This window comes from Ranitomeya imitator, chromosome 2, assembly GCF_032444005.1.
Source record: "Ranitomeya imitator isolate aRanImi1 chromosome 2, aRanImi1.pri, whole genome shotgun sequence".
NCBI classification, from domain to species: Eukaryota; Metazoa; Chordata; class Amphibia; order Anura; family Dendrobatidae; genus Ranitomeya; species Ranitomeya imitator.
Window position 1 is genome coordinate 68,022,739 of NC_091283.1, and position 576,716 is coordinate 68,599,454.

At 43.7% G+C, this 576,716-nt stretch overlaps 6 protein-coding genes, 1 long non-coding RNA gene and 1 pseudogene across 10 annotated transcripts; 4 read left to right on the forward strand and 4 right to left on the reverse strand.

The window, feature by feature from the left end:
* Nucleotides 1-12,855: 12,855 nt before the first annotated feature.
* AGTR2 (angiotensin II receptor type 2) lies at nt 12,856-16,745 on the forward strand. The gene is given in 3 exon segments (XM_069746916.1): nt 12,856-12,933; nt 15,475-16,485; nt 16,487-16,745. Coding segments are annotated over 2 exon segments (1,092 nt in total). The 5' UTR covers nt 12,856-12,933; nt 15,475-15,517; the 3' UTR covers nt 16,611-16,745.
* A 1,852-nt stretch (nt 16,746-18,597) lies between these two features.
* Nucleotides 18,598-65,650, reverse strand: LOC138661921 (sodium- and chloride-dependent neutral and basic amino acid transporter B(0+)-like). The gene is made up of 14 exons (XM_069746915.1): nt 65,540-65,650; nt 65,181-65,319; nt 63,505-63,636; nt 54,632-54,793; nt 53,096-53,216; nt 50,999-51,131; nt 50,209-50,349; nt 46,918-47,146; nt 45,785-45,910; nt 38,123-38,241; nt 23,345-23,444; nt 22,683-22,792; nt 21,960-22,127; nt 18,598-18,881 (listed from the first exon to the last, which is right to left on the reverse strand). Exons 1-14 carry the CDS (start codon nt 65,600-65,602, stop codon nt 18,636-18,638), a joined length of 1,989 nt encoding a protein of 662 aa, XP_069603016.1. The 5' UTR covers nt 65,603-65,650; the 3' UTR covers nt 18,598-18,635.
* A 20,629-nt stretch (nt 65,651-86,279) lies between these two features.
* On the reverse strand, nt 86,280-153,544 carry LOC138666260 (sodium- and chloride-dependent neutral and basic amino acid transporter B(0+)-like; annotated as a pseudogene).
* A 1,755-nt stretch (nt 153,545-155,299) lies between these two features.
* LOC138661924 (sodium- and chloride-dependent neutral and basic amino acid transporter B(0+)-like) lies at nt 155,300-214,651 on the reverse strand. 2 transcript variants are annotated; one of them, XM_069746918.1, is made up of 15 exons: nt 214,521-214,651; nt 211,849-212,129; nt 202,416-202,560; nt 192,530-192,661; nt 188,919-189,080; nt 186,379-186,514; nt 183,962-184,094; nt 183,635-183,775; nt 178,991-179,219; nt 174,299-174,424; nt 172,210-172,328; nt 169,976-170,075; nt 163,174-163,283; nt 159,148-159,315; nt 155,300-156,981 (listed from the first exon to the last, which is right to left on the reverse strand). In XM_069746918.1, exons 2-15 carry the CDS (start codon nt 211,903-211,905, stop codon nt 156,850-156,852), a joined length of 1,890 nt encoding a protein of 629 aa, XP_069603019.1. In that variant the 5' UTR covers nt 211,906-212,129; nt 214,521-214,651; the 3' UTR covers nt 155,300-156,849. The 2 variants fall into 2 exon arrangements, with proteins under 2 accessions (XP_069603019.1, XP_069603020.1); XM_069746919.1 differs by lacking the exon at nt 214,521-214,651 and adding an exon at nt 212,357-212,543.
* Nucleotides 212,710-289,447, forward strand: LOC138661925 (uncharacterized). Of its 3 annotated transcripts, none has more exons than XM_069746920.1 (2): nt 212,710-213,220; nt 287,892-289,447. In XM_069746920.1, exons 1-2 carry the CDS (start codon nt 213,170-213,172, stop codon nt 289,248-289,250), a joined length of 1,410 nt encoding a protein of 469 aa, XP_069603021.1. In that variant the 5' UTR covers nt 212,710-213,169; the 3' UTR covers nt 289,251-289,447. The 3 variants fall into 3 exon arrangements, with proteins under 3 accessions (XP_069603021.1, XP_069603024.1, XP_069603023.1); XM_069746923.1 differs by lacking the exon at nt 212,710-213,220 and adding an exon at nt 247,246-247,376; XM_069746922.1 differs by lacking the exon at nt 212,710-213,220 and adding an exon at nt 264,280-264,658.
* Nucleotides 247,367-296,386, reverse strand: LOC138661923 (sodium- and chloride-dependent neutral and basic amino acid transporter B(0+)-like). Its single transcript, XM_069746917.1, has 14 exons — nt 296,162-296,386; nt 291,735-291,879; nt 287,036-287,167; nt 285,499-285,660; nt 272,747-272,882; nt 270,247-270,379; nt 261,855-261,995; nt 259,621-259,849; nt 257,481-257,606; nt 255,169-255,287; nt 251,885-251,984; nt 251,416-251,525; nt 250,041-250,208; nt 247,367-248,494 (listed from the first exon to the last, which is right to left on the reverse strand). The coding sequence occupies exons 1-14, from the start codon at nt 296,219-296,221 to the stop codon at nt 248,324-248,326; spliced, it is 1,932 nt and encodes a 643-aa protein (XP_069603018.1). The 5' UTR covers nt 296,222-296,386; the 3' UTR covers nt 247,367-248,323.
* A 111,811-nt stretch (nt 296,387-408,197) lies between these two features.
* Nucleotides 408,198-425,184, forward strand: LOC138661927 (uncharacterized). Its single transcript, XR_011317983.1, has 4 exons — nt 408,198-408,450; nt 408,620-408,709; nt 422,423-422,473; nt 424,665-425,184. It is a non-coding gene; the product is annotated as an uncharacterized lncRNA (long non-coding RNA).
* Nucleotides 425,185-505,641: 80,457 nt separating this feature from the next.
* LOC138661926 (protein FAM162B-like) lies at nt 505,642-519,852 on the forward strand. Its single transcript, XM_069746924.1, has 4 exons — nt 505,642-505,903; nt 516,202-516,307; nt 517,302-517,410; nt 519,616-519,852. The coding sequence occupies exons 1-4, from the start codon at nt 505,750-505,752 to the stop codon at nt 519,718-519,720; spliced, it is 474 nt and encodes a 157-aa protein (XP_069603025.1). The 5' UTR covers nt 505,642-505,749; the 3' UTR covers nt 519,721-519,852.
* Nucleotides 519,853-576,716: the final 56,864 nt, after the last annotated feature.

A 576,716-nucleotide genomic window follows, 5' to 3' on the forward strand; every position in this document is an offset into this window, starting at 1 on the left:
CTCTAGCAGCATCATTTACGGTAATTGGTTTAATCCCATGAGGGGATGTAAGGCCCCCATCACATCTTGCAATGCAAATACAGGGGGCCAATGAGTTACTAAGGTAGGTGGGGACCTACTGAAGGTTGCCATGATCTTAATATTTCTACGAGGATGAACCTGAGGAGATTGTCAATTTCACTGCAAACTACAAAACTAAAGTATTGAAGTAAATTGAGTAACTGATCAAAGTTCGGGTCCCTTAGGGGAACTAAAAAAAAAATGTAAAAAGTTGAAAACATTTTTCAAAAATATGAAAAAAATTAAAAATTCCAAGCAAACACCTTTCATAAATCTGAAAGTGAAGTAAATGCACATTTGGTATAACCGCTAGGGATGGATGTTTGGGTTCGTAGGGTTCAAGCGAACTTCAGTTTGTTTCAGTGAACACAACTCTACCTGAACTTGAACCCAGACCCCATAGACGTGAATTGGGACCCGAACTTTGGTGCTGTAAATTGGTCAAAGTAAGGGTCAGAGGGCTGCAAAAGTCTCTCTCTCCTTTTAATAATTTTAATCATCTCTGTCCGTCAAAAAATAGAATAAAAAGTGATCAAAAAGTTGCGTGTACCACAAAATACCACCAAAAACTACAGCATTCATCGGAATTGGTTGGCTGTGTAAATTTAGAAACTAATCTGCAGCATTGTACGCTTGGCGGTTCCAAGCGCTGTGGATTAGACTGGGGTGGAAAGAGATGATTTGCATAGCTCCGCCTACTGCAAAGGATTCTGGGTAAACCTGCTATTCTTTGTATTATGCTGCTTGCAAGTACTTTCCGTTTCAGGAAAGCATCCACTATGTATTTCCTTTAAGTAGAGGGCTTTTCGGTCTCTTTCGTCCCGCTACATTTAGCCCAACTTGGGTCTCTCCCTAAGGTGGCTAGCATATATGTATAGCTTCATCGATAGAAATTTACAAAAACTATGAGGCTTAGAAAACAGCGACACAAACCCAGTTCTCTTTTTTATAAAGCTGTACATTTTTTTTTAACTATAATAAAACCTACACAAATGTTGCATCACCTTGATTGTACTGGCCTGAAGAATACTCAGGTAATTTTTTTCCACACAATGAATACGGGAAAATCAAACCCCCAAAACTATGCTAGAATTGTGGTTTTTTTTTCATCACCATTTCATCCCATTTGGATTTTTTCTCCCCAAAGCCGTCATATGGCTGTGTTGTAGAGTTGGTGCAAATTGATTTGCAGAACTTGTTCCAGTGACCACGGTAATCTGTGACTAACAAACCAAAGTCCAGTGAAATGCCTCTTACCTTCCAAGATCTGCAGCTCTTCTTAGGTCATAAGCGCATCACGTGGCAACATTGATGTCACACTAAGGCGGCTAATCAAAAGAGGAGCCGCAGACGCTTGCAGGTAGAGTTTCGCTGAGCTCCCGTCTGGAAGCCACAGATTAATGACTTAGCTGCCGTACAAAAAAGTAAAAATGTTATGGCTTTTTGAAGAAAGGGAAGAAAAATCACATGCGCGAAAACAAAACTCGCCCCTTTGGGAAAGGAAAAAAGAAAGGAGGAAAGTTCAGGGTATTTGTTCTGTAGATCCGGTCCATATTGTGGTTGGGTTTGATGGACTGGTGGTTCATGGCCAACTGGGATCACGGATTAAAAAAAGACAACAATTTTCCACTGAAAAGCCTGATTATCATCCTTTCTTTTCTTGTGCTTGTTCTTCCCTACAAAACTATTGTCTGTGCCAATTTCAATTGTAAAAAACAAGACTGGCCCAATGTTTTTTTTCATTATTGCTTTCCCTACCAGTTCTCACCAATTTTTAGATAAAACACTGTAATCTGATCTTTGCACCAGGCTCAGTAGGAACACATGGACAGCTTGCGCCATGAAGTACAGTATATTTAAGTCTTGAAAAACTGGCTGCAACTATGTCACCCTGTTTGCTTCCACTGAAAATCCTGTCTAGATCTGACAACACCTAAGAACTTGTATGTTGACTTTTATAATGAGAATTACAACACTGCCCTAACCGTCACATGTTATAATGTGAAATCTTCCATCCCTTTAAGTTTCATTATATTCATGTGAAAAACTGTACGGCTGCGTAATGTACATTTTGTACAAATCCAAAGACAGCAAATCTGTCCTGCATGCACATCTTGTCATGGACTTGAAAATGGTTTTAATTAAATGTTATTTTTCAGTCTTTCTAATTTTAGCTTGTGCTCGTTCCCATGTAAAAAAAGGAAAGTATTGGAGCCTTAACTAGATTATATCTGTACTTATATAAAATACATAGTAACATAGTAACATAGTTAGTAAGGCCGAAAAAAGACATTTGTCCATCCAGTTCAGCCTATATTCCATCATAATAAATCCCCAGATCTACGTCCTTCTACAGAACCTAATAATTGTATGATACAATATTGTTCTGCTCCAGGAAGACATCCAGGCCTCTCTTGAACCCCTCGACTGAGTTCGCCATCACCACCTCCTCAGGCAAGCAATTCCAGATTCTCACTGCCCTAACAGTAAAGAATCCTCTTCTATGTTGGTGGAAAAACCTTCTCTCCTCCAGACGCAAAGAATGCCCCCTTGTGCCCGTCACCTTCCTTGGTATAAACAGATCCTCAGCGAGATATTTGTATTGTCCCCTTATATACTTATACATGGTTATTAGATCGCCCCTCAGTCGTCTTTTTTCTAGACTAAATAATCCTAATTTCGCTAATCTATCTGGGTATTGTAGTTCTCCCATCCCCTTTATTAATTTTGTTGCCCTCCTTTGTACTCTCTCTAGTTCCATTATATCCTTCCTGAGCACCGGTGCCCAAAACTGGACACAGTACTCCATGTGCGGTCTAACTAGGGATTTGTACAGAGGCAGTATAATGCTCTCATCATGTGTATCCAGACCTCTTTTAATGCACCCCATGATCCTGTTTGCCTTGGCAGCTGCTGCCTGGCACTGGCTGCTCCAGGTAAGTTTATCATTAACTAGGATCCCCAAGTCCTTCTCCCTGTCAGATTTACCCAGTGGTTTCCCGTTCAGTGTGTAATGGTGATATTGATTCCCTCTTCCCATGTGTATAACCTTACATTTATCATTGTTAAACCTCATCTGCCACCTTTCAGCCCAAGTTTCCAACTTATCCAGATCCATCTGTAGCAGAATACTATCTTCTCTTGTATTAACTGCTTTACATAGTTTTGTATCATCTGCAAATATCGATATTTTACTGTGTAAACCTTCTACCAGATCATTAATGAATATGTTGAAGAGAACAGGTCCCAATACTGACCCCTGCGGTACCCCACTGGTCACAGCGACCCAGTTAGAGACTATACCATTTATAACCACCCTCTGCTTTCTATCACTAAGCCAGTTACTAACCCATTTACACACATTTTCCCCCAGACCAAGCATTCTCATTTTGTGTACCAACCTCTTGTGCGGCACGGTATCAAACGCTTTGGAAGAATCGAGATATACCACGTCCAATGACTCACCGTGGTCCAGTCTACAGCTTACCTCTTCATAAAAACTGATTAGATTGGTTTGACAGGAGCGATTTCTCATAAACCCATGCTGATATGGAGTTAAACAGTTATTCTCATTGAGATAATCCAGAATAACATCCCTCAGAAACCCTTCAAATATTTTACCAACAATAGAGGTTAGACTTACTGGCCTATAATTTCCAGGTTCACTTTTAGAGCCCTTTTTGAATATTGGCACCACATTTGCTATGCGCCAATCCTGCGGAACAGACCCTGTCGCTATAGAGTCACTAAAAATAAGAAATAATGGTTTATCTATTACATTACTTAGTTCTCTTAGTACTCGTGGGTGTATGCCATCCGGACCCGGAGATTTATCTATTTTAATCTTATTTAGCCGGTTTCGCACCTCTTCTTGGGTTAGATTGGTGACTCTTAATATAGGGTTTTCATTGTTTCTTGGGATTTCACCTAGCATTTCATTTTCCACCGTGAATACCGTGGAGAAGAAGGTGTTTAATATGTTAGCTTTTTCCTCGTCATCTACAACCATTCTTTCCTCACTATTTTTTAAGGGGCCTACATTTTCAGTTTTTATTCTTTTACTATTGATATAGTTGAAGAACAGTTTGGGATTAGTTTTACTCTCCTTAGCAATGTGCTTCTCTGTTTCCTTTTTGGCAGCTTTAATTAGTTTTTTAGATAAAGTATTTTTCTCCCTAGAATGAATCTTAAAAGGAAACCAGTCCCTGGTTTTAGAACGAAAACTCAAAGTGGTTGTCCGGGATATGTGAAAACTTGTTGATCGGTGGAGGTCCGACTGAAGGAACCTGCAAAACAAAGTAAAAAGGGGAACTAGCCCTAGAAAGATCCGTCTGCCTAGACCTGCACTTGTTTTTTTTCTAGCTGCCCCTAGAGAATTACCGTAATGGAGCTGTGATCAGGTGTTCAACCTTCCATCCCATTTTGTAATGGGGATGAAAGTTCCCCGATTTGTCGTTCATTGGTGGTCCCACCAGTCGGACATCCATGGGTCAGCATGTAATAGGTGATAACTTGTTTTCAACAAACAAACTTTTATATTTCCTGGGCACTGAAACTAAATTTGTTCGCCATTATAATGCACTAATATTTTTTTCCTCTTATGTGTTAGATGGTCACTTAGGACTTTTTAGGCACCAGGGCGCAGGTACAACTGCAATCTGAACAGCACCTATAGCTACATCACCATATCTCACAATACAGTCTAATTAATTGTAGCAAATAGTAATACTTATCAATTACCACATGGTGTAATTTAAGAGGTTAGTTGTAACTTCTTTTTTTTTTTAAATCAGGCACAATGTCATCTAAACAAAAAATAGAAACAAGATGAAACTGGACAACTTCTTTAGGTTCATCAATCAAAATTGTAATCTGGTAAATTCTGGCAGAGCCAAGATTGCACTATTAATGAAACCATCATTTGAACATAAAAAATCCAGGTACTGAAAAATATTGGGGGCATCATCAGTGAACCTCAAGTAAATGTGGTGATTATGCTGACAAGAGAAAGATGCAATGCTTGTGTCAGTTGCCAGTAATGCTGATCACATGTGTTAGGAGTCAAGTTTCCTCTGCTGCACAGGGGGAATCTCGATCCGTGTCTGCTGCGGTCTCCCATTCTGCTTCGGCCGCAGTGGGCTCTGCTCAGCGGAGACGTCGCTCCCAGCGTCTTGCTGGGACTGATTCTGTGCAAAGGGTTACTGCTGCCTTTTCTGGCTCTCCTGTTGTACCCTGCACTGATCTGCGGCGAGCGGGCTTCTCTGGGACTAAGTCCTTATTTGCACACACTGAGCATGCCCAGGGCAAGGTCTCCCGTTGGAGATCGAGGGTCACATGCTCAGGTACTGCAGCACATCCCATTGGTCCTTTTGGCAGGTCCTGAAAGGGCAAAACTTCTGTAGCTGTTTCCTGTGCTGCAGCTATATAAACTGCACATGACCGCACGGCCATGCGCTAGTATTGTCTTGATATTATGTGTGTGTGTAGATGGATGTATGTCGATGGATGAAAGCTCCTAAGTATCCCTCCCTAGAGTTGTTGACTACTCGCGGATGATGGTAGCTATCTAGCGCCCGACTAGCCATCTGCATGTAACACACATCACAGCGTCCTGTTGCTGTGCCCGCCAGTACGGCGCCGTGCGCTTCCTCTGCGCTTTCCTTACCCAAGCCTGGGTGGTTAGTGGTGTCCGTCAGTGCGGCACCGCACGCACTCTCGTGCCTATAGATTCTATTTTATAAGTTTCCTTACACACCCAGTTGCGGTGTTGTGCCAGCAAGTGTCTAATCGGACTTCAATCCTGTGTAGGAGTTGAGTTCGCTGACTTCTTGCTCGCGCTCTATGTGCGGTACTGCGGTCCTGTGACGCAACAAGATCGCTTCCTTCACGCAGGGTGAAATTAACCCATGTGTGTATACTTAGTACCGCCATATGGTCCGTCTTACTAGCAGCAGGGTCTTTTACCTGCACGGTGGACCTCGGACTGCGAACGCACCTAGTTTCATATTATCTATACTTGGTGCGTTCCGCCGGTCCTTAACAACATGTATGATTTTTTTCTCAGACCGTGTGGTCCACTGACAGTATCAGAGACATGTCCAATTTTGATCTGACAGTCTGATTAGAATCGGCAATGCAAGTCTATAGGTGCGTGAAAAAATTGGACCTCTCAGAGTGTGGTCTTATCTTCAATGACTGTGAGAAAGGAGAAGGTGGAAAAGCTTTTTTTGTCTCCACATATGATAAAAACAAATGACACACGGTCCACACTCTACTCAAAGTCTGATCAGAATAGTAGGTCTGTTTTTCTCATTCATGTAAAATATAGAGATGAGCGAACATTTCAAGGTTCGGCTCAAATTCACTGAACAGACCGATGTTCATCAGACAGTTTGCAGAACAGTTCCTTGAACGCATCCAAACATCATTGAATTCAATGTGAGGCAAAATCAAACACAAAGATTGGGGGGGGGGGGGGAGTCGGGGCAAAAAGCTGGCCAAAAGCTCAAATTAGGGCCAGGCAACATGAAATGTGGCATCAATTCACCTACAGTAGAAATTTTATAATGGTGCAGCAGTCAGGCATGGGCCATGCATGATACAGGGTCTGAGCAAGCATTTAAAGCTTGGAATTGAAGTTTCAATGCGGACCTGGTGGTTAAGGTAGCGGTGTAAGCCTTCTTAGCTTGGAGACCTGATACCTCATGCTACACCTCCAATTTTTTATTTTTATTCCAGCCACACTCAGATTGCACAAATGTAAGTTTCATACATTACTATTGGTAGAAAAATGTAAGGAAACTAACACCTTCTGTCCACTGCTTGTTGTTAAGTGCAAATCATCTCTAGTAGCAGAGAAGCCGAGAAAGATTATAAGAAGTGGGGAGAGGCTTAAGGTACCTTCACACATAACGATATTGTTAACGATATCGTTGCTATTTGTGACGTAGCAACGATATCGTTAATGAAATCGTTATGTGTGACAGCGACCAACGATCAGGCCCCTGCTGGGAGATCGTTGGTCGCTGAATAAAGTCCAGAACTTTATTTCGTCGCTGGACTCCTGCTGACATCGCTGGATCGGCATGTGTGACACCGATCCAGCGATGTCTTCACTGGTAACCAGGGTAAACATCGGGTAACTAAGCGCAGGGCCGCGCTTAGTAACCCGATGTTTACCCTGGTTACCATGCTAAAAGTAAAAAAAAAACAAACACTAGATACTTACCTACAGCCGTCTGTCCTCCAGCGCTGTGCTCTGCACTCCTCCTGTACTGGCTGTGAGCGTCGGTCAGCCGGAAAGCAGAGCGGTGACGTCACCGCTCTGCTTTCCGGCTCACAGCCAGTACAGGAGGAGTGCAGAGAAGCAGAGCGCAGAGCTGGAGGACAGACGGCTGTAGGTAAGTATCTAGTGTTTGTTTTTTTTTACTTATAGCATGGTAACCAGGGTAAACATCGGGTTACTAAGCGCGGCCCTGCGCTTAGTTACCCGATGTTTACCCTGGTTACCGGCATCGTTGGTCGCTGGAGAGCGGTCTGTGTGACAGCTCTCCAGCGACCAAACAGCGACGCTGCAGCGATCCGGATCGTTGTCGGTATCGCTGCAGCGTCGCTTAATGTGAAGGGGCCTATAGTCTCTCCGCTCCTGATCTCCTGTCTGTCATTGTGAATACAGACACAATAGAGAGTTTGACCGTCACAGAGATACCACTACCAAGAAGGGATTGAAGATCGCCGTGTCTGGTTTCATGAACTCCTGCACTGGTTAGAAGTACTTGACCATCTTATTAAACAGTACTGGCTGTTTACTTGCTGGCAGTGCAGGAGTTAATTTGTTTAGTTGAAGCTCCTGGTTCTTTCCTACGTGGATTGTCTCCAGTGTTCAGTGTTGGCCACTCCACTTTGCTATATATGCTCACCTCTGGTACTTAGGAATTGCCAGTGTTAGTTCTTAATGCCTGGTTTGGAGCTGGAGGTGTGGTTCGTGGTTGGATTAGGCATTTGGAGATTTATTCAGGAGATTGTTGCTTTGAGTTTTGCTTGTGTGCATATCCTCATCTTCTTCTATTTGGTTTGTCCTTCCTTTTATTCCCGTGTTCCACTCTGTTAGGTGAGTGTATTTTGTATGATATTGTCATTTATCCATGCCAGTCTTCCCTTGTTTGTCTAGTTAGCGTTATCCTATACACTTCATCTTCCTCCCTCCCTGGGTGGGGGAGGAGACTGCTTAGGGTTGATATAGGAGTAAAGGAAGGCACATAAACCCAGCATCTCCACCTTCAGGAGTAATCTGGGGGACATGGATAGAAAGGGAGCCCCTAGTTTCAGGCACCTAGTTAGCGTCCACAGTCTCAAGGCATTGCGTGATACAGACTTTCAGTTCAGCGCAGGCAAGCCATTGGGTAATGGTTGGAGCAATGCATGCTGGGGATTGGAGAAAGGAAAGTTCTAGCAGCTGAAATACTAGCAGAATGTTGATGAAGAGGAATTACACACTCACAAAAAAATTATGTAAATTTAACAATCATGAGAATTGGGATCGTTTTTGGACCTATTCCACTGATATGTGCAACAAATGTAGCTTTATTTGTGGAGATGAGGGCAACAAAAGGTTTACATATTTTTTTTGTGTGTGAAAGAACAGATATGCTTTAATTTTGTGCATGGATAATTAATTTCCTGCATACCGGTCTTGGTTTAGGTGCAGGTACTGTGCTATACAGCAGTTATGCTTACCCCTTTTGTGTCACAGTTTGTTGTTCCAATAAGTCAACGCGCCAGAGCAGTAAAGTGAAGGGAAAACAAAGAGCCCTGAGCACTGTTGGAAAACAATCAACGCTCAAAAGTAGAAGCATGATTACTTTATTCAAGCTATGAATTTTAGCAAAGAACTAATGCCTTCATTTGGACTGATGAAGGCATCTTTTCCAGCAGCACACAGTGATTCTTTGCTTTTTCCCTTTACTCTACTGTCATGATTGTGGTTGCTATTGTTCATAATCAGCACAAGGAGTAGTAGTAACTTCAATACTTTGGGGCGCCACTTTTTAGTTTTTTTTTCGCTTGAGTAAAATGTGTTTTGAGACTGTCATGCGTCTTGGTTTGAATCCTTGAGTCTGTGTTTTGTGGTTGGCTTCTCCAGGTGGCCTTTTCTCCAGGTGTTTATTGTCTTTTATCCTGGTTTTAGTCTTTTTAGAGTAACAGGTGTTTTCATTTATTCATTTGTCTGCCAAATCACCTTTCTGGTACAGCTATATACACTTTTTCCTTGATGGCATTTCCTGCCAGAGAGACCCTCATTTGGTTGTCCAGCCATAATGCCATTGTTTGTCAGTCAGTAAAAGACCAGTTAGGGCTTATCTCTCTCCTGATTATGCATTTCGCCCTGCACCTATCTCCCGTTTCTTGTTTAGGAAGTAGACGGCATACTCTCTAGCATTACGTACCTTATCTTTTCATTTCATGGTTTATTTTAACTCACTCTGGGATCTTTCTATTTCAGCACTTCTTCCCTTGCTATCTGCTCTTCCCTCCAGTTCCTTAGGAGCAACATGAAACATTTGAGGGCCTTTCAAGCAGTATAGGTTCGAGCCGTCATTGTTTAGTCTATTGTTAGGGCTCTTCCAGCCCATATAGGTTCCACTAGGGACTGCGGGGTCAGAATCTCTAGTCTGTACAGGAAGCGGGTGGATGAGTTGCAGTTTTTTAGTGTTTAACCTATTTTCCCGTGTGAGTTGTTACACAATCATAACAGGCTGATTATCTTGGTGATATTATATAACGTAGCCTCATCCGTGATGCTTTCCATATAAAGACTGTTTATATATCATTGTGTTATTCTTATCACAGCTCAGTCCAGCTTTTTTTCAAAGAAGGGATCAAGTGTTTAACTTAAAACAGCGAAAAATGACAATAAACAATGATGGTATGCTGGTTATAATAATTCCTCTGTTTCCAAAATATCTCAGCTTCTTCCTCCTCAGGAAGAACCTTTAGAAGGCAAACCTTTACAATTATTTATGGATCTTGTAACTTCTATTAAAACTTGAACTTACTACTTATTTAAAAGAGCACTAAAAACAAATCTCTGATCACCTACTACGAGTAAAACATACAAAGCAATGGAACTTCCAGAGGATAGTTTGAACCATTTCATAACGAATAATGCAAAACTTGAACTGGAATTTTTGTATTACATAATGTAGACCTAAAAGAAGTATGTTAAATACATGACGAGTAATGAGCGCAAATAAAATAGCACATTATTATGCATCATTATAGACCAATATAAGAACATAAAACAAAAGAACCGACTGATCTTTGCACTAGATAACGGCCTAAATACAGGTGCTGAACAAGACACACGGTCTGAATCTTGTAGCATACAATTCTGAAATTCTGTAATAATAACTAATACACCACAAGACCCTATGCCAGTTGTTGTATAGTATTGATATTTTTGCTAACATTTTGCTCTTGATCGAGTTTTTAGGCAAAATCAAGTTTCCAATTACTCATAGGATAGGTGATGATAACCTGTTGATCGGTGGGCTACCGATCACTTAGACCTACACTGATTGGCAGAATGGGATACTATTATCCCTGGTACTATGGAGCTGCAGTGCTCAAGATCAATACATTTATTCCCCATAGGTAGCTGACTGCTGCATTTTTCCACCAGCCCCGTAGCGAATAATTGGAATGGTGGTTGGCTCCATTTTGTAACATGGATTTAAAGTTCTCCACTGGGGATAAAAACTGCTCATTCTGCTAATTGGGTCCCAGTGGTCAGACCCCAACTGATCAGTAAGTAATGCACGACCATTGTAAAAGTCATGTTCCCATGTTTCTTTATGTCACTGGTGAATGTCCGTAAGTATTTTGTAATTTCTTACAAGAGCATGCATGTATTTTTAGTCTTCCGCTCTCTTATCCCAAGTTTGGCATCCTGACTATTGAGTAACCACATGACGAGGCTGAGGACAGATTGTTGTATACAAGAGAGACAAATTCTCTCTCCTAATAAAATGTTCCCTCATGCTGTTGGCAGTAAGAGTTATACAAATAATTGGAATATTATATTAACCTCTCATGGGATAAGTGGACATTATAAGTGTATTTTGCTGGGATTTCTGTAGTCATAAATGTCAAACCTATGTTTAGCATATTTGCTCATGGATATGGTATAAGAACAGGACATTGTGTCCATAATGCAGGAGAAACCTGGGAGACCCAGCGGGGCATCAAGTGATCAATAAACCTAGTTTACAGATCACATGGTGATGTCTGAGAACTTGTAAAATCATGAGATTTGTTCTACCTCATTGACCAATTGGCAACTCTCACTAACATAAAATTGCCCCCTGTGGACATTTGTGCTCCATAACCGTGATCATACCATCCAACAACAACCAGACTAGCCAAAAATCAGTCTAATTCACCCACAATCTATACTATTTCCCAAGCACTCACCAGTTCAGAGCTATATGCAAGAGCACAGGTGAAAATCAAAGGTCTTAGACCTCAAAGCAAAATTTGTCCTTGGCTTCCAATTGCTATTTACAACACTAGTTAAGTTTAAGGGGGTCATTGGGCCCCTGCAGCTCATTGGTGTGACTGTTAAAAAGGTTGTCCAGTACAAAATTTTTAGGTCCATAGTTAACAAAAAAACAAAAACAGGCTGGTAATTATTAACAGAGGCAATTAACTGCCTGTTGTAGCTGGCGCCACCTTAGAGTCGTCACTTACTGCTCCTGCCAGCGATTCAGCTGCTCCATGTCAACAGAGCAGCTCCTCTTTTTCCAGGCTGCCCTGTCATCAGGGCATGACTTCCAACGTCATGCTGAATGACAGCTTGCTGCCCGCAGTTAGGTATCGGAGAGTTGGCTGTCCAGCAGAATGACCTCGGCAGTCACGCACTGTCAACAGAGCAGAAGAGAAGCCATTGCTCTGTAGATGTGACCGCTCGGCCCCGAGCACAACAGGTAGGTAAGTATCAACTACCTGTCACTCAGTTCTCAGGCACATTGTTAAAAAAAAATTAACATAGTCTGTGATAACCCCTTTAATGCTGCACTGCTACATCTATGAAAAAAAGGCTTAGTACCAGACGGTAGCTAACGGAGCAGAAGAGGCAGCACTTACACTTTGGCCCGGGTGACTAAGTGGAAGCATAGGTCCTTTTGCTAGATAAAATACCAGATAATTCTTTAATTTCCTGCCAATATTTTTCTGAAACATCTCCAGCTTCAAAAATGATGCGGATACACTGGTGTCTAAAAGACCTCATATGCATATACCCAGATAAGACAGTCATAGATAGAACACTCTGGTTAAGAATTCCCTCTACGAGACCGAAAACAAAATCGCTTTGTAGGACCATCAATGCATTATATGGTTGTCCATTTTCCTAATTCAGTGGAAGGGGAGATTAAATGGTTGCAACACTGGATTGTTATGAAGAGACAAAAACATTTAGGACATGTTATAATAATTCAAGTTTTGAGGGACTTACGAGAAAATTCCTGTTACCGTATTGAACAGCTTAGCTTTGAGTAACTCTTATGAAATGTAGACATATTTGTAGGGAAATGTGCATCAAGACCTGGAGGAATCTCTAGCGTGAATTTCTCTCCGCTCTCCGATGATTTCTTATGAGTTATATATACAATGTGAAGCGACGGGAGAACATGAGCTAAAGTTGCCAAAAACATTTGTGCCAAGATTTTCCATTCCGATCTCACAGTGTTGTAGACTAACATGTCCCAGAGGGATAAACAGAGGATATAAGAAAGAAAGCAGAGTTTTCGGGCAATTACTCCAGGACAAGCACAGAGCAGAGGACATCTGCTCCTAGCAGAGGCTTATACCACGGTAAGTTACAAATCTGAGTAATAAGTCTCCTTGGGACACCAATTATTTCTTACCATGTGTCTATTGAATTAATACTGCAGTTCATTAGAGCTTAAAGTGCTACAAACATATTCATAATAATAATATTGGGAATGGTTCAAGACCACAATTAGTATCAAAACATCACACACCGGCACTCAGGTTATCCTACCAGTGTGCATAATATAATCATTATTTATTATATGAAAATGTATTGAATAAACATAAACATATATAAAATGTATATAAAATAAAAAAATAATAAAACCTTTATAAACACATGGACCTATGATGCCAGTGATTGTGAATTGGCACAGTGAGGCAACGAGAATGCCCCATGTGTCCCCTGTAATATCTCCTGGTGGATTTCGATTTGTTTTTGAAATTGTAGCATATCCATTGTAATATAGTGCTGTACAATTACATGCATTTGTTTTGCTTTATATAAGTTTTATATGTTAGTTTTTATTCAATACTTTTGTATCTAATAAGTAATTATTAATTTATACAATTGAGTAGAGATACTTGAGAGTCGGCAGATGATGTTTTTACGAAACGTACATGTTACTGATGCACCAGAGATGAATTTTTCATTTAAAGGGGAACCTGTCAGCAGGATTTCACCTTCAAACTATGTATATATGCATGTAGCTTTTTCAAAGACGAGTCCAGCAACACCTTTACATGACCAGTCCGTTCCACTGTTACTGAGAAATCAGCGTTTACATCGATATGCAAATGAGCTATGGTAGATCTGAAGCCTCTGCCGCCACTCCACCTCCATTCCCTGCCTTGAGCCACCTACTCCTGCTGACAGTTCCTTTGCCTGAAGTCAAACAGCATATATACTATCAGTCAAGCTGAAGGAGGCGGTGCTGAGAGAAAAGTAGAGCTGGAGTGACAGAGGCTTCAGATCTACTATAGTTCTTCAGCCTTATTTGCATATCCATTCAAGCGCTGATTTCTCAGTAATGGAAGAATGGACTGCCTATGTAAAGCTATTGTTGGACATCTCTTTGAAAGATCTACATGTGCATATAAATAATTTTGGGAGTGAAATTATGTTGACATTCTCTTTAAATGGAGTCATTGGAGGCTTTTGGAGGGGATAATATATTTGGTTCGGTATACTAGCAGTCCTATGTAAATCTACAATATATCACAGTTGTAGAAAAATAACTTATCTGTTTCATCTCTCAAATGCAGCACCGCTTCTTATATGTGTGCATGCACTTTTATTATATTTATCCAATTAATACATTTCATAAATCACTGAAAGTGCAGCTCTAAAAAGGGAGTTCATGGAAATCATTGAATGCTTGGCTTTCACATTAGCTGCTTTGTGGATGTATGGAATTATATAATCTACCAATTGCACAGAGCATATATTTGTTAATATTTTAGGTGCCAAAAGCAGAAATATTTCTCAGGACAAGAAACCTTAGAATTAAGTAAAATATAAAATTTCCTTAATTTTGTATTTTTCGATATCTGCTTTTCGCAGATAAAACACATCTCCATTGTAGTCTATGGCGCTGTTCAAATTCCCCAGTTGCTCTTGTGGATCATGTGTGAGTCGCGAATCCAGTTCACCCATTCAAATTCATGGGCTCGAGAGAAAAAAAGGAATAATTCTCAGATGCCACATGAGCGGTGTCCATTTTTGACTTTTAGGCCTCGTACTCACTTGCGTGAAATAGGGCCGAGTCTCGCATGGTAACACCCGGCTCTGCCGCCGGCACTTGTGAGCGGAGCGTGCAGCTCCATGTATTGTTGTGCGGCCGCACACTCCGCTCTGGACTGCCGGCGGCAGAGCCGGGTTTAAACATGCGAGGCTCGGCCGTATTTCACGCAAGTGAATATAAGCCCTTAATGTGTAGGAAAATTTGGGATTTTTTTTTACATATAAGGAAAATGAATTCCATACTGATGGTAAAAATGGACACAAAAATGAAAAAAAAAAAAAGGATGTAAATTTAATCCAGCACAATGATAAAAAAACAAGTTGTTCTTTTCTGATATGCAAAAAAAAAATCAACTACAAAAACAAACATCTGAATGAAGCCCTTATTGTTTTTTTTTTTTGTTTCTCCTTTACATAATATTTTCCAATATTTTTTTAATTTGCCTTAATGCTTTCAAATGAGCTCCAGAAGATTCATTTTTTTTAAAAATCTATTCATATATGCAACATATTAATCCACTAATTAATAGTTATACAGATGTAGCAGAACAGGATTTGTCATTTGGTGCAGCTCATTATATTTCAATGCTTTGTATGTGGCTTTATTATAGAACATAAAGGTCATCTAAAGAATGCTGCCCCAAAAATCAAATTGCCGCTGCTATTTATGTACATTTAATAATAAATTCAAACAACCAAATCATCCATTCCACAAAAGAAATTAAAATGTGTGTGCTACTTGTCTCTCCTTCTACGACTTATTGAAATTATTATTGGCTAAGTATCCCTTAGGAACAGCCAAATGATATATGTTTGTATAATATAATTATATTTCTCAGGTTGTTGCATGGTGCCAAAGGTGAAACATTAGACGCCTCCTCCATGATGATCGAAGAACTGCAGGAAACGACTAGAAATGTAACCAGTAACCAATCTCTGCCGTCTTCCTGTCCTAATAACACTATTCCGGATTATCAGCTTAATCTGCTCCCGGCATTCTACTCCTTCGTTTTTATCTTCGGCTTCATTGGGAACAGTTTGGTCATCTCGGTCCTTTGTCTAGAAGGAGACTTAAAAACCGTGGCAAGCATTTACATCTTAAACCTGGCTATAGCCGACCTGCTATTCCTGGTGACGCTACCTTTTTGGGCGACATATTATGCCTGTGGTTTAAACTGGATGTTTGGGGCGGTAATGTGTAAAATATCAAGCTCTCTTTTAACCCTAAATATTTTTGCCAGTATCTTTTTCATTAGTTGCATGAGTGTTGACCGGTATATGGCCATCGTTTATCCGCTCCGGTCACAAAGGCGGACACTAAATCAAGCCATTCTTGTGGCTTTTATCATTTGGGCTTTAGCCATCATGTCAACACTTCCTACGTTCTACTTCCGGAATACTTACTACATTAAGAGCCTTGGTGTCCATGCCTGCATAATGGACTTTCCCACAGAAGAGTATTCGAGCTGGTGTGTTGCCATGGCCTTATTGAAGATCATTCTTGGTTTCTGCTTTCCAATAACCATTATTCTGACCTGTTACTTCATGATTGGATTACATCTGAAAAAGACGAATGGATCCATACTAAACAAGAAGACTAGAGATCGTGTGCTGAAGATTGTCACCGCCATTGTTGTATGCTTTCTAATTTGTTGGATGCCGTTCCATGTACTGACTTTTTTGGATGTCCTAACAAGAATGGAAATTATTAATGACTGCAGAATTAAGACCTTTGTCGAGGCTGCTATGCCTTTGAGCATTTGCCTGGGATTTTCTAATAGTTGCATTAACCCTTTATTGTATTGCTTTGTCGGAAATCAGTTCAGAGAGAATTTCAGGAATGTGTTTATGGTTAGAGAGCATGAACAGCCATCAGAACGCCACCAGAGGGGGGAATGATTCTAAAGAGCCAGAGCTTTGTAACATTAGGAGACATATGTTGGGTGGCCATTTTGATATTTTTCTGGTTAAATGATATTTGAAATCAACATGAGTCCAAGTTGTAAAAAATAATTGATTACATCTATGGTCTGTATCTATTATGATCATATGGCGTCACGTATGTGGCCCAGGACTTTTGTTGTTTCTTTCAGCCAGGAAATGATCATGAGTGGGTGCATGTTTGTGAAATAAAACGCGCACAGTGTTATCTATTGCACCTGCCATGTTAATTTGCATACAGCTCCGAAGGTATCTTGACAGTTACTGTTAGCAAAGGGTGCAAACAATCTACATAAAAAGCTGGGAAGAACAATACCAAGCTGGGAGGCTGCATACTAACAGTGATAGAATATGACAGTTAGAACTGCACTCCAGACTTAGGGTATGTTTCCACATTCAGGAAACGCTGCGTTTTTGACGCTGCGTTGAGCCGCAGCGTCAAAAATGCAGCGTCCAGATGTTACAGCATAGTGGAGGGGATTTCATGAAATCCCGTCTCCACTATGCATTGAAAGACGTATGCGGCAGACCTGCGGAAACGGACATGCGGTGCGTCTTTTAAGAACGCAGCATGTCCTTACATTGCAGAAACAACGCAAGGACAACGCAGGTGACCTGCCAGTGACCTCAGGTGCAGATTTGGTGAGGATTTTACCTGCATAAAATCCTGACCAAATCCTTATGCAATCCTGAACATGGACACATACCCTTAGGAAGCCTCATACCAAAAGTAATCTAGGGTGTACACAGCTACAGCTAGGACTATTAGGTGCAACAGAACAATTACATTTTAGTAAATAGATCTAAGAATAATAACAATTTTCGCAAGTGGATGTGTTAAAAAATTGTTCCTGTACAGATAATCTTCTAAAGTATGAAGCCATACGCAAGTGTTAACTTAGCCTTAATTAATCGTGCCCTAACTCTTTATTTTTGTTCTTTTCCATCTCTTTCTTAAATTTGATGGACATTTGTCTTTTTTTATCTGTATTATTTATGTAACTATGTAACATGTAGCACAAGTTAAAGTGCACCAAGACCAAAACAAACAGAAGCACAATTATAATTTTTATAGTTTTTATTTAATTTGGCTAATCTTGCAATTATTTGAATTATTTTAATGTTTTATTTCCCCCCACAGTCTCAATTTCTGACTGTTAATGACTTTTAAAATAATTGTTATTTAGGACATTCCGAAATATGTCACTAGATTTCATAATATATACTTGATACCTTATCAAATAGGTTGTAGACCATATGTGGATGGTGTAATTACCATGAAAATACATAAATGAATGGCTTTATTAAAGTTCTCCTGCAAAATATTAAAAGAAAAACTATTTATGAACTCAGCTTTAGCTGGACTCTGGCGATGACACTGACTCTTGCAAATCATGTTATCATGGGTGATAACATACAGAGAGGGATGAGTAATTTTGGACACAAATGTACCATTGACTAATCAAAGGTCTAATTTGCATATGAAAAACTGAGTCTGTAAAGACCTTTTTTAAACATGTTTAGGTGTCAAACACAATAAAACGCTGGTTAGACAGGGAATTTAGCAAGAAATATATGAATGCTGGTGGGTTGTTGGGCATGGAGGACCTGTCAGGTTCCCATTACCCTTTTTTAGCAGTATTTCCATGCACCTCTGGTTTCCACTTCCCTGGTGAATAAGGCCCATCAATATTTAGCTCCCCCAAAAAAACCTTTATATTTTATTACCAATTGTCTCAATTTGTCCTAATGTTCATCAACATTTTTAAGAAAACTTATACATCCATTGAGAACAAGGGCATTACTGGCAGAGTGTCAGGTATTAATGTTGCTTTTGGGCCCAGAAGCCAAAGGGGACAACTTTACTCCCATATGGCCATAGGCAGACCAATTGTAGCCTCTAAAATCAGTAGGAAAATTCTGTGAAAAAAAGAGTGAAAACCCCACAGAAGCCGTGATTAAGGGTGGTCAGGGCAGAATGGGTTCGCCTGGCTTCTTGTTAGAAATAATGGCGATTCTAATTATTTAAAAACCATTTATTACAGATACAAAGATTAAGTCAGTCACTCTGATATGATGGGTTATCAAATGCTGTAATGTCTGGAATCTCAACTCCTTTGTCTTCTGGCTCAACAGGTTCATCCGTTCTTGGTGTGTATCTCTCAGTCACTTGTATATGTGAAATTTCCATCTCCTTGTCTTCATTCTTCACCCTTTCATCCTTCATATGCTGGTACCTCTCATTACGATTTTTAGGTAATGCAGGACCCCAGGTTGCTGTTGGTCTACAGCAACTTGCAATTCGCTGTAAGAAAGAGACAATAAACGTGTTTGGTTATTATCTAGATCTCGTCTAAAACATCTTCTCATTACACTTCTTAGGCTATGTCCACATGAGCTTTTTTTCAGGTGGCCACCAAGATTTAAGCAAAGTTGTTTCAAGTTTTGCCAGTGGCCAGGGGCGGAAAAACCACATTGGTACAATGTGTGCTGTCACACAGGGGCCCAAGAGGTAAGGGGGCCCATTTTGACCTCCAAAACATATAGAATTGTGCACTACGTTGAATAATTGGACTACAAAGGGCCCATATACTTTTTTTTGTATAGGGTCCCTCTTCTGTCTATGTCCACCAGTGCCTGAGGTCTTGTAGGTTTTTACGGCAGATCAGCTGCCGGCATCTTTTCTCGGTACTTTCAAATATATAGAGCAAGCAGCTTCTAAATAAACCTGCCTGAAAAATGAACTTGTTACTCCAGAATCCACCTGGAAAAGATCTTGAGTGCACGGACCCTAAGTAAGTGTGCGCACAAAATCTTCCTCAAAAATAGCTTCAAAACCAATTGAAACAATTTTTTTCATTTTTATGGAAAATCCATTTTGCTGTTCAAATTGGAAGTTTTTTTTTAGATTTTTGTTTTTCCTATAGAGGTTTTGAAAAATATCTGATGGAAAATAAGATGCACAAAAAGTAACCCTTCAGGGCAAACCTCTTCCAAAACATCTCAAAGCCGATTCAATACAACTTCAGGAAATGCAACAGGAAGCGGGAAAACTGGTCCAAAAACTTCCCAGAGAAGGAGCGTTTTCTGAAATGGTCTACGTGAATTTTACAAAAGTCTTTATGGTCTTAGAATTTTACTTTCTTCTTGTATTTCACTCAAAGTGAATTCAGCAAAATAGCGATAGCAAAAAAAAAATTACCTCACCGCTCGCTTCTCTGGTCATGTCTGCTGCTCGCTCTCCCACATATGGTCCTCAGCGCCTCTTAATGTGCACTGCATCTTCACGCTAAGCTTGGACTTTCGGTTACGACTAGGTCCAGAAGCCCCTGCTTAAGAGTGTGCAACTAGCTTTCATTTCGACACAGGCACCAAGATCCGTAAGGGGAAGAGTGACCAGCCCATATCTCTGGATCAGTATAGTAGGTTTTAAAAAAAAAAATAATACTCAGGGGAGCAGTGGGAATAAAATATGAGCAGAAGCTGAGCTCTTTTGGCCTGGGGACAGCTCCTTTTTAAAGGGAACCTGTCAGGTCCCCCATGCCCTCAAACCCAACAGCTTTTGCATATGTATCACTAAATTCCCTGCCTAACCAGCCCTTAATAATGTTAGTCATTTAAATCCATGTTTAAAATGTATTTATAGGCTCCACTTTTCCTATGCTAATTAGTACTTTGACTAGTCAATGGGGCATTTGATAACCCTTTGGGTGTGATAACAGAAGTCGGCATCATCGCCAGCTCCCTGCAAATCTTGCATGTGCACATGGCTCTATTTAGCAGGGTCAACAGCTTCAACGGTGTACTGCACATGACCATAAGTTCAGGAGACGGCTCACATACATCTTCTGCACTTTCGGTCATGCGCAGTGCGACTCTGAAGTCGGAAATCGTACACCCAGCTACATAGATGCTCTATGACAAATAGAGCCATGCGCATGCGGGAGATTTGCAAGGAGCTGGCGATGCCGCCAATGCTCTTGTAAATCATGTTATCACACCCACAGGGGCATGATAACATGCAAAGAGGAACGACTAGTCTGGGGAAACAAATGCCCCATGGACTAGTTAAAGATCTAGATAGCTTAAGAAAAATGGAGCTTATAAACACTTTTCTTATAAACATGGATTTAAGTGACTAACATTAAAAAGGGTTGGTTAGGCAGGGAATTTAGTAATACATATGCGAATGCTGTTGGGCTGGAGGGCATGGAGGACCTGTCCGGTTCTTTTTAAGAGCTAAATTGCTTCAATAATAAATAAATTGTTGAGGAAATTTGGAATGGAGATGGTTAAGATTGGGGATACTAACTAGGAACACATCAAGTCAGGGAAAAAAGCAGAGGTGTTGCCTTCAGGTTAAGATTCTTGAATAATTTGATGCTATGAACTAAAAATAATTAAAAAAAAAACACCAGAACAGCTGATACATAACAAAAATAAAAATTACTATCTGCAATGCAAATGACTGTTTAGTACCTATACGGTGTCAACTAATTTGCACATTTGTATACATTTTCTGCTGACCATCACCCACAGCTAAAACTCACAAGGTGGGCATTTAGTATTTTTCATACTAAAAAGTCATTTGCATAGCAAATAGTGCTACGGACCATTAAGGTACCGTCACACTTAGCGACGCTGCAGTGATATCGACAACGATCCGGATCGCTGCAGCGTCGCTGTTTGGTCGCTGGAGAGCTGTCACACAGACAGCTCTCCAGCGACCAACGATCCCGAGGTCCCCGGTAACCAGGGTAAACATCGGGTAACTAAGCGCAGGGCCGCGCTTAGTAACCCGATGTTTACCCTGGTTACCAGCGTAAAAAAACAAACAGTACATACTTACATTCAGCTGTCTGTCCCTTGCCGTCTGGTTCCTGCACTGACTGCTGGCCGTAAAGTGAAAGTGAAAGCACAGCACAGCAGTGAGTCACACAGCGGTGACTCACCGCTGCGGCTGTGCTCTGCTTTACCCTGGTTACTAGTGAAGACATCACTGAATCGGTGTCACACACGCCGATTCAGCGATGTCTGCGGGGAGTCCAGCGACCAAATAAAGTTCTGGACTTTCTTCCCCGACCAGCGACAGCACAGCAGGGGCCTGATCGTTGCTGCCTGTCACACTGGACGATATCGCTAGCGAGGACGCTGCAACGTCACGGATCGCTAGCGATATCATCTAGTGTGACGGTACCTTAAGTTATATCTTCTTCCTCCTTGTTTTTTGTTTGGGTTCATCACACAGAACCCAAGGTTTGTCTGCAGTTTATTGCTTTCCTAATCCTCTTTCCTACCTTCCATAGTGAAGGCACTTGTGTTTTTCTTATTGTTTTCTGTAAGAATCACCATCGGCATAAAAACACCTCTACGATATACTAACCTGGAAAAGATTTCCTTCAGCTTGGATGATCTTGACACACGCTACGATTGGAATCCATATAAGGCAGAAAACCACCATGAGGAATCCCAGGATTACTCCCCACTTAGGATAAGCAACACCATTATATTCAGGGTTCTGGAATGTTACCAATGACCAAATCAAAATTGCCTTGAAAAGGAGGAAGATATGTCATAAAAGATTCAATTAACGACAAATGAGCAAATTCTTGTTGATGGATAAGATCGTGGAGTCTTCACAATAGACAATAATTGGGAATCTTAGCTCGAACCTTGCTCTTTATACGTTAATCTTCCTTTGTGAATGACCACAAGAAGCTCTTTTAGATGTCAGTTTTTCACATATGAGTTCTGTCTGTATTTTTCATGGATAGAATTCACACCTTTTATAATTTATGGGACTGTTCATATTCCCTTGTATTTGTACAGTCCGCACAAAATCACCGAGACTTGTTCGATATTGATCATGAACCAAACTCATCAGTACAAGTCTATGAATCTGTGAAAAAGTTGGACAGCGCTAGGATACCTTTTTTTCATGGACTGATTGATAGAAGAAGCTTAAGAAACCTCCATTTTTTAAGACAAGAAAAACTGATGAAAGTCTTACGGTAACAACTGAAAAACTGATCAAAAACACTGATAAAACGGGCCATTTTTGGGTAAGAGAAAAACCACTGACATCTGAATAAGACCTAACACTTACTGCTAAGAGCACAGGTGACACAAAATACCAGCAGATCCTCCACCATAGCCAGAAGATCCAATGCTTCTTTCCAAGCATCATCTCTGTATCCAAAATAATTGTATTGCCACCTGTTGAGTTGAAACATGAATTAGACTTCATCATGCAAATTGCAGAGAAGGTAAGTAAGATGATGATCATTATACAACAGAGCAATTAAAGATCAGCCAATGTATTTTGAAAACATTAAAGGGGTTATTCTGGACAATCCTTTTTTTAAACTATGGGCCTAAGAACTAACAGACAGATTCCGCTGATCTCTGCCAGCATCGAGTGGTCACAGAAATCTCCAACTAGGGATTCAGAGATATCCGCTGAAGTCACGTTGACAGAGCAGCAGCTTCTATTCTGCATTGCTTTATTGACATGTCAATCAGCATGATGTCATTAGTCACACCCCATGACAGAGCAGCCAGGAAGAGGAAGAGCTGCTCTGTTCACATTGAGCAGCTGAGTCGTCGGCCGGAGCAGTTGATCATTCTGAGCAAATGCCAGGTGTAGAACAGGCAGATAGTTAGCAATTGTCTCTAGTTATGTTGCACTCACTCTAGTTGTGCTATAGGGATTGTCCATTTCCCCTAATGGTCAAGACATTAATAATCGCTATGCTATTTTGTACTTACCATAAATCCATATTAGAGCCACCAATTCAAATACTGCAACAAATAAAATGGCCCATCCTCCACAAAAGGAATCCGTTAGAATAACCCAGAAAATTCCAGCCTGAATGTAGAAGAGAAACAATAACTCAAATAAAAACTACCCAATCTGGACAAATCTGCAATAATGAAGACGTGTACAGTATGTGCAATACAAATGCAACTTTTTAGCAACAGATAACATCTTAAAAACAGGGAACCCAGAAATGCCCACTATCTTGAAAACGGGCCCTCAACTCCTTTTGTCAGGAATGTGAAATTTATCTACTTTAATTTGTCCAGAAGTTCTAATTGTTTAGAAAATTTTGGGATTTCTCATACAAGTAAATGGAGTGATGCACAACGATTAGACTTTTATGGCACATGCACATTGTAATAGCTAACTTATTCTCCCATAGGAAAAAAAATGAGAGCCAGAAGATGATTGTAATTACCTGTTAATCTACTCTGACCATTTTACAACAAATACATTTAATACAAGGGTCGGAACAAATTCGGCAATACAAGTCAATGGGTCCTTGAAAAAAGTGAACAAAGAAATCAATTTTCACAGACTGTGAGAAGGCAACATGTGAAGAAACTTGTGTTTATATTTCTCCAGGTATGAATGACAATCAGACCACACTCTGATCTATCAGAGTTTTATCAAAATCAGTCCATTTTTGGACTCCGACACCTACACAGGACTGAGGCATTTCCTTTTTATTGATTTTCAGTTCGTTTTTAAAGGTAGCCCACATTTGTGCATTTTTATAAACTAAAATCATGTATTTGGGGCTAAAAATAATTTTTTATAATTGGTTTTAATTAAAAAGTTTGCACCGTTTGCCTTTTGCAGACCCTTAGTTTCCCAATGCATTCAACTTTGATGTGGCCTGTGGTTATACAGTGGGTACGGAAAGTATTCAGACCCCTTTACATTTTTCACGCTTTGTTTCATTGCAGCCATTTGGAAAAATGCAAACAAGTTTATTTTTTTTCTCATTAATGTACACTCTGCACCCCATCTTGACTGGAAAAAAAACAAATGTAGAAATTTTTGCAAATGTATTAAAAAAGAAAAACTGAAATATCGCATGGTCATAAGTATTCAGACCCTTTGCTCAGACACTCATATTTAAGTCACATGCTGTCCATTTCCTTGTGATCCTCCTTGAGATGGTTCTAGTCCTTCATTGGAGTCCAGCTGTGTTTAATTAAACTCATAGGACTTGATTTGGAAAGACACACACCTGTCTAAATAAGACCTCACAGTGCATGTCAGACCAAATGAGAATCATGAGGTCAAAGGAACTCGCAGATCTGGCCAAGGTTACAACAGAATTTCTGCAGTACTCAAGGTTCTTTAGAGCACAGTGGCCTCCATAATCCTTAAATAAAAGAAGTTTGGGACCACCAGAAGTCTTCCTAGACCTGGCCGTCCAGCCAAACTGAGCAATCGTGGGAGAAGAGTCTTGGCGAGAGAGGTAAAGAAGAACCCCAAGATCACTGTGGCTGAGCTCTTTTGTGAATTCTGTGGCTGAATTCACTCCTGTGGTCACAAGTGGTACTGCAGCTTCTGAGCTTCCTCCCTCAGGTGTTCTGGTGAGCTCGTTAACTGCTTCATTACTTAACTCCGCCTGATGCTGCTATCCTTGCTCCTTGTCAATGTTTCAGTGTTGGATCTGAGCTTCTCTTGATTGTTCCTGTGACCTGCTGCTCTGTATAGCTAAGTGCTTTTTGCTTTTTTGTTGCTTTTTTTCTGTCCAGCTTGTCTTTTGTTTTGCTGGAAGCTCTGAGACGCAAAGGGTGTACCGCCGTGCCGTTAGTTCGGCACGGTGGGTTTTTTTTGCCCCCTTTGCGTGGTTTTGCTTTAGGGTTTTTTGTAGACTGCAAAGTTCGCTTTACTGTCCTCGCTCTGTCCTAGAATATCGGGCCCCACTTTGCTGAATCTATTTCATCCCTACGTTTTGTCTTTTCATCTTACTCACAGTCATTATATGTGGGGGGCTGCCTTTTCCTTTGGGGAATTTCTCTGGGGCAAGTCAGGCCTATTTTTCTATCTTCAGGCTAGCTAGTTTCTTAGGCTGTGCCGAGTTGCCTAGGTAGTTGTTAGGCGCAATCCACAGCCGCTTTTAGTTGTGTTTAGGATAGGATCAGGTGTGCAGTCTACAGAGTTTCCACGTCTCAGAGCTCGTTCTTGTATTTTTGGGTATTTGTCAGATCACTGTGTGCGCTCTGATCGCTAAGCACACTGTGTTTCTGGATTGCCTTCATAACACCTGTCATTAGCAAACATAACAGTACAAGGAGCCAACTAATGATTCTCAATAGAGGGAAAGAAAAAGTTCTGACATCATTTTTTTTTTTTTTCTGCTCTGTGTTCACTTTTTTTTTTTCCCCTAGACATTTGGGTGATTCTGGACACAGGTGTGGACATGGATATTCAGGGTCTGTGCTCTTCAATGGATAATCTCGTTATAAATGTACAAAAAATTCAAGATACTATTGATCAGAAATCTATGTTAGAACCAAGAATTCCAATTCCTGATTTGTTTTTTGGAGATAGAACTAAGTTTCTAAGTTTCAAAAATAATTGTAAGCTATTTCTGGCCTTGAAACCTCATTTTTCTGGTAATCCTATTCAACAGGTTTTGATTATTATTTCTTTTTTGCGCGGCGACCCTCAAGACTGGGCATTTTCTCTTGCGCCAGGAGACCCTGCATTGAGTAGTGTCGATGCGTTTTTCCTGGCGCTCGGATTGCTGTACGATGAGCCTAATTCAGTGGATCAGGCTGAGAAAAATTTGCTGGCTTTGTGCCAGGGTCAGGATGATATAGAAGTATATTGTCAGAAATTTAGGAAATGGTCAGCACTCACTCAGTGGAATGAATCTGCGCTGGCAGCTTTGTTCAGAAAGGGTCTCTCTGAGGCTCTTAAGGATGTCATGGTGGGATTTCCTATGCCTGCTGGTTTGAATGAGTCTTTGTCTTTGGCCATTCAGATCGGTCGACGCTTGCGCGAGCGTAAATCTGTGCACCATTTGACGGTACTGCCTGAGGTTAAACCTGAGCCTATGCAGTGCGATAGGACTATGACTAGAGTTGAACGGCAGGAATACAGACGTCTGAATGGTCTGTGTTTCTACTGTGGTGATTCCACTCATGCTATTTCTGATTGTCCTAAGCGCACTAAGCGGTTCGCTAGGTCTGCCGTCATTGGTACTGTACAGTCCAAATTCCTTCTGTCCATTACCTTGATATGCTCTTTGTCGTCGTTTTCTGTCATGGCGTTTGTGGATTCGGGCGCTGCCCTGAATCTGATGGATTTGGATTATGCTAAACGTTGTGGGTTTTTCTTGGAGCCTTTGCGGTGTCCTATTCCATTGAGAGGAATTGATGCTACACCTTTGGCCAAGAATAAACCTCAATACTGGGCCCAGCTGACCATGTGCATGGCTCCTGCACATCAGGAAGTTATTCGCTTTCTGGTGTTGCATAATCTGCATGATGTGGTCGTGTTGGGGTTGCCATGGCTACAAACCCATAATCCAGTATTGGATTGGAATTCCATGTCGGTATCCAGCTGGGGTTGTCAGGGGGTACATGGTGATGTTCCATTTTTGTCGATTTCGTCATCCACCCCTTCTGAGGTCCCAGAGTTCTTGTCTGATTATCAGGATGTATTTGAAGAGCCCAAGTCCGATGCCCTACCTCCGCATAGGGATTGTGATTGTGCTATCAATTTGATTCCTGGTAGTAAATTCCCTAAAGGTCGATTATTTAATTTATCCGTGCCCGAACACGCCGCTATGCGCAGTTATGTGAAGGAATCCCTGGAGAAGGGACATATTCGCCCATCGTCATCACCACTGGGAGCAGGGTTCTTCTTTGTAGCCAAGAAGGATGGTTCGCTGAGACCGTGTATTGATTACCGCCTTCTTAATAAGATCACTGTTAAATTTCAGTATCCCTTGCCATTGTTATCTAACATAGTAACATAGTAACATAGTAACATAGTTAGTAAGGCCGAAAAAAGACATTTGTCCATCCAGTTCAGCCTATATTCCATCATAATAAATACCCAGATCTACGTCCTTCTACAGAACCTAATAATTGTATGATACAATATTGTTCTGCTCCAGGAAGACATCCAGGCCTCTCTTGAACCCCTCGACTGAGTTCGCCATCACCACCTCCTCAGGCAAGCAATTCCAGATTCTCACTGCCCTAACAGTAAAGAATCCTCTTCTATGTTGGTGGAAAAACCTTCTCTCCTCCAGACGCAAAGAATGCCCCCTTGTGCCCGTCACCTTCCTTGGTATAAACAGATCCTCAGCGAGATATTTGTATCGTCCCCTTATATACTTATACATGGTTATTAGATCGCCCCTCAGTCGTCTTTTTTCTAGACTAAATAATCCTAATTTCGCTAATCTATCTGGGTATTGTAGTTCTCCCATCCCCTTTATTAATTTTGTTGCCCTCCTTTGTACTCTCTCTAGTTCCATTATATCCTTCCTGAGCACCGGTGCCCAAAACTGGACACAGTACTCCATGTGCGGTCTAACTAGGGATTTGTACAGAGGCAGTATAATGCTCTCATCATGTGTATCCAGACCTCTTTTAATGCACCCCATGATCCTGTTTGCCTTGGCAGCTGCTGCCTGGCACTGGCTGCTCCAGGTAAGTTTATCATTAACTAGGATCCCCAAGTCCTTCTCCCTGTCAGATTTACCCAGTGGTTTCCCGTTCAGTGTGTAATGGTGATATTGATTCCCTCTTCCCATGTGTATAACCTTACATTTATCATTGTTAAACCTCATCTGCCACCTTTCAGCCCAAGTTTCCAACTTATCCAGATCCATCTGTAGCAGAATACTATCTTCTCTTGTATTAACTGCTTTACATAGTTTTGTATCTGACTTGTTTGCTCGGATTAAGGGGGCTAGTTGGTTCACTAAGATAGATCTTCGTGGTGCGTATAATCTGGTGAGAATCAGGCAAGGAGATGAATGGAAAACTGCATTCAATACGCCCGAGGGTCATTTTGAGTATCTAGTGATGCCGTTCGGACTTGCCAATGCTCCATCTGTGTTTCAGTCTTTTATGCATGACATCTTCCGTGAGTATCTGGATAAATTCCTGATTGTTTACTTGGATGACATTTTGATCTTCTCAGATGATTGGGAGTCTCATGTGAAGCAGGTCAGAATGGTTTTTCAGGTCCTGCGTGCTAACTCTTTGTTTGTGAAGGGATCAAAGTGTCTCTTCGGTGTGCAGAAAGTTTCATTTTTGGGGTTCATCTTTACCCCTTCTACTATCGAGATGGATCCAGTTAAGGTCCAAGCCATCCAGGATTGGATTCAGCCGACATCTCTGAAAAGTCTGCAAAAGTTCCTGGGCTTTGCTAATTTTTATCGTCGCTTCATCTGTAATTTTTCTAGCATTGCCAAACCATTGACCGATTTGACCAAGAAGGGTGCTGATTTGGTTAATTGGTCTTCTGCTGCTGTGGAAGCTTTTCAGGAGTTGAAGCGTCGTTTTTGTTCTGCCCCTGTGTTGTGTCAGCCAGATGTTTCTCTTCCGTTCCAGGTCGAGGTTGATGCTTCTGAGATTGGAGCAGGGGCGGTTTTGTCACAGAGAGGTTCTGATTGCTCAGTGATGAAACCATGTGCTTTCTTTTCCAGGAAGTTTTCGCCCGCTGAGCGTAATTATGATGTGGGCAATCGAGAGTTGCTGGCCATGAAGTGGGCATTCGAGGAGTGGCGTCATTGGCTTGAAGGAGCTAAGCATCGCGTGGTGGTATTGACTGATCATAAGAACTTGACTTATCTCGAGTCTGCCAAGAGCTTGAATCCTAGACAGGCCCGTTGGTCGTTATTTTTTGCCCGCTTCGACTTTGTGATTTCGTACCTTCCGGGCTCTAAAAATGTGAAGGCGGATGCTCTGTCTAGGAGTTTTGTGCCCGACTCTCCGGGTTTATCTGAGCCAGCGGGTATCCTCAAGGAAGGAGTCATTGTGTCTGCCATCTCCCCTGATTTGCGGCGGGTGCTGCAAAAATTTCAGGCGAATAAACCTGATCGTTGTCCAGCAGAGAAACTGTTCGTCCCTGATAGGTGGACTAATAAACTTATCTCTGAACTTCATTGTTCGGTGTTGGCTGGTCATCCTGGAATCTTTGGTACCAGAGAGTTAGTGGCTAGATCCTTCTGGTGGCCATCTCTGTCACGGGATGTACGTACTTTTGTGCAGTCCTGTGGGATTTGTGCTAGGGCTAAGCCCTGCTGTTCTCGTGCCAGTGGGTTGCTTTTGCCCTTGCCGGTCCCAAAGAGGCCTTGGACACATATTTCGATGGATTTCATTTCTGACCTTCCCGTTTCTCAAAAGATGTCAGTCATTTGGGTGGTCTGTGATCGCTTTTCTAAAATGGTCCATCTGGTGCCCTTGGCTAAATTGCCTTCCTCCTCTGATTTGGTACCTTTGTTCTTTCAGCATGTGGTTCGGTTGCATGGCATTCCTGAGAATATTGTTTCTGACAGAGGTTCCCAGTTTGTTTCAAGGTTTTGGCGAGCCTTTTGTGGTAGGATGGGCATTGACCTATCCTTTTCCTCGGCTTTCCATCCTCAGACTAATGGCCAGACCGAACGAACCAATCAGACCTTGGAAACATATCTGAGATGTTTTGTTTCTGCAGACCAGGATGATTGGGTGTCCTTTTTGCCGTTGGCTGAGTTCGCCCTTAATAATCGGGCCAGCTTGGCTACCTTGGTTTCTCCATTTTTTTGCAATTCTGGGTTCCATCCTCGTTTCTCTTCAGGACAGGTTGAGTCTTCGGACTGTCCTGGTGTGGATTCTGTGGTGGATAGGTTGCAGCAGATCTGGACTCAGGTAGTGGACAATTTGATCTTGTCCCAGGAGAAAGCTCAACTTTTCGCTAATCGCAGACGCCGTGTGGGTCCCCGACTTCGTGTTGGGGATCTGGTTTGGTTATCTTCTCGTCATATTCCTATGAAGGTTTCCTCTCCTAAATTTAAACCTCGTTTTATTGGTCCGTATAGGATTTCTGAGGTTCTCAATCCTGTGTCTTTTCGTTTGACCCTCCCAGACTCCTTTTCCATACATAAAGTATTCCATAGGTCGTTGTTGCGGAGATACGTGGCACCTATGGTTCCATCTGTTGAGCCTCCTGCCCCGGTTTTGGTGGAGGGGGAATTGGAGTATATTGTGGAGAAGATTTTGGATTCTCGTGTTTCTAGACGGAAACTCCAGTATCTGGTTAAATGGAAGGGTTATGCTCAGGAAGATAATTCCTGGGTTTTTGCCTCTGATGTTCATGCTTCCGATCTTGTTCGTGCCTTTCATGTGGCTCATCCTGGTCGGCCTGGGGGCTCTGGTGAGGGTTCGGTGACCCCTCCTCAAGGGGGGGGTACTGTTGTGAATTCTGTGGCTGAATTCACTCCTGTGGTCACAAGTGGTACTGCAGCTTCTGAGCTTCCTCCCTCAGGTGTTCTGGTGAGCTCGTTAACTGCTTCATTACTTAACTCCGCCTGATGCTGCTATCCTTGCTCCTTGTCAATGTTTCAGTGTTGGATCTGAGCTTCTCCTGATTGTTCCTGTGACCTGCTGCGCTGTATAGCTAAGTGCTTTTTTGTTGCTTTTTTTCTGTCCAGCTTGTCTTTTGTTTTGCTGGAAGCTCTGAGACGCAAAGGGTGTACCGCCGTGCCGTTAGTTCGGCACGGTGGTTTTTTTTTGCCCCCTTTGCGTGGTTTTGCTTTAGGGTTTTTTGTAGACTGCAAAGTTCGCTTTACTGTCCTCGCTCTGTCCTAGAATATCGGGCCCCACTTTGCTGAATCTATTTCATCCCTACGTTTTGTCTTTTCATCTTACTCACAGTCATTATATGTGGGGGGCTGCCTTTTCCTTTGGGGAATTTCTCTGGGGCAAGTCAGGCCTATTTTTCTATCTTCAGGCTAGCTAGTTTCTTAGGCTGTGCCGAGTTGCCTAGGTAGTTGTTAGGCGCAATCCACAGCCGCTTTTAGTTGTGTTTAGGATAGGATCAGGTGTGCAGTCTACAGAGTTTCCACGTCTCAGAGCTCGTTCTTGTATTTTTGGGTATTTGTCAGATCACTGTGTGCGCTCTGATCGCTAAGCACACTGTGTTTCTGGATTGCCTTCATAACACCTGTCATTAGCAAACATAACAGAGCTCCAGAGATGCAGTAGGGAGATGGGAGAAAGTTCCACAAAGTCAACTATCACTGCAGCCCTCCACCAGTCGGGCCTTTATGCCAGAGTAGCCTGACGGAAGCCTCTCCTCAGTGCAAGACATATGAAAGCCCACATAGAGTTTGCTAAAAAACACATGAAGGACTCCCAGACTATGAGAAATAACATTCTCTGGTCTGTTGAGATGAAGATAGACCTTTTTGGTGATAATTCTAAGCGGTATGTGTGGAGAAAACCAGGCACTGCTAATCACCTGCCCAATACAGTCCCAACAGTGAAACATGGTGGTGGCAGCATCATGCTATGGGGGTGTTTTTCAGCTGCAGGGACAGGACGACTGGTTGTCATTGAGGGAAACATGAATGCGGCCAAGTACAGAGATATCCTCGATGAAAACCTCTTCCAGAGTGCTCTGGACCTCAGACTTGGCCAAAGGTTCACCTTCCAACAAGACAATGACCCTAAGCACACAGCTAAAATAACAAAGGAGTGGTTTCATAACGACCCTGTGATCATTTTTGACTGGCCCAGCCAGAGCCCTGACCTAAACCCAATTGAGCATCTCTGGAGAGACCTGAAAATGGCTGTCCACCAACATTCAATATCCAACCTGACAGAACAGGAGAGGATCTGCAAAGAAGACGGCAGTAGATCCCCAAATCCAGGTGTGAAAAACTTGTTGCATCATTCCCAAGAAGACTCATGGCTGTACTAGCTCAAAAGGTGCTTCTACTCAATACTGAGCAAAGGGTCTGAATACTTATGACCATGTGATATTTTAGTTTTTCTTTTTTAATAAATTTGCAAAATTACTACATTTCTGTTTTTTTCAGTCAAGATGGGGTGCAGAGTGTACATTAGTGAGAAAAAAAATTAATTTGTTTGAATTTACCCAATGGCTGCAATGAACCAGAGTGAAAAATCGAATACTTTCTGTACCCACTGTAAATCAGCTGAGAGTAGACTAGCTGAGCAGATTCTCAGTTAAAACAGCAAGCAATTGGCAGTGCAAAAAAAAAGACTATAGAAAAGCAAATGGTTCAAAATTTTTACCCCTTCATGACCTTGCAATTTTCCATTTTTGCGCTTTAGTTTTTTCCTCCCCTTCCTCCAAAAGCGATAACTTGTTCATTTTTTGTCAATATAGCCTCAATTTCATTCTCCAGGTCAGTACGAGTACGCAGATATCAATCATGCACAGGTTTTTTATTTTATTTAAGTGGTGAAAATGGTGAAAAAAAAATCTGAAATTTGTCAGAAAATTTGCGTCAACAGATCCCACTGATTCTAAAACTGCTTGTTTGTGACATTTTGCACTTCAGTGGTAATATTTCTTTGATATGACTTGTGTATATTTGTGGAAAAAATTTAAATTTGTTAAAAATTAGCAATTAAATTTTTTTTAATTTTTATACCCTAAAATAATTAACATTTCCCACATGTATGCTTTGCATCAGTACAATTTTTGAAATATAATTTTTTTGTTAGAAAGTTAAAAGTTGACAAGCGATTTCTCATTTTTTCAACAACATTTACAAAATCATTTTTTTAGGGACCACATTACATTTGAAGAGACTTTGGGGGGTTGATATAACAGAAAACACCCAAAAGTGATACTATTGTAAAAATTGCACCCCTCAAGGTGGTCAAAACCACATTTCATAAGATTATTAAGCCTTTAGGTGCTTCATAGCAATTTTTAAAATGTGGAAGGAAAAGATAAACATTTAACCTTTTTTCACAAAGTTTTTATTTTAGACCCATTTTTTTTATTTTCACAAGGGTAACAGGAAAAAATGGACACCAAAATTTTCTGTGTGATTTCTCATGATCATGCTGTTACCCATATGTGTGGGGGAAAACTACTGTTTGGGTGCATGGCAGGGCTCAGAAGGGAAAGAGTGACATTTGACTTTTTGAATACAAAGTTTGCTCGAATAAATAACAGATGCTATATTGTGTTTCTGATGTGCCTTAACAGTGGAACCCCCCCACAAGTGACCCAATTATGAAAACTATACCCCTCCAGGAACTTATCTAGATGTGTGGTAATCACCTTGAAACCCCAAGTGCTTCACAGACGTTTATAACATTGAGCAGTGAAAATAATTAAAAAAAAATTTCCCACAAAAATGTTTTTTTTTTGCCTCAAATTTTGCATTTTCAAAAGGGTCTACTGTTTGGGCACATGGCAGGGCTCATAAAGGATAGAGCAAAGTTTTGGAATGCAGATTCAATTACCGCATATACTCGAGTATAAGCCGAGATTTTCAGCCCAAAATTTTGGGCTGAAAGTGCCCCTCTCAGCTTATACTCAAGTCACGGTAGCGGTGGGGTCGGCGGTTGAGGGCGCTGAGGCATACTCAGCTAGTCCTGGCGGTCCTGGCGCTCCCCCTGCCGTCCCACAGTCTTCGGTGCTGCAGCTCTTCCCCTGTTCAGCGGTCACGTGGGACCGCTCATTAGAGAAATGAATGCATGGCTCCACCTCCCATAGGGGTGGAGCCACATATTCATTTCTCTAATCAGCGGTGCCGGTGACCGCTGATAGAGGAAGAGGCTGCGGCACCAAAGACCGTGTGACAGGCAGAGGGAGCCGGACGCCGGGACCAGGTAAGAATTTTATATTCAGCTGTCCCCGTTCCAGCCGCCGGGCGCCGCTCCATCTTCCCGGCGCCGCTCCATCTTCTCGGCGTCGCTCCGCTCTGACTGTTCAGGTCAGAGGGCGCGATGACGCATATAGTGTGCGCGGCACCCTCTGCCTGATCAGTCAGTGCGGAGAGACGCCGGGACCGGACGCTGGGAGCTGCAAGCAAGAGAGGTGAGTATGGCATTTTTTTTTATTGCAGCAGCAGCAGCAATGGCACAGCTTTCTCTGGCACAGCTATGGGGCAATACTGAACGGCGCAGAGCACTATATGGCAGCTATGGGGCAATACTGAACGGTGCAGAGCACTATATGGCAGCTATGGGGCAATACTGAACGGCACAGAGCACTATATGGCAGCTAAGGGGCAATACTGAATGGTGCAGAGCACTATATGGCACAGCTATGGGGCAATACTGAATGGTGCAGAGTACTATATGGCATAGCTATGGGGCAATACTGAATGGTGCAGAGCACTATATGGCACAGCTATGGGGCAATAATGAACGGTGCAGAGCACTATATGGCATAGCTATGGGGCAATACTGAACGGCGCAGAGCACTATATGGCACAGCTATGGGGAAATAATGAACGGCGCAGAGCACTATATGGCACATCTATGGGGCAATAATGAACTGTGCAGAGCACTATATGTCACAGCTATGGGGCAGTAATGAACGGTGTAGAGCACTATATGGCACATCTATGGGGCAATAATGAATGGTGCAGAGCACTATATGGCACAGCTTTATATGGCACATCTATGGGGCAATGATGAACGGTGCAGAGCACTATATGGCACATCTATGGGGCAATAATGAACGGTGCAGAGCACTATATGGCAGGGCTTTCTATGGCACATCTATGGGGCAATAATGAACGGTGCAGAGCACTATATGGCAGAGCTTTCTACGGCACATCTATGGGGCAATAATGAACAGTATGGAGCATTATATATGGCACAGCTTTATATGGAGCATCTTATGGGGCAATAATGAACGGTATGGAGCATCTATTTTTATTTTTGAAATTCACCGGTAGCTGCTGCATTTCCTACCCTAGGCTTATACTCGAGTCAATAAGTTTTCCCAGTTTTTTGTGGCAAAATTAGGGGGGTCGGCTTATACTCGGGTCGGCTTATACTCAAGTATATACGGTATGTCTTTTTTTTCCAGAAGTACACTGTGGCGGACCTCTTTTTTATACATGGCTAAAAAGATGTACACTGCTGGATCATAGACCAGACGACATCCACAGTGCATCCATCTGCCTCATTAATATGAATATAGTGCCTGGGGTTCCATCTGAATCACGTATTTCAGAGATTTACATGGAAACCCCAGTAAAAGTGCTGTGAAGAACGCAAGATAAATTTGAGCCGAGCCTTACTGCAATCTTTGAGAGGCAGAATGAACAAATCAACATCCAATGCAGTATTTATTTATTTACTACGCCATTCCTCATGAGGTACAAGTCAATAGACAACTTTATTCTTTGGATCTGTGCGATTACAGTGATACCAGATTTGTATCGGGGTTTTGTGTTTGAAAGCTGTCACACACTAAAAAAAGCTTTTCAATGGAAAAACTGCATCGCAATATTTTGATAGCTATAATTTTTCCAAATTTTGGCTGACAGTCATGAAATCGCTTGTTTTTGCGGGTAGAGTTGAAGTTTATATTGGTACCATTTTTGACACATGACATTTCTTGATCGCTTTCTATTCTGATTTTTGGTAAACAGAATGAACAAAATCCAGCAATTCAGGAATTTTTTTTGCTTTATTTGTGACGTTCTGTGTGTGGAAAAATTGATAAGGCAGCTTTATTCTTTGGGTCAGTATGATTACAACGATACCACATTAATTTTGTTTTATTATGTTTTGCCACAGAATGAAAACTATTTTGTAGGGGGCATGGTTTGCTTAAGGAAGGGAGCAGCAGCACTTTTACTGAGCACCATACTTAATTATTCCTTTTCCAAATGTCCCATATTACCTTGTGGCAGTTCAACTTACTCAGCGGTATACTGAAGATCCTCTCTCCAGCCCTACTGAACCAAGACTGTCTCTAGAGTCCAGCTATTTAATCCCCAGACCACTCCCTGGGGTGGAGATACGGTGAACAACCTTCTACCCACTCTATGGTCGTCCACCCAGCCCTTTAATTAAATTTGCTGTTAACTCCTTGCAACACTTGGAGTGCTGAGGGAAAGAATTCTGGGATTTTAGATCACTGAAGCCATTAAGCGCAGTGAAACATATCTCTCCTCCAGCACTTTACCAGTGACTTTGCCACACCCTATTAAAGTATATCTTCCTTTCCCCCTATTTACCCTTAACCTGTTCCCACCCTTCTTTTATCTTTATATTTTATCCTTTTAAACATTGTTATTTGTTATGTTATTAAAAATTCCATAAAACTCTTTGGTAAAAAAAACACAAAAATATTTTATAGGAAAAATAATTATTTTTACATGGCTTATTCTGCGAGCTATAACTTATTTTTTTCACTGAAGGAGCTGTATGGCAGCTTGTTTTTTTGAGGGACAAGATGACGTTTTCAAGATGACTATTTTTATTTACATTCATCTTTTTGATCTCCTTTTATTCCACTTTTTGTTCGATGGTATAAATGTTAAAGCATAGTTTTTTGCCTCGCTTTTATTTTATTTTTTTTAGGCTTTCACTAAAGGGATTAACTACTGGGACAGTTTTATAGGTTGGGTTGTTCTGGAAGCGGCGATACCAAATATGTGCACTTTTTTTGTTTTTTTTTCATTAAAATATTTGTGTAATATATATATTATATACACATACACTTTCACTTTTTTTGCAGGCTGATCACTCCTAAGGCATAAGAATGCAGGAGCCTTCCTATGTTTTACAAACTGCAGCACTGTGCTTACAAACGTGCTTCAGCATGCTCTGATCATGTTGCAGCAAGTTTACTAGCTCTGGTGACCCGGATCTCGTCATCATCACAACATCGGGTCACCATGGTAACAATCGGCCCCTCGTGATGATGTCTCGGGGGTGCTGATCGGAGCCTAGAGGGGGCTCCCTCCCTCTACTTGGCTGTTAAATACTGCAATCGATTTTGATTGCAGTATTTAATGGGTTAAATGGCGGCGAACAGTGTGGGCACCACTTCTACACTGAGTGCTGGGTGCCAGCTTTCAGAATCAGCTGACATCCTGCAGCAATCGCACGCACGCAGCCCCTGTGTGCGAGAGATCGCCATGGTCAGTAAGCACCAGCCAACCATGACCTATAGATACATCCAATTTCAGGAAGGGGTTAAAAGCACATGATGGCTGAATAAATCAGTTGTCATATGCTGGGAAAAATGTGGGGAAATATACGTCAAGGATTGCGAAGAGGTAAATAAAGCCCGAACGCAAAAATGATTTTCAGCTAAAGCTAAGGGCCCTTTAGCAGAAAACAAATATTATCACATCTACTACATATTGGGGTAAAAAACAAAAGGTATGAACTGGGATATAAACTGGTGTGCATGCAGCATGTAAGTGCACTTTACACTAGCTACTAAACAGAAAAAAACAAAGAAAGAAACATAATGATTAAGTAACCTGCAGTAAATAAATAAATAACACAGTGCATGAAAATAATATACGGTATTTAGTTAACATGTTTTTGATATTAAAAAAAAAGCGAAAGCCATCCCGCCTCATCATGGTGACCGCAATTGGAACAGTCCTAACTCTAATATTAAAAACCTTACCGTTTGTCAGGTCTAACTGCCATTGCAAGCGACTGTGTGACAACAAGAAAGGATCTGACCCATGCCCGACATACTGGAGGGTCATCCTCCATTCCAGGTGTAACAACGATAACAGATAAATTTAAAGTGATAATCGGTAAATGTACCTGAGTGACGCATGGGATGCCAAGGAGAAAAAGAAACGCAGAGAGCGCTGCCGTGAGGGGAATCCGCATTTTCTTCATCGCTCTGGGGAATGCATCCTGTATGGCTGTAGTAATAGTTTCTTGGAAAAGAGAAAACACAATTAAACTGCTGCTTATTATATAAAGTTTCCATCCCCAAGAGGCTTTACAAACATTTATTCTTCTGATGTCTGTGATGTATGCAGCATGGTACGCAAAGCCCTTTATGGGCAGGTTCAGACAAGCAAATCTTTGGTCTAAGTACAAACTGACAAAACATCGGCTCGCAATCGGACTAATGTTAATCTATGGCTCCCAAGTTTGATCCGATAGTCGCAAATCAATGAGTGCGTGGAAAACATCTTGGATGACATCTTAGTGCTGTCCAATTTCTTCACACTGACAGAATGGAGAAAATGGAGAAATTTTTTCATACGTCTCTTCCTCATCTGTGAGAATTGGATCACGCCACAGTTAGGTCCATATATATTTGGACAGAGACAAGATTTTTCTAATTTTGGTTATAGACATTACCACAATGAATTTTAAAGGGACACTGTCACCTGAATTTGGAGGGAACAATCTTCAGCCATGGAGGCGGGGTTTTTGGGTGTTTGATTCACCCTTTCCTTACCCGCTGGCTGCATGCTGGCTGCAATATTGGATTGAAGTTCATTCTCTGTCCTCCATAGTACACGCATGCGCAAGGCAAGATTGCCTTCTGCAGGCGTGTACTACGAAGGACAGAGAATGAACTTCAATCCAATATTGCAGCCAGCGGGTAAGGAAAGGGTGAATCAAACACCCAAAAACCCCGCCTCCATGGCTGAAGATTGTTCCCTCCAAATTCAGGTGACAGTGTCCCTTTAAACAAAACAATTCAGATGCAGTTGAAGTTCCGACTTTCAGCTTTCATTTCAGGGTATCCACATTAAAATTGGATGAAGGGTTTAGGAGTTTCAGCTCCTTATCATGTGCCACCCTGCTTTTAAAGGGACCAAAAGTAATTGGACAAGTGGCTCCAAGGCTATTTCATGGACAGGTGTGGGCAATCCCTTCGTTATGTCATTCTCAATTAAGCAGATAAAAAGCCTGGAGTTGATTTGAGGTGTGGCGCTTCCATTTGGAAGGTTTTGCCGTGAAGTAAACATGTGGTCAAAGGAGCTATCCATGCAGGTGAAACTAGCCATCCTTAACTCCTTAAGCTCCGAGGGTGGTTTGCACGTTAATGACTGGGCCAATTTTTACAATTCTGACCACTGTCCCTTTATGAGGTTATAACTCTTGAATGCTTCAATGGATCCCGGTGATTCTGACATTGTTTTTTTTGAGACATATTGTACTTCATGATAGTGATAACATTTCTTTGATATTACCTGCAATTATTTGTGAAAATAATGAAAATTTGGCAAAAATTATGAAAATTTCGCAATTTTCCAACTTTGAATTTTTATGCCCTTAAATCACAGAGATATGTCACACAAAATACTTAATAAGTAACATTTCCCACATGTTTACTTTACATCAGCACAATTTTGGAAACAAAATTTTTTTTTGTTAGGGAGTTATAAGGGTTAAAAGTTGACCAGCAATTTCTCATTTTTACAACACCACTTTTTTTAGGGACCACATCTCATTTGAATTCATTTTGAGGGGTCTATGATAGAAAATAACCAAGTGTGACACCATTCTAAAAACTGCACCCTTCAAGGTGCTCAAAACCACATTCAATAACTTTATCAACCCTTCAGGTGTTTCACAGGAATTTTTGGAATGTTTAAAAAAAAATGAACATTTAATTTTTTTTCACAAAAAATTTACTTCAGCTCCAAATTGTTTTATTTTACCAAGGGTAACAGGAGAAAATGGAAAAGTTGTTGTACAATTTGTCCTGAGTACCCCGAAACCCCATATGTGGGGGTAAACCACTGTTTGGGCGCATGGGAGTGCTTGGAAGGAAAGGAGAGCCATTTGACTTTTCAATGCAAAATTGGCTGGAATTGAGATGGCACACCATGTTGCGTTTAGAGAGCCACTAATGTGCGAAAAACATTGACCCCCCCACAAGTGAGACCATTTTGGAAAGTAGACCCCCTAAGGAACTTATCTAGATGTGTGGTGAGCACTTTGACCCACTAAGTGCTTCAAAGAAATTTATAATGTAGAGCTGTAAAAATAAAAAATAATATTTTTTCACAAAAATGAAATTTTTGCCCCCAATTTTTTATTTTCCCAAGGTTACCATAAGAAATTGTACCCCAAACGTTGTTGTACAATTTGTTCTGAGTACACTGATACCCCATATGTGGGGGTAAACCACTGTTTGGGTGCATGGCAGAGCTCGGAAGGGAAGGAGTGCCTTTTGACTTTTCAATGCAAAATTGGCTGGAATTGAGATGGGACGCCATGTTGCGTTGGGGAGCCTCTGATGTGCCTAAACATTGAAACCCCCCACAAGTGACACCATTTTGGAAAGTAGACCCCTAAGGAACTTATCTAGATGTGTGGTGAGCACTTTGACCCACTAAGTGCTTCACAGAAGTTTATAATGTAGAGCCGTAAAAATAAAAAATGTTTTTTCACAAAAATGAACTTTTCGCCCTCAATTTTTTATTTTCCCAAGGGTACCAGACGAAATTGTACCCCAAACATTGTTGTGCAATTTGTCCTGAGTACGCTGATACCCCACATGTGGGGCAAACCACTGTTTGGGTGCATGGCAGAATTCGGAAGGGAAGGAGCGCCGTTTGACTTTTCAATGCAAAATTGGCTGGAGCCTGGAATTGAAATGGGATGCCATGTTGTGTTTGGAGAGCTCCTGATGTGCCTAAACATTGAAACACCCACAAGTGACACCATTCTGGAAAGTAGACCACCTAAGAATATTATCTAGATGTGTTGTGAGAGCTTTAAACCCCCAAGTGTTTCACTACAGTTTATAGTGCAGAGCCGTGAAAATAAAAATTCTTTTTTTTCCCACAAAAATAATTTTTAGCCCCCAGTTTTGTATTTTCCCAAGGGTAACAGGAGAAATTGGATCCAAAACATTGTTGTCCAATTTGTTCTGAGTACGCTGATACCTTATATGTGGGGGGGGAACCACCATTTGGGTGCATGGGAGAGCTCGGAAGGGAAGGAGCGCCATTTGGAATGCAGACTTAGATGGATTGGTCTGCAAGCGTCACTTTGCATTTTCAGAGCCCCTGATGTACCTTAACAGTAGAACCCCCCAAGTGACCCCATATTGGAAACTAGACTCCATAAGGAACTTATCTAGATGTGTTGTGAGAACTTTGAACCCCCAAGTATTTCACTACAATTTATAATGCAGAGCCGTGAAAATAAAAAATATATTTTTTTCCCCACAAAAATGTTTTTTTAGCCCCCCGAATTTTTATTTTCCCAAGGGTAACAAGAGAAATTGGACCCCAGAAGTTGTTTTCCAATTTGTCCTGAGTATGCTGATACCCCATATGTTGGGGTAAACCCCTGTTTGGGTGCACGGGAGAGCTCAGAAGGGAAGGAGCACTGTTTTACTTTCTCAACGCAGAATTGGCTGGAATTGAGATCGGACGCCATGCCGCGTTTGGAGGACCCTGATGTGCCTAAACCCCCAATTCTAACTGAAACCCTAACCCAAACTCATCCCTAATCCCAACCACACCCCTAACCCCAACCCTAACCACACCCCTAACTCCAATACACTCCTAACCGTAATCCCAACCATAACCTAACCACACCCCTAACCCTGACACAACCCTAACCCTTATCCCAACCGTAAATGTTATCCAAACCCTAACCCTAACCCTAGCCCCAACCCTAACCCTAGCCCCAACCCTAACCCTAGCCCTAACTCTAATGCTAGCCCCAACCCTAGCCCCAACCCTAACCCTAACCCTAGCCCTAACCCTAGCCCTAACCCTAATGGGAAAATGGAAATAAATAAATTTTTTATCTTTTTTTATTTTTTCCTAACTAAGGGGGTGATGAGGGGGGTTTGCTTTACTTTTATAGCGTGTTTTTTTAGCGGATTTTTATGATTGGCGGCTGTCACACACTAAAAGACACTTTTTATTGCAAAAAATATTTTTTTGCATAACCACATTTTGAGAGCTATAATTTTTCCATATTTTGGTCCACAGAGTCATGTGAGGTCTTGTTTTTTGCGGGACGAGTTGATGTTTTTATTGGTAACATTTTCGGGCAAGTGACATTTTTTCATCGCTTTTTATTCCGATTTTTTTGAGGCAGTATGACCAAAAACCAGCTATTCATGAATTTTTTTTTTTTTGGGGGGGCCTTTATACCGTTCTGCATTTGGTAAAATGGATAAAGCAGTTTTATTCTTTGGGTCACAGGTAGCAGACCCGTTGAAGCGCAAGGACCGTCGTCTCCCCTGCTCGCACGAGCTCCTTTTCTTCTCCCCCGGCCATGAAGTTTTAATTGTGAAGACTCAATAAAATTTGCTACTTTGAAGATTGGTGAGTGCATCCTGCTTTTTTCTTTTGCTACCTGGGACAGATTTGTTATTTCATGGTTTTGCACCCGATATCTTTTTTTGCCATGGCTGTTGCTGACACGATATAGCTTTTTAGTACCGGCTTTCCTGAAGATTATAGATTTAGTTGGGGTAGTGCCGTCCATATGCTATTTTTTCTCTTTCATTCGTTATTCTTCGGGTCAGTACGATTACAGCGATACATCATTTATATCATTTTTTTATGTTTTGGCGCCTTTATACGATAAAAACTATTTTATAGAAAAAAGAATTATTTTTGCATCGCTTTATTCTGATGACTAGAACTTTTTTATTTTTTCGCTGATAATGCTGTATGGCAGCTAGTTTTTGCGGGACAAGATGAAGTTTTCAGCAGTACCATGGTTATTTATATCTGTGTTTCTGATCGCGTGCTATTCCACTTTTTGTTCGGCGGTATGATAATAAAGTGTTTTTTTGCCTCGTTTTTTTTTAACGGTGTTCACTGAAGGGGTTAACTAGTGGGACATTTTTATAGGTGGGGTTGTTACGGACGCGGCAATACTAAATATGTGTACTTTTATTGTTTGTTTTTATTTAGATAAAGGAATGTATTTATAGGAACAATATTTTTTTTCCTTTATTTAGGAATTTTTTTTTTTTTTACATTTCTAAATATTTTTTTTACTTCATGACATTGCCCCAGGGTAGGGGCATCATGTTATAAGGTCAGATCACGGATCTGACACTTTGCAATGCACTATGTCAGATCAGCGATCTGACGTGCAGTGCTCCTGGCTTACCAGCTTCTGCTCTGAGCAGGCGCTTGTAAGCCACCTCCCTGCAGGACCCGGATGCAGCCCCGTGGCCATTATGGGTCCGGGGTCTGCAGGGAGGAGACGCTCGGTACAAGGTGAGCACATCGCCTTGTACCGAGGGTCTCAGAGAAGCCCTCAGGGAGCCCCCTCCCTGCGCGATGCCTCCCTATGCCCCCGGAACGCTGCAATCATGTTTGAATGCAGTGTGCCAGGGGTTAATGTGCCAGGGGTGGTCCATGACCACTCCTGGCACATAGTGCCGGATGTTAGCTGCGATAGTCAGATGACACCCGGCCGCAATTGGCCGCACTCCCCTGTGAGCGCGGCCGACCGCTATGATGTACTATCCCGTCCCTGGGAAATAAGTCCCAGGTCACCTTGACTTGATAGTACGTCATATGGGATTAAGGGGTTAAGCTGCAAAAACAGAAAAAACCCATCCAAGAAATTGCTACAATATTAGGAGTGGCAAAATCTACAGTTTGGTACACCCTGAGAAAGAAAGCACTGGTGAACTCATCAATACAAAAAGACCTGGGCGCCCACGGAAGACTACAGTGGATGATCGAAGAATAATCTCCATGGTGAAGAGAAACCCCTTCACAACAGCCAACCAAGTGACCAACACTCTCCAGGAGGTCGGCGTATTAATATCCAAATCTACCATAAAGAGAAGACTGCATGACAGTAAATACAGGGGGTTCACTGCACGGTGCAAGCCACTCATAAGCATCAAGAATAAAAAGGTTAGACTGGATTTTGCTACATCTAAACATCTAAAAAGCCAGCACAGTTCTGGAAGAACATTCTTTGGACAGATGAAACCAAGATCAACCTCTACCAGAATGATGGAAAGAGAAAAGTATGGTGAAGGCGTGGTACAGCTCATGATCCAAAGCATACCACATCATCTGTAAAACATGGCGGAATCAGTGTGATGGCTTGGGCATGCATAGCTGCCAGTGGCACTGGGTCACTAGTGTTTATTGATGATGTGACACAGGACAGAAGCAGCCGAATGAATTCTGAGGTATTCAGAGCCATACTGTGCTGAGATCCAGCCAAATGCAGCCAAACTGATTGATCGTCGTTTCATACTACAGATGGACAATGACCCAAAACATAAAGCCAAAGCAACCCAGGAATTTATTAAAGCAAAGAAATTGAATATTCTTGAATGGCCAAGTCAGTCACCTGATCACAACCCAATTGAGCAGCATTTCACTTGTTAAAGACTAAATCAGACAGAAAGGCCCACAAACAAATAGCAACTGAAAACCACTGCAGTGAAGGCCTGGCAGAGCATCAAAAAGGAGGAAACACTGCGTCTGGTGATATCCATGAGTTCAAGACTTCAGGCAGTCATTGCTAACAAAGGGTTGTCAACCAAGTACTAGAAATGAACATTTTATTTAAAATTATTTAATCTGTCCAATTACTTTTGGTCCCTTTAAAAACAGGGTGGCACATGTTAAGGAGCTGAAACTCCTAAACCCTTCATCCAATTTTAATGTGGATACCCTCAAATGAAAGCTGAAAGTCGGAACTTCAACTGCATCTGAATTGTTTTGTTTAAAATTCATTGTGGTAATGTCTATAACCAAAATTAGTAAAATGTTGCCTCTGTCCAAATATATATGGACCTAACTGTATTATCACACTCTATGATCACAGACTCTGATCAGAGTGTGATTTGCATAGTGATCCCGATTCTCTTGGATGAGAGAATCTACAGCCGTCTTCTCCTGCCCAATCACTTTGGGATTCTTAGTTACACGCTTACTTAGTTTTAGCTGTTAGGTACCAGTGACCTGGACTCTGGTCCAGAATCCCGAGAATCAATCCGCTTATCTCTAATCTTGATTAATTTGAATGACAAGTAATGATTATTTATTTCATTTTTTAATGATCCATACCCAAACGTTGTAAAGTGGGTTTCAGCTTTGATCAAAGTCCAATATGGACCGAAACATTGGCAATTCTGCTTTTTTTAAAGCACCATATGACAATAACTCCATAAAACTATCAATCCTTAATTTTACCTGCAGCTCTGGATTGTCATGGTTTTTCTTTGAACCGTGCAACTTTTTTGGCATGGTAATACAATTCCTAATGTAAGATAAGAGCCTGAGACCAATGTGCCAAATCGCTGGTGCCAAAATCTCCGACCAACTACAGTTGGCGAAGAACATTGCCATTGATGATACCATGAAGCCTGACTGTAGCCATTGACTGTCCCATTGTTACAAATTGCCAAGCACAGAGTCAGTCATCAATGAAATAACCAAACTTTGTGGCCAAGCCATCTACACCCTGAGTACCAAAAGTTAGTTTTCCAATTCAGCTTACCTATCGTAGCAAACTGTGAATCAAGTCCTAATGTGAAGAGCATACAGAAGAACAAAATAGACCATAGCGGAGATATTGGTAACTTTGTCAGTGCATCTGGATAGGCAATAAATGCCAAGCCGAATCCTACAAAGAAAGTTTTCCTGGTTAGTTGGATTAAAATTACATTGATTATCAATATACACTATTTACACAGGTAGAAAAATTGGAGAAATACTTTGCATTGGCACCCAATGATTTATACTGGTGCTTCCTGTTATAGAAACTGGCTGTTATAGAGTTGTCCGGTGCTATGGGTGGTTTACCGTTGCATTGGTTTGGACCAATATTAAACTGGTAAGTCCATTTATTACTCATGATAGAATGAATACAGATCTTACTAAGTTTTTGTGGATCGTGAAACCTAGGAAGTTTTTTTCTAGGGGTAAGGAAAGAGCTTTAGAGTTTGTCTAAACTTTGTCAACCCAAAGACAAATTTTTCGACATTCCAACTTGAACCTTGTCCATCCCATCATCTTATCACATATGCATGGTTTAACATAAGAAAGCAAGAATTTCTCTAATTTTGTATGTCACTTGATGGGTTACTCCAACATGTTACGCCAAGCTGTTTGGAACCGTAATACGAGCCTATAGATGTGTGCTCTATTGGGAGAGGGTTATAAGTAGTGATGAGCGAACATACTCGTTACTCGAGATTTCTCGAGCATGTACAGGGGTCCTCCGAGTATTTTTTAGTGTTCTGAGATTTAGTTTTTCTTGCCACAGCTGAATGATTTACATCTGTTAGTCAGCATAAGTATATGTGGGGGTTGCCTGGTTGCTAGGGAATCCCCATATCTACTTATGCTGGCTAACAGATGTAAATCATTCAGCTACGGCATGAAAAACTAAATCTCCGAGCACTAAAAAATACTCGGAGGACTCCCGAACATGCTCAAGAAATCTCGAATAACGAGTATATTCTCTCATCACTAGTAATAAGCTATTACAAGATACGGTAACTCTAATCCATCATGAGACCCCAATACACATCCAATGGGTTCATCTGACGTTAATCTATGTGTGTGGCCAGATGAAGACATCTAGTGCTCGAAGTTTGGTGCTCATTTCAATCCCTAAACATCTGTTACCTTCAGCAACTACTTCTGAGACTTTTTTCCCAGACTTAAAAGCCATGTGTCCTAAGATGGAGAAGATAGAGAACCCCGCGAGAATGCTGGTCAGACAATTCACTACGCAGACAAATATGGAATCCCAGTAGCTGTTATTGCGGAACTTATTGTAGGAAGAAAGAGCGATCAGTCCTCCCCAGGCCGTTGAAAGGGAATAAAATATTTGAGTAGCGGCATCACTCCAGACCTGGAAAAGTAAAGTACAAAAAGTAGTAAAATTTGACATGGATGCATTGCTAACATCAGTACAGTGCAATCATGCAGCAGTACATTAAAATATTTTGTGATGGCTCTCCAATTGCCTACAGGTAAAACAATATTTTTGCTTTCACAATCGCACATCCATAGCCATATAGTTTTTTTTTAATTTTTACATAAACTTTGCATTATGACTTGAGGTGTTGTTTTCTGTGAGCTGTGTGGTCTTTTTTACATGAGCTTTTTGTCATACATAAATGTCAGCGTTGCATTAATGTTACAAGTTATCATGAGTTAAAATAAAAAAAAAACATGTTTCTTCCTGGTTTGTGATGTTTATTTAAGAAAAGTGGATGACAAAAATATAACTTATAATTGTTTCTGTGTTTGTTGATATACAGGTGCCTCTCACAAAATTAGAATATCATCTAAAAGTTAATTTATTTCAGTTCTTCAAAACAAAAAGTGAAAATCATATTATATATAGTAGATTACAAACAGAGTGATCTCTTCCAAGTGTTTATTTCTGTTAATGTAGATGATTATGGCTTACAGCCAATGAAAACCCAAAAGTCATTATCTCAGTAAATTAGAATAATTAACAAAGAACATCTGCAAAGGCTTCATAAGCATTTTAAAAAGGTACCTTAGTCTGTTTCAGTAGCTCCACAATCATGGGGAAGACTGCTGAGTTGACGGATGTCCAGAAGGCAGTCATTGACACAATCCACAAGGAGGGTAAGCCACAAAAGGTAATTGCTAAAGAAACTGGCTGTTCACAGAGTGCTGTATCCAAGCATGTTAATAGAATGTTGAGTGGAAGGAAAAGGCGTGGTAGAAAAAGATGCACAGGCAACCGGGACAACAGCAGCCTTGTAAAGATTGGCCTTTTCTTAACATTCAAAAATTTGGGGGAGATTCACAAGGAGTGGACTGCTGCTGGAGTCATTGCTTCAAGAACCACCACACACAGACGTATGCAGGACATGGGCTACAAGTTTCGCATTCCTTGTGTCAAGCCTCTCATGACCACTAGACAATGCCAGAAGCGTCTTACCTGAGCCAAGGAGAAAAAGAACTGGACTGTTGCTCAGTGGTCCAAGGTGGTGTTTTCAGATGATAGTAAATTTTGCATTTGATTTGGAAATCATGGTCTCAGAGTCTGGAGGAAGAGTGGAGAGGCCACAATCCAAGCTGCTTGAGGTCTAATGTGAAGTTTCCACAATCAGTGATGGTTTGGGGAGCCATGTCATCTGCTGGTTTAGGTACACTGTGTTCTATCAAGAGCAAAGTCAGCGCGACCATCTACCAGGAAATTTTAGAGCACTTCATACTTCCCTCTGATGACAAGCTTTTTGGAGATGTAAATGTAATTCTCCAGCAGGACATGGCACTGTCCACACTGCCAAAAGTAACAATACGTGGTTTAAAAACAACAGTATCACTGTGCTTGATTGGCAGCAAACTCGCCTGACCTTAACCACATAGATGCTATGGGATATTGTCAAGAGGAAGATGAGAGACACCAGACTCAACAATGCAGACGAGCTGAAGGCTGCTATCAAAGCAACCTGGGCTTCCATAACACCTCAGCAGTGTGCCACAGGCTGATCGCGTCCATGCATTTACTGAACATACATTTCAGTAGGACAATGTTTCGGATTTTAAAATCATTTTTCAAGCTGGTGTTATAAAGTATTCTAATTTACTAAGAAAATGACTTTTGGGTTTCATTGTTTTTAAGCCATAAACATCAATAATCACAGAAATGAACACTTGAAATAGATCACTCTGTTTGTAATGAGTCTATATAATATAGGAATTTCACTTTTTGCATTGAATAACTAAAATCAATTAACGTTTTGATGATATTCTAATTTTGTGAGAAGCACCTGTATTTTACTAACTTTAAGAAGAAGAAAAAATATCTCACTCTTACTTTTCAGCTTTCTCAGCTTTTTTATACCCATAATTTACAGGCATATAGAGATGTCATTTTATATTTTATAGAGATTTATCTCTATGTATCAGTTCATTATTCCTAAAAAGAAGATGAAAACTATTTAGATCTTTAGACAGAGAATCGTCTCCTACACATAAAACTATAGCCTGTTGCTCACTTCTAAAGTTTTAACCTTCCAATTTACAGTAATGAGTCTGAATCCCTGCTGACAACAGATACAAGAATATTAATTCTTTAAGAGCAGTTTAGCAAATTCAGATACAATGATGAATTCAGATCCTCGGAGTCTGCAAAGAAAAATGTTGAATACAGGATGGGTAGTCTGATTGATATGAGTCTGGCGTTGGCTCATGTCAGCACTGATAGGCCACCGACCGTTGCAGATGATCCAGCTGCTCCCCACATCCCATACGCTATCCAGAGCAGAGTTCTCTACAGTGATCACTTGTCTTAATCTCATGGCTCCTTCATCTAGTGGATCTAGCTATGGCATTCTCTTGCTTCAGGGTCTGTAGGTGTCAATTATTTGAGCCTTTTACAGTATGCGATTTAACTCCTTCATGGAAAATGGACTTGCAGTGAGTGACAGCGAATGTTTAGGCCTTTTCAAGAAGCATGCCAGTGGGTTAAGTCAGTGGATTGACAATGGAGTCCAAGCTACTACGTCTGTATGGAATAGTGATAAATAGTGAGATGGGTCATGAAATCTGGATGCCCTCTGAAGGGCCACTTGTGAGAGAGAAAACTCAGAAACTGATGAGAACCCAGAGGTTTGTTAGCCCTGAACAAGCACTGTATCAAACCTAAATAAGTTTGGCATTGTACAAAGGACTGGTTGTCCCTTCAGCCTTGGCAATGGCCAAAGCAAGACTCTAAAACTGACCAGAGTTTGTAGTAAGTGAATAAAGTATCGGGCTGATTTGTGTCACTATGAGGAAAAGCCACTGCAATCCACACATTGACCACTGGTGTTCAGCTGATTCAATAGTGGCTTCCTTTAAAATACATTTTGCCCAGCCTAATATTAGCCAAAAATAAATTTGAAAAAAAAAATTAACAAAGTGTGAGGTTTAATGGAAAATACTTACTTCACCACTACTAAGCTTGCTGATGTCTGACTTTTGCCCAATATAATATTCAATTCCATCCTTTGCCCCTTCCAGTGTAACCCCTCTGATAAGGAGGATAATTAGGACGACATAGGGAAACAGGGCTGTGAAGTACACCACCTAATTTTAGGAGTGAAGAATTAAATCATAATTGGACTTTCAGAAAACGTTTGACAGGTTTTCAAAGCTATGGGTCAAGACTGACGGCTGCGGGTCAAGGATAAGCGTTAAGACCTCCGCCCATTTACAGTCCAAGAAGAGAGAAGTGCGTGACTGAACACTATTACTCTGTCATTTTAGTAAATGGTGGAGGTCCCAGCAACAGGGTTGCCATCCATCATAAAATTCCAAGACAGTCTGAAAAATAAATCACTTTTTTGCCCTATTTGTAGAAAGAAAAAAAAAAGCTGTCCGTGATTTTTTTGAAGCTGAAGAAAATTATAAAGATTTTTGTAACTGTGATTATCATCATTTTTCAGTTTACAGTGAATGCAGCTGATGTCTCATATCATAATTTTGGGCTGTAGACATGGATCACTTATAAACATAATGATTTATTATGGTTTTCCAATGTGTCTGTCAAAAAAAAAGGTCTGTTCGTGATTTGGTAAACTGTCCAGAAAAAAAAAAATTAAAAAGTTAAGTTGGCAACCCTGCCCAGCAGTTGGATGCCAAGTGCGAACCAATCAAAAATTCTGAGATGTCACTAAGTCATGTCCAAAGTTTTTCATAGTTATACAATGATGAAGAATTAGTAAGATTATTGCACCTTTCCAGAAGACTGTATGCCTTTAGATAACGAAGCAACTGTTATAATCCATGCCAACAGTAGACAAAGAGCTAGATACCAAACCACATGCCCTGTCTCGTCAAGGCTACTAGACTGTTGCAGAGCCACTTTTCTGAAAATAAAACAAAGCTCAGATTAGCAATTTATTAAAGATTTGGCTAAATACTCAAAGATTTGAGTTTATGCAGTGTCTTCCTGACCAATGGCATAACTAGAGTCCGATGGGACCTGGTGCAAAATTTGGATGTGAACGCCCACCTGCATATTGGCTCCTGTACTGGTCCAAATCCTATGAAGACATACATGTTTGTCTTCTCATGTAGCAATGTCCCCCTTTATGTAATAATATCCCCCATCATGGCCCCTTCTTGTAATAAGGTTCCCCATCCTATGCCCCTTTTTGCAATAATAGCCCCCATCATGGCCCCTTACTGTAATAATGTCCACCATCTTGGGCCCCTTCAAGGAATAATGTCCTATATCATGGGCCCCTTCCTAGTATAATGTCCCCTTATCAGTAATATTTTTTTCCCATCCTGGTATAATTTTTCTCATCATGAACCCCTACTAGCAATATATTATCAGGAACACCACACTGCACTTGCTCACTGAGCCAGTGCACGTGTCCTGAGTAAGACAGACTGTACTCAGAGATACCTGTGGAGTGGGGCAAAGGAAGGAAGCAGGAGCAGAGGGAGATTGCTTCAGGTCACATAGGACCTGAAGCACCTGACTGCTGGGGGCATGGACTAAGCTCCGAGAGCCAGGAGCAGAAGGAAAACTCCAAGAAGGGTAACTACAGGACAAAGTTACCAAGGGATTAGACAGAATGGATAGTCAGGATGTAGCCAAGGGGACATACACAGAGAGGGCAGTGCAGTACAAGAGAAGCAGGCAGAGGGTAGTCAGGACGTAGCCAAGGGGTCAGAAAACCAGAACGGGCAAATACACAGTACCAAGACAGTAGACAAACTCACAACAAAGAGACGGACCGGGTCAAAACCACACAAGCAACAGGATATCAGGCACAAGGCACAGGCATGCAAGAGGTCAACCAACTCAGCCGAGGGCAGGAGTATAACTGACAGCAGACCTAGATCAATTGACAACTAAATAGCCGCCCTCTGCCAGAGAGAGGCTGAAACAATTAACCCCTGTCTAACCAGGACGGGACAAAGACAAAACCCCGTCCTGGATCATGACATATATATTCCCCATCCTGGTAAAATATCCTCCATTCTGGGCCCTTTCCAGTAATAATGTCCCTGTTCTGTGGATCTTCTCCAACAAATCTAAAAACAAAAATTCTCCTCACTTTCCCCACTCCCACAAAGTGCAATGCCCTCTTCTATAGTCTGTGCAGAAGCTGGTAGCTGACTTCAGCGTGCAAGCGACGGGCAGCACACGATGCCCCTACCATGCCTTGCCAGTGACTTGGACGCCGTCAGCTTCCTGACTCTGCCTGGCAGCGTTTATTGCAGTGAAGTGCAAGGAGCCAGTGGATCTCTGTGCCGCGATACATTTCAGCTGAATCTGGATCCTCGGATGCACATTCAGCTGAAATAGCCACTGGCGTCGGCGGGCCCACTTCGCGCACGTTCCCGATTGACGTCAAACTCTCTGTGTCCGCGATCATAACGCCTCTGGTTCTACCTCTTAAATGGATCTTTAGCTAAGAGCATTGCGGAAGGTTATGACTTTTAGGTGTATTTACACTGACCAGTAATGGTGCAATGGAGAGCGAAGAGAAAAAAACCTTAGTATGTTTTTGCTGGTTTTAATGCAATTGATTTGACTTCAAAATCATTGGTGCTTATGTGCACGGCAGACAAATAAGCCCTTGCCGATTTATGTAAATCTGTAGAGTGTCATACAATTACACTGTGACAAAACCACGTACGAGTACTTTTGGATGGAGCTTTTCTGCAGCATATAAATATACAGTATATGCATCATTATTGCAGTTGTAAAACTTTTGGAGTTTTGGCATGGTGTGGTACCCTGATGGCTCGCTGATGCCCCATTACCACCCTGTGTGAATGCATCCTCCTAATACATTTGTACTTCCATACTTACTCCCAGTATTGTTTGCTTGGAAGTTCAGTATCGTTGTCAGCATTGCAGGTGAGGTTATTGGCCTTCGCCCACGTCTCATTCATTGTGACTGTAGCATTGTCCAATGTCACATTGCATAAACCTAGAACAAAAATGAAAATTAGGGAAGGATCCATGGGGAGCGGATTATCTGGGAATTCAGATGTATCACAGTAGAAGCCTTATGGATGAGATATCACGAATTGCAATGCATTGTAAATTGGGAAACGCCTGACAAATCTGCTGTATTTCCTCAACAAAATTCGCAATAAAATATGCACAATTTGTTGCAGACTTTGCCGCTTTGGATTGAGAGCAGATTTTTTTTTGCAGATATTTCCCGCTGGATTCGTCCTGTCTGGATGTATTAATGTATAATATAATTCCTGGTCATTTTCTGTTAGTATAATGCATCTGTTCATCTCAAAAGACTCTCCGAAAAAATGCCTCCATGTCGCGACTCCCCACAACAAACAAAGTTGCACTTTTTATTGCTATAGCATGTACATATGAAATATAAAAAAATCTGAATAGAATTATTGCTCTAGATAATAAGAAAAAATGGAGAAACTTAACATTTGCCCAATTCATACAAACCCAGCAGCCAATGACAAGGTGATCTCCAGTTTGCTGAGAACCTATCTAATGTGATTCCTCTCATGCATTTATTGGTAGTTAGTTACCTCCCTGCTGCAATTAAAACCGCCACAGGCTGGAGTGCAGAGTGCTCGGTCAGAAAAATAATAGATCAATAACAAAAAATGGACTGTCACTTACAAACATAAAAACTGGTGTGTACTGGTTCAAACTAAGAGTAACCTTAGTTTGCACCTGTACACACCAGTTTTTATGTTTGGAAGTGACAGTCCGTTTTTTTGTTATTTACATACCAACTCCCCACAACATCACCCTCCAATGCCATAACAAGCCCACAGAAAATATGCCCAAAGAGAAACTAAACTTTATTTTTTTTTTTTATTATTTTGTCTATTAAGTTACAAAACTTTGCAAGTCACTTTATTGGTGAATTTGTTTTTATTTTCTGGACAAAAAATATTTTATGTCAGTGACTTCCAACCCCTTGCTTTTTTCTAGTCTATTTTCCTGTCTCCAGCTGCATTTATATCAGATCGTGCTCCATTGGAGTCCAGATGCTGGCAGTGATTGGTCAGCAGCACCTATCTCCTCCTCTGCGTGTTGTGCCCTTTAGAACAATCTCCTGCGGAAACTTATCCACAGGGTTAGTGGGACTGGTGCAGAGCTGACCTTTTCACTGCCATCATCGCACTCCAAAATGAGTGCAGTATATTCTGATATCACTGAAACTAACGGCAGGAATATAGACTGGGGAAAAGCCGGGTTTTGGAAGCCACGTACATACATTTTTATAGCAACGAAGACAAATCCCCTAATATTGCAAAATGTCATAACTTTCCATGTTGGATAAAATTATTAAACAAAGAAATAAAAGTCTCGTCAAATTTTTTCTATAAAAGTATAAAATGAAAATATACTGACCTGATATACCATCACGACATTTACTGTCTGCCCAGTGGAAACACTGCGACCATGGCAAGTAACTATTGAATGAGGCAAATAAATAATATAGACTGTAGGCAACAATAACATTGTAGTATATAGTTACCAGCCCTGATATGAGAACCATTGTTACGCCAATACCTGCAATGGACAAAAAATGGTGGTTCTGTTATGTATTATGAACTACAATACAGCTAGAGACCTGTATGCAATACTTGGAAAAATAAGTAGAAAAGTACATTTAAAAGTTTCTGAAGGAATCGGTTGGAGAACCAACTTTTACAGTGCAAATTTCTACCTTCAAAACAGTTAGGCAAGGTTCAGATGGCTGTATTTCACTGTCCACAATATACTTACCGATCGTGGATCTTCTAACCCGAAATTCTAGCCTCATATGTGCCTATGAGGCTGTACGTTTCGATCTGGAGAACTGCTTCGGGTCTACATAAGCACCATGTAATATAGCCATCTGAACCTGTGTTATCTGTCTTCAGTTTTATAGTGAGGGCGTTACATTTAATATTAATCCTGTTTGTGATGGTAACACTTAACTATATCTTTATAGAACGGGAAGGCAGGGTTAGTCTATTCTTAGGTATAGTGGCCAAAGTGAAAACTTTAAGACATCAAATTTTAAGATCTATTCTAATATTATTATTTATTATTATAGCGCCATTTATTCCATGGCACTTTACATGTGAGGAGGGGTACACGTAATAAAAAACAGGCACAATAATCTTAAACAATACAAGTCACGACTGGTACAGGAGGAGAAAGGACCCTGCCCACGAGGGCTCACAATCTACAAAGGATGGATGAGGATACAGTAGGTGAATATAGAATATTATAAAGAAATCTCCTCCCAAAATACATAAAAAATTAATTGAAAAAAAGATTCATTTTCTGACAATATGTTCCTTTTAAGGGAACCTGTTACCACCAGAAATGTTATATACCTGCAGATATGGTGGCAATCTAAAGGGAAATAGTGTTTAAATCTTGCCTGGCTGGCTTCCTGGAAGTGTGGCTAAAGGGAGAAAATGAAGTTAAATTCTACCTGCAGCCTCCCGCTTCCGGCCTGTGGAACATGTTCCTCCACAAAGGAATATGGTGAAGATGCACCATTGGGGATCATGGATACAAATCTTTATAACATGAAGTTAAAGCAAAAACATTTTTTTCTTTAATTTTCCTATAGTGGTATCACTAATGCACTTACCAGGCGCCATCTTCTTTTGTTCTCGGCGCCGCTTTGGTTATCTTGTGCTAGTTGTGACTTGCTGGACTGCTCCAGTTTGGCTGGAAGAGCCGGAGGTCACTTGTTAATGTAAGGGCAGAGTCAGATGAGCGTATTTTCTCTCATCTGAGAGAATTGAGCATATTATGCATATAACACGGTGATGAAACTCTGATCAATGTTTGATGAGAGTGTCAGGATAGTGTGAACTCATTCTTTTGGCTGAGGAGACGATGGAAGGAAAAATGTCTCCAGCTTCTCTGTTCTGTCAGTTCATGGAAATCAGACTGCAATCAGATGTTATCCGAATGCAGTCCAATGGGTTCCACAGACTCTTTGACTTGCATGGCGAATCTAAACATTGTAAATTTGGGCTTGCAGTGATTGTTTCCTCAGAGTGGCTTGGTTTGAGGAAAAAAAATCAGTGATGCTGAGGCCGAGTCACTTTTCAAGGACAATCCTTGAGTCAGGGAAGTCAAGGAGTCTGAGGTCAAGAGCCAGATGAGTACATCATAAACAGAGGTGAGAAACAAAGGTATAGTCAGGTCACAGTCCTGGGTCAGAATTCAAAGGTCAGAGTGCATAAAGTTAAATGGGGTAAAACAAATAGGTAATCAAAAGGCAAATCCTACGGCCGGCAACAAAGATCAGAATATCAGAGTATAGAGCACAGATAAAACACACCACTGAGCTGAAAGCTATGACTGACAATAGTCCCTGGATAGCCAGCCAGCTAAATGGCCAAGTAATTGCACTGAAAAGGCGATACATGGAGGATTTCCAGCAGGTCCGGCCTAATAGGGCTGCAAGGAAATTTGATCCACAAAACCTAAAGTCCAGCATGCCTCTGCATACTATAGAACAGCCGAGCTGTCACTCACAATGCTGACAGTCCTGCATGCCCATGCAATCCATAGGACGGCAGAGCTGTTGTCAAAATTCCACCACTCATGGTGTCTTATGGGCACTATGAATGACCGCTCTGCCACACTATGCGATTGAGGGCTTGCTGAGCTGTCAGGATTGTGAGTGACAGCTCTACCACCCAATCTGATGCAGAGATATGAGTAGAGTTAATGACAGCTCAATCATTCTATTGGGCTGGGTCTGTGGGAGTGCTCAAGGTTTCATCTCTTCTGGATGATAACGTGGCTATATAGCACTCTCACAATTGTCTCAAATACTATTTTTTCCAGGTGTATGGAGCCACGCCATTGGTTGCTTGTTAATTAATGGGTTTGGCCTAAGGGTATATAATGGTGGTTGTATTGTCTTTTCACTATGCTTGAAAAAGGTCCACGGACCGAAACGTTGCAGATGGCAGAATAAATACGGGAGCTGTTTTTTTCACAATTGCTGTGGTGCTGTCCTTCTCTTCATGCGCTTCTGGATTGACCTACTGGGATGGATCCCCTGGTGAGGACGTGCACTCTGCTGTCCATAGAGACATTGCCATTATAGGGTGCGGCTTTACAATTAATATTTGATAGTTACATTGAGAACATGTGACCGTTACCTTTGACTTCCAGTCAATCAGGAAATGCAGTCACAAGAAGGTGGAGCGGGACTGGAGCGGAACCCGTGGCTGGTAAGTATATTAGTAGGAGCAGGGAACAAACACTAGGGGCACCACTCCAGCGCTGAAGTAAAAAAAAACCTGGAGTGGTGATTTAAAGTAAGTAAAGTAACAGGTCTTACATTCAGTAGTAATAGAATTTACCACAGTCTAGTGCTTTATTTCTATTATTTTTTTCAGAATATCTGGAGTTTTCCTACAGTAAAATATGAGCTTAAAAAGCTTTGTGTAAAAATAATAAATAAAAAAAAATTATGTATTTTATATACACACACATGCCCCCATTGGAGGAAGCCTGCTTTGGAGAAACAGCACTGTCGGGGTGGTAGCTGCCGTGAATCAAGCCGGGTACACAATGATTGCCTTGCCGTGCCCTGTTGGTCTGTAGGCACTTGCCCTTAGAATTTTGCTAACAGCACAGCACGTTGCACTTTATCTTCAGCTTATATTGACCAAACACTGAGACTGCTCAGACACACCTGTCACTTTGACGATATTCAAGATAGGTTCTTTCAATGCTGCTAAGTCCCCGGTTTTTCTGCTAATTTGTACCTTGCTACCTCATTCTAATCCTTGTTTTTAAATTTTTCAATGTAAATCTTTTAAAATAATTACAATAAAACAATAAAATATTTTATTTTATGAATATTCATGTCTATACCCCACTATCCCTCTAAAACTGTTGTTTGGGATTTTTGTTTGAGCGCATATACTGTGTATATATATATATATATATATATATATATACCAGATGGTGGCCCGATTCTAACGCATCGGGTATTCTAGAATATGCATGTCCACATAGTGTATTGCCCAGCCACATAGTATATTGCTCAGCCACGTAGTATATTGCCCAGTCATGTAGTATATTGCCCAGCCACGTGGTATATTCCCCAGTCACGTAGTATATTGCCCAGTCACGTAGTATATTGCCCAGTCATGTAGTATATTGCCCAGCCACGTAGTATACATAACAGAGCCACGTGGTATATTCCCCAGTCACGTAGTATATTGCCCAGTGACGTAGTATATTGCCCAGTCAGGTAGTATATTGCCCAGTCACGTAGTATACATAACAGAGCCACATAGTATATTGCCCAGCCACGTAGTATATTGCCCAGCCACGTAGTATATTGCCCAGTCACATAGTATATTGCCCAGCCACGTAGTATATTGCCCAGCCATGTAATATATTGCCCAGCCACGTATTATATTGCCCAGCCACATAGCATATTATCCAGTCATGTATTATATTGCCCAGTCACGTAGTATATTGCCCAGTCACGTAGTATATTGCCCAGTGACGTAGCATATTGGCCAGCCATGTAGTATATTGCCCAGCCATGTAGCATATTGCCCAGTCACGTAGTATATTGCCCAGCCAGGTAGTATATTGCCCAGTCACGTAGTATATTGCCCAGTGACATAGTATATTGCCCAGCCATGTAGTATATTGCCCAGCCACGTATGTAACAGGTTTTAAAAGACTTAAAATAAAAAATAAACATATACTCACCTTCCGAGGGGCCCTTGAAGTCCTGGCACCTGTGTGCAGTGCAAGCGGCAGCTTCCGGTCCCAGGGTTGGTATGAGCGCAGGACCTGTGATAACGTCGCAGTCACATGACCGTGACATCATAGAAGGTCCTTTTTGCATAGCATCCTTCGCACCGGAGCCTGCCGCTTGCACTGCCGAGGACACCGCGCACGTCGGAAGGTGAGAATAACGATTTTTTTTATTATTATGATTTGTAACATTAGATCTTTTTACTATTAATGCTGCATACGCATCATCAATAGTAAAAACTTGGTCACACAGGGTTAACAGCTGCGTTAATGGAGTGCGTTACACCGCGGCATAACGCTGTCCGTTACCGCTGGCATTAACACTGTGTGAGCGGTGACTGGAGGGGAGTATGGAGCGGGCACTGACTGCGGGGACTATGGAGCGGGCGCCGGGCACTGACTGCAGGGGAGTAGGGAGGGACTAATCGGACTGTGGCCATCGCTGATTGTTCGCGGCAGCCATGACAGGCAGCTGGCGAGACCAATAAGCGACTTGGAGTTCCATGACAGACAGAGGCCGCGACCAATGAATATCCATGACAGACAGAAAGAAAGACAGACAGACAGATGGAAGTGACCCTTAGACAATTATATAGTAGATATTATCAGAATATGATCTTTATGTGAAAAATGTCTCCAACCATAGGGCAAAAAATGTCTTAATTAATTTGTCATTTATTTCTGTTAGTTGGTAAAATACTTCCATGTCAACTGGAACGTCAATTCAATGTCACTGTATTTCAGAGAATGTGGGCAAAAATGACATAAAATACTTGCCTCTGGGTTCACTTTCGTTTGTTAGGTCTGTCCCTGCACATACTGTACATTACGACAATAATATTTCAAAATTTGTGCTTCAAAACAGTGTACAGTATGTCATGTTAAATACATTTGCGTCAAAAGTATTCTAGGAACAACCCCTTTATTGGCTAACAAGAAAAATTGTATTTGTCAGATTTTAGAGCACAGAGACCCTTCATCAGTAAAGTTATAAATGGTCCTAAGAGATGAACAAAACATTTAGGGTATGTGCACACGTCAGGATTTTTTCCTGACAAAATCCTGAGAATTCTGCCAGAAATCCACGTGCTATTTTCGCGCGGATTTCTCGCGGAATTTGCGCGTTTTTTGCACTTTTTTTGCGCATTTTTTGCGCTGATTTTTTGCGGATTTTTTGCAGATTTTTTTTTTTTTCCGGAATGACCTTTTTGATAGGAAATCCGCAAAAAATCCAGAAAAAGATAGAGCATGTCCGGATTTTTTGCGGGATGCGTTTTTTTTGCGGAAAAAAACGCTAACATCTGCACAAAAAATGCAGAATGCATTCTAAAAGATAGGATGCATAATGTTAGCGTTTTTTTTACCGGATTTATAGCGTTTTTATGGCGAAATTCCGCAAAAAAAACGCTAAAAATCCTGACGTGTGCACATACCCTTAAAGAGAATGTATCATCAGCAAATAACAAAGTGTTTATGGAACCCGTCATATGATTTATGCGATCCAAACCACAACCGGCACGAATCAGACACTGGCTGTGCGATTGAAAGGTGTCTGTTTTTTTAGAGAAAATATACTTTAAAAAGCCAGCTGGAGACTATGGCCCCGACTCAGCAAAGCAACTAGGCCTGAATTCTGTCAGAAATTGCTTAAAAAAGACGCAAAATTTTTGTGCACTGAAGAGTTACGCAAAAATGTAGCAACTTTTGGCATTTTTGGGACAGTTTCTCACAACTTTCATGACAAGCTGTGATGTTCGTTATGCCAAAAATCTTACTCCAATCCTTGACTGGAGCAACATTTGTGGCAAGGCGCATGGAGGTTCACAGCAATTGACAAATGTTCCGATTTCATTAAGAGGCATGCGTCTCGTAATGAATCAGGTATGTCTGACTTCTTCAAGCCCAATCGCCAAGACTTATTGTACGTCAACATCGCCAGTCTTGATGAATTGGAGCCTATGTGTATCAGATAACTAGTCTGACACAGATCCCAAATGGCTTAGCCCAACCTCACACGTCTTAAGGTACCGTCACATTAAGCGATGCTGCAGCGATATAGACAACGATGCCGATCGCTGCAGCGTCGCTGTGTGGTCGCTGGAGAGCTGTCACACAGACAGCTCTCCAGCGACCAACGATGCCGAAGTCCCCGGGTAACCAGGGTAAACATCGGGTTACTAAGCGCAGGGCCGCGCTTAGTAACCCGATATTTACCCTGGTTACCTAAAAAAACCAAACACTACATACTTACATTCTGGTGTCTGTCGCGTCCCTCGCAGTCAGCTTCCCGCACTGACTGTGAGCTCTGGCTGGCTGTAAAGCAGAGCACAGCGGTGATGTCACCGCTGTGCTTTACGGCCGGCGCTCACAGTCAGTGCGGGAAGCTGACTGCGAGGGACATGACAGACACCGGAATGTAAGTATGTAGCGTTTGCTTTTTTTTAGGTAACCAGGGTAAATATCGGGTTACTAAGCGCGGCCCTGCGCTTAGTAACCCGATGTTTACCCTGGTTACAAGTGAAGACATCGCTGAATCGGCGTCACACACGCCGATTCAGCGATGTCTGAGGGAGATCCGGCGATGAAATAAAGTTCTGGACTTCTAGCTCCGACCAGCGATGTCACAGCAGGATCCTGATCACTGCTGCGTGTTAAACACAACGATATCGCTATCCAGGACGCTGCAACGTCACGGATCGCTATCGTTATCGTTCTAAAGTCGCTCAGTGTGACGGTACCCTTACTCTACACACACACAAGGAGAGGCCTGTCCAGAGGAACAGAAGAGGAAGAAGTCGACCTTGGATTTAGTCCCCAGTCGGATTTTCAAAGGATATGTTCTCTGAAACGCTGTTGTATTACTAGAAAAGAGGCCGACAATGTTTCAGGAGGCATGAATGTACCATCAGGCTTCCTTTAACTAATGTTTTTCTGTTCAAAATATTTATAAATACTTTTTGGTGATTTTACTGTATATTACAAAAAATCCTGAAATCTTGCAGTTTTCACTCTGAGCATCATACCAGACTGACACTTCCCATTCTGTGCAGATCACTTTTCAATAGTCTTATTATCATCACATACAGGATTACAATTAAAGGTATGAGTTTAGATGACAAAATTTTAACCCACATGGCAAGTACCTACTATCAATTAGAAACACTATTATTGAGAAAAAAGGCATTTAAAATATACAAATCTGAGCGGTCATCTGTAGACTTTAAATGCTACAAAATCTACAAAGAGCTAAATAGATTGTAAAAAAAAAAGGAATCGAATCAGCTAAAGTACAAAATAAATGGCAGGTAGCAAAGGAAAGCAAGACAAATGACCCAAAATCTAAAGGTATTGTATAAATATCAAAAATATCTCAAGAATCCGTCATTTCCTCAACCGTCAATCCACTAAAATGCTTGTGCGTGCCCTAATCATCTCCCGCCTCGACTACTGCAACATCCTTTTCTGTGGCCTCCCTCCAAACACCCTTGCACCTCTCCAGTCCATCCTTAACTCTGCTGCCCGACTAATTCATCTCTCTCCTCTCTACTCCTCCGCTTCCCCCTCTGCAAATCTCTTCACTGGCTCCCATTCCCTCAGCATATCCGGTTCAAATTACTAATACTGACCTACAAGCCATCCACAACCTGTCTCCTCCATATATCTCTGAACTAATCTCCCGATATCTTCCCTCACGTAATCTTCGGTCCTCCCAAGACCTCCTTCTCTCCTCCACACTTATTTGCTCCTCACCCAACCACCTCCAAGACTTCTCCCGAATATCCCCCATCCTCTGGGATTCTTTGCCCCAACACGCCCGACTATCAACCACATTCAGATCCTTCAGACGGAACCTGAAAACCCACCTTTCAGGAAAGCCTACCACCTGCACTGACCCCCCTGCCTCCGAGTCCTCACCACTAATGGAGCTACCGCCTCACCAACACCGGAACTCCTGCAACCCTCAACCTACTGTCTCCTTCCCCACCATCCTGTACAATGTAAGCCCGCAAGCGCAGGGTCCTCTCTCTTCTGTATCAGTCTGTAATTGTTAGTTTGCTTACTGTAAGTGATATCTGTAATTTGTATGTAACCCCTTCTCATGTACAGCACCATGGAATCAATAGTGCTATATAAATAAATAATAATAAATAGAGGAAAAAAAACAAGCTCCGCACAGGTGGGTCCCCTCAATAATGGTAAAATAGAAGTGGACTATGCTTTCACATATAGTGGACATATATATGTGGACATAAATTTGCCCAGCATAATGAGACATCCAATAATATTTTCAACATTTTTTAAGTATTTAAAATTAAATTGATTTAATGCCTAATCCTTCACCACACCAATTTTTGCTATACATTGTTCCAAGGGAGCAGATCCATTTTGTATTTCTGTCGCCTTCATCATAATTTGCAGTAAGCTACCAAACTTTTTCCATAACCATCAACAAGAATATACTCTGATCTTCGTACCTTGAAATAGTGGCACCATCCTCCATATTGCAATAGGACCCAGACTGCCAAACTGTCCAATTGAACATTCCAAAAAGAACAGGGGTAACCCTGCGAGTGCCAGCATAATTACATATGGGATTAGGAAGGCGCCTGAAATAGAGAAGACATGGTTACTTGTCGCATGACAAGTATATGAGTACTGCTCATGTAAGAAGGTGGTGGCCACTCCTGCACAGCGGCCCACCAGAGGATTCTCCCAGTCTCTAGTTGGCCAGTCCAAGCCTGCATGATTTTTTTTATATAGGCACAAATTGTACAGAATTTCTGATGGAGGAGAGATTCTGGGGGGATGAATATCTTCAATATATGTTGGCATTATATGGAGTGCCTAGTGCTCTTCAGCACATCTAAACATAGGCTAGGCTTGCGAGGCACTTCTTACCATTTTGCTGGTAATACAGGTAAATCATAAATTTTTGGGATGTGATTTGCATGAATAGACTAAATAAAGAAATAGTTTACTAATGGTTTTGGACCATAAAAACCATAAAACTATATTTATATATATTTCTTTATTTAACTAGGTTCAGTTATTTTGACATTAACAAGAGTCCTGGCAGGGTTGCCCATTTGCGTTTTTATTTTTTTCTGGACAGCTTATCAAAAAATCACAGACAGACAATATTGTTAACTGACACATTGGAAAACCATATTAGATCATTATGATTGTAAGTGACACATGTCTACAGCCCGTAATTCTGATATGAAGACATTAGTTATATTCACTGAAAACTGTAAAATGGTGATAATTACGGTCACAATAATCGTAATAAATTGCTTCAAATCAAAAAGATCACAGATGCCTTACAGTTTTTGATGGTGATCTACTTTTACGGACTGTCCCGGATTTTCTGGACGGTTGTCAACTCTGTCAAAATGCCTGTGCATATCTCCATACGGTTCACAAAATTATCACTCTATTCACACCTCTCTATATTACCTTCAAAGACAGTATACATATATACAGAGGCTGATCCTCCTATATAGTGCAGTGTACAGGAACAATGTTCAGTTCTCCCCTGGTATTTATGGTGATGCCCTATGGCTGTGGGGACGCCGAAATTGCTGAAGGTCATGGACCCTGGTACATGTAATTAATGGCCCTATATAATGTACACAATATACTTTATACTGTATACCGTGCATGTACATGTTACTGAAATGTAGCACAAAGAATAGTTCCACGTACTGTGCACATAATGTTACCATACAGTGCACACACAATGTCCCTATATCATCTCTATTTAATGAATTCTGCCGTATTACGCACATTCACATCATTTTACACTTAGTCATGCGCCCAACTATTAATATAAGCTTACAACCGAGGTCACATATATTATGCTACAGAACCAGCCTACAGATCTAAACTAACGTGTTATGTGTGCAAATTTTCAATTTCAGTCAATACCATGGGTAAAATCAGTGGTAAATATCAAGGACATGCCATCAACAGATTGGGCCGTTTTTGAAAAATTGCTTGAAACTGTGCGACCACTGCGAAAGAAATTTTTCAGTTTTGTTTTTGTGATTTTTTTTTTCAGAAATGTTTGTAAAATTGCATTTTCACAGTCTAGACACATTTTTTATATGCTTTGTAAGGCATAATATACATATTTTAGATGTTAATTTACCTCCTCCATGTTTAAAACAAAGATATGGAAATCTCCAGACGTTGCCAAGTCCCACTCCATATCCCACCATAGACAGCAGATAGTCGGCTTTGTTGGCCCACAATTCCCGTTCTGGTTCTCCATTATTGGCAGTTTCGGTCTTCATCGAATGTGGAAATTATATAGATTTGGGGTTAATTAACGTAAATGAATATAGTCGACGATGATCAAAAAATATTATGGAAAATTAAGGGAAAATACAGTGGAACGCAATTCACACAACGATCATCGATGTTTACGCATTTTAACTTTTTTTTGCTATTTTAAATTAAGGAAAGAAATTAAAAAAAGAGAAAACGAATAGAAAAAGAATTACTTACAGTTATATCTACAGATTTTTTCTTGGAACATCTCAGAAATCTCGGTAAAGGTAAAATTCCCATGATGTTATTCCAATGTAATTCTTTACGTTGTGACTTGGCTGCACCTTGTAACTTTTGTCATTGAGAGAAGGGAGGTGTTAGCGGCCGCACATTGTAATTAACAAGGTGAGTCATTTTCTCACCATGATTTCTCAATAGCTTTTTATGTGTAACCCTTCCACAATCTGTATCATCTATATCATCATTATGCAAAACTGAAGTGATGCCCATAATGGCCAATTAAACACACATAATTAGAGAGATCCTTATATAATAAAGGAGTCTGTGTGTTATTAGGTGTAAGGCCGGGGTCACACTCAAGGCACTCAGGACCGAAGTACATGAACCGCACACCCCGGTCTCGAGTCCGGCGGCAGTATTGATGCGAGAGACTAGCGCCACACTCACAAGTGTCACCCCGGCCTAAGGGTGCATGTGTTATTTTGGGTACCGTATTTAAGGTCACTGTAATTCTGTACTAAGTCACATGAGAGAAAGACCATGAAGGATATGTTCCATCAGGATAGCCCCTATAGAGTGACGATCCATGGGGTCTGAGCAATTGTTCAGAAGCTGTAATCTACAGGGGAGTCTGACAGTAAGCATATAATCCCCATACAGCGCCACCACAGGCAAAATGAAGCATTACGCTGTGTCCAAATAAATCAGTAGGCCTTACAGGAGTTATTACACCCCCCAATACATCACATTGTTTAAAGAGATATTATTCCAAAATGTTCCACTTTCCAAGTTATCTCAATAGGAGCTGAGCTGCATCTGATGAACCCTTCCAGCCAGTGCAATACTTGGTAAGGCTCTGTTCACATACCTTGCATGCAGACATTTTTCTTAACAAACCGAAACCAGACAGTCACCAAATAAATGAATGTGACCCCTCTGATTCCATTTGAGGCTGATTCCATTTATCTGTTCCATTTATCTGCTCTAAATTGAATGGACAAATGGAAACTATGAACGGACGTGTGAACAGAGCCTTACAGGTCACCAGTAGAGGTGATGGACATTGCACCCTTATGGATCTTATGTTCATGACTTATCCTAATTCCAGGACAACCCCTTTAACCCTGCTGTTCTGTTGGTCAAAAATGACCGACTTTGAACTTCAATATTCTTTAAAATATTCAAGATGCGGCTCTGAAACCCGTGGCCGACCGACCCATCCTCATTTAAGTCAATCAACCACAAGTTTCAGAACCGCATCTTGAACACCCCAAAAAATACCAAAGTTCAAAATAGGTCTCCCCAGACCGAACAGAACAGCAGGGTTAAAGAATAAATGGTTTTGTAACTTGATAATTTTATCTTGGACATTATCTTCTATATTTACAGCTAGATTCGCATTAGGTTATGTTCACATTGCATCTTTTTACAGCAGTTAAAAACGTCCATTTTTCAAGTTTTCCCGCCTGTGTTTTTTCCTGGCATTTTCCAGGTATTTTTTGATGTTCATGAAGAAACTTTTGTCATTTTATTTTGCAGCTGATATACAACAAAAAATGCAAAAAAAATGCGCTGGAATTTTGCGTTTATCTTTTTCTTCTCGTTGACTTATATTGTAAAGTATTGAGCGTCTTAGAGGAAAATGCATGAAAAATGCACGTTATTGCTTTAAACTCTTGGTATCTTTTGAAAGCCTGAACTGAACTAGTGAACAATTTCTCAAAAGTTTGAACATATGAACATCAAGTTGTTTATGCACCTGAAAAAGTAGAAAAAAATGATTACATGTTTGTACAGGAGTTTCCTCAGTATCATATAAACATGAAAATTATTATTTAATTTTTCAGACAAGAAATTGAATTTCTGGAGGTTTTGGCAGTGACAGATCACAAACGCCACTAATTCTGTAATTGACTGAGATAAGAACGTTATCACCCTGAGCGGAATTAACCCTGCTGTTCTGTTGGTCAAAAATGACCGACTTTGAACTTCAATATTCTTTAAAATATTCAAGATGCGGCTCTGAAACCCGTGGCCGACCGACCCATCCTCATTTAAGTCAATCAACCACAAGTTTCAGAACCGCATCTTGAACACCCCAAAAAATACCAAAGTTCAAAATAGGTCTCCCCAGACCGAACAGAACAGCAGGGTTAACAGTGATGACAATATCTTTTATTAACAAGCAAGAGGAATTATGTATCCATTAGCATAGTAGGGGGTGATATTATTTGGGGATCTGACTAATCATATAAAAATGGCAGAAAACTTTTTAAATGTCATGTAACATCATAACTTCAAGACAACTAAGATAACAAGGTGCACTGACTTATAATTTACTTTTATAGTTGCCTCCCAGAGCAAACTTTTATGGTGTTTGTCTCAGGATTAATTCTTAAAGAATCACTTCTCCTCCTATCAAAGTTTTTATCCTCTTAATTTATTGCAATCATCATATTATACAGCACTGTGAACTTACAATTGCTCATTTTGCCTTTCTACCCAATTCATTCTTCTCTTTTCCATTAGGTCTATGACAACACATAATTAATAACTGACTAGCTGAATCCTTCTGAGTTCTATGTAGAAACAGGAGGTCAATTTTCCCTGTATGAGTTGAAGAGGGGAATGATTCATGCAGGGACAAGATACTTCTTGTTTCTACATAGAACAGAAAAAAGAAGAAATAGCTGGGTAGAAAGGGAAAATGAGCAATTGTACAGTAATTACACAGTGCTGTATAATATGATGGCTGCAATATATTTAGAGGATAATAACTTTGATGGGAGGAGGAGGGCTTCTTTAATATTCTGTGCTAGATCACTGGAAAAATTGGATTTATTAAAACAATGCTCCTATGTCTAGATATTTATTTAGCATTATATCTTATTTTTCATTCCTCAGGTCGTTCATCATGGCCTCCATAGTCTAAAGTTAGTCCAACTCTTTGATATTGGCAGTACTGACTGACAGTCTTATGTGTATGGGGGTTTCCTAACAGATGATGTCGGGGAGAGAAGGATCCGGGACATTGGATTTTTAATGGCTAATCTTTTTGTTTTCCCTAAAGATAAGACTCTTTCATAGAGAACATTGGAGTGTTCAGAGGAGACTGGAGAGATATACGCTGGCCGAAAAATCCCTCAGACAACGGGTACCTAATGTGTATGGAAGCCTTAATTTTCACAGTGGATATGCTAAAAAGTGACTTCTAGAAATCTGGTCTATTATTTGGTCTACATAATAGATAAAAAGTCACTTCTAGTGATCTGGTTTATTGGGTGGTCTACATAATGAAAGGAATTACTGTGTTGCCTGTGTAAAAAAGCCAATCTAGGCAATGGGATGAGTATCTGTGACCACCATCATTGGACACATTAGGTGGACATTCTGAGAAGGCATCAAAAGAAAACCAGGGAACTTCATACCAAATATGTACTGTAATGAATCTCACTGCATGTGACTTGGATGCAACTGTAAAGGGGTACTCAGCCTCGTACCTCAAAACCAGTACACAAATCATCACCTAACTTCTTTCTACCAATAATGGTTTTGTTAGGCCAATGAGACACACCAGCACACAAGCGCACCCAGCTCCAAGCATTAAACATGTTAACTTCTAGCAGTCGGGTGATCCCAGAATAACACATCCAGGCTATGCTTTCCTCCTCAAAATTTTGGGAGGTTTTAGCGCTGCCGGGAACAAATAAATACATTGTAACATTGAAGATACACAAGTATAATGCTTAGACGATTACAAAAAGGACATAATAAAAAGAAGAACACAGAAAAGGTGAAACACAAACAAAAATAAGAGATAAAATAGAGACCTCTTACTAATTAGATTGTCAAGAAATCCACTGACATTCAGACGATGTTGGTTGCATCTCCTGGGTCTGACACTTTGTCCTTCTAGAGATTTTAAAGACTCACAGCCAGACCTCCTCAACCTTCCTCCTGGTCAGGTGAGAGGAGGACGGCTAATCATATGCAAGGACAGAAGATTGCAAGATGTAGCCCTAATTTATAACACATTTCTCACAGGAGACTTTTTAGTGGAATTGTATGACAGCCAAGTTTCCAAGCAAATGTAAACCTTCTTAGACACACCAAACATGACTATGACAAATCCATAGTTTGGGTTGATATTACATTCTTGGCGTTTCCAAAGAACTGGTGTTTGCAATTCAAGAAATGATTAAAGGGAACCTGTCATTAGATTCATGCCACCTGAACTATGAGCAGCAATGAGCCAAAGCTTGGCTGCACGACTGGTACAGTGTACTCTGAAACGCAGGTGCACACCTAAGGAGGTACCTGTCAATCAACTGAACCGCTTCAGGGATGAATTGGCCGAGGACTGCAATGGACTAATCTGGTGAGTCCCTATGGTCCCTGACTGGCTTTTCAAAGTACGTTTACTCTAAAACACAGGAATGTTTCAGAATAAATCAAAATTGTTCAACATATTGGTTCTATGGATAGCACTGGGCTCGTGGGTTTAAATCCCACAAAGGACAACATCTGCAAGGAGTTTGTATGTTTGCGTGGGTTTCCACCAGTACTCCAAAGACATACCGATAGTGAATTTAGATTGAGCTTCAAAGGGGATAGTGATGATGTCTATAAAGCGTTGTGATTGTGAATCATGATGGTGCTTTATAAGTAAAATAAATAAATACTTTTCAGCAATCGGGCAGCCAGGCTCTCGTTCATGCTTCCTGTGAATTGGACACCATGAATGTAACGACAGGTTCCCTGATCACAAATACAGTATTTGCTTTGAACATTAACTATTACAGTCATGACATGAATGAAATATTACACTTCCATTGTGTTAGCTCACAAATCATGTTGTGAGCCAGAGACGACGGTCTACATTGGGGAATTGACTTTCTCGTTAGCACCTCTTTGTTCACTAGGAAGCACACACAAAGCACAATTGGTCTTTCTTTAGACTGTAGTCTCCAGACAAATGTAGTTATCTCCATTCTGACGCTTACAATCACAATAGTTCAGTGATATCTAATTTGGATTTTTATTCACATGACCCATAACATGTCCCAGCAATATCTAGACAAAGCTTTATTTATTAAATACAACTACTCCAGTGGAAAGATTGCTCCTTTTTTTATCTAATAGAGTAATATTCATAGGACAACCTATTTGAGGAGGTTCTTTGGAAACTGAGAAAAATAAGCAAAATAGCAAGTAGCATTATAATTCAATTGTTACATTCCTTTACTTCGTAAATCCCACCAGTTTTATCTACAGATATAATAACTGTAGTACTTTAAGGCCATGTTTCCATATTAGTGCTGCTTTTTTTCCCACTATGTTTTTCTTGTATGCAGAAAATGTGCTCTGTTTTCCATTCCAAACGAAGTTGATGTAATTTAATGAAAACCCATGTGTTTAAAGATGCTGATGAAGTGTATGTATGTTGGTGTTTTTTTTTAAAGGTTATACTAAAGGTACCTTCACACTCAGCAACTTTGCAAAGAGAACGACAACGATCCGTGACGTTGCAGCGTCCTGGATAGCGATCTCGTTGTGTTTGACACGCAGCATCGATCTGGATCCCGCTGTGCCATCGCTGGTTGGAGCTAGAAGGCCAGAACTTTATTTGGTCGTCAGGTCGGTGTGTATCGTCGTGTTTGACAGCAAAAGCAACGATGCCAGCAATGTTTTACATGGAGCTAACAACCAGCTACAACGATAAGTGAGTCGCCGTTACATCACTGGATCGCTCCTGCATCGTTCTGGTGTTGCTGTGTTTGACGTCTCTACAACGACCTAAACAGCGACGCTCCAGCGATCGGCTCGTTGTCTATATCGCTGCAGCGTCGCTGAGTGTGACGGTACCTTAAGCCTGAAAAAATATTGTAAAAAAAGAAATTGCGTTTTTTTAAGCACCTAATCCCATAGTTTCTGCATGAGAAAACACATTAACCCCTTGACACTCCAAAATGTACCATTACATCATTGAGGATGTAAGGGCGTATGGAGAGGGCTCAGGAGCTGAGCCCGCGCCACACAAGGCAGGTGCTGGCTGCGTTATGAAGCCGACTTTGGTTTGTAACAGCTGCAATTGGAGCTAAGCTCGGATCACTGCTGTTAACTTTTTTTAAAGCTGCTGTCAATCAATGACACTGGCATTTTGGCATTTAAGCTCTGTGATCCTGCTTGTGTGGGTGCCAGGTGTCCATTGCCACCATCCCTTCATTGTGAAGTGCCTATAGGTAGAGGACCTGCAGAAGGTCCCTGTCACTGCCATGTTGGTGCTTCTATGGCTGGGCTTCATAGGAAATCGTTATTAGGACTATGCACCGCAATATTGATCAAGGGATTAGACAACTGCGGGTTCCAGTTGCCATGAAAAAAAGTGAACAGTAAAAAAGAAAAGTTTTTAGGAAATAAAAAAAAACTAGAATCACTCATGTGAAATATAAAATTATACACATTTGGTATCTCCACATCTGTAAAAGTTTGATCGAGCTATAAAAATCTATATAAACTGTAGATTAGTTTGGAATCGCCATCATTGTACTGACCTGGAAAATCATGCAGCCAAGTCATTTTTACAGCACAATTAATATCATAATTTTTTTCATCATTTCTTTTTATTTGGAATTTTTTTTCTCCTATTTATCAGAACGTTATATGGTAAAGCGCAACATTTTTGCATGAGCAAGCATGGCCTAAAGGGTCATTGAACCACCCATTAAAATGGCCGCCACCTTGTTACAATAACAGAAATCTGTCCTACAATATTAAAAGGACTGGTGCCCATGAACATGTACAGAAGGAAACTCTGCTACGCTGACGTGGAGATTGCTTGACGTAGTATAGTTTTAGCTTGTAGGTCACAGCTGCTGCTCAGCTTTCTGAAAGACTGGACAGCAGAAAGAGAAGGCTTTACTAGTTCAGACTTCTCCCTATTGTTGGAAACATCTATCAAAATAGTTCATTCCATTTTTCATACATCCCTATTCTTCAGTTTGGTCTGTTACAGTGGTGCTGCAATAAGAGGGGGATGCGGAGGCCAAGTGTCTATTCTAAGGGGGTACAACTAGACCACTTTGCCTTGCCTTGGTTGGGGAATTACACTGAGCCTCAGAGGAAAGTCTAGCTTTGCCTTTGCCCTACTACTTGTCCCACTGTGATAACTATGATACAAAAGTGACCATTACTCATCTTCCTAGCCAGATCTATAATGGGTGCACGAGTTGAAGTTGCATCTGAGCCTTGCAGCCTATGGGGATCCAAAAGATCCTTTTGGCCTATAGGACCAATATGAAGAGTGATAATTGGGATCTTTTTTCTAGATTTTGGAGACCTACAAGTTACTCCAAAGTTCCAGTCACTATATATCTATAAAGTGACCGAGAGAGGTAACCGTAGACGAGTAACTGCTCCATAACGCTCTGGCACTTTACAGGAAAATTGTGTTGTGGTCCCCGTGTGCAGATGTGATTGGGATGTGTTACCCTCACTCAGGGCCGCCATCAGGGCATGACGGCCGTGACTGGCGTATGGGGCCCGGTGAGCAGAGGGGGCCCGCATCGGCTCACCGGGCCCCTACCGGCAGCCGCAGGCTAACCGGGCCCTTAGCGCCGACGCTGCAGCTGTTTAAAGCTATTGACGTGCGGGCGCGGGCCCGCACGTCAATAGTTAACAGCCGCGGCGCCGCCAGCCAATCTGAGGCTGGCAGGCGCTGACGTCAGCCGCAGCGTGCGTGCATGTCGCCGGCGTCTGACATCATTGTCAGTCGCCAGCGAGTGCATGCACGCTGCAGCTGCGTGGAGACTTCGCCCGCCGCAGGAGCGCGGCAGGTAAGAAGAACTTCTTTTTTTTTTTTTTAGAGCGGCGATCTGGGGGCCCAAGGAAGAACGCTGGACAGAGATGGGGCAGAGTGCTGGGAAGAGATGGGGCAGAGTGCTGGGAAGAGATGGGGCAGAGTGCTGGGCAGAGTGCTGGACAGAGATGGGGCAGAGTGCTAGACAGAGATGGGGCAGAGTGCAGGGAAGAGATGGGGCAGAGTGCTGGGAAGAAATGGGGCAAAGTGCTGGGAAGAGATGGGGCAGAGTGCTGGGCAGAGTGCTGGACAGAGATGGGGCAGAGTGCTGGACAGAGATGGGGCAGAGTGCTGGACAGAGATGGGGCAGAGTGCTGGACAGAGATGGGGCAGAGTGCTGGACAGAGATGGGGCAGAGTGCTGGACAGAGATGGGGCAGAGTGCTGGACAGAGTGCTGGGAAGAGATGGGGCAGAGTGCTGGGCAGAGTGCTGGACAGAGATGGGGCAGAGTGCTGGACAGAGATGGGGCAGAGTGCTGGACAGAGATGGGGCAGAGTGCTAGACAGAGATGGGGCAGAGTGCTGGGAAGAGATGGGGCAGAGTGCTGGGAAGAGATGGGGCAGAGTGCTGGGAAGAGATGGGGCAGAGTGCTGGACAGAGATGGGGCAGAGTGCTGGACAGAGATGGGGCAGAGTGCTGGACAGAGATGGGGCAGAGTGCTGGACAGAGATGGGGCAGAGTGCTGGACAGAGATGGGGCAGTGCTGGACAGAGATGGGGCAGAGTGCTGGACAGAGATGGGGCAGAGTGCTGGACAGAGATGGGGCAGAGTGCTGCGCAGAGATGGGGCAGAGTGCTGGGCAGAGATGGGGCAGAGTGCTGGGCAGAGATGGGGCAGAGTGCTGGGCAGAGTGCTGGGAAGAGATGGGGCAGAGTGCTGGACAGAGATGGGGCAGAGTGCTGGACAGAGATGGGGCAGAGTGCTGGACAGAGATGGGGCAGAGTGCTGGACAGAGATGGGGCAGAGTGCTGGACAGAGATGGGGCAGAGTGCTGGACAGAGATGGGGCAGAGTGCTGGACAGAGATGGGGCAGAGTGCTGGACAGAGATGGGGCAGAGTGCTGGACAGAGTGCTGGGAAGAGATGGGGCAGAGTGCTGGGCAGAGTGCTGGACAGAGATGGGGCAGAGTGCTGGACAGAGATGGGGCAGAGTGCTGGACAGAGATGGGGCAGAGTGCTAGACAGAGATGGGGCAGAGTGCTGGGAAGAGATGGGGCAGAGTGCTGGGAAGAGATGGGGCAGAGTGCTGGGAAGAGATGGGGCAGAGTGCTGGACAGAGATGGGGCAGAGTGCTGGACAGAGATGGGGCAGAGTGCTGGACAGAGATGGGGCAGAGTGCTGGACAGAGATGGGGCAGAGTGCTGGACAGAGATGGGGCAGAGTGCTGGACAGAGATGGGGCAGAGTGCTGGACAGAGATGGGGCAGAGTGCTGGACAGAGATGGGGCAGTGCTGGACAGAGATGGGGCAGAGTGCTGGACAGAGATGGGGCAGAGTGCTGGACAGAGATGGGGCAGAGTGCTGCGCAGAGATGGGGCAGAGTGCTGGGCAGAGATGGGGCAGAGTGCTGGGCAGAGATGGGGCAGAGTGCTGGGCAGAGTGCTGGGAAGAGATGGGGCAGAGTGCTGGACAGAGATGGGGCAGAGTGCTGGACAGAGATGGGGCAGAGTGCTGGACAGAGATGGGGCAGAGTGCTGGACAGAGATGGGGCAGAGTGCTGGACAGAGATGGGGCAGAGTGCTGGACAGAGATGGGGCAGAGTGCTGGACAGAGATGGGGCAGAGTGCTGGACAGAGATGGGGCAGAGTGCTGCGCAGAGATGGGGCAGAGTGCTGGGCAGAGATGGGGCAGAGTGCTGGGAAGAGATGGGGCAGAGTGCTGGGCAGAGATGGGGCAGAGTGCTGGGAAGAGATGGGGCAGAGCGCTGGGAAGAGATGGGGCAGAGCGCTGGGAAGAGATGGGGCAGAGCGCTGGGAAGAGATGGGGCAGAGCGCTGGGAAGAGATGGGGCAGAGCGCTGGACAGAGATGGGGCAGAGCGCTGGACAGAGATGGGGCAGAGCGCTGGACAGAGATGGGGCAGAGCGCTGGACAGAGATGGGGCAGAGCGCTGGACAGAGATGGGGCAGAGCGCTGGACAGAGATGGGGCAGAGCGCTGGACACAGATGGGGCAGGATTGGACACAGATGGGGCAGAGTGCTGAACACAGATGGGGCAGAGTGCTGGACACAGATGGGGCAGGATTGGAAACAGATGGGGCAGAGTGCTGGACACAGATGGGGCAGAGTGCTGGACACAGATGGGGCAGGATTGGAAACAGATGGGGCAGAATGGAGACAGATGGGGCAGGATTGGAGACAGATGGGGCAGGATGGATACGATGGAGACAGATGGGGCAGGATGGGGAGATCATATGGGGCAGAATGGATACTCATGAGGGCAGGATGGGAGAACATATGGCTGGAGCCTGCAATGAGACACACGGGGGCTAGGATGGCGAATATTATCATAGGGGCTAATTAAGGGATATTATTATTGCAGTGATGTATTTATTTTATTTTTTGAGTATACTGTTTTAAATGGGGGGAGGTCCTGTTACTGTGCAGAGTGATACTATGTCACCTTCTTTATGTGGTGTAATGTAGAGGCTGTGAAAATTAAGTAATGTATTCTGCAAGTGGAACTCGAGATAACTGTGTTATTTCCTGCAGAGACGAGTCCTGGCTGGAAGAAATGATGGCGGTCTGTGCTGGATGAAAGATGAAGGACTTCACCTAGAGACGTCACTGGTGAGTCAGTGTTAACTATACACTGACACTATACACTGTATACTATATACAGAGCTCCTGTGTATAATGTCACCGGTGATCACTGTATTACCTGTACACAGACACTGCTTACTAATTACAGATCTCCTGTGTATAATGGCACTGATGGTGATAGTATTGTGGTTGTTTTTTTTTTATTACTGATCAGTATTGTAGTATTCAGTCACTGTGGTGGTAATATGCGGTCTGGTCATGGTGTTGTGGTATTTGTTCCTTGTATTTTATATTATTCGATCACTGTGGTGGTAATATGTCATCTGGTCATAGTGTTGTGGTATTTGTTCCTTGTATGTAGTATTATAGGTCATTTTAAAAATTGAAAAATAAATAACAATATACCTAAATTGTATTGCATATTTTAACAAATATTTAGTAGGTTACAGTACAGTAGGGCCCGGCCAAAAGTGTCTACCGTGTTCTGGTGGCGGTTTAAAAAATCTTTTGGCCAAAACAAAAGCTGCCGGCTATATGTGTGATCTGGTGATGGGAACTGTTAATGTGTGATAGGTGAGAAGTGGAGATTTTCCAAGAGAGAGCGGTGGGACTGTGGACAGTTCGAGGGGTGGAGCCTGGAGGCGGGGCTGGGGTGGAGCCTGGGCGGAGTCTCAAGGGGGCCCCGAAAATTTTGCCAGTATGGGGCCCCAAAATTTCTAGTGGCAGCCCTGCCCTCACTTGTAGACACTCACTTGTAGGAGCCGCCGCACTCAGGGAACACACAGTTCATTTCAACACACAACAGTCTACTGGACAGTTTGAGTTCATCAGATGATAACAAGCAATAGTGGGCACAATATTTCTTATTCCTTGTTTCTTCAACATGACACATTTGCAGCATTGCTATCCATTCCTCCTGGACTTCCCCTACATTTACTGGCTCTGCTAGCCGCAGGAATGTCCTATCCAGTTCCCCAGTACACCCGAGAATACGTTACCTTCCCTTTTCATGGTTCTGCTTTCATCTTCCCCTGTATGCCAGAGGACATGATGCTCTTCCTAGCCTCTATGTCAGCCTTCAGCTTAGGATGCTTCAGGACTATCCGCAAGGTATTCCAGTAAGGCCTCCCACTGCCCAGAACAATAGCTTCTGGCTGTCTCCTACAGCACTGAACTTGACCTTGGTTCACACACTTCCCTATCTGACTATAACCAGGAAGTAAGTCCCTTTTCTAACCTTACTAGCTTTCTCCCACTATGGGCTAGTCCCTAAACATTAACTGTAGCTTATCTTAACTTATATCTTATCCTAGGCTTGTCCCGCATTGCAAATTAAGTATTACCACACAGTACTTATACATTATATCCTATGACACTATGCACTGAGTATATTACACTTATATTGTACCCATTGCCCGACAGTAACACATGTCACACTCTGTACATCCCACATTGCTATATCAATATATATAAATATATTATAAATATGTATATACACTACCATTCAAAAGTTTCTGGTCACCCAGACAATTTTGTGTTTTCCATGAAAACACATACTTTTATTAATCAAATGAGTTGCCAAATGAATTTAAAATCTAGTCTAGTCCAGACATTGATAAGGTTCGAAAAAAAGATTTTTATTTGAAATAATAATTTTCTCCTTCAAACTTTTCTTTAATCAAAGAATGCTCCCTTTGCAGCAATTATAGCATTGCGGACCTTTGGCATTCTAGCAGTTAATTTGCTGAGGTAATCTGGAGAAATTTCACCCCATGCTTCCAGAAGCCCCTCCAACAAGTTGCTTTGGATTGATGGGCACTTTTTGCGCACCATACGGTCAAGCTGCTCCCACAACAGCTCAATGGGGTTGAGATCTGGTGACTGCGCTGGCCACTCCATTACAGATAGAATACCAGCTGCCTGCTTCTCCCCTAAATAGTTCTTGCATAATTTGGAGGTGTGCTTTGGGTCATTGTCCTGTTGTAGGATGAAATTGGCTCCAATCAAGCGCTGTCCACAGGCTATGGCATTGGGTTGCAAAATGGAGTGATAGCCTTCTTTATTCAAAACCCCTTTTACCTTGTACAAATCTCCCACTTTACCAGCACCAAAGCAACCCCAGACCATCACATTACCTCCACCATGCTTGACAGATGGCGTCAGGCACTCTTCCAGCATCTTTTCAGTTGTTCTGCGTCTCACACATGTTCTTCTGTGTGATCCAAACACCTCAAACTTGGATTCATCTATCCATAACACTTTTTTCCAATTTTCCTCTGTCCAATATCTGTGTTCTTTTGCCCATATTAATCTTTTCCTTTTATTAGCCAGTCTCAGATATGGCTTTTTCTTTGCCACTCTGCCCTGAAGGCCACACTAGCGTTTTGCGTGTACTATTTAATGAAGCTGCCATTTGAGGACCTGTGAGGTGTCGATTTCTCAAACTACAGACTGTTAAGGTACCTTCACACATAACGATATCGTTAACGATATCGTTGCTTTTTGTGACGTAGCAACGATATCGTTAAGGAAATCGTTCTGTGTGACAGCGACCAACGATCAGGCCCCTGCTGGGAGATCGTTGGTCGCTGAACAAAGTCCAGGACTTTATTTCGTCGCTGGATCTCCCGTGGACATCGCTGGATCGGCGTGTGTGACACCGATCCAGCGATGTCTTCACTGGTAACCAGGGTAAACATTGGGTAACTAAGCGCAGGGCCGCGCTTAGTTACCCGATGTTTACCCTGGTTACCAGCGTAAAAGTAAAAAAAAACAAACAGTACATACTTACCTACTGCTGTCTGTCCCCGGCGCTGTGCTCTGCACTCCTCCTGTACTGGCTGTGAGCGTCGGTCAGCCGGAAAGCAGAGCGGTGACGTCACCGCTCTGCTTTCCGGCCGCTGTGCTCACAGCCAGTACAGGTGGAGTGCAGAGCACAGCGCCGGGGACAGACAGCGGTAGGTAAGTATGTGCTGTTTTTTTTTTTTTACTTTTACGCTGGTAACCAGGGTAAACATCGGGTAACTAAGCGCGGCCCTGCGCTTAGTTACCCGATGTTTAACCTGGTTACCCGGGGACTTCGGGATCGTTGGTCGCTGGAGAGCTGTCTGTGTGACAGCTCTCCAGTGACCAAACAGCGATGCTGCAGCGATCCGGATCGTTGTCGGTATCGCTGCAGCGTCGCTTAATGTGAAGGGGCCTTTAGGGCTAGTGGAATGCACCGAGTAATAGGTAAGTAGCTACAAGGTGTGTTTGCAGCCCGGGGTCCACCGTACAGAGATATCTGCTGCTAAGTAATGGCGGATGGACTCTGATCTCACACGTGGGTTAAGCTTCACCCTGTGTGAACTGTTAGCGAACTCTGTTGCCTCACAGAGTCACGCTGTACACAAAACTAATACCCTAACTAGGGTTGTGCTTACTCTGGAACTCTTCTGTGCTAACCGCACACATGAATGAACCAGATGCTAAGCCAAGGCTAATTGCCCCCAATGACGCTAGCTGCCTGCCTGAGTGTACAGTCCCAATGCTAACAGCTTCAGACCACATAAGAACAGAGTGGTATCGTATCCACTGGCATAAGCCAGAACACATTTGATACTAGCGCATTGCCGTGCAGCCATTCGAGTCTTATATAGCTGCAGCAAGTAAAAGACCTTCCTAGAAGGACCAATGAGAGACTGCCATACCTGAGCATGTGACCCTAAATCTCCACTGAGAGATCTTGCCCTGGGCATGCTCAGTGTGTGCAAAGCGGGACATAGTCCTAGCACCTACAGGACCTTCCTGAAAGGACCAATGGACTTAGGTGCCGTATCTGACCATGTGACCCTCGATCTCCACTGAGAGATCTTACTCAGGGCGTGCTCAGAACGAGAAAAGCAGGACTTAGTCCCAGAAGCGTCTGCTCGCCGCTGCCCAGCACTGACTTCAATGGCAGAAGCAGGAAAAGCAGCAGTAACTCTTTGTACAGAGTGGGACTGAGCAAGACGCTGGGACCGACGTCTCCGCTGAGCAGGCTCCACTGCAGCAGGAGAAGAATGGGAGACCACAGCGGAGATGGCTCGAGATACCCCCTGTGCAGAGGCGGGAACTCGACCCCTAACACAGATTCTAGTGTACTTGTCTTGTTGCTCAGTTGTGCAGCGGGGCCTCCCACTTCTCTTTCTACTCTGGCTAGAGCCTGTTTGTGCTCTCCTCTGAAGAGAGTAGTACACACCATTGTCGGAAATCTTCAGTTTCTTGGCAATTTCTCGCATGGAATAGCCTTCATTTCTAAAAACAAGAATAGACTGTCGAGTTTCACATGAAAGTTCTTTTTTCTGGCCATTTTGAGAGTTTAATGGAACCAACAAATGTAATGCTCCAGATTCTCAGCTAGCTCAAAGGAAGATCAGGTTTATAGGTTCTCTAATCAGTCAAACTGTTTTCAGCTGTGCTTGCACAAGGGTTTTCAAGGGTATTCTAACCACTAGGGTTGAGCGACCTTTACTTTTATAGGATCGGGTCGGGTTTCACGAAACCCGACTTTTGAAAAAGTCGGGTCGAGTGAAATCGGCCGATCCTATAAAAAAGTCGGGGTCGGGGTCGGACGAAACCCGAAACCCAATGCAGTGCATTGGGTTTCCATGGTTCCCAGGGTCTGAAGGAGCGGAAACTCTCCTTCAGGCCCTGCGATCCATATTTTAGTGTAAAATAAAGAATTAAAATAAAAATATCGCAATACTTACCCTCTGACGCGCCCTGGTACTAACCGGGAACCTTCCTTCAGCCTTCCAGGACCTTGCGGTGACGTCGCGGTGACGTCGCGGCTTGTGATTGGCCGCGCGGCCGCCCATGTGACCGCTCACGCGGCCAATCACAAGCCGCGACGTCACCCGCGACGTCACCGAAGGTCCTGGAAGAGCTGATTGTTAGGAAGGAAGGCTGCCGGAAAGAAGCAGGGCGCGTCCGAGGGTGAGTATATACCTAATAGGAATATACTCACCCTCGGACACGCCCTGCTTCTTTCCGGCAGCCTTCCTTCCTAAGAATCAGCCCTTCCAGGACCTTCGGTGACGTCGCGGGTGACGTCGCGGCTTGTGATTGGCCGCGCGAGCGGTCACATGGGCGGCCGCGCGGCCAATCACAAGCCGCGACGTCACCGCGACTTCACCGCAGGGTCCTGGAAGGCTGATTCTAAGGAAGGAAGGTTCCCGGTTAGTACCAGGGCGCGTCAGAGGGTAAGTATTGCGATATTTTTTATTTTAATTCTTTATTTTACACTTAAATCTGAATTCCGATACCAGTTCCCGATATCTTAAACATATCGGGAATCGGTATCGGAATTCCGATTCTAGATTCAAAAGATCGCCGACTTCATGGCCGACCCCACACTGGGGTTGGGTCGGGTTTCATGAAACCCGACCTTGCCAAAAGTCGGCGACTTTTGAAAAATTTCGACCCGTTTCGCTCAACCCTACTAACCACCCATTAGCCTTCTTACACAATTAGCAAATACAAAGTACCATAAGAACACTGGAGTCATGGTTGTTGGAAATGGGCCTCTATACACCTATGAAGATATTGCATTACAAACCAGACGTTTGCAGCTAGAATAGTCATTTACCACATTAACAATGTATAAAGTGTATGAGCAGCACATCCAAGCTGAACTTTTCTCCCACCTCTCATCCAACTTGCTCTTTGACAATCTACAATCTGGTTTCAGCCCCATCACTCAACTGAGACTGCCCTGATCAAAATTACCAATGACCTACTTACAGCCAAAGCTTAAGGACAATGCTCTATATTCCTACTCCTAGACCTGTCCTCTGCCTCCTACAGATCCTCTCCTCCTTTGGCATCAAAGACCTCGCCCTATCCTGGATCTCCTCATACCTTTCCAACTGCACATTCAGCTTCTCCCACACTACCTCCTCATCCCACACTCTCTCTGTTGGAGTCACCCAAGGCTCTGTTCTAGAACCCTTACTCTTCTCAATCTATACACTTGGCCAGGGACAACTCATAAAGTTCTATGGCTTCCAATACCATCTATATGCTGATGACACTCAGATCTACCTTTGTGGCCCAGAAGTCACCTCTCTGCTGTCCAGAATCCTGGAGTGTCTATCAGCCATATCCTCCTTCTTCTCCCCTCGCTTCCTCAAACTCAGTGTGGACAAATCTGAACTCATCATCTTTCCTCCATCTCACAGGTCTTCCTTACCTGACCTATCTATCGAAATTAACGGCATCACGCTTTCCCTCATACCAGAAGTCCGCTGCCTCGGAGTAACCCTTGACTCTGCCCTTTTCTTCAAACCATACATCCAAGCTCTTTCCACCTCCTGTCGCCTTCAGCTCAAAAATATCTCCAGAATCCATCCTTTCCTCAACCGTCAATCTACTAAAATGCTTGTGCATGCCCTCATCATCTCCCGCCTCAACTACTGTGGCCTCCCTGCTAACTCCCTTACACCTCTCCAGTCCATCCTTAACTCTGCTGCCCGACTAATTAATCTCTCTTCTCGTTACTCCTCCGCTTCCCCCCTCTGCAAATCTCTTCACTGGCTCCCATTCCCTCAGCTTATCCAGTTCAAATTACTAATACTGACCTACAAAGCCATCCATAACCTGTGCCAGTGCATATCCATTGCCAGTGCCATCCATAACCTGTGACTGTGCCAGTCATTACACTGGCTACCCATCCACTCCAGAATCCAGTACAAAACTACTACCCTCATCCACAAAGCACTCCATGGCTCAGCACCACCCTACATCTCCTCCCTGGTATCAGTCTACCACCCTACCCGTGCCCTCCGCTCCGCTAATGACCTCAGGTTAGCATCCTCAATAATCAGAACCTCCCACTCCCGTCTCCAAGACTTTACACGTGCTGCGCCGATTCTTTGGAATGCACTACCTAGGTTAATACGATTAATCCCCAATCCCCACAGTTTTAAGCGTGCCCTAAAAACTCATTTGTTCAGACTGGCCTACCGCCTCAATGCATTAACCTAACGATCCCTGTGTGGCCTATTTATAATAAAAAAAAAAAAAAAAGGTTCCTCGCATCATGTTCTCATACACTTTATGCAGTATTAGCCCTCTGTGTCTGTACTGCTACATACTTAGGCAGGTAACTGGTTCATGCAGCTTTACATGAACACCTGAGCCTTACACTATAGCTGGTCCGAATAACTAAAGCAATTGTTACCATCCACCTCTCGTGTCTCCCCTTTTCCCCATAGTTTGTAAGCTTGCGAGCAGGGCCCTCACTCCTCCTGGTATCTGTTTTGAACTGTATTTCTGTTATGCTGTAATGTCTATTGTCTGTACAAGTCCCCTCTATAATTTGTAAAGCGCTGCGGAATATGTTGGCGCTATATAAATAAAATTATTATTATTATTATTATTATAACCTGTCTCCTCCATATATCTCTGAACTAGTCTCCCGATATCTTCCCTCACGTAATCTCTGGTCCTCCCAAGACCTCCTTCTCTCCCCCATACTTATTTGCTCCTCACCCAACCCCCTCCAAGACTTCTACCGGGAATATCCCCCGTCCTCTGGAATTCTTTGCCCCAACACATCCGACTATCAACCACAGACGGAACCTGAAAACCCACCTCTTCAGGAAAGCCTACAGCCTGCACTGACCCCGCTGCCTCCTCATCACTATCAAAGCTACTGCCTCACCAACACCGGAGCTCCTGCAACCCTCAACCTACTGTCTCCTTTCCCACCTTCATGTAGAATGTAAGCCTGGAAGGGCAGGGTCCTCTCCCCTCTGTATCAGTCTGTAATTGTTTATCGTAAGTGATATCTGTAATTTGTATGTAACCCCTTCTCATGTACAGCACCATGGAATCAATGGTGCTATATTAATAAATAATAATAATAAATAATCATTTACGAATTATTTAATGTTAGCTTCATTGGAAAAAACTGTCCTTTTCTTTGAAGGAAATTTCTAAGTGACCCCAAACTTTTGAACAGTATATATATATATATATATATATATATGCATATATATATATATATATATATATATATATATATATATATATATATATATATATATATATATATATATATACAGTTAGGGCCAGAAATATTTGGACAGTGACACAATTTTCGCGAGTTGGCCTCTGCATGCCACCACATTGGATTTGAAATGAAACCTCTACAACAGAATTCAAGTGCAGATTGTAACGTTTAATTTGAAGGGTTGAACAAAAATATCTGATAGAAAATGTAGGAATTGTACACATTTCTTTACAAACACTCCACATTTTAGGAGGTCAAAAGTAATTGGACAAATAAACATAACCCAAACAAAATATTTTTATTTTCAATATTTTGTTGCAAATCCTTTGGAGGCAATCACTGCCTTAAGTCTGGAACCCATGGACATCACCAAACGCTGGGTTTCCTCCTTCTTAATGCTTTGCCAGGCCTTTACAGCCGCAGCCTTCAGGTCTTGCTTGTTTGTGGGTCTTTCCGTCTTAAGTCTGGATTTGAGCAAGTGAAATGCATGCTCAATTGGGTTTAGATCTGGAGATTGACTTGGCCATTGCAGAATGTTCCACTTTTTGGCACTCATGAACTCCTGGGTAGCTTTGGCTGTATGCTTGGGGTCATTGTCCATCTGTACTATGAAGCGCCGTCCAATCAACTTTGCAGCATTTGGCTGAATCTGGGCTGAAAGTATATCCCGGTACACTTCAGAATTCATCCGGCTACTCTTGTCTGCTCTTATGTCATCAATAAACACAAGTGACCCAGTGCCATTGAAAGCCATGCATGCCCATGCCATCACGTTGCCTCCACCATGTTTTACAGAGGATGTGGTGTGCCTTGGATCATGTGCCGTTCCCTTTCTTCTCCAAACTTTTTTCTTCCCATCATTCTGGTACAGGTTGATCTTTGTCTCATCTGTCCATAGAATACTTTTCCAGAACTGAGCTGGCTTCTTGAGGTGTTTTTCTGCAAATTTAACTCTGGCCTGTCTATTTTTGGTATTGATGAATGGTTTGCATCTAGATGTGAACCCTTTGTATTTACTGTCATGGAGTCTTCTCTTTACTGTTGACTTAGAGACAGATACACCTACTTCACTGAGAGTGTTCTGGACTTCAGTTGATGTTGTGAACGGGTTCTTCTTCACCAAATTAAGTATGCGGCAATCATCCACCACTGTTGTCATCCGTGGACGCCCAGGCCTTTTTGAGTTCCCAAGCTCACCAGTCAATTCCTTTTTTCTCAGAATGTACCCAACTGTTGATTTTGCTACTCCAAGCATGTCTGCTATCTCTCTGATGGATTTTTTCTTTTTTTTCAGCCTCAGGATGTTCTGCTTCACCTCAATTGAGAGTTCCTTTGACCGCATGTTGTCTGCTCACAGCAACAGCTTCCAAATGCAAAACCACACACCTGGAATCCACCCCTGACCTTTTAACTACTTCATTGATTACAGGTTAACGAGGGAGACGCCTTCAGAGTTAATTGCAGCCCTTAGAGTCCATTGTCCAATTACTTTTGGTCCCTTGAAAAAGAGGACGCTATGATTACAGAGCTATGATTCCTAAACCCTTTCTCCGATTTGGATGTGGAAACTATCATATTGCAGCTGGGAGTGTGCACTTTCAGCCCATATTATATATATAATTGTATTTCTGAACATGTTTTTGTAAACAGCTAAAATAACAAAACTTGTGTCACTGTCCAAATATTTCTGGCCCTAACTGTATATACACACATGAAAGATGCATAACATTGTTCCCATTATAATGCATAATACAATGCGATCGGTGACTTCAGGGGTAGGAACGCGACCGTACAGTCCACCATTCTTACATATCCATCTTTCCACTGGTAGCTTACGTCTTAAACATCCCGAGGCAGAAGATGTTTTTCCCTAACTTGATATTTACAACGTTTAATCTTGCAGTTATTACTATATTCTGTACAGAAGGTCTTGGGCCTAGTTTTCCAAGATTAAGTGACTTATGCACGAATACACAGTTCTAACATCAAGGTGCAAATTCTTTATAATTGACCTGAGCAATAAAAAGTGTCTTCTGTAGAGAGTCCAAAAAAATAGCTGAGAGGACTAAGATGAAATATATCTTTCAGTCTTTCTGAAATGAGGAGTTATCCAAACATTTAAGATCTGGTATCTCAACTTCATTATTGTCTTCCTTATCAGTGTCGTCCTTCATATTCTGGTACCTCTCACCGCGGTTACTTGGCAGGCGGGGGTCCCAGTTCTCAGTTGGTCTACAACACTTCACAATGCGCTGTGAAGGAAAAATATGCATGAGATAAATAAGCCGATGTTTAAATTTGCAGTAGAAATGAGTGAATCATTTCAGGTGAATTCTTTCAAAATAGTGGTTGGCAGGAGGGGGATAAAAATATCAAAATGCTCACCTGGTCCTGATCTGGTCAAATAATCCTGATCAGCCTCCAGTGACTTCTTGTCATGTGGCCTTCTATTTAATAAGTGCCGGGGGTGCTAAAGATGCCATTGAAGACAGGACCAACGTATCTGACCAGAATTGAGCTGGATTTCGTGGCTGGACATGTGAGGGCCAGGTGACTATTTTTTTTACCTATGTTTATTATGTTCTGGGGTCTGGAAAGATCTCTTAATATAAGAATGCACATTCAATTCACATTGGATTCAGATTCACGTTTTGGCAGATTCTCTCATCTATGATTGGCAACTTTCTACGGCGTGTGGAGCCATGACGTGAACAGGGCGTATAAGCATAAAAAAATATATATACAGTTAGGTCCATATATATTTGGACAGAGACAACATTTTTCTAATTTTGGTTATAGACATTGCCACAATGAATTTTAAACAAAACAATTCAGATGCAGTTGAAGTTCAGACTTTCAGCTTTCATTTGAGGGTATCCACATTAAAATTGGATGAAGGGTTTAGGAGTTTCAGATCCTTAACATGTGCCACCCTGTTTTTAAAAGGACCAAAAGTAATTGGACAGATTCAATAATTTTAAATAAAATGTTCATTTTTAGCACTTGGTTAAAAACCCTTTGTTGGCAATGACTGCCTGAAGTCTTGAGCTCATGGACATCACCAGACGCTGTGTTTCCTCCTTTTTGATGCTCTGCCAGGCCTTCACTGCGGTGGTTTTCAGTTGCTGTTTGTTTGAGGGCCTTTCTATCTGAAGTTTAGTCTTTAACAAGTGAAATGCTGCTCAATTGGGTTGAGATCAGGTTACTGACTTGGCCATTCAAGAATATTCCACTTCTTTGCTTTAATAAACTCCTGGGTTGCTTTGGCTTTGTTTTGGGTCATTGTCCATCTGTAGTATGAAACGACGACCAATCAGTTTGGCTGCATTTGGCTGGATCTGAGCACACAGTATGTCTCTGAATACCTCAGAATTCATTCAGCTGCTTCTGTCCTGTGTCACATCATCAATAAACACTAGTGACCCAGTGCAACTGGCAGCCATGCATGCCCAAGCCATCACACTGCCTCCGCCGTGTTTTACAGATGATGTGGTATGCTTTGGATCATGAGCTGTACCACGCCTTCGCCACACTTTTCTCTTTCCATCATTCTGGTAGAGGTTGATCTTGGTTTCATCTGTCCAAAGAATGTTCTTCCAGAACTGTGCTGGATTTTTTAGATGTTTTTTAGCAAAGTCATAGTAACATAGTAACATAGTTAGTAAGGCCGAAAAAAGACATTTGTCCATCCAGTTCAGCCTATATTCCATCATAATAAATACCCAGATCTACGTCCTTCTACAGAACCTAATAATTGTATGATACAATATTGTTCTGCTCCAGGAAGACATCCAGGCCTCTCTTGAACCCCTCGACTGAGTTCGCCATCACCACCTCCTCAGGCAAGCAATTCCAGATTCTCACTGCCCTAACAGTAAAGAATCCTCTTCTATGTTGGTGGAAAAACCTTCTCTCCTCCAGACGCAAAGAATGCCCCCTTGTGCCCGTCACCTTCCTTGGTATAAACAGATCCTCAGCGAGATATTTGTATTGTCCCCTTATATACTTATACATGGTTATTAGATCGCCCCTCAGTCGTCTTTTTTCTAGACTAAATAATCCTAATTTCGCTAATCTATCTGGGTATTGTAGTTCTCCCATCCCCTTTATTAATTTTGTTGCCCTCCTTTGTACTCTCTCTAGTTCCATTATATCCTTCCTGAGCACCGGTGCCCAAAACTGGACACAGTACTCCATGTGCGGTCTAACTAGGGATTTGTACAGAGGCAGTATAATGCTCTCATCATGTGTATCCAGACCTCTTTTAATGCACCCCATGATCCTGTTTGCCTTGGCAGCTGCTGCCTGGCACTGGCTGCTCCAGGTAAGTTTATCATTAACTAGGATCCCCAAGTCCTTCTCCCTGTCAGATTTACCCAGTGGTTTCCCGTTCAGTGTGTAATGGTGATATTGATTCCCTCTTCCCATGTGTATAACCTTACATTTATCATTGTTAAACCTCATCTGCCACCTTTCAGCCCAAGTTTCCAACTTATCCAGATCCATCTGTAGCAGAATACTATCTTCTCTTGTATTAACTGCTTTACATAGTTTTGTATCATCTGCAAATATCGATATTTTACTGTGTAAACCTTCTACCAGATCATTAATGAATATGTTGAAGAGAACAGGTCCCAATACTGACCCCTGCGGTACCCCACTGGTCACAGCGACCCAGTTAGAGACTATACCATTTATAACCACCCTCTGCTTTCTATCACTAAGCCAGTTACTAACCCATTTACACACATTTTCCCCCAGACCAAGCATTCTCATTTTGTGTACCAACCTCTTGTGCGGCACGGTATCAAACGCTTTGGAAAAATCGGGATATACCACGTCCAATGACTCACCGTGGTCCAGTCTATAGCTTACCTCTTCATAAAAACTGATTAGATTGGTTTGACAGGAGCGATTTCTCATAAACCCATGCTGATATGGAGTTAAACAGTTATTCTCATTGAGATAATCCAGAATAACATCCCTCAGAAACCCTTCAAATATTTTACCAACAATAGAGGTTAGACTTACTGGCCTATAATTTCCAGGTTCACTTTTAGAGCCCTTTTTGAATATTGGCACCACATTTGCTATGCGCCAGTCCTGCGGAACAGACCCTGTCGCTATAGAGTCCCTAAAAATAAGAAATAATGGTTTATCTATTACATTACTTAGTTCTCTTAGTACTCGTGGGTGTATGCCATCCGGACCCGGAGATTTATCTATTTTAATCTTATTTAGCCGGTTTCGCACCTCTTCTTGGGTTAGATTGGTGACCCTTAATATAGGGTTTTCATTGTTTCTTGGGATTTCACCTAGCATTTCATTTTCCACTGTGAATACCGTGGAGAAGAAGGTGTTTAATATATTAGCTTTTTCCTCGTCATCTACAACCATTCTTTCCTCACTATTTTTTAAGGGGCCGACATTTTCAGTTTTTATTCTTTTACTATTGATATAGTTGAAGAACAGTTTGGGATTAGTTTTACTCTCCTTAGCAATGTACTTCTCTGTTTCCTTTTTGGCAGCTTTAATTAGTTTTTTAGATAAAGTATTTTTCTCCCTATAGTTTTTTAGAGCTTCAATGGTGCCATCCTGCTTTAGTAGTGCAAATGCTTTCTTTTTACTGTTAATTGCCTGTCTTACTTCTTTGTTTAGCCACATTGGGTTTTTCCTATTTCTAGTCCTTTTATTCCCACAAGGTATAAACCGCTTACACTGCCTATTTAGGATGTTCTTAAACATTTCCCATTTATTATCTGTATTCTCATTTCTGAGGATATTGTCCCAGTCTACCAGATTAAGGGCATCTCTAAGCTGTTCAAACTTTGCCTTCCTAAAGTTCAATGTTTTTGTGACTCCCTGACAAGTCCCCCTAGTGAAAGACAGGTGAAACTGCACAATATTGTGGTCGCTATTTCCTAAATGCCCAACCACCTGCAGATTTGTTATTCTGTCAGGTCTATTAGATAGTATTAGGTCTAAAAGTGCTGCTCCTCTGGTTGGATTCTGCACCAATTGTGAAAGATAATTTTTCTTGGTTATTAGCAGAAACCTGTTGCCTTTATGGGTTTCACAGGTTTCTGTTTCCCAGTTAATATCCGGGTAGTTAAAGTCCCCCATAACCAGGACCTAGGACCATAACCAGGACCTAGTCCAGTCTAGCCTTTTTATTCTTGATGCTTATGAGTGGCTTGCACCGTGCAGTGAACCCTCTGTATTTACTTTCATACAGTCTTCTCTTTATGGTAGATTTGGATATTGATACGCCGACCTCCTGGAGAGTGTTGTTCACTTGGTTGGCTGTTGAGAAGTGGTTTCTCTTCACCATGGAGATTATTCTGCGATCATCCACCACTGTTGTCTTCCGTGGCGCCCAGGTCTTTTTGCATTGATGAGTTCACCAGTGCTTTCTTTCTTTCTCAGGATGTACCAAACTGTAGATTTTGCCACTCCTAATATTGTAGCAATTTCTCGGATGGTTTTTTTCTGTTTTCGCAGCTTAAGGATGGCTTGTTTCACCTGCATGGAGAGCTCCTTTGACCGCATGTTTACTTCACAACAAAACCTTCCAAATGCAAGCACCGCACCTCAAATCAACTCCAGGCCTTTTATCTGCTTAATTGAGAATTACATAATGAAGGGATTGCCCACACCTGTCCATAAAATAGCCTTGGAGTCAATTGTCCAATTACTTTTGGTCCCTTTAAAAACAGGGTGGCACATGTTAAGGAGCTGAAACTCCTAAACCCTTCATCCAATTTTAATGTGGATACCCTCAAATGAAAGCTGAAAGTCTGAACTTCAACTGCATCTGAATTGTTTTGCTTAAAACTCATTGTGGTAATGTCTATAACCAAAATTAGAAAAATGTTGTCGCTGTCCAAATATATATGGACCTAACTGTATATATATATATATATATATATATATATAACAGTATTAACACAGTATAATAATAGTCAGTCTGCTGTCATAAAATCTGTCAAATTAGGGATACTGACCTGAAAAATGTTACCGGGGGCTTGTATGACTTAATGGGAATCCATATCAGGCAAAAAACACCCATAAGGAAGCCGAGGATAATCGCCCATTTGGGATATTTTACACCGCCATATGGTGCAGCCTCATAGGTGACCAACGACCAAACCAAAAGTACCTGCAAAATGTGAGCAAAAATAAAATAATTGCAATGTATTTTCTGTGATTTCAAACATTTAAATGGCACCTGCCATCATGGACATTTATGAAAAATCCACCAACATGGAAAACAGCTATATTTTTTTAAAAGTGATGCAATGTCAGGGTAAGTTCACATTAGCGTTCGAGTCTGCAGCGTCGTGCTGCAGACTTCTTTCCTTAAGCTCCGACTACTTCCGCATGCGTCCTGCGTACCTATCTTTAACATTGGGTACGCAGGGACTTGTGTTGTATGCGTGCGTCTTTTTGACGTGCCTACCGAACGCAATATGTTGCATTTTATTGAATTCGGCGGGCACATCAAAATGACGCATCCGCATACAGCGCATGTCCCTGCGTACCCAATGTTAAAGATAGGTACGCAGGACACATGTAGAAGTAGGCGGAGCTTAAGGAAAGAAGTCTGCAGCACCACGCTGCGGACTCAAACGCTAATGTGAACCCAGCCTTAGTTAGATAGGTAATAATAATAATAATCTTTATTTTTAAATAGCACTAACATATTCCGCAGCGCTTTACATTTTGCACACATTATCATCGCTGTCCCTGATGGGGCTCACAATCTAAATTCCCTATCGGTATGTCTTTGGAATGTGGGAGGAAACCGGAGTGCCCGGAGGAAACCCACGCAAACATGAGGAGAACATACAGACTCCTTGCAGATGTTGTCCTTGGTGGGATTTGAACCCAGGACCCCAGCGCTACAGTGCTAACCACTGCACCACTGTGCTGCCCATAGATAGATAGATAATAAAGAGAAGAAAAAGAGAAGCAGCACAGGCAGATAGCATTCCTGGGTGCCGGGCCTCCAAGGCAAAGACCAAACCTCCATATACAGACAAAAAACAAAGGCAGCACACTAGTTCAGGATGAAAACATGTGGCTATTTACTTTCCCAAAATGCTTGAGAAAGGCTCACAATTCTGAGCTGAAACGTCACTATTTTGGGCAATTAAATAGCCACATTTTTTCATCCTGAACTGGTGTGCTGCCTTAGTTTTTTATTTGTAAATAGATAATAAATAGATAGATAGATAGATAGATAATAGATAGATAATAGATAGATAATAGATAGATAGTTACTGTAGATAGATGATATTTGAGTGAGTTTTCTTGTCTATTTAGAAATGAGTGAATCTTACAGCTACAGTACAGGTGACACAAAATACCAGCAGATCCTCCACCACAGCCAGAAGATCCAGTGCTTCTTTCCAATCATCATCTCTATATCCAGGATTACTCTATTGCCACCTGTTGGAGTTAAACAGCAATTACACAAGGCTACATTTTCAGGCACGCAGTGTGCAAAACCTGTGCTGTTACCGTGATTTTTACACTTACATATATATGGTTCTGCGGCAAAACTACATGTCAGTGCAGTGCAGTTTTCGAATGCAGTTTGGCCACATTGTGAACTCTAATTTACTCAACGAGCTAATTCAGACATCCGTGCAAATTGGTTCAATCTCCAACCACCATGCCGTACTGGCCGCGGCTCTCCTGACTTCAGTGTGCCAGCTTCATGTATTTCTATGCGGCTGTCTCAGGTCCGGAGAGCCGCGGCCAGTCCGTGTATTGCAGTCGGAGATCGGACGTCTGAATGAGCCCTTAGGTGTAACTGATATCTACAAAATATCACTGACTTGTGGTCCCAGATCTCAGGATTTCTCTATACAATGAAAACTCTAAATCAGAGAAATGTTATAATTAATCCTAGATAATGCATTGGAATTCTGTTCTGGAGGGAGTTTCAGGCAGCGAGACCCCATTGTTGGGCACCAGATAAGTGAGTGGTCAATTTTGTTGTAGTTTGTGGTCATAAATGAGCTGAGAAGATCTAAAAAAAAGACAGATAATAAAGATACAAACTCCCGACTAATGGATTCTCACATAACTCATTCATACATAGAGGCTACAGAAAGGCAAAGAGTGCAGACTTTTTCAGTACACCAATGCAAGCATTTAAAAGGAATCAGTCACTAGACTCAACTCACCTAATCCATTTAAATGGGCACTCCGGGCATAGAATGCTACATAAAATTATACTTTGATATCTATGATCTTACTGCAGAGAAGTCTACTTTTTCTAATATGTAAATGAGCTGTTAAGATATATGGGCCGGACATAGATCTGCCTCCAGAGCTTACTTTAAATATAACAAGGTGTTGCCAGTGTGATGTGTAATGGCTGCTCCACGCTCTCCTGTTCTCACTGCAGAGCTGTGTGTGATTATACCTGACACATCTGCAGGTTTCTCTCAGCTTCAGCTTCCATCTCACAGGCAGACAGGGTGGCAATACAGCAGAGCTGTGAGAGCTGCAGCTACTAACATGTTTGTTATGAGACAAAGTTCAGTTTTGCTGTTCTGTGTTAATAACATGTCTCACACTGATAACGCCCGCTTTTATTAAAAATAAGCTCTGGGGGAGATTCTCATGCAGATCAGTGTCCCGCCCATAGATTTTAGCAGCTCATTTACATATAAGAAAAATATAGATTTCTCTGGAATAAGGGTATGTGCACACGTACGGATTTTTTCCTGACAAAATCCTGAGAATTCTGCCAGAAATCCGCGTCCTTTTAAAGCGCAGATTTCTCGCGGAATTTGCGCGTTTTTTGCGCGGATTTTTTGCGGTTTTTTTTTTCCGGAATGTCCTTTTTGATAGGAAATCCGCAAAAAATCCACAAAAAGAATGAGCATGTCCATTTATTTTGCGGAATGCGTTTTTTTTGCGGAAAAAAACGCTAACATATGCACAAAAAATGCGGAATGCATTCTAAAAGATAGGGTGCATAATGTTAGCGTTTTTTTACCGGATTTATAGCGTTTTTATAGTGAAATTCCGCAAAAAAACGCTAAAAATCCGGACGTGTGCACATACCCTAAGACATCGGATCACAGATATCAAGGTATCATTTTATTCAGCTTCCTATGACCTACATGTCCTTATAGACAGCTTAGAAGTGTTGATCCTACTAACAGATCCTCCTTAAGTAAAAAAAAAAAAACACTGAAGATGTCCACATTTTTAAAAAGGAACCTCCCACATTGAATAACATTATTTACCTACAGATCTACGGGTAGGGCTCACTCAGATGTCCGCGCAAATCTGTCCGATATAGGACAGTAATGCACAGACTGGCCAAAGCTCTCCCGGCCCGAGAATGACAGCCTTATAGAAATATATGAAGCTGTCATGCTCGGAATTGGGAAAACCACTGCCAGTCCATTGATTAGCGGTTCGTGCTTGGACCAATTGACACATATGTCTAAACTAGATTGTGGCCCGATTCTAACGCATCGGGTATTCTAGAATATGCATGTCCCCGTAGTATATGGACAATGATGATTCCAGAATTCGCGGCAGACTGTGCCCGTCGCTGATTGGTCGAGGCAACCATTATGACATCATCGTCGCCATGGCAACCATTATGACATCTACGTCGATACTGTGCCCGTCACTGAATCAGAAACGTGGGATTTCTACGTCCTTTATTACATCATCGTCGCTGTGCCCGTCGCTGATTGGTCGAGGCCTGGCGGCCTCGACCAATCAGAGACGCGGGATGTCTACGTCCTTTATGACATCATCGTCGCTGTGCCTGTCGCTGATTGGTTGAGGCCTGGCGGCCTGGACCAATCAGAGAAGCGGGATTTCTACGTCGATACTGTGCCCGTCGCTGATTGGTCGAGGCTTGGCGGCCTCCACCAATCAGAGACGCGGGATTTCCTGGACAGACAGACAGACAGAAAGACAGACAGACAGACAGACGGAAAAACCCTTAGACAATTATATATATAGATGAGCCTTAAATCTGCAAGTTAATAGGAAAGTGCCCGGCCACCATACTGAAAGTACGGCAACCATGAAAAATGACCTTTATCCCTTCTGGTAGTATATCACTACAATGTCGGCTGTCAATCAGATTGCTGGGACGTTCTTACAGCCACCGCTCACTTTGCTGCGTGCTGTGACTGTATCCGCGACGGCATGCCTTTACGACTGAAAGCCGGCGACTCCCGGGAGGGATATAGTTCCTTTTCTCCCGGATGCTGCGTTTTCAGCACCTCCTGGACACCTTCACAATGCTACTAACCAGTAGATGAACCCCATATTTGCCGGTTATCATCGTTATTCAATGTGACAGGTTCCTTTTTAATCAGTGTAGGTCTGAATGTCAGAGATGATGCGCTCTTTTATTTTTTATTCGTTTTTAACTTTTCTTATTTTAAAAATGTAGCATCTTTCAGAGTGATCTTATTCTGGAACGTACTGGATGTCATTAATTACCTCTCTATTTGCACCCTAGGGCCCTAAGCTTTAGTTACCCTCTATATACAGGACATACATTTATATATCAAAACATCATTAGAGATGTACCATATATCCAGATGACTGCCACTAATTCCAGGACTGCAGCAAACAGCAAAGCCCATCCTCCACAGAAAAAGTCAATGAGGTTCACCCAGTAGATGCCTGACTAGAGAACGACAAGAGCATTATATGGCAGCTGCTATACAGTGTAAGTGCATCATTAGGCTGGTCTATTAAAGCAGACCTGTCACTTTCCAGAAAGATGGAATTTTTTCACCTGGCGTAATTGTCACTGTTCTCCTAAATCCGGTGTTTTTCCTTTGCTGCTGAGATATGGCCTCTTCATCTGTTTATATAAGTGTGATCTTATAGCCAACTGGGAGTGGTACTCGACAAGACTCCCATAAATGTTAAAGATCACGCCCCTTTGGCTAAAAGACTATATATATATATATATATATATATATATATATATATACAGTGGGGCAAAAAAGTATTTAGTCAGTCAGCAATAGTGCAAGTTCCACCACTTAAAAAGATGAGAGGCGTCTGTAATTTACATCATAGGTAGACCTCAACTATGGGAGACAAACTGAGAAAAAAAAATCCAGAAAATCACATTGTCTGTTTTTTTAACATTTTATTTGCATATTATGGTGGAAAATAAGTATTTGGTCAGAAACAAACAATCAAGATTTCTGGCTCTCACAGACCTGTAACTTCTTCTTTAAGATTCTCCTCTTTCCTCAACTCATTACCTGTAGTAATGGCACCTGTTTAAACTTGTTATCAGTATAAAAAGACACCTGTGCACACCCTCAAACAGTCTGACTCCAAACTCCACTATGGTGAAGACCAAAGAGCTGTCAAAGGACACCAGAAACAAAATTGTAGCCCTGCACCAGGCTGGGAAGACTGAATCTGCAATAGCCAACCAGCTTGGAGTGAAGAAATCAACAGTGGGAGCAATAATTAGAAAATGGAAGACATACAAGACCACTGATAATCTCCCTCGATCTGGGGCTCCACGCAAAATCCCACCCCGTGGGGTCAGAATGATCACAAGAACGGTGAGCAAAAATCCCAGAACCACGCGGGGGGACCTAGTGAATGAACTGCAGAGAGCTGGGACCAATGTAACAAGGCCTACCATAAGTAACACACTATGCCACCATGGACTCAGATCCTGCAGTGCCAGACGTGTCCCACTGCTTAAGCCAGTACATGTCCGGGCCCGTCTGAAGTTTGCTAGAGAGCATTTGGATGATCCAGAGGAGTTTTGGGAGAATGTCCTATGGTCTGATGAAACCAAACTGGAACTGTTTGGCAGAAACACAACTTGTCGTGTTTGGAGGAAAAAGAATACTGAGTTGCATCCATCAAACACCATACCTACTGTAAAGCATGGTGGTGGAAACATCATGCTTTGGGGCTGTTTCTCTGCAAAGGGGCCAGGACGACTGATCCGGGTACATGAAAGAATGAATGGGGCCATGTATCGTGAGATTTTGAGTGCAAACCTCCTTCCATCAGCAAGGGCATTGAAGATTAAATGTGGCTGGGTCTTTCAACATGACAATGATCCAAAGCACACCGCCAGGGCAACGAAGGAGTGGCTTCGTAAGAAGCATTTCAAGGTCCTGGAGATCTCCAGATCTCAACCCTATAGAAAACCTTTGGAGGGAGTTGAAAGTCCGTGTTGCCAAGCGAAAAGCCAAAAACATCACTGCTCTAGAGGAGATCTGCATGGAGGAATGGGCCAACATACCAACAACAGTGTGTGGCAACCTTGTGAAGACTTACAGAAAACGTTTGACCACTGTCATTGCCAACAAAGGATATATTACAAAGTACTGAGATGAAATTTTGTTTCTGACCAAATACTTATTTTCCACCATAATACGCAAATAAAATGTTAAAAAAACAGACAATGTGATTTTCTGGATTTTTTTTTCTCAGTTTGTCTCCCATAGTTGAGGTCTACCTATGATGTAAATTACAGACGCCTCTCATCTTTTTGAGTGGTGGAACTTGCACTATTGCTGACTGACTAAATACTTTTTTGCCCCACTGTATATATATATAAAGTTAGGGCCAGAAATATTTGGACAGTGACACAAGTTTTGTTATTTTAGCTGTTTACAAAAACATGTTCAGAAATACAATTATATATATAATATGGGCTGAAAGTGCACACTCCCAGCTGCAATATGATAGTTTCCACATCCAAATCGGAGAAAGGGTTTAGGAATCATAGCTCTGTAATCATAGCGTCCTCTTTTTCAAGGGACCAAAAGTAATTGGACAATGGACTCTAAGGGCTGCAATTAACTCTGAAGGCGTCTCCCTCGTTAACCTGTAATCAATGAAGTAGTTAAAAGGTCAGGGGTGGATTCCAGGTGTGTGGTTTTGCATTTGGAAGCTGTTGCTGTGAGCAGACAACATGCGGTCAAAGGAACTCTCAATTGAGGTGAAGCAGAACATCCTGAGGCTGAAAAAAAAGAAAAAATCCATCAGAGAGATAGCAGACATGCTTGGAGTAGCAAAATCAACAGTTGGGTACATTCTGAGAAAAAAGGAATTGACTGGTGAGCTTGGGAACTCAAAAAGGCCTGGGCGTCCACGGATGACAACAGTGGTGGATGATCGCCGCATACTTAATTTGGTGAAGAAGAACCCGTTCACAACATCAACTGAAGTCCAGAACACTCTCAGTGAAGTAGGTGTATCTGTCTCTAAGCCAACAGTAAAGAGAAGACTCCACGACAGTAAATACAAAGGGTTCACATCTAGATGCAAACCATTCATCAATACCAAAAATAGACAGGCCAGAGTTAAATTTGCAGAAAAACACCTCAAGAAGCCAGCTCAGTTCTGGAAAAGTATTCTATGGACAGATGAGACAAAGATCAACCTGTACCAGAATGATGGGAAGAAAAAAGTTTGGAGAAGAAAGGGAACGGCACATGATCCAAGGCACACCACATCCTCTGTAAAACATGGTGGAGGCAACGTGATGGCATGGGCATGCATGGCTTTCAATGGCACTGGGTCACTTGTGTTTATTGATGACATAAGAGCAGACAAGAGTAGCCGGATGAATTCTGAAGTGTACCGGGATATACTTTCAGCCCAGATTCAGCCAAATGCTGCAAAGTTGATTGGACGGCGCTTCATAGTACAGATGGACAATGACCCCAAGCATACAGCCAAAGCTACCCAGGAGTTCATGAGTGCAAAAAAGTGGAACATTCTGCAATGGCCAAGTCAATCTCCAGATCTAAACCCAATTGAGCATGCATTTCACTTGCTCAAATCCAGACTTAAGATGGAAAGACCCACAAACAAGCAAGACCTGAAGGCTGCGGCTGTAAAGGCCTGGCAAAGCATTAAGAAGGAGGAAACCCAGCGTTTGGTGATGTCCATGGGTTCCAGACTTAAGGCAGTGATTGCCTCCAAAGTATTTGCAACAAAATATTGAAAATAAAAATATTTTGTTTGGGTTATGTTTATTTGTCCAATTACTTTTGACCTCCTAAAATGTGGAGTGTTTGTAAAGAAATGTGTACAATTCCTACATTTTCTATCAGATATTTTTGTTCAACCCTTCAAATTAAACGTTACAATCTGCACTTGAATTCTGTTGTAGAGGTTTCATTTCAAATCCAATGTGGTGGCATGCAGAGGCCAACTCGCGAAAATTGTGTCACTGTCCAAATATTTCTGGCCCTAACTGTATATATATATATATATATATATATATGTATATATATATAAATAAATATACAGAGCACAGGAGGCTATATCTCAGGAAAGGAGATGGGCAGAAACAAAAATAAAACAGCGCCGGATTCAAAAGAACAGCAGTATTTAGAGAAAATATAATTATAATTTATAATAAACTAGCCAGAATATAAACATGGAAAATAAACAGGAAATGACAATTGTCCAAAAAAAAAATAGTGCAGAACTTGGTTCTTTATTAAATCACAACACATACAGTTAGGGCCAGAAATATTTGGACAGTGACACAATTTTCGCGAGTTGGCCTCTGCATGCCACCACATTGGATTTGAAATGAAACCTCTACAACAGAATTCAAGTGCAGATTGTAACGTTTAATTTGAAGGGTTGAACAAAAATATCTGATAGAAAATGTAGGAATTGTACACATTTCTTTACAAACACTCCACATTTTAGGAGGTCAAAAGTAATTGGACAAATAAACATAACCCAAACAAAATATTTTTATTTTCAATATTTTGTTGCAAATCCTTTGGAGGCAATCACTGCCTTAAGTCTGGAACCCATGGACATCACCAAACGCTGGGTTTCCTCCTTCTTAATGCTTTGCCAGGCCTTTACAGCCGCAGCCTTCAGGTCTTGCTTGTTTGTGGGTCTTTCCGTCTTAAGTCTGGATTTGAGCAAGTGAAATGCATGCTCAATTGGGTTTAGATCTGGAGATTGACTTGGCCATTGCAGAATGTTCCACTTTTTTGCACTCATGAACTCCTGGGTAGCTTTGGCTGTATGCTTGGGGTCATTGTCCATCTGTACTATGAAGCGCCGTCCAATCAACTTTGCAGCATTTGGCTGAATCTGGGCTGAAAGTATATCCCGGTACACTTCAGAATTCATCCGGCTACTCTTGTCTGCTCTTATGTCATCAATAAACACAAGTGACCCAGTGCCATTGAAAGCCATGCATGCCCATGCCATCACGTTGCCTCCACCATGTTTTACAGAGGATGTGGTGTGCCTTGGATCATGTGCCGTTCCCTTTCTTCTCCAAACTTTTTTCTTCCCATCATTCTGGTACAGGTTGATCTTTGTCTCATCTGTCCATAGAATACTTTTCCAGAACTGAGCTGGCTTCTTGAGGTGTTTTTCTGCAAATTTAACTCTGGCCTGTCTATTTTTGGTATTGATGAATGGTTTGCATCTAGATGTGAACCCTTTGTATTTACTGTCATGGAGTCTTCTCTTTACTGTTGACTTAGAAACAGATACACCTACTTCACTGAGAGTGTTCTGGACTTCAGTTGATGTTGTGAACGGGTTCTTCTTCACCAAATTAAGTATGCGGCGATCATCCACCACTGTTGTCATCCGTGGACGCCCAGGCCTTTTTGAGTTCCCAAGCTCACCAGTCAATTCCTTTTTACTCAGAATGTACCCAACTGTTGATTTTGCTACTCCAAGCATGTCTGCTATCTCTCTGATGGATTTTTTCTTTTTTTTCAGCCTCAGGATGTTCTGCTTCACCTCAATTGAGAGTTCCTTTGACCGCATGTTGTCTGCTCACAGCAACAGCTTCCAAATGCAAAACCACACACCTGGAATCCACCCCTGACCTTTTAACTACTTCATTGATTACAGGTTAAAGAGGGAGACGCCTTCAGAGTTGATTGCAGCCCTTAGAGTCCATTGTCCAATTACTTTTGGTCCCTTGAAAAAGAGGACGCTATGCATTACAGAGCTATGATTCCTAAACCCTTTCTCCGATTTGGATGTGGAAACTATCATATTGCAGCTGGGAGTGTGCACTTTCAGCCCATATTATATATATAATTGTATTTCTGAACATGGTTTTGTAAACAGCTAAAATAACAAAACTTGTGTCACTGTCCAAATATTTCTGGCCCTAACTGTATATACCCAAGGACGTGAACTCCGAACATGCAATTCAATAAAAATGATAAATACCGATTTCTGTGGACTTGTCACAGGTGTGTCAGTGGCTGCAGACAGTCGCACTGCATCTGGCTGCAGAAGGTCTCTGCGGTTGGTTTTGCAGATGCCTTCCTAGTCCTTCTGACTCTTTGACCCAGTGGCAACCTCCTCCTGGCTCTAATTAACACACATGGACTGGGTGTTTATAGACTTCCTATCTGCTTCTGGGAATCGCTGGTGATATTTCCATTTTCCCCTGTTAACATAGTAACATAGTAACATAGTTAGTAAGGCCGAAAAAAGACATTTGTCCATCCAGTTCAGCCTATATTCCATCATAATAAATCCCCAGATCTACGTCCTTCTACAGAACCTAATAATTGTATGATACAATATTGTTCTGCTCCAGGAAGACATCCAGGCCTCTCTTGAACCCCTCGACTGAGTTCGCCATCACCACCTCCTCAGGCAAGCAATTCCAGATTCTCACTGCCCTAACAGTAAAGAATCCTCTTCTATGTTGGTGGAAAAACCTTCTCTCCTCCAGACGCAAAGAATGCCCCCTTGTGCCCGTCACCTTCCTTGGTATAAACAGATCCTCAGCGAGATATTTGTATTGTCCCCTTATATACTTATACATGGTTATTAGATCGCCCCTCAGTTGTCTTTTTTCTAGACTAAATAATCCTAATTTCGCTAATCTATCTGGGTATCTGTTGAGGCTTGGAGCTATAGCAGTCGGCTATCTTCCTCTTTGGTGCTGTTGAAGGATGTCTGTGTTATCTCTCTGAGTCTACTCAAGATAAGAGTTCCCCTCATTTCTTTATCCCATTTGTCTTTAGTTGTAGTGGGTATTGACTAGAGGCACTCCGTCCTTCCCTAAGCAGGGCTTATTGCCAGGGTCAGGCAGGGATTAGGTTCCTGCTCGGTGATTGGTGCAAAACCTATATAGTGACGTATAGGGCTGACAGGGTGACTTTAGATTTGCCTAGGGGTCCCCACTCTCTTCTTCCTTAGTGTTGAGCCACATTCCCCTCATCCCTTCGTGTTGCACTTAATCTTCCCACATTCTGTGTGACAGGACTATTTCCCAAGCTTAGATGTATGGTATTGGCATTGGTATATGGTCCATATCGTATTAAATACATGAAAAGAGAAAATGAAAGCTCAATGTCTGGACAATCTATAAAGTGCACAAAGTCTGTATAACCTAGAAATAGTAAATGTAGAAGATCAATGATAACTTTGTCTGGAACAGCGCTGAAACACTCATTGGGGTTTGGATATTCTTTATTACTGTGTCTCTATATGTTATTGAGACATGTATTTAAGCTGTCCGGTTCTATGTGTGCACCATTTTCTTGTAGGGTAATATGTATGGGATGTGACAGGCCATTTTTAAGATGGATTAAATCTGACTCTATCAATAATTAAATATCATGACCAATATGATTCTTTATTTTTATTTTCACAGTCATATGTTTATGTGTCCATTTGGCACCTCTAATTCCTGGTTTTACTTGAGAATCCTAGGATAGAATTATAGAATCATAGAATATTAGAGTTGGAAGGGACTTTCAGGGCCACCGTGTCCAACCCCCTGCTCAAAGCAGGATTCACTAAACCTTCTCAGACAGATGTCTGTCCAGCCTCTGTTTGAAGACTTCCATTGAAGGAGAACTCACCACCTCTCTTGGCAGCCTATTCCACTCATTGACCACCCTCACTGTGGTTTTCGGCAACAAAATTCCACCTTGTAAAGATGGCCAATAAGGTTTTCTTAAAGGGAGACTGCCCAATCCCAGCCAGGTATGCTGCAACATTTAATGGAAAACATAATTTGAAAAGCTGCCCATTAACCATAGGGAGGGATGAGGTACGTGTAAAATAGCCCTTGGCCGGCTCCTCACTGAACCGCTGTTGGCGAGAGAGATCTTCCAATCAGTGATGTGAGGACAAGTCAGACAGGGACTGCATCAGACTAGTTAGGTCTCTCCCTAAAGTCCCACACGACCTATCAAGCAATCGTGCATTTGGCTTTGCTTCATGCTGTCCGTGGTTTGGGCAGCATGAATCTAGTGACAGGTTCTCTTTAACCCTTTCACTTCAACGGGCAAACCATTTAATGTGTGTGCATGTGTACTTCACAACTTTTTATTGATGGTAGATTTTAGGGAAGAAAAATATAAAAGTTGGATTAAAAGATGCCCAATGTTTGTGTTCTCGCAAGAGATAAGCCACTCTTCCAATAGAGAACACACGCTCATTTGGCCAAGACAAGCATACAGTATAAGAGGTCAAGAGGAATAGCTGTCACCAGAATGATCGATCAATCAATAGCTTTCAAAGGCGTCCACAGACAAAGAAGTACCATAAACTGCAGGCAAATTACGCACCACTTCTTCCCAACCATCATTGTATGCAAGACCTCATATTGTGTAGTATCTATGGATGTGCTAAATGGCCACCTGGAGTCATAGAGCAATGCGCACTCCTGATGAATATAACCCACTTGGTCATCTGAGCCACTGCTCCACTTTGGGATTATTAGAACTAAATGTTTCTGTGGCCATAGAATCGAATCTGAAGGCACTTTAATTACTTACCTGAGTAACACAAGGAAGCCCAAGGAGAAATAACACAGCACATATTGCTGCAGTAAGGGGGATCCTCATTTTCTTCATTAATTTTGGAAACACATCTTGTACTGTAGTAGTTAGTGTTTCTACAGTGACATAAAAGAAAATTGAAATCTTGAAAAATGTCGAAAGAGCTTTATCACCCCTTTATACCTCCATATAACCTACCACAGTAGGTATGTCCTCGGTCATGGGCAACACATTTCTTGGCAGAAACCGTCCTCTTTCTGGCACCTAAAACTATTGGTCAGTTCATTGCTTTCCCACCTGTGAATACTGGAGCATGCAAGATTAGCATCTTTCCTTTGACGCTGGGTCCATCAACTATGAGTTGGTGCCACACTGGGGTCTCGAAAATAATTTTTAGGACCACAGTGAATCGATAAAAGTAGGCAACTCTCTGGACAGCATCTCCCTATCTTACCTTCCCTCATTACTTCCTCCATTCCCTCTTAGAAAGCTCCCATCACCCTTCTTCATACACTCTCATGATCATTCCCAAAATGCGTGCTACATTAACAATATAAATTATGTGCAACTTACCTATTAGTGCAAACTGTGAGTCTAGTCCCAGAGCCAGCAACATGCAAAGAAATAGAATAGACCAGAGAGGAGAAACTGGTAATTTCGCCAATGCATCAGGGTAAGCAATGAATGCCAACCCAAATCCTACAAGAAACATCATTCATTATAATATTACTGTCATAAAAGTAGCAAACATTACTAATATTCTGCCTTTTACTTTACAATCGGTATCTACAGGACAACTGTGATACCAGCCATGAACATTGAGTAATTAACGGGAAATATCTGCTAATGTCTTCCCTTCTCCCCACATACGGCATGTTTGTTTCGACAGGGCAATTATGTGTTCTTCAAGGACAGGGGGAAGAGAAATCTACCAAATCAAAGGACCAGCAGGTTGAAATCCAATTGTCTGATCGTCCATTTCCCAACATCAGATGTCACGTGTCTGCAGATGCCAAATTGCATGACTTTGGCCAATGTTCATGTAATGTGTATGGGCAACCTAAGTCATAATTGTTTGTAATGGTCATAGACATCCTCGACAGTAACTGCCCCATGCAAAATGATCAATGACTGGCAGAGGAAGCATTACATCATTAGGAAAGTTTTACCTTCATCTACCACATCAGAAACCTTTTTTCCTGATACCAAAGCCATGTGTCCAAGGATGGAGAAGATGGAGAATCCAGCAAGGATACTAGTCAATCAGTTTATTATGGAAACCACAATGGAATCCCAGTAACAATTGTTCTAAAATTTATTATAAGATGAAAGAGTGATCAGTCCTCCCCAGGCGGCGTTCAGAGAATAAAATATTTGGGTAGCAGCATCTCTCCAGACCTAAAATGAGAGGCAAACCTTGGATTTATTGACCGGTCTTCTAATGCAAATTAACATGTTCTATGCAAAGCAAATTGTGTCAAATACATTGAAGGATGTATACAGATACACATGCGGTACAACTGCACATGCCGTACACATGATGTATACGTACACATGCCATACACATACAAATGCCGTACACATAGACATTTCGCACACAAACACATACACATGCTATACACGGTGAACACGTGTATATGTTGACATGTACAGTATATGCTGAACATATACATATGCCATACAAATGCACATGCCACACACAAACACATGCTGTACACATACATATGCCATACACATACACATGCCGTACTTATGCACATGCCAGACACAAATGTCATACATATGCCGTACTTATGCACATGCCACACATACGTCATACACATGCCGTACATATGCAAATGCCACACACATGTCATACACATGCCGTACTTGATGATCAAGGATGTGACCGATAGGATACCAAAGCTCTTCAACTCCAAGGACGTCCACCCATTTCTTCTGATACATGTTGGCACCAATGACACGGCAAGGAAGGACCTACCGACAATCTGCAAGGACTTTGAAGAGTTGGGGAAGAAAGTAAAGGAACTGGATGCACAGGTAGTTTTTTCTTCTATCCTTCCAGTAGACGGGCATGGCACCAGGAGATGGAGCAGGATCCTTGATGCAAACAACTGGCTAAGACGATGGTGCAGACAACAAGGATTTGGATTCCTGGACCACGGTGTGAATTACTGGTATGATGGACTCCTCGCCAGAGACGGACTACACCTCAACAAACCTGGGAAACACACATTCGCCAGAAGACTCGCTACACTCATCAGGAGGGCGTTAAACTAGAAGAAGAGGGGACGGGAAGAAAAACATTAGACTCGAACAAAGACGACCCAGGAAAACATACTCAGAAGGGAGGTAAGAACATTTCTAAAACAATCCACAGTGAGGAGATTGGAACAAAACAAAATCCTCTAAACTGCATGCTCGCAAACGCCAGAAGCCTGACAAACAAGATGGAAGAACTAGAAGCAGAAATATCTACAGGTAACTTTGACATAGTGGGAATAACCGAGACATGGTTAGATGAAAGCTATGACTGGGCAGTTAACTTACAGGGTTACAGTCTGTTTAGAAAGGATCGTAAAAATCGGAGAGGAGGAGGGGTTTGTCTCTATGTAAAGTCTTGTCTAAAGTCCACTTTAAGGGAGGATATTAGCGAAGGGAATGAGGATGTCGAGTCCATATGGGTTGAAATTCATGGAGGGAAAAATGGTAACAAAATTCTCATTGGGGTCTGTTACAAACCCCCAAATATAACAGAAAGCATGGAAAGTCTACTTCTAAAGCAGATAGATGAAGCTGCAACCCATAATGAGGTCCTGGTTATGGGGGACTTTAACTACCCGGATATTAACTGGGAAACAGAAACCTGTGAAACCCATAAAGGCAACAGGTTTCTGCTAATAACCAAGAAAAATTATCTTTCACAATTGGTGCAGAATCCAACCAGAGGAGCAGCACTTTTAGACCTAATACTATCTAATAGACCTGACAGAATAACAAATCTGCAGGTGGTCGGGCATCTAGGAAATAGCGACCACAATATTGTGCAGTTTCACCTGTCTTTCACTAGGGGGACTTGTCAGGGAGTCACAAAAACATTGAACTTTAGGAAGGCAAAGTTTGACCAGCTTAGAGATGCCCTTAATCTGGTAGACTGGGACAATATCCTCAGAAATGAGAATACAGATAATAAATGGGAAATGTTTAAGAACATCCTAAATAGGCAGTGTAAGCGGTTTATACCTTGTGGGAATAAAAGGACTAGAAATAGGAAAAACCCAATGTGGCTAAACAAAGAAGTAAGACAGGCAATTAACAGTAAAAAGAAAGCATTTGCACTACTAAAGCAGGATGGCACCATTGAAGCTCTAAAAAACTATAGGGAGAAAAATACTTTATCTAAAAAACTAATTAAAGCTGCCAAAAAGGAAACAGAGAAGCACATTGCTAAGGAGAGTAAAACTAATCCCAAACTGTTCTTCAACTATATCAATAGTAAAAGAATAAAAACTGAAAATGTAGGCCCCTTAAAAAATAGTGAGGAAAGAATGGTTGTAGATGACGAGGAAAAAGCTAACATATTAAACACCTTCTTCTCCACGGTATTCACGGTGGAAAATGAAATGCTAGGTGAAATCCCAAGAAACAATGAAAACCCTATATTAAGGGTCACCAATCTAACCCAAGAAGAGGTGCGAAACCGTTTAAATAAGATTAAAATAGATAAATCTCCGGGTCCGGATGGCATACACCCACGAGTACTAAGAGAACTAAGTAATGTAATAGATAAACCATTATTTCTTATTTTTAGTGACTCTATAGCGACAGGGTCTGTTCCGCAGGACTGGCGCATAGCAAATGTGGTGCCAATATTCAAAAAGGGCTCTAAAAGTGAACCTGGAAATTATAGGCCAGTAAGTCTAACCTCTATTGTTGGTAAAATATTTGAAGGGTTTCTGAGGGATGTTATTCTGGATTATCTCAATGAGAATAACTGTTTAACTCCATATCAGCATGGGTTTATGAGAAATCGCTCCTGTCAAACCAATCTAATCAGTTTTTATGAAGAGGTAAGCTATAGACTGGACCACGGTGAGTCATTGGACGTGGTATATCTCGATTTTTCCAAAGCGTTTGATACCGTGCCGCACAAGAGGTTGGTACACAAAATGAGAATGCTTGGTCTGGGGGAAAATGTGTGTAAATGGGTTAGTAACTGGCTTAGTGATAGAAAGCAGAGGGTGGTTATAAATGGTATAGTCTCTAACTGGGTCGCTGTGACCAGTGGGGTACCGCAGGGGTCAGTATTGGGACCTGTTCTCTTCAACATATTCATTAATGATCTGGTAGAAGGTTTACACAGTAAAATATCGATATTTGCAGATGATACAAAACTATGTAAAGCAGTTAATACAAGAGAAGATAGTATTCTGCTACAGATGGATCTGGATAAGTTGGAAACTTGGGCTGAAAGGTGGCAGATGAGGTTTAACAATGATAAATGTAAGGTTATACACATGGGAAGAGGGAATCAATATCACCATTACACACTGAACGGGAAACCACTGGGTAAATCTGACAGGGAGAAGGACTTGGGGATCCTAGTTAATGATAAACTTACCTGGAGCAGCCAGTGCCAGGCAGCAGCTGCCAAGGCAAACAGGATCATGGGGTGCATTAAAAGAGGTCTGGATACACATGATGAGAGCATTATACTGCCTCTGTACAAATCCCTAGTTAGACCGCACATGGAGTACTGTGTCCAGTTTTGGGCACCGGTGCTCAGGAAGGATATAATGGAACTAGAGAGAGTACAAAGGAGGGCAACAAAATTAATAAAGGGGATGGGAGAACTACAATACCCAGATAGATTAGCGAAATTAGGATTATTTAGTCTAGAAAAAAGACGACTGAGGGGCGATCTAATAACCATGTATAAGTATATAAGGGGACAATACAAATATCTCGCTGAGGATCTGTTTATACCAAGGAAGGTGACGGGCACAAGGGGGCATTCTTTGCGTCTGGAGGAGAGAAGGTTTTTCCACCAACATAGAAGAGGATTCTTTACTGTTAGGGCAGTGAGAATCTGGAATTGCTTGCCTGAGGAGGTGGTGATGGCGAACTCAGTCGAGGGGTTCAAGAGAGGCCTGGATGTCTTCCTGGAGCAGAACAATATTGTATCATACAATTATTAGGTTCTGTAGAAGGACGTAGATCTGGGTATTTATTATGATGGAATATAGGCTGAACTGGATGGACAAATGTCTTTTTTCGGCCTTACTAACTATGTTACTATGTTACTTATGCACATGCCACCACACACATGTCATACACATGCCGTACTTATGCACATGCCACACATACGTCATACACATGCCGTACATATGCAAATGCCACACACATGTCATACACATGCCGTACTTATGCACATGCCACCACACACATGTCATACACATACACATACCGTACATGTGCAAATGCCACACACACGTCATACACATACACATGCCATACATATGCAAATGCCACACATACAATAAACATTACAAATACTCTACACATATACATGCCAAACATATACACATGCCACAAGCATACAATATGACTGCTGTACATATACTCATGCAACCATCAGACAACAAGGACTGTATCAGTGACATTGACATGGCAATACTCACTTCACCATTACTAAGCTTTGTAATGTTGGACTGCTGCCCAATATAATATTCAATGCCATCTTTAGCTTCCTCCAAAGTTGCCCCTCGGACAAGAAGGATAATGAGGACAATGTATGGGAATACTGCAGTGATATACACCACCTAGATGAGAAAAAGACTTCAATTGAGCTTCAAGTGGATCAAAATGTCCCTGGTTTACCTGATATACATATATAACATGTAAATTGCGTCTGTTGATACACCTTACAATTTGTTGAGTTGCTTATGGATTTGCTGGGTAACGGTGCTCCCAACAGGTGAGGGGCCCCAGAGGTGTGTGTGATCCTCTGCTGGCCAATCATATATATAATACCCCTCACTGATGCTTAGTGGTCCAGGACACTTTCATTTCAGTGAGTGTTAACTTAGATATTTAGATGAGAATTACACAACCAATTTCTATATTTATTTATATTACTCGCTCATAGAGCGCCATTAATTTGTAAAGCACTTTGCAGACATTATCATACAAGTTTCTGTTCCATTTCCGTAGGACAAATTAACCCACTGATCTTCATCACTATAAGCCATGGCTGCACTTGGCCAGATCATGGTTTAAAAATCGCTACAAGCCATGGCAGCACTTGGCCAGATCCCTTTTTGATGATCGCTACAAGCCATGGTTGCACATGGCCAGACCATGGTTTGATGATCAGTTCAAGCCATGGCTGCACTTGGTTAGTCCATGGTTTCATGATCGCTGAAAGCCATGGCTTGCACTTGGCCAGACCACAGCTTGATGATCACTTCAAGCCAGGGCAGCACTTGGCCAGACCACGGTTTGATGATCGCTACAAGCCGTAGCTGCACTTGGCCAGACCATGGTTTGATGATTGCTGAAAGCCATGGCTTGCACTTGGCCAGACCACAGCTTGATGATCACTTCAAGCCAGGGCAGCACTTGGCCAGACCACGGTTTGATGATCGCTACAAGCCATGGCTGCATTTGGCCAGATCACTATTTGATGATCGCTGAAAGTCATGGCTGCACTTGGCCAGATCACTATTTGATGATCGCTGAAAGTCATGGCTGCACTTGGCCAGATCACGGTTTAAAAATCGCTACAAGCCATGGCAGCACTAGGCCATATCCCTTTTTTCATGATCGCTACAAGCCATGGTTGCACTTGGCCAGACCATGGTTTGATGATCAGTTCAAGCCATGGCTGCACTTGGCCAGACCACGGTTTGATGATCGCTACAAGCAATGGTTGCACTTGACCAGACCATGGTTTGATGATAGCTGAAATCCATGGCATTAACTTGGCCAGACCACGGCTTAATGATCACTTCAAGCCATGGCTGCACTTGGCCAGATCACTATTTTATGATCTCTGCAAGCCATGGCTGCACTTGGCCAGATCACTATTTGATGATGGCTGAAAGTCATGGCTGCACTTGGCCAGCTCACGGTTTAAAAATCGCTACAAGCCATGGCAGCACTTGGCCAGATCCCTTTTGATGATCACTACAAGCCATGGTTGCACTTGGCCAGACCATGGTTTGATGATAGCTGAAAGCCATGGCATGCACTTGGCCAGACCATGGCTTGATGATCGCTACAAGCCATAGCTGCACTTGGCCAGATCACTATTTGATGATCGCTGCAAGCCATGGCTGCACTTGGCCAGATCACTATTTGATGATCGCTGAAAGTCATGGCTGCACTTGGCCAGCTCACGGTTTAAAAATCGCTACAAGCCATGGCAGCACTTGGCCAGATCCCTTTTGATGATCACTACAAGCCATGGTTGCACTTGGCCAGACCATGGTTTGATGATCACTTCAAGCCATGCCGGTACTTGGCCACACCGTGGTTTGATGATCGCTACAAGTCATGCCGGCACTTGGCCACACCACAGTTTGATAATCACTACAAGCCATAGCTGCACTTGGCTAGATCACTATTTGATGATCGCTGCAAGCCCTGGTGGCACTTGGCCAGATCACAGTTTGATGACCATACGCTCAAGTGCAGGAGTTGAATGGGCGAAAAAGAAAACAGACAGCACACAGATTACATCCAAGAGCTTTCTGTTTTTGACTGATTGGTTGTTACCTGATTTTTTTCAATTTGAGAAAAAAACAGAAAACACACAGATAGTAAAGATGGAAACACCAAACACAAAAAAGATAGAAAACAAATCATCATGCAGATTAAAAATTGATAATTTTTCTGTATTTGCAGAACGCCTTATATAACCATTTTCATGTTGGATGGCAGTTTACATCACATAGTAGCTGCATGACTTATTGGTGCATATTTACCTTTCCAGAAGACTTGATTCCTTTCACCAAAGCAGCAGCCGTTATAATCCATGCCAAAGAAGGCAGAGGGCTAGGTTCCAAACCACTCGCCCTGTCTCATCCATGCCACTTGATCTCTTAAGATCTACTTTGCTGTAATAATGAAAATATTATTATAAGTAGAGATGAACGAATTGCCAGGACAGTGGTCCAATAGCCGTATCATGGTCTCCTGTCGAGAACACTGAGAGCGTCCTCCTGCCTGCTGGAATATCTGGGGCCTCATCTAATTACTAGGTTCAGTGCAAAATCATGAGCGTGTTGTGCTGCAATGATGATGACATGCAAGGCCTATAAGTCAGAAGAGGCTCTGGAGAGTCCGACAGATAGGAGGCAAATTCCAGGCTCCTATCTGGCTGCCACAGACCAATGATGTGACCAACAGGGCACTTTCTTCTGAATCTGTTCACTTAACTCTACTTTTATCAGAACTTCTGACAAATGCCATATACTTACTATATAAATGCAATAGCTAGAAACTCTCACCACCACTCATATTGGGCACGTTCACTAATGCACATATGCACTTTATTGGTCATAGTTATGGTCAGTCTACACTTTAAAGGCACTGTCCAGGAGAGCACTATCAGATCATGTGTAGGACTACACCCGGTAATGCCACCGATCAGCTAGTACTTAATGTTGAATGAAGCCAGTACAGCAAAGCTCTGTTTGCTGCACAGAGGCCATTTTCGAATACTACAGCTCAGATGCTATTATTTTGTAAGGAGCTGAGCAGCAGTTCACAGTGAATTGAGTTATGGTGTTTCACTTCGAACACTGTAAACGATGTCGATCGCTGCAGCGTTGCTGTTTGGTCGCTGGAGAGCTGTCACACAGACAGTTCTCCAGCGACCAACGATGCCGGTAACCAGGGTAAAAAAAACAAACACTACATACTTACCTTCTGCTGTCTGTCCCCGGCGCTGTGCTTTCCTGCACTGACTATGAGCACAGCGGCCAGAAAGCAGAGCGGTGACATCACCGCTGTGCTTTCCGGCTGGCCGGCGCTCACAGCCAGAGCAGAGAAGCACAGCGCCGGGGACAGACAGCGGAAGGTAAGTATGTAGTGTTTGTTTTTTTTACTTTTACGATGGTAACCAGGGTAAACATCGGGTTACTAAGCGCGGCCCTGCGCTTAGTAACCCGCTGTATACCCTGGTTACCAGTGAATACATCGCTGAATCGGCATCACACACGCTGATTCAGCGATGTTTGCAGGGAGTCCAGCGACCAATTAAAGTGCTGGACTTTCTGCAGCGACCAACAGCACAGCAGGGGCCTGATCGCTGCTGCGTGTCAAACTGAACGATATCGCTAGCCAGGACGCTGCAACGTCACGGATCGCTAGCGATATCGTTCAGTGTGATGGTACCTTTACATCAACCCAATGTTGAAAACAGCTGATAGGATGGTTTTGCCAGGTTTTTACCCCAACAAACCAAAATTGATAACTTATCTTAAGGATGGGGTGTTGGGTTGGACCCCAACAAACCAACATTGATGACCAATCTTAAGGATGGGGTGCCTGGTTTGGACCCCAATGATCCAATATTGATGACCTATCTTAAGAATGGGGTGTCAGGTTTGTGCCCTAATGAACCAATATTAATGACCTACACACATGGTCAAAATTGTTGGAACTCCTCATTTAATGACAGAAAAACCCACAATGGTCACAGAAAAAATTCTGTGGAAGCATGGTTGAAAAGCAATGTCTGACTTTCATTTTTTCATTTTCATAGATCTTTTATTTATTATTACTTTTGTCAGATTCAAGTTATATCTGTGACCATTGTGGGTTTTTCTGTCATTAAACAAAGGGTACCAACAATTTTGACCACGTGGGTATCTTAAGGATGGGGAGTAGGATTTGGACCCTAAAGATCCAATTTTGATGACCTATCTTAAGGATGCGGTACCATGTTTGGATCCCAACAATCTAATATTGATGACCTTTCATAAGGTTAACAATCAACACTAAACAGGTAATCCAGCTTCATTCACTTCTGCGTCAGGAGCTGATTGCGACCGGTTACGTAACATCTATATATCATCGCCTGAAATATGACGTTCCCAGCCCCGCTCACTTCCCTATGAGGAGGCGTGAGAAGCTGGATTACCGTTCACATTGGGTGTATCCAAGGAGGATTTCTGCATTGTAAAACCCGTAGCAGAGTTTGCAGTGGTAAAAACGATATCAAATGCAGATTTCACTGTGGATTTCGCACTGCAATGGGTAAAATTTGTGCTAAACATCTCGAAAAGAAATTGACCAGCTGCAGATTTTACTTTTATAGTACCAGTCAATTTATGCTGCAGATTTTCTTTGCACTCAGCTGAACTGTCCTACACTGAGGATTTCCCACTCAGTAAATTGATGGAAATCAGCCCTGTTGGACAGAGTATCGTAATATTAACTATTAAAATGCAGGATGAAAATGCAATACAGTACTTACTCCCAGTACTGTTTGCTGGGTAATTCCGTTCTGTTCTCATTAACACAGGTAAGGTTGTTTCCGTTAACCCATGAAATATTCATTGTTACTGTAGCATTCTCTAAAGTTACATTACAGATTCCTAAAAAAAAAGAGGTCACATTTGCTTTAGCATATTCATACAAAGTGGCATAAACCGCACAGTTTGCTTTTTTATGACTTAACTAATATTTTCTGCATGATGCAGTATTTATTATTATTATTATTATTTATTGTTATAGCGCCATTTATTCCATGGCGCTTTACATGTGAGGAGGGGTATACATAATAAAAACAAGTACAATAATTTTAAACAAAATAATTAATCTAATTAAATAATCTTAAACAATACAAGTCATCATAACTGGTACAGGAGGAGAGAGGACCCTGCCCGCGAAGGCTCACAATCTACAAGGGATGGGTGAGGATACAGTAGGTGAGGATAGAGCTGGTCATGCAGCGGTTTGGTCGATCGGTGGTTACTGCAGGTTGTAGGCTTGTCGGAAGAGGTGGGTCTTCAGGTTCTTTTTGAAGGTTTTGATGGTAGGTGAGAGTCTGATGTGTTGTGGTAGAGGGTTCCAGAGTAGGGGTGATACGCGAGAGAAATCTTGTATACGATTGTGGGAAGAGGATTTGAATAAGGATGTATTATGGATCCATTAAAATTAGTTATCTTACTCACCATTATTTTTATTAGCACTACAGACATCATCATCACTGCCCCCATCGGGGCTCACAATCTAAAATCCCTATCAGTGTGTCTTTGGAGCAGTGTTCCCCAAGTCCGGTCCTCAAGAGCCACCAACAGGTCATGATTTCAGGATTTCCTTAGTATTGCTCAGGTGATAATTGCATCACCTTCACAGGCAATAATTCCATCACCTGTGCCATACTAAGGAAATCCTGAAAACATGACCTGTTGGTGGCTCTTGAGGACCGAACTTGGGGAACACTGCTTTGGAGTCTGGGAGAAAACTGGAGCGAACTCACAAGAACATACAAATTCCTTGCAGATGTTGCCCTTTGTAGAATTTAAACCCAAGACCCCAGCGCTGCAAAGCAATAGTTCTGACCACTGAGCCACCATATTGTCTGTGAGCATAAAGGAATCATATGATATACAGAAGTTTATTGTAGACCTGAATTACAGTCCGCATGGAACAATGTACCTCTACATCTTGTATTCTTTCATGAGATATTACACATGGAGGATATTACTGTGTTCACATGTTAGATAAAACTATTGGTAGGTCACACAATTATTTATGCACACAATAATGCCGATGGCGGCAGGCCAGACGACTGCTATGAGGCCCATGAGCTTGCGCTGTCTCCTGACGGATATCTGACCACTTCTCGTAATATCTGCATATAAGAACTTCAGAAGTCAGCAGGAATTTGGATAGAGTGGTGCCCTCTTACACATAGAGTGGTGCCCTCTACATTAGTCTAATGTTGGTCAATTCCGTGGAAATCAACAGTCTAATGTTGGTGGCGGCCCTTGACTTTTCCCCAAAAGATCATATTGGGGGAAGTGAACATTTGGCATGTCCAATTTTTGGACTGTCGATCCTTTTATTTTTTAAGAGATAAGCCACCACCAAAAATGTCTGTCAGTGACTCTCTTACAGAGAACACGAGAACACTTGGCAGTGCGAGCGCTCCTGTGTATGGGAGAATTGGGTGACATAGCTGGCAGCCGAAACAGTGTCCAAAACATTGTTCAGCCGAGAGCTATCTAAAGAGATTGGGCAGCTTAACCAGCTGGTGCCGTCTTTTCTACATAGAAGTTAGATGACACTGAGATTGGAGCTAACTATGGTCGCAGAAGGATATATCCTTATATGCCGTGGTAAACATCTAAACAGCTTCAAAGAAAACCTCAAGAACTTGTTTTAGCTACAATGTAAACGTATGAGATCCACTACCATCTCCAAAAGATCTGCTTTCTCCCATTACCAATGCCCTCCAACATTTAAGTGCCCCCTTAAGCGATTGTTTGGCTGACAGCTATCTATCCTGACTTCCCAGTAAACAGAAATATTCGGCTTGGTCAAGCAATGCTGTTCTCTATCAGATGGTCACTGCCAGACTCATCTGGAAATGATTTATCTTGGGGGAGAACCAAGGGACTGACTGATGGAAATCCTACAGGCTGGATCTTTCCTACAGCTGATGTTGGGTGGAAGCCTCAATAGACATTAGACTGTTGGCTGATCCCACCAATATAAGTGAGTTTGGACAATTTTAATCTAATATGTATTGGGCCTTAATTGAGAATCATAATGATCATTGTTATCAAGGTGTGGGGTATAAAGCTAACCGAACACATTAGACTTATGTTGGCGGAACCTGTCAATATCGACTGTCTAATGTGTATGGGAACACCAGCCAATTGATGATCGGGAGTGATATCAATCAGGCGTTCTCGATTTCGTACTGCTGAACTCCTTGTTCTCTCTCACTGACGCGTACTCCAGAAGCTTTCATAGAGAACACAGGAGCACTCGGCCGAAAGGATTACATGCATTTTTACTGCTTTTTCATAGCAGACACATGCTAAAAACACACATGCGTTTCGTTCCGGCAGATTTTCCGCATCTAATGCACATCAATGGGGAAAATCTGCATATAAAACTGAACTTACCTGCACGAGACAATGACCCTTTTAACAGCATAAAAATAAAGCGCAGTAGACATGAGATGTTTATAAATTCCACCTGAAACTGTAGCATTCTGCGTTTTTTTGGGCAACAAAAATATGTAGAGTCCAAAACCGACCAAAAACCCATTGCGAGATCTTAAACTAAGAGTAAAAAGTTTTTCTTACCACTTAAACTTTGACAATTACTGTCGGTCCACTCAAAACAGTCAGACCAAGGAAGATAACTTCGGAATGAGGAAAATAAATAAAAGAGACTGCAGGCAATAATTACATTGTAGTATATAGATACTAATGTAGATATCAGCACCATCGTAAAGCCAACACCTAGAAGCGAGAAAAAAAAGAACTTATTATTTTCTGTCCAATATCAAGGAAATTATAAACAGAAAAATAAAATGAAATATTTGAATTTTTTTTTGGGGGGTAGGGATTTCTATGGGAAGGGAAGGACTTAGGTTAAAAAATATTTTTTTATTATACATTAATTAAGAATCTTGTAGTGAAAAGGAGTTCATCCTTACCTTGGAAGAGTGCCACAATTCTCCATATTTCAATGGGGCCCAAACTGGCAAACTGTCCAAGAGAGCACTCAAGAAATAGTAAAGGTAAACCAGCCAGCGCCAACATAATAACATAAGGGATAAGAAATGCTCCTAAAAATTAAAATTGTATAGAAATTATTTTAAAGTAAATTAAAGTCTGCCTGGTTTCTTTATGAACTGGCTAATGGATTTTGATTAAAACATTTGAGCTACCGAACAATGTGAGCTTTAATAATGACTAGAACTGTCGTTAAACTTGGATAATGAACTACAAACTGATTAATCATAATAATGAAATGATAATATTGTGACGATCATCCCAGCCAAAAAGGATCATCCCAGCCAAAAATGGTTATTCCCAGCCACACAAATTGTATGGTTGGAGAGTGCAAATACACGCAATTTATCGGCTATTAAACTTTTCAGCCGTTCTTGAAATATTAACACTTTTTTGTTTTGTTTACAGATCTTTGCTTTGGAGACCGACACTGCTATTAGTAGTGATGACAGAAAAACAACTGGCACATCCAAACTAGTGTGAATAGGTGTATACCTGGAGCAGCTACCTCCATATACAATATACAAAGAAAGGTTGCACTCTATCGTGTCAAAGCATGTCGAATAAGAAATACATGAAATATGAATAGCAAAATGGCTTTTTGCAAATTAAGAAAAATATTTAGGAAACGCTTTGCACAGAATTTGGCCAAATAGTGTGAGCCCATCAACCATCGTCAAGGTGGTCTCATTAATCTGATGGGTCCCTGACCTCCCTGTCCAAATGTGAACACTTACCGAAGGCTAAAGTCTGTATGCATGGGTGAATTAATGAGACCACCTTGACGATGGTTGATGGGCTCAAAAAGCCATTTTGCTATTCATATTTCATGTATTTCATATTCGACATGCTTTGACACGATAGAGTGCAACCTTTCTTTGTATACTGCTATTAGTAGAACATGGCCAAGTGCTTAGAAACTGTTCTCTATTGAGCTTGTAAGTGCTGTTCTGAAGCTGGCAAAGATCACTGGAGAGCACTGTAACCTTCTAATACCAGGCAGCTTCAGGGCAGTCCTTACATCTAGACCAGTGGCGGACATATAACCAGTGAAACCTGTGCAGCTAAACAAGGGCCTAAGAGGTAGGGGAGCCAATTTCTACCTCCAAACAAGGTGAAATTTTGCATTTAGGAGCTCTTGAGTTGCAAAGGGCCCAAATATTGCTCTTGCACAGGGACCTTGTTCTGTCTGTGTCCACCACTGAGATAGACAACAGTGGTCGGTCTTCTAAGCAAAAAGCTGTTAACAAAAGAAAAGTGTCAATATCTTAGGAGCAGATGAAAATTTTAATAAACAGTAAATTAAAAAAGTGTTTGATTTTTTTAAGTATCATCCAACAATAGTCATTTATGAAATTGTGAGGTTAGACCTCCATAGATCAGACTTGGTTCTTCCAGTGCAAGCCATGGATGATTACTAGGATTGAGATCTGCAAAATTTATGCTCCTCAAACCATTCTTGAACATTTTTTGTAGTGGTACAGGGCATATTATTCTCCTGAAAGAGGCCACTGCCATTATGGAAGGGGAATACTTCATTTGCACAATGTTTAGGTAGGAGGAACATATCAATAATATCCACATAAATGCCAAGACTCAAGCTTTCTCCGCAGAACATTGCCCCATTCTCAATGCTCTTGCCTGCCTGTTTTCTTACCATGGTGTATCCTTGAGCCATCCCTACCCGAGCTGTGTGGTGCTCACCAACCTCGGACCATTTGGCAGAGATAATGTGGGTGAGTAGAGTGTTTACAGCCACCAGAGCTTGGTGACATCACACTTTCTCTTTGGAATGGCTGGGTGAGTATAGTTCAGCAATAAGTTCAGTCAATTCAACAATCGATGTGTTTCGAAAACACCGGTTTTCTTCCTGAGGAAGAGAAAGTGTGACGTCACCACGCTCCGGCAGCTGTATACGCTGTACACGCCCACCTTATCTCTGTCAGACGGCTCTCTTCACACATGTGCCACCAGCTGGGGCACTTCTGCTGCATGAAATGTCGAACGTAATGCCTTAAAGAAAACCACAAGTCTCCGTGAGGTAAAACTTGCAGAATTTGTCTACCATCCTCCCACTACAAGCCTCCACAAGGTAAAATTGTTGGATCAGGACACTGTTCTTCCACCGCACACCCATGGTCGGGATTTAAACTCCCTTGCTTTCAATGAATCACTATCACCTGCAGTGTGGCCAATTGGAATAGACAAGAGCAATATAATGGACATATACAGCATTCCACATGTAGAGTGTCGATGAACTATTGCACTGTGACTCTCCTTAGATATCCTGCTAGTTACACCTGTTCATTACAGGAAAAAGTGGGTGTTGATTCCATGCACACAGCACGTTAAAGAGACACTGCCGAGCAAATATACCCCTGAGGTCACTTCACTGTCCAACAGGAAATAGTGGCCTCGCACGTGTTGATTTAATGCATGCAGTATTCCATAGAGGTATTGTGAGCAAATACAGTGTACCCCGGCTGGCTGTATATCACCAGATACTAATTGTTATTAGTGAGGAATACTACTAAACCGCAACCCTGATTTTGAGGCCGTGTCATACGCAAATGACCACCACTAGAATTTACATGTAGGAAAATATATCCACCTGCATCGCAACTCTAGTTTTATGTGTGCGCTCTAAAGTCCGACATTTTCGGTAAATATACATGCCTAATTTTATTCTTGCATGAAGGCACTATAAGGCTACTAACCTCTTCTGTGCCCACTATCACCATAAGTTGAGTGGTGTCTATACATAGAGGGAGCACTTAGATAATCCCAATAGCTCCTCCTAAGTGCAGGTTCACAATTTCAGCGTCAAGTGGATTGGTTGGATTGGTTGGATTACCTGCAAGAGGCTCGTCAGGAGCACCAATGCAGTCATTCATATTCAATAACTAATATTATTATTATATAATCTTATATGGATTCACTTTGAGGTTCAGATTTTTTGAAACTCCTCTTTTCTATCTTCTCTTATATCATTAAATGGATATTCCCCAAAAATAAACAAGTTATGACTTATCCGTGGCATAGAGGATAACCTGCTGATCATGGTGAGTCTATCCCCCAGCGTTCCCAGATTGGGGCTGTTAATGGGATTTTGTAGCTCTTTCCTGAATGACGTATGGGGGGAGCATGCACAGCTTTTTTATTTCCACCTTGATGCAGCTGCATTTTTTACCCCATGGCCATCAGTAGTTAATAGTGCCAACTTTTTGCGCTACAAAAGGGGTTTACTTTCTTTTTATTGCATTTCTAGGGGTGAGGTGTAGTAACCAAAAATGGCCATTTCGGAAGTTCAATTTTTATTTCTTTACGGCATTTAATTAAATAATTTGATAGATTGGACTTGTAAGGATGCAGGAATATCAAATATGCTTATTTATTTTTAGATTAGAAAAGGTAGAAATTAGTTAATACTAATCTCCTATGAAGACCAGCCTGTGGCTAGATTTTATAGGTCTACCGAGATGGTGGTGATAAAGACCTTCAGTAGGATCTCTTCTGCTATTGCAACTTTATGGCATTGAAGGTGTACGGTCACCTGAAGCTATTCCTGTCCACATTCTCTCAAAACACTTTAACAAAATGAACCAAACTGAGACTAGTATCAGTAAACTAACTTTTACATGTCATTCCACGTTACCTCCTCCATGCTTAAAAGCAAGGTATGGAAATCTCCAGACGTTTCCAAGGCCCACTGCATATCCCACCAAAGAGAGCAGATAGTCTGTTTTACTGGACCAGAACTCACGTTCTACGTTTTCTTCAGTGTTTGTCACACTGACAGCATCATTCTGCAAATACAATGCTACTAAAATACTAAAACACAGAGAACACACTGAAAGGTCAAGTTCACACTTGGTGGTAGTGATGGGGCATGTAGACAGTGATGAGGCATGAAGACACAATGATCATAGTCTTTATGTGTTACACACCCTTCTAGGTCAAGGCTCTGCTCGCTCTCCCTGGTTGGCTCAACTCTGTTGTGCTCAACGTCAGGCTTTGCAAGTGGCCAGGCATGCTCTCATGTGATCATCTACCTAGGTCTATATAAGGCTGAAACACACACCAGTACTGATAGCGTGCAGTCACAAGACCTCTCTATCCGCTCAGGACTCCTATCATCTGAACTTTTCTGGGAGTATCCCTTCAGGCATGTGCCACCGGCCGCGGCACCGCCGTGGCATACTCACCAAACTAACACTCTTTTCTTTGAACTGCCGGAATGGAACTCAAAATACAAGATATTCCACCGACCACATTATAATAGACTTGTTGCTGCTCTTGGACTTATATATGGTCAATTTTAAATTATCAAGCATGACCTGCATGGCATGAATGTATTAATGTGTTAATATATTGGAAACTACAGGTCAATCAACCAGGAGATTATTAAAAATATATATGGCTTTAGTGAAGCGCAAATTGATAATAACTTTTATGCACTTTACAAGACAAATAGTGTTTTTTTTGCCTTTATTTGCTGTTAATTAGAACCAATTGGTACTAGCGCCGCTATCCTTTTTCTGTTGACTATAATCACAAAATAACCTTTTGCTTAAGTCAAATTTTTGTTTGTTAGATGTATTTTTTATTTTTGTCAATGTTTTTTTTAAATAATTTTTCTATTGTAATCTTTACTAAAAAATACTATTAATAATCCTGCAATTTTCACTCTGACCACTATGGATTTTTTAGACTCATACTTCCTTACTTTTAGGAAGAGTTTTCAGCAGGCTCCTTATCATCAGAGGCAAGATTCCAATGACCTGTAAAACCTCTATAAACAGCTGATAACACAGGATCCACCAATCACAGCAAGTGATGTCACAGCTGACCCTTCTCCTCTTCCCTTCACAATGATCTTTGTATGCGCTCATTAAATACTTCAATACAAAAGATAAGGTCTGGGACTGTACATTAATGTTAATGAACATGTATTGTTTATTGAAACAACAGGACATTAGACTGTACATTACTGTTAATGTACATGTGTTGTTTCCTGAAACAACAGGAAGTTAGAGTTTAAAAAAGCCCCAGTGATTTGATATCTTTAATAAAGATTGTGATAAAAAATAAACAAATCATCATCAAATATAAAATAAAAAATCTTAACACAAAAACCTGATTTAAACAATAGGTCATTTTCTGATGATATTTTCCCTTTACCTCCTATAGACAGCAGGCTGCCACTTTCATTAACAAATGGAAGTCGAGAGAACCTCATTCTCTAATAAAATATGGTATCATATGTTCTATATCTGGTGGAGGCTTTTATACGAACAGATGACAACTCATTATAGTGACACGTACATGTGAACATGATTAAAGAAATTTCTGAAATTGTTTTTGATTTTATATGTAGAAAGGCATAACGTCAATGATTTATTAACTGCCTGCAGAATATAGAGAAACCTACTCAACGTTCTACATTTTAAAACTTTTTATAACTTTTTATAACTTATAAATACAGGTCCTTCTCAAAAAATTAGCATATAGTGTTAAATTTCATTATTTACCATAATGTAATGATTACAATTAAACTTTCATATATTATAGATTCATTATCCACCAACTGAAATTTGTCAGGTCTTTTATTGTTTTAATACTGATGATTTTGGCATACAACTCCTGATAACCCAAAAAACCTGTCTCAATAAATTAGCATATCAAGAAAAGGTTCTCTAAACGACCTATTACCCTAATCTTCTGAATCAACTAATTAACTCTAAACACATGCAAAAGATACCTGAGGCTTTTATAAACTCCCTGCCTGGTTCATTACTCAAAACCCCCATCATGGGTAAGACTAGCGACCTGACAGATGTCAAGAAGGCCATCATTGACACCCTCAAGCAAGAGGGTAAGACCCAGAAAGAAATTTCTCAACAAATAGGCCGTTCCCAGAGTGCTGTATCAAGGCACCTCAATGGTAAGTCTGTTGGAAGGAAACAATGTGGCAGAAAACGCTGTACAACGAGAAGAGGAGACCGGACCCTGAGGAAGATTGTGGAGATGGACCGATTCCAGACCTTGGGGAACCTGAGGAAGCAGTGGACTGAGTCTGGTGTGGAAACATCCAGAGCCACCGTGCACAGGCGTGTGCAGGAAATGGGCTACAGGTGCCGCATTCCCCAGGTAAAGCCACTTTTGAGCTACAGAGAAGCAGCACTGGACTGTTGCTAAGTGGTCCCAAGTACTTTTTTCTGATGAAAGCAAATTTTGCATGTCATTCGGAAATCAAGGTGCCAGAGTCTGGAGGAAGACTGAGGAGAAGGAAATGCCAAAATGCCTGAAGTCCAGTGTCAAGTACCCACAGTCAGTGATGGTGTGGGGTGCCATGTCAGCTGCTGGTGTTGGTCCACTGTGTTTCATCAAGGGCAGGGTCAATGCAGCTAGCTATCAGGAGATTTTGGAGCACTTCATGCTTCCATCGGCTGAAATGCTTTATGGAGATGAAGATTTCATTTTTCAGCACGACCTGGCACCTGCTCACAGTGCCAAAACAACTGGTAAATGGTTTACTGACCATGGTATTACTGTGCTCAATTGGCCTGCCAACTCTCCTGACCTGAACCCCATAGAGAATCTGTGGGATATTGTGAAGAGAAAGTTGAGAGACGCAAGACCCAACACTCTGGATGAGCTTAAGGCCGCTATTGAAGCATCCTGGGCCTCCATAACATCTCAGCAGTGTCACAGGCTGATTGCCTCCATGCCACGCCGCATTGAAGCAGTCATTTCTTCAAAGGATTCCCAACCAAGTATTGAGTGCATAACTGAACATTATTATTTGATGGTTTTTTTGTTTGTTATTAAAAAACACTTTTATTTGATTGGATGGGTGAAATATGCTAATTTATTGAGACAGGTTTTTTTGGTTATCAGGAGTTGTATGCCAAAATCATCAGTATTAAAACAATAAAAGACCTGACAAATTTCAGTTGGTGGATAATGAATCTATAATATATGAAAGTTTAATTGTAATCATTACATTATGGTAAATAATGAAATTTAACACTATATGCTAATTTTTTGAGAAGGACCTGTATATCTAATATATAAAGCTGAATGTGTGTGTGTGTGTGTGTGTGTGTATGTCCGGGATTGGCTTCTGAACCGTAGCATCTACAGCCACAAAATTTTGCACAGTCACACGTCTGGACCCCGAGAGCGGCATAGGCTATGTTGTGAGGTGAAATTTTAACCCCGCGCTTTCCAATTCACCAAACAATTTTGCCCCTATCTACATAATGGGGAAAAAGTGAAAGGAAAAGTATTGGAGGCATCGCAGCTACAGCCACAAAATTTTGCACAGTCACACGTCTGGACCCCGAGAGCGGCATAGGCTATGTTGTGAGGTGAAATTTTAACCCCGCGCTTTCCAATTCACCAAACAATTTTGCCCCTACCTACATAATGGGGAAAAAGTGAAAGGAAAAGTGTTGGAGGCGAATTGACAGCTGCCAGATGTGAACAAGGCGGACTTAAAGAGTGAGAGCGATGGCGCCAAAGAGTATATACCGTACAGTTGCTAAGGTGGGGCCCCGACATGGGATACTCACCACACACGGGGATATGAACACGCACACAAAATGTGCCACACACTACCACGTGCTTGAACACATATTACCCTCAGCACACATTTCACCACACATACACCAACCTCGCCACATAAAAGTCGAAACACAAAAGTCGCCGCTCAAAACTCGCCACATGCAAAACTAGGCTCACGCAAAACTCGCCACATGTGCAAAACTCACCTCATGGGAAAACTCGCCACATGCAATACTTGCACCCGCGGAAAAATTGCCACATGCACAAAAGTTGCAACACATGCAAAAGTTGCCTCACACAAAACTTGCACATACTCAAAAGGCACCACACATAAAACTCGCCACGCGCAAAACTTGCCATGCGCAAAACTTGCTGCACACAACTTACTGCACTAACCTGTCACATGCAACTTGACACACAAAAAGTTGCTACACGCATGTCGCCACACAAAACTCATCTCATAAAAGTCGCAACATGCATGTCGCCACACGCAACTCAACACACACAACTTGACACACGAAACTCGCCCTAGAGCACACACAAGTCTGGTATTATCCTTCAAAAATAAAAATCTGATTAATAAGCAGACAAACTACAAGAGCAACAAATATACCATATAGGAAATACGCCAGCTGTCAGTCACATGACCTGTCTATTATGTGTATGTGTGAGCTAATATATACTGCCTAGGGGAGGGCTTCCTGTTGGCTGGGGATTTATCAGGCTGCCAACTTAGCTTACAAATACTGAGGTAAAAATACTGACCAAATAACGTGTGAGCGAGGTCTAATACAGGAGGAGATGACATACAGATATATACTATGTACAGGGGAGATAACACACAGGTATATACTATAAACAGGAGAGATGACACAGGTATATACTATATAGAGGAGGAGATGACATACAGGTACATACTATATACAGGAGGAGATGACATACAAGTATATACTATATACAGGAGGAGATGATACACAGGTATATACTATATACAGGAGCAGATGACCTACAGGTATATACTATATACAGGAGGAGATGACTTACAGGTATATATTATATACAGGGGAGATGACACACAGGTATATACTATATACAGGAGGAGATGACATACAGGTATATACTATATAGGAGGAGATGACATACAGGTATATACTATATACAGGGGAGATGACATACAGGTATATACTATATACAGGAGATGACATACAGGTGTATACTATATATAAGGGAGATGACAAACATGTATATACTGAAGTGAAAATGAGAGGTGTGAGGTGAAAATGTAAAGGTGTGAGTGCAAAATGAGAGGAGTGAGGGAAAATAGTGGAGTGATCGGAAAATGACAGATGTGAGGTCGAAATGACAAGTGTTAGGGGGGAATGAGAGGAGTGAGGGGGAAAATAAGAGGAGTGAGGGGGAAAATGAGAGGTGTGAGGGAGAAAATGAGAGATGTGAGAGGGAAAATGAAAGATGTGATGGGGAAAATGAGAGGCGTGATGGGAAAATAAGAGAAGTGAGGTGCTATAACTACCGACAGATATTTACTATGCCCAGGCAGCGCCGGGCTCTTCAGCTAGTTATTATATAAATTATATATTTATAACTTTTATATATCTTTTCTGCTGTAATCTAAATCATCTCTCAATAGAATAAAGATTGTGAATTACACAACATATCAGAAATTTAGAAAAAATATGACAAATATGCAAAGAAAGGTAAAGGAAGCACATATTTATCTATATATAAGAGGCATTGTGATTGCTCACTAATCCTGCCCCCTTCCCAGAAGCTCCACCTCCCACCACATCACCACACACAATCCCGCCCCCCACCACATCACCACACACAATCCCGTCCCCCACCCCATCACCACACACAATCCCGCCCCCACCCCATCACCACACACAATCCCACCCCCCACCCCATTACCACACACAATCCCGCCCCCATCCCATTACCACACATAATCCTGCCCCCCACCACATCACCACACATAATCCCACCCCCTCACCACATCACCACACATAATCCTGCCCCCCACCACATCACCACACATAATCCCGCCCCCCACCACATCACCACACATAATCCCACCCCCCACCATATCACCACACATAATCCCACCCCCACCACATCACCACACACAATCCCACCTCCCACCCCATTACCACACACAATCTCACCCCCACCCCATCACCACACACAATCCCGCCCCCGCCATATCACCACAAATAATCCCACCCCCAACACATCAACACACATAATATCACCACCCACCACATCACCACACACAATCCCACCCCCCACCCCATTACCACACACTTTCCCGCCCCATCCCATTACCACACAAAATCCTGCCCCCCACCACATCACCACACATAATATCACCCCCCCACCACATCACCACACATAATCCCACCCCCCACCCTATCACCACCCATAATTCTGCCCCCCCATAACCACCCATAATCCCGCCCCCTGTTGTGAGTTCCGTTCTGGAGCTCCCTCCTGTGGTTGCTAATGGTATTTTTGTGGGTTCTGCCCTTGGGCTCCCTCTGGTGGTTTCGAGTGGAACTGCTGCTCTGTTAGGTGGCTGTAGCAGCTGCCTTCACTAATCGCCTAGCCTGGGTTTGCTATTTAAACCTGCTCTGGGCTTTAGTTCATGCCTGCTGTCAATGTTCTTGGTTGGACATGATTCTTTCCTTGGATTTCTTATATGGCCAGTCCTTGCCTGCAAAAGATACGTTTTTGATAGTTTTTGTTTGTCCATTTGTTTGGACTCTATTGCTTTGCATTTTGTCTCTTTTGTCCAGCTTGTCACTATGTCTTATTCAGGCTAGCTGGAAGCTCTGGGAAAGCAGATTTGCCCCTCCACACCGTGAGTCGGTGTGGAGTTCATTTTTGTAAACTCTGCGTGGATTTTGTAGTTTTTAATACTGACCGCACAGTATCCTTTGCTTTCTGTCTATCTAGTTTAGTATTGGCCTCCCCTTTGCTGAGTTCTGATTTCATTTCTATGTATGTCATTTCCCTCTCCTTTCACAGTCAATATTTGTGGGGGGCTGTCTTTCCTTTTGGGGGTTTCTCTGAGGCAAGATAGCTTTCTGCTTACTTCTTTAGGGGTAGTTATATCTGAGGCTGTGACGAGGTGTCTAGGGAGTGTCAGGAACATCCCATGGCTATTTCTAGTTGTGTTGTTAGGATTAGGGACTGCGGTCAGTAGAGATACCACCTTCTCAGAGCTCGTTCCATGTTGCGTTTTAGCCACCAGGTCATATCAGTGTGGCCTCTTAACCACCAGGTCATAACAGTACAGCAGGCCAAAAATGAATTGAATGCATCTCAAAAGAAGGAAGAAAAAATAGTTCTGAACCATTTTTTTTTCTGTGCTCTGTTCTGTCTTTTTTTTCCTCTTGATATTTTATTTATTATTATACATTTTTATAGCGCCATTTATTCCATGGCGCTTTACATGTGAATACGGGGCAAATATAGACAAATACATTAAACATGAGCAGATAACAAGGCACACGAGTACATAAGGAGGGAGGACCCTGCCCGCGAGGGCTCACAGTCTGCAGGGGGTGGGTGAGGATACACTAGGAGAGGGAAGAGCTGGCTGTGCGGCTGTTCAGTAGGTTGAGGATCACTGCAGGCTGTAGGCTTGTCGGAAGAGATGAGTCTTCAGGTTCTTTTTGAAGGTTTCTATGGTAGGCGCAAGTCTGATGTGTTGGGGTAGAGAGTTCCAGAGTATGGGGGAAGCACGGGAGAAGTCTTGGATGCGGTTATGGGAAGAAGAGATGAGAGGGGAGTCGAGAAGGAGGTCTTGGGAGGATCGGAGGTCGCGTGTAGGTAGGTACCGGGAGACCATGTCACAGATGTATGGAGGAGACAGGTTGTGGATGGCTTTGTATGTCAGTGTGAGGGTTTTGAACTGGAGTCTCTGGGCGATAGGAAGCCAGTGAAGGGCTTGACACAGGGGAGAGGCTGGGGAATAGCGGGGGGACAGGTGGATTAGTCGGGCAGCAGAGTGTAGGATGGATTGGAGTGGTGCCAGAGTGCTAGAGGGGAGTCCAGAGAGTAGGAGGTTGCAGTAGTCGAGGCGGGAGATGATAAGGGCATGCACTAGCGTTTTTGCAGTGTTGCGGTCAAGGAAAGCACGGATCCGGGAAATATTTTTGAGTTTGAGACGACAGGAGGAGGCAAGGGCTTGGATATGTGGCTTGAAAGAGAGGGCAGAGTCGAGGATCACCCCGAGGCACCGGGCGTGTGGGACTGGGGATAGTGAGCAGCCATTGACATTGATGGATAGGTCTGGTGGAGGGGTAGAGTGAGATGGGGGAAAGATGATGAATTCTGTTTTGTCCATGTTCAGTTGTAGAAAGCGAGCAGAAAAGAAGGCTGAAATGGCAGACAGACAGTGCGGGATTTTGGTAAGCAGGGAGGAGAGGTCAGGTCCGGAGAAGTAGATCTGCGTGTCGTCAGCGTAGAGATGGTACTGCATACCGTGGGATTCTATGAGCTGTCCCAGGCCGAAAGTGTAGATGGAGAAGAGTAGGGGTCCTAGAACAGAGCCTTGAGGAACACCGACTGACAAGGGGCGAAGTGAGGAGGTGGTGTGGGGGAGGGAGACACTGAATGTTCGGTCTGTCAGATATGACGAGATCCAGGAAAGGGCCAAGTCTGTGATGCCAAGGGATGAGAGGATTTGTAGCAAAAGGGAGTGGTCAACAGTGTCAAAGGCAGAGGACAAGTCCAGGAGAAGGAGGACAGAGTAGTGTCGCTTGCTCCTGGCAGTTAGTAGGTCATTGGTGACTTTAGTTAGGGCAGTTTCAGTTGAGTGATGGGAACGGAAGCCTGATTGTAACCGATCAAAGAGGGAGCAGGAGGAGAAGTGGGAGGACAGTTCAAGATGGACGTGTTGCTCCAGCAATTTGGAGGCATAAGGGAGAAGAGATATCGGGCGATAGCTAGACACAGAGGATGGGTCGAGGGAGGGCTTTTTGAGGATGGGTGTGATCTTGGCATGCTTGAAGGATGAGGGAAAGACACCTGTTGTGAGTGAGAGGTTGAAGAGGTGCGTTAGGGTTGGGATGAAGACCGTGGAAAGGTTAGGGATGAGGTGGGATGGGAGCGGGTCAAGCGTGCAGGTGGTGAGGTGTGATCTTGACAGGAGGGTGGAGAGCTGATCTTCTGTCATGGTGGAGAAGCTGTTTTTTGAGGAGCGGGGTTGAGGAGCTAGGAGGGGTAGTGGGTGCTGTGGGCCAAAGCTTTCTCTGATCGTATCGATCTTCTGTTTAAAGAAAGAGGCGAAGTCATCAGCAGAAATGAGGGGGGAGGGAGGAGGTGCGGGGGGACGGAGTAGAGAATTGAAAGTGTTGAAAAGCTGTTTAGGGTTGTGAGACAGGGAGGATATGAGGGATGAGAAGTAAGTTTGTTTTGCGGCAGTGAGCGCAGACTTGAAGCTGGCGAGGGACTGCTTGTATGCAGTGAAGTGGTCGGCAGAGTGGGATCGCTTCCATCTCCGCTCAGCAATCCTGGAAGCCCGTCTCAATTCTTTGGTCAGGCTGGTCAGCCAGGGCTGCCTGTTAATTGTACGAGTTTTACTATGCATGAGTGGGGTGGCCGAATCGAGTGTTGTTGTTATTGTGGTGTTATAAAAAGTGGCAGCAGCATCTGTGTCATGAAGGGAGGCTATGTCTGTGAGAGGGAGAAGGGACTCAGAGAGTGATTGTAAGTTGAGATGTTTGAGATTTCTGCGAGGGTGAGTGAGTTTGTGGAGTGGGGGTTGCACACTAGGAGAGGAGCAGGACGAGAATGTCAGTAGGTTGTGGTCAGACAGGGGGAGGGGTGTGTTAGTAAGATTAGTAAGGGAGCAGAGGCGGGTGAAGATGAGGTCCAGCGTGTGGCCATCTTTGTGAGTGGCCTCAGAGGACCATTGAGTGAGGCCAAAGGAGGCAGTCAGTGATAAAAGTTTAGAGGTAGCTGAGGTGAAAGTGTCAATGGGGACATTGAAATCACCCATGATGATAGTGGGGATGTCAACAGAGAGGAAATGAAGTAGCCAGGTGGTGAAGTGGTCGAGAAAGGTGGAGATGGCTAGTTCTGGGGGGCGGTAGATGACAGCCAGCTGGAGGTTGGAGGGGGAATAGATGCGGACAGAGTGCACCTCAAACGAGGGAAGAGTAGCGGAGGGTGGTAGCGGGATTGGAGTAAAGGAGCAGGTGTCGGACAGGAGCAAGCCAACTCCTCCACCGCGTTTGTTGCTGGGGCGAGGGGTGTGAGAGAGGTGGAATCCGCCATAGGAGAGCGCAGCTGGAGAGGCTGAGTCAGAGGGGGTGAGCCAGGTTTCAGTGAGGCCGAGGAAGGAGAGTTTGTTGGTGATGAAGAGGTCATGGATAAATGGCAGTTTGTTGCAGATGGAGCGTGCGTTCCATAGTGCTCCAAGTAGGGGGAGCGGGGGAGTGGGGGCTGGATGAATGGGTATGAGGTTGTCGTGGTTGGGAAAACGTGCGGAGGATCGTGGCAGGGGGTTAGAAACGAGTGTGGGGATGAGTTGGGGAGGGCCGGGATTTGGGGATATGTCACCAGCATCTGGGTGGTGCTAGATATATGCTCTGGTATGGAGGTTCAGAGTTTGTTTTCTCGTGTGGATCAACTTGCTGCAAGAGTCCAGAGTATCCAAGATAATGTTGTCCAGACTCCGGCTCTAGAGCCTAGAATTCCTACTCCTGATTTGTTTTTTGGGGACAGGTCCAAGTTTTTGAACTTTAAAAATAGCTGCAAATTGTTTTTTGCTTTGAAACCCCGTTCTTCTGGTGATCCCATTCAGCAAGTGAGAATCATCATATCCTTGCTGCGTGGTGATCCTCAAGACTGGGCATTTGCTCTTGAAACTGGGGATCCGGCATTGTTGAATGTAGATGCATTTTTTCAGGCGCTCGGATTGTTGTATGACGAACCTAACTCTGTAGAGCATGCTGAGAAAACACTGTTGGCCCTGTGTCAGGGTCAGGAAGCGGCAGAGTTATACTGCCAGAAATTTAGAAAATGGTCTGTGCTCACTAAATGGAATGAAGAGGCTCTGGCTGCTATTTTCAGAAAAGGTCTTTCTGAAACCCTTAAAGATGTTATGGTGGGCTTTCCTACGCCTACCGGTTTGAGCGAATCTATGTCTCTGGCCATTCAGATTGATCGGCGTTTGCGTGAGCGCAAGGCGGTGCACCATATGGCAGTGTCCTCTGAGCAAAGTCCTGAATCTATGCAATGTGATAGGATTTTGACTAGAGCAGAAAGGCAGAAATTCAGACGTCAGAATGGCCTGTGTTTTTACTGTGGTGATTCAGTTCATGCTATTTCTGATTGCCCTAAGCATACTAGGAGGGTTCCTGGGTCTGTTACCATTAGTACTGTACAGCCTAAATTTCTCTTGTCTGTTACCCTGATTTGCTCATTGTCGTCCTTTTCTGTTATGGCATTTGTGGATTCTGGCGCTGCCCTGAACTTAATGGACTTAGAGTTTGCCAGGCGCAGTGGTTTTTACTTGGAACCTTTGCAGAGTCCTATTCCCTTAAGGGGGATTGATGCTACGCCATTGGCCAAGAATAAACCTCAGTATTGGACACAGTTAACCATGTGCATGGCTCCAGCACATCAGGAAAATATTCGTTTTTTGGTGTTGCATAATTTGCATGATGTTGTTGTGCTGGGTTTTCCATGGTTACAGGTACATAACCCAGTGCTGGATTGGAGATCCATGTCTGTGACTGGTTGGGGTTGTCAGGGGATACATAGTGATATTCCTTTGATGTCCATTTCCTCGTCCCCTTCTTCTAAAGTCCCTGAGTTTTTGTCGGATTTCCAGGATGTGTTTGATGAGCCCAAGTCCAGTTCCCTGCCTCCTCATAGGGACTGTGATTGTGCCATTAATTTGATTCCTGGCTGTAAGTTTCCTAAGGGCCGACTTTTCAATCTGTCTGTGCCAGAGCATGCCGCTATGCGGAGTTATGTAAAGGAGTCCTTGGAGAAGGGGCGTATTCGCCCGTCTTCGTCTCCATTGGGAGCGGGAATTTTCTTTGTTGCCAAGAAGGATGGCTCCTTGAGACCCTGTATAGATTATCGCCAACTCAATAAGATCACTGTCAAATTCCAGTATCCTTTACCTTTACTTTCTGATTTGTTTGCACGGATTAAGGGTGCCAGTTGGTTTACTAAAATCGACCTTCGAGGGGCGTATAATCTTGTGCGTATTAAAAAAGGTGATGAATGGAAAACAGCATTTAATATGCCTGAAGGCCATTTTGAATATCTTGTGATGCCATTCGGGCTCTCTAATGCTCCATCGGTATTTCAGTCCTTTATGCATAATATCTTCCGGAATTATCTGGATAAATTCATGATTGTGTATTTGGATGATATTTTGGTTTTCTCCAATGATTGGGAGTCTCATGTGAAGCAGGTTAGGATGGTATTTCAGGTCCTTCGTGCTAATGCGTTGTTTGTGAAGGGGTCTAAGTGCCTCTTTGGAGTTCAGAAGGTTTCTTTTTTGGGTTTCATTTTTTCTCCCTTGGCTATTGAAATGGACCCTGTTAAAGTTCAGGCCATTCATGATTGGACTCAACCTACATCGGTAAAGAGCCTTCAGAAATTTTTGGGCTTTGCCAATTTTAATCGCCGCTTTATTGCTAATTTTTCTAGTGTGGTGAAGCCTCTGACCGCTGATGTGGTGAATTGGTCCTCTGCGGCTGTTGAGGCCTTTCAGGAGCTTAAACGTCGTTTTACTTCTGCCCCTGTGTTGCGTCAGCCAGATGTTTCTCTCCCTTTTCAGGTTGAGGTGGATGCTTCTGAGATTGGGGCAGGGGCCGTTTTGTCTCAGAGAAATTCTGATGGCTCTTTGATGAAACCATGTGCTTTCTTCTCCAGAAAGTTTTCGCCTTCTGAGCGTAATTATGATGTCGGCAATCGGGAGTTGTTGGCGATGAAGTGGGCATTTGAGGAGTGGCGACATTGGCTTGAGGGAGCCAAGCATCGCGTGGTGGTCTTGACTGATCACAAGAATCTGATTTACCTCGAGTCTGCTAAGCGGTTGAATCCTAGACAGGCTCGGTGGTCTCTGTTTTTCTCACATTTTGATTTTGTGGTCTCGTATATTCGGGGATCTAAGAATGTGAAGGCTGATGCCCTTTCTAGGAGTTTTTTGCCTGATTCTCCGGGAGTTCTTGAGCCGGCTGGGATCCTCAAAGAGGGGGTGATTCTTTCTGCCATCTCCCCTGATTTGCGGCTGGTAATTCAGGAGTTTCAGGCTATTAAACCTGACCGCTGTCTTGTGGGGAAATTGTTTGTTCCTGATAGATGGACTAGTAGGGTAATTTCTGAGGTTCATTGTTCGGTGTTGGCTGGTCACCCTGGGATTTTCGGTACCAGAGATTTGGTGGCTAGGTGCTTTTGGTGGCCTTCTTTGTCGCGGGATGTGCGTTCGTTTGTGCAGTCCTGTGGGACCTGTGCTCGGGCTAAGCCTTGCTGCTCCCGTGCCAGCGGGTTGCTTTTGCCTTTGCCTATTCCTGAGAGGCCCTGGACGCATATTTCCATGGATTTTATTTCTGATCTTCCTGTTTCTCAGAAGATGTCTGTCATCTGGGTGGTTTGTGACCGGTTTTCTAAGATGGTCCATTTGGTGCCGTTGCCTAAGTTGCCTTCATCTTCTGATTTGGTTCCATTATTTTTTCAGCATGTGGTTCGTTTGCATGGTATTCCGGAGAATATTGTGTCTGACAGAGGTTCCCAGTTCGTTTCTAGGTTTTGGCAAACCTTTTGTGCTACAATGGGCATTGATTTGTCTTTTTCTTCTGCATTCCATCCTCAGACAAATGGCCAAACTGAGCGAACCAATCAGACCTTGGAAAACTATTTGAGATGCTTCGTGTCTGCTGATCAGGATGATTGGGTGACCTTTTTGCCGTTGGCCGAGTTTGCCCTTAATAATCGGGCTAGTTCTGCTACCTTGGTTTCGCCTTTTTTTTGTAACTTTGGTTTTCATCCTCGTTTTTCTTCAGGGCAGCTTGAGCCTTCTGACTGTCCTGGTGTGGATTCCGTGGTGGACAGGTTGCAGCAAATTTGGACTCATGTGGTGGACAATGTGACGTTGTCTCAGGAGAAAGCTCAGCGTTTTGCTAACCGTCGTCGGTGTGTTGGTCCCCGGCTTCGTGTTGGGGATTTGGTCTGGTTGTCTTCTCGTCATGTTCCTATGAAGGTTTCTTCCCCTAAGTTCAAGCCGCGCTTTATTGGGCCTTATAAGATTTCTGAAATTATCAATCCAGTGTCTTTTCGTTTGGCCCTTCCAGCTTCCTTTTCCATTCATAATGTGTTCCATAGATCCTTGTTGCGGAGATATGTGGTACCTATGGTTCCCTCCGTTGATCCTCCTGCTCCGGTGTTGGTTGAGGGGGAATTGGAATATGTGGTAGAGAAGATTTTGGATTCTCGTTTTTCAAGGCGGAAGCTTCAGTATCTGGTCAAGTGGAAGGGTTATGGCCAGGAGGATATTTCTTGGGTTGTTGCCTCCGATGTTCATGCTCCCGATTTGGTTTGTGCTTTCCATTTGGCTCGTCCTGATCGGCCTGGGAGCTCTGGTGAGGGTTTGGTGACCCCTCCTCAAGGGGGGGGGGTACTGTTGTGAGTTCCGTTCTGGAGCTCCCTCCTGTGGTTGCTAATGGTATTTTTGTGGGTTCTGCCCTTGGGCTCCCTCTGGTGGTTTCGAGTGGAACTGCTGCTCTGTTAGGTGGCTGTAGCAGCTGCCTTCACTAATCGCCTAGCCTGGGTTTGCTATTTAAACCTGCTCTGGGCTTTAGTTCATGCCTGCTGTCAATGTTCTTGGTTGGACTTGATTCTTTCCTTGGATTTCTCATATGGCCAGTCCTTGTCTGCAAAAGATAAGTTTTTGATAGTTTTTGTTTGTTCATTTGTTTGGACTCTATTGCTTTGCATTTTGTCTCTTTTGTCCAGCTTGTCACTATGTCTTATTCAGGCTAGCTGGAAGCTCTGGGAAAGCAGATTTGCCCCTCCACACCGTGAGTCGGTGTGGAGTTCATTTTTGTAAACTCTGCGTGGATTTTGTAGTTTTTAATACTGACCGCACAGTATCCTTTGCTTTCTGTCTATCTAGTTTAGTTTTGGCCTCCCTTTGCTGAATTCTGATTTGATTTCTATGTACGTCATTTCCCTCTCCTTTCACAGTCAATATTTGTGGGGGGCTGTCTTTCCTTTTGGGGGTTTCTCTGAGGCAAGATAGCTTTCTGTTTCCTTCTTTAGGGGTAGTTATATCTGAGGCTGTGACGAGATGTCTAGGGAGTGTCAGGAACATCCCATGGCTATTTCTAGTTGTGTTGTTAGGATTAGGGACTGCGGTCAGTAGAGATACCACCTTCTCAGAGCTTGTTCCATGTTGCGTTTTAGCCACCAGGTCATATCAGTGTGGCCTCTTAACCACCAGGTCATAACAGCCCCCCTACCCCATTACCACCCATAATCCCACCCCTCAACCCATCACCACCCATAATCCCACCCCCTCACCCCATCACCACCCATAATCCAACCCCCCTCCCCATCACCACCCATAATTCCGCCCCCCACCCCATCACTACTCATAGTCCCACCCCCTTACCCCATCACCACTCATAATCCTGCCCCCACCCCATCACCACTCATAATTCCGCCCCCCACCCCATCTCCACTCATAATCCCGCCCCTCACCCCATCACCACTCCTAATCCCCCCCACCCCATCACCACTCTTTATCCCGCCCCCAACCCCATCACCACTTATAATCCTGCCCCCCACCCCATTACCACCCATAATCCCGCCCCCCCACCCCATCACCACCCATAATCCCGCCCCCCCACCCCATCACCACCCATAATCCCGCCCCCTCTCCCCATCACCACCCATAATCCCCCTCCCCATCACCACCCATAATCCTGCCCCCCACCCCATCATCACCCATAATAAATCACCACACATAATCCCACCCCCCCACCCCATCACCACAGATAATCCCACTCCCCCACCCCATCACCACTCTTTATCACGCCCCCCAACCCCATCACCACTCATAATCCCACGCCCACCCCATCACCACCCATAATCCCACCCCCACCCCATCATCACCCATAATCCCACCCCATCACCACCCAGAATCCTGCCCCCTACCCCATCACCACCCATAATAAATCACTACACATAATAACCTCCCTCCTACCCCATCACTACAGATAGTCCCACTCCCCCACACCATCACCACACATAATCCCTTCAGGCATGTGCCACCGGCCGGGGCACCGCCGTAGCATACTCACCAAACTAACACTCTTTTCTTTGAACTGCCGGAATGGAACTCAAAATAGAAGATATTCCACCGACCACATTATAATAGACTTGTTGCTGCTCTTGGACTTATATATGGTCAATTTTAAATTATTAAGCATGACCTACATGGCATGAATGAATTAATGTGTTAATATATTGGAAACTACAGGTCAATCAACCAGGAGATTATTAAAAATATATATGGCTTTAGTGAAGCGCAAATTGATAATAACTTTTATGCACTTTACAAGACAAATAGTGTTTTTTTTGCCTTTATTTGCTTTTAATTAGAACCAATTGGTACTAGCGCCGCTATCCTTTTTCTGTTGACTATAATCACAAAATAACCTTTTGCTTAAGTCAAATTTTTGTTTGTTAAATGTATTTTTTATTTTTGTCAATGTTTTTTTTAAATAATTTTTATATTGTAATCTTTACTAAAAAATACTATTAATAATCCTGCAATTTTCACTCTGACCACTATGGATTTTTTAGACTCATACTTCCTTACTTTTAGGAAGAGTTTTCAGCAGGCTCCTTATCATCAGAGGCAAGATTCCAATGACCTGTAAAACCTCTATAAACAGCTGATAACACAGGATCCACCAATCACAGCAAGTGATGTCACAGCTGACCCTTCTCCTCTTCCCTTCACAATGATCTTTGTATGCGCTCATTAAATACTTCAATACAAAAGATAAGGTCTGGGACTGTACATTAATGTTAATGAACATGTATTGTTTATTGAAACAACAGGACATTAGACTGTACATTACTGTTAATGTACATGTGTTGTTTCCTGAAACAACAGGAAGTTAGAGTCTAAAAAAGCCCCAGTGGCCAGTATGGAAACTGCAAGATTCCAATTTGATATCTTTAATAAAGATTGTGCTAAAAAATATACAAAACATCATCAAATATAAAATAAAAAATCTTTTAACACAAAAACCTGATTTAAACAATAGGTCATTTTCTGATGATATTTTCCCTTTACCTCCTATAGACAGCAGGCTGCCACTTTCATTAACAAATGGAAGTCGAGAGAACCTCGTTCCCCAGATAGATGTGGTCTAGAATATGGGATATACTGTACATGGGAAAACATCTCTAATAAAATATGGTATCATATGTTCTATATCTGGTGGAGGCTTTTATACGAACAGATGACAACTCATTATAGTGACACGTACATGTGAACATGATTAAGAAAAATTCTGAAATTGTTTTTGATTTTATATGTAGAAAAGTCATAACGTCAATAATTTATTAACTGCCTGCAGAATATAGGGAATCCTACTCAACGTTCTACATTATAACTTTTTAGAACTTTTTATAACTTATAAATATATTATTATATAAATTATATATTTATAAATTTTATATATCTTTTCTGCTGTAATCTAAATCATCTCTCAATAGAATAAAGATTGTGAATTACACATATCAGAAATTTAGAAAAAATGTAACAAATATGCAAAAAAAAGGTAAAGGAAGCACATATTTATCTATATATATAAGAGGCATTGTGATTACTCGCTAATCCCGCCCCCTGCACAGAAGCTCCACCACCCACCACATCAACACACAATCCCGCCCCCACCACATCACCACACACAATCCCGCCCCCACCACATCACCACATACAGTCCCACCCCCCACCCCATTACCACACAGAATCCCACCCCCCACCCCATTAGCACACATAATCCTGCCCCCACCACATCACCACACATAATCCCGCCCCCTCACCACATCACCACACATAATTCTGCCCCCCACCACATCACCACACATAATCTCACCCCCCCACCACATCACCACACATAATCCCGCCCCCACCACATCACCACACATAATCCCGCCCCCACCACATCACCACACACAATCCCGCCCCCCACCCCATTACCACACACAATCTCGCCCCCCACCCCATCACCACACACAATCCCGCCCCCCGCCACATCACCACACATAATCCCGCCCCCCACCACATCACCACACACAATCCCGCCCCCACCCCATCACCACACACAATCTCGCCCCCCACCCCATTACCACACACAATCTCGCCCCCCACCCCATCACCACACACAATCCCGCCCCTCGCCACATCACCACACATAATCCCGCCCCCCACCACATCACCACACACAATCCCGCCCTCCACCCCATTACCACACACAATCTCGCCCCCCACCCCATCACCACACACAATCCCGCCCCCCGCCACATCACCACACATAATCCCGCCCCCCACCACATCACCACACACAATCCCGCCCCCACCCCATCACCACACACAATCCCACCCCCACCACATCACCACACACAATTCTGCCACCCACCCCATTACCACACACAATCCTGCCCCCCACCCCATTACCACACACAATCCCGCCCCCACCACATCACCACACACAATCCCGCCCCCCACCACATCACCACACACAATCCCGCCCCCACCACATCACCACACACAATAACGCCCCCCACCACATCACCACACACAATCCTGCCCCCACCACATCACCACACACAATCCCACCCCCCACTCCATTACCACACACAATCCCGCCCCCCACCCCATTACCACACATAATCCTGCCCCCCACCACATCACCACACATAATCCCGCCCCCCACCACATCACCACACACAATCCCACCCCCACCCCATCACCACACACAATCCCACCCCCACCACATCACCACACACAATTCTGCCCCCCACCCCATTACCACACACAATCCTGCCCCCCACCACATCACCACACATAATCCCGTCCCCCACCCCATCACCACTCATAATCCCACCCCTACCCCATCACCGCTCATAATAAATACCCCCCCACCCCATCACTGCTCATAATAACACCCCCCCACCCCATCACCGCTCATAAAACCCACCCTGCCACCACATCACCGCTCATAATCCTGCCCCCCCTCCCCATCACCACTCATAATCCCGCCCCCCCACCCCATCACCACTCATAATCCCGCCCCCCCACCCCATAACCACTCATAATAACGCCCCCCCACCCCATCACCACTTATAATCCCGCCCCCCACCCCATCACCACTCATAATCCCGCCCCCCTACCCCATCACAACCCATAATCCCACCCCTCACCCCATCACCACCCACAATCCCGCCCCCCAACCCTATCGCCACCCATAATTCCGCCCCCCCACCCCATCACCACTCATAATACCACCCCCCCACCCTATCACCACTCATAATTCCACCCCCATCCTATCACCACTCATTATCCTGCCCCCCCACCCCATCACCACTCATAATCCCGCCCCCACCCCATCACCACCCATAATCCCGCCCCCCCACCCCATCACCACTCATAATCCCACCCTCCTACCCCATCACCACCCTTAATCCTCCTCACCCCATCACCACCCACAATCCCACCCCCCAACCCTATCACCACCCATAATTCCGCCCCCCACCCCATCACCACTCATAATTCCACCCCCCATCCTATCACCACTCATTATCCTGCCCCCCCACACCATCACTCATAATCCCGCCCCCACCCCATCACCACCCATAATCCCGCCCCCCCACCCCATCACCACCCATAATAAATCACCACACATAACCCTGCCCCCCACCCCATCACCACACATAATCCCACTCCCCCACCCCATCACCACACATAATCCCACCCCCACCACATCATCACACCTAATCCCACCCCCCACCACATCATCACACATAATGCCGCCCCCCCACCACATCACCGCACACAATCCTGCCCCCCACCCCATTACCCCACACAATCCTGCCCCCCCACCCCATCACCACACACAATCCCGCCCCCCACCCCATCACCACACACAATCCCACCCCCCACCCTATCACCATACACAATCCCGCCTCCACCACATCACCACACACAATCCCGCCCCCCACCACATCACCACACATAATTCCGCCCCCCAACACATCACCACACATAATCCCACCCCCAACACATCACCCCACATAATCCCGCCCCCCACCCCATCACCACCCATAATCCCGTCCCCCACCCCATCACCACCCATAATACCGCCTCCCACCCCATCACCACCCATAATCCCGCCCCCCCTATCACCACCCATAATCCCACCCCCCACCCTATCACCACCCATAATCCCACTCCCCCACCCCATCACCACCCATAATTCTGCCCCCCCACCCCATCACCACCCATAATCCCGCCCCCTACCGCATCACCACCCATAATCTCACCCCTCACCCCATCACCACCCATAATCCCACCCCCTCACCCCATCACCACCCATAATCCCACCCCCTCACCCCATCACCACCCATAATCCCACCCCCTCACCCCATCACCACCCATAATCCCACCCCCTCACCCCATCACCACCCATAATCCCACCCCCTCACCCCATCACCACCCATAAAAAAGACCACCCCCCATCACATCACCACACATAATTCCGCCCCCCAGCACATTACCACACACAATCCCGTCCCCACACGTAAAATTGTACCTGGTAGAAGTCAAGGAAAGATCTTTGAAAACGATGAAAATGACTATACATTTAATTGTGTTTACAGAGAAATTTTAACTTAATTTATGTTTTGTCATGAAATTTGTTTAGACGCTGAAATGAATAAAAAACGCGCATATTACTGAATCCAGTTTGTTTTTTATTTTACACTGTGAATAAAATGTACTATTAGTATTATTCAGATTTTTAATGATTATTATTGTTATTAACTTCATTTTAAGTTAATTTACCACCTGCGTAAGCGCTATTGAATGTTGTCATTATTTACTTTAGTTTAATCACCAGCAGCGTTAATTAGATAGCAATGAGCGTGCCGAGCGTTAGCTGGCTGGAAACAGCTAGTTTAATAATAAACTACCTAGAAAAACACTGATCATTGTCCAGAAACCATAAGGGACCCCTCCTAAAGTATCACAGTCACATGTGAAGGATATATAAAGTACGATTGCCTCTATTATATAAACATAACTTACATTTGTTTGTGTGGATTGTTTCCCACGACATTTGATATATTTCCCATGTCCTCTCTATCAGGACCTATCTGTAACTTCTGCCCGGGATTGTCATTGAATGGAGGGGATGTCGAATGTCATGGTACTTTTTAATTAAAAAGGACGATGACTGACTCCCTGTGATTGCCTAATAAAAGCTGCAATAAAACGCCTAGCCCACAATCATCTGTAATTCACTATGCAAATTCTTGCTAACCCTATATAGACCAGGAACAATACAGTGATAACTACTTCAGCAAAGGCAAAAAAGAGACCTAGATTCTGCTGCAAATGTCCGTAAATTCCCTCGTGCTTCATGAAATACTTTTTAGCCTGACCACCATGCAAGCAAAGCCAGTGTCATAATTCTTATTCTTTGTGATAGCCACTCAAAAACATTGACTTTGTTATCCTTAAGCCATTTTGTTATCATTTTGGCAGTCTGCTTCGGTCATTGTCCATTTGGAAGACCCATTTCCAACCAAGCTTTAACTTCCTGGCTGATGTGTTGAGATGTTGCTTCAGTATTGCCACATAATCTTCTTTTCTCATGATGCCATCTATTTTGTGAAGTGCACCAGTCACTCCTGTGGCAAAACAACCCCACAACATGATGCAGCCACCCCCGTGTTTCACAGTTGGGATGGTGTTCTTAGGCTTCCAAGCTTTTCCCTTTTTCCTCCAAACGTAATGATGGTCATTAAGCCCCAAAAGTTCAATTTTAGTTTCAGACCAGGGCCACCATAAGGGCATTACTGTGCTGACTGGCGTATGGGGCCCAAGTGAACAGAGGGGGCGCGCTGGGGCCCCTTCTCTTTCGCTCATCGGGCCCCAGCAGTAGGCTTCTGCTGGAGCAGTAACTGAACCGTCATCCAAGACGCAGGTTTGGTTAAACTCTATTGCCGTGCGTGTTAAAAGCTGCCAGCCAATCGGAGTTTGGTAGCTGAATCAAGCACACATCACCGGCGTATGACATCATTGTACGCGCTTGAAATGTCTGGGGTGGACGTCAGTGCTGGAGCACGGCCAGGTAAGGAGAAAGTTGTTTTATTTTTATTGAAAGCGGCCTGGGGCAGAATGAAGACAAGGGGCAGGATGGGAGACATAGGGTTGGATGGGAGACATGGGGGCAGGAGAGAGACATGGGGGCAGCATGGAGAAACAGGGGGCAGAATGGAGACACAGGGGGCAGGATGGAGACACACGGGGCAGGATGGAGACACAGGGGCAGTATGGAGACACAGGGGCAGGATGGAGACACGGGGGCAGGATGGAGACAGATGGGGCAGGAATATGGGGCAGAATGGAGACAGGTGGGATAGGATGTAGACAGATAGGGCAGGATGGAGATACATGTTGCAGGATCATGGGGCAGGATGAGACATGGGGCAGGATGGAGACACAGTGCAGGATCATGGGGCAGGATGAATATGATGGAGACAGATGGGGCAGAATCATGGGGCAGATGGTGCAAGATCATGGGACAGATGGTGCAGGATCATGGGACAGATGGGGCAGAATGGGACATTACATGGGGCAGAATGGATACTCATGTATACTATATACAAAGCTTCTGTGTACAATGTCACTGGTGATCACTATTACCTTTACACTGACACTATATACAGCGCTCCTGTGTATAATGTCATTGATCACTGTATAACCTGTACACTGATACTGTATACAGAGCTCCTGTGTATAATGTCACAGGCAATCACTGTAGTACCTGTACCAAGACACTGCATACTAAATACAGATGTCCTATGTATAATGGCACTTATGGTGACATTAGTATTGTGATTTTTTATTAATGATCAGTATTGTAGTATTCAGTCACTTTGTGGTGGTAATATGTGGTCTGGTCATGGTGTGGTGGTATTTATCCCTTGTATGTACTATCATTTGGTCACTATGTGGTGGTAATATGTGGTCTGGTCATGGTGTGGTGGTATTTGTTCCTTGTATGTGGCATTATTGGTCACCATGTGGTGGTAATATGTGGTCTGGACATGGTGTGGTGGTATTTGTCCCTTGTATGTGATATTATTCGGTCACTGTGGTGGTAATATGTGATCTGGTCATGGTGCGATGGTATTTGTCCCTTGTACTGGTCATTTAAAAAATGTAAAAATAAATAAAAATATACCTATATTGTATTGCATATTTTAACAAATGCAAGCGCAGATGAGCGTTCATAGGTGTGTTGGAAATCACCCAACGAATGAGCAAAATGCTGCTCAATTATCAGGTGAATGGATTTTTTAAGCTGGAACAAAAATTATTTTTCTCGGCAGCACATCCCCCGGTGTAAGCTCCAGATGTGCTGCTGATAACAGGACATGGGGAAAGACTGATCTTGTAGTGATTGTTCTGTGCTCATCATTCTTCGTTAGTCTGTGTAACAAGGCCGGTAAACTAGCCCCGGATGACTTCAATATTGTAGTTTGCGGCCTGAACTCAGCGCTTGTAAATACAGCCCAAATGTTTGTGCTTGATGGTGCAATATATTAGCATTTAGGACCCCTACTTTAAAATTTTACCTAGGACCTCACCTTGTCTAAAACTGTCCCTGCACATACGCTTGCATGAAAACTAACTTTTATACACATATATAACATTCTGACCTTATGTAATAACGTCATTGTTTATATTACTGTGGCGATCTCGATAACCATTGTGAGTGACACACTTCTGAATTGGTAAGCAGTGAAGCAGTGAATGTGATGCTTTATATGGATGGCACACCGCCCTGTGTCAGCAATAGATCACAGTTATTATATTTACACACGTACCGGAATGGTGACTACCTGAGATTGCGACTCACTATTGTGCAACGTCTAGTTAACATTAATGGATTAGACAACACTTTTAAAGCAACCACAACCTTGAGGTCATAATTAAAGGGGTGATAGGGGACTTTTTTTTTCTTTTGGGGCTAAGAACTTACCGACAGGTAATTGTTAACTACCCACCCGTTCTCCTCTGCAACAATCTCTCTCAACTCAGTTGTGATTCTCCTGCTTCCTATGACCTCACATTGACAAACCAGCTCTTTCTCTTCTGCTCTGCTCTAATTGATGGGGCGCCATTGCCGACATCATGCTGATTATCAGACACCTCCCTGCAGTTTGGCATCAGGGAGCCAGCTCTGAGTTAGCTTGACATTGGCAGTGATGCTCAGTGGACAGAGCATAACAGAAGGAACTGCTCTGTCGACGTGATGTCACAGGAAGCAGAAGAATCGCTGGCAGGAGTGACCCCTTCTTAGCCTCATAGCAGAAAAAAACAAAAGTTCCAGGTAACCTATCTAAAGAAGTATTCCCATTGTATAATGTGATAGCAGATGTCTAGGATATGCAATGATTTTATGAATGGTGAGGTTTGACCTATGTGACCTCCAACAATCTTGAGAATGAAAGGCTCAACACAGTTTTGTGTGCACTGTTGCACTCTGAGCCATCTGTCTGAACAGTAAGCTGTAAGTGGCCTTTTGCTTGCATTGCTCACTGCTGCTGTATTTTGTCCTCCATGTTGTTGCTGCTTTTAGAATGTATACTGTGAAATCACCCCAGTGCAGGATTCACATCTACACTGCTCATTTCTGCTGCATGATATTTTCCATGCTGCTGCTGCCTCTAAGTGTGTAGAGTTAGGGGAGCAGGATCTCCTCTTCTCCATGTGCTATGTTTGGGAGACTTCATAGAGGTTGGTCTTTCCCTCTCTCCATTAGATAAAAACTGACAGTTCTGGAGCCTGAAAGGGAATAAGGTTGATAAATTGCAGATACAAGTCATATGACACTCATAAATATTGTTACTCATCATGCACAATCTGAGAAGATAGTCACTCTTCTAAACACAGGTGTCTGTTGGGATTTAGGTAAATGAATGGATTGAGTTTATATATGACAGGTGACAGTCAATGAAAGCATGTAACAGTGACCTTGGGGATCAGGAGCAATCACGCTGCTTATTCTTTGTAGGGTTTTCAAGGATTTAGGAATTAATGGTGAGGAACTAGAGCTTAGTGTTAATAGTCTGTTATTAAAATCTCATTGTGCACAAAGCTGCAATGATCCAACATGGTAGAACACAGTGTAACTTTAAGTCCATGTGTTGTATGCAACGTGAGGCAGTGTATCATTTTAATAGAATTTTCTATTGTAATTAATCATTAATGAACTCTCCGAATTCACCAATCAGTAATGTTTTTCAGGATCCAGCGCAGGTAGTAAGTGGCATGGGATCTCCTTACTTGATACCATATGGTGAACTTTCAGGTTCCAGCACATTAAGAGTTACTCCCTTTGGCCGAAGGAACAATTAATGCATGTATTTAATACATAGAGCCTCCTTGAATCCTAAATTTCTTAAAGTCGTCTTACAAGTTCTTCAACTTTGTCAGTCGACATTTAAATTGTAACTAACTAGACATTGAGGTAACTTTTCAGAATACGCTGTCCTGTGTGTACATGAGGAATAGCACTATTTCTGGCCATTGTGTGACTTGTATCCTTCATTTTCACCAGCTTTTCCCTCTGTAGGACCTAACTCTAACCTGCAGTTTACTGTGAGCTGGTGGGAGAAGAGTAGATACAATGATGTCTACTATACACTGTCCAGCACTTTATTCCTTAGTTAGCATGTGGACAGAATCAAGTAAGGCATAGAAGATATTGTACAGCAATTCTGAGCAGTGTAGATGTGAATCTTGCTCTTCGGTGAGCAGTGTAGATGTGAATCTATCTTTTGGGTGAGTTCAAAGATTTGTATGAAAGCTTAGCACAATCTTCCTTTGTTAATCTCTGCTTTTTCTCCCCGTCTGGTCCTCACATTTCTTCTTCCCTATTCCATATATTATTATGGTGCTTTAACCTTCTAGGTTCAAGCAACATATTGTAATCCGATTTCTTATATTTTATTATTATTCTACTTCTTCTTCTCCGCGTTTTCCGCAATTAATGTGGCCCGAAACGCTCAGCGCAGAGTCCCCGTGCTTGAACAGCGCTGCCAGCTTTACTGCAGTGTATCAGGTGTCGACTGTAGAAAGTAAAGTTAGAATATGAATGTTGTGTATAGCGATGGCACAACCTGGGGTGGGTTGTATGTGCAGCCAATGGGAGTGATGTAGTGATGCCACCATCATATAATATTGGGTGCAGGCTAAAGGACCTGTGTGATGTCACCACCATTTGCTTCAAGGGGACGCTGGGACCCACAATGATGAAATGAACGGGGTCCGGACACTTGTGAAGAACAGGCAGACTGTCCTAGGCAGAGTCTGTATGTAAGAAATTGTAGTCTATGTGTCCAGTGTGTCACTGATTTTTGCAGTCATGCAGAGACCCCGTTCACACGGCGTTTCAAAGCCCTCGGTGGGGACAGGTGTGCTATGTATTTTTGGAGTCCATCCGATTTGTAGTTTTTTAAAAAATTGCATTTTAAGCAAAAATTTTCCAATAGGAATTAATGGCGACCTTTCCATTCCCCAACTGACATGGATTGAAGCCTCAGCGCAGGTGCACTGACCTTACAAAGATGGCAGCTATGCAAATGTACGGTGTCTATTTTAGGACATGATCATTTATCAAAGTCAAACATCAGAATAATGTGACTCTGACTCGTGACTCTGACTCATGACTACCAAGGGGCTGAATGTGCCAAAGTGGCTACCAAGTGGCCAATGTGGCTACCAAGTGGCAAAAGTGGCTACAGAGGTGCCGAATGTGCCAAAGTGGCTACCAAGTGGCCAAAGTGGCTACAGAGGTGCCGAATGTGCCAAAGTGGCTACCAAGTGGCCAAAGTGGCTACCGAGGTGCCGAATGTGCCAAAGTGGCTACCAAGTGGCCAAAGTGGCTACCAAGGTGCTGAATATGCCAATGTGGCTACCAAGTGGCCAAAGTGGCTACCGATGTACCGAATGTGGCAAAGTGGCTACCATATGGCCAAAGTGGCTACTGAGGTGCCGAATGTGCCAAAGTGGCTACCAAGTGGCCAAAGTGGCTACCAAGGTGCTGAATATCCCAATGAGGCTACCAAGTGGTCAAACTGGCTACCGAGGTGCCGAATGTGCCAAAGTGGCTACCCAGTGGCCAAAGTGGCTACCAAGTGGCCAAAGTGGCTACCGAGGTGCCGAATGTGCCAAAGTGGCTACCAAGTGGCAAAAGTGGCTACTGAGGTGCCGAATGTGCTAAAGTGGCTACCAAGTGGCCAAAGTGACTACCGAGTTGCGAATGTGCTAAAGTGGCTACCAAGTGGCCAAAGTGGCTACTGAGGTGCCGAATCTGCCAAAGTGGCTACCAAGTGGCTGAAGTGCAACCGAGGTGCCGAATGTGCTAAAGAGGCTTCCAAGTGACCAAAATGGCTACCAAGTGGCCAAAGTGGCTACCGAGGTGCCAAATGTTCCAAAGTAGCTACCAAGAAGCACCTGCGCTGTGGCTTCAATCCATGTCAGTTGGGGGTCATGGAAAGGTCGCCATTAATTCCTATTGGAAAATTTTTGCTTAAAATGTGATTTTTTTTAAAAAACTACAAATCGGATCGACTCCAAAAATACATAGCACACCTGTCCCCACCGAGGGCTTCGAAACACCACCTGAACGGGGTCTCTGCATGACTGCAAAAATCAGTGACACAGTGGACACATAGACTACAATGTCTTACATACAGACTCATATCAAAAAGATCAATCCGAGGACATCAGAAAAAGTCAATTATTCTGAACAGGTTATGAGTTTATTTATAGAAGACCAGACATACAGTCAAAAAAAAAAAAAGCCAACGTTTCGGCCACAATTGGCCTTTATCAAGGCATAGATCTATAAGGTATAATAACAGAGAATTAATATACATAACATAAACATAAATCTGAAAATAGATACACAACATATCATATAAATGTACTGGTCTAAGACAATCTTACAGCAGACAGTCCGTGTGTATATAAACAGAAGGTCCAAACTATGTACCATTACATCATATACCCAACTCAAAATAGATGGTGACCTCACTTGCAGAATAGCCCAGAAAAATAGATCAATCTATACAGCAGATCCTGACCATAGTCAGCATGACACATCCGAGTGGAATCCTATAAAGTAAGAGGGTACACCTATTTACCTGTATGGTGGTGTAAGAAGGAAAACTGAAAGAAAACAAAAGATATAGAAAAGTAAGACCTTAGTGAAGGAGCAACAAACGCTAACAAAGGGTCGCCCTGTGGTGTGCAGGAAATGTTACCTCATAAATATGGAGCGCGGGGTCCAGGATACAGCCGCCGTGTGGAAGGTGTGCGTCCCTATTGAAGACCGACGTCTATATATGACGAAAAAGTCGCGCGCAACCGGAAAGGGAGAAACCCGGAAGAAGGGAAGAAAAAACCAATCGGGCTACTGCCGAGTCGGCGCGTGCGCAGTAGCCCGATTGGTTTTTTCTTCCCTTCTTCCGGGTTTCTCCCTTTCCGGTTGCGCGCGACTTTTTCGTCATATATAGACGTCGGTCTTCAATAGGGACGCACACCTTCCACACGGCGGCTGTATCCTGGACCCCGCGCTCCATATTTATGAGGTAACATTTCCTGCACACCACAGGGCGACCCTTTGTTAGCGTTTGTTGCTCCTTCACTAAGGGTACCGTCACACTATAACATTTCGATCGCTACGACGGTACGATTCGTGACGTTCCAGCGATATCGTTACGATATCGCTGTGTCTGACACGCAGCAGCGATCAGGGATCCTGCTGAGAATCGTACGTCGTAGCAGATCGTTTAGAACTTTCTTTCATCGCTGGATCTCCCGCTGTCATCGCTAGATCGGTGTGTGTGACACCGATCTAGCGATCTAGCGATGCGATCCAGCGATGCGTTCGCTTGTAACCAGGGTAAACATCGGGTAACTAAGCGCAGGACCGCGCTTAGTCACCCGATGTTTACCCTGGTTACAAGCGTTAAACTAAAAAAAAACAAACAGCACATACTTACATTCTGGTGTCCGTCAGGTCCCTTGCCGTCTGCTTCCCGCACTGTGACTGCCGGCCGTAAAGTGAAAGCAGAGCACAGCGGCTGTGCTTTCACTTTCACTTTACGGCCGGCAGTCACAGTGCGGGAAGCAGAGACGGCAAGGGACCTGACGGACACCAGAATGTAAGTATGTGCTGTTTGTTTTTTTTTAGTTTAACGCTTGTAACCAGGGTAAACATCGGGTAACTAAGCGCGGTCCTGCGCTTAGTTACCCGATGTTTACCCTGGTTACCCAGGGACCTCGGCATCGTTGGTCACTGGAGAGCTGTCTGTGTGACAGCTCCCCAGCGACCACACTACGATTTACCTACGATCACGGCCAGGTCATATCGCTGGTCGTGATCGTAGGTAAATCGTATAGTGTGACGGTACCCTAAGGTCTTACTTTTCTATATCTTTTGTTTTCTTTCAGTTTTCCTTCTTACACCACCATACAGGTAAATAGGTGTACCCTCTTACTTTATAGGATTCCACTCGAATGTGTCATGCTGACTATGGTCAGGATCTGCTGTATAGATTGATCTATTTTTCTGGGCTATTCTGCAAGTGAGGTCACCATCTATTTTGAGTTGGGTATATGATGTAATGGTACATAGTTTGGACCTTCTGTTTATATACACACGGACTGTCTGCTGTAAGATTGTCTTAGACCAGTACATTTATATGATATGTTGTGTATCTATTTTCAGATTTATGTTTATGTTATGTATATTAATTCTCTGTTATTATACCTTATAGATCTATGCCTTGATAAAGGCCAATTGTGGCCGAAACGTTGGCTTTTTTTTTTTTTGACTGTATGTCTGGTCTTCTATAAATAAACTCATAACCTGTTCAGAATAATTGACTTTTTCTGATGTCCTCGGATTGATCTTTTTGATATAAATATACTGTTTTCCTGAGGACAATTAGTTCATTGATCTACTTAATTTTGATCCCCTTGATCTTTTTTCTTACATACAGACTCTGCCTAGGGCAGTCTGCCTGTTCTTCACAAGTGTCCGGACCCCGTTCATTTCATCATTGTGGGTCCCAGTGTCCCCTTGAAGCAAATGGTGGTGACATCACACAGGTCCTTTAGCCTGCACCCAATATTATATGATGGTGGCATCACTACATCACTCCCATTGGCTGCACATACAACCCACCCCAGGTTGTGCCATCGCTATACACAACATTCATATTCTAACTTTACTTTCTACAGTCGACACCTGATACACTGCTGTAAAGCTGGCTGCACTGTTCAAGCACCATGTATTTCCTTCAGGAAATGCCCATCTAGTTATTATTATTATAGCGCCATTTAATCCATGGTGCCTTACATGTGAAAACGGGTGTACATAATAAAAAACAAGTACGATAATGTTAAGCAATACAGGTCACTGACTGATACAGGAGAAAAGAGAACCCTGCCCGTGAGGGTTCACCGTCTAAAATATATATAGTATAATATGAGGTGTAACCTGACACCTCACTGAGATGGCAGTCCTTCTTGGTTTGAGAAAGATAGAGTTGAGCTCTTTTTAAAGCGCAAAAACTCAAAAGGCAGAAAGAAGGTAAAAAAGTGGCTCATGAAGGAGAAGAAGCAAAATTCTCTCTCTCTATATATAGTATGATATGAGGTGTAACCTGACACCTCACTGAGCTGGCAGTCTGTCTTGGCTGGAGAAGGATACAGTTCTGCTCAGAAGGCAGAATGAAGGTAAAGAAGTGTCTCATAAAGGGGAAAGAAGCTAAATTCTCCAATAAGATTAACAGTTTACATCCTATTGATTTATTGATTTACGCGAAGCTTGTTAACAGGACAGTTCTCATTTAAAGAAATGTAACTGATGCGATACAGCAACTCACAGGCAGAGATGATTGTTGATTCTGTTATAAACAGAAGTAATTTCGCGATTACTGGTGATAGATTTACTCTGGTACCGAATGCCTAAAATGGGTCTCATTCAGCATTAGAATAGTGTTCCTTGGTCCCTACAGAGATAACGCTCCTGCTCCCCACCTTTCATCTATATAAAACATTCTTAAAGGGGATCTGTCACCTCATCTCAAAGCAGCATGATGTAGAGGCAGAGACCCTGATTCCAGCAATGTATGCCTTACTGGTCTAATTGCTGCAGTTGTGATAAAATCACAGTTTTTTTCAACTGCAGATGTACCAGTCCTCCAAATGCTGAGCTCTCTATAACCCCGCCCACACCACTGATTGGCAGCTTTCTGTGCACACTCTGCATAGGCAGAAAGCTGCCAATCATAAATGGGAATGAGGTTCTACAAAGCTCAGAAATATGGAGGACTACAAGGCAGCAGGCTTACTAGTCCTCTTGTGATAGTATCAGCAGGGGATTATCAAAACTACAGCGAGCAGCCTAGTAAGTGACACATCATTGGAATCAGGGTCTCTTGTCTCTACATTATTCTCCTCTCAGATTTGGTGGCAAAATCCTGGTGACAGATTGTTTTTGATAACATCTGAAAGGTCTAATAATTTATTTGTGAATTAACTCATGAAAAACAGCCCATAACGGCAAGTGATTTACTCCAAAGTCAGATTCACGGGCTTGTCTTTTGCTGGACAGGGCTTCAGGGCTTTGGATCACCAGAAGATGGACAGATGCTCCACTGGTCACTTATGCCACTGATATAAAAAGGTGGAAAGCTGTCTTCCTGCCAAATGTCAGTGTGATGGTTGGCTTCAGGTGGGTGATTATCACCATGGATGGGGGGACAAGATTCTCTATAAACATAAATGCCGCCATAGTCTGGAGTCCACAGAGACCGGAGAACTCGGAGCTTGCTCATTCATGCCACCATTTTTCTCACTACCATCTCTTGGCTCCTATCGGTAGGAGTCTTTACCACCTTTTTGCGCACAAGGTGCAGCTTTTGACTGCATGAGTAAAGCCCTATGTCTTCAGCTGCTATACAGACCTCAGGCTTCATATGTCTTCACTTATAATCCCTGTTAATATCTTTGATGGCTTCAACATTTGAGTTGGAATCCAAGAATTGAAGATGAATTGCCCAATTTCCATAGAATCCGGCCCCATGGGGTCATTGTGTGTGACTCAGGACTTGTTTAGTTATCTGCTGTGCCCCTGTTTGTGTTTCTGGTTACTTTGTGCTCCCTGTTTGTTTCCTCTTTTGTATTGTGTTTATGATGTGGCAGGAATTGGTTTTATCTTCAGTTCTTCTGCATCTCCTGAGGCTCCTGGAGCCTGGACAATAAGTTTCACACCTTGTATCTTTGCCTCATCCAATACTTGATGGGATTGCCGTGCTCTAACTACTAGAAATGCCTTTAATACTTAAAGGGAACCTGATAGCAGATTTTCCCAGTAGAAAGTAATGCCACCACCTGTTGGCCCTCTGTTACATGCTGTATACATGTCCCCAATCCCCCTATCCAAGGCACAAATAAGCTTTTATTATACTCTCAGATGGCGCGGTCCAGTCCGATGGGGATTTCTGGTCTCGATCTGGTCTCGATCTGGCGTCTCTGGTCTCGATCTGGTCTCGATCTGGCGTCTCTGGTCTCGATCTGGCGTCTCTGGTCTCGATCTGGCGTCTCTGGTCTCGATCTGGCGTCTCTGGTCTCGATCTGGCATCTCTGGTCTCGATCTGGCGTCTCTGGTCTCGATCTGGCGTCTCTGGTCTCGATCTGGCGTCTCTGGTCTCGATCTGGCGTCTCTGGTCTCGATCTGGCGTCTCTGGTCTCGATCTGGCGTCTCTGGTCTTGATCTGGCGTCTCTGGTCTCGATATGGCACCTCCTCTCTTCCTTACTCCATGAGGATAACGCATCCTATATCATCCAGACAGTGTCCCCCATTCGCGCTCCTTCCCAGGTGTACTGTAATACTGTACTGCGCATACATCGGCAAAGGCCAAAGTGCCACCAGGTAAAGCCGGAACATGCGCACTGCTGCTGCGGAGATCTCACGCCGCTCAGTACAAGCTGCAGTTGTTAGTCGTGCAAGGTAGGAGTAGAGGAGACCGAATATACTTGGACTCAGGATTTATTTCACTTTTAAACCGGACTGACAAAATATTAATTTTAATGTTAGGATTTTTTCATAGTAAGTACACCGGCCACATTCTGTCAATAAGATCAATTTAATAATGTAGGCAGTTTGTATTGTGGGATCTAATGGAGGGATCCACTTTATCTGTGTATCCCTCCATTGTGAACTGTGTCTGAGACCTTTATAACCATCAGGACACAGAGGAACATGTCTGTGTCCTGAAACTTTGGGGGTGTACAGACCGGTATTAAGCGCTGCATTGGGTTAGGCACCACGGATTTAGAAAAATGTGACATCTGTCCTGGTAATACAACTTCAATTTTGTCAATATATATCCCAATAATGAATAATATAATTTCATGTGATAACTTCTATGAAGCAGGAAACATACGGTCCTCCTTCTACCCGGCACATTGCTCCCTCTGGTGGTGAAAATTGTTTATTGCAAATTTTAAGTGCAATTCTCTCTTCTACCTTTGAAGAGTATATGACATGTATAGACGTTTAATACGATAAAACTCAGTAATCATAATATTCTATATAGTAATTTATTTATTAGTTATGTCTGTACAGTACAATTACAGGTGTTTACCAGTACTTATTTTTTTTTATTATTAAAAACCGCCTGAGCATGGCTCAAAAATAAATAACAAGTATTCCGAGTCTCCAGAACCTCTCTTCTGGTGGGGACATCATGCGACCGCTACAGCCTATCAGTGCCCACAGCGATGAACAATGTTTTACCACTGTGGCTAGTGATTGACTGCAGTGGTCGCAAGTCCATAGAAAATTTTATCAGATAAAATTAAAAACTTTTTTATACAGCGGTGTAGTTTGGGATTTGCAGGTGAGCACATATATTTTTTTCTTTTTTTTTTTTTTTTTTACCCACACTGAGAGGTTTCCATAGAAAAAAAGTACTAGGGGTGGTTTGGTAATTAAAAACAAAATTTGGATAAAATAAAATGTGAAAAAATTTCATTTTATTTAGGTTAGCTGCCCACGATGAGCTTTTGGTGCGTTTTCCACCTATTTTCACTGTGTCAAAAATGCAACGTCTTACAGTTTTGGCAAAGTGGATAAGATTTCTAGAAATCTCCTGCCCACAGTGATTTTTTTTGCTTCTTTTAATGTTGACTAAAACTGATCCGCGGTGCGTGTTTGGAGTTTGCAATATGTCAATCTTGCGGGAACGCTGAGTTTGGTGCACTGATTTTCTCTGGTGACCAGAAAAATGCCCACAGGAAAAATGCCCACAGGAAAAATGCCCACTGGAAAATTGACCACAGGAAAAATGCCCACAGGCATTAGGTGCATTAGGTGAGGAAAATGTACAGGTAAAAAGCGCACATGCATTTTTAGTGTTTCGGCTATGGAAAAGCATAAAAAAAGCATGTAACCCGCACATCAATGTATCAGTAAAGTTTTGTCAAATGTTTGATTTGCTAAATAAAGCAGATTTTGTGCAAAACCAACCGCCATGGAGAAAAAAACAACAACAGTTGTTACACTATGCGGGAACATGGCCTTAGGCTAATTTTTTTTTTAAATTTCTGAAACTCCCTTTAAATTCATGACCTGGAAATTTTAGGGGTGTGTTTATACATGTGCTGTATTAATGGAGGGGATTAAAAAAAAATGTGAAAACATTAACACTGGCTTCAAAAACTACGTAAATAAAAAAAAAACTCCATTAAAACTATTGCATTAAAAATTGCACATATTAATAATAGATGACAGTAGAGGAAATGTATATCTGTCTGGTGCCGACCGCTGGTTATCTGGTGTTTCCGGGTCTGGATCCAGCTGATCATCAGGTTAATGACAGTCACTACAGAATACATTCCATTTGCGTCACTTCTTGGATGGAATCCCGTTTCTTGTCCTTTCGAGATCTTTCGAATAAGCGGAATTTTCAATTTTTTTCTTTGCTGTTGCCAAATAAATGTCCGTTCACCAAATCTTTAGGCTTTTTCTTACGTCTTAGGTTTTCTTTTTCTTCATACATATAGGCGTCCAATATAGACACAATGCTGTATATAAATAAGAGTTTACGTGTCCTCCGAGACTCAGTATCTGTGATGTCAGAAAGCCGTAGCGTTCTCGAATACTATGCTGGAGGCCACTGTAGGAATTTCTGTCCCAGCTATATGGCTGTAACGTTCTCCTCGATACTTGGCCAGTGCAGGACCCCAGTTGTCAGCCGCCCTGCAAGTCTATAAAGAGATGATATTCTGCATTAATATATGACAGTTGTCTACACGGTATAATAGAATATAAAAATGGACCCCCGTTATGGTGCTGAGTTTTCCCACCCAGTGCAGTAAAGTCTGACTGACTTGGATCAAAAAAAGAACATTGCTTTTAGCGCCAGGTTCATTATTGCGTTTGTACTTTTTTTGGCTAGTTTGCGCGGGGGGACCCAGGTCCACATTTTTGACTGGGTCTCATCGGAGTCTAGTTACATCACTGCTCACAGTCACATTTGATGTTGATACAGATCATTAGCGTGTATGATATACGTCATTCACCCCAAACAACAACATGAGGCCAGTCACAGGCATTACTGCGGAAAGGGATCCCTGGAAGATCCAAAGACTAGAGCGGAAGACCGGAGAGCTGCGGCGGCATAATGACAGGTGACGGCCTGGTACAGAGACCTCCGAGCATAAAACTCCTGAAGCTTTTTTCGGTTTAGCGTTTTTGTTTTTCGCTCCCAGAGCCATAACTTTGTTATTTTTCCATCAATATGGCCATGTGAGGGCTTATTTTTTGCGGTACGAGTTGTACTTTTGAACGACACCATTGGTTTTACCATGCCTCGTACTAGAAAACAGGAAAAGAATTCCAAAGGGCGGTGAAATTGCAAAAAAAGTGCAATCCCACGCTAGTTTTTTGCTTTGTTTTTTTTTGCTAGGTTCCCTAATTGCTAAAACTGACCAGCAATTATGATTCTCCAGGTCATTACGAGTTCATAGACACCAAACATGTCTAGGTTCTCTTTTATCTAAGTGGTGAAAAAAAATTCCAAACTTTGCTAAAAAAAAAAATATTGCGCAATTTTCCAAAACCCGTAGCGTCTCCATTTTTCGTGATCTGGGGTTGGGTGAGGGCTTATATTTTGCGTGCCGGGCTGACGTTTTTAATGATACGATTTTGGTGCAGATACAATCTTTTGATCGACTGTTATTGCATTTGAATGCAATGTTGCGGTGACAAAAAAAAACTTAATTCTGGCGTTTTGAATATTTTTCTCGCTACGCCATTTAGTGATCAGGTTAATCCTTTTACTGATAGATCGGGCGATTCTGAACGCGGCGATACCAAATATGTGTAGGGGTGATTTGAACTTTTATATTTTTTTTTTTATTTTTTTCATATTTTCAAAAACAATTTTTTTTTTTACTTTTGCCATGCTTCAATAATCTCCATGGGAGGCTAGAAGCTGGCATAGCCTGATCGGCTCCGCTACATAGGAGCGATGCTCAGATCGCCCCTATGTAGCTGAATTACGGGCTTGCTATGAGCGCCGACCACAGGGTGGCGCTCACAGCAATCCAGCATTAACAATCATAGAGGTCTCACGGAGACCTCTGGTTGTCATGCCGACGCGCTGATGACCGACAATCAGGTACGGACTGGGGCTGAAATTCAGTCCTGGCATTTGAAATCAACAGGCTCATGTTGTCTCCGTCCCCATGAAGCAAACGGGATATATTACTAATATTACCCTTAATGGAAGAAAGGAAGATTCACTACAAGACCAATATGTCTAATGATACCCATGGCTGCTGGGGTAAGCGACGGAGTTAGCAACTGTATGCTCCATCACAACTCTTAACAGTATGGGTATTTTGAGAACACCGATTTTGTTAACAACGTAGCAGACAAGGCGGCCCATGACCAGACAGGCCCTTCTGGCATTTGCCAGAATTGCCAGATGGCCAGTCCGGCCCTGCCCCCAATCACGTGACAGGGGTTACCGGTGCGTGAATTTCTGTGGCCCAATGGCCGGAAGTGCTTGTTAAATGCCACTGTCAGAGTTTGACAGCGGCATTTAAGTAGTTAATAGGCGTGAGCAGATCACGATTCCACCCGCACCTATTGCGGGCACATGTCAGCTGTTCAAAACAGCTGACATGTCCTGGCTTTGATGCGGGCTCACCGCCAGATCCCACATCAAAGCAGGGGATCTGTCATCGGATGTACTATTCCGTCCGATGACAGAAAGGGGTTAATATCTTATTTTATTATTTTTGCCGTGTCATAGAGTGAGGTCTGTCATATGAAGGACGCCACTGGAGGCCGATGGACCCCATGGATCCCTTGCTTTACCAGATAAAAATTCTAACACACATGATTAATTCCCATGATTTACTTACCGCAAAAAAGTTTCCTCTGGCACGGTAAATCTTTATAATGGCTAGAATTGGAATCCACATCATGCACAACACGATCATACACCAGCCCACGGCTGTCCCCCACGTGGGATACTCGATGTTACCATATGATGGAGCTTTAAAGGTAATCAATGACCATAGGAGGATAGCCTGCAAATATAGAACATAGATATGTAAATAACAATAATTACTGTGTATATTATGTATGACACCGTAATTAAATATTTTTGTAATCTTGATGTACATCTTGTTAATTTATTCCAGTGTGCTAAGTCTCAAGGTCAACGAGGTCTGTATACATCATAAATAAATGATGGAAGAGGTCAATGCTTTCTTTGCTGGTGATATAGGGTTCTAAAATATCCTTTTTAGTAAATTGGCTAAATTTGACTTTTGCATTTATTTGCTGTGCCGTCCTTCGCTGCTGATCCAAAATGAAATGGTGGTGATAGCTGTTGGCAATATGGCAGTTGAGGCATCAACCATAAGTATAACTTAGAAAGGTTGCTGTGTGGAAAAGGTGCATGACCTGGTAATCATGTGAGTCGCCCGCCAGGACCGTGGGGTACTCGGTATCGGGTCCGGTACTTAAGGGGATGTGTCACGGTGGTTGCGACCGGGTCCGTGACCCTGGGTGCCCATGTAAAAGGGAAAGTCTTTAAAGGAGTTATGAATAAAGTTTGTGTTCATGACGCCACCTGTGGTATTCGGTCAGAGGGGACCGACGCTGCTTAAAGGGTTGCGCTGGGGTGATGTTATGGCAGCTAGATGGTATAACTTCCCACAGGTGAAGTACATCCCCAGGGCACCCCGTGTATGGATGAGGATGGTGAGTGGTAGAGTAAAGAACGGAGGACACAGGTTTGCAGTCTCTTTACCTGGTTTACTGAAGGCTTCAGACAGCCACAGTCCAGGACATCAGATCACAGGTAGAGGCAGGGTCCGGCCGGCTTGGAAGCGAGTTCAGAGTCCCCTTTACCAGGTGGAGTTAGAAACCTTCCTCTAGCGGTGGTGTTGTAGTCCCTTATTGCCTATGGCTTCTGGCAAGGTCCTCACAGTCCTCTCTGTCTTCCATAAAGGTGGGACACAAACCCGTATGACAGGTAGCTCGAGCTCTATGCACCACTGTGTCTTCTGGGTATTAGGGCAGACAGGTTACGTGTAATTCAGCTGTCCTGCTGGTTTCTGCTGTAAGTCTTGGAGTCCCTTGTAACCTCGGTCTTCCGGCTATCGGTATCTGCTCTTTTCAGGGAGGTAGCCCAATCGCTGCTGTCCTCCCCAGTTGTCACTCGCCTGTGCTTCTCTCTCCTGCACCCTCACTACAAATCTGTTCTTCTTTCTGTGTTATCTCTGTCCAGGAGCTGCAGCTCTTCCTCGTGGCGGCACGGCCCATCAGTCCTTTATCTCTTTTTCTGCCAGGAGCTGCAAACTCCCACGTCTGCTCAGCTATACTCCCTTTTAACCAGCTCCACCTAGCTGATGTTCCTCGACAAACTCCCTTCTGGCAATCTCTCTCTAGCCCCCTCTGACAGGGAGCTCCAACTTAGCACATCTTCCTGCTTCACTCTCCTCTCACCAATTCACTTTCCCTCCCGACCAGAATGTATCAATAGGGAAGTTCCCCCTAAACCAGGTTTAGAGCTCCCCCTTTTGGTCTGTAGTGTGAACATGTTGTGTGCTTTGTGCTTACCTGGTGAAAGAGATCTTCCTTCGCTTCCAAGCGTGACATCACTCTCCCCGTGAGGAAAGCAATGCGTCTGTGACAACCAGGACCCTGGGGTGTCACACATGCATGTATCTAGGCAGTTATTTGCCGATGTTATCTGCATCACGCACTTTCTATTTGCATTGGAAATAGTTAATTTGTTAGATTTATGGTTCTGATTAGGGGTGAGCGAGCACTGTTGTGAATTCTGTTGTCAAGCTCCCTCCTGTGGTCATGAATGGTACTTCGGCTGGTTCTGTCCATGGATTTCCTCTGGTGGCTGTGACTGGAGCTGCTGCTTCTGAGTTTCCTTCCACAGGTGACGAGGTTAATTCGTTAGCGGGCTGCTCTATTTAACTCCACTTAGATCATTGCTCCATGCCAGCTGTCAATGTTCTAGTATTGGTCTAGTTCGCTCCTGGATCGTTCTGGTGACCTGTCTTCTCCAGCAGAAGCTAAGTTCCTGTTAATTTTTCTCTTGTTTGCTATTTTTTCTGTCCAGCTTGCTTTTTTGTTTTTTTGTCTTGCTAGCTGGAAGCTCTGGGATGCAGAGTGGCGCCTCCGCACCGTGAGTTGGTGCGGAGTTTCTGTTTGCGCACTCTGCGTGGTTTTTTGTAGTTTTTGTGCTGACCGCAAAGTTACCTTTCCTATCCTCTGTCTGTTCAGTAAGTCGGGCCTCTCTTTGCTAAAATCTATTTCATCTCTGTGTTTGTGATTTCCATCTTTACTCACAGTCATTATATGTGGGGGGCTGCATTTTCCTTTGGGGAATTTCTCTGAGGCAAGGTAGGCTTTATTTTTCTATCTTTAGGGCTAGCTAGTTCTGAGGCTGTGACGAGTTGCATAGGGAGCGTTAGGAGCAATCCACGGCTATTTCTAGTGTGTGTGATAGGATTAGGGATTGCGGTCAGGAGAGTTCCCACTTCCCAGAGCTTGTCCTGTATCATTGTTACTATCAGGTCTTTCCGTGTGCTCTTAACCACCAGGTCCATTATTGTCCTAACCACCAGGTCATAACAGAGCACCAAAATACTCAGATGCTCGTAACTCGAACTGAGCAATTCCTAATACTTGGATTCTCGTTTCGAGTAACGATTATAATGGAGTCAATGGGAAAACCAGATCATTTTTCCGGCAGACCCTACAAAGGATAACTGCTCTCACCCTCCAATCACAACTGTCACTGAGACGTGCAATGGCATCAGCGAGCCGAGTGTGGCAGCGCCAATCCTTTATAACTTCAGATGAGGTCATGCGTCCAGTCAATCACAGTAATTCCACTACCAAGATTGCTACGGCATTAGAGTGACTCACTGGCAATCCCCGCATGCATATGGGGTGTGTAACAGGCGCCAAACATGCGGGGCGGGGATTCGAGCTTCAAATCCAGGAACCAGCCAATGCACACTAAATGCCGCACAGCCACATACTTGAGTGATATCCGAGTATCAGCAAGCTCGTTCGCTCATCCCTAGTTCTGATTATTAAATTCTGACTTAGTTTTTGGAGTTACACAGAAGAACCTGCACAGATGGACACGGAACCAAATTCCTAAATAACTACTTTAAGACACTCTTTATTATTTTAGCAAGGTCTATGCCTATCTTAATTTTCTGCCTAGAAAAATCAGCAGGGCTAGGGGTGAGAAATAAAAATTAGGAATAGTCAAAGAACAGTTGAGTCCATATGACCGTGCATGATGCAGAAGGAAGACTACACTTATAGCATCAATCATGACCATAGCAGAAGTCTCCTCCAGATATGGAGGTTGAGAATAACACACATTTAGGTTTATTGTATTATATAAAGATGTTAATGATATCTTTTGTCATATTGTACATCTTCTTATGTTTGTATGAATTTGTTTTATATTTTCTTTCATTTTTTTTTTATCATTTCAGTAAGTTGTATTATTTCATTTAGCCATTGTGTGCAAATCCATTTAGTCTTGTATCTTCAAATCCGCTATAAAACACTCTTTAATCATGAGATCTGAGCAGCAGCAGGGAGGAGGGTCACTGAGGAAATGGAAATCGGGCTAGGTGGGTAAAGGTTGAGTTTAAACTTTCAAATTTGATTATAAAACTACTTTGTCACAGATGGACCTAACATATATCTCATGTATCTTAACCCTGGTAAAGAGCAACTTTGGAAGAAGATGGGAAAGATTCCTTTTTTTATTACTGTGCCATTACTGCTATGATACTAAACTGTACAGAATATTGAAACCTATTTTCATAGAGTTCTATAACAGTCCAAAAAGCACTAAATATAATAATCATTGCAGAAGGAATAATACTTACCAGTAATAAAGCTGGGGAAATAAACATCCAACAAGCTCTCCACCACAACCAGAAGCTCCAGTGCTTTTTTCCGATCATCATTTCAATGTCCTTAATGAACCTATTACCTCCTATAAAATGAGATCATGTCACATAAACTGTATACAGGTACATACAGTGGGGCAAAAAAGTATTTAGTCAGTCAGCAATAGTGCAAGTTCCACCACTTAAAAAGATGAGAGGCATCTGTAATTTACATCATAGGTAGACCTCAACTATGGGAGACAAACTGAGAAAAAAAAATCCAGAAAATCACATTGTCTGTTTTTTTAACATTTTATTTACATATTATGGTGGAAAATAAGTATTTGGTCAGAAACAAAATTTAATCTCAATACTTTGTAATATATCCTTTGTTGGCAATGACAGAGGTCAAACGTTTTCTGTAAGTCTTCACAAGGTTGCCACACACTGTTGTTGGTATGTTGGCCCATTCCTCCATGCAGATCTCCTCTAGAGCAGTGATGTTTTTGGCTTTTCGCTTGGCAACACGGACTTTCAACTCCCTCCAAGGGTTTTCTATAGGGTTGAGATCTGGAGACTGGCTAGGCCACTCCAGGACCTTGAAATGCTTCTTACGAAGCCACTCCTTCGTTGCCCTGGCGGTGTGCTTTGGATCATTGTCATGTTGAAAGACCCAGCCACGTTTGATCTTCAATGCCATTGCTGATGGAAGGAGGTTTGCACTCAAAATCTCACGATACATGGCCCCATTCATTCTTTCATGTACCCGGATCAGTCGTCCTGGCCCCTTTGCAGAGAAACAGCCCCAAAGCATGATGTTTCCACCACCATGCTTTACAGTAGGTATGGTGTTTGATGGATGCAACTCAGTATTCTTTTTCCTCCAAACACGACAAGTTGTGTTTCTACCAAACAGTTCCAGTTTGGTTTCATCGGACCATAGGACATTCTCCCAGAACTCCTCTGGATCATCCAAATGCTCTCTAACAAACTTCAGACAGGCCCGGACATGTACTGGCTTAAGCAGTGGGACACGTCTGGCACTGCAGGATCTGAGTCCATGGTGGCGTAGTGTGTTACTTATGGTAGGCCTTGTTACATTGGTCCCAGCTCTCTGCAGTTCATTCACTAGGTCCCCCCACGTGGTTCTGGGATTTTTGCTCACCGTTCTTGTGATCATTCTGACCCCACGGGGTGGGATTTTGCATGGAGCCCCAGATCGAGGGAGATTATCAGTGGTCTTGTATGTCTTCCATTTTCTAATTATTGCTCCCACTGTTGATTTCTTCACTCCAAGCTGGTTGGCTATTGCAGATTCAGTCTTCCCAGCCTGGTGCAGGGCTACAATTTTGTTTCTGGTGTCCTTTGACAGCTCTTTGGTCTTCACCATAGTGGAGTTTGGAGTCAGACTGTTTGAGGGTGTGCACAGGTGTCTTTTTATACTGATAACAAGTTTAAACAGGTGCCATTACTACAGGTAATGAGTGGAGGAAAGAGGAGACTCTTAAAGAAGAAGTTACAGGTCTGTGAGAGCCAGAAATCTTGATTGTTTGTTTCTGACCAAATACTTATTTTCCACCATAATATGCAAAAAAAATGATAAAAAAAACAGACAATGTGATTTTCTGGATTTTTTTTCTCAGTTTGTCTCCCATAGTTGAGGTCTACCTATGATGTAAATTACAGACGCCTCTCATCTTTTTAAGTGGTGGAACTTGCACTATTGCTGACTGACTAAATACTTTTTTGCCCCACTGTATATGAAGATAGATGGATGGATTGATAGATAAAAAGATAGATGATAGATAGATCTCTAGATAGATGCGTACAATAAATGCCAGCCTCCAGGACACAATCCAATGGAAATAAAGGAATTGGAGGCAGCATTAAAAATAAGTTCTTCCTTTTTCAGTACTGTTTCAGCAGGATAAGCCTTTTTCTTTCATAGTCATCTGTGCATTCACGTTGCATATATAGAGTGAAAACATGTTCAAAATACCAATCTCATTAATCGATTACAATGCAATCGTGTGGTCTGGGTGGGCACTATCAAACCACAATCTGTTGGTTTTCTACAATTGTTGATAATTACTTCATCACCATCCTTACATACGTAGGTGTATAAAAATTTTAACATTTCTTCAAAGTAACTATTGTAAATGTAATGTCATCATCAACCTGATAAAGAAAAATGAAAACGTCATCCAATTGTGTCTGTGTACCTGGCCAAATAGCCAGAATAATGTCTGTACTTGCTACGTGCTGGAAGTGGTGTGACACACAGACGCCATGTTCCCCAAAGGCCTCTATAACGAGGTTTGAATATGTAGGGGCCATGTTGGTCCGTCTTGTTTGAACAAAAAAAAAAGAAAATATTTTTTGGCCAAAAAAATTTCCAACACGCTCATGTGGAAAGAATTGCATTCAATAAACGTTTGCCCTCCGTTAGTGCCCACCCTCGACATATGGTTGAATCACGACCATGTAGCCGGTTGCTCAGGGTGGAACGTATCGTTCAGGACCCTAAGATTTTCATGACTAGGATGGATGACATTGGTAAAAAGTTCAGTGAGAAGGAATTTGCATAAGCCCTTTTGAAAAAAAACATTGAACGCCGGTAGATAAAACGCTGAAAAATATTTATTTTTTTTAATAAAAACTGGCTGTTCTTTCTACATGTTTCCAAGGCAGCTGAAAAATTGGGGAGATTATTTGGAAGAATTAGCAGTTCTATGGATACTAAGTTCTGCATAACTCCGCTGACACAACTGATTGGCAGCTTTCTGGCTATACACAGTATACATAGAGAGCAGCCAATCAGTGATGGGGGTGGAGTTATACAGAGCCTATGAATTTAGAGGACTACCTGGCAGCAGGATGACTAGTCCTCTAGTGATAATCTCCTGTTGATAAAACAGTGATTTTATCAAAACTACAGCAAGCAGACTAACAAGTGACACATCGCTGGAATCAGAGTCTCTGTCTCTACATGATGCTGCTCTCAGATTACGTGGAAAAAACCTGATAAGATATTCCCTTTAAGACAGTCTTAATAAGGTGCATGCAAAGTAAGATGCCCAAAATTCATTAGGAGGTGCAAGCCTCTTAATAAATTCAGTGCATATTATCTGTGGCGAGAGCTGGGGTAACACTTCTGGCATAAGAAACACCTCTGTTTCCATTAATTTGATGGGCAGGCGTTCCCACAGCCGTCCTGCCCAGATCCATTTATTTTGGTGGAGCTTCTTGAAACTGATGTGAGAACATCAAAAGTCACAAGCTTTTTGGTGCAAAATGATGGTTCTATTCAAAGTGTATTACGTCAGATTGTATGATGCATCGGTCCTTTAGTATAGTGATCACGAGTCATATATTGTGTTTATATACAGAGGTTTTGCAATTTTTTGTACTGTAATTGATTATTGAAGCTATTGATTGTGAACATATTCTCACTGTATAAATGCACTGTTGACTATGCTAGGAATAGGCTACACAGGTGAAACATTGCATCGGTAAATGAAGAAGGATTTCACTTTGAATGTTGCCTCCAATTGCTTAGATGGAGAGATATGGACAGAAATATTAGTAGATAAATAGATATATAGATTAGATAAATGTCTTTGTTCAGCAAATTGTACATATTAATAAAAGTCAAACTCTACGGTGTAAGCAGCTCCACCAGCAGGTGGCGATGTAAAGCCAACACTCCTTTATACCACGTACTAATTTGTGAAAGTATCACTCTGGGATTTTTTTTTTATTATTTCATCACCTGATAGGTATCAGTAACGTGTAATCCCTGTGTGTAGTAAAATGGTTGCCAATCCTGATGTTCCCAGCGCCACTCCAGTTCTCTTCCGCACCACTTGACCTGAGTTGTGACCTTCCGGATCACCCCAATGTTTGCTGAGCGGACCGGAAGTCACTTCTCAATGAAAGTCTAAGAGACTCAGTATAAGGCTGCCATCACACGTTCAGTATGGTATTTGGTCAGTATTTTACCTCAGTATTTGTAAGGCTACTTTCACACTAGCGTCGGAATCTCCCCGTCGCAATGCGTCGGGCAGAGATTCCGACGCTAGCGTTTAATGCACTGCACAACGGAGGCAGCGGATGCATTTCTCCGGCGCATCCGCTGCCCCATTGTGAGGTGCAGGGAGGTGGGGGCGGAGTTCCGGCCGCGCATGCGCGGTCGGAAAAAGCGGTCCGTCAGGAGCAAAAAACGTTACATGTAGCGTTTTTTGCTCCCGACGGTCCTCCAAAGCACGACGCATCAGTCGCACGACGGATGCGACGTGTGGCAATCCGTCGCAATGCGTCGTCAATACAAGTCTATGGGGAAAAACGCATCCTGCAAGCACTTTTGCAGGATGCGTTTTTTCTGCAAAACGATGCATTGTGACGGATTGCAGATAACGCTAGTGTGAAAGTAGCCTAAGCCAAACCAGTAGTGGGTGATAAATGCAGAAGTGGTGCATATGTTTCTATTATACTTTTCCTCTGATTGTTCCACTCCTGGTTTTGGCTTACAAATACTGATGTAAAATACTGACCAAATCCTGCTAGTGTGACGGCAGCCTTAGGCTCTCCTAGACTTAAGACCTAAGGGTACCGTCACACAGTGGCACTTTGATTGCTAGGACGGCACGATCCATGACGTTCCAGCTATATCATTACGATCTCGCTGTGTCTGACACACTACTGCGATCAGGGACCCCGCTGAGAATCGTACGTCGTAGCAGATTGTTTGAAACTTTCTTTCGTCGCTGGATCTCCCACTGACATCGCTGAATTGGCGTGTGTGACGCCGATTCAGCGATGTCTTCACTGGTAACCAGGGTAAATATCGGGTTACTAAGCGCAGGGCCGCGCTTAGTAACCCGATGTTTACCCTGGTTACCAGCGTAAACGTAAAAAAAACAAAGACTACATACTTACCTACCGCTGTCTGTCCTCCGGCGCTCTGCTTCTCTGCACTGGCTGTGAGCGCCGGCCAGCCGGAAAGCACAACGGTGACGTCACCACTCTGCTTTACGGCTGACCGGCACTGACAGTGCAGAGGAAAGCACAGCGCCGGAGGACAGACAGCTGAAGGTAAGTATGTAGTGTTTGTTTTTTTTACGTTTACGCTGGTAACCAGGGTAAACATCGGGTTACTAAGCGCGGCCCTGCGCTTAGTAACCCGATGTTTACCCTGGTTACCAGGGGACCGGGATTGTTGGTCGCTGGAGAGCTGTCTGTGTGACAGCTCTTCAGCGACCAAACAGCGACGCTGCAGCGATCGACATCGTTGTCGTATCGCTGCAGCGTCGTTTTAGTGTGACGGTACCCTAACATAAAGAGAGTAACTGTTAGCAGTGACTTCTGTCCTGTCAGAACTGCGGTCACAAAATGTCAGAGAGGGACTGGAGCAGCGCTGGAAACAGAAGAAGACGGCTACCATTAAGCATTTTACTACATATATTCATATTCGGTAGTGCTAAAAAAACATCGACAGGTACTTTTAGCTTGTACTTGTACTTTTTTTTTTTACTTTTCTTTACCTTTCCATTATTTTACATATTATTTTGTATACCAGGGGTGTCAAACTGCATTCCTCGAGGGCCGCAAACCATGCGTGTTTTCAAGATTTTCTTAGCATTGCACAAGGTGCTGCAATCATTATGTGTGTAGGTGATTAAATTATCACCTGTGCAGTACAAGGAAATCCTGAAAACATGACCTGTTTGCAGCCCTCGAGGAATGCAGTTTGACACCCCTGTTGTATACCTAGCTTTTCATTAATATTTTGAATTTATTTAAATTATTTTAAAACATTTGAAAAAATGCATCAGACTTCTTTCCATTTTTTTAATTAAATTAAAGTCCATGATGTCAACTAATGTCAAAGATTAAAGTAAAAAAATATATATACTTTCTACGAGAATGGGAAAAACAAAGTGCTGTTTATTTGGGCATCCAAAATCATACAGTAGATTCAGATAGAACAAATTGTTTGAATGACAAAATCGTAATTCTGAGTTGCACTCATACCAATCACTGTCGACAGACACAATTGTTTTTTTCGTTTAAATAATAAAAAAATCTGGAAACGCATGGGAATGATTCATTAAAAGGGTTGTCCACTACTAGGACGACCCCTTCTTAATCTAAATGTTCGGCCCCGATAAAATAATAAATTCTATACTCCCCTCCCGTGTCGGCTCCGTTCCAGTGGTGTCGGCACTCGCGGTCCCGTTGCTGTGATGCGGTGGAATGACACATGATGCCTGGCGCCCAATGGTGTCACTGTCTCCGCCTTCTGACAAACTGAACATGAAGAGGAAGTCCAGGCTGCAGATGGTCCCTGGCTTCCTCTTCTTGTTCAGTTTGTCTGAAGGCGGAGAAAGGGACGCCAGCGCTGATTGGATGCTGGCGTCACATGTCACACCTCATTACGGCTCTGGGTAGAGGGAGTGCCAACACTGCAGGAACAGCGCCTTCACGGGAGGGGAGTATTATTTTATCAGGGTCGAATATTCAGTTTAGTAGTGGACAGCCCCTTTAAAGCTGATGCAAACTGAAGCTCACAGCAATGACAACATTACTGCTCTGATTTTCCAAAAGAAAGATAGAATCTAACTGATTGCAATGAGGTCTTCTTCAAAGGTGGACCTTCAAGCTTGTGGACCACAATGTGCAATCTGTAACATGCCTTCCCACCTACCATGTGCCAATGGTATTTCTAGCGTCTGCCTATGTGCTATAAGGGACTTATTCTGGTACATCATATCGCACATTGCCAAATTCAAACCCTTACCATAAACCCAGCATACGGCAATTAACTCGAGTACCGCAGCGCACAGGATGGCCCACCCACCGCAGAAATAATCGATCAGGTTTACCCAATAAATTCCAGCCTATAGGAAACAACAAAATATATATTGCATTCAGTACAAGACCTTTGAATACACCTTTTATTAATTATGTAATTTACAGGACAAAGTCTACTCGTTTTTACGGGCAATGGTGAAGGACCTCCATGGTCAATGGTGTGCCACATACTAGAGGTCCAATGTAAGTTCTAATGCTTGTCACCTAAGGGTATGCTATGTAGAGTAGAGAAGATATTCATCCATGAGGGGCAAAATGCTAAATGTTCCCAATAGCCATCATTTATCATCTAGTCAAGGGTCTGTATTAGTTTAGGAGTCTGATCCTCAGGGCATATTATTTTAGAGAGTCTAGTCTGACGACTGTATTTATGTAGGGGTTCTGGTATGGGTTCTACATCAGTTCATGGGGTTTGGTATTGATTCTCTATTAGTTTAGTGAATCTGGGGTCTGTATTTAGAGGGTCTGGTCTCAGGTCTTTATTAATTTATGATGTCTGGTCTCAAGTTTTGTATTAGCTTGATGGACCTAGGGTCTGTATTTTGTAATGGAGTCTGGTCTGAGATCTGTGTTTATTTAGGTGATCGGGTCTGGGTCTGTTAAGGGGTCTCTTTTTGTTAAGGGAGTATTTGCACTGTAATAGTTAAGGTGTCAGGAGTTTCTAGGGTCTAGTTTGGGTTCTGTATGGGAGACAGTCAGGGTCTGTATATGTTTATGAGGATCTGATCTGTGGATTGTGTTAGTTTAGGAGATCTAGGCTTTGTATCTGTTCAGCAGGTTTAGTCTGGGGTATTTATTCATGGGTCTTTATTTAGTTTGTGGATTGGTCTGAGGTCTGACTTATTGTAGGGATGGCTACAGAAGTGAGATGTCAAAGCTGTGTCAGCAGCAAACTGATCCTGGAGAAGTTGTCATGATGGTATGGCCTGGATAGAGAAGAAAAAACAAGAAAACTTCTACAATCAGTGAATATGTCACCTGTACGCTACTTGCTTTATAGAGGAATAATCCACTTTCCTGACATACCATGTTATTAAATATTCTAACAATACGTATGCAAAAAGCCTCAGTGTACGTCAGGACTAAGTGAAGACTGGGAGACCCTACACCATCTAATATTGACAGCAATGAACGGACAATGTCATTGTGCAGGACACAGTCCTTTGACAAGTAGAATAGTATCAGGTAATCATAAATGCTGGCACAGAAAAGTGATACTGACTGTGGACTGGATGTGGCAGGGCAACAGTAGGGATGGGAATGGCTTAATTTGGGGGAGGGGCAATTTAGGGATTATCTGCTACTGTCATTTAAGAAAGCAGCTGATGTTGCCGTCTCCCAACCTGGTATATGTACAGGAGAATTGCCATTTAGCATTCCTTTAATGAGGCATTTTACTCAGCCCTGGTGTATATAGCATAGTTTAGGTCCACATGTAAAAATAAAGTTGTATTACATTAACTGGTGGCGGGGATAGCACGTTTTAGATGGGGGAACGTCAGACTGAATGTGGCCCTTGAGGATGAAAAGCCTAGCTGTGACTCTGCCGGTATGTAATATGCTACAGTACAGGTTTGTGTATAGAATGTAGAGACAGAGGCAGACCACAAATCCAACAAAATCACTGTTTTAGAAGCAGGAGAATATGACTAAAGGACTAGTAAACCTGCTGCCATGTCATCATCCTCATTCATCAGCTCTGTATAACCCCGCCCCCACCACTGATTGGTAGCTTTCTGCATATGCACAGTGTACACAGAAAGCTACCAATCAGTGGTGTGGGCGGGGTTATACAGAGCTCAGCATTCAGAAAACTGGTTAATCTGCAGGAGAGAAAACAGGGATTTTATCAAAACTACAGCAAACAGCCCAGCAAGTGAAACATTACTGGAATCAGGGTCTCTGCCAATAAGTTATGCTGTTCCCAGATGTGGTTAAAAAAACTAGTGACAGATTCCCTTTAAGTGGTGTTAAAGACACCTGTAGGAAATTTCCTACTTACAAATGTCCCAATCTCTCATCCAAACAAGGTTCGTTCTGACCCAATTGTCAGACTAGTCAGAGAGTGGATCTGTTCAATCAGCATTTAAGGCACCTGATATACATGTACAGTACATTCAATGTATATATACAATCTAAAGGAGATTAACGAAACAATACCTGTGTAACACAGACCAGTCCTATAAGAAACAGAACACAGCAACACCCAATAGTCACAGGGATCCGATGTTTCCTCATGAGGTCGGGAAATGCATCGTGTATGGACGTTGTGATAGTTTCTACAGGAGAAGGTAATAATGATACCGGGCACAGTAGTATAAATTTTAAATTATTAGAAGAAAAAGCAAAATAAATAGAAAAAAAACGTGGACACAAATAAGAAGATCACATGTACAGGTAGGACACACATCCATGGTATTCAATGGTAGTGCGTACATGTCAGGTCTTTCACACCGACCATATACCTGTGTGAAAAACCTACAGACATATAAAATGTGTGCTGCACACGTGAAACACAGATGATACATGGATAACATCCCAGACTCCCCACCAGTCACTGCCAGCTGTTCCCATGCTCAGTTCATTGTGAATGGCTCAATGAACTGCGGTAACCTCAATAAGATCACCGCTAGCACCGTGAGAAAATTCTCACGGTTCTAGTGGTGACATCATGATGGTTGCCCCAGTTCATTGGCCGGCTCACAGTGACTGGCCATGGGAACAGCTAGCAGTGGCCGGCGGTAACCTCTATGATGTTACCGCTTGTCACTGAAGTTGCGCTCCAAGCTCAGCTCAGTATCTCTTGAATGTTAGGGTGAATGGTTGCATCATGCCACATTTCATCAAGATGTAGAGAGAGTTGGATTACGGCGTAGGATAAATGGATTATCTTCTCATTGGACAGGTGAGGAATATGGTTTTTTATCATTTAAATTTTTAAAATAATAAATGGGAAAAAGAGGGCAGGGAGTATTTGTTTCAAATAAAGGATTTTATTTTTGCTGTGTGTTTATTTCAAAACTTACTATGGGGTTAGTAATGATGGGATCTTATAGACGCCTCTCCATTACCAATCCCTGGAGTTGATGTCAGCTGACAATACAAAGATACAATCAACCCCAGCCCTATTACCCCACTTGCCACAGCACCAGGGCAAATGGGAAGAGCGAAGCTTATGGCGAGGACATTACTGGGGCAGCTGAGGGCTAATGCTGGTAGCCTGGGAAGGGGAAAATATCCCTGGCTCCTTCCCAGGCTATTAATATCAACCCACATCTGTCTGTTTAGCCTTTGCTGGTTTGAATTTATAGGAGTACTCTATGTCATTTTTTTCTGAGGTACCCCGTAAACAAACTAACCAGCAAAAGCTAAGCAAACAGCAGTGAATTGTTATTAATTGCCTAGTAACCTTTTGGGATATTGCCCACTTTTCCAGATTATTAGCATCAGCTCCCAGCTGTGGGCTTTCTCTCAGCTGGTTATGAAAATTGCACAGGAGCCCATGCCATTTTTTTCCTTTAATTCTTAATTTTACACACGATGTACAGAGTGTGTGCTGAATATAACTCCCATCATTATTGCCTGGTCACGCTAATAACAGGGAGACCAGGAGATAATGATTATGGCTGCCTTCAGCATCCAGTGCCTGGGAACAGCTAACTGTACTGCTTCTCCCAGGCGCCAGGACATGTCACATGGCATATGCATGGCACACAGATGCCACATGGATGTGACACAGAGCCACTGACCCACAGAGAGAAAACAGATTCTACAGGGATGTCCCATACATACATACAAATAGCAGAAGGACATGGGCCACTGATCTCACTAGTACTGGATTTTCCAGTGCAGGAATCACCAGGACATGTGAAGGAGGCCTTATACAGTGAATGCAATGGTCTCCAAGCTTTTCACTACTGTTCCAATCACATGATGGACACAGCTCTGGTTATAGTGATCAGTGCTCTCATTGGCTCGACCTTCATTCATCACCTACCCAGTAAATAGATAATAAATGTTCTTCGTGTGATACCTCCCTTTAAATAAAGCAGAATTTAAGGCCAAAAACAGAATAATACACATTACATTTTGTAAAGATATAGTACATTTTTAGTAGCTCCCCAAAGTCTTGATGCACTAATCTGATGTTACAACTAATACAGAAACACCACCTGGCTGTTAATCCTAATTCAGGAGTATTTGACAAATTAATTGGCGCCGACCATGTAAAAATGCTTAGTGTTCTCACCTATCATTGCAAATTGAGAGTCCAGACCCAAAGTAAGAAGCATGACGAAGAATAGGAATGACCAAAGTGGTGAAATTGGAAGTTGACTTAAAGCTTCTGGATATGCAATAAATGCCAAACCAAAGCCTAAATCACAATAGAAAGAAATGTATAAAGTGAATGCATATAAGTAAAGAACCACACACTTCATTAAAATTAGTACTGATAAATTTGCATGGAATTTGGAATTGGTGTACCCGGAATTAGAATAAAATACAAAATGGATCTTTAGGATGGTATCAATGTTGTCTTTTCCTTTGAGTGGAATGATTTTGTGCACCACCGCACTAGACTTTTTTGATCCCTGACAATGCATTGATTAAGAACCTGCCGCTTCGATCTTAAACATTTGTGAAAACTTACTAATAGTTTTCTACATTAATAAGTTTTATAGGAATGGTAGGATAAGGGCAAAGCTTGGACATGCTAGGTCCACCAGAACATCATCTGTCTTGTAGATCCCAACTAACGCAACATGCTACCGTAGGACATGTAGAAAGGGGTTGCCACTACTGGAAATCCCCTACTTTAAATTAAAGCAATGTATGTTCGCCTTCCAAAGTGGTGCCGTCTCAGCGAGGTCAGTGCTGCGGTTCTCGGTGGGTGATATGACATTGGCTGATCGACTGCTGCTCATCGATATTCTGTCACAGCGGTCAGCATCTGCCAATAGGCTGCAGCAGACATAAGACAGTGGAATTGGTGGTCCAAATGGTCAGACCTAAAAGATCCTACAATTACGAAGTTGTACACGTCTAGTCGACAGGTGACCGCATGTAATACAAAATCTTTTGGACAGAACAAATCATATATCAAGTGGTCTTAGGCCTATGTAACCGAACCACCAAAAGCAATAGCCATGCCAGTGACCACATGTATGCCAATCACATACTTGCGGTCACGCACCACCTGCTCCCAGCGCTGGTAATGGAACATCCTGACAGCGCTCAGTACCCTAAATGGCATAACTATTAATATCCTGCATTGTAGGCTCTGGGAACACTCGATGACTTTCTCTGTGGGATCTGTAATTATTGTGTTACATGTAGCACAACAAACAGAAAGTGTTTATGTCCTAAACATTTTTTTTTGTAAATTAAAAAATACAATGCTTGATTGAGAGAGCTGTGGTCACGCTTGTGATCAGTAAACAGCAGCAGGATTGGAGCCGGTCACATTACAGTGACAGAATGTTCTGGAAGCCTTTCCTACACTCACATTTTGACTTTCCCTTACACTCAGGACAATGACATTAATGCATTGGAATTCTCGGCACATCTCATATCTGATCTGTTCACTGATTTGTTAAACTTTATCTTGTATAATTTACAAAAGTTCAAGGATGTTTCAATCGGGGGGAAATTCTCTTACAAAAATGCAGGAAATAAAGTCTATTTTTCAGGAATTGGTTTTCCTTCTACACTAGAAATTCATTTCTTTGTAACTCTTGTTCGTTTTATGAAAAGGCAAAAGGCTCATTCAGTCTGCAGAAAATAGTCTAAATTGGCCAATTCTGGACATTTGAAATCTTAAATGGTATGGACACCTTCAGGGGCAATGTTTTTTTTTTACTTAAGTGCATGGATTTTGATGTAAAATATATATTTATTTGCAAGTTTGCTTTGTTAAAAATTTTGCACCATTGGCTTTGTTTCTTTGCACATTGCTGTCTTCACAAAAAGTTAAAGCACCACTCCGGTGATTATTTTACCGCTAGAGTGGTGCTACTAATCTAAGTTCCTGCACCTAGTATCATGCGTCCCAACCACCATCTTCTTCTGACCTCGACGCTTCTCTAGTCCGTCTCCAGCAGTTTGTGACCTCTGGGTTCGCTCCAGTATTTGCTGGGAGAGCCGGAAGTCACTACTCAATGAACGAGACCATCATAGTCTTACACTGAGAGCTTGTGACCGTTATCTCTAACTTCCGGTCAGTCAGAAGTGGTGGTCACAAGATGGTCGCTTGGGACCGGAGCGGTGCTTGGAAAAACTGGAGATGGTGGCTGGTAAGTATAAGACTAAGGTACGAAACTTACATTAGTTTCACCACTTCACTGCTGAAATTAAAATAATTGTTGGAGTGATGCTTTAACTAAGAATCAGCAATTCAGTTTGTAACTTATTTTATCCGTCTTTTGCTGAACTTTTCTTTGTTGACTAATGACCATATGAATGTTCAGCTCATCATTGATGTGGTCTGTATTCATAAATCCGCCAAAAGGAGCTTAGAAAAAGGCAGACAAAAAAGTCACAAATTCCCAGCCAGGAAGAGCTCTCTTACCGCTACCTGATTAATCTCATTCTGCAGACAAAAATGTGCAGGAAAACAATCAGACATAAAATTCAAATGTTGCAAACTTTTTCATGAAACCTGATTACAAATATTATTTTTAGCCTCAAGTGTATGCAATTAGGTAAAAAAAAAGCTCCAAAGGTGCCCATATCCTGCATGTATATATACAGCTTTTATCACCACAGAACAGGTTCTGTTATTGTTGTCATGATATAGACCAAAATTACAAGCATGTAAAACCAACTACTGAATTGTAATCAATAGATCATAAAAGCTGCCAGCGTACATTAAAGGGTATTCCCATCTCCGTGATCCTATCATAATATGTAGTAGATGTAATAATACAGCAATAATATTAGCAAATGCTACCAATTAGAAATGTAATATAGTTTTTCTGATTTGCTGTTTTTTTCCCTCATGTTCAGGCATTGCAGGACCTTAGGTATCCACAATTACGACCATTAGCAACTAGCTAACTGTCACTATATCAGTGGTCGTAACCATGGATACCTAAGGTCCTGCAATGCCTGCACATGAGAGGAATAAGACATAGGAAATCAGAAAAACTATCCTACATATCTAATTGGAGGTATTTGCTAATATTACACCTACTACATATTGGGATGGGATCTTGGAGATGGGAATACCCTTTTAAATTAATCTGAAAGCTAAAATGTATCTTATTAGCCAAACCCTGTTGTGAATATTTCTTAGTCAATACCAAAGTAATAACTGGTCTAAAAATAACAGACGGTGACCTTTGGATGGAGCTTTAAGATTTGTAGAATATAAACCCAACCTCATGACAAATAGAAATAATTTTATAATGTAATACCAAAGTAAAAAAACAATTATTTCAGCATGAGGTCTCATTCAGAAGTCCAGTTTTTGCGTATGAGTGTGAGCCGTGATTTTCATGGATAGCACTTGTGCCTGTGGTAGTCCACTTTTTCCTTCAGACTGCAAAAAATATTGCAAACATGTCTAACTTTGATCCGAGGGTCAGATCAGAATCAGCAATGCAAGTCAATGAGTTTGTGGAAAAATCAGACAGCTTTCAGATGACATCCGAGTGTAGACTGTCAGAAAGGAGAAGGTGAAGAAATAAAAAAAATAAAAAAAATCGAATGACACTTGCACCAAACTCTGATTAAAGTCTTTCTCATATGTGAAAAAAAAATTGGACATCTGAATGAGGCCTTACGGCTAGAGAGTGATATAATTGGGGTCATAGTCTTCTACAGTGAGGATCTAAAAGATTGCAATATTTGAGTGAACTAAAATTATTTTCAGTTTCCATTTACATGGAGTTTAATAGGTAAAGTTTCTCCCTGTGCTCAGCGCCAAGTTGATATAGGATGATGTACTGGGTTAACTTTGCACTGATGAGGGGCAAAAACCTCGAAACACGTGTCTGCAAATGGAGGTTCTGTTTCACTGTATATCCTGGGTCATGAAGTAAAAAGGTCAATTTTGACTTTTAGGATTGCTACTTACAATACTTGACAATAGAGACTTTGTTTTATTCCTCGGTAAAGAGGCTATTTGCACATTTATATGGATTACTTGATTTTTAGAATATTACATTAAAGTATTTGAGTGCTCTATCATGCTACCATGCAGCTTTGCCTGTGTAGCATGAAAGAAACACAAGAGCACTGAATCCCAGATGCAGTAATCTAGCTCGCTTCAAAAAGGTGTGACCTGGCTCAAAAATTAAGAGTCTTCAAGTGGTGAAGGCTCCTTGTCTAGGTAACTGGCCGCTCTGAGGCCACTAGGAGTCTGGTAACCCATGTAATAAGGTGCACACTATAGAATAAAAAAAATCTTCTGTTCTTGAGAACAAATGTGATTTTTAATAAAATATAAATTGCACAGATTCTTGTTTTTGAAAAATAAGAGTCAACCCAATCAATATTGAGTCTTTGCATAAACTTGATGCAATTTTCAATAAAAGCTTACACAATTATGAAATGCTTGTAATTATACTTCAGTGACCCTAGAACTGTCTGACTAAAAGATCTAAAAAGTCTGAAAAAGCAACCTTTGTGAAAACCAAAATATGTGTCACTCTTAAAACTTTTGGTCCCATCGGTACACAAAACAGTAAAATTATAAAGTGAAAATTACAGCAATTACTGCAATTACCTAAAGGTTACTGAGCCTAAAAGTTGGATGGAAGATGGATTGGAAGATGTTATAACAGAAAAACATTTTCAACACATTTTTTGACATTTTATGGTTTGAGAAGAGATGAGTCACCAACAATAGGATCTACAGAATGATACCGTAGATGAGCTTAGCACGTAATGTGTATAATTATAATATTACGGAAACGTATTTGTCCCAAATGTCACGTACCTGAATCTACTACTTCCGAGACAGATTTCTCAGACACATGTGCCATGTGACCCAAAATGGAAAATATGGCAAAACCGGCAAACACACTGGTGGCACAGTTGGTCACACAAACTATGATTGCATCTGAGTAACAATTATTATTAAATTTGTTGTAGGAGGATAGAGCAATAAGTCCACCCCAGGCTGTGGAAAGGGAAAAAAATATCTGGGTAGCAGCGTCTTTCCAAACCTAAAATCGATAAAGTATTCATCCATTAGAAACACCAATGATAAGACAAAGTTTCATAGTTTTAAGGATGAAAGAGGACAAAGGCCCTTTAAATTCAACCTACAGCCTAGCATATGGATCTAGAAATAAATTACTTATAACAGAGCACAATATCTTGGTTTAAAAGCTGTTAATTAACACCTATGAATCATCCTAAGAGCAGCTACAAAGGAATTTAAAGGGATTGCCCCATACATAATATTTAACACCTATCCACAAGCTAGTAGGCCCAAAGTCCGCAGTATAATTGGAGCAGTAGTGAGCATGTACGACCATCACTCCATTACAACGTGTTAGTGCGACCTCATCTGAACTTCAGTTCTGGGCATCAACTACAGCTAGAAAAGGTACACATAAACCACAAAACTGATAAGTGCCATGGAAGATCTTGGTCATCAGGAATAATTAAAATAATTTACGGTATTTTTTAGTCTTGAGATGAGACGTCTGAGAGGTCACATGATTTAGTGGAACAACTACATAAAAAGCCCATACAAAAAGTATGATCAAAAGCTGTTTTATGCAAAACCCTCTCAAAAGGCACAAGAAGGTCTGGTGAAAGATAGGTTAAATCTCCAGAGGAGACAAGAGTTCTTTATCATTCAATCTATTAATCTGTGGAATAGTCAACCTCATAAGCTGATCACAAGAAAAACTGTCGATGGTTTCAAAAAGTACTCGGATAGTTTCATAGAAGAAAATTACAAATATTTATGTACATAGGTAAAGTTCTTTTCTGAATGCCTCTCCCATGGGGTCAACAATTGGGATCAGGTGGGAATGATTAGCTGTTTTGGGGCAGACCGGATCATGCATTGTGTTTGTGCATGTGCCTCTTCCCTTTGACCTTTCCCATCCCTCGGTTGAACTTGATAGACATTTGTCTTTTGTCAACCGTATTAATTATGTAATTATGTAATATTACAAAACCATTGCTGCTTTTTTCAGTAACATAAACTACTCTCTCTTAAAATAGAGCCGGGGTTTAAGATGTTGGATGTACGGACATTACGGCATTCATTGTGCAACACAGTCCATTCACGGGTGTGGTTTTGCATAACAGGATATGCCAGATCTTAGCATAATTTTGACGTAAAGTAGACCTCAATAGTATACAAAGACTTATTGGATTAGTTTCTCATTCTGTAATTTTTAATGCTTGCAATTATTTTGTATTATTATTCAAGAGAAAAGAATTTGGAGTCATACAAGAGTGAATTTTTATCACGCCTAGGCTATGTTCTATATTACATGGATAGCTGCCAAATTAATAATTGGTGCAATCTACATACTATGAGACAAAAGCATGTGTCAGGTCTTAGTATGACCTCAATATTCAGGGGTGCTGATTAAATAAATGTGACTGGCATAGGTACGTGTCGCAGGTCTGTACAAGTTTTCTTCAGCCAATTTGTTTTTCTAGTAGGGGTGACATATCTGTTTAATCTTTCATGAAAATTACTTCGTCGGTTTAAAAAACTGTCAGGAAAGTTTTCTTTGTAATACTGGGAAAGTTGAGGATCATAAAATGCGAACAAATGAGGATCATACAATAGTATGCACTTTTAATTGTTGATAAATGGAAAGATGGATCTGAAATCGCTCTGCCAGTCGCCCACCAGATGATGAGTCGGAGATTGGTGGGAGATTGGCAGATAATGGTTTGTCCTGATGATGAAGTGTTCGAAACGCGTTGGAAATTAAAAACCACTAACCCTTCACTGTCCTTTCATTGTCTGGTGGGAGACTGGCAGTGCAATTTCAGATCCATCTTTCAATTGGATGTAGATTTGATGAGACCAAAAATGTACCGGATTTATTACTACATGCAGCATGTGCCAATTTACAATGTATAATTAGTCAATTAAGAGTAAGGGCTCATTCAGACATTCAAATTTTCTGCACACGAGAAAATCCTAAATGATTATTCTGATCACACATTAATCAGAGTTTGACTAGAAATGCCGTGAGTTTTATCCGATTTTCTCGTACATGGAGAAATTTAACCCCTTAACTCCAGAGGTATTTTGGCTTTTGCGTTTTCGTTTTTTTTCTCCTCCCCTTCTTCCCAGAGCCATGACTTTTAAAATTTTTGGTCAGTATGGCCATTTGAGGGCTTGTTATTTGCAGGATGAGTTGTACTTTTGAACGACACCATTGATTTTAAAATATCATGTACTGGAAAACAGAAAAAAAATTCCAAGTGCGGTGAAATTGCAAAAAAAGTGCAATCCCACAGTTGTTTTTTTTTTTTTTTACCATGTTCACTAAATGCTAAAACTGACCTGCCATGATGATTCTCCAGGTCATTACAAGTTCATAGACACCAAACATGTATAGGTTCTTTTTTATTTAAGTGGTTAAAAAAAAATCCAAAATTTGTTTAAAAAAAATTTGCGCCACATTCTAACACCCATAGCGTCTCCATTTTTCATCACCTTGGGTTGGTTGAGGGCTTATTTTTTGTGCGCCAAGCTGACATTTTTATTGATACAATTTTGGTGTAGACAAGATCTTTGGATATATTTGATTTTTTTCATTGTTTTATTTTGAATCGGGCGAAGGGGGGTGATTTGAACTTTTACGTTTTTTTACTTTTTTTAATATTTGTAAAAACATTTTTTTTAATTTTGGCATGCTTCAATAGTCTCCTTGGGAGACTAGAAGCTGCCATAATACAATTGGCTCTGCTACTTACAGGCGATGATCAGATTGCCTGTATGTAGCAGAATTTCTCACTTGCTATGAGCGCCGACAACCGGGTGGCACTCATAGCAATCTGGCTATGACAACCATAGAGGTCTGCTGCCGACCTCTGATTGTCATGTTGACCCATCGGTGACCCGCGGTCACTTGATGGGGTCACTGATGAGCGGGATTTCTGCCGTGCTTGCCAGAAAGAGATTGACAGCGGTATTTAACTAGTTAACAACCACGGTGGATCTTGATTCCACCCATGACTGTTAGAGGCACAAGTCAGCTGTTCAAAACAGATGACATGTGCTGAAAAAGATGTCGGTTCAGCAATGGAGCCCACCTCAAAGGGAGGGAGTCCAACATCAGTGTACTATTACGCCCGATGTCAGAAAGAGGTTAAAAAAACAATTTATCGACCTTCTCCATTCTGACAGTTTATAAATCGGACTGCACTTGAATGTTATCCCACTGACCTGCATTTCTGATTTTGATCCGACCCTTGGATCAAAATTGGACATGTCTTTGATATTTTCTGCCGTCCACTTGGTCAAACGAAAAAATTTGAACATGAATTGCTCCATAGACTAACATAGGTACAAGCACTATCTGTGAAAAACATGAATAACACTCGCATGCAAAAATCGGACTTCTGAATGAGCTCTAAGTAAGAGAAAGTGTTTTAACTTCTAGTAACCTGTGCTAAATGCATTACACTGCCTTCTCCGTTGACTCTCCCATACGCAGGAGTGCTCATTTGGCCAAGCGCTCATATGTTCTCTCTGAGAATGTCACCGATTGACATGTCTCTGGTAGAACAATGAGCTTGGCTGTTCAAAATCGGACATGTGCGGTTGACGTCTCCCTTGGCTCTCAGTCATTTGGCACCCCGGTACACATTAGACGTTGGCCGAACCTGTCTATATTGGCAGGTTTGGCTGACGTTAGTCAAATGTATATGGAGTCTTAAATTTGGCCAGACTAACTGTTAGATGGGAGTAGTAAATATTATTACTTTACACTTCAAGCACAAAATGCCACGATACGTATACAGTCTCAGTTACAAAACATTTCTGTATGAAGCAATATGTACAGCCATTAGGGTAGAACATGGCACTCAAGAAAGAAGGTTTTGGTGCTTGAGTAGGGTCCAAATCTCTTATAATTTAACACAAAGAACTTGGCACTCAGTTACCACTTTTGAATAAGAAAATGTTATTGTTACACAATCTGAGGATCTAACGTGTGACATTTCTGACATCCCATGTAACCTTCATGAAATATTGGATGGACTGGTGGTATGTTGATTTTAGCATATATAGGATGGCAGGTATACAGCGCCATTACTCCTGAGGGGTACACCTAAAATCCCACGTGCGTTATGACCAATAAACTACCAATTCATCTGCAATCTGTTGTTTGATGAAGGTCATGTGAGATGACCACAACGTCACGTGTTATATTCTTGGATTTTGTAACAATAACCTCATCTAATTTGCAAATGATAATTGAGTGGTAATTATTTTTTTCTTTTAATCTGAGATGTTCAATACTAGGATATGGCATACATAGAAGTCTATGACTAGCTGCGGCACAGTAACACAAAATTGTAGGCATCCTAAAATGAGTAAATCTTAGCTTGTTGGTATTGAAGAAATCAAACAATTAAGTTTTACACTTGCCTCCGCATCCATTAACTTTGTAATATTTGACTCTGTTCCAATGTAATAATTAATTCCATTATATGCTCCTTCTAGAGTCGCTCCTCGAACTAACAAGATGATTAGGACTACATAAGGGAAAGTCGCCGTAAAGTACACCACCTGGAATTATATACATTAAGATCCAATCAGAGATGACGGAAACACAAACCTACTATTTATACCAAAAACAATATGGATCAAATGGATTCTAAGACAATCAAGTGGATTTATCCTGAAGAAGAACATCAACATTTGGTATGAAATGTATAAACCAAAAAAGGGGCACGGCATCATTTCTGTTGTTACCTTCCCAGATGACTTGATTCCTTTAAATAAAGATGCTCCAACAATTATCCAAGCTAAAAGCAGACACAAAGCCAAGTACCAAACCACTTCCCCGGTCTCATCCATGGAACTGGACTGACGGAGGGTTACTTTCCTACAAAGAAAAAAAGTGTAACAGAAAATAGGGTTTGAACATATGCACCAGTCCATAGCCTTCCCTAGTACATTAATTACTTGTGACACTGGAGGCGTGCAGTGGATTTGCATTTTTTATATTTTATTTATTATTTTACATATTTTTTATGCAGAAACTGAACAAGTAGGACATAAGGTACTAACAGCCCGTATGTTTTTGTTCTAAAAAGAAAAGAATCTCTTTCAGTGGATTTAAAATATATATCTGTCATTCTCTTTAACCCCTTCATGACCTTGGGATTTTTCGTTTTTCGGTGTTCATTTTTCACTCCCCTCCTTCCCAGAGCCATAACTTTTTTATTTTTCCGTTAATTTGGCCATGTGAGGGCTTATTTTTTGCGCGATGAGTTGTACTTTTGAACAACATCATTGGTTTTAGCATGTCTTGTACTAGAAAACGGGAAAAAATGTCCAAGTGCGGTGAAATTGCAAAAAAAGTGCAATCCCACACTTGTTTTTTGTTTGGCTTTTTTGCTAGGTTCACTAAATGCTAAAAATGACCTGCCATTATGATTCTCCAGGTCAGTAGGAGTTCATAGACACCTAACATGACTAGGTTATTTTTTACCTAAGTAGGGGAAAAAAATTCCAAACTTTGCTAAAAAAACTCGTAGCGTCTCCATTTTTCGTGATCTGGGGTCGTTTGAGGGCTTATTTTTTGCGTGCTGAGATGATGTTTTTAATGATAGCATTTTGGTGCAGATGCATTCTTTTGATCGCCCGTTATTGCATTTTAATGCAATGTCGCGGCGACCAAAAAAACGTAATTCTGGCGTTTTGAATTTTTTTCTCGCTACGCTGTTTAGCGATCAGGTTAATGCTTTTTCTTTATTTGATAGATCGGTCGATTATGAGCGCGGCGATACCAAATATGCGTAGATTTGATATTTTTTTAATTGATTTATTTTGATTGGGGCGAAAGGGGGGTGATTTAAACTTTTATATTTTTTTTATTTTTTTCACATTTTTTTTACTTTTTTTTTTTTTACTTTTGCCATGCTTCAATAACCTCCATGGGAGGCTAGAAGCAGGCACAACGCGATCGCCTCTGCTACATAGCAGTGATCTGCTGATCGCTGCTATGTAGCAGAAATGCAGGTGTGCTGTGAGCGCCGACCACAGGGTGGCGCTCACAGCTACCGGCGATCAGTAACCATAGAGGTCTCAAGGACCTCTATGGTTACAATGGAGAAGCATCGCCGACCTCCGATCATGTGACGGGGTCGGCGATGACGTCATTTCCGGCCGCCCGGCTGGATGCGGTAGTTAAATGCTGCTGTCTGCGTTTGACAGCGGCATTTAACTAGTTAATAGGCGCGGGCAGATCGCGATTCTGCTCGCGCCTATTACGGGCACATGTCAGCTGTTCAAAACAGCTGATATGTCCCGGCTTTGATGCGGGCTCACCGCGGAGCCCTGCATCAAAGCAGGGGATCTGACCTCGGACGTACTATCCCGTCCGAGGTCAGAAAGGGGTTAAACCTGGGGATCTTGTACAGGTTATTATAATTCTACAGTTCACAGTGATTGCTACTAATGTGTTCATTTTACTCTTTCTATCTATATCGCAAGTTGATTATTATTACCATACTTGATTCCCTGTTAAGGAATACAGGTGCATTGGTATCTGGTGAGATGACTCTCCCTCTTCATCTCCCAGGGGGGAAGGTATGTGGGGTGAACTTGTTATAGGAAGACTCAAGGCAAGCCGGTAGCCTCTTGCTCAGAAATTCAGGCCTGACCACTACGAGAGGTGGGTCATTTGTATAATTTCCTAGCCCAGGTAAAAGGGTCTTTAAACAAGTGCTATTTAGCTAGTTCTATAATAATCAATAAGACCCAAGAATGTTTTGTTTGCTTGGATTTGTCTATGACCATGGTTAGATATAATGTAGTAAAGGAGGAATACGGTGGTTCAGAATCTGCGCTGCCTGAGATACAATCACACGCAAAGGTGAAGCATTAATGCAGTTTATTATGTCAACGCGTTTCAAGGTTTTCAAACCTCTTCATCAGGACCAAACCACAATGATCTATAATCAGATGTAAACTTTGGTGCTATTAAATCAAAGCATTTCATGGGCCTATAATTCTCTGCATTTTAGCTCCACTGACAACCTGGATTGGCCAAATTTCAGATAAAGAGCTATGACTATGGGGCATACAACAAAAGACAAACGAGTGTAACATAGTAAGATGATCATGATGGAACATAAGCAAACATAAAATAAAGTTTCACTTACTCCCAGTACTGTTTGCTTGGCAGGTCCACGTCATCCAGCATAGTGGTGTTTGCATCACAAGTGTGATTATTGTCTTTCACCCAAGTCAGGTTTCCTGTCACTGTCTGATTATTAGGTAAGGTCACATTGCAGATGCCTAAAGTGAGACAAACACTTTATTCATTTTGGATGGTGATAATTTGTAGATATGCATGTTAGTCAGATGTGCAGGACCGTAGGGTCATCCTACAGGGGTATGTCTCTACCAGCTTGGCGCATCCAGAGGCTGAAACTTTTCACCATTTTTCTTTGCAAAAATAACTTTAGCTCAGTGAAATTGGATGGAGGCGCTTGTGAACAGAAATATTCAAGTCTTGACTCATATTTTCCATGATATTTAGGTCTGGACTCTGACTGAGCCGTTAGCACACTTTAATCTGTTTTGATCTAAACCCTCCATTGTAGCTCTGTCAGTATGTTTAGGATTGTTGTCTTGCTGGAAGGTGAATCTACACCCCAGTCTCGTGTCTTTTGCAGCCTCTAGCAGGTTTGCCCTGTATTTAGCGCAATCCTTCTTCCCATCAACTCTGACAAGCTTCCCTGTCCCCGCTGATGTAAAGTCTCCCCACAGCATGATGCTGCCACCACCATGTTTATGGTGGGGATGGTGTTTTCAGGGTGATGTGCAGTGTTAGTTTTCCGCCACACACAGCATTTTTCATTTAGCACAAAAAGTTCTATTTTGGTTTAATTTGACCACAGAACCTTCTTCCACATCATCGATGTGTCGTGTGTTAGGGACCAGTACTGTAGGTTCTGGAGTGGGATTGTCTTTATCTTTGTGTCTGGATTTAAACGGCATATCATGGGGACATTTGAAGATAATTCTGTATCCATTTTTGTGGTGCTCTGTATTTTCTCTACCCATTTTATATATTTTAAATATTTTATTGATAATCCATTATATCACTTTTCTGCTGGACCTCTAAGACCAATTATTGTGTCAGAGTCTGCACCTAGTTGAGGATCCTATGGTACTTGTACACGGATGGTTCACTTTTAGACTTAAAGGGGTTGTCCATCCACTACTACGACAACCCCTTCTTGATCAAAATGTTTGGCCCCCTATAAAATAATAAATCTTCTACTCACCTCTCGCGCTGGCACCGTTCCTGCGGTGTTAGCACTCGCTTTCCCGGGGCTCTCGTGCGGTGTTGCAGCTGATCCCTGGCTTCCTCTTTATGTTCAATTTGCCTGAAGTTGGGAACAGTGACACCAGCGCTGATTGGGTGCCAATGTCACGTGTCAGAACACCGCATGAGAGACCCAGGGAGAGCGAGTGCCGACACTGCTGGAACGGTGCCGGCACTGCTGGAACGGTGGCAGCACAGGAGGTGAGTATAAGGTTTTGCTTTATGGGGGCTAAGTGAAGGGTATGAGAAGAAGTTGTCCAAGTAGAGGACAACTTCTTTAACTTGTAAATTAAAAAAGCTATATTTTATTGTTAAAGGGTTATTCCCATCTTCATATTAATATTATTTGTTAATATAGCGCCATGGCGCTTTAGATGTGAGGAATACATGGGTAGAATATGTGGCTATACATAATAAATAACAAGTACAGTGACCTTAAACAATTCAAGTGACCGACTGGTACAGGAGGAGAGAGGACCCTACCCGTGAGGGCTCACTATGTGGATATTGTCAGAAAGTACAAACACTTTTGCAATTTACAGCTTATTACAATTTGCAGCTGTCCTTGAGATATTAACACTTTACTTTTGTTTACAGCTTGTTGTTTAGGAGACCGACCACCGCTGCTTTCTAGCTTGTAAGCATGCCGCTGAAGCTGCCCAGGATTAGGAGGTAACAATTAGCTCCAGGGATCCTGTCCAGCTTCAAAACTGTGGTTAAAATCTTAAAGGGGTGGATTGCTTTCATATAATGTTTGGCACCGCTGTTAAGGACATTGGCTGTGGTGCTGATGATTTGTCCACAATGTCGCAGTCAATCAGTGAGCTCAGCGCCTCTGCCAGTGTAAACCTATTAATTGGCCAAGTTTTCGATGTAATGTCAGCACTGCATCCAATGTCAGACACCGGGAGCAGTGACAAAGACTCACCAGTGGAGCTGGGAAATGGGAGTATAGCTCGGTTTGTTACTTTTCAATAAACTGCAGTTTGGGCTGAAATTTTTCCCAAAAAGGAACAACCTTTTTGTAATGGAAAAGAGCGTGTAAGCGCTGCACATGTTCTGCTGTTTAGCAGCATTGGCCGGTCTACAAGGCAACAAGCTGAAAAGAAAAACATGTTAATAACTAAAAAACCGGCAGAAAATTTTAGTAAGCAGTAAATTGAAAACTTGCTTGTATCTAAAAACACTACCCAACATTTATGGAGGTGGGAAAAGTATCGCTTGCTATCATATTACAAAAAAGGAAAGATTGGCGAATATGTGCCTTTCAAGTTCATCAATAATTAGTTTGAAAAATGTTATCATGCAACAATGTATTATACATAATATCGTTAAAAACAAAACGGTATTAGCAGTTTAGCCACTTACCGCGTATCGTCTTACTGCACTTGTCGTCAGACCAGCTGAAGCAATCTGACCAGGGCAGAACGCTTTGAAAGGAAGCAAACATGTAATACAAAGAGTATGCAATGATCACATTGTAGTATATCGATACCAATGTTGTAATGCACACCATCATAATGCCGACACCTGGAAAAAAAAAATAAAATTATTAAATTGTCCTAATCTAATCTAATGCACACAAGCAAATTATATTGCTGTCATTTTTTGGTGCTAGTACAAGATTCACTTTTTGCCAAACTTTGTTATATTTACATTTTTGACTGCTAAAGAACTCTGATATAATTAAATAATTTGCAAAAATTAATATGTAACACTTATTCAAAGAATAGTGGATATCCTGCAGATCGGTGGGGTCTGGCCATCGGGACCACCACTGATCAAGAGAACAAGGTTCATGAATGCTCCATTGGAATAGAGCGGTAGCTGTGCATGGGCAACTATTTTCCTGCAGTCCCATAGAGTAAGAATGTAGCTGTTTAGAAAGCTTGAGAGCCTTTTCTCGGGTTCGGCTGAAGTCCATGTGGACAGACCCCTAATAATTCTAGAAACAGGGCTCCGAAATGCCCATTTAGAATGGAGCAGTGACTCTACATGGCCACCTCTTTTCCAAAAGTCCCATAGAGAATGAGTGTAGCTGTTTAGAGAACTTAAGTGCTTTGCTCTTAAGACCTGTTGGGGCTACAAGTGAACAGACTCCCAATGACCCCAGGAACCGAGCTCTGAAATGTCCCTTTAGAATGGAGCAATGGTAACGTATGGCCACCTCGTTTCCAAAAGTCCCATAGAGAATGATTGCAGCTGTTTAAAGAACGTAAGTGCCTTTCTCTTGAGACCTGTTGGTGGTACCAGTAGACAGAGCCCCAATGACCATGGGAATGGGGTTCTAAAATGCCTCTCTGCAATGGCGCTGTGGATGTGATGTTTGTCTCTATTCATCTATGGGGTAGCTAGAAATCGCCAGCTTTATTCCGACATGATCATTTCAGAGCCTGATTCTTATTATCGGTGTGCATTCGAGCAGTGAAACCCCTAAACAATCGGCAATTACTGCAAATTGTCAACATTAAAGAAGTTGTCCACTACTTTTTCATTTATGACCTATCCTTAGGAAAGGTCATAAATTTCTGATCGGTTAGGGTACAAGACCCGGCACCCCCACGATCAACCGTTATTGGTGTCTATGGCAGCGGGCGCCTGCCAGAAGTACTCAGTGGCTCAGCTGGCCGTTTTCTGGTAGTGACCTTGGCAGGGTACTACACACCTGCTTCTTATTGATTTGAATAGGAGGTGGATGTGTAGTACCAAGCCTCGGCCACTGACAGAAGACGACCAGCTCCGCAAGTGAATACTTCCACCAACACCGATAACAGTTGATTGGTGGGGGTGCCGGATGTCGGACCCCAACCGTTCAGACATTGATGACCTTAGGATAGGTCATCAATGAAAAAGTAGTGGACAACCTTTTTAAGTAAGGTACAACTTTTAAATAGGTGATACCTTTTAATGTTACAAATAACACTTAACTTTTTTATTGTCCAAATAATTATGCCTCATTACAAAAAAAGCTATTTCAACCCAACATTGTATAAGTAGCAATTGCAATGATCTCTACAAGGTGGAGCCTCACTTGAAGTTCTGTTTTTTTTGGTGCTTCCCTCAGCCTGATCTTGGAGTAGATCGTGGAGCCCAATGATTGAACGAAATCTTTCCTTATTATTCATCATAATGCTAAACCTCAAGGTTAATCCGTAGACTATTTCCCAAGTTGTGAAACGGCTTTGTGCACTCAGTGGATTATTGTGACTATAGAAATTAAGCCCATGGGCAGTGCCACCATGTTTGTGCCAACTTCCTCATGCTTCTATTCAAAATAAAAACCAAGGAAGCGAGAAATAACTCACACAGCAAATAAATAAAGGGAAATGTCAATATCCTCCATTGTTCTCATCAAGACACCGATACGACAATTTTCATAAAAAATTCCATTGATGTAATATCAAGGACGGAAGTTGTTGTGTGCAGAGAATATTAGGTGAGGAGTAAAGAGAAGATCTTTTATACATAATGCAATGATCAATGTGATACAACTATATAATGCGTGGCCGCAGAGGGTACCCCAAAAGTGGAATCCGATCTTTCTAACTATAATATTTTAAGCCCAGTTTTTTTTAATTTCCCATTCATCAACTATTTATTTTTTATTTTCATTTTTTATTCAGCAGCTATAATTTTTCTAATATTTTACTTTCAGCAAAGTTGTATGATGGCATGCTTTTTTCTGGGCAAGTTTAGTCTTCATTAGCATCTTTTCATTTTTTTTTTGGGGGGGGGGATATTTGAAAAAAATAAAAACTGTAATTCCACCTATATAAACAATATGCTAAAGGGGTTTCCCAAATTCAGGAGTAAATCCCTAAATCCAGCGCTAGCTCCGGACCTGCTGAGCTCAGTGATTGGCTGCAGCAGTGATGCACGCTGTTGACGTGGCGTTACCACTGCAGCAAAAACTCTAAGCAGAGACAGATGCCAGTGCTGGTCCTGGGCAGGGTAAGTACCCACTCTGCTTTTTATTTTAGGGTCCAATTTTCTCAAACAATTTTCAAATGTGATTGGGGGTCCCCACCTACCAGGTGGGTCACCTCACTTTTTATACTATTGGACTCAGCATTATGTCATGTCCTGTTGTCAGATGTATATATGTATTATCATGTGGATGTGCCTACAAACTTATTTAATAACGGCATATACATCATGACGGTCATATAATTATGAGGGACGTTTGAAAAATACCCCTCTGGGCCCAATTTGGTTTTGCTGTTGTTTAACCCTGCTGTTGTCTTCGGTCTGGGGAGACAGATTTTGAACTTTGGTATTTTTTGGGGTGTTCAAGATGTGGTTCTGAAACTTGTGGTTGATTGACTTAAATGAGGATGGGTCGGTCGGCCACGGGTTTCAGAGCCGCATCTTGAATATTTTAAAGAATATTGAAGTTCAAGGTCGGTCGTTTTTGACCGGAGACAACAGTAGGGTTTTAATAGTTCGCAAGATTAAGATAAAACAAGAGATTTAACTATTGGAGTGAGTGCCAATCAGCATCTGCATATAATAGGCACCTCCACATGATAAGACATATATATATATATATATATACATCTAACAACAGGACATGACATAATGCTATGAGTCCAATAGTATAAAAAGTGAGATGACCCACCTGGCAGATGGGGACCACCAATCATATTTGAAAATTGTTTGAGAATATTGAAGTATAAAGGCAAAATAACCACAAATAAGAACACGTACTGTGGTAATGCTTATACTTTAATGGTATTGTGGCGGTACTGAATAATTTGATTTGCACTTTTTTTCGCCCTAGCACTTTTCTGCACAGTTTTTGCACTTTAGAAATAAATTTTATAGGAGAAATAAAGATTAAGTTTTATAATATACCCCAACCTGCTGTTACAATAGGAATTTGGTTTTGGTTTACATACAGCCCCCGCTGATATACATGTTCTACCTCCAAAAAGAGAGCGAGGTACAATTGTTCTGTAATTCTCCAAATATTTACATACCTTGGAAGATTGGTACAATCCGCCAAACTGAGACAGGACCCAAGCTGGAAAACTGTCCCAAGGAGCATTCCAAGAAGAAGAGCGGGAGGCCAGTGAAGGCCAACATGATTGTGTAGGGTATGAGAAAAGCCCCTGCAGAATATAATATATTGTAAGACTAATGTATGACAATAAAAACAATAAACACACATATTGGCGTATTGTATTGCTAAGGTTTCTATATGGTTGGCTGATAAAAAGGACCATAAATCATATTTTCAACCTACTCCCAATGAAGCTGACTAATGTTTCTAATGTTTTTGTTCTATGATATTACCTATAGAAATGTGAAAATATTTTAAATTTTACCTAATAAAAACAATAATTTTAACCTTATGCCTCATCCACCAATCCAAAGCCTATCCCATGAACGAGGAGAGAGGAGCGAGAAAGATTGGAAAAAAAGGAATTATCAAACTTTTATTATGTTTACATCATGTTAAACTAATTAAAAGGATTTTTAAATGATGACCTGTATGGCCTACATGTTATTCAAAAAAGATTACCGCACACTCAAGACTGGTAAGATGCAAAAGGTGTATGCCAATTTTATTAAAGAAAACAAAACAAAAAAGAAGTGGTTGCCACATTCATATTCATTTGAAATAGACAAAACCCGACGTTTCGACCCTCCCGGGTCTTACTCATGGGGTTACTCAAGTCCTTTGACATAGATGCATAATAGTGGCAGTGGTAGGGGGTGTACGACCGATCCCTTGTTAAGGCACAACCTTATAGTAAAGCCAGTCCGGGCAGAAGTGTCCCGGGAGCACAGAATCTGGGTGGTGAGGGCCGTTAGACACCTAGTGGGTCTGAAAAGGGTCCCTGGGAGGACTTTCCGGGTCTCCCCCCAGGACATCGCAGCAAGGCGTGGGATGCGCCGCTAATCCTCCCTATCAAAAATAAATTATCTATGAATAAATGTTTGGTATCTTTGTGTCCAAAAACCTCAAATTTATCAAAGTGTAAATTTATCTAAGCTGTAAGTTAAATGGCAAAATAAGATATCAAAATGCCCAAATTTCCTCCGCCCAAAAATCATTATATGATCCTCAAAATGGTCTCACTAAAATATCACTTCGATGCACAAAAAAGAAGCCCTCACCCTGCTCCATGAATGGAAAAGAAAATTAGAGGTCTCTGAAAAAATGATGGCACCTGGCTCTGCGGGGATCCAAGTGGTTGGTAAGTAAATATAATACAGAAGCCAATAATGTTATCCCAATGCACACAATGTGAGCTTGGTATAAATTTTCCTAAATGGCAACCATTGTAACTATTGGTGAAATCTTTTGTCCGCCATAAGAATGCATGGTATAACTCTGTAAGTCTGTTGCCGGCTTTGAGGTATGAGCAGGATATTAAAAGTGGATTAATGGCCGTATTGAATATTTACGGACTGTTGCGCTAATTATTCGCAGACTAATAAATCTACACTACCTGTCCCGTAGCTATTATCAGTGTATTGCAGTATATCTAATGTCCGATGCTTATTGTGAAAGTTTAAAGTAAACATGTAAAGAACGTCATTTATTAACTGGGCAGTGAACAAACAAGAGAAGACATCACTTATCGACCAGTGCTTCAGGACATCTGTCAGGGTTAAATACATCAAGCAGTACATGACACATACTCCACATACTACCTCTTTCAATATTGATCATTCTGTACATAGTCTAGTGTACATACCAAGAGTGGACATTATCAAGACCACCGACATGATCTTCAACATTTATCCCATACTATCTGTTATGAGCTGGTGATTTAGAACCACAATGGACCTGGTGGTTAAGAGCACAGAAAATGACCTGATAGTTACTAATAACATAGGACGAGCTCTGAGACATGGGAACTCTGCTGACCGCAATCCCTAATCTTATCACACCACACTAGAGGTAGCCGTGGAGCGCTCCTGACCAGACCTAGGTGCCTCGGCACAGCCTAAGAAACTAGCTAGCCCTGAAGATAGAAAAATAAGCCTACCTTGCCTCAGAGAAATTCCCCAAAGGAAAAGGCAGCCCCCCACATATAATGACTGTGAGTAAAGATGAAAATACAAACACAGAGATGAAATAGATTTTAGCAAAGTGAGGCCCGACTTACTGAATAGACCGAGGGTAGGAAAGATAGCTTTGCGGTCAACACAAAAACCTACAAACAACCACGCAGAGAGCGCAAAAAGACCCTCCGCACCGACTAACGGTACGGAGGTGCTTCCTCTGCGTCCCAGAGCTTCCAGCAAGCAAGACAAACCAAAAATAGCAAGCTGGACAGAAAAAATAGCAAACAAAGAAACACAAGCAGAACTTAGCTTATGCAGGGAAGACAGGCCACAAGAACGATCCAGGAGAGAGCAAGACCAATACTGGAACATTGACTGGAGGCAATGAGCAAAGAACTAGGTGGAGTTAAATAGAGCAGCACCTAACGACTTAACCTCGTCACCTGAGGAAGGAAACTCAGAAGCCGCAGCCCCACTCACATCCACCAGAGGAAGCCCATGGACAGAACCAGCCGAAGTACCACTCATGACCACAGGAGGGAGCTTGACCACAGAATTCACAACAACTATCCTTACCAAAGGTCCACATGGTCCTTGTGAAGCCAATGCAGTTTTCATTCATTTACAATTGAGGATGTGATTATGACCCTATAGGTGTTCTGGTAGTCTACATTGAGTACATCAGCCTAGGACCCCTATACACTATCCATAGATGTTGTCTCCTGGCTCCTCCATATTCAGGAGTGATCGCTCTACCGAGAGCCTCTGTGCTCTCTATGAGATAGCCACTGCCAGCGGTTTATCTCACTGCAAACAAAAGGACTGGTTGCCTGAAATTGACCATGCTTCATGCTTATCTTCCCTGACATCCACTATCGGGGATGTGTCAGGTTTGTATGGAAGCTTTTAAGGGTTTAGCCACTACTTGAAAAACCCCTTCTGAATACCTATACTCACCAACAATGCCAGAGCCAGTCCAGTGTTGTCAATGGCTCTCCTAGTGATCACATGACATTGTTATGTCATGCTATCCCTGGGAGAGCCAATGCCAACAATGTAACACGATCCCCGGTAGAGCCAATGCCGACAATGAGGTGAATATAAGTATTATTATCTCACAAGGGAAAACATGGTTTAAGAAGGGGTTGTCTGAGCAGTTAAGATAGATGTCATGTTTACATTAGATCAGCTCCCTAAATGGTTCCTCAAGCAACAATGAAATAATTCACTTACATATTCAGAACATATTGAAAAATCAACATAAAGTGAGATGTTAATGGTTCAGCTAATTTTGGCTCTATCATTGTAGGTTCTGGTTAGGTGTGTTTTTCTTAGCAAATTGCACTTTAACAATTTCATTTCTTTTGTGCTCAAAATGGTGGGAAAATTTTAAATGACGCATAAGACTGATTCTGTGCTGTATTTCTGATTTGTGTAAGAAAAAAGTAAGAAAAAAATTGGATTGATTTATCCAGAACGTATCTGGGATTAAGTGATCTAGGACTAATCTGGGATTTGCTGATCTAGGACATATCTCTGGGTCTGACTTATTTAGGACATATCTGGGATTGACTTGAGGACATTTGGGATTGACATATTAAAACATATCTGTAATTGAATTATCTTTGACATATCTGGGATTGATTTGTCTAGGTTGTGGACACCCTTAGTACAAACATTTGGTCCTTTTGTTAATGATAAATAATTAAGGACTTAAGGCCCCTCGTGAACATTATTAATAATAATAATAATAATAATCTTTATTTATATAGCGCCAACATATTCCGCAGCACTTTACAGTTTAACAGTTTCAAACACAAAAGTCATAAGTAACAACGTTAACAATACAATAATTAAAGCAAAATAAGACGACCCTGCTCGTGAGAGCTTACAATCTACAATGAGGTGGGGGAGATGCAAAGTACAGGTGTGTATTTACAATGATGTATTTACAATCATGGTCCAGCCATCTTCAGGGGGTGGGGGATAGATGGAGATAGTGAATGGGCTACACACACACAAACATAACATAACTTTGATTAGTGAACGTGATAGGCCGCTCTGAACAAATATGTTTTGAGCGAGCGCCTAAAACTATGCAAATTATGGATGATCCTAATATCTTGGGGTAGAGCATTCCAGAGGATTGGCGCAGCACGGGAGAAGTCTTGGAGTCGGGAGTGGGAGGTACGGATTAGTGCAGAGGTTAATCGAAAGTCATTTGCAGAGCGCAGTGGTCTGTTAGGCTGATAGACAGAAATGAGGGAGGAGATGTAAGGGGGTGCCGCACTGTGGAGAGCTTTGTGGGTGAGAACAAGTACTTTGAATTGTATACTATAATGAATGGGCAGCCAGTGTAACGACTGGCGAAGAGCGGACGCGTCCGAGTAATGATTAGCCAGATGGACGACCCTGGCTGCTGCATTAAGGATGGACTGGAGAGGGGAAAGTCGAGTGAGGGGGAGGCCAATTAATAGAGCGTTACAGTAATCCAGGCGGGAGTGGATCAGGGCGACAGTGAGGGTTTTAGCTGTCTCCATGGTGAGAAAAGGGCGGATTCTAGAGATGCTCTTTAGGTGTAAGCGGCACGAGCGGGCAAGAGATTGTATATGGGATGTGAAGGAGAGATCGGAGTCAAACATAACACCCAGATAGCGCGCCTGCTGCCGGGGTGTTATTATGGTGCCACCCACGGAGAGGGAAATGTCAGATTTAGGGAGGTTAGTAGATGGTGGGAGCAGAAGAAGTTCAGTTTTGGAGAGGTTGAGTTTCAGATAGAGAGCGGACATGATGTTGGAGACTGCGGACAGACAGTCAGTGGCGTTCTGTAGTACAGCGGGGGTAAGGTCAGGGGATGACGTATATAGTTGTGTGTCGTCGGCATAAAGATGGTACTGAAAGCCAAATCTGCTGATGGTCTGTCCAATTGGGGCCGTGTAGAGAGAGAACAGAAGGGGGCCAAGGACTGAGCCCTGAGGTACCCCAACAGTGAGAGGAAGAGGAGATGAAGTGGAGCCAGAGAACAGAACACTGAAGGAGCGGTCAGAAAGGTAGGAGGAGAACCAGGAGAGAGCTGTGTCCTTAATGCCTAGTGACTGGAGCCTAGAGAGAAGGAGAGGGTGGTCAACAGTGTCAAAAGCTGCAGAAAGGTCGAGAAGAATGAGCAGAGAGTGGTCACCATTACGTTTTGCTGTCAGAAGGTCATTGGTCACTTTGATGAGTGCAGTTTCTGTCGAATGTAGGGGGCGGAAACCGGACTGTGAAGGGTCTAGGAGGGAGTGAGTGGAGAGGTAACGGGTAAGGCGGGAGTATATCAGGTGCTCCAAGAGTTTAGAGATGAAGGGGAGATTGGAGACCGGTCTGTAGTTGTTTGTGCAGGATGGGTCGAGGGTGGGTTTCTTTAGTAATGGAGTAATGATAGAGTGTTTGAAGGAGGAGGGGAAAATGCCAGAGGAGAGGGAGAGATTAAAGATTGTAGTTAGGTGACTTGTGACAACTGGAGATAGAGACTGGAGGAGATGTGAGGGAATGGGGTCGGTAGTGCATGTAGTCGGACGAGAAGAGGAGAGGAGTTTGGAGACTTCTTCTTCTGTGATGGGATCGAATGTGGAGAGTGAGCCAGGGGCAATGAGGGGAGGGATGGGAGTCACTGAACTTAGTTGTTGGGAGCGGATTTCCTGACGGATATTGTCTATTTTCTCTATAAAGTGGGAGGCCAGGTCACCAGCACAAATGTCTGTGATAGGGGCTTGTGCTTTTGGCCTGAGGAGGGAGTGAAAGGTGTCAAAAAGTTTCTTGGGGTTGTTGGATAGTGAGGAGATCAGGGTGGTAAAGTAGGTCTGTTTAGCGAAGTGAAGGGCAAAGTTATAGGTCCTTAACATAAATTTGAAGTGTATGAAGTCTTCTGGTGTGCGTGTTTTCCTCCATAAGCGTTCATCACACCTAGAGCATCGCTGGAGAAATCGGGTTTGCTATGTGAGCCAGGGCTGTTTTATTCTGTGTTTGGAGGTTCTGAGGGTGAGGGGAGCTACTTGGTCAAGGGTGCTTCTAAGAGTGTCATTGAAGTGATGTACAGCCAGGTCAGGACAGGAAAAGGAAGAGATTGGGGACAATGATGAGCGTAGGGAGTCTGAAAGTGTAAGAGGGTTAATGGCTTGTAGATTTCTGACTAAATGGTGCGTAGGAGGGTGCTGGGGTGAGCGAGGATATGTGAGTGTGAAGGAGAGAATGTTGTGGTCAGAGAGGGGAAGCGGTGAGTTATCTAGGTAGGAGATTGAGTAGAGCCGGGCAAAAACCAGGTCCAGGGTGTTACCGTCTTTGTGTGTTTCAGAGGTTGAGAGCTGTGAGAGGCCGAGAGAAGTGGTTAGTGACAGAAGCTGGGATGCAGATGTGGAAGTGGGGCTGTTAATGGGGATGTTGAAGTCTCCCAGGATAAGGGTTGGTAGTTCTGAGGACATGAAGTGCGGCAGCCAGGCAGAGAAATGGTCCAGGAAGCGGGTGGGTGAGCCTGGGGGCCAGTATATGACCGCTACTCTGAGGGAGAGGGGACGAAAGAGCCTGATTGTGTGGACCTCAAAAGAAGGGAATGAGAGTGATGGATCTGAGGGGATGACCTGGAAAGTGCATTATGGGGACAGGAGTATGCCAACTCCACCACCAGGTCTGTTTGTTGGTCTCGGGGAATGGGAGAATTGTAAGCCACCATGGGTAATGGCAGCAGGAGAGACAGTGTCAGAATCCTGAATCCAGGTTTCTGTGAGGGCCAGCAGATTCAGAGAGTTTTTCAGAAAGTAATTGTGAAGGAAAGGAAGCTTGTTACATACAGACCGTGGATCCCAAAGGGCACAATTAAAAGAAGGAGATGAAGGAGTGCAATTAATATTAGTAAGATTATTAAGGTTTCGATGTGAGGTAGGGTAGGGGTTGAGGTTGGTGGATGGTGGACCGGGGTTTGGGGAGATGTCTCCTGATATTAGCAGGAGTAGGAAGATAAAAAGCAAGTAGCTTTTGGGATTGTATGAAGTTTTTTTATGCAGTCTGTTTGGGTAAGATGGACTGAGGTTTTTCAGGAAGGTGAGAAGTGCATGGGAGCTGTACATGGAAGAGGGAAGGAGAGAGGAGCTGATGTAAAGGAGTCGTGATTGAGGGGGTATTGGGTGGTGAATGTGGACTGCAAGGGATCATAGGAGGATAGGAATAATGCACATGGATAGACGGGAGAGCAGAGTGTGGGTTACCTGACTCCTGCCCTGACTAACTGCCATGGAATAACTGCGGTATCACGACGCTTATCTTCTGTGACGCTTTGCTTATGGGACGCTAGCATGCACCCCCACTTGCGTGCACCCCTAAGGAAGTTTCTAAATTTATAGCCCAGAAGAGATGGATTGTGGGAACTGGTTGAGGATAATTTGGCAGCTGGCTTGCACACCAGGGGCTTTTTTTTTTTTTTTAAAGATGATCAAAGACACTCAGCCTGGTAAAATCTACTTTCACACCTTCCACCAGATAAGATCTACACTGATCCCGGTCATGGATAGTAAGTGGACAGTAAGTTTTAAGTGCAATGCAACAAATGAATTATACAAATGAATTAGCAAACACATTAAATTATGTTTCTAGATGGTAAAGCAGCAGATGACAGACAGCAAGCAGAGGAGGGAGTTAATACAGTTAGGTTCATATATATTTGGACAGAGACAACATTTTTCTAATTTTGGTTATAGACATTACCACAATGAATTTTAAACAAAACAATTCAGATGCAGTTGAAGTTCCGACTTTCAGCTTTCATTTGAGGGCATCCACATTAAAATTGGATGAAGGGTTTAGGAGTTTCAGCTCCTTAACATGTGCCACCCTGTTTTTAAAGGGACCAAAAGTAATTGGACAATTGACTCCAAGGCTATTTCATGGACAGGTGTGGGCAATCCCTTCGTTATGTCATTCTAAATTAAGCAAATAAAAGGCCTGGAGTTGATTTGAGGTGTGGTGCTTGCATTTGGAAGGTTTTGCTGTGAAATAAACATGCGGTCAAAGGAGCTCTCCATGCAGGTGAAACAAGCCATTCTTAAGCTGCGAAAAACTGAAAAAACCCATCCAAGAAATTGCTACAATATTAGGAGTGGCAAAATCTAAATTTTTGTACATCCTGAGAAAGAAAGAAAGCACTGGTGAACTTATCGATGCAAAAAGACCTGGGCGCCCACGGAAGACAACAGTGGTGGATGATCGCAGAATAAACTCCATGGTGAAGAGAAATCCCTTCACAACAGCCAACCAAGTGACCAACACTCTCCAGGAGGTCGGCGTATCAATATCCAAATCTACCATAAAGAGCAGACTGCATGAAAGTAAATACAGTTCAGTGCACGGTGCAAGCCACTCATAAGCATCAAGAGTAAAAACGCTAGACTGGACTTTGCTAAAAAACATCTAAAAAAGCCAGCACAGTTCTGGAAGAACATTCTTTGGACAGATGAAACCAAGATCAACCTCTACCAGAATGATGGAAAGGAAAAAGTATGGCGAAGACATGGTACAGCTCATGATCCAAAGCATACCACATCATCTGTAAAACATGGTGGAGGCAGTGTGATGGCTTGGGCATGCATGGCTGCCAGTGGCACTGGGTCACTAGTGTTTATTGATGATATGACACAGGACAGAAGCAGCCGAATGAATTCTGAGGTATTCAGAGACATACTGTGTGCTCAGATCCAGCCAAATGCAGCCAAACTGATTGGTCATCGTTTCATACTACAGATGACAATGACCCAAAACATAAAGCCAAAGCAACCCAGGGGTTTATTAAAGCAAAGAAGTGGAATATTCTTGAATGGCCAAGTCAGTCACCTGATCTCAACCCAATTGAGCATGTATTTCACTTGTTAAAGACTAACCTTCAGACAGAAAGGCCCGCAAACAAACAGCAACTGAAAACCACCGCAGTGTAGGCCTGGCAGAGCATCAAAAAGGAGGAAACACAGCGTTTGGTGATGTCCATGAGTTCAAGACTTCAGGCAGTCATTGCCAACAAAGGGTTTTCAACCAAGTACCAAAAATTAACATTTTATTTAAAATTACTAAATCTGTCCAATTACTTTTGGTCCCTTTAAAAACAGGGTTGCTCATGTTAAGGAGCTGAAACTCCTAAACCCTTCATCCAATTTAAATGTGGATACCCTCAAATGAAAGCTGAAAGTCTGAACTTCAACTGCATCTGAATAGTTTTCTTTAAAATTCATTGTGGTAATGTCTATCACCAAAATTAGAATAATATTGCCTCTGTCCAAATATATATGGACCTAACTGTACCATTAGAGTCTATTGCAGCAGATGGGACAGCTATCAGAGGTAGGAAGTTGCACCATTTGATTGCAAAGCAGGAGACAGCAAGCAGAGGGAGTTAATACCTGTGTGAAGAGAGAAGAGAGAAGATGGATGTTAGTTCTGTGCCATGGAATAACTGCGGTATCACGACGCTTATCTTCTGTGACGCTTTGCTTATGGGACGCTAGCGTACATTAGAGCAATGTTAGCTGAATCCAACTATATCATTGGGTTCAGCTGATGGACTATTGTGTATGGTAGCGCCGGCCGACTGATGGCTAGGAGAGATGTCAATCGTGCATTTCCGATTTCAGACAACTGATCACATTTCTCTCCAGGAGAAAGGTGCCAGCCGACATGGGAGAGTTGGCTATGATGGCTGTAGGCCACCGATCAGCCAAAGCTTCATTTGGCCGACAGCCATCTAACATGTATGGCCAATTTCACCTTAGCCTTAATTAAATATATTGTTTCAGTTTTTCCTATGACAACTGTTTGGTTCATTGTCTTTACCTCCTCCATTCTTGTATGCAAGATAGGGAAATCTCCAGACATTTCCCAAACCTACAGCATAGCCAATCATAGACAGCAAGTAGTCTGATTTCCGGGTCCAATTTCCACGCTCTGGGTTTTCATCGTTTGAGTTCGCATGAGAGTCCTGAGCAAGTAATATCAAAATTAAACACATAATAGAGAGTATCATGAACACAACTTTTCTTTCATAACTTGTAGATGAGAAATGTAGATATTGATATCAGTCTATGCATAATTGACATTGCCAAAAAGGGCAAAAATGTTTACCAAAATTGTCAACACAATTGTCCACACACAACGTCCAATATCATTAACCAAAAGTCATAAAAATCAGTCATGGTATGCAGTAAGTGTGTTTCCAAGGGTCACTGGAAGCAGATGCTCTAAATCAGGGTAGACAAGCTCTATGCAATAGATATTTACTGTAGTAATAGAGAAGTTACTATAGATCTATCATCACAAAAATAAATGAAGCAACTCTCTGGCCATATGTGCCCAAGAAAATCTGTTCAGATCAGATCTGCACTCTCTTTCCCTAAATATGTATTTTAGCCTGACCCCTCCCTATCTATTTTTGTACAACTAATTATAGTATGGTAATTTATTGTTAATAAACTTTATATCATTAATTTATTTTATCAGGGCCCCTTTGTCATTTTTCTTTATTCCTATGTGGTGTATCATTTACAGTGATGCCACATGTTCTTTAGGAAAATGTAATCTTTGGCCTTGCCTATTGGTTCTCAAGATTTTTTTTTCTATATGTTGGTGCAGATATTTAATAGGTTGACAGATATGCACTATAATTTATGCCAATTTCTGAAATAAATTATAGTAAATTTGCCAGGCCCTCTCACTAATTTGTACTAGGTAAATCACAGATGCTGATTATGTTGATGGCAATATGTCATCACGTCTACCGATTGTCATTCAATCCTGAGGCCTAATAATAGAGACAAGGGCCTCGAAGTCTTTGCCCGATTGTCCTCCTGCACAGCTCAATTTCTGTTCCAGTTCGATCTGGTCCTGTTCCTGGTTATTTGTTTTTTTTGTATATATTCTGCTCATGTCTCGCTCTTTAGATTCTCTGGTTCCTTATTGACCGGCCTGTTGATAAGGACACCATTTGACTATGCTCAGATCTGACCTCCTTATACTGATCTAGGTCATTCTGGTCCTGACCTTCTGGTTCTGATTCAGCTTTGTATGAACATCACATTTCTATCTGGTCATGTGGCCATATTCCTGTACTGTCTTCACCTTTATGTTCATCTTACTACTAGTGCCCATTCTGAAAACTGTGACCTTGTAGTAATGAGTCTTCTCCTCTTTATTGGCTTAGCGGTGAAAAGTGTGAAATCCCTTACATACTGCACAACAGTCTAGTCAATACAAAACTGATTGAGCCACAAGAAGTAACACTTTTCTAGACACAAAAATGTTTTGTGAAAATCTAATCTGACATGTTTGATGTTGTTGGTAATATTTCTAAAGTTGTTGGTGCCAAATAACAGGTTTTCATCCTATCAATAGAAGTCCTCTCTCAGTACAGCACCCATTGACCTAGGAAGTTCAGTGTCTTCATGGCTCCCTACCTTACTACTGTGCAATGTTCATTACAATCATAAATTGCACTGTGGCCATGTCACACACTGTCAGCATATTACATGGCCACAGCAGAGACAATGTACACGTGGGAAAGCCAAGCACAGACTTGAGCATAGCTCTGTCATTTCAGAGAAAATAAAGTTAGAAGATCTTGCCTAGAACCATAGGCAGAGACAAGAATAGTCCGACTTCACCCCGGCCACCTACAACCTGATCTGAACCACGTGATTGACAGATCTCTCCAATAGCGAGATGAGGATATGAAACGTGGGACTCAAATATGATGAATTTTTTATTTTTTTTATTTCATTTCACAGATTGCCCAGAAGAAACTGCTTAACCTAAAGTTAGTAGTGCTGTGGGATATCTGTGGGGCCCACAGCGCTACTAACTTTAAGTTAAAAAAATTCCTTTTTTTCATTGTATTTGAGTGCCAAGTTTCATATCCACCACACTTCCGTACAAGGTCCTACTTGTGAACCTCAAGTGCTGTGCTTTTATTGATATCTGATCTATCAAAGTAAGAGACCTGTCAAGCATCTAGAGCGGATCTCAGACAAATCTCCCAGTCATATTTTCTCTGAAATTTCGTAGCGTTTCGGGGATAATTATACCTGGCTACAATTATGGAACTAAGCTTTGATTCATGCTGCCCATGGTTTGGACAATATGGCAAGTTCTTTTTCATGGGGAACATATGTTAAAACAAGTAATTAAAATGCCATCATTATCTTCTTAAATAACAATAAAAAAGTCTGGAGATTCCCTTTGCCAACTAAGACATAAGTCCAAGGGTTGTGTTCCATTTGCCACATTCATTATGTTATCTAAGGAGAAAGGAAATATGATAAATACTAGTGATGAACGAGTATACTCGTTGCTCAGGTTTTCCCGAGCACGATCGGGTGGTCTCCGAGTATTTGTGACTGCTCGGAGATTTAGTTGTTGTTGACACAGCTGCATGATTTACAGCTGCTAGCCAGCCTTAATAAATGTGGGTGTTGCCTGGTTGCTAGGGAATCCCCACATGTATTCAAGCTGTCTAACAGCTTTAAATTATGCAGCTGCAGTGAAAAAAAACTAAATCTCCGAGCAGTCACAAATACTCGGAGACCACCCGAGCAACGAGTATACGTGCTCATCACTAATCAATACCAAAACAGTAACTGAGGAAAAGCCTAATACAAAGGCATGAGTAGAGATGCTTAAAAGTTGTTATTTCATGGGAAATGCAAGTATTCCAGGTCCTTTTTTATGGAAGCATTTAATATACGAGAAGTTAACTATTAACATACATCTTACACACAGAACAGAAAGCAAAAATTCCTTGTAAATGGACCATGGAATTTGAAAGGCATTAAGGTCATTTGAATTGTTAGTAGATAATATACCTACATTATATATGCCCTATCTGGAGAAAAGTATTGGGGTAAAACTCAACTTATCATTGAATTTCATGGCCCCCAATGCATAAAATACAGCCCTGCGCCCTGCAGTCTGACTTTGATAATATTTGTGAAATAAAGATTGTTCTAACTAGTTCACTGATACCAGTGTGCTTCCACAATGGGACGTCATCGGTCTCCTAAATGTTCCCCCATCACCTGTGAGTGATATTACTGAGAAGTGGATGGAACCGCAACAACTCAGCCATGAAGTGGAGACCACGTAAAGCTACAAAGGAGGTTACCGAGTGCTGAGGAGCAGAGGGCAAAAAAGTCACCAACGATCTGAACCCATAAATACATAACTTATTATCCTATGGCATTAACATCAGCACAAAAACTGTGCACTGGGAGCTTCATGCTGCATAACTATGCCCATTTCACAAAGCAAGGTCCATCAAGACATTGTTGGGGGAGTTTGGTGTGGAACATTACCGCCGCACAGAGCCCTGACTTCAACCTCATCCAACACCCTTGAGATAAACTGGAAGGGAAATTGTGATTCCAGTCTCTTCTCCAACATCAGTGTCTCGCCTCAGAAATGCTCTTCTGGATGAATGGGCAAGCATTTCCAGACTCTCTCCAAAGACTGCAGAAAGCCTTCCCGGAAGAGTGGAAGTTGTGTTAGTTAAAAGGGGGAACTCCATATTAATATTAAAGGAAACCTGTCACTAAGGCTACGTTCACACTAGCGTTGCGCCGCCCTGCGTCGGCGACGCAACGCGCGACGCATGGAAAAACGCGCGCGTTTTGCGACGCGTCATTTTTGACGAAAATCGGACGCACAGAAAATGCAACTTGTTGCTTTTTCTTGCGTCCGACGCTAGCGTCGGAAACGACGCACGTGGCGAAAAACGCCACCCAAAAAACGCACGCGTCCCCTATGTTAAACATAGGGGCGCGTCGCCGCTGCGTCGCCGACGCAACAACGGCGCAACGCTAATGTGAACGTAGCCGATGTGGATGAGTCAACCTACATCATCCACTCAGCGCCCCCAATCTTGCTTCTGCGCAGGCATACTTCTCTGTCATGACTGTAATGTGCATACACTTGCTTTACCTATGGGTCATTGGTGCTTTTTGTTCTCTCCCGGTGTATGCCCATTACTAGTGATGAGGGAATATACTCGTTGCTCGGGTTTTCCCGAGCACGCTCTGGTGATCACCGAGTATTTGTTAGTGTTCGTAGAATTAGTTTTCATCGCCGCAGCTGAATGATTTACAGCTACTAGCCAGCCTAAGTACATGTGGGGGTTGCCTGGTTGCTAGGGAATCCCCACATGCATTCAAGCTGGCTAGTAGCTGTAAATCATTCAGCTGCGGCGATGAAAACTAAATCTCCGAACACTAACAAATACTCGGAGACGACACGAGCGTGTTCGGGAAAACCCGAGCAACGAGTACACTCGCTCATCACTACCCATTATAGGACTTTGCTCTGCATTCAGCAGCGCAGAGAGAAGTACGCTTGGATGTGCAAATGGGGGTGGGGACACACACACACATATATATATATATATATGTGTATATATATATATATATATATATATATATATATACAGTGGGGCAAAAAAGTATTTAGTCAGTCAGCAATAGTGCAAGTTCCACCACTTAAAAAGATGAGAGGCGTCTGTAATTTACATCATAGGTAGACCTCAACTATGGGAGACAAACTGAGAAAAAAAAATCCAGAAAATCACATTGTCTGTTTTTTTAACATTTTATTTGCATATTATGGTAGTAAATAAGTATTTGGTCAGAAACAAAATTTCATCTCAATACTTTGTAATATATCCTTTGTTGGCAATGACAGAGGTCAAACGTTTTCTGTAAGTCTTCACAAGGTTGCCACACACTGTTGTTGGTATGTTGGCCCATTCCTCCATGCAGATCTCCTCTAGAGCAGTGATGTTTTTGGCTTTTCGCTTGGCAACACGGACTTTCAACTCCCTCCAAAGGTTTTCTATAGGGTTGAGATCTGGAGACTGGCTAGGCCACTCCAGGACCTTGAAATGCTTCTTACGAAGCCACTCCTTCGTTGCCCTGGCGGTGTGCTTTGGATCATTGTCATGTTGAAAGACCCAGCCACGTCTCATCTTCAATGCCCTTGCTGATGGAAGGAGGTTTGCACTCAAAATCTCACGATACATGGCCCCATTCATTCTTTCATGTACCCGGAACAGTCGTCCTGGCCCCTTTGCAGAGAAACAGCCCCAAAGCATGATGTTTCCACCACCATGCTTTACAGTAGGTATGGTGTTTGATGGATGCAACTCAGTATTCTTTTTCCTCCAAACACGACAAGTTGTGTTTCTACCAAACAGTTCCAGTTTGGTTTCATCAGACCATAGGACATTCTCCCAAAACTCCTCTGGATCATCCAAATGCTCTCTAGCAAACTTCAGACGGGCCCGGACATGTACTGGCTTAAGCAGTGGGACACGTCTGGCACTGCAGGATCTGAGTCCATGGTGGCGTAGTGTGTTACTTATGGTAGGCCTTGTTACATTGGTCCCAGCTCTCTGCAGTTCATTCACTAGGTCCCCCCGCGTGGTTCTGGGATTTTTGCTCACTGTTCTTGTGATCATTCTGACCCCACGGGGTGGGATTTTGCGTGGAGCCCCAGATCGAGGGAGATTATCAGTGGTCTTGTATGTCTTCCATTTTCTAATTATTGCTCCCACTGTTGATTTCTTCACTCCAAGCTGGTTGGCTATTGCAGATTCAGTCTTCCCAGCCTGGTGCAGGGCTACAATTTTGTTTCTGGTGTCCTTTGCCAGCTCTTTGGTCTTCACCATAGTGGAGTTTGGAGTCAGACTGTTTGAGGGTGTGCACAGGTGTCTTTTTATACTGATAACAAGTTTAAACAGGTGCCATTACTACAGGTAATGAGTGGAGGAAAGAGGAGACTCTTAAAGAAGAAGTTACAGGTCTGTGAGAGCCAGAAATCTTGATTGTTTGTTTCTGACCAAATACTTATTTTCCACCATAATATGCAAATAAAATGTTAAAAAAACAGACAATGTGATTTTCTGGATTTTTTTTTCTCAGTTTGTCTCCCATAGTTGAGGTCTACCTATGATGTAAATTACAGACGCCTCTCATCTTTATAAGTGGTGGAACTTGCACTATTGCTGACTGACTAAATACTTTTTTGCCCCACTGTATGTTGTTATTTATATTGAGAAAACCTTGTGACAGGTTTGCTTTAATGTCTTTGTAGAATGGGATTTCATAAAATCACCCGTGGAGGTGTCCCAATACTATTGAGATAATCTGCAGATAAATAGCGTTTTTCATCTTGCTTGCCTTCTTTACAGAGCTGAGGCTACAGGTAAAGAATGAAGTTACATTCCCTATGCAGTCACCACTCATTAACCACTATAATCACGCCCCAGCACGTTGACTGACAGTTGCCCTCCACACAAACGCTGCACACACTGCAGAGCAGGCTGTCATGCAATGTACCAGGGAATGATTTCAGTAATTAACGAGCGGTGACTAACCGCTTCCTGCACTGCCCCACTGACTGGAAGAAACTGGCTGCAGGAAGAAAATAACTTCATATTCTCCCTGCGGTTGTTTCTCCAGTAAGCCTGGCAGACTGGATTTAAACACTATATATCTGCAGATTACTACTATATCTGTGAAGTGAGTTGCCATACCTCACAACTGCCTTGAATCGGGCAGGAAAGTCCTAGTTTGATAGCTGTTCTGCTATCCTAGGAGGTCAGGTGTGTGTCCAGATTTCAACTGCATCTGTGTCCTCAGAACACAGATACAGGTGAATATAATGGTGGAGCAAGGAGTCTTCATTCACCAATCTATCCAGGTAGAGTATGATGGTCCTGCTAAGACCATCCGATCACATGAGATGAGAATGACACATAACTGGGAGGTCTCGGTGGGTTTTCAGACACTTCCTAGACTAGCAGCAGAGATTAGATTAGTAACGCACGAGCAGGAATGTGACAGGCAAGTTTGATGCTTGCGTGATGTTATCACACTGCGTGAGAGGGACTGTAGGGGCCATCGTATAGTGTGGTGGAACTGCAGGAGGTATCATACTGTCGGTGGGGGAATGTACTGTGAGGACGCCATGCTGTATGTGGAAGAATGTACTATGGGGCATCATAATTTGTGTGCAAACTGTGTGGGACATTGAATTGTGTGTGAGGGGGGCTTTAGGGGTATTATGCAATTAGCGTTCGCACTGTGGTATATATCATACAATGTGGGGGAACTATGGGGCATCATTCCATGTGAGGGGAGCTGTGAGTCATCATACTGTGTGTCAGAAAGATTTGGGCACAACATGCTTTGTATGGATGGCCTTGGGAACAGCATACTGTGTGCGAGACTGTGGGGTTATAATATCAAGTAAGGAAATGTACTGATGGGGCATCATACTGGGTGAGGAGGGACTCTGGGGGTATAATACTGTGTGGGCAACCTGTGAGCAACATCATACTGTTTGTGTGAGGGAGAACTGTGAGAGCATCATACTGTGTGTAGGGAATGTGGGGGCATAATATTGTGCAAGAGAAGATACTGAGGGGACATAATACTGTTTGTGGAGGGACTCTGGGGGTATCATACAGTGTGGTGCAACTGTGAGGGACATCATACTCTGTGTAAGAGTGACTGTGGGGGCATCATACTATGTGTGGAGAGACTCTGGGGTATCACAGTGTATAGGGGAACTGTGAGAGACATCATACTGTGTGTAAGGGGGACTGTAGGGGCATTATACTGGGTGTGGAGGGATTCTGGGGGTATAATACTGTGTGGGAAACCTGTGAGCGACATCATACTGTTTGTGTGAGGGAGAACTGTGGGAGCATCATACTGTGTGTAGGGAATGTGGGGGCATAATATTGTGCAAGAGAAGATACTGAGGGGACATCATACTATTTGTGGAGGGACTCTGGGGGTATCATACAGTGTGGTGCAACTGTGAGGGACATCATACTGTGTGTAAGAGTGACTGTGGTGGCATCATACTATGTGTGGAGAGACTCTGGAGTATCACAGTGTGTAGGTGAACTGTGTGGGACATCATACTGTGTGTAAGGGGACTGTAGGGGCATTATACTGGGTGTGGAGGGATTCTGGGGGTATCATACTGTGTAGAAAAGCTGTGAGAGACATCATACTGTATGTGTGGGGGACTGTGAGGGCAACATACAATGTGTGGAGGAACTCTGGGGTATCACAGTGTAGGGGAACTTGTGAGGGACATCATACTGTGTGTAAGGTGGACTGTAGGGGCATTATACTGGGTGTGGAGGGATTCTGGGGGTATCATACTGTGTAGAAAAGCTGCGAGAGACATCATACTGTAAGTGTGGGGGACTGTGAGGGCAACATACAATGTGTGGAGGAACTCTGGGGTATCACAGTGTAGGGGAACTTGTGAGGGACATCATACTGTGTGTAAGGTGGACTGTCGGGACAACATACTGTGTGCTGGGTATACTGTGTTGTGAAGGAGGTCATGAAAGTGGTTCTGTACAGTGGGGAAACACTAGTGGGATTTAATAGGAGAAATAATTCTATGTGGGTGCATATAATGGACTGGCCAAGGTAAGGGAAGTAGCTTAGTATAAATTAGAAATTGCCATTGAGCACTAAGTAGTATGTGTCCCTCTTTCCTGTCTTTTAAAGTTGGGAGCTATGGTTATGATGGTGTAATTTTAGTTGAACATTAAGAATTTCTTAGTACAGATCTATAATCTAAAGATGCTCTTCTGGAACTATGCAAATGCCAAATACCCAGCACGCTCACCAGAGTCACTAATAGTATATGTATAATTCTACCTTTTAGAGGTTTTGCCTAAAAAATAACAGATTGATTGTATATGCAATAATCAAAAAGATTTTTTTTTTATCAAGGATCGTCAGTTTATCCTGTTAGTACATACATCTCTACATCAATCCAAGACCATATCAATAAAAGCTATTGAGCAATCTTATGTTTGTGTTCACATTCATGTTGCAATCTGGATCACAGTGATCCTACTTCTAAAACTATATTTGAGTGCAAGAACCAATTTGATAATTTAATGTGTAATATGTATTGTAAAAAGTAAGAATGTGTTCTTACGGAGATAAACTTTTTAAAGATATTGAATATTTTTAAAAAAGACTTTCTCTATGATTAACAATCCAAAAAGGCAAATCTCACAACCTCAGCCATAAATTGTAAATGCAATTTAATCCTAATAACGACATTATATAGGCGGTAGATGTTTCCATTATTTACCCAGTGTAGACTTCCCCATCGTGAGTTATTCATTTACCGATTTCATCCAATTTGCAAACACTTTAGGAACTTAAGTAGTTTTGTGAGCACTCACCTCATTTTCACTGCAGCATTTTGCTTTCACTTGTTTTAGAACTTTTTTCATACCCATGATGATCCGAATTCAAGGCTTCCTTGTCTGGCACCGAGGAGTCGTGGTGAGGACACCTGTGGAAGTTTGGGATGCTTCTTTTGTTTCCTCTGCTGTACCTGTGCAAAGTGTAGCTATGCGAAGCTTTCACGTCTTAAATAGCCGCCAGTGTTTTTTTTTTTCTTCTCTAAGGTGTGTAACTGGTAACCGGCACCTCCCCTGGTTATCACTTATTACAGCAAGTGCTAAACGGATGCAAGAAGGTAAAAACCGAGAATGAATCCATAGATAAAACAAAAGAGATACAATATCTTTCACTTGTTTATAAAGAAGACTTTGCACAATCTCGAACGATAAAACTTACCCATTGATAGGGTAACAAAGAGTAAAGAGTCTGAGCTTTTTTTTCATTATTTCTATTCATTTAGTTATCTATATATTTTAAAGAACAGATGTGAGTTTAAATACCGACCTCCCAAAACAACACACCACGTTCTATCCACTTAGATAATTGATGTTGTTGATCGTTTATTTCTTTTTTCAGGAGAACCCAACGATGACCGTATGTATAATGTAGGTGGGGGTGAGACTTTTTTAAACTTCTACTTTTAAGTGAAAATTAGGTTTTTGTTGTACTTGTACACGGGCGCCTCATTGATGCTTTGGACAATTTCTGAAGAAGATAATGAGAACAAAAACTTTTTGAGATTGGAATGAATGGTAATGTGAAATATTAAGGACCTGCAATTCGCATACATCAATTTCTGAAAAACAAAAACAAAAAAACAACTACGAACGTATCCAATATGACCAGTTTAACGGGGAATTTGATGTGGTTTTGCAATTCTTACTGACTTTAAAGCCACGTTCACACTTTTAGTATTTGGTCAGTATTTTCCATTAGTATTTGTAAGCCAAAATCAGGAGTGGGTGAAAAATTCGGAAGTGATTTTTTTTTATACTTTTCCTCTGATTGTTCCACTCCTGGTTTTGGCTTATAAATACTGATGGAAAATACTGACCAAATACTGACCGAGTGAATGTGACTTAATGGAACGGAATTGCAGTACCTGTCAGTACCGTGAACAGGTATAACACTGGAAGATCGCAGTCATGCTTTCATTGGGAGAAGGAAAGCAAAGTCGTTAGGACCTGTCGAATTTAGTAGGACGGTCTGACTTATGTGTGTGATCTGCCCTAAGGGGCAGTACTGGAAAGATACAAATTTCCAAGAAAAGATTTTTACAGAGAGAAGGAACTGTGTGGTGCTCAAGGAGAACACAACATGAAAGTGTGTCAGAGGACGCCAATGAGACGGAGAAAGAGCAGAAAAGCGGTAAGAGGCAGTAATGGCGTCGAGGCTGAGTATTGGTTATTGATCCTCTATGGCGTCGAGGCTGAGTATTGGTTATTGATCCTCTATGGCGTCGAGGCTGAGTATTGGTTATTGATCCTCTAAATAGGGCAATTCCAGATTGGTGGTCTTAGGACCTGTGCAAATGTGTCACGTTTTTGTCGCAGTTTTTTCCGCACAGATTTGCAACAAAATCTGAAGGGTTTCTTGATGCCAGCAAAGTGCATGATATTCCTCAAGTCTCGTGCACACGTTGCTTATTTTTGACTTACAGATTTGGTGCAGATATAAATCTGCAGTATGTTAATGTATTCAGTATTTTTGCTGCAGATATCACTAATGCTAATGAGTGGGGAAAAATCCGCCCCAAAAACGCATGTAAAAAAAACACACAAAAAAATGCGCCTATTTCAGGCTATGTGCACACGTCAGGATTTTATGCAGAAATTTCCTGAATAAAACCGGAGGAACAGGAAATCTGCATGCGTTTTTCTCGCGGTTTTTGGGTGTTTTTGTGCCGATTTTTTGCGTTTTTTTTCCCAGAGCTTCAAAATGCAATAAATAGCGAGAAATCCGCAAAATTAATGAACTTGCTGCGTATTTTTCCGCGATGCGTTTTTATCGCGGAAAAAAGCGCAACATGTGCAGAAAAATTGCGGAATGCATTAAAAATAATGGGATGCTTAATGTATGCATTTACGCTCAAAAAAGCACGAAAAACTCGGAACGTGTTCACATAGCCTAATAACACTGTGTTTTTCTAGCCAAGAGATGCAGAAATTTCTGCACCAAATACCAAACCTCAAAAATGTGTGCACAGACCCAGAGCTGGAAAATGTGGAGTAAAGAGAGGGTGAGCTTTTTTTTGATTATTTTTATTTATTTATTTATTTTAATTAAGACCCTGAAATGCCCCATAATGTTTTATCCATTTACAGACTGCTGCAGCTTTTAGCCACTAAAAATTGCATTATATCTCATGTACTCGACACACAAGACAGCTTATCAGAAAAGTTACCTGAAAGTGCAGATGTATTCCAAATGGAAAGAGGAGAACATTCGATCAGCAGTCTCTACATTTGGTGGTCATCTCCCAATACACATGTGTATGGGGGTCTCCGGACGTGACCAATCCTTTGCTCTCACATGAAATAAGCTTCCCCCAGAGGTGTCTGGCAGCGGTTTACTCCCCTCTCCCCATTGAGAACACGTATGTGTGCAGAGGTTGAGTCACAGCTGAGTGTTCATTCAACCAACAGGTGTGTGGCACATTAAAGATTACCTGGTCAAAAGGGTCCACTTTTTCCTCTTTTCTTATTCTAGCTGCTCCACTGAATATTCTGTTTTTTTAAATCCACCGTAGGGTTCCAGAAATATGAGTCTTTTTATTTAGTGCTATTTATTATGGTCCTTATGAAAGGGGCATGTCTCATGGGATGATAATGCAGAGCAGCCTAAAGACCCGCCCCAGAGAATCCTGTAAGCCACGCCCTTTTGGTAAAGACCATAAAAATAACCACTAAATAAAAAGGTTCATATCTCTGGAACCGTGTAGTGGATATAAAAGAAATAAAATGGGAGCAGTAGCAATACAATGAAAAAAGAATTGCTATTTTGACCTGGCATTAGGTCCTGGTCTGAGTAGATAAACATCTCCTTATCTGAGCTATTGAACTACACTTAGGTACATAAAAGGAGAATAATTTATGGAATTAATGCTGTCCTATTTGTTTCAGTTAGCCCATTGTTTATGCCATATTTCTATTTGGTGGGTAACTTTAAGAGACTGAATTAAAGAGGTTTTATAGAAAGGTTCTAAATAAAAATATAGCTAACGTGATGTCAGTTTCGGGGTCAGGGCGGGTCTCTGCTTCTCCTGCTTCCTGGATTACAGCCTTACAATCCACATGACAGTGCGCTCACTTCACAGTTCATCGCTGCTCAATGAGAGCTGGCAAGGGAGCGCACTGTCACTGTGCATTAAAAAGAATACCGCACAGTGACAAGACCCTATTGAGCAAATGTCGGAATTGACAACTAATGCATGCTTAGTACAGCAGCGACCAGCTCAGCCCATTCTGACGCTTAATTTCTACTGACGCTTTGCTTCAGGGTGTGGACAAAAGCTGCGACCACAGTGATCGCAGCTCCTGGCCCCCTGATGATTTTATTTTTAAATAAAGCACTTAGATAGAATAGTGAGTGAACTGTAGGGGATTTTTAATTAAGGTACATTACTAGAAAAGCAATTGGATTATTACTTTAAATAGAAAGACATTTAGTGTTAGTTTTGGCCCACCCCTTTAAGCTTAGTTTTTGAAATAGTCAATCAGCAAGCTCCCTTCACTGACTGACAGTCATGTGTCGAACCAGGATGATAGAAAATACTTTTAATTAAAGATAAAATACTTCGCCTACTATATGTATAAAGGTTGGAGGATGACACTCTATGGTTTTCGAGTGCGAAAAAATGGGTATTCCTACTGATTTTACAGGCAATGTTCCCTTCACTGTGAAGGAAACTACAACCAACACAACCCCATTTATTTGAATATAACATGTCATTTTTAGGTAGAAACTCCCCTTTAAGATAAAAATAATATTCCCATAAAACATAAAAAATCCGCATCATTTACTTGACTATCTGATGCAATCTGACCCACGCTCATTTTTGTGCCTCGTTTTCTACATGGCAACTTGCAGATATCAAGAGAGACAAATAATGATATTTGTGGATGTAAAAATAAAAATATAAAATGCCAAAGGTGATTCCCAGTCTGGCTCTGTATTAACTAATCATGTAAACTCGGCGAGAAAATATTGACAAATGTTGCTACAAAACAATTAGAAAATTATTATTATTATTATTATTATTATTATTATTATTATGCTTATATAGTACCATCATATTAAGTGTATATAAAAAATTGTGGAATCTGGAACTGTTTCATCTATACCAATGTGTTGTATAATCATCCTTTTTTTTTAAATAATAAATTAACTTTTATTGGCAATAAAAATACTGGACTGATAGCCAAGAATATGACATGAGAAATGATGTAGTTTAATAAATTACCTAACAATTTCTTATCTCTGTTGTATATTGTCTCTTAAAAAAAACCCCGAAGAAATAAGTTTTCCATAACTTTACCGGGTCTAAGTCAAAAGGCACAAGATAAAGAAATACTCGGGAAACATATGGGGAGACAGAGGAGGCGATTATAGATAAGCATTTTTGCATACATTATTTTATAAACTTGGAGCACAGATAAGTAAGTCATAAAACACGAGTGGGAAGATAAAGTTGTCTTAGCCTTCTTTATGTCTTACCCTTCTCATGGAGTTCAGTTCTGCTGACCACTGAGCTCTAAATGGGAAAGTTCCAATTTATATGCTCTGGAAAAAATTATTAGGGTGGCAAAAAGGAAATAACGTAAAAATTGAATGTTTCGCCACTTGCAAGGGGTTAGGTATGATTGATAGTAAGGGCAGTAAAGACTTTACAACATTTTACCAAAGGGTTTTGATCATAAACGCCATTGGATCATTGACCTTCCAACATCAATTTGCCCGGTTTGGGAAATAAGAATGCAACCAAACTGGGGTCTTGTGTCATCTGGTGAGAATTTGAAAGATTTTTGACGGTATTGTAGTTTTGGCGTTAGTTAAAAGACCTTCCCCAGTCTGTGGTCTGGTATCACCTCTCTGGTTCTCATTGTCATGCAGATGTATAAGAAGGTAGAGAGCTTATCTGGCCAAAGATTACGAAGACAGAATGGCTGGAGAAACACTCTGAGAATTTTTTTTTTTAACCAAAAAACTTTAGTAAATTTTGAATTCTCGTTAGCCTTTGAAGACATCCTAGAATTCGTAGCTGTATTTCCTTGCAGCGCTTCAGAGAATTCTGCTCAGGATTGAGCAAAACAACCTCCTAGGTATGCGACTTTTTATGAAAACACAACTGTCTTGAACAGAAGGTCTTGGTTAACCTTTGTCCCCTATATTATATAGTTCTTGCAAACTGATATAGTGATAGGTCACTTGCATGTGCCGAATGTATTAAAGATGCATGCTCCTGTCTCTGAGATGCTGACTGCAGTGAATAAATGGTTAAACAGAGGGAGAGAGCTCCCTCTGTCACCACATCAGTGTGAAAAGTTTTCTAGGTGCCATTGAGTGTTCTTGGCATCCAGGACCTTAATAAAGGCAGAGGCAGACATCCCATTGGTTCAACCTGGCTCAGTGATTAGCACTACAGCCTTGCAGCACTGGGGTCCTGGGTAGAGATGAGCGAATTTGATTGGGTCAGGGCTTATTTGGCGAGCGCTACAGCTGCAGAGGGAATCCGGCTTCCTGGATGCTCCGGCTGATTAGCGGCGCAGCTGCATGTGTCGCGGCTGTATTACAGTCACGACACTTGCATGGAGACCTCAACACACAGGCTGTCCATGCATGTGTCATGCCTGTCACCCAGTGATGACACATGCAGCTGCAGAGCCGAACAGCTAATTATCGGGAGCATTCCAGGAAGCCGGGTTTCCGCTGAAGTTTTTTTGGTAAGCGCTATAGCTTGCTGAATAAGCCCTGACCGGATCAAATTCACTCAACTCTAGTCCTGGGTTCAAATCCCACCAAGGACAACATCTAATGAACTGTAAGGGGCCCATATACTTTTCTTGCTCAGGTGCCCTTTTTAGTCTTTGTCCTCCTCTGAAAATAGGTATTGCTGCAATTAGGATATTACAGTATAGTTAAGTGCCAGGTTGTGTCATTGTGGGTTAGAAGTGGTTCTCCATTTTTAGTAACAAATATCAAGTGTTTTCTTTTTATGAAGCAGCATTACTATTCTGTATAGTCCGTGTATGGTATTGTAAACAGATCAGAAAATCTTTTAAAAATTAAAGTTTATCCAAAATGTTCGATCTCCAGCAAATCGCAGTTTCTCCCAATGCTGTGAAAGACGTGTGGAATACCCTACTGTATCCAACCCCTTTCAAGCTCTTTAATGCTAACACAGCTTTTGTAATCTCAAGGTGACCTCAACATGTTTGACTATGAACAGACGGAATGTTTTTTTACTGCTGTGATGTCACACACACGGTCTGAAGAATTTGTTCATGTATTTCTCCCTATCTCTGTGGCTAAGTTGTGGACTTTGATGTCCTCTGCGCTATACATTAGCCTTTCTGAAAAGGGCTGCTTCAGTCCCTGCTTCTGCTTTTCTTTAGGCTATGATAGTCCTTCCCGATTGGCTGTGCTATATCATGTGATGTAATAGCTGCAGGGCCCATCCTGGTATTCCCAAGGCCATATAAGCCTTTTTTCTGGCTGATTCAATGACTTGTAAAGTGTCAAATGGCTGTGGCCATATTTGCAGATTTGTGCAAAGCAAAGTGCAAATTGTTCAAATTCCCACAGACGCCTGAATGTACCCAGCTGACTCTATTTCCTTTGCAACTACCCTAGGGAGGTCTTCCATTTTGTTGAACGCCAGTCCTAAAAAATGCCCTCATAAAGGTTCATTGAAGTAATGCTACATTCTAAACATTCTTTACCCCTTTAATGACTCAGAAACTTTTCACATTTGTTCCAAGAGACATTTTTTTTTAATTTTCCCATCAACATAGCCATAGGAGAGCTTGCTTTTTGGGGGAAGGAAATTGTAGTCTTGAATAACATTATTCATTTTACCATATATTGTACTAAAAATGTTGACAAAAATCCAAGTGCAGCAAAACTGTAAAAAAACCCTCAAGTCTGACATAGTTTTTTGGGTTTTGTCATTACGGCATTATTGATGGGCGAGCGCCGAGCACTAAAATGCTTGGGTACTCGTTGCTCGAGTCGAGCAGATTGGAATACTTGGGTACTCGATCCGAGCAACGAGTCCAATGTAAGTCTATGGGAGACCCGAGTATTTTTACCGCGATCCCCCCCGAAGGTCCTTTTAAGGTCTAAAAACATGTGAAAATGATGGAAACACTGCTCAAATGACACAGGGACATCATGGGGATCGCCCCTGGAAGCATTCCTGACTCCTACGTTACAGCTGTAAGCAATGTTGTCAGAGTTTCACGCCAGTTTTATAGGTGCACCAAAAAACATACAAAAACTAAACCAAAATGGATTTTGCTGGGAAACAAGTTAAGGTACATCCTTTCCAGGGTAGTGACTTATATATAAGGCAAAATAATTAACCCCAGACCAAAATGTTCCTCCACCACTTGGGCTATATTCACACGCAGCGTTTTTGATGCGTTTCTCAACTTTAACATTGCTTTCAACCAATACAAATGCATTTACTGGTAAATGTCATTGTAACATTTAACAAAACAAGCTGGCCATGTGGTGTGTGACACATAAGGAGACACATCTTGTTTCATTCATGAAAGAGGGACTCTTAAAGTCACAAATCCTATTTTTTAGAGAGGCATCAGGCAGCATTAATATTCTTAAAGGGCCATTATTAAACAGTGGGTCTCCTATGCTGTTATTGCCTATGCAGTGAGTGGCTGGGCTGCCAAGAATTATGACTCACCCCAATACACCTTTCACGAGAGGTACAGGAGGGCTTCCTTAAAAAAATGTTTCATTGAATGCAAGGCCTGCCCTGCTACCAAGTCATATGTACTCCAATAGGCTTTTGAACCCAGGTACTGGATGGCCACAGGAAAACCCACTTCACATTCTTCAGTTGGTCCAGCCATACTGTTTCCTTATGCATTGAATGCAAGGGCCACCTTGACCCAAATTTGCACGTAACACAATCCCCCTTGGAAGAAACATGGAGGAGGGCCTCATAAAAAAAACTGTCCCATTACAAAGGAGCGGGTGTCCTAGACTCGTAATGCCCATACACTAAGTGTTTGGGCTGACAAACATTTCCCCCTGGGGGAGTAAACATTTTTTTGGTTTAAAATTATTAACAGGCATCCTAAAAATATCCATGCACAAAAAATGAGTGACTTTTGCATCACAGAATACGTTCCCCCTGGTGTTTTAGTGGTTGTGGATGATAATAATAATAATAATAATTTTTATTTATATAGCGCCAACATATTCCGCAGCGCTTTACAAATTATAGAGGGGACTTGTACAGACAATAGACATTACAGCATAACAGAAATACAGTTCAAAACAGATATCAGGAGGAGTGAGGGCCCTGCTCGCAAGCTTACAAACTATGGGGAAAAGGGGAGACACGAGAGGTGGATGGTAACAATTGCTTTAGTTGGATGATGAGGATGATGAGGATAAGGAGGAGGATATCACCAAACAGACCAAATCAGGAAGCATATACCCATGTGTGGTTGTGAAGAGGTGCATGAGAATACACCTCCACAAAAAAAGACAATGTATTTGAGGTTATGTTTCGCTGTTTTCTTTCAGTGGTGTACAGAAGTCTTGTCCAATCCAGCCCTTGTTCATTTTTAAAAGAGTCAGCCTGTCAGCATTTTCAGTTAACAGGCGGATGCGCTTATCTGTTATAATTCCACCAGCGGCACTAAAAACCCGCTCTGACAGAACGCTAGCAGCAGGGCAGGCCAGGACCTCCAAGGCATAGAGCCAGTTCATGCCATGTGTCCAGGTTGAATACCCAATAATTAAAAGGCACAGAGGAATCACGGAGGACATTGGTACAATCTGCAAGGTACTCCCTCAGCATCTTCCCAAACATTGCACTTCTTGTGACAGCACCCCTTGCCTCTGTGGCGGCACAGAAAACTGTCCCAGAACTTTGCTATTGTTCCCCTGCCTGAGCTGAATTGTACTTCTATCTCTCTCGCTTGGACTCCTTGGTTGTCAGCAAACTCTGACGTCTGCTGCCAGCATTCTCAGATGGGAATTTTTTTTAGTAATTCCGCTACAAGGGCCCTCTGGTACTGCAACACTTTAGTACACCCCTTGTAGCGTGGGTCTAGAAGTGTCACCAACCAGTATTGTCACCAAAATTTTTTATAATGCGAGGGTCACGTGAAACGCAGGTCAACATAAAGTCAGCCATGCGTGCCAGATTGCTAGCAGGCAAGACTTCAGTGTCCTCAACAACAGGACTACTGACCATGCTATCCTCCTCCTCCTCATCCTCCTCCTGTCCTCAGGCCATCCACTCTGAACAGACGGTATGACAGCTGTACTTGTAGTACCATCTATAGTACATGAAAGTAGCTCCTGTTCTTCCTCCTTCTCCTCTTCCTCATTGTCTACCATTCCATGTTTGGATGACATGAGGCTGGGCTGAGTGTAATCACACTGTATGATTCCTTGCTCCATGTCCTCGTGCTCCGCCTGCAATGCATCCTCTTTAATTGTGAGCAGAGAGGTTTTGAGAATGCAGTGAGGCGGGATGGTGACACTAATTATGGCGTCATCACTACTCACCATCTTGGTGCAGTCCTCAAAGTTTTGGAGGATGTTACATATGTCTGACATCCATGTCCACTCCTGAAGTCTTACGTGTTCAGTCTGAACTGAATAACGACGGCCTTGTTGATGCTGGTAGTCAACAACTGCCCTCTTCTGCTCAGAAATCCTTTCCAACATATGCAGTGTAGAGTTACAACACGTGGGGACATCACACACCAGTCAGTGAGCCAAAAGCTGCAAATGCTGCTGAAGCACGGCAAGGGACGCTGAAGCTGTAGCTGATTTTCTAAAATGGGCAGACAGGTGGCGTACTTTCACTAGCAGATCCGGCAGCTCTGGGTAGCTTTTGAGAAAACGTTGAACCATGAGGTTAAGCACATGGGCCAAGCAAGGTACGTGTGTAAGCTCACCTTGCCTCAGAGTCACCACTAGGTTCCGGCCATTGTCACACATGACCATGCCTGGCTGTAGGTTCAGCAGTGTCATCCAAATATCTGACTACTCTTTCAGTGCTGTCTACAACTCTTCAGCATTGTGCAGTTTGTCACCTAAGCAGATTAGCTTCAGCACAGCCTGTTGCCGCTTGGCTGAGGCAGTGCTGCAGTGCTACCAGCTTCTGACTGATGTGCTCATTTCAGAGATGGAGGCTGAAGAGGAGGAGGAGGTGCAGAATATGTAGACTGTGGGGGCAACCCTGATTGACGTAGGGCCCGCAATCCTCGGTGTGGGGAGGATGTGTTCCATCCCAACAACTGACTGGGTCCCGGCTTCCACTATGTTAACCCAGTGTGCCGTCAGTGAGATGTACCATCCCTGCCCACAAGCAATTGTCCATGTGTCCATGGTTAGGTGGACATTCCCAGTAACAACATTGTTGAGTGCACGGGTAATGTTGTGGGACACGTGCTGGTTTAATGCCGTTATGGCACACCGGGAGAAATAGTGTTGAATGGTGACCCTTGGGACGGCCGCCGCCATCAGGTTGCGGAAAGCTTCCATCTTAACGAGCCTAAAAGGCAACATTTTGAGCGAAAGCAGATGAGAAATGTTAGAATTTAGTACTGTGGCCTGTGGGGCATTGGCTGGGTATTTCCGCTTGTGTTCCAATGACTGGGGCATAGACAACTGAAGGATGCGCTGCGCTGTGGACAGGCTTGATGATGGTGCTGGTTGACTGTGAGCAACAACAGGTGCAGGGCAAGAGGCATCTTCACATGCCCCGTGGACTGGGGATTGGCTTCTATGCAAAGCAGTGGAAGAAGCAGTTAAGTGAGCTGCAGACAGTGTTCCTGGAGCCTGGGGTTCAGCCCACAAAGTTTCGTGCTTTGCTGCCATGTGCCTGATCATGCTAGTGGTGGTCAGGCTGGTAGTTTTGCTACCCTTGCTGATGTGGGCATGGCAGGTGCTGCAAATGGCCTGTTTGAAGTTATTGTCAGAGTCCTTTAAAAATAACCAGACTCGTGAAGATCTAAGAGTTGGAATGGCACCTTCCATCATGTTGGAGTTATGAGGAACGGATGCACGCCTTCTGTATGTGACCACCACACTGCTTCTTACTGCCTGTTGGGGTGCTATGCCTCCTTCCCCATGTGTGCCGCTGTCCTTGCTCTGCATGTCCTCCTGCCAGGTTGGGTCAGTTAATATGTCATCCACCACCTCGTCTTCCACATCCACACCCTGCTCCTCCTCCTGACTTTCTGGCAATTGTGTCTCATCATCATCCACCTCTTGTGACACATTCCCACCATCGCCTTTGTGTGACCGTGGCTGTTCAAATCTTTGGGCATCACTACATGTGATCTCATCTGGCTGAACTTCAAGTTGACCGGCCAAGAGTCCAGAATCTTTAAAGGGAAAACTGAACAGCTCTTCGGAGTGTCCAGGTGTGGGATCAGTTGTCTCAGGGCCCTCGGCATGGTAGGAGGAAGGAGGATCAGGGTGAGTAATATGCGGTACAAATTTACAGCTACTCAGTCTTGACCATGTGGAAAATGTGGTGGTGGTGATGGCTAAGTGACTGGAAGCATTATCTGCTATCCAAGCAACAACCGTTTCACACTGATCTGGCTTCAATAGTGGTGTGATGCGGTCCCCTAAAAACAGGGACAGGAAGGTTGAGCAGGAAGATATGGGCCTTTGTTGTGGCACACTTTCAGCTTGGCCACGTCCTCGTCCTCTGCATGCACCATCAGCATAATGTCCACTTCCCCATCCCTTGCCCATGCCCGCACGTCAATAGTTAACAGCCGCCAGCCAATCAGAGGTTATAAACATAAGGATGAATGACCTCGGGGAGATCAAAACCAGAGATGCTGGACACAGATGGGGCAGAGATGCTGGACACACTTAGGGCAGAATGCTAGACACACTGGGGGCAGAATGCTGGATACACTAAGGGCAGAATGCTGGACACACTGGGGGCTGAATGCTTCACACACTGGGGACTGAATGCTGGACACACTGAGGGCTGAATGCTACACACTGGGGGCTGAATGCTGGACACACAGGGGGCAGAATGCTGGACACACTGGGGGCAGAATGCTAGATACACTGGGGGCCGAATGCTGAACACACTGGGGGCTGAATGCTGGACACACTGGGGACTGAATGCTGGACACACTGGGGGCTGAATGCTGAACACACTGGGGGCTGAATGCTGGAGACACTGGGGGCAGAATGCTGGACACACTGGGGGCAGAATGCTGAACACACTGTGGGCTGAATGCTGGACCAACTAGGGGCAGAAATGCTGGAGACACTGGGGGCAGAAATGCTGGAGACACTGGGGGCAGACATGCTGGAGACACTGGGGGCAGACATGCTGGAGACACTGGGGGCAGAAATGCTGGAGACACTGGGGCAGAAATGCTGGAGACATAGGGGGAAGAATGGAGATACGGGGCCGGATTGGAGACACTGGGGGCAGGATTGGAGACAGACTGTGCAGGATCATGGGGCAGGATGGATACGATGGAGACAGATGGGGCAGGATGGGGAGATCATATGGGGCAGAATGGATACTCATGAGGGCAGGATGGGAGAACATATGGCTTAAGCCAGGAATAAGACACACAGGGGCCAGGATGGGGAATATTATTACCATAGGGACTAATTTAGGGATATTATTGCTGCAGTGATGTATTTATTTTATTTTTTGAGTATACTATTTTAAATGAGGGGGCAGGCCTGTTACTGTGTAGAGTGACACTATGTCGCCACTTTTTCTTCATGTGGTGTAATGTAGAAGTTGGGAAAAATTAAGTGATATGTTCTGCAAGCGGAGCTCGAGATAACTGTGTTATTTCCTGCACAGATGAGCCCTGGCTGGAAGAAGTGATGGCGGTCTGCGCTGGATGAAAGATGAAGGACTTCACCTAGAGACGTCACTGGTGAGTCAGTGTGTTACCTATACACTGACACTATTCACTGTATACTATATACAGAGCGCCTGTGTATAATGTCACCAGTGATCACTGTATAACCTCAACACAGATACTGCATACTAAGTACAGATCTCCTGTGTATAATGGCACTTATGGTGATAGTATTGTTTTTTTTTATTACTGATTAGTATTGCAGTATTAGGTCATTATGTGGTGGTAATATGTGGTCTGGACATGGTGTTGTGGTATTTGTTCCTTGTCAGGCCGGATTTAGGGGGGGGCCCAAGGGGCCCGGGCCCTGGGCCACCCACCAAGCGGGGGCCTCCCACCAATATAGGGATAAATATTAGTGATGAGCAAATATACTCGTTAGTCGAGATTTCCCGAGCACGCTATGGGTGTCCTCCGAGTATTTTTTAGTGCTCGGAGTTTTAGTTTTTAGTGCCACAGCTGAATGATTTACATCTGTTAGCCAGCATAAGTACATGTGAGGATTCCCTAGCAACCAGGCAACCCCCACATGTACTTATGCTGGCTAACAGATGTAAATCATTCAGCTGAGGCGCTAAAAACTAAAACTTCGAGCACTAAAAAATACTCGAAGGACCCCCGAACGTGCTCGGGAAATCTCAAGTAATGAGTATATTTGCTCATCACTAATAAATATCTCAAAACATGTCAAATACACGTCTCTTTGCTGTGAACCATTTCTAATGATAAGGAACATTTAACAAAAGAGAAACTATTGAAAGTGTAGGGACCTGGCTACGGTCCTACATCTCAGTGGCTGCCGCAGAGTGGCAGAGTCATGACACCTGATCTGCTTCAGCATCCACTGACCTGGCTAGCCTAGCCAGACTTCCTTAGTACCCTCCCTGTACCTAATGCTTGACTTATGGCATGCCGCAGCCTTCTCTGATCCCAACAGAAGCTTCTAGCTGCTACCTATTCAGCTATATGATCGCTCCCTCAGATTAGATCAGATGAGAGTTTGTTCAGCTACCTTCGAGGAAGGAGGCGGAGCCACGATGTCGGAGTGAGAAGAGGATTCTCCACCGTGGAATGCGGCAGGACATCACTCTGGATCTTCAGCCACTGAAGATCCAGAGGTGAAGTGGTTCAGTCTTCACAGTGTCGCGGTGGGTGAGTATGATCTCTGTGTGTCTGTGTGTGTGTGTGTCTGTCTGTGTTGAGACTACTGAGATAGCTCTAAGTATACATCTACTGTAATTTTGATGGATTGTAACAAACTGCAGTGGTGAGTAGGGTTGAGCGAAACGGGTCGAACATTTTCAAAAGTCGCCGACTTTTGGCTAAGTCGGGGTTTCATGAAACCCGATCCGACCCCTGTGCGGGGTCGGCCATGCGGTACGCGACTTTCGCGCCAAAGTCGCGTTTCAATGACGCGAAAAGCGCCATTTCTCAGCCAATGAAGGTAAACGCAGAGTGTGGGCAGCGTGATGACATAGGTCCTGGTCCCCACCATCTTAGAGAAGGGCATTGCAGTGATTGGCTTGCTGTCTGCGACGTCACAGGGGCTATAAAGAGGCGTTCCCGCCGACCGCCATGTTACTGCTGCTGATCTGAGCTTAGGGAGAGGTTGCTGCCGCTTTGTCAGAAGCAGGGATAGCGTTAGGCAGGGTCCATTAACCACAAAACCGCTTGTGCTGCAGCGATTTGCACTGTCCAACACCACCCTCGGTGTGCAGGGACAGTGGAAGTTTTTTTTTTTTTTTTTTTCCCCTCAGCGCTGTAGCTCATTGGGCTGCCCTAGAAGGCTCCCTGATAGCTGCATTGCTGTGTGTACGCCGCTGTGCAAACCAACTGCTTTTTTCAAAGCACAAATCCTCTTGTTCCTTCCTTTCTGCACAGCTATCTTTTTTGTTTGTCCACACTTTTTATTTCATTTGTGCATCAGTCCACTCCTTATTGCTGCCTGCCATACCTGGCTGAGATTACTGCAGGCAGGGAGATAGTAGCTGCCTGCCATACCTGGCTGAGATTACTGCAGGCAGGGAGATAGTAATTGTAGGACATTCCCTGTTTTTTTTTTTTTTTGGTGGGAGATTAAGATTGGCAATTTGGCATTTCTGCTAGAGTGCCATCCCTGTGTGTGCCATCTCTCTCACATAGTGGGCCATAGAAAGCCTTTTCATTTTTCTGTATTTTTTTTTGTGGGGTGTATAAATTCTCCCTGATAAAAATACAGTGGGAGATTAATATTGGCCTTTGGGCTTGTGTGCCAGTCCTGAGTGTGCCATCTCTCTCACAAATAGTGGGCCATAGAAAGCCTATTTTATTTTTTTGGGGGTTTTATAAATTCTCCCTGAAAAAAAGGGAGATTAATATTGGCCTCTGGGCTTGTGTGCCAGTCCTGAGCGTGCCATCTGTGCCAGCCCTGAGCGTGCCATCTCTCTCACAAATAGTGGGCCATAGAAAGCCTATTTATTTTTTTTTTTGGTTTTATAAATTCTCCCTGAAAAAAAGGGAGATTAATATTGGCCTCTGGGCTTGTGTGCCAGTCCTGAGCGTGCCATCTGTGCCAGCCCTGAGCGTGCCATCTCTCTCACAAATAGTGGGCCATAGAAAGCCTATTTAATTTTTTTTTTTGTTTTATAAATTTTCCCTGAAAAAAGGGAGATTAATATTGGCCTCTGGGCTTGTGTGCCAGTTGTGAGCGTGCCATCTGTGCCAGTCCTGAGCGTGCCATCTCTCTCACAAATAGTGGGCCATAGAAAGCCTATTTAAATTTTTTTTTGGTTTTATAAATTCTCCCAGAAAAAAAGGGAGATTAATATTGGCCTCTGGGCTTCTGTGCCAGTCCTGAGCGTGCCATCTGTGCCAGTCCTGAGCGTCCCATCTCTCTCACAAATAGTGGGCCATAGAAAGCCTATTTTATTTTTTTTGGGGGTTTTATAAATTCTCCCTGAAAAAAAGGGAGATTAATATTGGCCTCTGGGCTTGTGTGCCAGTCCTGAGCGTGCCATCTGTGCCAGCCCTGAGCGTGCCATCTCTCTCACAAATAGTGGGCCATAGAAAGCCTATTTATTTTTTTTTTTTGTTTTATAAATTTTCCCTGAAAAAAGGGAGATTAATATTGGCCTCTGGGCTTGTGTGCCAGTTGTGAGCGTGCCATCTGTGCCAGTCCTGAGCGTGCCATCTCTCTCACAAATAGTGGGCCATAGAAAGCCTATTTAAATATTTTTTTGGTTTTATAAATTCTCCCAGAAAAAAAGGGAGATTAATATTGGCCTCTGGGCTTCTGTGCCAGTCCTGAGCGTGCCATCTGTGCCAGTCCTGAGCGTCCCATCTCTCTCACAAATAGTGGGCCATAGAAAGCCTATTTTATTTTTTTTTTGGGTTTTAGAAATTCTCCCTGGAAAAAAAAAGGGAGATTAATATTGCCCTTTGGGCTTGTGTGCCAGTACTAAGCGTTCCATCTCTCTCTCTCTCTCAGTCAGTGGGCCATAGAACGCCTATTTTTGGTTTTATTTGTTTTATAAATTCTCCCTGAAAAAATCATTTTATTTTATTTGGTTTCTAAATTCTTCCTGATAAAATCTTTTTTTTTTTATTATTTTTTTTTCTAAAGTCTCCCTGAAAAAAAAAAAAAAAAACAGTGGGAGATTAATATTGGCCTTTCTGCTTGTGTGCCAGTCTTGACTCCTGGGTGCGTCATCTCTCAGTCAGTGGGCCATAGAACGCCTATTTTTGGTTTTATTTGTTTTCTAAATTCTCCCTGAAAAAATCATTTTATTTTATTTGGTTTCTAAATTCTTCCTGATAAAATCACATTTTTTTTATTATTTTTTTTTCTAAAGTCTCCCTGAAAAAAAAAAAAAAAAACAGTGGGAGATTAATATTGGCCTTTCTGCTTGTGTGCCAGTCTTGACTCCTGGGTGCGTCATCTCTCAGTCAGTGGGCCATAGAACGCCTATTTTTGGTTTTATTTGTTTTCTAAATTCTCCCTGAAAAAATCATTTTATTTTATTTGGTTTCTAAATTCTTCCTGATAAAATCACATTTTTTTTATTATTTTTTTTTCTAAAGTCTCCCTGAAAAAAAAAAAAAAAAACAGTGGGAGATTAATATTGGCCTTTCTGCTTGTGTGCCAGTCTTGACTCCTGGGTGCGTCATCTCTCAGTCAGTGGGCCATAGAACGCCTATTTTTGGTTTTATTTGTTTTCTAAATTCTCCCTGAAAAAATCATTTTATTTTATTTGGTTTCTAAATTCTTCCTGATAAAATCACATTTTTTTTATTATTTTTTTTTCTAAAGTCTCCCTGAAAAAAAAAAAAAAAAACAGTGGGAGATTAATATTGGCCTTTCTGCTTGTGTGCCAGTCTTGACTCCTGGGTGCGTCATCTCTCAGTCAGTGGGCCATAGAACGCCTATTTTTGGTTTTATTTGTTTTCTAAATTCTCCCTGAAAAAATCATTTTATTTTATTTGGTTTCTAAATTCTTCCTGATAAAATCACATTTTTTTTATTATTTTTTTTTCTAAAGTCTCCCTGAAAAAAAAAAAAAAAAACAGTGGGAGATTAATATTGGCCTTTCTGCTTGTGTGCCAGTCTTGACTCCTGGGTGCGTCATCTCTCAGTCAGTGGGCCATAGAACGCCTATTTTTGGTTTTATTTGTTTTATAAATTCTCCCTGAAAAAATCATTTTATTTTATTTGGTTTCTAAATTCTTCCTGATAAAATCATATTTTTTTTATTATTTTTTTTTCTAAAGTCTCCCTGAAAAAAAAAAAAAAAAACAACCAAAAAAAACAGTGGGAGATTAATATTGGCCTTTCTGCTTGTGTGCCAGTCTTGACTCCTGGGTGTGCCATCTCTCTCTCTCTCTCTCTCTCTCTCTCTCCAATTGTGGTCCATAGAAAGCCTATATTTTTTTTCCTTGATTTGGGTTCTAAAATCTACCAGAGAAAATAACTACATCAATCATTGGTAGAAAAATATTGGCCTCTGGGTTTGTATGCCACTCCTGACTCCTGTGTGCGTCATCTCTCAGTCAGTGGGCCATAGAACGCCTATTTTTGTTTTTATTTGTTTTATAAATTCTCCCTGAAAAAATCATTTTATTTTATTTGGTTTCTAAATTCTTCCTGATAAAATCATATTTTTTTTATTATTTTTTTTTCTAAAGTCTCCCTGAAAAAAAAAAAAAAAAACAACCAAAAAAAACAGTGGGAGATTAATATTGGCCTTTCTGCTTGTGTGCCAGTCTTGACTCCTGGGTGTGCCATCTCTCTCTCTCTCTCTCTCTCTCTCTCTCCAATTGTGGTCCATAGAAAGCCTACATTTTTTTTCCTTGATTTGGGTTCCAAAATCTACCAGAGAAAATAACTCCATCAATCATTGGTAGAAAAATATTGGCCTCTGGGCTTGTGTGCCACTCCTGATTCCTGTGTGCGTCATCTCTCACTCAGTGGCCCATAGAAAGCATATAGTTTGTTACATTTGTTTTCTAAATTCTCCCTGCAAAAATCTTTTTTTTTTTTTTTGGGGGGTTTCTAAAGTGTTCCTGAAAAAAATAAAAATAAAAAAAAAAATAATAGTGTGACATTAATATTAACATTTGTGCTTCAGTGACAGTCCTGCGTGTGGGGCATCTCTCTAATTTGCAGCCACCAAAAAAAGAGTGTGTAACATTGGGCCTGATTTTCGCTGTGGTCTCACCAACCTGTAAAGGGGTAGCTAAATCATACTGAAGTTATAGCTCACCGTGTAAGTTGTGTGACTGCAACAAATAACGTTAGTTTGGTTACGTTTTTAAAACAATGAGGAAGTCTAGTGGAAGAGGTCGTGGCCGGGGGCGTTCATTGTCAGCTGGTAATGAGGGTAGTGGTAGTGGTGGAGCATCAGGTGGTCGTGGGGGAAAAAATATTGCACCTAAGTCTGGAGCTGTGGAGCCAGGTTCGTCGTCTGGCTACACAAGGCCTCGAACGCTCCCTTTTCTGGGATTAGGAAAACCGCTTTTAAAGCCGGAGCAGCAAGAGCAAGTTTTGGCTTATCTTGCTGACTCAGCCTCTAGCTCTTTTGCCTCATCTCGTGAAACTGGTAAAAGTAAAAGCAGCGCGTCGTTAGTGGATGTTCACGGTCAGGGACAAGTCACTTCCTTGTCCTCTTCAGCAAAAACAACAACAGAGAAGAATGCAGCAGGCGACACAACGGGTTACTCCATGGAGCTCTTTACACATACCGTCCCTGGCTTAGAAAGTGAAGCAGTTAACAGTCCATGCCCATTACAAATTGAATCTGACATGGAGTGCACTGACGCACAGCCACAGCCAGACTACTATGCTGGTCCTTTGACTCAGACCACAACATTGCCCTCGCAGGGTGCTGATCAAGAATCAGACCCTGATGAGACTATGTTGCCCCATCACGAACGCTATACCACCGAACGACACGGTGACACAGACGAAGTTGCGCAGGAGGTACAAGAAGAGTTATTAGATGACCCAGTTCTTGACCCCGATTGGCAGCCATTGGGGGAACAGGGTGCAGGCGGCAGCAGTTCTGAAGCAGAGGAGGAGGAGGGGCCGCAGCAGGCATCAACATCGCCACAGGTTCCATCTGCCGGGCCCGTATCTTGCCCAAAACGCGTGGCAAAGCCAAAACCTGGTGGAGGACAGCGTGGCCATCCGGTTAAAGCTCAGTCTGCAATGCCTGAAAAGGTATCCGATGCTAGAAAGAGTGCAGTCTGGCATTTTTTTAAACAACATCCAATTGATCAGCGCAAAGTCATCTGTCAAAAATGTTCTACTTCCTTAAGCAGAGGTCAGAATCTGAAAAGTCTCAATACTAGTTGCATGCATAGACATTTAACCACCATGCATTTGAAAGCTTGGACTAACTACCAAACGTCCCTTAAGGTTGTTGCACCCTCGGCCAATGAAGCTAGTCATCAACGCAACATCCCTTCCGGCAGTGTAGGACCACCATTTAGCGCACCACCTGCTGTATCTGTGCAGGTATCTTTGCCAGGCCAAAGCAGTCAGGGTCAGGGAATCACCAGTTTCGTAGTAGGAAACACTGCATCTAGGGCACCGGCGGCAACAATACCATCTCCCACCGTCTCTCAGTCTGCCATGTCCACCGGCACCCCCGCTAGTTCCACGATCTCCAGCTCTCCAGTCCAGCTCACCCTACATGAGACTATGGTTAGAAAAAGGAAATACTTAGCCTCGCATCCGCGTACACAGGGTTTGAACGCCCACATAGCTAGACTAATCTCGTTAGAGATGATGCCCTACCGGTTAGTTGAAAGCGAAGCTTTCAAAGACCTGATGGACTACGCTGTACCACGCTACGAGCTACCCAGTCGACACTTTTTTTCCAGAAAAGCCATCCCAGCCCTCCACCAGCATGTTAAAGAGCGCATCGTCCATGCACTCAGGCAATCTGTGAGCACAAAGGTGCACCTGACAACAGATGCATGGACCAGTAGGCATGGCCAGGGACGTTACGTGTCCATCACGGCACACTGGGTAAATGTGGTGGATTCAGGGTCCACAGGGGACAGCAAGTTTGGGACAGTTCTGCCTAGCCCACGGTCTAGTAAACAGTTGTCTGTAGCCGTTCGCACCCCCTCCTCCTCCTCCTCCTCCTCCTCGTCCTCCTGCAGAAGCAAGAGCTCGTCCACAGACCGCAGTCGCACAAACACTCCATCCGCACCTGCCACTGTTGCACACCAGGTCTCCCATTATGGGGCAGCTACTGGCATACGTCAGCAGGCTGTATTGGCTATGAAGTGTTTGGGCGACAATAGACACACCGCGGAAGTTCTGTCCGAGTTCTTGCAGCAAGAAACGCAGTCGTGGCTGGGCACTGTAGATCTTGAGGCAGGCAAGGTAGTGAGTGATAACGGAAGGAATTTCATGGCTGCCATCTCCCTTTCCCAACTGAAACACATTCCTTGCCTGGCTCACACCTTAAACCTGGTGGTGCAGTGCTTCCTGAAAAGTTATCCGGGGTTATCCGACCTGCTCCTCAAAGTGCGTGGACTTTGCGCACATATCCGCCGTTCGCCTGTACACTCCAGCCGTATGCAGACCTATCAGCGTTCTTTGAACCTTCCCCAGCATCGCCTAATCATAGACGTTGCAACAAGGTGGAACTCAACACTGCACATGCTTCAGAGACTGTGTGAACAGAGGCGGGCTGTTATGTTTTTGTGGGAGGATACACATACACGGGCAGGCAGTAGGATGGCAGACATGGAGTTGTCAGGTGTGCAGTGGTCGAAGATTCAAGACATGTGTCAAGTCCTTCAGTGTTTTGAGGAATGCACACGGCTGGTTAGTGCAGACAACGCCATAATAAGCATGAGCATCCCCCTAATGCGTCTGCTGATGCAAAGTTTGACGCACATAAAGGATCAGGCGTCTGCACCAGAGGAAGAGGAAAGCCTTGATGACAGTCAGCGATTGTCTGGTCAGGGCAGTGTACATGACGAGGTACCGGGCGAAGAGGAGGTGGAGGATGAGGAGGATGATGGGGATGAGTATATTTTTAATGAGGAAGCTTTCCCGGGGGCACGGGAAATTGGTGGCGTGGCAAGGCCGGGTTCTGGTTTTTTGAGGGACACAAGTGACGTAGATTTGCCTGCAACTGCCCCTCAACCAAGCACAACCGCAGATTTGACAACGGGAACTTTGGCCCACATGGCGGATTATGCCTTGCGTATCCTCAAAAGGGACACACGCATTACAAAAATGATGAACGATGACGATTACTGGTTGGCCTGCCTCCTTGATCCTCGCTATAAAGGCAAATTGCAAAATATTATGCCACATGAGAACTTGGAACTAATATTAGCAACAAAACAATCAACTCTTGTTGACCGTTTGCTTCTGGCATTCCCTGCACACAGCGCCCGTGATCGTTCTCACACGAGCTCCAGGGGCCAGCAGACCAGAGGTGTTAGAGGGGCAGAAATCAGAAGTGGCGTTGGCCAGAGGGGTTTTCTGACCAGGTTGTGGAGTGATTTTTCTATGACCGCAGACAGGACAGGTACTGCAGCATCAATTCAAAGTGACAGGAGACAACATTTGTCCAGTATGGTTACAAACTATTTTTCATCCCTTATCGACGTTCTCCCTCAACCGTCATTCCCATTTGATTACTGGGCATCCAAATTAGACACCTGGCCAGAATTGGCAGAATATGCATTGCAGGAGCTTGCTTGCCCGGCAGCTAGTGTCCTATCAGAAAGAGTATTCAGTGCTGCAGGTTCAATACTAACAGAAAAAAGGACTCGTCTGGCTACCCAAAATGTAGATGATCTAACCTTCATTAAAATGAACCACAACTGGATTTCAAAATCTTTTGCCCCACCCTGCCCGGCTGACACCTAGCTTTCCTATGAAAAGGTCTTGCCTGTGGACTATTCTGAATGACTTTTCCAATCTCGTAATTTTCTTCACCTGATTGTCCAGCATACGACATGTTTCCACCTCACGAAATGGCCAAACTCCCCACACGGGGCCGTGCTATCGCCACTTTGCGCTTGGACCCTTGAGAGTGCTGTTTGTCTGAAGAGGTGGGTGTGGCCGCTTTTGGTCGACGGCACTGCCACTGGGTCCCTCATAGTACAATAAAGTGTCTCTGGCGGTGGTGGTGCGCACCCAACGTCAGACACACCGTTGTAATATGAGGGGCCCTGTGCCTGTAACGCCGGCCACAAGACAGTTCCCCCCCCCAGCTCAAACAGTGCTCTACCACTAGCAAAATTATCTCTCACAGCTTCACCAATGTGTAGTCTAGGCGCTGACATCCTTCAATGCCTGGCACTGACAATACCATTGTTTTGACATTTTTGTTATGTTAGGCCTTCGAAGCCTGTCTGCGGTCCCTTCTTTCTACAACTACTACACTGACCAGGCCACTGCTGGCCGTGTTACCCTGGAACCAATTTAAAAGTGCCTACAGTCAGCCCAATTTTGTTATGTTAGGCCTTCGAAGACTGTCTGCCGTCACTCCTTCCACTAGACTTCCACTGACCATACACTGCTGCCCATGTACCCCTGGAACCAATTTAAAGTGCCTACAGCCAGCCCAATTTTGTTATGTTAGGCCTTCGAAGCCTGTCTGCGGTCACTCCTTCCACTAGACTTCCACTGACCAGACCACTGCTGCCCGTGTACCCCTGGAACCAATTTAAAAGTGCCTACAGCCAGCCCAAGTTTGTTATGTTAGGCCTTGGAAGCCTGTCTGCGGTCACTCCTTCCACTAGACTTCCACTGACCAGACCACTGCTGCCCGTGTACCCCTGGAACCAATTTAAAAGTGCCTACAGCCAGCCCAAGTTTGTTATGTTAGGCCTTGGAAGCCTGTCTGCGGTCACTCCTTCCACTAGACTTCCACTGACCAGACCACTGCTGCCCGTGTACCCCTGGAACCAATTTAAAAGTGCCTACAGCCAGCCCAAGTTTGTTATGTTAGGCCTTCGAAGCCTGTCTGCGGTCCATTCTTTCAACTACTACTACACTGACCAGGTCACTGCTGCCCGTGTACCCCTGGAACCAATTTAAAATTGCCTACAGCCATGTGTTATTATTTTAGGCCTTCGATGCCTGTCTGCGGTCACTCCTTCCACTAGGCCTCCACTGACCACACCACTGCTGCCCGTGTACCCCTGGAACCAATTTAAAATTGCCTACAGCCAGCCCAATTTTTTTATTTTAGGCCTTCGATGCCTGTCTGCGGTCCATTCTTTCAACTACTACTACACTGACCAGGTCACTGCTGCCCGTGTACCCCTGGAACCAATTTAAAATTGCCTACAGCCAGCCCAATTTTTTTATTTTAGGCCTTCGATGCCTGTCTGCGGTCCATTCTTTCAACTACTACTACACTGACCAGGTCACTGCTGCCCGTGTACCCCTGGAACCAATTTAAAATTGCCTACAGCCAGCCCAATTTTTTTATTTTAGGCCTTCGATGCCTGTCTGCGGTCCATTCTTTCAACTACTACTACACTGACCAGGTCACTGCTGCCCGTGTACCCCTGGAACCAATTTAAAATTGCCTACAGCCATGTGTTATTATTTTAGGCCTTCGATGCCTGTCTGCGGTCACTCCTTCCACTAGGCCTCCACTGACCACACCACTGCTGCCCGTGTACCCCTGGAACCAATTTAAAATTGCCTACAGCCAGCCCAATTTTTTTATTTTAGGCCTTCGATGCCTGTCTGCGGTCCATTCTTTCAACTACTACTACACTGACCAGGTCACTGCTGCCCGTGTACCCCTGGAACCAATTTAAAATTGCCTACAGCCATGTGTTATTATTTTAGGCCTTCGATGCCTGTCTGCGGTCACTCCTTCCACTAGGCCTCCACTGACCACACCACTGCTGTCCGTGTACCCCTGGAACCAATTTAAAATTGCCTACAGCCATGTGTTATTATTTTAGGCCTTCGATGCCTGTCTGCGGTCCATTCTTTCAACTACTACTACACTGACCAGGGCACTGCTGGCCGTGTACCCCTGGAACCAACATCAGAAAATATAAAAATAAGTATTTTGCTTATAAAAAAGAAAATACTGGTGAGATATCAAATGCAGACATTTTAACATTAAAAACAAACACACAACTAAAATCTGGTACAGTACTAAAAATGGCCACCAGCTACAATTACTTTCTCCTGCAAGTAGTTAACTGAAAGTTTTTTTAAATTGAAAACACACATATGGCATCCACCGAGTGTTGTCCTGTCGCGTCTTCTTTATATTATTGCCGAGAAGATGCAAAATAATGAAAATAATAAAATCATTAATTACCAAAATAATAGAGAAAGTCAACACCACATTGCAAATAAACATTCATTCCAAATAAAGAAGCAGGGCGCGTCCGAGGGTGAGTATATACCTAATAAGAATCTAATCACCCTCGGACGCGCAATGCTTATTTCCAACAGCCTTCCTTCCTAAGAATCAGCCCTTCCGTCGTGTAGAGAGACGTTGTGTTACACTCCAAGGTGTTCCCCAGGTTGCCTTTCCTGAGCTTCGATCTTCCGGCTCTCGTTTAGTAGTTCTTGGAAACTACTCTGCATTAGGCCTTCAAATTGGGTATGGGGTGTAGAGAGATGGTGTGTTCCACTCCAAGGTGTTCCCCAGGTTGCCTTTCCTGAGCTTCGATCTTCCGGCTCTCGTTTAGTAGTTCTTGGAAACTACACTGCATTAGGCCTTCAAATTGGGTATGGGGTGTAGAGAGAGGGTGTGTTACACTCCAAGGTGTTCCCCAGGTTGCCTTTCCTGAGCTTCGATATTCCGGCTCTCGTTTAGTAGTTGTTGGAAACTACACTGCATTAGGCCTTCAAATTGGGTATGGGGTGTAGAGAGAGGGTGTGTTACACTCCAAGGTGTTCCCCAGGTTGCCTTTCCTGAGCTTCGAAATTCCGGCTCTCGTTTAGTAGTTGTTGGAAACTACACTGCATTAGGCCTACAAATTTGGTATGGGGGAAACATTGGCGCATCTGCGGTCCCTCCTTCCTCTAGGCCTCCACTGACCTGTCTACTGCTGCCCGTGTTCCCCTGGAACCAATTTTAAATTGCCTACAGGCAGCCCAATTTATTATGTTAGGGCTTCGAAGCCTGTCTGCGGTCCCTCCTTCCACTAGGCCTCCACTGACCTGTCTACTGCTGCCCGTGTACCCCTTGAACCAACATCATAAAATAAAAAAAAAAGGATTTTGCTTATAAAAAAGAAAATACTGGTGAGATATCAAATGCAGACATTTTGACATTAAAAACAAACAAACAGCTAAAATCTGGTACAGTACTAAAAATGGCCACCAGCTACAATTACTTTCTCCTGCAAGTAGTTAACTGAAAGGTTTTTTAAATTGAAAACACACATATGGCATCCACCGAGTGTTGTCCTGTCGCGTCTTCTTTATATTATTGCCGAGAAGATGCAAAATAATGAAAATAATAAAATCATTAATTACCAAAATAATAGAGAAAGTCAACACCACATTGCAAATAAACATTCATTCCAAATAAAGAAGCAGGGCGCGTCCGAGGGTGAGTATATACCTAATAAGAATCTAATCACCCTCGGACGCGCAATGCTTATTTCCAACAGCCTTCCTTCCTAAGAATCATCCCTTCCGTGGTGTAGAGAGACGTTGTGTTACACTCCAAGGTGTTCCCCAGGTTGCCTTTCCTGAGCTTCGATCTACCGGCTCTCGTTTAGTAGTTGTTGGAAACTACGCTGCATTAGGCCTTCAAATTGGGTATGGGGTGTAGAGAGATGGTGTGTTCCACTCCAAGGTGTTCCCCAGGTTGCCTTTCCTGAGCTTCGATCTTCCGGCTCTCGTTTAGTAGTTCTTGGAAACTACACTGCATTAGGCCTTCAAATTGGGTATGGGGTGTAGAGAGAGGGTGTGTTACACTCCAAGGTGTTCCCCAGGTTGCCTTTCCTGAGCTTCGATATTCCGGCTCTCGTTTAGTAGTTGTCGGAAACTACGCTGCATTAGGCCTACAAATTGGGTATGGGGTGTAGAGAGAGGGTGTGTTACACTCCAAGGTGTTCCCCAGGTTGCCTTTCCTGAGCTTCGATCTTCATGCTCTCGTTTAGTAGTTGTCGGAAACTACGCTGCATTAGGCCTACAAATTGGGTATGGGGTGTAGAGAGAGGGTTTGTTACACTCCAAGGTGTTCCCCAGGTTGCCTTTCCTGAGCTTCGATCTTCCGGCTCTCGTTTAGTAGTTGTTGGAAACTACGCTGCATTAGGCCTTCAAATTGGGTATGGGGTGTAGCGAGAGGGTGTGTTACACTCCAAGGTGTTCCCCAGGTTGCCTTTCCTGAGCTTCGATCTTCCGGCTCTCGTTTAGTAGTTCTTGGAAACTACACTGCATTAGACCTTCAAATTGGGTATGGGGTGTAGAGAGAGGGTGTGTTACACTCTAAGGTGTTCCCCAGGTTTCCTTGCCATTGCTTCGGTCTTCCGACTCTCGTTTAGTAGTTGTAGAAAAGTACACTGCATTAGGCCATACAAAATGGGTATGGGGTGGAGAGAGATGGTGTGTTACACTCCAAGGTGTTCCCCAGGTTGCCTTTCCTGAGCTTCTATCTTCAGGCTCTCATTAAATTGTGGTTAAATGGAACAACTGCATTTGGCGTACTAGTTGGTTTGGGGCCTACTATCGGTGTCTGCCACTCCTTGCTGTTCTCCTCCACTGAACAAAGCTGTGCCGCCTGTTTACTACGGTTGCCAATTTTGAACTGCATTTCGACTACTTACTGATTTGGCCCTACTCTCTGTGTCAGCCTCTCATTCCAGTTGTCCTCCACTGCAATGCCCCCTGGTTATTCCTGTGTTACCAATTTTGAACTGCATTTAGCCCACTTTCTTCTTTGGGCCTATATCTGTGTTTCCACTTCATCGTGCCCATTGCCCAGCCAGTGATAGATGAGTCTGCTGGTACATTGACCCATAACGCAACATTCCCCGTGCACGCTACACAACAACATTGTGACCCTGCTGAAAGTCAGGTTGCTCTTCCCGCATACCATACCACCTTACACGGGGACAAAGAGGAAGGTGCAGATGAAAGTGCAGGTTCCTTCATCAGGTGGGGGGAGGAATACTAGTTGGCGACGTCACTGGCACAGGGCCTCTCATAGTACGCAAAAGTGTTGCTGCCGGTGGGAGGCGCCCCCGCCGTGCAAACACACCGCTGTACTTTGAGGGGCCCTGTGCCAGTGCCAATGCCAACGAGTGGGCCCCCCCTGCTTGCTCAGGTTCACAGCACTTGCAAAGTTGAAATACTTACCTCTCCCTGCTCCACTGCCGTGACGTGGTCCAGATTTCCTGGGCCCACTAATTACTTGAACCAGCCCTACCCCCCACAACTTTAGCCAAATGACCCCCAATTTCAAATGCCTTCCAATTATTATAAGGTAAATTACGCTTGACAAGCTTCATTAAGAAGAATGGATGGTTTTGACATTAAAATGGGCACTCTAGGTGTTTTCCTGGCCCCCACTCACTGCCGACTATGCTGCCCCATTGACTTGCATTGGGTTTCGTGTTTCGGTCGATCCCGACTTTACGTCATAATCGGCCGATTTCACTCGACCCGACTTTGGACATAGTCGGGTTTCGCAAAACCCGGCTCGACTCTAAAAAGGTCAAGGTCGCTCAACTCTAGTGGTGAGCGTTTCTTCTCAAAACTCAAATTAGTTGAAAACCAATTAAGGACATCCATGAAGCAGGAATGACTTGTAAATTTAGCTATCATAAGCATCGAGTCATTGGACTTTAGTAACATCATTAGTGATTTTGCAGCACGAAAATCAAGGAAAGTGCCTGGATTGTAAAAAAATATATGAATTTACCTGAATTACTCTGCGTAACTGATTTTTGTAAATAAACTTGGGTTAGTTTTCACTTTGTGTTTTTGCATTACATATTGCAACACCTAGAAAAATGGGCCTCCCTCCAAAATGGGCCCCGGGCAACCCAGCTCTTAAATCCGGCCCTGTTCCTTGTATGTGCTATTTGGTCACTTTGTGGTGGTAATATGTAGTCTGGTCATGGTGCGGTGGTATTTGTTCTTTGTATGTGATATTATTCGGTGACTGGTGGTAATATGTGGTCTGGTCATGGTGTTGTATTTGTTCCTTGTATGTGATATTATTGGTCATTTTAAAAATTGAAAAATAAATAAAAATATACCTAAATTGTATTGCATATTTTAATAAATATTTAATAGGTTACAATAGAGTAGGTGTTAGGTCTTGAGTTCCCGCCTCTGCACAGTGGGAATCTCGAGCCATCTCTGCTGCGGTCTCCCATTCTTCTCCAGCTGCAGTGGAGCCTGCTTAGCGGAGACATCGATCCCAGTGTCTAGCTCAGGCAGATACTCTGCGTCTGGCTACTGCTGTTCTTCCAGGCTCTGCCATTATAGCTAGTACTGGTCAGCAGCGAGGACTCACTTCTGGGACTAAGTCCTGCTTTCTCCCTTCTGTGCATGCCCAAAGGAAGACCTCTCATTGGAGGTCAGGGGTCACAAGATCAGGTCCTGAAGCAACTCCCATTGGTCCTCTTGGAAGGTCCTGAAGTTGCTGCAACTATAAAAGGTTTGCATGGCCGCACGGCCATGCGCTAATATCAGTCTTTGTTATGAGCTTTGCGCCAGTGTGGTCATGCACGCTTGTGGTCAGGGCTCGGCTGAAAGAAGCCACTAGAATACCGACACCTCCGGTGAGGAGTTTGTCTGCTTGTATTCAGGGCCCAGCTGAAATAAGCCACTAGAATACCGACACCTCTGGTGAGGAATTGTTTGTGTGCTTCTCTGACTGCATGATCACTGACTGCTATCAGCTCAGCAGTTAGCTGTGTACTCCTGTGAGCTTAACAGGACACAGTGCTTTTCTATCACGGTGACTCTGTAAAGTAACAGAGCTCGCTTATACCGCCATATAGTGCCATTTGCTAGCAGCAGGTCCTCCTCCTGCACGGTGGACCCCGTGCTGCGAACGCACCAATAATAACATCTATATTTACTTGGTGCATTCTGGTGCCAGGGTCTGGCTAGTAAATAGCGGATCAACAGCGATCTTTGCGGTATATCCAGCAGCTGGAGGATAGATTGACGGCTCTCGAGCGCTCAATCTCAGCAGTGAATGTTACCGCAGTTGCTGTTCAGGCTGCTAGCTTGGCTGCAGCAACATTGTCCACTGCCACCCCTGTTCCGACTCTTTCTCACCTCCCACTGACAGAAATTTTCTGGCGATAGTAAATCTTGTAGGGGTTTTGTGAGCCAGTGCTCTATATATCTCGAGCTTCTGGCCGCACATTTCCCCACAGAGAGGGAAAAGGTGGGATTTATAGGTTCTCTCCTGTTGGACAGGGTGTTGGAGTGGGCTACGCCACTGTGGGAGCGTGGCGATCATGTGGTGCAGAGTGCTCCGCTGTTCCTGAGCACGCTGAAACAGGTATTTTTAGGACCTCGAGTCACCCATGATACGGTGCTCCAACTGTTGGCATTGACTTAGGGCTTGTCCTTGGTCAGCCATTTGCCGTCCACTTCCGCACCCTAGCATCTGAGCTGGAGTGGTCAGATAAAGCCCTTATCCCTATATTTTGGAGGGGGCTGGCTGACCATGTGAATGATGCTCTGTCCACTAGGGAGATTCCCACCACACTGGAGGAGTTAACAACTGTGTCCACTCGTATTGACCTCCGTTTTCACAAGCGGAGGTTAGAGCGAGCCCAGTGTAGGCAGAGGTTTTGGCTGGCTCCCACCTTTGCCAAACCTTTGGAATCTCGGGTCCTGGTCCCTGAGTCACATGAGGCCATGGAAGCATTACAAGCGGGATCAAAGTCCCGGACCGCTCGTGCACTCACGGTCTGTCATGTTTGCCAGCAGTCAGGACATCTTGCAACCAGATGTTCCCAGCGGTCAAGGAAATGTCAGCATCTATTGGTAGTAGGTGGAGGTACACTAGACATGGCGACGTTTGCCTCCAAATTGTCTTTTAAGGGGACAATTACTATAGGCTCATTCTCCCACTCGGTAGAGCTCTGCATGGATTCTGGGGCGGAGGGCAATTTTATGTCTTCTGACTTCACCCAATGTCATGTAATTCCCCTGGTAATGCTAGCTCAGCCAGTTACCGTACGAGTGGTGAATGGGTCGACACTGCCCTCACAGATTACACACCAGACCATCCCTTTCTCTCTGTCCATGTCGCCATCTCATCAGGAGATAATATCTCTGCTCATCATTCCTGAGGGAATTGATGAGGTCCTGTTAGGGATACCTTGGCTACGGTACCACTCTCCTCATATCGAGTGGTCCACAGGCAGAATTTTGGAATGGGGTGAATCTTGTGGGGTTAGATGTCAGAGGAAAAGCGTTCAGGTTGCTACTACTGAGGTACCTGCAGATCTCTCCTCTCTCCCCAAGCAATATTGGCCCTATGTGGACATGTTCTCCAAAAGGGCTGTGGAGACCCGTCCGCCTCACCGTCCCTATGACTGTCCTATTGACCTCTTGCCTGATGCTGAGCCTCCCCGGGGTCGAGTCTATCCATTATCTCTCCCGGAGACGGAGGCAATGTCTCAGTACATCCAGGAAAATCTGGCAAGAGGATTCATTAGGAAGTCAGTGTCACCTGCAGGGGCTGGGTTCTTCTTCGTGCAGAAGAAGAATGGGGAACTACGTCCATACATAGACTACAGGGGTCTTAACACCATCATCATTAAGAATAAGTATCCCCTGCACCTGATATCTGAGCTTTTTGATAGGCTTCGGGGAGCAAGGGTATTTACTAAGCTAGATCTGCAGAGTGCTTACATTCGCATCCCTGAGGGGGACGAATGTAAGACGGCTTTTAACACCAGGGATGGCCACTATGAATATCTATGAATTGTTTGTGTGCTTCTCTGACTGCATGACCACTGACTGCTATCAGCTCAGCAGTTACCTGGTTACTCCTGTGAGCTTAACAGGACACAGTGCTTTTCTATCATGGCGACTCTGTGAGGTAACAGAGCTCGCTTATACCGCCATATAGTGCCATTTGCTAGCAGCAGGTTCTCCTCCTGCACGGTGGACCCCGGGCTGTGAACGCACCAATAATAACATCTATATGTACTCGGTGCATTCCGCCTGCCCTAACAGTAGGGCCTGGCCAAAAGTGTCCACCGTGTTATGGTGGCAGCTTGAAAAATCTTTTGGCCAAAACAAAAGCTGCCGGTTATATGTGTGATCTGGTGATGGGAACTGTTAATGTGTGATAGGTGAGAAGTGGAGTTTCACTCAGCAGCTATTTTTCTGGAATAATCTGGTTCAGGTGTATGATGACCGCGTATCATTACCCCGTCACATGACCGGGGGACCCACAGAATCTGAACAGCCCGGGGCCCTGGCTATCCTTAATCCACCCCTAAATCTATGTACCCTCGAATTAGCCCTAAAAAGGACTTTTGGTTTATTAGGATTTGTGGATTGAACACTAGTAGACCAACACTAACTAATAAAAGTAAGAATCTGGCCCTATCTCAGCAGCAGCTCTCCCTACACTAGCTGAGTCCGGAGCAGAATGCACTGAGCAGGGCGGCGCCAGGTCTCTTATAGACATGATGATGCTGTGCAGCTAGCCAATCACTGTAATAGCACAACAAAGATGGCTGCTGTATTACAGTGCATGGCAGACAATCCCTGCATGCTGATTGGCGCTCTAAAAACTTCCAAAATTAAAAGGAGACCCGAGCTCCCGCCTAATAATCCCGGAAATACTCGGTGCTCGCCGTGTATTGATACTCGGACAAGTACCGAGTAGTGGCGAGCATGTTCGCTCATCACTATACGGGATTCATTCTGCAGTAAAAATTACTTGGGAACATGATTCTCCAGGTCAGCATCATTACGGTGATACCAAAGCTGTCCAGATTTTAAAAAAATGTTTGCACACCGAGCAGATGTTTTTATTTTGATTGCTTTTTATTGTATTTATTTGTGTGGCAACCAAACAGCAGCAATATAATTTTTTTCTCTTTCAGCATATAACATATGGTTTAAAAAATATAATATTTTGAAAGGCTGAACTTTTTTGACCATGGCTGTACCAAATATATTTATTTTATTCTTTTTTTAATTTCCTCATTTTTAATAGGGGAAAAGATGAATGATTCAAATTTTTATATATTTTTTTATTTTTACTTTGTTTATTTTTAGCCTCAAACTAAAGATTGAAATTGAGTTTGAGTTTGAGTTTGAAACAAACAGGTAAAAACATGCCTTCCATCTGCCATGTGAGTTTCCTTATCTGCACCATTACCTTCCACGCTTTATGAATTGGCGCTTCTTCTTTTTTCCTGCTTATTTCAGTGATCATAGTCCAAAAGCACATGCTAGACATTAACAACCATAGTTCTTAATCTACACTGGAATTCTGCTGAGGGTTGACTTATTTAAATAACCCCATTAGAATTGCCATATTATAACGTTTTGAAGAAATTTAAATTACAAGTGGCATATCTGTGAGGAAAGGGTAAAAAGTCTGGATGCAAATTGTTCATGTTATTAACAGAACGATGAATGTCTCGGGGAGTGTGGTTTCCATCATTTCCACCAGCTCCTACTCTACAAAAAAGAATAACAAAGTTCCAATTAGTTTGTTCAGCTGTGGTTTAAGTTTGTACCCAACCTGTCCAGTTGGTTTCAAGGCACACAGGTAAAGCCCCCCCCCCCCAAAACACATTGGACACACTGGATGATATCAACAGGTTTGGCCGACGGTCTAAGGTGTATCTCTCCCCTGGCAGGATCCGGCATTCCGAATTTTGTACAGCTTATCACTTTTTTCACCAAGAGATAAACAACCAAAGAAGTCTAGCTGTGGCTCTCTAATAGAGAACATAGGAGCACTCGGCAGAGTGAGCACTTCTTTGTATGGGAAAGTTGGGAGAGATAGCTGCTGGAAAATATATATATACTAAGTGATTTCAGACAGCAGAATGGAAGATCCCTCCAGGTTGACTCTATAAATTAGGCCTAGACACAAAGAAAGATGTTCACATGCGGGGGCAGCCTAGAAAGCTGAAGTGGGCCATTCCATATTTCTCCTTCCCTCAGGGGCAGAGTACCAGACCGCAAAGACCAATATTTCTGCAAGTTTTCTCCATTTTATAACTGTTTTTGCATATTTTGTATGTCACTTTTTATTCCCATATTGGTATACCCTTTTTATTGTAAGCACTGTACCTTTTATATTAAAGCTTAAAACTTTAATAAGTCTGAACCTTGTATGCTCTAAAGAATCCATAGCCTTAAAGTGTGTGATCCTTATGATTGGCAGAGAGTAGTAGTAATATTTCCGGGACTCATCGCCCGTTTGTTCGGTGTGTGGTGGCAGCGTGTATGAGCGGGGTGTGTGGCCTGGGGTTGGCGTGTGATTTATGCTCCCATTACAGCGTAGGACAGAGGTTGAATGCTGGACTGAGTGAGAGGAGATAGATTAACCCTTGCAGGCGCAACCCCAAGTCACATGCTGAGAAGCGGGTACGTGACAATCAGGTTTTAATAAAATGTTACTATTGATAATTAAAATAATTTCAACTGTATTGACCACATTGCAAAATCCATGCAGCAGGAGGCAAATATTACACAACTTATAAGATTGAGGTATTCTCTTCATAAAGGCACTTATATAAAATACAGAAATGTAAACATATCATACATACTTTGTGACCACGCTAAATACAAAATATTATCATACAGTACAATATTCTTTGAACACTGCTTCTCCAGTGTCCCCGAGACTGCAAGTGCCAAAAGCCCCAACAGCCATCAGTCAGCTGAGACTGATGAACCCTGTAGTTCGGGCAGGAATAGCTTCATGTGTGAGCTAACTGGAAATAAAACACTTACACTTTACAGTTTGCTGCAGAAACATATTCGATTCTTTAGATTATGGATACACATCAAGAATTTTGCAGTAATTTGTAGAACTTGGTAGCTTAAAGACGTAACATGACTTATGGTCAGTCAAATTTATTTACTATGGAATTATACTGTGCTAAGGTATTGTTGTCTGATTCAGGGATATGCTTTAACTAACCATTAAAGCTGATGAATGAGGAATTCTGGGTAATGATTTATCAAATCGGCATTTCCTAAGACTACAATGGAGCTCTAGCTGCCAACTGAAAGGGTGATATAGATCTACACAGAGGTTATCCATTAGATTTATTTCAGGTGTAACAATGTACATTGAAGTTTAAAGAAAACCTGGAGTTAAACAGTGGTGTGATATAACTGCACAGTGATCCATAGATTTACATGAACACTCCTATTGGTTTACTAGGGTTACAGGGTTTACTTCGTAACACCAAAGTGATTATAAAACGCATATAAGGAAAATCCAATTCTCTTCTCCAGATAGGGGAACGGTCCAATTTTTCTAAAATGCAGAAGACGTTGTACTTTATGGATAACCAGGAGCCTCGCTCTGATTATACATGGATGCCAGGAGCCTTGCTGTGACCACATATGGATGCCAGTACCCTCTCTATGCCTACAAATATGTGCCAGGAGACTCGCAATGACTACACATGAATGCTAGGAACCCAGCTCTGACTACACATGAGTACCAAGACCCACTCTATGACCACAAATGACTACCAAGATGCCAAAAACCTCTCTATGAGTGCCCGAGTGCCAGGAACCTCTCTCTGACTATGCTCAAGTGCCCAGAATCACCCTATGACTATGAAAAAAAATGCCAGAAACCTTTTTTTTACTACATCTGAATGACAGGATGCCAGAAACCACTTTTTGACTACACGAGGGCCAAGATCATAGAACAAAAGGACCAAGAAAGAAAAGCGGCAGCACTCACCAATCTTCAGTGCAGGTATTTCTTTATTACATAAATCTTCACGGAACGGGGGTGTATGTACAGAGGAATATGATTGCTTGAACGACGGCCGTTTCGCACCGGTCTGGTGCTTCAACGGGTTTAGTGGGTGAGCGGACGTGATCATAGAACAGTCTCGCTATCTACACACTAGTGCCATGAACCTCTCTCTGAATGCCAGGAACTCCACTACGACTAGAAATAAATGCCAGAAACCTCTCTCTGACTAAACATGAGGGGCAAGAAACTCTTTGACTACACTTGAGTGCCAGGAACCCCCATATAGCTACAAATGAATGCCAGGAACCTCTCTCCGAGTATTCTTGAGTGCCAGGAATACCTCTATGACTACAAATGAATATCAAAAACCCATCTGTAAAAGTGTGACATGAACTTCTCTAAAATAGTGTGCAAATTATCTCTCTTCCACAAAGAAGAAGTCTAGCTTATGTTGCACATAAATGCAAAAACTTTACAGCCTCATAAATATTGGTGAGAAGTTGGGGGGTTAAATGTCATCTTTGTCCTTTGGTCTTGATCTTTATCAGTAATAACTTAATTTGTTATAATTAATCTGCTGTTTCCTAACAAGTTGTCATAGACTGAAATGCACCACTGCCTCCTCGTTCGCCGAAGATGCGTTGTCTGAGATACTTCTCCTTGTGGACGGCACTCTGGAAATTACATCATTTTGAGAGTGTTGGGAATGTTAGGTGGCAGCAGAAAAAGTTTATGAATTGCTGTTGTTGGAAAACTTTACATAGTGATAATACCAAAGTATAATCTTAGTAGGGTAGTGTATTGTAGAAAATGTCATTGGAAATGTGTTGCATATTTCTGTCTATAAATGATTACAGTCATAATTTATGTATATAAAACTCTAGTAGTCCATTAGTCCATTGTGCACTTAATACTTTGGCTTTGGAATGTTCCTTTTTTTTTTTCTAAGAAAATGCTTTGTTGTCATAGCCTCCCAAGCTGCCTTCAATTGTGGGAATCTCTAGACCGTTGGAAACTTTTGTTGGGACATCACCAGTATTTTTGTATTTTCCAAAGCGATGCTTTTCCAAAGCGGGACCCCAGTCTGGAGTTGGGGAGCAAATTCTTCGAAAACGCTGTTGAGAAAATGAGACAATACTTGATGATGCAGCACATGACTAACACATACCTCAACACTAAGTAGATGCAAGGCTGATAGCTCTATTCAGATACTAGAACACTCCTAAAAAGAGTATCACTGAAATCTTTATGGAGTAAAAGGAAATCAAAATATGAAAGATTTCTCAAATATATATATAATTTGCAAATCTCGAAAACAAATCTTAATTTAGTGAGTATAGGACAACATGAATCAGAGCCTGGCTACACGATTGAATCCAGTAGAACACAATGTAAACAACAACCGCCAATCCAAAATAAAGGGTCCAGTTTTGAGAAGAGATCCATGTTAAAATTCCATTTTATTGACACAAAATTTTAAAACCATAATTATGAGCAGAATTTGTCATGTAGGGGATGCTGTTTGGGTTACAAATATGAAAAGGGAAGGCGAGAAATCAATAAATCTTTTTGAGCAATATCATGATACTATTATTAATCTCCATTCCCTGATAAAATTATAATTACAAAGTACGGTAAGTGGAAACAAACCATGGAATATACACTGTACAGTATGATGGTCAGAGTAATGGAGCAGATAGGTTACTATGGATCCCCAATGTGTAGATGCAGTAGGTCAGGGAAGAAAAAGATAATGAAAAAGTCACCACAGTGTCCCCTCACCCCGATGCGCGTTTCGCCGCCAGCTTCTTCCGGGGCCGCCCCCGGAAGAAGCTGATAGCGAAACGTGCGTCGGGTGAGGGGACACTGGGTGTCCGGTTCCAAAATAATGCACAACAGAACACACATTGACTCCGCTTGCACCATTATACTCAATGGTCCCGTCCCTCGGCGCATGCACCCGAATCCCATTTTGAGGTGTGTTCGGATATAAGCCTCGATGTGACCAATGAACATGGTGAAAAATGCAGAGTGAAAGTGGCCTAAAGGGGCTTGCTGTGTACACAAGTTGTTACAAGGAGTTGCCCACACCAGAATTTTTCTTTATGTGTCCAGGATTAGAAATGATCAAATTGATCTGATGCAAAATGACTTTTTATTGAAAATCACAAGTTGTGGAGAAGTTTTGGAGAATTTGAACAATTTTCAATATAATTTGAATTAATTGTGAAAATCGCCCATGGCTATTTTACACAACGCAGAAGAATGTATCAGCCAGAGAAGGCACACATGACCCTGGATGCAACTGGGCTTCCCAATTACATAGCACAGCCTATCATAGCCTGCATAAAAGCCAAGACAGGGAATGAAGCGCTGCAACCATTTTGGGAAGAATCAGCTTAGATAAGATGTCATTGATCACAGATTAGACATAGAAAAAAGGAGAAAAGGAAGAAATAACTCTAAAGAAACTGAGCATAGAAGAGAAGCTTTTCAAACTATGTCTTCACTGAAATGCCAGAACATGTCAGAGAAAAACGTACTTGGTTGTAAGCGTGCCGCCAGGCTTTGTTTGATTCATGCTGTTCAGATTGGCTTTCTCGTTTATTATACTTTTAAATATACACTTAATTAAAAAGAACGGTTTATGTAAGAACTTACCTGCCATAGTGTTCCTTCACCTTTGCATAATTTTATTACGGCCAATATGGGTATCCAAATAATGCAAAAAATGATCATACACCACCCCAGGGCAACTCCCCAGGTTGGGTATTCAACGTCACCATGCTTTGGAGAAGTGAATGTGACCAAGGACCAAATCAGAATGGCCTGTAAATAGGATAGAAAGAAGCTAAAAGAACAGATATAAATGTCTTTCTAATCTATTATCTATCTATCTATCTATCTATCTATTATAGTGCAGGAAGGGGGCCACCACTTCAGCCTACTGTGAAAGCAGCAAGCTCTCCCGCTCTGCAGTGCGCTCGAACACTGGGAGGAAAGCCTCCATGTTGCCCTCAGGACTCATCTTCCTCAATGCTGACCAGACCTTGCACGAGGCCTCAGAACAGATCATGGTCATGGGTGAGGGCACCACTCGCAGTGCCGTAATCTGTTGCAGGATCAAATTGTTGGTCTGCTCCTGCTAGTACAACTCCTGCTGCTGACGCTCACTAAAGACCAATTGCTTCAACAGCGCCTCCATTTTGTTGGCCAGCTTGGGCTGCAGTGTTGCAAGCCTAATAACCGACATGCAGCAGGCTTTAGTTATGCCTCAGTTCACACTGCCCATTCTTCACCATATGTGGTGCACTGCAACAGATAGGCAGGGGACACAGAAATGTCCAACATAAACAATGTCTTTATTGGTAGACTCACATATAGGAGTGATATCCTCCGGATCACAGCTGGGTTTCCTTATATATAGTCGGTGTTCTGAATCTGTTGGCGTGGATAGTAACACTGTTGTGTATCTTGGGTGCGACAGCCACCTGGAAGTCCCTGGCTCTGTGATAGCTTCACACAGACCTGGGTTGCACAGAGCCACCTGCTCTGCAGCTTGCAAACTCCAAACTGACACACCCAAGGCAAAACTGACAGATTTAAACGGAATCGTGGCCATAGAGCCACTTCCTAAACCCAGAGTGGAGAGAGGTATTCGCCCCACTACCAAACCTGCAAATCCCTCTAAAAATAAAAGCCCTTAATGGGTTTTGCTAAAAAAATCTGACTGAGTCACTATTTGGGCCCAATCCACTCTTTATTTTATTTTGCCTTGTGACTCACAGGCATCCTACTGTGAACACAGGGCACTCCAGCGGGTTTAAAAGGACTCTGTTTGCATACTGGGGGACACACATCAACCCTCGCATATGATCCCTCTCACTACCTCACACTATCTATTATCTATCTATCTATCTATCTATCTATCTATCTATCTATCTATCTATCTATCTATCTATCTACAGTATCTATCTATCTTACTATATGAGCATCATTACGTCTGTATATGTGTTTCTGTAATATTTGGGCTTACAGTTAACAGAAGAGGAGTGACAAAAAACCAGCATATTCTCCACCAGAGCCAGAAGGGCCAGCTTTTCTTTCCAATCATCATTTCAATATCTTCAATAAAACGATTACCACCTATAAATAGGAAGAAAGACAGAAAAAGCTCCCATCATTATGTATCCTATTCTCCTCATAACAGACTACATCAATCATAACAAGTGTATTATCTGAACAGAAATGGTCATCTCTGGTTGCTCCCTAATAGACTATAAACACATTACACAGAGTCCAAATACTCCTGAAATACTCTGTGCTGACCTGATTGTCAATAGGCTGCTCTATGTCTGATATTCACTGACTAGATAAAAGCAGTTCTTCATGTAATGAAGTGTCCAAGTCAATATTTCATTCTTCACATGTAACATAGCATCCCATTTTGTCATTTCAAATTTACAGAATGTATAATCGTTTCTGTATTTTTTTTTTCTCTTTACCATAAATCCAGCAGATCCCGACCAGTTCTAGAATGGCAGCAATAAGTATTCCCCAGCCAGCACAGAAATAATCGATCAGATCCACCCAATAGATCCCTGCCTGCAAAAAAGAAAAAAGTGCGATAAGGAGTCTGAAAATAATGGAACATCTATCAATTATCTATCTTCTATCTATCTATTACCTATCTTCTAACATCTATCTATCTATCTATCTATCTATCTATCTATCTATCTATCATCTATCTATCTATCTATCTATCTATCTATCTATCTATCTATCTATCATCTATTTATCTATCTATCTATCATCTATTTATCTATCTATCTATCTATCTATCTATCTATCTATCTATCTATCTATCATCTATTTATCTATCTATCTATCATCTATCTATCTATCTATCTATCTATCTATCTATCTATCTATCTATCTATCTGTCTATCTATCGTAATGAAGCATTCTTACTTTGTAGCATTTGTTGCACATCTACCTAAAATATCTGATGGTGGCTCGAGTCCTTGGAGCTGAAACATGTAATGACTTACACTGATTAAATAGTTTTGATACATTTTTAACTTGCTAATCATTAATTCTTGTGAATTAGAGGATGACATTTGTTTTTTGCTACTTTTCACACGTTGATGAGTGTAATTTCATGAAGATATACTTATTATTTATTGCTATGATCCTACACATAAGATCCTACACATAAAAGCAGTCATTTGTACTTTTTTTTTAAAATAAATTCTGACATCTGATAATTTATTTTACTGATGCTGATACAAGAAATCACCACCAGGTGGCGATCTACAATATGTTTTGTTGCAAAAACAAGCCCTTTAAAAAAGATTTCACTTGGGACAGTCAACTCCAATCTGTAATGGAGAACATACAGTGACTTGCAGACGTATTCACCCGTTGGTTTTTTACCTATTTTGTTACATTTTCAACCTGTTTTTAAATATTTTTGTAATCCGATTTGTGTGTGATGCTTCAGCACTTAATGATCTAAGTTGGTGAAGTGAGAAAAATATGGGCATAAGTTCTATTTATGGGAGCAAATAACTAAAAATTAGCATGTGCATATGTATGTTCACCCTTTGTGAGATGAATACACTAAACCTTTGTGGTGCAAGCAATTACCTTCATAAGTCACATACTTAGTGACAGGACGTCCCTCTGTGTGCAATCTAAGTGTCACATGTCGGTCAGTATATGCACTTTACCTTTTTCTGAAAGGCCACAAAGGCCGTAACACCATTAACAAGAGGGAGAACTAACCAAACACCACAAAGACCAAGGAGATCTCCAAACAAGTCAGGGACAAAGATGTTGAGAAAACTCCAGGAGCACCATCAAATCTATCATCATCAAGCGGAAATGACATGATACCACAACAAATATGCCAAGAGAGGGCCGCCCATAAAAGCTCTCAGCCCGGGCAAGGAGGGCATTAATCAGAGAGGCAGCGCAGAGACCAAAGCTAACCCTGAAGGAGCTGCAGAATTTCTAAGCCGAGACTGGAGTATCTGTCTTTACAGCTACGATAAGCCAAATACTCCATAGATGTGGCCTTTATGGAAGAGTGGACATAAAAAAGCCTTTACTTACACAGAAAAACTGTAAGGCTCGTTTTGAGTTTGCTAAAATACATGTGGAGACTCCTCAAATGTATGGAGGAAGGTGCTGTGGTCAGTTGAGACCAAAATGTAACTTTTTGTTCACCAAGGTAAACGCTATGTCTGGGGCCAAACCAACACAGCTCATCACCAAAAGAACACCATCCCTACAGTGAAACATGGTGGCTTTTGGCAGTAGGAACAAGGAAAATGGGCCAAGTCAAAAGGAAGATGGATGGTGCGAAATACAGGGATGTTCTTGAGCAAAACCTATTTCAGTCTGTCAGTGATTTGAGACTGGGATGGAAGTTCACCTTCCAACAAGATTATGACCAAAGCAGACTGTTAAATCAACACTCGACTGGTTGGTTAAGGGGAATCGTGTAAATGTTTTGGCGTGGCCTAGTAAAGCCCAGACTTTAATACAGCTGAGGTGGTCAGACTTAATAATTGCTGTTCACCAGAGGGAACGACCTAACTTGTAGGATTTGGAGCAGTTTTGCCTTGAGGAATGAGCAGGCATCTCAGTGACAAGATGTGGAAAGCTCATAGAGACTTATCTAAAGCAACTTGCAGCTGCAATTGCCACAACAGGAGGCTCTAGAAAGTACTGACTTTAGGACCTGTGAATAGTTATGCACACTGAAATTTTCAGTTATTTTGTCCTTTTTGTTGTTTGCTTCACAAACAGAAAACCGAATGTTCACAGTTGGTGTAGGCAAGTTCTTTACATGAACTGATGTAAACCCTCAAAAAAAACAGCTAAATTCCAGGATGTGAGGTAACAAACACGAAAAACGCCACAGGGGTAAATAAGGCTTTATTGAAATGAGTGTGTTTTCCCTGCAATGCAGAAACATGCGGGGTAGAGATGCTCTGGCTGGTGTGGAGAGCGATCGCATCACTGATGTGACTGTTCTCCAAACCATCTGGACTGCCGTGGGGCAGATATGGATTATCTTCTCGTCGGACAGGTGAGGAATATGGTGTTTTTTATATTTTATTTCACAGTAATAAATGGGTAAAAGAGGGTGAGGATTTTTATTTCAAATAAAGGACTTAATTCTTGCTGTATCTTACTATGGGGTTATTAATGGGGGCATTTCACAGACGTAGCCATGTTCTTTACATGAACTGATGCAAACCCTCAAAAAAAAAAACAGCGAAATTCCAGAATATGAGGTAACAAGCACGAAAAATGCAAAGGGGGGTAAATAAGGATTTAACACAATGTCCATTGAAATTAGTGTGTTCTCGCTGCGATGCACAGACATGCTGCGTGGAGATGGGTGAACCTGTGGATGTTCACGTCTGGTGGATTCAGCTGAACATTTTAAAAATTTTTGATCCGGTACCAGAACAGTACCTTGCCTCGAACTCAAACCCAGACCCCATTCAAATAAATGGGGGGCTTGAACATCAGTTGTTTCCCACTCTGTCATCTGTGTGACATCGCGAAAACACCGGCTTTGATCGGCAGTAAGTTCTTTACCGCTGCGGTTCCCACACCGTCATAGAGACGACAGGGATGAGGAGTCCATCAGGAACGGAGAGGAGCGGGAAGAAGAAAAAATGAACAGATTCAGGAGAACAGCATCATTTACACCAGGGAAAAAATTATATGCAAGTGACAATATTCCTTTAAGTAGGAAAAACCACCTTACCTCAGTGACACACACAATTCCAAGCAGGAAAAACATAATACAGGCTCCAATGGTGATTACACCCCTCATTTTCTTCATCACTTTGGGGTACGCATCATGGATGGTGGTGGTTATTGTTTCTGTCAATGGAAATGCATCATAATTGAATCAACCTTCATTTCTGATTATTTATTTTTAAACCTACATTTATATTCCTACATTCAGCTCAGCTCATGAGTCAACAGCTGAATTTTTTTTAGCACTGCTTCTTTTTGTCATTTTCTAATTTCCATACTGTCTTCCCCCAAAAAATTGCCGCCTGAGACAATTGTCCCAGTTTTTCTCATCGTTGCCGCACCCGTTCACACGCTACATTGGCACAGATTACTTGAGGCAGCGTGGCTGAACCTGTTAAAGGCAATAATTCATAAGAGATAACAGAAAATACATGTTGTGCCATGTCCTTAATTATCCTCCCTGTACTATTTCTCATATATTACATACGTAAGCTTTGAGTCACAAAGGAGGGACATAAAATACATCTCAGCATTCTTCTATAACTCTTACAGTAGATCTGTCACCAGATTTCACACAAAAAAAATATGCATAGACCCAGGGAGGCTGGTGTACTTGCTTTGAAAATGCATGTAAGAATGGCCCTGTGATCCTTTTACTAAAATGAGCATTTAATAAATCCATCTAAGACTAGGATCAAACTGTTGTTTTTCTCTTATGCTAGAAAATCAGTCCAATTATGCTAATCCCAGTCCGATCGCAGTGTGATAAGAGTGTGATCCCATTTTCTCGGAGGTGGAGAATAAAAAGTTTCTCCATGATCTACATGTGAAAATCGGACCGCACTCGGAGGGTGATCTGGAGGTTTCCATTGACTCATAGAGATGAATGGCTGAGTGCCTTCAGATTACGAATGCTGCAATTCTTTCCTCGGCCAAGGAAAAAGAAAATCGGACATTTGCACGGCCTCATTAAATAACATGGGGACGAATGCTTTCAGTCAAAACAAAGTATAGCATTTATCCAATTATGACAGTCGTGTGCAAGAGCCCTGAGAGAGAGCTCGCAAGTCAGTGTGTATTCAGTTTCCATCCACCCAGCCTGACAGACGTCTGCAGGTTGTACTGAGCAGTGTGAGATCTTGGGTGCAGCAGGGAGGAGGAACACTGAGGAGCTGTCAATCAGATGGAGATTAAATTTACCTTTCTAAACGGATTAAACTGCCATTCTGATAGGAATTTTCAAAGTAAGTTCACCCTCCTTTGGCTTGTGAAATCTGGTGACAGATCCGCGTGAAGACCAGAGGGTTCATTTTGACTTCAAAATATGCCAGCAAGCAATTATATGCAAAATTATTTCAGACCTTTCACGTTTATGAAAATGTGTATAACATATGACCCAAAGGTGCTGCAAGTGTCAATGTGAACAACCTTGTAATATGGCACCCCCAAAAAATCTATGGATGCACATAGGGGCATAGCTATCGGGGATGCAGTGGAAGCAGTCCAACCCAGACACTACCCTACCACGTAAAATGTCACCCACCGAAATCTATGGATGCACATAGGAGCATAGCTATCGGGGATGCAGTGGAAGCAGGCCAACTCAGACACTACTCTACCACGTAAAACGATATTAAGATTATAAATGGCACTCGCTAGGCCAGGGGGGGTGAAGTACAGTTTCAGATTTTGCATTTGGGCCCTGATGGTTTAGCTTCACCTTTAGATTTATGCTATATCTTTACATCGTAATTTTTAGAGCCATTTTTTCTGTTCAGTTGGATGTCGTATTATATACTTTTTCTCCACTAAACCTCAAGAGAAAACCTCTGAATTACGATGCTTTAAAAAAGTACAATATGGGGACACATAGTGCAACTACAGCTCCATAAATAACCCATAGGTGTGCATTAATTATAAGTTTCCAGTATTAATGGCTTATTCCCAAAAACAAAAGTTACCAGCTAAATGATTACTTGCAGATCGGTAGGAGCCCAATTAATGGGAAACGAGAATGCGCCCGATTAGTGGGAAACGAGAATGCACCATCGGTGGCCACTCATTCATTCTCTATGGGTCTAGATCCGAACACCTCACAGTTCTGCAGAATTGGAGAATTGCGAATCTCCGAACTAAAGAGCCACAAGATAACTCTTATGTTGTGAATAGGTGATAAGTTTTAGTGTTGGGAATAAGCCTTTATTACATCTACTTTGACCCAGTATTAGTATAAAATGTATATATTGTATTGTATGAATATAGTGTTGGCAATAAAATGTCATCATTAGTAAAAAACACAATTACAACTGTCCTCACCTACGGAGGCAAACTGCGAATCGAGCCCGAGCGTTAACAGCATGAAGAAGAACAGAATGGACCAGAGCGGAGCAACGGGCAACTGAGACAAAGCTTCCGGATAGGCAATAAACGCAAGTGCAAAGCCTAGGAAAAGGGAAATATACGCAGGTTATTATTTTAGTTACAATAATGTCATAATTCACAATTCAATGTCAGAAAGTCTAAACACAAAATATCAGCAGGCGACAGGCTGTCATAAAACGCCTTCTCAGATAACTCGTCATGTACTCCTGGATATTAATTGGAATATTAGGGAAGTGCAGAACTTATTTTTGTGATGATAATGTATAATATGATTCTTAGTTGTCCCTGTTAGCACACCATTGTGGGCTCTGACCCCCCCCCCCTTCTCTCTGTGTTTCTGCTGGCAGAGATATGTGTATGTGGATCCCAAATCCCTCATGCCCCCCACAAGAATTTTTATTGCGCTTGTAGCTGCACAAATATCCTTCCAGCTGAAACTGGTCTGATATCCCTCTCAAGGTTCTTTGTTCTATTATAGTAAGATATTGGGCCACCGATTTGGGCTAGAAAAATAATAAGTACATATTGCTAACTTCCATAGGTAGATCTGTCAACCACTGTAACCACTAGCAGCTAAACACAATGAGTAAAAAGTATGGATTTCTCCAAAACCGTGTGGAACAACTAGGACGAATTTGGTACCAATAGAAAGCTAATTTTAATACACGATGGATGAGGTGTGTGTTATGACTCTGCCGGATTCTTGAGCGAAGATATGAGAATGATAAGAATTACTGTTGAAATCTGTATGTCTGAGGAGAGGGGAGGGTCCAGGGAATCCAGCCTCTTTAGTGATGTCACAAGGCTGCAGTTATAAGTTTCTGCACTTCACCCAGCATTCAGGCATGCCTGAGGAGCTGTTGCTGCCAGACCTTCTCATGAATTGGGATATTTGGCTCCTCCTACCAGCATGGTTTTGCCTGCAATGATCTGAGCACATGTGAGTTTTATCTTTCTTCTTTAATCCATGTTATTTTATAATTGATTTGTACATACATACTTTGTCTCATATTGTAACATCTTTGTATACCTTTTTATAAACACTGCCTGATCTTTATGGCGTAAAATATTTAAAATACTAGCTTTGTTCTCCTGCTCTAAAATGTACCCTAAGTCTTCTGAAGGGAAATACGCTACTGTTTTGGGTTAGCTTCGGACCCATTAATCGAAGCTGGTGGCGGCATACCTTGTCCTGCGCTTTTGGGAGTCATTGTAGCAACGGCGGTGTTGATAATTATTGTTCCTGCCTGAGAGGGAGTAGTTATATCGCCCTCACTGCAGTGTGCCCAATAGCCAGTACATAGCAGGCAGCCTTTCTGGTGACTAATTACCCTAGGTGCAGTACCTAATCTGATCAGAGGGTAAGGGGGCGCCAGAGAGCTGCAAGTTTTCAAGCGGAACTGTAAAGCGGGATATACATAAATCCCTGCAGTTAGTGTTAGATTGCAGAGCAGTGGGATAACTAAAATAAGCCCCTGCGGTAAATTGAGAGGTCAATAGCCTTGATTGTGTTTTCATCACATTGGAGCAGTGGAGGGATAACTAAGATAAGCCCCCTGCACATGTGATAGCCGCGGGCTGGCCAAAGGTCACCCCGATCGTGACGTACTGTTGACAGTCACGGTGTGAATCGTGACAATTTTAGATAGAAAAGAAGAATTCAATTTTTACGTTTAAGGTTTTGCCTCATTACAGACAACTTCTGTTAGATGAGGCTTTCACATATTTGGGATGGAAACTTGTAATTCTAGGCTTGACCTGAAGTGGCCGCTGCAGAGCTAATATAATAAGCAAATGGATCTGCAAGATCGGGGGGGGGGGAGATCTTGCAGATGTGCTTGCTTATTAAATTTGCTCTGCAGCGGCCACTACTGGTCATGCTTAGTATTACATGTTTCCATTCCAGTTACCAGCTATCTGTACACATTTGTGGACACAAGTAGTATCACCCGTGAGAGGCTCATGACAGTCGCTATATTCAGTTCTAAGGGATATAAGGAAAAGAGTGGTCACAACTCCTTTAATACATGAAATATATGGGTTAATTTGTCATTACGACTCCTTTTCAGCTCACCTGAGTCTACTACATCCTTTACTTCCTTCTGAGCTTTGTAGGCCATGTGCCCCAATATAGAGAAGATGGCAAAGCCGGCAAACACACTGGTGAGGCAGTTGGTAATGCACACCATGACGGCATCGGCAAAGCAATTATTATGGAACTTGTTGTACGATGACAAAGCTACTAGCCCGCCCCATGCTGTGGACAGAGAGAAGAAAATCTGCGTGGCGGCATCTTTCCAAACCTAGAATGAAAGAAATAAAATGAGAAACAGAAGACAAACATTCTCACCAATGGTCTGTACTATGTTGTAGCAAAAAGACGCCGCTCTACACTGTAAAGAATGGTATAACATAAAAAGGAAGTCTACTGTCTGATACATTTCTATCACTCTGAATGGTGCTGTTAAAGAAGTTTACACTTTTGACAATTTTGCTTTGCTAGACGCATCCCTAGAAAATCGTAAATCCCAGTGATCAGTTGGAATCCAGAAGGAAATGGCAGCAGGTGCTCAATCCCCTGCAGCGCCTCCGCAGGAGAAGTGAGGCATTACAAACTGTCTATTGAAATCTCAAGAACAACAAGATCATTACTCTCTGAATTAGCACGTAACGAAAAAGATTCCAGGAAATTCTACTTAAATAAGTCATAGTAAATTAATATGATTTTATCTAAATTGGGTTTATGAGACCTGATAGCTTCTTTTCTATTCAGATACCAAAGGTAATCTGCATTAAACCTTGAGTTTATGGTATAATTTGCATATACGTCAATTCCCTATAATACATTTACTTTACATTGACCAAATTAGTTACATTGAAATTTTCATTGGCATCAATGGTTTTGTTCGGTTACAGAAACCCATTTTCATATACCCTATTAGTGAATTGTGTGTTAAAGCGACCCTCCACACCGGGACTGAAAAGTGACTACACATTATTCATGCATGATCATCCTGGCTGGTGTCCTCAGTTTGCTTCCAGCTGCCTTCTTTGCTCAGATCAGCGTTATTTTCCTTAGTGGTATCCATATCACACCTTTTTCGCCTTTTCTGTGTTGTGGGATATGAAAAGCAGGGAAGAGGAAGTCAGTCTGAGCAGAGGATGTCAGTCTGAGCAGAGGAGTAGGTGGGGAGCCAACCAAGCACACCGGGCAGGGTGATTACACATGAGAAAAATATTGTGACTTTTCAGTCCCAGTGCGAAGGGTCACTTTCATACTGGAGGGTCTTTCATTTATTATCCAAATCTCTTGGACAGAGTGGAGAATGGTGGAAATGAAGGTCTCTTGAGGACCTGCCCTATCCTACATTACACAGACAATGCATTAATTTGAAGAGGCTTTGTGCTTTCTTTCTCCCGTGGTGAAGCTGCTGGGAGTAAACACTTATTGCATGGTTTCTCCATAGGTGGCAACTGGTTAGAGATTGTCCAAAGGGGAGAACAACTTTAAAGGGACTTTGTAATCAAATTTTTGCTAATCCACCTGAGAGCAGCATGATGTTGGGGCAGAGACCCTGATTCCAGCATTGTGTCTCTTGTTGGGCTGCTTATTATATTTTGGATAAACTTTATCAGCTGCAGATCTAGCGGTCCTCTGAATGCTGACATTTGTATAACCCCGCCCACACCTCTGATTAGCAAATTTCTGTGTACAATGCGCATAGGCAGAAAGCCGCCAATCAGTGGTGGGGCTGGGATTACAAAGAGTTTGTGAATATGAATGAATAGTAATAATCTACTGATGATAAAACATTCATTTTATCAAAACTATAGCTAGCATCCCAGTTAGTGACACATCAAAGGAATCAAGGTTTATGCCCCTATATTATGCTGCTCGCACATTAGGTGGCAAAAAACCTGGTGACAGATTCCCTTTAACCCCCTGTTTGTTGCAGGCTCCAGCGATGAGCCTGCAACTTTTCCAGCACATGTCAGCTGACATGTGCCACTAATAACCGCAGGTGGAATCATGATCCACCCATGGCTGTTAATCTCTGACAGTGGCATTTAACATGCATGCGCCAGAAGTGCAGCAGTAATCCCGTCCATAGGCGCCTGTGTCACATGACCGCGAGTTGCCGATGGGTTGACATGACACCCCAGGGTCTGGTTGTCAATGCTGGATCGCAATGAATGCCGCCCAGCAATCGGTGCTCATAGCAAATGATCATTCTAGCTACATAGAGCATTACTCCTGAATTGTTAGTGTACTTCTTAAAAAGAACTAAGAACTATAAAAAAACTCACTTCTGCATTTGTAAGTTTGGATATGTCTGACTGTGCTCCAATATAATAACTGATCCCCTCATAGGCCCCCTCCAGCGTAGCCCCTCTTATCAAGAGAATCAGCAGGACCACGTATGGAAATATAGCAGTGAAGTACACCACCTGTGAAAGGAAGCAAAAACATGGTAAGACACAATGGAAAAGAAAACTCAACTTATCCTACATTCACACCTAAAGGAAAAAATAAAACCTCTGCTAGAAATCTGTAGGAGGTTTACCAGGAAGTCATGTGACTTAGTAGAGTTCTACTTGTGGAAATGGAGAACAAATCTTATTATTAAGCATCAGAACAAAATCTGTAAAGGAAAGTATTTGGAAAAAATGTTTCATCTATTAAGGAGATTTCAACTATAAAATATTCTAAATCTATTGCAGTATACCTTTAAGAATGTTAACACTATCTTGTATATAGAATTGTCTTACAATGATGTTGTAGTACTATAAAAAAAAAATCATCTCACTTTATGAAGAATACACTAAATAATACAGAGAAATTCACAGCTATAGTAAAAAGATTTATTTACTGCTACTTTTATATTATTTGTATAATATTTTATATTATTTGTATATTATTTTATGGTAATTTTATATTATTTTATATTATTTGTATATTTTTTTTTTATAAACATAGAAAATTGGAACAGCACTTTACCAACAGGTGTGTGCACGCCTCCCAGACAAAACATCCAAGACTTGCCTCAAATCAGACATAGGAAAAAATGCAGGCGGCACTCCATAGCTTAAAGGTGAAAAAATGTGGTTTTATTTCAAACCCACAGGCTGTGGCAACGTTTCGGCTGAAATGAGCCTTTTTCAAGCTCATTTCAGCCGAAATGTTGCCACAGCAAGTGAGTTTGAATAAAATCACATTTATTCACCTTTAACCCCTTACCGGCATCGGACGTACTATACCGTCCGATGCCGGCTCCCCTGCTTTGATGCAGGGCTCCGCGGTGAGCCCGCACCAAAGCCGGGACATGTCAGCTGTTTTGAACAGCTGACATGTGCCCGTAATAGGCGCGGGCAGAATCGCGATCTGCCCGCACCTATTAACTAGTTAAATGCCGCTGTCAAACGCAGACAGCGGCATTTAACTACCGCTTCCGGCCGGGCGGCCGGAAATGACGTTATCGCCGACCCCCGTCACATGTCCGGGGGTCGGCGATGCGTCTCCATTGTAGCCATAGAGGTCCTTGAGACCTCTATGGTTACTGATTGCCCGTCGCTGTGAGCGCCACCCTGTGGTCGGCGCTCACAGCACACGTGCAATTCTGCTACATAGCAGCGATCAGCAGATCGCTGCTATGTAGCAGAGCCGATCGGCTTGTGCCTGCTTCTAGCCTCTCATGGAGGCTATTGAAGCATGGCAAAAGTAAAAAAAAAAAGTTTAAAAAAATGTGAAAAAAATAAAAAAAACATAAAAGTTTAAATCACCCCCCTTTCGCCCCAATCAAAATAAATCAATAAAAAAAATATCAAATCTACGCATATTTGGTATCGCCGCGCTCAGAATTGCCCGATCTATCAAATAAAAAAAAGTATTAACCTGATCGCTAAACAGCGTAGCGGGAAAAAAACTCGAAACGCCAGAATTACGTTTTTTTGGTCGCCGCGACATTGCATTAAAATGCAATAACGGGCGATCAAAAGAACGTATCTGCACCGAAATGCTATCATTAAAAACGTCATCTCGGCACGCAAAAAATAAGCCCTCAACCGACCCCAGATCACGAAAAATGGAGACGCTACGAGTATCGGAAAATGGCGCAATTTTTTTTTTTTTTTTTTTAGCAAAGTTTGGAATTTTTTTTCACCACTTAGATAAAAAATAACCTAGTCATGTTTGGTGTTTATGAACTCGTAATGACCTGGAGAATCATAATGGCAGGTCATTTTTAGCATTTAGTGAACCTAGCAAAAAAGCCAAACAAAAAACCAATGTGGGATTGCACTTTTTTTGCAATTTCACCGCACTTGGAATTTTTTTCCCGTTTTCTAGTACACGACATGCTAAAACCAATGATGTCGTTCAAAAGTACAACTCGTCCCGCAAAAAATAAGCCCTCACATGGCCAAATTGACGGAAAAATAAAAAAGTTATGGCTCTGGGAAGGAGGGGAGCGAAAAACGAACACGGAAAAACGAAAAATCCCCTGGTCATGAAGGGGTTAAACTATGGAGTGCTGCCTGCATTTTTTCCTAGATATTATTTTATATTAATTTTATATTATTTTTATATTATTTTATATTATTTTTATATTTTATATTATTTTTTTCGCAACCTATTATTTTCCGTATTACAATTACGCAGAATTTAATGATATTCTCCTATAAAAATGACATTAAAAAAAGCAATAAACAGCTGCACTGTCTGAAAACGCAACCAAAACCTGAAGCAATCGCTGTGACTTTGTAGAGCAAAGTATTGACCTCATAACTGCGACTTGTTAATATTTAGTAGAAATTGCTTCTTTATGAGGTCATATAATTGTGTGCTCTAGACGACCCGGTGCTTTATGACGCCATTTATTTTAATGGTTTACCATGAGATGCATTTGTGGCCGCCTGTATCATTAACAGGCCGATGGCTTTATTGGTTTACGGTGGGTTGTGCGTTGCAGACGGGGCATGCGGCGGATCCTGTAACTTTTGGTAGGAGATAGACTTTATGCCACAATGGCCTTAATGCGCTGTATACATCTAATGACTTGTAGCTTCATCTTGGATTCGTCCTAGAGATCTGCTTGTTGTGGATTCCACATCTGGTATGTTAATGGTATACAATATAATATAATGGGGCATAATATAGTTTTATCTTACGTGTAATTGACTATGTGCCGGAGTCAATTGACGTTCAAAATGACTTTCAATAGTCCAAAAAGATAATAATAATAAAAGTTTACTTCCTTGAAAGCTCTCATGTATGTGATACATACCTGGAAATATTGTAATATACTGCTAAGCTGTGTTATTTAAGAGTTTATGGAGAACGGTGGCTCAGTGGTTAGCACGGCAGCCTTGCAGCGCTGGGGTCCTGGGTTTGAAGCCCAACCTGACCAACATCTACAAGCATGTTCTCCCCATGGGATTCCTTCCACATGCCAAGGACATCCTGATAGGGAATCTAGATGGTGAGCCCCAATGGGGATAGTGATGATAATGTCTGTAGCGTTACATATATATACTATCGCTAAAGTGGAATGGTGTGCACCTACAGGTGTTTTCCAATCTTTGTCTGTGATGTTAGATGGTTACAATACGCCGTTACTTCCTCAACTCATTGGGAAAAGGAAGACGCCACGTAGCAGACCGATTGAATATAGTGTACAGATTCTTGTTGAGAAGCAGTTAAAAGCAGCTTCTAAAGGAGCATAAATTTATGGCTCAGAGACGTGGCTAATTCAGTTTCACAGATACTCCCATCTACAGTCCCAGCTACTATGACAATAAGGACTATCAACAATGAAACACCCATAAATTCCTGGTAGAATGACCCAAACTGAAAAAATACTGTTATTTCTTAAAGAGTAACTAAATTGTTTTATTTCATTATCCTCTAGTTATTGTAAAGTTATGAATTCTTGTAAAATACTTCATTACCTTATTTTGCTTCTATCTATCCAAAAGACTATGCAGAAGCTTGTTTCCATGCTGCAGGTCATTCACCTTTAGAATCTCCTTTCAACTGCTTCTCAGCAAAATCTGTACGATGTATTCAATTAATCTGCGTACCTGATTTTCCCTGTCTGAGGGTATGTGCACACATCAGGATTTCTTGCAGAAATTTTCCTGACAAAAACCGGACATTTCTGCCAGAAATCCGCATACATTTTTACCGCGATTTTACCGCGATTTTGATGTGTTTTTGACGCGTTTGTTTGTGCGTTTTTCCCAAATGCATAGAATTGCGGAAAAAACGCAGAAAATCCGCAAAAATAATGAACATGCTCATTTTTTTACCGCGATGCGTTTTTTTTCGCGGAAAAAAACGCATCCATGTGCACAAAACATGCAGAATGCATAAATGATAGAATGCATAATGTATGCGTTTTTAATGAGTTTTTATAGCGTTTTTAGCACGAAATAACGCAAAAAAAATGCGAAAAACCTGTACGTGTGCACATCTCTCAGCTTCCCACCCCTGTACGCTGGGGAATTCCTGTACACAGACTGTTTAAATACAGTGTACAGATTCTTGTTGAGCGGCAGTTAAAAGAAGCTTCTAAAGGAGCATAAACTGGGAATAATAATAATATTAATAACAATAATCATCATCATCATCATCTATACTACTATATATTCAATGAGAACATTTTTGCAAATTATCTCTCCGTCTTACCCAGCTATAAACATTATCAGAGATTGATTCTTGGACATTTGCTCTGCTGTATATTTTTTTTCATTAACCTGTGACTGACATGTCCTCATAAACATCGGGCTATCTGCAGGGAGGTCTCCTGTATGACATTTCCCTCTTTATAATCAGCGTTGACTATCCATGATTATAAGAGAGAGCCGTCAGAGGAGGCCTCACTGAGCTTCTGAGAAATATTCATGGACGCCCTCCTGCACAAATATTACAGGTCATTGTCTATGGATACATGGATGCCTCATACTGAAGGTGCTGCCTACTAAAGTAGACAATTGAAATAATGTCTACAGCATTTATACTATGACACATTCAGGGCGAGGCACCATTTTACAATCGAGGTAATGCTGCATGTGCATTGTGTTACTAAGTATCCTTGGGGGCCATGTCATACAGTTTATCCACCCAGTATAAGAAGTTGGTATAGTTTCTGTTCCTTGACATGGCAGGTAGGCTAAGCATGGAAAGAACTTCTCTTTTACCACAAGGACGCATTGCTGTATCAGATCAGCACTGTGTTACCCCACACACAGCATTAAACATGAAAGGAAAATCCAGTATTATTTATAAAATTTGATTATAATTGGTTAGGTCTACTTGTTCATATTTAACTTGGTTCAGGTACTTTGTAGATTTTTTTTTTTTGGGGGGGCACTATTTAACTATTTCCAGTGCCTGTATTACATTGGAGTATACAACAGCTGCAGGCTTATGTTGGACGGACAGCATTGAGCAGGGGGAGTTTGTTAAAGCTGTGCTGCATGATTGGTTTGGTTTGTTCAGTTTAGTTCTACCCTGTAATCCCGTGATAATAAATCTAACGGTTGCTGCATGTACCCAGGAAAACCGTTCATTCACCCACAATGTTATCTGCTGAAAGCTGAAATCTGCAACAGGTTATTGGCCCAGATACAACTCAGAAAGGTGAAAGCTTACATATGCAACATGTGACTCCTATCTGCAGACTGGCATGCTCTAGGACAGTGTTCCCCACTCCAGTCCTCCAGAGCCACTAACAGATCATGTTTTCTGGATTTCCTAAGTATTTCCAAGGTAATTCCATCACCTGGGCAATACTAAGGAAATCCTGAAAACATGATCTGTTGGTGACTGTTGAGGACTGGAGTTGGGAAACACTGCTCTAGGAAATAAACATGTGCCTTTCGTATAGTAAATGTGCCATTTTTTGGACAATTCCGCATATGTGGCTACCGAATGGACTACATAAAACTATGACTTTCCCTCACAAGTAAAGTATAACTTTTGCTCTACATATCACAGCTTGGTAAGACAGGTCACACGAGATTGTGCAGTTATCACATATGTCTCATACATTAGTGTAGGCCAAAAAATCAAGGCACCAAAATATTGATATAGAACGAAGGTCTTGTTGCGATAAGCAAATATTATACTTTGATCCGGCAAGAAAAGGTCCAACGTATCGACCATTAAAAGTCTTTATCAAGGACATAATTGGCAGAAATTAGATTAGAGCAAACACGATACCGGATTTATCCAAGGATATCATATAGACCATTGCATGGAGGTATAGGGAGCGGAGGCTTGTATTGTGGAGGAGCCGGGTATCGGGTAGATATGGCTGTGTGCAGGCCGTAGTCAATCACCAATCTCACAATTCCACACAAAGCCAAAATACAATGAGATTAGAGATGGACCTGAGCAACAGCACCAGATGAGAGATGGTGTATTACTTTAAACTATAAAAAGAAATGGTCAACCACTTGAAGCTAGACATACACAAAAGACTATAGGCTGATTCATTAGGACTGGTGTTTTTTGCTAGTCTTAAGGTACCTTCACACATAACGATATCGTTAACGATATCGTTGCTTTTTGTGACGTAGCAACGATATCGTTAAGGAAATCGTTATGTGTGACAGCGACCAACGATCAGGCCCCTGCTGTGCCATCGTTGGTCGCTGAACAAAGTCCAGAACTTTATTTCATCGCTGGACTCCCTGGAGACATCGCTGGATCGGCGTGTGTGACACCGATCCAGCGATGTCTTCACTGGTAACCAGGGTAAACATCGGGTAACTAAGCGCAGGGCCGCGCTTAGTAACCCGATGTTTACTCTGGTTACCAGCGTGAAAGTAAAAAAAACAAACACTACATACTTACCTACCGCTGTCTGTCCCCGGCGCTCAGCTGCTCTGCACTCCTCCTGCACTGGCTGTGAGCGTCGGTCAGCTGGAAAGCAGAGCGGTGACGTCACCGCTCTGCTTTCCGGCCGCTGTGCTCACAGCCAGTACAGGAGGAGTGCAGAGCAGCTGAGCGCCGGGGATAGACAGCGGTAGGTAAGTATGTAGTGTTTGTTTTTTTTACTTTCATGCTGGTAACCAGGGTAAACATCGGGTTACTAAGCGCGGCCCTGCGCTTAGTAACCCAATGTTTACCCTGGTTACCCGGGGACTTCGGGATCGTTGGTCGCTGGAGAGCTGTCTGTGTGACAGCTCTCCAGCGACCAAACAGCGACGCTGCAGCAATCCGGATCGTTGTCGGTATCGCTGCAGTGTCACTTAATGTGAAGGGGCCTTTAGAAAAGAGAGCAATAAGAAGTGTCATATTCATATAAAGGCAAGTTGCTCGTCATGAATTTGGTGCATCTTTCAACTACTGTGCACCACCTTCCAAAAATGTACTCCAATCAGGTCCAGGTGTTGAAAAAGTTGTCAGAAGAGGCCGAAACTTGCGTAGAAATGGCAAAAGTCTCTTTTTGGTCAACTTTGAATTCTGCAAAAATGTTGTGACATTTCAAGCAAATTTATGCCAGAATTGTAGCAAAAACTGCTTGAAAAATCAAGGTTTATGGTCGACCAGAATATGGCTGAGTGATCGGTCATCTGTCTGATCATTCGTGCGATGAGCCTTTGTATACGCGGGGCGCAACGTTTAACACTAATCTGGCAGTTATGGGAGACAGTTTAAGAAAACAAAAAACCCAGTGGAGCGAAGAGGCAAATGATTGACCAAATTCATCTCATCAGGCCATACACTTGTATTTCCTGACAAGGCTGAAAAACTCCAACCAGACAGAGGGCATTTTTGATAGCTATCTCCACCAAATTTTATTTTACGCACATGGGCAGTTTTAAGAGATTTTATTTATCTACCGGTAATTAACAAAGCCTTTGCTAAGAAAAGTTGATTCCCAACAATACTCATCACAATCCATTTTCATGGTTGGGCAAGTATGATTCATGAGGCTACATTCACACATTCAGTATTTGGTCAGTTTTTTACATCAGTATTTGCATTTCAGGAGTGGGTGATAAATACAGAAGTGGTGCATATGTTTCTATTATACTTTCCCTCTGATTGTTCCACTCCTGGCTTTGGCTACAAATACTGATGTAAAATACTGACCAAATACTGAACGTGTCAATGTGGACTAAGAAATAAACTAGAATTCCCCTTAAGGCTTCTTTCACACTTCTGTCGGTACGGGGCAGTCACGAAGCGTCGGAGCGACGTACCGACGGAAGTGTTTGCTTTCACATTTCCGTCTACGTTGCCGAGCAGGAAAGATCGTGAGAGCGATATTTCCTGCTGGGCATGCGCAGTGTGAAACACTGGATGCGATATACGGAAAAACGTTTTTCCGAGACGACGATCCGCCAAAACCCGACGCATCCAGTGGACGACGCATGCAATGTATGACCATCCTGTGGGCAACTTTGCAAGATGCGGTTTTTTCTCCAAAACGACGCATTGCGATGTTGGCCAAACGACGGAAGTGTGAAAGAAGCCTAAAATAGCATGTAGATACAATTTAAGCCTCCATTAATGAATGACCAATTGAATGATATTAATAGAATGCACATAATCAGATGTTTACTTATCCTTTCTTTTCCAGTATGAGCAAAGAATACTATCGTGACAAGGTGTGGCCATATTAATATTAGTAGAGGGTAAACAACTCTTACACACAGTGTCATTTTTTCACAATGTATGGATAATTACCTTCCCGGACGACTTTATGCCTTTAAACAAAGCTGCGCCAATTATTATCCAAGATAAGAGGAGGCAGAGAGCCAAGTACCAAACAACGTTCCCTGTTTCGTCGAGCCCAGTCGATTGACGCAGCGCCACTTTTCTGTAAAGGTTAGATGACATAATATCAGCCAAACACAGCAAATCTTTGATTAGCACAATGATATAAGTCAGTCACTTCACGGGATATAGGAAATTGGTTGTGAGGAACCAGACCAGAGCCTGCGTGATATTGATGTGTAGTAATTAGTCAATAAGAGACGATAACCCCATTGCTAGGTGAGCCTGATTTTCAGCAGGGACACCATTGAACTTAACATTATTCTACTTTATATTACCTTAAAGGATTTGTCTAATACTGGAATTAGATGCTTTTGAGAGGACGTTTCGCATATTTTGACTTTGTAATTTGTAAACTGTATATTTCTGTATATAGTAGTAGGAATGTTGATAAAAGTGTCTTTATTATTTTTTTGTCTCCTCTCCATCGTGGAGATACAGGGCACCCAATATGTTAATTTCCGTATCATTCAACAGGGCATTCCATTTCGTTCAGTTCTGTGGAGGTGTACCTTCAACCCATTATGAAACTGCCCAGTCATAAAATGGCAGTGACATAGGGACGAAAAAGCAGACACCCACAGTTCTGACTGAAATTAAAAGCTCGTAGAGGAGGTCAGAACTGTGCCAGCATGATACTTACCTGTCCTAAGACCTCAGCTGCTCCCCTCTCTTCCAGCTGCTTCGACACGTTGATGCTACTCCCCGCACTTCCAGAACTGTGCCAGCGCGATACTTACCTGTCCTAAGACCTCAGCTGCTCCCCTAATGCTCCTCACTCTTCCAGCTGCTTCGACACGTTGATGCTATTCCCCGCACTTCTAGAACTGTGCCAACATGATCGAGCAAGACTTTCTGTCGAACATGACCACACTGACAACTAGTGATGAGCGAGTATCTCGGTACTCGAGATTTCCGAGTATGCTCGCGTGATCTCTTAGTATTTTGGGCACGCTCAGAGATTTAATTTGTGTCGCCGCAGCTGCATGATTTGCGGCTGCTAGACATCCTGAATACATGTGAGGATTCCCTAACAAACAGGCAATCTCTGCATGTGTTCAGGTTGTCTAACAGCCGCAAATCATGCAGCTGCGGGGACTCAAACATAATCTATGAGCACGCCTAAGATACTCGGAGAACAGCCGAGCATACTTGGAAATCTGGAGTAACGAGCACACTCGCTCATCACTACTGACAACGCCTCCTTCCTTGCACTTCCTGTAAGGAAAACCCCTGAGAGAGGAAGCAGACAGTGATACCAGTGTGTCAGAGCAGCAGGAAGAGTGAGGAGCATTGCAGGAGCAACTGAGGATCGATGATGGTTAAGCATCACACTGGCACAGTTCTGACCTTTCCTATGGGCATTATATTTTTGTCGGCACTGTGGGCGTCTACTTTTTCCTCTCTATGTCGCTGCTTTTTTATGATTTGACAGTGTCATAGCCAGATGAAAATATATCCCCAGAAAGCTGAACATAATGAAACGACCAGTTGTATCATAAGAAAATTAACAAATTGGATGTCTGTAATTTTGGTGCTCTGTATCTCCACAATGGAGTGAAGAAAAAAAATAGAAAAAACATTTTTGCTACTATATGCAGGAATGTACAGTTTTACAAAGTCAAAATTTGTGAAAGGTCATCAGGTATAGTTCTTATTTCTAAAAAAAATCCCTTTCTTCTAATCTTATCTAAACCCTTCAAGTGGTTGGCCACTTCTGGGCAATGAGAACAATGCAGAGGCGCCATTCCAGCAATGTTGGTGCCGCTACTCCCATCGGGAATTGTCGTAGTGCCTGCTGCAGTTGCTGTTTGGCTGCAACCTTTACTATTTCCTCAGAGTGGACAACCATCCTGAAGGAATGTTGATGAGCTGCAGCCAAACAGCGGCCACTAATTGGCTGCAACTTGGACATAAGACAACAATAAACTGGTCACCTGCTCAGAATAGCGGTTCCAAAATTGCTGGAATGGCGCAGCTGAGCGAGATTACTATCCATTGTTTCTATGTTAATTGAGGTCCTGAATCGATTAAGCAGGAGTTATTCAACAGTGGACGTTGCCGTTAAGCCAACATATAATATTAATAGAACCAAACAAAAAAAAGCATATGGAACATGACGGAATAATCAAAAGAAACGCGAGGGATACCAACAGGTAAGAGGCAGTTCACAGGGCTCTGGTCAACTGGCCATAGATTCCCAGCATGGCTGCTGAACCAGAGTCCTTTGAATCTTTTTTTCTCAGCTGTAATATGCACTTTTCTAAATTCATAATATATTATGTAATAAATTGAGGCCTCCACAGTTATGTTGTGGAAGATCTGATCAATCCATCCATTACTTTACTTTGGTTTTTGGAAACTTGTATGTGTGAACGGAAATGAGTAAGAAGTATAACTTCATACTTACTCCCAATACTGTTTGCTGGGAAGTTCGGTGTCCATATATATAGTGGAGTTTTCCACACATGTGTAATTATTATCCTTCACCCACGTAAGGTTCATGATTTCGAAGATATTTGACTGTAGAGTTACGTTACAAAACCCTATGCACAGAAAACATGTTATTAGTATTATTAGTAGGTTTGATTAGTCAATTAAAGGGATTACAAATACGCAGTTGCATTCTTCTAAAAACACTGCCACAATTGTCTGCAGGTTGTGTTTGGTATTGCACCTCAGGCCCTTTACGTCAATATAATTGAGCTGTAATGTCAGACACAACCCATAGTCAGATGTGGCACTGTTTTGACTATTTGTGAAAAGGCTATTGAGATATATTGGAAGATAGCTTCAGTAGAGGTCAATGAGTTAGGACTCCAAAGTATCCCTACAGCAGAAACCCCAGTGCAAAGCCCCATTGGCTTTTATCTTGGACGTTTCCACATCTCAAAGTTAAGTTAATGGCATCATACATAGTACCGTTGCATTGATTTTACCAGATCTGGAATAAACCCAAATGAAAAATGAAATATGGTATTTGGCGGTCGAGGTAAACTTTTAAAAATTAGAAAAGGGCTTGTCCCATAAACAACATAAAGGATAGACTCTAAATGTATGATTGTTGAGGATCCAGCTGCTGAGACCCCACTGATCCAGAGAAGAGGGGAATGTAATCGCTTGAATGAATGGCATAGTAGTGAGCACATGCTTCACATACTGTCAATAAGAGTGGTGAAGGAAGAAAGGAAGGAAGAAAAGAAGGAAGGAAGGCAGAAAGAAAGGAATAAAGGAAGGAAGGAAGAAAGGAAGGAAGAAAAGAAAGAAAAAAGAAAGAAAGGAAGGATGAAAGGAAGGAAGAAAGGAAGGAAGAAAAGAAGGAATAAAGAAAGAAAGAAAGGAAGGAAGAAAGGAAGGAAGGAAGAAAGGAAGGAAGGAAGAAAGGAAGAAAGAAAGGAAGGAAGAAAGAAGGAAGGAAGGAAGGAAGGAAGGAAGGGAGGGAGGGAGGAAGGAAGGAAGGAAGGAAGGAAGGAAGAAAGAAAGGAAGAAAGGAAGAAAGGAAGAAAGGAAGGAAGAAAAGAAGGAAGAAAGGAAGGAAGGAAGGAAGGGAGGGAGGAAGGAAGGAAGGAAGGAAGGAAGAAAGGAAGAAAGAAAGGAAGAAAGAAAGGAAGAAAGAAAGGAAGGAAGGAAGGAAGGGAGGAAGGAAGGAAGGAAGAAAGAAAGAAAGAAAGAAAGAAAGAAAGAAAGAAAGAAAGAAAGAAAGAAAGGAAGGAAGGAAGGAAGGAAGGAAGGAAGGAAAAAAGGAAGGAAGGAAGGAAGGAAAACACTACTGTATTTTGAATCTTATATAACTCTTTAGGTGATGACGTAACTTGAAGCCTGTGGACCGCAATGCAAAATATTCAACAGGACTTCCACTATTGGTCTTCTCATATGGTCCAAAGGGACTTTTTGCCCCTCTAGGTTCCACACTTTGGGTATAACTCCCCAGACTTATGTCCCAGTCTTTAGGACTTTTTCTGACTTGTATTTTGGAATAACATATCAGTAATCAGTACCTTTCACTATTCTGCAATGTTATTCCTGCTTATAAATGACTTTATAAGTAATGTATTGCAATTTAGGCTCATTAGAGTTTTAGGACAATAATTACCAAACTCATTCTAGGTTCTTTCTGTTTTTTTCCTAATTACGATTTGCCTCTGTAAGGCCAGGTTCACATTACGATGTGGCAGATGGACTGCGTTACACCACGGCATAACGTGGTGTAACGTAGTCCATTAATGCTGCCATTATCCCCTATTTCGGGCGCATTGCTAGCGCACGCCCATAATGGCGGTGCGCTAGCGATGTGCCGTCATTGAGTTACGGACCCTGGGATGCGTGCTGCAGCATTTCTGGGTCTGTCACTGCTAGCGCAGATAGAGCATCTGCTAGCTCTCTCTGCGCTAGCGATATGACATATCGGCACTTGCGTTAACAGCAGCCCGTTAACGCATGTGTTGAACGGGCTGCTGTTAACGCAATGTGAACCTAGCCTAAAGGTGCTGCGTTGACTCATTCAGATTAAAAACACAAGTAATTGGAAAGCACAAAGTAAAAAAACAGAAATACGGGCATAAGTATAATGATTTGGGATTGTGGCAGGAGCATACATCGTAATACGTCTCCATACTGAAAGGTGGTGTGAAGTGACAAACCCATGTGTATGATGCCATAAAAGAATCCTGTCACCTAATAAAATGCTATTTACTGGCAAATATAGTGGTAATCTGGAGGTAAATAGTGTTTAAATCATGATTGGCAGGTTTACTGGAAGAGTGGCTGCAGGGAGAAAATGAAAATATAATTTACCTGCAGCTGCTTGTTTCCAGTCACTTTGCTGTAACAGCCATTGCTCATTCACCATGATCGAGCCAACAATTACTGCCTGGCACTTTGTTTGACAGCTTGCATTGCAGCATTTGTTAATCAATTTGTGACTTACAGCCCAAAGACTGGAAACAAGTGGCTGCAGGGCGAATATAACTTAGTTTTCTGCCTATAAATGCGTTTCTAGTAAATCTGCCAGACTTGATTTAAATATTATTTATAGTGATGAGCGAACATACTCGTTACTCAAGATTTCTCGAGCACGCTCGGGAGTCCTCTGAGTATTTTTTTTGTGCCTGGAGTTTTAGTTTTTACATCTGGTAGCCAGCATAAGTACATGTGGGGATTCCCTAGCAACCAGGCAACCCCCACAAGTACTTATGCTGGATATCAGATGTAAATCATTCAGCTGCAGCAAGAAAAACTAAAACTACGAGCACTAAAAAAATACTCGGAGGACTCCCCAGCGTGCTCAGGAAATCTCGAATAACGAGTATATTCGCTCATCACTAGTTATTTACCTACTGATTATGAATATATCTTAGGTAAATACCATCTTTGTAGGTGACAGGTTCCCATTAACTAAAGTATGGATTAGTATAATTGCATTCTAAAATTTATAGTTGCTTCGTACCAATTAGAGTTGAGCTGCTCTTTTGATTTTGCCGACTTTAGCAAACTTTGCACCAAAATTCAATTTGCAGCAAATAAATATGCGCAAATATCACTGAAAAGTTTTTAATTGCTCAGAAAATACATGTGGATGGGAGGAGAGAGAGAGAGGACCTCGCTGACCATAAGACCTTACACTCTACAGGAGAGAGGATCCCACTGACCATAAGAGCTTACACTCTACAGGAGAGAGAGGACCCTACTGACCATAAGAGCTTACACTCTACAGGAGAGAGAGAGGACCCTGCTGACCATAAGAGCTTACACTCTACAGGAGAGAGAGGATCCCACTGGCCATAATAGCTTACACTCTACAGGAGAGAGAGAGGACCCCACTGAACATAAGAGCTTACACTCTACAGGAGAGAGAGGACCCCACTGACCATAAGAGCTTACACTCTACAGGAGAGAGAGGACCCCACTGACCATAAGAGCTTACACTCTACAGGAGAGAGAGGACCCCACTGACCATAAGAGCTTACACTCTACAGGAGAGAGAGGACCCCACTGACCATAAGAGCTTACACTCTACAGGAGAGAGAGGACCCCACTGACCATAAGAGCTTACACTCTACAGGAGAGAGAGGATCCCACTGGCCATAATAGCTTACACTCTACAGGAGAGAGGACCCAACTGATCATAAGAGCTTACACTCTACAGGAGAGAGAGGACCCCACTGACCATAAGAGCTTACACTCTACAGGAGAGAGAGGACCCCACTGACCATAAGAGCTTAGACTCTACAGGAGAGAGGGGACCCCACTGACCGTAAGAGCTTACACTCTACAGGAGAGAGAGGACCCCACTGACCATAAGAGCTTACACTCTACAGGAGAGAGAGGATCCCACTGGCCATAATAGCTTACACTCTACAGGAGAGAGGACCCAACTGATCATAAGAGCTTACACTCTACAGGAGAGAGAGGACCCCACTGACCATAAGAGCTTACACTTTACAGGAGAGAGAGGATCCCACTGGCCATAATAGCTTACACTCTACAGGAGAGAGGACCCCAATGACCATAAGAGCTTACACTCTACAGCAGAGAGAGGACCCTGCTGATCATAAGAGCTTACACTCTACAGGAGAGAGAGGACCCTACTGACTATAAGAGCTTACACTCTACAGGAGAGAGAGGAGCACACTGACCATAAGAGCTTACACTCTACAGGAGAAAGAGGATCCCACTGGCCATAAGAGCTTACACTCTACAGGAGAGAGAGGACCCCGCTGACCATAAGAGCTTACACTCTACAGGAGAGAAAGGATCCCACTGGCCATAATAGATTACACTCTACAGAAGACAGAGGACCCTACTGACCATAAGAGCTTACACTCTACAGGAGAGAGAGGACCCTACTGACCATAAGAGCTTACACACTACAGGAGAGAGAGGATCCCACTGACCATAAGAGCTTACACTCTACAGGAGAGAGAGGACCCCGCTGACCATAAGAGCTTACACTCTACAGGAGAGAGAGGACCCCACTGACCATAAGAGCTTACACTCTACAGGAGAGAGAGGATCCCACTGGCCATAATAGCTTACACTCTACAGGAGAGAGAGGACCCCACTGACCATAAGAGCTTACACTCTACAGGAGAGAGAGGACCCCACTGACCATAAGAGCTTACACTCTACAGGAGAGAGAGGATCCCACTGGCCATAATAGCTTACACTCTACAGGAGAGAGAGGACCCTACTGACCATAAGAGCTTACACTCTACAGGAGAGAGAGAGGACCCCGCTGACCATAATAGCTTACACTCTACAGGAGAGAGAGGACCCCACTGACCATAAGAGCTTACACTCTACAGGAGAGAGAGGATCCCACTGGCCATAATAGCTTACACTCTACAGGAGAGAGAGGACCCTACTGACCATAAGAGCTTACACTCTACAGGAGAGAGAGGACCCCACTGACCATAAGATCTTACACTCTACAGGAGAGAGAGGACCCCACTGACTATAAGAGCTTACACTCTACAGGAGAGAGAGGATCCCACTGGCCAAAATAGCTTACACTCTACAAGAGAGAGAGGACCCCACTGGCCATAATAGCTTACACTCTACAGGAGAGAGAGGACCCTACTGACCATAAGAGCTTACACTCTACAAGAGAGAGAGGACCCCACTGGCCATAATAGCTTACACTCTACAGGAGAGAGAGGATCCCACTGGCCATAATAGCTTACACTCTACAAGAGAGAGAGGACCCCACTGGCCATAATAGCTTACACTCTACAGGAGAGAGAGGACCCCACTGACAATAAGAGCTTACACTCTACAGGAGAGAGAGGACCCCACTGACCATAAGAGCTTACACTCTACAGGAGAGAGAGGACCCTGCTGACCATAAGAGCTTACACTCTACAGGAGAGAGAGGACCCTACTGACCATAAGAGCCTACACTCTACAGGAGAGAGGATTCTGCTCACCATAAGAGCTTACACTCTACAGGAGAGAGAGGACCCCACTGACCATAAGAGCTTACACTCTACAGGAGAGAGAGGACCCCACTGACCATAAGAGCTTACACTCTACAGGAGAGAGAGGACCCTGCTGACCATAAGAGCTTACACTCTACAGGAGAGAGAGGACCCTACTGACCATAAGAGCCTACACTCTACAGGAGAGAGGATTCTGCTCACCATAAGAGCTTACACTCTACAGGAGAGAGAGGACCCCACTGACCATAAGAGCTCACACTCTACAGGAGCGAGAGGACCCCGCTGACCATAATTGCTTACACTCTACAGGAGAGAGGACCCCGCTGACCATAAGAGCTTACACTCTACAGGAGAGAGAGGACCCTACTGACCATAAGAGCTTACACTCTACAGGAGAGAGAGGACCCCGCTGACCATAAGAGCTTACACTCTACAGGAGAGAGAGGATCCCACTGGCCATAATAGCTTACACTCTATAGAAGAGAGAGGACCCTACTGACCATAAGAGCTTACACTCTACAGGAGAGAGAGGATCCCACTGGCCATAATAGCTTACACTCTATAGAAGAGAGAGGACCCTACTGACCATAAGAGCTTACACTCTACAGGAGAGAGAGGATCCCACTGGCCATAATAGCTTACACTCTCCAGGAGAGAGAGGACCCTACTGACCATAAGAGCTTACACTCTACAGGAGAGAGAGGACCCTACTGACCATAAGAGCTTACACTCTACAGGAGAGAGAGGACCCCACTGACCATAAGAGCTTAAACTCTACAGGAGAGAGACGACCCCAGTGACCATAAGAGCTTACACTCTACAGGAGAGAGAGGATCCCACTGGTCATAAGAGCTTACACTCTACAGGAGAGAGAGGACCCCGCTGACCATAAGAGCCTACACTCTACAGGAGAGAGGATTCTGCTCACCATAAGAGCTTACACTCTACAGGAGAGAGAGGACCCCACTGACCATAAGAGCTCACACTCTACAGGAGCGAGAGGACCCCGCTGACCATAATTGCTTACACTCTACAGGAGAGAGGACCCCGCTGACCATAAGAGCTTACACTCTACAGGAGAGAGACGACCCCAGTGACCATAAGAGCTTACACTCTACAGGAGAGAGAGAACCCCACTGACCATAAGAGCTTACACTCTACAGGAGAGAGAGGACCCTACTGACCATAAGAGCTTACACTCTACAGGAGAGAGAGGACCCCGCTGACCATAAGAGCTTACACTCTACAGGAGAGAGAGGATCCCACTGGCCATAATAGCTTACACTCTATAGAAGAGAGAGGACCCTACTGACCATAAGAGCTTACACTCTACAGGAGAGAGAGGATCCCACTGGCCATAATAGCTTACACTCTACAGGAGAGAGAGGACCCTACTGACCATAAGAGCTTACACTCTACAGGAGAGAGAGGACCCTACTGACCATAAGAGCTTACACTCTACAGGAGAGAGAGGACCCCACTGACCATAAGAGCTTAAACTCTACAGGAGAGAGACGACCCCAGTGACCATAAGAGCTTACACTCTACAGGAGAGAGAGGATCCCACTGGTCATAAGAGCTTACACTCTACAGGAGAGAGAGGACCCCGCTGACCATAAGAGCTTACACTCTACAGGAGAGAGAGGACCCCACTGACCATAAGAGCTTACACTCTACAGGAGAGAGAGGATCCCACTGGCCATAATAGCTTACACTCTACAGGAGAGAGAGGACCCCACTGACCATAAGAGCTTACACTCTACAGGAGAGAGAGGACCCTACTGACCATAAGAGCTTACACTCTACAGGAGAGAGAGGATCCCACTGGCCATAATAGCTTACACTCTACAGGAGAGAGAGGATCCCACTGGCCATAGTAGCTTACACTCTACAGGAGAGAGAGGACCGTACTGACCATAAGAGCTTACACTCTACAGGAGAGAGAGAGGACCCCACTGACCATAAGAGCTTATACTCTACAGGAGAGAGATGACCCCAGTGACCATAAGAGCTTACACTCTACAGGAGAGAGAGGATCCCACTGGCCATAATAGCTTACACTCTACAGGAGAGAGGACCCTACTGATCATAAGAGCTTACACTCTACAGGAGAGAGAGGACCCCACTGACCATAGGAGCTTACACTCTACAGGAGAGAGAGAGGACCCCACTGACCATAAGAGCTTACACTCTACAGGAGAGAGAAGATCCCACTGGCCATAATAGCTTACACTCTACAGGAGAGAGGACCCCAATGACCATAAGAGCTTACACTCTACAGCAGAGAGAGGACCCTGCTGATCATAAGAGCTTACACTCTACAGGAGAGAGAGGACCCTACTGACTATAAGAGCTTACACTCTACAGGAGAGAGAGGAGCACACTGACCATAAGAGCTTACACTCTACAGGAGAAAGAGGATCCCACTGGCGATAAGAGCTTACACTCTACAGGAGAGAGAGGACCCCGCTGACCATAAGAGCTTACACTCTACAGGAGAGAGAGGATCCCACTGGCCATAATAGATTACACTCTACAGAAGACAGAGGACCCTACTGACCATAAGAGCTTACACTCTACAGGAGAGAGAGGACCCTACTGACCATAAGAGCTTACACTCTACAGGAGAGAGAGGACCCCACTGACCATAAGAGCTTACACACTACAGGAGAGAGAGGATCCCACTGACCATAAGAGCTTACACTCTACAGGAGAGAGAGGACCCCGCTGACCATAAGAGCTTACACTCTACAGGAGAAAGAGGACCCCACTGACCATAAGAGCCTACACTCTACAGGAGAGAGAGGATCCCACTGGCCATAAGAGCTTACACTCTACAGGAGAGAGAGGACCCCACTGACCATAAGAGCTTACACTCTACAGGAGAGAGAGGATCCCACTGGCCATAATAGCTTACACTCTACAGGAGAGAGAGGACCCCACTGACCATAAGAGCTTACACTCTACAGGAGAGAGAGGACCCCACTGACCATAAGAGCTTACACTCTACAGGAGAGAGAGGATCCCACTGGCCATAATAGCTTACACTCTACAGGAGAGAGAGGACCCTACTGACCATAAGAGCTTACACTCTACAGGAGAGAGAGGACCCCACTGACCATAAGATCTTACACTCTACAGGAGAGAGAGGACCCCACTGACTATAAGAGCTTACACTCTACAGGAGAGAGAGGATCCCACTGGCCATAATAGCTTACACTCTACAGGAGAGAGAGGACCCCACTGGCCATAATAGCTTACACTCTACAGGAGAGAGAGGACCCCACTGACCATAAGAGCTTACACTCTACAGGAGAGAGAGGACCCCACTTACCATAAGAGCTTACACTCTACAGGAGAGAGAGGACCCTGCTGACCATAAGAGCTTACACTCTACAGGAGAGAGAGGACCCTACTGACCATAAGAGCCTACACTCTACAGGAGAGAGGATTCTGCTCACCATAAGAGCTTACACTCTACAGGAGAGAGAGGACCCCACTGACCATAAGAGCTCACACTCTACAGGAGCGAGAGGACCCCGCTGACCATAAGAGCTTACACTCTACAGGAGAGAGGACCCCGCTGACCATAAGAGCTTACACTCTACAGGAGAGAGACGACCCCAGTGACCATAAGAGCTTACACTCTACAGGAGAGAGAGGACCCCACTGACCATAAGAGCTTACACTCTACAGGAGAGAGGGGACCCCACTGACCATAAGAGCTTACACTCTACAGGAGAGAGAGGACCCCACTGACCATAAGAGCTTACACTCTACAGGAGAGAGGGGACCCCACTGACCATAAGAGCTTACACTCTACAGGAGAGAGAGGATCCCACTGGCCATAGTAGCTTACACTCTACAGGAGAGAGAGGACCCTACTGACCATAAGAGCTTACACTCTACAGGAGAGAGAGGACGCCGCTGACCATAAGAGCTTACACTCTACAGGAGAGAGAGGATCCCACTGGCCATAATAGCTTACACTCTATAGAAGAGAGAGGACCCTACTGACCATAAGAGCTTACACTCTACAGGAGAGAGAGGACCCTACTGACCATAAGAGCTTACACTCTACAGGAGAGAGATGACCCCAGTGACCATAAGAGCTTACACTCTACAGGAGAGAGAGGATCCCACTGGCCATAAAAGCTTACACTCTACAGGAGAGAGAGGACCCCACTGACTATAAGAGCTTACACTCTACAGGAGAGAGAGGATCCCACTGGCCATAATAGCTTACACTCTACAGGAGAGAGAGGACCCCACTGGCCATAATAGCTTACACTCTACAGGAGAGAGAGGACCCCACTGACCATAAGAGCTTACACTCTACAGGAGAGAGAGGACCCCACTGACCATAAGAGCTTACACTCTACAGGAGAGAGAGGACCCCAGTGACCATAAGAGCTTACACTCTACAGGAGAGAGAGGATCCCACTGGCCATAAAAGCTTACACTCTACAGGAGAGAGAGGACCCCACTGACCATAAGAGCTTACATTCTACAGGAGAGAGAGGACCCTGCTGACCATAAGAGCTTAGACTCTACAGGAGAGAGAGGACCCTACTGACCATAAGAGCCTACACTCTACAGGAGAGAGGATTCTGCTCACCATAAGAGCTTACACTCTACAGGAGAGAGAGGACCCCACTGACCATAAGAGCTCACACTCTACAGGAGCGAGAGGACCCCGCTGACCATAAGTGCTTACACTCTACATGAGAGAGGACCCCGCTGACCATAAGAGCTTACACTCTACAGGAGAGAGGACCCCGCTGACCATAAGAGCTTACACTCTACAGGAGAGAGACGACCCCAGTGACCATAAGAGCTTACACTCTACAGGAGAGAGAGAACCCCACTGACCATAAGAGCTTACACTCTACAGGAGAGAGGGGACCCCACTGACCATAAGAGCTTACATTCTACAGGAGAGAGAGGATCCCACTGGCCATAGTAGCTTACACTCTACAGGAGAGAGAGGACCCTACTGACCATAAGAGCTTACACTCTACAGGAGAGAGAGGACCCCGCTGACCATAAGAGCTTACACTCTACAGGAGAGAGAGGATCCCACTGGCCATAATAGCTTACACTCTATAGAAGAGAGAGGACCCTACTGACCATAAGAGCTTACACTCTACAGGAGAGAGAGGATCCCACTGGCCATAATAGCTTACACTCTACAGGAGAGAGAGGACCCTACTGACCATAAGAGCTTACACTCTACAGGAGAGAGAGGACCCTACTGACCATAAGAGCTTACACTCTACAGGAGAGAGAGGATCCCACTGGTCATAAGAGCTTACACTCTACAGGAGAGAGAGGACCCCGCTGACCATAAGAGCTTACACTCTACAGGAGAGAGAGGACCCCACTGACCATAAGAGCTTACACTCTACAGGAGAGAGAGGATCCCACTGGACATAATAGCTTACACTCTACAGGAGAGAGAGGACCCCACTGACCATAAGAGCTTACACTCTACAGGAGAGAGAGGACCCCACTGACCATAAGAGCTTACACTCTACAGGAGAGAGAGGATCCCACTGGCCATAATAGCTTACACTCTACAGGAGAGAGAGGATCCCACTGGCCATAGTAGCTTACACTCTACAGGAGAGAGAGGACCCTACTGACCATAAGAGCTTACACTCTACAGGAGAGAGAGAGGACCCCACTGACCATAAGAGCTTACACTCTACAGGAGAGAGAGGATCCCACTGGCCATAGTAGCTTACACTCTACAGGAGAGAGAGGACCCCACTGACCATAAGAGCTCACACTCTACAGGAGAGAGAGGACCCCGCTGACCATAAGAGCTTACACTCTACAGGGGAGAGGACCCCACTGACCATAAGAGCTTACACTCTACAGGAGAGAGAGGATCCCACTGACCATAAGAGCTTACACTCTACAGGGGAGAGGACCCTGCTGACCATAAGAGCTTACACTCTTCAGGAGAGAGGACCCCACTGACCATAAGAGCTTACACTCTACAGGAGAGGCTGGACCCCGCTGACCATAAGAGCTTACACTCTACTGGAGAGAGGACCCTACTGACCATAAGAGCTTACACTCTACAGGAGAGAGAGGACCCTGCTGACCATAAGAGCTTACACTCTACAGGAGAGAGAGGACCCTACTGACCATAAGAGCCTACACTCTACAGGAGAGAGAGGACCCTACTGACCATAAGAGCTTACACTCTACAGGGGAGAGGACCCTGCTGACCATAAGAGCTTACACTCTTCAGGAGAGAGGACCCCACTGACCATAAGAGCTTACACTCTACAGGAGAGGCTGGACCCCGCTGACCATAAGAGCTTACACTCTACTGGAGAGAGGACCCTACTGACCATAAGAGCTTACACTCTACAGGAGAGAGAGGACCCTGCTGACCATAAGAGCTTACACTCTACAGGAGAGAGAGGACCCCGCTGACCATAAGAGCTTACACTCTACAGGGGAGAGGACCCCACTGACCATAAGAGCTTACACTCTACAGGAGAGAGAGGATCCCACTGACCATAAGAGCTTACACTCTACAGGGGAGAGGACCCTGCTGACCATAAGAGCTTACACTCTTCAGGAGAGAGGACCCCACTGACCATAAGAGCTTACACTCTACAGGAGAGGCTGGACCCCGCTGACCATAAGAGCTTACACTCTACTGGAGAGAGGACCCTACTGACCATAAGAGCTTACACTCTACAGGAGAGAGAGGACCCTGCTGACCATAAGAGCTTACACTCTACAGGAGAGAGAGGACCCTACTGACCATAAGAGCCTACACTCTACAGGAGAGAGAGGACCCTACTGACCATAAGAGCTTACACTCTACAGGGGAGAGGACCCTGCTGACCATAAGAGCTTACACTCTTCAGGAGAGAGGACCCCACTGACCATAAGAGCTTACACTCTACAGGAGAGGCTGGACCCCGCTGACCATAAGAGCTTACACTCTACAGGAGAGAGAGGACCCCACTGACCATAAGAGCTTACACTCTACAGGAGAGAGAGGACCGCGCTGACCATAAGAGCTTACACTCTACAGGAGAGAGAGACTTATCATATTACTCCACTGGGAATCTCTGATCTGCGATGGCCTAGGTACTGACCACCATTGTACAAGGCATGATAATCCTCTAGATGTCGTAGCTGCAGGGAATTATGAGGAGACCAGCGCGGTCACACAAATTATAAAGATAATTTTTACCTTTGGGTATTTTGCTGCATTTGCTGTCCGACCATTCAAAGCATTCAGACCACGGTAACACACTTGTAAATGAAGCGAATAAATAATATAAACTGTATGCGATGATAACATTATAGTATATAGTGACCAATGTTGAAATTAGGACCATGGTAATTCCCACTCCTATGGAATAGAAAAAAAACATAAAATATGTATAAAGCCATGAAACAATGATTTTAATGAATTATTGAGACCTTATACTAAAGTAATAGATAAGAATAAATAAACTACAATATCGGAAATGTTGATTGATGATGTTCTGGGTGTTGAGACCCCTACCGATAGCCACATTACAACCCTACAGTCTGTCCTCTTCTGTTCTCTTTAGCCCTTCTTGAGTCTCCTCTGAAAGTAGAGCAGGCACTGAATGTATCCATAGATCAGGAACCTTTTAAAGGGGCTTTCCATTTAAACAAAACTTGGTCCCAGACTCTTCTATACATATAAGGTAACAAACTGAGCAGGTACTCACAGTCTTTGGGACCAGCACCAGCCCTCCACTGCGTCGGTCACTATGTACTGTCTGCAGCGGTGATGATGACACGACTACATCGCATACAACTGCTGCAGCCAATCACTGAGCTCAGGAGCTCTGCTGATGCAGATGGCACAAGCTGTGGAGCTCAGTGATTGGCTGCAGAGGTGATGTCACCACCGTATCCAGCACACAGTGTCCGCAGCAGTGGCGGAGACCCAGCACTAAACCTGGGGAGGGCGAGTACCTGCTGCATTTCTTGTTTTATATGTATAAAGACTTTGCAGGCCATAATTTTGTTAAAGTGAAAAATAAAACATTAAATCTTAAGTATTAAACAATAATTCTCATAGCCAGCAGGTCGGGGTTTCAGGAACCATTTACCCACAGCAAGTAAAGAGGACAATTAGTCTGACTGCCATCAAAGAAGTGAAACCTTTCAAAAAGACCACCTCATTGAGAAGACCACCCCCTTATCCAGATGAAATTTCAGGGATCCCTATTTATTATATACTAGATTGTGTCCCGATTCTAACGCATCGGGTATTCTAGAATATGCATGTCCCCGTAGTATATGGACAATGATGATTCCTGAATTCGCGGCAGACTGTGCCCGTCGCTGATTGGTCGAGGCAACCTTTATGACATCATCGTCGCTATGGCAACCATTATGACATCTACGTCGATACTGTGCCCGTCGCTGAATCAGAAACGTGGGATGTCTACGTCCTTTATGACATCATCGCCGCTGTGCCCGTTGCTGATTGGTCGAGGCCTGGCGGCCTCGACCAATCAGAGGTGCGGGATTTCCAGGACAGACAGACAGACAGACGGAAAAACCCTTAGACAATTATATATATAGAAGGTGACTATCTTTTTTGAGTTAAACATCCCCCTAGGAACCTACTTAAATAACATTCATTTTTAGATGGACGATTTTGGGGTGTACAGATTTCACCCCACAACAGAACATTAGAGACTGGTGAATCACAGGGACATTTAGAGTAATGACGATCTACTAACCTTCAAATATGGGGAGCACCTTCCACATGGCCACTGGTCCTGAACTGGAAAACTGTCCAAGGGAACATTCCAAAAAGAATAAGGGTAACCCAGCAAGAGCCAGCATGATGGCGTATGGGATAAGAAACGCACCTAAATGGAGACCACATAGGGATAACGTTGCGATGCATTCATTGATTATGTCTAGTATTCATTTCCTTTTATATTGATCCACTTTGAGAAAGCAAATATTTTGATTGATTTTGGATGTGTAAATAGGGATAACACATAGTACTCCTGTAAATTATGTCTTCCCAGTATTAGGACTAAAATTCTAAACATTTCATAAATGGAATATGGATGTAAAACTGCTCCAAGAAGCCTGAAATCTCAGGCAAAAAAACAGTAATGATTGGATTAAGTCTCAGCATTCCAAAACAAATTGTAACCTAAAGAAGCACATGCGGCAAACTTTATTCTTCTGGTCCTTTCTAAATATTAGTCCGGTTCACTATGTATTGATTTAGGCCTTCGCCGGATTTTTTTGGAGAGTCTGAAAACTATACATTTTTGGAAAGGTTATAGTATAAGCAATACGAAAAACAATGTTTCCATTTGCCCCGAGTCCCACGTGACCGCCATATTGGATTTGACAAAATGGCTGACGTAAAACCAATTTTCGTTAATATCTCAGCTTATAAATAACATAAAAATAAAATTTGACAGCTAAACATACATTTTAGGGCTAAGAAATGCAATATTACTAGTTGCAGATGTGTTTTAGATATTTACTACAGCAGTTTTTTATAATTAATTAGTATTGACATAATAATACATAATGACAGGAATCACATGTTTTTTTTTTCTTTTATTACAGGAGTTGAACATGACAGACAAACCACAAGCTACTGAAGTCACTTGTGAAGGTGAGGCACCTATCAACTGGAAGCTATGTATGCTCTGTCAGTCTTCCAATGGCAATGAGAAGTTGGTGCAAAATCCTCGGATACAGTCTTACCAGCGCGTTTTGGACATAGTAGCAGAGAGGGCAAGTTTACAAGATGGCAACTATGTTGATATCCATCGACGGATTAGCAACAGGAAAGACACAATCGCTACACATCAGGCAGTCTACCATCGAAGTTGTTACACAAATGCAATTAACAACGACCAAATACAACGAGCCCGGGACCGTTATGCACATGCATTAGCTACTGGTAGCCACATTACCAAGAAACGAGGATTAAAAAGAGGACGTGCTGAAATGGACGAATCAGGTTCATTAACATCTGACTCTTCATCACCATTCACGAGGTCACATACATGGCCACTGGATAAGGAAAAATGTTTCTTTTGTCAGAACGATGAGAATGAGAAGCTTTATAATGTGAGGACAGTCAACGCAGGGAAATCGTTGAAACAAGCTATTGAAACATCAGATAATTTAACACTGAAAACAAGACTGAACACATGCATTGCACCAGGGGATGCACATTCTATTGACGTCCGGTACCACAAAAGCTGTTGGACAAAGCATGTTTTTCATGGACAACGAGAACGTAGTACCAACAGAACAGACCACAAAGAACCCTTATTACAACGTGCAAGTCTGCTAGAGTTGATAAACCTAGTGGATATTCAAACACAGAACCAATCATATCTATCTATACAAGATATCGAAACCACTTATTTGAATATGCTTGGTATAGAAGGCGTGGAAAATCACAAACCTACATTCACTAGAAAGTGGCTCAAAGAAATTATAATGAATGCCTTGCCACATCTGAAATCCTGTCTTTCAAAAAACAGAAGGGAATCAGCAGTTCTTTATTCACCAGAAGCCTGTGAGGAAATCATGGTTAATTCTGCAATGGAATGTCGTAGTGATGATGCAGACAACATGCAGACAATCTACAAAGCAGCACAGTTAATTAGGAAAAGCATTGCTAATTTTACAACGGAAGTCAATGATAAAAACACCATAACGGTCACTAGTGACATAAACGACGTTCCAGCAGAATTATATTCCGCTATCCGTTGGATCATAACAGGGCCGATTGACAGCCTTGAAACTCAAAGAAGGACCAAAATTGTTGACCGAGCAGCACTCACTATGAGTCAGAACATCATGTATGAATTCAAATCACGAAGAAGCAGACACACTGTTGATCTACCAAGCTGTCTTGGCAACACAACGAAACCCACCGGATGCAAGGATGGTTTTCTTCTCCCCTGATACCGATGTACTGGTGTTGGTCATAGCTAACTATGACCTCATGCTGAAGAATACATCGATTTCAATGGTCTCTGGGATGATCGAGATAGAGCCAATAAGGAGAGTCATAGGGGCAGACAGAGCAAAGGCTTTGACAGCCTTCCATGCATTCACTGGTGCTGACACAACTGGAAGGTTCTCTCGAATTGGCAAAGCAATCTGGCTGCAAGCTTACATGAACGCAACACCAGATGTAATCAGTTCTCTGCAGATGCTTTCGACTGAAAAAGAAGTGAGCAAAACTATGTTGTCAACTCTTGCTACCTTCGTATGTTTTGCTTACTCTCCAAAAGGCATTTTTATTAAGAATATTCCCGAACTGCGATGGCATCTATTTTGCAAGCATATGGCAGAAAGTGACAGGTTACCTCCTACACTCGGAGCTCTAAAACAACATGTCCTCAGAGTCCATATCCAAGCCAGAGTGTGGGGACAAGCTAACATTGCTTTGCAGGATTCTCAGCTGGATCCCGAGAAGAATGGCTATCACAAAGGGTTGGATGGACAGTTGAAACCAACCATGACAGATGTTCTTCCAGCTCCAAAAGCAATAATCGAGATGATTAGTTGTCAATGCAAACATGACTGTTCTTCTTCAAGGTGTTCGTGCCGAAAAAATAACTTATCCTGTACCGATCTTTGTCAGTGTGACAGCGAGTGTATGAATGACGAGGACACTCAGACCAAATATGAAACTGATGATGACAGTGATGGTGGCGATATGTAAAGACACTCTGGTTGTTCAAAAGTTAAAAACATTAACTCTCTGCTTTTCGAGTTCGAAAATTTGTTCAAATATAAACCGATACAATTTGTAGTCGTATATAGAGTATTTATTTGGATACCACTGCATTTCTTAGTACTCAAAATGTATGTTTAGCTGTCAAAATTTAAGTTTTACGTTACTTACAAGCTGAGATATTAACAAAAATCGATGTAAATCAGCCATTTTGTAAAATCCAAGATGGCGGCCACTTAGGACTCGGGGCAAATGGAAACATTGTTTTTCTTATTGCTTATACCATAGCCTTTCCAAAAATGTACATATTTGAAACTCTCCAGAAAATTCCGGCGAAATTACATAGTGAACCGGGCTATATGTAATGTCAGTGTATTATGAACATCGTAGTCCTCCCCGTTTCCAGCACTGCTCCGCTGCTCTTCTCCACCACAGAACATGAAATCAGACTAGCTGGATCACACAGGTTTTTTTTTCGTAAACCGGAAGTCGCTTTCATAATTTAAAGGAAAAGTATCACCAGGGTTTGCTACCTTATCTGAAAGCATCAGAATGTAGAGACAGAGACCCTGATTCCAGTGATGTGTCACTTCCTGGGTTGCTTGATAAAATCACTGGTTTATCAGCAGGAGATTATTATTAGAGGACTAGTAAACCTGTTGCCATAGAGGTGTCCACATTCATGAGCATTGTGTAACCCCGCCCCGAGTGCTCATTGGGAGCTTTCTGCATCGGCACAGTTTACACAGAAAGCTGCTAATCGGGGATGTATGCGGGGTTATACAGAGCTGGTAGATCTGCAGCAGATAAAACAATGACTTTATCAAAACTACAGGAAGCAGCCCGGTAAGTGACACATCACAGGAATCAGGGTCTCTGCCCCTACATTAACTCAGTGACAGATCCCTTTTTAAGTCTATGGAGGCTCATAGTCTTACATTAGGAAATCAGCTGCTGTGTGAGATGGCAAATATGAAGAAAGGTTACATGGACCAGAGGAGGATAGAAGCGGCACTGAAAAGGGAAGATAATGGTGATTGGTAAGTATGTACCGTAATACACCTACACTACATTACATACATATTCAGAAAGGAATACAGCAAATAAAAAAAATTATCAGTCACCTGAAAAACCTCTATATATGTCCCTACCAAATAGGAAATAGACTGTGACTCGACTGACATGGTGGCTGCTCTGGTTCCACAGATGATCTGATTTTAGATAGTGAAGATGCTTCATAGATGCCTCTAATGTATGGGGTCTGTTTTAAGATCAAACCTTATCACAATGATCCATTCTTTGTAGATTCTGAGGTAGGAATGAATGTTCCTTCTGCATCGATCAAACAAGGGTTAAACTAGTTTAAGGCCACATTGACACATTCAGCATTTGGTCAGTATTTTACATCAGTATTTATAAGCCAAAACCAGGAGTGGAACAATCAGAGGAAAGGTGTAATAGAAACACGTCACCACTTCTGTATTCATCACCCACTCCTGGCTTTGGCTACAAATACTGATGTCAAATACTGACCAAATACTGAATGTGTGAATGGGGCCCAAGACTGGATAATACAAAATGGAAAATTCCTTTAAATTGATTCTGAGTTTCCATACATACATAATTACTTTAAAGTTTCTGTACATGTATTTTAAGAAGTGTAATACCCGCACTTAAAAAGACCCCAGTGCATGTTGGTCAATTACCTCCTCCATGTTGAAAGGTGAGATAAGGGAATCTCCACACATTTCCTAAACCAACGGCATAGCCCACCATAGACAGGAGGTACTCCGATTTACTGGACCAGTTTCCACGTTCCGTGTTCTCATCCGTATTTTCCACTCTTGAATCCTAATGATAAGAATTCATGTCAGTCAGTGGAAAAGATTGTCTCATAAAGGTCCCTGGCTCTCTCTCATAAGTTTTTGCATGTTTTTTAGGTATTTATTGGATTTTTTTACTTTTTCATAAATGTTACATTCGAATTTCAGTAAATATTCCTTTTTTAAGAATTTAGGAATTTTTTTTCATGGATCTGACACATTATTTATTTTTTCCCATCTTGGCGGACACATTATTTACATTGTTATCACGGAGAAGGCTTTATTAACGTTCTTATCGTGGCTTTTTATCTTTCTTTTTTGATTGTTTGCTATCCTAATATTTAATCTCTAATCTCAGACAATTGCAGTACTAATCGTTTCTTTAGGTGACATAAGATTTGATGTGGTTTATAATGGATGTCAATGCTGTCACCTTAATTCACCCCACTAAACTTCTAGGTCAAGGGAGGTCTCCAAAGTCTTAACTGGATGACTCAGGATTAAAGAGAATCTATCACCAGATTTTTGCCACCTAATCTGAGAGTAGCATAATGTAGAGACAGAGACCTTGATTCCAGTGATGTGTCACTTATTGGGCTGCTTGCTGTAGTTTTGATAAAATCACTGTTATATCAGCAGAATATTATCACTAGACAACTAGTAAACCTGCATAGTCATGAATACTGTATAACTCCCGCCTCCACCACTGATTGGCAGCTTTCCGTAAACACTATAAATGGGCTGAAACCTGCCAATCAGTGGTGTGGGCGGAGTTATACAGATCTCAGCATTCAGAGAACTACATTAGCCAAAACAGTGATTTTATTAAAATGACAGCAAGCAGCTCAGCAAGTGATACATCACTGGAATCAGGGTCTCTGCCCCTACATCATGCTGCTCTCAGACAGAGTAGCAAAAAACTCAAAACAGATTTCCTCTAATAAATGTTGAGCACCAAAAGTACTCTAACATTTTAATAGGCAATTTATGCTCCTAATATGATGCCTATAGAAGTCTGTGGATTTATATTGTATTATTATTATTATTATTATTATTATTATTATTTATTTAGATCGCACCATTAATTCCATGGTGCTGTACATGAGAAAGGGGTTACATACAGGGTTATAGATATCGTTTACATTAAACAGATTTACAGTGACGGACTGGTACAGATGGGAGAGGACCTTGTATCCATTTATAAGTTATTTTCTCTCGGAGCCATATGACAACTAAGAGAAAAAAGTATCATGTTTCATCTGATACAGCATTATAGAAATACTAGATGGTGGCCCGATTCTAACGCATCGGGTATTCTAGAATATGTATGTAGTTTATTTATGAAGATTTCAGAATAATGCACTGAATGCACAGGATTCGGCCGGCCGGCCGGGCGCGACCAATTAGCGAAGCGTGGTTCAAATCCCATGCCAATTCGCGGCCAGACTGCGCCTGCAGCTGATTGTTCACGGACGGCCAAGTAGTATATAGCACAGCTACGTAGTATATAGCACAGCCACGTAATATATAGCACAGTCCATGTAGTATATAGCACAGCCCACGCAGTATATAACACAGCCCACGTAGTATATAACACAGCCCACATAGTACATAGCACAGCCCACGCAGTATATAACACAGCCCACGCAGTATATAACACAGCCAACGCAGTATATAACACAGCCCATGCAGTATATAACAGAGCCTACACAGTATATAACACAGACCACGTAGTATATAGCACAGCTCACGCAGTATATAACACAGCCCACGCAGTATATAACACAGCCCACGCAGTATATAACACAGCCCACGCAGTATATAACACAGTCCATGCGGTATATAACACAGACCACGTAGTATAGAGCACAGCGCATGTAGTATATAACACAGCCCACGTAGTATATAACACAGCCCACAAAGTATATAACACAGCCCACGCAGTATATAACACAGCCCACGTAGTATAGAGCACAGCCCGCATAGTATATAGCACAGCCCACACAGTATATAACACAGCCCACGTAGTACTGTATATAACACAGCCACGTAGTATATTGCACAGCCACGTAGTATATTGCACAGCCACCTAGTATATAGCACAGCAAGGTAGTATATAACACAGCCCACACAGCATATAACACAGGCCACGCAGTATATAACACAGCCCACGTAGTATATAACACAGCCCACGTAGTATATAGCAATGTTGGCACCATATCCCTGTTAAAAAAGAATTAAAATAAAAATTAGTTATATACTCACCTTCCGGCGGCCCCCGGATCCAGCCCAGGCCTTTAGCGATGCTCCGTTCCCAGTAATGCCTTGCGGCAATAACCCGTGATGATGTAGCGGTCTCACGAGACCGCTACGTCATCTGGGTCATTGCTGCAATGCATTCTTGGAACCGGAGCGTCGCGTGGAGCGGGAAAGGCTGCCGTGGACGCTGGATGGTGAGAATATAATGATTTTTTAATTATTATTATTATTTTTAACATTATATGTATTTACTATTGATGCTGCATAGACAGCATCAATAGTAAAACATTGGACACATTTAAAGGTTTAATGGCAACGTTAACCGACTGCGTTACACCGCGTTATGCCGCGGTGTAGCGCAGTATGTTTAACGGACTGCTGAAACGCTATGTGGGCGCTGACTGGAGGGGAATATGGAGGGGGTACTGACTGGAGGGGAGTAGGGAGGGGCCACTTCGCGGCCGGAATGTGCCTGTCGCTGATTGGTCGCGCCCAGCCAGCCGCAACCAGTGACGCGGGATTTCCGTGACAGACAAACAGACGGAAGTGGACCTTAAACAATTATATATATAGGTTATTTTTAAGGGAGGATATCTTAATAACACGCAGAGGCACCATATGGCAGCACAGCACGGGTCTACTCTTCTATAATGCCTCATGTCCATAGTAACTTAACATTGAATATCTTCTCAAATGATATAGAGTATATTTCTTTTTTGCAAAAAATAGAAAAAGTGTCAAGTGAGCGCACCACTCCGCTATAATTATAGGGTTTTTCTACCCAACACGTGTAGTGATTTTTTTAATATGTGCACATTCTGCCAATTTTTTTTTCTATCCTATAGAATTAAAGGCTAAGCTTTACCTACTTTCCTTTGGCGATGGAGAACATCCCCTTTTGGATCACTGAGATATATTTTGTTTTTGCCTTCTACTGAGATTTTTTTTGCAACATTATTTTTACATTATTTTTGCAATATTTTTTTTATATTTTTTTTTAACTGACGCTTTGTATGGAAGGTCGCCCCTGTATGCTAAATTACAATGTAAAATCAATCATTATTTTAATTTATCATTAACTGATACATTATAATTTAGCATAAAGGGTCGACCTTCCATACACAGCGTCAATTTTTATATTGGAAAAATAAAGTTGCAAAAAAACGAAGTCTATTTCGAAGTCTATCAAGTCTGTATCAAAAGTAAATTCTAGACAGAAAATGTAATTACTTTGAAGCCGAAAACCAATTTTTTTTTCTTTTTTTTTTCTTTCCCACTCAAAACGTTGCACTCATAAAAAAAATTACCTGGGAAAAAGCTAGAAAAAAAAAAAAAAGAAGAAGATCTTTGTAATAACAGATTGCTAACAGATCGAACCCCTCCAAAAAAAATGTGCCCTCTAAGTAGAATTCCAATTGTATTTTTTAATTTTTCACTATTTTTACTTTTCAGATAAACTATACGGAGCTGTAAAGCAGTGAAGTGTGATACGTAGAACGGTAGGATGTTGATAAGTCACTTATTATTTCAGTGCCGTAATCTCTGACTGGCCACTGTGCACGGCTACCTCGCCTTAAACAATTTTACTAAAAAATACAGAATCCCGTTCACTAATGATTAAGCCGGAATGTAAGTAAACAGGGGATAAAATGCCTTGCACTTTGCTTTTGCAAACTGTCAAAACTTCACTCTTCATTTTGATTAGCGTCGTCTAAAGTTGGCCATCGATCACACTACACAGACAGAGAGGTATCAGGCACATCTCATTGCCTAAATCTCCTAAAAAGTTACGACGAGGTTCCAAATAATAGCACCCCGAAGAACTCAAATAGTTGCACCTTCAGTTTTTCTACATCTAAAGAAAATTTCTCTTTTTGAGTAAAAAGAATAAAAGATTCGTTAGCGAGATACGGTAAAGATGTAGAAGACACAACAAAGGGTTCACTTGTTGCAAAACTACTCAATAAAGACAAGTAGAGAAAGCATTTCGTGGCAGACTGCCCAGACACTTGACTCAGTATTCCCATTAGTTTCCGATATAAGTCACTTACCACCAGGTCCTTACTGGCTTTCTTGTTACAGCACTTGAGAAAATTAGGTAAAAGTCCCATACTTGTAGGTAGCCCTTAACAGTGGATGTATTATATCCTTCTTCTTCTCAGGTAATGCGATTATCCTTTGTGGCTTTGGCACCCGATGACCCAACCTCCTCCTCCTCCTCAGCGTCTAGGAGAAGACTGGAGGGCTCCTATTTAAAGACAAAACACCACCTCCCAAAAATTGTTTTAATTACGAGCTTTACCAGATAGGCTGTACTGATTATTTTGCAACATCCCATGCAAATCATGGAGGTGCTGGGAGTTTCACTAATAGTTGACTCAGGCTTAACACTTAGATCTGATCTTCTTGCCAAGTCAAACACACATGTGCCAACCTGTTAGCATTTTATGCAGTTGCAGAACAGGTGCTTCATGCTGCTCATGTTGTTGAGTATAGTGCAGAGAACACATGTAGAAACGATTTTGACATCCATCACATAATCAATGCCATTTTTTTAAGTATTAGGTATTTAATGAGGCACTTAATAATGTATTTATATTCTTATTCTTAACATATATATATATATATATATATATATATATATATATATAAACACATGAGGATGAGCCAAAAATGGCCTGCGCTCCAGTTATTTTTGAAACCTTTGTCTTATCAGTACTTTCTGTATGAGATCACTGTCTCTCCAGTCACTGTGGTGCGGTTTGAACATATTATGTTAATTCCAAGGGCAGACATGCCATTGGTGCGTCCTATGCAGCCACGCGGAGGGTGGAAGAGGCAATGGGGCCACATCCACCTCCGAAACGCGAGAGGTGGTCACAAGTTCTCCTTCAAAGGAAGTCTTCAAACAGAGGCTGGACAGACATCTGTCTGAGATGGTTTGGTAAATTCTGCATTGAGCAGGGCGTTGGACAAGATGACCCTGGAGGTCCCTTCCAACTCTAACAATCTATGATTCTAAGGCAGGTCAAATTGTGCATGGTGATGAGCTATTGGACTGTGATGGGACCATATACTGCTCTTGTCTTCTGTCTAAGTCTGCACCTCGTTATTCGGGACTGCCGTGCGGGAGACAAAGGCAGCCACACTTGTGATTTCTACAAAAGAGGAGCAGCGGGCCGTGATTTGTTTGTTTGTTTTTTTCTAAGGAAGTGTCTGGTGTCGATATTTATCAATGACGTTGCACACATTTAGACAAAGCGCAGAAAATGCACATCCGCACACCTCTGCCCATATTGTCGACACTTCAAAAGCTTAATTTTAAGGTGAAAAAGCTTTAAAACAAGGGTCGAGAACCTCCGACCTTTTCTCCAGCCCCCCGGACAGATTCCCGGTAAGAGCCGTGTTTTGATGGCCACCAGCTTTTCAATTTCTTTTTGGTCTGTGAGCATGCGCACACAGTATTCACTACTGAACTTTGAGGCACATGCAGTAAAAGATTGCGTCCTGACACCAACGCCAAAGTCAAGACATACTTTGTGGGTGGAGTTAGTGCACGATTTGTATGGCCCCCGAAGTGATATAAATATCCAATTGGCCCTCTGCAGAAAAAAGGTTCCCACCCATGCTTTAAAGCTTCCTCCCTATTGGACTATCACCTATCTGTTGCCCTCATAGAAGCCATATGAGGACAAAGATTCATGCCTGAGGAAGCGGTGAAGACAGTGGTGCATTCATGGCCCGCAGCTCAGCCTAAAAGATTGTTAATACGGGAAGGTAAAAGCTTGTTGACAGATGGATAAAGTGAATTGAAGAGTAGGGAAATCATCTCGAAAAATGATGTCTTTTTCTTTTCTGAAAGTTGATTAATATAAACTTTATATCCAGAGGGTGACTTTCTTTTGACTCACCCTTGGAATTTCCTATGACACAATTGGTTCACATCACTAGACCAGTTTTGAGAGACTGGCAGACTGGCGAGGCACATCAGACTGTCGGGTGTGCAGACTGCAGGCACAGGGTCCTTCCATGCCTCAACTTTTCCATTTATGTACACTTTACTATTAAACATCCCTTTTGAAAGCTTCGCCGTCCTGTAGCCATACAATGTTATATGTAAACTTTATATACTAGAAATGCATATTATCGTCAGACTCCAGCAACATAGTATCTTTTTCATAATGATTGCACTATAGCCCATTTATTGTATGGCTATTTTTTATTTCATTTATTTAGTTATTCATAAATAGACGTTTTTGTTGGGGCATTATTGGGGCCAATATAGTGGTGTTCTTGCTTTATACAATTACTTCATATCAGTAATACTCTACTCGGCCTAAATGTTTGATAGATGGGACTCCTGCCATCAGAATGGTACCGAGGCTTTACTTCCATTTACACCTAGGTACCTTATAGGTGACTTTTTCTCTGATTGGAGTTGTCTCTTTCTTTTCTTCATCTTGTCCAGATGCCATGATGTCTTTTCATAGCCACAGTTCTTCCCTGCAAACGTACCTCTTCAGTATTCTGCAGCACATCCCGACACAATGCCCTTAAAAATAGCACTGTTATGATAATGCTCCTGAATACAAATATCTGCCCTATGCTGAGCCCCTGAATAAATAATTACCTCTCATTATATTCTCTGCACAAAATATGACCCACACTGTCCCTCTTATGGTACATGTCCTCCACACTGCCCTCTCCTTTCCTTACTGGGCCCCCTATTCACACTATGTACTACCTATAGACCCCAGTCTCTATACTGTGCCATCTCATCATACTCCCCCTCCTTGCCATACTGTCCCCTCCTGGCTGTATCCTCCCATGCCACCCCCACACTACTCAGTCTCTATTCTCTTCCCACTCACACATTTCTCCCCCGCATACTGTCTCCTCGCACTATTCCCCTCAACAGTCTCACACATTTCCCCCTCCCTCCTCACACTGTCTCATCACATATTTATCCCCTGGCTCTCCATACTGCCTCCTCATACATCTTCCCGACTCCCGATAATGTGTCCACACCTATCCCATTACCCTCGATCCCTATACTGTGCCAGCATACATTCTTCCCCTTGCTCCTCATACTGTGTCCACATGCATTCCCCCCTCGCTACTCATACTGTGTCCACATACATTCCCCAATAGCTCCTCATACTGTGTCCAGGCCCATCCCCTCACTTGCCTTACTGTGTCTGCACCCATCCTCTCTCTCAGTCCCCATGGTGTGTCTGCACTCATCCCCTTCCTCACTCACAAAACTGTGTCAGAATACATCCCCCTTCACTCCTTATACTGTGTCTGCACCCATTCTATGTCCTCATACATTTCCCCTCGCTCCTCATACTCTGTCTGCACCCATCCCCTGCATACTGTTTCCTCATACATGCTCCTCATACTGTGCCCTCAAATTTCTCCTGCTCCCATATTGTATCAGCACCCATCCCTTCCTCGCTCCCCAAACTGTGTCCTCAAATCTTCTCCACCCCCATTACAATAAATCTTCGATGTCTTTATCTCCACAGGATCAGTTACCACCAACTCCCAGTCCAGGGAGAAGGGGGTGGCAGAATGCAGCCGCTGGGGCGACACCTCAAACCATCACATAAGGCGGCCAGACGGGGCCACCTGTCAACTGATACACCTGTGCGGTAGATGCTTATCAGGTTAAAAACTTTGTCTAAATCTAGACATATAAAAACACATAAAAAAACACCAGATAGAGGAAAATGAAGTCATGCAGGAAAGAAGCACATGAACCTCAGCGAAATGTAAACTGAGAAGTGCAAAAACTTGTAAAATAAATCAAGCATAGAAAGTTCATCCAGGTAATGACCTTATGTAGGAAGCAATGTGAAGGGTACAATAGCTATTATTACATGGCCCATGGATTATATGGGAGTAAATGGCTGATGTACTGGATAGTTTATGGTTATGTTACTTGTACATTCTGTACAAATGCACTGCGCTTTTTCTTGGATCTAGATACATGCAATTGGGAAGGGGGGAAGCAAGCTCTTTCAAACATCACATTGCAATTTTTGAGCCAGGCCTCACCCTTATGTTGTACCATTCCTCTAAGGACATGTGTAGATGACCATAATAATCGGACAAGTGCTTTAGATCGACAGCACTTGTCACCATGTTATTCTATGGGGCTGTGCACATGTTCGATTTTTTTCCACAGCATGCACAAGCTGCCTCCGTCAGACTATACTTCGCCATTCATGTGGGTCCGTGGAAACCATCAGATTGCACTCGGATGGCATCCGAATGCAGTCCGATTTTCACGGACACGCTGCGTGTAGAAGATGGAGAATCTTTTTATTTTCTCCACATCCAAGAAAATTATATCACACTCTCAGAATGTGATTAGTATGATCAGATGTGTGACCCTAGCCTATTGTTTGGAATCTCTCCATGCCAGAAAATCATCTCTTCTTATATTTTGTACGTGCAATGTAACATTCTCTTCAAAGCTCAATGTACAAGTTCAGAATAATTATGAAGTTATGGATTATTGTCGCAGACAATTAAAGAGATCAATTTGTGAATACAATGTAATGAGATAGGTAACTAGCATATACAAGCTGATGCATGGAAATTACCGGAAGACTGCAACCCCTTAATAAGGGAAAACCAGACCAGGAGACAATAAGACCAAAAATCAATCTGATTCCTTTGAGAAGTTCTCCACTCCTCCATTTGTCATTTACTATGAAATGAAGAATATAGAGCCTAATACTTGGATATCAAATTAGGGCTAAATCTCCATAACTTTACATCCTCTATGAGAATCAAGGAGCTACAGGGGCCTTAAGCTTGGAACCTTGTGCACCCGCTCCGCCACTGCTCCATTCACTTCCATAAGAATGATGGAATAGCCATCTCTGTGAATAGAGCATCGGTCAAGAATGTGCACTACAGCTTCATTCCCACAGTGGACCTTGGGATCAGTGGAGTTCAAGCATTCGGACCCTCAGTAATTATACTTGGGTCATCTATCGTGTGGATGGGTGAAAAAAGTATACAGTGGGGAAACCTTAATGTCAAGCTGGTCACATACAAATCAACTAAACTGGTCAATTTCAGTGGAAAATGATGTGTATCGGGAGGCCTCCTGACTGTCCCATAATGGTGGATGTCATTAGTATTGGGTAAGAGGAGCATCGCAGCAGTTTTTACCACTTTTACCATTGAAGTAAACAAGCATGCTCAGCCGTGCCAAGTGAGAGAGGTTTTTTTTCATGAAAAGGTTTTGAAAAACACCTGGTAAAATGAAGAAAGTGCATTAAGTACGGACTGAGGCTGAAATTCAGCACTGGCATTTGAAATCACACAGGCCCATATTGTCCCCATCCCCATGAACCAGATGGGATATATCACTAATATTACCCTGGATGGAGGAAAGGAAGAATTTCTACAAGACCAATATTTTTAAAGATACCCGTGGCCTGCCGGGATAAGTGATGGAGTCAATAACTTTGTGCTCCGTCTCAACTCTTAACAGTATGGGTAGCAGACAAGGCAGCCCATGACCAGACAGGCCCTTCTGGCATTTGCCATAATTGCCAGATGGCCAGTCCGGCCCAGGAGTGCATATAATTTCTTTGAAGAGGATTCTGAAGTAGTGATGAGCGAGTGTGCTCATTACTCGAGTTTTCCGAGCATGCTCTGGTATTCTTGGGCGTGCTCGTATATTATGTTTGAGTCCCCGCAGCTGTATGATTTGCGGCTGTTAGACAGCCTGAATACATGCAGGGATTGCCTGTTTGTTAGGGAATCGCCACATGTATTCAGGCTGTCTAGCAGCCGCAAATCATGCAGCTGCAAGGACACAAACACAATCTATGAGCACGTCCAAAATACTCGAAGAACACCTGAGCATGCTCGGAAAACTCGAGGAATGAGTACACTCGCTCATCACTATTCTGAAGGAAATCTTTCCAAGTTCACCACTTTCTAAGCAAAATGCTGCAAAGAAAGTTTAGAAAAAAGTTTGTCTCAAACCCATATTAAACCAGTTCAGAAAGAATAAAATTTACTCCAAAAATTTCCACAAAAATTAGAGTTCCCTAAAGCAGAATCCGCTTAAAAATCTTGGTGCGCATGGACCCGCACGTTCCATTTCACATCGGCCATGACAGTCGTTTGTGGCCACTGTACGCCATAATCGTTGTGGTGTGATGCGCATTGCAGGCTGGCTAATCGAGAGACGAGCCGCAGGTGCCAGTGGGTAAGAGGTGTTATACTCCTTCTATCTTGCAGTGGCGACTGGAATTGTGCAAATAGGATCATACCAACTCTGAAAGGGGGTCATTCGAATAACGAGGGTAATATTAATTAAGCAATCAAAGCAACACATCTACACAAAATTGGTATCAGTAAAAACTTCAGCTCACTGTACAAAAAACAAGCCATACTCAGCCCCATCAACAAAAAAATAAAAATGTTATGGGTCTCGGGAAAGGGACAAATGGACATGTTATTCTCGTCCAGGGAAGGGGTCTTTAACGGCAGCAGATACCGGGTATATTACATAGCTAGCATCTGTCTCTAACAGCCAAGGCTGGCGTCACGTTCCAGCCACGGGTATAATTAACCATTTAGATGCCACTATTAATCACATCCAGCGGCATTTCAGTGGAACGGGCGCCGATGCACAAGCGCACTCGCTCCCATTTGACTCCTGTGACGCAATCGTGGGGAACCAAAGGGTTACTATGAGAGACAGGGTCTGCTGAAGACCCCCACTGCTGTCATCTCAGCCCCCCCTCTAAAACTCAGCCATAGGAGATCCAAATTTTCGCCATTCACTACAATACTATGGTGTTGCAATACATATAGTATGAGCGATGGAGAAATTGCAGGAACAAGTCCCCTGAGGGGACTAAAAAAAATGTGAAAAATAAAGACAACGTTTTTGAAAATATAAAAATATAAAAAACTAAATTAAAAAAACATAAAAGTTCAAATCACCCCTCTTTTCCCTCATTAAAAATAAAGGAAAAAATAAAAAAATAAGTAAACATATTTGGTATTGCTGAATTAATAAAAGCCCAATCTATTACAATAAGGAACTAATTAACCCGATCGGTAAACACCATAAAGTGAAAAATCGAAACGCCAAAATTATTTGGTCACCTCACTTTCCTAAAAAATGTAAACACTGTACAAAAAACAAGGCTTCACTGAGCCCCATCAGCAGAAAAATAATAATGTTATGGATCTAGGGAAAGGACGACACTAAGCAAAACATATTTTTTTTTAATTATTCCGATTTATTTTTTCATCACTTCAATAGAAGAAAAATTGCAGCTTCCAGATCATTTTTACTGCACAATGAATGTCATAAAAACAAAACCCCAAAAAACAATTTCGGAATTTCATTTTTCTTCTCCATTTATCTCGCTTGGAATGTTTTTTCTGTATTTCAGTACTTGATATGGTAAAATATAAGATGCCATTTAAAGTTAATGACTAATTTTCATGCTATGAAAAAGTATCATAAGTGATCTGAAACAAGTTGCATCATTGTGCCTGTTATTCCTGGATTATTTAATAAAAGATTATTGTAATTTTACTGGATTGTGGGAGCTGGACCTCTTTTGTATCGTCTCATTTAGGGTTACAACTCGTCCGGCAAAAAAAAACGAGCCCTCATAACTTTATGTCGATGGAAAAATAGCAAAGTTGGAAAATATGAGAGCTCAAAAATAAAAAAATCTTCAGGTCCTTTTAGGGGTTAAGGAACACCTATATACATATGCTTAGGTTCACTTACACTTAAAAAATACCTAGGAGAATGCAACCATTGCTTTACCCAGTATGAATGGATCACATGTGTATCATTTGAATGATTTTTGATTATTATTTGGCACAAACTTTTCTTGGGATTGTTACTTCTTTTTTTTGGAACAAATGCATATTAATGGACACTCGTTATTAGTTGTATCAGAAAAACTATCTCTATATCTGGAATTCCTTTAACCTCAAGGAAATTTCTCATTTTGCCCATCATTTTTCATCCATTACTTTAGTGATATAGAACGAATTGGTGACATTCGTATTCCAATGGTTTAATGACTTTCGAGGTAATGATTTACTACGCGGAGATAGCAGTCTGGGAGTGGAGGTTCTTGCCAATCTTCAATACACGGAATTATCTTGAATCTATACTCGAGTGATAAGATTGGACTAACACTTCTGTTTTCTCTACAAATTGACTTTTATAAACTGGCCTTTCTGGTCATCATGAGTTCCTTTCTCAGGTTGGGAGTATTGTGAAGGTCCTATCCATGGTAATCGTCTTCACAGCTCAGTCATGGAGAAAGTCATTCTTCTCAATGCAAAATTACAGGTTTAGGATGTGACACCTACAAGGAAAAAAAACAACTTAGTTAATGTTATAAATTACACTTAGGTTAACGGAGTTGGTTGCAGTTTCTGTGAAAAATAAAGACAAGAAACCAACACCAATAAGTGGCAGACAAATAGGTTTCAGGTAGGAAAGGGCTGAATAGTTGGGCAGATTTGATGGGCCATTTAATCATAGATTATCCAACATGATATGCTAGTTTCGAGCATTGTCTCCGGTTATCCACCTTGTAAATATGTTCAGTGGCAGTTTAAACCAACCTGTTTGTTCTGGAATGATGGGTTTATTATTTCTTATCTTGCATTAACTACTAACTTAGCAATTTTGTAAATATTTGGTCAAAGTGATCCACGATAGTAAAAATAAATATAATTTAACCAGGTTATTAATCACTATTTTCCATTGTTAGTATCCTAACTTGACATTTCCTTTATTGTCAAGTGTTACCCACTAAAAGTCTATTTACAAAGGCAGCTCAACATTGGGAAGGCATGAAGAAAAGGAACCAAACAAGAGGTCGAATGTACAGCTAGCACGCGGTGGCGTAACTTGAAACTCATGGGCCCCGATGCGAAAGCTTCGACGGGCCACCAAATATTTTAAATCTTTAATAGCGATAGTCATTTTCTATAGGCCAAAGGTACTTTTAGGGCCCTCTAGGCTCCAGGGCCCGGGTGTGATTGCAACCCCTGCACCTGTTGTAGTTATACCCCTGCGAGCACGTAAGAGCAATGTATAGGGGAGGCGCTCACTTGATGGGGTTGTACAGAGATGGACGCGATAGGCGTGGGTATGAATCCACAATGTGACCGCTGTGCTCGTCCCTCAGCTGAGTATGCCAAAACAAAGCCAGGAAAAATTAGAGTAAGGCATTTGGGGTGCAGCACCCGGCAAACAGTGAACTGATGTAGGCTCATGTGGTGGAGAGAATCCATGGTTTTGGTCAAACAGAATCTTCTTTACCACACTGTGTGCAGAATTATTAGGCAAGTTGTATTTTGATCACATGATACTTTTTATACATGTTGTCCTACTCCAAGCTGTTCAGGCTTGAGAGCCAACTACCAATTAAGTAAATCAGGTGATGTGCATCTCTGTAATGAGGAGGGGTGTTGTCTAATGACATCAAATCCCTATATAAGGTGTGCGGAATTATTAGGCAACTTCCTTTCCTATGCCTCTGATAATCTGACCATGCACACCCATATCATTGTTTGGATGCATGTAAAACATGGGACAGCACTCAGATGTCATCGAGTTCAGTCTGATTTACGTGAACACAGACAATGCAGAAGATAAAGAAATTAAGTTCTCCTTCTCCACACGTGGCCTGCGATTCTGACATGCAGGAGAATCAGATTACACTAACATGACACTCGGATCAAACTGTGACAGAGTTTGAGCTGAGCGTCATTTTCATACTCAGCCCGATTCTCTCGCATGAGAAAATTTACAGCCGCGTGAGCGAGCCCTTACAATAAATATCTGGATTTTGCTTACTTTTACTTTGGATTTTTTTAACACAATAATTCCGCCTTCACAAAAATGGTTGCAAAAGAAATGCAAAAACTCAATATAGTTGCTAATGATAAGCAAGCACATGTTCTCTGACTGACACTGATTTCATTTTTTTTCTGTAGAAAATCTTACGCCGCTTGTTGCTGCATTCTAGTACACGTACAATGAAGAAAAAATGTGTAATTCAAAGACAACAGGCCAAATGGCTTCTCTCATATATTTCTCTCTCCCTATTGATCGAATATTTTTATTGCTCATGCACTATTACACTCATCTTTTTCAGGTTTTATGAAAGCTCTGCGTGACTCCCAATTTTGAGAAACAAATGAAGAGGGACACATACAGTATAGTAAGCTTTTATTGTAAGCTTCTAACCTAAACTTGTCAAGTCCTTTATATGCATGCATAAAATGCATTTCTCCAAGTGAAGCCCATTAGTGTTCCAATAAAACCCAAGAAAAACAAAACAAAAACACAAACAAAAATGAGCATATAACCCACATCAAGTAAATAAGTAAATATCAATAGTACATGTAAATAACCTATGGTATTTAGTTAATGCTGTTTTAAACCCTTAGTGACAGAAACAATTTGCAGCTTAATGACCGGACCAATTTTTACAATTCTGACCACTGTCACTTTATGAGGCTATAACTGTGGAACGCTTTAACGAATCCTGCTGATTCTGAGGCTGTTTTTTCAAGACATATTGTACTTCTTGGTAGTGGTGAAGTTTCTTCGATATGACTTGCGTTTATTTATGAAAAAAATGGAAATATGACGAAAATTTAAAAAATTATGCAATTTTCAAACTTTGAATTTTTATGCCTTTAAATCAGAGAAATTCGTCACACAAAATACTTAATACATAACATTTCCCACACGTCTACTTTACATCAGCACAATTTTGGAAACAACATTTTTTTTGTTAGGAAGTTATAAGGGTTAAAATTTGACCAGCGATTTCTCATTTTTACAACAAAATTTACAAAACCATTTTTTTAGGGACCACCTCACATTTAAAGTCACTTTGAGGGGTGTACATGACAGAAAATACCCAAATTTGCCTAACCAGTGGAAACCCCCACAAATGACACCATTTTGGAAACTATACCCCTTAAGGAACTTATCTAGATGTGTGGTGAGCACTTTGAACAAAGTGCTTCACAGAGAATTATAACGTAGAATAAAAAGAAAATCATATTTTTTCCACAAAAATGACTTTTTCGCCCCCAATTTTTTATTTTCACAAGGGTAAGAGGAGAAACTAGACCACCAAAGTTGTGCAATTTGTCCTGAGCATCTTGATAACCCAAATGTGGAGGAATACTACTGTTTGGGGGCACGGCAGGGCTCAGAAGGGAAGGAGCGCCGTTTTGGAAAGCAGACTTTGATAGAATGGTCTGCGGGCGTCATATTGCGTCTGCAGAGCCCCTGATGTGCCTAAACAGTAGAAACTCCCCACAAGTGACCCCATTTTGGAAACTAGACCCCCCAAGGACTGTATCTAGATGTGTTGTGTGAACTTTGAACCCCCAAGTGTTTTACTAAAGTTTATAACGAAGAGCCGTGAAAATAAAAAATCATTTTTTTTCCACAAAAATGATTTCTTAGCCCGCAATTTTATATTTCCACAATGGTCACAGGAGAAATTGGACCCCAAAAGTTGTTGTCCAATTTGTCCTGAGTACGCTGATACTCCATATGAGGGATAAAACTACTGTTTGGACACACATGGGGGCTCGGAATGGAAGTAGCGACGTTTTGGAATGCAGAGTTCATGTGATGCACAAAACTCTGTGTCTTGAACTCATTATTTATGACACCTGACCTGTTGAGTAGAGAACTGCCTTGTATGACCTCCATTTTCTCTTCCATCCACGTAATTTATTTCACACAAACTGAAGAGATGATGGAGGTCATACAAGGTATATCTATACTCACCTGGACAGATGTCAGAGATAGTGAAGCTGGGTTTTGTGCTCATGAAGTCATTATTTCTCACACATGAACGGGTGAGTATAGATCTGCTTTGTATTATACCTCCATCGTCTCTTCAGTCTGCGTCCAATAGATACTGCAGAATGGAATCAGGATGTAATGACGTCAGCTACCTTACCACTAGCAACATAATTGGTTTTTAGAGGAAAGACATAGGAGACTCGGAACAGGTATCAAAACACGTTGTTTATTAACAAAAAATATAAGTAACAATTAAAACATAACTGGTACAGAACCAACCCCAACAGCACATTTTACACAATATTATCTTGCCATGCCACACGTCCAATATCAGAAATAAAATGGGCAATAAATTGGTTCCGCATGTGGGCAACTTCAACAGTTGACTGCAGCGGGTGATGCTGGTAATCTGACAATGGGTTTGCAACTGGTTCATCCATTTCAATGTTGGGTCGCTCCTTAGCCATTATGTAATTGTGGAGAACCACACAGGCTTTGACAACCTCATCGACTGTCTCCATTTTTAGATGAATGGCTGTCCCAAGAATGCGACATTTTGAGAAAAGAATCCCAATGGTACAGTCAATTGTTCTTCGAGCCCTGGTCAGTCTGTAGTTATAAATCCTTTTAGTGAGGTTCAAGTCCCGACTGGAATATGGCTTCAGTAGGTTTTTACACATCTGAAATGCCTCTTCCCCAACCATAACAAATGGCATCAGTGGGCCTTGAGTGTTGGGGAGAGGTGGTGGCAGGAGAAAATTAACATTTTTGCCATACAAATGTCAGCCCATATCCAAGTTCTTGAAAGTCTGGGAGTCATTGCCATGGTCAAAAGCTCAATGGCGATAAAACGACAGTCCGCATCTGCTATTGCCATGAGCACTACAGAAAAATATTTCTTGTAGTTAAAGTACCCCGATCCAGATCTGGTGGGTTTGGCAATTCGTATGTGCTTTCCATCCACCGCTCCCAAACAGTTGGGGAAATCACACACACTCTAGAATTGTTCGGCAATTTCAATCCACATGTCCGCGATGGGTAGGGGGACAAATTCATCCCTAAAAATGTTCCACAAAGCCTGGCAGGTGTCCGCAACTATTCCAGACAATGTGGAAATTCCAAGCCGGTACTGAAAGTGGAATGATGATAAGGTCTCTCCGGTAGCCAGGAATCTAAAAGAAAAAAAAAAGAAAAAATTACTAACATTTCTATTTATGGTGGTGTTTAGCTAAACACATAAAGGAAAATACAGATGATACATGGCAGACCAACAATAATTATGACAGGCATTTGTTTTGAATTATTACGTACCTTAGTGTGACCAGCAGATGTTCCTCTGCAGGAATCGCTCTACGGAGCTGGGTGTCCTGTCTCCGGATGGCTACTTGGACACGACCAAGCAAATCCTGAAAAGTCTCTTGAGACATCCTGGTATATTCTGGGAATTTGTCCGGGTTGGCATTAAGCTCGCCATATAGCGTGTGGTAGGCTCCATGGCTCTCCTGGAGTTCAATAATGGGGTGTCTCCAAAAAGGCCGACACCTTGTCCTTCTCTGTCTTTCTCGATGTCTTTGTTGCTCCCAAGCAAACACACAGGCAAGAAACAGCTTGATACTTAAATCCAGGTTGAAATAAAAGCTCTCCATGCAAAGATCCATCATGACACAGGATACAGTAGCAAACTGTGAAGATTTCAGCAGTACAAGGGTCTATATAAAGATAACCCATAATACACGCCCACTGTAGTTCCATTGGAGGTGTCTGTTTATCTAGATTTTTCTCCTGTTAAATTTTCCAACATGTGCACAGAAAACGCAAACGCATGCAAAACGCATCAAAAAGCGTGTAAACGTTGCAGATATCAGCAGGTGCAGCACTGCGCATGCATCCGCCATTTTCTTCTCGGAAGAAGATGTGGGGAGGACGCAGGAGAATGAAAGCAGCCCAGGCATACTGGGGGACACAGGCAGGTACAGGGGGGGGATCGGGGACCCTACTTCTCTCTCCTATGATGTGCGATCACAACAGAGGAGAGAGAAATTAAATGGCAAATCGCACTTTTTTTGCGGTCGCCGCTACACGGTTAATACGGTCATCATGATGAGGCGGGATGGCTTTTGCATTTTTTTATAAAAAAAAAAACATGTTGACTAAATACTATATATTATATTCATGCACTGTGCTGTTTACGTATTTACTGCAGGGTATTTAATAATTGTGTATCTGTCTTTGTTTTTTTCTGTTTAGTGGCTAGTGTGAACTTGCGCTTACACGCTGCATGCACACCAATTTATATCCCAGTTCATACCTTTGGGTTTTTTCTGTCTGTTTGCATAAAGTGCATATAAAGGTGTGGCCTGCCTTTCTTATGAGCTGGGCACTATTGATGTAGTCTCCCTCGGCTGTGTGTCCATTAGTTGGGTATCGTATTTCTCAACCCTTATCTAAATGCATGTCACTTGACAAATGGTAAGGTTTTAGAGTTAGGACTGATCCAATTATGGTTGCCGTGATGAGGCAAGATGGCTTTTGCATTTTTTTGATAAAAAAATATGTTAACTAAATACCGTATATTATTTTTATACACTATGCTGTTTATTTATTTTACTGCAGGGTATGTAATCATTGTATTTCTGTCTTCGTTTTTTTCTGTAGATGAGTTTTAGCTGGAAAAAGATGTTATGGGTGTCTGGGCAAGATGGGAAAGACTGTAAAAGTGAACGACTCCATAAGAAAGAATGTCAGCTGTAAGTCACTATCTGTAACTGTACTGTAATCTCTTATATATTCTGCAGGACTGGTATCTACCACTATATGTTCACCATGTGGTGGTAATATCATTGTTGGTCTTTGTATACACGAAAAATATATATCTTGGTACCGTGTTAGCCAGTTGATAGAATATTTAGAATTGAGAGTCCTCAGTGGTTGATACTTTTTAATGGCTAACTGAAAAGATGGTAACAAATTGCAAGCGTTCGAGACTACTCAGGCCTCATGGATGAGACAGGTGACATGAAGCAAAATTACCATGGGTGATAAACAGTTATGTCCATAAATATTGGACCAGTTCTTAGATAAGGAATGTTTTATTTTCCTCTGATTGGGGTCTGGTTCTGTTGTGATGACCCCTCATAGTCTGAGGGGCAAGTTCCTTTGTTGATGTAAAAAGACATAAATCCATGCGACATATTCATTCCTGCACTAAGACTGTCAAAGGTCGTCATCAGTTTATATTCCCATATTCTTCTGTCTCTTTGAGATTTGAAGTTACTGTTAGGTGTCGAGTTCCCGCTTCTGCACAAGGGGAATCTTGAGCCATCTCCGCTGCGGTCTCCCATTCTTATCCAGCCGCAGTGGAGTCTGCCACTCCACAAATTTTCACAGCGCTTTCCTGACCCAAGCCTGGGTGGTTAGTGGCGTTCGCCAGTGCGGCACTGCATGCACTCTCGTGCTTCTATTGCTGTCACTCTGACACCTCAGTAGCGGTGTCGAGCGCATGAAGTCTATTTACTCAAATCCTGTGTCTTGGGATTGAGTTCAGAGACTCGTTGCTTGCGCTCTTGGTGCGGTACCACGGCCCTGTGACGTAACAGGGTTCGCTTCCTTCACACAGGGTGAGGTTAGCCCATGTGTGTATTCACTTTATACCGCCATATAGTCCGTCATTACTTGGCAGCAGGTTCCATCTCTGCACGATGGACCCCGGGCTGCGAACGCATCATACTCTATCTGTCTTATTATTTGGTGCGTTCCGCTAGCCCTAACAGTTACCTTTTAACCCCTTCCCGACCTTTGACGCATACGCTGCGTCATGAAAGTCGGTGCCATTCCGACCCATGACGCAGCATATGCGTCATGGAATGATCGCGTCCCTGCAGATCGGGTAAAAGGGTTAACTCCCATTTCACCCGATCTGCAGGGACAGGGGGAGTGGTAGTTTAGCCCAGGGGGGGTGGCTTCACCCCCTCGTGGCTACGATCGCTCTGATTGGCTGTTGAAAGTGAAACTGCCAATCAGAGCGATTTGTAATATTTCACCTAAAAAAATGGTGAAATATTACAATCCAGCCATGGCCGATGCTGCAATATCATCGGCCATGGCTGGACACACTAATGTGCACCCACCCCACTCCTCCGATCGCCCCCCCAGCCCCCCGATCTGTGGTCCGCTCTCCTCGGTCCTGTGCTCCGCTCTCCCGTCCTCCTGCCCGCTCCCCCCGTGCTCCAATCACACCCCCGTTCTCTAATCAAACCCCCCCGCACTCCGATCACCCCCCCCCGCACAGCGATCACCCCCCCCGCACAGCGATCCCCCCCCCGTGCTCCGATCCGCCTGCCCGCACAGCGTTCCCCCAGTCCGTGCTCCAATCCACCCCCCCCCGTGTTCCGATCCACCCCCCCCGTGCTCCGACGCCCCCCCCGTGGTCCCCCCCCACCCCATCATACTTACCGATCCAGCCGGGGTCCCGTCCGTCTTCTCCCTGGGCGCCGTCATCTTCCAAAATGGCGGGCGCATGTGCAGTGCGCCCGCCGAATCTGCCGGCCGGCAGATTCGTTCCAGAGTGAATTTTGATCACTGAGATATAATCTATCTCAGTGATCAAAATAAAAAAAAAAGTAAATGACCCCCCCCCCTTTGTCACCCCCATAGGTAGGGACAATAATTTTTTTTTTTTTTCCACTAAGGTTGGGGTAAGAACTAGGGTTAGGGTTAGGGGTAGGGTTAGGGGTAGGGTTAGGGGTAGGGTTAGGGTTAGGGGTAGGGTTAGGGGTAGGGTTAGGGTTAGGGGTAGGGTTAGGGGTAGGGTTAGGGTTAGGGGTAGGGTTAGGGGTAGGGTTAGGGTTAGGGGTAGGGGTAGGGTTAGGGGTAGGGTTAGGGTTTCGGTATGTGCACACGTATTCTGGTCCTCTGCGGATTTTTCCGCTGCGGATTTGATAAATCCGCAGTGCTAAACCGCTGCGGATTTATGGCGGATTTACCATGTTTTTTCTGCGCATTTCAATGCGGTTTTACAACTGCGATTTTCTATTTGAGCAGTTGTAAAACCGCTGCGGAATCCGCAGAAAGAAGCGACATGCTGCGGAATGTAAACCGCTGCGTTTCCGTGCAGTTTTTCCGCAGCATGGGCACAGCGATTTTTGTTTCCCGTAGGTTTGCATTGAACTGTAAACTCATGGGAAAATGCTGCGGATCCGCAGCGTTTTCCGCAGCGTGTGCACATACCTTTAGAATTAGGCTATGTGCACACGGTGCGGATTTGGCTGCGGATTGGCCGCTGCGGATTCGCCACTGCGGATTCGCAGCAGTGTTCCATCAGGTTTACAGTACCATGTAAACATATGGAAAACCAAATCCGCTGTGCCCATGTTGCGGAAAATACCACGCGGAAACGCTGCGTTGTATTTCCCGCAGCATGTCAATTCTTTGTGCGGATTCCGCAGCGTTTTACACCTGTTCCTCAATAGGAATCCGCAGGTGAAATCCGGACAAAAAACACTGGAAATCCGCGGTAAATCCGCAGGTAAAACGCAGTGCCTTTTACCCGCGGATTTTTCAAAAATGGTGCGGAAATATCTCACACGAATCCACAACGGGGGCACATAGCCTTAGGGCTAGGGTTGGGTTGGAATTAGGGTTGTGGTTAGGGTTAGGGGTGTGTTGGGGTTACGGGTGTGTTGGGGTTAGGGTTGTGATTAGGGTTATGGCTACAGTTGGGATAAGGGTTAGGGGTGTGTTGGAGTTAGAATTGAGGGGTTTCCACTGTTTAGGCACATCAGGGGTCTCCAAACGCAACATGGCGCCACCATTGATTCCAGCCAATCTTGTATTCAAAAAGTCAAATGGTGCTCCCTCACTTCCGAGCCCCGACGTGTGCCCAAACAGTGGTTCACCCCCACATATGGGGTACCAGCATACTCAGGACAAACTGCGCAACAATTACTGGGGTCCAATTTCTACTGTTACCCTTGAGAAAATAAAAAATTGCTTGCTAAAACATCATTTTTGAGGAAAGAAAAATGATTTTTTATTTTCACGGCTCTGCGTTGTAAACGTCTGTGAAGCACTTGGGGGTTCAAAGTGCTCACCACATATCTAGATAAGTTCCTTGGGGGGTCTAGTTTCCAAAATGGGGTCACTTGTGTGGGGTTTCTACTGTTTAGGCACACCAGGGGCTCTGCAAACGCAACGTGACGCCCGCAGACCATTCCATCAAAGTCTGCATTTCAAAAGTCACTACTTCCCTTCTGAGCCCCGACGTGTGCCCAAACAGTGGTTTACCCTCACACATGGGGTATCAGCTTACTCAGGAGAAACTGGACAACAACTTTTGGGGTCCAATTTCTCCTGTAACCCTTAGGAAAATAAAAAATTCTGGGCTAAAAAATTATTTTTGAGGAAAGAAAACGTATTTATTATTTTCACGGCTCTGCATTATAAACTTCTGTAAAGCACTTGGGGGTTGAAAGTGCTCACCACATATCTAGATAAGTTCCTTTCGGGGTCTAGTATCCAAAATGGGGTCACTTGTGGGGGGTTTCTACTGTTTAGCAACATCAGGGGCTCTGCAAACGCAACGTGACGCCCGAAGAGCATTCCATCAAAGTCTGCATTTCATAACGTCACTTCTTCACTTCCGAGCCCCAACATGTGCCTAAACAGTGGTTTACCCCCACATATTGGGTATCAGCGTACTCAGGAGAAACTGGACAACAACTTTTGGGGTCAAATTTCTCCTGTTACCCTTGGGAAAATAAAAAATTGCGGGCTAAAAAATCATTTTTGAGAAAAGATTTTTTTTTTTTTTCATGGCTCTGCGTTATAAACTTCTGTGAAGCACTTGAGGGTTAAAAGTGCTCACCACACATCTAGATTAGTTCCTTTGGGGGTCTAGTTTCCAAAATGGGGTCATTTGTGGGGGATCTCTAATGTTTAGGCACATAGGGGCTCTCCAAACGCGACATGGTGTCCGCTAATGATTGGAGCTAATTTTCCATTTAAAAAGCCAAATGGCGTGCCTTCCCTTCTGAGCCCTCTCGTGCGCCCAAACAGTGGTTTACCCCCACATATGGGGTATCAGCATACTCAGGACAAACTGGACAACAACATTTGTGGTCCAATTTCTCCTATTACCATTGGCAAAATAGGAAATTCCAGGCTAAAAAATCATTTTTGAGAAAAGAAAAATTATTTTTTATTTTCATGGCCCTGCATTATAAACTTCTGTGAAGCACTTTGGGGTTTAAAGTGCTCAGTATGCATCTAGATAAGTTCCTTGGGTGGTCTAGTTTCCAAAATGGGGTCACTTGTGGGGGAGCTCCATTGCATAGGCACACAGGGGCTCTCCAAATGCGACATGGTGTCCGCTAACAAATGGAGCTAATTCTCCATTCAAAAAGTCAAAAGGCGCGCCTTCCCTTCCGAGCCCTGCCGTGTGCCCAAACAGTGGTTTACCCCCACATATGAGGTATCGGCGTACTCGGGAGAAATTGCTCAACAAATTTTAGGATCCATTTTATCCTATTGCCCATGTGAAAATGAAAAAATTGAGGCGAAAAGAAATTTTTTGTGAAAAAAAAAGCACTTTTTCATTTTTACGGAACAATTTGTGAAGCACCTGAGGGTTTAAAGTGCTCACTAGGCATCTAGATAAGTTCCTTGGGGGGTCCAGTTTCCAAAATGGGGTCACTTGTGGGGGAGCTCCAATGTTTAAGCACACAGGGTCTCTCCAAACGCGACATGGTGTCCGCTAACGATGGAGATAATTTTTCATTCAAAAAGTCAAATGGCGCTCCTTCCCTTCCGAGCCTTACCATGTGCCCAAACAGTGGTTTACCCCCACATGTGAGGTATCGGTGTGCTCAGGAGAAATTGCCAAACAAATTTTAGGATCCATTTTATCCTGTTGTCCATGTGAAAATGAAAAAATTGAGGCTAAAAGAATTTTTTTTGTGAAAAAATAGTACTTTTTCATTTTTACGGATCAATTTGTGAAGCAGCTGGGGGTTTAAAGCGCTCACTATGCATCTAGATAAGTTCCTTGGGGCGTCTAGTTTCCAAAATGGGGTCACTTGTGGGGGAGCTCCAATTTTTAGGCACACGGGGGCTCTCCAAACTTGACATGGTGTCCGCTAAAGAGTGCAGCCAATTTTTCATTCAAAAAGTCAAATGGCGCTCCTTCCCTTCCAAGCCCTGCCGTGTGCCCAAACAGTGGTTTACCCCCACATATGAGGTATCAGCGTACTCAGGACAAATTGGACAACAACTTTCGTGGTTCAGTTTCTCCTTTTACCATTGGGAAAATACAAAAATTGTTGCTGAAAAATCATTTTTGTGACTAAAAAGTTAAATGTTCATTTTTTCCTTCCATGTTGCTTCTGCTGCTGTGAAGCACCTGAAGGGTTAATAAACTTCTTGAATGTGGTTTTGAGCACCTTGAGGGGTGCATTTTTTAGAATGGTGTCACTTTTGGGTATTTTCAGCCATATAGACCTCTCAAACTGACTTCAAATGTGAGGTGGTCCCTAAAAAAAATGGTTTTGTAAATTTCGTTGTAAAAATGAGAAATCGCTGGTCAAATTTTAACCCTTATAACTTCCTAGCAAAAAAAAATTTTGTTTCCAAAATTGTGCTGATGTAAAGTAAACATGTGGGAAATGTTATTTATTAACTATTTTGTGTCACATACCTCTCTGGTTTAACAGAATAAAAATTCAAAATGTGAAAATTGCGAAATTTTCAAAATTTTCGCCAAATTTCCGTTTTTATCACAAATAAACACAGAATTTATTGACCTAAATTTACCACTAACATGAAGCCCAATATGTCACGAAAAAACAATCTCAGAACCGCTAGGATCCATTGAAGCGTTCCTGAGTTATTACCTCATAAAGGGACACTGGTCAGAATTGCAAAAAACAGCAAGGTCTTTAAGGTCAAAATAGGCTGGGTCATGAAGGGGTTAAAACAAGTAATTTCATGTCCATATGTTTTGTGCATAAATATGTGATTCTCCAGAATTTCTTTTAGTCTGTGCCTGATGAAGAGACCGGAGTAGTCTCGAAAGCTTGCAATTTGTTACCCTCTTTTCAGTTAGCCATTAAAAAGTATCAACCACTGAGGTCTTTGTATAGTGATTTGTTTTCAGTAACAGCACGGTCATCTGCTAAGGTTCCCTTATACCCACAATTCGGTAGTTGAAAACAGGATTACCTGGTTAGGGGCTAGAGCCGCACTGGCCATCTGGCAATTCTGGCAAATGCCAGAAGGGCCTGTCTGGTCATGGGCTGCCTTGTCTGCTACATTGTTAACAAAATCCGTATTCTCAAGACACCCATACTGTTAAGAGTCGTGACGGAGCACAAAGTTGCTGATTCTACCACTTACCCCAGCAGGCCATGGGTATCATTAGCAATATTGGTCTTGTAAAATAGCAAAGAGACACACTGGCGCTATACTACAAAAGGGCCCTAGTGCTGCAGGTATTTAGGCAGGCCTGTGCCCTCTCTGCCAAAGTAAAGAAAACCTAATGCAATGTAAAATACCGCGCTACCAGTGCCTAGAGTACAATTGGTGGCCCTAAAATGGATGAGTAGATAAATAAATAATTAAATCTATCGCCCGCTTGATGCGGTATAAATTAAGCACCTAAGTGGAAATATGCTGCACTTACACAGTAATAAGTAATAAGCTGTCTATTGAGCGTGTGTATATACCAAGGTACTAGATGAATACGTACAATGGCCGCAGTAGAAATAGATATATAGTGTATGCGTATATATAGCTATTATAAGTAAATTCCTTACCGCTAAGAGTATGGAGGCAAGGTGGCTCACAGGAGCTGGTATTTGGATGGGCCAGAGGCGTCCCTGGTTACACTGAGAAAAGATGGCCGCCGCTGTTAGAACAGCGTGTGATGTCACAGGCCTACGGAGCCTTGCTGGGGCCAAAAAACCTAACCTACGCGTTTTGGAGTGTAACGCACTCCTTCATCAGGGTTACCACCCCACGTAACTTGCCCCGTATATAAGCACTGCTACAGGCACCCCATTGGGAGCCCCATCCTGACCAAAGATTGAATTTGGCTGCCAAACTCCATTGTTATTATATATACACACCCCACAATGCCCCCACAATAAAATATAATAGTGAAATGTAGTAATAAATGTACGTGGATCCTGCTGGTGTGTCTATTCTTTAAAAATAATTATCTAGTCATTTGCACATATGCACATATATACATGTGTACCCATACACATATACACATATATACACATTATATATACTGTATATAAAAAAGGGGGAGGGGGAGGGGATTCTAGGGAAAAAATAAAAAAAAATTAACCTTTATTATACCGATAAAAATATATTCTGATTAGAAAACAACCACACACTTGATGAGTTAATAAAAATAGTGAAAAAATTTTTTCGGGAACTTTTTTAAAAAACATTTTAAAAACTTCTTGGAAAAAGATCTTTTCAAAGTTGTTTTAAAAACATCCTTATAACAATTTCTTAAAAAAAAAAAAAATCTTTCAAAAAAGTTTTTTGAAGAATCCCTTCAAAAATCTTTTAAACAATCATTCAAAAATTTTTTTTTATTTTTTTATATATTTTTTTATTATTTGTTGATTGTAAGAATTTTTAAAAAAGCAAATGTAAAAAAGGGGAAATACCTGAAAGTCTAATTGCAAGCTCATTGCCAACACAATGCCTCCCGTATTAAATATTAAATATACAGTATATATGAAGAGGGGGAAAAAAAAGTAATTAAAATATCGATGAACTATTGGATGTCACCTCCTAATGGTCAGAATGCATACAATTCGAGTTCCCAGTTTAATCCTTTAGGGTATAAACTGTCCAAGGACATTTTCATAAGGAAATCGCCCCCTCTCTTGTCCGGACGCACAGTTTGTATGCCAGAAAAGTGTATGCCTTTTAGGGATTGCCCGTGTTTGTCCCTAAAATGTCGCGAGAGTGGGTGTCCTGTGAACCCTTTTTGTATGTTTTTGAAATGCTCCTGTATGCGTACTTTTAATTGTCTCTTTGTACGCCCAACATACAATTTATTGCATGGACATTGGATTAGGTAGATTACTCCGGTGGTGTGGCAGGATATAGAGTCTCTAATTATAAATTGTTTTGTTCCATCCGAGTCCAAAAAGATTAATTGTCTTGTTTTTTTAAAACTAGTGTGCATACATCCATAGCACCCCTTGCATGGTAAAAATCCTTCCTTGGAATAGTTGGGCACTGTCACTCCCTTTGATTTTTTTGCAAGGACCATTCTAGTGGTTGGGGCTATTAGATGACCTAAGGATTGGGCCTTGCGGTATATAAATCTGGGATTGCTCGGGAGGTGCTCTCTTACCACTTTGTCCTTCTGTAGGACCGACCAATGTTTACGTATGATGTTGGTAAATTTATTGTGCCCGGCATGAAACGGTGTTATAAATGGTAAATCGAAAATTTGCTGTTGTAGATTTACAACTCCTGTTGTGGCGGTCTTATTGTTGTTATTCTTCAATTAGCTATCCTTTGACAGTAAGGCCACCTCTTCACATGCTTTGTCCAACACCTGTTTGGGGTACCTGTTATGGTCTGGTGATTAAGGAGCGACATGCGACTAGCTCTGAGCAGGTGGTAACTATACTGACCGCAGTTCCTAAGCTCAACACAACACTAGAAGTAGCCGTGGGATGCTCCTAACTCTCCCTAGGCACCTCGTTACTAACTAACTACCCCTAAAGAGAGAAGCAGGAAAACTATCTTGCCTCAGAGAAAATCCCCAAAGGATAGATTAGCCCCCCACAAATAATGACTGTGAGAGGAGAAGGAAATGACATACGTAGTATGAAACAAGATTTAGCACAGGAGGCCACTTCTAGCTAGATAGAAATAGTACAGGACAGAACGCTGTGCGGTCAGTAAAAAAAACTAGAAAAAGTCCACCGCAGAGAAATGCAAAAATCTCCACACCTGACTAAAGGTGTGGAGGGCAAACTCTGCTGCCCAGAGCTTCCAGCTTAGCTGAATAGATCCATACTGATAAGCTGGACAAATGAGCAAAACATAGAAAGTGCCGAACAACAAAGTCCACAACAAGTGAACTGCAAAAGGACAAGCAAGGACTTTGCTTTGCTGAACTGGTCAGAGTGTCAGGAAAATCCTAAGAGCAATGACTCCAGGCTGGAACAATTGACAACTGGCATTGAATGAGGGATAAGGCCAGTCTAATATAGCCGAGCCAGAAGACGATCAGTAAAAACAGCTGCTGAAGCTAAATCCAAGAAGCAGCCATACCACTCAAAACCACAGGAGGAAGCCTAAGAGCAGAACTCACAAAAATGCTACTTACAACCACCAGAGGGAGCCCAAGAGCGGAATTCACAACAGGTACCCTTTTTCCAAAAATTGCTGCATTAGATGATTAGCTTCCTCCTTGTAATCCACCATATTCGAACAGTTGCGTCGTACCCTGGTATACTGACTTTTGGGTATATTTAGTAGCCAAACTGGCAGATGACAACTCGTCATGTGGATGAAACTATTAGAGTCAACCTCTTTATGGTAGCACCTAGTGCATAGCTGATTCCCATCCACATATATATTCAGGTCAAGGAAATTGACACTGGTGGTGCTAGTGTTTGGTGTAAACTCTAGGCCGTATTGATTATTATTTAGACCTAAGATGAAAACTTCTAGATCCTCATGGGAACCCTCCCATACGAACAGGATGTCGTCGATGAATCGACGCCAGATCACTAGCCCTGGGTGTAGTTGGCCCTCCTTATTAATATGTGATTCCTCCCAGTTGGCGACATAAATGTTCGCATAACTTGGCACAAAGCGCGTACCCATAGTGGTACCCCATGTTTGAATATAATACTCATCCTCGTACAAAAAGTAATTGTGCTGTAGTATGAACTTGATGCAATCCAGAATATATTCTATTTGTCTTTCAGTGTACATGTCCAGGCCCCGGAGGGAGTGATGGACCGCTTGGCACCCTTTTTCTTGATTTATTACTGTGTAAAGTGACTTGATGTCAAGGGTCCCTAAAATGTAATTACTTTTCCACTTAATTCCAGCCAGGATCTCCAATGTGTGTCCAGTATCCTTTAGATACGCTGGACTCAAACGCATGCATTTCTGTAGATGTACATCAACGTATCTAGATAAATTAGCTGTTAAACTGTTGATCCCCGATATAATGGGCCTCCCACGAGGGTTGATGGTACTTTTATGTAACTTGGGGATATGTAAAAAATGGCCCTACTGGGGTTTTTGTTCAAGATAAAAAGGAATTCTTTTTTATTTATGATGCCTGTGGATTTACCTCTCTGGGCCAAAATGGTTAATTTATTGATAAAATGAGTGGTTGGGTCATTGCTCAATTTTTTGTATGTGATTTGGTCACTCAAAAGCCTAACGGCTTCCTGATGATACATGGTATGGTCAAGTATTACTATACCCCCACCCTTATCTGCGGGACGCACGACAATATCATTGTTGGATTGCAAATCCTTAATTGCCTTCCTTTCTTGTGGATTCAAATTCTGCGGTGTGTATTTAGAATTCCTCAAATTGAGTTTCCTAATATCACTGGATACCAACATATCAAAGGACTGAAAGGCATTCGAGTATTCATGGATGGGGTTAAATCTAGATGGATTGGTTAGAGAGGTATGTACAAATTCCGATACCACATTCCCTTCATGATTAGTGGAAACCCGTTCTCGTTTTATGAAATACTTTTTGAGGGCTAGATTTCTTAAATATTTTTTCATACTAATGTAAAAGGGGAAACGGACTGGCCTGTTTTGTTGGCGCAAATTTTAATCCCTTTTGAAGAAGGGATATTTCATTTCCTGTTAACACATGGGTGCTGAGGTTATATATTTTCTGCGGATGATTAGTCTGATCATTTATACTTTTCTTTCTGGAGAGCTCCCCCCCCCCCCCCGTTTACCTTTTTTTGTTTTTGTTTTGTTGGTCTGGCCCGAAAAAAATCCCGAGTGATGTGTTGCTGCCCACTTGTTCCTCTGGTTTTCCTCAATGCCAGACTGCTTGCCCTAATAGGGTTTATTCCATTAGTGTAATGTGCTATGGTTCTTGTACTTGATAATTGTTGCGTATTCCGGGCTTTCCCGTCACCACATTTACTTGTTTGAGAGACGTTAATTTGATTTGAATTTACCCTTTTCTGTAATCATGGTCGTGCTACAATGTGCCTCCTCATTTGATGTATGTGGGACTAATTCCTCAGTGTCCCCCATATCTAGTGTCAAAGGGAAATATCTATTACTACAGCACACAGAATTGTTAATCACACTAGTGTTCATGCTACGTGGATGGGGTGATTCATAAGCCCTTACATAGACATCTTGTGATGTTTCAGGTGGAGTGTTTGTCATCTGGCATGGAGAATAGTCCTTAATCAAGGTCTCTCTCCGGCATGTGGAAACCGGAGTATATTGGGTGGAGTTCGAGTTGGCGTACACGGAGAATTCCATAGAGTTCTCATTCATATTGGGTATTAAGTTGTACTCATCTAGGGTGATAAACTGGTCCCCATTATTTTGTGCCGTATTGCTAGATGCTGATGTTGTATGGGGCAAGTTTTCTCTACGAAATTTCCTCATTTTTTTCCTTATAATGTCTTCCTCCCGTTCCCTTAGTCTCTGCAAAATGTTATCCGCAAGATCCTGATTGTCCTGTGTGAATTCACATGGTTTAAGTTCATCAAAGATTTTGACTATCTGGTGGCTAGTCTTATTCAAATTGAGGATACGTTTGCTGATAATGAATTGTAGTGCCTGCATGGAGAAGCCATGGAACATTTGGTCCCATTTTTCCCGAATTTTTGGGTCACCGAAATCCCCTGCTAATTCTTTATGGATTACTAAGCCTCTTGGTGCTATTTTGGCTTGGGCATATTTTTCCAAAGAGGCTACCTCCCACATGTCCCGCATCTCCATATTTAATAGTCTCTCTAAAGATTTTAATAAATCTTTAGCAGGATTCGCATAAACTGGGGGAGATGTGGCTAGGGTGAACCGTTCTTTAATATACGTATACCTTTGATCCCTATCATTCCATAATGCGCTAAGTGCCATAGCAAAGCTGCCATGTGTGTGGGCACAGAAAGGGTAAATACAAAATGGCAAAGAGACACACTGGCGCTATACTACAAAAGGGCCCTAGTGCTGCAGGTATTTAGGCAGGCCTGTGCCCGCTCTGCCAAAGTAAAGAAAACCTAATGCAATGTAAAATACCGCGCTACCAGTGCCTAGAGTACAATTGGTGGCCCTAAACTAAATGGATGAGTAGATAAATAAATAAATAATTAAATCTATCGCCCGCTTGATGCGGTATAAATTAAGCACCTAAGTGGAAATATGCAGCACTTACACAGTAATAAGTAATACGCTGTCTATTGAGCGTGTGTATATACCAAGGTACTAGATAAATATGTATAATGGCCGCAGTAGAAATAGATATATAGTGTATGCGTATATATAGCTATTATAAGTAAATTCCTTACCGCTAAGAGTATGGAGGCAAGGTGGCTCACAGGAGCTGGTATTTGGATGGGCACACGTCAGCCGGTGCTGCCCGCACTTGAAGTCCATCATGGGGGCCCGGGAATGACGTGCTGCCCTTCTCCAATATCTGCGGCAAGTGTGAAGGCAAAGTGGCTCACAAGAGCTTGTGGTAGGATGGGCGCAAGTCCGCCGGTGCTGCCCGCACTTGGTGCAAGTTACTGCTGAACAGTGCAGAGCCAGGGAACGTCCCGGCCGGAGGCGTCCCTGGTTACTCTGAGAAAAGATGGCCGCCCCTGTCAGAACAGCGTGTGACGTCACAGGCCTACGGAACCTTGCTGGGGCCAAAAAGCCTAACCTACGCGTTTCGGAGAGTAACGCACTCCTTCATCAGGGTTACCACCCCACGTAACTTGCCCCGTATATATAAGCACTTCTACAGGCACCCCATTGGGAGCCCCATCCTGAATAAAGATTGAATTTGGCTGCCAAACTCCATTGTTATTATATATACACACCCCACATTGCCCCCACAATAAAATATAATAGTGAAATGTAGTAATAAATGTACGTGGATCCTGCTGGTGTGTCTATTCTTTAAAAATAATCATCTAGTCATTTGCACATATACACATATATACATGTGTACCCATACACATATACACATATATACACATTATATATACATAAAAAAGGGGGGGGGTGGAGGGGATTCTAGGAAAAAAAAAAATTAACCTTTAATATACCGATAAAAATATATTCTGATTAGAAAACAACCACACACTTGATGAGTTAATAAAAATAGTGAAAAAAATTTTGGGGGAACTTTTTTAAAAAACATTTTAAAAACTTCTTGGAAAAAGATCTTTTCAAAGTTGTTTTAAAAACATCCTTTAGGATATAAACTGTCCAAGGAAAAAATCCATTGGGATTCTATTCTCGACATTTTCATAAGGAAATCGCCCCCTCTCTTGTCCGGACGCACAGTTTGTATGCCACAAAAGTGTATGCCTTTTAGGGATTGCCTGTGTTTGTCCCTAAAATGTCGCGAGAGTGGGTGTCCTGTGAACCCTTTTTGTATGTTTTTGAAATGCTCCTGTATGCGTACTTTTAATTGTCTCTTTGTACGCCCAACATACAATTTATTGCATGGACATTGGATTAGGTAGATTACTCCGGTGGTGTGGCAGGATATAGAGTCTCTAATCATAAATTGTTTTGTTCCATCCGAGTCCAAAAAGGTTAATTGTCTTGTTTTTTTAAAACTAGTGTGCATACATCCATAGCACCCCTTGCATGGTAAAAATCCTTCCTTGGAATAGTTGGGCACTGTCACTCCCTTTGATTTTTTTGCAAGGACCATTCTAGTGGTGGGGGCCAGGGCTGCCACTAGAAATTTCGGGGCCCCATACTGGCAAAATTTTCGGGGCCCCCTTGAGACTCCGCCCAGTCTCCACCCCAGCCCCGCCTCCAGGCTCCACCCCTCGAACTGTCCACAGTCCCACCGCTCTCTCTTGGAAAAACTCCACTTCTCACCTATCACACATTAACAGTTCCCATCACCAGATCACATACATAGCAGGCAGCTTTTGTTTTGGCCAAAAGATTTTTTAAGCCGCCACCATAACACGGTAGACACTTTTGGCCGGGCCCTACTCTACTGTAACCTATTAAATATTTGTTAAAATATGCAATACAATTTAGGTATATTTTTATTTATTTTTCAATTTTTAAAATGACCAATAATATCACATAGAAGGAACAAATACCACAACACCATGACCAGATGACATATTACCACCACAGTGATCGAATAATATCACATACAAGGAACAAATACCACAACACCATGACCAGACCGCATATTACCACCACATAGTGACTGAATACTACAATTCTGATCAGTAATTTAAAAAAAAGCACCATACTATCACCATAAGTGCCATTATACACAGGAGATCTGTACTTAGTATGCAGTGTCTGTGTACAGATAATATAGTGATCACTAGTGAAATTATACACAGGAGCTCTGTATACAGTGTATAGTGTCAGTGTATAGGTAGCACACTGACTCACCAGTGACGTCTCTAGGTGAAGTCCTTCATCTTTCATCCAGCACAGACCGCCATCCTTTCATCCAGCCAGGACTTCTCTCTGCAGGAAATAACACAGTTATCTCGAGCTCCGCTTGCAGAACACATTACTTAATTTTTCACAACTTCTACATTACACCACCTGAAGAAGGCGACATAGTATCACTCTATACAGTAACAGGACCGCCCCCCATTTAAAACAGTATACTCAAAAAATAAAATAAATACATCACTGCAGTAATAATATCCCTAAATTAGCCCCTAAGGTATTAATATCCCCCAGCCTGGCCCCGTGTGTCTCATTCCTGGCGTCAGCCAGATGTTCTCCCATCCTGCCCTCATGAGTATCCATTCTGCCCCATATGATCTCCTCATCCTGCCCCATATGATCGCCCGATGTGATCTCTCCATCCTGCCCCATCTGTCTCCATCATGCCCCGTATCTCCATTCTGCCCCGTGTCTCGCATTCTGCCCCAATGTCCAGCATTCTGCCCCTGGGTCTCACAGTCTGCCCCTGTGTCCAGCATTCTGCCCCTGTCACTGTGTCCAGCATTCTGCCCCTGTCACTGTGTCCAGCATTTCTGCCCCACTGTGTCCAGCATTCTGCCCCACAGTCTCCAGCATTCTGCCCCACTGTCTCCAGCATTCTGCCCCACTGTCTCCAACATTCTGCCCCACTGTGTGTCCAGCATTCTGCCCCACTGTGTCCAGCATTCTGCCCCACTGTGTCCAGCATTCTGCCCCACTGTGTCCAGCATTCTGCCCCACTGTGTCTCGCATTCTGCCCCAGTGTCCAGCATTCTGCCCCTGTCACTGTGTCCAGCATTCTGCCCCACTGTGTCCAGCATTTCTGCCCCTGTCACTGTGTCCAGCATTCTGCCCCACTGTCTCCAACATTCTGCCCCACTGTGTGTCCAGCATTCTGCCCCACTGTGTGTCCAGCATTCTGCCCCACTGTGTGTCCAGCATTCTGCTCCACTGTGTGTCCAGCATTCTGCCCCTGTCACTGTGTCCAGCATTCTGCCCCACTGTGTCCAGCATTTCTGCCCCTGTCACTGTGTCCAGCATTCTGCCCCACTGTCTCCAACATTCTGCCCCACTGTGTGTCCAGCATTCTGCCCCACTGTTTGTCCAGCATTCTGCTCCACTGTGTGTCCAGCATTCTGCCCCACTGTGTGTCCAGCATTCTGCCCCACTGTGTGTCCAGCATTCTGCCCCACTGTGTGTCCAGCATTCTGCCCCACTGTGTGTCCAGCATTCTGCCCCACTGTGTGTCCAGCATTCTGCCCCACTGTGTGTCCAGCATTCTGCCCCACTGTGTGTCCAGCATTCTGCCCCACTGTGTGTCCAGCATTCTGCCCCACTGTGTGTCCAGCATTCTGCCCCATTGTGTGTCCAGCATTCTGTCCCACTGTGTCCAGCATTTCTGCCCCCTGTGTGTCCACCATTCTGCCCCACTGTGTCCAGCATTCTGCCCCACTGTGTCCAGCATTTCTGCCCCTGTGTGTCCACCATTCTGTCCAGCATTCTGCCCCACTGTGTCCAGCATTCTGCCCCACTGTGTCCAGCATTTGTGCCCCACTGTGTCCACCATTCTGCCCCACTGTGTCCACCATTCTGCCCCACTGTGTCCAGCATTTCTGCCCCTGTGTGTCCAGCATTCTGCCCCACTGTGTCCACCATTCTGCCCCTGTGTGTCCAGCATTCTGCCCCACTGTGTGTCCAGCATTCTGTCCCACTGTGTCCAGCATTTCTGCCCCTGTGTGTCCAGCATTCTGCCCCACTGTGTCCAGCATTTCTGCCCCTGTGTGTCCAGCATTCTGCCCCACTGTGTCCACCATTCTGCCCCTGTATGTCCAGCATTCTGCCCCACTGTGTGTCCACCATTCTGTCCCACTGTGTCCAGCATTTCTGCCCCTGTGTGTCCAGCATTCTGCCCCACTGTGTCCACCATTCTGCCCCTGTGTGTCCAGCATTCTGCCCCACTGTGTGTCCACCATTCTGTCCCACTGTGTCCAGCATTTCTGCCCCTGTGTGTCCACCATTCTGCCCCACTGTGTCCACCATTCTGCCCCTGTGTGTCCAGCATTCTGCCCCACTGTGTCCACCATTCTGCCCCTGTGTGTCGAGCATTCTGCCCCACTGTGTGTCCACCATTCTGTCCCACTGTGTCCAGCATTTCTGCCCCACTGTGTCCAGCATTCTACCCCACTGTGTCCAGCATTCTGCCCCAATGTGTCCAGAATTTTTGCCCCTGTGTCCAGCATTCTGCCCCACTGTGTCCACCATTCTGCCCCTGTGTGTCCAGCATTCTGCCCCACTGTGTGTCCACATTCTGTCCCACTGTGTCCAGCATTCTGCCCCACTGTGTCCACCATTCTGCCCCTGTGTGTCCACCATTCTGCCCCACTGTGTGTCCACCATTCTGTCCCACTGTGTCCAGCATTTCTGCCCCTGTGTGTCCACCATTCTGCCCCACTGTGCCCAGCATTCTGCCCCACTGTGTCCAGCATTTCTGCCCCTGTGTGTCCAGCATTCTGCCCCACTGTGTCCAGCATTCTGCCCCACTGTGTGTCCACCATTCTGTCCCACTGTGTCCAGCATTTCTGCCCCTGTGTGTCCAGCATTCTGCCCCACTGTGTCCACCATTCTGCCCCTGTGTGTCCAGCATTCTGCCCCACTGTGTGTCCACCATTCTGTCCCACTGTGTCCAGCATTTCTGCCCCTGTGTGTCCACCATTCTGCCCCACTGTGTCCAGCATTTCTGCCCCACTGTGTCCAGCATTTCTGCCCCTGTATGTCCATCATCCTGCCCCCTGGGCCCCCCTGGATCACAGCTCTCAAAGAAAAAAAAAAAACCACGACTTCTTACCTGGCCATGCTCCTGCGCCGGGCGAAGTTCCCCCCAGGCTCCACACAGATGCACTCGCCGGGCCCGGCGGCTGACAATGACGTCAGACGCTGGCGACGCCGGCGAGTGCGCACTGCGGCCCTATTCAGCTGCCAGCCTCAGACTGGCTGGCGGCTGTTAACTATTGACGTGTGGGCGCGGGCCCGCACGTCAATAGTGTGCCGTTGCCGCAGCGCCTGCAGGGGGGGCCCGGTGACCAGATGAGACGGGGCCCGATGCGGGCCCCCTCTGCTCACCGGGCCCTATACGCCAGTCACGGCTGTCATGCCCTGATGGCGGCCCTGGTGGGGGCTATTAGATGACCTAAGGATTGGGCCTTGCAGTATATAAATCTGGGATTGCTCGGGAGGTGCTCTCCTATCACTTTGTCCTTCTGTAGGACCGACCAATGTTTACGTATGATGTTGGTAAATTTATTGTGCCCGGCATGAAACTGAGTTATAAATGGTAAATCGAAAATTTGCTGTTGTAGATTTACAACTGGTCTTGTAGTAAATCTTCCTTTCCTCTATCCAGGGTAATATTAGTAATATCTCCAATCTGATTCATGGGGACGGGGACAACATGGGCCTGTGTGATTTCAAATGCCAGGGCTGAATTTCAGCCCCAGTCCGTAACTGTTAGGGGCCCACCCAGATGTTTTGCCCCCTCTGAGCTGAACCTACAACTATGCCTTTGCTGTTATTTTATGACATTTTTATTTTTTTTGGAACATTTTTTGTAACACTTAAAAACATTTTTTTCTCTTTTTACAGTAGTTACTATTTCCACAAGAGAACTTGGACCTGCATCCTTTGATCGCATTGATAACACACTGTGGTACTTATGTACTACAAAGTGCATTATTACACCTGCCAGCCTTTGACTGACAGTCAATCAGATCCCACCCCAGTGGGATCTGATTGGCTGACAGATATGGTAAACAGGAAAGCCATTGGCATTGAAACTTGTAGCTGGGAAAAGTTTGACTTCAGGATAACAATGGAAAATTGGCAAGCTTGTTTCCAGAATTGTGTTACATTGATTGTAGAGATATATGCAATCAAGAACTTATAGTAGGAAAAAAGTTAACCCCATATTTTCTCCTTTTGCCCTTTTGAAAATACAAAATTTGCAGCTAAAAAAGATTTTTGTGGGAATAATGTGATTTTTTTTTATTTTCATGTCTTAACGTTATAAACTTCTGTGAAGCACTTGTGGGTTCAAGGTGCTCAATACACATCTACATAAGCACCCTAAGGGGCCTAGTTTACAAAATGGTGTAGCTTGTGGGAGGTTTACACTGTTTAGGCACATCAGGGGCTCTCCTAACGCGACATGGCGCCCACTAATTGTTCCAGCAAATTTTACATTTAAAACAGTCAAGTGGTGCTCCTTCCTTTCTGAGCCCTGCTGCGCACCTAAACAGTGGTTTTCCTCCACATATTGGGTATCGGCGTACTCAGGAGAAATTGCACAACAACATGTATGCAGCAATTTCTCCTGTTACCCTTAAAGAAATGCAAAATTTGTAGCTAAAAAAGATTTTTGTGGGAAAAATTAGATTGTTTTTTAAGAAATTTTTTATGGCTTCACGTTATAAACTTCTGTGAAGCACGTGGGGGTTCAAGGTGCTTAATACCCATCTAGATAAGTTCCCTAAGGGGTCTAGTTTCCAAAATGGTTCCACTTATTGGGGATTGCCATTGTTTAGGCACATCAGGGGCTCTCCAAACGATGATATGGCGTCTGCTAATTATTCCAGCAAATTTTACATTCAAAAAGTGAAATGGCGCTCATTCCCTTCCGAACCCTGCTGTGCGCCAAAACAATAGAATTCCCCCACATAAGGGATATCGGGATATATTCAGGAGAAATTGCACAACAAATTGTATGGTCCATTTTCTCCTGTAACCCTTGCGACAGTAAAAAAAAATAGGTCTAAAGGATAATTTTTTGGAGAGAAAACTAAATGTTTATTTTTTCCTTCCACATTCCAAAAATTCATAGGAAACACTTGAAGGGTTAATAATATTCTTGAATATAGTTTTGTGCACCTTGAGGGGTGCAGTTTTCAGAATTGAGTCACTTTTTGGTATTTTTTGTCATATAGGCCCCTCAAAGTCACTTCAAATGTGAGGTGGTCCCTAAAAAAATTGGTTTTGCAAATTTTGTTGTAAAAATGAGAAATCGCTGGTCAACTTTTAACCCTTATAACTTCCTAACAAAAAAAAATTATGCTTCAAAAATTGTGCTGATGTAAAGGAGACATGTGGGAAATGTTATTTATTAACTATTTTGTGCGATATGACTCTCTGATTTAAGGGCATAAAAATGTAACCCCTTAACCCTCTGAGTTTTTTTTGGTATTGCGTTTTCGTTTATCGCTCCCCTTCTTCCCAGAGCCATAACTTTTTTATTTTTTCATCAATATGGCCACATGAGGGCTTGTATTTTGCAGGACGAGCTGCAGTTTTGAATGACACCATTGGTTTTACCATGTCGTGTACTAAAAATGGAAAAAAAATTCCAAGTGTGGTGAAATTGCAAAAAAGTGCAATCTCACTCTTGTATTTTGTTTGGCTTTTTTGCTAGATTCACTACATGCTAAAACTGACCTGCCATTATGATTCTGATTCTCCACATCATTATGAGTTCATAGACACCAAACATGTCTAGGTTCTTTTTTATCTAAGTGGTGAAAAAAACTTCCAAACTTTGTTTAAAAAAAAGCACCATTTTCCGATACCCGTCGCGTATCCATTTTTTCTGATATCGGGTTGGATGAGGGCTTATTTTTTCCGTGCTGAGCTGACGTTTTTAATTGTACCATTTTGGTGCAGATACGATCTTTTGATCGTCCGTTATTGCATTTTAAGGAAATGTCACAGCGACCAAAAAATGTAATTTTGGTGGTTTGACTTTTTAATCGCTATGCCATTTAGTGATTAGGTTAATCCTTTTTTTTATTAATAGATCATGCGATTCTGAATGCGACAATACCAAATATGTGTAGGTTTGATATTTTTATTGTTTTATTTTGAACGGGGCAAAAGGGGGGTAATTTGAACTTTTATATATATTTTTTTTTTTATATTTTCAAAAACTTTTTTTATTTTTTGCACACTTCAACATCGCCTCTGCTACACAGAAGCGATGGTCAGATCGCCTCTAAGTAGTAGAAATGCTGAGTTGCTATGAGCGCCGACCACTGCACTGACAACCATAGAGGCCTCCAGGAGTCTTCGGGTTGTCATGCCGACAGACCAGTGACCCGCAATCACGAGACGCTGGTCATCAGTGTGCGTATTTCCAGCGCAATTGCTGGAAGCGCCATTTAAATGCCGTTGTCAGTGTTTGACAGCGGCATTTAGCTAGTTAATAGCCGCGGGTAGATCACGATTCCACTCGCGGCTATTGCGGGCACATGTCAGCTGTTCAAAACAGCTGACATGTCCCCGGAAAGATGTGGGCTCACCACCGGAGCTCACATCGGAGGGATACCGATATCGGCATACTATTAAGCCGATGTCGGTAAAGGGTTAAATTTTGAAAATTGCAAAATTTTCTACATTTTTGCCAATTTTCAGTTTTTTTCACAAATAAACGCAAGTCAAATCAAATTTTTTTCTCTATCATAAAGCACAATATGTCACAAGAAAACAGTCTCATAATTAGTGGGATCCATTGAAGCGTGCCAGAGTTATGACCTCTTAACCCCTTTCTGACCTCGGACGGGATAGTACGTCCGAGGTCAGATCCCCTGCTTTGATGCAGGGCTTCGCGGTGAGCCCGCATCAAAGCCGGGACATGTCAGCTGTTTTGAACAGCTGACATGTGCCCGCAATAGGTGCGGGCAGAATCGCGATCTGCCCGCGCCTATTAACTAGTTAAATGCCGCTGTCAATCGCAGACAGCGGCATTTAACTACCGCATCTGGCCGGGCGGCCGGAAATGACATCATCGCCGACCCCCGTCACATGATCGGGGGTCGGCGATGCGTCTGGATGGTAACCATAGAGGTCCTTGAGAACTCTATGGTTACTGATGACCGGTGGCTGTGAGCGCCACCCTGTGGTCAGCGCTCACAGCATACCTACATTTCTGCTACATAGCAGCGATCAGCAGATCGCTGCTATGTAGCAGAGGCGATCGAGTTGTGCCTGCTTCTAGCCTCCCATGGAGGCTATTGAAGCATGGCAAAAGTTTAAAAAAAAAGTTAAAAAAATGTGAAAAAAAAAAAAAATATAAAAGTTTAAATCACCCCCCTTTCGCCCCAATCAAAATAAATCAATAAAAAAATCAAATCTACACATATTTGGTATCGCCGCGCTCAGAATCGCCCGATCTATCAAATAAAAAAAGCATTAACCTGATCGCTAAACGGCGTAGCGAGAAAAAAATTCGAAACGCCAGAATTACGTTTTTTAGGTCACCGCAACATTGCATTAAAATGCAATAACAGGCGATCAAAAGAACGTATCTGCACCAAAATGCTATCATTAAAAACGTCATCTCGGCACGCAAAAAATAAGCCCTCAACCGACCCCAGATCACGAAAAATGGAGACGCTACGAGTATCGGAAAATGGCGCAATTTTTTTTTTTTTTTTTTTTTTTAGCAAAGTTTGGAATTTTTTTTCACCACTTAGATAAAAAATAACCTAGTCATGTTAAGTGTCTTGTTATGTTTGCTAAAGACAGGTGTTATGAAGGCAATCCAGAAACACAGTGTGCTTAGCGATCAGAGCGCACACAGTGATCTGACAAATACCCAAAAATACAAGAACGAGCTCTGAGACGTGGAAACTCTGTAGACTGCACACCTGATCCTATCCTAAACACAACTAAAAGCGGCTGTGGATTGCGCCTAACAACTACCTAGGCAACTCGGCACAGCCTAAGAAACTAGCTAGCCTGAAGATAGAAAAATAGGCCTGACTTGCCCCAGAGAAATTCCCCAAAGGAAAAGGCAGCCCCCCACATATAATGACTGTGAGTAAGATGAAAAGACAAAACGTAGGGATGAAATAGATTCAGCAAAGTGGGGCCCGATATTCTAGGACAGAGCGAGGACAGTAAAGCGAACTTTGCAGTCTACAAAAAACCCTAAAGCAAAACCACGCAAAGGGGGCCAAAAAAACCCACCGTGCCGAACTAACGGCACGGCGGTACACCCTTTGCGTCTCAGAGCTTCCAGCAAAACAAAAGACAAGCTGGACAGAAAAAAAGCAACAAAAAAGCAAAAAGCACTTAGCTATACAGAGCAGCAGGTCACAGGAACAATCAGGAGAAGCTCAGATCCAACACTGAAACATTGACAAGGAGCAAGGATAGCAGCATCAGGCGGAGTTAAGTAATGAAGCAGTTAACGAGCTCACCAGAACACCTGAGGGAGGAAGCTCAGAAGCTGCAGTACCACTTGTGACCACAGGAGTGAATTCAGCCACAGAATTCACAACAGTGTCTATGAACTCGTAATGACCTGGAGAATCATAATGGCAGGTTAGTTTTAGCATTTAGTGAACCTAGCAAAAAAGCCAAACAAAAAAACAGTGTGGGATTGCACTTTTTTTGCAATTTCACCGCACTTGGAATTTTTTTCCCGTTTTCTAGTACACGACATGCTAAAACCAATGATGTCGTTCAAAAGTACAAATCGTCCCGCAAAAAATAAGCCCTCACATGGCCAAATTGACGGAAAAATAAAAAAGTTATGGCTCTGGGAAGGAGGGGAGTGAAAAACAAACACGGAAAAATGAAAAATCCCATGGTCATGAAGGGGTTAAAGTAACCCTGGTCAGAATTGCAAAAATTGGCCTAGTCAGGAAGGTGAACACAGGCTTTGGGGTCAAGGGGTTAATGAGGATGTCTGTGCTAGGCTCACTGACAACATCACTATCTCACTATTTAGTGTCAAACTTATTATGAGAGAGTGGTGAGGATACTTTGTTGTCTGCAGTAAAGGTACCTTCACACATAACGATATCGTTAACGATATCGGTGCTTTTTGTGACGTAGCATCGATATCGTTAAGGAAATCGTTCTGTGTGACAGCGACCAACGATCAGGCCCCTGCTGGGAGATCGTTGGTCGCTGAGGAAAGTCCAGAACTTTATTTCGTCGCTGGACTCCCTGCAGACATCGCTGGATCGGCGTGTGTGACACCGACCCAGTGATGTCTTCACTGGTAACCAGGGTAAACATCGGGTTACTAAGCGCAGGGCCGCGTTTAGTAACCCGATGTTTACCCTGGTTACCAGCGTAAAAGTAAAAAAAACAAACAGTACATACTTACCTACTGCTGTCTGTCCCCGGCGCTCAGCTTCTCTGCACTCCTCCTGCACTGGCTGTGAGCGTCGGTCAGCCGGAAAGCAGAGCGGTGACGTCACCGCTCTGCTTTCCGGCCGCTGTGCTCACAGTCAGTGCAGGAGGAGTGCAGAGAAGCTGAGCGCCGGGGACAGACAGCGGTAGGTAAGTATGTACTGTTTGCTTTTTTTACTTTTACGCTGGTAACCAGGGTAAACATCGGGTTACTAAGTGCGGCCCTGCGCTTAGTAACCCGATGTTTACCCTGGTTACCCTGGGACCTCGGGATCGTTGGTCGCTGGAGAGCTGTCTGTGTGACAGCTCTCCAGCGACCAAACAGCGACGCTGCAGCGATCGACATCGTTGTCGGTATGGCTGCAGCGTCGCTGAGTGTGAAGGTACCTTAAGATTTCAGCTAATTACTTTGTTGGCACAACTATTTTGGTCGCTCTTTATGACTCATCATCCCAAAAAATCTAGAAGTACTATCAATATGATTAATATCCCTTAGATTAGCCACATGTAACAAGAGTCTGATGGCAGCTGATTCATGAATGAATTTATCAACTGCATAAAGTGTCTCAAGTCTCACTGACGTCAGTAGTATCTAGAGAACTGATCTGCTGCATTTCTATGACTTAAAGGTCTCTTTTCTGACATTTAAATGGCAGGAACCTCAAAGTAAACCAGTAGGATGATAGAAGTGTTGAATTCACCTTACATTTTACAAAAAGCTATGACTTGCCTGGTATGAGTTCAACAAAACAGTGGTAGTCCGGCAGAAATTTTGATGATTTGTAGAAAGCCAGGAAATGGGAGCAAAAAAAAAATCAACAAATATTTACCTCACTGCCCACACGTCCAACTGCTCTGCGGCCACCTGTCCATTCCTCCAGAAAGCTTTGTCTGTTCTGATATTTCCTTCTCCTTGCGATGTCGTCTTTCTCTAACTTCTGGCGTTGAGTCAAGTGTGCAATAAGGATCCCTAAAATGTAACTTTTAATCAGTAAAGTTAAAAACCGTTATTCCAAATTTGAAAAACACTACAACATATGGGTTACCATAGGGAAACAAAAGAAATTTATTGTGCCCTATTGAGCCCTGTGGATCCACTATACTGGCCCCTACCTAAGTGTGGAGGTCGGCATCCTAAGTTTCTGCGGTAGGCGCCCCTACTCAACGGCGACTTGCCCTAATATCCCTACAAATCCCTATGGCAATAATGAACTGTGTCCCAATATACCCATAACCCAGAAGAAACACAAGATAAAAAACAAGCAAAATTGCGAAAAAATTTTTTTTTGAAAAATGAAAAAAACAACAAAAAAGAAAAAATGAAATAGCGAGTGTTAGGGGTCGAGTTCCCGCTTCTGCACAGGGAGAATCTCGGGCCACCTCCGCTGCAGTCTCCCATTCTTGTCCAGCCGCAGTGGAGTCTGCTCAGCAACGACGTCGGTCCCAGCGTCTTGCTCATTCTCACTCTGTTCTGAGAGTTACTGCTGCTTCTCCAGTCTCTGCTGCTTCTCCAGTCTCTGCTATTAAACTCTGTGCTGGTCAGCAGCGAGCGGACTTCTCTGGGACTAAGTCCTTGTCTGCACGTACTGAGCATGCCCAGCGTAAGGTCTCCCGTTGGAGATCGAGGGTCATGTGCTCAGGCTCTGCAGCACATTCCATTGGTCCTCTTGGCAGATCCTAGAAGGGCAAAAGTGCTGTGGCCACTTCCTGTGCTGCTGCTATATAAACTGCGCATGACCGCACGGCCATGCGCTAGTATTGTCAAACAATTGCTAATGTGTGTATGTTGTGAGTGCAAGTCGTCCTTGGATACCCCTACCCTATAGTATGACTGTTCGCGGAAGGTGTATGGCTGCTACCTAGCGCCCGACTTATCCTACAGCACTAGTCACACATTATAGCGTCCAGTTGCTGTGACCGCCAGTACGGCGCCGTGCGCTTCCTCTGTGCTTTCCTTACCCAAGCCTGGGTGGTTAGTGGCGTTCGTCAGTGCGGCACTGCATGCTCTTCTGTTTCATTTCACACCCAGTTGCGGTGTTGCGCCAGCAAGGGTCTAATCGGACTTCAATCCCAGTTGGGGTTGAGTTCGCTGACTGCTTGCTTGCGCTTTAGGTGTGGTACCGCGGTCCTGTGCCTTAACAGGATTGCTTCTTTCACGCTGGGTGAGGTTAACCCACACGTGTATACTCTAGTGTACCGCCATATAGTCTGCTAATTGCTAGCAGCAGGTTTTCACCTGCACGGTGGACCCCGGACTGCGAACGCATCTATACCATCTGTCTTGGTGCGTTCCGCCAGTCCTAACAGAATACTAGCGCCAGGGTCTGGCTAGTAAATGGCGGACGACCAGCGTTTATAGCGGTACATCCAGCAGCTGGAGGGAAGGTTGGCGGCTCTTGAGCGTTCAACCTCAGCTGTGGATGTTACTGCTGTCGCTGTTCAGGCTGCAAGTGTGGCTGCAGCTACCTTGTCCACTGCCGCTCCTGTACCGACGCTATCTCACCTCCCGCTACCAGAGAAATTTTCTGGTGACAGTAAGTCCTGTAGGGGTTTCGTGAGTCAGTGCTCAATACATCTCGAGCTTCTGGCCTCTCGTTTCCCTACAGAGTGGGCTAAGGTGGGCTTTATAATTTCCTTATTGTCAGACAGGGCGTTGCAGTGGGCTACGCCGCTGTGGGAGCGTGGCGATCATGTGGTGCAGAGTGCTCCGTTATTCCTGAGCACTCTGAAACAGGTCTTTCTAGGTCCTCGTGTCACCCATGACACGGCGCTCCAACTGTTGGCACTGACTCAGGGCTCGTCCTTGGTCAGCCTTTTTGCCGTCCATTTCCGCACTCTGGCATCTGAGCTGGAGTGGTCGGATAAAGCCCTTATCCCTATATTTTGGAGGGGGCTGGCTGACCACGTTAAGGATGCTCTGGCCACTAGGGAGATTCCCGCCACACTGGAGGAGTTAATAGCAGTATCTACTCGCATTGACCTCCGTTTTCACGAGCGGAGGTTAGAGCGAGCCCAGTGTAGGCAGAGGTTTCGGCTGGCTCCCACCTTCGCCAAACCTTTGGAATCTCCAGTCCAGGCTCCTGAGTTCCAGGAACCAAAGGTGGTGTCACGAGCGGGATCTAAGTCCCAGACCGCTCGTGCACTCCAGGGTTGCCATGTTTGCCAACAGTCAGGACATCTTGCCACCAGATGTCATCAGCGGTCGAGGAAACGTCAGCGTCTAGTGGTAGTAGGTGGAGGTGCACTAGACACTGCGACATTTGCCTCCAAATTGTCCTTTAAGGGGACAATTACCTTTGGCTCATCCTCCCACTCGGTAGACCTCTGCGTGGATTCTGGGGCGGAGGGCAATTTTATGTCTTCTGCCTTCGCCCAACATCACGCAATACCGCTGGTTATGCTATCTCAACCAGTAACGGTACGAGTGGTGAATGGGTCGACACTCCCGCACAGATAACACATCAGACCATCCCTGTTACTCTGTCCCTGTCGCCATTCCATCAGGAGATTATTTCTCTGCTCGTCATTCCTGAGGGTCTTGATGAGGTCCTGTTGGGGATACATAGTAACATAGTAACATAGTTAGTAAGGCCGAAAAAAGACATTTGTCCATCCAGTTCAGCCTATATTCCATTATAATAAATACCCAGATCTACGTCCTTCTACAGAACCTAATAATTGTATGATACAATATTGTTCTGCTCCAGGAAGACATCCAGGCCTCTCTTGAACCCCTCGACTGAGTTCGCCATCACCACCTCCTCAGGCAAGCAATTCCAGATTCTCACTGCCCTAACAGTAAAGAATCCTCTTCTATGTTGGTGGAAAAACCTTCTCTCCTCCAGACGCAAAGAATGCCCCCTTGTGCCCGTCACCTTCCTTGGTATAAACAGATCCTCAGCGAGATATTTGTATTGTCCCCTTATATACTTATACATGGTTATTAGATCGCCCCTCAGTCGTCTTTTTTCTAGACTAAATAATCCTAATTTCACTAATCTATCTGGGTATTGTAGTTCTCCCATCCCCTTTATTAATTTTGTTGCCCTCCTTTGTACTCTCTCTAGTTCCATTATATCCTTCCTGAGCACCGGTGCCCAAAACTGGACACAGTACTCCATGTGCGGTCTAACTAGGGATTTGTACAGAGGCAGTATAATGCTCTCATCATGTGTATCCAGACCTCTTTTAATGCACCCCATGATCCTGTTTGCCTTGGCAGCTGCTGCCTGGCACTGGCTGCTCCAGGTAAGTTTATCATTGACTAGGATCCCCAAGTCCTTCTCCCTGTCAGATTTACCCAGTGGTTTCCCGTTCAGTGTGTAATGGTGATATTGATTCCCTCTTCCCATGTGTATAACCTTACATTTATCATTGTTAAACCTCATCTGCCACCTTTCAGCCCAAGTTTCCAACTTATCCAGATCCATCTGTAGCAGAATACTATCTTCTCTTGTATTAACTGCTTTACATAGTTTTGTATCATCTGCAAATATCGATATTTTACTGTGTAAACCTTCTACCAGATCATTAATGAATATGTTGAAGAGAACAGGTCCCAATACTGACCCCTGCGGTACCCCACTGGTCACAGCGACCCTTTTAGAGACTATACCATTTATAACCACCCTCTGCTTTCTATCACTAAGCCAGTTACTAACCCATTTACACACATTTTCCCCCAGACCAAGCATTCTCATTTTGTGTACCAACCTCTTGTGCGGCACGGTATCAAACGCTTTGGAAAAATCGAGATATACCACGTCCAATGACTCACCGTGGTCCAGCCTATAGCTTACCTCTTCATAAAAACTGATTAGATTGGTTTGACAGGAGCGATTTCTCATAAACCCATGCTGATATGGAGTTAAACAGTTATTCTCATTGAGATAATCCAGAATAACATCCCTCAGAAACCCTTCAAATATTTTACCAACAATAGAGGTTAGACTTACTGGCCTATAATTTCCAGGTTCACTTTTAGAGCCCTTTTTGAATATTGGCACCACATTTGCTATGCGCCAGTCCTGCGGAACAGACCCTGTCGCTATAGAGTCACTAAAAATAAGAAATAATGGTTTATCTATTACATTACTTAGTTCTCTTAGTACTCGTGGGTGTATGCCATCCGGACCCGGAGATTTATCTATTTTAATCTTATTTAGCCGGTTTCGCACCTCTTCTTGGGTTAGATTGGTGACCCTTAATATAGGGTTTTCATTGTTTCTTGGGATTTCACCTAGCATTTCATTTTCCAACGTGAATACCGTGGAGAAGAAGGTGTTTAATATGTTAGCTTTTTCCTCGTCATCTACAACCATTCTTTCCTCACTATTTTTTAAGGGGCCTACATTTTCAGTTTTTATTCTTTTACTATTGATATAGTTGAAGAACAGTTTGGGATTAGTTTTACTCTCCTTAGCAATGTGCTTCTCTGTTTCCTTTTTGGCAGCTTTAATTAGTTTTTTAGATAAAGTATTTTTCTCCCTATAGTTTTTTAGAGCTTCAATGGTGCCATCCTGCTTTAGTAGTGCAAATGCTTTCTTTTTACTGTTAATTGCCTGTCTTACTTCTTTGTTTAGCCACATTGGGTTTTTCCTATTTCTAGTCCTTTTATTCCCACAAGGTATAAACCGCTTACACTGCCTATTTAGGATGTTCTTAAACATTTCCCATTTATTATCTGTATTCTTATTTCTGAGGATATTGTCCCAGTCTACCAGATTAAGGGCATCTCTAAGCTGGTCAAACTTTGCCTTCCTAAAGTTCAATGTTTTTGTGACTCCCTGACAAGTCCCCCTAGTGAAAGACAGGTGAAACTGTACAATATTGTGGTCGCTATTTCCTAAATGCCCGACCACCTGCAGATTTGTTATTCTGTCAGGTCTATTAGATAGTATTAGGTCTAAAAGTGCTGCTCCTCTGGTTGGATTCTGCACCAATTGTGAAAGATAATTTTTCTTGGTTATTAGCAGAAACCTGTTGCCTTTATGGGTTTCACAGGTTTCTGTTTCCCAGTTAATATCCGGGTAGTTAAAGTCCCCCATAACCAGGACCTCATTATGGGTTGCAGCTTCATCTATCTGCTTTAGAAGTAGACTTTCCATGCTTTCTGTTATATTTGGGGGTTTGTAACAGACCCCAATGAGAATTTTGTTACCATTTTTCCCTCCATGAATTTCAACCCATATGGACTCGACATCCTCATTCCCTTCGCTAATATCCTCCCTTAAAGTGGACTTTAGACAAGACTTTACATAGAGACAAACCCCTCCTCCTCTCCGATTTTTACGATCCTTTCTAAACAGACTGTAACCCTGTAAGTTAACTGCCCAGTCATAGCTTTCATCTAACCATGTCTCGGTTATTCCCACTATGTCAAAGTTACCTGTAGATATTTCTGCTTCTAGTTCTTCCATCTTGTTTGTCAGGCTTCTGGCGTTTGCGAGCATGCAGTTTAGAGGATTTTGTTTTGTTCCAATCTCCTCACTGTGGATTGTTTTAGAAATGTTCTTACCTCCCTTCTGAGTATGTTTTCCTGGGTCGTCTTTGTACGAGTCTAATGTTTTTCTTCCCGTCCCCTCTTCTTCTAGTTTAACGCCCTCCTGATGAGTGTAGCGAGTCTTCTGGCGAATGTGTGTTTCCCAGGTTTGTTGAGGTGTAGTCCGTCTCTGGCGAGGAGTCCATCATACCAGTAATTCACACCGTGGTCCAGGAATCCAAATCCTTGTTGTCTGCACCATCGTCTTAGCCAGTTGTTTGCATCAAGGATCCTGTTCCATCTCCTGGTGCCATGCCCATCTACTGGAAGGATAGAAGAAAAAACTACCTGTGCATCCAGTTCCTTTACTTTCTTCCCCAACTCTTCAAAGTCCTTGCAGATTGTCGGTAGGTCCTTCCTTGCCGTGTCATTGGTGCCAACATGTATCAGAAGAAATGGGTGGACGTCCTTGGAGCTGAAGAGCTTTGGTATCCTATCGGTCACATCCTTGATCATCGCACCTGGAAGGCAGCATACTTCTCTTGCAGTTATGTCCGGTCTGCAGATGGCTGCTTCTGTGCCTCTCAGTAGTGAGTCTCCCACCACCACCACTCTTCGTTGCTTCTTGGCTGTACTTTTTGCTGTCACTTGTTGCTGTGTGCCCTTTTCTTTTTTGCTTGCTGGTATTGCTTCATTCTTAGGTGTGCCATCTTCATCCTCTACAAAGATTTGATATCGGTTCTTCAGTTGTGTGGTTGGTGATTTCTCCATGGTCTTCTTGCTTCTTTTGGTCACATGCTTCCACTCATCTGCTTTTGGAGGTTCTCTGACACTTTTTGCACCTTCTGTGACCAGTAGAGATGCTTCTGTTCTGTCTAGAAAGTCTTCATTCTCTTTGATGAGTTTCAAAGTTGCTATTCTTTCTTCCAGACCCCGCACCTTTTCTTCTAAAAGGGCCACTAGTCTACACTTCTGACAGGTGAAATTGGATTCTTCTTCTGGTCGATCTGTGAACATGTAGCACATGCTGCAGCTCACCATGTAGGTTGTCACATCTGCCATGTTGCTCCTAGATCCTGCTGACTTGCTGTGTGTTTTCCTTCTTGTGTAATCTACTCAGCCAAGCTCTCTTGCAATAATGTCCTACAGGCAAAAATTCGCGCGCCGTACGGCGCGCGGTTTGGTGATGCTTTCGAAGCAGCTGGTCCCGGCTGTACCCAACGATCTTCTAGCTTAGGGAGACTTCGCTTCTCCCAGAAGGCACCTGGAATATGCAAATTAGCCTCCTGAAGCTTGAATCCCTGGTTTGGTGATGCTTTCGAAGCAGCTGGTCCCGGCTGTACCCAACGATCTTCTAGCTTAGGGAGACTTCGCTTCTCCCAGAAGGCACCTGGAATATGCAAATTAGCCTCCTGAAGCTTGAATCCCTGGTTTGGTGATGCTTTCGAAGCAGCTGGTCCCGGCTGTACCCAACGATCTTCTAGCTTAGGGAGACTTCGCTTCTCCCAGAAGGCACCTGGAATATGCAAATTAGCCTCCTGAAGCTTGAATCCCTGGTTTGGTGATGCTTTCGAAGCAGCTGGTCCCGGCTGTACCCAACGATCTTCTAGCTTAGGGAGACTTCGCTTCTCCCAGAAGGCACCTGGAATATGCAAATTAGCCTCCTGAAGCTTGAATCCCTGGTTTGGTGATGCTTTCGAAGCAGCTGGTCCCGGCTGTACCCAACGATCTTCTAGCTTAGGGAGACTTCGCTTCTCCCAGAAGGCACCTGGAATATGCAAATTAGCCTCCTGAAGCTTGAATCCCTGGTTTGGTGATGCTTTCGAAGCAGCTGGTCCCGGCTGTACCCAACGATCTTCTAGCTTAGGGAGACTTCGCTTCTCCCAGAAGGCACCTGGAATATGCAAATTAGCCTCCTGAAGCTTGAATCCCTGGTTTGGTGATGCTTTCGAAGCAGCTGGTCCCGGCTGTACCCAACGATCTTCTAGCTTAGGGAGACTTCGCTTCTCCCAGAAGGCACCTGGAATATGCAAATTAGCCTCCTGAAGCTTGAATCCCTGGTTTGGTGATGCTTTCGAAGCAGCTGGTCCCGGCTGTACCCAACGATCTTCTAGCTTAGGGAGACTTCGCTTCTCCCAGAAGGCACCTGGAATATGCAAATTAGCCTCCTGAAGCTTGAATCCCTGGTTTGGTGATGCTTTCGAAGCAGCTGGTCCCGGCTGTACCCAACGATCTTCTAGCTTAGGGAGACTTCGCTTCTCCCAGAAGGCACCTGGAATATGCAAATTAGCCTCCTGAAGCTTGAATCCCTGGTTTGGTGATGCTTTCGAAGCAGCTGGTCCCGGCTGTACCCAACGATCTTCTAGCTTAGGGAGACTTCGCTTCTCCCAGAAGGCACCTGGAATATGCAAATTAGCCTCCTGAAGCTTGAATCCCTGGTTTGGTGATGCTTTCGAAGCAGCTGGTCCCGGCTGTACCCAACGATCTTCTAGCTTAGGGAGACTTCGCTTCTCCCAGAAGGCACCTGGAATATGCAAATTAGCCTCCTGAAGCTTGAATCCCTGGTTTGGTGATGCTTTCGAAGCAGCTGGTCCCGGCTGTACCCAACGATCTTCTAGCTTAGGGAGACTTCGCTTCTCCCAGAAGGCACCTGGAATATGCAAATTAGCCTCCTGAAGCTTGAATCCCTGGTTTGGTGATGCTTTCGAAGCAGCTGGTCCCGGCTGTACCCAACGATCTTCTAGCTTAGGGAGACTTCGCTTCTCCCAGAAGGCACCTGGAATATGCAAATTAGCCTCCTGAAGCTTGAATCCCTGGTTTGGTGATGCTTTCGAAGCAGCTGGTCCCGGCTGTACCCAACGATCTTCTAGCTTAGGGAGACTTCGCTTCTCCCAGAAGGCACCTGGAATATGCAAATTAGCCTCCTGAAGCTTGAATCCCTGGTTTGGTGATGCTTTCGAAGCAGCTGGTCCCGGCTGTACCCAACGATCTTCTAGCTTAGGGAGACTTCGCTTCTCCCAGAAGGCACCTGGAATATGCAAATTAGCCTCCTGAAGCTTGAATCCCTGGTTTGGTGATGCTTTCGAAGCAGCTGGTCCCGGCTGTACCCAACGATCTTCTAGCTTAGGGAGACTTCGCTTCTCCCAGAAGGCACCTGGAATATGCAAATTAGCCTCCTGAAGCTTGAATCCCTGGTTTGGTGATGCTTTCGAAGCAGCTGGTCCCGGCTGTACCCAACGATCTTCTAGCTTAGGGAGACTTCGCTTCTCCCAGAAGGCACCTGGAATATGCAAATTAGCCTCCTGAAGCTTGAATCCCTGGTTTGGTGATGCTTTCGAAGCAGCTGGTCCCGGCTGTACCCAACGATCTTCTAGCTTAGGGAGACTTCGCTTCTCCCAGAAGGCACCTGGAATATGCAAATTAGCCTCCTGAAGCTTGAATCCCTGGTTTGGTGATGCTTTCGAAGCAGCTGGTCCCGGCTGTACCCAACGATCTTCTAGCTTAGGGAGACTTCGCTTCTCCCAGAAGGCACCTGGAATATGCAAATTAGCCTCCTGAAGCTTGAATCCCTGGTTTGGTGATGCTTTCGAAGCAGCTGGTCCCGGCTGTACCCAACGATCTTCTAGCTTAGGGAGACTTCGCTTCTCCCAGAAGGCACCTGGAATATGCAAATTAGCCTCCTGAAGCTTGAATCCCTGGTTTGGTGATGCTTTCGAAGCAGCTGGTCCCGGCTGTACCCAACGATCTTCTAGCTTAGGGAGACTTCGCTTCTCCCAGAAGGCACCTGGAATATGCAAATTAGCCTCCTGAAGCTTGAATCCCTGGTTTGGTGATGCTTTCGAAGCAGCTGGTCCCGGCTGTACCCAACGATCTTCTAGCTTAGGGAGACTTCGCTTCTCCCAGAAGGCACCTGGAATATGCAAATTAGCCTCCTGAAGCTTGAATCCCTGGTTTGGTGATGCTTTCGAAGCAGCTGGTCCCGGCTGTACCCAACGATCTTCTAGCTTAGGGAGACTTCGCTTCTCCCAGAAGGCACCTGGAATATGCAAATTAGCCTCCTGAAGCTTGAATCCCTGGTTTGGTGATGCTTTCGAAGCAGCTGGTCCCGGCTGTACCCAACGATCTTCTAGCTTAGGGAGACTTCGCTTCTCCCAGAAGGCACCTGGAATATGCAAATTAGCCTCCTGAAGCTTGAATCCCTGGTTTGGTGATGCTTTCGAAGCAGCTGGTCCCGGCTGTACCCAACGATCTTCTAGCTTAGGGAGACTTCGCTTCTCCCAGAAGGCACCTGGAATATGCAAATTAGCCTCCTGAAGCTTGAATCCCTGGTTTGGTGATGCTTTCGAAGCAGCTGGTCCCGGCTGTACCCAACGATCTTCTAGCTTAGGGAGACTTCGCTTCTCCCAGAAGGCACCTGGAATATGCAAATTAGCCTCCTGAAGCTTGAATCCCTGGTTTGGTGATGCTTTCGAAGCAGCTGGTCCCGGCTGTACCCAACGATCTTCTAGCTTAGGGAGACTTCGCTTCTCCCAGAAGGCACCTGGAATATGCAAATTAGCCTCCTGAAGCTTGAATCCCTGGTTTGGTGATGCTTTCGAAGCAGCTGGTCCCGGCTGTACCCAACGATCTTCTAGCTTAGGGAGACTTCGCTTCTCCCAGAAGGCACCTGGAATATGCAAATTAGCCTCCTGAAGCTTGAATCCCTGGTTTGGTGATGCTTTCGAAGCAGCTGGTCCCGGCTGTACCCAACGATCTTCTAGCTTAGGGAGACTTCGCTTCTCCCAGAAGGCACCTGGAATATGCAAATTAGCCTCCTGAAGCTTGAATCCCTGGTTTGGTGATGCTTTCGAAGCAGCTGGTCCCGGCTGTACCCAACGATCTTCTAGCTTAGGGAGACTTCGCTTCTCCCAGAAGGCACCTGGAATATGCAAATTAGCCTCCTGAAGCTTGAATCCCTGGTTTGGTGATGCTTTCGAAGCAGCTGGTCCCGGCTGTACCCAACGATCTTCTAGCTTAGGGAGACTTCGCTTCTCCCAGAAGGCACCTGGAATATGCAAATTAGCCTCCTGAAGCTTGAATCCCTGGTTTGGTGATGCTTTCGAAGCAGCTGGTCCCGGCTGTACCCAACGATCTTCTAGCTTAGGGAGACTTCGCTTCTCCCAGAAGGCACCTGGAATATGCAAATTAGCCTCCTGAAGCTTGAATCCCTGGTTTGGTGATGCTTTCGAAGCAGCTGGTCCCGGCTGTACCCAACGATCTTCTAGCTTAGGGAGACTTCGCTTCTCCCAGAAGGCACCTGGAATATGCAAATTAGCCTCCTGAAGCTTGAATCCCTGGTTTGGTGATGCTTTCGAAGCAGCTGGTCCCGGCTGTACCCAACGATCTTCTAGCTTAGGGAGACTTCGCTTCTCCCAGAAGGCACCTGGAATATGCAAATTAGCCTCCTGAAGCTTGAATCCCTGGTTTGGTGATGCTTTCGAAGCAGCTGGTCCCGGCTGTACCCAACGATCTTCTAGCTTAGGGAGACTTCGCTTCTCCCAGAAGGCACCTGGAATATGCAAATTAGCCTCCTGAAGCTTGAATCCCTGGTTTGGTGATGCTTTCGAAGCAGCTGGTCCCGGCTGTACCCAACGATCTTCTAGCTTAGGGAGACTTCGCTTCTCCCAGAAGGCACCTGGAATATGCAAATTAGCCTCCTGAAGCTTGAATCCCTGGTTTGGTGATGCTTTCGAAGCAGCTGGTCCCGGCTGTACCCAACGATCTTCTAGCTTAGGGAGACTTCGCTTCTCCCAGAAGGCACCTGGAATATGCAAATTAGCCTCCTGAAGCTTGAATCCCTGGTTTGGTGATGCTTTCGAAGCAGCTGGTCCCGGCTGTACCCAACGATCTTCTAGCTTAGGGAGACTTCGCTTCTCCCAGAAGGCACCTGGAATATGCAAATTAGCCTCCTGAAGCTTGAATCCCTGGTTTGGTGATGCTTTCGAAGCAGCTGGTCCCGGCTGTACCCAACGATCTTCTAGCTTAGGGAGACTTCGCTTCTCCCAGAAGGCACCTGGAATATGCAAATTAGCCTCCTGAAGCTTGAATCCCTGGTTTGGTGATGCTTTCGAAGCAGCTGGTCCCGGCTGTACCCAACGATCTTCTAGCTTAGGGAGACTTCGCTTCTCCCAGAAGGCACCTGGAATATGCAAATTAGCCTCCTGAAGCTTGAATCCCTGGTTTGGTGATGCTTTCGAAGCAGCTGGTCCCGGCTGTACCCAACGATCTTCTAGCTTAGGGAGACTTCGCTTCTCCCAGAAGGCACCTGGAATATGCAAATTAGCCTCCTGAAGCTTGAATCCCTGGTTTGGTGATGCTTTCGAAGCAGCTGGTCCCGGCTGTACCCAACGATCTTCTAGCTTAGGGAGACTTCGCTTCTCCCAGAAGGCACCTGGAATATGCAAATTAGCCTCCTGAAGCTTGAATCCCTGGTTTGGTGATGCTTTCGAAGCAGCTGGTCCCGGCTGTACCCAACGATCTTCTAGCTTAGGGAGACTTCGCTTCTCCCAGAAGGCACCTGGAATATGCAAATTAGCCTCCTGAAGCTTGAATCCCTGGTTTGGTGATGCTTTCGAAGCAGCTGGTCCCGGCTGTACCCAACGATCTTCTAGCTTAGGGAGACTTCGCTTCTCCCAGAAGGCACCTGGAATATGCAAATTAGCCTCCTGAAGCTTGAATCCCTGGTTTGGTGATGCTTTCGAAGCAGCTGGTCCCGGCTGTACCCAACGATCTTCTAGCTTAGGGAGACTTCGCTTCTCCCAGAAGGCACCTGGAATATGCAAATTAGCCTCCTGAAGCTTGAATCCCTGGTTTGGTGATGCTTTCGAAGCAGCTGGTCCCGGCTGTACCCAACGATCTTCTAGCTTAGGGAGACTTCGCTTCTCCCAGAAGGCACCTGGAATATGCAAATTAGCCTCCTGAAGCTTGAATCCCTGGTTTGGTGATGCTTTCGAAGCAGCTGGTCCCGGCTGTACCCAACGATCTTCTAGCTTAGGGAGACTTCGCTTCTCCCAGAAGGCACCTGGAATATGCAAATTAGCCTCCTGAAGCTTGAATCCCTGGTTTGGTGATGCTTTCGAAGCAGCTGGTCCCGGCTGTACCCAACGATCTTCTAGCTTAGGGAGACTTCGCTTCTCCCAGAAGGCACCTGGAATATGCAAATTAGCCTCCTGAAGCTTGAATCCCTGGTTTGGTGATGCTTTCGAAGCAGCTGGTCCCGGCTGTACCCAACGATCTTCTAGCTTAGGGAGACTTCGCTTCTCCCAGAAGGCACCTGGAATATGCAAATTAGCCTCCTGAAGCTTGAATCCCTGGTTTGGTGATGCTTTCGAAGCAGCTGGTCCCGGCTGTACCCAACGATCTTCTAGCTTAGGGAGACTTCGCTTCTCCCAGAAGGCACCTGGAATATGCAAATTAGCCTCCTGAAGCTTGAATCCCTGGTTTGGTGATGCTTTCGAAGCAGCTGGTCCCGGCTGTACCCAACGATCTTCTAGCTTAGGGAGACTTCGCTTCTCCCAGAAGGCACCTGGAATATGCAAATTAGCCTCCTGAAGCTTGAATCCCTGGTTTGGTGATGCTTTCGAAGCAGCTGGTCCCGGCTGTACCCAACGATCTTCTAGCTTAGGGAGACTTCGCTTCTCCCAGAAGGCACCTGGAATATGCAAATTAGCCTCCTGAAGCTTGAATCCCTGGTTTGGTGATGCTTTCGAAGCAGCTGGTCCCGGCTGTACCCAACGATCTTCTAGCTTAGGGAGACTTCGCTTCTCCCAGAAGGCACCTGGAATATGCAAATTAGCCTCCTGAAGCTTGAATCCCTGGTTTGGTGATGCTTTCGAAGCAGCTGGTCCCGGCTGTACCCAACGATCTTCTAGCTTAGGGAGACTTCGCTTCTCCCAGAAGGCACCTGGAATATGCAAATTAGCCTCCTGAAGCTTGAATCCCTGGTTTGGTGATGCTTTCGAAGCAGCTGGTCCCGGCTGTACCCAACGATCTTCTAGCTTAGGGAGACTTCGCTTCTCCCAGAAGGCACCTGGAATATGCAAATTAGCCTCCTGAAGCTTGAATCCCTGGTTTGGTGATGCTTTCGAAGCAGCTGGTCCCGGCTGTACCCAACGATCTTCTAGCTTAGGGAGACTTCGCTTCTCCCAGAAGGCACCTGGAATATGCAAATTAGCCTCCTGAAGCTTGAATCCCTGGTTTGGTGATGCTTTCGAAGCAGCTGGTCCCGGCTGTACCCAACGATCTTCTAGCTTAGGGAGACTTCGCTTCTCCCAGAAGGCACCTGGAATATGCAAATTAGCCTCCTGAAGCTTGAATCCCTGGTTTGGTGATGCTTTCGAAGCAGCTGGTCCCGGCTGTACCCAACGATCTTCTAGCTTAGGGAGACTTCGCTTCTCCCAGAAGGCACCTGGAATATGCAAATTAGCCTCCTGAAGCTTGAATCCCTGGTTTGGTGATGCTTTCGAAGCAGCTGGTCCCGGCTGTACCCAACGATCTTCTAGCTTAGGGAGACTTCGCTTCTCCCAGAAGGCACCTGGAATATGCAAATTAGCCTCCTGAAGCTTGAATCCCTGGTTTGGTGATGCTTTCGAAGCAGCTGGTCCCGGCTGTACCCAACGATCTTCTAGCTTAGGGAGACTTCGCTTCTCCCAGAAGGCACCTGGAATATGCAAATTAGCCTCCTGAAGCTTGAATCCCTGGTTTGGTGATGCTTTCGAAGCAGCTGGTCCCGGCTGTACCCAACGATCTTCTAGCTTAGGGAGACTTCGCTTCTCCCAGAAGGCACCTGGAATATGCAAATTAGCCTCCTGAAGCTTGAATCCCTGGTTTGGTGATGCTTTCGAAGCAGCTGGTCCCGGCTGTACCCAACGATCTTCTAGCTTAGGGAGACTTCGCTTCTCCCAGAAGGCACCTGGAATATGCAAATTAGCCTCCTGAAGCTTGAATCCCTGGTTTGGTGATGCTTTCGAAGCAGCTGGTCCCGGCTGTACCCAACGATCTTCTAGCTTAGGGAGACTTCGCTTCTCCCAGAAGGCACCTGGAATATGCAAATTAGCCTCCTGAAGCTTGAATCCCTGGTTTGGTGATGCTTTCGAAGCAGCTGGTCCCGGCTGTACCCAACGATCTTCTAGCTTAGGGAGACTTCGCTTCTCCCAGAAGGCACCTGGAATATGCAAATTAGCCTCCTGAAGCTTGAATCCCTGGTTTGGTGATGCTTTCGAAGCAGCTGGTCCCGGCTGTACCCAACGATCTTCTAGCTTAGGGAGACTTCGCTTCTCCCAGAAGGCACCTGGAATATGCAAATTAGCCTCCTGAAGCTTGAATCCCTGGTTTGGTGATGCTTTCGAAGCAGCTGGTCCCGGCTGTACCCAACGATCTTCTAGCTTAGGGAGACTTCGCTTCTCCCAGAAGGCACCTGGAATATGCAAATTAGCCTCCTGAAGCTTGAATCCCTGGTTTGGTGATGCTTTCGAAGCAGCTGGTCCCGGCTGTACCCAACGATCTTCTAGCTTAGGGAGACTTCGCTTCTCCCAGAAGGCACCTGGAATATGCAAATTAGCCTCCTGAAGCTTGAATCCCTGGTTTGGTGATGCTTTCGAAGCAGCTGGTCCCGGCTGTACCCAACGATCTTCTAGCTTAGGGAGACTTCGCTTCTCCCAGAAGGCACCTGGAATATGCAAATTAGCCTCCTGAAGCTTGAATCCCTGGTTTGGTGATGCTTTCGAAGCAGCTGGTCCCGGCTGTACCCAACGATCTTCTAGCTTAGGGAGACTTCGCTTCTCCCAGAAGGCACCTGGAATATGCAAATTAGCCTCCTGAAGCTTGAATCCCTGGTTTGGTGATGCTTTCGAAGCAGCTGGTCCCGGCTGTACCCAACGATCTTCTAGCTTAGGGAGACTTCGCTTCTCCCAGAAGGCACCTGGAATATGCAAATTAGCCTCCTGAAGCTTGAATCCCTGGTTTGGTGATGCTTTCGAAGCAGCTGGTCCCGGCTGTACCCAACGATCTTCTAGCTTAGGGAGACTTCGCTTCTCCCAGAAGGCACCTGGAATATGCAAATTAGCCTCCTGAAGCTTGAATCCCTGGTTTGGTGATGCTTTCGAAGCAGCTGGTCCCGGCTGTACCCAACGATCTTCTAGCTTAGGGAGACTTCGCTTCTCCCAGAAGGCACCTGGAATATGCAAATTAGCCTCCTGAAGCTTGAATCCCTGGTTTGGTGATGCTTTCGAAGCAGCTGGTCCCGGCTGTACCCAACGATCTTCTAGCTTAGGGAGACTTCGCTTCTCCCAGAAGGCACCTGGAATATGCAAATTAGCCTCCTGAAGCTTGAATCCCTGGTTTGGTGATGCTTTCGAAGCAGCTGGTCCCGGCTGTACCCAACGATCTTCTAGCTTAGGGAGACTTCGCTTCTCCCAGAAGGCACCTGGAATATGCAAATTAGCCTCCTGAAGCTTGAATCCCTGGTTTGGTGATGCTTTCGAAGCAGCTGGTCCCGGCTGTACCCAACGATCTTCTAGCTTAGGGAGACTTCGCTTCTCCCAGAAGGCACCTGGAATATGCAAATTAGCCTCCTGAAGCTTGAATCCCTGGTTTGGTGATGCTTTCGAAGCAGCTGGTCCCGGCTGTACCCAACGATCTTCTAGCTTAGGGAGACTTCGCTTCTCCCAGAAGGCACCTGGAATATGCAAATTAGCCTCCTGAAGCTTGAATCCCTGGTTTGGTGATGCTTTCGAAGCAGCTGGTCCCGGCTGTACCCAACGATCTTCTAGCTTAGGGAGACTTCGCTTCTCCCAGAAGGCACCTGGAATATGCAAATTAGCCTCCTGAAGCTTGAATCCCTGGTTTGGTGATGCTTTCGAAGCAGCTGGTCCCGGCTGTACCCAACGATCTTCTAGCTTAGGGAGACTTCGCTTCTCCCAGAAGGCACCTGGAATATGCAAATTAGCCTCCTGAAGCTTGAATCCCTGGTTTGGTGATGCTTTCGAAGCAGCTGGTCCCGGCTGTACCCAACGATCTTCTAGCTTAGGGAGACTTCGCTTCTCCCAGAAGGCACCTGGAATATGCAAATTAGCCTCCTGAAGCTTGAATCCCTGGTTTGGTGATGCTTTCGAAGCAGCTGGTCCCGGCTGTACCCAACGATCTTCTAGCTTAGGGAGACTTCGCTTCTCCCAGAAGGCACCTGGAATATGCAAATTAGCCTCCTGAAGCTTGAATCCCTGGTTTGGTGATGCTTTCGAAGCAGCTGGTCCCGGCTGTACCCAACGATCTTCTAGCTTAGGGAGACTTCGCTTCTCCCAGAAGGCACCTGGAATATGCAAATTAGCCTCCTGAAGCTTGAATCCCTGGTTTGGTGATGCTTTCGAAGCAGCTGGTCCCGGCTGTACCCAACGATCTTCTAGCTTAGGGAGACTTCGCTTCTCCCAGAAGGCACCTGGAATATGCAAATTAGCCTCCTGAAGCTTGAATCCCTGGTTTGGTGATGCTTTCGAAGCAGCTGGTCCCGGCTGTACCCAACGATCTTCTAGCTTAGGGAGACTTCGCTTCTCCCAGAAGGCACCTGGAATATGCAAATTAGCCTCCTGAAGCTTGAATCCCTGGTTTGGTGATGCTTTCGAAGCAGCTGGTCCCGGCTGTACCCAACGATCTTCTAGCTTAGGGAGACTTCGCTTCTCCCAGAAGGCACCTGGAATATGCAAATTAGCCTCCTGAAGCTTGAATCCCTGGTTTGGTGATGCTTTCGAAGCAGCTGGTCCCGGCTGTACCCAACGATCTTCTAGCTTAGGGAGACTTCGCTTCTCCCAGAAGGCACCTGGAATATGCAAATTAGCCTCCTGAAGCTTGAATCCCTGGTTTGGTGATGCTTTCGAAGCAGCTGGTCCCGGCTGTACCCAACGATCTTCTAGCTTAGGGAGACTTCGCTTCTCCCAGAAGGCACCTGGAATATGCAAATTAGCCTCCTGAAGCTTGAATCCCTGGTTTGGTGATGCTTTCGAAGCAGCTGGTCCCGGCTGTACCCAACGATCTTCTAGCTTAGGGAGACTTCGCTTCTCCCAGAAGGCACCTGGAATATGCAAATTAGCCTCCTGAAGCTTGAATCCCTGGTTTGGTGATGCTTTCGAAGCAGCTGGTCCCGGCTGTACCCAACGATCTTCTAGCTTAGGGAGACTTCGCTTCTCCCAGAAGGCACCTGGAATATGCAAATTAGCCTCCTGAAGCTTGAATCCCTGGTTTGGTGATGCTTTCGAAGCAGCTGGTCCCGGCTGTACCCAACGATCTTCTAGCTTAGGGAGACTTCGCTTCTCCCAGAAGGCACCTGGAATATGCAAATTAGCCTCCTGAAGCTTGAATCCCTGGTTTGGTGATGCTTTCGAAGCAGCTGGTCCCGGCTGTACCCAACGATCTTCTAGCTTAGGGAGACTTCGCTTCTCCCAGAAGGCACCTGGAATATGCAAATTAGCCTCCTGAAGCTTGAATCCCTGGTTTGGTGATGCTTTCGAAGCAGCTGGTCCCGGCTGTACCCAACGATCTTCTAGCTTAGGGAGACTTCGCTTCTCCCAGAAGGCACCTGGAATATGCAAATTAGCCTCCTGAAGCTTGAATCCCTGGTTTGGTGATGCTTTCGAAGCAGCTGGTCCCGGCTGTACCCAACGATCTTCTAGCTTAGGGAGACTTCGCTTCTCCCAGAAGGCACCTGGAATATGCAAATTAGCCTCCTGAAGCTTGAATCCCTGGTTACCTTGGCTACGGTACCACTCTCCTCACATCGAGTGGTCCTCAGGCAGAATTCTGGGATGGGGTGAATCATGTGGGGGTAGGTGTCACCGAGAGTGCGTTCAGGTTGCTACTACTGAGGTACCCGCAGATCTATCCTCTCTCCCCAAGCAATATTGGTCTTACGCAGACGTGTTCTCCAAGAAGGCGGCGGAGACCCTTCCGCCCCATCGCCCCTATGACTGTCCTATCGATCTCTTGCCTGGTGCGGAGCCTCCCTGGGGTCGAGTTTATCCATTATCTCTCCCGGAGATGGAGGCCATGTCTCAGTACATTCAAGAGAATCTGGCAAGAGGGTTTATCAGGAAGTCAGTGTCACCTGCTGGGGCAGGGTTCTTCTTCGTGCAGAAGAAGAATGGGGAGCTACGTCCATGCATAGACTACAGGGGTCTTAACGCTATCACCGTTAAGAACAAGTATCCTTTGCCCTTGATATCTGAGCTCTTCGATAGGCTTCGGGGAGCAAGGGTATTTACTAAATTAGATCTGCGGGGTGCTTACAACCTGATTCGTATCCGTGATGGGGACGAATGGAAAACGGCGTTTAACACCGGAGATGGGCACTATGAGTATCTGGTGATGCCCTTCGGGCTCTGTAATGCCCCAGTCGTTTTTCAAGACTTTGTCAACGACATCTTCCGGGATATGCTTTCCACCTCAGTTGTAGTCTATCTGGATGACATTCTCATCTCTTCTCCAGATATTGACTCCCACCGGAGAGATGTTGGCAGAGTCTTCGACCTCCTACGGGGAAACTCTCTTTACGCTAAGTTTGAGAAGTGTATGTTTGAGCAGGAGTCTTTGCCGTTCCTGAGCTATATCATCTCCGCCCAGGGATTGGCTATGGATGCTGCCAAACTACAGGCTGTGATGGACTGGCAAGAGCCCCATTCTCTTAAAGCGGTGCAGCGCTTTATGGGGTTCATTAACTATTACCGCCAGTTCATTCCCCACTTCTGAACTCTGGTAGCTCCCTTGGTAGCCCTCACCAAGAAGGGAGCGAATCCTAAATTGTGGTCGGAAGAGGTCTCCAAGGCCTTCACTTCTATTAAGTCCCACTTTGCTAGTGCTCCCATCTTACATCGTCCCGATGTGGATAAGCCATTCCTAATGGAGGTGGATGCCTCGTCCGTTGGTGCTGGAGCAGTCCTCTACCAGAAGGATTCTCAAGGTCGGAAGCATCCATGCTTCTTCTTCTCTAAGACTTTCTCGCCAGCGGAGAGAAACTACTCCATCGGGGATAGGGAGCTGCTAGCAATGAAGTTGGCCTTTTCAGAGTGGAGACATCTTCTGGAAGGTGCGCGGTTTCCCTTCCAGGTTTACACTGACCACAAAAATTTGGTCTACTTACAGACAGCCCAGTGGCTAAATTCTCGCCAAGCCAGATGGTCCTTGTTCTTTTCCCGGTTCCACTTTTCTCTTCATTTTCTCGCCGGGGAGAAGAATATTCGTGCTGATGCTCTCTCTCGCTCCCTTATGTCAACTGAAGAGGAGGAAGAGGAGCCTCGGCTTATTGTTCCCTCTGAGAGCCTGAGAACCGTAGCACCGGTTTCGCTTGAGTCTGTGCCTCCGGGCAAGACTTTTGTGCCCATTAATTTGCGACCGGAGGTGCTCTCTTGGGCTCATTCGTCCAGAGTGGGTGGACACTTTGGGACAAAGAGGACATCTGAGCTACTGGCGAGGACGTACTGGTGGCTGCATATGGTCCGGGATGTCAGGGATTATATTCTGGCGTGTGTCTCCTGCGCCAAAAATAAATCTCCGCGTCAAAGGCCAGCTGGGTTGCTCTATCCCTTGCCGGTGGCAGATAGGCCCTGGGAGATGGTCGGGATGGACTTTGTCGTGGGTTTGCCCAAGTCTCGCGGCTGTACCATCATTTGGGTCATCACCGATCATTTCTCGAAAATGGTGCATTTGGTGCCGCTACCACGGTTACCTTCTGCACTGGCCTTGGCTGCGTTGTTCATTAAGCACGGGGTCCCCAGTTTGCGTCTCGGTTCTGGAGAGAGCTGTGTCGTCTTCTCAGTATTGAGTTGAATCTCTCTTCCGCTTATCATCCCGAGACGAATGGGTTGGTAGAGAGGGCCAACCAGACCTTGGTCACATACCTGCGACATTTTGTTTCAGCCAGGCAGGATGACTGGGCATCCTTGCTATCATGGGCAGAGTTTGCGCTGAACAACGCCGTAGCCGACTCCACTGGGCAAACCCCATTCCTCCTCAACTATGGTCAGCATCCACGGGTACCTGTGCCTATGCCCGTGTCTTCCGCAGACTCCAGGGTGGCAGACTGGGCTGTGGAGGCACGGGATATTTGGGACCGCACTCAGGATGCCATTCGGGCCTCTAAGGAGAGAATGAGGTCCTCCGCCGATGCTCATCGGCGCCCCGCCCCGTCCTTTGCTCCTGGCGACTTGGTGTGGCTCTCCGCCCGTAACATCAGGCTGCGAGTTGAGTCCACTAAATTTGCTCCTCGCTACTTGGGTCCCTTCAAAGTCCTCGTACAGGTTAATCCTGTGGTCTACCGTCTGGCCCTTCCTCCACGCCTTAGTATCACCGACACCTTTCATGTGTCCCTCCTTAAGCCCGTATACATGTCTCGGTTTTCTGAGTCATCTGCCGGGACATCGGGTTCGTCTACGGACGATTTCGAGGTGAACGCTATCTTGGGGTGCAAGGTGGTACGTGCCAAAAAATTTTTTTGGGTGGACTGGAAGGGTTACGGCCCTGAGGATAGGTCCTGGGAGCCTGCTGAGCACATTCGGGCTCCGCAGCTCATTGCTGCCTTCGAACGTAGCGAGGCCCAAGGAGGGGGGCTCTAGGAGGGGGGGTAATGTTAGGGGTCGAGTTCCCGCTTCTGCACAGGGGGAATCTCGGGCCACCTCCGCTGCGGTCTCCCATTCTTGTCCAGCCGCAGTGGAGTCTGCTCAGCAACGACGTCGGTCCCAGCGTCTTGCTCATTCTCACTCTGTTCTGAGAGTTACTGCTGCTTCTCCAGTCTCTGCTATTAAAGTCTGTGCTGGTCAGCAGCGAGCGGACTTCTCTGGGACTAAGTCCTTGTCTGCACGAACTGAGCATGCCCAGCGTAAGGTCTCCCGTTGGAGATCGAGGGTCATGTGCTCAGGCTCTGCAGCACATTCCATTGGTCCTCTTGGCAGGTCCTAGAAGGGCAAAAGTGCTGTGGCCACTTCCTGTGCTGCTGCTATATAAACTGCGCATGACCGCACGGCCATGCGCTAGTATTGTCAAACAATTGCTAATGTGTGTATGTTGTGAGTGCAAGTCGTCCTTGGATACCCCTACCCTATAGTATGACTGTTCGCGGAAGGTGTATGGCTGCTACCTAGTGCCCGACTTATCCTACAGCACTAGTCACACATTATAGCGTCCAGTTGCTGTGACCGCCAGTACGGCGCCGTGCACTTCCTCTGTGCTTTCCTTACCCAAGCCTGGGTGGTTAGTGGCATTCGTCAGTGCGGCACTGCATGCTCTTCTGTTTCATTTCACACCCAGTTGCGGTGTTGCGCCAGCAAGGGTCTAATCGGACTTCAATCCCAGTTGGGGTTGAGTTCGCTGACTGCTTGCTTGCGCTTTAGGTGCGGTACCGCGGTCCTGTGCCTTAACAGGATTGCTTCTTTCACGCTGGGTGAGGTTAACCCACGCGTGTATACTCTAGTGTACCGCCATATAGTCTGCTAATTGCTAGCAGCAGGTTTCACCTGCACGGTGGACCCCGGACTGCGAACGCATCTATACCATCTGTCTTGGTGCGTTCCGCCAGTCCAAACAGCGAGGATATTCCAATAGTTTCTTGCGTTTTAAATATCCTTATTGGGATTCAAATATCAAAAAATCCAATCCAGGAAAAAACAAGTTGCATATGTCTCATCTGTCCAAATATTCAAAATGAAAAAACACAAGAGACCTCTTGACAAAATTGGAGGGAATCGTAATTGATTCGGACACTATCATTGCCTAAATAGACGTTGAGGCTCTGTATAGCAGCATCCGACATCAGGATGGCATAAAAGCTGTTTGTGGTGCAATATATATATATATATATATATATATATATATATACACAGTGCCTACAAGTAGTATTCAACCCCCTGCAGATTTAGCAGGTTTAATAAGATGCAAATAAGTTAGAGCCTTCAAACTTCAAACAAGAGCAGGATTTATTAACAGATGCATAAATCTTACAAACCAAAAAGTTTTGTTGCTCAGTTAAATTTTTATAAATTTTAAACATAAAAGTGTGGGTCAATTATTATTCAACCCCTAGGTTTAATATTTTGTGGAATAACCTTTGTTTGCAATTACAGCTAATAATCGTCTTTTATAAGACCTGATCAGGCCGGCACAGGTCTCTGGAGTTATCTTGGCCCACTCCTCCATGCAGATCTTCTCCAAGTTATCTAGGTTCTTTGGGTGTCTCATGTGGACTTTAATCTTGAGCTCCTTCCACAAGTTTTCAATTGGGTTAAGGTCAGGAGACTGACTAGGCCACTGCAACACCTTGATTTTTTTGCCTCTTGAACCAGGCCTTGGTTTTCTTGGCTGTGTGCTTTGGGTCGTTGTCTTGTTGGAAGATGAAATGACGACCCATCTTAAGATCCTTGATGGAGGAGCAGAGGTTCTTGGCCAAAATCTCCAGGTAGGCCGTACTATCCATCTTCCCATGGATGCGGACCAGATGGCCAGGCCCCTAGGCTGAGAAACAGCCCCACAGCATGATGCTGCCACCACCATGCTTGACTGTAGGGATGGTATTCTTGGGGTCGTATGCAGTGCCATCCAGTCTCCAAACGTCACGTGTGTGGTTGGCACCAAAGATCTCGATCTTGGTCTCATCAGACCAGAGAACCTTGAACCAGTCAGTCTCAGAGTTCTCCAAGTTATCAAGAGCAAACTGTAGACGAGCCTTGACATGACGCTTTGAAAGTAAAGGTACCTTATGGGCTCGTCTGGAACGGAGACCATTGCGGTGGAGTACGTTACTTATGGTATTGACTGAAACCAATGTCCCCACTGCCATGAGATCTTTCCGGAGCTCCTTCCTTGTTGTCATTGGGTTAGCCTTGACTCTTCGGACAAGCCTGGCCTCGGCACGGGAGGAAACTTTCAAAGGCTGTCCAGGCCGTGGAAGGCTAACAGTAGTTCCATAAGCCTTCCACTTCCAGATGATGCTCCCAACAGTGGAGACAGGTAGACCCAACTCCTTGGAAAGGGTTTTGTACCCCTTGCCAGCCTTGTGACCCTCCACGATCTTGTCTCTGATGGCCTTGGAATGCTCCTTTGTCTTTCCCATGTTGACTATGTATGAGTGCTGTTCACAAGTTTGGGGAGGTGTTGTGAATTTGCTTTTTGGCTCCCTCTAGTGGTTACTAGTTTTTTGACTCTGGTTTTTCTGTCTTTCCTTTTATCCGCACCTGGGTCGTTAGTTAGGGGCGTTGCTTTATAAGCTCCCTGGACACTCAGTTCTATGCCTGGCAACGTAGTTATCCGAGCTAATCTGCTGTGCTCTTGTCTACTGATCCTGGTCCGGTTATTCAGCTAAGTCATTTACTTTGCTTTTTGCTATTTGTTTTTGGTTTTGTATTTTTGTCCAGCTTGTTCCTAATCTGTATCCTGACTTTTGCTGGAAGCTCTAGGGCGCTGGTGTTCTCCCCCCGGACCGTTAGACGGTTCGGGGGTTCTTGAATTTCCAGTGTGGATTTTTGATAGGGTTTTTTTGTTGACCATATAAGTTACCTTTCTATATTCTGCTATTAGTTAGCGGGCCTCTCTGTGCTAAACCTGGTTCATTTCTGTGTTTGTCATTTCCTCTTACCTCACCGTTATTATTTGTGGGGGGCTTCTATCCTGCTTTGGGGTCCCTTTCTCTGGAGGCAAGAGAGGTCTTTGTTTTCCTCTACTAGGGGTATTTAGATTCTCCGGCTGGCGCGAGTCATCTAGGATCAACGTAGGTATGACCCCCGGCTACTTCTAGTGTTGGCGTTAGGAGTAGATATATGGTCAACCCAGTTACCACTGCCCTATGAGCTGGATTTTTGTATCTTGCAGACTTCCACGTTCCTCTGAGACCCTCGCCATTGGGGTCATAACAGTTTGCCAGGCCTATATTAAATGTTTAATGCATTGCAAAAGAGGGATTATAAGAAAGAAGATTCTGAGTTTTTTTTTTTCTCCTCTCTCATTTTTTTTTTTTTTTCTTCATCCCCTTTACCTCAGAGTGGCTTATGCTTGCTGCAGACATGAATGTCCAGACCTTGATTACAAGTGTGGACCAGCTGGCTACTCGTGTGCAGGGCATACAAGATTATGTTATCAGAAGTCCTGGGTCAGAACCTAAGATACCGATTCCTGAACTGTTTTCCGGAGACAGGTTTAAGTTTAGGAATTTCAAGAATAATTGTAAATTGTTTTTGTCCCTGAGACCCTGTTCATCTGGAGACTCCGCTCAGCAAGTAAAAATTGTTATTTCGTTCTTACGGGGTGACCCTCAAGATTGGGCTTTTTCGCTGGCGCCAGGAGATCCGGCATTGGCTGATATTGATGCGTTTTTTCTGGCGCTCGGTTTACTTTATGAGGAACCCAATCTTGAGATTCAGGCAGAAAAGGCCCTGCTGGCTATGTCTCAGGGGCAGGACGAGGCTGAAGTGTATTGCCAAAAATTTCGGAAATGGTCCGTGCTGACACATTGGAACGACTGTGCACTGGCCGCTAATTTTAGAAATGGTCTTTCTGATGCCATTAAAGATGTTATGGTGGGTTTTCCCATTCCCACAGGTCTGAATGATGCTATGGCACTGGCTATTCAAATTGACCGGCGATTGCGGGAGCGCAAGACCGCAAATTCCCTCATGGTGTTGTCTGAACAGACACCTAATTCGGTGCAATGTGATAGAAAAACCGCAAATTCCCTCATGGTGTTGTCTGAACAGACACCTGATTTAATGCAATGTGATAGAATCCTGACCAGAAATGAGCGGAAAATTCATAGACGCCGGAATGGCTTGTGCTACTACTGTGGTGATTCTACACATGTTATCTCAGCATGCTCTAAACGTATAGCTAAGGTTGTTGGTCCGGTCACCGCTGGAAATTTGCAACCTAAATTTATTCTGTCTGTAACTTTGATTTGCTCACTGTCGTCTTATCCTGTCATGGCGTTTGTAGATTCAGGTGCTGCCCTGAGTCTTATGGATCTGTCATTTGCTAAGCGCTGTGGTTTTACTCTTGAACCATTAGAAAATCCTATTCCTCTTAGGGGTATTGATGCTACGCCATTGGCAGCAAATAAACCGCAGTATTGGACACAGGTTACCATGTGCATGACTCCTGAACACCGCGAGGTGATACGTTTTCTTGTTTTACATAAAATGCATGATTTGGTTGTTTTAGGGCTGCCATGGTTACAGACCCATAATCCCGTCCTGGACTGGAAGGCTATGTCAGTTTCTAGTTGGGGCTGTCGTGGTATTCATGGGGATATCCTGCCTGTGTCTATTGCTTCTTCTACGCCTTCGGAAGTTCCGGAGTATTTGTCTGATTATCAGGATGTCTTTAGCGAGTCCAGGTCCAGTGCATTGCCTCCTCATAGGGACTGTGACTGTGCTATAGATTTGATTCCAGGCAGTAAATTTCCTAAGGGAAGACTCTTTAATCTGTCGGTACCTGAACATACCGCTATGCGTTCGTATATCAAGGAGTCTTTGGAGAAAGGACATATTCGTCCGTCTTCTTCCCCTCTTGGTGCAGGATTCTTTTTTGTGGCTAAAAAGGACGGATCTTTGAGGCCTTGTATTGATTATCGGCTTTTAAATAAGATCACTGTCAAATTTCAGTATCCTCTGCCGCTGTTGTCTGACTTGTTTGCCCGAATTAAAGGTGCCAAGTGGTTCACCAAGATAGACCTTCGTGGTGCGTACAACCTTGTGCGCATTAAGCAAGGTGATGAATGGAAAACCGCATTCAATACGCCCGAAGGTCATTTTGAGTACTTGGTGATGCCTTTTGGGCTCTCCAATGCGCCTTCAGTTTTTCAGTCCTTTATGCATGACATTTTCCGGAAGTATCTGGATAAATTTTTGATCGTTTATCTGGATGATATTTTGGTTTTTTCTGATGATTGGGACTCGCATGTGGAGCAGGTCAGGTTGGTCTTTAAAATTTTGCGTGAAAATTCTTTGTTTGTCAAAGGCTCAAAGTGTCTCTTTGGTGTACAGAAGGTTCCCTTTTTGGGGTTTATTTTTTCCCCTTCTGCTGTGGAGATGGACCCGGTCAAGGTCCGAGCTATTCTTGATTGGACTCAGCCCTCGTCAGTTAAGAGTCTTCAGAAGTTCTTGGGTTTCGCTAACTTCTACCGTCGTTTTATCGCTAATTTTTCTAGCGTTGTGAAACCTTTGACGGATATGACCAAGAAGGGCTCCGATGTAGCTAACTGGGCTCCTGCTGCCGTGGAGGCTTTCCAGGAGTTGAAACGCCGGTTTACTTCGGCGCCTGTTTTGTGCCAGCCCGATGTCTCACTTCCCTTTCAGGTTGAGGTGGATGCTTCGGAGATTGGAGCAGGGGCCGTTTTGTCGCAGAGAGGCCCTGGTTGCTCTGTTATGAAACCTTGTGCCTTTTTCTCTAGGAAGTTTTCGCCTGCCGAGCGAAATTATGATGTGGGCAATCGGGAGTTGTTGGCCATGAAGTGGGCATTTGAGGAGTGGCGTCATTGGCTCGAGGGTGCTAAGCATCGTGTGGTGGTCTTGACTGATCACAAAAATCTGATGTATCTCGAGTCTGCTAAACGCCTTAATCCGAGACAGGCCCGCTGGTCATTGTTTTTCTCCCGCTTTGATTTTGTTGTCTCGTATTTACCAGGTTCAAAGAATGTGAAGGCCGATGCTCTTTCTAGGAGCTTTGTGCCTGATGCTCCTGGAGTCGCTGATCCTGTTGGTATTCTTAAGGATGGAGTTATCTTATCAGCTATTTCTCCGGATCTGCGACGTGTGTTGCAGAGATTTCAAGCTGATAGGCCTGAGTCTTGTCCACCTGACAGACTGTTTGTTCCGGATAAGTGGACCAGCAGAGTCATTTCCGAGGTTCATTCCTCGGTGTTGGCAGGTCACCCGGGAATTTTTGGCACCAGAGATCTGGTGGCCAGGTCCTTTTGGTGGCCTTCTTTGTCAAGGGATGTGCGGTCATTTGTGCAGTCCTGTGGGACTTGTGCTAGAGCTAAGCCTTGCTGTTCTCGTGCCAGCGGGTTGCTCTTGCCCTTGCCTGTCCCGAAGAGACCTTGGACACATATCTCCATGGATTTCATTTCTGATCTTCCGCTATCTCAGGGCATGTCTGTTATCTGGGTGATATGTGATCGCTTCTCCAAGATGGTCCATTTGGTTCCTTTGCCTAAGCTGCCTTCCTCTTCCGATCTGGTTCCTGTGTTTTTCCAGAACGTGGTTCGTTTGCACGGCATCCCTGAGAATATTGTGTCAGATAGAGGATCCCAGTTCGTTTCCAGGTTCTGGCGATCCTTTTGTAGTAGGATGGGCATTGATTTGTCGTTTTCCTCTGCTTTCCATCCTCAGACTAATGGACAGACGGAGCGAACCAATCAGACTTTGGAGGCTTATTTGAGGTGTTTTGTCTCTGCTGATCAGGACGATTGGGTGACATTCTTGCCGTTGGCTGAGTTTGCCCTTAATAATCGGGCTAGTTCCGCCACCTTGGTTTCGCCTTTTTTCTGCAACACTGGTTTCCATCCTCGCTTTTCTTCAGGTCATGTGGAGTCTTCTGACTGTCCTGGGGTGGATTCTGTGGTGGATAGGTTGCAGCGGATCTGGAATCATGTGGTGGACAACTTGAAGTTGTCACAGGAGAGGGCTCAGCGCTTTGCCAACCGCCGCCGCGGTGTGGGTCCCCGACTACGCGTTGGGGATTTGGTATGGCTTTCTTCCCGCTTTGTTCCTATGAAGGTCTCCTCTCCCAAATTTAAACCTCGTTTTATTGGTCCTTACAAGATATTGGAAATCCTTAATCCTGTGTCTTTTCGTCTGGATCTTCCTGTGTCGTTTGCTATTCACAATGTATTTCATAGGTCCTTGTTGCGGCGGTACGTTGTGCCTGTAGTTCCTTCTGCTGAGCCTCCTGCTCCGGTGTTGGTTGAGGGCGAGTTGGAGTACGTGGTGGAGAAGATCTTGGATTCTCGCCTCTCCAGGCGAAGACTTCAGTACCTGGTCAAGTGGAAGGGCTATGGTCAGGAGGATAATTCCTGGGTGGTCGCCTCTGATGTTCATGCGGCCGATTTAGTTCGTGCCTTTCATGCCGCTCATCCTGATCGCCCTGGTGGTCGTGGTGAGGGTTCGGTGACCCCTCACTAAGGGGGGGGTACTGTTGTGAATTTGCTTTTTGGCTCCCTCTAGTGGTTACTAGTTTTTTGACTCTGGTTTTTCTGTCTTTCCTTTTATCCGCACCTGGGTCGTTAGTTAGGGGCGTTGCTTTATAAGCTCCCTGGACACTCAGTTCTATGCCTGGCAACGTAGTTATCCGAGCTAATCTGCTGTGCTCTTGTCTACTGATCCTGGTCCGGTTATTCAGCTAAGTCATTTACTTTGCTTTTTGCTATTTGTTTTTGGTTTTGTATTTTTGTCCAGCTTGTTCCTAATCTGTATCCTGACTTTTGCTGGAAGCTCTAGGGCGCTGGTGTTCTCCCCCCGGACCGTTAGACGGTTCGGGGGTTCTTGAATTTCCAGTGTGGATTTTTGATAGGGTTTTTTGTTGACCATATAAGTTACCTTTCTATATTCTGCTATTAGTTAGCGGGCCTCTCTGTGCTAAACCTGGTTCATTTCTGTGTTTGTCATTTCCTCTTACCTCACCGTTATTATTTGTGGGGGGCTTCTATCCTGCTTTGGGGTCCCTTTCTCTGGAGGCAAGAGAGGTCTTTGTTTTCCTCTACTAGGGGTATTTAGATTCTCCGGCTGGCGCGAGTCATCTAGGATCAACGTAGGTATGACCCCCGGCTACTTCTAGTGTTGGCGTTAGGAGTAGATATATGGTCAACCCAGTTACCACTGCCCTATGAGCTGGATTTTTGTATCTTGCAGACTTCCACGTTCCTCTGAGACCCTCGCCATTGGGGTCATAACAGGGAGGGTCTTAAATAGTCAGAAAAGGCTGGAAAAAGAGATAATTAATCCAAACATGTGAAGCTCATTGTTCTTTGTGCCTGAACTACTTCTTAATACTTTAGGGGAACCAAACAGAATTCTGGTGGGTTGAGGGGTTGAATAATAAATGACCCTCTGAAAAGACTTTTCACAATTTAAAAAAAAAAAAAAAAAGAAATAACATTCTTTTTTTCTGCAGTGCATTTCACACTTCCAGGCTGATCTACAGTCCAAATGTCACAATGCCAAGTTAATTCCAAATGTGTAAACCTGCTAAATCTGCAGGGGGTTGAATACTACTTGTATACACTGTATATCTATATGTGTTATACGAACAAAGGAGAATAAACGCGGCAGCACTCACCAATCCTGTAGTTCAAGTGTCCTTTATTGAAACACACGGAAAGGCCCAATAGCTCACAAAAGAATCAAACTCAGCCTCAGTGCCATCCCACACCACAAATATGTCATCGACATATCTCATAAAGAGTTTGATATGTTTCAAAAAAATGTCTATCCCCCCTTTCGTTGCATCTCTCCTTGATTTTGCCTGTTTATGTATGATGCTGCGGCCGTCTGTTCTGTATTTGTGATGTTGCGTTTTCTCTCTCCTTGGTTTATGTACTTATTGTTTCCACAGGTCCCGTTCCTTGTAACATGATAGGCGGTATTTAGCGCCACTTACCCTAATTGACGTTATTGGGCTATATCGTATTGTGATTTATATGTTTTTCACAAGATCGCAGGATTGTATTCATGATTTCTTGTTTATCCATGCATGTAATATGTTTGTTTTTAAGTTGTTTTTAATGTGCACAGTGCACCTTGCTATTGTCCGATTGGAGGCTGACACAGGAGGTGTTTGTGGTTACTCACCTACTTATCCAGGCGTCACTTCCTCTCTGGCATGGACCCGTAGAAGCGCTTTCCTACAGCGCGAAACGGTCGTCGTCCTGTCCGTTGCACTCCTTGTCTGTTTCACTCCCCCAAGCCGTGAAGATGTCTTTCCGTGTGTTTCAATAAAGGACACTTGAACTACAGGATTGGTGAGTGCTGCCGCGTTTATTCTCCCTTGTTCGTATGACTTATATTTTATATCACGCGAGCACCTCCTCCTATCTTCGGATGACCTACTGTTGTGTGAATTACACACCGCTGATAATCTCTGGACATTTAGGCTGTGCTGCTCACTTTTCTCTTTTTTGTTCATATCTATATGTGTGTAGGGACATATGTCTAGGGTTATATGTGTGACTAGTGATAATGTAACATCTGTCCTGAAGGCAAGTCGCACCTAGGTGTTAATATGTACTTCCTTGGGACTAGTAGAAATTCTGTCTCCATATCTCGCCAGGGGGTCTAGCTAGGGCTGAGAAGAAAAGCAACATTTGGCACCTTCTTGGTCTTGGAGGGGAGACGCTAATTGCGGCCTGAGGGAATCTATCCCTGAGAACCTTTCCACAAGAGAAAATAATATATTTATTGGGGGCACGGCCGTGGCCCAATCAAACAGGCAGCAGTTATGATATTGGCCTGAGGGGCCGGTCTAGAAACCTGACCTCAGACCAAAGTTATAAATTTAGGCTGCAGACAGAGAATTGTGTTCACATGTGAGGGCAGCCTGAGAAGCTGATGTGTTCCACCAACTCCATTCAACCCCCCCTCAGGGAGCAGAAAGCAACTACCAGTTAGATAATTTCTGTAAGTTTTCTCCTGTTTATTTTCATACTGTTTTGCATAAGTTGTATGTCTTTTTATTATCATATTTTTATACCTTTATCTTATTGTAAGCATTGAACTTTTTGTTAATAAAGTATAAAACTTTAACAAATTGAACCTTGAATGTTCTAAAAGAATCCATAGCCTAAAGGTGTGTGAGCCTTATGAGTGATAGACATATTTTTATTAGTATTATTATTAGTCCGGGACTCATCGCCCGTGTATTCGATGAATGGTGGCAGCGCGTATGAGCGGGTGTGTTGCCTGGGTCGGTGTGTAATTTATGCTCCCATTGCAGCACAGGACAGAGGTTGAATGCTGGGACTGAGAGTGGGGAGATAGATTAACCCTTGCAGGCACAACCCCAAGTCATGTGTGAGAGCAGTCACGTGAAGAATAAGTGACACCACGGAGAAGGGATCCGTGACACTGTTAATTTCTATTTGGGAGGGAGAGGTATTCATCTCGGACCACATAATACATTTTTGATTGAGCTCTTAAGTTTTGTTCTGCAGCGGAATTTTTTTCTCTTCAATGGGGAATACTACCACCAGCTCAGGCGCACAGCGATGGGGAGCCCCTGTGCCCCCACGTATGCTAATCTGCTCCTGGGCTGGTGGGAGGACACCTTTGTATTTCGGGATGAAGATGCTGTGTGGGGCCCCAGGATCATTTTCTGGGGCCGCTATATTGACGACTTCCTTGTACTCTGGAAAGGGGATGTTGAATCCTTTACTGGATTTATGCAGTACCTAAATACTAACATCGAGGGTATGGCATTTACCTATGAAATAGGGATAGACAAAATTACATTTCTGGATGTCCTTATTTCTAGACAAAAAGATGGCTCATTGTCTACTACCATCTTTCGCAAACCTACGGCTACTAATAGCCTGTTAAGATGGGAGTGTCCATTGAAGAGAGGTATCCCTAAAGGACAGTTCCTCAGATTTCGGTTCCACGATGGGTGAGTTTGAAGCTAAATCATTAGATCTAAAGTATCGCTTCAAGGATAGAGGATACCCGGATGATGTCATTGATTCAGCGTATGACGCTGCACATAATAGCAGTCTCTGTTGGTATCTAAAGTGAGCATTGATACAAAACCTATTACACGCCTTATAGGCACTTATAATGATCAATCAAAAAAGATTCATGGGATATTGAGGAAACATTGGCAGATTTTAAGGTCAGACCCTGATATTCGTGATTGCATATCTCCATATCCTTCCGTCACTTATAGAAGGGGGCGATCAATAAGGGATATGGTGGTTCACAGCCACTTTGCCCCTCCTAGAAAATCCAGCACATGGCTTGAGAACAGATCCACTGGGATATTTAAATGTGGGATTGCTCTTTTTGCAAACATGTACAGCCCTCCAAAACATTCAAAAGCTCAGTGACTGGTAGGAATTTTCAGATGAGATTTTTTTGCTAATTGTAAGACGACGGGGGTGGTGGACCTCTGTACCTGTGCCTGTCCCAAGGATTACGTGGGAAAAACTAAACACGAATTGCGTGTACGTATCAGGGAACATCTGGGGGACATTAAGCACAGTAGGGATACACCTCTCATGTGGCATGTTAATGAGGCACATCGAGGGGACCTTGGGTCAATATCTTTCACTGTGGTAGAGATTATTTCCCCATCAGTTAAGTTAGGAGATTGGGATAAAAGAATTATCCAATGAGAAACGAGATGGATTTATTTGATGAGGTCAATGAGTTCACTGGGCCTCAATGAACAGATGTCCTTCACGAGCTTCATCTAAAACCACTGATTTTTGTAGAGCTACTATTTCTGCCGGGTATATTAATACATGAAATTGATATGATTACAGACAATGTCTATAGGTACTGTATATTTTCTATTACTTTTTGTTCCTTATTTGATTTTTGTCTATATATCGTTCATTGCGCACTTTTTATTTATTCTTGATTTGGTAATTGCCTACTCACCCTACCATGATTGAGAGGATATTCCCTCCCACAATAATCACATGTTGTGGTATGTCAATGTATTCCTCCTTTGATTGTTACCAAAATATTATAATATTCTAATAGGATCGTGCACCATTGATGGTTTAATCAGTCTTTTTAGAGCTATGGACTTTATTTTTATGGCCCCGATGTAAATCTATGGTGAACGCATGCTTTTGATGAAGTATTTCCAGTCTATGAGGGACATGGTCTGTAGTTGCGTTTCACGGTACTTCATTTCTAGTGACGCTGTGTCCCCCGGCATTCGGCTCAGTGGAGCGCATTTGCGTTCCACGCTTTCTACGCATGGGGCCAGGCATGTGTAGCGCTACTTCCGGTAACCTCCACGTGATTTTAATTCCGGAAGGATGGAGCGGTCTGTGCCGGTGAGGTATATATTGAGCAGGTGAGTAGGCGCTTCTTTAGCTTTTTCCATTTGGATGGCCAGCATCCCCTGATGAACCCCCGCTATTCCCATGGGGGGAAACGCGTTGGGCACTGTTAGGGATGTTATTCCCACATGAAGCTTCACTGGTGGTTTAATTTGGTCGGTGATCTCCGCGATGATGGTAGCACAATGTGGCTCAGATGAGTATATTATTATTTTGCACTATAAGTATTTAAATATTACTTTAACCATCCACTATGTGGTTATGTGAAATCCTTTTATGGACACTATACGGTTAATAAGTATGGATTGTGCGGAGCACTGCTATTGAAAATATGTATACAAAGGATGTCTTACCGGTGGCTTCATTCAGTTGGTTTGTTTCTGCTATGGGCATTTTTTAGGGACATTATTCCCACATGAAGTTTTACTGGGGGCATAGCCTGGACAGTGTTCTCCGTGCTGATGATGGTGCATTGTGGCGAAGATGAACATATTATTTGCAATACTTATTATTATTATTTATTATTATAGCGCCATTTATTCCATGGCGCTTTACATGTGAGGAGGGGTATACATAATGAAACAAGTACAATAATCTTGAAAAATATAAGTCACAACTGGTACAGAAGGAGAGAGGACCCTGCCCGCGAGGGCTCACAATCTACAAGGGATGGGTGAGGATACAGTAGGTGAGGTGAGGGTAGAGCTGGTCTTGCAGCGGTTTGGTCAATCGGTGGTTACTGCAGGTTGTAGGCTTGTCGGAAGAGGTAGGTCTTCAGGTTCTTTTTGAAGGTTTCGATGGTAGGCGAGAGTCTGATATGTTGTGGTAGAGAGTTCCAGAGTAGGGGGGATGCACGAGAGAAATCTTGTATGCGATTGTGGGAAGAGGAGATAAGAGGGGAGTAGAGAAGGAGATCTTGTGAGGATCGGTCGGAGGTTGCGTGCAGGAAAGTACCGGGAGACGAGGTCACAGATGTATGGAGGAGACAGGTTGTGGATGGCTTTGTATGTCATGGTTAGGCTTTTGTACTGGAGTCTCTGGGTGATGGGGAGCCTGTGCAGGGATTGACAGAGGGGAGAGGCCGGGGAATAGCGGGGGGACAGGTGGATTAGTCGGGCAGCAGAGTTTAGAATAGATTGGAGGGGTGCAAGAGTGTTAGAGGGGAGGCCACAGAGCAGGAGGTTACAGTAGTCGAGGCGGGAGATGATGAGGGCATGGACTAGGGTTTTTGCAGATTCTTGGTTTAGGAATGTATGGATCCGTGAAATATTTTTGAGTTGGAGGCGGCAGGAAGTGGAAAGGGTTTGGATATGTGGTTTGAAGGAGAGATCAGTGTCAAGGATTACCCCAAGACAGCGGGCTTGTGGGACTGGGGAGAGTGGGCAGCCGTTTACTGTAATGGATAGGTTCGTTGGGGAGGTCGTGTGGTGTGAGATGGGGGAAGGATGATGAATTCTGTTTTGTCCATGTTAAGTTTTAGAAATCTAGCGGAGAAGAAGGATGAAATAGCGGATAGACATTGAGGGATTCTGGTTAGTAGGGTGGTGATATCTGGTCCAAAGATGCAGATCTGTGTGTCGTCAGCATAGAGATGATACTGAAAGCCGTGAGATTCTATGAGCTGTCCCAGGCTAAAGGTGTAAATGGAGAAGAGCAGGGGCCCTAGAACCTTGCGGGACTCCGACAGATAGGGGGCGAGGTGAGGAGGTGGTGTGTGAGTGGGAGACGCTGAATGTCCGGTCAGTTAGGTTTGACGAGATCCAGGTTATGGCCAAGTCTGTGATGCCAAGGATTGAGAGGGTCTGCAGCAGCAGGGAATGGTCCACTGTGTCAAAGGCAGCATTTATCTCATCCAATTATGGACACCATATAGCTAAAAAGTTGTGATTTTCTTGTGGAGCACTGTTACTTCTTTTGGTTGGTTTGGTTCCGATATAATTGCTACCCATTATATTTTGATAGGAATATGACTATAATTCATTAAGGTTGATTAACCCCTTACCGACCTGTGACACAGCGTATGCGTCATGAAATTCGGTGCCAATCCGACCTGTGACGCGTATGCTGTGTCACAGAATTATTGTGTCCCTGCAGGTCAGGTGAAAGGGTTAACTGTAATTTCACCTGACCTACAGGAACAGGGGGAGTGGTACTTCAGCCCGGGGGGTGGCTTTGCCCCCACGTGGCTACGATCGCTCTGATTGGCTGTTGAAAGTGAAACAGCCTCACAGTGTACGATCTCACCCCCTCTGTGCCTCCCGAGTCATGCCGTCCCTCCCGGTGCCGGCGGTCTTTAGCGATGGGCACCGTCATCTTCCAAAGTGGCGGGCTCATGCCGAATCTTCCAGTTAGGGTTAGGGTTAGAACTAGGGTTAGGGTTAGAACTGGGGTTAGGGTTGCAATTAGGGTTAGGGTTAAAATTAGGGTTAAATTAGGGTTAGGCTTGGAATTAGGGTATGTATTTGGCTGCAGATCCGCAGTGGATTGGCCGCTGCGGATTCGCAGCAGTTTTCCATGCGTTGTACAGTACCATGCAAACCTATGGAAAACCAAATCCACTGTGCTCATGGATTGAAAAATACAGTATGGAAATGCTGAGTTGTATTTTCCACAACATGTTAATTCTTTTGCGGATTCCGCAGCGTTTTACTCCCGCTCCTCAATAGGAATCCGCAGGTGTAAAATGACAGGAAATCCGCAGATAAAATGCAGTGTGTTTTACCTGCAGATTTTCCAAAAACGGTGTAGAAAAATCTGCACACAAATCCACAACATGGGCACAGAGCCTTAGAGTTAGGGTTGGGATTAGAGTTGGGGTTGGAATTAGGGTTAAGATTAGGGTTAGGGGTGTGTTGGGGTTAGGGTGTGAATTACTTGTACGATGGACTCCTCGCCAGAGACGGACTACACCTCAACAAACCTGGGAAACACACATTCGCCAGAAGACTCGCTACACTCATCAGGAGGGCGTTAAACTAGAAGAAGAGGGGACGGGAAGAAAAACATTAGACTTGAACAAAGAAGATCCAGGAAAACATACTCAGAATGGAGGTAAGAACATTTCTAAAACAATCCACAGCGAGGGGATTGGAACAAAACAAAATCCTCTAAACTGCATGCTTGCAAACGCCAGAAGCCTGACAAACAAGATGGAAGAACTAGAAGCAGAAATATCTACAGGTAACTTTGACATAGTGGGAATAACCGAGACATGGTTAGATGAAAGCTATGACTGGGCAGTTAACTTACAGGGTTACAGTCTGTTTAGAAAGGATCGTAAAAATCGGAGAGGAGGAGGGGTTTGTCTCTATGTAAAGTCTTGTCTAAAGTCCACTTTAAGGGAGGATATTAGCGAAGGAAATGAGGATGTCGAGTCCATATGGGTCGAAATTCATGGAGGGAAAAATGGTAACAAAATTCTCATTGGGGTCTGTTACAAACCCCCAACTATAACAGAAACCATGGAAAGTCTACTTCTAAAGCAGATAGATGAAGCTGCAACCCATAATGAGGTCCTGGTTATGGGGGACTTTAACTACCCGGATATTAACTGGGAAACAGAAACCTGTGAAACCCATAAAGGCAACAGGTTTCTGCTAATAACCAAGAAAAATTATCTTTCACAATTGGTGCAGAATCCAACCAGAGGAGCAGCACTTTTAGACCTAATACTATCTAATAGACCTGACAGAATAACAAATCTGCAGGTGGTCGGGCATCTAGGAAATAGCGACCACAATATTGTACAGTTTCACCTGTCTTTCACTAGGGGGACTTGTCAGGGAGTCACAAAAACACTGAACTTTAGGAAGGCAAAGTTTGACCAGCTTAGAGATGCCCTTAATCTGGTAGACTGGGACAATATCCTCAGAACTAATAATACAGATAATAAATGGGAAATGTTTAAGAACATCCTAAATAGGCAGTGTAAGCGGTTTATACCTTGTGGGAATAAAAGGACTAGAAATAGGAAAAACCCAATGTGGCTAAACAAAGAAGTAAGACAGGCAATTAACAGTAAAAAGAAAGCATTTGCACTACTAAAGCAGGATGGAACTATTGAAGCTCTAAAAAACTATAGGGAGAAAAATACTTTATCTAAAAAACTAATTAAAGCTGCCAAAAAGGAAACAGAGAAGCACATTGCTAAGGAGAGTAAAACTAATCCCAAACTGTTCTTCAACTATATCAATAGTAAAAGAATAAAAACTGAAAATGTAGGCCCCTTAAAAAATAGTGAGGAAAGAATGGTTGTAGATGACGAGGAAAAAGCTAACATATTAAACACCTTCTTCTCAACGGTATTCACGGTGGAAAATGAAATGCTAGGTGAAATCCCAAGAAACAATGAAAACCCTATATTAAGGGTCACCTCTATTGTTGGTAAAATATTTGAAGGGTTTCTGAGGGATGTTATTCTGGATTATCTCAATGAGAATAACTGTTTAACTCCATATCAGCATGGGTTTATGAGAAATCGCTCCTGTCAAACCAATCTAATCAGTTTTTATGAAGAGGTAAGCTATAGGCTGGACCACGGTGAGTCATTGGACGTGGTATATCTCGATTTTTCCAAAGCGTTTGATACCGTGCCGCACAAGAGGTTGGTACACAAAATGAGAATGCTTGGTCTGGGGGAAATTGTGTGTAAATGGGTTAGTAACTGGCTTAGTGATAGAAAGCAGAGGGTGGTTATAAATGGTATAGTCTCTAACTGGGTCGCTGTGACCAGTGGGGTACCGCAGGGGTCAGTATTGGGACCTGTTCTCTTCAACATATTCATTAATGATCTGGTAGAAGGTTTACACAGTAAAATATCGATATTTGCAGATGATACAAAACTATGTAAAGCAGTTAATACAAGAGAAGATAGTATTCTGCTACAGATGGATCTGGATAAGTTGGAAACTTGGGCTGAAAGGTGGCAGATGAGGTTTAACAATGATAAATGTAAGGTTATACACATGGGAAGAAGGAATCAATGTCACCATTACACACTGAATGGGAAACCACTGGGTAAATCTGACAGGGAGAAGGACTTGGGGATCCTAGTTAATGATAAACTTACCTGGAGCAGCCAGTGCCAGGCAGCAGCTGCCAAGGCAAACAGGATCATGGGGTGCATTAAAAGAGGTCTGGATACACATGATGAGAGCATTATACTGCCTCTGTACAAATCCCTAGTTAGACCGCACATGGAGTACTGTGTCCAGTTTTGGGCACCGGTGCTCAGGAAGGATATAATGGAACTAGAGAGAGTACAAAGGAGGGCAACAAAATTAATAAAGGGGATGGGAGAACTACAATAACCAGATAGATTAGCGAAATTAGGATTATTTAGTCTAGAAAAAAGACGACTGAGGGGCGATCTAATAACCATGTATAAGTATATAAGGGGACAATACAAATATCTCGCTGAGGATCTGTTTATACCAAGGAAGGTGACGGGCACAAGGGGGCATTCTTTGCGTCTGGAGGAGAGAAGGTTTTTCCACCAACATAGAAGAGGATTCTTTACTGTTAGGTCAGTGAGAATCTGGAATTGCTTGCCTGAGGAGGTGGTGATGGCGAACTCAGTCGAGGGGTTCAAGAGAGGCCTGGATGTCTTCCTGGAGCAGAACAATATTGTATCATACAATTAGGTTCTGTAGAAGGACGTAGATCTGGGGATTTATTATGATGGAATATAGGCTGAACTGGATGGACAAATGTCTTTTTTCGGCCTTACTAACTATGTTACTATGTTACTATGTATGTTAGGGTTAGGCTTGTGATTAGGGTTAGGGTTGGGAGTAGGGTTAGGGGTGTGTTGGGGTTAGGGTTCTGGTTAGGCTTATGCTTAGGGTTGGGATTAGTGTTAGAGGTGTGTTGGGGTTAGGGTTGTGATTAGGGTTATGGTTAGGGTTGGGATTAGGGTTAGGGGTGTGTTGGGGTTAGTGTTGGAGTTAGAATTGAGGGGTTTCCACTGTTTAGGCACATCAGGAGGTCCCAAACGCGACATGGCGCCATAATTGATTCTTGCGTTCAAAAAGTCAAATAGTACTACCTCCCTTCCAAGCCCCGACGTGTGCCCAAACAGTGGTTTACCCAAACATATGGGGCATAAGCATACTCATAAAAATTGCAGAACAACTTTGGGGGTCTAATTTCTCCTGTTACCCTTGAGAAAATAAAAAATTGCGGAGTAAAAAATCAATTTTGGGGAAAAAAATGATTTTTTATTTTTACGGCTCTGCGTTATAAACTTCTGTGAAGCACTTGGGGTAAAAAGTGCTCACTACACATCAAGATAAGTTCCTTGATGGGTCTAGTTTCCAAAATGGTGTCACTTGTGGGGGGTTTCTACTGTTTAGGCACATCAGGGGCTCTCCAAACGTAACATGATGATTTCAAAACGTCACTACTTCCCTTCCGAGCCCCGACGTGTGCCCAAATAGTGGTTTACCCCCACATATGGGGTACCAGCGTACTCAGCACAAACTGGACAACAACTTTTTGGGTCCAATTTCTCCTGTTACCCTTGTGAAAATAAACAATTGTGGACTAAAAAATCAATTTTGAGGAAAAGAAAAAGATTTTTTATTTTCTCGACTTTGCATTATAAACTTCTTTGAAGCATTTGGGGGAAAAAAGTGCTCACTACACATCTAGAAAAGTTCCTTGGGGGGTCTAGTTTCCAAAATGGGGTCACTTGTGGGGGGTTTCTACTGTTTAGGTCCGCCAGGGGCTCTGCAAAGGTAACATGACGCTAGCAGACCATTCTATCAAAGTCTGCATTCCAAATCGTCACTACTTCCCTTCCGAGCCCCGACGTGTGCCCAAACAGTAGTTCCCCCCACATATGGGGTATCAGCGTACTCAGGAAAAACTGGACAACAACTTTTGGGTCCAATTTCTCCTGTTACCCTTGTGAAAATAAAAAATAGCTTGCTAAAAATTATTTTTGAGGAAAGAAAAATTATTTTTTTTATTTTCACGGCCCTGCGTTATAAACTTCTGTGAAGCACTTGGGGGTTCAAAGTGCTCACCACACATCTAGAGAAGTTCCTTGGGGGGTCTAGTTTCCAAAATGGGGTCATTTGGTGGGGGTTTCTACTGTTTAAGCACATCAGGGCCTTTGCAAACGCGACATGGTGTCCGCTAACGATTGGAGCTAATTTTTCATTCAAAAAGCCAAATGGCGCTCCTTCCCTTCCAAGCCCTGCCATGTGCGCAAACAGTGGTTTACCCCCACATGTGAGGCATCGGTGTACAAAGGAAAATTTGCCCAATAAATTTTAGGATCCATTTTATCCTTTGCCCTTGTGGAAATGAACAAATTGAGGCTAAAATATTTTTTGGGAAAAAAAAGTACTTTTTCATATTTACGGATCAATTTATGAAGCACCTGGGGGTTCAAAATGCTCACTATGCATCTAGATAAGTTCCTTGGGGGGGTCTAGTTTAAAAATTGGGGTCACTTGTGGGGGAGCTCCAATGTTTAGGCACACAGGGGCTCTCCAAACGCGACATGGAGTTCGCTAAAGATTGGCGCTAAAGATTGGAGCCAATTTTTCATTGAAAAAGTCAAATGGCGCTCCTTCCCTTCCGAGCCCTGTCATGCACCCAAACAGTGGTCCCCCCCCCACATATGGGGTATTGGCATACTCAGGACAAATTTTGCAATAACTTTCGTGGTTCAGTTTCTCCTTTTACCATTGGGAAAATAAAAAAAATTGTTGCTAAAAGATCATTTTTGAGACTAAAAAGTTAAATGTTTATTTTTTCCTTCCATGTTGCTTCTGCTGCTGTGAAGCACCTGAAGGGTTAATAAACTTCTTGAATGTGGTTTTGAGCACTTTGAGGGGTGCAGGTTTTAGAATGGTGTCACTTTTGGGTATTTTCAGCCATATAGACCCCTGAAACTGACTTCAAATGTGAGATGGTCCCTAAAAAAATGGTTTTGTAAATTTTGTTGTAAAAATGAGAAATCAGTGGTCAAATTTTAATCCCTATAAATTCCTAGCAAAAAAAAATTTGTTTCCAAAATTGTGCTGATGTAAAGTAGAAATGTGGGTAATGTTATTTATTAACTATTTTGTGTCACATAACTCTCTGGTTTAACAGAATAAAAATTCAAATTTGAAAATTGCGAAATTTTCCAAATTTTAGCCAAATTTCCATTTTTTCACAAATGAAAGCAAAAATTATTGACCTAAATTTACCACTAGCATGAAGCCCAATATGTCACGAAAAAACAATCTTAGAAGCCTTAGGATCCGTTGAAGCATTCCTGAGTTATTACCTCATAAATGGATACTGGTCAGAATTGCAAAAAATGGCTAGGTCATTAAGGTCAAAATAGGCTGGGTCATGAAGGGGTTAATCACTATACTATGACATACCTAAATAACTGGTTGCTGTAAATATGAATTGATACAGCCCCCGTTTGGCTCTAAGATATTATGGGTTGCGGAACCTTGCCCCTCCTTTTTCATATTGAATATTTGGACAGATGAGACATGCAACTTGTTTTGCTCAGATTGGATTTTTTGATATTTGAATCCCAATAAGGATATTTAAAATGCAAGAAATTATTAGAATATCTTCTCTATTTCATTTTTTCTTTTTGTTGCTTTTTTCATTTAAGAAAAAAAAATTTTTTTTTCGCAATTTTGCTTGGTTTTTTTCTTGTGTTTGAGTGGAGGCGCCTACCGCAGAAACATAGGGTGCCAACCTCCACAGTTAGGTAGGGGCCAGTATAGTGGACCCACAGGGCTCAATAGGGCACATTAAATTTATTTTATTTCCCTATGGTGACCCATGTGTTGTAGTGTTTTTCTAATTTGGAATAACGGTTTTTAACTTTACTGATTTAAAGTTATATTTTAGGGATCCTTGTTCTTCTGGTTTTCTGATTGAGTCTAGGATCCTGTTATGTTTGCTAATGACAGGTGTTATGAAGGCAATCCAGAAACACAGTGTGCTTAGCGATCAGAGCGCACACAGTGATCTGACAAATACCCAAAAATACAAGAACGAGCTCTGAGACGTGGAAACTCTGTAGACTGCACACCTGATCCTATCCTAAACACAACTAAAAGCGGCTGTGGATTGCGCCTAACAACTACCTAGGCAACTCGGCACAGCCTAAGAAACTAGCTAGCCTGAAGATAGAAAAATAGGCCTGACTTGCCCCAGAGAAATTCCCCAAAGGAAAAGGCAGCCCCCCACATATAATGACTGTGAGTAAGATGAAAAGACAAAACGTAGGGATGAAATAGATTCAGCAAAGTGGGGCCCGATATTCTAGGACAGAGCGAGGACAGTAAAGCGAACTTTGCAGTCTACAAAAAACCCTAAAGCAAAACCACGCAAAGGGGGCCAAAAAAACCCACCGTGCCAAACTAACGGCACGGCGGTACACCCTTTGCGTCTCAGAGCTTCCAGCAAAACAAAAGACAAGCTGGACAGAAAAAAAGCAACAAAAAAGCAAAAAGCACTTAGCTATACAGAGCAGCAGGTCACAGGAACAATCAGGAGAAGCTCAGATCCAACACTGAAACATTGACAAGGAGCAAGGATAGCAGCATCAGGCGGAGTTAAGTAATGAAGCAGTTAACGAGCTCACCAGAACACCTGAGGGAGGAAGCTCAGAAGCTGCAGTACCACTTGTGACCACAGGAGTGAATTCAGCCACAGAATTCACAACAGTACCCCCCCCTTGAGGAGGGGTCACCGAACCCTCACCAGAGCCCCCAGGCCGACCAGGATGAGCCGCATGAAAGGCACGAACAAGATCGGAAGCATGAACATCAGAGGCAAAAACCCAGGAATTATCTTCCTGAGCATAACCCTTCCATTTAACCAGATACTGGAGTTTCCGTCTAGAAACACGAGAATCCAAAATCTTCTCCACAATATACTCCAATTCCCCCTCCACCAAAACCGGGGCAGGAGGCTCAACAGATGGAACCATAGGTGCCACGTATCTCCGCAACAACGACCTATGGAATACATTATGTATGGAAAAGGAGTCTGGGAGGGTCAAACGAAAAGACACAGGATTGAGAACCTCAGAAATCCTATACGGACCAATAAAACGAGGTTTAAATTTAGGAGAGGAAACCTTCATAGGAATATGACGAGAAGATAACCAAACCAGATCCCCAACACGAAGTCGGGGACCCACACGGCGTCTGCGATTAGCGAAAAGTTGAGCTTTCTCCTGGGACAAGATCAAATTGTCCACTACCTGAGTCCAGATCTGCTGCAACCTATCCACCACAGAATCCACACCAGGACAGTCCGAAGACTCAACCTGTCCTGAAGAGAAACGAGGATGGAACCCAGAATTGCAAAAAAATGGAGAAACCAAGGTAGCCGAGCTGGCCCGATTATTAAGGGCGAACTCAGCCAACGGCAAAAAGGACACCCAATCATCCTGGTCTGCAGAAACAAAACATCTCAGATATGTTTCCAAGGTCTGATTGGTTCGTTCGGTCTGGCCATTAGTCTGAGGATGGAAAGCCGAGGAAAAGGATAGGTCAATGCCCATCCTACCACAAAAGGCTCGCCAGAACCTTGAAACAAACTGGGAACCTCTGTCAGAAACAATATTCTCAGGAATGCCATGCAACCGAACCACATGCTGAAAGAACAAAGGTACCAAATCAGAGGAGGAAGGCAATTTAGCCAAGGGCACCAGATGGACCATTTTAGAAAAGCGATCACAGACCACCCAAATGACTGACATCTTTTGAGAAACGGGAAGGTCAGAAATGAAATCCATCGAAATATGTGTCCAAGGCCTCTTTGGGACCGGCAAGGGCAAAAGCAACCCACTGGCACGAGAACAGCAGGGCTTAGCCCTAGCACAAATCCCACAGGACTGCACAAAAGTACGTACATCCCGTGACAGAGATGGCCACCAGAAGGATCTAGCCACTAACTCTCTGGTACCAAAGATTCCAGGATGACCAGCCAACACCGAACAATGAAGTTCAGAGATAAGTTTATTAGTCCACCTATCAGGGACGAACAGTTTCTCTGCTGGACAACGATCAGGGTTATTCGCCTGAAATTTTTGCAGCACCCGCCGCAAATCAGGGGAGATGGCAGACACAATGACTCCTTCCTTGAGGATACCCGCTGGCTCAGATAAACCCGGAGAGTCGGGCACAAAACTCCTAGACAGAGCATCCGCCTTCACATTTTTAGAGCCCGGAAGGTACGAAATCACAAAGTCGAAGCGGGCAAAAAATAACGACCAACGAGCCTGTCTAGGATTCAAGCGCTTGGCAGACTCGAGATAAGTCAAGTTCTTATGATCAGTCAATACCACCACGCGATGCTTAGCTCCTTCAAGCCAATGACGCCACTCCTCGAATGCCCACTTCATGGCCAGCAACTCTCGATTGCCCACATCATAATTACGCTCAGCGGGCGAAAACTTCCTGGAAAAGAAAGCACATGGTTTCATCACTGAGCAATCAGAACCTCTCTGTGACAAAACCGCCCCTGCTCCAATCTCAGAAGCATCAACCTCGACCTGGAACGGAAGAGAAACATCTGGCTGACACAACACAGGGGCAGAACAAAAACGATGCTTCAACTCCTGAAAAGCTTCCACAGCAGCAGAAGACCAATTAACCAAATCAGCACCCTTCTTGGTCAAATCGGTCAATGGTTTGGCAATGCTAGAAAAATTACAGATGAAGCGACGATAAAAATTAGCAAAGCCCAGGAACTTTTGCAGACTTTTCAGAGATGTCAGCTGAATCCAATCCTGGATGGCTTGGACCTTAACTGGATCCATCTCGATAGTAGAAGGGGTAAAGATGAACCCCAAAAATGAAACTTTCTGCACACCGAAGAGACACTTTGATCCCTTCACAAACAAAGAGTTAGCACGCAGGACCTGAAAAACCATTCTGACCTGCTTCACATGAGACTCCCAATCATCTGAGAAGATCAAAATGTCATCCAAGTAAACAATCAGGAATTTATCCAGATACTCACAGAAGATGTCATGCATAAAAGACTGAAACACAGATGGAGCATTGGCAAGTCCGAACGGCATCACTAGATACTCAAAATGACCCTCGGGCATATTGAATGCAGTTTTCCATTCATCTCCTTGCCCGATTCTCACCAGATTATACGCACCACGAAGATCTATCTTAGTGAACCAACTAGCCCCCTTAATCCGAGCAAACAAGTCAGATAACAATGGCAAGGGATACTGAAATTTAACAGTGATCTTATTAAGAAGGCGGTAATCAATACACGGTCTCAGCGAACCATCCTTCTTGGCTACAAAAAGAACCCTGCTCCCAGTGGTGATGACGATGGGCGAATATGTCCCTTCTCCAGGGATACCTTCACATAACTGCGCATAGCGGCGTGTTCGGGCACGGATAAATTAAATAATCGACCTTTAGGGAATTTACTACCAGGAATCAAATTGATAGCACAATCACAATCCCTATGCGGAGGTAGAGCATCGGACTTGGGCTCTTCAAATACATCCTGATAATCAGACAAGAACTCTGGGGCCTCAGAAGGGGTGGATGACGAAATCGACCAAAATGGAACATCACCATGTACCCCCTGACAACCCCAGCTGGATACCGACATGGAATTCCAATCCAATACTGGATTATGGGTTTGTAGCCATGGCAACCCCAACACGACCACATCATGCAGATTATGCAACACCAGAAAGCGAATAACTTCCTGATGTGCAGGAGCCATGCACATGGTCAGCTGGGCCCAGTATTGAGGTTTATTCTTGGCCAAAGGTGTAGCATCAATTCCTCTCAATGGAATAGGACACCGCAAAGGCTCCAAGAAAAACCCACAACGTTTAGCATAATCCAAATCCATCAGATTCAGGGCAGCGCCCGAATCCACAAACGCCATGACAGAAAACGACGACAAAGAGCATATCAAGGTAATGGACAGAAGGAATTTGGACTGTACAGTACCAATGACGGCAGACCTAGCGGACCGCTTAGTGCGCTTAGGACAATCAGAAATAGCATGAGTGGAATCACCACATTAGAAACACAGACCATTCAGACGTCTGTATTCCTGCCGTTCAACTCTAGTCATAGTCCTATCGCACTGCATAGGCTCAGGTTTAACCTCAGGCAGTACTGCCAAATGGTGCACAGATTTACGCTCGCGCAAGCGTCGACCGATCTGAATGGCCAAAGACAAAGACTCATTCAAACCAGCAGGCATAGGAAATCCCACCATGACATCCTTAAGAGCCTCAGAGAGACCCTTTCTGAACAAAGCTGCCAGCGCAGATTCATTCCACTGAGTGAGTACTGACCATTTCCTAAATTTCTGACAATATACTTCTATATCATCCTGACCCTGGCACAAAGCCAGCAAATTTTTCTCAGCCTGATCCACTGAATTAGGCTCATCGTACAGCAATCCGAGCGCCAGGAAAAACGCATCGACACTACTCAATGCAGGGTCTCCTGGCGCAAGAGAAAATGCCCAGTCTTGAGGGTCGCCGCACAAAAAAGAAATAATAATCAAAACCTGTTGAATAGGATTACCAGAAGAATGAGGTTTCAAGGCCAGAAATAGCTTACAATTATTTTTGAAACTTAGAAACTTAGTTCTATCTCCAAAAAACAAATCAGGAATAGGAATTCTTGGTTCTAACATAGATTTCTGATCAATAGTATCTTGAATTTTTTGTACATTTATAACGAGATTATCCATTGAAGAGCACAGACCCTGAATATCCATGTCCACACCTGTGTCCAGAATCACCCAAATGTCTAGGGGAAAAAAAAAAAAGTGAACACAGAGCAGAAAAAAAAAAAAAAATGATGTCAGAACTTTTTCTTTCCCTCTATTGAGAATCATTAGTTTTGGCTTTTGTACTGTTATGTTTGCTAATGACAGGTGTTATGAAAGCAATCCAGAAACACAGTGTGCTTAGCGATCAGAGCGCACACAGTGATCTGACAAATACCCAAAAATACAAGAACGAGCTCTGAGACATGGAAACTCTGTAGACTGCACACCTGATCCTATCCTAAACACAACTAAAAGCGGCTGTGGATTGCGCCTAACAACTACCTAGGCAACTCGGCACAGCCTAAGAAACTAGCTAGCCTGAAGATAGAAAAATAGGCCTGACTTGCCCCAGAGAAATTCCCCAAAGGAAAAGGCAGCCCCCCACATATAATGACTGTGAGTAAGATGAAAAGACAAAACGTAGGGATGAAATAGATTCAGCAAAGTGGGGCCCGATATTCTAGGACAGAGCGAGGACAGTAAAGCGAACTTTGCAGTCTACAAAAAACCCTAAAGCAAAACCACGCAAAGGGGGCCAAAAAAACCCACCGTGCCGAACTAACGGCACGGCGGTACACCCTTTGCGTCTCAGAGCTTCCAGCAAAACAAAAGACAAGCTGGACAGAAAAAAAGCAACAAAAAAGCAAAAAGCACTTAGCTATACAGAGCAGCAGGTCACAGGAACAATCAGGAGAAGCTCAGATCCAACACTGAAACATTGACAAGGAGCAAGGATAGCAGCATCAGGCGGAGTTAAGTAATGAAGCAGTTAACGAGCTCACCAGAACACCTGAAGGAGGAAGCTCAGAAGCTGCAGTACCACTTGTGACCACAGGAGTGAATTCAGCCACAGAATTCACAACAGGATCCCAACAGATTTGTTTTGGGTATATAAATATAATCAAGTGTGCAATACCTTAGGCATTAACTAGATTTAGGCGGCGAATGTCATGATATTCCGATGTCAGGATAAATATTGTGACATAAGAGGTCTACTTGATGATGGAAGCCCAGAACAGAGAGGAGGTGTCGAAAGAGGACATTCAACGCCGAAGGGGAAATGATGGCTGAAGGGAGCTTCATAGAGGATCAAATTGGGGGCTGAGGTGGTGCGACAGGTGAATGGTAAGCCTACTCTTATTTATTTCACCCTGTTTATGTTTATTATGCTTTGTGATCTTCAGAAACCCTAGAACATAAGAAGAAACATTCGATTTGCTTCAATTAATTTAGACAGTAATAGATTTTATGGCCAAATTTGAATTTCAACAGATTTGCTCATCACTGTTTTTTAATGAAATTCTTTCTTAATTAAGCAAGACAAGACTTGATCTTTCAACGTATATGTCAAGACGTAACCAAACTCTCGATTCACAATGCAGCTATGCTGAGGTTCTTGGTCATATATGTTGCATAGAGAAGCAGAGCTAAACAAAACAACTAAGTAATAGGGATGAGTGGACCAGTGGAAGTTCAGGTTCTAGTACCTGACCGAATTATATGTCCAAATTTGGTTTTGGGCACCAGAACTTTTCCCAAACTTAAACAAGAACCCGAATCCCTTTGAAATGTATGGGGACCCGAACTTCAGAGCTGGAACATTCTTTGTCTTCTTGAACTTCCCTGGAACTCCGAACATTAAAAGTACTTACGAACCCCAAACTTTAAAATTTGGGTCCCCTCAGCTCTACTAAGGTGGTGAAAATTATGCTAACTATGGATGTATGACATATCATGGGCAGACATACCAGGGGCCAAAGAGCTAAGAGGGCCACTTCTTGCACAATGCCCTCTTCTGGTGGGTATCAATGTGATCTATAGTTTGATAGTGAACCCACTGACTTATCAGATTGCACAAAGAAAACAGCTCAATGACAGATTAATCTGTACAATATCCGTATTTGCTGTAAAGTTTATGTAGATTTTATTGCCCACAATAAGAAGTTATCAACCTGTACACGTTTACCAGGATGACTCAATCTGGAATGTTTGTCATTGACCATTTATAGCACTGCGTGATACATTATGGCTTAACAATATCTTATGTTTTGAAACAGAATGGTCTATTGTAAAAGAAAAAAAAAAGTTTAAAAATTAAAAGACTTATGATTGGTTTACAGCGCCCAGAGTTCATGTAAAAATTACACATAAATGTATACAACAGTGATTGTGGGATCAATGATTACATAATCCTGGATGACACAGAAGTCTCGGTAATTACGGTTTGTTTACATCCAGGACAGGTCCTGTAGTTTTGGAGCGCCCCCAAACGCAGGGTCGCGGGTTACTCGGTACCGGTCCTCTGCTGGCTCAGTTCTGGGGATGCCACGGTGGCTGGACCCAGTCCGAACCCTGCTAAGGGGCGCCCAATAAAGGGTGATGCAAGTCTGTCAAGGTTTAGTGACGCCACCTATGGTATTCGGTCAGGATGACCGACGCTGCGTGGGGTCCACTGGGGTGATGTGATGGCAGCTAGGTGGTGTAACTTCCCACAGGTGAAGTATGTCCCCAGGGCTTCTGAGTAAGGTGGATGGTGATGGTGTGAGGTGCAGACAATAACAAGGACAAAAGGGTTGCAGTCTCTTTACCTCTTTACTGAAGACTTCAGGATCCTCAATCCAGAGCACGGTTAACAGGGCTGTCTGAGACCGGCCGGTCCGAAGGCACATCCAGAGTTCCCTTTGCAGGTGGAAATCGTTGCCTACCAATAGCGCCTTTGTGTTGTAGTGTTACCCTGCTGAGCATTCGGAATAGTCCTCACAACTTCTGTTCTCGTTCTTTCTAATTCGTTCCAGATCTTTCTAGTTCTCCGTCCCCCAAATATGTTATGGCTAGGACGCACCCGTTTGACGGGTAGGCTCGGAGCTCTTCCGGGACCCTAGAGACGCCCCTCTCCACGCGTTGCCCCCTATGTCTGCGTAGGTGATGTATGGTAGACAGCCAACCTATAATTAACTGTCCTGCGGAGTTTGAAGTAAGGCATAGAGTCAGTTAATTCCTCAGTGTTCCGGCCCACCGGCTACACGCCTCAGTAGGATGTTGCCGTTCTCCGGGCATGACTCCTACTGGCTCTCCTTTGTGCTTGATCTCGTTTCTCACTGTTCCACAATATCCTTCGCTTCGTGTCTCTTTCTTAGGATACCGCCGCTTGGTGTGCAGGCGCGGTTCCGTAACGTTCTATTCTGGTCGCTAGGTGCCTGCCAGGTTCCCACGCCTGACAGGGACCCCCCTGAATCTTTTCCCTGCAGCACCCCCTGCCACGGGATGCTGCCTGAATCCAACCCAGTCAGCTTCTGACTAACTTCCTATCCAACCCCTAGTTTTACCAGTGTGAGGAGTGGCCCAATAAATAAAGCCTTTTACTCCCCCTAGTGGCCGGAGTGTGAAGTGTAATGTGTGCTGGTGATACCTGGTCAGGAGAACTCCTTTAGTGCCATCAGACGTACCATCACTCCCCTTAGTGGCAAAGCAACGTTACTGCAACGACCATATCTCTGGGGCGCTGCACTCCCCCCTGGTTAAATCCAGTACTCCTGGACTGGGAAGAAGAACAACAATACATGTTAACAAAAGACATACAAAATTTTGGAATGCAAGGAAAATATAACAATGCTTCCCTTTATGGGAGGTGAGGACACTTGAATGTTACAAACAAAAACAAGGTTAAATATTTTAAATAACATTCTGACTATAAATAACTTCTGGTACCCTTCCGGGTATTCTTCTAAGTGCAAATTCTGAACAATAATTTAACTTCTCCTTTAAGGGCGTATAAGCTGAACCCACTAAAGGCTTACTATAAAGTACTATAGACAAACTCAACTTTTTCTTTTCTTTCTAACTTCACCAATGCAGGACCGCCTAGCTCCTTGGCTGGGCCTACTGTCATTGTCTTTCTATCAGCAAACAACCATCTTTCTATGGTTCTCAGGAGGACTCTCTCTCTAACCCCTACGGGTTCACTTTCAATCTTTCCTGTCCTCAATCTCTATTAACATTATCAACAGTTTCTAAATCTCAACATTATTACAATTCTAACTTTCTTAAAGCAACATTATGACTTCAGTGCAACAGGTGAACATTCCCTTTAAGAGGGAACCAAGTCTCTTGGAGGTAGTGCAGATTCTCTCTGTCTGCAAGTCCGTTTGAAAGCAAGACCTTCTGTGCTGTATTCAAAGCAGTCTCTTCACAAATTCTTCTTTCTGTGTAAAACCAGTAGGGGGCGCCTTTAATAAGGTGCGAACTATATACAAAACAGTTTTGGAATCATTCACTGTTCATGATCCGGCAGTCTTTTCAAAACACTGATGAACAAACAAACAAGAGAAAAAGGGATCCCGGGTAAACAAAGGGATCCCTAAGAGTTAACCCTAGACGGGTTTAAGTAGCAAAAGGGGCAGGGAACAGTTAGTTAACTATTGACATTTGTTGGGGTTTCGAGGTTTATTCTTGCGACGGTAAGTTGCAAAGCATCATCCGATGCGGTATCAATGTCACTAATCAGTTTTTCAGGTATAATCTGGGTTCGAATGTCTATTAGGATTTGTCAGTTCAGAGTTAGTCTTAGTCATGGCAGCAGGTGGCGCTGCTACGGAGCCTATCAGTAGGTCTTCTGTCACTGGTGCAGGGTCGGCATTCTTACCTGACTCTGCCGACGGCGGGCTCCGAAACGCCGACTGCGGGGCCTTCCGCTGTGGCGTTGTCATCTCTGTTTGCAGTATCTCGCTTTCCGGCAGGGCCTTGCTTTCTGGCTTCGAAGCGCTGGAACTTCTTTCTTGCTCTGGACCAGATGAGGCTGCCGAGGCTCTCCAACTCTTTGCTTTCATAAATTACGAGTAATTGAGCCACAAGGTCATGGCACTAAAGTAAAAGTATCACCATAATCTTGATGGTATTTCTATTTTGCTATTGTTGTAACGACCTAATTTGATAGCAACCTAGAGAAGGCCATGCACCTTAGATAGCTGTTAGCTAAACACCCATTTGATTGATAGCAATTGATCCCAAATATACACATGCACCTTAGGGTTGGCCAAGCTTGATAGGAAAAGTGGAGGAATGAACTACTGCCACAAACCTCTGGTGGCTTAACATCTTTTACCAGGAAGTTGGAGTGGAGGGCCCCTGTACAGGACATGTGTACACCCCCACCTGTCTTATAAAAATATGCACTTGTTAATTGTTAATACATTGAACATGTACTTACACACTACGCAAACATTTTTTTTAAAGCCCAAAAACATGCTCGCCACCTGAGTGCGCTAAAAAAAAATAGACTAATGGTGCCACAAAAAAAGTGCAATAAGTTGCAGCCAACCGTAGACCTTTCCAACAGCAATTTTTCTCACGGTGCCAGCGGGGATCTCAACAAGGTCACGGCAGTTCAGCCCGGCTGGGAACGAAGCCTCACTGACCGGAGGTAATCTTGATGATGTCACCACCCATCTCTGAGGCTGCACTCACAGCAGTTCAGTCACCAGTGGTTCTTAGCCTAGTCAATCGCATCTTGGCACCGTCCAGGTTGAAAACAGTTTTTCCCTCATACATGCATTACGGCGTGGGACAGAACAACGGACAGTTATGGTATATTGTTGGGTTTTTTTTATTTTAATTTTTAATACAGGAGAACGAGGGCTTCTATGGAAAAGGCGTTTAATTTAAAATGGTACACGGAAGATATATATCTTGGTATCGTGTTAGCCAACAGATAGAAACATATTTATAATTGAGAGTCCTCACTGGTTGATACCTTTTAATGGCTAACTGAAAAGATGGTAACAAACTGCAAGCTTTGATGAAGAGGACTGAGTAGTCTCGAAAGCTTGCAATTTGTTTCCAAAGAAATGGAAAACTGTGTTTTGCTTTATTTCTAATAAAGGACTTTATTCTAGTTGTGTCTTTATTTACAGTACCTGTTATGATCCGGTGACCTTGGAGCAGCATGAAAACTTTCACTGGAGTAGGTGGTCACTATACTGACCGCAAATCCTGATCTCAACACCGCAACTAGAAGTAGCCGTGGGGTGTACCTAACGAATCCTAGACACCTCGTCACAGCTGGAGGACTAAATACCCCTAAAGATGGAAATAGGAATACTATCTTGCCTCAGAGCAGAACCCCAAAGGATAGACAGCCCCAAACAAATATTGGCGGTGAGTCGGAGAGGAAAAACATACACAGGCAGAAAAACAGGATTTAGCACAAGAGGCCACTCTAGCTAAAATAGGACAGGATATGTTGTGAATTCTGTTGTCGGGCTCCCTCCTGTGGTCATGAATGGTACTTCGGCTGGTTCTGTCCATGGACTTCCTCTGGTGGGTGTTTCTGAGTTTCCTTCCACAGGTGACGAGGTTAATTTGCTAGCTGCCGCTCTATTTAACTCCACTTAGATCTTTGCTCCACGCCACCTGTCAATGTTCCAGTATTGGTCTAGTTCACTCCTGGATCGTTCTTGTGACCTATCTTCCCAGCAGAAGATAAGTTCCAGCTTGTATTTCTTTGGTTTGCTATTTTTCTGTCCAGCATGCTATTTTTATTGTTGTCTTGCTTGCTGGAAGCTCTGGGACGCAGAGGGAGCGCCTCCGCACCGTGAGTCGGTGCGGAGGGTCTTTTTGCGCCCTCTGCGCGGTCTTTTTGTAGGTTTTTGTGCTGACCACAAAGTAACCTTTCCTATCCTCGGTCTGTTCAGTAAGTCGGGCCTCACTTTGCTAAATCTATTTCATCTCTGTGTTTGTATTTTCATCTTTACTCACAGTCATTATATGTGGGGGGCTGCCTTTTCCTTTGGGGAATTTCTCTGAGGCAAGGTAGGCTTTATTTTTCTATCTTCAGGGCTAGCTAGTTCCTTAGGCTGTGCCGAGTTGCATAGGGAGCGTTGGGCGCAATCCACGGCTATTTCTAGTGTGTTTGATAGGATTAGGGATTGCGGTCAGCAGAGTTCCCACGTCCCAGAGCTCGTCCTTATTATCAGAAACTATCAGGTCATTCCGTGTGCTCTTAACCACTAAGTCCATTGTTGTCCTGACCACTAGGTCATAACAGTACAGGTGGCCCAAAGTACTAATGCATCTCAATAGAGGGATAAGAGAAGTTCTGAGACAATTTTTTTTTCTTTGCAGTGTTTTTTGTCTCTTTTCCCCTTTACCTCTGGGTGGTTCAGGACACTGGTGTAAACATGGACAGTCAAGGTCTGTCCTCTTGGATGGATAATCTCACTACAAGGGTACAAAACATTCAAGATTTTGTGGTTCAGAATCCGATGTCAGAGCCTAGGATTCCTATTCCTGATTTGTTTTTTGGTGATAGATCTAAGTTCTTGAATTTCAAAAATAATTGTAAATTGTTTCTTGCCTTGAAACCTCGCTTCTCAGGTGACCCTGTTCAACAAGTAAAGATCATTATTTCTTTGTTACGTGGTGACCCTCAAGACTGGGCATTTTCCCTTGTGCCAGGAGATCCGGCATTGCGTGATGTTGATGCGTTTTTCCTGGTGCTTGGATTGCTTTATGACGAACCTAATTCAGTGGATCAGGCAGAGAAAATCTTGTTGGCTCTATGTCAGGGTCAGGATGAAGCGGAGATATATTGTCAGAAGTTTAGAAAGTGGTCTGTGCTCACTCAGTGGAATGAATGTGCCCTGGCAGCAATCTTCAGAAAGGGTCTCTCTGAAGCCCTTAAGGATGTCATGGTGGGGTTTCCCATGCCTGCTGGTCTGAATGAGTCTATGTCCTTGGCCATTCAGATCGATCGACGCTTGCGTGAGCGTAAAGATGTGCACCATTTGGCGGTAATATCTGAGCATGGGCCTGAGCCTATGCAATGTGATAGGACTTTTACCAGAGCTGAACGGCAAGAACACAGACGTCGGAATGGGCTATGTTTTTACTGTGGTGATTCCACTCATGCTATCTCCGATTGTCCTAAGCGCACTAAGCGGTTCGCTAGGTCTGCCACCATTGGTACGGTACAGTCTAAATTTCTATTGTCTGTTACTCTGATTTGCTCTTTGTCATCCTATTCTGTTATGGCATTTGAGGCTTCAGGCGCTGCCCTGAATTTGATGGACTTGGAGTATGCTAGGCGCTGTGGTTTTTTCTTGGAGCCCTTGCAGTATCCTATTCCATTGAGAGGAATTGATGCTACGCCTTTGGCCAAGAATAAGCCTCAGTACTGGACCCAATTGACCATGTGCATGGCTCCTGCACATCAGGAGGATATCCGCTTTCTGGTGTTGCATAATCTGCATGATGTGGTCGTTTTGGGGTTGCCATGGCTACAGGTTCATAATCCAGTATTGGACTGGAAATCTATGTCTGTGTCCAGCTGAGGTTGCCAGGGGGTACATGGTGATGTTCCATTTTTGTCTATTTCGTCTTCCACTCCTTCTGAAGTTCCAGAGTTTTTGTAGGATTATCGGGATGTATTTGATGAGCCCAAAGCCAGTGCCCTACCTCCTCATAGGGATTGTGATTGTGCAATTAATTTGATTCCTGGTAGTAAGTTTCCTAAGGGACGATTGTTCAATTTATCTGTGCCAGAACACGCCGCTATGCGGAGTTATATAAAGGAATCCTTGGAGAAAGGCCATATTCGCCCGTCGTCATCACCGTTAGGAGCAGGGTTCTTTTTTGTGGCCAAGAAGGATGGTTCTTTGAGACTTTGTATTGATTACCGCCTTCTTAATAAAATTACAGTCAAATTTCAGTATCCTTTGCCGTTGCTATCTGATTTGTTTGCTCGTATTAAAGTGGCTAGTTGGTTCACCAAGATAGATCTTCGAGGGGCGTATAATCTTGTGCGTAATAAAAAAGACGATGAATGGAAAACAGCATTTAATACGCCCGAGGGCCATTTTGAGTACCTGGTTATGCCATTCGGGCTTTCCAATGCTCCATCAGTATTTCAGTCCTTTATGCATGACATCTTCCGAGAGTACCTGGATAAATTCCTGATTGTGTATTTGGATGATATTTTGGTCTTTTCGGATGATTGGGAGTCTCATGTGAAGCAGGTCAGAATGGTGTTCCAGGTCCTTAGTGCGAATTCCTTGTTTGTGAAGGGGTCAAAGTGTCTCTTTGGAGTTCAGAAGGTTTCATTTTTGGGGTTCATTTTTTCCCCTTCTACTGTCGAGATGGGCCCTGTTAAATTCCAAGCCATTCATGATTGGACTCAGCCGACATCTGTGAAGAGCCTGCAAAAGTTCCTGGGCTTTGCTAATTTTTATCGGCGCTTCATCGCTAATTTTTCTACTGTTGCTAAACCGTTGACTGATTTGACCAAGAAGGGTGCTGTTGTGGTCAATTGGTCTTCTGCAGCTGTAGAGGCTTTTCAGGAGTTGAAACGTCGTTTTTCTTCTGCCCCTGTGTTGTGCCAGCCAGATGTTTCGCTCCCGTTTCAGGTTGAGGTTGATGCTTCTGAGATTGGAGCAGGGGCTGTTTTGTCGCAAAGAAGTTCTGATGGCTCGGTGATGAAGCCATGTGCTTTCTTTTCTAGAAAGTTTTCGCCTGCTGAGCGTAACTATGATGTTGGTAATCGTGAGTTGTTGGCCATGAAGTCGAAATTCGATGAGAGGCGTCATTGGCTGGAAGGAGCCAAGCATCGCGTGGTGGTGTTGACAGATCACAAGAATTTGACTTATCATGAGTATGCCAAACGGTTGAATCCGAGACAGGCTCGATGGTCGTTATTTTTCTCCCGTTTTGATTTTGTGGTTTTGTACCTTCCGGGCTCTAAGAATGTGAAGGCTGATGCCCTGTCAAGGAGTTTTGTGCCTGACTCTCCGGGTGTTCCTGAGCTGGCGGGTATTCTCAAAGAGGGGGTAATTTTGTCTGCCATCTCCCCTGATTTGCGGCGGGTGCTGCAAAAATTTCAGGCTGATAGACCTGACCGTTGCCCAGCGGAGAAACTGTTTGTCCCTGATAGATGGACTAGTAGAGTTATCTCTGAGATTCATTGTTCAGTGTTGGCTGGGCATTCTGGAATCTTTGGTACCAGAGATTTGGTGGCTAGATCCTTCTGGTGGCCATCTTTGTCACGGGATGTGCGTTCTTTTGTGCAGTCCTGTGGGACTTGTGCTCGGGCTAAGCCCTGCTGTTCTCGTGCCAGTGGGTTGCTTTTGCCCTTGCCAGTCCCGAAGAGGTCCTGGACGCATATTTCTATGGATTTTATTTCGGATCTCCCCGTCTCTCAAAAGATGTCGGTCATTTGGGTGGTTTGTGATCGCTTTTCTAAGATGGTCCATTTGGTACCTTTGTCTAAATTGCCTTCCTCCTCTGATTTGGTGCCATTATTTTTCCAGCATGTGGTTCGTTTACATGGTATCCCGGAGAACATCGTTTCTGACAGAGGTTCCCAGTTTGTTTCGAGGTTTTGGCGATCCTTTTGTGCTAGGATGGGCATTGATTTGTCTTTTTCCTCGGCTTTCCATCCTCAGACAAATGGCCAAACCGAACGAACTAATCAAACTTTGGAAACATATCTGAGATGCTTTGTTTCTGCTGATCAGGATGATTGGGTGTCCTTTTTGCCGTTGGCTGAGTTCACTTTAATAATCGGGCCAGCTCGGCTACTTTGCTTTCGCCGTTTTTCTGCAATTCTGGTTTCCATCCTCGTTTCTCTTCAGGGCAGGTTGAGTCTTCGGACTGTCCTGGTGTAGATACTGTGGTGGATAGGTTGCAGCAGATTTGGACTCATGTGGTGGACAATTTGACATTGTCCCAGGAGAAGGCTCAACGTTTCGCTAACCGCCGGCGCTGTGTGGGTCCCCGACTTCGTGTTGGGGATTTGGTTTGGTTGTCGTCTCGTTATGTTCCTATGAAGGTTTCCTCTCCTAAGTTTAAGCCTCGTTTCATTGGTCCGTATAAGATTTCTGAGGTTATCAATCCTGTGTCATTTCGTTTGGCCCTTCCTGCTTCTTTTGCCATCCATAATGTGTTCCATAGGTCGTTATTGCGGAGATACGTGGCGCCTGTGGTTCCATCCGTTGATCCTCCTGCCCCGGTGTTGGTTGAGGGGGAGTTGGAGTATGTGGTGGAGAAGATTTTGGATTCTCGTGTTTCGAGACGGAAATTCCAGTACCTGGTCAAGTGGAAGGGTTATGGTCAGGAAGATAATTCCTGGGTTTTTGCCTCTGATGTTCATGCTGCCGATCTGGTTCGTGCCTTTCATTTGGCTCATCCTGGTCGGCCTGGGGGCTCTGGTGAGTGTTCGGTGACCCCTCCTCAAGGGGGGGGGTACTGTTGTGAATTCTGTTGTCGGTCTCCCTCCTGTGGTCATGAATGGTACTTCGGCTGGTTCTGTCCATGGACTTCCTCTGGTGGGTGTTTCTGAGTTTCCTTCCACAGGTGACGAGGTTAATTCGTTAGCTGCCGCTCTATTTAACTCCACTTAGATCTTTGCTCCACGCCACCTGTCAATGTTCCAGTATTGGTCTAGTTCACTCCTGGATCATTCTTGTGACCTGTCTTCCCAGCAGAAGCTAAGTTCCAGCTTGTATTTCTTTGGTTTGCTATTTTTCTGTCCAGCTTGCTATTTTTATTGTTGTCTTCCTTGCTGGAAGCTCTGGGACGCAGAGGGAGCGCCTCCGCACCGTGAGTCGGTGCAGAGGGTCTTTTTGCACCCTCTGCGTGGTCTTTTTGTAGGTTTTTGTGCTGACCGCAAAGTAACCTTTCCTATCCTCGGTCTGTTCAGTAAGTCGGGCCTCACTTTGCTAAATCTATTTCATCTCTGTGTTTGTATTTTCATCTTTACTCACAGTCATTATATGTGGGGGGCTGCCTTTTCCTTTGGGGAATTTCTCTGAGGCAAGGTAGGCTCTGTTTTTCTATCTTCAGGGCTAGCTAGTTCCTTAGGCTGTGCTGAGTTGCATAGGGAGCGTTAGGCGCAATCCACGGCTATTTCTAGGGTGTTTGATAGGATTAGGGATTGCGGTCAGCAGAGTTCCCACGTCCCAGAGCTTGTCCTATATTATTAGTAACTATCAGGTCATTCCTTGTGCTCTTAACCACCAGGTCCATTATTGTCCTGATCACCAGATCATAACAAGGATAGGACAGAGTTCTGTGCGGTCAGTATTAAAACCCTTCAAAAAATATCCACAGCAGAATATACAAAAACTTCCTCCATCTAACTAAAGACGTGGGAGCGTATATTTGCAACTCCAGCGAATCCTACATTCAGAGCAGGAATACAATCAAAAAACAAGCACACAGCCTGTGTGCCACAGAAAAAGAAACAGACACTTATCTTTGCTGAAATGGCAGCCAAGCAGGAGAAGCCAGACAGAGATCCATCATATCCCAAAAAACATTGACAACTGGCAAGGACTATTGAGTCCTGCAAGCCTAAATACCCCAGTCAGAACTGCAATTAGCAGATACACCTGTCCAAGACTGCAGCCCAGAGACAACTGCATTACCATCTACTACCACCAGAGGGAGCCCAAAAGCAGAATTCACAACAGTACCATACAACTGTAAGATTAGTAATGGATATGTGTCTCACAGACGCCTCTCCATTACTAAGCCGTAGGCTTGATGCCACCTGACAATACAAGAGATAGTAATGGCCGACACTACAACATTTTTTTTATAAACTGTCCGGATGCTTTTCTCAGTTATAGAAAATGTGTAACTGGTGGAGAAAGGTTGAACTTGATGGATCTGAGTCTTTTTTCAGCCTATATAACTATGCGACAATATACATGGTTGTCAGATATCACTACATATAGAAGTATGGCCTTAACTTAAGATACTTGCCAACCCAAAAGCCATAAAGGTGCCTTCCGTTATTACACATTTCTGACACTTTTTTCACAATGTTTACCTTGTTACGCAATAACCCTTCATTATGGAGTACAGAGGACATGTTAATCCTATGTACCTTCACCATGTCTGATCAACAGTATTTCACACCCTCATACAATAGAATCAAATCAGGACAGGAAACCGATCATCTATAGGGCAGTCACAGATAAACTTTGTCTATTATTTGTATGCACTTATTAACATCAATGTATAGTTTTGTTTTTTTTATCGTATTGCAGCAGCCTGAAATTGTTTTGGGCTTTTTACACTTAACTCTCTGTGTATATCTGTATCTGAATTATTAGTTGTAATTTCCTATATACAGAGATATACAGAATATAGTACCCTTATGTGCCTCATGACATTGTTCCGGCATAAAATGGTGCTATAAAGCAAAGGAGAATATTTTTCTTATCAGTCATTATTGCCACAATTTAATCAAAAGGTTATAAAGTATCTAAATAATCATCAGCACAAACAGGTTCATAAACTTTATCTTTTACCTATATCATCATTACATCTATGCAGGTTATGATTATAGGATATATAATGAAACAATCTAAGGAGGACCTGATTGAATTTACGATTCTTTAGATGTTCTTGGTTACCTTGTCTCTGCACTCATTGACCTAAGAATAAAACATTATACTGTACTAATTATACATAACCTATGCTGAAAATATATGGTCCAAAGGTTGCACAACCTTTCCAGGAGCCATGGGCTTCTCAGAACCCATCAACATAAGTATATGTCCTTTGGCAGCATGGTTTTTAAGTGGTTAGTACTAGTGTCCTGGGTTAGCGCTGGGGTCCTGGGTTCAAATTCCATCAAGGAGTTTGTATGTTCACCTCATGTTTGCGTTGGTTTCCTCTAGGTTCTCCAGTTTCCTCCCACACTCCAAAGACCATACTGATAGGGAATGCATCTGCGAGAGAAGGAACCGGCAACAAAATCACCTATCACTATTGCTAATGCCTGTGTAATTGAAGGATCCGCACTGTAGAGCAACAGGGATCGGGGGTGGCACCACAAAAGGTACAAAACATCAAAATCCGTAAGAAGAAAAAGAGAGGGTGGCAATCATTGTTCAGCTAAAAAAAAACATTTATTCTATCTCCTTTAAAAATATGAAGATGGGGAGAAAAGAGGAGGAGTGGATGGCCGACCGCCGTTTCACGCCTCCTGTGCTTCAACGGGTCCTGCAGGAGGCGGGAAATGGAAGTCTCCAGGTTTTTAAAGGAATGACACTTTTACTGACTTCTGTAGTCATAGAACTATTCACCCCTTCATGACAAAAGAACTCCTTTGACTGTTATGACCTACTGCAAGTATGATGCATAGATTGAACAAGCTTCTGGCAACGTTCCTGAGGAATATTAGCCTGTTCCACATGGGCAATGGTCTCCAGCTCACTAAGATTCTTGTGTTGTCAAGAGCATGGTGCAAAAAGTCAAAGATTATTGCCTGGAACAAATAAGGAAAAAATACAAATAGTTACAAAGACATTGAATGTCAGAAGAGAAGATACAGGAAGGCCAGCACCACACTACCATAGCATACAGCGAAGTGCTATGCGAGAAAACATCACATAACACTCAGCCCAGTGTATTGGATGCAGTAAATGTGCATGGTTCAGTGAACACCTGCGGAATCACCTGCGTTCAATAGCGGGCAGCGTTTTGGACACAGTGAACATGTGCTGAGTCCAAAGAGCTGCCAATTACTGAACGTGTGCACATACCCTAATGAGACCAGGAAACAAGCATTGAACGTCTTCATTATTGTCGATCGTGCTCATTTACCAGTCTGACCTCAGCGCTTATAAATTCAAAAGAAATGTTTCTGTGTGATGGAGCAGTAGGTGAGCATTTGGGTCCCCACTAGGGTTGAGCGACTTTTACTTTTATAGGATCGGGTCGGGTTTCACGAAACCCGAATTTCTCAAAAGTCGGGTCGAGTGAAATCGGCCGATCCTATAGAAAAGTCGGGGTCGGCCGAAACTCGAAACCCAATGCAGTGCATTGGGTTTCTAATGGTTCCCAGGGTCTGAAGGAGAAGAAACTCTCCTTCAGGCCCTGGGATCCATATTTAAGTGTAAAATAAAGAATTAAAATTCTCAGATAATTCTGAAGGAGGACAGAGATGTCTAGTGTTGGCTCAGGAGGCTAATTTGCATATTCCAGGTGCCTTCTGGGAGAAGCGAAGTCTCCCTAAGCTAGAAGATCGTTGGGTACAGCCGGGACCAGCTGCTTCGAAAGCATCATCAAACCAGGGATTCAAGCTTCAGGAGGCTAATTTGCATATTCCAGGTGCCTTCTGGGAGAAGCGAAGTCTCCCTAAGCTAGAAGATCGTTGGGTACAGCCGGGACCAGCTGCTTCGAAAGCATCATCAAACCAGGGATTCAAGCTTCAGGAGGCTAATTTGCATATTCCAGGTGCCTTCTGGGAGAAGCGAAGTCTCCCTAAGCTAGAAGATCGTTGGGTACAGCCGGGACCAGCTGCTTCGAAAGCATCACCAAACCAGGGATTCAAGCTTCAGGAGGCTAATTTGCATATTCCAGGTGCCTTCTGGGAGAAGCGAAGTCTCCCTAAGCTAGAAGATCGTTGGGTACAGCCGGGACCAGCTGCTTCGAAAGCATCATCAAACCAGGGATTCAAGCTTCAGGAGGCTAATTTGCATATTCCAGGTGCCTTCTGGGAGAAGCGAAGTCTCCCTAAGCTAGAAGATCGTTGGGTACAGCCGGGACCAGCTGCTTCGAAAGCATCACCAAACCAGGGATTCAAGCTTCAGGAGGCTAATTTGCATATTCCAGGTGCCTTCTGGGAGAAGCGAAGTCTCCCTAAGCTAGAAGATCGTTGGGTACAGCCGGGACCAGCTGCTTCGAAAGCATCACCAAACCGCGCGCCGTACGGCGCGCGAATTTTTGCCTGTAGGACATTATTGCAAGAGAGCTTGGCTGAGTAGATTACACAAGAAGGAAAACACACAGCAAGTCAGCAGGATCTAGGAGCAACATGGCAGATGTGACAACCTACATGGTGAGCTGCAGCATGTGCTACATGTTCACAGATCGACCAGAAGAAGAATCCAATTTCACCTGTCAGAAGTGTAGACTAGTGGCCCTTTTAGAAGAAAAGGTGCGGGGTCTGGAAGAAAGAATAGCAACTTTGAAACTCATCAAAGAGAATGAAGACTTTCTAGACAGAACAGAAGCATCTCTACTGGTCACAGAAGGTGCAAAAAGTGTCAGAGAACCTCCAAAAGCAGATGAGTGGAAGCATGTGACCAAAAGAAGCAAGAAGACCATGGAGAAATCACCAACCACACAACTGAAGAACCGATATCAAATCTTTGTAGAGGATGAAGATGGCACACCTAAGAATGAAGCAATACCAGCAAGCAAAAAAGAAAAGGGCACACAGCAACAAGTGACAGCAAAAAGTACAGCCAAGAAGCAACGAAGAGTGGTGGTGGTGGGAGACTCACTACTGAGAGGCACAGAAGCAGCCATCTGCAGACCGGACATAACTGCAAGAGAAGTATGCTGCCTTCCAGGTGCGATGATCAAGGATGTGACCGATAGGATACCAAAGCTCTTCAGCTCCAAGGACGTCCACCCATTTCTTCTGATACATGTTGGCACCAATGACACGGCAAGGAAGGACCTACCGACAATCTGCAAGGACTTTGAAGAGTTGGGGAAGAAAGTAAAGGAACTGGATGCACAGGTAGTTTTTTCTTCTATCCTTCCAGTAGACGGGCATGGCACCAGGAGATGGAACAGGATCCTTGATGCAAACAACTGGCTAAGACGATGGTGCAGACAACAAGGATTTGGATTCCTGGACCACGGTGTGAATTACTGGTATGATGGACTCCTCGCCAGAGACGGACTACACCTCAACAAACCTGGGAAACACACATTCGCCAGAAGACTCGCTACACTCATCAGGAGGGCGTTAAACTAGAAGAAGAGGGGACGGGAAGAAAAACATTAGACTCGAACAAAGACGACCCAGGAAAACATACTCAGAAGGGAGGTAAGAACATTTCTAAAACAATCCACAGTGAGGAGATTGGAACAAAACAAAATCCTCTAAACTGCATGCTCGCAAACGCCAGAAGCCTGACAAACAAGATGGAAGAACTAGAAGCAGAAATATCTACAGGTAACTTTGACATAGTGGGAATAACCGAGACATGGTTAGATGAAAGCTATGACTGGGCAGTTAACTTACAGGGTTACAGTCTGTTTAGAAAGGATCGTAAAAATCGGAGAGGAGGAGGGGTTTGTCTCTATGTAAAGTCTTGTCTAAAGTCCACTTTAAGGGAGGATATTAGCGAAGGGAATGAGGATGTCGAGTCCATATGGGTTGAAATTCATGGAGGGAAAAATGGTAACAAAATTCTCATTGGGGTCTGTTACAAACCCCCAAATATAACAGAAAGCATGGAAAGTCTACTTCTAAAGCAGATAGATGAAGCTGCAACCCATAATGAGGTCCTGGTTATGGGGGACTTTAACTACCCGGATATTAACTGGGAAACAGAAACCTGTGAAACCCATAAAGGCAACAGGTTTCTGCTAATAACCAAGAAAAATTATCTTTCACAATTGGTGCAGAATCCAACCAGAGGAGCAGCACTTTTAGACCTAATACTATCTAATAGACCTGACAGAATAACAAATCTGCAGGTGGTTGGGCATTTAGGAAATAGCGACCACAATATTGTGCAGTTTCACCTGTCTTTCACTAGGGGGACTTGTCAGGGAGTCACAAAAACATTGAACTTTAGGAAGGCAAAGTTTGAACAGCTTAGAGATGCCCTTAATCTGGTAGACTGGGACAATATCCTCAGAAATGAGAATACAGATAATAAATGGGAAATGTTTAAGAACATCCTAAATAGGCAGTGTAAGCGGTTTATACCTTGTGGGAATAAAAGGACTAGAAATAGGAAAAACCCAATGTGGCTAAACAAAGAAGTAAGACAGGCAATTAACAGTAAAAAGAAAGCATTTGCACTACTAAAGCAGGATGGCACCATTGAAGCTCTAAAAAACTATAGGGAGAAAAATACTTTATCTAAAAAACTAATTAAAGCTGCCAAAAAGGAAACAGAGAAGCACATTGCTAAGGAGAGTAAAACTAATCCCAAACTGTTCTTCAACTATATCAATAGTAAAAGAATAAAAACTGAAAATGTAGGCCCCTTAAAAAATAGTGAGGAAAGAATGGTTGTAGATGACGAGGAAAAAGCTAACATATTAAACACCTTCTTCTCCACGGTATTCACGGTGGAAAATGAAATGCTAGGTGAAATCCCAAGAAACAATGAAAACCCTATATTAAGGGTCACCAATCTAACCCAAGAAGAGGTGCGAAACCGGCTAAATAAGATTAAAATAGATAAATCTCCGGGTCCGGATGGCATACACCCACGAGTACTAAGAGAACTAAGTAATGTAATAGATAAACCATTATTTCTTATTTTTAGTGACTCTATAGCGACAGGGTCTGTTCCGCAGGACTGGCGCATAGCAAATGTGGTGCCAATATTCAAAAAGGGCTCTAAAAGTGACCCTGGAAATTATAGGCCAGTAAGTCTAACCTCTATTGTTGGTAAAATATTTGAAGGGTTTCTGAGGGATGTTATTCTGGATTATCTCAATGAGAATAACTGTTTAACTCCATATCAGCATGGGTTTATGAGAAATCGCTCCTGTCAAACCAATCTAATCAGTTTTTATGAAGAGGTAAGCTATAGACTGGACCACGGTGAGTCATTGGACGTGGTATATCTCGATTTTTCCAAAGCGTTTGATACCGTGCCGCACAAGAGGTTGGTACACAAAATGAGAATGCTTGGTCTGGGGGAAAATGTGTGTAAATGGGTTAGTAACTGGCTTAGTGATAGAAAGCAGAGGGTGGTTATAAATGGTATAGTCTCTAACTGGGTCGCTGTGACCAGTGGGGTACCGCAGGGGTCAGTATTGGGACCTGTTCTCTTCAACATATTCATTAATGATCTGGTAGAAGGTTTACACAGTAAAATATCGATATTTGCAGATGATACAAAACTATGTAAAGCAGTTAATACAAGAGAAGATAGTATTCTGCTACAGATGGATCTGGATAAGTTGGAAACTTGGGCTGAAAGGTGGCAGATGAGGTTTAACAATGATAAATGTAAGGTTATACACATGGGAAGAGGGAATCAATATCACCATTACACACTGAACGGGAAACCACTGGGTAAATCTGACAGGGAGAAGGACTTGGGGATCCTAGTTAATGATAAACTTACCTGGAGCAGCCAGTGCCAGGCAGCAGCTGCCAAGGCAAACAGGATCATGGGGTGCATTAAAAGAGGTCTGGATACACATGATGAGAGCATTATACTGCCTCTGTACAAATCCCTAGTTAGACCGCACATGGAGTACTGTGTCCAGTTTTGGGCACCGGTGCTCAGAAAGGATATAATGGAACTAGAGAGAGTACAAAGGAGGGCAACAAAATTAATAAAGGGGATGGGAGAACTACAATACCCAGATAGATTAGCGAAATTAGGATTATTTAGTCTAGAAAAAAGACGACTGAGGGGCGATCTAATAACCATGTATAAGTATATAAGGGGACAATACAAATATCTCGCTGAGGATCTGTTTATACCAAGGAAGGTGACGGGCACAAGGGGGCATTCTTTGCGTCTGGAGGAGAGAAGGTTTTTCCACCAACATAGAAGAGGATTCTTTACTGTTAGGGCAGTGAGAATCTGGAATTGCTTGCCTGAGGAGGTGGTGATGGCGAACTCAGTCGAGGGGTTCAAGAGAGGCCTGGATGTCTTCCTGGAGCAGAACAATATTGTATCATACAATTATTAGGTTCTGTAGAAGGACGTAGATCTGGGTATTTATTATAATGGAATATAGGCTGAACTGGATGGACAAATGTCTTTTTTCGGCCTTACTAACTATGTTACTATGTTACTATGTAAAATGAAAAATATTGCTATACTCACCCTCTGACGCACCCTGGTACTAACCGGCAGCCTTGCTTCCTTAGAATCAGCACGTGAAAGACCTTAGATGACGTCGCGGCTTGTGATTGGTCGCGCGACCGCCCATGTGACCGCTCACGCGACCAATCACAAGCCGCGACGTCACAGAAGGTACTTCAAGCGCTAATTCTTAGGAAGGAAGGCTGCCAGAAAGAAGCAGGGCGCGTCCGAGGGTGAGTATATACCTAATAGGAATATACTCACCCTCGGACGCACCCTGCTTCTTTCCGGCAGCCTTCCTTCCTAAGAATCAGCGCTTGAAGGACCTTCGGTGACGTCGCGGCTTGTGATTGGTCGCGTGAGCGTTCACATGGGCGGTCGCGTGACCAATCACAAGCCGCGACGTCATCTAAGGTCTTTCACGCGCTGATTCTAAGGAAGGAAGGCTGCCGGTTGGTACCAGGGCACGTCAGAGGGTGAGTATAGCAATATTTTTTATTTTAATTCTTTATTTTACACTTAAATATGGATTCCGATACCGATTTCCAATATTGCAAACATATCGGAAGTCGGTATCGGAATTCCGATACCATATTCAGAAGATCGCCGACCCCACACAGGGGTCGGGTCGGGTTTCATGAAACCCGACTTTGCCAAAAGTTGGCGACTTCTGAAAATGGCCGACCCGTTTCGCTCAACCCTAGTCCCCACTTTAAACGTTTACCCAGGGCCCCACTTCGTCTAAAACCGACCATGATTATAGGGGGGACCCTACATCATTTTTTGGGGGGATCCCCCATTTTAATAGCCAGTAAAGGCTAAGTATACAGCTGTGAGGTGATATTAATAGCCTGGGAAGTTCCATGGGTATTACCCCCTTCCCAGGCTATAAACACCTGCCCCCAGCTGTCGGTTTTCCCTCTGCTGATTAAGTAAATTATGCTGGAGCCCATGCCATTTTTTTCCAAAAAATAATCTTTTAATAATTAAATACATGTACAGTTAGCTGCACACACACTGTACTAATTGTATTTGTCACTGATATCTGCATATCTATCTATTCTATGTGTACTTACTGTATGTAATCCATCTATTCTATGCTGTTGGTTCCTGCTGTGATTTTACACTATGTGGCTGCTGAACTGCCGGTTTTTCTTCTATCTATCAACCAATGTAATATATATATAAATATATGTGAGTGACACTGACATCTATATATTCTATGTGTATATATCTATTCTAAGCTGTCACGCTGTGATTTTACTCTACGTGGCAGATGAATTGCCGGCGTTTATTTTATCTAAATATATATACTTATATATATGTGTGTGTGTGTGTTTTGACGAATATTTCCTTTGAAAACAATGTGTAAATGACTTCGAGATTACTCTATGTAAAAACTCATGTTAAAATCTCATTGCAATCGGATGTAAATCAGATGCTAGGTGTGAAAAATGTACATGAAATGTTCATGAAAAATGAACGACACTCACAGGACACTCGTGCGACTCTCGGCAGTGTTAATCGGAATGTTTTTTTTATACATTTAGTTTTATTCACGCCTTAGAAGCAGAGATCACAAATTCAAAGTTATAAGAACAGTGACTTAAAGTCTTCCCATAAAAACTACAGTTCACGACTCAAAAAGTCCTCACATTGCTACATTAGTGGAAAAATTGCAACACCAATAATATATCATTTTTACAAAGTTCTTAATTTTTTCCAATCACTAAAATATAACAAATATCATACAAGTTTGGTAGCACCCTAAGGCTACATTCACACTAGGCTTTATTTGTTGTGCTTTTTATGCTAATTTTCAGCTCCATTTTACTGTGCCAGCAAAGCCCATGAGATTTCAGAAATCTCATGCACACACATTGTTTTTTTGCCATCAGTATTTTGTGCTTTGCATTATTTTTTTGGACATAGAGCATGTCGTTCCTTTCAGCGTTTTTTCACCCATTGGCTTGAATGGTTGATGAAAAAACACACCAAAAACGCAGGTATCAGGTTTTGCTGCATTTTTTATGCCAAAGCTAGATGATATAGAATACAACTTTTTTTTTCAACAATAAACTTTATCAGCATGTATATTAGACAAATCAAGCACATAAAAACCGCTGCAAAAAAAACCACACAAAAATATGTAAAAAAAAAGATCAGGTTTTGCCGCAGAAAACAACGCCACCCTAATACTATTGATGTGTAGAATCATGCTGCCAGGTCATTTTTAACGCACGCATAGCATTAAAAAAATAGAACTCCCCCCAAAAGTTGTAATTTTTCACCATTTTTCCCTATTTTAATCTGGTTTTTCTTATTGTTCAGTATATTATATGGTAAAAGTAACAATGTCATTATTATTATTATTATTATACATTTTTATAGCGCTATTTATTTCATGGCGCTTTACATGTAAATACGGGGCAAATATAGACAAATACATTAAATATGAGCAAAAAACAAGGCACACAGGTACATAAGGAGGGAGGACCCTGCCCGCGAGGGCTCACAGTCTGCAGGGGATGGGTGAGGATGAGGATACAATAGGAGAGGGTAGAGCTGATTGTGCGGCGGTTCAGTAGGTTGAGGATCACTGCAGGCTGTAGGCTTGTCGGAAGAGGTGAGTCTTCAGGTTCTTTTTGAAGGTTTCTATGGTAGGCGAGAGTCTGATATGTTGGGGTAGAGAGTTCCAGAGTTTGGGGGAAGCACGGGAGAAGTCTTGGATGCGGTTTTGGGAAGAAGAGATGAAAGGGGACTAGAGAAGGAGATCTTGAGAGGATTGGAGGTTGCGTGTAGGTAGGTACCGGGAGACCATATCACAGATGTATGGAGGAGATAGGTTTTGGATGGCTTTGTATGTCATTGTGAGGGTTTTGTACTGGAGTCTCTGGGCGATAGGAAGCCAGTGAAGGGCTTGGCATAGGGGAGAGGCTGGGGAATAGCGGGGACACAGGTAGATTAGTCAGGCAGCAGAGTGTAGGATGGATTGTAGTGGTGCCAGAGTGCTAGAGGGGAATCCAGAGAGTAGGAGGTTGCAGTAGTCAAGGCGGGAGGTGATAAGGGCATGCACTAGTGTTTTATTGGTGTCACGGTCAATGAATGCGCGGATCCAGGAAATATTTTTGAGTTTGAGATGGCAGGAGGAGGCAAGGGCTTGGATATGTGGCTTGAAAGAGAGGGCAGAGTCGAGGATCACCCCTGGGCACCGGGCGTGTGGGACTGGGGAAAGTGAGCAGCCTTGACATTGATGGATAGGTCTGGTGGAGGGGTAGAGTGAGATGGGGAAAGTTGATGAATTCTGCTTTGTCCATGTTCCTGTGTGGTGTGGTGGGTCCCCGAGTTCCTCCTCCTGGTAACTATACTTATATTTTATATCATCTGCAGTATTTTGTATATGTATCTTTAGGCTGTTTTATGCTCATGTCTTACACCTTATCGTGCCATTTTTTATGTGCCCCTCTCTACTTATATTTATTTGTATTTATATATAGAATTTTACCTATTCTTTTGATATTTATATACTTGTTACCTATACTCAGCCTGTCATAGTTATTGTAGTACTGTTTTTGTTAGGTTGGTTCTTGTGTGGGTCCCACTGTGTTTGTTTCCACACCAGTGGCCACTGTCCCAGAATTTATGTTTTTAATGTGTTTCTCAATAAAGATTATATATGCTTTTTACTTTTTGGTCTTTCTGTGAAGGTTTTTTTCAGTATTGTTTATGGTCTCCTTCATGACCGTGTTAGGGATATTATTTGGTGTTTCATGTTCAGCTTTAGAAAGTGAGCAGAAAAGAAGGCTGAAACAGCAGACAGATAGTGCGGGATGTTGGTAAGTAAGGAGGTGAGGTCAGGTCCGGATAGGTAGATCTGCGTGTCATCGGTGTAGAGATGGTACTGCATACCATGGGATTCTATGAGCTGTCCAAGGCCGAAGGTGTAGATGGAGAAGAGTAGGGGTCCTACAACTGAGCCTTGAGGAACACCGAGAGATAAGGGGCGAGGTGAGGAGGTGGTGTGTGGGAGGGAGACACTGAATGTTCGGTCTGTCAGATATGACGAGATCCAAGATAGTGCCAAGTCTGTGATGCCAAGAGATGAGAGGATCTGTAGCAGAAGGGAGTGGTCTACAGTGTCGAAGGCAGAAGACAGGTCCAGGAGAAGGAGGACAGAGTAATGTTGCTTGCTCTTTTGGCGGTTAGTAGGTCATTGATGACTTTAGTTAGGGCAGTTTCAGTTGAGTGATGGGAACGGAAGCCAGATTGTAAGGATCAAAGAGGGAGCAGGAGAGGAGGGAGGACAGTTCAAGATGGACGTGTTGCTCCAGCAATTTGGAGCAATAAGGGAGAAGAGATATTGAGTGATAGCTAGACACAGAGGATGGGTCGAAGGAGGGCTTTTTGAAGATGGGTGTGATCTTGGCATGCTTGAAGGATGAGGGGAAGACACCTGTTGTGAGTGAGAGGTTGAAGAGGTGCGTTAGGGTTGGGATGAAGACCATGGAAAGGTTAGGGATGAGGTGAGATGGGAGCGGGTCGAGCGTGCAGGTGGTGAAGTATGAATAAAATTACATCTTGATCTGCAAATTACAAGCCCTCGCACGCATTTCAACAGATAAAGTAACAAGTTATGGCTCTTGAAAGAAAGGAAGGAAAAAAACAAAAGTGCAAAAGCTAAAACTGACTCACTGATGAAAGGGATCATTAAGGATTACACAGCCATTCACACATGGATTTCTCAGTAAACCCACCAGCCTCATCAGGTCTGAGTCTATTTCATAATATATGCAGTTTGTATTATGAAATATGGTGACAGGTCTGCTGTAAATACATTTTGTGAAATTAAATGACACAACTACTATAAAAAAAAAATACAGTGTGCGTTTTGTTTTTTTTCCCATTGGGGTCAATGTTTCCTCTGCTCGGGTTCTGCTCAATATGGACCCTAGGTGTGTGAACTTAACCAAAAAACCAAGTGGGAAAGTAAAGTACCCAATCAGACAAGTTACTCACCATTAGATCACTCTGTCCCTGACATACTCTGTGCTGCTGTGAGCTCTTTGACAACACAGTTTAGCAATACACAAAAGGATAACAAATAGAAACTGTGTAAACCAAATTGTAAATTAAGCTTTAGTGAATATGATTTGTACACAGACATGTGACGAAATATGTTCTCCCTTTATTGCTTTATTTCCACATCCATAATTTGATGACATGTAATAAGTATACATAGGGCGAATGTTATTTAATCTCAGCGTCCTCCTTCGTCATCTGCTGCATGTTCTCCTAAGGGAGTTCCCGGAATATTGTGAGCAGGATCAGTGCAACAGCTGATTGGCAAAGTATTTTGCAATGTGATTATATATAAAGTGAAGACAATGGGAACCAGACAAGTGTGCCAAGTATTGGTGAGAAATGACTGGCACAGTGACCTCAGTGACATGCAGATGTGCGATGGCTCAGGTAATACACATTAGCATTCACCATGCCCAGTTATACGTGGTCTGGGAAAAGTCCTTTGGGAGTGGCATGATTGCTGCCGCTATGAAACTTCCTTGTTGCTGTAGTAAAATGTATTAAGTTTTGTCAGGTAAAGAAACAACTCTGATGTGCCCCTCATGTCTGTTTAAAGGGGTCATCCTGTCCAAATCGATAAGTCTTCAGTCACTCTGTGAGACTTTGCACTGCTGAGATTCGCCGGTTTCTGAGCCGGGACCGGAGGGTATGTATGAGTTACACATACTCCTGGCCAGAGCCCATCTAGTTAAAAGTTATGTTTTAATTCCTACCCATGCTGTATTATATAGTACTAAGATATATAAATATCTGTTAGCCTCTTAGAAAAATTATGGACTTATGCCATCCAAACCCCACTGTTATGATCCAGGACTGATATATTCTGTTTTGCTATAAGTCACTGGTGCAGTGGAGATTCCACATTGTAACTTATCTTATAACTATGCAAGTTCCATGATGTATAGCTATATACCATGCCATGTGTCATGTTATGTTCTATGTTACCTGCTGTGTTTCGACCAGCAATATATTATTGCTCGGTAGCATTATGACATTAAGTTAGCAAAAGCCATAGCAATGTTTACTATGCAATCTCATTATATGTGTGAACACCAGCAGAGCCTTGAAAAGTGGTGGTAGTGAGTAGTAATGTCAGAGCAAGTATATAAATGTAAGATACGCATGGCTCCAGAAATCTCTAATGCAAAGGTGTTACTGAATAGCTATTGTAAATATCAGAGGAATTGCTGGTAAAAGTGGGAGTTTGCATTGTGTTCGTTGATATATGTGCACTAAGTTACTATCTAGGTAAGTGGCAAGCATGATGTAAGTGCCATAATGAAGTCCATGCTGCCTGGCTAGTAAAGATTACACACATATAGGTAAGTATTGAAAAGAATCTGTGCAGCAGAGATAAATGCCTTCACCACAGCTACCTAACAAGTGGGGGTGAGTAGCACTCACTATAAAGGCCCCGTCACACATAGCGACGCTAAAGCGATCCCGACAACGATACGACCTGTCAGGGATCGTTGCTGCGTCGCTATGTGGTCGCTGGTGAGATGTCAAACTGTGAGATCTTCCCAACGACGCAGCAGCGATGCGGCGACCTGTAGCGACCTGTACAACGATGTCACATGGCAGCTATTTCATGACGATTAACAGACCTCAATGAGGGACGTCCTGTCACGAGGTCGTTGGTAAGGTGTCAAACACAGCGATGTGTGCTACCCAGCGGGACCTCAACGATCAAAAAAAGGTCCAGGCCATTCCGACACGACCAGCGATCTCACAGCAGGGGCCTGGTCGCTGCTACGTGTCACACATAGCGAGATCGCTACTGAGGTCGCTGTTGCGTCACAAAACTTGTGACTCAGCAGTGATCTCGCTAGCGATCTTGCTATGTGTGACGGGGGCTTTAGGCTGCCATCACACTAGCAGTATTTGGTCAGTATTTTACATCAGTATTTGTAAGCCAAAACCAGGAGTGGAACAATTAGAGGAAAAGTATAATAGAAAACATATGCACCATTTCTGCATTTATCACCCACTCCTGGTTTTGGCTTACAAATACAGATATAAAATACTGACCAAATACTGCTAGTGTGACGGCAGCCTTAAGGTGAACCGCTCAGAGCTTAATCATGGCCACGGAAGAGGATATAAAAAGCTACAGCCTGAGCTGCATCCCACCTTCATGGGGTTTATCAACAGTAGAAGATGACAAGTAGTGCCTCGGCATAGGCGTGCAGAAAAGGATTAACCTGACTCTGAGGAGTCAATCTGCTGAATAGGTGAAAACTAGAATTCCAAGGTTGGCGAGGAGTAGCTAAACCAGAAATTGTCTGGAAGTTGAAGTCTGAGTGTGAGAGGGCTGACATGCCAGAGACAGCTAGTAAGGTAATGCCTGTGTGTGTGGGACTGTGAGGCAGTAACTGTGAAAAATAAGTTGTAAGAGAGCACAAAGTGTCAGACAGGCTACAACAGGAGATTGACTATGACACAGACTGTGAGAAGCACTGGGAGTATCTGATGTGCTGCGTTGAGATTAACAAAGACTCTACCAGACTAAGGAGGTGCTGCTGAAGAGATGGATTACTGCTATGGTCATTATAGAGATGCAAACGTCCACCCATATGTATTGTCTACCTAAAATTACAATTATATAACTGCATCCTTCCGTTTTCCTTGAGTGGGGAACCACACTACCATCATGCCAGTGCATTCTTTTCTAAATTTAGAGAGGCACACCACTACTATCCACAACTAAACTCGTTTTTTCTATCTATCATTGGTAAAGCTATGGTCAGCGGCCCGCCATAGTCTCCTTCCCATTCCATGCAGTGACGCTGGTGCAGCGCCTAAGGGTCCTGGTCGTTGCAGTAATATCGTTGTCCTCTAGGGGGGAGTGATGTTACGTTTGGAGGCAATAAAGGAGATCTCTTCACCAGGTAAACACAATGCATGCAACATGCTCACACTCCAGACCAGAAGGGGGAGCTCTAAGCCTGTTTAAGGTGAACTCCCCTATAAGTATATCCTGATCTGGAGGAAAAGGGTTCAGTTCCTGTCAGGGAGACATGGGGGGAGGAAGCATAGGAGTCCTGTGGCATGAAGTGCTGCAGCTCCTGGAAGAAGACACTAAAGTGAACATATTGCAGAGAGTGTGCAGGAAAGCAGCGCACAGGAGAGGAATATCAGAGGGAGACCAGCCAGGAGCAGGCTGCCTCCTTCTGAGGTGCAGAAATCTGGTAGCCAGAATACCGAGGGAGTAAGGATCTCTATGCTTTACTTCAGAGACTAGCAGGACAGCTAATTGCAAGTTGCCTGTCCGCAGCTACACCCAGGGGGCACGGTGGCACTTGTGGGGGCCAGGGCGTGCTAGAGTCCCTGTAAAAAGCCTCAGGCCACCAGTCATACGGGTTTGTCCTATCCATCTGGGGGACAGAGAAAGAGACATAACATCTAGAACATCTACAACAGTTGTGAGGACCTTATGAGAGGCTCAGCAGTAAGGTGCTACAACACTCAGGCGCTAGAGGAAGGCTATTGATTTCCACCTGAAGAAGGGGACTCTGGGTTTGCCTCCAAACCGGACGGACTCTGCCTGTCCTGTGATCTGGTGCTCTGGACTGTGGATGCTTAAGTCTTCAGTAAAGGTAAAGAGACTGCAACCTTGTGTCCTCGTTCTTCACTGCGCCTCACACCATCTACCATCTACGCACTGGGAAGCCTTGGGGACATACTTCACCTGTGGGAAGGTATATCATCTAGCTGCCATAACATCACCCCAGCGGACCTCTAAGCAGCGTCAGTCACCCTGACCGAATACCACAGGTGGCGTCACAAACATTTCCCCTTTAAAGACCTTTCCCTTTTAATACGGATGTCCCTAGGGCCACGGACCAGGTCAGCCACCGTGACATCCCCCTTGAGAACCGAAGGACCTGGTACCTACAGGGGCGCTCCCCTGGCATACTCATAGTCCTGGCTGGGTGGTGTGGTCCCTGCTTACTTCTTGTACTAGTACGGTCACTCCCATGTTCTTAATGGGGCAGCACGCGCATATAGTAAAATGCCCTCAGCCTATAGCTGGGAGGCATTTAATAATAGAGTACACCTGCAAGATGGCTCAAAGCCAATAGCCATATATCTGGACTGCTACAACCAGTCTCCGAATGAGCCCTTTCTGAGACTCCGTGTCATTAATCGTTCTGAAGATGGTCCTGAACCTAGTAGTCTGAACAGAGCCCGAGGATGTGTCCATTTCAGTAACCGTTCATGACGGCGTCGTGAGTAAGACAATGTCTATAGTGATCCTAAAGCTTTACAGTGACAGTCATTCTTTGAGTTACTACTCTGTCAGAAGTGAGGAGTTTCACTGCTAAAGGCTATTTACCTATTTGCAGGAAATGTATATCGGAAAGTTCTGGTACAACCAGTTACATCACAGCAGGTTTCTAAGAGGTTTCATTGTATCTTCAATGTTGTTCTTACTTGTATCGTTGAATAAATATTCATATCTGAGCAGCTTGTGAAGCCTCAACAAAACAGCAAGGTATTCTATGATTGTCAAAGTTATAAATTAATGGAGATCACAAGCCTACTCCCGTGGAATGTCCGGAAGACTCCCCGGTAAAGTTAGGAGGACAGTATGGCTGGTACTCTTAGGTGCCTGGCACTGTTGCTCATACTGTAATATGTACCAGTATATTGTTCATTAGTGCAATGAAGGGTGTCATTGTAAGGCTCACCTTGTGACTTGGACCACTGAGCCCCAGATCTGGGTGGGTACACGGACCCTGGGTGTCAGTGCAGATTGCAATGTTACGTGCGCAGCGTGGATGTGGTACACACAAGAGGCCCAAAAACAGCAGGAAGGAGAAAAAGAGGTCTGCAGTAGTGTTGAGCGATACCTTCCGATATTCAAAGGTATCGGTATTGGATGGTATCGACCGATATCCAAAAAATATCTGATATCGCCGATACCGATACCCGATACCAATGCAAGTCAATGGGACACAAATATCAGAAGGTATCCAGGATGGTTTCCAGGGTCTGAAGGAGAGGAAACTCTCCTTCAGGCCCTGGGATCCATATTAATGTAAAAAATAAAGAATAAAAATAAAAAATATGGATATACTCACCCCTCCGAAGGACCCTGGCTGTCACCGCTGCTAGCGTCTGCCTCCATCCCTAAGAATGCAGTGAGTGAAAGACCTTAGATGACGTCGCGGTCAGGTGACCGCTCACGTGACATCATCGAAGGTCCTTCACTCACTGCATTAGGAATGGAGGCAGACGCTAGCAGCGGTGACAGCCAGGGTTCGTCGGAGGGGTGAGTATATCCATATTTTTTATTTTTATTCTTTATTTTTACATTAATATGGATCCCAGGGCCTGAAGGAGAGTCTCCTCTCCTCCAGACCGTTGGAACCATACGCACCGCACACTCCAATACCGATTTCTGATATCGCAAAAATATCGGAACTCGGTATCGGAATTCCGATACAGCAAATATCGGCCGATACTCGATACTTGCAGTATTGGAATGCTCAACACTAGTCAGCAGTAATAGAAGAAGGTTAGCCCGGTGTGAACAGTACCTGAAGAATACTAAACTAGAGTCCTGAATAAATATCTGAAGACACAGGTGTGTACCCGATGGGCCTTAAAAGGCCTAGGGAGATGATGACACACATTGGCCAGCCAGCAAAACCCAATGTGGAGCACAGAAAAGGCCAGGGGACCAAGTTGATGTGAGCAAAGCCTGGACCTGGGATTATTTTTTTGCAAGAGAATTAGAATAAATACTTTTCCATTCATTTTGTGGTGCTGAATATGAATTTTTTTTCTTGTTTGTAAGTTACAGAAAGAAAAAGTAAAAAGATGCTGGAAGAAAACCTGAAAATTGCAGTATGTTGGGGATTTAAAGTACTTCTCTCCCTGTTTTTGTTATTTTTTATATGTGATATCATATCTGCATATACTATTACAGCTGTATATATCCCCTGACATCTTATATTATGACCTGACAGAATGTTTGGCATTGATGTTTTTGTTCTTGTTGAAATTCTGTCTGATAGGCGAGTTTCAAAATAAAGTGTTTATTCTTGAAGTTTAATCTCATCCCTTCTTTTTTAATATTGGACTATTCTACGTCACTGGGTGAACGTGGAGGCAGCTGCTGATCTTAAGACTCTTTGGGCTTTGGAAGGTTGAAACAGTGGAATCTACTTGCAAAAAATGTGAAAGTCACTTACCTTCACTTCCGACAACAACGCTTTGTGCAGTTCTGTTCTGAAGGAAGTGATCTCACTTTCTTTAGCAATTGCAATGCTATTATGGCACCTTGGGGCATCACACACAATTACACTGAATGAGGATTGTTCATAAATTCTTCATAGGTCAGTTTGAAGGCAATGGTTGGGTACAAATGCAACGTACTGCTTCAGTTCCACTGACATGTGCAGCCCAAACTAAGGAAATTTATGCAGTCACAGTTTCATAGTTATAGGCTATGTGCCCACGTTATGGATTTTTAGCGTTTTTTTAGCATTTTTGCGGCGGTTTTCCGCTGCAAAAACGCTTACATTAAGCATCTTATTATTTTAATGCATTCTGCAATTTTTGTGCCCATGCTGCGTTTTTTTCCGCAAAAAAAACACCACACAAAAAAACGCAGCATGTTCATTAATTTTGCAGAAATTCTGCGGATTTGCCGCTATATTATTGTATTGGGACTCTCCGGAAAAAAACGCGAGCGGATTTCCTGTGAGAGGAGTCCGGTTTTGATCAGGAAAATTCTGTGAACAATTCGGAATGTGGGCACCTAGCCTTAAGGTTGAAGGTAGACTTAAAGGGACACTGTCACCTGAATTTGGAGGGAACAATCTTCAGCCATGGAGGCGGGGTTTTGGGGTTTTTGATTCACCCTTTCCTTACCCGCTGGCTGCATGCTGGCTGCAATATTGGATTGAAGTTCATTCTCTGTCCTCCATAGTACATGCCTGCACAAGGCAAGATTGCCTTCTGCAGGCGTGTACTATGGAGGAGAGAGAATGAACTTTAATCCAATATTGCAGCCAGCATGCAGCCAGCGGGTAAGGAAAGGGTGAATCAAAAACCCCAAAACCCCGCCTCCATGGCTGAAGATTGTTCCCTCCAAATTCAGGTGACAGTGTCCCTTTAAGTCCATCGAGGTCAACCTATAGTCTAACATTTTGATCCCGAGGAAGGCAACAACCCCATGGAGCAGACACTAAAGGCTCCATATTAGGGGAAAAATTCTTCCATCTCCATGTATGGCAATTAGATTAGTTTCCCTGATCAACACCCTATCACAGAATCTAGCACCCATAGACTGTAATATTATATCTATTAAAGGGAACCTGTTACCTGAATTTGGCAGGACCAGTTTTGGGTCATATGGGCGGAGTTTTCTGGTGTTTGATTCACCCTTTCCTTCCCCGCTGGCTGCATGCTGGCCAAAATATTGGATTAAAGGAAAGGGTGAATCAAACACCCAAAAACTCCGCCCATATGACCCAAAACCAGTCCCGCCAAATTCAGGTGACAGGTTCCCTTTAAGGAAGGCATTCTGTCCCTTCTTGTTTTTTAGTAATAAATCAACCATTACATCATGTGGCAGAGAGTTCCATAGTCTCACTGCAAAGAAAGAGTAAAAAATTTGCATCTGTGGTTATGATTAAACCTTCTATCCTATAGATGTAGAAGATGCCCTCTTGTCCCCGTCAAAGGCATGGGTGTAAAAAGATCATTACAAAGATATCTGTACTGTCCTCTCATGTATTTGTACGTTGTAATAAGATTGCCCCTAAGGCTAGGTTCCCATTGCGTTAATGGGACCGCGCTAACGGACAGCGTTGCACGGCGAAATTAACGCTGTGCAACGCGTCCGTTAGCGCGCCCATTAACAGCAATGGGAACGCGCATCACTAGCGCGTGCCATTTTCGGCACGCGCTAGCGATGTGCCGATGTTTTGTGGCGCGCCGCGGACGCTGCTTGCAGCGTCCGAGGCGCGCTTGTGGTCCGTTCCCCGCTCTTGCAGATCGGAGATCTGCGAGAGCGGGGACGTTTAACGTGACCCCTTTAAAACACATTGCGTTAGCGCAATCCGCTAGCGCTAGGCGCTAAACGGATTGCACTAATGCAATCTGAACCTAGCCTAAGCCTTAGCTTTTCCAAACTGAATAACCCCAAGTTTGATGACCTGTCTTGATATTGCAGTCCACCCATTCCATTAATAACCTTGGTCGCTCTTCTCTGCACCCGCTCTAGTTCAGAAATGTCCTTTTTATACACTGGGGATGAAAATTGCACACAGTACGTGTAAGTGTGTCATGGAAAAACTTCTTGGACGTGGCGCTCATTCACACGTCTGATTTTCATGTCCATAGTTTTTAATAATTGCACTAATACCTATGGTAGACTATGGGGGTGTGTACATGTCCTATTTTTTCCTTGGACTGAGTGGTCCAAATTTGATCCAAGGGTGGGATCACAGCTGGCAATGCATGTCTATGGGTCTCGGATTATGCAGACTGTCAAAAACGAGAAGGTGGAGAAATTTTTGTTTTCGCTCCATATATGAGAAAAACTGATGACATTTGGACCTCTCTCTGATCAAACCCTTATCAAACTCTGATCTCATCAATTGGTTTTCTTGCTTGTAGGAAATACTGACATCTGAAGGAGTCCTTAGGAGTTCTTCAGACATCAGTGATTTTTCATCTGTGTTTGTATGTCAAAGCCTAGAGCAGGGGTCCCCAACTCCAGGCCTCGAGGGCCGCCAACAGTGCAGGTTTTCAGGATTTCTTTAGTATTGCATCGGTGGTAATGTGTTCATCTGCACAGGTGATGATTCCAACCCCTGTGCAATACTAAGGAAATCCTGAAAACCTGCACTGTTGGCGGCCCTCGAGGCCTGGAGTTGGGGACCACTGGCCTAGAGTGTCACCAAACCACAGAACAGGTGTCAATTTTTCAATTATAGTTTTTCTCTGTATGTTCCACTCCTGGTTTTTGGCACACAAACACTGATGAGAAATCACTGATGTCTAAATGAGCCTTTGCATGGTGCAAGAATGGTGAGTGGCATGTGTTGTGTGATTTTAAAAATGATCGCTATTTTAGTGAGACTATAGCAGCGATACACAGAATTCAGTTATATCTGTGAATGGGAAAGACTTATTAAACTCGGACTCACAAAACAGGTTGTAAAGGCTCTTGATAGGAATGGTGATGCATTCAACCATTAGTAGTAGAGAGGAACAATGACATGTTGAATGGGCAGCACTGTGGTAAGTGTAGAAGCCTTTTTTGTTCCAAAACGTTCTTTATTTATCAAACACGTTTCAGGCCGAAACCGCTGCCTTTCTCAAGGTGAAAAAACAAGCATTTACCTATTTGTGTCAGCTTTTTCCAAGGAAGAGAAAATCCAGAAGGGAATATTTATTGGTCACCAGACCACTTCAGGAGGATGAGGAACTTGAGTCGGTTGAAGGACAGCAGAAGAGAAGCAAGGAAGGCTTTCGAAATTGCGCCAAATAGTTTGTTAGGAAATGTCAGTGCTAAAAATGTCCATTACCTTGTAAATGAACTTCTAACAGTACGAGAGAAAATGGGCTGCAGAATATCCCTGAGGCTACATATCCTCTATTCCATTAATTGTGGAGCACTCAGTGACGACCATGGGGAGCGTTTTCATCAGAATATCGCAGTCACTAATAAGTGTTATAAAGGTAAATAATGCCCTGTAATGTTCGCACATTACTGCTGGATGATCAGAAAAGATGCTCCAGAAATGGAATAGAAAAGTAAAAAAAAAGATGTATTTGTACCTGGTAAGCGCATTTTCTTTCTAATAAAATAAAATCTCATTAAACTCAAGAGTTCTTTCTTTTTCCCCTTTGTAATTTTCAAACAAAAACTAATCTCACATTTTTCAATAACATTTTTTTGTGATTAGCACCCAGAAATGTTGTAAGATTATATCTATCATATCTCCATTATAAAACTTGCTCTGAACAGTGTTATTGGTAAAACATGGCATGGTTGGTATGTAGCTTCTTTAAATCATTTTAAAGGGCTGACCCAGGTGGGAGAACAATCTCTATAAGCTAAAAAAAAAGCGTATGGACCGCACCTCCAAAAAAATAATATATTGATCTAATGCTGATAGGCAAAAATATATCTAACTGATCATGAGGTTCTTAGTTTAAAATTCTGATGAAACTGTATGAAGTCCACTGCCACGTCATGGTGAACCTCTCAGTAGGTCCTAACTTTTATTGCCGTAAAGCAGCTACGTCGTGCTATACCCATCGTTGTGGTGAAAATGCACCAACAGAGCGGATGGACGGGTGCCTCTCAGAACCCATGCTGCAAGACTGAGTCCCCATGATTCCAGACCGCACCACACCACAAGCACAAAACCACAGCAACAATGGCTGCCACAAAGCACCAACACCAAATGAAAGGAGCATTGAAACTCACCATTTTCATGCTCTCACATGAGACCAAAAATATTCTGGACCCTGCTAATTATTTTTGCTCTCATTTGAGAGCTTGAGGAAGGTGAGTTACAATTCTCCTTTCACTTGGTGTTGGTTCTATGTGGTAGCCATTGTGGCTGTTGCATTGTTGCTGCGATGGTGGTTAGCGGATGACGCCGGTTCTGTAAGGCGACAAAAGTTAGAACCCACTGAGAGGTTCGCCGTAATATGTGTTGTGAATTCTGTTGTCGAACTCCCTCCTGTGGTCGTGAATGGTACTTCGGCGAGTTCTGTCTATGGGCTCCCTCTGGTGGCTATGAGTGAAGCTGCTGCTTCTGAGGTTCCTTACACAGGTGTCGTGGGTTATCCTTTGGTTGGCTGCTCTATTTAACTCCTCTCAGACCGTTACTCCATGCCAGCTGTCAATGTTTTTGCATTTGTTCAGTTCGCTCCTGGATCTCTCTGGTGACCTGCCTTCTCCTGCAGAAGCTAAGTTCCTGATAGTCATTATTTGTTCACTGTTTTCTTGTCCAGCTGGTTTTCATGATTTTGTCTTTCTAGCTGGAAGCTCTGGGATGCAGAGTGGCCCCTCCGCACCGTGAGTCGGTGCGGAGGTCTTTTTTGCACACTCTGCGTGGTCTTTTGTAGGTTTTTGTGCTGATCACAAAGTTACCTTTCCTATCCTCTGTCTATTTAGTAAGTCTGGCCTCCCTTTGCTGAAACCTGTTTCATTTCTGCGTTTGTGACTTTCATCTTTACTCACAGTCATTATATGTGGGGGGCTGCCTTTACCTTTGGGGAATTTCTCTGAGGCAAGGTAGGCTTTATTTTCTATCTCTAGGGCTAGATAGTTCTTAGGCTGTGACGAGGCGCCTAGGTCTGGTCAGGAGCACTCCACGGCTATTTCTAGTGTGTGTGATAGGATTAGGGCTTGCGGTCAGCAGAGCTCCCACATCCCAGAGCTCGTCCTGTATGAGGTTTAACTATCAGGTCATTCCGGGTGCTCCTAACCACCAGGTCATAACAGATATGGCAGTGGGCTCCATACAGTCTGATCAGAATGTTAAACTAAGGACCTCATGACCAGTGATATAAATTTTTGCCTAGCATGATAAGATCAATCAATTATTTTTGGTGGTGAGATCCAGTCTCTTTTTTAGTACAATTTCCATAAGGTTTCTTACAGTGTATGGATGTCAATTGTGGGGGTCCTATGCTTTACACCACCCTCAGTGAGCAACAACAGGAAGTCTATGAAAAGAGCAACTTGTGCCCTGGAAGACCCAAAGCAACCATGCCACTTTGGGCATCAAGTAGTACTACACTGATGAAATCTGAGCTGACCCCAATCTAACCTATCCCTCCCTATGTCTCTCTTTCTATGTGTGGAAATGTTCACAAAGGATCATTGTTTCCGTAAACATTTCACATTACTGCATGGATCATCTCATTTTTAGGCAACAATTGGGTTTGGTGTTGACAATGCAGTTTTTACGGTGTTTGGAATTTCTTAAGGACTCTTCATTATTCTATTTCCTTTGCAAAAGTACATTGCAACATATTGGAAATATCAGATGAGATAAAACACGGAACATAAATTCTATTTTTTTGTCTTTTGTTCAAAAAGCATTACTCTTATTTAACTCTGCTGCTTTTTCTAAAAAGTAGAATGTTTTCCCATCTTAACCCTTTTCACAATGGGGAAGTTTTCCATTTTTGCTTTTTATTTTCCTTCTCTTTTTCCAAGAGACATAACTTTTTCTTTTTTTTTTATTGACATAAACATACCGTCTGAGGATTATTTTGTTGTTGCGGGGCAAGTTTTAGTTTTGAAAGTCCCAATTCATTTTACCATTCAATGTACTGGAAAAGGGAAAACAATCCAAAGAACTGCACAAATAGACGCGATTACGCAATTTCTTTTTAAGTTTTGTTTTTGGCAAATTCGGAAATTCAAAAAAATAAAAATAGAACCTGAAGCTGACACTTTTATTAATACCATTTTTGAAGTAGAGACGATATTTTTAGCATTTCTTCTTGCATTTTGTGGTGGTGTTGCGACACCTGAAAAACTGTAATTTGGGCATTTAATCTATTTCTCATTATACTGTTTACTGATCAGGTTATTGCTTATACTGTTACCGCAGTATGTAGTAAAAATCCGACCTCCGACTATCATCACAGCCCACCGCCACTCTGCAATCGCGTTGCAGGGAGCCAATGGGAGCACAGAATAGCACGTCCCCCCCAATTAACAGCTCAGCTCCATATCCTAGAAGAAGATGATGGTTGAGTACCTCGGCATAACTATGATTGGCACATGGGTTGCAATTACAGCGGTGCCCCTGGAGACCAAAAAGTTCCCTTTGCCCCATATGAGAAGACTATTGATATAAAAGGGGTTGTCCGGCTAGAAGTCTGCAGTTACTCCATGTGACTACAGACTTGTGAATCCTCACATTGGACACACTGAGTGTAACTATAATTGGTGCTGTGTGAACAATGTGAGGATTCACAAGTCTGCAGTCACATAGCAGTTTCAGTTATCTTATACCTTATGGCTATGTGTACACGTTCAGGATTTCTTGCAGAAATTTCCTGAGAAAAACCTGAAATCTGCATGCGTTTTTTGCGTGATTTTACCGCGTTTTGGTGCGTTTTTGGTGCGTTTTTTTGGCGGATTTTTCTGGACATTTCCCAATGCATTACATAGTGGAAAATCCGCAAGAAATCCGCAAAATTAATGAACATGCTGCGTTTTTTACCGCGATGCCTTTTTTTTGCGGAAAAAAACGCATCATGTGCACAAAAATGGCGGAATTCATTCTAAATGATGGGATGCATAATGTATGCTTTTTTTTGCGGTTTTATAGTGTTTTTATCGCGAAACCGCAAAAAATCGTGTGCACACAGCCTATCAGTACAAGGCAAAAGATATTTAACCCTTTCTTACATTTTTTTCCACACTTTCAGTCAAGATCAAATCTCAAGACTTACTGTATCTTATGGTTAGTTTATGAAATCTGTTCCGAATAGTTTAGAATTGCACTATTAAATCACTTATCCCTGTAGCTTTGGGTTCTCGATAAAAAATGCAGTTTTTTTTCAACCTAAATACATTTAGGCTATGTGCACACGTTGCGGATTAGTCTTAGGAATTTCTGGTGCGGATTCCGCCTCTCCTGGCAGAAAACGCACCTGCGGATTTGTCGCGTTTTTTGTGCGGTTCCGCAGCGTTTTTGCTGCGGTTTTCTTGAGGATTTGCTGAGTTTTTTACCCCTGCGGTTTTCTATAATGGAATGGGTACAAAAACGCTGCAGATTCACAAAAAAGAAGTGACATGCTACTTCTTTTAAACCGCAGTGTTTCCGCAGCGGATTTTCCTCAAAGTGTGCACAGCATTTTTTTTTCTCATTGATTTACATTGTACTGATAAAGAAGTTATATTTGTTCTAACAAGATAAATAAAAAACTAAATGGAAAGGTGAAATAAATGGAAAAAGACAACTACTGTGTATTCATCTTAGCTCTTAATTCTTCATTGCTTCATAACGCAGACAAATAATTCAACATTCTGATATTTAGGAATGAGGAGTCTTCACAGATAACAAAAGAATTCAGATTCCAGTAAATTGGATGTTTTGTTCTCTTCACCATTTAATCATTTCTACAGAAATCCATTGAAAAACACAAGATCTTCATCAAGAAATTTTAAAAATGTGCAGAGTCAGCTTTTACTTATAGTATACAGTGATACAGTGGAGCAATTCCTCATTTCTTAAGGTGTTTAGTTTGATTTTTGTTTTGAGATTTGTTAGGGGAAACTATGCGGTTGCTCCTCTTTCTAGTTTATTTATAGAGCAGCTAAGTCAGAGTTTTTTGTTTGTTTTTTTTGCACTAGGTCAAAACATCCAAGACAATGATATAGAAGAGTTATCATTTGCTCAAAAAAGTAAGAGCATAATGCTGAAAAGAATAATTTATCTCCCCAAAAAATGTTTTAAGAAATCCAAATTAAAATTAAAATGCAATAGCTTGAAAAATAAAGAAGAATACTGTTCAGAAACTTAAAAGGAATCTGTCAACAAGTTTTTGCTGCCTGTTACATGAAGCCGCCTCACTGGGTGAGTTGGATCCCCGAAGCGCAAAGTCCAGGTGAGCAGCAGCTAGGTCGAACACACAGAACATGGACAGCTGCGGGTCTGGAAACTGTAGGTAGACAGGTGGAAAGTTGGATGATGGAAACCATAGGCAAGCAGGAGACCAAAGGCAAGCAGGTAGACACTTAAAATGCAAGTAAAAGTTTAATAAAGTCCGGGAAACCACAAACAACTTGGCAAATGTTGGAAACCGCAGGCCAGTGGGAAATGTCTCGTAGACTGAAGGAAAGCTAGCAGTACGCTGGAAACCTCCAGAAAGCAGGAAACATCCAGGAGTCCGCAGGAAAGCAGGCGGGATGCTGGAAACCGCAGGCAAGTAGGAAACATCCAAGAGACCACATGCAAACAGATGGGATGCTGGAAACCACAGGCAGGCGGGAGACATCCAGGAGACCACAGGCAAGCAGGCGGGAGACATCCAGAAGATCACAGGCAGACTGAAATGTTACTGAAAACCTCAGACAGATTGCATAGTTAATGAAGAATTCAGGCAGACTGGCAACTCAAGGACTGGAAGCCACAGGCAGACAGGAGGCATAATGGAGACGCAGACAGGTAGCAGACAAAACTCTGGATTAGCAAGAAAGGCCAAATATCTTGAAAGTTGTCTAGGAGACATTCCTAAAACAACTGGACACAGAGCAGAGGTCTTCAAAGACCGGGAACTGGTAAAAGACAGATCTCCAGAGCAGGGACGAGAGAAGGGGTAAGAAGGGTACCTACCCAGGGCACTACCTCCTGTCTACACGAGAGGGTAGCACTTTGAAAACAAATTGCTGAATATCTGCGGTGGCTCGGCATCATCCTGTGTCCACAGACATTCAGCACAGTGATGGCGCAGTCATGTAGGTGAGCAATGCTAGTCACGGACACCACTCACCACTCTCTCTGCCTGCACCCAGACCATTGCTCCCTCCCCACAGAGGGAGGAAATAAAATGAGGGGCTGTGCAGAGAAGAAGGCATAAGGTACCTGGATGTAAATTTTTTATGTGACACTGACTAATTCTCATCAGTAGTGTTGAGCATTCCGATACCGCAAGTATCGGGTATCGGCCGATACTTGCGGTATCGGAATTCCGATACCGAGATCCGATATTTTTGTGATATCGGGTATCGGTATCAGAAGTGTAAAATAAAGAATTAAAATAAAAAATATTGTTATATTCACCTCTCCGGCGGCCCCTGGACATCAGCGGGAGGATCCGGCGTCCGGCACGGCTTCTTTCTTCAAAATGCGCGCCTTCAGGACCTGTGGTATGACGTCCCGGCTTCTGATTGGTCGCGTGCCGCCCATGTGACCGCCACGCGACCAATCAGAAGCCGCGACGTCATTCCTCAGCTAAAGTCCTAGAATAAGCGCCTTTTAGGACCTGAGGAATGACGTCGCGGCTTCTGATTGGTCGCGTGGCGGTCACATGGGCGGCACGCGACCAATCAGAAGCCGGGACGTCATTCCACAGGTCCTGAAGGCGCGCATTTTGAAGAAAGAAGCCGTGCCGGACGCCGGATCCTCCCGCTGATGTCCAGGGGCCGCCGGAGAGGTGAATATAACAATATTTTTTATTTTAATTCTTTATTTTACACTTTAATATGGATCCCAGGGCCTGAAGGAGAGTTTCCTCTCCTTCAGACCCTGGGATCCATGAGGATACATTCCGATACTTGATGTCCCATTGACTTGTATTGGTATCGGATATCGGTATCGGCGATATCCGATATTTTTCGGGTATCGGCCGATACTATCCGATACCGATACTTTCAAGTATCGGACGGTATCGCTCAACACTACTCATCAGTACTGTGGTTCCTGTTTTGTCCACAGTCTGATGATGGCTGTTAATAACAACCCCTAGTATACCACTGTTAAGGAGTCAGACATATTGGGTGTTGTAGGGTTGTAAGTTCATGTAATACAATTGTTTATGGGGCTGACTTGATATTACACTTGACTGTTGTACTAATCTTGGTTCTTGTATTCAAGTTCTCTTCCGGTTATGTATTCATGTACATATGGAGGTTCCGGTGACATATTCATGTACTGATGGAGGTTCTAGTGACATATTCATTTACTGATGGTGAATCTGGTGACATAATCAAGTACTGATGGTAAGGTCTGTTGATGTATTCATGTACTGATGGTGGATTTAGTGGTGCATTGGCAAGTGAGGTAATGATTTTGGAGTTAATGTTAGCTGTTTTATGTCTGCTGACATCAAACCCAGGGTTAGTAATGGAGAGTCATCTATCAGACACCCCTATTACTAACCCTGTAGTCAAAATTAATAGAGAAAGAAAAAAGTCTTTTAATTGAACAATACACTCCCCGACCCTTTTTCACCCATTTATTAAGATCAAAATAAAAAGTATTCCTCACCTGTCTACTGATAAATAATATGTCCCATGGCGAGCTCCAACTTTGCCACATCTGGATGCATTGCTGAGTGGTGGAATGATTCGACCACTCAGCCCAGGGACACACTGAGCTGACCGTGAGAACGCGGCTTAATGACATCACCGCAGCATCATGACATCATCAGTGGACAGGCAAGTACAACTTTGATTCTTTTATATTTATCTTTACATTAATAAATAGGTAAAAGAGGGTCGGGGAATGTTTTGTGCAAATAAAGAACTTTGCTCTGTGTGTATTTTTTAACTTAAACTTACAGGGTTTGTAATGTGTCTTATAGACACTTCTACATTACTAACCCCTGGGTTTGATGTCAGCGAACATAAAACAGCTGACATCCACCCCAAAACTATTACCCTACTTGCCAACACGCCAGGGAAAGTGGGAAGAGCCACAGCTATCTGTTTAGCCTTTGCTGGTTATTCAACATAGTGGGACCCCACGCATTTTTTTTTGGGGGGGGATGTCCCCCCAATTTAATAATCAATAAAGGCTACGCAGACAGCTATGAGCTGATATTAATAGCTTTTGAAGCTCCATTTTTTATCACCTTCCCAGAATAATAAAACAAACCCCCAGCTGTCTGCTTTCTCTCAGCTGGATAGTAAAAATAAGGGGGATAACAATCCATTTTTTAAATTATTTATTAAAGAAATACAAGTACAGAAAACTACATTGATTATATATCACACTGCGTGAAGAATATTGGAGATATAATTTCATGTCAATCATTTGTATCCTATTTGGCATTGAATTATAAAAACCCCTTCCATTGTGCAGCTGTAACAGGACACCTAGCTCTGCAGGTAGTCAAGCTTCAAAATGCTGTGAGTGACAGATCTCACATCTTGAACCAGCTAACTTCAGGACAAAAGGCTGGCTTGCATTATGGAGTCCTTGCAGTGTGACTGTTTTGTTCAGACAGCTAGGATTTCATAGAGAGAATATGGACTTATCATACATCTTAGCTACACCCCAGTTTCACTTTCGAGATCTTTGGAATGGGACAAATGTTTTCCAGGGTATCAAGGTGCTCTAGCATCCCAGGGTGGGAAGGTGCATAATATGGCTAGTAGGAGCCAGTGCTGTGTTTAGTCAAAGCTGTGTTTGGTCTAAATGCATAGCAGGGGCCCAGCCGGATCATATGGCTTGAAAACTGCCTACCTAGGATCATCCATTAAGGAATTGTGACCCATCTTAGGTTTTGGAGTTTTTAGCTGCCAGAGGCAAGGGGAGGGAATTTAGGTTCAGCCCAGAGGGCAGGAGAGTGACCCAAAAGGGGTTAAATGGTCATGTACACCATGACCTATTGCTTTTTTTCAGGGGAGGTCATGATGACACATCATTTGGAAAGAAGTCAAGGAACACGGGACCACCAGCCTATCATGTGGCAGCCCCTCCCCCACCAGGACTTTCACCTGAATGGTAACTGACTCTTATATTTGCATACTTTGGTCTACCACTATTTTCATTTGCATATCTGATGATTGCATATGTATAACCATTGTGTATATAGTGTATTGTCTAGCAATCCCTTAAGGCGATTAAATATAGAATTTAATCTTGGGCTGTTCGATACACGAATCCACATTCCATATTCTTGGTTTAAATATCCATACTACCAGGGCTGGTTTCTGGCCCAACATAATCCTGTTAATGGACCGGGCTTATATTTAACTAGAAACTGGCAGTCTTACCAGGTTGGAAGCGCTCTATTTCACTGCTGCTAATGAAAAGGGCCTCTCAGAAAGGCAAGGTTGCGGTGCCATGTCTGTGACTGCGTGGGCCACATTCTCTCATTCCTCGTGCCTGCCTGGGCCCATGTTGACAGGGTGTGTCTGTGTATAGCTGTACAAGGCTGACCTTACATGTCCCGAGTGGGTGCAGAACGTCACGTTGGTGCAAGTGGGGGGACTGCTCTACTTGATCCTTCCGACTTAATAGTGAAGTCAGGCAGAGTGGCGAGATGCGGTTCATCACATATTGACATCTTTATTATTATGCACAGGCTCTGGCTGATGAGCATCGGGGAGTGGAGGATGGGGTTAGACCAAAGTAGGAGACGAAAGGGAATTATCACACTCACAAAACAAAGCAACTGTCACAGATAAATCCATAAACCGACTACTCAAATATCCTCCTAGCCATGCAACATAAGCTAGCTCTGATGATGCGTGGCAGTCAGGACCCAGTTATATAGGGGATGGGAGTGGCTAACAGTGCACAGCTAAGAGCCCTAGTTCCAGGAGCTCTCAACTGTCTTGCACTGTCCAAAGAAATTTACACCGTTTAATAAGAAGGTGAAAGTTCTTCTATTCAGTGCAGGAGTAGGAGCAATCAGACACTGCGATCTTCTGGCTCCTCTCTGTTTTGGTAACCCCATGACAGAGGCCTTAAAAAGGTGGTAGCCATACTTTATATAGGAAAACCTGATGACTTTTTTTCTGATTTTTTGTTGTCTAAATCTGAGGTTCATTTTATAGTCAGGTGCATCTTATACTTCAAAAAATGTAGAATATTATTATTTTATTTCACTATGGGCTAAAATGAGACCATGATATTTATTGATCTCTTGTAAATTGCATAGAAGTATTATGTGTTAAACTGCAATCTGTCTGTTAATTATACATTGCTATGTAGTCTTTTAGGTCTATCCTTACATACTACAGCAACCCCTCTGTCTAAAAATCATTTTGTGGACACTATACGGTGTGAAGGTGAGATAAAGTTCAGCTCCGTGCTCTGTTTGCAGTTAGTCGCTGCCAGAACTGGTAACTAGATGCCAGGTTTCCAACCTTACTGATCCGATATTGAAAATCTATCTTAAGTTATGAATATTATAGTTGTGGAAAACCCTTTAATAGGTTGGGTCAAAGCCACGTTCACCTTTTAAGTTACCCTGATGTATACTGCATTTCTTAAAAGCCCATATTACTTGATGAAGGAGTATTATGAATAAAGTAAAAATATTTGTAGGACTTTGAGCAGGGGCCTCGTTAATAGTCCGGGGTCTCTGTAACAGATCCCTGCAAACCTCTCTTTACCAGCCGGCATTTTCGGTGCCTCTTCAGATTAGCAGATAACATCGTTATTAGTGTGTGATGCATGAATAATATTGGCCAACTAATTAGAGGAGGTTCTGGGGTGGCCGGCAGGTAGGAAGCGCTTCACAGGACTCTGGTCTAGCGGACATGAACTACTGATTTGCTGCTCAACCAGGGTCTTGTGAATCTTTTTGATCATCCTAATTGTGAACCCCAAAATACGGTGCACTGAAAATAAAGATGCACATGCAAACTACCGCTAGGCCCAGCTTGATACATTAAGGCAGTTTAAAAAATATAAAAAGTTATTTCTAAGTAATGTTTTTATTAAGTCCCATGATTCGCTATTTCCTTTTTATTGTTTTCAAAGTGAGGAGTTCCCAAAACTGTATAAACTGATAAACTGCATTGCAGTGAACAACCGGCTGTCTATTAAGAAACTCTAGAAAGCTAATTGCTTCTTTTGCTTTTGCTTTTGCCCTTTAGCTTATGAATAAGCTCCTTGTTTACTGAACTTTTAATATTATACCCACAAAGAAAATAATCATTATGCGAAAGGTTTAAAAGCAATACTTAACCAATACCAATTATACAACATCAGCAAAACATTGATGGTGTTCTCCGAGAATCCAAGGTTGCAAACAGAAAGGGAATAATGCAAAAACCAGTTCAACAGAAAAAGTTACTAGTTGCAAAATATCTAACTGAAGCTTTTTATGTAGGGACAGAAACCAAGTTCATGGGATCAAGTTAGCTTGGGATTATTCCTTGAAGTAGATAAATAATTAGAAAATTTGTGTTGCTATCCATTAATCATACCTCATATTACTGCTGTCACCAATGCCAGGTGGCTGGCAATAACCAGAAGCTTGAGAAGATCTACTAAATCCCAAGTGAAGCGTAGACAAGGAGTGCTGGATAAAAAAGGTAAAAAAAAAAAGGAACACAAATTAGAGCCATGCAAAATGGCATTCAGATCTTTTGTGCCAATCAAGTTATCATCAAAATTCATATACAATTGACAAGTATGAATGTTAAAAAAATCATCAACAGAAAACAAAAAGAAACAAACAATTTATAAATTGTCAACAAAGTCATTGGCTCCTTACCAGGTCTTGACATGTCTTTTACTATATACACAAGGGAGAGACCTGTCAATCACCTGCAGAAGCTCTGAGCTGGGGGCGGACCCAGAATAGTTCTCGGCTTTGGTTCCCAGCTGAAATCTTCAAAGCATAATATGCCTGGTGGAGTGTTTCATATGTAATATACCTGGCTACATTCGTTCAGCCAGGCAGCGATCCATCCTAAGATGTTTTGGGCACCATGAATTTGCTAAGAGATTCCCTTTAATCAGGACTGAGTTTGTGTAACTAGTGACTGTCCTGAGAGGTAGATCCATGGTGCCAGTAGTGAAAGAAATAGGACTTGGAAGAGGGAGTAGAGAGTCTTGCTGATCAAGACTGTGGCACAAGCTAGGCTGTGATGAAGTTGGGCGAAAGAGTGTGCTTCACTGGCCCTGGAGTAGACTATAGTGAAAAGATACTATGTGTATGAAAATGATTTATACCGCAAATGAAACGTCAATAAGAATTTTTACCCGCTATCCTGTATAGGTAACCCTTATCAAGTTACCGATCAGTAAAGATTGTGTTATAGAACAGGAGTCTCCTTTGTTCAACTGTGGAACCTATGGTCCTGGCCAGCCAACACCATGAAGAGCGCCAGGACGTAAAAGGAAGAGACGAGTGCCCCGACTGTGACTGCTGCCCTGCGCTACAAGTGCAATACTTTATAGAATAAGATCCTGATTTTACCCCACGGCACTGGCGGGCATTCCACACTAATAAGGAGTCACGTCATCTATCCCCAAAACCATTACTCCACTTGCCAACACACTAGGGCAAGTGGTAAAAACTGAGGCTAAGCGTCATAAATGGCCATTTCTGGGGCAGTTGAGGGCTATTAGTCTGGGAGGGGGCCAATATTCATGGCCCCATTCAAGCCTATTTATATCAGCCAGCAGCTGTCTGTTTAGCACTTGCTGGTTATTAATTATAGGGGGGACCCCATGCCATTTTTTGGAGGGTCTCCCCATTTTAATAACCATTAAAGGTTATGCAGACAGATGTGAGCTTGCATTAATAGGCTGGGAGCATATAATGATATTGGCCCCTTTCCACAATAATAATGCCAGCCCCCAGCTGTTTACTTTCCCTCTTCTGATTGTTAAAATAGGGTAGGACCCCTCATCATTTTTTCATTTATTTACTAATAAGTACAGTAAAATACCCACCCAAGCTAACCTAAGTTTATAGCCTCCAGGTGTTCGAGTAGCTGGAAGCTCCAGTAACTTTAAAGTGTCCCTCAATGGTTCCTATGAGGTTTTCAGGCCTTGCACCTGCCGGAGACCCAGTGGCTGTGAACTGGATACCTGAGTTCATAGCCACCAGATCTCATGGTAGCTCAAGTGCTGGACTCTCGGTAGTTCATCAGTCGGGCACTGGCAATGCACAGCATGAGAACCAGCTGCTATGAACTCAGGTGACCTTACAGTAAAGTTATCTCAGTTCACAGCGGCCCTGCCTTCAGAAAAGTCAGACTCTGGGAATTGAGATAATATTACTGAAGTCACCTCAGTTCCCAGTAACCGGTTCTCCCAAAGGCAAGGCCACTGTGAACTGAGCAAACCTTACTGTAGGTCAAAAATATGTTAAACCACACCTCATATGGCCAGGGTCCAATATGACACTATTTAGGACGCACGTCCCAACCAGGGAGTTTATCCCAGAATAAAGTCCATACCAAGTAGTAAAAAAGACAGCACCTCCAACATTGGTGAAGAAAAATCACATTTTATTCCGCCTCCTATGGCCTCACTGTAAGGTCACTTGAGTTCATAGCAGTTGGTTCTCATGCTAAGCAGAGCTAGTGCCGGACTGAAGAACGACTCCTCTGAGATAACCTTACTCATGTCACCTAAATTCCCAGCAACTGGGTATTGAAGGGGGCAGCGTGACAAATGATGGTTTCTGCAGCTCCAGTGTATGAAGTTGGGGAAAAGAAGAACTTTTTTTCTGTGTGTCTTTCTTACTTTTGACTACGGAGTTAGTAATGGGGGTTTTTGATAGACACCTCTCCATTACTAACCCATGAGATTGATGTCAGCTGACATTACAAAGCTGACATCAACCCCAAAATATTACCCCACTTGCGTATGCACTAGGGCAAGTGGGAAGAGCTGAGGCTAAAGGCCAGAATTGGCGCATCTAATTGATACAACATTTCTGGTGCAGCTGAGGGTGGATATTATTAGTCTGGAAATTGGCCAATATCCATGGCCCCTTCCCAGCCTATAAATATCAGCACAAATCTGTCTGTTTAGCCTTTCCTGGCTATTGAATATTTGGGGGACCCCATGCTGTTTTTTGGGAAGTCCCCCAAATGTAATAATCAGTAAAGGCTACACAGACAGCTGTGAGCTGCTATTAATAGCCAGGGAAGCTCCATGTTTATTGCCCCTTCACAGAATAATAACACCAGCCTCCAGCTGTCTATGCCCCTCAGCTGGATAGTAAAAAATAAGCGGGGTCCCATGCCATTTTTAAATTTATTTATTCATTCAAGAAATACGTGTACAGTAGAATACACACACACACACACACACACACTGCACTTATATCACACCGACATCTTTATTACTATGCACAGGTGCCAGCTGATGAGAGTACTACTCGATCTGCTGCTATCGGTGAGACCAGGCGTATGCTGATGAGTGTAGTAGTACTCTCATTAGCCAATGTCTGATCACCAGTTATCTTTTCACCGCCGTCACAGCTGCTAACTCACATGCTTTCATCTGTGGGACAGCGTGGGAACCGCAGAGCTGTGACCGGCGGTAACTAGTAAGCTTACTGCCTGTCAGAGCTGCTGCTTCCCATGCTGTCACAGTTGACAGCATGGTAAACGCCAGATGTTCTGACTACCCATTCATTTGAATGGGTCCAGAGTTTGAGTCCAGTTCTGGAACAAGAGAAAATGACATTCTGCGGACTTCAAACCCACACCACAGGTCAGTTTATGCTTGGTAAAAACACACAATGGAAATGAGATTTCTATAAATCCCATCCACTTTGCTGGAACTATAAGATGCAGCATATTTGATGCATCAAAAATACGTAGCGTCAAAAACGCACCAAAGCTCATCGTGGGAAAGTAGCCTATATGTTGTATTTTTGTGCAGTGAAAACATGGCGCATAAAAAAATGCACTTATCTTAAACGATTTAAAATATTTATCCTATTCAATGAACAAAAAATTAGAAATGGCAAAATCGCTGCTTTTATAGATCAGAAAGTCATATGGACATTTTATTGTTTTATCCATGGAAATTAAAAACTGACGACAACTTGAAGTCATTACTTTAGCTCTTAGGTGTTCTGTTTCCTTTAGTTTAGAGCATAATTTGTGATCAGGTTAATGATACAACAAAGCTCAGTTGTCGTGTATCTTTTAATAAATAACTGGAGATATATGGCTAGTCCTTTGTGGATTTATTGGTGTTGATGGTTTCGTGTTTCAAATCTTCTCTAAGTCTTTACCTTCCTGTATTAATCGGCTAACTGCCTCTAAGCAAAGGGTCTTTTACATATGAAAACAGAAAACTAATCCATAAATCCACATACAATTGATGAAATAAGTATATACATTGCAAATGTTTGAAACAAAAAAACAAATCAACAAAAATGGGACAAAAAGTAATGGAAATGGTAAAATAATGACTTGCAATTGATTTCACTTATCAGGTATTGTGAACTTTTTGCTAAAATATCACGACAACTGAAGTTGAATGGTTTCATAGTTACATAGTTATTAAGGTTGAAGGAAGACTATAAGTCCATCTAGTTCAACCCATAGCCTAACCTAACATGCCCTAACATGTTGATCCAGAGGAAGGCAAAAAAAAACCATGTGGCAAAGAGTAAGCTCCACATTGGGGAAAAAAATTCCTTCCCGACTCCACATACGGCAATCAGACTAGTTCCCTGGATCAACGCCCTATCAAGGAATCTAGTGTATATACCCTGTAACATTATACTTTTCCAGAAAGGTATCCAGTCCCCTCTTAAATTTAAGTAATGAATCACTCATTACAACATCATACGGCAGAGAGTTCCATAGTCTCACTGCTCTTACAGTAAAGAATCCACGTCTGTTATTATGCTTAAACCTTTTTTCCTCCAAACGTAGAGGATGCCCCCTTGTCCCGGTTTCAGGTCTATGATTAAAAAGATCATCAGAAAGGTCTTTGTACTGTCCCCTCATATATTTATACATTAAAATAAGATCACCCCTTGGTATTGCAGACCCCCCAGTCCTCTAATAACCTTGGTCGCTCTTCTCTGCACCTGCTCCAGTTCAGCTATGTCTTTCTTAAACACCGGAGACCAGAACTGTACACAGTATTCTAAGTGTGGTCGATCAAGTGACTTGTATAGAGGTAAAATTATGTTCTCCTCATGAGCATCTATGCCTCTTTTAATGCATCCCATTAGTTTATTTGCCTTTGTAGCAGCTGCCTGACACTGGCCACTGAATATGAGTTTGTCATCCACCCATACACCCAGGTCTTTATCATTGACGGTTTTGCCCAGAGTTTTAGAATTAAGCACATAATTATACATCGTATTACTTCTACCCAAGTGCATGACCTTACATTTATCCCCATTAAAGCTCATTTGCCATTTATCAGCCCAAGCTTCTAGCTTACATAAATCATCCTGTAATATAAAATTGTCCTCCTCTGTATTGATTACCCTGCAGAGTTTAGTGTCATCTGCAAATATTGAAATTCTGCTCTGAATGCCCCCTACAAGGTCATTAATAAATATGTTAAAAAGAAGAGGGCCCAATACTGACCCCTGTGGTTTCATGGTTTTAGATTCTTTAAAAGTAGGAGTTCACTTAATAGTTGTATCCTAATATGCAAATTGCCACTTCTGAGAAAAAGAGGACTTAAACTCTATAGCGCCACCTGTTGGAAGTAGCGATCCTACAAGTCACAATCAACCCTTTAACGAGTCGTGCAATATGACTTAGGATAAAAGCCAAATCAGTATCTCAATTCGCAGACACGGTGTTTCGGGCTGTTGTCCCTCGTCAGTGCGAAGCATGAGAACTGATTTGGCTAGGTGAGAGGCTCTGGACTGGGGTCTAAGGGGTATCGTTTAGCCTCTCACCTAGCCAAATCAGTTCTCATGTTTCGCACTGACGAGGGTCAACAGCCCGAAACACCGTGTCTGCGAATTGAGATACTGATTTGGCTTTTACCCTAAGTCATATTGCACGACTCGTTAAAGAGTTGATTGTGACTTGTAGAATCGCTACTTCCAACAGGTGGCGCTATAGAGTTTAAGTCCTCTTTTTCTCAGAAGAGGCAATTTTATAATATATCCCAGAGGAGCGTTGCACGGCGAATAAGCCTCCTTACCTAGACAAGCCAGAGAGCCATAAGGAGAAACGATACCCCTTAGTTGTATCCTAGTACTTTACAAAACCCCAAAAGAAGCATAGACACATTGGTTATATGATTAGATTATCCATACACAAGGAGGAGATTACCGCAACTACATCTCTAAGCTCCCAATAACTTCCCTGGGAGCCTTATAAATGTGTGTGCAGTGACATGACATTGTTGTGTCACATGACCACTGCAGCCAATCAAAACATCAACTCTGACATTCTATTAGAGGCTGCAGCGCTTAAGTCGCATAACAATTTCAAGCCAGCACTGGAAGACCCGACGCCAACATGTGCCGCTGCGGGAAGTGAGTATAAGCTATTCTTATTTTACTCAGGGAACTTGGGAATTTAAGAAGGGTTTATCTGTTATGACCTGGTGGTTAGGACAATAATGGACCTAGTGGTAAAGAGCACATGGAATGACCTGATAGTTACTAATAATATAGGACGAGCTCTGAGACGTGGGAACTCTGTTGACCGCAATCCCTAATCCTATCACACACACTAGAAATAGCCGTGGATTGCTCCTAACGCTCCCTATGCAACTCGACACAGCCTAAGAAACTAGCTAGCCCTAGGGATAGAAAAATAAAGCCTACCTTGCCTCAGAGAAATTCCCCAAAGGAAAAGGCAGCCCCCCACATATAATGACTGTGAGTAAAGATGAAAATTACAAACACAGAGATTAAATAGATTTAGCAAAGTGAGGCCCGACTTACTGAACAGACAGAGGATAGGGAAGGTAACTTTGCGGTCAGCACAAAAAACTACAAAAAGACCACGCAGAGGGCGCAAAAAGACCCTCCGCACTGACTCACGGTGCGGAGGCGCTCCCTCTGCGTCCCAGAGCTTCCAGCAAGCAAGACAAAATCAAAACAGCAAGCTGGACAGAAAAATAGCAAACCAGAGAAAAGCAAACAGGAACTTAGCTTCTGCTGGGAAGACAGGTCACAAGAACGATCCAGGAGAGAACAAGACCAATACTGGAACAATGACAGGTGGCATGGAGCAATGATCTAAAAGGAGTTAAATAGAGCAGCCAGCTAACGAATTAACCTCGTCACCTGTGGAAGGAAACTCAGAAGCAGCAGCTCCACTCACAACCACCAGAGGAAGCCCATGGACAGAACCAGCCGAAGTACCATTCATGACCACAGGAGGGAGCTTGACAACAGAATTCACCTCAGTACCCCCCTTCCTTGAGGAGGGTCACAGAACCCTCACCAGATCCCCCAGGCCGACCAGGACGAGCCAAATGAAAGGCACGAACCAGATCGGCAGCATGAACATCGGAGGCAAAGACCCAGGAATTATCTTCCTGACCATAACCCTTCCACTTGACCAGGTACTGGAGTTTCCGTCTCGAAATACGAGAATCCAAAATCTTCTCCACCACATACTCCAACTCCCCCTCAACCAACACCGGGGCAGGAGGATCAACGGATGGAACCACAGGCGCCACGTATCTCCGCAACAATGACCTATGGAATACATTATGGATGGCAAAAGAAGCTGGAAGGGTCAAACGAAACGACACAGGATTGAGAACCTCAGAAATCTTATACGGACCAATGAAACGAGGCTTAAACTTAGGAGAGGAAACCTTCATAGGAACATAACGAGACGACAACCAAACCAAATCCCCAACACGAAGTCGGGGACCCACACAGCGCCGGCGGTTAGCGAAACGTTGAGCCTTCTCCTGGGACAATGTCAAATTGTCCACCACATGAGTCCAAATCTGCTGCAACCTATCCACCACAGTATCTACACCAGGACAGTCCGAAGACTCAACCTGCCCTGAAGAGAAACGAGGATGGAAACCAGAATTGCAGAAAAACGGCGAAACCAAAGTAGCCGAGCTGGCCCGATTATTAAGGGCGAACTCAGCCAAAGGCAAAAAGGACACCCAATCATCCTGATCAGCAGAAACAAAGCATCTCAGATATGTTTCCAAAGTCTGATTAGTTCGTTCGGTTTGGCCATTTGTCTGAGGATGGAAAGCCGAGGAAAAAGACAAATCAATGCCCATCCTAGCACAAAAGGCTCGCCAAAACCTCGAAACAAACTGGGAACCTCTGTCCGAAACGATGTTCTCCGGAATGCCATGTAAACGAACCACATGCTGGAAAAACAATGGCACCAAATCAGAGGAGGAAGGCAATTTAGACAAGGGTACCAAATGGACCATCTTAGAGAAGCGATCACAGACCACCCAAATGACCGACATCTTTTGAGAGACAGGGAGATCCGAAATAAAATCCATAGAGATATGCGTCCAGGGCCTCTTCGGGACCGGCAAGGGCAAAAGCAACCCACTGGCACGAGAACAGCAGGGCTTAGCCCGAGCACAAGTCCCACAGGACTGCACAAAAGAACGCACATCCCGCGACAAAGACGGCCACCAAAAGGATCTAGCCACCAAATCTCTGGTACCAAAGATTCCAGGATGACCAGCCAACACCGAACAATGAACCTCAGAGATAACTCTACTAGTCCATTTATCAGGGACAAACAGTTTCTCCGCTGGGCAACGGTCAGGTCTATCAGCCTGAAATTTTTGCAGCACCCGCTGCAAATCAGGGGAGATGGCAGACAAAATTACCCCCTCTTTGAGAATACCCGCTGGCTCAGGAACACCCGTAGAGTCAGGCACAAAGCTCCTTGACAGGGCATCAGCCTTCACATTCTTAGAGCCCGGAAAGTACGAAACCACAAAATCAAAACGGGAGAAAAATAACGCCCATCGAGCCTGTCTCGGATTCAACCGTTTGGCAGACTCAAGATGAGTCAAATTTTTGTGATCTGTCAAGACCACCACGCGATGCTTGGCTCCTTCCAGCCAATGACGCCACTCCTCGAATGCCCACTTCATGGCCAACAATTCACGATTACCAACATCATAATTGCGCTCAGCAGGCGAAAACTTTCTAGAAAAGAAAGCACATGGCTTCATTCCCGAGCCATCAGAACTTCTTTGCGACAAAACAGCCCCTGCTCCAATCTCAGAGGCATCAACCTCAACCTGAAACGGGAGCGAAACATCTGGCTGGCACAACACAGGGGCAGAAGAAAAACAACGCTTCAATTCCTGAAAAGCATCCACGGCCGCAGAAGACCAATTGACCACATCAGCACCCTTCTTGGTCAAATCAGTCAATGGTTTAGCAACACTAGAAAAATTAGCGATGAAGCGACGATAAAAATTAGCAAAGCCCAGGAACTTTTGCAGGCTCTTCACAGATGTCGGCTGAGTCCAATCATGAATGGCCTGGAATTTAACAGGGCCCATCTCGACAGTAGAAGGGGAAAAAATGAACCCCAAAAATGAAACCTTCTGAACTCCAAAGAGACACTTTGACCCCTTCACAAACAAGGAATTAGCACGAAGGACCTGGAACACCATTCTGACCTGCTTCACATGAGACTCCCAATCATCCGAAAAGACCAAAATATCATCCAAATACACAATCAGGAATTTATCCAGGTACTCTCGGAAGATGTCATGCATAAAGGACTAAAATACTGATGGAGCATTGGAAAGCCCGAATGGCATCACCAGGTACTCAAAATGGCCCTCGGGCGTATTAAATGCTGTTTTCCATTCATCGCCCCGTTTAATACGCACAAGATTATACGCCCCTCGAAGGTCTATCTTGGTAAACCAACTAGCCCCTTTAATACGAGCAAACAAGAAAGACAGCAACGGCAAAGGATACTGAAATTTGACAGTAATTTTATTAAGAAGGCGGTAATCAATACAAGGTCTCAAAGAACCATTCTTCTTGGCCACAAAAAAGAACCCTGCTCCCAACGGTGATGACGATGGGCGAATATGGCCTTTCTCCAAGGATTCCTTTATATAACTCCGCATAGCGGCGTGCTCTGGCACAGATAAATTGAACAATCGGCCCTTAGGAAACTTACTACCAGGAATCAAATTAATTGCACAATCGCAATCCCTATGAGGAGGTAGGGCACTGGCTTTGGGCTCATCAAATACATCCTGATAATCCGACAAAAACTCCGGAACCTCAGAAGGAGTAGAAGACGAAATTGACAAAAATGGAACATCACCATGTACCCCCTGGCAACCCCAGCTGGACACAGACATAGATTTCCAGTCCAATACTGGATTATGGACCTGTAGCCATGGTAACCCTAAAACGACCACATCATGCAGATTATGTAACACCAAAAAACGGATATCCTCCTGATGTGCAGGAGCCATGCACATGGTCAATTGGGTCCAGTACTGAGGCTTATTCTTGGCCAAAGGCGTAGCATCAATTCCTCTCAATGGAATAGGATGCTGCAAGGGCTCCAAGAAAAAACCACAGCGCCTAGCATACTCCAAGTCCATCAAATTCAGGGCAGCGCCTGAATCCACAAATGCCATAACAGAGTAGGAAGACAAAGAACAAATCAGAGTAACGGACAATAGAAATTTTGACTGTACCGTACCAATGGTGGCAGACCTAGCGAACCGCTTAGTGCGCTTAGGACAATCGGAGATAGCATGAGTGGAATCACCACAGTAAAAACACAGCCCATTCCGACGTCTGTGTTCCTGCCGTTCAGCTCTGGTCAAAGTCCTATCACACTGCATAGGCTCAGGCCCATGCTCAGATAGTACCGCCAAATGCTGCACAGTTTTACGCTCACGCAAGCGTCGATCGATCTTAATAGCCAAAGACATAGACTCATTCAGACCAGCAGGCATAGGAAATCCCACCATGACATCTTTAAGGGCTTCAGAGAGACCCTTTCTGAAGATTGCTGCCAGGGCACATTCATTCCACTGAGTGAGCACAGACCACTTTCTAAACTTCTGACAATATATCTCTGCTTCATCCTGACCCTGACACAGAGCCAGCAAGATTTTCTCTGCCTGATCCACTGAATTAGGTTCGTCATAAAGCAATCCGAGCACCAGGAAAAACGCATCCACATCACGCAATGCCGGATCTCCTGGCGCAAGGGAAAATGCCCAGTCTTGAGGGTCACTACGTAACAAAGAAATAATGATCCTTACTTGTTGAGCAGGATCACCTGAGGAGCGAGGTTTCAAAGCTAGAAACAATTTACAATTATTTTTGAAATTTAAAAACTTAGATCTATCACCAAAAAATAAATCAGGAATTGGAATCTTAGGCTCTGACATCGGATTCTGAACCACAAAATCTTGGATGTTTTGTACCCTTGTAGTGAGATTATCCATCCAAGAGGACAGACCTTAAATGTCCATGTCCACACCTGTGTTCTGAACCACCCAGAGGTAAAGGGGAAAAATGAGACAGAACACGCTGCAAAGAAAAAAAAATGGTCTCAGAGCTTCACTTATCCCTCTATTGAGACACATCATTACTTTTGGCCAGCTGTACTGTTATGATCTGGTGGTTAGGACAAATAGTGGACTTGGTAGTTAGAGCACCAGAAAAGACCTGATAGCACATTAATACAGGACAAGCTCTGGGAAGTGGAACCTCTGCTGACCGCAATCCCTAATCCTATCACGCACACTAGAAATAGCCGTGGAGCGCTCCTATCATGACCTAGGCGCCTCGTCACAGCCTCAGAACTAGCTAGCCCTAGAGATAGGCTTAGTTTTCCTATCTTGCCTCAAAGAAAATTCACCAAAGGAAAAGGCAGCCCCCCACATATATTGACTGTGAGTAAGATGAAATCACAAACACAGAGATGAAATAGATTTAGCAAAGAGAGGCCCGACTTACTAAACAGACAGAAGATAGGAAAGGTCACTTTGCAGTCAGCAAAAAACCCTACAAAAGCCACACAGAGAGTGCAGGGAAAAATACCTTCCGCACCGACTAACGGAGCGGAGGCGCCCCTCTGCGTCCCAGAGCTTCCAGCAAGCAAGGCAAAATTCCCATAAGCATGCTGGACAGAAAAAATAGCAAACAAGAAAAAAGCAAAGCAAAACTTAGCTTCTGCTGGAGGAAACAGGTAACCAGGAAGATCCAGGAGCGAACTAGACCAATGCTACAACATTGACAGCTGGCATCGGACAAGGATCCAAGTGGAGTTAAATAGAGCAGCCCACTAACGAATTAGCCTCGTCACCTGTAGAAAGAAACTCAGAAACACCCACAGGCATCAGAGAAAGTCCATAGACAGAACCAGCTGAAGTACCATTCATGACCACAGGAGGGAGCCCGAAAACAGAATTCACAACAGGCATCAGACTTCACATTCTTAGAGCCTGGAAGGTACGAAACCACAAAATCAAAACGGGAGAAAAACAGCGACCAACGAGCCTGTCTAGGATTCAACCGTTTGGCAGACTCGAGATAAGTCAAATTCTTGTGATCCATCAAGACCACCACGCGATGCTTGGCTCCTTCAAGCCAATGACGCCACTCCTCGAATGCCCACTTCATGGCCAACAACTCTCGATTGCCAACATCATAATTGCGCTCAGCAGGCGAAAACTTTCTAGAAAAGAAGGCACATGGTTTCATCACCGAGCCATCAGAACTTCTTTGCGACAAAACAGCCCCTGCTCCAATCTCAGAAGCATCAACCTCGACCTGAAATGGAAGCGAAACATCTGGCTGGCACAACACAGGGGCAGAAGCAAAACGACACTTCAACTCTTGAAAAGCTTCCATAGCCGCAGAAGACCAATTGACCACATCAGCACCCTTCTTGGTCAAATCAGTCAACGGTTTAGCAACACTAGAAAAATTACTGATGAAGCGACGATAAAAATTAGCAAAGCCCAGGAACTTTTGCAGACTCTTCACAGATGTCAGCTGAGTCCAATCATAAATGGCCTGGACTTTAACAGGGTCCATCTCGATAGTAGAAGGGGAAAAAATGAAACCCAAAAATGAAACCTTCTGAACTCCAAAGAGACACTTTGACCCCTTCACAAACAAAGAATTCGCACGAAGGACCTGGAACATCATTCTGACCTGCTTCACGTGAGACTCCCAATCATCCGAGAAGACCAAAATATCATCCAAATATACAATCAGGAATTTATCCAGGTACTCTCAGAAGATGTCATGCATAAAGGACTGAAATACTGATGGAGCATTGGAAAGCCCGAATGGCATAACCAGGTACTCAAAATGGCCCTCGGGCGTATTAAATGCTGTTTTCCATTCATCACCCTGCTTAATACGCACAAGATTATACGCACCACGAAGATCTATCTTGGTGAACCAACTAGCCCCCTTAAACCGAGCAAATAAATCCAACAGCAGCGGCAAAGGGTACTGAAACTTGACTGTGATCTTATTAAGAAGGCGGTAATCAATACAAGGTCTCAAAGAACCATCCTTCTTGGCCACAAAAAAGAACCCTGCTCCCAATGGTGACGACAACGGGCGAATATGACCCTTCTCCAAGGATTCCTTTACATAACTCCGCATAGCGGCGTGCTCTGGCACAGATAAATTGAACAGTCGGCCCTTAGGAAACTTACTACCAGGAATCAAATTGATAGCACAATCACAATCCCTATGAGGAGGTAGGGCACTGGATTTGGGCTCATCAAATACATCCCGGTAATCCGACAAAAACTCCGGGACTTCAGAAGGGGTGGATGACTTAATAGACAGAAATGGAACATCACCATGTACCCCCTGACAACCCCAGCTGGACACAGACATAGATTTCCAATCCAATACTGGATTATGGACCTGTAGCCATGGCAACCCCAAAACGACCACATCATTCAGATTATGCAACACCAAAAAGCGAATATCCTCCTGATGTGCAGGAGCCATGCACATGGTCAATTGGGTCCAGTACTGAGGCTTATTCTTGGCCAAAGGCGTAGCATCAATTCCTCTCAATGGAATAGGATGCTGCAAGGGCTCCAAGAAAAAACCACAGCGCCTAGCAAACTCCAAGTCCATCAAATTCAGGGCAGCGCCTGAATCCACAAATGCCATAGCAGAATAGGATGACAAAGAGCAAATCAGAGTAACGGACAAAAGACATTTCGACTGTACGGTACCAATGGTAGCAGACCTAGCGAAACGCTTAGTGCGCTTAGGACAATCGGAGATAGCATGAGTGGAATCACCACAGTAAAAACACAGCCCATTCCGACGTCTGTGTTCTTGCCGTTCAGCTCTGGTCAAAGTCCTATCACATTGCATAGGCTCAGGTCTATGCTCAGATAATACCGCCAAATGATGCACAGCTTTACACTCACGCAAGCGTCGATCGATCTGAATGGCCAAAGACATAGACTCATTCAGACCAGCAGGCATGGGAAATCCCACCATGACATCCTTAAGGGCTTCAGAGAGACCCTTTCTGAAAATTGCTGCCAGGGCACATTCATTCCACTGAGTGAGTACAGACCACTTCCTAAACTTCTGACAATATATCTCTACCTCATCCTGACCCTGACACAGAGCCAGCAAGATTTTCTCTGCCTGATCCACTAAATTAGGTTCATCATAAAGCAATCCAAGCGCCAGGAAAAACGCATCAACATCACGCAATGCCGGATCTCCTGGCGCAAGGGAAAATGCCCAGTCTTGAGGGTCGCCACGTAACAAAGAAATAATGATTTTCACTTGTTGAACAGGGTCACCTGAGGAGCGAGGTTTCAAAGCAAGAAATAATTTACAATTATTTTTGAAATTCAGAAACTTAGATCTATCCCCAAAAAACAAATCAGGAATTGGAATCCTAGGCTCTAACATCGGATTCTGAACCACAAAATCTTGAATGTTTTGTACCCTTGCAGTGAGATTATTCTTACAAGAGAGCAGACCTTGAATGTCCATACCTACACCTGTATCCTGAACCACCCAGAGGTAAAGGGGAAAAGAGAGACAAAACACACTGCAAAGAAAAAAAAATGGTCTCAGAACTTCTCTTATCCCTCTATTGAGATGCATTAGTACTTTTGGCCACCTGTACTGTTATGACCTGGTGGTTAGGACAATAATGGACCTAGTGGTAAAGAGCACACGGAATGACCTGATAGTTACTAATAATATAGGACGAGCTCTGAGACGTGGGAACTCTGCTGACGGAAATCCCTAATCCTATCACACACACTAAAAAATAGCCGTGGATTGCTCCTAACGCTCCCTATGCAACTCGACACAGCCTAAGAAACTAGCTAGCCCTAGGGATAGAAAAATAAAGCCTACCTTGCCTCAGAGAAATTCCCCAAAGGAAAAGGCAGCCCCCCACATATAATGACTGTGAGTAAAGATGAAAATTACAAACACAGAGATTAAATAGATTTAGCAAAGTGAGGCCCGACTTACTGAACAGACAGAGGATAGGGAAGGTAACTTTGCGGTCAGCACAAAAAACTACAAAAAGACCACGCAGAGGGCGCAAAAAGACCCTCCGCACCGACTCACGGTGCGGAGGCGCTCCCTCTGTGTCCCAGAGCTTCCAGCAAGCAAGACAAAATCAAAACAGCAAGCTGGACAGAAAAATAGCAAACCAGAGAAAAGCAAACAGGAACTTAGCTTCTGCTGGGAAGACAGGTCACAAGAACGATCCTGGAGAGAACAAGACCAATACTGGAACATTGACAGGTGGCATGGAGCAATGATCTAAGTGGAGTTAAATAGAGCAGCCAGCTAACGAATTAACCTCGTCACCTGTGGAAGGAAACTCAGAAGCAGCAGCTCCACTCACAACCACCAGAGGAAGCCCATGGACAGAACCAGCCGAAATACCATTCATGACCACAGGAGGGAGCTTGACAACAGAATTCACAACATTTATCCAAGTAGTAGACAGACCCTTTAAAATTTATGGACACCATTGCATGTACGTATTTTTTATTGAAATGTATGCACTTTTTCAAATAAAATAAATGTGCATTTGGTTTAATAAAAAAGTGACTTTTTTCCAACTTGCCAGTATTAAAATACACTGCAAGATGCTTGATTCTTTTCTGCGTTGAAACCGACAGCCACAAACTCACTCTGCTTTCTTGTTTTGTCATGGGCACTCAATCAGTGTATTTTCCTGTCACTGTAACTGTGTAAGGGCTTATCTTTTATGGAACAAGCTGTAGTTTTTTTCCTTGGTATCATTTTTGGAGTAAGAATGATCACTTTTTGCTCCATTTTAGCAAATGAGCTAAACAAAAAAGCAATACGGGCATTGTTTAATTGTTAATTAATTAGGTGTTTTTTTGTATTATTATTACTATTATTATGACTACAACGCTCACTATATGCAGTAAATAATATATTTTTTTTCAGTTCAATTGATTTTTTTTTTAACCACAGGATCTTGACGATGGTGAGTAAAGCTTATCCTCCTGTTTGTAGTGCTTCTCCCCTATGGCTAATTGCGGGGGAAAAGTAAGCAAAACACACAAAAGTAGACAATAAAGCAGGTGCAAAAGCAATGATGATTCAGGGTCTAAAGGTTCTTCTGCAGTAACAGATGCATTAGGCCACTAGAGGGAGCTCACTGAACGGGAGTTTATAGAGCCCTGATTGAAATCTTTAATAAACTGAACTGAATAATGATAATAATAATAATATTTTTTTTACTTCTATAGCGCCAACATATTTCGCTGCTCTTCACATTATAAAGGAGACTTGTACAGACAATATCAGACATTACTAAATAACACATAATTCAATAGATACCAAGAGGAATGAGGACCCTGCTCATAAACTTACAATCTATGAAGAAATAGGGGTACACACAAGGTAAATGGTAAAAAGTGCTTGTATTGTACAGCCCAGCCATCAGTGTAATATATAGGGTAACTATTCACATAACGCTGCATGAACTGGTCACCAGCCAGTACGTGTACAAATACAGGTAACAAGTTCTATTAAGTGCAAAAAGGGTATGTAAATAAATGATATGAGGGTCCTGATTCTGAGGAAGGGCAAAAAGGGTATACTTAGATTAGAAAAGTCAGTTGATACATCAGTCTAAAGAAATGCGCTTTTAGGTCATGCTTTAAACTGTGGATACTGGAAATTGATCAACTTGTCCTGGGTAGTGCATTCCAGAGAACTGGTACAGCATGAGAGAAGTCCTAGAGATGGGAGTGTGAGGTTCGGATTATTGAAGGTGTTACCCTTGGGTAATTAGCGGAAGGGAAGGCACAGGTAGGGTGAAGGAGATCAGTGATGAGATGTAGAGAGGTGGCAACTATGGAGAGCTTTGTGCGTAAGAGTGGTATGGTTATATTGTATTCTATAACTGATGGGTAACCAGTGCAATGGCTGGCACAGGGCCAGGGCATCGGTGTAGCGGTTCAACAGCATTATCGGAATTGTAATGTAACGTAATGACCATTATAATACAAATTAATCAGGAACATATTACGACACTGATTTCTTGCTGGCTATAAAAGTAAAATGCAACAAGTTAAGAGATGGAAAATATTAATCACTTATTCTACCTGTAAAAATATATTATTTGTTGCAAAATAGCACCGTCAATTAAACTTTTTTATGGTATTTAAAGCAATGAACCTCCTCAGGTGACAAAAGTCTGTGTCCTAATAGACACCATACTGTAACATGACCTGATACTGCCCCCTAGTGGTAGTAAGGTAAAATAGAAGGGTTATGGAAAAACCTATGAAAAATCAATGAAATATGGTAAAAAAAAACATTTCTAAGAAAGGTTAGTGACAAGCTGCCAGTAAAGCTTCCATAGATTAACCATATTTCCAAGGATTCTGGACGCCGAGATAACGTAACCATTCATTTCCTTTCAAATTCTCACACAAAGTAATTTCTTACAAAGCCAATAAACTTACAATTAATGCCGTGATATTTCCCCAGTTCATATGTACCTACAGTCATGGCCAAAAGTATTCACACCCCTGCAATTCTGTCAGATAATACTCAGTTTCTTCCTGAAAATAATTGCAATCACAAATTGTTTGGTATTATCTTCATTTAATTTGTCTGAAATGAAAAAACACAAAAGAGAATGAAGCAAAAAGCAAAACATTGATCATTTCACACAAAACTCCAAAAACGGGCCAGACAAAAGTATTGGCACCCTCAGCCTAAGGCCGGCGTCACACACAGCGTACAACAATACGGTCCGTATATTACGGCCGTAATACGCTGAAAAGTCCCGAAAATAGTGGTCGGTAGCTCCTCCGTAGGCAGGGTGTGTCAGCGTTTTTTGCGCATGGCATCCTCCGTATGTAATCCGTATGGCATCCGTACTGCGTGGTTTTCTCGCAGGCTTGCAAAACCAACATACCGCTATAGAAGTGATCCATGTGTCCCAAAAAAAAAAAATATATATATATACTATATATATATATATATATATATATATATATGTCAGTAGACACATATATGTATATATATTAATATTTATTCCAGCGCTATATAGCTTGAAAGCCGGTAATTCAATTACCGGCTTTTGCTCTCTCCTTCCTAAACCCGACATGATATGAGACCAGGTTTACATACAGTAAACCATGTCTTCTCTCCATTTTTTTTGCATATTCCACACTACTAATGTCAGTAGTGTGTCTATGCAAAATTTGGCCGTTCTATCTACTAAATTAAAGGGTTAAATGGCGGAAAAAATTGGCATGGGCTCCCGCGCAATTTTCTCCGCCAGAGTAGTAAAGCCAGTGACTGAGGGCAGATATTAATAGCCTGGAGAGGGTCCACGGTTATTGCCCCCCCCTGGCTAAAAACATCTGCCCCAAGCCACCCCAGAAAAGGCACATCTGGAAGATGCGCCTATCCTGGCACTTGGCCACTCTCTTCCCATTCCCGTGTAGAGGTGGGATATGGGGTAATGAAGGGTTAATGCCACCTTGCTATTGTAAGGTGACATTAAGCCTAATTAATAATGGAGAGGCGTCAATTATGACACCTATCCATTATTAATCCAATTGCAGTAAAGGGTTAAAAAATACACAAACACATTATTTCAAATTATTTTAATGAAATAAAAACAATGGTTGTTGGAGTATTTTATTCTACGCCCAATCCAGTCACTGAAGACCCTCGTTCTGTACCAAAAAAAACATAATAAACCAACAATATCCTTACCCTCCGCAGATCTGTAACGTCCAACGATGTAAATCCATCTGAAGGGGTTAAAATATTTTGCAGCCACGAGCTTTGCTAATGCAATGATGCTCATAGCTGCAAAACCCCGGAAAATGAAGGTAAAGTAGGTCAATGATCTATATTTACCTGCATTTGCGGTGAGGCGCCCTCTGCTGGTTGTTCCTAGATCGTAGGAACTTTCCTAGAAAGCTCCCAGGCTCGAGTTCATATGAGGACAACCAGCAGAGGGCGCCCTCTTATGATCTCGAGCCAGGGAGCTTTCTAGGAAAGTTCCCACGATCTAGAAACATCCAGCAGAGGGCGCCTCACCGCTAATGAAGCTAAATATAGGTCATTGACCTACTTTACCTTCATTTTCCGGGGTTTTTGCAGCCATGAGCATCATTGCATTAGCAAAGCTCGTGGATGCAAATTAATTTAACCCCTTCAGATGGATTTACATCGTTGGACGTTACAGATCTGCGAAGGGTAAGGATATTGTTGGTTTATTATGTTTTTTTTGGTACAGAACGAGGGTCTTCAGTGACTGGATTGGGCGTAGAATAAAATACTCCAAGAACCATTGTTTTTATTTCATTAAAATAATTTGACATAATGTGTGTGTGTATTTTTTAACCCTTTACTACAATTGGATTAATAATGGATAGGTGTCATAATTGACGCCTCTCCATTATTAATTTGGCTTAATGTCACCTTACAATAGCAAGGTGGCATTAACCCTTCATTACACCATATCCCACCGCTACACGGGAATGGGAAGAGAGTGGCCAAGTGCCAGGATAGGCGCATCTTCCAGATGTGCCTTTTCTGGGGTGGCTGGGGGCAGATATTTTTAGCCAGGGGGGGCCAATAACCATGGACCCTCTCCAGGCTATTAATATCTGCCCTCAGTCACTGGCTTTACTACTCTGGCGGAGAAAATTGCGCGGGAGCCCAACGCCAATTTTTTCCGCCATTTAACCCTTTAATTTAACAGCTAGAACGGCCAAATTTTGCAGATACACACTACTGGCATTAGTAGTGTGGAATATGCAAAAAAAAATGGAGAGAAGACATGGTTTACTGTATGTAAACCAGGTCTCATATCATGCCGGGTTTAGGAAGGAGAAAGAAAAAGCCGGTAATTGAATTACCGGCTTTCAAGCTGTATAGCGCTGGAATAAATATTAATATATATACATATATGTGTCTCACTGACATATATATATATATATATACCTATTCTATGTGTACACATTAATTCTACCTATTCTACTGGAAGCTGTCAGTGTGATTTTAGTGTACACCGCCCTGAATTGCCGGCTTTTCTCTCTAACACCGCTGCGTATTTCTCGCAAGTCACACTGCTTGTCCGTGTGTAATCCGTATTTTTCACGCTTCCATAGACTTTCATTGGCGTATTTCTTGCGCAGTACGGTGACAAACGCAGCATGCTGCGATTTTCTACGGCCGTAGAAAGCCGTATAATACGGATCAGTTTAATACGGCAGATAGGAGCAGGGGCATAGAGAATAATTGTACCGTATTTTTTGTGAGTTTTACGGACGTAGTTTCTGCGCTCTTACGTCCGTAAAACTCGCAAGTGTGACGCCGGCCTAATACTTGGTTGCACAACCTTTAGCCATAATAACTGCGACCAACCGCTTCCGGTAACCATCAATGAGTTTCTTACAATGCTCTGCTGGAATTTTAGACCATTCTTCTTTGGCAAACTGCTCCAGGTCCCTGATATGTGAAGAGTGCCTTCTCCAAACTGCCATTTTTAGATCTCGCCACAGGTGTTCTATGGGATTCAGGTCTGGACTCATTGCTGGCCACCTTAGAAGTCTCCAGTGCTTTGTCTCAAACCATTTTCTAGTGCTTTTTGAAGTGTGTTTTGGGTCATTGTCCTGCTGGAAAACCCATGACCTCTGATGGAGTGATGGAGACCCAGCTTTCTCACACTGGGCCCTACATTATGCTGCAAAATTTGTTGGTAGTCTTCAGACTTCATAATGCCATGCACACGGTCAAGCAGTCCAGTGCCAGAGGCAGCAAAGCAACCCCAAAACATCAGGGAACCTCCGCCATGTTTGACTGTAGGGACCGTGTTCTTTTCTTTGAATGCTTCTTTTTTTCTCCTGTAAACTCTATGTTGATGCCTTTGCCCAAAAAGCTCTACTTTTGTCTCATCTGACCAGAGAACATTCTTCCAAAACGTTTTAGGCTTTTTCAGGTAAGTTTTGGCAAACTCCAGCCTGGCTTTTTTATGTCTCGGGGTAAGAAGTGGGGTCTTCCTGGGTCTCCTACCATACAGTCCCTTTTCATTCAGATGCCAACGGATAATACGGATTGACACTGTTGTACCCTCGGACTGCAGGGCAGCTTGAACTTGTTTGGATGTTAGTCGAGGTTCTTTATCCAACATTCGCACAATCTTGCGTTGAAATATCTTGTAAATTTTTCTTTTCCGTCCACATCTAGGGAGGTTAGCCACAGTGCCATGGGATTTAAGCTTCTTGATGACACTGTGCACAGTAGACACAGAAACATTCAGGTCTTTGGAGATGGACTTGTAGCCTTGAGATTGCTCATGCTTCCTCACAATTTGGTTTCTCAAGTCCTCAGACAGTTCTTTGGTCTTCTTTCTTTTCTCCATGCTCAATGTGGTCACACAAGGACACAGGACAGAGGTTGAGTCAACTTTAATCCATGTTAACTGGCTGCAAGTGTGATTTAGTTATTGCCAACACCTGTTAGGTGCCACAGGTAAGTTACAAGTGCTGTTAATTACACAAATTAGGGAAGCATCACATGATTTTTCTAACAGTGCCAATACTTTTGTCCACCCCCTTTTTTATGTTTGGTGTGGAATTATATCCAATTTGGCTTTAGGACAATTCTTTTTGTGTTTTTTCATTTAAGACAAATTAAATGAAGATAATAATACCAAAGAATTTGTGATTGCAATTATTTTCAGGAAGAAACTGAGTATTATCTGACAGAATTGCAGGGGTGTTAATACTTTTGGCCATGACTGTATATATAACCTATATATAACATAGGGTTTGTTGTTTAGGTTTCTGGGCACACTGGTTGATGTGTTTTATTGAAGTTAATGGTCTTTTTCTTTTATTTTTACATTCCTAATGAAAAGAAATAATAATTCCTTTTCAACACCTTCAGTGAAGGAATGAAATGAAAACAAAATAAGTAGTAAAACAGCTACAAGGAATATAGAACTGCAAGTTCGCTGTTATAAAATAAATAATGTCTCCCTCTGCTGGAAAGTTTGCAGAACTACAAGCATAATTCTGCATGTTAAAGAAAACTTGTCATAAAGTATTTTACAATGAGAGAAAAAAATACGTTTTTATATAATGTCATGAAAATGGAAAGACTACTGCTTTTTAGCACAGAGTGCACAGTATCATTAGAAGATTAAAGGGAGTCTACGCAAATCTCAAATTAGTCGCTTATACAGTCATATAAAAATTATCCTTGTAGTATAGATTTCACTATTTCAGTTTTACACACTAATGTTTTATTACATATTCATGCTTGTCCCGCCTTAGTTGATTTACAGCGCTTGCTTGCCCAGAGAGAGCGAAGCCTGAATTGAATTCTCAGCTCTAGTCGTGCGCACTGACACTGCAGGAGCCCAGCACCACAGTAGAAATAGTATGATAGGGGCCGACAGGTCTTCCACTACACCCAACCCAGCAGATGGACACCCAACAAAGAGTGTTCACATTTCCAAAAATTACTGGCAGACACCGCACAAGTGGCATCTATTTCACCACAGTAGAAATAGTATATTATTGATGCAGATTTTACCGTGAAATTGAGAAAGTTGTGGTGTGCTCGTTCTCTGAGAACGGTCAAAAAGAGCAGACATGTCCACTTTCATTACAGCTGATGATGGGCTCCCAGTCAGAGTGACTGGAGAGGGTAAAGAACCCGAGTTTCTGCCATCGGAGACCAGCGTCACAATATTTGGCACGGTACCAGAGGAGGAGGAAGCAGCAAATGCGATTGATGGGACGGCTGATGGTTGTTGAGGTCCGCTAGTCCGCATTTGTGAGTAGTGGGATTCCCAGATTAACGCATGTTGATTGAGCATGTGAAGGTTCATACACGTAGTAGACAAATTGTTGCACTCTTTCCCTCTACTCAGTTTTTGTTTTGCAAAGTTGGCAGATTACGGGAGTTGGCTCATCCTTTGCGATGTCAAAAAAGGTCCAGGCTAGGCAATCCTTGTCACCTCTGTGAGCTCCAGACCCGCGAATGCTGCTGGTCACAGTTGTGGCTGAGGATGCACTGCTCATCGTGGCTGCATCACTACGTGTCTGCGACTAACCTCCTCATCTTCTTCCACAGATGACCTACTCAGCTATGTGCCTCTGTGTTCATGCCAACTGAGATCTAACACCTAATCATCATCATCCTCTGTGATATCACATTCCTCACCCTTTGAGTCGCCCTCTTCCTCTTTCTGCCCTGACAGCACAGTGTACTCCGTCCATGGGTCCTCTCTCTCTCCTCCACATCTATTTTCTGAGCAATTACAAGATTTCCGGTATGAAAAGGAACCTGTCACAAAAAAAATGCTATTAATCTGTAAATTTGGGGTTAATGTGCAGGTGAATAGCGTTGCCCGCACTTAGCTGAACGCTGTGAGGAGAAAATGAAGTTTATCCCCCCGCAGCATCTGGTTCAATCACCCGCTCTGAGAAACCCCGCTACCGGCTCTGATAGACACTCGCAATGAATTGATGTAGATTAGCCCTATATCTGCAAGGTCAATAGCGTAAATTTATAGTCCGTGATTCAAATTTTTTGGAAAAGTTTGGTGAAGCCAAATTTCAAAAAAATCCTCTCATCTCTAGCTCCAATCTCATGGTAAATCTCATCACACTAACTATTTACTGTATCTGTTTTCTACTCCATTGCAGCTCTAGCTTGTAGGTAGTTATTGTGCCTTGAAAAAGTATTCATACCCAGTGAACTTTGCCACATTTTTTCATGAAATACCAAAAACTAAGGCAATAGGTGTCGAGTTCCCGTCTCTGCACAGGGGGAATCTCAAACCATCTTTGCTGCAGTCTCCCATTCTTCTCCAGCCGCAGTGGAGTCTTGTTCAGTCTCACTCCGTGCATAGAATTACTGCTGCTTTTCCAGCTTCTGCCATTGAAGCCAGTGCTGGGCAGCGGCGAGCAGATGCTTTTGGGACTAAGTCCTGCTTTTCCCCTTCTGAGCATGCCCAGGGCAAGATTTCCCATTGGAGATCGAGGGTCACATGCTCAGATACTGCAGCAGATCCCATTGGTCCTCCAGGAAGGTCCTGGAGGTGCTGAACTTCTGTGGCAGCCTCCCATTGGTCCTTCTGGGAAGGTCATGTACATGCTGCAGATATATAAGGTTTGAATGACCGCACGCAGGGGCGGACTGGGCCGGTGGCAGGAATGCATATGCCCCCCGGGCTGGTGCCTGAGTAGCTGCACAGGGCCGCTGGAGGACCGGCAGCAATTTTAATACATAGCGCATCCCGCCAGCCGGCCCTTTAAATCTTGTAGTCAGGTCCTGTGTGCGCGCATTGCCCGTGCTGAGAAGTGCCGAGGCGGCCCGTTCTAGTGCGCAAGTACGGCCGCATTCCTAGTTCCGGCGCGTGCTCGTCTGCTGCCTGTGTGTGCCAGCGCGGGCAAGCAGGAAACCACGCACCCACATGGAGAGACCGGCACATGGAGATTTGAAAAGTCCGGCGCGCATAGGGCGCCCCCACCTGAGTGTGTCTGATGCTGGCCGGCCTGCACCAGCGTCAGGGAAGACTGCTCTCCTGAGTCTCACCAATGCCTGGGTCCCTGGGATGATCATCTCCTCTTCACCGCCTATGCTGGACAGGACCCGACCCACTTCAGCTCTTCATCCTCCCGACCTCCCCCCATCTCAGTGACCTGGGTGAGTCCCAAGATGATTTTTTTTAATGTATATACAGCAGTTGCACCTATATAATGTGTATAGACTGCTATATATACATTATATAGGTGATACTGCTGTGTATAATCACTATACCACCTATATGATGTATGTATAGCAATCTATATCTTATATAGGTGACACTCTGCTACTGATGCGTATATACCTTATATAGGTGACACTGCGGTGTGTATGTATATATATGTACATGTATACACAGCAGTATCACCTATATAACGCATATACTGTACATCAGTAGCAGTATTGCCTATATAAGATATAGACTGCTATACATACATTAGGTGGTATAGTGATTATATACAGCAGTTGTACCTATATAATGTGTATAGACTGTTCTATATACCTTATATAGGTGATACTGCTGTATATAATCAGTATACCACCTATATAATATTGTCTATATGTTATATAGATGACACAGCTACTGATGCGTATATACCTTATATAGGTGGCACTACAGGGTGGGTGTGTATATATCACACCACTGTTATACACAGCAGTATCACCTATACAACGTATATACACACATCAGTAGCAGTATTGCCCATATATAAGATACAGACTGCTATACATACATTATATACAGTAGGTGATACTGGCTGCTACTGCTGTATATAATCACAGTATCACCTATATAATGTATATACAGCAGTCTATATACATTATGTAGGCAATACTGCTACTGATGTGTATATCGTTATATAGGCGATACTGGTGTGTGTGTATATACACACACACACGTACATATACACAGCAGTATCACCTATATATAATGTATATACACACCAGTAGCAGTATTGCCTATATAATGTATATAGACTGCTGTATATACACTATATACAGTAGGTGATACTATCATATACAGCAGTAGAAGTATCGCCTATATAATGTGTATCTAACATTTGCAGTATCACCTGTATAATGTAGACCACTGCATATACATTATATAGTTGATACTGCTGTGTATATTCGCACTATATATCTATCTATGTATGTATGTATGTATGTATGTATGTGTGTGTGTGTGTGTGTGCTATATATATATAATATATAGCAGTTTCACCTATAGCAGTTTCACCTATACAATGTGTGTACAGCAGTCACAGTATCACATACAATATATACTGTAGGTGATACTACAACTATACACATCAGTCGCAGTATCAACTATATATTGTATATACAGTAGTTTCAATGTGATATATATTCAGCAGTCGCGGTATCTCCTATGTGATGTATGCTGTTGTGAATTCTGTGGCAGAGCTCCCTCCTGTGGTCACAAGTGCTACTTCGGCTGATTCTCTCTGTGAGCTTCCATTGGTGGAGGAAAGTGGTACTGCGGCTTCTGAGTTTCCTTCCTCAGGTGATGTGGTGAAGTCGTTAGGTGCTGCTCTATTTAACTCCACCTAGTGCTTTGATCCTGGCCTCCAGTCAATGTTCTAGTATTGGACCTGTTTCCTCCTGGATCGTTCCTGTGGCCTGCTGCTCTGCATAGCTAAGTTCCGCTTTGCTATTTTGTTTCCTGTTTTTTTCTGTCCAGCTTGTCTATTTGTTTTTTCCTGCTTGCTGGAAGCTCTGGGACGCAGAGGGTGTACCTCCGTGCCGTTAGTTCGGTGCGGAGGGTCTTTTTGCCCCCTTTGCGTGGTTTTTGTAGGGTTTTGTGTTGACCGCAAAGTTACCTTTCCTATCCTCGCTCTGTTCAGAAAGTCGGGCCTCACTTTGCTAAATCTATTTCATCTCTATGTTTGTCTTTTCATCTTAACTCACAGTCATTATATGTGGGGGCTGCCTTTTCCTTTGGGGTATTTCTCTGAGGCAAGGTAGGCTTATTTTCTATCTTCAGGCTAGCTAGTTTCTCAGGCTGTGCCGAGTTGCATAGGGAGCGTTAGGCGCAATCCACGGCTGCCTCTAGTGTGGTTGGAGAGGATTAGGGATTGCGGTCAGCAGAGTTCCCACGTCTCAGAGCTCGTTCAATGTTTTTGGGTTATTGTCAGGTCACTGTATGTGCTCTGACCTCTATGTCCATTGTGGTACTGAATTACCTTATCATAACAGTACTGGAGGCCTAAAGTACTAATGATTCTCAATAGAGGGAAAAAAGAAGTTCTGAGACCATTTTTTTTTCTCTGCACTGTGTTTTGCCTTTTTTTTCCCCTAGACATTTGGGTGGTTCAGGACACAGGTGTAGCGATGGACATTAAAGGTCTGTCTTCATGTGTGGATCAGCTCACGGCAAGAGTACAAAATATTCAAGACTTTGTGGTTCAGAATTCTATGTTAGAACCGAGAATTCCTATTCCTGATTTGTTTTTTGGAGATAGAACTAAATTTCTGAGTTTCAAAAATAATTGTAAACTATTTCTGGCTTTGAAACCTCGCTCCTCTGGTGACCCAGTTCAACAAGTTAGGATCATTATTTCTTTTTTACGTGGCGACCCTCAGGACTGGGCATTTTCTCTTGCGTCAGGAGATCCTGCATTAAGTAATATCGATGCGTTTTTCCTGGCTCTCGGATTGCTGTACGATGAACCTAATTCAGTGGATCAGGCAGAGAAAAATTTGCTGGCTCTGTGTCAGGGTCAGGATGAGATAGAGGTATATTGTCAGAAATTTAGAAAGTGGTCCGTACTCACTCAATGGAATGAAGGTGCGCTCGCAGCTATTTTCAGAAAGGGTCTCTCTGAAGCCCTTAAGGATGTCATGGTGGGATTTCCTATGCCTGCTGGTCTGAATGAGTCTATGTCTTTGGCCATTCAGATCGGTCGACGCTTGCGTGAGAGTAAATCTGTGCACCATTTGGCGGTATTACCTGAGCTTAAACCTGAGCCTATGCAGTGCGATAGGACTTTGACCAGAGTTGAACGGCAAGAACACAGACGTCTGAATGGGCTGTGTTTCTACTGTGGTGATTCCACTCATGCTATCTCTGATTGTCCTAAGCGCACTAAGCGGTTCGCTAGGTCTGCCACCATTGGTACGGTACAGTCAAAATTTCTTCTGTCCGTTACCTTGATCTGCTCTTTGTCATCGTATTCTGTCATGGCATTTGTGGATTCAGGCGCTGCCCTGAATTTGATGGACTTGGAGTATGCTAGGCGTTGTGGGATTGTCTTGGAGCCCTTGCAGTGTCCTATTCCACTGAGAGGAATTGATGATACGCCTTTGGCCAAGAATAAGCCTCAGTACTGGACCCAGCTGACCATGTGCATGGCTCCTGCACATCAGGAGGTTATTCGCTTTCTGGTGTTGCATAATCTGCATGATGTGGTCGTGTTGGGGTTGCCATGGCTACAAGTCCATAATCCAGTATTAGATTGGAAATCCATGTCTGTGTCCAGCTGGGGTTGTCAGGGGGTACATGGTGATGTCCCATTTCTGACTATTTCGTCATCCACCCCTTCTGAGGTTCCAGAGTTCTTGTCTGATTACCGGGATGTATTTGATGAGCCCAAGTCCGATACCCTACCTTCGCATAGGGATTGGGATTGTGCTATCGATTTGATTCCTGGTAGTAAATTCCCAAAAGGTCGACTGTTTAATTTATCTGTGCCTGAGCATGTTAGGACTGGCGGAACGCACCAAGAGAGATGATATAGATGCGTTCGCAGTCCGGGGTCCACCGTGCAGGTGAAACCTGCTGCTAGGAAATGACAGACTATATGGCGGTATCCAAAAGTATACACGCGTGGGTTAAACCTCACCCAGCGTGAAGAAAGCGATCCTGTTGCGTCACAGGACCGCGGTACCGCACATAGAGCGCGAGCAAGTGGTCAGCGAACTTAACCACAACAGGGATTGTAGTCCGATTAGACCCTTGCTGGCACTACACCGCTACTGGGTGTGTAAGTAAATATATAATTATAGCACCGAAGTGCGAACTGTGCCGTGCTGGCATGTACCACAAAGCACCCAGACGTGGGTCAGGAAGCGCACACTGGCGCGTGGCACCGCACTGGCGGTCACAGCAATAGACGCTGATACGTGTGTGACACGTTGAGTGATTAGTCGGGCGCTAGATAGCAGCCATACACCATACGCGAACAGTCATACAATAGGGTAGGGGTATTTAAAGAACGACTTGCACTCACAACAAACACACGTATTAAATTGTACACTAGCGCATGGCCGTGCGGTCATGCGCAGTTTATATAGTTGCAGGACAGGAAGTGGCCACAGAAACTTTGCCCTTCCAAGACCTGCCAAGAGGACCAATAGAATGCGCTGCAGAGTCTGAGCACAGGACCCTCGATCTCCAACGGGAGATCTTGCCCTGGGCATGCTCAGTGTGCGCAGACAAGGACTTAGTCCCAGAGAAGTCCACTCGCTGCTGACCAGCACTGACTTTAATGGCAGGAGCTGAAGAAGCAGCAGTAACTCTCTGAACAGAGTGAGACCGAGCAAGACGCTGGGACCGACGTCCCTGCTGAGCAGGCTCCACTGCGGCTGGATAGGAATGGGGGACCGCAGCGGAGACGGCTCGAGATTCCCCATGTGCAGAAGCGGGAACTCGAGACCTAACAGAGCACGCCGCTATGCGGAGTTATGTGAAGGAGTCCTTGGAGAAGGGGCATATTCGCCCGTCATCGTCGCCATTAGGAGCATGGTTCTTTCTTGTAGCCAAGAAGGATGGTTCGCTGAGACCTTGTATAGATTACCGCCTTCTAAATAAGATCACGGTTAAATTTCAGTACCCCTTGCCGTTGTTATCTGATTTGTTTGCTCGGATTAAGGGGGCTAGTTGGTTCACCAAGATAGATCTTCGTGGTGCGTATAATCTTGTGTGTATTAAGCGAGGCGATGAATGGAAAACTGCATTTAATACGCCCGAGGGCCATTTTGAGTATCTAGTAATGCCATTCGGACTTGCCAATGCTCCATCAGTGTTTCAGTCCTTTATGCATGACATCTTCCGAGAGTACCTGGATAAATTCCTGATTGTGTACTTGGATGACATTTTGATCTTCTCGGATGATTGGGAGTCTCATGTGAAGCAGGTCAGAACGGTGTTTCAGGTCCTGCGTGCTAATTCTTTGTTTGTGAAGGGATCAAAGTGTCTCTTTGGTGTTCAGAAGGTTTCATTTTTGGGGTTCATCTTTTCCCCTTCTACTATCGAGATGGACCCTGTTAAGGTCCAAGCCATCCATGATTGTAACATAGTAACATAGTAACATAGTTAGTAAGGCCGAAAAAAGACATTTGTCCATCCAGTTCAGCCTATATTCCATCATAATAAATCCCCAGATCTACGTCCTTCTACAGAACCTAATTGTATGATACAATATTGTTCTGCTCCAGGAAGACATCCAGGCCTCTCTTGAACCCCTCGACTGAGTTCGCCATCACCACCTCCTCAGGCAAGCAATTCCAGATTCTCACTGCCCTAACAATAAAGTATCCTCTTCTATGTTGGTGGAAAAACCTTCTCTCCTCCAGACGCAAAGAATGCCCCCTTGTGCCCGTCACCTTCCTTGGTATAAACAGATCCTCAGCGAGATATTTGTATTGTCCCCTTATATACTTATGTATGGTTATTAGATCGCCCCTCAGTCGTCTTTTTTCTAGACTAAATAATCCTAATTTCGCTAATCTATCTGGGTATTGTAGTTCTCCCATCCCCTTTATTAATTTTGTTGCCCTCCTTTGTACTCTCTCTAGTTCCATTATATCCTTCCTGAGCACCGGTGCCCAAAACTGGACACAGTACTCCATGTGCGGTCTAACTAGGGATTTGTACAGAGGCAGTATAATGCTCTCATCATGTGTATCCAGACCTCTTTTAATGCACCCCATGATCCTGTTTGCCTTGGCAGCTGCTACCTGGCACTGGCTGCTCCAGGTAAGTTTATCATTAACTAGGATCCCCAAGTCCTTCTCCCTGTCAGATTTACCCAGTGGTTTCCCGTTCAGTGTGTAATGGTGATATTGATTCCTTCTTCCCATGTGTATAACCTTACATTTATCATTGTTAAACCTCATCTGCCACCTTTCAGCCCAAGTTTCCAACTTATCCAGATCCATCTGTAGCAGAATACTATCTTCTCTTGTATTAACTGCTTTACATAGTTTTGTATCATCTGCAAATATCGATATTTTACTGTGCAAACCTTCTACCAGATCATTAATTAATATGTTGAAGAGAACAGGTCCCAATACTGACCCCTGCGGTACCCCACTGGTCACAGCGACCCAGTTAGAGACATAGTTTTGTATCATCTGCAAATATCGATATTTTACTGTGTAAACCTTCTACCAGATCATTAATGAATATGTTGAAGAGAACAGGTCCCAATACTGACCCCTGCGGTACCCCACTGGTCACAGCGACCCAGTTAGAGACTATACCATTTATAACCACCCTCTGCTTTCTATCCCTAAGCCAGTTACTAACCCATTTACACACATTTTCCCCCAGACCAAGCATTCTCATTTTGTGTACCAACCTCTTGTGCGGCACGGTATCAAACGCTTTGGAAAAATCTAGATATACCACGTCCAATGACTCACCGTGGTCCAGCCTATAGCTTACCTCTTCATAAAAACTGATTAGATTGGTTTGACAGGAGCGATTTCTCATAAACCCATGCTGATATGGAGTTAAACAGTTATTCTCATTGAGATAATCCAGAATAACATCCCTCAGAAACCCTTCAAATATTTTACCAACAATAGAGGTTAGACTTACTGGCCTATAATTTCCAGGTTCCCTTTTAGCGCCCTTTTTGAATATTGGCACCACATTTGCTATGCGCCAATCCTGCGGAACAGACCCTGTCGCTATAGAGTCCCTAAAAATAAGAAATAATGGTTTATCTATTACATTACTTAGTTCTCTTAGTACTCGTGGGTGTATGCCATCCGGACCCGGAGATTTATCTATTTTAATCTTATTTAGCCGGTTTCGCACCTCTTCTTGGGTTAGATTGGTGACCCTTAATATAGGGTTTTCATTGTTTCTTGGGATTTCACCTAGCATTTCATTTTCCACCGTGAATACCGTTGAGAAGAAGGTGTTTAATATGTTAGCTTTTTCCTCGTCATCTACAACCATTCTTTCCTCACTATTTTTTAAGGGGCCTACATTTTCAGTATTTATTCTTTTACTATTGATATAGTTGAAGAACAGTTTGGGATTAGTTTTACTCTCCTTTGCAATGTGCTTCTCGGTTTCCTTTTTGGCAGCTTTAATTAGTTTTTTAGATAAAGTATTTTTCTCCCTATAGTTTTTTAGAGCTTCAATGGTGCCATCCTGCTTTAGTAGTGCAAATGCTTTCTTTTTACTGTTAATTGCCTGTCTTACTTCTTTGTTTAGCCACATTGGGTTTTTCCTATTTCTAGTCCTTTTATTCCCACAAGGTATAAACCGCTTACACTGCCTATTTAGGATGTTCTTAAACATTTCCCAATTATTATCTGTATTCTTATTTCTGAGGATATTGTCCCAGTCTACCAGATTAAGGGCATCTCTAAGCTGGTCAAACTTTGCCTTCCTAAAGTTCAGTGTTTTTGTGACTCCCTGACAAGTCCCCTTAGTGAAAGACAGGTGAAACTGCACAATATTGTGGTCGCTATTTCCTAGATGCCCGACCACCTGCAGATTTGTTATTCTGTCAGGTCTATTAGATAGTATTAGGTCTAAAAGTGCTGCTCCTCTGGTTGGATTCTGCACCAATTGTGAAAGATAATTTTTCTTGGTTATTAGCAGAAACCTGTTGCCTTTATGGGTTTCACAGGTTTCTGTTTCCCAGTTAATATCCGGGTAGTTAAAGTCCCCCATAACCAGGACCTCATTATGGGTTGCAGCTTCATCTATCTGCTTTAGAAGTAGACTTTCCATGGTTTCTGTTATATTTGGGGGTTTGTAACAGACCCCAATGAGAATTTTGTTACCATTTTTCCCTCCATGAATTTCGACCCATATGGACTCGACATCCTCATTTCCTTCGCTAATATCCTCCCTTAAAGTGGACTTTAGACAAGACTTTACATAGAGACAAACCCCTCCTCCTCTCCGATTTTTACGATCCTTTCTAAACAGACTGTAACCCTGTAAGTTAATTGGACTCAGCCGACATCTCTGAAAAGTCTGCAAAAGTTCCTGGGCTTTGCTAATTTTTATCGTCGCTTCATCTGCAATTTTTCTAGTATTGCTAAACCATTGACCGATTTGACCAAGAAGGGTGCTGATGTGGTCAATTGGTCTTCTGCTGCTGTGGAAGCTTTTCAAGAGTTGAAGCGTCGTTTTTCTTCTGCCCCTGTGTTGTGTCAACCAGATGTTTTGCTTCCATTCCAGGTCGAGGTTGATGCTTCTGAGATTGGAGCAGGGGCTGTTTTGTCGCAGAGAAGTTCTGATTGCTCGGTGATGAAACCATGCGCCTTCTTTTCCAGGAAGTTTTCGCCTGCTGAGCGAAATTATGATGTGGGAAATCGAGAGTTGCTGGCCATGAAGTGGGCATTCGAGGAGTGGCGTCATTGGCTTGAAGGAGCTAAGCATCGCGTGGTGGTCTTGACTGATCATAAGAACTTGACTTATCTCGAGTCTGCCAAGCGGTTGAATCCTAGACAGGCTCGTTGGTCGCTGTTTTTTGCCCGTTTTGACTTTGTGATTTCGTACCTTCCGGGCTCTAAAAATGTGAAGGCGGATGCTCTGTCTAGGAGTTTTGTGCCCGACTCTCCGGGTTTATCTGAGCCGGCGGGTATCCTCAAAGAGGGAGCAATTGTGTCTGCCATCTCCCCTGATTTGCGGCGGGTGCTGCAAAAATTTCAGGCTAATTAACCTGATCATTGCCCAGCGGAGAAACTGTTTGTCCCTGATAGGTGGACGAATAAAGTTATCTCTGAGGTTCATTGTTCGGTGTTGGCTGGTCATCCTGGAATCTTTGGTACCAGAGAGTTAGTGGCTAGATCCTTTTGGTGGCCATTTCTGTCGCGGGATGTGCGTTCTTTTGTGCAGTCCTGTGGGATTTGTGCTCGGGCTAAGCCCTGCTGTTCTCGTGCCAGTGGGTTGCTTTTGCCCTTGCCGGTCCCGAAGAGGCCTTGGACACATATCTCTATGGATTTTATTTCAGATCTTCCCGTCTCTCAAAAGATGTCAGTCATTTGGGTGGTCTGTGATCGCTTCTCTAAGATGGTCCATTTGGTACCCTTGTCTAAATTACCTTCCTCCTCTGATTTGGTGCCATTGTTCTTCCAGCATGTGGTTCGTTTACATGGCATTCCAGAGAATATCGTTTCTGACAGAGGTTCCCAGTTTGTTTCGAGGTTTTGGCGAGCCTTTTGTGGTAGGATGGGCATTGACTTGTCTTTTTCCTCGGCTTTCCATCCTCAGACTAATGGCCAGACCGAACGAACCAATCAGACCTTGGAAACATATCTGAGATGCTTTGTTTCTGCTGATCAGGATGACTGGGTGTCCTTTTTGCCTTTGGCTGAGTTCGCCCTTAATAATCGGGCCAGCTCGGCTACCTTGGTTTTGCCGTTTTTCTGCAACTCTGGGTTCCATCCTCGTTTCTCTTCAGGGCAGGTTGAGTCTTCGGACTGTCCTGGTGTGGATACTGTGGTGGACAGGTTGCAGCAGATTTGGACTCATGTAGTGGACAATTTGACCTTGTCCCAGGAGAAGGCTCAACGTTTTGCTAATCGCAGACGCTGTGTGGGTCCCCGACTTCGTGTTGGGAATTTGGTTTGGTTATCTTCTCGTCATATTCCTATGAAGGTTTCCTCTCCTAAGTTTAAACCTCGTTTCATTGGTCCGTATAGGATTTCTGAGGTTCTTAATCCTGTGTCTTTTCGTCTGACCCTTCCAGATTCTTTTTCCATACAAAACGTATTCCATAGGTCATTGTTGCGGAGATACGTGGCACCTATGGTTCCATCTGTTGATCCTCCTGCCCCGGTTTTGGTGGAGGGGGAGTTGGAATATATTGTGGAGAAGATTTTGGATTCTCGTGTTTCAAGACGGAAACTCCAGTATCTGGTTAAGTGGAAGGGTTATGCTCAGGAAGATAATTCCTGGGTCTTTGCCTCTGATGTCCATGCTCCCGATCTTGTTCGTGCCTTTCATATGGCTCATCCTGGTCGTCCTGGGGGCTCTGGTGAGGGTTCGGTGACCCCTCCTCAAGGGGGGGGGGTACTGTTGTGAATTCTGTGGCAGAGCTCCCTCCTGTGGTCGCAAGTGGTACTTCGGCTGATTCTCTCTGTGAGCTTCCGTTGGTGGAGGAAAGTGGTACTGCGGCTTCTGAGTTTCCTTCCTCAGGTGATGTGGTGAAGTCGTTAGGTGCTGCTCTATTTAACTCCACCTAGTGCTTTGATCCTGGCCTCCAGTCAATGTTCTAGTATTGGACCTGTTTCCTCCTGGATCGTTCCTGTGGCCTGCTGCTCTGCATAGCTAAGTTCCGCTTTGCTATTTTGTTTGCTGTTTTTTTTTGTCCAGCTTGTCTATTTGTTTTTTCCTGCTTGCTGGAAGCTCTGGGACGCAGAGGGTGTACCTCCGTGCCGTTAGTTCGGTACGGAGGGTCTTTTTGCCCCCTTTGCGTGGTTTTTGTAGGGTTTTGTGTTGACCGCAAAGTTACCTTTCCTATCCTCGCTCTGTTCAGAAAGTCGGGCCTCACTTTGCTAAATCTATTTCATCTCTATGTTTGTCTTTTCATCTTAACTCACAGTCATTATATGTGCGGGCTGCCTTTTCCTTTGGGGTATTTCTCTGAGGCAAGGTAGGCTTATTTTCTATCTTCAGGCTAGCTAGTTTCTCAGGCTGTGCCGAGTTGCATAGGGAGCGTTAGGCGCAATCCACGGCTGCCTCTAGTGTGGTTGGAGAGGATTAGGGATTGCGGTCAGCAGAGTTCCCACGTCTCAGAGCTCGTTCAATGTTTTTGGGTTATTGTCAGGTCACTGTATGTGCTCTGACCTCTATGTCCATTGTGGTACTGAATTACCTTATCATAACAGTATGCATCATAATATAGTATAATGCTGTCTTAATTATCTACTACATAATTGTCTAAGGGTATGTGTCCACGATCAGGATTGCATCAGGATTTGGTCAGGATTTTATGCAGGTAAAATCCTGACCAAATCTGCACCTGAGGTCACAGGCAGGTCACCTGCGCTGTCCTTGCGTTTTTTCTGCAATGTAAGGACATGCTGCGCTTTTAAAAGATGCGCCGTATGTGCGTTTTCGCGGGTCTGCTGCATGCGTCTTTTAATGCATAGTGGAAATGGGATTTCATGAAATCCCCTCCACTATGCTGTAACATCTGGACACTGCGTTTTTGACGCTGCGGCTCAACGCAGCATCAAAAACGCAGTGTTTCCTGAACGTGGAAACATACCCTAAGGGTCACTTCTGCCTTTCTGTCTGTCCTTCTGTCTGTCACGGATATTCATTGGTTGCGGCCTCTGTCTGTCATGGAATCCAAGTCGCTGACTGGTCTCGCCAGCTGCCTGCCATGGCTGCCGCCACCAATCAGTGACGGGCACAGTCCGATTAGTCCCTCCCTACTCCCCTGCAGTCAGTGCCCGGCACCCGCTCCATACTCCCCGCAGTCACCGCTCACACAGGGTTAATGCCAGCGGTAACAGACCGCATTATGCCACGGGTAACGCACTCCGTTACTGCCGCTATTAACCCTGTGTGACCAAGTTTTTACTATTAACCCCTCTGTGACCTTAGACGTACTATCCCGTCGAGGTGCCCTGGGCCTATCTGACCCTGGACGGGATAGTACGTCATAGCGATCGGCAGCGCTCACGGGGGGAGCGCCGCCGATCGCGGCCGGGTGTCAGCTGCTTATCGCAGCTGACATCCGGCACTATGTGCCAGGAGCGGTCATGGACCGCCCCCGGCACATTAACTCCCGGCACACCGCGATCAAAGATCATGCAGGGAGGGGGCTCCCATGCCATGCACCATGCAGTGAGGGGGCTCCCTGCGGGCTTCCCTGAGCCCCCCGCAGCAACGCGATTTGATCGCGTTGCTGCGAGGGTCTTACCTCCTTCCCTCCCTGCTCCAGGCCCGGATCCAAGATGGCCGCGGATCCGGGTGCTGCAAGGAGGGAGGTGGCTTCACAGAGCCTGCTCAGAGCAGGCACTGTGAAAGGCTGCAGCGCTGCATGTCAGATCAGTGATCTGACAGAGTGCTGTGCAAACTGTCAGATCACTGATCTGTGATGTCCCCCCATGGGACAAAGTAAAAAAGTTTAAAAAAAAATTTCCAAATGTGTAAAAAAAAAATAAAAAAAAATATTCCTAAATAATGAAAAAAAAAACCCGACCTATAAAACTGGCCCACTAGTTAACCCCTTCAGTAAACACCGTAAGAAAAAAAAAAAAAAACGAGGCAAAAAACAATGCTTTATTATCATACCGCCAAACAAAAAGTGGAATAACACGCGATCAAAAAGACAGATATAAATAACCATGGTACGGCTGAAAACGTCATCTTGTCCCGCAAAAAATGAACCACCATACAGCATCATCAGCAAAAAAATAAAAAAGTTATAGTCCTGAGAATAAAGCGATGCAAAAATAATTATTTTTTCTGTAAAATAGTTTTTATCGTATAAAAGCGCCAAAACATAAAAAAAATGATATAAATGAGGTGTCGCTGTAATCGTACTGACCCGAAGAATAAAACTGCTTTATCAATTTTACCAAAATGAAATGCTAGGTGAAATCCCAAGAAACAATGAAAACCCTATATTAAGGGTCACCAATCTAACCCAAGAAGAGGTGCGAAACCGGCTAAATAAGATTAAAATAGATAAATCTCCGGGTCCGGATGGCATACACCCACGAGTACTAAGAGAACTAAGTAATGTAATAGATAAACCATTATTTCTTATTTTTAGGGACTCTATAGCGACAGGGTCTGTTCCGCAGGATTGGCGCATAGCAAATGTGGTGCCAATATTCAAAAAGGGCTCTAAAAGTGAACCTGGAAATTATAGGCCAGTAAGTCTAACCTCTATTGTTGGTAAAATATTTGAAGGGTTTCTGAGGGATGTTATTCTGGATTATCTCAATGAGAATAACTGTTTAACTCCATATCAGCATGGGTTTATGAGAAATCGCTCCTGTCAAACCAATCTAATCAGTTTTTATGAAGAGGTAAGCTATAGGCTGGACCACGGTGAGTCATTGGACGTGGTATATCTCGATTTTTCCAAAGCGTTTGATACCGTGCTGCACAAGAGGTTGGTACACAAAATGAGAATGCTTGGTCTGGGGGAAAATGTGTGTAAATGGGTTAGTAACTGGCTTAGTGATAGAAAGCAGAGGGTGGTTATAAATGGTATAGTCTCTAACTGGGTCGCTGTGACCAGTGGGGTACCGCAGGGGTCAGTATTGGGACCTGTTCTCTTCAACATATTCATTAATGATCTGGTAGAAGGTTTACACAGTAAAATATCGATATTTGCAGATGATACAAAACTATGTAAAGCAGTTAATACAAGAGAAGATAGTATTCTGCTACAGATGGATCTGGATAAGTTGGAAACTTGGGCTGAAAGGTGGCAGATGAGGTTTAACAATGATAAATGTAAGGTTATACACATGGGAAGAAGGAATCAATGTCACCATTACACACTGAATGGGAAACCACTAAATCTGACAGGGAGAAGGACTTGGGGATCCTAGTTAATGATAAACTTACCTGGAGCAGCCAGTGCCAGGCAGCAGCTGCCAAGGCAAACAGGATCATGGGGTGCATTAAAAGAGGTCTGGATACACATGATGAGAGCATTATACTGCCTCTGTACAAATCCCTAGTTAGACCGCACATGGAGTACTGTGTCCAGTTTTGGGCACCGGTGCTCAGGAAGGATATAATGGAACTAGAGAGAGTACAAAGGAGGGCAACAAAATTAATAAAGGGGATGGGAGAACTACAATACCCAGATAGATTAGCGAAATTAGGATTATTTAGTCTAGAAAAAAGACGACTGAGGGGCGATCTAATAACCATGTATAAGTATATAAGGGGACAATACAAATATCTCGCTGAGGATCTGTTTATACCAAGGAAGGTGACGGGCACAAGGGGGCATTCTTTGCGTCTGGAGGAGAGAAGGTTTTTCCACCAACATAGAAGAGGATTCTTTACTGTTAGGGCAGTGAGAATCTGGAATTGCTTGCCTGAGGAGGTGGTGATGGCGAACTCAGTCGAGGGGTTCAAGAGAGGCCTGGATGTCTTCCTGGAGCAGAACAATATTGTATCATACAATTAGGTTCTGTAGAAGGACGTAGATCTGGGGATTTATTATGATGGAATATAGGCTGAACTGGATGGACAAATGTCTTTTTTCGGCCTTACTAACTATGTTACTATGTTACTATGTTAAATGCGGAACGGTATAAACGCCTCCCCCAAAAGAAATTCATGAATAGCTGGTTTTTGGTCATTCTTACTCACAAAAATCGGAATAAAAAGCGATCAAAAAATGTCATGTGCCCGAAAATGTCACCAATAAAAACGTCAACTCGTCCCGCAAAAAACAAGACCTCACTTGACTCTGTGGACCAAAATATGGAAAAATTATAGCTCTCAAAATGTGGTAATGCAAAAAATAGTGTGTGACGGCTGCCAATCATAAAAATCCGCTAAAAAACTCGCTATAAAAGTAAAACAAACCCCCCTTCATCACCCCCTTAGTTAGGGAAAAATAAAAAAAATGTATTTATTTCCATTTTCCCATTAGGGCTAGGGTTAGGGCTAGGGTTAGGGTTAGGGCTAGGATTAAGGCTAGGGATAGGGCTAGGGTTAGGGTTAGGGCTAGGGTTAGGGCTAGGGTTAGGGTTAGGGCTAGGGTTAGGGTTAGGGCTAGGGTTGGGGCTACAGTTGGGGTTGGGGCTAAAGTTAGGGTTAGGGTTTAGATTACATTTACAGTTGGGAATAGGGTTGGGATTAGGGTTAGGGGTGTGTCAGGGTTAGAGGTGTGGTTAGGGTTACCGTTGGAATTAGGGTTAGGGGTGTGTTTGGATTAGGGTTTCAGTTATAATTGGGGGGTTTTCACTGTTTAGGCACATCAGGGGCTCTCCAAACACGACATGGCGTCCGATCTCAATTCCAGCCAATTCTGTGTTGAAAAAGTAAAACAGTGCTCCTTCCCTTTCGAGCTCTCCCGTGTGCTCAAACAGGGGTTTACCACAACATATGGGGTATCAGCGCACTCAGGACAAATAGGACAACTTTTGGGGTCCAATTTCTCCTGTTACCCTTGGGAAAATACAAAACTGGGGGCTAAAAAATAATTTTTGTGGGAAAACAAAAAGATTTTTTATTTTCACGGCTCTGCGTTATAAACTGTAGTGAAACACTTGGGGGTTCAAAGTTCTCACAACACATCTAGATAAGTTTGTGGAGGGGGTCTAGTTTCCAATATGGGGTCACTTGTGGGGGGTTTCTACTGTTTAGGTACATTAGGGGCTCTGCAAACGCAATGTGACGCCTGCAGACCAATCCATCTAAGTCTGCATTCCAAATGATGCTCCTTCCCTTCCGAGCCCTCCCATGCGCCCAAACGGTGGTTCCCCCCCACATATCGGGTATCAGCGTACTCAGGACAAATTGACAACAACATTTAGGGTCCAATTTCGCCTGCTACCCTTGGAAAAATACAAAACTGGGGGCTAAAATATAATTTTTGTGGAAAAAAATATTTTTTATTTGCACGGCTCTGCGTTATAAACTGTAGTGAAATACTTGGGGGTTCAAAGCTGTCACAACACATCTAGATGAGTTCTTTAGGGGGTCTACTTTCCAAAATGGTGTCACTTGTGGGGGGTTTCTACTGTTTAGGTACATTAGGGGCTCTGCAAACGCAATGTGACGCCTGCAAACCATTCCATCTAAGTCTGCATTCCAAATGGCGCTCCTTCCCTTCCGAGCCCTCCCATGCGCCCAAACGGTGGTTCCCCCCCCCCACATATGGGGTATCAGCGTACTCAGGACAAATTGGACAACAACTTTTGGGGTCCAATTTCTCCTGTTACCCTAGGGAAAATACAAAACTGGGGGCTAAAAAATAATTTTTGTGGGAAAAAAAATTGTTTTATTTTTATGGCTCTGCATTATAAACTTCTGTAAAAGCCCTTGGTGGGTCAAAGTGCTCACCACACATCCAGATAAGTTCCTTAGGGGGTCTACTTTCCAAAATGTTGTCACTTGTGGGGGGTTTCAATGTTTAGGCACATCAGTGGCTCTCCAAATGCAACATGGCGTCCCATCTCAATTCCTGTCAATTTTGGCATGAAAAGTCAAACGGTGCTCCTTCCCTTCAGAGCTCTATCATGTGCCCAAACAGTGGTTTACCCCCACATATGGGGTATCAGCGTACTCAGGACAAATTGTACAACAACTTTTGAGGTCCAATTTCTTCTCTTACCCTTGGAAAAATAAAAAATTGGGGGGAAAAAAATATAATTTTTGTGAAAAAATATGATTTTTTATTTTTACGGTTCTGCATTATAAACTTCTGTGAAGCACTTGGTGGGTCAAAGTGCTCACCACACCTCTAGATAAGTTCCTTAGGGGGTCTACTTTCCAAAATGGTGTCACTTGTGGGGGGTTTCAATGTTTAGGCACATCAGTGGCTCTCCAAACGCAACATGGTGGCCCATCTCAATTCCTGTCAATTTTGCATTGAAAAGTCAAATTGCCCTCCTTCGCTTCCAAGCTCTGTCATGCACCCAAACAGTGGTTTACCCCCACATATGGGGTATCGGCGTACTCAGAACAAATTGTACAACAACTTTTGGGGTCCGTTTTCTCCTGTTACCCTTGGTAAAATAAAACAAATTGGAGCTGAAATAAATTTTTTGTGAAAAAGTTAAATGTTCATTTTTATTTAAACATTCCAAAAATTCCTATGAAACACCTGAAGGGTTAATAAACTTCTTGAATGTGGTTTTGAGCACCTTGAGGGGTGCAGTTTTTAGAATGGTGTCACACTTGGGTATTTTCTATCATATAGACCCCTCAAAATGACTTCAAATGAGATGTGGTCCCTGAAAAAAAAATGGTGTTGTAAAAATTAAAAATTGCTGGTCAACTTTTAACCCTTATAACTCCCTAACAAAAAAAAATTTTGGTTCCAAAATTATGCTGATGTAAAGTAGACATGTGGGAAATGTTACTTATTAAGTATTTTGTGTGACATATCTCTGTGATTTAATTGCATAAAAATTCAAAGTTGGAAAATTGCAAAATTTTCAAAATTTTCGCCAAATTTCCGTTTTTTTCACAAATAAACGCAGGTACTATCAAATAATTTTTACCATTGTCATGAAGTACAATATGTCACGAGAAAACATTGTCAGAATCACCAGGATCCATTGAAGCGTTCCAGAGTTATAACCTCATAAAGGGACAGTGGTCAGAATTGTAAAAATTGGCCCGGTCATTAACGTGCAAACCACCCTTGGGGGTAAAGGGGTTAAAAAAGTCATTTTGAGGGGTCTATATGATAGAAAATACCCAAGTGTGACACCATTCTAAAAACTACACCCCTCAAGGTGCTCAAAACCATATTCAAGAAGTTTATTAACCCTTCTGGTGCTTCACAGGAATTTTTTGAATGTTTAAATAAAAATGAACATTTAACTTTTTTTCACAAAAAATTTAATTCAGCTCCAATTTGTTTTATTTTACCAAGGGTAACAGGAGAAAATGGACCCCAAACATTGTTGTACAATTTGTCCTGAGTATGCCAATACCCCACATGTGGGGGTAAACCACTGTTTGGGCGCATGGCTGAGCTCGGAAGCGAAGGAGTGCCATTTGACTTTTCAATGCAAAATTGACTGGAATTGAGATGGGACGCCATGTTTCGTTTGGAGAGCCCCTGATGTGGCTAAACATTGAAACCCCCCACAAGTGACACCATTTTGGAAAGTAGACCCCCTAAGGAACTTATCTAGAGGTGTGGTGAGCACTTTGACCCAACAAGTGCTTCACAGAAGTTTATAATGTAGAACCGTAAAAATAAAAAATCATATTTTTTCACAAAAATTATCTTTTCGCCCCCAATTTTTTATTTTCCCAAGGGTAAGAGAAGAAATTGGACCCCAAAAGTTGTTGTACAATTTGTCCTGAGTACGCTGATAGCCCATATGTGGGGGTAAACCACTGTTTGGGCGGATGGGAGAGCTCGGAAGGGAAGGAGCGCCGTTTGACTTTTCAATGCAAAATTGACAGGAATTGAGATGGGACGTCATGTTGCGTTTGAAGAGCCACTGATGTGCCTAAACATTGAAACCCCCCACAAGTGACACCATTTTGGAAAGTAGACCCCCTAAGGAACTTATCTAGAGGTGTGGTGAGCACTTTGACCCACCAAGTGCTTCACAGAAGTTTATAATGTAGAACCGTAAAAATAAAAAATCATATTTTTTCACAAAAATTATCTTTTTGCCCCCAATTTTTTATTTTTCCAAGGGTAAGAGAAGAAATTGGACCCCAAAAGTTGTTGTACAATTTGTCCTGAGTACGCTGATACCCCATATGTGGGGGTAAACCACTGTTTGGGTGGATGGGAGAGCTCGGAAGGGAAGGAGCGCCGTTTGACTTTTCAAAGCAAAATTGACAGGAATTGAGATGGGACGCCATGTTGCGTTTGAAGAGCCACTGATGTGCCTAAACATTGAAACCCCCCACAAATGACACCATTTTGGAAAGTAGACCCCCTAAGGAACTTATCTAGAGGTGTGGTGAGCACTTTGACTCACCAAGTGCTTCACAGAAGTTTATAATGCAGAGCCGTAAAAATAAAACAAAATTTTTTTCCCACAAAAATTATTTTTTAGCCCCCAGTTTTGTATTTTCCTGAGGGTAACAGGAGAAATTGGACCCCAAAATTTGTTGCCCAATTTGTCCTGAGTGCGATGATACACCATATGTGGGGGGAACCACTGTTTGGGCACATGGGAGGGCTCAGAAGGGAAGGAGTGCCATTTGAATGCAGACTTAGATGGAATGGTCTGCAGGTGTCACATTGCGTTTGCAGAGCCCCTAATGTACCTAAACAGTAGAAACCCCCCACAAGTGACACCATTTTGGAAAGTAGACCCCCTTAGGAACTTATCTAGATGTGTGCTGAGCGCTTTGACCCACCAAGGGCTTCACAGAAGTTTATAATGGAGAGCCGTAAAAATAAAACAAACATTTTTTCCCACAAAAATTATTTTTTAGCCCCCAGTTTTGTATTTTCCCGAGGGTAACAGGAGAAATTCGACCCCACAATTTGTTGTCCAATTTGTCCTGAGTGCGCTGATACCCCATATGTGGGGGGGAACCACTGTTTGGGCGCATGGGAGGGCTCGGAAGGGAAGGAGCTCCATTTGGAATGAGGACTTAGATGGAATGGTCTGCAGGTGTCACATTGCATTTGCAGAGCCCCTAATGTACCTAAACAGTAGAAACCTCCCACAAGTGACACCATTTTGGAAACTAGACCCCCTAAGGAACTCATCTAGATGTGTTGTGATAGCTTTGAACCCCCAAGTGTTTCACTACAGTTTGTAACGCAGAGCCGTGAAAATTAAAAAAAAAAATCTTTCCCCCCAAAATTATTTTTTAGCCCCCAGTTTTGTATTTTCCCGAGGGTAAGAGGAGAAATTCGACCCCAAAAGTTGTTGTCCAATTTGTCCTGAGTACGCTGATACCCCGTATGTTGGTGGAAACCAACGTTTGAGCGCATGGCAGAGCTCGGAAGGGAAGGAGCGCCATTTGGAATGCAGACTTAGATGGAATGGTCTGCAGACGTCACATTGCGTTTGCAGAACCCCTAATGTACCTAAACAGTAGAAACCCCCCACAAGTGACCCCATATTGGAAACTCGACCCCCCAGGGAACTAATCTAGATGTGATGTGAGAACTTTGAACCCCCAAGTGTTTCACTACAGTTTATAACGCAGAGCCGTGAAAATAAAAAATCTTTTTTTTCCCACAAAAAATATGTTTTAGCCCCGAGTTTTGTATTTTCCCAAGGGTAGCAGGAGAAATTGGACCCCAAAAGTTGTTGTCCTATTTGTCCTGAGTACGCTGATACCCCATATGTTGGGGTAAACCCCTGTTTGGGCACACGGGAGAGCTCGGAAGGGAAGAAGCACTGTTTTACTTTTTCAACGCAGAATTGGCTGGAATTGAGATCGGACGCCATGTCGCGTTTGGAGAGCCCCTGATGTGCCTAAACAGTGGAAACCCCCCAATTATAACTGAAACCCTAATCCAAACACATCCCTAACCCTAATCCCAACAGTAACCCTAACCACACCTCTAACCCTGACACACCCCTAACCCTAATCCCAACCCTATTCCCAACCGTAAATGTAATCTAAACCCTAACTGTAACTTTAGCCCCAACCTAAACTGTAGCCCTAGCCCTAACCCTAGCCCTAATCCTAACCCTAGCCCTAACCCTAGCCCTAGCCCTAACCCTAGCCCTAACCCTAGCCCTAACCCTAACCCTAGCCCTAACCCTAACCCTAACCCTAGCCCTAACCCTAGCCCTAGCCCTAATGGGAAAATGGAAATAAATACATTCTTTTAATTTTTCCCTAACTAAGGGGGTGATGAAGGGGGGTTTGGATTTACTTTTATAGCGGGTTTTTTTAGCGGATTTTTATGATTGGCAGCCGTCACACACTGAAAGACGCTTTTTATCGCAAAAAATATTTTTTGCGTTACCACATTTTGAGAGCTATAATTTTTCTATATTTTGGTCCACAGAGTCATGTGAGGTCTTGTTTTTTGCGGGACGAGTTGATGTTTTTATTGGTAACATTTTCGGGCACGTGACATTTTTTGATCGCTTTTTATTCCGATTTTTGTGAGGCAGAATGACCAAAAACCAGCTATTCATGAATTTCTTTTGGGGGAGGCGTTTATACCGTTCCGCGTTTGGTAAAATTGATGAAGCAGTTTTATTCTTCGGGTCAGTACGATTACAGCGACACCTCATTTATATCATTTTTTTATGTTTTGGCGCTTTTATACGATAAAAACTATTTTATAGAAAAAATAATTATTTTTGCATCGCTTTATTCTCAGGACTATAACTTTTTTATTTTTTTGCTGATGATGCTGTATGGCGGCTCGTTTTTTGCGGGACAAGATGACGTTTTCAGCGGTACCATGTTTATTTATATCTGTCTTTTTGATCGCGTGTTATTCCACTTTTTGTTCGGCGGTATGATAATAAAGCGTTGTTTTTTGCCTCGTTTTTTTTTTTTTTTTCTTACGGTGTTTACTGAAGGGGTTAACGAGTGGGCCAGTTTTATAGGTCGGGCCGTTACGGACGCGGCGATACTAAATATGTGTACTTTTATTGTTTTGTTTTTTTTATTTAGATAAAGAAATGTATTTATGGGAATAATATTTTTATTTTTTTTTTCATTATTTTGGAATATTTTTTTTTATTTTTTTTTACACCTTTGAAATTTTTTTTTTTAACTTTTTTACTTTGTCCCAGGGGGGGACATCACAGATCAGTGATCTGACAGTTTGCACAGCACTCTGTCAGATCACTGATCTGACATGCAGCGCTGCAGCCTTCACAGTGCCTGCTCTGAGCAGGCTCTGTGAAGCCACCTCCCTCCCTGCAGGACCCGGATCTGCGGCCATCTTGGATCCGGGGCTGGAGGGAGCAGGGAGGGAGGTGAGACCCTCGCAGCAACGCGATCACATCGCGTTGCTGCGGGGGGCTCAGGGAAGCCCGCAGGGAGCCCCCTCCCTGCGCGGTGCTTCCCTGTACCGCCGGCACATCGCGATCATCTTTGATCGCAGTGTGCCGGGGGTTAATGTGCCGGGGGCGGTCCGTGACCGCTCCTGGCACATAGTGCCGGATGTCGGTTGCGATAAACAGCTGACACCCGGCCGCGATCGGCGGCGCTCCCCCCGTGAGCGCTGCCGATCGCATATGACGTACTATTGCGTCCTTGGGAAGTAAAGCCCACCCCACATGGACGCAATAGTACGTCTAATGGCAGAAAGGGGTTAAACAGATGTTTTTAGCCAGGGGGGGGGGCAATAACCATGGACCCTCTCCAGGCTATTAATATCTGCCCTCAGTCACTGGCTTTACTACTCTGGCGGAGAAAATTGCGCAGGAGCCCACGCCAATTTTATCTGCCATTTAGCCCTTTAATTTAATAGCAGGAACGGCCAAATTTTGCATATACACACTACTAACATTAGTAGTGTGGAATATGCAAAAAAAAGGTGATATGAGATGGTTTACTGTATGTAAACCATGTCTCATATCATGTCGGGTTTAGGAAGGAGATAGCAAAAGCCGGTAATTGAATTACCGGCTTTAAAGCTGTCTAGCGCTGGAAGAAATATTAATATATATATATATATATATATATATATATACAGTGGGGCAAAAAAGTATTTAGTCAGTCAGCAATAGTGCAAGTTCCACCACTTAAAAAGATGAGAGGCGTCTGTAATTTACATCATAGGTAGACCTCAACTATGGGAGACAAACTGAGAAAAAAAAATCCAGAAAATCACATTATCTGTTTTTTTAACATTTTATTTGCATATTATGGTGGAAAATAAGTATTTGGTCAGAAACAAAATTTCATCTCAATACTTTGTAATATATCCTTTGTTGGCAATGACAGAGGTCAAACGTTTTCTGTAAGTCTTCACAAGGATGCCACACACTGTTGTTGGTATGTTGGCCCATTCCTCCATGCAGATCTCCTCTAGAGCAGTGATGTTTTTGGCTTTTCGCTTGGCAACACGGACTTTCAACTCCCTCCAAAGGTTTTCTATAGGGTTTCCACCACCATGCTTTACAGTAGGTATGGTGTTTGATGGATGCAACTCAGTATTCTTTTTTCCTCCAAACACGAAAAGTTGTGTTTCTACCAAACAGTTCCAGTTTGGTTTCATCAGACCATAGGACATTCTCCCAAAACTCCTCTGGATCATCCAAATGCTCTCTAGCAAACTTCAGACGGGCCCGGACATGTACTGGCTTAAGCAGTGGGACACGTCTGGCACTGCAGAATCTGAGTCCATGGTGGCGTAGTGTGTTACTTATGGTAGGCCTTGTTACATTGGTCCCAGCTCTCTGCATTTCATTCACTAGGTCCCCCTGCGTGGTTATGGGATTTTTGCTCACCGTTCTTGTGATCATTCTGACCCCACGGGGTGGGATTTTGCGTGGAGCCCCAGATCGAGGGAGATTATCAGTGGTCTTGTATGTCTTCCATTTTCTAATTATTGCTCCCACTGTTGATTTCTTCACTCCAAGCTGGTTGGCTATTGCAGATTCAGTCTTCCCAGCCTGGTGCAGGGCTACAATTTTGTTTCTGGTGTCCTTTGACAGCTATTTGGTCTTCACCATAGTGGAGTTTGGAGTCAGACTGTTTGAGGGTGTGCGCAGGTGTCTTTTTATACTGATAACAAGTTTAAACAGGTGCCATTACTACAGGTAATGAGTGGAGGAAAGAGGAGACTCTTAAAGAAGAAGTTACAGGTCTGTGAGAGCCAGAAATCTTGATTGTTTGTTTCTGACCAAATACTTATTTTCCACCATAATATGCAAAAAAAATGATAAAAAAACAGACAATGTGATTTTCTGGATTTTTTTTTCTCAGTTTGTCTCCCATAGTTGAGGTCTACCTATGATGTAAATTACAGACGCCTCTCATCTTTTTAAGTGGTGGAACTTGCACTATTGCTGACTGACTAAATACTTTTTTGCCCCACTGTATATATGTCTCACTGACATATATATATACCTATTCTATGTGTACACATTTATTCCACCTATTCTACTGTAAGCTGTCAGTGTGATTTTACTGTACACCGCCCTGAATTGCCGGCTTTTCTCTCTAACAGCGCTGCGTATTTCTCTCAAGTCGCACTGCTGGTCCGTGTGTAATCCGTAGTTTTCTGGCCCCCATAGACTTGCATTGGCGATTTTTTTGCGCAATACGGTGACAAACGCAGCATGCTGCGATTTTCTACGGCCCTACAAAGCCGTATAATACTGATCAGTAAAATACGGCAGATAGGAGCTGGGGCATAGAGAATAATTGGGCCGTGTGTAATGCGTGTTTTACGGACGTATTTAATGCGCTCATACATCCGTAAAACTCGCTAGTGTGACGCCGGCCTTACAGTGTACACAGCCACAGCCACCGGCTTCCAGCACACATCCTACTTACCTTCTCTGCGCGCCCTCGCTGAATCTCGTTCCGGGGCCAGCAGCTCTTCAGGCCGAGCGATCACGTGTCCTCCGCTCATTAGCTCATTAAAGGGAAGGTGCCACCAGTTTTCTTGTATTTTTTGTGTGAAATTAAGCTTAAAATAGTAATTAAAATGTATTAATGCAATGTTTGCACTGTTTGCAAACATTTCTATATGAAAAATATTATATATTTTTCTACAAACATACATATTTACCACTAGCACTAGGGGGAGCATTTTCCTTTGCAATGTTACAGATAGGAGATAATAGACCAGCGCTGACCCTATGTCCATGGGGTAGCGTAATCTGACACTGATAGGGCCCTGCTACTGCTGCAAAACCAAGATGTCAGCCCCCAGTGCCTTCTTTAAACTCATATAACACATGAAATCTGTTTCACATGCATTTCAAACTTGCTTATAGCAGCATGTTATGCTACATTACAGTGATTTATTAATGACCTACAAACGCGGTACCTTCCCTTTAAGCTAATGAGTATTCACCCCTCTCCACTCCCATAGGTGTGGGTAAATATTCATTACCTTAATGAGCAGGGGACAGCCATAGAAGCTGCTGGCACCAGAACGAGATGCTGGGAGGGCATGCAGGGAAGCTACTGTAAGTAGGATGTTTTTTTTTTTTAAATAGGAACCATGCATACAAGGACAGAGATAAGGAGCCATGCATACAAGGACGGGGATAAGGAGCCATGCATACAAGGACGGAGATAAGGAGCCATGCATACAATGCGGGAGATAAGGAGCCATGCAGACAAGGACGAGGATAAGGAGCCATGCATACAAGGACGGGGATAAGGAGCCATGCATACAAGGACGAGGATAAGGAGCCATGCATACAAGGACGGAGATAAGGAGCCATGCAGACAAGGACGAGGATAAGGAGCCATGCATACAAGGACGGGGATAAGGAGCCATGCATACAAGGACGGAGATAAGGAGCCATGCAGACAAGGACAAGGATAAGGAGCCATGCATACAAGGACGGGGATAAGGAGCCATGCATACAAGGACGGGGATAAGGAGCCATGCATACAAGGACGGGGATAAGGAGCCATGCATACAAGGACGAGGATAAGGAGCCATGCATACAAGGACGGGGATAAGGAGCCATGCATACAAGGACGGGGATAAGGAGCCATGCATACAAGGACGGAGATAAGGAGCCATGCAGACAAGGACGAGGATAAGGAGCCATGCATACAAGGACGGGGATAAGGAGCCATGCATACATTACGGGGATAAGGAGCCATGCAGACAAGGACGAGGATAAGGAGCCATGCATACAAGGACGGGGATAAGGAGCCATGCATACAAGGACGGGGATAAGGAGCCATGCAGACAAGGACGAGGATAAGGAGCCATGCTTATACTCGGGTCGACTTATACTCGAGTATACACGGTATATTGTGGAGCTGTGTATACTTCTACTGTCCTGCATAGATGGTGTAATTCTCAGTATCTATTTTTATTATGTATGTGTGTATCTATATATCTACCTATCATTCCGATTAATTGTGAGAAAACTAGCATACTCTTTATTAGTCCATGTGTCAACATTTTGGATCCATAACTGAACATTTCTCTGACATGGAAGTGAAATGTTGCCACGTGGGCTAATAAAGAGTATAAAAAAAAATCTGTTCCATTTCCTTCCACAAAAGTGGTATGATTTTCTTCTCACATCTGATGCCATATTCTACTGTGATTCCATCCTAATGAGTACCTGTATTAAGCCCACGTTCACACTATCAATATTTGGTCAGTATTTTACATCAGTATTTGTAGCCAAAACCAGGAGTGGAACAATTAGAGGAAAAGTATAATAGAAACATATGCACCACTTCTGCATTTATCACCCACTCCTGGTTTTGGCTACAAATACTGATGTAAAATACTGACCAAATACTGATACACACACTGCACAGTACCACTCCTCCTGTATATCTACACTGCACAGTACCACTCCTCCTGTCCTGTATATATACACTGCACAGTACCACTCCTCCTGTATATCTACACTGCACAGTACCACTCCTCCTGTCCTGTATATATACACTGCACAGTACCACTCCTCCTGTCCTGTATACAGTTAGGGCCAGAAATATTTGGACAGTGACACAAGTTTTGTTATTTTAGCTGTTTACAAAAACATGTTCAGAAATACAATTATATATATATAATATGGGCTGAAAGTGCACACTCCCAGCTGCAATATGATAGTTTCCACATCCAAATCGGAGAAAGGGTTTAGGAATCATAGCTCTGTAATGCATAGCGTCCTCTTTTTCAAGGGACCAAAAGTAATTGGACAATGGACTCTAAGGGCTGCAATTAACTCTGAAGGCGTCTCCCTCGTTAACCTGTAATCAATGAAGTAGTTAAAAGGTCAGGGGTGGATTCCAGGTGTGTGGTTTTGCATTTGGAAGCTGTTGCTGTGAGCAGACAACATGCGGTCAAAGGAACTCTCAATTGAGGTGAAGAAGAACATCCTGAGGCTGAAAAAAAGAAAAAATCCATCAGAGAGATAGCAGACATGCTTGGAGTAGCAAAATCAACAGTTGGGTACATTCTGAGAAAAAAGGAATTGACTGGTGAGCTTGGGAACTCAAAAAGGCCTGGGCGTCCACGGATGACAACAGTGGTGGATGATCGCCGCATACTTAATTTGGTGAAGAAGAACCCGTTCACAACATCAACTGAAGTCCAGAACACTCTCAGTGAAGTAGGTGTATCTGTCTCTAAGTCAACAGTAAAGAGAAGACTCCATGACAGTAAATACAAAGGGTTCACATCTAGATGCAAACCATTCATCAATACCAAAAATAGACAGGCCAGAGTTAAATTTGCAGAAAAACACCTCAAGAAGCCAGCTCAGTTCTGGAAAAGTATTCTATGGATAGATAAGACAAAGATCAACCTGTACCAGAATGATGGGAAGAAAAAAGTTTGGAGAAGAAAGGGAACGGCACATGATCCAAGGCACACCACATCCTCTGTAAAACATGGTGGAGGCAACGTGATGGCATGGGCATGCATGGCTTTCAATGGCACTGGGTCACTTGTGTTTATTGATGACATAAGAGGAGACAAGAGTAGCCGGATGAATTCTGAAGTGTACCGGGATATACTTTCAGCCCAGATTCAGCCAAATGCTGCAAAGTTGATTGGACGGTACTTCATAGTACAGATGGACAATGACCCCAAGCATACAGCCAAAGCTACCCAGGAGTTCATGAGTGCCAAAAAGTGGAACATTCTGCAATGGCCAAGTCAATCTCCAGATCTAAACCCAATTGAGCATGCATTTCACTTGCTCAAATCCAGACTTAAGACGGAAAGACCCACAAACAAGCAAGACCTGAAGGCTGCGGCTGTAAAGGCCTGGCAAAGCATTAAGAAGGAGGAAACCCAGCGTTTGGTGATGTCCATGGGTTCCAGACTTAAGGCAGTGATTGCCTCCAAAGGATTTGCAACAAAATATTGAAAATAAAAATATTTTGTTTGGGTTATGTTTATTTGTTCAATTACTTTTGACCTCCTAAAATGTGGAGTGTTTGTAAAGAAATGTGTACAATTCCTACATTTTCTATCAGATATTTTTGTTCAACCCTTCAAATTAAATGTTACAATCTGCACTTGAATTCTGTTGTAGAGGTTTCATTTCAAATCCAATGTGGTGGCATGCAGAGCCCAACTCGCGAAAATTGTGTCACTGTCCAAATATTTCTGGCCCTAACTGTAGATACACTGCACAGTACCACTCCTCCTGTCCTGTATATATACACTGCACAGTAAAACTGCTCCTGTCCTGTATATATACATTGCACAGTACCACTCCTCCTGTCCTGTATATATACACTGCACAGTACCACTCCTCCTGTCCTGTATATATACACTGCACAGTACCACTCCTCCTGTCCTGTATATATACACCGCACAGTACCACTCCTCCTGTCCTGTATATATACACTGCACAGTACCACTCCTCCTGTATATATACACTGCGCAGTACCACTCCTCCAGACCTGTATGTATACACTGCACAGTACCACTCCTCCAGACCTGTATGTATACACTGCACAGTACCACTCCTCCTGTCCTGTATATATACACTGCACAGTACCACTCCTCCAGACCTGTATATATACACTGCACAGTACCACTCCTCCAGACCTGTATGTATACACTGCACAGTACCACTCCTCCTGTCCTGTATATATACACTGCACAGTACCACTCCTCCTGTCCTGTATATATACACTGCACAGTACCACTCCTCCTGTCCTGTATATATACACCGCACAGTACCACTCCTCCTGTCCTGTATATATACACTGCGCAGTACCACTCCTCCAGACCTGTATATATACACTGCACAGTACCACTCCTCCAGACCTGTATGTATACACTGCACAGTACCACTCCTCCTGTCCTGTATATATACACTGCACAGTACCACTCCTCCTGTCCTGTATATATACACTGCACAGTACCACTCCTCCTGTCCTGTATATATACACTGCGCAGTACCACTCCTCCTGTCCTGTATATATGCACTGCACAGTACCACTCCTCCTGTCCTGTATATATACACTGCACAGTACCACTCCTCCTGTCCTGTATATATACACTGCACAGTACCACTCCTCCTGTATATATACACTGCGCAGTACCACTCCTCCTGTCCTGTATATATACACTGCACAGTATCACTTCTCCTGTCCTGTATATATACATTGCACAGTACCACTCCTCCTGTCCTGTATATATACACTGTACAGTACCACTCCTCCTGTCCTGTATATATACACTGCACAGCACCACTCCTCCTGTCCTGTATATATACACTGTACAGTACCACTCCTCCTGTCCTGTATATATACACTGCACAGCACCACTCCTCCTGTCCTGTATATATACACTGCACAGTACCACTCCTCCTGTCCTGTATATATACACTGTACAGTATCACTTCTCCTGTCCTGTATATATACACTGCACAGTACCACTCCTCCTGTCCTGTATATATACACTGTACAGTATCACTTCTCCTGTCCTGTATACATACATTGCACAGTACCACTCCTCCTGTCCTGTATATATACACTGTACAGTACCACTCCTCCTGTCCTGTATATATACACTGCACAGTACCACTCCTCCTGCATATATACACTGCACAGTACCACTCCTCCTGTCCTGTATATATACACCGCACAGTACCACTCCTCCAGACCTGTATATATACACTGCACAGTACCACTCCTCCAGACCTGTATATATACACTGCACAGTACCACTCCTCCAGACCTGTATATATACACTGCACAGTACCACTCCTCCAGACCTGTATATATACACTGCACAGTACCACTCCTCCAGACCTGTATATATACACTGCACAGCAACACTCCTCCTGTCCTGTATATATACACTGCACAGTACCACTCCTCCTGTCCTGTATATATTCACTGCACAGTACCACTCCTCCTGTCCTGTATATATACACTGCACAGTACCACTCCTCCTGTCCTGTATATATACACTGCACAGTACCACTCCTCCTGTCCTGTATATATACACTGCACAGTACCACTCCTCCTGTCCTGTATATATACACCGCACAGTACCACTCCTCCTGTCCTGTATATATACACTGCACAGTACCACTCCTCCTGTCCTGTATATATACACCGCACAGTACCACTCCTCCTGTCCTGTATATATATACTGCACAGTACCACTCCTCCTGTCCTGTATATATATACTGCACAGTACCACTCCTCCTGTCCTGTACATATACACACTGCACAGTACCACTCCTCCTGTCCTGTATATACACGCTGCACAGTACCACTCCTCCTGTCCTGTATATAAACTGCACAGTACCTCTCCTCCTGTCCTGTATATATACACTGCACAGTACCACTCCTCCTGTCCTGTATATATACACTGCACAGTACCACTCCTCCTGTATATATACACCGCACAGTACACACTCCTCCTGTCCTGTATATATACACTGCACAGTACCGCTCCTCCTGTCCTGTATATATACACTGCACAGTACCACTCCTCCTGTCCTGTATATATACACTGCACAGTACCACTCCTCCTGTATATATACACCGCACAGTACACACTCCTCTTGTCCTGTATATATACACTGCACAGTACCGCTCCTCCTGTCCTGTATATATACACTGCACAGTACCACTCCTCCTGTCCTGTATATATACACTGCACAGTACCACTCCTCCTGTATATATACACCGCACAGTACACACTCCTCCTGTCCTGTATATATACACTGCACAGTACCACTCCTCCTGTCCTGTATATATATACTGCACAGTACCACTCCTCCTGTCCTGTATATATACACTGCACAGTACCACTCCTCCTGTCCTGTATATATATACTGCACAGTACCACTCTTCCTGTCCTGTATATATACACCGCACAGTACCACTCCTCCTGTCCTGTATATATACACTGCACAGTACCACTCCTCCTGTCCTGTATATATACACTGCACAGTACCGCTCCTCCTGTCCTGTATATATACACTGCACAGTACCACTCCTCCTGTCCTGTATATATACACTGAACAGTACCACTCCTCCTGTCCTGTATATATACACTGCACAGCACCTCTCCTCCTGTCCTGTATATATACACTGCACAGTACCACTCCTCCTGTCCTGTATATATACACTGCACAGCACCACTCCTCCTGTCCTGTATATATACACTGCACAGCACCACTCCTCCTGTCCTGTATATATACACTGCACGGTACCATTTCTCCTGTTCTGTTGTCAGAAAGGTGACATTGGTCTTTGGGAAGGTCAATACTGGTTTATTATTTTCAGGGTTTTTTTTATGGGAAAATTAAAAAAAAATTGGAAAATCCATTTAAATGGATTATCCCAAGTAATCTCCTATGCCGAGAACTTAGAATCGCCGGGGTCCAACCGTTGAGACCCCCATGATCCCGAGAGCTGGAGCTCTAAAGAGCACCATGTAAATGGACCTGTGGTCGATCATGCACGCTTCGGCGCCATTCACGTGTGGCTCTTCAAATAACGCCTTTAAAGGGACTCTGTCACCTGAATTTGGAGGGAACAATTTTCAGCCATACGGTCATGGCCAAAAGTATTCACATCCCTTCAATTCTGTCAGATAATACTCAGTTTCTTCCTGAAAATGATTGCAAACACAAATTCTTTGGTATTATTATCTTCATTTAATTTGTCTTAAATTAAAAAGCACAAAAGAGAATGAAGCAAAAAGCAAAACATTGATCATTTCACACAAAACTCCAAAAATGGGCCAGACAAAAGTATTGGCACCCTCAGCCTAATACTTGGTTGCACAACCTTTAGCCAAAATAACTGCGACCAACCGCTTCCGGTAACCATCAATGAGTTTCTTACAATGCTTTGCTGGAATTTTAGACCATTCTTCTTTGGCAAACTGCTCCAGGTCCCTGATATTTGAAGGGTGCCTTCTCCAAACTGCCATTTTTAGATCTCTCCACAGGTGATCTATGGGATTCAGGTCTGGACTCATTGCTGGCCACCTTAGAAGCCTCCAGTGCTTTCTCTCAAACCATTTTCTAGTGCTTTTCGAAGTGTGTTTTGGGTCATTGTCCTGCTGGAAGACCCATGACCTCTGAGGGAGACCCAGCTTTCTCACAATGGGCCCTGCATTATGCTGAAACATTTGTTGGTAGTCTTCAGACTTCATAATGCCATGCACACGGTCAAGCAGTCCAGTGCCAGAGGCAGCAAAGCAACCCCAAAACATCAGGGAACCTCTGCCATGTTTGACTGTAGGGACCGTGTTCTTTTCTTTGAATGCCTCTTTTTTTCTCCTGTAAACTCTAGGTTGATGCCTTTGCCCAAAAAGCTCTACTTTTGTCTCATCTGACCAGAGAACATTCTTCCAAAACGTTTTAGGCTTTTTCAGGTAAGTTTTGGCAAACTCCAGCCTGGCTTTTTTATGTCTCGGGGTAAGACGTGGGGTCTTCCTGTGTCTCCTACCATACAGTCCCTTTTCATTCAGACGCCGACGGATAGTACGGGTTGACACTGTTGTAGCTTGAACTAGTTTAGATGTTAGTCTAGGTTCTTTATCCAACATCTGCACAATCTTGCGTTGAAATCTCTTGTCAATTTTTCTTTTCCATCCACATCTAGGGAGGTTAGCCACAGTGCCATGGGATTTACACTTCTTTATGACACTGCGCACGGTAGACACAGGAACATTCAGGTCCTTGGAGATGGACTTGTAGCATTGAGATTGCTCATGCTTCCTCACAATTTGGTTTCTCAAGTCCTCTAACAGTTCTTTGGTCTTCTTTCTTTTCTCCATGCTCAATGTGGTACACACAAGGACACAGGACAGAGGTTGAGTCAACTTTAATCCATGCCAACTGGCTGCAAGTGTGATTTAGTTATTGCCAACACCTGTTAGGTGCCACAGGTAAGTTACAGGTGCTGTTAATTACACAAATTAGAGAAGCATCACATGATTTTTCAAAGGGTGCCAATACCTTTGTCCACCCCCTTTTTTATGTTTGGTGTGGAATTATATCCAATTTGGCTTTAGGACAATTATTTTTGTGTTTTTTTAATTTAAGACAAATTAAATAAAGATAATAATACCAAAGAATTTGTGTTTGCAATCATTTTCAGGAAGAAACTGAGTATTATCTGACAGAATTGCAGGGGTGTGAATACTTTTGGCCATGACTGTAAGGGAGGGGTTTTTGGGTGTTTGATTCACCCTTTCCTTACCCGCTGGCTGCATGCTGGCTGCAATATTGGAATGAAGTTCATTCTCTGTCCTCCATAGTACACGCCTGCGCAAGGCAAGATTGCCTTGCACACTGCTGTGTGCTTGCCCCCCAGGCTAAAATTTGCCAGTCAGCCCCTGACCGCACGGCCATACGCTAGTGTATATTTGTAAACGTGTGTGTGTTGTGAGTGAAAGTCGTTCATTAATTATCCCCTCCCTATTGGATGACTGTTCGCGGAAGGTGGATGATTGCTATCTAGCGCCCGACTTAGCTACCAGCACGTTACACACCATATAGCATCTAATTGCTGTGACCGCCAATGCGGCGCCGTGCGCTTTCACAGCGCTTTCCTGACCCAAGCCTGGGTGGTTAGTGGCGTCCACCAGTGCGGCACCTCATGCACTCTCGTGCATCTTTAATTATTATTTTGGTTACGCTGACATCCCATTAGCGGTGTCGAGCGCAAGTAGTCTAGACGGACTCGGATCCAAAGTCTTGGGACTGAGCTCGGTGACTCCTTGCCTGCGCTCTTGTGTGCGCTTAACAGAGTTCGCTTCCTTCACACAGGGTAAAGTTAACCCGTGTGTGTATTCACATTGTACCGCCATATAGTCCGTCATTACTTGGCAGCAGGTTCCATCTCTGCACGGTGGACCCCGGGTTGCGAACGTACCTTATTCTACCTATCTTATTATTTGGTGCGTTCCGCTAGCCCTATCAATAGGTTGAACTCAATGGACTTAAAACTCTACCTTACATCTTAAAACTATGAAACTATGTTACCCCCATAAGCTTAAATGTATTTTTGGGGGGATTTTATGTGATATACCAACACCAACTAGCAAGTATTTATAAAGGGTAAAGGAAAAGATGCATGGTTTTCTAATTGTTTAAAATTTATAACTCTTAAAATTGAGACATAAATTTGTATTCAGGCCCTTTGAGTCAATACTTTGTAGGATAACCTTCCACTGCAAATACTGCTGCGAGTCTTTTGGGGTCTATCTCTACCAGCTTTTCAAATCTAGAGGCTACGATTTTTGCCCATTATTCTTGGCAAACTATCGCTAGCTCAGTGAAATTAGATGGAGACGTCTGTGAGCAGCAGTTTTCATGTCTTGCCACTGATTCTCAACGGCATTTCAGTGACTTGGCCATTTTCAAACATGAATCTGCATTGGCCTAAACCATTCATTGTAGCACTGACAGGATGTTTATGGATGTTGTCCTGGAAGGTGAACCTATGCCCCAGTCTCAATTCTTTTGCAGCCTCTAAAAGGTTTTTGCTCCAAGACTGCCCTGTGTTTGGCTCTATCCATCTTCCAATCAACTCTGACCAGCTTCCCTGTCCCTGCTGAAGAAAAGTCTCCCCACAGTATGATTCTGCCACCACCATCAAAGATGGTGGGAATGAATTTTCAGGGTTATGTGCAGGGTTCGTTTTCAGCAACATATAGCGTTTTGCTTTTAGCCAAAAAGTTTTACTTTGGTGTCATCTGACCAGAGTACCTTCTTTCATGTGGCAGCCATGTCCTCTACACGTCGTTTTGCAAACTGCAAACGGGCTCCATATAGCTTGCTTTCAGAAATAGCTTTCATTTTGCCACTCTTTCATAAAGGCCAAATGTGTGTAGCAATATCCTGTAGGCAGATTCTCCCACTTGAGCTTTAGATCTCTGTAGCTCCTCCAGAGTGACCATGGGCCTCTTAGATGCTTCTCTAATTAGTGCTCTCCTTGCTTGGGATGTCAGTTTAGGTGGACGGCCATTTCTGGGCAGGTTTGCAGTTGTGCCATACTCCTATGTTTGGATGATGGATTGAACAGTGCTCCGTGAGATGTTCAGAGCTTGGGACAATTTTTTTTATAACCTAACTCTGCTTTACTATTCTCCACAACTTTATCCCTGACCTGTTTGAGATATTTCTTACTGTTTGTTCCCTAATGATCTCAAACAAACCTCTGAGGCCTTCAGAGGACACCTGTAGTTATACTGAGAATATATGAAACTTATTTACTAATTATGTGACTTCTAGAGGCAAATGGTCACTTAGAATTCTACTTAGGGGTGTCGGACATCAGAGGGCCGAGTACAAAAGCACGTCACGTTTTTCATATTCAGATTTTTAAAATAATTACAAAATCTCATAATTTCCTTTACACTTAACAAATACTTGCTGCTTAGTTTTGGTATATGTCACATAAAATCCCCTCAAAAATGCACTTAAATTTGTGAGTGTAATGTGAAAAAAAGGTATGCATATTTTTTCAAGGCACTGTACATGTCACCATCTACAACATTGGCAGAGGACAAAGCTTTATGAGCAGCCTTCTCACCTGTCCAGGATCTGAAGACCACCTGAGACCCCAAGTGTAAAAGTATCTTGAAGTAGGTAGAGGAATGTGGAAAAGATGTGAAAGTTAAAAATACTAAAACCCCCGGTGTTTCAAAAATAAGTGTTACAATCATTCCTTATAATAGCCCAGAACAGGCTGTGCCGTCAAACCGGTTTGGTATCCACATGACTGTGACGTGTGTGCACATGCAGATATATCCCGAGCTCGTTCTTTCTCTTGAGCAGAGTGGCAGGCCAGATCGCCTTTATCCCAGTGAATATTACAGTTCATTTCTTTATAGATCATAAAAAAGATCAGAAGATCATTTCATTCGCCATAAAGATTGTCTTTCAAGAATATAAACCTAATAACATTTTGATTTATTTTTAGTTCAGTGAGTAGTAGATCTTCACTGGGAGCTTTATTCCTGATCTCCGAGTCTGTAGTCATCGTGTACCTTACGTTACTTAGTGTTTTTATGCATTCCCGTGTAAGCCTTGATGCAAATCCCATAGGAATTCAAGGAGAGACCGACTTCTGATTCAGACAGAAGACACTTTGTGATCTGGGTTCTCGAGAGTGTGAGGCATGCTGTACAACTGAGGATCTAAAAGTAGGCTGCGAAATTAGGAATGGAACAGCTGAGAAATGAATTAAGGGCATTCTTGTCATTTTATAGTAAAAGATCAAAGGATAAAAGAAATCCCAGAGAGCGTCTTTAAAAAATAACTAGCTTACGTTTTTTTATGACCATCTCCAGCGCTGAAATTTATGACACTTTGCAACGTATTTCATTTGGTGATTTGGCTTAATATCTGTAGAAAAATCGCATTAATGGGGCCTCTAATCCTCTGTTTTTCAAAGTTGTAATTGCCTCACTGTATACATTTGGAGTACGGATACATGTGCAGTTGGCAGTACCTTAAAGGGTTTTCCAGGTTCAGAATGAAAGTCTGCATTAACTCAATCATGCTGTCGGGTTTCACTGGTGTCGGCGGCAACAGCAGATGATCACGCTATTCGCATGCATTCGGTCACATGCCGACTAGAATTGAGTGAGGTTGCACACATCTAGTCGGAATGTGGCCGGAATTATACCAATCGTATTCAAGTGTTTGCCAGCGCACCGAGGAATCTTGACAGTGTGCACCATGTGAGGATTTAGAAGTCTGTAGTCACACAACTGAAGAAATAAGTGCAGAAAGTACTTCAGCACAAAAATCTGAAAATCAAAAAATTACTTAATTGTACAAATTCAGTAGGTATAAACAGACCTAAAAGACAACATTTTAACCATAATAGTCTTTTTCAGGGTAGTGTAAATGTATAACATAAAATAAAAAGTTAAGGTATTTACACATATGTGCACATAATAATAGACAAATTTCATAGAAAACCATGCGAAGACACAGATCTGTATGATGCTTAACAAGAAAAAAGAATTTATTATCAACACACCGTCCTCGTCTCACTCCAGGAGTCCGTCTGTCAGCCAGGGTCGCGGCTCAGCAGCCACAGCAACAAAATCCGAAAAAGTATAAATGACCCTGCGATTAAGAATCCGTTGCACCTTCAGAGGTCTTATATAGTTACATAGTTACATAGTTATTAAGGTTGAAGGAAGACTTTAAGTCCATCTAGTTCAACCCATAGCCTAACCTAACATGCCCTAACATGTTGATCCAGAGGAAGGCAAAGAAAACCCATGTGGCAAAGAGTAAGCTCCACATTGGGGAAAAAAATTCCTTCCCAACTACACATACGGCAATCAGACTAGTTCCCTGGATCAACGCCCTATCAAGGAATCTAGTGTATATACCCTGTAACATTATACTTTTCCAGAAAGGTATCCAGTCCCCTCTTAAATTTAAGTAATGAATCACTCATTACAACATCATACGGCAGAGAGTTCCATAGTCTCACTGCTCTTACAGTAAAGAATCCGCGTCTGTTATTATGCTTAAACCTTTTTTCCTCCAAACGCAGAGGATGCCCCCTTGTCCCGGTTTCAGGTCTATGATTAATAAGATCATCAGAAAGGTCCTTGTACTGTCCCCTCATATATTTATACATTAACATAAGATCACCCCTTAGTCTTCGTTTTTCCAAACTATATAGCCCCAAGTGTAATAACTAGTGTTGAGCGATACCGTCCGATACTTGAAAGTATCGGTATCGGATAGTATCGGCCGATACCCGAAAAATATCGGATATCGCCGATACCGATATCCGATACCAATACAAGTCAATGGGACATCAAGTATCGGAAGGTATTCTCATGGTTCCCAGGGTCTGAAGGAGAGGAAACTCTCCTTCAGGCCCTGGGATCCATAGGGATGTGTAAAATAAAGAATTAAAATAAAAAATATTGATATATTTACCTCTCCGGCGGCCCCTGAACTCAGCGCGGGTAACCAGCAGGCTTCTTTGTTCAAAATCAGCGCTTTTAGGACCTGAGAATCACGTCCCGGCTTCTGATTGGTCGCGGGCCGCCCATGTGACCGCCACGCGACCAATCACAAGCCGCGACGTCACCGCAAGCTATTAACGCGCTCATTTTTAAAAATGAGCGCGTTAATGACTTTCAAAGACGTAGCGGCTTCTGATTGGTCGCGGGCCGCCCATGTGACCGCCACGCGACCAATCACAAGCCGCGACGTCACCGCAAGCTATTAACGCGCTCATTTTTAAAAATGAGCGCGTTAATGACTTTCAAAGACGTAGCGGCTTGTGATTGGTCGCGGCCGCGACCAATCACAAGCCGCGACGTCACCGCAAGCTATTAACGCGCTCATTTTTAAAAATGAGCGCGTTAATGACTTTCAAAGATGTAGCGGCTAATAGCTTGCGGTGACGTCGCGGCTTGTGATTGGTCGCGTGGCGGTCACATGGGCGGCCCGCGACCAATCAGAAGCCGGGACGTGATTCTCAGGTCCTAAAAGCGCTGATTTACCGCCGGAGAGGTAAATATATCAATATTTTTTATTTTAATTCTTTATTTTACACATCTCTATGTATCCGATACCGATACCCGATACCACAAAAGTATCGGATCTCGGTATCGGAATTCCGATACCGCAAGTATCGGCCGATACCCGATACTTGCGGTATCGGAATGCTCAACACTAGTAATAACCTATCTTGGTATTGCAGACCCCCCAGTCCTCTAATAACCTTGGTCGCTCTTCTCTGCACCCGCTCCAGTTCAGCTATGTCTTTCTTATACACCGGAGACCAGAACTGTGCACAGTATTCTAAGTGTGGTCGAACTAGTGACTTGTATAGAGGTAAAATTATGTTCTCCTCATGAGCATCTATGCCTCTTTTAATGCATCCCATTATTTTATTTGCCTTTGTAGCAGCTGCCTGACACTGGCCACTGAACACGAGTTTGTCATCCACCCGTACACCCAGGTCTTTTTCATTGATGGTTTTGCCCAGAGTTTTAGAATTAAGCACATAATTATACATCTTATTACTTCTACCCAAGTGCATGACCTTACATTTATCCCCATTAAAGCTCATTTGCCATTTATCAGCCCAAGCTTCTAGTTTACATAAATCATCCTGTAATATAAAATTGTCCTCCCCTGTATTGATTACCCTGCAGAGTTTAGTGTCATCTGCAAGTATTGAAATTCTACTCTGAATGCCCCCTACAAGGTCATTAATAAATATGTTAAAAAGAAGAGGGCCCAATACTGCCCCCTGTGGTACCCCACTGCTAACCGCGACCCAAGTCGAGTGTGTTCCATTAATAACCACCCTTTGTTTCCTATCCCTGAGCCAGCTCTCAACCCACATATTTTCCCCTATCCCCATAATTCTCATTTTATGTATCAACCTTTTGTGTGGCACCGTATCAAAAGCTTTTGAAAAGTCCATATACACTACATCTACTGGGTTCCCTTGGTCCAGTCCGGAACTTACCTCTTCATAAAAGCTGATCAAATTAGTCTGACATGAACTGTCCCCAGTAAACCCGTGCTGATACTGGGTCATGAGGTTATTCCTCTTCAGATACTCCAGTATAGCATCCCTTAGAATGCCCTCCAGGATTTTACCCACAGTAGAGGTTAAGCTTACTGGCCTATAATTACCGAGTTCAGTTTTTGTCCCCTTTTTGAATATTGGCACCACATTTGCTATACGCCAGTCCTGTGGTACAGACCTTGTTGTTATGGAGTCTTTAAAAAGATTAAAAATAATGGTCTATCAATGACTGTACTTAATTCCTGCCGTACTCGAGGGTGTATCCCATCCGGGCCCGGAGATTTGTCAATTTTAGTGATTTTTAGACGCCGCTGTACTTCCTGCTGGGTTAAGCAGGTGACATTTAATGTGGAATTTTTGTTATCACTGATCGTATTGTCTGCCATGGGATTTTCTTTTGTAAATACTGAGGAAAAAAAGTCATTTAGCATATTGGCTTTTTCCTCATCCTCATCCACCATTTCACCCAGACTATTTTTAAGGGGGCCAACACTATCATTTTTTAGTTTCTTACTATTTACGTAGTTAAAGAATATTTTGGGATTATTTTTACTCTCTCTGGCAATGAGTCTCTCTGTCTCAATCTTTGCTGCCTTGATTTGCTTTTTACAGACTTTAATTTTCTGTATTTATTTAATGCCTCATCACTACCTACTTCCTTTAATTCTCTAAATGCTTTCTTTTTGTCACTTATTGCGCACCTTACAGCTCTATTTAGCCATATTGGTTTTCTCCTATTTCTGGTATATTTATTCCCATACGGTATATACTGTGCACAGGTCCTATCCAGGATGCTAATAAACGTCTCCCATTTTCTTTGTGTATTTTTATGTCTCAGGATATCGTCCCAGTTAATTGCACCAAGATCATCTCTCATCCGTTGGAAATTTGCCCTCCTGAAGTTTAGTGTCCGTGTAACCCCTCTACTACACATCTTATTAAAGGATACATGAAAACTTATTATTTTGTGATCACTATTCCACAAGTGACCCCCAACCCTTATATTTGATATGTGGTCTGGCCTGTTGGTTAATATTAGGTCTAGCAGTGCCCCCCTTCTTGTTGGGTCCTGAACCAGTTGTATATGTATAAAATTTCCATTTTATTGAAGAATAATAGAAAAATATAAAAGAGCACAGTTACATGCAGTCAGATTAGCCAGTGGACATCTAGAACCAACATGTTTCGGCCTGCAACAAGGCCTTAATCATCTGACTGCATGTAACTGTGCTCTTTTATATTTTTCTATTATTCTTCAATAAAATGAAAATTTTATACATATAAGACCTCGGAAGGTGCAGCGGATTCTTCATCGCCGGATCATTTACTTTGTTAGATCTGTATTATGGTACATATACACAGATACATGTGCTGGTGGGGCAGCGCGGTCTGAAGACATCGGGCCACCTGCCCTGCCTGTGCATTGCCGCTGTGGCGGTGGTCGGCGCGCAGCTCCGTTCGGGCAGTAGGACCCACTACAAGGTTTGCCATGACGTGGCAGTGGGCTTCATACAGTCTTATCAGAATGTTAAACTAAGAACCTCAAGTTCAGTTTTATACATTTTTGCCTAACAGCTTTAAATCAAACGTATGATTTTTGGAGGTGTGGTTCATGCTCATTTTTTTTTTTTTACATATACAGTACAAACCAAAAGTTTTGACACACCTTTTCATTTAAAGATTTTTCTGTATTTTCATGACTATGAAAATTGTACATTCACACTGAAGGCATCAAAACTATGAATTAACACATGTGGAATTCACATTGAACCGCGCGTTGAAACCGCGCACCGTAATTTTTGCCTGTAGGATATTATTGCAAGAGAGCTTGGCTGAGTAGATTACACAAGAAGGAAAACACACAGCAAGTCAGCAGGATCTAGGAGCAACATGGCAGATGTGACAACCTACATGGTGAGCTGCAGCATGTGCTACATGTTTACAGACCGACCAGAAGAAGAATCAAATTTCACCTGTCAGAAGTGTAGACTAGTGGCCCTTTTAGAAGAAAAGGTGCGGGGTCTGGAAGAAAGAATAGCAACTTTGAAACTCATCAAAGAGAATGAAGACTTTCTAGACAGAACAGAAGCATCTCTACTGGTCACAGAAGGTGAAAAAAGTGTCAGAGAACCTCCAAAAGCAGATGAGTGGAAGCATGTGACCAAAAGAAGCAAGAAGACCATGGAGAAATCACCAACCACACAACTGAAGAACCGATATCAAATCTTTGTAGAGGATGAAGATGGCACACCTAAGGATGAAGCAATACCAGCAAGCAAAAAAGAAAAGGGTACACAGCAACAAGTGACAGCAAAAAGTACAGCCAAGAAGCAACGAAGAGTGGTGGTGGTGGGAGACTCACTACTGAGAGGCACAGAAGCAGCCATCTGCAGACCGGACATAACTGCAAGAGAAGTATGCTGCCTTCCAGGTGCGATGATCAAGGATGTGACCGATAGGATACCAAAGCTCTTCAGCTCCAAGGACGTCCACCCATTTCTTCTGATACATGTTGGCACCAATGACACGGCAAGGAAAGACCTACCGACAATCTGCAAAGACTTTGAAGAGTTGGGGAAGAAAGTAAAGGAACTGGATGCACAGGTAGTTTTTTCTTCTATCCTTCCAGTAGACGGGCATGGCACCAGGAGATGGAACAGGATCCTTGATGCAAACAACTGGCTAAGACGATGGTGCAGACAACAAGGATTCGGATTCCTGGAACACGGTGTGAATTACTGGTACGATGGACTCCTCGCCAGAGATGGACTACACATCAACAAACCTGGGAAACACACATTCGCCAGAAGACTCGCTACACTCATCAGGAGGGCGTTAAACTAGAAGAAGAGGGGACGGGAAGAAAAACATTAGACTTGAACAAAGAAGACCCAGGAAAACATACTCAGATGGGAGGTAAGAACATTTCTAAAGCAATCCACAGCGAGGAGATTGGAACAAAACAAAATCCTCTAAACTGCATGCTCGCAAACGCCAGAAGCCTGACAAACAAGATGGAAGAACTAGAAGCAGAAATATCTACAGGTAACTTTGACATAGTGGGAATAACCGAGACATGGTTAGATGAAAGCTATGACTGGGCAGTTAACTTACAGGGTTACAGTCTGTTTAGAAAGGATCGTAAAAATCGGAGAGGAGGAGGGGTTTGTCTCTATGTAAAGTCTTGTCTAAAGTCCACTTTAAGGGAGGATATTAGCGAAGGAAATGAGGATGTCGAGTCCATATGGGTCGAAATTCATGGAGGGAAAAATGGTAACAAAATTCTCATTGGGGTATGTTACAAACCCCCAAATATAACAGAAACCATGGAAAGTCTACTTCTAAAGCAGATAGATGAAGCTGCAACCCATAATGAGGTCCTGGTTATGGGGGACTTTAACTACCCGGATATTAACTGGGAAAGTGAAACCTGTGAAACCCATAAAGGCAACAGGTTTCTGCTAATAACCAAGAAAAATTATCTTTCACAATTGGTGCAGAATCCAACCAGAGGAGCAGCACTTTTAGACCTAATACTATCTAATAGACCTGACAGAATAACAAATCTGCAGGTGGTTGGGCATCTAGGAAATAGCGACCACAATATTGTACAGTTTCACCTGTCTTTCACTAGGGGGACTTGTCAGGGAGTCACAAAAACACTGAACTTTAGGAAGGCAAAGTTTGACCAGCTTAGAGATGCCCTTAATCTGGTAGACTGGGACAATATCCTCAGAAATAAGAATACAGATAATAAATGGGAAATGTTTAAGAACATCCTAAATAGGCACTGTAAGCAGTTTATACCTTGTGGGAATAAAAGGACTAGAAATAGGAAAAACCCAATGTGGCTAAACAAAGAAGTAAGACAGGCAATTAACAGTAAAAAGAAAGCATTTGCACTACTAAAGCAGGATGGCACCATTGAAGCTCTAAAAAACTATAGGGAGAAAAATACTTTATCTAAAAAACTAATTAAAGCTGCCAAAAAGGAAACAGAGAAGCACATTGCTAAGGAGAGTAAAACTAATCCCAAACTGTTCTTCAACTATATCAATAGTAAAAGAATAAAAACTGAAAATGTAGGCCCCTTAAAAAATAGTGAGGAAAGAATGGTTGTAGATGACGAGGAAAAAGCTAACATATTAAACACCTTCTTCTCCACGGTATTCACGGTGGAAAATGAAATGCTAGGTGAAATCCCAAGAAACAATGAAAACCCTATATTAAGGGTCACCAATCTAACCCAAGAAGAGGTGCGAAACCGGCTAAATAAGATCAAAATAGATAAATCTCCGGGTCCGGATGGCATACACCCACGAGTACTAAGAGAACTAAGTAATGTAATAGATAAACCATTATTTCTTATTTTTAGGGACTCTATAGCGACAGGGTCTGTTCCGCAGGATTGGCGCATAGCAAATGTAGTGCCAATATTCAAAAAGGGCTCTAAAAGTGAACCTGGAAATTATAGGCCAGTAAGTCTAACCTCTATTGTTGGTAAAATATTTGAAGGGTTTCTGAGGGATGTTATTCTGGATTATCTCAATGAGAATAACTGTTTAACTCCATATCAGCATGGGTTTATGAGAAATCGCTCCTGTCAAACCAATTTAATCAGTTTTTATGAAGAGGTAAGCTATAGGCTGGACCACGGTGAGTCATTGGACGTGGTATATCTCGATTTTTCCAAAGCGTTTGATACCGTGCCGCACAAGAGGTTGGTACACAAAATGAGAATGCTTGGTCTGGGGGAAAATGTGTCTAAATGGGTTAGTAACTGGCTTAGTGATAGAAAGCAGAGGGTGGTTATAAATGGTATAGTCTCTAACTGGGTCGCTGTGACCAGTGGGGTACCGCAGGGGTCAGTATTGGGACCTGTTCTCTTCAACATATTCATTAATGATCTGGTAGAAGGTTTACACAGTAAAATATCGATATTTGCAGATGATACAAAACTATGTAAAGCAGTTAATACAAGAGAAGATAGTATTCTGCTACAGATGGATCTGGATAAGTTGGAAACTGGGGCTGAAAGGTGGCAGATGAGGTTTAACAATGATGAATGTAAGGTTATACACATGGGAAGAAGGAATCAATATCACCATTACACACTGAATGGGAAACCACTGGGTAAATCTGACTGGGAGAAGGACTTGGGGATCCTAGTTTATGATAAACTTACCTGGAGCAGCCAGTGCCAGGCAGCAGCTGCCAAGGCAAACAGGATCATGGGGTGCATTAAAAGAGGTCTGGATACACATGATGAGAGCATTATACTGCCTCTGTACAAATCCCTAGTTAGACCGCACATGGAGTACTGTGTCCAGTTTTGGGCACCGGTGCTCATGAAGGATATAATGGAACTAGAGAGAGTACAAAGGAGGGCAACAAAATTAATAAAGGGGATGGGAGAACTACAATACCCAGATAGATTAGCGAAATTAGGATTATTCAGTCTAGAAAAAAGACGACTGAGGGGCGATCTAATAACCATGTATAAGTATATAAGGGGACAATACAAATATCTCGCTGAGGATCTGTTTATACCAAGGAAGGTGACGGGCACAAGGGGGCATTCTTTGCGTCTGGAGGAGAGAAGGTTTTTCCACCAACATAGAAGAGGATTCTTTACTGTTAGGGCAGTGAGAATCTGGAATTGCTTGCCTGAGGAGGTGGTGATGGCGAACTCAGTCGAGGGGTTCAAGAGAGGCCTGGATGTCTTCCTGGAGCAGAACAATATTGTATCATACAATTATTAGGTTCTGTAGAAGGACGTAGATCTGGGGATTTATTATGATGGAATATAGGCTGAACTGGATGGACAAATGTCTTTTTTCGGCCTTACTAACTATGTTACTATGTTACTATGAATTATATACTTAGCAAAAAAGTGTGAAACAACTGAAAATATGTCTTATATTCTAGGTTCTTCAAAGTAGCCACCTTTTGCAGAAGAGACTTGTTTGGGCTAAAGAACACAAGGAATGGACATTAGACTAGTGGAAATCTGTGCTTTGGTCTGATGAGTCTAAATTTGAGATCTTTGGTTCCAACCATGGTGTCTTTGTGCGATGCAGAAAAGGTGAACGGATGGACTCTACATGCCTGTTTCCCACCGTGAAGCATGGAGGAGGAGGTGTGATGGTGTGGGGGTGCTTTTCTGGTGACACTGTTGGGGATTTATTCAAAACTGAAGGCATACTGGACCAGCATGGCTACCACAGCATCTTGCAGCGGCATGCTATTCCATCCGGTTTGCGTTTAGTTGGACCATCATTTATTTTTCAACAGGACAATGACCCCAAACACACCTCCAGGCTATGTAAGGGCTAATTGACCAAGAAGGAGAGTGATGGGGTGCTACGCCAGATGACCTGGCCTTCACAGTCACCAGACCTGAACCCAATCGAGATGGTTTGGGGTGAGCTGGACCGCAGAGTGAAGGCAAAAGGGCCAACAAGTGCTAAGCATCTCTGGGAACTCCTTTAAGATTGTTGGAAGACCATTTCCGGTGACTACCTCTTGAAGCTCATCAAGACAATGCCAAGAGTGTGCAAAGCAGTCATCAAAGCAAAAGGTGGCTACTTTGAAGAACCTAGAATATAAGACATAATTTCAGTTGTTTCACACTTTTTTTTTAAGTATATAATTCCACATGTGTTAATTCATAGTTTTGATTCCTTCAGTGTGAATGTACAATTTTCATAGTCATGAAAATACAGAAAAATCTTTAAATGAGAAGGTGTGTCCAAACTTTTGCTTATACAAGAGTCATTGTCCCAGAAAGACGGCAGGAAGGGGGAGTGGCAAAGCAGTGGGCCACAGAGGCTAAAGCCTGTGCCTGCTGCTAAAGAGAAATGAATATTCACTGCACTGGCAGTGAGTATTAATTTCTCTTATAGCGCGCACAGTTACAGCTGCTGGCTTCCAGCACACACCCTACTTACTTTCCCTGCGTGCCCTCGCTGCATCTCGCTCCAGTGCCAGCAGCTCTTCCGGCTGAGCGATCACGTGCCCCCACTCATTAAAGTAATGAATATTCTCCTCTCTCCACTCCCATGCATACCAGGATAGGGATGAGGGGACAATGCATACCCGGCTTATACTCAAGTCAATAAGTTTTCCCAGTTTTTCCTGGCAAAATTAGGTGCCTCGGCTTATACTCGGGTCGACTTATACTCACGTATATACGGTAAGTAATTTTTCGATTTTCACCAAACACGGGTTTTGTGCTGAAGTTCTTTCTGAACTATTTTCTTCCAGACATTCCTACTACCTATGCTACCTCAGTTGTTATGAAAAATCAGGGAGTACCAGGTAATATGGGAGTCTGTATTTTATAACTGGCTACTAGTTAACTTAAAGGGGTTGTCTTGGCTTTAAACACTGGTGGTCTACCATTCTTATACGCCATCAATGTCTGATTGATGGGGGTAAGACACCCGGCATCCCCACCGATCAGCTGTTTCCAGTGTCAGCTGCAGTCAGAAAAAGGACCATTGTGGTGGAAACGTCAGCTTGTAGGTCTGTTTATACATATGTAATCTGTACAATAAAGGAATTTTTTTATGTTCACTAAACCCGATTTTTGGGTCGAAGTGACTTTGGAAGCATATTTAATTATGGAGTTCATTACTTCTGAGCCATACAATGTGTTTAGTATTGCACCTCAGCTGTATGTAGGGCTCACCTACAATACCACACATAACCCGTGGACACAAGTGGAAGAAAGTTTGGAAGAAAGTTTTTCTGATGCTGTAATACTCTCTGACATGCTGTAATATGCTGCAGACAACCTTGTAAGAATTTTTTTTCACATAAATGGCATAATGGCCCCAGATGACTAAACATTTAGTTATGTAGAGTGCAATCACAGTGACTATTCCCTGTTTTATATGATGTGGAGTTTGTGTTACATTACCGCTTCCTGAATAACTAAAAACGGTTTTGATTTTTGAAAATTAAATCAAGTTTAGGGAGGGAATGAAAAAAGTGCTTGATTCATTAGGATTGGCATTGTGTACACCAGTCTTAAAGAAACCCTCCTTCCATCAAAGTTTTTATCCTATTAATATATTGCAGTCATCACATTATACAGCACTGTGTACTTACAATTACACATTTTGCCTTTCTACCCAGCTAATTATTCTCGTTTGTCTGCTGTATGTAGAAATAGAAAGTCTATTTTCCCTGCAGAAATCCCTCTCCTCTTCAACTCCTGATAGCCTGCTCCCTCCTCCCTCTACCAGGGAATATTGCACTCACTATTGACACATGCAGGAAAAATTGACCTCCTGTTTCTACATAGAGCCTAGAAGAATTCAGCTAGTCCGTTTTTAATCACGTGATGTCATAGACCTAATGGAATAGATTTAGCTGGATACAAAGGTAAAATGAGCAATTGTAAGTACACAGTGCTATATTGTATGATGCCTGCAATATGCTAAGAGGATAACAATTTTGATTAGTTCGTTTCTTTAACGGATGGAACCAATGTAACAAAAAGTAACTTCCATAATTAATTAAGAGGCGCACTCCATTTATTAAATGAGGCGTAACTTACAACTGGCGTGTACCTCCAATGAAAAAAATTACTCCAGCCAGGTAATGGCCTAAATTTCTGGCAAAATTTATACCCAAAATTTGGTGACAATTTTATTCAATTTTTTCGGCTTAGGCTTTGCCATGCTCCATTCTGCCTACTTTTGCCTGTTGTAAAATAGTTAGAAGGAGCAACATTTTTTTTGCATCTTCAAATCATGTAAAATGTTGCCACAGTTCTTGTTTTTGTCATGCTTTGATGGTATTCGGTATGGAAATCTCAAATTGTCCCTGGAACTTGGACCCTAACTATCCCTGTCCAAGGGGCACTCTTTAAGGAAGAGAGGCCCAAGTGTATGACCTTACTATGCTCCCCTGGTCTGTCCCAATTGAGCTAAGGGACAGGAATGTAATGCAAACAGGACACAAGACAAAACAAGGTTAATATAATACCTATATCATCCCTGTCCAAGGGGCACTCTTTAAGGAAGAGAGGCCCAAGTGTATGACCTTACTATGCTCCCCTGGTCTGTCCCAAATGAGCTAAGGGACAGGAATGTAATGCAAACAAGACACAAGACAAAACAAGGTTAATATAATACCTATATCATACAAAAGCACTAACCAACAATTGGGTGGAGAATAGGGACAGGGAGGAGTAAACTAAACGTGAACAGGGACAAGGAGAAAAACACACATGTACTACAGCAAACCACAGAACACTTCTACAACTCCACTTCAAACACTTAGCTTTAGCACACAGAACAAGAAGATGAATCTTTCACTGGCAGGAACAAGAAGGTCTGATCAATTTACACAGGAAGAGGTAATGACCAGATCAGAAGCAGCTGAAATGTAGCTGCATGTTTCTGACCAGCACACAATGAGTCGTTAACCTATTCAGCACTAAAAGAAACTAAATCCATTTAATATGGAAAACAAATTACACCATTTCTAAAGAAGACCTGCGATTCATTACTCGATTTGAACATCTAACTCCAGGTCTTCCACCGAGACGTGACACACGTCGTGACAGTACCTCCCCTTCTATGAGGGGCCACTGGACCCTTGGGACTAAGTATATCCAGATGGGCCACATGGAAGAACCAAATTAGTTTACTGGCATTAACCTCAGATGATGATAACCGCATCCTCTCTTCAGGACCATTCCCCTTCCAGTGCATCAAGTATTGCAAAGAGCGGTGAACCATACAAGAATCCACAATTCATGCCATCTGAAACTCCAAATTACTATCAACAATAATCGGTGGTGGCTTCTCCACCTTCGAGAAAAACTGATGCTGCTCTGAGTTGGATCAGAATAACTGGTCCCTTTTTTTCTTGTGTGTGGAGAAAACAGTTGTTTGAACTGACAAACCAAATCCAGATGGAGCCTATATTAAACAGTCTAGTCCCTCTGCTTCCATTTCCATTATTTGTCAAACTAATCTGCTTTGTACATTAATTCCATTTCATTGATCCTCCTAAAGGAATAAACAGAATATGCAAACAGAGATGTTAACAAAGCCTAACATGCATCGTTCACACTTCTTACATACACAAAGTTTTTATTTGTTCCTTTTTTTTATTTCCATCTGTAAACAGGCAAACAAAACACAGACAAAAGAAAATATAATCAGGTTTTCCCTTTTTTCCATCTGTAAACAGGCTACGAAAACACAGGGAAAAGAGAAAATACACTGCTCAAAACATAAAGTGAACACTGAAATCCCACATCCTTGATATCACTGAATAAATATTCCAGTTGTAAATCTTTATTTATTATATAGTGGAATGTGTTGAGAACAATAAAACTTAAAAATGACCAATGTAAATCACAACTAATATCCCACAGAGGTCTGTAGTTGGAATGATGCTCATAATCAAAGTGGAAAATGAAGTTACAGGCTGATCCAACTTCAGTGGAAATGCCTCAAGACAAGGAAATTATGCTCAGTAGGGTGTGTGGCCTCCACGTGCCTGCATGATCTCCCTACAATGCCTGGGCATGCTCCTGATGAGGTGGCGGATGGTCTCCTGAGGGATCTCCTCCCAGACTTGGACTAAAGCATCCACCAACTCCTGGACAGTCTGTGGTGCAACGTGACGTTGGTGGATGGTGCAAGACAGGATGTCCCAGATGCGTTCAATCGGATTCAGGTCTGGGGAATGGGTGGGCCAGTCCATAGCTTCAATGCCTTCACACTGACACACTCCAGCCACATGAGGTCTGGCATTGTCCTGCATTAGCAGGACCCAGGGCCATCCGCACCAGCATATGGTCTCACAATGAGTCTGAGGATCTCATCTGGGTACCTAATGGCAGTCAGGCTACATCTGGCGAGCACATGGAGGTCTGCGCGGCCCTCCAAAGAAATGCGACCCCAACCGGTCATACTGAAGGATGTTGCTGGCAGCAGATCGCTCTCCACGGCGTCTCCAGATTCTGTCACGTCTGTCACATGTGCTTTGTGTGAACCTGCTTTCATCTGTGAAGAGCAGAAGGGCGCCAGTGGCAAATTTGTCAATCCTTGTGTTCTGTGGCAAATGCCAAGCGTCCGGCACGGTGTTGGGCTGCGAGCACAACCCCCATCTGTGGATGTCGGGCACTCAGACCATCCACATGGAGTCGGTTTCTAACCATTTGTGCAGACACATGCACCTTTGTGGCCTGCTGGAGGTCATTTTGCAGGGCTCTTGCAGTGCTCCTCCTGTTCCTCCTTGCACAAAGGCTGAGGTAAGGGTCCTGCTGCTGGGTTGTTTCCCTCCTACAGCCCCCTCCACGTTTCCTGGTGTACTGGCCTGTCTCCTGGTAGCGCCTTCAGCATCTGGACACTACGCTGACAGACACAGCAAACCTTCTTGCCACAGCTTGCATTGATGTGCCATCCTGGATGAGCTGTACTACCTAAGCTATTAGTGTGGGTTGCAGAGTCTGTCTCATGCTACCACGAGTGTGAAAGCACAACCAACATTCAAAAGGAACCAAAACATCAGCCAGAAAGAATTAGTACTGCGATGGGGTCTGTGGTCCCCACCTGCAGAACCACTCCTTTTTTGAGTGTCTTGATAATTGCCAAATATTTAGAATTGAGAGTCCTCAGTGGTTGATACCTTTTAATGGCTAACTGAAAAGATGGTAACAAATTGCAAGTTTTCGAGACTACACAGGTCTCTTCATCAGGCAAAGACTAAAACAAATTCTGAAGAATCACATACTTATGCACAACATAGCATAGAAAAAAAAAAGAAAAAAAAAAAGGGTCACCTGACTTACCATGGTTTTTCCCTTTTTTTTTCCAATGCTATTATTCCATTAAAAGGTATCAACCACTGAGGACTCTCAATTCTAAATATTTTTCTATCTACTGGCTAACACGGTACCAAGATATATTTCTTTCCTGTATTGATAATTGCCAATAACTTTCATCTGTTGTCTATTCCATTTGCAAAACAGCATGTGAAATTGATTGTCAATCAGTGTTGCTTCCTAAGTGGACAGTTTGATTTCACAGAAGTTTGATTTACTTGGAGTTAGATTCTGTTGTTTAAGTGTTCCCTTTATTTTTTTTGAGCAGTGTATAATCAGGTTTTCCCTTTTTTTCCGTCTGTAAACAGGCTAACAAAACACGGGGAAAAGAGAAAATATAGTCAAGTTTTCCCTTTTTTTTCATTCTCCTTTTCTGGTATTTATAAAACACAAATAAACAAACACTAGACCTTAGTTGTGAGATGGATGATATTAATGTCTAGGCCTGGCTAATGCTGGCTACAGGTCTGCTGACACACAGTGGTTAGGCAGTCTCCCAGGAATGTTACACTTTGCTGGGTGCAGTAGTACTACAGTACATTGTTCATCCCAAGGTGCTTCTGTGTAATTACTGTACCTTCCAGACACGGTTTCTGTCTTGAGGCACAGGACAGGCTGTGTACGTGCAATCTGCCTCCTGCAGCTCATAACTCCTGTCCTGTACAGACTGCAGACACTGAGGACAGCCTGTCACCATGACTCAGGGGAACTGTGCAGCCAGTGAGGAGGAGGAGCTGGGGCCTGCACACTTCCTGCAGTGAGGTCCTCCTCCTCCGCCCTCACCCTGAGCACAGAGGAGAGCAGTGAGCACAGTGACCCCCTGCCTGCAGCTCAGCTGATCAACTCCACCGCAGGGACAATGTCAGGACTGGCTGCTGTCACTTTAAGATCCTTAGTCAGAGGAGTCTGTGCTCCAAGGACTGATCCAAGGAGTGCTCTGCTGCACACAAGGTCATACTGCCAGAATGCCAATCCTGCCAAGCCCAGTGTAACGAAAAATGAAGCCTATGGGGGTAAGTGCCTCCCATGGAGTGCAATGCACAAATATAATATAGATGATAATGTATTATTGCAGTTTTTTTGCACTCTAGATTCTGGTGTCATCTACAGTAAGTTGCAGATCAGAGAAAGTTTAGTTTGTACTTTACAAAGTTGCCATAAATGGGAAAAGTTTTACAAAGTGTTACAATTTCTGATTTTCTCAGGATGTTGGTGCTACACAAGCACAGACTATAGATTGTGACTCCATCTGCGGTGCAGGTTATGTCCTGCCTGTCCATCCATCCATGCAGAGTGTTTGTGTGCAGCCCTGACCAGCGATGAAAGGCGAAATTGGTATCTGGGCAGCGCCTTGTGGGATGCCCCCTTGTGATTCAATGTTATGGAATAATTCTCTGCAGGATGTAATACTTGTGTATGATGGCAGCTTTGTGCTATAGTATCTGATACAACTCGCCGCTATTTAATTTTTCTACAGAAAAAAAAAATTCTGTCTCTTCTTGGCCTCATTCAGACATCCTGATTTTTTTTTTTTCGTGCACTAGAAAATCAGAACAATAAGGGCTCATTCAGACGTCAGTGATTTTCCATCAGTATTTATATGCCAAAACCACAAGTGTCTCCAAGACACAGAACCGGTGTCAGTCTTTCAGTCTGTCGTCCGAGAGTCGCTCGAGCGTTCTCCGTACAGTCATCCGTGTGTAATCCGTTTGCGATGCGATGATGCCATTTCCTCTCATCTATGTATCCGTATGCAATGCGATTTTTAACATGAGCTTTTACATACAGCAGTTCTTTGTCATTTAGGCTAAGTCCACACGTTGCTGAATTGCCACTGAAATTTCCGCGGCACTTCCGCAACTCCCTGCCGTGGGTAAAACGCATGCGGAATTGGCATGCGTATTCCCGCTAAACACTAGCGTTTTGCAAGCGTAATCAGCTTGCAGAATGCTAGCGTTTTCCAAGCAATCTGTAGCATCGCTTGGAGAACTGATTGACAGGTTGGTCACACTTGTCAAACATAGTGTTTGACAAGTGTGACCAAGTTTTTACTATTGATGCTGCCTAAAAGATATAATGTTAAAAATAATTAAAAGAATAAAAAATCGTGATATTCTCACCTTCCGGCGTCCCCCGCAGCCTTCCCGATCCTCGCGATGCTCCTGGCAGCTCCCATTACCAGCGATGCCTCGCGACAATGACCCCAGATGACGTAGCATCACCTGAGACCACTACGTCATCGCAGGTCATTGTCGCAAAGCATCACTGGGAACGGGAGTTGCCGCGAGCATCGCTAAGGCCTGGGCTAGATCCGGGGGCCACCAGAAGGTGAGTATATAACTATTTATTATTTTAATTATTTTTTTATGAACATACAGTGGGTACGGAATGTATTCAGACCCCTCTACATTTTTCACTCTGTTTCATTGCAGCCATTTAAATTCAAAAAAGCTCATTTTTTTCTCTTTAATGTACACTATGCACCCCATCTTGACTGAAAAAAGACAGAAATGTAGACATTTTTGCAAATTTAATAAAAAATAAAAACTGAAATATCATATGGTCATAAGTATTCAGACCCTTTGCTCAGACACTCCATATTAAAGGTACCTTCACACTGAACGTTATCGCTAGCGATCCGTGACGTTGCAGCGTCCTGGCTAGCGATATCGTTCAGTTAGACACGCAGCAGCGATCAGGATCCTGCTGTGATGTCGTTGGTCGCTGCAGAAAGTCCAGAACTTTATTTAGTCTCTGGACTTCCTGCAGACATCGCTGAATCGGCGTGTGTGACGCCGATTCAGCGATGTCTTCGCTGGTAACCAGGGTAAACATCGGGTTACTAAGCGCAGGGCCGCACTTAGTAACCCGATGTTTACCCTGGTTACCAGCGTAAAAGTAAAGAAAAACAAACACTACATACTTACCTACCGCTGTCTGTCCCTGGCGCTCTGCTTCTCTGCACAGGCTGTGAGCGCCGGCCAGCCGGAAAGCAGAGCGGTGACGTCACCGCTCTGCTTTCCGGCCGCTGTGCTCACAGTCAGTACAGAGAAGCAGAGCGCCAGGGACAGACAGCGGAAGGTAAGTATGTAGTGTTTGTTTTTTTTTACTTTTACGATGGTAACCAGGGTAAACATCGGGTTACTAAGCGCGGCCCTGCGATTAGTAACCCGATGTTTACCCTGGTTACCGGCATCGTTGGTCGCTGGAGAGCTGTCTGTGTGACAGCTCTCCAGCGACCAAACAGCGACGCTGCAGCGATCGACATCGTTGTCGCTGCAGCGTCGCTGAGTGTGAAGGGGCCTTAAGTCACATACTTTCCATTTCCTTGTGATCCTCCTTGAGATGGTTCTACTCCTTCATTGGAGTCCAGCTTTGTTTAATTAGGCTATATTCACACTTTGCGGATTTTGCTGCGGATCCGCAGTGGATTTGACCGCTGCGGATCTGCAGCAGTTTCCCATGAGTTTACAGTACAATGTAAACCTATGGGAAACAAAAAACGCAGTGCACATGCTGCGGAAAAAACCACGCGGAAACGCTGCGGATTACATTCCGCAGCATGTCACTTCTTTTCTGCGGATTTTCACCTGCTCCAATAGAAAACTGCAGATGAATATCCGCAGAAGAAACCGCAGTAAAAACCGCGACGGGTTTTCACTGCGGATTTTGGAATTCTGCTGCGGAAAAATCCGCAGTGGATTCTGCAAAGTGTGAACATAGCCTCAAGCTGATAGGACTTGATTTGGAAAGGCGCACACCTGTCTATATAAGACCTCACAGCTCACAGTGCATGTCAGACCAAATGAGAATCATGAGGTCAAAGGAACTGGCCAAGGAGAGACAGAATTGAGGCAAGGCACAGATCTAGCCAAGGTTACAACAGAATTTCTGCAGTACTGGAATGGAAGAAGTTTGGGACCACCAGAAGTCTTCCTAGACCTGGCCGTCCAGCCAAACTAAGCAATCGTGGGAGAAGAGCCTTGGTGAGAGAGGTAAAGAAGAACCCCAGGATCACTGTGGTTGAGCTCCAGAGATGCAGTAGGGAGATGGGAGCAAGTTCCACAAAGTCAACTATCACTGCAGCCCTCCACCAGTCGGGTCTTTATGGCAGAGTGGCCCGACGGAAGCCTCTCATCAGTGCAAGACATATGAAGGCCTGCATAGTTTGCTAAAAAAACACATGAAGGTCTCCCAGACTATGAGAAATAAGATTCTCTGGTCTGATGAGATGAAGATAGACCTTTTTGGTGATAATTCTAAGCGGTATGTGTGGAGAAAACCAGTCACTGCTCATCACCTGCCCAATACAATCCCAACAGTGAAACATGGTGGTGGCAGCATCATGCTATGGGGGTGTTTTTCAGCTGCAGAGACAGGATGACTGGTTGTCATTGAAGGAAACATGAATGCGGCCAAGTACAGAGATATCCTGAATGAAAACCTCTTCCAGAGTGCTCTGGATCTCAGACTTATTATTATTATAATTATTATTATAATAATTTTATTTATATAGCGCCAACATATTCCGCAGCGCTTTACAAATTATAGAGGGGACTTGTATAGACATTACAGCATAACAGAGATCACAGTTCAAAAATAGATACCAAGAGGAATGAGGGCCCTGCTGCTCGCAAGCTTACAAACGATGAGGAAAAGGGGAGACACGAGAGGTGGATGGTAACAATTGCTTTAGTTATTCGGACCGGCCATAGTGTAAGGCTCGGGTGTTCATGTAAAGCTGCATGAACCAGTTAACTGCCTAAGTATGTAGCAAAGGTTGCCCAAGGGTTCACCTTCTGACAAGACAATGACCCTAAGCACACAGCTAAAATAACAATGGAGTGGCTTCAGAACAACTCTGTGACCATTCTTGACTGGCCCAGCCTGAGCCCTGACCTAAACCCAACTGAGCATCTCTGGAGAGACCCGAAAATGGCGTCCACCAACGGTCACCATCCAACCTGACGGAACTGGAGAGGATCTGCAAGGAAGAATGGCAGAGGATCCCCAAATCCAGGTGTGAAAAACTTGTTGCATCATTCCCAAGAAGACTCATGGCTGTACTAGCTCAAAACGGTGCTTCTACTCAGTACTGAGCAAAGGGTCTGTATACTTATGACCATGTGATATTTCAGTTTTTCTTTTTTAATAAATTTGCAAACATTTCTACATTTCTGGGTTTTTTTCAATCAAGATGGGGTGCATAGTGTACATTAATGAGAAAAAATGAACTTTTATGAATTTATCAAATGGCTGCAATGACACAAGGAGTGAAAAATGTAAAGGGGTCTGAATACTTTCTGTACCCACTGTATATATATAAAAAAATTCAGATTCAAGTGACTCCCCAAACGATTTGTTGGGTATGTTCACATGCAGAGTTTTCACTGCAGCTAAAACCTGCTTTCATGGCCATTAAAATTTTCAGTGTTTTCACTACGTTTTCTTTTTGGTGTTTTGGACTTTTTTTTGTGAGGATTATACGTGGGAGTTCTCTACAGTACATTTTCGATAAAGTTAGTTGTATTCATCAAAAACTCCACAAAAATGCAGTGAAAAAGTTTGTTGTGTTGTAGCACTGCCATTGATTTCTATGCGTGAAAAATCACTGCAGTTCTCATATTCACGGGGGGGGGGGGGGGGGGAAGGGAAAACCTGTGAATGAAATTTCTGATGTTTTATAGCTTTTGCTGGTCCTGTAAAAAGAAGCTTTACATTTGCATAAAAATCAGCACGTACATATAGTTTTACAGAACCAGGGCCATTTACTTGTCTTGCACATATTTTGATTTACGTAAGTTTTATGCTGAGTATTTACTGCTCCAACGACTCATGACAAGTTCCCGGGGTGTACACAGTCTACAGTATATAGGTGTAAAAATAGTACATATCCCATAAACGTACAGTAATTCCAATGAGTGTGTAATAAACCTGACGTCACCTTAAGCTTTACCAAAATGGTATATAAATATTGTTTTCCACGCCTAATCCAATTTAGGTGAGAGACTCTGTACTGAACTCATACTTTGCACTGATGAGGGGCAGTACCCCGAAACAGTGTCTGTAAATTGAGATTCTGATTTGGCTTCTATCCTAAGTCATATTGCAAGGCTCATTAAAGTGACCGATAGTGACTTGTAGGATGGCTGCTTCCAACAGATGGCGCTACAGTGTTCTAGGCCTCTGAAGCAGCAATTTGCCTATGGAGACTTATAGAATAGATTTATTGGGGAATGGTAGATAAAGGAGGGAACACTTGTATCAAGTTCCTTCCTTTTCATAACAGTAGATGCTTTTGAAACATTAAAGAAAAACCTGTTCTTGGCAAAAATGGCCATGGACTTTAACCATCTCACGAGCAGAAGTTTTGAGACAGTTTTCATATTAACCACTCAACAACCAGAGGTATTTCAATTTTTGCGTTTTCATTTTTTTTTTGCTCCCCTTCTTCCCAGAGCCATAACTTTTTTTATTTTTCAGTCAATATGGCCATGCGAGGACTTGTTTTTTTGCAGGGCGAGTTGTGCTTTTGAAGGACACCATTGGTTTTAACATATCGTGTACTGGAAAACGGGAAAAAAAATTACAAGTGCGGTGAAATTGAAAAAAAAAAAAGTGCAATTTCACAGGTTTTCTTTTTGTTTTCTTACCATGTTCACTAAATGCTTAAACTGACCTGCAATTATGATTCTCCAGGTCATTGAGTTCACAGACACCAAACATGTCTAGGTTCCTTTCTATTTACCGTATATACTCGAGTATAAGCCGACCCGAGTATAAGCCGACCCCCCCCTAATTTTGCCACAAAAAACTGGGAAAACTTATTGACTCGAGTATAAGCCTAGGGTGGAAAATGCAGCAGCTACTCGTAAATTTCAAAAATAAAAATAGATGCTCCATACCGTTCATTATTGCCCCATAGATGCTCCATATACAACTGTGCTATATAGAATGCTCTATACCGTTCATTATGGCCCCATAGATGCTCCATATAAAGCTGTGCCACATATAATGCTCTGCACCGTTCATTATGGCCTCATAGATGCTCCTTATAAAGCTGTGAAATATGAATAGCAAAATGGCTTTTGAACATTAGGAAAATATTTAAGAGACGCTTTGCACAGAATTTGATATAATCAAATAGTGTGAGCCCATCAACCATCGTCAAGGTGGTCTCATAAAACTGATGGGTCCCTGACCCCCCTGTCCAAATGTGAACACTTACCGAAGGCCAATGTCTGTATGCCTGGATTAATGTGGACACCTCTGTCAGCAAAGCCTACATATGAGTTGGCCGGAACCAAGTGTGATTAGATGTAATTAAAAACCACATGGTGATGGGAGGAGTGCTCAGTCAGCTACCATAGAAATGACAGAAAAAAATAGACTCGCACATCCAAACTAGTGTGAATAGGTGCATACCAGGAGCAGCTACCTCCATACATAAATATACAAAAAAGGTTGCACTCTATCGTGCAAAAGCATGTCTAATATGAAATACATGAAATATGAATAGCAAAATGGCTTTTGAACATTAGGAAAATATTTAAGAGACGCTTTGCACAGAATTTGATATATATTTCATATTAGACATGCTTTTGCACGATAGAGTGCAACCTTTTTTGTATATTGTGTATGGAGGTAGCTGCTCCTGGTATGCACCTATTCACACTAGTTTGGATGTGCGAGTCTTTTTTTTTTGTCATTTCTATGGTAGCTGACTGAGCACTCCTCCCATCACCATGTGGTTTTTAATTGCATCTCATCACACTTGGTCCTGGCCAACTCATATGTAGGCTTTGCTGAACAGAGGTGTCCACATTCACCCAGGCATACACACATTGGCCTTCGGTAAGTGTTCACATTTGGACAGGGAGATCAGGGACCCATCAGTTTTATGAGACCACCTTGACGATGGTTGATGGGCTCCCACTATTTGATTATATCAAATTCTGTGCAAAGCGTCTCTTAAATATTTTCCTAATGTTCAAAAGCCATTTTGCTATTCATATTTCATATATTTCAGATTAGACATGCTTTTGCACGATAGAGTGCAACCTTTTTTGTATATTTATGTATGGTGGTAGCTGCTCCTGGTATGCACCTATTCACACTAGTTTGGATGTGCGAGTCTTTTTTTTTGTAATCCTTATAAAGCTGTGCCATATATATATTGCTCTGCACCGTTGATTATGGCCCCATAGATGCTCCTTATAAAGCTGTGCCCCATATACGGTATATTGCTCTGCACCATTGGTTATGGCCCCATAGATGCTCCTTATAAAGCTGTGCCCCATATATATTGCTCTGCACCATTGGTTATGGCCCCATAGATGCTCCTTATAAAGCTGTGCCCCATATATATTGCTCTGCACCGTTGATTATGGCCCCATAGATGCTGCTTATAAAGCTGTGCCCCATATACGGTATATTGCTCTGCACCGTTCATTATTTCCCCATAGATGCTCCTTATAAAGCTGTGCCATATATAATGCTCTGCACCATACTTTTTGGCCCCATAGATGCTCCTTATATAATGCTGTGCCATATATAATGCTCTGCACCGTTCTTTATGGCCCCATAGATGCTCCTTATATAATGCTGTGCCATATAGAATGCTGCTGGTGCTGCCATAAAAAAAAAATCACATACTCACCTCTCTTGCTCAGGACGCCGGCGCTTTCAATATTTACCTGCTCCTCGTGCGGCTCCGTCTCCAGCACTGACGCTCAGCAGAGGGCGCGCACTGACTACGTCACAGCGCCCTCTAACCTGAGCGTCACTGCCAGGAGACGCTGCAGACGGAGCCGCACCGGAGCGAGGAGCAGGTAAATATCGCGCAGCGCTGCGTTCCCCTTACCTGCTCCTGTTGCGGTCCCTGCAGTCCCTGGCTTCCCCGGCGCTGCAGCTTCTTCCTGTAATTGAGCGGTCACAGTTACCGATCATTTACAGCAGAGGTCCCCAACTCCAGTCCTCAAGGCCCACCAACAGGTCATGTTTTCAGGATTTCCTTTGCATTACACAGGTGATACAATTATTACCTGGGCAAAACTAAGGAAATCCTGAAAACATGACATGTTGGTGGGCCTTGAGGACTGGAGTTGGGGACCCCTGCTGTAAATGATCGGTAACTGTGACCGCTCAATTACAGGAAGAAGCTGCAGCGCCGGGGAAGCCAGGGACTGCAGGGACCGCGCCGCAGCAGGTAAGTATAACTACACAGCCCCCGCTCCCCCTCACCCCCTCCCCGACCCCCGGGTATATGACTCGAGTATAAGCCGAGAGGGGGACTTTCAGCCCAAAAAAGTGGGCTGAATATCTCGGCTTATACTCGAGTATATACGGTAAGTGGTGAAAAAAAATCCAAAATTTTGTTAAAAAAAATATATAGTGCCATTTTCTGAGACCAAATATGTGTGTATATATATATATATATATATATATTTTTTTTTATTATTTTGAATGGGGCGATAGGGGGTGATATTTAATATTTATTTAATATTTTTAAAAACTTTTTTTTTTTTTACTTTTTGCATGCTTCGGTAGTCTCCATGGGAGACTAGATGCTGCAGTACTTCGATCGCCTCTGCTACGCACAGGCAATGATCAGATTGCCTGTGTGTAGCAGAAATGCTCACTTGCTATGAGCTCCAACCACTGGGTGGCACTAATAACAATCTGGCAGACCTCTGGTTGTCATGCTGACCCATCGGTGACCCGCCATCATGTGACAGGGTCACCAATGGGTGAGATTAGCAACACGCGTTCAGTGAGTGCGAGTTACATGCTGCTGTCAGAGATAGACAGGGGCATTTAATTAGTTATCCTCCCGCGGCTGTTGCGGGTACAAATCAGCTGTCATGTGCCCAGAAAGGTGCGGGCTCAGCGCCGGAGGCGGCACTTATCAGGGGGAGTCCGGCATCGGCGTACTATTACGTCCAATGACGGAAAGGTGTTAATGACAAAATCGTGAATTTAAAATAAAAAACAATTTATGAGAAGTGACAAGCTGGTAAGAAAATGCAGTGTCAGTGCGAATTGAAAAGGAGTGAGCACGGAGAGCAGAGACAAGGCCTTGAAACAGATGTTACCACCCTGAAATGTGATACTGCACGGTGATCAGGGAGCATGTACTGAGGATTGACAACAGACGCATGCTCAATAGAGCAGGGACTAGCCCACCCCCTGAAAAGGACGTTCCTGATGAAGCTACCGTACGTTTTGGTTTAGGGCAATGGCTGATGACCTCCCATTTGAGAATCTCAGCATTGCACTGTGGACTCGCAATCGAAACGTTATCAGAACAGAAGATTTAAAAAAAAAAAAAAAAAAGTAAGGAAGATGAAGCAGAACTGGAATGGTGTTTTTTTTAATTGATGTTAGATGTATTAAATGTATATTAGAAAAGTGATTAGGCCATTAAATTAAAATTTTCTTTCGGATCACCCCTTTAACATTCAACTGCTCGTGTTCTCACTCCTGTAGGAGGGAAAAAAGATCCCTTCTCTGTGAATTATCTCCTTACTAACCATAGAAGATAAAAACATTGAAATATACAAACTGTTTAGTTTTAATTCCTTCCTCAGTCCAAGGAAAAAATGGCGGCGTGATTTGCCTCCGAGAATCGGATGACATTCACCCATTTAACTCTATGGGTCCATGGAAAAAATCAGACGGCAGTTCAATGACATCCGAGTGCATTCTAATATTCAAGGACTGAAATTTTTTTTTTTAATTTTTTTCTGTCCACCTCTGAAAATATCGACGCACACTCTGACCGGAGTCTGATCAGCATAATCAGACCGATTTTCTCAGATGTGGAGAAAACTGTTGTCTTCACTTGCCCTAATAGACTCTAATCTTTATCTCACTTGCAGCTCTCCTGAGATCTAGCACTTATCTCTTTATTTCTTGGTTTCTACCCCGAATCTTACCAGATTCTGCAATACAAAATGCATACATTTAAATAGATCTTATACCTGATGAGGCTAGTGTACTTACTTTGAAACTCTGTCAGAATGCCTGTATCATCCTTTTTTACAACTTTTCCATAGCTGGACTCATTAAATGTTTATTTTAATATTCGGTTTAAAAAAAAAAAAACTTTTAAAGAGGATTATACAGCTATTCTGTCATAGATTGTCAAAGTAAGTTCACCAGCCTCATTAGGGCCAGGTGGTCTATTTTGTGAAGAATACAGATTATATCGTTTTAATCAGATGATAGATTTTTCTTTAATTACGGCACAATGTTTTTTGATCTTGTTAACCAAAACCCCAAACATGCCTTCGTTTCTTTCTACATTCAGGTCACCAACTTTATAGAAACGAGAGAAAACCAACAGATTTTGACAAGAAGGTGCTTGTGTGGGCCGGTCGGTACAAGAATCGGGAAGAAATCCCAGAATATGTCTCGTGAGTATTTTGTATCCAGTATTGTTTCCCAAAAGCCCGAGATCGTCATCCACCTACTTTGTTACCGGTCTCATATAGGAACATTCATCACAACTCCACGTATTGGAAATTCTTACTTTTCCGCATCCTTGGGTTCTACCGCTGTTGCACAAAGAGCGATGCTGAAAAAGTGTCCCTAGGTAGTTGAAATCTTGGGCCCCTCCAGCAAATAATTTCCTAATAAGTTTTTAAATTTACTAACCTATTGTCAACCTCAGTTGTAGGACTCTGCGTACTCGTCTGTGTTCCCAACACTTCTACTCATGATTATTCTATTATGATGTAGAGTTGGCGATTACTCATGGCCACTTGTCTCTCTCCACTCCCACTCCCTGTTCTGGCCAATCGCACAGTTTCCACCACCAATCGCAAAAATGCCCCTCATCTACTACACGTGAGCTCTTGAATATTCCCGACAACAGCTGAAACTACATTACACTCCCGCTTGCTGTAATGTACACGTTGGAGCTCCATTGTTGCTGCTGGCCTCAAATGTCAGATGGTCGGGCTGGCATCCGCTTCCTCTTCTTTATTTTCACAATTTAAAACGTGGATGCAGGGGATCGGGTCCTCATCAGGACATCGGCCGTTTCGCGTCCAACTGAGACTTCAACGGGTGCAGGTATGGTTAAACATGGGAGGACTACCCTATTTTTATAGGGGACACACCTCTTCTCCCACATCCAACACTAGTTACAATCACAAACATCGAATAGGTTAACATACATTTATAAAAATATCAACATGTCTATTTTGTCATTAAAACCAAGTTGGCCTTGTGCATTAAATGGATAATCCACTTTGCTTCTCTGTGTAATAATAATTTGTAGGATTGCCTCCCTGTTCAGGTAAATGGACTTTTTCAAGCTCTGCCAAACGCACAACCTCCAGGCCTGAACGATGTACCTCCCAGACATCCAATAGGCTACACTGACATTTTTGCATTTCCTTCTAGATGGGAGGTAATTTCTGCTGCAAGAAGCAATGTTCGGATCAAAGTCTGCATGGCGATGATACTTTTCACAATCGTCGGTTGCGTCTTCATGGTGCGATCTGGCAAAAAGGTCAGTGCTTGTTTCAAGCGAAATTGAGTTAAGATTTTCGCTTTATTTTATAAATATGGAGTTCCATCGAGGGAAAGGGAGAGAGAAGCTATCTGAGCATAAAAAGATTAAAACTATTTTGACCATTGAAAACGGAAAACTTTTTACCTGATTCCAGTTTTGCAATATAGGGCACCACTTCATATAACACAAGTGAGAAGTGTTTCAAGTGGGTGCAGCCGACATGGTGTTCTGCAGGATTTTCCTCCAAGAAGTGATCCGGCAGAATGTGACCAAGGAAAAAAAGCCGGTTGATCAGTGCTTCCTTTCACTGCTCGCTGGCAAGCCATGAGGTTGGGTAGTCAAGAGGTCCAAAAGAGCTCGTCATAAACCAAGGTGTAGTAAGGTCGCTGTCCGAGGTCAGGATTCCATGAAGGTAGCAGATCAACACAGAGGGGTTAGGCAAATGGATGGTCAGAAGCAAGGTCAAAAGTTGGGTAACAATAGATCTGAGAGTGAGCACAGGAACACAAGGCACACAGACACCACCGAACAGAAGCTACAACTGGCACTAATTGGATGCAGAGAGCCAGCTAAATATCCAGGTAATCACTCTGAGCAAGAGACACATGGAGGAAACCCCGCACACCCTGGTCCTGATCTGGCGGCTGGACTGACACTCAACACACTAACAGTTCAGCATGCTCTAGTCTCCGATTGGACAGGCTTAGCTGTCCATCACCATACTGACAGCTCCACACACCCTGCCCTGAATTGGACGGCTGAACTGTTACTAGCCATGTCCATAAACACCAATAGGTGAAATCGTGACACTCCCGCAGTTATAAAAAATAGAAAGTAGTAAACGCTCCATAAAAATATTTATTAAAAAATACTCAGCTGTTTCCAGTCTTCATCCGGTATCTGACGGTACAGCCAAAATGCGTTGTATATTTTTAAAATATTTTTAGGATGGTTTTCTACTTTCTATTTGTATGATTGCTGGACCACTTGTCATCTAGCTGGTTTTGTTTTCTTTTATTTGAACTAATTGGAAATATATCAGGCAAAATGTATGATTGTTTATTGCACAAATTTAAAGGCACAAGACAGTAAGCAACAGTGTACCATAGGATTCTAATCAAAACCGGGAGCATGGGAAACTGCCATAGTCGATGAAATTGCAATAATAATAATTCCTGTATATCTTTTCGACTATGATGATATCACATGTAGGGAAGAATGACATAATTTCAGATGATCTGCTTCCCAAACATGAACTGCAGAGTGGTCCAGTGGCCGGGGGCTATTTACCTTGTTGAAAGGAAATGTTACAGTAGCCAGTGACATTATAGAGGATGGCGTGCTTCTCATTTTCTAAGAAAGTTTTGGAATAGGACATGGTCTGATATGTGCGGGTCTCATCTCTATTTTGAGAATGGAACCAACCTTGTTCGATTGGGAATTGAGAGGTAGCTGCGTTCACCTGTCTCTCTCCATTTACTTCTATAGGACTTGTGAATATTGAGATATGTTGTAGCTTGAGCTTAAAGGGAATCTGTTAGTGGGATTTCGTCCCCTCTTTTAAAAACTATTTATTTTTGCACGTAGCTCTTTCACACACAAGTCCAGCAAAACCTTTACGTGGCAGCCAAATTAGACTTCTGGGGTATGGTACATCTGACACCTCTGTCACTCCAGCTCTATTCCCTGCCCAGACCTGCTTCCTCCTGCGTAACAGCTTGTTTGCTTGAAGTCACACAGCACAGAGGCGGTCATTCAAGCAGGAGGAACTGGCACAGGGCTAGGAATAGACCTGGAGTGACAGAGGCCTCAGACCTACCATAATCCTTCAGCCTCATTTGCATATCAATTCAAAACCAGATTTCTCATCGAAGACGGAAGGGACTGTCCATGTAAAGATATTGGTGGACTTTTCTACATATAAATGGTTTGGGGGGTGGAGGTGTAATTCTGCTGACAGATTCCGTTTAAAGTCATTTCACAACCTTACTAGTGCTCTACACAAGTCCACAAATGCAGATCCCTACATCCATTGAAGTTTCTATGCATGGCCCTGCAGTACAGGGACTATGGCCCATCCGTTCTGTTGGGGTTGGATCCCATACTCAAGAGAACGAGGAGGCAGTGCTGCTCTTAAGTGGTTGTATCCCTGACCCTCCTATATGTCCCTCTGGTGAAAAATTCCTTTCCCTCCATTTGCAGGCTCTTAAAGAAGACAATACTCTGCTCCAAAGGAATATAGAGAAGAAAGCCAAGTGGAGAGAGGAAGCCGAGAAAGACCAGTCCCCGTCCCTCAAGAGTCATTGAGCCGATGTCGTCATTTCATCGAGGATATCTGTAACCTTTCCCAGTAGATGCAATAGGTTTTATAGGAAAAGCACGGCCTTTATTTTCTGTATGGGATTTATTAGTGTGTCTCAATAAATAAGTGTCCTGGTACGGCTTCTCCACTGATGTCTTCACGTCTGATAGTAAAGGTCAGGGGATCTCCGTGTCTACCTCTTTGTTCTCTGTTCGTAGTTTTAAGATGTCAAAAGTAGTTACTTGACAGTGGAAAAGTACAAGTGGATTCTTCTTCCTGGGCTCCAATAATCCTACCAGTGAGATGTTACTGTGAGAGCTACACAGACCGGGTATTTGAAACCTCTGATTTTTTTTCTTTATACTGTTAACTAAAATTAAATAAACCGACTATGGTAAAACTGAAGCCTCTGTCACTCCAGCTCTACTGACCTGCCCAGTCCTGCTTCCTCCTACTTAACAGTTAGTTTGTCTGAAGTCACACAGCACAAAGACAGGCATTCAAGCAGGAGGAAGTGGATGGGATATCACTGGTGCAGGCCAGCCATCAGTAACAGGCTGCAGCGGTCTTATGTTGTAGATGGGATGTCACCGTTGCAGCCCAATCATCAGTGACAAGCTGCAGCGGTCATATGTTATAGATGTGGTGTCACCGCTGCAGCCCAAATATCAGTAACAGGCTGCAGCGGTCATATGTTATAGATGTGGTGTCACCGCTGCAGCCCAATCATCAGTAACAGGCTGCAGCGGTCATATGTTGTAGATGGGATGTCACCGCTGCAGCCCAATCATCAGTAACAGGCTGCAGCGGTCATATGTTATATGTGGGATATCACCGCTGCAGCCCAATCATCAGTAACAGGCTGCAGCGGTCATATGTTATAGATTTGATGTCACTGCTGCAGCCCAATCATCAGTAACAGGCTGCAGCGGTCATATGTTATAGATTTGATGTCACCGCTGCAGCCCAATCATCAGTGACAAGCTGCAGCGGTCATATGTTATAGATGTGGTGTCACCGCTGCAGCCCAATCATCAGTAACAGGCTGCAGCGGTCATATGTTATAGATTTGATGTCACTGCTGCAGCCCAATCATCAGTAACAGGCTGCAGCGGTCATATGTTATAGATTTGATGTCACTGCTGCAGCCCAATCATCAGTAACAGGCTGCAGCGGTCATATGTTATAGATTTGATGTCACTGCTGCAGCCCAATCATCAGTAACAGGCTGCAGCGGTCATATGTTATAGATGGGATATCACCGCTGCAGCCCAATCATCAGTAACAGGCTGCAGCGGTCATATGTTATAGATTTGATGTCACTGCTGCAGCCCAATCATCAGTAACAGGCTGCAGCGGTCATATGTTATAGATTTGATGTCACCGCTGCAGCCCAATCATCAGTAACAGGCTGCAGCGGTCATATGTTAGAGATGGGATATCACCGCTGCAGCCCAATCATCAGTAACAGGCTGCAGCGGTCATATGTTATAGATTTGATGTCACTGCTGCAGCCCAATCATCAGTAACAGGCTGCAGCGGTCATATGTTATAGATTTGATGTCACTGCTGCAGCCCAATCATCAGTAACAGGCTGCAGCGGTCATATGTTATAGATTTGATGTCACCGCTGCAGCCCAATCATCAGTAACAGGCTGCAGCGGTCATATGTTATAGATTTGATGTCACTGCTGCAGCCCAATCATCAGTAACAGGCTGCAGCGGTCATATGTTATAGATTTGATGTCACTGCTGCAGCCCAATCATCAGTAACAGGCTGCAGCGGTCATATGTTATAGATGGGATATCACCGCTGCAGCCCAATCATCAGTAACAGGCTGCAGCGGTCATATGTTATAGATTTGATGTCACTGCTGCAGCCCAATCATCAGTAACAGGCTGCAGCGGTCATATGTTATAGATTTGATGTCACCGCTGCAGCCCAATCATCAGTAACAGGCTGCAGCGGTCATATGTTAGAGATGGGATATCACCGCTGCAGCCCAATCATCAGTAACAGGCTGCAGCGGTCATATGTTATAGATTTGATGTCACTGCTGCAGCCCAATCATCAGTAACAGGCTGCAGCGGTCATATGTTATAGGTGGGATATCACCGCTGCAGCCCAATCATCAGTAACAGGCTGCAGCGGTCATATGTTATAGATTTGATGTCACCGCTGCAGCCCAATCATCAGTAACAGGCTGCAGCGGTCATATGTTATAGATTTGATGTCACTGCTGCAGCCCAATCATCAGTAACAGGCTGCAGCGGTCATATGTTATAGATGGGATGTCACCGCTGCAGCCCAATCATCTCCAAATTGCAAAGAACAGTTTTTTTGTGTCTTATAGGAAATCTTAAAACGCGATGTTTCGATCAGATTATGTGACCTTGCTCAAACATCAATTGCAGGAGCTAATCAGAATGTAAGGCCTCGCTCACACGAGTGTATACTATGGCCAGGTTTTGTCAGATATCGCTCGTCCCAGTGTTATACTATGGGGCAATGTTGATCTGTGATAATTTTCTCATGCCAATTCGCTACATGGTGCGAGTGTCTCCCAGAATCGGAACGCACATACCCATACAAGTCTGCGGCTGCGTGTGAAACATTGGACTGCACTCTGATGTCATCCCAGTGCAGTCCGATTACCGAGGATGCCGGCATTGGAGAAGATGGAGAAATTACTTTCTCCGTCCCCTCCGCATCTGTGCTGTGATTCTCTCATGCGAGATATTCTGAGCACTGACACTCAGTTTCTGCTCTGACAGTTTGATCCGAGTGTCACTTGGCTAATCAGATGAGGGAATGGCCGGCCATGTGACCCGGTCTGAGCAAGACGCGCAGTGAGTGGTGGTATGACTATGTAACTGTGAGGCATCTCTCATCAGATCGCTGAAACTCGCTGTCCTTTCCTTCTATGCCCTGATTATCTACTGAAATCTGATGTTTTAAAAAGTTCATGCAATCTGATTAAAAAAACCGATTTACTTTTGGATTGCTGGTAATAAACAGAATGATTATACTTTGCAGCTTGAAGAATAGTTCTTACTATGGTGGGTTAGGACCCTCTTTGAGTACCTTACAGTAGGACTGGAGTGCCGCTTTCTCTGTTCTGCTCTGGAAATGAGAACTGACCAGTAGAGAGGTGACGCTGGAGTGCTCTAGCAGGTACGTTCTTCTCAGGCCAAGTTCACGCGATCAAACTCAAAAAATGTCTCCATCTCCTACATTCTGCGAGTCTGTGGAAATCGAACTGCACTCAGATGCCATCCTAGCGCAGTCTGATTTCCACGCACCCATAGACTTGAATGGGTGTGTCTGATCTGATTTACACGTCAAATTGCAGCAGGCTGCGATTTTTACATTTTTTATTTTCTCGGGCTAAATCACTATGAAAAAAAAAATTGCTGAAACCACATGATCGAATCCCTCATCATGTCCTCCAGATTTCTTGAATCTAGCACAGCAGTGCAGACTACTACTCCTATCTGTGGCACAATCGTTAGGTAGCATAGGTGTGTTATTCCACGCCATCTCCTGACCCAGCCATGTCGCCAGCAGCTCAGTGCATTAACTCTTCATGGAGGCACTGGAGCCCTCATTTACTTCTACCTTGTGGCACCCTCCATAGACTTTACTGACCCAGGCCGTATCGTATACCAAGTAATTGTGACCTCAGCACTCACTTGCATCACCCAATGCCATGTATCACACGTGGTTGCTGCAATATGTTTGATAGGAACGCTGAATCTGTTGTCACAGACAAATAACGAGTGCTCCATCTCCGGTGCCAGATTTCACACCGCGCAGCGCCGTCTCCGCTAACCCCCGGATTGTGCCGTATTTCTGATGTAGGACATCTTTACAGTGTGAGACAAGCTGTCTCTAGTGATGACGATCCCTGTCACGCCTGACATTACTTGTTCCTGTGCATGGTACACAGTCATCACCAGTAATTACTGAGCAGTTCTTCTGTTCACACTTCTCGGGATTATTGTGTCCTGTACTCCTAGGTCTAATATGGATTTCGTATCCATCAACTCTTGTTAAAACCTGTATATAAATCTGATATAAATGTTAGCCGAGTCTCCTCACGTCGCAGAACCCTGCAGAATTTCTGATTTCCTATCCCCGCAGATGGCATTTAGCTGCCAAACAGAATTTAGTTTTACTGATCAAGCAGAATCAACATATGGGATAAGTATCCCCAGGTCTCGGTGCAAAATCTGGAACAAGACCCCCGCCTACAGTCCCTGTGGAAAAAGGGGCGTTTGTGGCTCCCCAGGCGTCAAGGACCTCAGTATGACTGCTGCCTTTTCACAGCTTCTGTATTTTATCTTTAAGCTATTGCTTTATCTGAATTAGTTATTTCATTATTCTGCTTTATTTTTTTTGTAACATTTTGGGGCATTAGAATTTACTTTTCTATAGTGTTCCAATGGGGGAAATCTCCTAAGCATAATGATTCAGAATTGTGTTTTAATTTGCACCCAAAAACTATGGCACATGCCTTGCACCACTTTATTATGTGTTTTATACACATTTTTGTTGGCTTATTATAAGCATTGTAGGGATACACGCTCTTTTGCTGCCTTTAGTTTAAGGTACCGTTACACTAAACAACTTACCAACGATCACGACCAGCGATACGACCTGGCCGTGATCGTTGGTAAGTTGTTGTGGTCACACAGACAGCTCTCTCCAGCTACCAACGATCAGGGGAACGACTTCGGCATCGTTGAAACTGTCTTCAACGATGCCGAAGTCCCCGGGTAACCAGGGTAAATATCGGGTTACTAAGCGCAGGGCCGCGCTTAGTAACCCGATATTTACCCTGGTTACCATTGTAAAAGTTAAAAAAAAAAAAACACTACATACTCACATTCTGATGTCTGTAACGTCCCCCGCCGTCAGCTTCCCGCACTGACTGTGTAAGCGCCGGCCGTAAAGCAGAGCACAGCGGTGACGTCACCGCTGTGCTCTGCTTTACGGCCGGCGCTGACAGTCAGTGCAGGGAAGCTGACGGCGGGTGACGTGACAGACATCAGAATGTGAGTATGTAGTGTTTTTTTTTTTTTAACTTTTACAATGGTAACCAGGGTGAATATCGGGTTACTAAGCGCGGCCCTGCGCTTAGTAACCCGATATTTACCCTGGTTACAAGTGAACACATCGCTGGATCGGCGTCACACACGCCGATCCAGCGATGACAGCGGGTGATCAGCGACCAAAAAAAGGTCCTGATCATTCCCCAGCGACCAACGATCTCCCAGCAGGGGCCTGATCGTTGGTCGCTGTCACACATAACGAGATCGTTAGCGGGATCATTGCTACGTCACAAAAAGCGTGACGTTGCAACTATATCGTTAACGAAATCGTTATGTGTGAAGGTACCTTTACACGCAGACTCTGGTGCAACAAGGAGAGATGTATTACCTTAGAAACGTCTAGAGGACTCAAGATAAAAACAGCCTTTCCTGGCACAACAGTAAAAAAAAAAGGAAACAAAACCGTTCAATACAGCAGTACGGGCTCACCCATTCAGCTCGTACCTTAGAGAGCATCTAGTTCTCTTAAATTCTGTCAAAGGCTGACCAGCATTAACAGGTTTTTTCTCTATCACAAACAGACCCCTCTGAGCGAGTTCAGCTGCCTTAAATGGGAAACTGCAATGCCCAGACTGGATGTATGGGAGCGACCATTCCCACCCAAGCTCTTCTGGTCATTCCTAAAACCTGGACCCATAATCCAGTCCCAATAAATATCACTCAGCAACTTACTGTTGTTGGAGCCTTTACCTCCAGGACTTGCATCACCGAGGCTAGCCACCGTGGTGACACATACCTCCCATCCATGACTTTACCTCCTGCTTTCCTATAGCATCTAATAGGTGGGAAAACTTAATGGGATTGATGACCCATTCGTTATTGTAGTCCAAAAGGTGTTGTCATATACTCTTAGATGGGTAAAAATTCAAAGTGCTTGTAAAAACAAGCAACTTAGCTATTTACTTTTTATTAAAAATCTTCTGTATTCTCAAGAACAAAGATTTTTAATTCTGTTGTCTACTATTCGTTATCAATGTCAGCGGCCACCTGTGCAGTATTTGTCCGCTTTAGCTGGTCATCTAGGCAATGAACGCAGCGCTAAAAGGCTCATTTCTATAGCTCTTCTAAGCACTATTCTGAAATCTGTTGGATCTGGACAGCTTTATTGTCCCTGTTCTGCTCTTATGCTGCAGATGTAAAGTTTACTCTTTCCAATTAGGAAATTGGAAATCTGGGGAATGTGGAGACCCCTCTAAAGGAGTTGTCTGTGACTTAACAATAGACAACTTGTCCATAGGGTAAGCCCCCTGGGTTAACCAATCTATGCCAGCATTGGAGGGAAAAAAAACAGACAGATCATGCTTGCCAGTTCTCTCAAAATGTCAGAGAGTCTCCTGAAAAAAGGGAAGATAAATATCTTGGTAACCTGTCCATTTATAATGGCCACGGACAAGATAAAGATCCCCAATTCACATCAGGACTACAAGATCCCAAATACCTTCAGCTGCATCACATCTAATGTGGTGTACCTAAATATTTATACTAAATGTCCAACTGGGGGTCTGTATGTTGGGGAGACAGGGCAAAAACTGAGAACAAGGATAAATTCTCACCGCCATACAATAAAAGAAAAAAGAATGGATATACCTGTGGGCAAACATTTTTGTATGCCTGATCATAGCACCATGGACCTGAAATTACTTGTATTGAAAGGTAGCTTCAAATCCTAGAGAGACAGGAGAATCTGGGGGTATAAACTTATGACGACCTTTGACACACTTAGTGCAGGAATGAATGTGTCGCATGTATTTGTCTTTTTACATCAATTAAGGAATTTGCACTTCAGACCATGTGGGGTCATCATTAGGGTTGAGCGACCTTGACCTTTTTAGAGTCGAGCCGTGTTTCGCGAAACCCGACTATCTTAAAAGTCGAGTCGAGTGGAATCGGCCGATTATCGCGAAAAGTCGGGTATCGACCGAAACACGAAACCCAATGCAAGTCAATGGGGGAGCATAGTCGGCAGTGAGTGGAGGCCAGGAAAACGCCTACACTGCCCATTTTAATGGCAAAAACATCCATTCTTGTTACAGAAGCTTGTCAATCGTAATTTAGCTTATAATAATTGTAAGGCATTTGAAATTGGGGGTCATTTGGCTAAAGTTGTGGGGGGTAGGGCTGGTTCAAGTAATTAGTGGGCCCAGTAAATCTGGACCACGTCACGGCAGTGGAGCAGGGAGAGGTAAGTATTTCAACTTTGCAAGTGCTGTGATCCTGAGCAAGCAGGAGGGGCCCACTCGTTGGCATTGGCACTGGCACAGGGCCCCTCAAAGTACAGCGGTGTGTTTGCACGGCGGGGGCGCCTCCCACCGGCAGCAACACTTTTGTGTACTATGAGAGGCCCTGTGCCAGTGACGTCGCCAACTAGTAATCCTCCCCCCACCTGATGAAGGAACCTGCACTTTCATCTGCACCTTCCTCTTTGTCCCCGTGTAAGGTGGTATGGTATGCGGGAAGAGGAACCTGACTTTCAGCAGTGTCACAATCTTGCTGTGTAGCGTGCACGGGGAATGTTGCGTTATGGGTCAATGTACCAGCAGACTCATCTATCACTGGCTGGGCAATGGGCAGGATGAGGAGGAAACACAGATATAGGCCCAAAGAATAAAGTGGGCTAAATGCAGTTCAAAATTGGTAACACAGGACTAACCAGGGGGCATTGCAGTGGAGGACAACTGGAATGAGAGGCTGACACAGAGAGTAGGCCCAAATCAGTAAGTAGTCGAAATGCAGTTCAAAATTGGCAACAGTAGTAAACAGGCGGCACAGCTTTGTTCAGTGGAGGAGAACAGCAAGGAGTGGCAGACACCGATAGTAGGCCCCAACCCAACTAGTAGGCCAAATGCAGTCTAACATTAACAACTACTAAACGAGAGCCTGAAAATGGAATTTCAGGACAGGAAACCAGGAGAACAGCAAGGAGCGGCAGACACTGTTAGTAGGCCCCAAACCAACTAGTACGCCAAATGCAGTTGTTCCATTTAACAACTATTTAACAAGAGCCTGAAGATAGAAGCTCAGGAAAGGCAACCTGGAGAACACCTTGGAGCGGAAGACACCGTCTCTACAACCCAGACCCAACTTGTAGGCCTAATGCAGTGTTGTTTCAACAACTACTTAACGAGAGCTAGAAGATTGAAGCAATGGAGAGGCAACCTGGAGAACACCTTGGAGCGGAGGACACCGTCTCTACAACCCAGACCCAACTTGTAGGCCTAATGCAGTGTAGTTTTCAAAAACTACTAAACGAGAGTAGGAAGATCGAAGCAATGTGGACGAAACCTGGGGAACACCTTGGAGTGGAACACACCGTCTCTACACCCCATACCCAATTTGTAGGCCTAATGCAGTGTAGTTTGCAACAACTACTAAACGAGAGTCGGAAGACCGAAGCAATGGCGAGGAAACCTGGGGAACACCTTGGAGTGGGACACACCGTCTCTACACCCCATACCAAATTTGTAGGCCTAATGCAGTGTAGTTTGCAACAACTACTAAACGAGAGTCGGAAGACCGAAGCAATGGCGAGGAAACCTGGGGAACACCTTGGAGTGGAACACAGTCTCTACACCCCATACCCAATTTGTAGGCCTAATGCAGTGTAGTTTGCAACAACTACTAAACGAGAGTAGGAAGATCGAAGCAATGTGGATGAAACCTGGGGAACATCTTGGAGTGTAACACACCGTCTCTCTACACCCCATACCCAATTTGTAGGCCTAATGCAGTGTAGTTTGCAACAACTACTAAACGAGAGTAGGAAGATCAAAGCAATGTGGACGAAACCTGGGGAACACCTTGGAGTGTAACACACCCTCTCTCTACACCCCATACCCAATTTGTAGGCCTAATGCAGTGTAGTTTTCAACAACTACTAAACGAGAGTAGGAAGATCGAAGCAATGTGGACGAAACCTGGGGAACACCTTGGAGTGGAACACACCGTCTCTACACCCCATACCCAATTTGTAGGCCTAATGCAGTTTAGTTTGCAACAACTACTAAACGAGAGTCGGAAGACCGAAGCAATGGCGAGGAAACCTGGGGAACACCTTGGAGTGGGACACACCGTCTCTACACCCCATACCCAATTTGTAGGCCTAATGCAGTGTAGTTTGCAACAACTACTAAACGAGAGTCGGAAGACCGAAGCAATGGCGAGGAAACCTGGGGAACACCTTGGAGTGGGACACACCGTCTCTACACCCCATACCCAATTTGTAGGCCTAATGCAGTGTAGTTTGCAACAACTACTAAACGAGAGTAGGAAGATCGAAGCAATGGAGAGGAAACCTGGGGCACACCTTGGGGCGGCAGACACCGTTAGTAGGCCCTACCAAAGTAGTAGCCCCAATGCAGTTTTAAAATTCCTAGAGGCTGAAAACAAGACTATTGACGCTCTGCTTTTTTCAAAGGAGGACAGCTGTATTGAGTGGCGCAGACAGACACAGGTAGTAGGCCTTAAACCAAAAATGTGGCTCACTGCAGTTTAAAAAAAGGTTACAGGGGTACACAGGCAGCATTGCTCTGGGCAGTGGAGGACAATTTCAATAGTGGACCGCAGACAGACTTTATACACCTACGATTAAAAAAAGGATGCTCTATGCAATTAAAAATAGGTTCCAGGGGTCCACGGGCAGCAGTGGTGTGGTCAGTGGACGAGTATTGGAAGGAGGGACCACAGACAGGCGTAGTAGGCCTAACATAACAAAATTAGGTTGTAGGCACTTTAAAATTGGTTCCAGGGGTACACGTGCAGCAGTGGTGTGGTCAGCGGAGGACAATTTGAATTAGGGACTGCAGACAGACTTTGTAGGTTGTCCCCTGTGGACCATGCATCCAACACATTAACCCAGTGCGCCGTAATGGACACGTAACTTTTTGTGGACATGCCTACTGGTCCATGCGTCTCTTGTCAGGTGCACCTTTCTACTCTTTGATTGCCTGAGTGCTATGACAATGCAGACTTCTTCATGCCGGTGGAGGGCTGGGATGGCTTTTCTCGCAAATGAAATGTCGACTGGGTAGCTTGAACCGTGGTACAGCGTAGTTCATCTGGGCTTTCTAAATATAAAACAAAGAAAAAAAGGAGGCTCCATGCACTTTCAGCTGGGTTCCAGGGGTACACGGCCAGCATTGGTCTGGTCAGTGGAGAACTATTGGAAGGAAGGACCGCAGACAGGCTTCGAAGGCCTAACATAATAACATTTGGCCTGTAGGCACTTTATAATTGGTTCCAGGGGTACACGGGCAGCAGTGGTCTGGTCAGTGGAGGAGTAGTAGAAAGAACGGACCGCAGACAGGCTTCGAAGGCCTAACATAATAAAATTGGGCTGTAGGCACTTTATAATTGGTTCCAGGGGGACACGGGCAGCAGTGGTCTGGTCAGTGGAGGAGTAGTAGAAAGAACGGACCGCAGACAGGCTTCGAAGGCCTAACATAATAAAATTGGGCTGTAGGCACTTTATAATTGGTTCCAGGGGTACACGGGCAGCAGTGGTCTGGTCAGTGGAGGAGTAGTAGAAAGAACGGACCGCAGACAGGCTTCGAAGGCCTAACATAGTAAAATTGGGCTGTAGGCACTTTATAATTGGTTCCAGGGGTGCACGGGCAGCAGTGGTCTGGTCAGTGGAGGAGTAGTAGAAAGAACGGACCACAGACAGGCTTCGAAGGCCTAACATAATAAAATTGGGCTGTAGGCACTTTATAATTGGTTCCAGGGGTACACGGGCAGCAGTGGTCTGGTCAGTGGAGGAGTAGTAGAAAGAACGGACCGCAGACAGGCTTCGAAGGCCTAACATAATAAAATTGGGCTGTAGGCACTTTATAATTGGTTCCAGGGGTACACGGGCAGCAGTGGTCTGGTCAGTGGAGGAGTAGTAGAAAGAACGGACCACAGACAGGCTTCGAAGGCCTAACATAATAAAATTGGGCTGTAGGCACTTTATAATTGGTTCCAGGGGTACACGGGCAGCAGTGGTCTGGTCAGTGGAGGAGTAGTAGAAAGAACGGACCGCAGACAGGCTTCGAAGGCCTAACATAATAAAATTGGGCTGTAGGCACTTTATAATTGGTTCCAGGGGTACACGGGCAGCAGTGGTCTGGTCAGTGGAGGAGTAGAAGAAAGAACGGACCGCAGACAGGCTTCAAAGGCCTAACATAATAAAATTGGGCTGTAGGCACTTTATAATTGGTTCCAGGGGTACACGGGCAACAGTGGTCTGGTCAGTGGAGGAGTAGTAGAAAGAAGGGACCGCAGACAGGCTTCGAAGGCCTAACATAAAAAAATTGGGCTGTAGGCACTTTTAAATAGGTTCCAGGGGTACACGGGCAGCAGTGGTCTGGTCAGTGGAGGAGTAGTAGAAAGAACGGACCGCAGACAGGCTTCGAAGGCCTAACATAATAAAATTGGGCTGTAGGCACTTTAACATTGGTTCCAGGGGTACACGGGCAGCAGTAGACAGGTCAGTGGAGGCCTAGTGGAAGGAGGGACCGCAGACAGGCTTTGAAGGCCTAACATAATAAATTAGGGCTGTGGGCACTTTAACATTGGTTCCAGGGGAACACGGGCAGCAGTAGACAGGTCAGTGGAGGCCTAGTGGAAGGAGGAACCGCAGACAGGCTTCGAAGGCCTAACATAATAAAATTGGGCTATAGGCACTTTGAATTCTCTTGCAGGGGTACACAGGCAGTGGGCACCATTGGTGTTGTCAGCGGCGGCCGATTGTAATGAGTGTCTGCCAGTTAGTAGTCCCAAAAAATCAATACATGTTAATGTCTCGCATTACAACAAAAAGAAAAACCAAAAGGGTGCAATCATTAGGTACAGGGTTGGGCTCCTCTGCGTAGTTTCAGACCTAGTAATTTTGCACAAAGTATTTACTTGGGTAAATATAGGACACTGCCCCTGACTATGTTAAGTACCATCATACATGTCAACACAATGGTATTGTCAGTGGCAGTAATTTACGGATGTCATCGCATAGACTAAACATAGGTGTAACTGTGAGAGATAATTGTGCAAGTGGTAGAGCAATGTTTGAGCTGGCGGTGGGTGAACTCTCTTGTGGCCGGCGGTACATGCCCAGGGCCCCTCATGTTACAACAGTGTGTCTGACGTTGGGTGCGCACCACCACCGCCAGAGACACTTTATTGTACTATGAGGGACCCAGTGGCAGTGCCGTAGACCAAAAGTGGGCACACCCACCTCTTCAGACAAACAGCACTCTCACGGGTGCTTGCGCCAAGTGGCGATACCACGGCCCCGTGTGGGGAGTTTGGCCATTTAGGGAGGTGTAAACATGTCGTATGCTGGACAATCAGCTGCTGCAAATTACGAGATTGGTAAAGTCATTCAGAGTAGTCCACAGGCAATACCTTTTCATAGGAAAGCTAGGTGTCGGCCAGGCAAGGTGGGGCAAAAGAATTCGAAATCCAGTTGTGGTTCATTTTAATGAAGGTTAGATCATCAACATTTTGGGTGGCCAGACGAGTCCTTTTTTCGGTTAATATTGAACCTGCAGCACTGAATAGTCTTTCTGATAGGACACTAGCTGCCGGGCAAGCAAGCTCCTGCAATGCATATTCTGCCAATTCTGGCCAGGTGTCTAATTTGGATGCCCAGTAATCAAATGGGAATGACGGTTGAGGTAGAACATCGATAAGTGATGAAAAATAGTTAGTAACCATACAAATGTTGTCTCCTGTCACTTTGAATTGATGCAGCAGCACCTGTCCTGTCTGCGATCATAGCAAAATCACTCCACAACCTGGTCAGAAAACCCCTCTGTCCAACGCCACTTCGGATTTCTGCACCTCTAACACTTCTGTTCTGCTGCCCCCTGCTGCTCGTGTGAGAACGATCACGGGCGCTGTGTGCTGGGAATGCCTGAAGCAAACGGTCAACAAGAGTTGATTGTTTGGTTGCTAATATTAGTTCCAAGTTCTCATGTGGCATAATATTTTGCAATTTGCCTTTATAGCGAGGATCAAGGAGGCAGGCCAACCAGTAATCGTCATCGTTCATCATTTTAGTAATGCGTGTGTCCCTTTTGAGGATACGTAAGGCATAATCCGCCATGTGGGCCAAACTTCCAGTTGTCAAATCAGCGGTTGTGCTTGGTTGAGGGGCAGTTTCAGGCAAATCTACGTCACTTGTGTCCCTCAAAAAACCAGAACCCGGCCTTGCCACGCCACCAATTTCCAGTGGCCCCGGAAAAGCTTCCTCATTAAAAATATACTCATCCCCATCATCCTCCTCATCCTCCTCCTCTTCGCCCGCTACCTCGTCCTGTACACTGCCCTGACCAGACAATGGCTGACTGTCATCAAGGCTTTCCTGTTCCTCTGCTGCAGACGCCTGATTTTTTATGTGCGTCAAACTTTGCATCAGCAGACGCATTAGGGGGATGCTCATGCTTATTATGGCGTTGTCTGCACTCACCAGCCGTGTGCATTCCTCAAAACACTGAAGGACTTGACACATGTCTTGTATCTTCGACCACTGCACACCTGACAACTCCATGTCTTCCATCCTACTGCCTGCCCGTGTATGCGTATCCTCCCACAAAAACATAACAGCCCGCCTCTGTTCGCACAGTCTCTGAGGCATGTGCAGTGTTGAGTTCCGCCTTGTTGCAACGTCTATGATTAGGCGATGCTGGGGAAGGTTCAAAGACCGCTGATAGGTCTGCATACGGCTGGAGTGTACGGGCGAACGGCGGATATGTGAGCAAAGTCCGCGCACTTTGAGGAGCAGGTCGGATAACCCCGGATAAGTTTTCAGGAAGCACTGCGCCACCAGGTTTAAGGTGTGAGCCAGGCAAGGAATGTGTTTCAGTTGGGAAAGGGAGATGGCAGCCATGAAATTCCTTCCGTTATCACTCACTACCTTGCCTGCCTCAAGATCTACTGTGCCCAGCCACGACTGCGTTTCTTTCTGCAAGAACTCGGACAGAACTTCCGCGGTGTGTCTGTTGTCGCCCAAACACTTCATAGCCAATACAGCCTGCTGACGCTTGCCAGTAGCTGCCCCATAATGGGACAACTGGTGTGCAACAGTGGCAGCTGCGGATGGAGTGATTGGGCGACTGCGATCTGTGGACGAGCTCTCGCTTCTGCAGGAGGACGAGGAGGAGGAGGAGGGGGTGCGAACGCCTACAGCCAACTGTTTCCTAGACCGTGGGCTAGGCAGAACTGTCCCGAAATTGCTGTCCCCTGTGGACCCTGCATCCACCACATTCACCCAGTGTGCCATGATGGACACGTAACGTCCCTGGCCATGCCTACTGGTCCATGCATCTGTTGTCAGGTGCACCTTTGTACTCACAGATTGCCTGAGTGCATGGACGATGCGCTCTTTAACATGCTGGTGGAGGGCTGGGATGGCTTTTCTCAAAAAGAAGTGTCGACTGGGTAGCTCGTAGCGAGGTACAGCGTAGTCCATCAGGGCTTTGAAAGCTTCACTTTCAACTAACCGGTAGGGCATCATCTCTAACGAGATTAGTCTAGCTATGTGGGCGTTCAAACCCTGTGTACGCGGATGCGAGGATAAGTACTTCCTTTTTCTAACCAGAGTCTCATGTAGGGTGAGCTGGACTGGAGAGCTGGAGATCGTGGAACTAGCGGGTGTGCCGGTGGACATGGCAGACTGAGAGACGGTTGGAGACTGTATTGTTTCCGCCTGTGCCCTAGATGCAGTGTTTCCTACTACGAAACTGGTGATTCCCTGACCCTGACTGCTTTGGCCTGGCAAAGAAACCTGCACAGATACTGCAGGTGGTGCGGAAAATGGTGGCCTTACAGTGACGGCAGGGATGTAGCGTTGGTGAGTAGCTTCATTGGCCGAGGGTGCTACAACCTTAAGGGACGTTTGGTAGTTAGTCCAGGCTTGCAAATGCATGGTGGTTAAATGTCTATGCATGCAACTTGTATTCAGACTTTTCAGATTCTGACCTCTGCTTAAGGTAGTTGAACATTTTTGACAGATGACTTTGTGCGGATCAATTGGATGTTGTTTAAAAAAATGCTAGACTGCACTCTTTCGAGCCTCGGATCCCTTTTCAGGAATTGCAGACTGAGCTTTAACCGGATGGACACGCTGTCCTCCAACAGTTTTTGGCTTTGCCACGCGTTTTGTCCCATCTACGGGCCCGGCAGATGGAACCTGTTGCGATGTTGATGCCTGCTGCGGCCCCTCCTCCTCCGCTTCAGAACTACTGCCGCCTGCACCCTGTTCCCCCAATGGCTGCCAATCGGGGTCAACAACTGGGTCATCTATAACCTCCTCTTCTAGCTCGTGCGCAACTTCGTCTGTGTCACCGTGTAAGTCGGTGGTAGAGCGTTCGTGACGGGGCAACATAGTCTCATCAGGGTCTGATTCTGGATCAGCACCCTGCGAGGGCAATGTTGTGGTCTGAGTCAAAGGACCAGCATAGTAGTCTGGCTGTGGCTGTGCATCAGTGCACTCCATGTCAGATTCAACTTGTAATGGACATGGCCTGTTAACTGCTTCACTTTCTAAGCCAGGGACGGTATGTGTAAAGAGCTCCATGGAGTAACCCGTTGTGTCGCCTGCTGCATCCTTCTCTGTTGTTGTTTTTGCTGAAGAGGACAAGGAAGCGACTTGTCCCTGACCGTGAACATCCACTAACGACGCGCTGCTTTTACATTTACCAGTCTCAAAAGAGGAGGCAAAAGAGCTAGAGGCTGAGTCAGCAAGGTAAGCCAAAACTTGCTCTTGCTGGTCCGGCTTTAAAAGCGGTTTTCCTACTCCCAGAAAAGGGAGCGTTCGAGGCCTTCTGTAGCCAGACGACGAACCTGGCTCCACAGCTCCAGGCTTAGGTGCAATATTTTTTTTCCCACGACCACCTGATGCTCCACTACCACTACCATCATTACCAGCTGACAATGAACGCCCACGGCCATGACCTCTTCCACCAGACTTCCTCATTGTTTTAAAAACGTAACCAAAGTAACGGTATTTGTTGCTGTCAAACAACTTACACGGTGAGCTATAACTTCAGTATGATTTAGATATCCCTTTACAGGTGGGTGAGACCGCAAGGAAAATCAGACACAATGTTACACACTCTGTTTTCGGTGGCACCAAATGAGAGAGATGCCACACACGCAGGACTGTCACTCAAGCAGAAATATCAATATTGATCTCCCACTTTTTTTTTTTATTTGTTCAGGGAGAATTTAGAAACCAAATAAAAAAAAAATGGCCCACTATTTGAGAGAGAGAGATGGCACACCCAGGAGTCAAGACTGGCACACAAGCAGAAAGGGCAATATTAATCTCCCACTGTTTTTTTTTCCAGGGAGACTTTAGAAACAAAATAAAATAAAATGATTTTTTCAGGAAGAATTTAGAAACCAAATAAAATAAAATGGTTTTTTAAGGGAGAATTTAGAAACCAAATAAAAAAAAATAGCCTTTCTATGGCCCAGTGCCCACTATTTGAGAGAGAGAGATGGCACACCCAGGAGTCAGGAGTGGCACACAAGCAGAAAGGGCAATATTAATCTCCCACTGATTTCTTTTTTATTTTTTTCAGGGAGAATTTAGAAACACAATAAAAAAAAAAAAGGCTTTCTATGGCCCACTATTTGAGAGAGAGAGATGGCACACCCAGGAGTCAGGAGTGGCACACAAGCAGAAAGGGCAATATTAATCTCCCACTGATTTCTTTTTGATTTTTTCAGGGAGAATTTAGAAACACAATAAAAAAAAAATAGGCTTTCTATGGCCCAGTGCCCACTATTTGAAAGACTGAGATAGCACACCCAGGAGTCAGGAGTGGCACACAAGCAGAAAGGGCAATATTAATCTCCCACTGATTTCTTTTTGATTTTTTTCAGGGAGAATTTAGAAACACAATAAAAAAAAATAGGCTTTCTATGGCCCAGTGCCCACTAGTTGAGAGAGATGGCATACCCAGGAGTCAGGAGTGGCACACAAGCAGAAAGGGCAATATAAATCTCCCACTGATTTTTTTTTATTTTTTCTGGGAGTATTTAGAAACCCAATAAAAAAAAATAATAATAGGCTTTCTATGGCCCACTATTTGAGAGAGCGATGGCACACTCAGGACTGGCACAGAAGCCCAAAGGCCAATATTAATCTCCCACTGTATTTTTTTTTATCAGGGAGAATTTATAAACCCCACAAAAACAGAAAAATGAAAAGGCTTTCTATGGCCCACTATGTGAGAGAGATGGCACAGACAGGGATGGCACTCTAGCAGAAATGCCAATCTTAATCTCCCACAAAAAAAAAAAAACAGGGACTGTCCTACAATTACTATCTCCCTGCAGTAATCTCAGCCAGGTATGGCAGGCAGCAATAAGGAGTGGACTGATGCACAAATTAAATAAAAAGTGTGGACAAACAAACAAGATAGCTGTGCAGAAAGGAAGGAACAAGAGGATTTGTGCTTTGAAAAAAGCAGTTGGTTTGCACAGCGGCGTACACACAGCAATGCAGCTATCAGGGAGCCTTCTAGGGCAGCCCAATGAGCTACAGCGCTGAGGAAAAAAAAAAAAATGTAGCTTCCACTGTCCCTGCACACCGAAGGTGGTGTTGGGCAGTGGAAATCGCTACAGCACAAGCGGTTTGGTGGTTAATGGACCCTGCCTAACGCTATCCCTGCTTCTGACGAAGCGGCAGCAACCTCTCCCTAAGCTCAGATCAGCAACAGTAACATGGCGGTCAGCGGGAACGCCCCTTTATAGCCCCTGTGACGCCGCAGACAGCAAGCCAATCACTGCAATGCCCTTCTCTAAGATGGTGGGGACCAGGACCTATGTCATCACGCTGCTCACACTCTGCGTTTACCTTCATTGGCTGAGAAATGGCGCTTTTCGCGTCATTGAAACGCGACTTTGGCGCGAAAGTCGCGTACCGCATGGCCGACCCCGCACAGGGGTCGGATCGGGTTTCATGAAACCCGACTTTGCCAAAAGTCGGCGACTTTTGAAAATGAACGACCCGTTTCGCTCAACCCTACTTGCAATACAACGCAATTTTATTGCAAACTAAAAAGAATTCAAGGAATGGCATGATTGAATAGAGTGAGTGTGTACACTTATGTATATGTTAACATACAAAGGTTAATAAGTACATATGAGGATTAAATACATATAGTGATTACGTAAATATATATAAAAATTAACTACATGTAGTTTACTTACATCATCCACATGAGGCTTTTAAACATCATCCGTCTGGAATATCAGAGAAGCAACACCAAGACAGAGAACCCCCATCAATTTACCATTTTAGTACATAAGAATGTCACAGATGGGGTGGGTAAGTTAAGCCAAAATCGGGCCATTTTTCTCCAGGCCAATTTCCATGACAGGGGAAACTTTCAGGTTTTTTATTATGTATGAGGTTATAATTATTCAAAAAATGTTTCTCATTAATGTATTCATAGAGGTTTTGCTTTTTTCTGCAGTACATGGAGCATAATTTTTATATCATTTTTATATTCCTATTTTTTTGCCAATATTGTGAAAATGTACAGAAAAGTCGTGTCTATTGTTCTGCAAACTTACAATTAATCCAAAGAGGATAACTCAATGACTTTTATTTATAACAGCATTTTTTAATGGAAGTGTAGTGTGGTCGGGTAACCCATCATAAACCCCCCTAAGCATGTCCCGGTTTAGAATATATGTATATTTAATATTGCTATGTATATGTTATATCTAATGTATATTTCCTAGCGAAAGTGTAGTATTAATATTTAGCCTCCAGATGGAGATAGTGAACATAATGTAGGATAGTGTAGATAGTTAATGTAGGAGGGGTCACTTAGGATAGAGGAAGGGATCTTCTTGATTTTCAGTCAGAGGGGCCTGGGCGCCCATACAGCTCAGAAGGGCTGAACTGCCCTGGGGCAAGATAAATACCCTCCAACATTGGTGATTAAGGATAGTGCCCAGCCATCCAGAACCCACATTACCAGCTTGGCCAAAGCCATGCAAGCATCATCAGCTTCTGGATGAAAGCTTTATTTAACAATAGACACAGCAGGAAAGACGGGCAGGTCGCTCGCCATGTGGCAGATGATTGCGTGGGCTGATGCTCTTGGAGCTGGGGTGAAACTGCTTCTGAGGGAACCCCCACATCAGGCAAGGAATCTGGACATGGAGGATACTGAAATGATGCAGGAGATGGTAGGCCCCAGGCTCGAGCCATGTGAGGAGGAAAGGGTAAAAAGGAAAGCTGAAATGACGTACCCTGTAAAACTTGAAGTAATTATTGTAATCGAATTGGATGAGCTGCGAAGAAACAAAAGTAAACTGTTGTGTTTGAAGTTATTCTTGGACTGTGTCTCAGTTATTCACAAAGGGACTGGAGCAGATGGTGGGGACCAGGACCTATGTCATCACGCTGCCCACACTCTGCGTCCACCTTCATTGGCTGAGAAATGGCGCTTTTCGCGTCATTGAAACGCGACTTTGGCGCGAAAGTCGCGTACTGCATGGCCGACCCCACACAAGGGTCGGATCGGGTTTCATGAAACCCGACTTTGCCAAAAGTTGGCGACTTTTAAAAATGAACGATCCGTTTTGCTCAACCCTAGTCATCATAACAGAACCAGACCCCAATCAGAGGACAATAAAAAATTCACTTCTAATCTAGTAACTTTCCAATATTTATGGACACAACTGTTTATCACTTATCACTCTCCCATAATGACAGTTCTGTGCAGTGTTTTGTATAAATATGTGATTCTTCAGAATTTGCTTTAGTCTATGCCTGATGAAGAGACCTGTGTAGTCTCGAAAGCTTGCAATTTACCATCTTTTCAGTTAGCCATTAAAAGGTATCAACCACTGAGGACTCTCAATTCTAAATATTTTTCTGAAAAAAAGAGGAGGTTTACAGAACTCTTGCACCAAAAATTACCAAGCACCATAGCATTTTTAAAGGATACCTCTGTCTGCACTTCTTCTTACTCCAGGGATCCCCGCAAACATCATCTTCAAACAAAGTGTTTTTGGAATGCTATCTAATCCAGTGCCTGAGAGTGAGGAGGACTGTAGGGATAGGAAAGGTTAGTATCTGCATGTCTGAGGTCTAAGCTCTGTAACCAAGACTGGTCTGTGGTCCTCATAGGTGGGGCTGGTTAGAAGATGGATCGGAAGGTCCCTGTGGGTTTGTTCAAGGTGCTGTTTGTGGGTTTGTCAAGTCCATGATTTATAAATGACTAGGCTGGGGTTTGTAAAAAGGTCTGGTCCTGTCTGGGGTCTAACAGCATTATTTAGAGGGTCTGATGTGGGGACACATGGGAAGAGGGAATCAATATCACCATTACACACTGAACGGGAAACCACTGGGTAAATCTGACAGGGAGAAGGACTTGGGGATCCTAGTTAATGATAAACTTACCTGGAGCAGCCAGTGCCAGGCAGCAGCTGCCAAGGCAAACAGGATCATGGGGTGCATTAAAAGAGGTCTGGATACACATGATGAGAGCATTATACTGCCTCTGTACAAATCCCTAGTTAGACCGCACATGGAGTACTGTGTCCAGTTTTGGGCACCGGTGCTCAGGAAGGATATAATGGAACTAGAGAGAGTACAAAGGAGGGCAACAAAATTAATAAAGGGGATGGGAGAACTACAATACCCAGATAGATTAGCGAAATTAGGATTATTTAGTCTAGAAAAAAGACGACTGAGGGGCGATCTAATAACCATGTATAAGTATATAAGGGGACAATACAAATATCTCGCTGAGGATCTGTTTATACCAAGGAAGGTGACGGGCACAAGGGGGCATTCTTTGCGTCTGGAGGAGAGAAGGTTTTTCCACCAACATAGAAGAGGATTCTTTACTGTTAGGGCAGTGAGAATCTGGAATTGCTTGCCTGAGGAGGTGGTGATTGCGAACTCAGTCGAGGGGTTCAAGAGAGGCCTGGATGTCTTCCTGGAGCAGAACAATATTGTATCATACAATTATTAGGTTCTGTAGAAGGACGTAGATCTGGGTATTTATTATGATGGAATATAGGCTGAACTGGATGGACAAATGTCTTTTTTCGGCCTTACTATGTTACTATGTTACTATGTTACTATGTGTAGTCTGCAATTGCTTAGGTGGGTCTGGTGTGTGGTTTGTACTGATTTCAGGATGTGTTGACATCCTCAATCTACACCACACATCATTAATACCCTTACATGATGTATGAATGATGTGTGGTGTAGATTGAGGGAAAATCTATGTAAATAAAAAAAATTCTATCTCCTCCATATTATGATACTCCTTGATCTCCTTTCCCAAAAGTTTGCATGTATGCTTTAAAAACTTTAAAGGAGTCATAGTCTAAAAAGTTACACTTTATCATTCATAAGGAAAAGTTGTCCACAGCAAAAAAAACCACTTTTAATACGTTTACAATCAGTCAAACTTTGACAAGTTTATATCTTTAATTCACTCTTGTGTTTTCCTTAGGGAAAAAGTAGATCAAAAGGAACAAGAGTGTGAACTCATTGCCTTTTCGTTCCCTCTCCCGTCATCATCTGTTGGTCTCGGAGTCTGGAGGTCTCCATAGACATCACGGGGTTGTGTCTTCCAAATATATTTATTTTGTATATTATATTTCTAAATTTGTTCAATAAGATGATTCCGTTTTGTCTTGTTCATGTTTCTGTATATTTTGCTATAACCTGTATGAACTGTATGGCTCTGGGTAGTTTTAAGGATGCATTGACCCGAGTCAGATAAATCAATGAAGCCTGGTGTCAGGACTGATACTGTCTGAACGGCCACTTTGAGGTCACTGGTAAGTAGATTTGTGTATTATCTGAATACAAGTGGTAATTGAATGAGTGTAAGGAGGAAGGAGGCAGTCCCTCCACAGACCCTTGAGGACAACTCTTTTGGAAATCAATAGCAATGTTCAAAACGTGTTCAAAATGAAGCCCGGAAAGTGCAAAGGGAAAAGTAAGTGGAATTTCAGGTGACAAAAGATTTATGAAAGGCAAGTACAAGGTGAATTATAGACAGAAGATCAATCAGACTCCATCTGCATCAACAGGGACTAATGTTCTCAGTTAGGAGACATTTGCCTGTTTTATTAGGACAAATAGGGCTGAATGCAAATGAGAAAAAGCAGAATGGGAACATTTCAAGGGGTTATTTCAATAAGTCAAACTTTACCCATATACCTTTAATTGCATATGAACAGCATAGAGGGGTAATCACTCTTAAAGGGAATCTCTCACCAGGTTTTTGCTTGTCAGTCTGAGAGCAGCACAGCATAGGGACAGAGACCATGATCCCGACACTATGTGTTCCTTTCTGGGTTGCTTGCTGTCATTTTGATATTACATAGCATAGAAAGATTCACATAAAATATAACTTTTAATAATGATGTACAATAACAAAATTGTATTGTGGTACCGTGTTAGCCAGAAAAATCGATGTACTGTAAATACTTTTCTGCCCAATGATGACAGAAGTATTCTAGGAGTGATACCTTTATTGACTAACCAGAAAATAAATATTATTTTCTGGTTAGCCAATAAAGGTAGCACTCCTAGAATACTTCTGTCATCATTGGGCAGAAAAGTATTCACATCAACTTTTAATAATATGATTCCATTAAAGCAAACCCATGACAATATAGCAAGATAAGCTCTAGGTCCACATATGGATCACCGTGGCCCAATGAGGCTGGATCATAAAATTCCTCCAGAGCATTGTAAAAGGCTCCTTTCCAGTTATCGCAAATGCTTGTTTGCAGTTTTGCTGTTAAGGGCGGCCCAACCAGTTATTAGCTTTATAGGTCAATCACTTTTTCACACAGGGCTCTGTAGGTTTGGATTTCTTTTTCCATTAATAAAAAAGACCTTCATTTATAAACTGCATTTTGTGATTACTTGTGTTTTCTTTGTCAAATATGTCAATTTGTTTGGTGATCAGAAACATTTAAGTGTGACAAACATGCACAATACTGGAGGTATGGGAGCGACCATTCCCACCCAAGCTCTTCTGGTCATTCCTAAAACCTGGACCCATTATCCAGTCCCAATAAATATCCCTCAGCAAGTTACTATTGTTGGAGCCTTTACCTCCAGGACTTGCATCACCGAGGCTAGCCACCGTGGTGACACATACCTCCCATCCATGACTTTACCTCCTGCTTTCCTATAGCATCTAATAGGTGGGAAAACTTAATGGGATTGATGACCCATTCATTATTCTAGTCCAAAAGGTGTTGTCATATACAGTACTCTCAGGAAGAGGGCAAACACTTTTTCACACAACTGTATATCATAACTTTATCTGGCTTCCTCTTCTCCCCAACTCAATGCTGAAAATGAATTTTTTTAATTTCCTTCATGCAGTTACAGTAGCTGTTTTGAACTTCAGGTCTATCAAATGTTTATAGTCCAGTGTCAGCGTCTCTGCTTCCCTCCCCCACAATCAGACAAGGAGCGTGTTTGAAAATAGTGTCTGAACATGGGGGAAGCAAGCAGTGGTGCTCATACAGTAGTACAGATCTTAGCTAGGAGGTCTGCAGTTCAGAACAGCTACTTTGAGTGCATGAACAAAGTCTTCTTAGCATTGACTTTTAGAGAAATGGAAGTAAGATAATGCTGAGAACTACTGAGACACTAAAGGTACCGTCACACTGGACGATATCGCTAGCGATCCGTGACGTTGCAGCGTCCTGGCTAGCGATATCGTCCAGTGTGACAGGCAGCAGCGATCAGGCCCCTGCTGTGATATCGCTGGTCGGGGAAGAAAGTCCAGAACTTTGTTTCGTCGCTGGATCTCCCGCTGACATCGCTGAATCGGCGTGTGTGATGCCGATTCAGCGATGTCTTCGCTGGTAACCAGGGTAAACATCGGGTTACTAAGCGCAGGGCCGCGCTTAGTAACCCGATGTTTACCCTGGTTACCATCGTTAAAGTAAAAAAAACAACCACTTCATACTTACCTACCGCTGTCTGTCCCCGGCGCTCTGCTTCTCTGCTCTGGCTGTGAGCACAGCGGCCGGAAAGCAGAGCGGTGACGTCACAGCCAGTGCAGGAGGAGTGCAGAGAAGCACAGCGCCGGGGACAGACAGCGGAAGGTAAGTATGAAGTGGTTGTTTTTTTTACTTTAACGATGGTAACCAGGGTAAACATCGGGTTACTAAGCGCGGCCCTGCGCTTAGTAACCCGATGTTTACCCTGGTTACCGGCATCGTTGGTCGCTGGAGAGCTGTCTGTATCGCTGCAGCGTCGCTTAGTGTGACGGTACCTTTACTGTATCTACCACGCAATGCCATCAAGAAGGTGTCTGATTGGCTCCAAATTTATTCTGCACCCAGATATCCGCCCCAAATATACAGAGAATGTCCAAAGCGTTTGATACCGTGCCGCACAAGAGGTTGGTACACAAAATGAGAATGCTTGGTCTGGGGGAAATTGTGTGTAAATGGGTTAGTAACTGGCTTAGTGATAGAAAGCAGAGGGTGGTTATAAATGGTATAGTCTCTAACTGGGTCGCTGTGACCAGTGGGGTACCGCAGGGGTCAGTATTGGGACCTGTTCTCTTCAACATATTCATTAATGATCTGGTAGAAGGTTTACACAGTAAAATATCGATATTTGCAGATGATACAAAACTATGTAAAGCAGTTAATACAAGTGAAGATAGTATTCTGCTACAGATGGATCTGGATAAGTTGGAAACTTGGGCTGAAAGGTGGCAGATGAGGTTTAACAATGATAAATGTAAGGTTATACACATGGGAAGAAGGAATCAATGTCACCATTACACACTGAATGGGAAACCACTGGGTAAATCTGACAGGGAGAAGGACTTGGGGATCCTAGTTAATGATAAACTTACCTGGAGCAGCCAGTGCCAGGCAGCAGCTGCCAAGGCAAACAGGATCATGGGGTGCATTAAAAGAGGTCTGGATACACATGATGAGAGCATTATACTGCCTCTGTACAAATCCCTAGTTAGACCGCACATGGAGTACTGTGTCCAGTTTTGGGCACCGGTGCTCAGGAAGGATATAATGGAACTAGAGAGAGTACAAAGGAGGGCAACAAAATTAATAAAGGGGATGGGAGAACTACAATACCCAGATAGATTAGCGAAATTAGGATTATTTAGTCTAGAAAAAAGACGACTGAGGGGCGATCTAATAACCATGTATAAGTATATAAGGGGACAATACAAATATCTCGCTGAGGATCTGTTTATACCAAGGAAGGTGACGGGCACAAGGGGGCATTCTTTGCGTCTGGAGGAGAGAAGGTTTTTCCACCAACATAGAAGAGGATTCTTTACTGTTAGGGCAGTGAGAATCTGGAATTGCTTGCCTGAGGAGGTGGTGATGGCGAACTCAGTCGAGGGGTTCAAGAGAGGCCTGGATGTCTTCCTGGAGCAGAACAATATTGTATCATACAATTATTAGGTTCTGTAGAAGGACGTAGATCTGGGGATTTATTATGATGGAATATAGGCTGAACTGGATGGACAAATGTCTTTTTTCGGCCTTACTAACTATGTTACTATGTTACTATTAAGAACTATCTTCAAGATGAAGAACAAGGAATTATGGAAGTGATTAATAAGGCCTCCACAGAACCCTGATCTCAACATTCTTGAGTCTGTCTGAGATTCCATGAAGAGACAGAAGATAAACTGAAACATGCTCCCTGCTAATTCCCTTCAAACACAATAATAGATACTTTGATGCTGTTTTGAAGGCTGTGCCCACCATGCGGGAAGTAAGCGGATAATGTGCAGATGGTACCCGGGGTGGAGGAGAGGAGACTCTCCTCCAGGCCCTGGGAACCATATTTGTGTAAAAAAAAAAAGAATTAAAATAAAAAATAATGATATACTCACCTATTGCTATGCGAGCAGGGCCTGCGGTGACGTTGCGGTCACATGACCGTGACGTCACGAAAGTCCTTCTTGCACAGCATCTTTGGAACCGGACCGCCGCCTGCAGCACCGAGGAGATCGGGACGTCAGAGGTTGAGTATATCATTATTTTTATTATTTTTAACATTACTATTGATGCTGCATATGCAGCATTAATAGTAAAACAAGTGAAGGATTAAACCTGCAGCGGAACCCGCAACACAAATCGCGATAAATCTGCAGGGATAACCGCAGCGGGTTTGCCCTGCAGATTTGTCAAATCCGCTGCGGGAAAACCCGAAGCCCGCTTCCTACATGTGCACATAGCCTTAGAGCGACCACACCAGATATTGATTTGAGTTAAAAATTGCAACGTTACGAAAGAAAAGGAATTATGAAATTATGGAAATCACAGGATCAGTGGACATGTTAAGGCTATGCGAATGATGACAAATCGGAAGCACATTTTTATAAACATCTGTATTTATTTAATATTAATATAGAGTATGAGCACCACATGCAGAAATCCCCGCACTTACACATCTTGGCTGCTATCAGTCACGTTATTAAATGTTTGTCAGAGGAATGCTCTGCCTCGCTGAATGCACATGGGAATGCACACTATCAAGATCTTCTGCTGACAGCTGCTTTTGACATTACTGACCAATGATATCCCAAATGTGCTTGATGAGAGACAAGACTGGAGGCGCTGCAGGCCATGGTATCACGTTTACACCACACAGGCTGCTCATAGTAGCATGAGTAACACGTGGTCTGGCATTGTCGTGCTGACAAAAGGCTCCTAGGACACTTTGGAGACATGGCCATAACACTGGGTCCACGCTTTATCTATTCTGAATGGCAAGTGAATTTGGACTTTACATATCAAGCGTAAGGTGTCAAAAAGTGTCTACATAAACCATCAGAAGGTTTCACAACATTGGGCTACGAGCCAGATGTTCTGCTACAGGTCATCCATTGACCTCATGCTACTTCTCTCAGGGGCTATTATAAAGATGGCAATGGAGGCTGGAATGGAGATATGTCCTTTTCAGTGAAGAGACTTCCTTTTATCTTGGATACATTGCTAGCTGGAGACTGGTGTGCAAACCACAAGGGCGATGGAATGAATTAGCCTTCACAAGGGAACGTCACATTGGTCCTACTCCAAGGATTATGGTATTTTGTTTCATAATATCTCTATTTTAGGTATACTACTAACTTGACATTTCATTGATTTGGTCATGGAACAAGTGGCACTGCTATTTCCCCAGTGTTCAGGAGCCATTTTTCAACATGTGGTGTGAGGCTGTATGTTACTTTTGCTACTATGAGCAGTCTGCATGGCCGAAATGTGCTACCATGGCCTGCAGAGTCTCAGGACTTGCCTCACCTTACTTTTAAAGGGAGCTGCCAGCTGTGGATCTTGATGATTTGCATGGAAGGTGCATTCATCCTGGTAGAACAATCCTCAGACAGCCATTCATATCATGCCAAATTATGTAAGTGCATGTATTGCTATGTTTGTCTCTCATAGTTGATATTGAATGCAGTGAAATGATTTGAAAATTTTGTTTCCATTATTTATCATTTGCTCATCATTAACACGTCTATCCATCCTTCAACAATTCCATGACTTTTGCCTTCTTTGTATTACAATTTCAATGTTGCGGGGTTTATATACACATCGCATCATTATAACTATGCAATGGCCACATGATGTCACTATTTCTCTTGTTATATTGTATTGTTATATCTCATTTTACTGCTTTCAGCTCATCATATTGATATGTGGGAAGATTTTTATATTAGAGCCCGAAGATGTGAAGTGATGCTTTAAAAGTGAATGCCTACTTACCATTTCAATAAAAATAAAAAGTCCACATTTCTGAAGTATCGTGGCCTCAATGACAGAAATGTATGGGTGGTAAGATAGAAGTATAGAATCAAATTGTAGTTTTAAATATTTCTCACAATAGTTTCTATCATATATTCTAAGGTTTTGTCTATAGAAGGAGCGGGCACTGACAGCGAAGGACTCCTGTGCCGAACTTGCGCCAGTCCCCAGTATGTATGCACATACGGTATTAGGCATATAAATATACATACATGTATAAAATATGCATGTTTCACATTATAAACACATATACAGTATTGGGCTAAATTTTAGGTGTGGAAAAAGATGCTGCAAAGTAAGAATGCTTTATATAACAGAAGTGATAATAGTATATTTTTATCAATTTACAAAATGAATTCACAAAAAATACATCTAAATCAATATTTGGTGTGGCCACCATTTTCCATCAAAAACGCATCAAAGCACCAATTCCTCTAGCTTTACTTGCACGCTGTTTTTGAAGGATCTCAGTAAGGAGATTGTTCCAAACATCTTGGAGAACTAACCACAGATCTTCTGTAGATACCGCTTGGGCAAATCCTTCTGTCTCTTCATGCAATCCCATTTTACAAAGTTGCTTATTTTCATGTCTACTATTAATTTATGAAATAAAAATTAAAACCATGGTTACTCTTTAAATTAATCCTAAAAAAACTTGATGTTCTGTATATTGTAATTCACATGGATGTGCAATATGCGAGCGGAGTTTGAATATGAGGCAAAATGCATATGAAACAAGATATCTTGATGCAAAGAACTATCTTCGCAGCTAAACTGTCATGTTCAATGGTTTGTGCTGTGCTTGGCTTCATTCAGACTTCAGTTTTTTCCACGTACGAGACAAACAGATCGAGTTTCATCAGTGATTTTTATCAGCGTGTCATCAGAATTTCAGCAGTTTTGTTTTCACTCATGACAACAACAAAAAAAGTTTCTCCACCTTCTCCTATCAGTCAGTGAAAAATGGACAGCACACGTAAGGCATCAGAATGCTGTCTGATTTTTTTTCACGCACCCATAGATTTTCATTGCCGAATTTGATCCAACACTCATATCAATATTGGACATGTCTGCCATTTTGCACAAACCACTCGGTCCTAAGAAAATTCATGGACATGTGAATAGCCCCACAGAATGTCATAGGTATGAGTGCTGCCCATGACAAAAAATAACAGCACTCGTAGGTAAAAAACTGACACGTGAATGAGGCCTCAAGAATCGAAGTTTTAGTTTTGTGGTATCATTAACATGTGTGCTAGGTTAAGCACCTGGCCGCACCCCAATATTCGGCCTAACGATTTTTAAGTGGAAATTTGGCCTTCTGATTTCTCACTGAAACACAGTTTTATCGCAAACGATTTGGAGTAGCAAATGGTGACTCTGGAGATTGCCACACAGTTTTAGCATAATCTAGTTCGATGCTGGAAGATTGATTTCACATAGGACAAGATCCTATCTATATGACTGACAAGTAGTGTTGAGCGATACCTTCCGATATCGGAAAGTATCGGTATCGGTTGGGATCGGCCGATATTCAAAAAATATCGGATATCGCCGATACCGATACCCGATCCCAATGCAAGTCAATGGGACCAAAATATCGGAATTAAAATAAACCCTTTCTTTCCTTGTAAGTTCATTCTACATCAAGGAAAACAACTAAGAATAATGTAGGATGTATTGTGGGAGGTGGCGGAGACATTAAAGGCAATGAGGTTTAGCCCAATCAAATAGAATAGCATGTTTGTTTTTTTTTTAAAGACGTTCGGAGTGAAAAAGATATTGAGTATGTAAATTTTTTTTTATTTTGTCAGATATTGATGTTTCACTATTCCACGCCCTTCCCCTTCTTTTTTTTCTTTTTTTTTTTTACTTTTCCCACACTTTCATCTTCATCATCATCAGCATCTTTGACATCAACTTCTTCTTCACCTTATTCATCTTCTTCTTCATCTTCTACCTATTTTTTTTTTTTTATTACATTCTTCATATTCATTTTATTCAACTATTATTATTCTTCCTATTCTACATATTCTTTTTATTCCACTGTTATTATTCTTCCTATTCTACTTCTTCATCATATTCTCATTTGTGACAGGCATTCCCGTAGTTGTTATCTATAAAAGTTGGAAGATTACACCTTCCGTTCTGCCAGTCACAAAAGTTACATTTGTCCGCGTTCAGTTTGGCCTGCAGCATCAGGCTTTATCCAGGGGCACCACGAGCAGGAACGGACTCACCCCCATACACTGCTTAGTCTTCTTTTGCATATAATTTAGATAATATCTTTTGCTCTGATATTAAGTCTTATGCTTAATGTTCTTCTGCTCTTTGTTCTGCAGCCTCTTGTTCTTCTGCTTCTCGGTCTTCCATGTCGTCGTCTCCAGGGTCGTCGTCTCCAGTGTCGTCATCTCCGCCGTCGTCGTCTCAGCCGTCGTCGTCTCCGCCGTCGTCGTCTCCGCCGTCGTCATCGGGGTGGTCTTCCGGGTCGTCGTCGTCATCGGGGTGGTCTTCCGGGTCGTCGTCATCGGGGTGGTCTTCCGGGTCGTCGACTTTAGGGTCTTAAACTTGGAAATGTAGCAGAAGGTACAAGAAGGCTGAGAAAATGCCAAGAACCAGCTGATGGAACTGGAACTCGGATGGCTACCCGAAGGTTCAAGAGCCTATGGAACTACCGAGGACCAGCTGACGTTACTGGAACCCGGTTACTAAGCAGGAGGTACCCGTGCTAAAAAGCACTACCAAGGACCGCCTGGCGTTGGCGGAACTCGGATACCCAGAAGGAGGCACCTAAGCCAAAGGCTCTGCCCGGAACCAGCTGACGTTACTAGAACCAGGATGGGGAGCAGAAGGTACAAGAGCAAAAGACACTGCCGAGAACCAGCTGACGGTACTGGAACCCGGATGGGTAGCCGAAGGTCCAAGAGCCAATGGAACTACCGAGGACCAGCTGACGTTACTGGAACCCGGTTACTAAGCAGGAGGTACCCGTGCCTGAAAGCACTACCAAGGACCACCTGACGTTGGTGGAACTTGGATACCCAGAAGGAGGCACCTAAGCCAAAGGCTCTGCCCGGAACCAGCTGATGGTACTGGAACCAGGATGGGGAGCAGAAGGTACAAGAGCAAAAGACACTGCCGAGAACCAGCTGACGGTGCTGGAACCAGGTGGTGGACCCGAAGGCCCACAGGAGAGGAGAGAACAGCTAGGCCACGAGGCAGCCGCAGTTACCGAACCCCAACAGTCCTACAGGGGGAGCTGGGCCTACTGGCACTACAGAACCAGCCTTGACTACCAGTTCACGCAGCCCACATAGGAAGCTCCTAAACTGGAGGCACCCTGGAGTTGGCTAACCCGACTGCAACACGACGGGGCAAACATAGGCGTCTCAGCGAGTTTGACACACCCCGGAAACAGCTGACGGTGCTGAAACCAGGTTTGGCACGAGGGAGTACCTGTGACAAAAACACTGCCGAGAACCAGCTGGCGGTGCTGGAACCCAGATGCGTTGCCCCAGTGTGCAAGAGCCAATGGCACGACCGAGGACCAGCTGACGGTGCTGGAACACGGTTACTAAGCTGTAGGTGCCCGCGCTTAAAAGCACTACCAAGGACCGCCTGACGTTGGCGGAACTCGGATACCCAGGAGGAGGCACCTAAGCCAAAGGCTCGGCCCGGAACCAGCTGACGGTGCTGGAACCAGGTGGTGGACCCCAAGGCCCACAGGAGAGGAGAGAACAGCTAGGCCGCGAGGCAGCCGCAGTTACCGAACCCCAACAGTCCTACAGGGGGAGCTGGGCCTACTGGCACTACAGAACCAGCCTTGACTACCAGTTCACGCAGCCCACATAGGAAGCTCCTAAACTGGAGGCACCCTGGAGTTGGCTAACCCGACCGCACCACGACGGGGCAAGCATAGGCGTCTCAGTGAGCTTGACACAACCCGGAAACAGCTGACGGTGCTGAAACCAGGCTTGGCACGAGGGAGTACCTGTGACAAGAACACTGCCGAGAACCAGCTGGCGGTGCTGGAACCCAGATGCGTTACCCCAGTGTGCAAGAGCCAATGGCACGACCGAGGACCAGCTGGCGGTGCTGGAACCCGGTTACTAAGCTGTAGGTGCCCGCGCTTAAAAGCACTACCAAGGACCGCCTGACGTTGGCGGAACTCGGATACCCAGGAGGAGGCACCTAAGCCAAAGGCTCGGCCCGGAACCAGCTGACGGTGCTGAAACCAGGTGGTGGACCCCAAGGCCCACAGGAGAGGAGAGAACAGCTAGGCCGCGAGGCAGCCGCAGTTACCGAACCCCAACAGTCCTACAGGGGGAGCTGGGCCTACTGGCACTACAGAACCAGCCTTGACTACCAGTTCACGCAGCCCACATAGGAAGCTCCTAAACTGGAGGCACCCTGGAGTTGGCTAACCCTACCGCACCACGACGGGGCAAGCATAGGCGTCTCAGTGAGCTTGACACAACCCAGAAACAGCTGACGGTGCTGAAACCAGGCTTGGCACGAGGGAGTACCTGTGACAAGAACACTGCCGAGAACCAGCTGGTGGTGCTGGAACCCAGATGCGTTGCCCCAGTGTGCAAGAGCCAATGGCGCGACCGAGGACCAGCTGGCGGTGCTGGAACCCGGTTACTAAGCTGTAGGTGCCCGCGCTTAAAAGCACTACCAAGGACCGCCTGAAGTTGGCGGAACTCGGATACCCAGGAGGAGGCACCTAAGCCAAAGGCTCGGCCCGGAACCAGCTGACGGTGCTGGAACCAGGTGGTGGACCCCAAGGCCCACAGGAGAGGAGAGAACAGCTAGGCCGCGAGGCAGCCGCAGTTACCGAACCCCAACAGTCCTACAGGGGGAGCTGGGCCTACTGGCACTACAGAACCAGCCTTGACTACCAGTTCACGCAGCCCACATAGGAAGCTCCTAAACTGGAGGCACCCTGGAGTTGGCTAACCCGACCGCACCACGACGGTGCAAGCATAGGCGTCTCAGTGAGCTTGACACAACCCGGAAACAGCTGACGGTGCTGAAACCAGGCTTGGCACGAGGGAGTACCTGTGACAAGAACACTGCCGAGAACCAGCTGGCGGTGCTGGAACCCAGATGCGTTGCCCCAGTGTGCAAGAGCCAATGGCACGACCGAGGACCAGCTGGCGGTGCTGGAACCCGGTTACTAAGCTGTAGGTGCCCGCGCTTAAAAGCACTACCAAGGACCGCCTGACGTTGGCGGAACTCGGATACCCAGGAGGAGGCACCTAAGCCAAAGGCTCGGCCCGGAACCAGCTGACGGTGCTGGAACCAGGTGGTGGACCCCAAGGCCCACAGGAGAGGAGAGAACAGCTAGGCCGCGAGGCAGCCGCAGTTACCAAACCCCAACAGTCCTACAGGGGGAGCTGGGCCTACTGGCACTACAGAACCAGCCTTGACTACCAGTTCACGCAGCCCACATAGGAAGCTCCTAAACTGGAGGCACCCTGGAGTTGGCTAACCCGACCGCACCACGACGGGGCAAGCATAGGCGTCTCAGTGAGCTTGACACAACCCGGAAACAGCTGACGGTGCTGAAACCAGGCTTGGCACGAGGGAGTACCTGTGACAAGAACACTGCCGAGAACCAGCTGGCGGTGCTGGAACCCAGATGCGTTGCCTATTAAAGATTGTCTTCCTAGAGCCCCAACTAGAGGTGTTGGAGCTAAGGGTAAGCAGGGGGAGCAGAGTGTAGGCCGAAGCCTGCACTGGAGGCAGCTTTGTGTCTGCGTTGCGTTTGCAGGACACTTTGCCGGCTACACAGTGGGGGAACAGCTGGCGTTGCTGAACCCCACTAACACAATGGCGTGTGTTTTTCTCTGTGCAGCTAGCACTTGCGGTCAAAAACTAGCGATGTTAGAGCCCGTGTTGAAGCAGGAGGAGGAGGAGAGGAGCAGAGTGTAGACCGAAGCCTATTTGAACCAATTTCAAAGGAAACCTTTAACCCCCCCTCAGGTGTTACAAAGTACAAGAGACACACCTTGTGCAGTATTAATGCTGCACAAGTGAAAGGTTGCTCTATTAATTTGTCTACTTGCACACGCTGAATGAAAGACGTACACAATTTAGCCCATTCTACAGTCAAACTGTAGTGGATGCGTGACTTGGCTTTTTAAGGAGACGCAGCACAGGTGTCCCAAATAACGCCTTGGTGCTTGGCGCAGCTTCCTGAGCGTTGTTATTTGCTGTACAGGAGTCTGCGCTCTTGTGTTATCCCTTGGCAATGCCCTGTTAGAGCTGCCTGTCTTATGACCTCATTTCATGTTGGCCGATGCGGTTAACGATGGCCATAAATCCCAGACCCACAGTGCCTTTTCATAAAGTCACACTGCGGTGCTGTGATTCGTGGCCTTGAGCAGTAAATATTTTGGCCGCTCACACACGTCCTTACACCTGCTTCAGACTGGGCGGCCTCTGCTGATCCCTTCTCGCATGCCGCGGCCATGAGGCTGCACAGTCTGAAGAAGGCGGAAGGAGATGAGTTAAGACAGGTGAAGATATGCACTGCTCGTGCCCATCAATCACACCCTCGCAGTCAAAATAAGACAACGAGGAGCATTGTTTCAGGCAGGGCGGACGCACAGGCGCAACAAGCCAACCAATGATGTCAGAAGACGGGAAGCGCTACCAAGGGGGGTGCTGCGTATCATTAGAAAGGAAAGTCACACCTCAGGGACAGTGGAATGGTCTCAATGAGACACATTTTGTACGTTTTGAGTTCCACGTGGGCAAGGACAAAAAGTCAGCCACCTTGTACAAATGCAGCAGTACTGCTGTACAAGGTGGCTGTTATACATAGAAACACCTGGGGGTGGGGGGCAGGCTCCCTTCAATTTCAGTTCATGTGCCTGCGTGGCGTTTGCAGGACACGTTGCCAGCTACACAGCAGGGGAACAGCTGGCGGTGCTGAACCCCACTAACACATTGGCTGGTGTTTTTCTCTGTTCAGCTAGCATGTCCGGGCAGAAACTGGCGTTGTTTGAGCCCAGGGTCAGCAGGAGGAGGAGAGGAGCAAAGTTTAGGCCGAAGCCTGCACTGGTGGCAGCTTTTGTTCTGTTGTGCCAGCGTGGCTTGTGCTGGACACGTTGCCGACTACACAGCAGGGGAACAGCTGGCGTTGCTGAACCCCACTAACACATTGACTGGTGTTTTTCTCTGTGCAGCTAGCAGTTCCGGGCAAAAACTAGCGGTGTTTGAGCCCAGGGTCAGCAGGAGGAGTAGAGGAGCAGAGTGTAGGCCGAAGCCTAGTTGAACCAATTTCAAAGGTTACCTTTAACCCCCCCTCAGGTGTTGCAAGGTACAAGAGCCACACCTTGACCAGCATTAATGATGCACAAGTCAAAGGTTGCTCTATTTAATTTTGCTCCTTGCACACGCTGAATTAAACACGTACACTATTTAGCCCATTATACTGTCAAACAGTAGTGGAGGCGTGACTACTAGTCTTTTTAAGGAGACGCAGCACAGGTGTACAAATTTACACCTAGGTGCTGTGCGCAGATTCCTTACCGTTGTTATTTGCAGTACAGGAAACTGCGCTCTTGTGTTATCCCTTGGCAATACCCTGTTAGTGCAGGCCGTCTCATGACCTCATTTCATGTTGGCCGGTGCGGTTAACGATGGCCATAAATCCCAGACCCACAGTGGCTTTTCCTAAAGTCACACTGCGGTGCTGGGATTCGTGGCCTTGTGCAGTAAATATGTTCGCCGCTCACACATGTCCTTACACCTGCTTCAGACTGGGCGGCCTCAGCTGATCCCTTATCGCATGCCGCGGCCATGAGGCCGCACAGTCAGAAGAAGGCGGAAGGAGGGGAGTGAAGACAGGGGAACATATGCACTGCTCGTGCCCATCAATCACACCCTCGCAGTCAAAATATATGAGACAACGGGGGGCGTTGTGTCGGGCAGGGGGGACGCACAGGCACAGCCAGCCAACCAATGATGTCAGGAGACGGGCAGCGCTAACAATGGGGGTGCTGCGTGTCATTAAAAAGGAAAGTCACACCTCAGAGACATTGTAATGGTCTGTAATGAGACACATTTTGTACTTGTTGAGTTCCACGTGTGCAAGGAGAAAAAGTCAGCCACCTTGTACAAATGCAGCAGTACTGCTGTACAAGGTGGCTGTTATACATAGAAACACCTGGGGGGGTGGGGGGCAGGCTCCCTTCAATTTCAGTTCATGTGCCTGCGTGGCGTTTGCAGGACACGTTGCCAGCTACACAGCAGGGGAACAGCTGGCGGTGCTGAACCCCACTAACACATTGGCTGGTGTTTTTCTCTGTGCAGCTAGCATGTCCGGGCAGAAACTGGCGTTGTTTGAGCCCAGGGTCAGCAGGAGGAGGAGAGGAGCAAAGTGTAGGCCGAAGCCTGCACTGGTGGCAGCTTTTGGTCAGTTGTGCCAGCGTGGCTTGTGCTGGACACGATGCCGACTACACAGCAGGGGAACAGCTGGTGGTGCTGAACCCCACTAACACATTGGCTGGTGTTTCTCTCTGTGCAGCTAGCATGTCCGGGCAGAAACTGGCGGTGTTTGAGCCCGGGGTCAGCAGGAGGAGGAGAGGAGCAGAGTGTAGGCCAAAGCCTGCATTGGTGGCAGCTTTTGGTCGGTTGTGCCAGCGTGGCTTGTGCTGGACACGATGCCAACTACACAGCAGGGGAACAGCTGGCGGTGCTGAACCCCACGAACACATTGACTGGTGTTTTTCTCTGTGCAGCTAGCAGTTCCGGGCAGAAACTAGCAGTGTTTGAGCCCAGGGTCAGCAGGAGGAGTAGAGGAGCAGAGTGTAGGCCGAAGCCTAGTTGAACCAATTTCAAAGGTTACCTTTAACCCCCCCCTCAGGTGTTGCAAGGTACAAGAGCCACACCTTGAACAGCATTAATGATGCACAAGTCAAAGGTTGCTCTATTTAATTTTGCTCCTTGCACACGCTGAATAAAACACGTACACTATTTAGCCCATTATACTGTCAAACAGTAGTGGAGGCGTGACTACTAGTCTTTTTAAGGAGATGCAGCACAGGTGTCAAAATTTACATCTAGCTGCTGTGCGCAGATTCCTGAGCGTTGTTATTTGCTGTACAGGAGTCTGCGCTATTGGGATCCCTTGGCCATGCGCTGTGAGCGCTTCCTGTCTTCTGACCTCATTTAATGTCGGCCGTTACGGTTAGCGATGGACATGAATCCCAGACCCACAGTGTGTTTTCAAAAAATCACACTGCGTGGCTGGGATTCGTGGCCTTGTTCAGTAAATATGTTTGACGCTCACACATGTCCTTACATCTGCTTCAGACTGGGCGGCCTCATCTGATCCCTTATCGCCTGCCGCGGCCATGAGGACACCCAGTCTGAAGAAGGCGGAAGGAGATGAGTGAACACAGGCAAACATATGCACTGCACATGCCCATCAATCACACCCTCGCTGTTCAAAAAAATAAGACACCGAGGGGCGTTGTTTCGAGCAGGGCAGACGCACAGGCGCAGCCAGCTAACCAATGATGTCAAAAGACGGGCAGCGCTAACAAGGGTGGTGCTGCGTATCATTAGAAAGGAAAGTCACACCTCAGGGACAGTGGAATGGTCTCAATGAGACACATTTTGTACGTGTTGAGTTCCATGTGGGCAAGGAGAAAAAGTCAGCCACCTTGTACAAATGCAGCAGTACTGCTGTACAAGGTGGCTGTTTTACATAGAAACACCTTGGGGTGGGGGGCAGGCTCCCTTCAATTTCAGTTCATGTGCCTGCGTGGCGTTTGCAGGTCACGTTGCAAGCTACACAGCAGGGGAACAGCTGGCGGTGCTGAACCCCACTGACACATTGACTGGTGTTTTTCTCTGTGCAGCTCGCATGTCCGGGCAAAAACTGGCAGTGTTGGAGCCCAGGGTCAGCAGGAGGAGGAGAGGAGCAATGTGTAGGCCGAAGCCTGCACTGGTGGCAGCTTTTGGTCAGTTGTGCCAGCGTGGCTTGTGCTGGACACGATGCCGACTACACAGCGGGGGAACAGCTGGCGGTGCTGAACCCCACTAACACATTGGCTGGTGTTTTTCTCTGTGCAGCTAGCACTTCCGGGCAGAAACTGGCGGTGTTTGAGCCCAGGGTCAGCAGGAGGAGGAGAGGAGCAGAGTGTAGGCCGAAGCCTGCACTGGTGGCAGCTTTTGGTCAGTTGTGCCAGCGTGGCTTGTGCTGGACACGATGCCGACTACACAGCAGGGGAACAGCTGGCGGTGCTGAACCTCACTAACACATTGACTGGTGTTTTTCTCTGTGCAGCTAGCAGTTCCGGGCAAAAACTAGCGGTGTTTGAGCCCAGGGTCAGCAGGAGAGGAGCAGAGTGTAGGCCGAAGCCTAGTTGAACCAATTTCAAAGGTTACCTTTAACCCCCCTCAGGTTTTGCAAGGTACAAGAGCCACACCTTGTGCAGCATTAATGCTGCACAAGTAAAAGGTTGCTCTATTTGTTTTGCTCCTTGCACACGCTGACTAAAACACGTACACTATTTAGCCCATTATACTGTCAAACAGTTGTGGAGGCGTGACTTGTCTTTTTAAGGAGACGCAGCACAGGTGTCAAAATTTGCACCTAGGTACTGGGCGCAGATTCCTGAGCGTTGTTATTTGCTGTACAGGAGTCTGCGCTATTGTGATCCCTTGGCCATGCGCTGTGAGCGCTTCCTGTCTTCTGACCTCATTTCATGTCGGCCGTTGCGGTTAGAGATGGACATGAATCCCAGACCCACAGTGTGTTTTAAAAAAATCACACTGCGTGGCTGGGATTCGTGGCCTTGTGCAGTAAATAGGTTTGCCGCTTACACATGTCCTTACACCTGCTCCAGACTGGGCGGCCTCAGCTGATCCCTTATCGCCTACCACGGCCAGGAGGCCGCACAGTCTGAAGAAGGCGGAAGGAGATGAGTTAAGACAGGCGAACATATGCACTGCTCGTGCCCATAAACCACACCCTCGCTGACAAAATAAATATGACAACGAGGGGCGTTGTTTCTAGCAGGGCGGATGCACAGGCGCAGCCAGCTAACCATGATGACAAAAGACGGGAAACGCTACCAAGGGGGGTGCTGCGTATCATTAGAAAGGAAAGTCACACCTCAGGGACAGTGGAATGGTCTCAATGAGACACATTTTGTACGTGTTGAGTTCCACGTGGGCAAGGAGAAAAAGTCAGCCACCTTGTACAAATGCAGCAGTACTGCTGTACTAGGTGGCTGTTATACATAGAAACACCTGGGGGGGTGGGGCCAGGTTCCCTTTAATTTCAGTTCATGTGCCTGCGTGGCGTTTGCAGGTCACGTTGCCGGCTACACAGCAGGGGAACAGCTGGCGTTGCTGAACCCCACTAACACATTGGCTGGTGTTTTTCTCTGTGCAGCTAGCACTTCCGGGCAAAAACTAGCGGTGTTTGAGCCCAGGGTCAGCAGGAGGAGGAGAGGAGCAGAGTGTAGGCCGAAGCCTGCACTGGTGGCAGCTTTTGTTCTGTTGTGCCAGCGTGGCTTGTGCTGGACACGTTGCCGACTACACAGCAGGGGAACAGCTGGCGGTGCTGAACCCCACTGACACATCACCTAGTGTTTTTTCTGTGTAGACAACACTTCCAGGTGGCAACTGACAGTGTTGAAACCCAGGGAATCAAAGAGGAGCAGAGTGTAGGCCGAAGCCTGCAGTGGAGCAAGTTGAAAGGGAACCTTTAACCCCCCCCCAGGCATTTGTTGCTGAAAGAGCCATCTTGTACAGCAGTAATACTGCACATGAAAATGGTGGCTCCGAAAATTATGCTCCTTGCAAACGCTGAAGTACACACTCATATAATGTGTCCCCTCACACCGTCAAACCATCCCGGAAGTGGGACTTTCCTTTGTAATGTGACACAGCACAGCCGTCATTCCAACCCCCTTGGTGCCGGGCGCCACCTCCTCAACGTTGTTTGGTTCTGTCACGGAGCCCGCGCTGTAATGTTATCCCTTGGCCATGCACAGTTAGCGGTGCCCGTCTTCTGACATCATGTAGGTGTCAGGCTGGCAGTGCCTGTGCGTCCAAGCTGCCCGAGATCCAACCTTGCAGTGTCATCTAATGTAGTCCCACTGCGGGCCAGGGATCCATGGGCATGCGCAGTGCATATCATCGCCTCTCACTCACCTCCTTCCTGCTTCTTCAGACTGTGCGGCGTCACGGCCGTGGCATGCTATTAGGGATCAGCTGACGCCGCCTAGTCTGAAGAAGCGTGAAGAAGGGGAGTGAGAGGCTAGTATATGCACTGCGCATGGCCATGGATACCAGGCCCACTGTGGGATCACATTAGACGACACTGCGAGGTGTGATTTCGGGCAGCGTGGACGCACAGGCGCAGCCAGGACGACAACAAATGATGTCAGAGGACGGGCAGCGCAAACTGTGCATGGCCAAGGGATAACATAACAGCGCAGGGTCCATGACGGAATCAAACAACGCTAAGGAGGCAGCGCACGGTGCCAAGGGGGTAGCAATGACGGCTGTGCTGCGTCACATTACAAAGGAAAGTCCCACCTCCGGGACGGTTGGACGGTGTGAGGGGACACATTACATGAGTGTGTAGTTCAGCGTTTGCAAGGAGCATAATTTCAAGAGCGACCTTTCCCTTGTGCAGTATTAGTGCTGCACATGGTGGCTCTTTCAGTAACAAACGCCTAGGGGGGGGGGGGACAGGTCCCCTTACATTTTAGTTGTGCCAGCGTGGCGGTCGCATGACACGTTGCCGGATACACAGCTGGGGATCAGCTGACGTTACTGAACCCCAATAACAGAGGAGCGACTGTTGACTGTGCACACAGCACTTCCAGGCACCAACTGGCGGTGTTAGAGCCCAGGGACAGCAGGAGGAGCAGATTGGAGGTATTGCCGCACACACAGCTGGGGATCAGCTGACATTACTGAACCCCAATAACAGAGGAGCGACTGTTGACTGTGCACACAGCACTTCCAGGCACCAACTGGCGGTGTTAGAGCCCAGGGACAGCAGGAGGAGCAGATTGGAGGTATTGCCGCACACACAGCTGGGGATCAGCTGACGTTACTGAACCCCAATAACAGAGGAGCGACTGTTGACTGTGCACACAGCACTTCCAGGCACCAACTGGCGGTGTTAGAGCCCAGGGACAGCAGGAGGAGCAGAGGAACAGAGTGTAGGCCGAAGCCTGATTGGAGCAAGTTGAAAGGAAACTTTTAACCCCCCCCCCAAGACGTTTGTAGCTGAAAGAGCCATCTTGTGCAGCACTAAGGATGCAAAAGGAAAAGGTTGCTCTTTTAATTATGCTCCTTGCAAACACCGAAGTAAACACTAAAAATGTGTCCCTTTATACCGTTAAACCGTTCCGGAGGTGCGAATTTCCTTCGTAATGGGACACAGCACAGCTGTCATTCCTATCCCCTTGATGCCGTGCGCTGCCTCCTCAGCGTTGTTTTAAGCTGTCACGGAGCCTGCGCTGTTCTGTCAGCCCTTGGCCATGCCCAATTAGCGCTGCCTGTCTTCTGACATAATTTGGTGTCAGGCTGTCAGTGCCTGTGCGTCCACGCTGCTCCAGATCCCACCTCGCAGTCTCGTCTAACGTAATCCCACTGCGGGCCTTGGAACCATGGGCATGCACAGTGCATAACCTCGACTCTCACTCCCCTCCTTCCCTCTTCTTCAGACTGTGCGGTGTCACGGCCGTGGCATGCTAGGGATCAGCTGACGGCGCACAGTCTAAAGAAGGCGGAGGGAAATGAGCGAGAGCCCGAGGGGAAGATATGCACTGCGCATGCCCATGGATCCCAGGCCCGCAGTGTGACTCAATCAGAAGACACTGCGAGGCGGGATCTCGGGCAGCGCGGCCGCACAGGCGCAGCCAGCCTGACACCAAATTATGTCAGAAGACAGGCAGCGCAAATAGGGCATGCCCAAGGGATAACAGAACAGCGCAGGCTCCGTGACAGCTTAAAACAACGCTGAGGAGGCAGCGCATGGCACCAAGGGGGCAGGAATGACGGCTGTGCTGCGTCACATTACGAAGGAAAGTCCCAGCTCCGGGACGGTATAACGGTATCAGTGAACACATTTTATAAGTGTTAAGTTCTGCGTGTGCAAAGAGCTAAAAAAAAAGAGCTACCTTTTCCTTGTGCAGCATTACTGCTGCACAAGATGGCTCTTTCAGTAACAAACGACGGGGGGGGGGGGGGGGACAGGTTCCCTTACATTTAGGTTGTTGTGCCAGCGTGGCGGTCGCAGGACACATTGCCGGCTACACAGCTGGGGATCAGCTGACGTTACTGAAACCCAATAACACTGGGTCGTATGTTTTTACTGTGCAGCCTGCACTTCTGAGCCGCAACTGGCGGTGTTGGAGCCCAGGAATAGCAGTTCAGGTGGTAGAAAGATGAACACAGCAGGAGACCTGGATGACACCCAATTACTTAATCAGGCAGAGGAGTGGCAAATTCCTGCGAGATCCAGGCCTGGTTCATTTTCAGGAAAGTAAGCCGGTCAACGTTATCGGAGGATAGTCGCATGCGACGGTCTGTTAGTACACCACCTGCGGCACTAAAGACACGTTCCGATAAGACACTAGCCGCAGGGCAAGCCAGCACCTCCAATGCATACTGGCTTAGCTCTGGCCATGTATCCAGCTTAGAGACCCAAAACTTGAACGGGGAAGAGCCGTCTGGGAGTACAGTAAGAGGGCAAGCCATGTAGTCTGTCACCATCTGACGGAACCGTTGCCTCCTGCTGACTGGAGCCGCCGGTGATGGTGTAGACATTTGGGGCGGGCACACAAAAGTGTGCCAGAGTTGTGCCATACTGGGCTTGCCTTGGGCAGAGGCACTGCTTCTGCTCCCTCTTTGGGCAGAGCCTCCCCCACTGCCTCGACGCACTGAGCTGCTTTGTAAAGCACTAGCAGCACTCCTCTCAGTTGGACAGGAGAAGATGATGGAATTCACCAGTGTGTCGTGGTACTCCCGCAATTTACGCTCCCGGGTCAACGCAGGGATGAGGTTTTGGACGTTGTCCCGGTAGCGAGGATCGAGGAGGGTGAACACCCAATAATCAGGCATGTTGAGAATGTGGTCGATGCGGCGGTCGTTTCTCAGGCACTGCAGCATGAAATCCACCATGTGCTGCAGAGTGCCAACTGGCCCAGAAACGCTGTCCCCTGCTTGAGACATGATCTCTGCCCGCTCGTCATCACCCCACCCTCGCTGTACACACTGACCACTGGACAATTGTGTCGCTCCCTCCTCTGGACGGAGCTCTTCCTCCTCCATTGACTCCTCCTCATCCTCCTCACAAATTGGCCCCTGCGTACCCCTTTGTGAGGAACCACGTGGCGCTGACTCTCCAGAAGCTGATGGAAAAGGTGACTCCTCATCCTCCACCTCTTCCACCACATCATCCCTTAACCCTTGCAAAGTTTGCTGAAGCAGGCAGATAAGGGGGACAGTCATGCTGACTAGTGCATCATCTGCACTTGCCATCCGCGTGGAATAATCAAAAGGACGCAAAACCTGGCAGACGTCCTTCATAGTGGCCCACTCTGTGGTTGTGAAGTCTGATCGGCGCTGACTGCGACTTCTTTGCGCCTGATGCAGCTGGTACTCCATAACTGCTTGCTGCTGCTCACACAACTGCTCCAACATATGTAACGTGGAATTCCACCGGGTAGGTAGGTCACATATGATGCGGTGTTCCGGAAGGCGGAATCGGCGCTGCAGAGCAGCAATGCGGGATCTGGCCAAGCTGGAACGCCGCAAGTGAGCACACTCTAGGCGGACCTTGTGCAGCAGGGCATCAAGATCCGGATAGTCCCTCAGAAAACTCTGCACAACCAAATTGAGCACATGTGCCAGACATGGGATGTGAGTGAGGTTGCCAAGGGCCAAAGCTGCCACCAGATTTCGGCCATTGTCACACACTACCATGCCTGGCTGGAGATTCGCTGGCAGTAACCACACATCGCTCTCCTGCTTGATGGCATTCCAGAGCTCCTGCGCTGTGTGGCTTCGATGCCCCAATGAAACTAGTTTCAAGACGGCCTGCTGACGTTTGGCCACGGCTGTGCTCATGTCGGTCATAGGTAAACGTTCACGGGTCCATGTGGAGGTGGACTGTGACGGATCCTGCAGAGAGGAATCAGAGGAACTGGTGTAAGAGGAGGAGTCGATGCGTACAGACTGGATTCCTGCAATCCTTGGAGTGGGCAGGACACGTCCTGCGCCACTCGCACGATCTGTACCTGGCTCAACAACATTAACCCAATGGGCAGTGAGGGAAACATATCGCCCCTGTCCATGCTGACTGGTCCACGCATCGGTGGTGAGGTGGACCTTGCTACTGACGGCGTTCAGTAGCGCATGTTTTATGTTTGCCTCAACATGCCTGTGCAGGGCAGGGACAGCCTGCCTGCTGAAGTAAAAGCGGCTGGGCACCTTGTACTGTGGGACTGCCAATGCCATCAAGTCACGGAAGCTGTCAGTCTCCACCAGCCTGAACGAGAGCATTTCCAGGGACAACAGTTTGGCAATGCCTGCATTCAGAGCCTGTGCTCGGGGGTGGTTGGCCGAGAATGCCCGCCTTTTCTCCCATGCCTGGACTACCGATGGCTGTAGAGTAGACTGGGAGTGTGAGGATGACTGGGAAGGTGGTGCTGTGGGTGGAATTACACTAGGTCTCTGGACAACAGTGGAGGAAGAGGCAACACGAGATGAAGAGGTGGTAGCTGCCGCTGTTGGTTGGCCTACGTCTTCACTGTGTTTCTGTAACTCCACCGCGTGCCTGTTCCGCACATGTTTCCACATATTTGTGGTATTGAGGTTGCTGACACTTTTACCTCTTTTTACTTTCTGATGACACAGCTTGCATTTGACAAAACAAATGTCATCTGCAACTGTGTCAAAAAAGGACCAGGCACTGCAAGTCTTGGGAGCGCCCTTTTTGGCTTTGGAAAGAGACAGGCTCCTAACGGGTGCCAAAGTGGAGGCTACAGGCTCCGCAGTCTTCCCCCTCCCTCTCCCTCTTTGGCCCGTAAGGGGAAGCTCTTCCTCAGAGCTGCTCCCACCACCTTCCTGTTCCTCACGCCACGATGGGTCAAGGACCTCATCATCTCCACTACCCTCTGCCACCAACTGCTCCTCCTGGGTAGTCTCGGCAGCACAGTACGCATCAGAAAGCGGCACCTGAGTTTCATCATCAGATGCGTACTGCGCTGTGGTTACCGGAGGCACTGGCCCACCTGCCTCTTCAGAGTCAGAGAGATAAAGCTTTTGGGCATCACTGCACACTGCCTCTTCTTCCATTTCTCCAATGCTGCTTGGCTGGCCCCCTGTTTCCAAGCCAAGAGATTCAGAGAACAGAAGTAGAGACGGCTCCTGTCCTGGGCTCTCTGACTGCCTGGCCAATTTGGCAGGTGGTGAAGAGACAGATGGCTGCTCTCCAGTGCTCTGTGCCTGAGAGGATGTGGCACTAACTGAAGTCGATGCCGAGGCGTTAGCTGCCATCCACCCGACAACGGCTTCAATTTGGTCTTCACGTAGCAGCGGTGCACGGCGCTCTCCGACAAAGCTGCGCATGAAGGACTGTTCCCTGCTGAAACTGAGTGACGACGAGTCACCGGCGCCCGCAGCAGGCACAGAATCACCACGTCCTCTCCCTGCTCCTCTTCCTGCTCCGCGCCCACGCCCACGTGCCTTACTCCCTGCCCTCTTCATCTTGGTTGACAGATAAAGATAAGCAGAAAAGTACTAAGGCCTTAGTGTGCTTATTCCTGAAATGCTCCTCCTAACAGGTGTAAGAAACACTAATGTTGTAAATTGTGGACTAAACTTTATTATTTTTCAAATGTGGCCTACACAAGTGTTAAGTTGTGTTTGGTGAACTTAACTTTTTTTTTGGTGCAGATCGGGCTACAGAGCTAGTTTAAATCACACGGAGACCGTGCAGACAGCCGTAAACGGCGCTGCAAGGCCAAAAAACCCTCCTCTCGGTTATCCTATATAGTGTTTTTCCACTATTTAGCTGGATACGAGTGGAAAGACACTAATAGGAATTTTTTTTTTCAAATTTTAAACTGGCTGTACTATTTGAAAAAAAGGAAATCGTTTTTCAAGGTATGAGGCAGTAACGCACCCTGAGCTGAATCCAACCGGCTATGGCTGCACACAGACTTCAGGGCGAGCTGCGCTCACACAGAGACCGTGCAGACAGCCGTAAACGGCGCTGCAAGGCCAACAAACCCTCCTCTAGGTTATCCTATATAGTGTTTTTCCACTATTTAGCTGGATACGAGTGGAAAGACACTAATAGGAATTTTTTTTTTCAAATTTTAAACAGGCTGCACTATTTGAAAAAAAGTAAAATTTTTCTCAAGGTATGAGGCAGTAACGAACCCTGAGCTGAATCCAACCGGCTATGGCTGCACACAGACTACAGGGCGAGCTGGGCTCACACGGAGACCGTGCAGACAGCCGTAAATGGCGCTGCAAGGCCAAAAAAACCTCCTCTAGGTTATCCTATGTAGTGTTTTTCCACTATTTAGCTGGATACGAGTGGAAAGACACTAATAGGAATTTTTTTTTTCAAATTTTAAACTGGCTGCACTATTTGAAAAAAAGGAAATTGTTTTTCAAGGTATGAGGCAGTAACGCACCCTGAGCTGAATCCAACCGGCTATGGCTGCACACAGACTACAGGGCGAGCTGCGCTCACACAGAGACCGTGCAGACAGCTGTAAACGGCGCTGCAAGGCCAAAAAACCCTCCTCTAGGTTATCCTATAGAGTGTTTTTCCACTATTTAGCTGGATACGAGTGGAAAGACACTAATAGGAATTTTTTTTTTTCAAATTTTAAACAGGCTGCACTATTTGAAAAAAAGTAAAATTTTTCTCAAGGTATGAGCCAGTAACGAACCCTGAGCTGAATCCAACCGGCTATGGCTGCACACAGACTACAGGGCGAGCTGGGCTCACACGGAGACCGTGCAGACAGCCGTAAACGGCGCTGCAAGGCCAAAAAACCCTCCTCTAGGTTATCCTATATAGTGTTTTTCCACTATTTAGCTGGATACGAGTGGAAAGACACTAATAGGAATTTTTTTTTTTCAAATTTTAAACAGGCTGCACTATTTGAAAAAAAGTAAAATTTTTCTCAAGGTATGAGCCAGTAACGAACCCTGAGCTGAATCCAACCGGCTATGGCTGCACACAGACTACAGGGCGAGCTGGGCTCACACGGAGACCGTGCAGACAGCCGTAAACGGCGCTGCAAGGCCAAAAAACCCTCCTCTAGGTTATCCTATATAGTGTTTTTCCACTATTTAGCTGGATACGAGTGGAAAGACACTAATAGGAATTTTTTTTTTTCAAATTTTAAACAGGCTGCACTATTTGAAAAAAAGTAAAATTTTTCTCAAGGTATGAGCCAGTAACGAACCCTGAGCTGAATCCAACCGGCTATGGCTGCACACAGACTACAGGGCGAGCTGGGCTCACACGGAGACCGTGCAGACAGCCGTAAACGGCGCTGCAAGGCCCAAAAACCCCCCTCTAGGTTATCCTATGTAGTGTTTTTCCACAATAGAGCTGGAGACTGGTGGAAAAACACTAATAGGAAATTTGAGAAAAAATGTGCAGCAGGCTGCACTAAGAGCAAAAAAGGACAACTGTGTGAGGCAGTGTGAACCCCCCCTGAGCTGAATACAACCGGGTATATGGCTGCACACAGACTACAGAGTGAGCTGCACACACACACACACACAGAGACCTTGCAGAACGCTGTTAAAACAGCGCTGCAAGGCAAGAGCAAGGTGAACAGTGAAGAACACACAGCGTTTTGCTAAATTAGCCTTTGGAAAGGAAAATAAAGCAATTAGCAAGCTCGACTGGCCCTCAGTTAGAACACAGCGTCCTGTCCCTAACTGAAATCACAGCAGAGTGAGCGCAAAATGGCGGCAGCGTTTTTTATAGTGCAGAGTGACATCATTTCAGCAGCCAATCCAAGCCTTGCCAGTACTTACATGCCCACCATGCTAAACAGGATGTGCCCACACTTCCAATCATTCCTCATTGGCTGCTGCGTTCAGTTTGAATTCTGGGAACTTCCGATTCCGGTATCCGATACGCGGGAAGTATCGGAATTCGGTATCGGAATTCCGATACCGCAAATATCGGCCGATACCCGATACTTGCGGTATCGGAATGCTCAACACTACTAACAAGTTCACTTTTAGCACCAGCACTAGCGCAGGAGTGACCTCTCTGTACTGTGACATGGAGAAAATGGCACACTAGCAAAACAAGATGTCCGCTTTTTATATGGATAGGGACATGTGACTTCGGCAGCCAATCACAGAAGACCTTGTGTCATGAAGTTGTGGATGGTTTCTGCACCCTGATTGGCTGCTGGAATGTACACACATTGTTAATAAAGAAATAAAAAAACACTCTGCAGCTTCTCTGACCTACACACACCCAACTCCCCTCATCAAACACGTTCCCTCATCCCCCCGCTCGTCATACAGCTGCACTATCATAGCCAAAGTAATAAGAAAAGCATCAGTGCAATTGCAATGATTTACCGAACTGTGACCGGTGGTCCTATATTTGCCACTAGTAAAAATAACTGGTCTAAAACCTCTGAATTGAGTATATATACTGTATATATATATATATATATATATATATATATTCTGGGAAACACAAGGGAAATGAGCTATGGTTCCAGAGATAAATGCCCGATACGACCTATCCTGAATACTGCTCCTCTGTACCAAGATTGTACAATGTGTCCTGGAATCTTAATGGAGTTTCGTGACATTCACTTTTCTGTAGTCTGGATTGCAATGCAATGGCTCTTGCTGATGAATAGCAGTGATCACGCCAAATGTTGCATATTCATAAGGCCGTCCGTATCATTGCTAATTATTGGGTTGAATCAGGAATGGCACTAAAAATAAATTCAGTTTTTGGAAGCTAGGCACAATTCCAATTTATGTGTGAATAACAGTATAGAGGCATCCATCTCTCTGCTCAGCATATGCGAGAAACACCTGCGCATCGCACCACATACTTTATTCATTCCTTATTAAAACGCTATTACAAAATAATTATTATTTACAGCATTTTATGTCGGACTGGAAAATTGTGACTTAAATGTATTGTTTTCTGCAAAAGAGGATTGGAAAGTTCTAAGGGTTGTGTTTAATAGGTGAATAACACGGATATGTGCCTTATGCTTAAAGAGTAACCTTCACTTTAAGTTGCATTTCAGAAATCAATATTTATTTAGAGAGAAATTTGCTTTTTTCTACTTCTGGACTGATGTTTAACTCTCAAACCATGAGTAGAATCTGTATTCAGTGAAGACAGATATAAATATTACTGAGATAGTACATTGCAGTTGGTGCTTATAAGATTCTATGGAGGAGGGAGGAGCTAGAGGCCTGGCAGTTGGTGCTTATTAGATTCTATGGAGGAGGGAGGAGCTAGAGGCCCGGCAGTTGTTGCTTATAAGATTCTATGGAGGAGGGAGGAGCTAGAGGCCCGGCAGTTGGTGCTTATAAGATTCTATGGAGGAGCGAGGAGCTAGAGGCCCGGCAGTTGGTGCTTATAAGATTCTAGGGAGGAGGGAGGAGCTAGAGGCCCGGCAGTTGGTGCTTATAAGATTCTATGGAGGAGGGAGGAGCTAGAGGCCCGGCAGTTAGTGCTTATAAGATTCTAGGGAGGAGCTAGAGGCCCGGCAGTTGGTGCTTATAAGATTCTATGGAGGAGGGAGGAGCTAGAGGCCCGGCAGTTGGTGCTTATAAGATTCTATGGAGGAGGGAGGAGCTAGAGGCCCGGCAGTTGGTGCTTATAAGATTCTATGGAGGAGGGAGGAGCTAGTGGCCGACACAGACATTCTGCTGCAAATTTTCCTGAAACGACAGTTTTAGTTTTCCATAGAACTTTATCACATACAAGTTATAGTATCTTATCAAGAACTTATTCACGTGCATTCTTCTTAAAAGTGCAAAAATATAATAGTTATTATAATATTCTTAAAAGGGTTGGACTTCTTTTTCTCATATAGATCTCAGATATAGTGAAAGAGTTAAATTAAAGGGAACCTATTACAACAAAAAAGCAGTCCAATCTGCAGGCACTATGATACAGAGCAGGCAGAGCTGAGTTGATTGATATATAGCTTTGTGGGAAGAGATTCAGTATAACCTGTCTTTTAATCATTTAAACCTCTGCTTATTATGGGATTCTCAGTCCAGTGGGTGGTCCTATCAGTGATTGACAGTGATTGACATCTATTTCTATGTGTACACTTGTGCAAAGAAAGCTGTCAGTCACTGATAGAACGGCCTACTGGACCCAAAATCCAACAAAGAGTTAATGTTTAAATGATGTAAACACTGAATATACTGAAACTTTCAAAAAAAACTATATATCAATTTGCTCATCTCCACCTGCTCTATAGCATGGGGCCTGCAGATTGGACTTCATTTTCCTGGCAATTTTTGTCACTGTGCAATATTCTTCTCATTGTACAGTGGCAGTGCGCTCCCTTAATGGACTAATGAAAAGTAACAAGCTGGTAAGAGAGCGCACTGTTAGTGCGCACAGGAAGGAGATAACCTGGTGAGCAGAGACCAGTGCCGCCCCCCACAAGGAAAGTCACTTGCGGCGGCAGGGCTGGTCTCTGCTTTTCCTACCTGCCAGGTTGTCTCCTCACAATGCACACTGACAGTACGCTCTTGTCACTACTCATCAGAGCCAGCAAGTGAGCACACTGTCACTGTACAATGAAAAAAATAACACACAGTGACATGATCTTATTGACCATATGTCAAAATATAAGTATTTACTAGTTCAGCTGCTTACACGAACATCACTGATAACGCTTTGTTTCAGAGTGAGGACAGAAGACTTGGCAGTGACCACAGCCTCTGCCCCCTGATGATGACTTGTTTGAGTATTATTATTATTATTAATTATTATAGCGCCATTTATTGCATGGCGATTTACATGTGAGGAGGGGTATAAATAATAAAAACAAGTACAATAATCTTGCACAATACAAGTCACAACTGTTACAGGAGGAGAGAGGACCCTGCCCGTGGGGGCTCACAATCTACAAGGGATGGGTGAGAATACAGTAGGTGAGGATAGTGCTGGTCATGCAGCGGATTGGTCGATCGGTGGTTACTGCAGGTTGTAGGCTTGTCGGAAGAGGTGGGTCTTCAGGTTCTTTTTGAAGGTTTCTAAGGTAGGCAAGAGTCTGATGTGTTGTGATAGAGAGTTCCAGAGTAGGGTTGATGCGCGAGAGAAATCTTGTATGCGATTGTGGGAAGAGTGCAGCGCCCCAGAGATCTGGTCATTGCAGTATGACACTCTGCCACTAAGGGGAGTGATGGTACGTCTGATGGCACTGAAGGAATTACACTGACCAGGTATCACCAGCACACATTACACTTCACACTCTGGCCACTAGGGGGAGCAAAAGGCTTTATTTATTGGGCCCCTTCTCACACTGGTAAAACTAGGGGTTGGATAGAAAGTTAGTCAGAAGCTGACTGGGTTGGATTTAGGCAACATCCCGTGGCAGGGGGTGTTGCAGGGAGAAGACACAGGGGGGTCCCTGTCAGGCGTGGGAACCTGGCAGGCACCTAGTGACCAGAACAGAACGTTACGGAACCGCGCCTGCACACCCCGCGGCGGTATCCTAAGAAAGAGACACAAAGCGAAGGATATTGTGAGACAGTGAGAAACGAGATCAAGCACAAAGGAAAGCCAGTAGGAGTCGTGCCGTGAGACTGAGGCAACATCCTACTGAGGCGCGTAGCCGGTGGCCGGAACACCGAGGGAGTAACTGACTCTACGCCTTACTTCAAACTCCGCAGGACAGTTAATTATAGGTTGGCTGTCTCACCTAAACACCTATGAAGACATAGGGGGCAACAGTGGGAGAGCGGCGTCTCTAGGGTCCCGGAAGACCTCCAGGCCTTCCCGTCATACGGATGCGCCCTAGCCATAACATACCTGGGGGACGTTGAACTAAAAACATCTGGAACATATTAGAAAGAACGAATGAGAGCAGAAGTTGTGAGAACTATTCCGAATGCTCAGCAGGGTAGCACTACAACACACAGGCGCTATTGGTAGGCAACGATTTCCACCTGCAAAAAGAATTCTGGAAGTGCCCATCGGACCGGTCGGTCTCAGATAGCCCTGATAAGCGTGCTCTGGATTGCGGATCCTGAAGTCTTCAGTAAAGAGGTAAAGAGACTGCAACCTTGTGTCCTCGTTATTGACTGCACCTCACACCATCACCATCCACCTTACTGGGAAGCCCTGGGGACATACTTCACCTGTGGGAAGGTATACCATCCAGCTGCCATTCCATCACCCCAGCGGACCCCACAGCAGCGTCGGTCGCCCTGACCGAACACCAAAGGTGGCATCACAAACCCCTGACAGACTGTACCATCTTTATTGGATGCCCCTTAGCAGGGTCACGGACTGGGTATAGCCACCGTGACAGCTCCAGAACCGAACCAGAGAGGCCCAGTACCGAGAAGTCGTGGCCCTGTGTCTGAGGGCACTCCAACTGGAGATAAGAGGGGAGTAGAGAAGGAAATCTTGTGAGGATTGGAGGTTGTGTGCAGGAAAGTACCGGGAGACGAGGTCACAGATGTATGGAGGAGACAGGTTGTGGATGGCTTTGTATGTCATGGTTAGGCTTTTGTACTGGAGTCTCTGGGTAATGGGGAGCCAGTGAAGGGATTGAGGGGAGAGACCGGGGAATAGCGGGGGGACAGGTGGATTAGTCGGGCAGCAGAGTTTAGAATAGATTGGAGGGGTGCGAGAGTGTTCGAGAGGAGGCCACAGAGCAGGAGGTTACAGTAGTCAAGGCGAGAGATGAGGAGGGCATGGACTAGGGTTTTTGCAGATTCTTGATTTAGGAATGTAGGGATCTGTGAAATATTTTTGAGTTGAAGGTGGCAGGAAGTGGAAAGGGCTTGGATATGTGGTTTGAAGGATAGATCAGTTTCAAGGATTACCCAAAGACAGCGAGCTTGTGGTATTGGGGAGAGTGGGCAGCCGTTTACTGTAATGGATAGGTTCTTTTGGGGGGGTTGCATGAGATGGGGAAAGACAATGAATTCTGGTTTGTCCATGTTAAGTTTTAGAAATCTAGCGGAGAAGAAGGATGAAATAGCGGACAGACATTGAGGGATTCTGGTTAGTAGGGTGGTGGTATCTGGTCCAGAGATGTAAATCTGTGTGTCGTCAGCATAGAGATGATACTGAAAGCCGTGAGATTCTATGAGCTGTCCCAGGCCAAAGGTGTAGATGGAGAAGAGCAGGAGCAGGAGTATCTCAGAATGCAATGAGGTTTGTCAAAGTTTCATCAAACAGGATGAAGTTAAAGTAAAACAGACAGAGTAGTGATGGAACAATAGGAAAAAGAGATTAGATTATGGCATTAAAAATACATTTAGGATTAAAATATATGCTACTTTCAGATCACCCATTTAATTAGCTCATTGGATGGCCATCTTCTGGAATAGATGATTGGCGCACAACAGTTTTAACTCCAACACAGTGGATTAGGTTAAATGGCTTTTAGGAGTAATTTACTTACCTAACGTTTTATTAGCATTCTATAAGAGGTCTGTCTGATGAAACATACACCATATGGACTGATAATGTCAGCTACAAGTCTATATCAACTACATAAGGAAACCCATCAGTGCTGCGGAAGCATAGCACAAGAATGAAAAATGTCATGTCAAGTTGTCAATGAAAAGCTGTTGGAAGTGAACAGATACATTGCTTATTAATGGAGCAGCCCAAACAGACTGGTAGATGCTGTGTCAGACTGGGGTGACAAGGGCCCACGAATAACATTGACTTTGGGGGGCCCACTTTTCACCTGCATGCAATTATTATACTACCTTCGTTCACAATTTTACCTATATCTCTATATAATAATAAACTGGGTAGCGTGGTTAATGAATGATGAGATGCTGCTTTTTTCTGTACAGAGTGAATCAAGTGAATTATGCCAAGTACTGCCCATACAGTGGGGTTGGGGGCCCAGATCTACACAGGGGCCCACCGGGGGATTCCCATGTTACCCTGTGTGCCAGTCCGAGCCTGGGTAGATGTGACAGCAGCTAATATAATACTCATAGGTATATTCAGCTAATTATTGGATATCACCTTCATTTTATAACCTGGAGCGGGATATTTCAATTATTCCTTTTTCTTACTGGCTTTTTATCTTTTCTTGTGAAAAACCTGCTTATTTGTAAATGGTGTTCTTGTCATGAGATGAAATAGCTAAAATTAGGCTGATTCCACTGAGATTTCCTTTATTGTCTCCTTATTACTGTAAATTAGACTTAGGTGAATCCCAAAGCTAATAAGTAATGACTCTGAGCAGTTCCTTAAAAATGCAAAGTAGCAACTATAAATTCTATCTATAATATACAATAGTATTCAAAAACAAAGGAGAAATCTAAATCAAATCAATATTTAGTGTGACTGCTCTTTTCCTTCAAAACAACCTCAATTCTTCTTGGTACACTTGCAAAATGTCAGGGATTTTGTAGGATTATAATCAGGTGTATAAGTAACCAATTATACCAGACAGGTAATAATGGTCATCATGGTCATGAGTCGCCCGCCAGGGCCATGGGGTACCCGGTACTGGGTCCGGTGGTGTTCACAGGGGGATGTCACTGTGGCGACCCAGTCCATGGCCCTGGGCGCCCATGAAAAAGGGGAATTGAATAAAGTTTATGTTCGTGACACCACCTGTGGTATTCGGTCAGTGGGGACCGACGCTGCTTTAAGGGGTCCTCTGGGGTGATGTTATGGTAGCTAGATGGTACAACTTCCCACAGGTGAAGTATATCCCCAGGGCTCCCGGTGTGTAGATGGAAGATGGTGAATGGTGCAGTAAAGAACGAGGACATAGGTTTGCAGTCTCTTTACCTTGTTTACTGTCGACTTCAGGCAGCCACAGTCCAGGGTACCTGATCACAGGGCAGGCAGGGTGCGGCCGGCTTGGAAGCAAATCCAGAGTCCCCTTTACCAGGTGGAGTTAAAAGCCTTCCTCTAGCGTGGTGGTGTTGTAGTCCCTTACTGCCTATGGCTTCAGATAAGGTCCTCACAGTTCTTCTCTCTGTCCCCCATATAGGATAGGACAATACCTGTATGACAGGTAACTCGAGCCTTTTTACAGGGACTCTATCACGCCCCAGGCTCTATGTGTTACTGTGTCTTCAGGTGTGTGGTGGACAAGTAACTTGCAATTCAGCTGTCCTGCCGGTCTCTGCTATGTGTCTTAGAGTCCCACAAAAGCCTCGGTGTTCTGGCTACCGGTGATCTGCACTTTAGAGGGTGATAGTTCATTCGCAGCTGGTCTCCCCTGATGTCACTCTCCTGTGCTTCGCTCTCCTGCACGCTCACTGAACAATGTTCCTTCCTTCTATATGTCTCTTTCTCCAGGGGCTGTAGTACCTCGGACTACAGGACCCCTTTAGACCTTCTGACACTCTTTGTCAGTCTGCTCTCTTCTCTTTCTGTAACTTTCTGAACTCTTTTCCCTCAGATCAGAATGCATTGATAGGGCCATTCACCCTAAACTAGGCTTAGAGCTCCCCCTTCTGGCCTGGAGTGTGAACATGTTGTATGTATTGTGGTTACCTGATAAAAGATATCCTTCATCGCTTCCAAACGTAACATCACTCTCCCCGTGAGGAAAACAATGTCACTGTGATAGCCAGGACCCTGGGGCGTCACATTCATATGTAGGGTTAAACACATCAAATAACTGAGACAGAAACAGATGTGTAGGAGGCTTGCAACCGGGTAAGATTTCTTACAAGTTTGGGGTTGTGTCTCAGGAAATGGAGTTGGGGATTTGGTCAAGATTAATATTGTCCCCAATGTAGAGAAATACAGGCAGATATTTATCCATCACTTAATACTATAAGGGATTAGCATTTGATTGGCTCTAAATTTATTCTGCACGGACTATCATCTCAAGCATACATAATTGCTGTCCAATAAACAAATAATGGAAGACAATTTGATGTGTTTAAAATTTCAAAAAAACTGACCATGCTTTCCCTGCTGTATCCTGTGGCAGACGATGTATCAGAATAATTACTGCTGCCATACAAACCCAAGATAGACTATCTTTTCAGCTTTAAGAAGTCTAGTTGGCAATGGATTGCCTTCTCCATTATCTTGGCATAGTTTGAACTTTCATCTTGAAAAATTGGTCAGTAAAATGACAACCCTTAGGAAAAGACAGCCAGAAGGAAAAGGTCAAATAACTAAAGTGGTTGTCCACTACTTTGTTGTTAGTTAAAAGATGGGCCATTCATTGACTACAATAGTCACATTTGAGGATCAGGGGAGATGGGACACTATCTTCCACCTCAGATAGAGCATGAATGCTATAGCCAACTAGTGACCAATGACGGACAGGAGACAGCTGCAGCAGTATGGAGGTGAAACGGGAGTCCAGTAGTTGAGTAGATTTTTTTTTCCATATGTCATTTAAAACCAACATAGGTTAATTTTTAAACTAAAGCACATAGAGGTAACAATACACGGTGTCAATGGGAATACTTCAGCCAAAATGCGCATTGGGGTGGTGGCACCGCAGATCTCAGGTAATGACATAACCATCTATATGTTCTCTATGCTTTCTTATCTATTTTTACATGTGTTCATGTTCACCGTTGGTTCTATATTTCCCATACTGTATCAGGTACTTACCTTATTGTGTATGTGAACTATTACTCTTTACATAGGCATTTTGAACTTACTCTTGCACCTCCGACCTGCGGTTCCACATTCTATGGTTGTTAACACTGTTGATTACGCTTTTTGCTCTGTATAAACTCCCCCCTTTAAAAAAAAAAAAAAAGAATTTAATAAAGACACCTCTTTTGTCTTACTTCTTGGTTCATTTTTGGTGCGTTTTTTTCTCATATGTTTCATTTTTAACCCCTTAGTGACAGCCAATTTGGTACT

What these genes read in the sequence shown, in the direction of transcription:
- LOC138661921 (XM_069746915.1), bottom strand. Translation starts at nt 65,602, where the DNA reads ATGGGAATTTTACCTTTACCGAGATTTCTGAGATGTTCCAAGAAAAAA. An exon ending in ATGTCGTGATGGTATATCAG is followed by an intron (nt 53,217 to 54,631) that starts GTCAGTATATTT and finishes TTTTTGTTCTAG; the next exon opens with GTTTATGCAATGTGACATTG. An exon ending in TGTCACCTGTGCTCTTAGCA is followed by an intron (nt 22,128 to 22,682) that starts GTAAGTGTTAGG and finishes CTCCTTTTCAAG; the next exon opens with GCAATTTTGATTTGGTCATT.
- LOC138661924 (XM_069746918.1), bottom strand. Translation starts at nt 211,905, where the DNA reads ATGGGTATGAAAAAAGTTCTAAAACAAGTGAAAGCAAAATGCTGCAGT. An exon ending in GAATCAAGTCATCTGGGAAG is followed by an intron (nt 183,776 to 183,961) that starts GTAACAACAGAA and finishes ATATAATTCCAG; the next exon opens with GTGGTGTACTTTACGGCGAC. An exon ending in CTCTCAATTTGCAATGATAG is followed by an intron (nt 172,329 to 174,298) that starts GTGAGAACACTA and finishes CTTCTCCTGTAG; the next exon opens with AAACTATCACAACGTCCATA.
- LOC138661925 (XM_069746920.1), top strand. Translation starts at nt 213,170, where the DNA reads ATGAAAGTGTGTCAGAGGACGCCAATGAGACGGAGAAAGAGCAGAAAA. An exon ending in GGAGAAAGAGCAGAAAAGCG is followed by an intron (nt 213,221 to 287,891) that starts GTAAGAGGCAGT and finishes CTTTTATTACAG; the next exon opens with GAGTTGAACATGACAGACAA.
- LOC138661923 (XM_069746917.1), bottom strand. Translation starts at nt 296,221, where the DNA reads ATGGGACTTTTACCTAATTTTCTCAAGTGCTGTAACAAGAAAGCCAGT. An exon ending in GGTGCTCCCCATATTTGAAG is followed by an intron (nt 285,661 to 287,035) that starts GTTAGTAGATCG and finishes TCTATTCCATAG; the next exon opens with GAGTGGGAATTACCATGGTC. An exon ending in AAAGGATGTAGTAGACTCAG is followed by an intron (nt 257,607 to 259,620) that starts GTGAGCTGAAAA and finishes CCCTTTTCCTAG; the next exon opens with GCTTTGCACTTGCGTTTATT.
- LOC138661926 (XM_069746924.1), top strand. Translation starts at nt 505,750, where the DNA reads ATGTCAGGACTGGCTGCTGTCACTTTAAGATCCTTAGTCAGAGGAGTC. An exon ending in GAAAAATGAAGCCTATGGGG is followed by an intron (nt 505,904 to 516,201) that starts GTAAGTGCCTCC and finishes TTCTACATTCAG; the next exon opens with GTCACCAACTTTATAGAAAC. An exon ending in TGGTGCGATCTGGCAAAAAG is followed by an intron (nt 517,411 to 519,615) that starts GTCAGTGCTTGT and finishes CTCCATTTGCAG; the next exon opens with GCTCTTAAAGAAGACAATAC.